The sequence below is a fragment of the Lissotriton vulgaris genome, chromosome 11 (assembly GCF_964263255.1).
Source record: "Lissotriton vulgaris chromosome 11, aLisVul1.2, whole genome shotgun sequence".
NCBI lineage: Eukaryota > Metazoa > Chordata > Amphibia > Caudata > Salamandridae > Lissotriton > Lissotriton vulgaris.
The window spans coordinates 360,107,718-360,684,433 of record NC_141699.1 but is presented as its reverse complement, the minus strand read 5'-3'; the positions used below and the strand labels follow the sequence as shown (position 1 = coordinate 360,684,433).

At 45.8% G+C, this 576,716-nt stretch overlaps 2 protein-coding genes across 2 annotated transcripts; both read left to right on the top strand.

The window, feature by feature from the left end:
- Positions 1-167,538: 167,538 nt before the first annotated feature.
- NEURL3 (neuralized E3 ubiquitin protein ligase 3) lies at positions 167,539-181,455 on the top strand. The gene is made up of 4 exons (XM_086943337.1): positions 167,539-167,669; positions 177,953-178,453; positions 178,990-179,073; positions 179,559-181,455. The coding sequence occupies exons 1-4, from the start codon at positions 167,558-167,560 to the stop codon at positions 179,792-179,794; spliced, it is 933 nt and encodes a 310-aa protein (XP_086799463.1). The 5' UTR covers positions 167,539-167,557; the 3' UTR covers positions 179,795-181,455.
- A 96,756-nt stretch (positions 181,456-278,211) lies between these two features.
- LOC147679776 (uncharacterized) lies at positions 278,212-553,610 on the top strand. The gene is made up of 18 exons (XM_086944753.1): positions 278,212-278,857; positions 377,953-378,117; positions 390,569-390,617; positions 390,712-390,861; positions 404,058-404,130; positions 404,629-404,823; positions 427,980-428,061; positions 439,643-439,756; positions 447,288-449,594; positions 459,434-459,573; positions 483,227-483,350; positions 485,261-485,440; positions 519,643-519,772; positions 542,412-542,536; positions 543,434-543,619; positions 545,578-545,703; positions 553,204-553,315; positions 553,397-553,610. Exons 1-18 carry the CDS (start codon positions 278,711-278,713, stop codon positions 553,477-553,479), a joined length of 4,488 nt encoding a protein of 1,495 aa, XP_086800879.1. The 5' UTR covers positions 278,212-278,710; the 3' UTR covers positions 553,480-553,610.
- The last annotated feature ends 23,106 nt before the right edge of the window (positions 553,611-576,716 follow it).

Here is a 576,716-nt window from a genome sequence, read left to right as displayed (position 1 = left end):
AATGAACCCCATCCCCAAGCGCCTTGAGACCCTCTGGGTGAGTAGTGCGCTATATAAATTCTTGAACTTGAACTTGAACTTGAGGGTACCATCTGTGAAACTTTTAACTCATTAACAGGAACTGCTGTGATGGTGATTCCTGTCAATGACTAGCGATGTTAGGGAGGAAATCTCTCAATTCTGACTGTACGCCATCAGGATGGTGACATGGAATGCAATCTGTACACCTAAATCTAAATCAGGCCCTTAGTTTGAAATTGTCCAGTTGTTTTACTCATTGTGTTTCAGTCTAACATTTCAGCCTTGAGAAAGTCAATTGTTTATTTATTTGGACAAAACACAAGTTGACGAATTTAGAAAAAGATTCTGAAACTGGTTTGGAAAAGGGTTGTGAATCATATAAGAAGAAAGACATAGAATGTAAAATATGATTTTACATATGGTAACATGGTTTAAAGAGCTCCAGGTAAGATGTGCTTCTTGCTTCACCATTTTGGCTGCAATGAAGGCGTTAGGTTAACGCAGCTGCCCCATGAACAAGGAACTGTGAAGGAGAAGCATTGGCCATGAAATATAGCCATTGTATAATGCAGAGCATCTGTGAGGTGGTCGAAAGTTGCATAGTGAGGCCTCCCTCCCACCGCCCGTGAATCAAAATGGAACCCACATCACCAGTGAGGCTGCAGCCCACTCCCAATATTGGGTGGTGGTGGAACTGCTGTGGGTCAGTGAGAGTATGGTGGGAAGGCTAGACATGTGCATAGCTACAGTGTGCTGGCCCTATTGGCATTCCACATGAGTCGTTGAGGTGTGACACAGTGGAGGGAATTGAGCCAGCATTTTCCTACAACCTGCCAAGAGGTCTGTCAGGATTCTTTTGCTAGAGTGTCCTTTCACGCATATAAGTGATGGTGGCTAATGTCTAGCTTTGTTGTTATGTTATGTTATTGGTTTCTTGTATAGCGCATGAATTACCCGGGGCATCTCAGCGCTTAACCTGGGGGAAAGCATCTGGCGGTCGGGAAAATAGTTTCTCAAAAGGCACTTTACATTAGAACAGGAAAGTTTTCAGTTGTTTCCTGAAGGTCAGAAGAGATGTTGATTTCTGCAGAGCCTCAGGTAGCGAGTTCCAGATTTTAGGGGCAACATATGAGAAGGCTCTACCTTCTGTGTGGCTCAAACGTATGCGTGGGACCCTCAGGAGGGCTAGTGAATTTGATCTTAAATTACATTCAGATGTATGCTTATACAGCTTATTTTGTAGGTAATGGGGGCCTTCCCCTTTAAGGGCTTTAAAGGAGAGACAGCAGATCTTAAAAAAACCTCTCCTTTTCACTGGAAGCCAGTGTAGTTCTCTAAGCAGGGGGAGAGATGGAGATCTTGGGGGCGATTCAAAATCATCCTGCCTGCAGTATTTTGGATCACCTGCAATTTGGCTAACGCTGTATCTCCTACTTCGGCCAGCAAAGCATTCCTGTAGTCAATTTTACTCATGACCAATGCCTGAACTACGGTTCTGCGGTGTTCTAATGGCAGGTAAGGGAGTATTTTGCGTAACAGACGGAGACTGTAATAACATGACCCTGCTACGGATTTGATGTTATCTTTCATGGAAAGTTTGTGGTCCAATTGGATTCCCAGACTTTTAACTGAGGAAGAGGGGGTGGGGGCCACGCCCAACTCTGCTGGCCACCAGGCTTTGGAAGCTTCATTTGAATTTCACTAGTTTTCCAGGTTGAAGACTCAGCACTAGGGATTCCCAGTGCCTGATTCCCATGAGGTGATGGGGATTTTGGAATCAACCTCAACATTGTTTAGAAGTCCAGCAGGTCTAAACAATAAATAAAAGTGAGTAAAACCTTTAGAACTGGTGCCTTGAGATGAACTAGAGTCTCCTGATATCTACTGTAGATGATGTGCTATCTTTTAATATATCTCTCAGTCATTCCAGTGTACACCCGTCGTTGCTGCTACCTGGAAGAAGCAGTGGGGTGGGTGGGGGGAAGGGACAGGGGCAGGGGGAAGGGATCGCCTCTCTTGCATCCTCTTCCTGGCTTCTTGGAAAAAACTGGAAGCAGGAAGCACCAGGGCTCCCACGCAGTCCTCCTGAAAAAGAAAAGGTCGGTCCGGTGTGCTGGGTCCCTCCAACTGGGCCTCCCCACCACCACCGCAACACCCCCCCACCCCGCCTGCCTACCACCCCCGCACCGCCAACCTCTACCTGGCCCCGCCCTCCTCCTCGTTGCTCCAAACCAACCCCCCTACCCCTGCCCCCCTTCATCCGAGGAGGCCCCCCTACCCCCCAAACCCGCTCCTCCGTGCCTCTCCCACCCCCTCCCCGCAAACCCCCGAACTACCCCCCCACCACGAAGGGCCCGCCACCTCACCGCCACGCTGCCCAAATCCCCCTACCGCCCCGCACATCGCGCACCCCCTCCTCCCAGGTGTCGTAAACCTCCAGCCCCTCCCAGTCCCTCTCACTATCATAAGATTCCAAAACAAGGGGGACATTCCCCCACTCGCTTCCTGACCGCCTACACAACCCCCGCACCCCTTCCCCCTCTCCCCTCCAGGCTCCTCCCCAGGGCCCCCCCGGCTCTCCCCCAGGCACCTCAACACCCCCATCCACCTATGACCCACTGAAACCACTCCCTGCACCCCCTGGGAGATCCCCCCCGGCCCCCTGGCGCCCTTTGGCCTCATCCTGTCCCACAACCTTCCTGAGGGGAGCAGGGCTCTCCCTATGCCCCCCCATCCCACTGTCTGAGCAGCCTCCACCACCCGCACCCTCCTCTCCCTTCTCCCCCCGCGTGGCTTATCGTCCCCACCCGCCTCCCGGGGCCCCACCTGCTTCAACACGGCTGCCCCCTGTGTTACCGGGGCGGCCAGAACCACCACGCTCCTGCTGTGAGGGGACGCCCTTCGCTCCGCCTCCCGCCGCACGCTTTGCTCCCTTGCCCGGGCCCCCGGCCGACCGCTCGGAGGCCCGAGCAGAACGCTGCGGCGCTCCGAGCCCCGCCCCGCCTCTAATCCCGACCACCCACGATGTACCGGGGTGGTCGCCTGTCACTTTCGCAGGCGGAGGGGAGCCGCCGGCAGCGCTCCCCGTCGCTGCTTCTTCCCGCCCGCTACACGGCCCCCGGCACCTCCCGCCTCCACCAGTCTCAACCGCGGCGGGGAACCGCTGCTGGCGCTCCCCTGTTTGTCCCCCGATTCCACCACCAGGGCCGCACCCCCAGCATCAGAGCGGCCCTGGGCCCTTACCTTCCCTCGCGGTACCTTCCTGGGCGGCGAACACGCCAACACGGCTTCCGCAACCCCGGCGGATGCACACCTCACCGGGCCCCGCCTCTAATCCTGACCGCCCCCGATGTACCGGGGCGGTCACCTGCCACTTTCGCGGGCGGCGGAGAGCCGCCGGCAGCGCTCCCCCGCCGCTGCTTCTTCCCGCCCACTACACTGCCCCCGGCACGGCCCGCCTCCACCAGTCTCAACGGTGGCGGGGAGCCGCCGGCGGCGCTCCCCTGTTGCTCCCCCGACTCCACCACCAGGGCCGCGCCCCCAGCATCAGCGCGGCCCTGGGCCCTTACCTGCACTTGCGTCGCCTTCCTGAGTCGCGAACACGCCAACACGGATGCCGTAACCCCGGCGGACGCACGCCTCACCAGGCACACTCCTCCCTGGGGGCCCCCCAATAAGTCCATCCGCCCTGCTTCGCCAAGCAGGCGGATGGCTTAAAGTCCTCTAAAATCCTCGCTAGCCATGATAACAACAGCAGCCCAACGCCAAACAAACTCTGCAATAAGCACCTGCCAAAGGCCTGACAGAAAAAACCCTGACTGCCGCGCTCCCAGCCACCAGGTCACAAGAACCTAAAATGGTGGTTGGGCCAGCGCTGCTCCCTTATTCATAGCATTGGGCTACATTTCCCAGATCGGGCTGCCTTTGGGCTATTCCCCAGGCAGCCCAAAGCAGCAAAATGGCTGCTCCCTGCTCGCCCCCCTCCACCTCCCAAATCTGACGGGGGGGCAGACCTCGCGATGCTCGGCTGCCCCCCCAAACCTCCCTTGTTCCACTTTCCATAAAATAACTATGGACCTTTGAGTCCAAATATATTTAGCTAAGAGAAGTTGAAAGGCACCTTCATGACTGGGGTCAGATTTAATAAGAGAGAAAAAAACTGCAGACATGAACCACCGATGGTCCAGAGCACCGTTTTCTCCCTAAAACTGTCTTTCTAAAAATATATTTACAGACTTAGACTCGACTTCCTTGACTGCATTCCAAATCTTACTTTTAGGTGCTTTTTCGGTGCTACAGTGGGACTCTGCAGGCTGAGTTGATTGTGGGACTTCCCCAGCCTGGAGAGCACACAGCAGGCTCCATTAGCAGAAAAACACACCCACAGAGGCATGCAGAGCACAGGAGCAAGGTGTACGTAAACAAATACACACCCACAGACACTCAGTCCATAGCTACCAAGTATATCCATGCCATGCAACCCATCTTCATCAGTGCTTCAATTTTATCCAACAATTCTGCGCATGCTGAGACGCTGGGGGAAAAACTAGAATGGGAAAAGCAAAAGTACTATCCTGCAAGTCCCAGCATGCAAAGTGCTGTAGTTTAGAAATACACAGGTGTACGTGCAAACATAAATTCACATAAGAGTAATTACTCACATATGAAACACTTGCGCCTGATATATCCAAGTGTGAACACACACATAAACAGTCAAACACATCAACAGTCACAGAAGGACACACACAGCTATGCTGAGCCAAACTCAGATATTCCACTCCAATCGAGGTCACATTTACAGAACCACAGAGCAAGGAGGTTTTTCTACTCCATGCATTAGTTTACCATATGGCTGTAAGCCATAAAGGGCCACATATTTTATTCCGGTTTTATTTTTTTTAACTTTCTGCCAACAATTGCATATGGCAGTGGAGCACTCCACAGCCATGACTTTCATTAGTTAGAGACACAGACCGCAACGCAACCTATACAAGCAGCTTTTTCTTCTCCCTCAAAACGCATCTCCCACTAAAATGAGGTTGAAGTTTGGGCTTGTAAAACAAAAGTGCGCATGACAAGGAACCTTTGTCAAACTCTGCGACAGACTAAGAGCTGCCAAAGAGAACTCCCAGAACCGCGGATTTTGGACGGAACTGTCATGCAATCTATGTCAGTGTTCCCATCTGGAATACCTACCCTAGTCTCTAGTCATTCTGCAAATTTTCCAACATCTTATCAAGTTTTCAAGAAAAACGCTAATATTTGCATGTATACACTATCCCTTATTAAAGACAAAAACACGTTTTCGAAGCGAGCGCAACCCTGCCTCACCATCTTTGGTGCATCAACCCTATTTGAGTTCTTGCTGGTCCTCCTACTCAATAAAAAGATTTCTGCGCCGGAGGGAGGAGCTTCGCGGGCAACCAAGATGGCCGCGTAAGCTCGGAGCTCCGCGGACCTTCCGATCCTCCTCATATATCCGGTCTGAAATCCTGTTCCACGAGGGTGGATTCTTATTGCTGATGGTCTACTGAGGCGGGAACTACCTTCCGTTTTCGAATCGGTGGTTCCTACGCTGAGCTACGTCGAGTGGAACTCCGTGCCATGACTGTGCCATTGTCTCTCCGGTCTCCGTCACTCCGCACGATTGGACTGCGGAGTGATTGCCTGTTGTCCCTGCTGGCGGAGTACTAATGCCTACAGTGCGTTCCTTCGTCGGCCTGGTCTAACTGTTTAGCCCGGGCTCTCTACTTGACTCGCTGGGCTCGGGCTTGGCTGGTGCAGCCCTTTGTCCTCATCGGAACCAACATGGCGGGCAGAGGGGACCCCGACAAGACGTCGAACAAGGGTGTCCGCGGGAAAACACAGTCGCAGCAGAGTAGAATTGAGCGATATGTCCAGCCGAAGACGCCGCCTGCCACGGGATCCTCTGCCAAGAGCCTTCCACCTACGGGCTCGCCCGACGGCTCTGAGCCTACCCTGAGCTACATTATGGGTGCCATCACCAGTTTTCGGGCGGACATGCAACAGCAACATGAGATCTTGACCCACAAGGTGGACACCATGGCTGTTGATCTGACTCTCATTAGAGCCGACCTGGGCAAGACTAATGATAGAGTGAAGACGCTGGACATTAAGACCTCCAGCCTAACGGCCGACGTCTCGGACCTGCAAACCGAGGTCCGGAACCTGCGGATGACTGCGGACCAATTCTCGAGGAGGCTGGAGGACTTTGAGGGACGTGCCAGGCGGCAGAACGTCCGCATTGTCGGTGTCCCGGAGGGATCAGAGGAAGCGGCGACGGACCTCTTTGTGGAAGAACTGATAAAGACCCATTTGGCACCGTCTGGCCTTAGTAACTTTTTCTCAGTGGAACGTGCCCACCGGGTGCCGGGCGGCCCGCCAAAGTCGGGCGTGGCGCCTAGGCCCATCGTGGCACGACTTCTCAACTTTCGGGACCGGGATGCGGTCCTGCAGGCTTCCAGACGACATGGACCGCTTAAGTACCAGAACGCTGAAATACACTTCTACCCGGACTTTACCAGGACGGTACAGCGGCAGCGCCAGAGCTATGCGGGAGTAAAGCGGAGACTGCGAGATATGGGATATAAGTATTCCATGATGTTTCCTGCCAAACTCCGGATTGAGCATGAGGCCGTGCCCTGTTCTTTGACTTTGCCGAGAATGTGAGTGAATGGTTGGACACTTTGTCGCCGCGTCGGGACGTTCAAGATGAACAAGATGGAGGTGCGGCTGGTGCCCCGGATCTATGAGACTTGGCTCTATTGTAGGGACACCGGCGTTTGATGATCCCGCTTCATGAGACTGTTGGGTATTGTTTCTTAATTGACCCTGTTGACTTTCCTGTCGTTCAATGGAGGGTGGTGGGAGGTGTTCGCGGAGATTCCTTACTCCTCTGGGTCTCTTTTTGTAGAGTAGTTTCTGGGGCGACAGGCACACTGCTGGTTGGGGGGGCTTTTTAGTCTGATGCAGGGGTGCAGGGTGGGGGGTGCAACTATGCAAGTTTATTTGTTTGTTCGTTCTTTCTCTTATCTTTCCTTCAGGCAATGGATCATGTTTACTGCTGTTTACTTGATGGCTGGGTTGGCTGGGGTTGGGTGGGACGGGCTGCGGGATGAAGGGGGGTAGGAGATTAAAAGTGATCAGTTGGAATGTTAATGGGTTGGGTGACCGTGTTAAGAGAGGGGTGGTGATTCAACTGCTTAAGAGACATATGCCCGATATTGTGCTTTTACAAGAGACGCATTTGGTAGGAAACTCTTGCAAGGCTCTTAACCGTAAAGGCTACAAGATGGTGGCCCACTCTGGGTTCTCTTCGGGCTCCCGGGGGGCGGGTATCCTGGTGCGTGCGTCCCTTCCCCTTGCGATAGACGTCACTGTGATTGATGAGAGGGGTGCTACGCTGCAGTGGCGGGGAGATGGGAAGGGCGTTCCCTAGCGCTACTTTCGGTTTATGTTCCCCCGGTCCTGCAATCTAGTACCTTCCAAGACCTTGGTGGCGCCATTTTGTCCTTGCCCGCTGGCCTATTGATAATGGGGGGTGACTTCAATTCAGTCTGCTCTGGTTCCCTGGACCGCCAACCGCCAAGAGATCTCCGCAGTTCCCAACTGTGGTTGCCTTCCTTTCTTGATTCCATGGGTCTGGTGGACACTTGACGACTACTACATCCCGTGCTTCGCCAATTCTCTTTCCTTTCGGGTGCCCATGGTAGTCTCTCCCGTATAGACTACGTTCCTACCCTAGCTGCACATGCGTCTGCCGTGTCTGAGGCCCGTTTTCTGGCACAGGGTATTTCCGACCACTCCCCGTTGTGGGTCTCGTTTGATTTTAACATCGTCCTGTCTGACCGTCCGGTGGCGGTTAACCCATGGTATTTCCGTAATCTCAAGACTCGTGCACTCCTTGCTAAGGCCATCGACCTCTATTTCTCGGAGAATGTGGGCTCGGTTGGCTCGGCTCTCACCTTGTGGGAGGCATTCAAGACTGTGTTGAGGGGTGAGGCTCTTGCTCTCATTGCGAAGGCCAGGCGAGTCAGAGATGCCGACCTCGCGTGTGTTGAAGACGAGGTTTTGCGCCTCGAGTCCCGATTGGGACCCGAGCCCGACCCCTCTCTGTTGCATGACCTTTCCCTTAAACAAGCGGAATACCATGATCTCGCCACGAATGCTGCCCTTACCCTGGCCAAGGAACAGCAAGGTCGTATCTACGACGTTGGGGACAAAGCCGGGAAGCTGCTGGCTTGGCTAGACAGGCGCGAGATGGCTAGCCGTGTGGTGCCTGAGATTCTGGGCGACGACGGTGTAGCCGTCACGGACCGAGTGCCATTGCCTTGTCGTTTGCTGATTATTTCCGGGGTGTCTACACTTCCAACTCAGACCGCTCCGAGGCTGACTCGGCTGCGTTCCTCTCGACGATTGACCTTCCCTGTCTTTCTGAAGAGGACCGTGCCGGCTTAGATCGCGACATATCCGCTGACGAGGTCGCCTTGGCGATCCGTGCATTAAGGTCGGGTAAAGCGACTGGCCCCAATGGTATCCCGGTCGAGTTATACAAAATTCGACCGGATGTGGTATCCCCGCACCTGCAGACTATGTTTTTGAAGGCACTGGACGAGGGTCTCCTCCCCCTAGATCAGAGGTTGGCCACCATCGTGGTTATTCACGAAGAGGGAAAACCGAGAGACGTGTGCCGGTCCTATCGCCCCATCTCTCTCCTCAATGTGGAACCTAAGATCCTAGCCAAGCTGCTTGCCAATCGGTTGGTTGGAGTCATTAGTGATTTGGTGCACCCGGACCAGTCGGGTTTTATTCCCCGCCGTAACACTGCCCTTAATCTGCGTCGGCTTCATGGTGTTATGGCCAGAGCTCACACCCTAGAGGAACCGGCGGTACTTGCTTCTCTCGACGCCACGATGGCTTTTGACTCCCTTGAGTGGAGTTATCTTTGGGCGGTGCTGGCAAAGCTGGGATTTGGACCGGTCTTTCTGAGTTGGGTGCAACTCCTTTACGCTTGCCCGCTGGCTAATGTCACAGTCAATGGCCGCGTGTCGGCGTCCTTTGTCCTTCACCGAGGTACCAGGCAGGGTTGCCCCCTGTCACCTCTCCTGTTTGCTCTGGCTTTGGAGCCGCTTGCGGCCATGCTACGTGTACACCCGGACTTACATGGTATAACCTGGGCCCGGGCTTTGAAGATAGAGTTTCCCTGTACGCAGATGACATTCTGCTCTACCTTACTTCCCCCTGCAAGTCGCTCATTGTGGCATGTGATGTTCTCAGGCTGTTTGGACGCCACTCTGGCCTGGTCATCAACTGGGCCAAGTCTTCCCTTTACATTCTAAAGGGGGACACACCGCGCCTCCCCAGAGGCTGCAATATCCAGATGGCCGGACAGGGCTTTAAGTACCTGGGAATATACATATCCGGTAGTTCTAAGGCGCGATACGATCACAATCTCCTCCCCCCTCTCCAGCGGCTGCGGAGAGACGTGGATAGTTGGCGCAGGCTCCCGCTCTCTCTCCTGGGCCGGGCAGCATTGTTTAAAATGATGTCCTTGCCCAGGTTTCTGTATGATTTACAGAACACTCAGGACCCGGTTCCGGCCCGCTATTTTCGGGAGATCGAGAGCTTGCAACGCGCCCTGCTCTGGGAGGGTCGACCTCGTGTCGCCATCCAGAAGCTCACATTGCCGTGGTACGACGGAGGCATCGCCCTACCGGATGTACGTCGGTACTACTGGTCCTCTCAGCTCACCGCTATCAACCACGGTTTTTATGGCCCTGTGGATAGCCCAGGCTACGCAATGGACAGGTGGCTTTTACGCGGTGGCAACTACTATTGTGCCCTGTATTCCAGATCCTTTGATCGGCGCCTATCAGGCCCGACCAAGGCTGCGGTTCACATTTGGCGGACGATTACTAAAGCGCAGGGTTGGCAGGGCAGACTGACTAGGTTTACCCCACTGTGCGACTCTGATATCTTGGACAGGCTGTGGCACATCAAGGGCTTTGACAAATGGGATCTCATAGGTATCTCCAGGGTGGACGATATGGTTATTAAGGGCGAAGTTAAGACCTTTCCTCAATTGCAGGCCGAATATCACATGGGCGGTTTGGAGTTTTTCCGCTACGCCCAGCTGAGACACGCGTTGATCTCTGCCAAGCCGGCGGAGGGTGAGATCCCCGAAAGCTCCCCCTTGGAGGACAGGATTCTGGATGGCCATATGCCTGACAGTGCTATTTCCCTGTCCTATAAGAAATTGATCAATGATCGAACTGATCTCCTCCTGTGCTTGCGAGATCAATGGACGGCGGACGGCCTGGAACTTGACGATGAGGACTGGCAGAGTGCAGTGTCCTCCCCTAAGGAGGTCGCTATCTCCTCACGTCTCCGACTGGTGCAATTCAAAATCCTTCACCGGGTGTATGTCACCGGCCCTCGGCTCTTGCATATGGGATTCTCGCCCGATGGCCTTTGTCGTCGGGGTTGTGGTGCTCTCGCAACCTTTGTACATATTCTGTGGGAATGCCCCGTCATTGCCCCCTACTGGGCGAGAGTGCACCGGATTATGGGAGAGGTGACTGGTGTTGTGTTGGCTGCAGAGGCGCGGAGGTGTCTCCTTAACGTTTGAGAACCGTCTGACCACAACACGGCGCAGACTCGTTGGGTGACATTGGGCAATATGGTTGCCAAGCGTGATATTGCTCAAAAGTGGGGTGCTGCTACAGCCCCCCTGGTGGTACAATGGAAAGCCAACATGGATTGGTGCATGTTCAGAGAAAAGACGGTTTATGTTGCCAGGGGGAGGCCTCAGACATGGAATAAAGTGTGGGGGGCATGGAATGCATACAGGGGCGATGTGTGTTTGCCGCCGGAACCTGTCCCCCTGGACGAACACCTATCACCGTAACCTGTGACACCAACTGTTTTATGATGTTTGTATTTCTCCTTCTCTTTCCTTCCCCCCTCCCCATCCTACCATTCATTCTTTTATCGAATCTCTACCTGTCCTCCTCTGCCTCTGGCCGACTCCTTTACGTCTCTGTTGCTCCATTGCCAATCTTTTGCGCCCTTTGACGTTTCTTTTCTTGGTTTAGTTATCTTGCTATTAAAAAATAAAAAAACAACCTGCAATGTTCTGATGTAAATCGCCTTGCACTATTCTCCTCCTGAGTCTATGCTGCCTTGCCTCCGGGATGTTAGGCTGAATAGCTGTGTGCTCTTTTATAATAAAGGTTTTAAAAATTAAAAAAAAAAAAAAAAAAAGATTTCCGCGCCGACGTCTGATAGAGTTTCCAACTTTAAACCTGTGCCCTGAATGGCTCATAACATCATACGACAACGAATGCAGAGGCTGTAATCAAGCCCCAAAAACAATCATGCACATAATATGTACTTGGCCAGCACTTCATAATGAGCGACTATGTCACTGGTTCAACACTCTGGGAGTACGTACCCGCAGGCTAGCAGTCATTGCATGATTTAATCGGACCAACACAAGTTTAAATGTACAGTTGATAAATGTCTTAGATTGTAAGAACTCTCTGCATGCAAACACAGTTGATGGAATAATCCATCTAGATGACCTCAACAGTACTAAACTGATTTCGCTTTGATCAAACTCTATAAGCAATCATGCATTTCATGCCCATTGCGTTGCAACTGACAGTATATTCATACGATCTAATTTTATGGTATCTTAACCTTTTTAGGTTTTGCCTGCAAGTGCGCACGTAGTGCGCATGCTCTAAAAAACCTCTTGAGTTCTATGTCGGCTTGATGACCCGCCTCTGTCTCTCATTGGCTAGCTCCATAAATGGAGGCTAGCCATTGGGAGACAGAGGCTGTCAATCACGCTTTCTCGGGGAAAACGCGATTCGGGGGCGTTTCTCGGGCTTTTTTAAGCCCCGCCCCTTTTGCCGTGTGTCCCGGGCCGCGCTGTGATTGGCTGCAGGCCCGGGACACCCCCGTGACGTCATTTCCCGGGCCGCGCTGTGATTGGCTGACGTCACGGGGTGTCCCGGGCCGGCAGCCAATCACAGCACGGCCCGGGACCTGACTTGTTTTATTTTGTCAGTTAAGCTCGCAGTATCCTCCCTCGTGTGTGTTTTGTACGCTTGCACTTTGATTGATACTAGGTAGGGTGGGGGAAGAGGTGACACGTGATCCCCTTGTAACCACCATCACTTTTTCATAGTCTTGTACAGCACAGCGCTCTTTGAAAGGGGGTATTAGGAGTGTTTAGTTTCGGAAGCCGTGGTAGTTTTCTGCCCTCCCTCGTGCGTCGCTAATGTTGGAGCGTAGAAAGGAGCACAAGGGCTGAAGGCACCGTCACGAGTCCAGGAAGGAGGAGAGAGGCTGCTGCCAGCAGCATCCGAGCCCTGGGCAGGGGGAGTGGGGAGGTGGGCTGAGCTGGACCACGGAGCAGGAGCCACCCCTCCCTTCTCCGGTCCACTTTTCATCAGTTTTTGCATCGTGCGTTGTGGTGTCCGGGAGGGGGCTGTTTCATTAACTTCCGCCCCCCCCCTCCTTTAATTAAGCAGCGGGCGGCACCGCTTCGCACGGGGTGTGGTTGCTTTTGGGGTTGGGGGCTGTGCCGAAGTCTCTGGCCCCCGCCCCTCCTGTGCACCTTGGTGGTGTGGATGCGGCAGGGCCAGCCCGGACTCGTCTCTTAGGAGACTGCGACCTTCATGGTTGCTAAGAGGCGGCCCGGGAAGAGTTTGCTGCTCCCTCAGCCCAGCAGCAGTTTTTTCTTTCCTCTGCGCGGTGCTCCGGGGAGGGGAGGGCTCGGCTGCTGCTGCAACTTTTCTCGCTCTTGGAGTTTGCTCTCAGCGGTGGTGTCGCTGCCTCCGAGGGCCCGGTTTTGCGGCGCTTCCGGTGGCATCCAGTGGATAACGAGAAGCAACAGGTGAGGAGGGGGAGGAGGAGGCGGCCGCGGGCAGCCAAGTGCTGGAGCGGGGGGAGGAGGGGCGGGCAGTGTGATGGGGAGCCGCCGGGCCTCTGCGTACTTCCCTGTAATGGATGAAGTTTCGAGGGGAAGAGGCGCTTTGGGGAGCGGTTTGGGGGGTGTAGGGCCCTGCTGAGGTGAAGGTTGTTTCCTGAAAAGGTGGGGATGCTAGTCTGCTGCCCTATCAACTTTTTTTTTCTTCCTTTCCTCAAGCCTTCACATTTTGACTCTAAAAACATAGATTAATTGTAATACCATTGTGCATCAGCTTCCAGGAAACTTTTTAATTTCCCAGACCCGTTTTCTTACCACTCGCGGTGGGCAGGAAGGATGCAGGTGGCGATTGCCCCAGACAAGGCTTTATACTCTTTCATCACATACAATTGCCATCTTTTACCTCCCCGTATCTCATCATCCTTGATTGGCTGAAAAAGAGGAGGAGAGAAGATTTTTTCCTCCTTGCTCAGCAGACCAGGCCTCCCTCCTCCTCCTGGCGGCTCCTTCCTCACTGTGGACGATAGAGATAGGCGAGCACAGATCCGGATGAGCAGTTCACATTCCACTGCGAAACCATACACGGCCTCTGAAGGCCAACACCAGCAAAACACAGCACTGCAAACACCGCTCGTAACCATCATCTACTTATAGGCACAGAAGGCAGGCCAAAGTAGGCCTCAAACATTGCACAGGATGGAGTTAGAACAATACAGACTTGTGTGTATCCTCATGTGGTCCAACACTGTACAGTTGTTTCATATGTGTGTGGTTGTTAACTTGTGTTTGGCAATAAATTGTCATCTTAAGTCACAATGAAGCTGATTCAGGACAGTGTGCGCAAATATACGAAAAAAAACATACATGGTTGGGGCAAATGTATTATTTATTTATGAGTTTTGTATGCACCTCATTGCACCGTACTCAAAGCAAAAACATGTTATAAATGGGGGGGAGGCAGAATGCATGAGTAAGAGTTCCGCCGGTTGTTGGAAGCAGTGTAATTAACTGGGGCTGTTTTTTGAAGGAATCATTTGCTATTTATTGTATATTAACCTCTTGGCTGCTAGGCGTTTTCCCGCTGTGTGCTGGAAAATGCCATTTTAGTGGCACTATGACGAGCTCAGCTCGTCATCAGCACACGACACCCGTGGGTGATGACGAGCTGAGCTCGTCATCAGCATCGAAAGGATTAATAAAGTCCAAAAATTGGGGTTGGTGCCTATGTGTATAGAGCTGTGTTGCAAACCAGTCTTAAGGATTTTTTTTTCTAAAGTAAATTTGCGTTCCCCGGGTCTCTAACAAGGTTGTGTTAATTAAGTTAGGCTTAAGTGTTTGTTGTGTGGCTAGAATGTGTTTTACCTTCAATCTGGATTATGTGAACTGTTGTGCGCAGACAAATAGTTTTATCTGTTGTGATTTCGTTTGTAGTCATGTTGATGTAGGCAGTTGTTCCCTTCACTTTCCCCAAAATATGCCTAGCTGTGTTAGGGTCACCTGTATCACCAAGGTCGACATAGCCTTATTTAAGGACTTCACCTTCCCCAAGTCTCTGCTTGGCAGTATTGTACATTTCCCCCCCCCCACCTTGCAGTCAGTGATACTAGTGATGATTAAGTGTGTGCAAAGATGCTTGGTTGCTGCAGTTGGTAGGGGGAAGTCTGGGTAGCACGAGGCTTACACAGGTCTGGTTTGTAACCGAGCAACTTCCTCATTTCCTAGAGACTCTGCCATGCGTGGGACCTGGTACCAAATGCCTCAGTGAGGCTACTTTGCCGACGTTAACCTTTGTGTATTCTACTGCACTTACCCTGTGTCTTCTGCTGCCTTCGCCCTTTGTGCCTTCTGCTGCCCATACCCTGTTTGTCTTTGATGCCCTTAACCTGTTTGTCTTTGCTGTCCTTACCGTGTGTGTCTTCTGCTGTCCTTACCGTGTGTGTCTTCTGCTGCCCTTACCGTGTGTGTCTTCTGCTGCCCTTACCGTGTGTGTCTTCTGCTGCCCTTACCGTGTGTGTCTTCTGCTGCCCTTACCGTGTGTGCCTTCTGCTGCCCTTGGTGTCTTCTAGTGCAATTAACCTATGTGTCTTCTGCTTCCCTTGCCCTATGTGTCTTCTGCTTCCCTTGCCCTACGTGTCTTCTGCTTCCCTTGCCCTATGTGTCTTCTGCTGTCCTTGCCCTATGTGCCTTCTGCTGCTCTCACCCCGTGTCTTCTGCTGCTCTCACGCTCTGTGTGTGTCTTCTGCTGCTCTCACCCTGTGTCTTCTGCTGCTCTCACCCGTGTCTTCTGCTGCTCTCACTATCTGTGGGTGTCTTCTGCTGCTCTCACCCCGTTTCTTCTGCTGCTCTCACCCCGTGTCTTCTGCTGCTCTCACCCTGTGTGTGTGTGTGTTTCTTCTGCTGCTCTCACCCTGTATGTGTGTGTCTTCTGCTGCTCTCACCCTGCGTGTGTGCCTTCTGTTGTTCTCACCCTGCGTGTGTGCGCCTTCTGTTGCTCTCACCCTGAGTGTGTGCCTTCTGTTGCTCTCACCCTGTGTTATTTAATTGTACCTATTGTAGGTATTTGTCATTTAATTGTACCTATTGTAGGTATTTGCTATCCTTGAATGTTTTAGGTCTTATAAATTAGATAGGAGTAATTTATTACTGTGCTGATTTTTGGAAAATGGCTGATTTTGGAAAACATGACGATTCGTGTTGCACTTTGGATTTCCTCATTTGACTTGCTTTCATTTGTTTAACATTCTGCAAGAAGTCTTTCACCCACTCAAATACAAAATCCTGCTGTGATCATTCAAACCCTGCCAAAATAGTCTAATAAAAATAGTAGAATTGGATAAATACAGTAGCATACGATTAAAAATATGCACTTGTTTTGATCTGCATATATATACGAATTTAGAGTAGATAAAACGGTGCGGTAGATCAACCATTTGGCCTCCTGAGATAGATATGTAGACAAAATATTTATCTGATGGGAATATATATATAACACCCACCTGTTCATCATAGTAACTTGTGCCAGGAATGAAAAAGCCAGCGTATGGAACATCTCTTCGTGTTCGGCTTGGGTGCAGTTATCTCATAAATGAGATGCATGAAGAAGGGTATTTTTCATCTGGAAACATATTTTTGAAATAGTGATGTACCGTTTTTTCTACTAAACTTACTGAGTGTACCTGGGGTGTAAAGTAAACCCTCACGTCAAGAGTATTGCCCTCTCCAGTCCACGTGTTTTTTCCCTTGAATTCTGGGACGTGTACTCCTGGTTTTGTAATGGTATGAACAAGACAAGAAGTCCCAGATTCAAAGAAAAAACTGGAATGCGCATTGTCCTGGGGAAACTTGGCTGGGCTGTAAAACGTGCCAGGCAGAAAAGTATGAATGCATATTTATTAGTAAACTAAATGTAAAAATATACAATTTTACGGCTCAATTTATTCTCAAAATACAAAATAAATATGGGTAAATACCAAAAAGATGTTTAAAAAATAAATACACCAGTTTTGTGTGTGCCTCTGTTGCCTGCTTGCGACCCGTTTTTGTGTGTGTCTCTGTTGCCTGCTTGTGACCTGGTTTTGTGTGTGTGTGTGTGTGTGGGTGCAAATGCAATAGGTGTCGATTAGGCTATTGGCTTTGTAAATGACTGCCATTTATTTATGTTTTCAAAGCCAACACATAAATAAAAATGTTGTCATTTACAATGCCAATAGCTCTAACTTTTCCAAAGGCGAAACCGTTACATTGTAAATGCTTGTTTACATATCTTTTAAACAGTGCATTTTTGTCCAATGGTTTTTATTAACTAAGCATATAATACAATTCATTTGAATTAACAAATTAATACATTCTACAGGATGTATTGCCTGGCTGGGGTCCCCAGAGTAAGTAATTAAGGGGGCCTCTGGGTTCCAAATTAAAGATAGATCAGCTTCCCTAGCAATTAACACTCAAGAGGCAGTATAACATACACTAAGTGCCCAAGAGGCGCAATGAGCACGTGCACCAGCTTTCTGTGCCCCAAGGTAATTCAGTATTACAGCTTCTTCTGTGATAAAGATTACACCGGTGCGATCTCGAGTGGGAGTTCTCTCTTTTGCATAGGGATGTGGCATGGGGAAAATGAGGAAATACATTATCTAGCACCTCCACCACTCACAAAGGGCGACCCTTGAAATGTGGCTAATGGTTCTGTTGTATAGCATTTTAGGACCCTAGCGTAATTTTCCCGATTCATGCCCTTATATAGGTATACATCACCATATCCTTATATCCATATCCATACTAATAATATAAAGAGAGAGCCCAAACCTTTGAGGCGGGTAATCTCAGGAACCACAGCACCAATCACAACACCCAATACAGCGTTGGAAAGGGCAGTTGCAGCAGAAGGACATAGGCTATACAGACGCCCACCATATACATTTAAAAGGTAAAAGAACCGTGCCAGCAAAGTAGTCCCTTGTGGGTGTGTCTGCGTTGTATTGTGGGTGTGTGCTGGGGGCGTGACAAACGCTGGGGGCGTGTGGTACGTTCCACCCTTCATGCCATGTCTCATATTGTGTGCTAATCCCACCCTGCTCCCTTTAAATACCCCTGCACCCCGTGATCATAACCCACCCTTACTCCTTAAAATACCCCAACACCCTTAAACACTAACCCATCTTAACCCTATAAATATACTCTGTACCCCAAAACCCAAACCTATCCCTAAACCCTAAAAATACCCCTATACCCCAAAACCCTAACCTAGCCCTGAACCCTATAAATACCCCTGTACCTCAAAACCCAAACCTACCCCTGAACCCTATAAATACCCCAAAACCTAGCCCTGAACCCAAAAATACCCCTGTACCCCAAAACACAAACCTAGCCCTGAACCCTTAAAATGCCCCTGTATCCCAAAAACCAAACCTACCCCTGAACCCTAAAAATACCCCTGTACCCCAAAACCCAAACCTAGCCCTGAACCCTAAAAATACCCCTGTACCCCAAAACCCAAACCTACCCCTGAACCCTAAAATACCTCTGTACCCCAAAACCCAAACATAGCCCTGAACCCTAAAAATACCCCTGTACCCAAAAACCCAAACCTAGCCCTGAACCCTTAAAATACTCCTGTACCCCAAAACCCAAACCTACCTCTGAAGCCTAAAAATACCCCTATACCCCAAAACCCAAAACTATATCTGAACCCTTAAAATACCCCTGTACCCCAAAACACAAACCTAGCCCTGAACCCTTAAAATACCCCTGTACCCCAAAACCCAAACCTACCCCTGAACCCTAAAAATACCCCTATACCGCAAAACCCAAACCTAGCCCTGAACCCTAAAAATACCCTGTACCCCAAAACCCATACCTATCCCTAAACCCTAAAACTACCCCTGTACCCCATAACCCAAAACTATATTGGAACCCTTAAAATACCCAAACACCCCAAAACATATACCTCAGTACCCTAAAACACATACCCCTATACCCATACTTACCTCATCCAAACATTTTAAAAAAACATGCTTTTACCATTCATGCATTTACAAAGAATTTCGTTGTAAATGTATGCGTAGTAAAAGCATATAAAATGTAATGCCATGCGTTATAATGGGATTGCGGAGTCATGGTACTTTCATAATGAAAGTATGCGGAGTGATGGTATGCGGAAAGAAAGTTGCAGAATAATCAGTGTTTACCCTCCCCCGGTAAGTACATTGCTGGCACGGCGGTCCACATCTCCAGCAACAATATCATATTTTTTCACCACCCATTTGAAAAATGCACAGGTCTCTCTCATTGATGGCCAGCACCAACATACACTTTTAGACACACCTCCCCCCACAAGTTCTGGAATTGCGAACTTTAGAGCTGGGGAGCTACGTTCGAATCTCGGCATCAGCTCAGCATCCTGTGATTCCAGGCAAATCGCTTTGTCTCCCCGTGCCTACCACAAATGAATGTGTTCTTCTGTTATGTAAATTGTGCTCATGCCATGTTGTCGAGTTTGCGCTATATAATATTGCAAAGAAATATAAATTCGGGAAACTCGAGTTCACACACTACTGAACGCGCACTCTTAAGTGCATCATCAGTGCACTGTGAATCGGAGCGTTTCACAGGCCTATCACAGATAAGAAATGCTATCAAAACGAAATCCTACAAAACAATATACTACTGGCCGGCAGCAATTCATACCCGGACAACGCGGCACGGGCTGCTATTAACAATGAAATCATAAACCAAGGACTTATAGAAATTGAAGACTCACTGTATCTATTAAGCGAGAAGTCCTTACAAGATTTCAGCCTGCCGCAAGCGGTCCGAACTAACCTAACTGGATACCACAATATCGCTATACCGCACACAATATTCCAGAGCTAAATAACTACCTTGCTCAACACTTGCCTAACTTAGTTCCCGATCAACAACTCGCCTACAACACCATAGTTGATAGTGTTGAAAAGAAGCAAGGCAAACTATTGTTCATAGACGCCCCCGGTGGCACAGGAAAGACTTACCTAATCAACCTCATACTTGCCAAAGTTCCATCTTCTGTCAATTTGGCTCTAGCTGTTGCTTCATCTGGAATAGCTGCCACTTTGCTAACAGCTGGGAAAACAACACATTCTACCTTTGAACTGCCTCTAACAGTTTCCCTTGAAAGGGATTCAATATGCTCCATTCGGTAAAACGGACCTTTGGGGACACTGCTTCAAAATGTGTCTCTTATCATGTGGGACGAATGTACAATGATACTAAAACCATTGCTGCCTAGCCTTTTTTTACCCGGACAACGTCGCGACGGGCCGCTAGTAGGCATATAAATCATAACCATATTTAGACATAGCTCATGCAGTCCAAATATTGCATGGCTACTTCCACTAGTTCCGAAAATCCACAATGACTTCTTGGAAAACTCGGCTTCAGCAGCTAGGGACTTCCCCCTGCTTGAATATTGATTTGTCCAAGAATTCATGGAGTTTTCTAAGAACTGAGACTCTTTGATGACGTTATTATGTCAACCTTTACGTCAAACTCAGCACCTTCAAGGTATAAATATGCCCACACTTGCCTTAGCCAACACACAGTGCTTTGTAGCAGTTCGACTATCTACTTGCCCTACGCATCCTGCTACAGCAAGTGCCGAAGGAAGCTGACCCTTCAGCAGACGCACTGAGAGACGCTGTCTTTTCTCTTGCCGAGAAATCCAGCTCCAGTGTTTCCAAGCTACCCTTGCGGGTTGTTGGGAAATCGAGTCCTGAGACTCACCTCCTTCATTCTAAACCAAGGTACAGAGCTGATTAGACCCTAAGAGAAATCTTGGATAGATTCTTGGCAAAGAATACTAAATTTATGCTACACCTCACTTACTTGCTCCCTCGTACTAGACTTAGGTTAGGTACATCGGGGTAGGCGTATTTTAGAAGCACCAGTGAGTACTTTTTTAGCCTTTGTAATTTATGTATGTATTTATCTATGGTCTAGGAACCATACAATGCTTTTACAGTATTATTTTATTCTACTCTTCTTATTGTATGCATTATATTTTACAACCAGTATCACGATTGTAGCAGTTCATTTCTTCTGCTTGAGAGAGAAGACTGTTCAATAAATACTTTTATTGAAAACGCCCATCTATCTATTTCTCTGAACCTCTGGTGAAACGAAGCATGCACGAATGACTGAGTAAAATATCTATCTATTTCTGAAGATCAGTTTTATCTTGGGGAAACAAAGTTGTCATGTTTATGCGGTTGTCAGAAATTAAGGGCCAGATGTAGGAAGCCTAATACCGGTCCGTAACGGCCAAACTTACCGAATTTTGGCCGTTACCGACTGGTATTAGGCATTTGAGATGTAGGTGGCTACATTTCAGATTCAGTAATTTACCGATTCGGTTATTTAAGGAATCGGTAAATTACCGAATTCTTAAATACCGATTCGGTAAATTACCGAATCTGAAATGTAGGAAGCACTCAAGTGAGTGCTTTTCACCTGTAAGAATTTGTTATTTACTACCAACTACAAGTTGGTGGTAAATAACGAAAACTGTTAAAAAAGCTATTTTGTGCTTTTTTAACAGTGCCATGTGGCAGACATACATGCCCTTAGGGCATTATGTGTGCCACATGTGCACCCATACACTATTCAGGGGTGCAACAGGGTGTCATTGTGCCACCCTGCCACCCTTGTAGGTCTTACCGATTCGGTATTTACCGAATCAGTATTCCCCATTCATTCCTATGGGCCTGGAGGCCCATAGGAATGAATGGGGAATAACGATTCAGTAAATACCGAATCGGTATTTACCGAATTTTACTGATTCGGTAAAAAATACCGAATGAATACCTACATACCATTTACCCATTCTAAAATACCGAATCGGTAAAATTCGGTATTTTAGAATCGGTAAATGGTATTTATCTACATCTGGCCCTAAATCCCTTCTTGTGAACTCGAGAAAGTTTCTAGTGACCTCTGAACTAGCTGGCACTCACAATTAAGTTTAATATATTCGATAGCGACCTAGTAGACATAAGTCCTACGTCACATCTATAGGATATATTATTCCAATGCGCAGAGCCTATTGGGAATATAGGAACTACACTACATGGCGCCTAACGTTTGGTAAGGCACTAATTTAAAGCTAGATACTAGAGTAACTCGGTCGTGCTTTTCACAGAGACCCCTTTTTCCCGTAAACTACTCCAATAGACGTCTGGAGTGGGACTGTCATGAATCACGCTCCTCACAAGCCTTACATTCATCTACACATGCATTTACATGCAGACGTAGTTTTCCCACTCAAGAAACCCACCCCTGTCCCGTGCAGCCAGCACGCCAGTAGTATGTTAGTGTGTACATGTATAATGCTCAAATGTATGTTGTTACTGTACTGCCTTAGAGAATTGTGCTTTTGACATTCACAAGCCTTACATTCATCTACACATGCATTTACATGCAGGCGTAGTTTTCCCACTCAAGAAACCCACCCCTGTCCCGTGCAGCCAGCACGCCGGTAGTATGTTAGTGTTTACATGTATAATGCTCAAATGTATGTTGTTACTGTACTGTCTTAGAGAATTGTGCTTTTGACGTTATACATGTTTTCACGATTTTATTTGTATTTACCAAGTGCTGTTTGTAGAGCTGTTGCCGAGTTTATTAGAATGATTGCCGAGTAGAGGTAAGCTTAGAATAGATCGGTTTGTTTGTGGGCAGGACGGGAGAGAGAACAGCTCAGAGCAAAATCGAAGGTGCTGGTTCAGCGCGCACGCTGAAAAAACGGCACGCAGGTGTTTGGCGCATGATGCGTCGTCAGAGGAAAATCGAAGGTGCTGGTTCAGCGCGCACGCTGAAAAACGGCACGCAGGTGTTTGGCGCATGATACGTCGACGTTCCCTGGGTGTGGCTGGGTGTGGCTCTGCTATAAATAGCCACACCCAACGTAGAACGGCACTTTGCCTTCTTCCATCGCCCTCCAAAGGTTCCACGGAGTTTCCTGAGATCCGAAGACGACGACCTGCACACGGAGTTTTGAAGGTCATCATTCTTCCGCGCACGACCTGAAAAGAAGGAAAGAGACATTAAAGCTAAGTTACCGGTTTCCTTCTTATTTGCATTATCTGGCGCCCATCGCAAGCAAGCTACCAGTCAATTATTGAAGTAAAGACTTACCTGGACAGATTTCAAGAATTTAAGACTGTAGAGAATCTCAAAGAAAGGAGCATATTTACAAGAACTTTTTTAAAAGGATTGAAAGACTTTGAGAAGTATCAAAGTAAAACAAATGTTATTGTTGTTTGCAAAATTTGTCTTTGTTTAAATATTGTTCATACTAGGGAGTGAAGGAGAAGAACAGCATGGTGAGAATTCAGAGTAAGTGAAAGGTAATTTTAGAAAAGGCACTGTGTAATGCAAATAATATAGAAAGACAGTAACTCATAATCCCTTTTTACATATTTGCCTTTCAGAGGACTATCACTGACTAAAACAACCTTCTGCACCGTCACAAACCTCGCCCAGATTTCATCCTTCACGACGACAACACGGACGCGACGCTACGTTATTACCAGTCGCAGGTAGGCTTCTACTAGAGAACAGTTGCAAATCTTTAGAGACATGTTAGGGGTAAATCATTAGAAATACAGGAAACAGTTTTTACAAAGATTTTCCTTATTGCTTCGCAGGTCGACAATCAAGGAAGCAGGTAGCGTCCACGATCCGGCCTACCTCCCTGATTTCTATTTAATTGCCTCAGTGTTATTAAACAATCACTAGGTGTTGCCTAGAATTTGGGGAAGTTGGTCCATAACGTCTCTGCGAAAACCCACATCAAGCAACCTACAGGTAAGGGTGCTTGTAACCTTGTCAGAAGGCAAAGCCCACGACAATATTTTCGCCCAGACGTTATGGATCCTTCCATTACAAGTTCTTTGCAAGACATCACAACTTTGTTAACGGCTATTCAAGCCAAAAACGCAGCCCTTCGTAGGGATATCACAGATATCCAGAGCAATATGCAATCTAGTTCAGGACAATGGGGGTTTTCCCCAACGCAGAAATCAGTATTGAAACCAGCTACGTTTCAGCCAGGGTTTCAAACTTTGCATTCAGGTTCCAGCTCTTCCACTACTCCAACTCAAATTCAGGTAGTGACTCCAGTGACAATACCTTTAGCACCACCCGAGCGATTTTTGGGAGATAGTAATAAGTTCTCGATCTTTTTAAATCAATGCCATTTGCATTTTATAGCGAAACCAGCAGCCTTCCCCGATGACTCCTCTAAGGTGGCTTTTATTCTCTCCTACCTAGGGGGTGACGCAGCCCTTTGGTCTGTGCCAATAGTAGAGCGAGATGACCCAATTCTTTATAACCTTAGACATTTTAAGAACACTATGAAAAAACTATTTGCCAAGCATGTCTTTGTCCAGTCCGCAGACCATGAATTATTACACCTCAAGCAAGGGTCTTCGGACTTACTACATTACATATCTCAATTTAATAGACTCGTTATTGAGGCCCGCTGGCCCGAAGAAAAAAGGGTTTCCCTTTTTTACAAGGGGCTTAGAGACGAGCTAAAGGATATGGTCACGCAAATCCTAGACCCACCAGATACCATCGAAGATTTCATAGATTTAGTAGTAAAGTTGAATCATCGGTTATTGGAACGCAGAGGGGAGAGAGGTAAAACTGAAATGAAAGTATTCTCTTTTAAGGAAAGATACAACAGTGCTAAGACCGAAAACACGTCTAAGTTGGATTCAGGAGTAGAGCCTATGCAAATAGGCACAATCAAAGGCCCTTTGAGTAAGGAAGAGAAGGACAAGAGAAGAAAATTGAACCAATGTTTATATTGCGGCAAATCAGGTCATTTCGTCAAGGAATGTCCAGTTCGCCCAAATAAACCTAAAAGTAGGAATTCTGAGGTAGCTTTAGTACAGCAGTCGGAAAACTAACTGGCTCGACTAATCAAGAGGTCAGATTGTCGAGTGAGTTAACTAGCTTGGCCTCAATTGCCCCAGAGATAGTTTCCCATCATCTTAGTATTAAGGTTACTTTACAATCTGAGACAGAAAAGGGAAAGGATTGGACGGTTGACGCATTGATCGATTCAGGGGCTACAGGCAATTTCATAGATACCATGTTTTTGAAGGGATTAGATTTTAAAACCAAGGCCAAACAACACCCGGAGGTGGTCAAAGCTGTAGATGGTAAAGAGTTGTCATCTGGACTAATTCAATTTCACACTGAAATTCTTTTGATGACCTGTTTGCATAAACACAAAGAGAACATAACCTTTGACATCATAGATGCCCCTCAATTCCGCTTAATTTTAGGCATACCTTGGTTAGTTAAGCATAACCCTAAGATTGATTGGGTGGAAAGAACTTTGCAATTCGACTCAGAGCATTGTTTATCATCTTGTTTGACGACACAAGATTCCAAAGTGTTGATTCTAGGAAATAATTTCCCCTTGACTTCAAAGAGTATACTATTGCTGGAAGGAATTCCTAAGGAATATTCTGACCTCCATGATGTGTTTGACAAAAAAAGGGCCAACACTCTACCACCTCACCGGGACTTCGACTGTCGAATAGATTTGGTGCCAGGGGCTACCTTGCCATGTAGTAGAATATATGCTCTCACCGAGAAAGAAAATGAACATCTAAGAGAGTATCTAGATGAATATCTGGCCAATGGGTTTATCCGACATTCGAAATCTCCAGTATCCCCCCCCCTCTTTTTTATTCCCAAAAAAGGAGGTGAGTTGAGAACATGCATCGACTATAGGGCCTTAAATAATGTTACCATCAAAAATAGGTATCCACTTCCTTTGATCCCGACACTTTTGGATTTGCGAGGAGCTTATCATTTGGTTAGAGTTCGCAGTGGAGACGAATGGAAAACAGCATTTCGTACTAAATTTGGTTTGTACGAATATCAGGTCATGCCATTCGGACTCTGTAACGCTCCGGCAGCTTTTCAATTTTTTATTAATGAAGTTTTGAGAGAATTTTTGGATATTTGTTGCATTGTGTACATAGATGACATTCTCATCTTTTCTAAGAACATCACAGAACATGTACAACAAGTAAGAGCTATTCTTCGAAACCTACTCGACAACTCCTTGTACATTAAGCTGGAAAAAAGTGTTTTTCACACCACTAAAGTGGACTTTTTGGGATACGTCCTGAGCCCAGATGGCATAGAGATGGATCCAAAGAAAATTCAGGCAGTTTTAGATTGGACCAGCCCCTCTTCAGTCAAGCAGGTACAACGTTTCTTGGGGTTTGCTAATTTCTATAGGCGCTTTATATGTAATTTTTCGCATTTGATAACCCCAATCACTAAATTGTTAAAAAAGAATGCAAAATTTGACTGGAATAGTGACGCTGAAGAAGCTTTTCAAAACTTGAAGAATCATTTCACTTCAGCACCTGTATTAATGCACCCTGACCCTTCCAATCTATTTATTGTAGAAGCAGATGCTTCACAGTTTGCTATTGGAGGCATTTTGTCCCAAAGACACAAAGAAACTGGTCAGATGCATCCAATTGCATACTATTCAAGGAAACTAACTCCCACTGAACAGAATTACGCCATAGCTGACAAGGAGTTGTTAGCCATAAAAGCAGTCTTCGAAGAATGGCGCCATTACTTGTTAGGGGCAAGACATCCCATAACAATCTACACGGATCACAGGAATCTGCAATTTTTGCGTTCAGTGAAAGCTCTCACTGCTAGACAGTTAAGGTGGACATTATTCTTTAATGATTACAATTTTGTAATTACCTATCGTCCCGGGAAAGAAAATCTAAAGGCAGATGCATTGTCACGTTTGGGGATTGTTGATGAAAAGGAGAGTTTCCTTGAAAAAGCTCAACCTGTACTACCTGATGGTTGCTTCAAGGTGGGAGTGGTGGTTACTGATGTAGTAGAAGACATTAAACAAAAGCTTCAGGAAAAAACCTTTCAAGAATGGAAAACTTTGTATCCTTTAATGCATGTCAAAGAAGGGTTAATGTACATGAGTGAACAAATTTTTGTACCTACACTGGAACTGCAAAATAAAGTGATACAATTTCATCATGATCCTCTAATATGTGCACATCCTGGAGTTGCTAAAACCAGTCAGTTAATTAAGAGAAGATTTTGGTGGCCTACTTTGTTAAAAGATGTAAAAACCTATATTGAGACTTGTGTGGTTTGCACTCAACATAAAACACAAAATCAGACACCTAGTGGTCTTTTGCTTCCTCTCCCAATTTCGCCCCAGCCATGGCACACAATATCGCTGGACTTTATTGTGGAACTTCCTGAGACCAAAGAGGGGTATAACACTATTTTGACTGTGGTTGACCATTTTTCTCAAATGGCTCATTTTATCCCGTGAAAAAATATCCCTTCTGCAAGAGATTTGACTCAAATCTTCTCTAAAGAAATAATAAGATTGCATGGAATTCCCTCCGTAATCATTTCAGACAGGGGACCGCAATTTGTCTCTCACTTTTGGCAAAATTTAGGAGAAACCTTGAACATGGACATTCGCATGTCCTCTGGTTACCATCCTCAAACAGATGATTTAACTGAAAGAACAAATCAAACCATAGAGCAGTTTCTAAGATGTGCTTTAGCAGAAGATGAAAGGGAGTGGTCGGATTTATTGTGGGTTCTAGAATTCGCTTTCAATAATTTAGACAATTCTTCCACCAGTCTCTCACCTTTCTTTTGTACTTATGGTTTTCATCCTAAAAACATCCCAGAAAAGGTACATGTCCCTTCTGATATACCATCTTTGGAAGAACACATTGCAAAATTAGTTCAAGTTCAAAATCTGGCGCAATATCACTTAGCTCAAGCAAAAGAAAGCCAAAAAGAAACAGCAGACTTACATAGAAAACCATCACCTGATTATTCTATCGGAGATATGGTTTGGTTATCTACAAAGAATCTGCGAATGACAATCTGTAAAAAATTACGTCCCAAATTCATTGGCCCATTTGTTGTAGAAAAAATAATGACCCCTGTCAGTATTAAACTCACTTTACCCAAGAGATATACGTTTCATTCGGTGTTTCATGTGTCATTGATCAAACCTTGTAATCCCATGACTAGGTTTAAGAAGAATCCACCACCTATACTCATTGATGGGGTCCCTGAATTTGAAGTTCAAAAGATTGTAGATGCAAAGAGAGTTCGAGGGAAATTGTTCTACCTAATACATTGGAAAGGGTATGGTCCTGAAGAACGATCATGGGAACCTCTTTCCAACGTTCAACATTCTGCTCGATTACTCAGAAATTTTCATCTTCGTAATCCAAATAAACCAAAACCTGTTCCACAGATTTTGGGAGGGCTCTTGAGAGGGGAGTACTGTCATGAATCACGCTCCTCACAAGCCTTACATTCATCTACACATGCATTTACATGCAGGCGTAGTTTTCCCACTCAAGAAACCCACCCCTGTCCCGTGCAGCCAGCACGCCAGTAGTATGTTAGTGTGTACATGTATAATGCTCAAATGTATGTTGTTACTGTACTGCCTTAGAGAATTGTGCTTTTGACGTTCACAAGCCTTACATTCATCTACCGTATTTTCCGGCGTATAAGACGATCCGGCGTATAAGACGACCCCCTACTTTTCTTGATAAAATGTAGGTTTCGTGCTATACTCGCCGTATAAGACTACCCCCACTTCCAACGCAGTCCACGCAGTCCTGCATAGCCATTTCTTCAAAAAACTCACCGCAAGTGTCAATATTCATTCACTTGTTGCACAGGTGATGCAGTGACTGCCGGTCTGTTTCTGTTACAGGCACTTAGCAGCATTGAATGCCCATGTGAGTCAGGCTTTAGCTGTGAGAGGACACAAGAGGGAGTTGATGCCAATGCTAGTGAGTGAGTGCTGTGTAAGTCAGCACCTTTGAGAAGCAGTCAGTGGCTGTAGGAGTCTGCCGGTTTGGTGAGTAGTAAACAATATGCCCACAGCTCGAGAGCCAACTGCTGTGCAGGCAATCTGAGGCTGTGAGAACAATTTGCGGCCAATGTGAGGCAAGAGGATGTCAGTGTATGTGAAAGCCACTAAGCACTTCTGGCACATGTGAACAGCACATTAGAAAGAACCAAGGGGCCCTGCCACACTGTATGGAGGCGGCGCAGTGAGAGAGGTTTTAGGCAGTTTAAACAGTTTTTGTCCTTGTGAAGTCCTGCTGTACCAAAGTCTAGAACAGAGCGGGGATAGACCAGCACTAAGTCCTCTTCTTGCACACACGTCACTTTTTCCTCCTGTAAAGCACCATTTCCTATTGTGAAGCGGTCTGACACCTTCGGGTAACGTCTGTGCTATATAAAAGCGCATGAATAAATACCCTAAAATTTGGCACCCGGCGTATAAGACGACCCCCGACTTTCCAGAACATTTTAAGGGGTCAAAAAGTCGTCTTATACGCCGGAAAATACGGTACACATGCATTTACATGCAGGCGTAGTTTTCCCACTCAAGAAACCCACCCCTGTCCCGTGCAGCCAGCACGCCGGTAGTATGTTAGTGTGTACATGTATAATGCTCAAATGTATGTTGTTACTGTACTGCCTTAGAGAATTGTGCTTTTGACGTTATACATGTTTTCACGATTTTATTTGTATTTACCAAGTGCTGTTTGTAGAGCTGTTGCCGAGTTTATTAGAATGATTGCCGAGTAGAGGTAAGCTTAGAATAGATCGGTTTGTTTGTGGGCAGGACGGGAGAGAGAACAGCTCAGAGCAAAATCAAAGGTGCTGGTTCAGCGCGCACGCTGAAAAAACGGCACGCAGGTGTTTGGCGCATGATGCGTCGTCAGAGGAAAATCGAAGGTGCTGGTTCAGCGCGCACGCTGAAAAACGGCACGCAGGTGTTTGGCGCATGATGTGTCGACGTTCCCTGGGTGTGGCTGGGTGTGGCTCTGCTATAAATAGCCACACCCAACGTAGAACGGCGCTTTGCCTTCTTCCATCGCCCTCCAAAGGTTCCACGGAGTTTCCTGAGATCCGAAGACGGCGACCAGCACACGGAGTTTTGAAGGTCATCATTCTTCCGCGCACGACCTGAAAAGAAGGAAAGAGACATTAAAGCTAAGTTACCGGTTTCCTTCTTATTTGCATTATCTGGCGCCCATCGCAAGCAAGCTACCAGTCAATTATTGAAGTAAAGACTTACCTGGACAGATTTCAAGAATTTAAGACTGTAGAGAATCTCAAAGAAAGGAGCATATTTACAAGAACTTTTTGAAAAGGATTGAAAGACTTTGAGAAGTATCAAAGTAAAACAAATGTTATTGTTGTTTGCAAAATTTGTCTTTGTTTAACTATTGTTCATACTAGGGAGTGAAGGAGAAGAACAGCATGGTGAGAATTCAGAGTAAGTGAAAGGTAATTTTAGAAAAGGCACTGTGTAATGCAAATAATATAGAAAGACAGTAACTCATAATCCCTTTTTACATATTTGCCTTTCAGAGGACTATCACTGACTAAAACAACCTTCTGCACCGTCACAAACCTCGCCCAGATTTCATCCTTCACGACGACAACACGGACGCGACGCTACGTTATTACCAGTCGCAGGTAGGCTTCTACTAGAGAACAGTTGCAAATCTTTAGAGACATGTTAGGGGTAAATCATTAGAAATACAGGAAACAGTTTTTACAAAGATTTTCCTTATTGCTTCGCAGGTCGACAATCAAGGAAGCAGGTAGCGTCCACGATCCGGCCTACCTCCCTGATTTCTATTTAATTGCCTCAGTGTTATTAAACAATCACTAGGTGTTGCCTAGAATTTGGGGAAGTTGGTCCATAACGTCTCTGCGAAAACCCACATCAAGCAACCTACAGGTAAGGGTGCTTGTAACCTTGTCAGGGTCCAACAACACATATGTTCCACTTCTATAAAATAGAGGAACATCCAGCGGAATACGCTCCTTTCGAGGACATTGAAATTCCACTAACTTACCAAGAGCATCAGCTCTGGATTAAAGGCGCCCTACAACATCAAAATCACATTGCCAGGCTGGGTCCACTAGGTAGACCAGGACCAACATGGCCGGTACTAGCCAGCTATACACCACATCCTGCCATTGAACAAATGACAGGTCCAGAACTATTAGCTCAGCTACAACAATTAATTAAAATCCATAGACAATTGGTACAATATGTAATGCAGACTCTTAATAGTCTAACCTGCTATAAGATTTCCACAGCACACCCCTCATCAGGGGAACACAAACAAAACAACACCACAGACCATACAATCGGTCATCGGTAAATTACCCACAAAAAGGGAGCAAATTCCATTCTGGTTAGCTCAAAAAATTACTCAGATCGAGGCAATATTTCCTGATAGTACACCTCATGAGAAACACAGGATTCTAACAATTTGTTTACCAATGGGGATTGCACCACACCTGGAGGACTGTGACACTTGGGTTACAGTCTTTGCTGCTATCTACACAAAAACACATGGTGTTCCGTCCATGGCGGTAATACCAGACGTCTTGAAAGAGATTCAAAATGAATACAGGGCAGAGCCTGCTTTAAATCTTGGTATGAAGTTACTGAAAGATTTCAAACAGGTCTCAGCTATAATATTAGCTAATATTAAAGGGGAAGCAGCATCCGTGGCAATCCTCCCAAAACTAAAAGAACTTGATGTAAGTGAGCAACCATATGAACTGGCCAGAATAATAGAAAAATCATATGAAGAACTAGAAAGAGAAAGTTTGGGTGGGAATCCAGTAAAGCCCAAACTAACAGAAAACCCTGAAAAAGTTTTTATCAAAGATACACTCACTACTCCTAAAAAAAAGTGGGAAAATACTAGACAGACACTTCCTAAAGAAAAGCGTAATCAATCCAGAGGAAGGTCTCCTCAAAAGGTGCCCTCTGAAAAGAGGTATAACCTTAGAAACAGGGATAATTTGAGAAAACCTGATAGATATCAAGATACTGATACACGTTCCTCTCGTACCTTTCAGACTTCCTTGCAGAAATCCGAAAGAAGAGGAGGATCAGAACACAAGGAAGAACACGTGAAGTCCAAAGACAATCAACACGCTCCGAAAAATAAGAAAACTCAATTTACCAAAAAGAAGGTAGCAAGTCTTAAAATCAGACATGCCGAGGATCTTGAGGACACAACTCAAGAACGGGGAGTGGGCCCAGACAATGCTGAACAGCGCAGCCGAGGTTACCATAGCTCGCAAAATCCTGAAGGATCATCTGGAGACAGTGGACCTGAATTAATGCATTCAGGTTGAAACTGCAGATACCAGGGTTAGTGTACCACATACATTATATGAAGTAACACTCCGAATAGAGGGGGACATAACTAGGAAAATAAAAGCACTCTTTTGGGAAAAACTATCTAAGGGTTATGACATTCTTCTGGCTGAAAAACACTGGCCACCTAAATTTGTCAGGGAGTGCCCACATGGCGAAGAGATTATTATGCCAGCCTTCTCAAATCATATTCCTATTCATAAAAAATACACCTATGCCAGAAAATGGGCTGTGGCCCAGGCACCAGCATTATATAAAAATCATGTGGGGTGGGATGAGGATTTTCCTTACCACAAGATCCAGTTAAAAAATCTACCAACTGCTCAGAAGCAGTATCCAGTTAAACAAGAATCTAAAAAACACGTCAGGGAGATCCTAGATCAACTTGAATACCAAGGGGTGATTGAAACATGCACCTCGTCCGTGAACAATCCTTTGTTTCCTGTCTCCAAACCAGACAATACATATTGTCTAGCTTTGGACTACAGGCATTTAAATTCCTGTTGCAAAACCTTTGCAGTACAAAATGCACACAGTGCAGCACTGATGAATAACATTGTGCGCTAAAAATATAAAACCACATTAGATATTTCAAACGTTTTTTTCTGTCAAAACATTGCATCTGAAAGCAGGTACTTGACCGCTTTCTCAATAATGGGGACTCAACGACACTTTTATCGTCTCCTCCAGGGATTCAAGAATAGTCCAGGGTTGTTTTCAGCCAGAGTAACAGAGTTACTACAAACGTATGATGATGAGGCATTATCGTATGTCGATGACATCTATCTTACAGATGATGATTTGGACAGGCACTTGAACAGGGTGAACACCATAATACTTGGATTCGCCTCTGAAGGGTACTAATTCAATTTAAAAAAATCAAGAATTGCCCACCTGAACGTCCTATTCTTGAGATACGAACTTTCAAGTGAAGGCAAAAGCCTGGCAGCAAACTTTTTAGAAAAATGTCTGCTGCTCCAACCTCCAAGAACGCTGAAAAACTTACAATCAGTTCTAGGATTCCTGAATTTCGGAAGAACTTACATTCTAAATTACGCAGCAAGGGTTAAACCTCTCTACGAATTAATCAAACCTGATTTCAAACCTACTATTTGGACTCAAAAATACACAGAAATTTTGGGTTCAGTGCAAACAGACATGTTAGCAAAAACCCATTTACAGACACGCGTAAACAAACGCAACCTTGTAATCCGAATCATCCCAGGGAGATGCGGATTTATGGACCTAACCTTTAATGAAGGTGAAAACGTACCAATAGCTTACAAATCACACTAGCTGAAATGAAATTCACTTCAACAGAAAAAATTCTGACAGCGGTTCGAACTGCAGTAGCAAAAGAGAAGGAGCCCTCGCGCAGGGAAAACGCATAAAAATCGTTACTCCTGTACCTGCCTTAGAGGCAGTAACAAAGGCAAGCATTCCTAATGCAAAAGCTCTCCATCCAAGATGGATACAATGGATTAATTCTCTTGCTGCAACAGACGTTGAATACGTTTTTGACCCCTACTTGAAGACTCGAGAATTTCTCCAATACGAACAAGAATGTCCTCTGCCCACTGAAATTCTGCCTTTATTTATTTATTTATTTATTTATTTATGGTCTTCTATCGCGCCTGAATCAGCCCCGAAGGGGTATCTCTGCGCGTAGCTTCTGCATGGGTTGAGCAAACTGTAATGAGGGGGATGACAGAGAAAATGGCCAAATTATTCGTGTGCGCAGGTGAGTTTTTAGTTTCTCTAGAACATAACGGATGTATAATTTATACAGACGGATCAGCACAGCCCACAATTGGGGGTAAACAAGCTTATACTGCTGCATGCGCGATTGTTAAAGGTCGCTGGCAAATTCAGACCGATAGTCACAAAAACTCAATCTCTCGGAGACTGTATAGCTCAGCGAGCTGAACTACAGGCTTTCAAGATGGCGCTTGAAAATACCGATCTCGAATTCCCCACACTCATAGTGTGCGATTCGTATTTCTGCATCCAGTCTTACAATTAATATTTGCAGAACTGGGTTCAAAATGGTTTTAAAGACGCAAAAGGTGGCACAATCAAGCATAAAATGCTTTGGGAACAAGTAGTTCAAAGGCGGCTGTACAAACGGCTTCTATAGCTGCAATCACTCGTTCAAAAATGAAAATCGACGGCGAAACAATGCTAGCTGTCAATGCCACAAGCAAAGGCAGCGGAGCTGCGTTACCTCTAAACTATCCACTCGAATATATACATACATAATTGATGCCAACTCCGTTCCTTTTGCTCGAATCCCTGGAGTGGGGATAGGGTAATTCCAAACAGGAACCAGAGAGGTGCCATGATTCAAGAAGCGCATATGGGAGAGGGTCTGATACATCAAGGGCTCTCAAAATCTCTACGAGATTTAAAAGAGATGTACTGGTGGCCATGGAGGAATGCCCACATTTACGAATTTGGAATTAATTGCGATGTCTGCTACAGAGATCACAGCTTGGAGCGCCACCAGATTCCTGACTACAGTGTAGCCAGCCCAGTACAGACACCATTGTTAGATAGCATCAGACTATCCACGCTCAGACGTCCGTATAGACTAAAGCGGTCCCACAAGTATTAGGATGAGAATCATTTGGATGTGGCCTCAGCGCTCGGCTGACGCCAGAACTGTTATAAAAGATTTGCGAGTCTTTATCGGCACATACGCAATCGGCACGCTACATTCTGACCAGGGTCCTGCTTTTAGCTCTCTGGCTTACAAGGAGGGCTTGGCCAGCTTGGGCGTTGCATTGTGGTACTCAAGTCCATTCCATCCTGAGGGAAATTCGGTTGTGGAAAGAAAAAACTGCGACATAAAGCAATCTATGACTGCAAGGGTATTAGGTTCGGGTGACGGGTGGGTCAAACATCTAATAAATGTCCAACATAGTCTTAATAACCTGCCAAGAAATTCTCTGGGTGGAATCACTCCATATGAAATCCTTTTTTGGTACTAGAATAATGGTCGAAGACCTCGATTGTCATACTTCAGTGGTAGATCAAAAACCATTTGATATCAAAGACCGTTTGGCTGTTTTACAGGACTTAAATGAAACAAGAAGAAGTCTAAGCATCACAATACAAAAGCACGAACCACTGAAGAAAAACCACCTGTCCCAGCAAGACCTGCCTGGATTCTAAAGATTGGGGATCTGGTCAGAGAGAAAATAGTAGATAAGAAGGAATTCGGGCCTTCTTACAGAAAACCAGTACCTGTATTAGCAATCCACGGATCAAGAACAGTGTTTCTGCCGCCCCTTGCTGGAAGAAAGGAGAACCGGTCCGTATGAATTGACCTGGTAAAACCACACCATAGGGCCGATAATAAGTAGTAGGCCCAGTGGACTCCAAAGATGTAGCAGACAACCAAATCTTGCTACCATCCAAGAGGTTCAAACTGAAAGACTCATCACCTTTGAAGAATCTGCAGTGAGAAAAGAAGGACTATGCAACAAAGCCATGGAACTTGTGCCTCTTGAAACCCAAATAACAGTTCGTCAAGAAACTCCTGTCTACAATGATGTAGCATCTGATTATAGAAGCATGTCAAGGGAACAAGCTGCTCCAGCGAGTTCAAATAATCCGGATGCAATACCAACCATTGACAGAACTGCCTCTGGCTATTTCATCAACTTCGATACCTTTTCTGAGGATCCCAGTGAGTCTGAAACAATGCCAATAAACAAAACTTTCAAGGAACAAGTAACATAACTTTTTCACCAACTTGCAAATACAGATCTGGTTTCACCATGGGCTGAATTTTGGATTGTGTTAGGTGTACTTTTTCTCCTACTATGGCTCATTCTTGTTTTAAGTTTGGGAAAGCTGATAGATGGAAAATATAGTAAAATGGACACAGAAAGTAAGTACATCAACTTGCTACTGAAGCCACACAAATCATCTCATCGTGAACAAAGAGACCTGTCATCAGTAAACATCACAGCTGTTCCTTTACCTGTTGGTATAGCATAGGATAGAACTGATTATGACATTTATGGCCCTTCGAGCTGCTGAAGATTCCACACCAATTTAAGGTTTCCTTGAGTGACTTTGTTTCACCGAGTACATTTTCTAATGATTGGGACTTTGAAACTGGTAATAACATGATGGCAGACTTAGAAATGTCAGCACAATTTGCAAAACATAAATACTTAGATGGTTCATCAAATTATGAAGCAATGTATTGTTTTAATCATTTTGGTCATCATAATTTGCACAAATCTGCAAACTCAGAAATGTTTTAACTTATAATCAATGGGAACATTGTCCAACACCACCAAAAGGTAGCTCAAAAACATTTTATGAAACATGTCCATACTTTACAGGTTTTTTTTTTTTTTTTTTTGGAAAACCTTTATTGAACAGTATGTGCAGACATTTACGGGCCTACAACCCTCAGGCCGGCCTCGACAATAATGGGCACACCCGCAAGTAATGACACCTCTCAGCGACAAAGCAATAAATCCACAGATATACCAGGTTACGTTAAACACAATCGTGCCGCTAGGCGTCAGGATAATGAGGTTTAATTTTTAAATAAAGTTCTAAAATGAGTCCATAGCAACAGGTCTGGAAGGAGATGAATCAGAGCAATGCAGTTAGGACTTATACTGGGCAGCGATCACAAGGAGGATCAGCAAGCATTATCCGTGAGGCAAGCGATCGCACTCAATGTAACCAGGATAGTTAAGGAGCATATCAAATGGCGATCCCCAAACGCTACCCATAAGCACCCACTCCCCCCACAGACCCAAGAAAGAAGTAATGAAAGAGCTAGCTAGAAGAATAAGAGTAGGAAGAGAGAAGAGAGAAAGGGAAGAAGAAAGAAAGAAAAAGGAGGCCCATAGAAAGAAAAAACCGATAAGAAAATTTACCCCCCACCCTACACGCATGCAGAGGCTACGGCCTACCCCCCCCTAGCAGTGTGTCTGTCGCCCCAAAAGAGTACCCGAAATGTAGATGAAGATGAAGAGAAAGCAAGAAAAGGAATAGAATGTCACGGTTGATCGGAGGAGGGCCAAGGATTAATGTAAGCAAACAGAATCGTTACCCGCGGTCACCCAACCCCAGGCCCCAACCTAACACCCATGCTACTTGTACCTCCACCAGTCACAAGTCCCAGTCCCAGTCTTATATGTTCCAGTGTGCAACAAGAAAGTCCCGTCCTCAGCCTTGACCCCTTCGAATCCGCAGTCCAATCGAAACCAGTGTCAGTGCAGCCAGCTCGGACGAAATGGGCCACCATGGAGACCACCGTAAAAGTTGAGGTGCAGGAGACAAGGCAAACTGGAGCGTTGCTTGACTGTAAAGAACCAGAGGATGTACCATTGCCAAGCCACGGCTAGAGCAACAGGGAGCAGAACGGTGTATAAGTTCCAAAATAGCAGCCGGCCGGTGCACAGAGAGCAAGTCCAAGAGGGCGCTCGGCAACGTGGCACCCAAGAACAAAGGGGATGGGCGAGGCGGCGACGGGGACCCGAGCCCCGGTCGTACCAAGGAAGCAATACTGTCATACTCCTCCAGAGAAGGACCGAGGAGTACCGCAGCGGGTTCTGGGACACGTCCCTCCGTCACCGTCCCGCACCCCAATTCGGGTAATCCACCGACAGTCGGCTGAGGATATGGCTTAACGCGCCGCACTGGAGAGTCATCCTGGCCAGCCAACAGGGCCCCATCAAGCCGGTCCCCCAATTCGGTAGCAAAGTCGCGGAAGGCCAATCGTAGGTCCCCCAGTGCAGCCAGGATGTCGCAGAGCCTCAGCGGTGGATCGAGGATGGAGGGTGCTGCTGTGTCCGCCATCTTAGGTAAACTGCCATTGAGCGCCCAAGGAAGCAAGCCCCCGGCACCAGCCATCGATATCAGGCAAATAATGAAACCTCTGTGAGGCCCCGATGGAGCAGGAGACGTGGAGGCAGCCGGTTGTCAAGAGGCTGCAAGGATAGGAGTAACTGTAGCGCAGGGAGACCCACCGGCAGGATCAGGGCGTCCGTTGCAGAAGATGGCGACCGCTGCTACAAACTGCAACAAAGAAACAATCCCGGACCCCTTCTGCTGGGCCGGGATACTTGAAGCAGGAGCCGGAAACAATGTTGCGAGCGAGTCGCGCTGGGCTGCTGTCAGGGAGAAGGCTACTGTGAGAAATCCACCAGCGCCGAGCTCCAGGTCCGGTGCCCCGGCTCCTCCCTCTCCGCAGCGGCCGCCGCTGTCTTAGTCGCCTCCGGCCGTCCCCACCAACAATGGCCCGGCTGCTCCCTCTGCTGAAGGCCGGAATGGTGACCGAGGCTTAACTCCGCCGTGGCAGCTCCGTTTCCGACCGGGGACACTGCATCGTGGTCAGGAGTGCAACGCCGGGAAGCGTGATGCTAGGAGGCGCAGGATTTTGAACAGGATCTCGGCGAAGGGCGTCAGGGCCGGCGGAGCCGAGGAGCTAGGCGGCCATCTCGGCTGCAGGCTAGGCTCCTCCCTCCTACTTTACAGGTTTTAATGTCACAAATGCAGAAACCTTTTACTTTAAAAATGTTAATAAGACATGCATCAAAATTGTGTTAACTAATACTAAGCAAATTTTATTCTGCGGCCTTTTTTGCTCAATTGTCCACATTAGGCTTTGACTTTTGGAAAGACAACATTGAGACAAACTGTCTGGGGCACAAAAGACTGGCAGGTACAAGGTTTAGAAGCATTATTCAGAGCCTGCATCATCCCAGAACAAATAATGGTCTTAATGAAACTGTTCAACAGACATCTTGTCTTGGCCTGGCTAATATAAAAGATTTAAACAAACCGTCCATACCGAAGCCCACACCTGATAGTAATAGGACTACAGATGAGGAGGTAGACATAAATTAAATTTTACAACAAAACAGAACTAATCCTGATTGGAAAAAATTGTTAATCTGGCCCACAGACACAAATAACTGTCAAGATAGATTCCTGAATAAGACACAAGGGTTTACAGTAACTAGGCCAGATCCAAGATATGTCCAGAGACAACATCCAGGGATAATAACAACTTACAGTGTAGGAAAACTGTGCCTTGAGTGGCTACAAAAATCCACACTCCCAGATATAAAACAACACTTAACTTTACTGAAGGATGGCGTTGACTTACGAGAATTCTTACAAGGACCTTGTAAACCACGTCATAAACGTTTCATATACGTCGGTATATACGCTGCTTATAATGAAGCATGGAAAGTCACACAAATGGAAACTGCAGAACGAATATGGGAAATTGATCGTATTAATTTAGAGAAAGCGCTCTTTGTAGTTGACAATGGTTTAACGACTCTGTCGTCCAGAATGTATTCTTTGGACAGCAGCGTATCCTCTGCCATAGACATAATGGAACAGGACTTACTAATGTTACAACATGGCCAGTCTCAATTACGTTCTATAATGCTGCTAGGCTGGACGTTACAAAACCTTCGTTCAGGCTATGTGCCTTGGCGTCTAATCAATACCACGTCATTGTTTACTGGATTTAACCTTACAGATAAACAAATCTCTTTGGCACAGAGGGGAGCAGACTATATGGTGCTGAGCATAGAAAAACTGGAGAGATTACCATTAACCGTTTCTGAGAAACCAGCCATTGAATGGATAATACATGGCACCATCACGATACCAGTAACGATTTTCCAGTTTCAGTATTGCTTAAAACACATACCAGCAGGCCTGCATGAAAGGTTTGATAAAGAGTACATAAAGTCGACCTGGTATTTACCATACACACAAATGTTGGAGTGGGGAAAAGGAGGTATTTCTTAGTGGTAAAAATTGCAAAACCACATTGAGGGGTACACTTCTTTGACAAGGCATTAATTTACATGGATTCTGTGATGGTTCTTCAAACAACTTATCATACCACCTGCAGGGTTCCCCGGCAGCAGTTATAGATCCAATTTTTAGGCAGCTTTCCAATGGAAGCTACATAATTCTGAATGATCACAGCTGTTGTGGAATAATGCCTGGAATAGCCTATCTCGTTAGTGGGTCAGCCAGTGTCACTTGTTATCTGCAAGTATTGTTTCCAAAAACTAAGACAGACGGGGAGTCGCCACTATGGCCTTCACTGAACATCTCTTCTATACGAATTGATAATTTAAGCAGAATGAAAACCATTCTTTTACAAAAAACTGTGCCACTGACCTTGTCCAGAGAGACGTATGATCTGCAAATTGCAAGGTCCTCTGCCCAGATACAGGCCTTATTATCAACAAACTGCCCCATACATTTCGCAGAAATGTTAGGTTGTATCTTAAACATGTCTGATACCAGTGGTATTGTACATGTATTGAAGACGATTTTTTCGGGACGGTTCGCACCCTTTGAAGCAGTCCTGGGCATTTTTCCTAACTTCGTGCACTCTGTGTTCGATGGCCTGCCTCTCGTCTTGGGACTCGTAGCAGGGATACTATTTTTATTCCTCCTGCTCCGTTATGGCAAGTCCGGTCACCAGTGATACCCAGATTACCATGGAGAACGCTCTTCTGGCAATGCAGTATCGTGAACGCATAACGCAGATTCTTAGCTTGGCTCGTTTGAGAGATCTGAATACCACGTGGTTCCTGTCATTCAGACCAATCTGGCAAGATTGCATCTTACCTGTTCTACGATGCCTGTTTTGTGGAGAGGATTGCGTGTTGGATATCTGTCTAACACTACCATCAGCAATGCCAACGGATGTTGACGCTTTACTGGGTCTGATAACAGCTCATGTACTGTGTTGCCCACAACGGCTACCAATCCTGTTGACGGCATTCATTGAGATCTCACCGGCAATTCCAGCTGAAGGTGAGATACGCTGACCAACAGGCACATAGGTACCATTTACTGCGAACATTGCTAATGCGACTGACGCTGACGGCGATGCTTCTCATCTGTGTACGATTGATCTACTTAATGAAGTGGTTCAACTTTCATCTACTGTGGTAGACGATTTCTTTTGCCAGCCTAGACGACTTAATGTTTTCTCCTGACACCGAGAATAACTTTTGAAGTTAGCACACAACGTTCTTTCAACTCTGAAATTCGACCTTCGCTTTTTCAAAACAAAAACTTCTAACTTTGGAACTCTATTTTTCTACGATTTGATTTGACTTTTTTCCAAAACTGAACTTTGGCACAAAACAATCTGCTTAAAGTAGAACTATTCTTAGAGAACAAGAATTCTTTGAATACTTCCTAGAAACAATATTGACCTTATCAAGAAAACAAAACAGTATATATATATTCTGCTATAGGATGGATTTTTTCTGTATTTAGAGCCATTTCATTAATGTAAATTTTTATGGTTCATTCAGTTAGCAATACTAACAACATGCTACATGATTGAAATGAAATCATTGCTTTTAAAATGCGTACAGTACAAATGCTCATTTTTGTGTGCAACCATTTTCAAATGCATGTTATGTATTTATGGGTGAGACTGTAAACACATGCTTTAGAATATGTTTTAGTGCTTGAACTTAGTAATGTTGAACATAATAAAGTGGAGTGGGTGTTGTATAGCATTTTAGGACCCTAGTGTAATTTCCCCGCTTCATGCCCTTATATAGGTATAAATCACCATATCCTTATATAGGCTTAGAAATCATAACCATATTTAGACATAGCTCATGCAGTCCAAATACGGCATGGCTACTTCCACTAGTTTTGAAAATCCAGAACAATTTTTTGGAACTCTCGGCTTCAGCAGCTAGGGACTTCCCCTTGCTTGAATATTGATTTGTCCAAGAACTCATGGAGTTTTCAAAGAACTGAGACTCTTTGATGACTTGATTATGTCCACCTTTACGTCAAACTCTGCACCTTCAAGGTATAAATATGCCCACACTTGCCTTAGCCAACACACAGTGGTTTGGAGCAGTTCGACTATCTACTTGCCCGACGCATCCTGCTACAGAAAGTGCCGAAGGAAGCCAACCCTCCAGCAGATGCACTGAGAGAGACACGGTCTTTTCTCTTGCCGAGAAATCCAGCTCCAGTGTTTCCAAGCTACCCTTGCAGGTTGTTGGGAAATCGAGTCCTGAGACTGACCTCCTTCATTCTAAACCAAGGTACGGAGCTAATTAGACCCTAAGAGAAATCTTGGATAGATTCTTGGCAAAGAATACTAAATTTATGCTACACCTCACTTACTTCTTCCCTCGTACTAGACTTAGGTTAGGTACATCGGGGTAGGCGTATTTTAGAAGCACCAGTTGAGTACTTTTTTAGCCTTTGTTATTTATGTATGTATTTATCTATGGTCTAGTAACCATACAATGCTTTTACAGTATTATTTTATTCTACTCTTCTTACTGTACGCATTATACTTTGCAACCAGTATCACAATTGTAGCAGTTCATTTCTTCTGTTTGAGAAAGAAGGCTGTTCAATAAATCCTTTTATTGAAAACGCCTGTCTATCTATTTCTCTGCACCTCTGGTGAAACGAAGCATGCACAAATGACTGAGTAAAATATCTATCTATTGTTTCCACAACTCTGAAGACCAGTTTTATCTTGGGGAAACAAAGTTGTCATGTTTATGCGGTTGTCAGAAACGAAATCCCTTCTTGTGAACTCGAGAATGTTTCTAGTGACCTCTGAGCTAGCTGGCACTCACAATTAAGTTTAATATATTCGATAGCGACCTAGTAGTCATAAGTCCTACGTCACATCTATAGGATATATTATTCCAATGCGCAGAGCCTATTGGGAATATAGGAACTACACTACAGTTTCATGGACCTCCCCCACCAGGACATCCCCATGCAGGTGGGTGCAGCCACTCAATGCACCCACCAACAGGTGGGGTTTCAGTCCCTCTTTAAAAGCAGGTCAATTGCTGCCGGCCACCTGCACAGTGACAGTCAGACTGGAACCGTCAACAGCCGCCCGGCATTCACTGTGGCACTTTGCGCAGAGCAGGTAGAGGCTTGCAGTTGCTCGGGGGGGCAGCACATTCATTGTGATAGTGTGCACTGACCTGCAGTTTTCCCTATCATAATATGAGCCAAGATACTAAGGGCCAGATTTGTGAAGGTTTTGCGTCACCTTGTGCCACTCAGGGTACACAAGGGCAACGCAAAACCTAAGTGAGATTTATCAAGCCACTCAAGGCCGCCTGTCGTGGCCCTGCTTGGCTTGGTAAATCTCCAGTAATGCAAGGCAGCTCAAATCACTGCATTGCGTTGCTTTGTGGTAGGGTGGCATGCCATTGGATGGAGTGTGAGTGTCCCCACGCATCCACTCATGGATTTGGCGCACTCCCAGTTTACCATTAGTGGTAGACCTTGGAATGCATCAAAATGCTACACTTCTCCAGGTGAGGCGTAACAAGTAGAAATATATTTATTTCTCCTTGTTTGTTTTTCTTTCTAAGTGTGCTGCACCCTGCAGCACATGTAGAACGGGGAAAGTGCCTCTCAGGATTGTTTATGCGCAGGAAGGTGTCCCTTAGTGCACAACATAAATTCTGCCTACAACGTAGGCACCCTTGCACCATGACACCATGGTGCCTGCATAGGCGCTAAGCAGCTAAAAATACGCCAGCACTAGGAAAGGACAGGAAAGCATCCTATAATGGTAAATACAGCATGTTCCTGTCTTTTCCCTTTCCCTTTTATGCAGTGCAGCACAACAAGGTAGCTTGCTTTTTTGCACTATGTGAAAGAATGATAAATCTGGTTCTCAGTCTGCAAATAAAAGTGGGTCTCATTGAGCGCCCTTGATTGTCTGGTAGATGTGGGTGAGCAGTCCAAGGCTTAAGTCAACAGAGGATGGGTGCGGTGATATTGGCTGCAGTATGATAGTGATCCAAGTACCAAGAATGTATACTTGTTCATGTATACAACAATAAAGAAAATACCTAATATCTATATAAAATTTTATAGTATTAACTATGTTAATAAAATGGAAAGTATAGAGAAAACTAGTCATAGGATGCAGTCATATATGTAACAAATTACACAAATATTTACATCAAATAGTTTATTTTTTGTTGGTGTACAGACTTGGTGCATGCTCTGTGCAAAACACGCGTGAAAATCTGAAGGCAATTTCTGGTGGCCAACTGATTAACCAGTCCCAAGGCGTTCTTCCACATCACTACATTTCAACTTTGAAGACTTACATTTTCAAGCAATTATTACAGAAATGAAACTGAAGAATTTGGACACACTTGTTTTGTTTGTTTAGACATTGTTTCAATTTTCTAAAGCCTGCGGACCTTCTACGGAATGTGCTTTGAGACTGGTAAGCCAGTTGGCCACCAGCAATTGACTTTAAAATGGAACGTACACAGAACACAGTGCTACATAATGGAAAACACAGTACTCAATATACGCTGATGGTAGGAGTCATTGCACTCACTAAAAAAATAGCAATGTTAAGAAGGAAAACTGAACAAACGCAAAGGCGAGGTAATCGCGAGATAGCACTATAACCTGGACAACTGGTTGAACACTGTACAATGTTTGCAAACAGTTCTAAATGTAACACAGTTCTTTTGTACACAAAGCCTGTCGACTCTAGACTGGAAAAGGCGCAGAGCCAATGCGAAAAGGACGGATGTGGTATTAGAACGCTTGCAAACAGCTACTGTTCGAGAAGCCTTACAGTTGTGGATAGTTATATTTTAAAGGTACGTTTGTAACCTTTACCCCCTTTGCTGCGTTTGTCGGCAGTCGCGAGCACTACCTCCATAGTGTTGCGCACGTCCGTTGGCCGATGCGGCCCCGCCCACTCCACTAAACCGCCGCACTCGGAGGAATTGCCGCTGTGGTTAAGCGGCTAGAGCCAGGATGCTTTGTATCTATTTGGCCATATTAAATAGTGTTCACAGACCTAAACATTCGTAAACACTTAGGGGGTCATTATGATAGCTGGTGGATCGCCACCGCCATACGGGCGGTGGCGATCCGCCCTCCAAAATCCACTGCCAGCATGACTTTTCCCCCAGCCACATTACGATGGTGGTGCATCCATATTAACATCATGGCGGTGGAATACCATGGAAAGGCATGCGGTTTTGTCTTTGGGGGCCCGTTGCGGGCCCCCAGGGTGTTCGTGCGGGTGGGGGGTGCACATGGGGGGTACCTATGGTACCTCCCTGCATTTCCATGTACAACATGGCATGCACCGTGCGGTGCCTGCCACGTTGTGCATGGAAATGCAAGACATGCCTTTCGGCGGGCGGTGCTGAAAGTCCGCCCACCATACTAATGAGCCCCTTAATTTGAACAACAGAAATACAACAGCAATAACACTGTCACGTACTTGCAAAGCAAGGGGACAGTGTCTCCAAATTCCTGACCACTCATGGAGGTACTGAGGAGTTACACTAACCTCTGAGGTGCCAACTAGCAGGTAGGGGCAATACCCCAAGAGGTCATGGGGTTCAGAGTAGATCACACAGGTTCCTTGGCCCGACCAGCTTGCTATCCAATTGGGTGCAGTACCACTGCACAAAGCAGGTAAAAGGGAGAAAATGGAGGCATTGACAAAGATATATAAATAAATGCTACAAAGATGGGTGTGTTCATCATGCTGAGCTATATCACCTACACATGGAGAGTCAATTGCTGGGCAGCCCATAATTGTCTCTGGTGCGGGTCTAAATGGCACAGCAGATGCTTGTGAACATTAGTGTCTGAAGAGGTGGAATTGTCAACAGCCTGCCTCCACATTGTGGTGAGGGATTCATAGGGCTCAAGGCACCATTGAGCTCTTTATAAGCACAGGACTCCTTAACTGAGGACTGGACAGTCCAAGGTGTGCGGTCATACACACGAACCAATGCAGCAGCAGGCAAGCAGAGCTTCAGCAGAGCATTGGGTTATGCCCAGCCATGAGGATTGCCTCTCAGGAATAGTGCTGAGTGCTGCGGAGAAGCTACAGGGTAGATTCAGAAACATGGACAGTGAACAGAAGGAAGATGCTCAATCACTTTCCAGAATATTCCACAAGGGGCTCCAGGTGAACCCTTCAGTGTTTCTCTGGAGGGAAGGTACTTGGATTCTTTCTAGAGTACCAGGACAAAGGAGGAGCAGGAAGGAGAAGTGGGTGTGGGTTTCTCCTGTGTAGGTAGCACCCGGTCTCTATCTTTCTTGCACTAAAGTAAATGTATGACAAGTTATTTTATATTTATTTTATGTATATTTGCCTGATTACTTAAAACCATTGCATAATTACAACCATGCTAAAATAGAATCCACGGATTAGTAAAATCATGTCAATAAATCTAAAATACCTCAATAATTTTAGACAACTTATGCTGTAGAATCTACCCCTGAATTCGGAAAACCACGTTGTTAAAAAACATAAAGAAAAAAAATGTAGTTTCAACCTATAAATGTCATAATAGCTATGTTAAAACTAAGGATTTCATATGGAGGTTAAAGTTAATTTAGACTTTTTGCAAAAAACTTCTCCGGCTTGTTTTAATAAAACACAATAATCGCAGGTTTGTGTCTGGAAAATCAGTTAGCTGCTAAATTTTGCTTTGTTCCTGCCGCGTTCATGAAGCGGACCAGGCTGCTGGCTAGCTGAATGTCTCCTCCTTCAAAGCAGGCTTTCACTGTCTGTCTGCATTTTCGGATCTGTCTTTCATTCAGGACCGGTTTTAGTAATGATCTTTCCTTATCTAAACCCTTACAAATGGACACTAAGTGTAGTACATCTTCTGTAGCACCAGCGCATAGTCTGCACTGTGTTATTGTATCTAACCTTTTCCACAGTGGAAGGTGCTTTATTGCTGGTAGGATACCTAGTCTCAACTGCAGGAATCTTTCCTTCGCTGCTCTCGAGAAGCCTATACCAAGGTACGTTTGTGGCGAGCACCATGAATAGCTCTGAATAACGAACCAACCATAGGCCCTCTCCCTTATTGGAGCTTTGTCTTCTACGAGGGACAGTGTCTTCACTGATTTATTTACTAATTCCTTAAAATGTTTATGAGAGACAGCGGTTTCCCAAAGGTCCAGCAAGATAAGACTGCTTATTGCTGATTGAAGGTAGGCAATGGCGGGGCAATCTTTTTTCTGTCTGAGCTCCTTCCATATGTATGAATTTAGTGATCCAGTCTCGGCTCCCTTTATTTTGTGCCAGCATTTAATATAGGCACCCTTGCGTACTATTTGCTGCTTTTGGAGGCCGAACTCAAGCCTTATCTGTGCCGGCGAAGTATACTGTGGAAGATTAAATATTATTCTCATTGTCTTGCTCACTGTTTTATCCAGAATGGCTCATCTCTCCCTCTCAGGCATTCGCTGCCATAGGTGATAGTAGGTAGCAGCCGCGCTCGAAGCACCTGTAGTAGAGGGATGATGCTCGGACCAGTTGTTTTGTGTTTAATATTTTTTTAGTTTTTTAAAGCGACAGCCTGTGAAGTCCCTCTTTCTTTAATAACCGCTTTTAGTTGAAGGCAAGTACATTTCCTATCAAAGTTATTGTTATAAGCAGGTGCCCTGCTTATGTTTGTCAAGCTTTTACCTTATGCATACATTCTACCTTAATCTCTTTTATTGAATTTCTGCAAAATTGCCTCCACCTTACTTCTAGATCACAACCTCTCCTTCGAAACCATATCTATGCATCTGAAATATACTTAATCCCCTCTAGACTAACAGTTTTTACCAACAACCATTTGCATGAACTCACAGAGCCTCCATTATTGATCACACCTAACTATTAATAGTTTAATCTAGCAACTAGAAAATGTAGGAAATACAAGGAACAATTTTCTTGAGAGCACAAGACTAACCACAATAACCAACAACAATCAATAAACACTAGAATAACCCCTTATGCTGCATGCGACTTGCTGTAAAGTGTTTCAATGCCTCTTTGGAGTAGTAAACACTACATACATACAAATACAATAGAATATCAAAGGGATTTGGGGTTCCATTGACAAGACAGAGAGAGCCTAGAGAAAGCAGTAAATAATGCCCAATATTCAGGTACCACTGAAGTAAACTGATTTCTCTTTTGATTCCGCAAGGAGCATAAAAAGAATCTTTTGCGCTTTAGACACTCAAAATGCTAACCAATTTGCATGCAAGTTTTCGGTCACATGAAAGCAAATTGATTTCCCCTCACTTAATTACGTTAGACTTGTGTGAGCAACTCATCCTATGTAGGTTTTTACATCCAACAGCAATAAGCATTCTGGAACGTGTTTCAATTTTCCAGTTATAGTAGCTAGATATGAGTTTACAATCAGATGCATGCGTAGTACTGTTCCCCGGAAGAAAGTCCTTCTCATGACAAGGGGCCAGTTGATAGTTGAGTTGAGTTTGATTGGGGAGGGTGGAGAAAGATAATGTGCACACGTGGAACATTTCCTTTTTCCCTATAATGTTTTCCATACAAAGAATTTTAAAGCACCTGACTTTCTCCACTGCGCCAACTGTGGCCCCTTTTCCTCTCAGACACGCCCCTTTCACATCTGCAATCCATACAAACTCGCGTTTCAACCCCTCCTAAGAAAGCTCTGCCAGATCTTCATCAAATGTCGGCGCGGCCGCGCATACATTTCCACACATACTCTGGGCACCGCCTCCAAATGTCCCTCTGGGTTTTTTCGCGTCAGCTCTGCATATTGATGTTATTATGGGACTTCCCCGAGCCCGTGTCAGCAGACAGGAATGTAGACCTGGGCTGGGCGCGCGCACAAAGATTCACTCAAAGAGGCACGTGAAGCAGAACGAGTAGGGTGCACGCGCACGTAGACTACTCCCAGAGGCATGTGGAGAACGGGAGCATGGTGCGCGCGCATAAACACGCTACCGCAGACGAACAGGAGGCACGGCGCGCACAAAGACACCTGCAGAGGCATGTGAAGCGGAAGAGCACACGCACACCCACCGAGGCATCGAACACAAGGGCATCGTTCACGCGCACTAATAGTTACGCACCAACAGAGGCTTGTGTAGTTAAAAAGCGGGAGGCACCTGCACAAACACGCATTCACAGTGGCAACAGGAGCACACGAGCAGGATATATACAAACAACACGTAGCAATAGAGACCTGCTGTGGGCCGCACACGTACACTCACAGAAGCACGTATAGCACAAGAGCAGAAAATATGCATACAAACACGCATCCTCAGAAAGTTACACAGTCTAAATGTGGCATCTTCAGCTGTGCCGAAACGCACTCTCTATGAGATGTTTTTATTATAAACACGGAATGTGAAAATCAAAACTACAAGTCTGAAAGTCATAAATTCCCTGTGCTGTTGGGAAAAACGAAACAGCTGGGGCTTTGTGAAGGTATCACACAGCTTGGCACCACTACAAGCATGTTCACTCACAAGTACAGCTGCACAAATGCATTTGCATACATGTAGAAATAGAAACAGATGAACATCATCTGGTATTGTAATTTATTTTATATAGTACTTCATAACTCTGACAGTGTACCAAAAATCATTTGCCGATCGTAGCACATCGAGTACGTCGACATGTGTTCCCCCACACAAACACATGCTGCACAACATGGCTGAACGCAGACATGACATTCCACTTCAGCCGAGCACACACATACTCACATATACAGCATCCGAGCACAGCTCCTGCTCACAAGTTTCTGAAGTTCAAGTGTGAGCAGCCCATCCAGTCCAGGTTTTTTCTTTGCGTTCCTGTAACTGTGATTCTTAGTTTTTAATGTAATTGTCTTTATATAGAGCTTACTACCCCTGGCGAGGCATTGAAGTTCTTTTCGGCAATTAGCACGCCACCCCAGAACCCAAAGGATTCATGATGGATTCGTATAGTGAGATATAAGTTGTTAATTTGAGCAGTGGACATGTGAGTCTGTTAGTTTGATTGAATAGGATAAAGGAGGGATAGAGTAGGGAAGAGTCTAGGTAGTGTTATTTGGGAGATCATATTAGTTAGATGAGGTTTGGGATGAGTAAAAGAAGGGTTAGAGGAGAGAAGAGTCTAGAAAGGGTTATTAGGGAGATCACATAGTAAAATGAGGTTTGGGATGAGCCGAGGAGCCGAGGGAGGTGTCTAGGAAGTGTTATTTTGGAGATCAAAGTAGTAACATGAGGTTTGTGGTGAGTCAAGGAGGAATAGAGGAGGAAATAATCTAGAAAGGGCTATATAGGAGATCATAGTATTAGAATGAGGTTTGGGGTGAGTCAAGAAGGGATAGAGGAGGTAAGAGCCAAGAAAGGATCTTAAGGAGATCATGGTAGTAGAATGAGGTTTGAGATGAGTCTGGGATAAACGAGTTTCAAACCAGAATGTAAGTTTGGACTGGAAAAGCTTCTCAGGCATGGACCTTGGAAATTTACTAGTTTCTCCCCCAGCAAGGAAACACACAAAACATATAAGGTATATGAGCTTATCTACACACACACACGCTCACCGCTAGGGTTACCACAGTCCACAATTTACACAGACTTTTCGTAAATGAACTCTAATTCCCGTTCCTTGATTGAAGTTCCCAAGGATTGCCGTAATTTTAGTCTTTGTGTGAAAAGAAAATGTTATTTTTGACAGTTGAGATGGTTCAGCTGCAGTGGAAGGGAGGGAGTCTCCTGCTGTGATCCGGAGGAAGGGGCAGACCGCTAAAAAAGAAACAAGACTTCTTGCCAGGATGTCTGGTGCCGGAATGAAATATAAATACGAGCAACTGGTTAATCTGCAAATGTAAAGACTGCTTGGGTTGCATATATGCGTCAATTAAGGGAGTCACTTTAAGCTACCCATTGACATAGATTTATTGTTTTTGGGAGGTATAGTATGGGTGCTCCAAGCCGAGTTGTGGAGTGCATACTTTTTATGGACAGTTATACTAACTGTTTGCATTTAGTACAATCTGCATAATACTAAAAATCCACACTTTGGAAACACATTTTTGTCTTTTTATTATCACATTGTGTGACAGCTTATCTCATACAGTGTGTAATGTTTAAAACAAAGAATTATAAGTGCTTTCTGTGACAGCCAGGGACCTCCTAGCACTAACAATACTTGCCACTTTAACCTGCAGGACCAAACAGTATTCAATTCTGTGTGCCTCTGGTTGCACACACATACATCTCCAGGGATCACATTAACCAAGAGAGACCAACTTTAGGGAAAAGAAGTGTGCCCAAACCTGTAATCCAATATTGCTTGTATTTACCATTTGTATTTTCAATGTCCTTGATTAGATTTTGTCATAACATGAATCTTAATATCCCAAAAATATTTCACATGGGAGTCTTGTCTTTTACGTCAAGCTGGATGTTTATTCATTCAATCACATCGCTATCGTCAACTCAGCCCAGTTAACGCGTTTCGTCCACACGGACATCATCAGGGCTCTAGATCACAGTAATGCTCAGTGGGCTTATTTCAGTTTTCAATTTTCCATTCAGTGTGGCAGGGTAAAGCAAGTTGTAACAGACTTCTAAATCTCCTGTGTTTTCGATTTCAATGTCTCCACCCTACATCCATCAAGACTTCCTCTCTGCTTCACATCTCGTGTCCAAGGGCCAGATGTAGGTAGGCAAATACCGGTCGGTAACAGCCGAAATTCTGTAATTTCGGCCGTTACCGACCGGTATTTGGAAAATGAGATGTAGGTGGGCATTTTACTGATTCGGTAATTTACCGAATCAGTATTTTAAGGAATCGGTAAATTACCGATTCCTTAAAATACCGAATCGATAAATTACCGATTTTGCTATGTAGGGAGCACTCAAATGAGTGCTTTTCCCCTTTTAGGATTCGTTATTTACCACCAACTACAAGTTGGTGGTAAATAATGAAAACCTTGGAAAAAGCATTTTTTTTGCTTTTCTAACAGTGCCATGTTGCAGACATACATGCCCTTAGGGCATGTATGTCTGCAACATGTGCACCCATACACAATTGAGGGGTGCAACAGGGTGTCAAAGTGACTCCCTGCCACCCTTCAATGTTTCCCCCTTTTACCGAATCGGTAAATACCGATTCGGTAATTGCCATTCATTCCTATGGGCCCTCAGGCCCATAGGAATGAAAGGCAATTACCGAATCAGTATTTACCGATTCGGTAATTACCGAAACTTACCGATTCAGTAATTTTTTCGGTAAAATTACCTACATCCCATTTGCCTGTTCTTAAATACCGAATCGGTATGAATCGGTATTTAAGAATCGGTAATCTGGGATTACCTACATCGGGCCCCAAGTGTTTCATTCAGTCTAACCAAGAGAGGTTTCGTAACATAAAATAGTACATTTCCCACTGATTAGTTTAACTTGAATTTATTTTTCATTTAAGATGCGTGTTATTTTATATGCAGTTCTCTGATCATGAAAGATCAACAAAATAGTTTCTGAATATTTTGCTCTTTTTAGCGATGCCTTTGATTTTGACTCCATGCTCGCTGACCACATCCCTGTTGCACTCAGGTTCACAGTAACCATACCTTTTTTATGCACCTCAATCGCTGCTTTGAATAGCCATGTAAAGTCTGAGCAAGCCAGTGATATTAGCATATGGTGTCCTGCAGTCCCTCACCTTCACAATGTACCTTTTTGTTTTAGACATTATGTCAAATTAACCTGTGATCTTTATGTACTGAACACAGTGTACTATTTATATGGCAGGATTGTACATAAACACTGTCCTCTAGTGTTAAAGGGGATTGAAAAAATACATTAAACTAGTCAGTGGTTTATTTGCACTATCAGTGACCAGGAAACCTGGGTTCAAATCCGGGGCACCTCGCATGACTAAACTGTGTGATCCAAGAAAAATCAAGTTACTTCATGGGTCTAATTTACTTATTAGTCACATTTGAGAGCACGCTAAAGTAAATCAGTTCAAGGTGGATCCTGTACAAAATCTCACCTGTATATATTTTATTAGCCTTTATTGTACCATCATCTATAAAAAAAATTATATGGGCCATGATGTAAGGGACACCAGACAATTGGTTCACTTTGTTCACTCCTGGCTTTGTCAGGATGGAGGGTTAATACATGTTTTAAAGTTCATGCTTAGAAACGTTCACTTCAAATAAAGGTCAATGAAATGTTGTGATCTAATGTACTAAATTTAAACATTTCCATATGTTAAAGAAAAACTTTCTACATTTTAATGTCTTTATCAAGATCTTATATTTTGCTTGTTGTGTAATTTGCATCCCAAATATTTTGAAGGTTCTGCATTTTGTTTTGCACTAATGGATAAGCAAGACCTCTGGTTCGGCCTTGGCTCAACTGCAGAGCCATTTTAAGACATGGACAGAGTGAGCAATTGCCCAGGGCCCTACCGTTCCCAGGCCCTTGCCCAACCTCCACAAGCACTACCAATAGTCCATTGCTCTGGTAGAGTTTACCAGGATGGGTGGGTGCTGCTTATCTAGCCATTTGACAGTGCCTCTTCTGTTTCTGGCCTGTCTGTTGAGACTACTCTCCAGGTACGCAATATTTTCCAGTACTCGTGGAGGGCCCATCTAAACTGGTTTTAGGAATTGTCTTGCCTTGTTCTTTTCTTCCTTATTTGGACGGTTCTTAGCAGTGACCCTTTGAATCAGTTGCCGCGGATCTCCCATCTTATCTCAACTTCATCCTGCTTTTTAATTATCTTTGTCTTGTCGTCCAGGCTCCCAGTACTGAGATTAATGCAGATTCCTTTACACACACATTCTGACATTAGGTGTGAAACTGTCAAACACATCTGTTGTGCATCATTAATGTGACCTATAGTAGAGGGTGAGGTAAGCCAGATGTTTTTGTTTAAATTGTCTTATCTAGTAGAAGGTGAAAAAGCCACTTACCTTAATCTTCCCAAACTGTTTGCAATGGTTTCTAAAATGTTTAGAATGATAATCAAAAACTTGCTGCTGCTTTCTCTCAAAGAAAGTATGAGTAGAGTCCGGTAAGGGTGATGCCCTCGAGGCTGTGCTCAAGGGCATCAATTTACTATTGAACAAGGACATAATGCTGTATCTGAGTGTAGCATACTTAGAGGCAATCTCAGAGCACGGTGAATAAATATTGATTTATTAAAAAATAGTAAATAAATGCTTTGATAAAGTAGTGGGATATGGCCACTCCTCAGATGTGTCTGTAAAAGTGATCTTTTGTCCTGAATTTTACAGTTGTCCTGAATTTTTATAGTCCTCCCCTGAATTTGCCTCCATGCCAGGTGGTCACTGTACTCATCGTGCCTCCTGAGTCTAATGCACACACATAATCTGATCTGGGTAAAAACAAAACCAACTGAAACTTGCACTGTTACATTAATAACAGTGTCCCCAACCGGCACTCCTTTGAGACAATGTCTCCAAAAGTAGTCGTCAAAACAATTATATAGGGGCGTGGCTAGCAGCCGAAGATGGCGGCAGCATAGAAGGCGAGCTCCGCGGTTGAAGCGGCCTCCTCGACGATCCGACTACTGATCCGTCACACAATAATCTCCTACGGGAAGGTACCGAAGCCCAGGACCGGGCGGCACAAACGGACACAAGCGGAACATAAATCCGACAATGGGAAGTGCAGTTCCGAGTGAAGCCCGCGCGGGCCACTGAGAAGGCCTAAAGCTGGGCAGCAGACTGACGCGGCGAGCAGACAGGAAGTGCTACAAACAGGGCGAGATAACACTGGAAGCGCCCGCTCGTGGACGAACTCGAGGCGACGGAGGGATCAGCGGAACAGCGCCGTCACCGAACTTGAGGGGCTCGGGATCGGAGAGCCGGACATCCCTGTCGGCAATTCAGCGATTGTCGGGAGCGCACCCGGAAAGCATACAGAGGCAAAAAACACTGCAACCTCCGGGCCGGAGCCGCCATCTTGGACGCTGAGCACGGGTGAGCCCGGGGTGCGAGACAGCGAGAGAACCGCACCTGCCTACTCGAGAACCAGCGGTTCCGGCGGAGAACAGAGGAAGTCACCGTACAGACCACTGGCTACCCTGTAAGAGAGAGTACAGATCCCGGGTCACCCATCGTACAGTGGCGCGATTGGAGGCGGTGGCACGCCGGCGCCTACCCAGACACAGTCACCACAATATAGGCGCTGCCTCTCGAGCACCGATTCATCCACTCGGGGCCCCACACCCCATCTGCAAAAACTCGCACCGGGACAACGTGGATGTTGGGGCACAGCGGAACATCAGGCGACACAACTAGGCTCTATAGACTGTGATTTGGCGGCAAACTGAGCTTAGCAAGAAGCGAGGGTCGCGCCCACTACTGACTTGGTGGCAAGGAGGGGGGCAAATTCTGTCGGCCAGTGGACTTTGTGACCGATCGACCCACGCAACTCCGGGGGTCATAAAGTGAGCTGAAGGCCTCCACAGGGATTGCTCCTTAACAGACTCAACACCATTGGAGACATTACCCACAACGAACGGCCTCTGTGGACCGTGGCAGAAGAGACCGCCAGAATGGCCGGTAAAGGGCCGAAAAGCGGAGCCGCACAAGCCCGTCTTGAAAGGTACGCCTATGATAAATCTACCTCCTCCCCACCTGATGCAAAACTGCAGGCGGGCAAAACCGCGGACACGGCGGGAGGCAAGAAAGCGACCTTGGATGATGTGATGCGGGCCCTCACACAGGTACAGGCAACAGTGGGATCGATCTCAGCGGAAATAACACTCATACGTGCAGACTTCCATAAAATGACAGAAAAAGTGAATACAATGGAAATAGTGACCAAATCGTTGGTGGAAGATGTTTCAGAACTGCAGATAAGTATGGAACGGATCGCAAAGGAAAACAAGGAACTGCGTGACAAGCTGGATGACCAGGAGGGGCGCTCGAGACGGAACAACATCCGCATAATAGGGGTTCCGGAATCGGAAGACACAAGAGCGATGGACCTATATGTTGAGGACCTGATCAAACAAAGCCTTCAGCCCAAGGGTCTTTCTGATTTTTTCACAGTGGAAAGGGCGCACCGAGTCCCCGGGGGACGCCCGAAAACAGGCGCTAACCCGAGGCTGATCATTGCTCGGCTCTTCAATTTCAGGGACAGGGATGCAATCCTGCAGGCAGCAAGGACTTCACCCCCCATTAGAATCCAGAACTCCACACTGGCATTCTTTCCGGACTATAAGGTGGAAGTCGCACAGAGGAGAAGAACCTTTTTTGAAGTGAAGAAAGAACTTAGGGCAAGGGAGATTCACTACTCCATGCTCTTTCCAGCCAAACTGAGGATAGTGGCAGACAATAAAACATGGTTTTTCGACACTCTGGGGGCAGCTCAGGATTGGCTGGAGGGTTGGAGACCAGCGGGCCAACCTCGCCATTCTAACAGGCCGAACAAACACCGCACTAACGGACCCCATACGGGTTCCCAGTCATCCGGAGGAGAAGCAGACTTACACTCGCCTCTGAACGACATACCAGAAACGGAAGATAACGAAGAACAATGACTTCCCGATGTTGCCTTCTAGGCCAAATGTAACGCTGGCCGGGAGTGCCGCCATGGACACTGGGCAGAGGTCCTCCGTGGCCAAGGAGGGGGGCCGCCGACTCCGGAGAGTCCTTCACCCCAGCGAGCAAGTACTGTGTTTTGGGTTGGGATCAGGCACTCTGCTGAGTTGGGGGGGCGGGCAGTTCTAGGTCCGTTTAGCAGGGGGGCAGGGAGGGGGGGTGTTGGGGGTTGGGAGGTTTTGTATTTTTTTAACTGTTTCGCTGGTCAAGATTGGAATTACATGGCACACGCGAATAGTATGGCGAGAACCTGGCAACTCAATCAAACTCAATCACTACGGCACACTAATATCGGCAACCACAGAGGTTATGGCACACACCACACGGGCTGACGCAGAGAGGGGGGAATCTACAATGGGGCAGGTGACACCATTGCGCCTTATGACGTGGAATGTGAGCCGCCTGGGGGATAAGGTCAAATGAGGATTAGTGTTGCAGAGTATAAAAAGAGTAAACCCAGCCCTGGTCCTACTACAAGAAACACACTTAACAGACACAGCAACAAAGGCCCTAGACAGGAAAGGCTACCGTATGATCGTCCACTCAGAGTTCACTAGGGGGTCCCGTGGTACAGGGATTCTGATGCACCACTCTTCAAGATTCATAATCCAATCCACAAAAGTAGACACACAGGGACGCTTTGCGGCGACACATGGGCAGTGGGAAGGGAAGCCGCTAAATGTGGTCTCGGTGTATATCCCGCCAGCGCTGCACGCAGTCGCACTCCCAGAGTTAGGGAAATTCCTGTTGGAACTACCGGAGGGGGATCTCATCTTAGGAGGTGACTTTAACGCAGTGGCACACAACACACATGACAGATTCCCGGTGAGAACTCAGTCTCCCGGGCCCTCCCGGCTGTATGACTTCCTGGAAGCACAGGGCTTGGTAGACCTCTGGAGGCAGTTCCACCCAGACGACCAGCAATACACGTATCACTCGGCGGTCCATGATAGTCTATCACTGATCGACTATTTCCTAACACTGGGACACAGCAGCCTCACTATAGACGACGTACAAATCAAGCCGAGGGGTGTTTCGGATCACTCTCCGTTGACACTGGTTCTTTCCAACCCTGAGCGGACCCGAAAACGCATTTACCCGATCTACTCGGGGTACCTTAAAGTGCCACTAGTAGCAAAAGCACTTAAAAAAGGAACGAGGTCGTACCTCGCTGAAAACGTAGGGTCAGTAGCGTCTCCCACTATCCTATGGGAAGCCTACAAAACGGTTCTCCGAGGGCAGGCTTTCTCCACTATCACGAGGTATAAACGCACACAAAACAGGAACTACTAGACCTAGAAGACAAACTTGCCAAGGTCAACAAAGTTCATGAGACTGGTCCGACGAGGGACACGCTGCACGCGCTCCGGCTGTGTCAGCAGCGTCATACCGACCACGTACGCCGCAGGGTAGTAGACAGCATAGCGACGACAGCACACAGAATATACGATGTAGGTGACAAAGCTGGTAGGCTCCTTGCCTGGTTAGAGAAAAACCGGGGAGGACAGAGGGCCATCCTACAGTTGAAAGATCCTGTAGGGGTGCTAGAGACCCGTCCTTCACTGATAGTTGAACTCCTGGCAGACCATTTTCAAACGGTATACTCCCCTGAATTCGACGTCACTCGGGAGATGGCAGTAGCGTCTCTCGCAGGAGTACCCACTCGCACCCTGTCTCAGGACAAAAGAGACGAGTTGGAAACAGACCTGACCGCTGAGGAGATTCAGATAGCTATCGCAGCACTACACTCAGGAAAAGCGTTAGGTCCCAATGGGATACCGATTGAATGGTACAAAACCATGTCGGAGACGCTTGTGACACCTCTACTCAATATTTTTCAGGACAGTCTGGAACAGGGACAATTACCGCCCGACCAACGTGCAGCGACTATCATAACGATACCAAAACCCGGCAAGCCACCTGAAGACTGCGGGTCATACCGCCCAATATCCCTCCTTAACGCCGAGAGTAAAATCTTGGCGAAACTACTAGCCAACAGACTGTTGCCTCATCTGGTGCACCTAATACATCCTGATCAGTCCGGATTCATGCCGCACAGGAGCACGGCGAAACTGAGCGGCCCGACTAAACACACTGTGACGCTATGGCTTAAAGCCCAAACACGACTAAAATGGGAGGGAGTGATTACACGACTCACACCCTTGTGGGACTCCAAGATTCTGGGAAATCTGAGGCACAGTAAAGGTTTTGATCAGTGGGACAACATCGGGATTTCCACGGTGGGGGATATGTGGACGAAGGATGGGGTGGTTTCGTTTGAGACCCTGAGGGAACATTACAAATTGGGCATTAATAAAACATACCGATACATACAGATTCGACACGCATTAATGTCAGCGATAGAGCCAGGCACTAATGTCCCAGAGTCGGCTCCGCTGGAGGACCGACTACTTACAGACTACATGGAAGCCAGTGCTACTTCCCTCACTTACCATAAACTCATAAACAACCTACCCGACACGTTGCAGAAACTGAAAGAGATGTGGGAGGATGAATTGGGGGAGTTAGATGAGACAAACTGGAACGCGGCGCTGGCGTCACCTAAAGAAGCCGGTATCTCGGCGAGATTTAGGCTAGTGCAATTTAAAATATTACACCGAGTATACTATACACGCACTACTCTACATAAAATCCAAAGAGAAGATCACCCATACTGCCTGAGACACTGTGGAGAGGAGGGCACATTGTTCCATACCCTATGGTCTTGCCCCAGCATGGTGGATTACTGGCGGCGAGTAACACGCACGGTAGCCCAGACTCTGCAAATCCCAATCACACCTGACCCCAGAGTTTGTCTGTTGAATGTATGGGGCCAAACAACTTAACACCACATGGGAGACAATGGGTGGTCATCGGAATGATGTTGGCAAAGCAAGATATAGCGCAAAAATGGGGGGCATCCGATACACCGACCCTGGCTCAATGGTGCCGGAACATGGACATGCTTATGATGGTGGAGAGGGCGGTGTACAAACAAAGAGCCAACCCACGTAAATGGAACAAAATATGGTCTCCCTGGAACACATATAGAGGGGATCTGTGTGAGCCGCTGCCAGAGGAGGAAGACGTAAACAGTTCAGGGGAGGAAGATGAAATGGAGTAGGGGAGGAATGGGAGGTGGGAAAGAGATACGGCAGGGCAGGCCCCAAGGATTTCCGTGCTCTCATGGCTGAGATAATAGGCATGTGAACTGTGGTATTGAAGGCTTTAACCGCTGTATCATTTTGATTTGAACATACCAATGATCCAACTGATCTGTGCCAATTATCCAATCAATGACCTTTAAAGTTGAGAGTTGTATAATAAAAATAGAAAAGTTGCGCTAATGGTTGGCTGCAGCTGAATGTTGACGCTGCAACTGACGAATGTACATTACTGTGTTTATGGCTATGTGGATGCAACAATAAAAAAAAAAAAACAAGTATACTTTAGTAAATGAATGCAGTAGACTGTAATTCTTCCAAATTCAACTGTCTTATGATTTAATTATTCATCATTGTTGTGTCACAATGGTTCCATCCAATATACATTGTATCACTGTTCTTCTGCAAATTACATTTCACAACAGTACATTAAGATCCATGCATATTTGTGAATTGTGAATCCCTATGCATTTTGGGACTAGGCCCTTCTTCAGGGATATTTTTTTCTGCAAATCGGAAAGTCTCTGGTGTTTTAGAACATAATGATGTAGCAGCCGATTGTAAGCAAATACGTAATGGGCTTTTTACTCTCCCCCAGGTGGCTGATACGATAAGACGGTTGTTCAAACTACGAAGTGAGGCGCTTCGTATGCGAGAATGAGAAACCGAAAGCAGATGCAGATACACGGACGGATTCGCTCGGCGGGAAACCATCATCTATCTTTGGAACAGATAAGACCGCAACAGTGCATGCAAAGTCTATGCGAGAGGCCGCGCCTTTATATGTTCCTCCTAAGGGAGCGGGTGCAAGTGACGATAAGTTTTCTGTAGATGCTTATTTATTTATTTAGAGAATTTGTAAAGCGCGAGCTGACACCTTGCAGGCTTCCTGGCGCTGGAAAATACTCTGTTGACGGTGGACCGGGAGAACAGTTGGGCTGACAATTTATTTGGGGAAGAGCCAAGTTTTAATGCGTCTCCTAAAAGGGAGAAGCTGTGGAGTCTGACGTATGTCAGTGGGTAGGGTGTTCCAAAGCTTGGCCGCGGCTACGCTGAACGATCGGCCCCCTGTTCTAGTTCTGTTAAATCTGGGTACCTTTACCAGGCAAGCAGAAGAAGAACGTAGGTTTCTCGCAGGTGTGTACCATTGGAACAGGGCTTGCAGAGGTTTGGGTCCAAGTCCATGCAGAGCCTTGAAGACAATGCAGAGGGACTTGAATGCCACTCTTTGTTTCAGGGGCAGCCAGTGGAGCTCTGCCAGAGCAGCTGTGGCTGAGGCCCTCCTCGTCCAGCCAAGAGCCAGCTTGGCGGCGGCAGATTGGATTCGCTGAAGTCGATCCAGCATCGTAACTGGAGACTCCAGGAGCAGGGCGTTACAGTAATCAAGGCGACTGAGTATCGTGCACCTGACTATCGACGCCCTGGCTTGTGCCGGGAGAAGAGGCAAGATTTTCCGCAGTGATCGGAGCAGGGCAGTGCAGATCCCCACAGTTTTTGTCACCTGGGTTTCCATGCTTAGGTTGTTGTTCAACATGGCTCCCAGGTTGCGCACGGAAGGCACTGGTAGAGGTTTGACACTGAACTCCGGGGGCCAGAATTCATGTGGGAACTGACGGGGTATCTTAGTGCCGGAGCAGAACAGGACCTCCGTTTTCGCGGCGTTGAACTGGAGGGAGTTACTATGTAGCCATCTGGCCGTCTCTCTTAAGCAGTCGTGGAATGTTGAGAACGGAATGGCATCTTCACCTTCCCACGAGAGAATGAGCTGTGTATCATCCGCGTAGTTAATTGTTTTGACCCCAAATGATTGGATCAATTTAATTAGCGGTATAAGGTACACATTGAAGAGGATAGGGCTGATGGAGGAGCCCTGGGGGACTCCCTGGGGAACTGCTGCAAAGGCGGACCGGAAGGGGGGGAGAGAGACAGCCTGTCTTCTGTCCCGAAGATAGGAGTGAAGCCAAAGCAATGCAGTGCCTTCCACTCCTACTTCCATAAGTCTCTGCATCAGCCTGGCGTGGTTGACCGTGTCGAATGCGGCAGACAGGTCCAGCAGTATCAAAGCCACTGGCTGGTTCCTGTCCGCTCGCATTCGAAGGTCTTCCATGGCAGTCAAAACTGCTGTTTCTGTGCCGTGAGCGGGACGAAAACCAAACTGGTAGTCGTCAAGGAGGTTGTTTTGTTCCAGGTGGGTAGACAGACATGAACTGACCCAACGCTCGGCGACCTTTGCTGGAAATGGCAGCAGGGAAATGGGTCGGTAATTGGAAAGACAGTCTGGGCTCAGGGAGGGTTTCTTTAAAAGGGGAGTGACTAGTGCCTGTTTCCAAGGGGTGGGAACAAGGCCACTCTGCAGGGACTGATTGCAGATTAGGCGCATGGTGTCAAAAAGTTCCGTACCAAAGTTTTTCCATATTTTTGGAGGTAGGGGGTCAAGTGGGGAGCCTGAGGTGATACCAAGCACAAGTCTTTCAAACTCGACAGCCGGGATCGGAGGGAATGCCTCCATTCTTGCCAGAGGGCCAGAGCCAGGGAGCGACAGGTTCCGAGGGCTGGTGTCTGGTCTCGGCAATTCATTGGTTTCAAGTGAGGGGGGTGATTCCAGGTTATGGATAATAGTGTTTATTTTATTAATAAAGAACTCTGCAAGGTCATCGCAGAGGGCTTGGGTGGGAGGTTGTGTGGTGGTGACACAGTCCGGGTTGGACAGATTTTTGAGTATTTGAAAAATACTCTTTGAGCTGTTTGTGGCATTGGAAATAATGGAGCAATAATGTTTAGTCTTGTTAAGGGCAATGGCAGTTTTATACTTCCGGAGGTGTGTTTTCCAGATGGTTTTATGAGTGTCAGAGTAATCCTGCCTCCATTTTCTCTCAGCATGCCTACAAGCTAGTTTGAGAGCTCTTAAGGAGTCATCAAACCAGGGGGCCGGAGCTCGTCTCTGGGGTTTACCCTTTTTCAGTGGGACGAGGTGATCCATAGTACTGGAAATCCTTGAACAAAGGGATAGATAGTTAGCCTCCACCGATTGTGTAGTAGAGAAAGTGTCCTCTACCTTAAACACTGGGCCATTCAGCCTGAGTTTGTCTAGGGCCTTCCAGTCTCTGTATGGAGGTATATGACCGTGGAAAGCCGATTTGCCATACCTGCTACCTACTATGTGAAATTTGATCAGGGCATGATCAGTCCAGCACATTGGTAGAATGTCACTCAGAATAGCCAGCTGTGGGGAGGAAAAAATTAAATCTAGTTGGTGCCCTGCTATGTGAGTGGGTTTGTCCACTAGCTGGGAGAGTTTCAATCCTTCGCAAGACACTAGGAGATTGTTGAGGGCGGAAACTAGGCTGCCGTTGGGCCAAAGGTTAAAGTCGCCCAGAACAATCAAGTTGTTGTGGGTGGTAGCCATATTGGTGATGGTGGTGAGAAGCGACTGCTGCTGAGTAGCGTTAAACGTTCCCGGCGGACGGTAACAGATCACCGCTGTGAAGGTAGTACCAAGATGACAGTCCATTGAAAGGCCGAGTATTTCGGTCCCGACCACTGGGTCCATGGCAATAGTTTTGACAGACCAGGATGCTCTGTAGATTGCACCAACACCACCGCCCCGCCCCTTAGGTCGAGGGAGATGCAGGATCTTGAAGTCTTGTGGACAGGCCCAGTCCAGATCTATGTTGCAGTCGGAGTGGGTCCATGTTTCCGTGAGGAATAGAACATCAAGATGATGATTGTCTATGAGCAGGGCGATTTCGTGGGAGTGTTTGGGCAAGGACCTTACATTCAGCAAGCCGGCTGTGATTAAGCCTTTGCGCGCGAAGTCGTGCAGAGGATAGGCGGTGTCTTGGAAGGTCAAATGCCCCTCATGGGCAAAGTCTCTACGGAGGAGTAGAGCCTCGCGCGTCAAGTGAGGTGTGTTGCTGGAGGACGGGGATATCAGGGCCGACAGTGGCTCACCAGGCGCTGCCGAGGCGCGGACGAGCGCAGACGAGCTTGCCTTAAGCGCGCCTTCGGCGCGCAAACGGCGCTCCCGCTGCGCTCGACCGCTGCGCTTGTGTGGCCGACACATTTATGGCGATGTTGTGGGCGTGGCCTCGCAGGGGGCGTGGCTCGCCTTCGAACCGCGATGGCGGGTGATTAGAGATTCCTGTCTCAGCGCTGATTGCCGCTGTCTCAGGAGTGCCTAGAGGGTCTGCTGGCGCGTGAGGCAGCGCTTTAGTGCAGGTGAGTTTAAAAGTTACATACACAAAATACGAGTGAATTTTTAAAAATGGCGTAAGAGTACCGTCCTCCGGCTTTCCGCCTCAGAGGAGTTTTCAAATGAGGTTTAGTCGCGCTGCAGGCAGCGTTTATAAGAGCTCCTTGGTGGGCGTGGCCTCGCAGGGGGCGTGGCTCGCCTTCGAACCGCGATGGCGGGTGATTAGAGATTCCTGTCTCAGCGCTGATTGCCGCTGTCTCAGGATTGCCTAGAGGGTCTGCTGGCGCGTGAGGCAGCGCTTTAGTGCAGGTGAGTTTAAAAGTTACATACACAAAATACGAGTGAATTTTTAAAAATGGCGTAAGAGTACCGTCCTCCGGCTTTCCGCCTCAGAGGAGTTTTCAAATGAGGTTTAGTCGCGCTGCAGGCAGCGTTTATAAGAGCTCCTTGGTGGGCGTGGCCTCGCAGGGGGCGTGGCTCGCCTTCGAACCGCGATGGCGGGTGATTAGAGATTCCTGTCTCAGCGCTGATTGCCGCTGTCTCAGGAGTGCCTAGAGGGTCTGCTGGCGCGTGAGGCAGCGCTTTAGTGCAGGTGAGTTTAAAAGTTACATACACAAAATACGAGTGAATTTTTAAAAATGGCGTAAGAGTACCGTCCTCCGGCTTTCCGCCTCAGAGGAGTTTTCAAATGAGGTTTAGTCGCGCTGCAGGCAGCGTTTATAAGAGCTCCTTGGTGGGCGTGGCCTCGCAGGGGGCGTGGCTCGCCTTCGAACCGCGATGGCGGGTGATTAGAGATTCCTGTCTCAGCGCTGATTGCCGCTGTCTCAGGATTGCTAACGGTTATTTTATTTATAATTGGGTGTATACTCCCTGGAATAGGGCAGATGTCATTGCATTTAAAGCTGCATTGTCTGATCCGCAGAAAAATCCAGCCTCTTTCTATGAGGAAGTTGAGGGAGCCTGTTCTGACCGAGTTTTCTGCCCCTTTTTTGAGTGAAGGTGACTGAAGGTGACTTTAGCCTGCTATCATTCTAATAGGAGGACTAGAACGTCAGACCGGGCCTATTTACAAGGCGTTTGATGCAATTCCCTACCCTTTTCTTTATTCTAGGGCTTATAAACCTATGTTAAGGGATAGATTCCGTAGTATTAGTATTAATCCGCCCTTTTGTAAGAGTGCTAGTATACTTCTAATGGAGTTATGCTTTTTTCGGGCCTTGTCGGCCTCGAACGGGAGAGACTCCATCTTTCTTTCTGCCTCTGCAGCTTGAGATGCTTTTAGGTCAAATGTAATGTTTTAGTTATGAGGTGTTGTTCGCTTGGAGAGAACCGGCTCAGGCTGGCCCTTATCGAAGAACTGTATTTTTCTTCGTATCGAAGACATAACATCAGGCCGGCCGGCTGAGAACGTGTCCTTGGTACGGGAAGGTACAAGAATTTGGTGGGTGGCAGGTTACTGGCCGTAACTTTCCATGCATGAACAAGGTTCCATATTAGCGAAAGCACTAGGCAGTCAATGAGTTAGTTCGTAGGCAGCAGCTAGCCGTTAGCATCATTGCAGTTAATCAATTTAAGGCAGACAGTCGCCATTTTGAAGTCCGAGAAAGACCGAAAAGCTAATACTCTCTTAGAAAGATTGAAGTTATTTTAGCTGGAGCAGCTGGCGAGCTTTGACATTAAGATCAGAGCATGCAGAGGGAAGCAGTTAGTGGAGCGAACGAATACTAGAGTGGCAGAAACTGATTTATAAGATCGAAGCTGGAAGGTGAAGACAGTCCGTGATTGAGAGGAGAGAGGAGTAGTGCAGAACAGTGAGAGTGCAGCTGATGAGACAGAGAATACGAGGAAGGTTCCAGTGACTTGGAGGGAAACGGAGGAGACAGAGCATAGCGGTGCAGACGTGTATCCGTGACTGCAGGGGTGATCCTAAAACGAGCCAAGGCGCAGACGAGAAGGGAACCCAGATGACTACGGAGTCCAGACTTCATACTAATAAGGTGACGTCGACCCTTTCTTATTAGTGTGCACACACACACATTCTAACCTTTCCTTTTGCTTTTCAGGCTATGTGTGATATTGCAGTGTTATATTGTTGATATTATTAATGAATAAAGATACCCCAGTTCTTAGCGAACTAGTGTGTGATCGTTGCTTCCTTATGATAAAGTTAAACTTTCTTCTAGTCAGATCCTGTTATGTGAACGGATGCGACTCCCGTCCAGGTAAATGGTAACTGATCAAGGGAGTAGAGGAGCACTCGAAATAGGGAATAACCTTTACACCGTGTAATTTGGCCATTCTTGTGTGGGAGAGGATTGACCTGTCTATCTGTCCCATAATCTATAATATTGTATTATCCTAGTAGATAGAGAGAGAGAGTTCCCAATATGGAGAAGGTATTCATAGGAAAGTGATCGTCGTTGTGTAGCGGCGTTATAGAGAGCATTGACCGTGGTCGATGTGTATACCCACAGGATTGTAGCTTGCGAGAGCACCGGGAGGACACGGTGTGTAAAGAGAGCACTTATTGTGGTCAGTGTGTATACCCACAGGATTGTGGCTTGTGTATGTAGGAAATAACGAGAGCACTGATTGTGGTCAGTGTGTATACCCACAGGATTGTTGCTTGTGTATGTAGGAAATAACGAGAGCACTGATGGTGGTCAGTGTGTATACAGGTTTATCAAAAATGAAAATGGACACTTGTTACTCTTTTCAACCTAAGGTTCAAGGAAGAAGAGTACCCTCAAAAAACTTAATGCTATTCGGAGTGCGGTATATATGTTTCATCCGCCCCGCATTGCAGTTTTGGCAGTTATCATTGGGTTTTCTTCAGTGCGTTGGCTGCCAACCTCATCCAGAGGCACCTCTGGGTTGTCAAGTGCAGTGTCCAGAGATTGAGGGTTTCCCCACTTACAGTGTAAAAAAAAGAAAAAAGTGATGTGCAAAATTAATAATTAAAAATGGGAAGAAAAACCCCAAAGATTTATTAAGGGGTGGGTTCCCAGTAGAATTAAAATAGTGTGATACTTAATGCAGACCGAGTTACTAGGTCTGTGAGTATATGGATTATTGTGGATTCGTCGACATGTTTCAGCTCCTTAGGCCCGAGGGGTCTGTGAAGCTTTCGTCAGGACTAACAAAACAAAAAGATATACTCACACTATTTGTGCAGTATCGATTTAGTCTTTTCAAGATAGGATCAAATATCCAGGTTCTGAAAGAGAATTGCATGTTAGTGCAAACAACTGCAGTATTATCTGAAGTTCATTTACATAGTGGGGAAAATTTTCCTTTTCTGGAGAAAAACTAGATTATACTCTGTTGAAAAACAAGGGGAGGAAGGTTGTTGGGCTCAGTTATTATAAACGCATACTAAATTTATACAGTTCTAAGTTGCAGAATTGATCTTATAATCTGTATGTATATCCTGGGCTGGATAATACTGAGGCGCCTGTAGCTGGTAGTGGGAAGTTTTTACAGTGTTTGGCGCTCATTAAAAAACTGTTATCTCTTGGATAAGCTCTTATGGAAGTTTTTACCCGTTATGACCAAGTATAGTATAAGCGGGACATAGGGGTAAAAATACCGTTCAAAAAACAAATGCGTTAGAAATGCGTGTATCTTATGCTGTGTATACCCACAGGATTGTGGCTTGCGCGAGCACTGATGGTTGTCAGTGTGTAATGGTAAATAATCGGAACTGCCTCAGGGTGGTCTAGTCTGGGCCCATGTTGCCGCAAGACTATAAGGTATGAGTGTGGTGTTGTAAAGGATCTAAGCTTGTATATTGCTAATTCCCCATCCTTAGGAAGGTAAACAGGTGCCTTTTGTAAGTATGTCCTGAGGAGGGAGATGGTTACGTTTCGGCTGGGTTAGTGGTGTTCTAGTCTGATTCTATCTGGTCCGAAAATCCGGTCGTTAAATCTGGCGTCACAAACCGTTTACGAAAGCCTGTTAGCGCAGTGTTGTTTCTATCTTGTTGGTTTGCGCTCGGCACGTACGGTGTTCATTTTGTATATTATTTGTTTATAGTTGTATATATCTTTATCTTTTGTCACAATGTTTTTGAAAAGGTCGAAATCTACTTTTAAATTGCCTGTTGAAATTCCCGGCTGGGAATCAATGCCTTATGAGGCTTTGGCCCGTTAGTGGGCCGATTCTACTCGTTTGAGTGAGAATTGGAGTTCTTGTTTGGAACTGGCGGAGCCAACGAATGTAATTGCTTGTCTACAGGAAGCGCCAGTTGTGAAGGGTGAGGAGCTTCCTATTTTGGGACGCAGAGGTTGGATTGTTTCAACTGTGTACAGGATTGTACATGAGAAATTTTTGAAATTGCAGAAACAGTTTGTGGAAATGGAAGAAATGTTTGTTGAGGTGCAGAATGCTCACACTCTTTTGCGATGTCAAAATAGATTGCTTGCCGACAAACTTGAGACTTATCAGACAATAGCCGAAAGAGCTGCTGTTCGTATTGCTAAATACAAATATAAGAATCGTCGTGGTCGAGTTTGTAAACGGAAAGTGCGTCTGGTTGTGGCGAAAGCCGGACTGGATTGGAATCCTGATGAATGGGATGGTAATATCTGGGACTCGAATGATTCTGGCTCCTCGGCTGAGGAGTCTGACAAGCGTGAGTCTTCTCGCACCGGACGTGACTGTAAATCTAATACTTTTGACAAATCTGATGGTTCCGACGATCATTGTCGGTATTCTACATCTGATGACGTTTCTCAAACTAAATGTCCTTCTAAAATTGTGGACCGGGCTTCTTCTGATGCTCGTCCTGAGGTTTCTGCGCATCCGGTTTTTCTGCGTAAATTACAACAGGCTCCTGGTAACCCGAACGGTATTCCTTTAGATAGTTTGGAAGATTTTACGCAACAGGAGATAAGTGACATTTTGCAGCGGTTTCGGCAACGGCCCGGTGAGGCCTTGCTTCCATGGATGGTGCGCCTTTACGAACTTGGTGCTGCGGTCATCATGTTAGATGCAGGAGATGCCTTGAAATTTTGTTCTTTGAGTTCTGATTCTACTGTTCAAGATCATTTCCGTAACTATAATCTTCCTGGTCAAATTAGTCTGCTTCAGTTAGCGACTGATGGTTGTAATCACAAATACCCTTACTGAATCTGATTGGCCTCCGAATGACAAGCCGTGGTACCCATTGTGCGATGCGGCACAAAGGCTGAAGGAGGAAGTGATGAAAACTGCAATTTTTCTGGGTACATCTGACAGATTGTTGGATGGTTTATTGACATCTTCTGTGCGGAATCGCATTATCCGTTCTTCCCCTGTTGCTTATAAACAGGTTTTGATGACTTTGTTGATCAATCAGACTGGCAATGCATTGTCTATGGTGCTTGAATCTGTACGTCAGCTTGGTGAGCTGGGCGAATGGCTTAAACCTAAAAGACAGTCCAGACCTGAGGGTCGTACTGCTGGGAATCATCGGTTCACTAGACGTGATATGTTTCTTGCTTTGTTGGATGATGGTGTGAAACGGGAGGACATTGATGGTGAACCTAATAATCGCTTGTGGGATATGTTTTGCAAACGTGGTTTGGATCGGAAGGAGGGTGCCCGACGTGTGCGAAAGAATGAATGTGATCGTGAATATTCTGATGACAGTGGGGATGATAGACGTCGTGATGATTCGGATCGGCGTGGTGGACGCCGGTATGAGCGAGATGTATCCCCTCGGCGTGAAAGAGAGAGGGGGCGTGAGGGGGAAAGAGAAAGGGGGAGAGATGACCGTGTTGAAAACAGATATAGAGATGAAAGGGATCAGTCCCCCGAGATGAGGAGAAGGGAGGTTCGATACAGATTTTCCGAACGAAACTCACAATACCATGCAGATGACAGGAATCCATTTCGTAATGGGGATGGATATGAACATGACATAATATCGTCCCAAAAATTTGAGAGCATTTATCCTGATTTGTCTTGGTTGTCAGAACGCAATAAAAATGACTAGGAAATAGGTCAAGCTCCAGTATGCAGGTGGGCTCACAAAGACAATAGACCCTATATAGATATTGAAATTTTTTGGAAACATCGTAATATCCAAAGGGCCCGAGCATTGGTAGATACAGGAGCGGAGGCCACTCTTATTCATGGAAAATCGAAGAAATTTAAAGGACAATTTTTCACAATTACTGGTTTAGGTGGAAAGGAAACCCCCGCAGTGCAAACAAAAATTGAAATGAAAATAGGTAGAATTCCTCGGAAACGATATTCTGTTTTAGTTGTGCCACTTTTAGAATACATAATTGGAATTGATATTTTAAAAGGTATGACATTGCACCTAGATGACGGTTGTTATCAGTTTGGGAGTAAAAGTTATATATCATCTAGACCTGTATGAGTTGGTCGTTTAAGAATGCCCCCTATAAAAATTCCTCAGGCTACAAAAGTTGTTTCCCAAAAACAGTATCGTATCCCAGGTGGTCATGAAAAGATTAGTTCTACAATTCAGGATTTGGTGGATGCAGGAGTTATAACCCCGGTTACTTCTGCTTGGAATAATCCCATTTGGCCTGTGCGTAAAAGTGTTAATTCTTGGCGTATGACTGTTGATTACCGCGAATTGAATAAACATACACCCCCTCTGACTGTTGCAGTACCAGACATGATTACTTTAATTGAAAGAATTCAGAAGCATCCAGGAATATGGTATGCGTCTATTGATATTGCTAATGCTTTCTTTTCCATCCCAATTGCCCCTGAGTGTCAGGAACAGTTCAGTTTTACGTGGAATGGACGTCAAATGACTGAGTGTCTGACATAATATCGACAGACAAAATATCTACATACAAAAATATCGACACAAAAATATCGAAATCAAAAATATCGGAGTTGTATCTTTATAAAGGTAAGTACAAAAATATCGGAAAAATAATATCGTAGTACTAAAATATAGAAATTAAAAATATAGTTTTTTAAAAATGTATTAATAATAATATAAAAATAATTTCAAAAGACCTATAATTTAACAAATATTAAATAAAAACATTAAAACATATTTAAACAATAATAAGTTATACATATACATTTAAAATAAATTAAAAAGTCTACATATAAATTAATATATATACTTACTCCACATATTGCAACAGTAGGAAAAGCGTTGGATAGCGAAGGGGTTTAAATTACTATTCCCACTCCAGAGGGTGCAACAGTAGGGAAAGCGTTGGATAGCGTAGGGGTTAAAATGACTATTCCCACTCCAGAGGGTGCAACAGTAGGGAAAGCGTTGGATAGCGTAGGGGTTTAAATTACTATACCCACTCCAGAGGGTGCAACAGTAGGGAAAGCGTTGGATAGCGTAGGGGTTAAAATTACTATTCCCACTCCATAGGGTGCAACAGTAGGGAAAGCGTTGGATAGCGTAGGTGTTTAAATTACTATTCCCACTCCAGAGGGTGCAACAGTAGGGAAAGCGTTGGATAGCGTAGGGGTTAAAATTACTATTCCCACTCCAGAAGGTGCACCAGTAGGGAAAGCGTTGGATAACGTAGGGGTTTAAATTACTATTCCCACTCCAAAGGGTGCAACAGTAGGGAAAGCGTTGGATAGCGTAGGGGTAAAAATTACTATTCCCACTCCAGAGGGTGCAACAGTAGGGAAACTGTTGGATAGCGTAGGGGTTAAAATTACTATTCCCACTCCAGAGGGTGCAACAGTAGGGAAAGCGTTGGATAGCGTAGGGGTTAAAATTAGTATTCCCACTCCAGAGGGTGCAACAGTAGGGAAAGCGTTGAATAGCGTAGGGGTAGAAATTACTATTCCCAATCCAGAGGGTGCAACAGTAGGGAAAACGTTGGATAGCGTAGGGGTTGAAATTACTATTCCCACTCCAGAGGGTGCAAGAGTAGGGAAAGCGTTGGATAGCTTAGGGGTTAAAATTACTATTCCCACTCCAGAGGGTGCAAGAGTAGGGAAAGTGTTGGATAGCCTAGGGGTTAAAATTACTATTCCCACTCCAGAGGGTGCAACTGTAGGGAAAGCGTTGGATAGCGTAGGAGTTTAAATTACTATTCCCACTCCAAAGGGTGCAACAGTAGGGAAAGCGTTGGATGGCGTAGGGGTTTAAATTACTATTCCCACTCCAGAGGGTGCAACAGTAGGGAAAGCATTGGATAGCATGGGGGTAAAAATTACTTCACACACTACTCTCCCTTTAACACACAACACAGTACACATACAAAAAAACACAATTAATATAAATATCAATTAATCAATTAATAACAATTAATATTATTAAATTGTTGTAATTTTAATTGAACTAATTAACACATATTAATTATCAATTAATGAACAATAAATACCAATAAAGAAATACAATCTATTTAATTAATTACATTTAATTATATGACAGTCTATTACCCTATAAACACACAACCCACTACACATAAAATATTAATATCATTTAATCACTTAATAATTATTAATTGCCAAATAATTATGAATTAACAATAACAAAAAATTAAATATATTAGCGCATCAACTCGAATTAATTTAATTAACTAATTAATAATAATTAATTACAATTAATTATTATTTAAAAATATTTAACCAAATATATAAATTAATTAATTATTATTAAATTACTTCCCACCCTATTCCCCTATAAACCCACAACCCGCTCTGATAATAAAACGCAAAATGTAAACTAAATTACTAATTTTCGAAAATACATTTAATAACCTATTTAACAAATATATAAACAACATAATAAAATACATAACACTAAACATAATTTCGATATTAGTAAATTTCGATATTGGTAACATACATACCAAAAAAACGATATTCTGTCTGTCGATATTTTGGACATCGATATTCTATACCATCGAAATTAAAACATCGATATTATTGTATATCGATATTTAAATTTCGATATTTTGTCTCCCTACCCAAATGACGTTTAGAAGTCTTCCCCAAGGTTATGTACACAGTCCTAAGATTTGTCACCGGCTGGTGGCGGCAGAACATTTATCTGAAATACCTATAAACCCACAAATTCAGATGTGTCATTATATTGACGACATTTTGATTCAAGGTGAGACACAAGATCAAGTTCAGAGTCAGTTGGATCAGGTCATTGATCATTTACGTGAAAAAGGTTGGGAAATCAATCCCGACAAGTTGCAAGGTCCGTCACAAGGTGTGAAATGTTTAGGCATCAATTGGCATAAAGGTAACAGAGAAGTGATTCCACAAGTGAAGCAGAAAATTCTTGATTTTGCGGTTCCTCAGCACCGAAGAGAAGCCCAAAGCTTTATTGGTTTATTTGGTTTTTGGCGTCAACACATCCCACATTTGAGTCAGATGTTGGCCCCTTTATACAAAGTTACTCGTAAAAAGAATGCGTTTGAATGGAGTAAACCGCAGCAGGATGCGTTTGATTTGGCGAAAGAAGCAATTCAGTATGCTTTAGATTTGTGGCCCGTGCGTGATGGTGATGTGGATCTGAATGTGTCTGTGCAAGGTCTTTATGCTAATTGGAGTTTGTGGCAAAAACAAGGCAGAAATAAAGTACCATTAGGTTTTTGGACTAAAAAATTACCTGATGCTGGTGAGCGTTACACACCTTTTGAGAAACAGTTACTTGCATGTTATTGGGCTCTGGTGGATACCGAGCAATTAACTTTGGGACATGATGTGGTATTGAGACCTGAAATTCCGATTATGCAATGGGGTTTGAGTTTGCCGAAAACTCATCGAATTGGACATGCTCAAGAGGCGAGTGTGATTAAGTGGAAATGGTACATACAAGACAGGGCACGCGTGGGACCGAAAGGTGTTGCGTCGTTACATGAGCAAGTTGCGCAGGCGCCATCGAATGAGACTGGGAGTGAATGCTCCGTACCTATAGTACAGGAATCCCCTGTTAAGTGGGGTAAGCCATTTGATGATCTGTCCGCGGAGGACAGAAACCATGTGTGGTTTACGGATGGTTCAGCGAGGTACATAGGAGAGAAAAGGCATTGGAAGGCAGTGTCCTATAATCCCGTCACACAAAAATTGCTAAGTACAACTGGTGAAGGTAAGAGTAGTCAATTTGCTGAATTATATGCGGTTTACCAAGTTTTAAAACAGGAGTTACCCGGTACATGTCATCTTTTTATTGATTCCTGGTCCACTGCTAATGGACTGGCGGTTTGGTTACTGACTTGGCATTCTCATAATTGGGAATTGCATTCTAAAGAACTTTGGGGTAAAGAGTTATGGCAATAAATTTGGGAGCTTCTCCCACAAAGTACTGTTACAATCTTTCATGTGGATGCTCATACATCAATAGACTCCCTTGACAAATTTTTTCACAACATTGCAGATGAGAAATCTAAAATTGCTGAGGCAGTGGTGGACATGCAGGATTCTGATTTGGCGGGATTGGCGAAATGCGCCCACCAGAAAGCAGGACATTTTGGAGAGAGAGCCACTAGCAGGTGGGCTGCTGACTGAGGAATTTATATTCCTTTAAATTTGATTAAAGATACTATACTGCATTGTCCTATCTGTCAACATTCTAGACAGCGAAAAGTCCCCCAAATTATTAAAGGACATTTACACCGAGGAAAATTAGCCGCTCAAATTTGGCAGATTGATTATATTGGTCCACTCCCTATGAGTAAAAATTGCCAATATATTTGCACCATCATTGATACATACAGTGGCCTTTTAGTGGCCTTTCCTTGTAAACGAGCTACCCAAGTAAACACCATTAAAACATTGGAATTAATTATGCTGTATTATGGTGTTCCATTTCAAATTCAATCTGATAATGCATCCCATTTTAAGGGAAGATTGGTGCAGGAATTTTGTGTGGAGAACAACATTGAATGAGTGTTTCATATACCATACTATCCACAGGCAGCAGGCCTTATTGAAAGAATGAATGGTTTGTTAAAAGATCAATTACGTAAATTAACTGACAATAAATATAAGAATTGGAGAGAATATTTGTTCCAGGCACTGTTGATTTTGAATAATCGTCCCTTTTTAAATGCTGAATCACCATTAATGCGTTTATTTCCCCCAGCTGTTGAAGCCAAACCGAATACAGTTAGTAATACTGTAATGTACTGGGAGATTTCCCCTGGAGCCCTGGCTCCATGCAGAGCAACCCCAGGTTCTGCAGGCTTGGACCTGCATGCCATGAATGACATTACTGTAAAAAGCAGAGATCGAGTTATCATTGAAACTGGCATTGGTGTCTGTATACCAACTGGAAATTTTGGATTGATTGCCCCTAGATCGGGCCTGGCCTTAAAAGGCTTTCAAGTACTTGGAGGTGTCATTGACAGTGATTATCAGGGAGAGATTAAGGTACTCCTGCTGAATAGCAGTGAAGTTGATTTACCGATTCATAAGACTGACCGAATTGCTCAGTTGCTAATCATGCCTGTTTTCAGTGGTGAGATTCAGAAAGACACTGCCCCAACTTTGTTAACTGTTCGAGGACAAAAAGGTTTTGGCTCCACTGATAATCCAGGAGCGAGAGTGTGGGTGCAATCGCCTAAAAATCCTCCTGAACAAGCTGAAATTATTGCAACCGGTCATGATAACACAGTACTCGTCATGAGACCAGGGAAAGATAGCTGGGAAGCTGTCCCAGCTGACAAATGTTATTTACGAGAATGAATAATGCCTGCATTTGATTTTCTTTCAGATCGTTCTCTGGACTGCCGTTGCAGGATGTGCCGGCGTTGGACTCCTTTTGGCCTGCTACGTCGGGAAAGGAGGGAACCCGCAGACTTTGGTTGATTCGATAACCCGAGTACCGCGTTCCTTTGCTGCATGGGATTCATCATCTAACTTTTGGACTACTCTGGCACGAAGGGTGACATATTCCCCACATTTCTGTTTAACACCAATGCGTTCGTTGACTGACATATTAGCGACCTGCTTGGTTGCCGTCCCCGCTTCGTTGGAGACCCTGGCCCATATTTTCAATATATCAAATGCCCGTCCTAATATTATTCTTGGTGATTTCGCAACACATGAGTATTGCCCTTTATGTACTGTACTTTCAGACCCAGTACCCCCAATTCATTCCCAAATAATTACATATAATATCACGCAGGGTGATTTATGTTTTTTCCTTACCTGTGATCCAAATGCTATAACTGAATGTGTGCGTTTGAAATTGAAAGGTGCTACTTCATTTACAGTTCATGAAAAAACTTTATTTTCCCGGAGATCACCAAAGTCATGTATTTCAGTTAAAAATAATATGAACTGTAAAAGTCTTGTAGTTACCCCTAGCCACTATCGTACAATTTTGGATTGATTGCCCCTAGATCGGGCCTGGCCTTAAAAGGCTTTCAAGTACTTGGAGGTGTCATTGACAGTGATTATCAGGGAGAGATTAAGGTACTCCTGCTGAATAGCAGTGAAGTTGATTTACCGATTCATAAGACTGACCGAATTGCTCAGTTGCTAATCATGCCTGTTTTCAGTGGTGAGATTCAGAAAGACACTGCCCCAACTTTGTTAACTGTTCGAGGACAAAAAGGTTTTGGCTCCACTGATAATCCAGGAGCGAGAGTGTGGGTGCAATCGCCTAAAAATCCTCCTGAACAAGCTGAAATTATTGCAACCGGTCATGATAACACAGTACTCGTCATGAGACCAGGGAAAGATAGCTGGGAAGCTGTCCCAGCTGACAAATGTTATTTACGAGAATGAATAATGCCTGCATTTGATTTTCTTTCAGATCGTTCTCTGGACTGCCGTTGCAGGATGTGCCGGCGTTGGACTCCTTTTGGCCTGCTACGTCGGGAAAGGAGGGAACCCACAGACTTTGGTTGATTCGATAACCCGAGTACCGCGTTCCTTTGCTGCATGGGATTCATCATCTAACTTTTGGACTACTCTGGCACGAAGGGTGACATATTCCCCACATTTCTGTTTAACACCAATGCGTTCGTTGACTGACATATTAGCGACCTGCTTGGTTGCCGTCCCCGCTTCGTTGGAGACCCTGGCCCATATTTTCAATATATCAAATGCCCGTCCTAATATTATTCTTGGTGATTTCGCAACACATGAGTATTGCCCTTTATGTACTGTACTTTCAGACCCAGTACCCCCAATTCATTCCCAAATAATTACATATAATATCACGCAGGGTGATTTATGTTTTTTCCTTACCTGTGATCCAAATGCTATAACTGAATGTGTGCGTTTGAAATTGAAAGGTGCTACTTCATTTACAGTTCATGAAAAAACTTTATTTTCCCGGAGATCACCAAAGTCATGTATTTCAGTTAAAAATAATATGAACTGTAAAAGTCTTGTAGTTACCCCTAGCCACTATCGTACAATTTTGGATTGATTGCCCCTAGATCGGGCCTGGCCTTAAAAGGCTTTCAAGTACTTGGAGGTGTCATTGACAGTGATTATCAGGGAGAGATTAAGGTACTCCTGCTGAATAGCAGTGAAGTTGATTTACCGATTCATAAGACTGACCGAATTGCTCAGTTGCTAATCATGCCTGTTTTCAGTGGTGAGATTCAGAAAGACACTGCCCCAACTTTGTTAACTGTTCGAGGACAAAAAGGTTTTGGCTCCACTGATAATCCAGGAGCGAGAGTGTGGGTGCAATCGCCTAAAAATCCTCCTGAACAAGCTGAAATTATTGCAACCGGTCATGATAACACAGTACTCGTCATGAGACCAGGGAAAGATAGCTGGGAAGCTGTCCCGGCTGACAAATGTTATTTACGAGAATGAATAATGCCTGTATTTGATTTTCTTTCAGATCGTTCTCTGGACTGCCGTTGCAGGATGTGCCGGCGTTGGACTCCTTTTGGCCTGCTACGTCGGGAAAGGAGGGAACCCACAGACTTTGGTTGATTCGATAACCCGAGTACCGCGTTCCTTTGCTGCATGGGATTCATCATCTAACTTTTGGACTACCCTGGCACGAAGGGTGACATATTCCCCACATTTCTGTTTAACACCAATGCGTTCGGTGACTGACATATTAGCGACCTGCTTGGTTGCCGTCCCCGCTTCGTTGGAGACCCTGGCCCATATTTTCAATATATCAAATGCCCGTCCTAATATTATTCTTGGTGATTTCGCAACACATGAGTATTGCCCTTTATGTACTGTACTTTCAGACCCAGTACCCCCAATTCATTCCCAAATAATTACATATAATATCACGCAGGGTGATTTATGTTTTTTCCTTACCTGTGATCCAAATGCTATAACTGAATGTGTGCGTTTGAAATTGAAAGGTGCTACTTCATTTACAGTTCATGAAAAAACTTTATTTTCCCGGAGATCACCGAAATCATGTATTTCAGTTAAAAATAATATGAACTGTAAAAGTCTTGTAGTTACCCCTAGCCACTATCGTACAATGCTATTACCTTCTGGATGGCTTTTCTCTTGTGGCAATACATCTTGGCCTTATATTCCTGCAAATATTTCTGGAGGACCTTGTGCCATTACCAGACTGAGTTTATTAATGTTTTCTTCACATCCTAATATGCATTCCCGTGTTGTTCGTGATGCAGTAATGTTAAAAGACAATTGTGACTCTACACTACATTTATTTTCTGAATCTGAATATCTTAGTTCGGCTTTTTCTATTCTGGGTGTCCCTGCCTTAGCGGTCTATAATGCTAAATCCATCGGGAAAATGGCCTGTTGGATGGTTAAATCCATTAATCACACTTCTAAAATTCTATCTGACATGCTACTGGACGCCCAGGGTGAACGCAGAGCTATTCTGCAAAACAGGGCTGCAATTGACTATCTTTTGCTTAAACATGGACATGACTGTTCTGGCTTTGTGGGCCTTTGTTGTTTTAATTTAGCAGATCATACTAGATCCATTCAGGCTCATATCGACAAACTTCATGACTTGACCAAAGAAGTTAGAAAACACATTGATCAGGGCTGGTTTGACTGGCTCTTTAATTGGTTACCAGATTTACATTCTTTACGTCAAATATTAGGGGGTATCCTGATTACTATTTCCATTTTAGTCGCTATTTGCTGTTTTATTCAGTGTATTCCTTCTTTACTTCAAACCTGTAGATGTGGTACTAGAAATAGGTCAGTTAGTTTTGTTTCATATTATTCCTCGACAGATGTTAGTTCCATTTAGCGAATGATTAGTAGTCTAAAGTCAAGGGTGAAGTGTTCTGACCGAGTTTTCTGCCCCTTTTTTGAGTGAAGGTGACTGAAGGTGGCTTTAGCCTGCTATCATTCTAATAGGAGGACTAGAACGTCAGACCGGGCCTATTTACAAGGCGTTTGATGCAATTCCCTACCATTTTCTTTATTCTAGGGCTTATAAACCTATGTTAAGGGATAGATTCCTTAGTATTAGTATTAATCCGTCCTTTTGTAAGAGAGCTAGTATACTTCTAATGGAGTTATGCTTATTTCGGGCCTTGTAGGCCTCGAACGGGAGAGACTCCATCTTTCTTTCTGCCTCGGCAGCTTGAGATGCTTTTAGGTCAAATGTAATGTTTTAGTTATGAGGTGTTGTTCGCTTGGAGAGAACCGGCTCAGGCTGGCCCTTATCGAAGAACTGTATTTTTCTTCGTATCGAAGGCATAACATCAGGCCGGCCGGCTGAGAACGTGACCTTGGTACGGGGAGGTACAGGAATTTGGTGGGCGGCAGGTTACTGGCCGTAACTTTCCATGCATGAACAAGGTTCCATATTAGCGAAAGCACGAAGCAGTCAATTAGTTAGTTCGTAGGCAGCAGCTAGCCGTTAGCATCATTGCAGTTAATCATCTTAAGGCAGACAGTCGTCATTTTGAAGTCCGAGAAAGACCGAAAAGCTAATACTCTCTTAGAAAGATTGAAGTTATTTTAGCTGGAGCAGCTGGCGAGCTTTGACATTAAGATCAGAGCATGCAGAGTGAAGCAGTTAGTGGAGCGAACGAATACTAGAGTGGCAGAAACTGATTTATAAGATCGAAGCTGGAAGGTCAAGACAGTCCGCGATTGAGAGGAGAGAGGAGTAGTGCAGAACAGCGAGAGTGCAGCTGATGAGACAGAGAATACGAGGAAGGTTCCAGTGACTTGGAGGGAAACGGAGGAGACATAGCATAGCGGTGCAGACGTGTATCCGTGACTGCAGGGGTGATCCTAAAACAAGCCAAGGCAGAGACGAGAAGGGAACCCAGATGACTACCGAGTCCAGACTTCATACTCATAAGGTGACGTCGACCCTTTCTTATTAGTGTGCACACACACACATTCTAACCTTTCCTTTTGCTTTTCAGGCTATGTGTGATATTGCAGTGTTATATTGTTGATGTTATTAATGAATAAAGATACCCCAGTTCTTAGCGAACTAGTGTGTGGTCTTTGCTTCCTTATGATAAAGTTAACCTTTCTTCTAGTCAGATGCTGTTATGTGAACGGATGCGACTCCCGTCCAGGTAAATGGTAACTGAGCAAGGGAGTAGAGGAGCACTCGAAATAGGGAATAACCTTTACACAGTATAATTTGGTCATTCTTGTGTGGGAGAGGATTGACCTGTCTATCTGTCCCATAATCTAAAATATTGTATTATCCTAGTAGATAGAGAGAGTTCCCAATATGGAGAAGGTATTCATAGGAAAGTGATCGTCGTTGTGTAGTGGCGTTATAGAGAGCATTGACCGTGGTCGATGTGTATACCCACAGGATTGTGGCTTGCGAGAGCACCAGGAGGACACGGTGTGTAGCGAGAGCACTGATTGTGGTCAGTGTGTATACCCACAGGATTGTGGCTTGTGTATGTAGGAAATAACGAGAGCACTGATTGTGGTCAGTGTGTATAACCACAGGATTGTGGCTTGTGTATGTAGGAAATAACGAGAGCACTGATGGTGGTCAGTGTGTATACCCACAGGATTGTGGCTTGCGCGAGCACTGATGGTTGTCAGTGTGTAATGGTAAATAATCGGAACTGCCTCAGGGTCCATGTTGCCCATGTTGCCGCGAGACTATAAGGTATGAGTGTGGTGTTGTAAAGGATCTAAGCTTGTATATTGCTAATTCTCCATCCTTAGGTAGGTACACAGGTGCCTTTTGTAAGTAGGTCCTGAGGAGGGAGATGGTTACGTTTCGGCTGGGTTAGTGGTGTTCTAGTCTGATTCTATCTGGTCCAAAAATCCGGTCGTTACAGAGCCATAAATTCTTGTACCATCTCATTAGCTGATATCGATTTATTTTTCGGGCTAATATTACCGCCTGATATGTGGAGATCCGTGCGTAGAGTTGATGATCGCGCAGCGTATCGAGCATTATGGAGGAGATAGAGAGGGAAGATGAGGATAGGGAACCAGCGAAAAGCCATGTCAGTTGATTTTAGATCTTCCTGGTGCAATATTAACTAAGTTAAAAACGATTATTCCACCTAAAAAGATTGATTGGACTATTTTAGCATTGTGTAAGCAAAAGGCAGATGAATCGGTTTCAGATTTCTTTATGCCTTTCGAGCAAGCCTTTTTCATGATTTTAGTGGTCAGTCGCTAACGGACGATACGGACCGACATTTGTTTGTAGATAAGTATGTTACGAATCTATTACCAGGAGTGGCTAGCAGTTTAAAAGCTAGTGAAAGCTTTTGGACTACCTCTTCTCCGGTATCCCTCCTGACGATGGCTCAATATTACGAGCGTCAGGAATTAGAAGCGAAGGGTAGCAAGGATAAAAAGTCTAAAGAATTAAAAACAAAGGTTATGTTATCTCAGGTTTATGGTCCACCTCCTAGAGGTAGCGATAGAGGTGGACGAGGATTTTATGGTTCCTCTTACACTCGTTCCAATTTGGCCGTTGATCAATGTGCATATTGTAGGAAATTTGGCCATTGGGCAGATGAGTGTCCGTTGTTGCGCTCACAACGCTATGTCCGTGGCCGAGGACCTATCAGAAATGGCGCGGGATATTCAGGACCCAGAGGCAACACGAACGATCGCGCTAGGTTTGATTATAATGTGCGGGTACAAAATGGGTTCTGTGGAAAGTTGACTAAAAACTCCCTTTTCTTCCTGGTGTCCCATCATGCACCCTATCCACCCTAACATCGACCAGGCAAGCCGATTTTTCTACTTTAAGCACGAATCCTGTTATACCCCCTCTTGCCTGTTTTTCTTTTCATCGTACTGACACATACAAAGAATGATAGCCAGCCATCATGTATCTTACGGGTTTCCGTCCTGTTCGATATTTTCCCTTGAAACAGAACGGAGTCAGCTAGACCGTTACTTCGTCAAATTCTCCCCTCCCTAACTCTATCACAGAACGAGCAGCTCTCGCTCGTCAATGATCTCCCAGCTTGCGGGGGCAGCCACGGGTTGGGTCGACAATCAAGAGAAAACCTGATCAAGCACTCGAGACAGCCACGAAGAAGAATAGTTAACCACGGCCCAATCTCCCTCTTCCCAGCTGTACACACATACCATTGTGAAACATCACCGCCCTTGTGTAGAAGTAAGAAACGCACAATGCTTCATCCTCTTTACCTTTCCGACAGAAATGACCCTGTAACATTCCTCGATTCTCTGTCCCCAGACACTAATAACTCTGTAACTTGTCACCACAATCACCCTGATGCCATATGTTTGTCTATGTCTAAATGTTATTCAAGTTACTCTTTAAACGAAAACAAGCCTGCTATGTCTTCTGTATGATTGCATCATGGTTGATTGAATCAAGTCCAGGGAACTCCTTCTTTTGATTGTACTCGTAATGTATATAAGTGCTGTCATGTTTCAAGTAAAGCAGACTACTCCTGAACCCGCTTGGTGAAGGAGCTCTCCCTTAACTCGAGTTCTGGAATAAAGCCCTTTAAACTCGAAGACCACGGACTCTGCTCCTCATTTTATGTATTACCTTTCTTTGATAACTATAGAAATTCCGGCAGTGTAAATAATAAGTTTTTATTTACCACATTAATTGGCGCCTGAACAGGTACGCTCCCTCTTCCCTACGCGCCGGCGATGTAAGTCGGGTCCTTGTCCCTTCCATACTTTTGACGGACTTCAAGTGCACAACAGCGGGGTGTTCCCGCTAACTCCCTCGAGACGAGGAGGAGACGGACTGCGACTGATCATCCATACGAGGCGGTGAAGAAGATAGCGGAGCGTCCCAACCCAGAGCCGACCAGTGAGAGCGCCGAGTCCGAGGTCTTTGGAGCCCCGATATTCCTGCGCAAGCGTCAAGAGTCCGATGACCAGGTCTTCAAGTTTTGCTTCTTGGTGAGTACCACTGGGAAAGTATAAAGACGGGTTCCATTTTTGGAACACGGTAAAGACTAGTCTCATTCGTGGGATCGGTATGGTTGCACTATACTCTAGTGTATAAAGTGTTTTTGTATATTTCAAGTTTTTTTTAAACCATAATTGGTTGAGTTTAAAAATGCCTCTGTTTTCCAAGTTACGTACGATAGGCACCAAAAAGAATCTGTTAGAGAAACCAGTTAAAGTCCTGCCTAGAGATACGCCTGGACATTTCATGTATAACAAACATGGACTGGGTGCCATATTGTTCTTAGACCTTTGGGTAGACTATACCGAGAATTTAGAAATAATGTATAGGTGGCCTGCCACAGGTACATGGGACATGGAATGTATTATGAGAGTGGAAGAAGAGTTATGGAAAAGAAAGGCGAGGCCCTCACAGACAGAAGCCATTGAGTTATGGCGTAAGGAAGCACATAGGAGGGCCCAGAAAAAACTAGGGAAAGTCGAGAAAAGTAAGAGAATGTCGGAGCAGGATAAAGAAAAGCAATTACAGGAAGAAGGTGAGAAGGTCTTAGCTGAACAGGCAGATAGAGAGAGAAACACTCTTGTTACTGGCATTTATCCCGTTTTGTCAGAAGAAATTTTAGAAGAACATCCCAAATCACCAGTGAAAGTAATTCCCATTGTCCCCGACAATTTTCTCCCTGCCTATCTGTCCGAACCACCCCCCGCTTATGTTAACATGCCTAGAGCACGCCCGTCTACACGTGCACCTGAACTAGTAGCCGGTGGTTCCACCTCTGATTTAGGAGTGCCCGGGAACGGAGCTGAGGATAAAGACGATGTCCCGCCTCTTGAGTGTCCTTACGACCCCGAACCCGGTAATGGCCCAATGGCCATGATATCAGAAGATTAAGACAAGCCCTGAGTCAACTCCAAAAGGTCCCAGATATAACGAAGCATTTGGATAGAGTTTCCGAATTCATACAAACAGGGGAAAGTCCGGATACTCTGGTCCAAGTCATGAAAAACAGAAAAGTTCCTATCAGGGGACTGCTTCTGCGGTTCATCATAAATTGCTTGATCCTGGAACTAGACCCGGGTAATTGGAGCGTAGACTCTGAGTTAATAGACCTTAGTGATCAGGTACACAGAGGGGCACACAATCTGGGACATCAGATCAACAAAATAACTAAAAGACTGGTTAAGAAAATTGTCACTATTCACTCTGAGAAAATTACACAGGAGGAAGATGAGGGTCCAACACTAGGTAGAATGAATTTCCTGGGTGTAGCGCGACATTGTCATGGCTCCAAGTGGCGAACCCCACGAATGTCACAGAAAGTTAAGAGATTAGATCCTTCCTCGGAGGACCTTTTCCAGTCCACAGAAAGAGCCCTAGATGAATGGATTGACAATGAGCCTCCCCTTACCCAACAAGAAAAAGAATTGGCCCGGTCTGCCACCCATTGGATATCACAGCACCGGGTATACGGCCCAGATATAGTAGCGCAAATGTTTCTGGCTCTTCCTCGAGCAGAACAACGGCTAGCAGGTATTTATATGGTCCAACACCTGGCTACCTTATACGAGAATAACTTCCACCGACCAGATAAGCTATACAAATTGTTACAACAAGTAAAAAAAAAGACACTGCAACGAATACATGTGTACACTCCCCTCACCAAGTTAGAAATATTGGAAATGAAGAAAATGGTGCCCTCTCACGAAAAAGATCCCGGAGGATTTCATAGAGAGTTGAAGGATATCCTCCAAATGGGTAGTTTTACATATCCAGATATAATAATACTCCTTAAAGTAATTCTACCTTCAGGCATATTCGACAAATTGAAGGAAAAGGACTGGGAGGTGGGTGGTAAGAAGATTACGTGGACTGCCCTAGAAAAAGTAGAGACAGACAGAAAGCCAGGTGAAGGTCTAGGTGAATGCGTAAAGGAATTACCCAGTCTCCTCATACAGGTCTTGCCTCTATTATTGACAACGAAAAAGGAAGATTGGGATGCCATTTCTGCCTGTAAACAAAAGCCAGACGAGGATACGGGTGATTATTACACCAGGTTGGAGAAATGTTTCTCTATAAATAGTGGACTCGCACATAGTAGCGAGGCATATCCTCATCTTTTTGTATCCAAATTGGTGGACAACGCCTTCACCCCCATCAGAAATAGAGTGTTAAAAATTGAGAGTACCTGGCAAGCAAATAGTCCTTCACAAATGTTACAAATGTTACAGTACCACCACAACAGAATAAGGGAAGAACAGGAACATGAAAAGAAATGAGTAAAAGACACGAAAATGAAGGTACTGGTTGCACAGACGGCACCAGTAAACACGGGCCCCAAAGGTAATGTGGGGGCCAATAAAGGTACTTGCAACTACTGCAAACAGCAGGGCCATTTTGTGAGGGAATGTCCAGTCCTGAAACACAACATAGCGACAGGAAAGACGAAAGAATGCCCTCACACTCCCAGACCAGGTAACACTCAGCAGCCTCAGACTATTACGCCTCCACAGGTTCAGACGCCTGCTACCGCTGCCACACAGATGTACCAGTACGCACAGTCAGATTACCCCGAGTTTGAACCATATGCATGAGACAGCCTTGAGAGAGAAAGTGACTTGCCCCTTATTCCAGTCCCAGTGGATCAGAAAGGTCCATATGTACAAGCCCACTTACTGGGACAAGACAGAAAATTCCTCAAAGACACGGGGGCAAGTAGGACTACCATAAGTCATAAGGAAGTCCCAGAGGTTCCTCTCTCTGGCTCACATAATATATCTCTGGGCTTTTCAGGAAAACCAATCATAAACAAAGTATCTGAATAAGTCTCTTTAGGAGTGGGTCCTCTGACACGTACTACTGATCTAGTCCTTACAGAAACGTGCCCAGAGAATTTACTAGGAATTAAGACACTTAAAGAACTAGGAGCAGTAATATGCTGTTCACCGGAAGGAATACAATTGTTTCTACGAGATTTCAAAGGACATTTCACAGTCAAAGAATTCGACCCCAGACTAAATGACATCCCACAACATCTGTGGGCAAAAAGCTCGACTGATGTCGGATACATGGACATTACCCCACATCAAGTCACACTCAAGGAGGGAGTAGTCCTACCCCGTATACGACAGTATAAGATTCCACCCAAGGCTGAACAAGCCTTACTAAAAATAATTCAAGAACTCATAGAACATGGAGTAGTGGCGGAGACGGATTCAAATGTTTGCAATTCTCCAGTTCTTCCGGTCCTCAAAAGGACTGACCCTCAGGCACCCCCGGTCTACCGACTGGTGGTTGATCTTCGAGAACTGAACAAATGTGTGATCCCACAATATCCAGTGGTCCAAGATATTTCCTCACTATTGACTGCCATAGACCCCGAAGCTGCATTTTTCACAGTCATCGACTTGAAGAATGCGTTTTTCAGCATTCCTATACATCCCGACAGTCAATATCTTTTCGGGTTCAGTTTAAAAGGACGGAGTTTCAGGTTCACTAGAGCTCACCAAGGCTATACAGAAAGTCCAAGCATTTACAGCCAAGCACTGAAAAGACAACTTGACAGTATCAATATGCCTACCAACTCAGCATTGATACAGTATGTAGATGACATTCTCATCACAGCAAGGACAGAACAAGACTGTGAAAAGGCATCTCCCACAGTTCTACATTTCCTGACAAACAAAGGTCACAAGGTGTCACCCTCAAAATTGCAGTTCTGCGCACAAAAAGTGGCTTACTTAGGACATTTGCTGTCCAAGGAGGGTAGGCAACTGACACAAGAACGAATCCAATTGATTTCAACAATTTCACAGCCAAAGACACAAAAAGAAGTACGTGCATTCATTGGTCTCACTTCATATTGCAGACAATGGATCCCTCAGTATGCCCACATAGTCAAGCCACTCATACAGTTAACTACAGTGGAAGCAGCCATTCCTACAACTCTCCCTTGGACATCAGAACACTCCCAAGCATTTGAAGCTCTAAAACTAGCTCTGTGTCAAGCACCAGTTTTAGCCACCCCAAATTACAGCAAGCATTTTACCCTGTTCGTGACAGAACGTGACGGAACAGCACTATCCGTCCTCACACAAGACCAAGCAGGAAGAAATAGACCCTGTGCTTATTTTTCTAGCACATTGGACCCCGTAGCACAAGCTTTACCTGCATGCTGAAATCCGTTGCGGCTACAGCCCTGGCCATAAGACAAAGTGATTCAATAGTGCTAGGACATCCCCTGATAGTACAAGTGCCACATGCTGTGGAAGTCCTTCTAAACAGAACACAGACACAACACCTGACTGTAGCAAGACTGACAGGATACGAACTAACGCTATTCCAGCCACACATAGAGATAAGACGATGCAACATATTGAATCCCGCTACCCTTCTGCCCTCAAGCTCAGATGACATGACACAACATGACTGTGTGGAGGTGATCGATGTAGTGACAAAACCAAGACAAGACCTAACAGATGTTGCACTCCCAAATCCTGATGTAACACTTTATGTGGATGGATCGTGCATGAGAACAAGCGCTGGAGAGTTAGTGGCAGCCTATGCAGTGACAACGGACTGTAAGGTTATAGAGACACAAAGAATAGACATCCTGTCAGCCCAAGCAGCAGAGCTCATCGCTCTGACACAGGCCTGCATATGGGCAAAACAATTGAAAGTTAACATCTACACCGATTCCCAATACACATTCGGTGTAGTTCACAATTTTGGAGTGTTATGGCGAGAAAGAGGTTTCCTTACCTCACATGGGGCCAGAATACAACATGGCCCCTTGATTCAAGCCCTACTAGATGCCATACACCTGCCTACAGCCATAGCTATTCTGAAGTGCAAAGCACATACCAAAGCTACAGACACCATATCCAAAGGAAATGACTTAGCGGACCGGACTGCTAAACAGACAGCCCAGAGTCCAGTGAACACAACAGACTCTCAGGTACCAACACAGACTGTCACTATGATAGTAAGGGACCCCTTGAAAGATGTACGAGACATACAGACACATGCCACCACAGATGAAATAAAGAAATGGACTGAACAAGGAGTGGTCCAGACTGATCAGGGTTGGATGACTAAAGACCAAACAGTGTGGTTTCTCCCTGACTCAATGGTACAAGTCATAATAGACACGGTGCATAGCCCCGCTCACCCAGACGAGAAAGGTATGCTAGACAGTTTACAGAACATCTGGTTTAACAAACATCTAAGAGCTGCAGCCAAACAAAAAGTAAAAACTTGTATGATATGTTGCCAATTTAACCCTGGTAAAGGAGTACCAGTAGAACAGGGTGGGTTCCAGCCTCCTGATTATCCTTTCGAAGTCCTCCAAATGGATTACATCCAAATGGACAGATGTAGAGGATACAAGTATGTACTAGTGGTAGTGTGTACACTGACACAGTGGACTGAAGCATACCCCGTCCCAGACTATGGTGCCCAGACAACAGCTAAGCAATTAGTGAGAGAATTTTTCCCCAGGTATGGGTTACCAAGGGTCATCTATTCAGACAATGGACAGCCTTTCTCTTCTAAACTAATGGAGGCTGTTTCTCTTCTACTGGGATATTCATTGTGTCCGACACCCTCAAGCAGCTGGCCTGGTAGAGAGGCACAACCAAACCTTGAAAACAAAACAAGCCAAAGTATGTGCAGAAAAAGGGATAGACTGGGTCACTGCCCTCCCGGTCGCTCTCTTTTACATGCGGATGGTGGCACATTCCCGGACGGGACTGTCCCCTTTCGAAATAACATTCGGGAGGCCTCCCAACATTTGGGGTGTCCCTTCTCCCAGGAAACTAACTGAAATTGACTCTAACATGTTGACAGATTACTTGGCTTCCTTGATGTCTGCACTCCACTCTTGTCGTTCACAGGTTGCAGCAGCTTTTCCAGATCACACCACACCTGAGGAACATACCATCAAGCCTGGTGATTGGATACTTTTGCGGAACTTCGATCGTACCAGCCCCCTTGAGAAAAGGTGGACATCTCCCAAATTGGTTCTCCTGACCACAAGGACGGCCTTCAAAGTGGAAGGAAGAAAAGGGTGGCTCCACGCCAGCCACTGCAAGAAGTTTTTTGGACCAATACCAACAGACAATGTGCCCGGTTCAACGGCTATAAATGCCCCGGATATAAATAACATTTCACCACTTCCATAACTCACTCCTCAGCAGGAATACAGATCGCGGCTGCGATCTCACCAAAAATAAACTAAAGACATTACACCTGATCATAACGAACCAGTGGCTAATTAAGCCCAGGAACAAGCTCTTGGTGAAGAGGCTGCTGGGAAGCGTTTGATCTCGAGTACAGATACATTTTGATATTAATTAATAGACAATATGAGGAGAAATGACATGATGCGCAAATTGAAAAGGACTAATTATGTGAAATTACTGCATAGCAGGTTTTCGATTTTTTTATTAACAATGTTACTTGTTTGCTGTTTAGCGGCCTGTCTGGGTTGGATTTTATGTACAATTTTCCCTCCGCACTCTTCCACACTTGTAAAGAATACAACTATGCATTCCCATGTTGACCTTCCCCCACACCTCGAGGACAGAAGAAAGGAATTTATAAATAATACATTCATTTCCACTCTCCATAAACACCAACTCATAGTCAACACGACAAACTGTTGGGTTTGTGGCTTGATGCCACATTCCGTACATAAGGGAATGCCTTTTTTCTCCCTCCCGTTCGGTTATTCAGGGTCCGCCTATGCATTAGCCATGATATTTTCTGCCTCAGTCAGAAACATTCCCCCGACAAAATTGAAAAACGAGAGTAATTGGAACGAAGTAAAGACAAAAATAGTAAAGGCTGTTTCTAAAATGGTGGATCTTACTGTGACCTGGTGGAGGGCCGAGGATCATGAAAATATCAGTTACTCTCAGTTCCATGACATCGCTTCCTTCAGGGAAATGTTTTCCGTCAATCAAAGACAGACAGATCAAGGAGGTTGGGTAGTACCGCAACACGGCCTGTTTTGTATAAGAGGAAAAGGAAAGGGGGGAACTAATGGGGAACAGCGAGTGTGATAGAACATATACACTACCCGCTCCCGATTTTCCGACCATAGTAACTGCCCCAAACACCTATTTCATCTGTGGACCCCATGCGCGCACTTGGTTGCCTCAAGGCTGGTCTGGAAAGTGCTACATCGCATTCCTTTTACCACCAACTTACACAGCCCCTGCCGATTACTACCTGATTGACCCTCTGACCCAAGTTGGAAGACAACTTAGGGGGGTCATAGACGCAGAAGATACTGCAGGACAAGAGGCTGGAGACTTTTTCAAAGGTTTCCTCCCTTTCTAGGGACCCATGGCCAATAGTCGCCACATCCGGCAACTAACTCGTGTAGTTCAGGCCGCCATAGACGAAACAACTGGCGCCTTAAATAACATTACAGCTGAAGTAGCTGCAGACAGACTCATGACACTGCAGCACCGTATAGTTTTAGTTGTCCTGTTAGCCGACCGTGGTGGTGTGTGTAAGGTAATAGGGTCCAGTTGTTGTGTATTTATTCCAGACAACGCCCCATCTGTTTACTCTGCTATATCCCGCCTCCATGTACTATCCGATAAATTGGATATGGACACTGACACATGGTCCCTGACCAGCTGGTTATGGGGCCTCCTGTCCACCTGGGGGTGGAAGGCACTAACAGTCCTGGGCCTCGTTTTGGCCACTATTTTCACCTGTTGCCTCTGTGTCCAGTGTGGCCCCGCCCTTTGTGGACTGTGTGCCACTACCTGTACTCCTCGTCCACGATACAGAGGAAAGAAAAATGAAATGATCATGTTGCAAGAACAAGTGTACGACCTAATGAATATAGAAATTGATTAAGAATTTCTGTAATAGGGTTTCTATGGGACAAGGAGGGAATGTGGAAAGTTGACTAAAAACTCCCTTTTCTTCCTGGTGTCCCATCATGCACCCTATCCACCCTAATATCGACCAGGCAAGCCGATGTTTCTACTTTAAGCACGAATCCTGTTATACCCCCCTCTTGCCTGTTTTTCTTTTCATCGTACTGACACATACAAAGAATGATAGCCAGCCATCATGTATCTTACGGGTTTCCGTCCTGTTCGATATTTTCCCTTGAAACAGAACGGAGTCAGCTAGACGGTTACTTCGTCAAATTCTCCCCTCACTAACTCTATCACAGAACGAGCAGCTCTCGCTCGTCAATGATCTCCCAGCTTGCGGGGGCAGCCACGGGTTGGTTCGACAATCAAGAGAAAACCTGATCAAGCACTCGAGACAGCCACGAAGAAAAGTTAACCACGGCCCATTCTCCTTCTTCCTAGCTGCACACACATACCATTGTGAAACATCACCGCCCTTGTGTAGAAGTAAGGAACGCACAATGCCTCGTCCTCTTTACCTTTCCGACAGAAATGACCCTGTAACAATGCCTCGATTCTCTGTCCCCACACACTCGTAACTCTGTAACTTGTCACCACAATCACCCTGATGCTATATGTTTGTCTAAGTCTAAATGTTATTCAAGTTACTCTTTAAACGAAAACAAGCCTGCTATGTCTTCTGTATGATTGCATCATGGTTGATTGAATCAAGTCCAGGGAACTCCTTCTTTTGATTGTACTCGTAATGTATATAAGTGCTGTCATGTTTCAAGTAAAGCAGACTACTCCTGAACCCGCTTGGTGAAGGAGCTCTCCCTTAACTCGAGTTCTGGAATAAAGCCCTTTAAACTCGAAGACCACGGACTCTGCTCCTCATTTTATGTATTACCTTTCTTTGATAACTATAGAAATTCCGGCAGTGTAAATAATAAGTTTTTATTTACCACAGTTCAATACTTTTGATAGGCGCAACCAATACCAGATGTCTGATTATGTGCAGCCTGATTTACATGATTCTGCTTATGCAAAGGATTGCGTAGGATGGGGTAAGGAATCAGTTGAACTTCCAGTAGATCAGAGGGGTCCTTATGTTACAGCACACGTTTTGGGTTCTACTGATCAGTTTCTGGTTGATACAGGAGCTACTCGTAGCGCTCTGTCTAAACAATTGGTTCCGAGGGCTCCCCTGTCTGGCTTAACGATTACATCGATAGGGTTCGATGGAACACCTTCCCTTAGCCCATTATCACAACCACTTGCATTTCATGTTGATAAATTTGCCGCTCCATGCCAGTTTTTGCTCTCCCCAAATACACCAGACAATATTGTGGGTCTTGATATGCTCAAGTATTTCAGAGCCACAATAAGATGTTCCCCTGAAGGAGTACGTGTGATTTTGAATGATAATTACTCAGTGATGGACAGAGTTTGCATTGCTGAGGAGGATACTGCATTAGCCTCCCTACCTAAAACTTTGTGGGCTACTTCAGATACTGATGTGGGACAGATGGTTATTCCACTGGTGCATATCAGTGTAAAGGAGGGAGCTGTGTTAGCACGTTTGCCTCAATATGAATTTCACAGGAGGGTGAGGAAGCACTCACAAGAATTGTACAAGATCTTATTGAAGTTGGGGTTGTTGAAGAAGTTCCATTTAATGTTTGTAACAGTCTGATTCTCCCAATTTTGAAGAAAGACACTGATACTAGGATTAATCGATTTTTAATTGACCTACGGGAGGTGAATAAGATAGTGGTGCCACAATACCCAGTGGTTTCTGACATCACAACACTTCTTACTTTAGTTCCACCTACTACCACTACGTTCTCTGTTATAGACTTGAAGAACGCCTTCTTTTCGATCCCTATTCATCCTGATAGCCGATATCTGTTCGGTTTCACTTTGAATAATCAATCGTATAGATTTTGTAGAGTTCCTCAAGGCTATACTGAGAGTCCTAGTATTTACAGCCAAGCATTAAAAAGACAACTTGATTCTTTTGTTCTACCCGAAGGTGTGGCGCTCATACAATATGTCGATGATATCTTGTTGGCAGCCGATACTCCTGAACAATGTGAACAATGCACTTTGTCCTTGCTTTCTTTCCTTGCTTTACATCATCACAAAGTATCAAAAAATAAATTGCAGTATTGTAGACCAAAGATAACCTACTTAGGTCACCTTTTGTCTAAGGAGGGGCGTGCACTCACATCAGATCGCATACAGGCAATTTTAGACACACCAGTATCTTCTACACCGAAAGAAGTTCGAGCATTTTTAGATCTTACTTCTTTTTGTAGGCAATGGATATTGGGATTTTCATACATTGTTAAACCTTTGTTAGTACTTTTGACAAAAGATACTCCAACACCCCTTCCATGGACAGATGAATGTGAGAATGCTTTTCGACAGTTACGACAAGCCCTTTGTTCAGCACCAGTGTTAGGTACTCCAGATTACATGAAGCCCTTTACATTGTATGTACACGAGAGAGATGGATGTGCATTGTCAATTTTAGTACAGACACATGGTGATAAGCAACGCCCTTATGCATATTTTTCAGCAGTTCTTGATCCTGTTGCTCGAGCGTTGCCTGGATGTTTTCGCTCGGTTGCAGCTGTGTCAATACGCCAGAGTGAAGGGATACTCTTATCACATAAGCTGTTGATGCTGGTACCCCATGCTGTTGATGCCCTTTTGAATCAAACAAAGACGCAGCATTTAACTAGTGCTCGTCTGACAGGATATGAGCTGACGCTGTTAGCTCCTCATATTACACTGAAGAGATGTGCAACACTAAACCCAGCCAAGTTGTTGCCATTTCCGGCGACTCAGCCTGAGGCGCAAGAAACACATGATTGTATTTTTCTGACTGAGGAACAGACAAAGGGTCGTATTGATTTGCTAGATACGCCCCTTCTAGATGTAGATGGAGAACTGTGGGTTGATGGGTCCTGTCTGAAGTTACCGGATGGTACAACTTCAGCCGCATATGCAATTACTACGCTTCATACGATAGTGGAGACAGCTCCACAGAAGTCAGCTCAAGCAGCGGAACTAATAGCTTTGACACGAGCATGTGAGCTTAGTACAGGTTTGCGTGTGAACATTTATACAGATAGCCGCTATGCTTTTACAGTAGCGCATGATTTTGGCCTGCTCTGGAAGGAAAGAGGTTTTCTGACATCACACGGGATGCAGATAATGCACGGAGAACTAGTGCATAATCTTTTGACTGCATTAACATATCCAAAGAAGATAGCTATAGTGAAATGTAGTGCGTACAAGAAAGTGACTGATAAAGTGGGACAAGGAAATGCTTTTGTAGATCGAGTGGCACGTGAGACTGCGATGCAGTCTGACACTACTTCCATGTGTGTAGTGAAGTCACAAGCTGAGCAGTGGCACGATGCTAGGGAGGAAGTATTAGAGATACAGAGGACCGCTTCTGACAAAGAACGGGAGCAATGGTCCAAGGATGGAGAGTTGGATGACGAAGGTTGTTGGCGAAACAAACAGATGGATAGATGGAAGTTGCCTATAGCTTTTGTACAACCTATGGTTCAGATGGCACATGGGCTAGCACATGTTGGAGATTCAGCAATAGTGAAATTGCTTACGCAAGTTTGGGAGCATCCAGAAATTGCTAGCACAGCTAAGAGAGTAGTATAGTCCAGCAGGAGGATTTGCTACACCAACTGCACCTTTTGAAGTTTTGCAGATGGATTATATTCAGCTTGAACGCTGTAATAATCTGAAGTATGTCTTGGTGGTGGTATGTGCCTTCAGTAAATGGATTGAGGCGTACCCTACAAAGGACAATACTGCAATTACTACGGCAAAGGTACTATTGAAGGAATTTTTCCCTCGCTATGGTGTTTGTAGATTGTTGTGGAGTGATAACGGACCTCATTTTATAGGGGATGTTATCAAGTATGTCCTGAAAGGATTAGGGATTAAACAGAGATTTCATGCAGTGTTCCACCCACAATCAGCAGGATTGGTGGAAAGATACAATGCTACTCTGAATCTGAAATTAGCCAAGATACAGGCTTCTACTTCTCTGACTTGGCCAGATGCGTTGCCACTGGCATTGTTGTCTATTAGATCAGTGCCTCATGCTCGAACAGGTCTCACACCTTATGAGATCTTGTTTGGTAGGCCTATGAATATTTGGGGAATTCCTAAACCAAGTTCTGTGTATGATGTACCTTGTGTCTTAAGGAATGACTATTTGGCACAGTTAACTGATAACTTGGTTTCTATTCATCAACAGGTTCGAGAAGCACTTCATGACAGATCTACAGGTGAAGGCCATGATCTCCGACCTGGTGATTTCGTTCTCCTGAAGTCATTTGAGAGATCGAGCAGTTTGGTGCCAAGGTGGCGAGGACCAGAGCAAGTGCTACTTGTCACGAGGATAGCAGTTCGAGTCACAAACCGGAAAAATTGGATCCCCAGTACCCATTGTTGACGAGTACTTCCTACCTTGGTGGAGCCTGCTGTGTTGACCGATCATCAAGAGGTTCTGACTGCTGAGAAAGGCCGTGCTGTGACACCTGACGGATCTGAGGAGTTCTTCCCGGACCAGACAATCCCTGGAGCAACGAGATATAATTTGAGACCGAGAGAAAAGTCTGCAGCGCTTGTGAACGTTGTCTGAGCATTCCCTGGGTTAGTGAAACGGAGAGCCGATGTGGCAAGGGGGGGGGGGATCAGCCCTGCATTAGAGTAGTGACACCCGTCTTGGCCCATGGTGAAGAAATCAACGGCTGCCCAGGGGTAAGAGCTCTGACAACTACTTTAGTTTCAGGAAGAATTGTTTTGTGCTTTGGTAAAATGGAAAAGAAGAAGATTTTTTGTGCTGTAAGGCTTATTGTTGTCCTGGTGATTGTGGCAACAATAACATGGTCTGTTGAGGAGACAACTCCTGCTCGTGAGCTGTTTTTTGTTACTACATCGACACCTGAGGAACATTATTTCTTTACGCTCCCATATCAAGAATTGAAGCATCAACAATCCTACCTTAATAACACTTATATTCAGATGTTACATCATACCCACATTGCCACAAATGCTACAAACTGTTGGATTTGTGGGAGGATGCCTGCACATCAAAAGAAAGGAGGTACACCGTTTATACCTCTTCCTTTCTTGCATAATGGCTCCTGTCGAGCTTGGTATACTCTGCTTTTTGCAACTAGGAAGCCCACAGTGGGTAGACTGCTTTTCCGGTTGAACAAAGAGTGTCATCAAGACAAAGATGGGTATCCCCAAGCGAATGGAACTAAATGGGAGTGGGAGGAATATCGACCGGACAATATTTCAACGCCATATATCTTCACCAACACAAGAGACTCTGTTAATGCTGAACATTTTGTTATCTTTGTTACTCAAGCGCAAGCAAAATTATGTGTACAGAGCATTGGACATATCCCTGTTGGCATCAGCGACTGTATTACTGTTTTGAATATAGATGGTTTGAATAATAGTACCTTTTTAGCTTCACATAACACCAATTTTGTGTGTGGGAATTGTGGATATTATCGATTGCCAGCTGGGTGGACAGGTGTTTGCTATGTGTCATTTTTGTTGCCCCCTGTTTTTCTGGCACCTCCATTGTATCATCAAGATCTTAAATTATTCAACAATATTACTGTAAATCGATATAAGAGGACCTTGAATACTGATGATATAGATCAAACAGATACTATCCTACAACAATATATAGATTTTAATTTAGGATTGTTCTTTTTTGTGGGTGCTGCATTAAATAGTAGAAAGGTGCGACGATTAACTAGAGTTGTAGAAGCTGTTACAGATCAAGCAGCTGTAGCCCTAGGAAATCTCACAGAAGAATTGAAAATTGCTAGAATTGTTGCTTTGCAGTACCGAATGGTTCTGGATGTTATGTTAGCAGATAGAGGTGGTGCATGTCGCATTATAGGTTGTAGTTGCTGTGTGTTCATTCCAGATCACACACCATCAGTGTATAAAGCGATCAATAAATAATCTTCACTTGTTGTATGTGTATCCAGTGTAGTCCGATGATATGTTCTATGTGTATTACTGCTTGCATACCGACCAAAAGAAATGTTGCAGAAGTCAAAATGCAGAATAATTTGAACAAGGATATAGCTGATATGATGGTCATTGATATAAGGGATGAGTGTTTAGCTTATCCTAGGAAGTCGAATGTCTTCAGCTAATGCTGAAAGGGTCGTCTGTTGTAAAACAATGGCGATTAGGTTAAGCATTAGCAGAAGACATGCTGTATTTGACCATTATCGTAGCAAATGAACTGACTCCATTTTGTATTTGTAGCGGCCATTTTGTATGCCATACATTGCCATGTGCTCATCATGTGCTTTGTCCTACCTCCTTGTTAACTGCGCCTGAAGTCTGCCAGGCAACAGGCTATATTTAGCATCCCCTACTTCCAGCATGCCCAGACATGCCCAGTAGGGTCTGCGACTGTTACTAATTAGTTCCAGATAGGAATGTGTGTACTAGTTTCTTAAGACTGTTAACTCCGCCCACTTATCGATTGTGCTTTCCAATATGTCCTTATATGGTCATAAAACTGCTCTTATATTCTGTACCGCCTTCTTTTGAGACCCTCATTGTGTATAAAAGGGGCCATGTGCTTTAGTTCGGTGTGCTACTCTATACAATACTGAAGGGTGTTGTGTGGACTGTAGTACCACCTTTAACCCTATCGCTGCGGTGGCTATTCCGCTGCAGCGCTAAAGGGGCGGGGCGGCCGCGCGGCCGCCGCATGCTGGTGACAGAACCGCTCCGTCACCAGCTACAGTTGAGCTGTGCTGGTGAAGGAGCGGGTCCGTCATGACCCGCCCCGCTCATTAAGACTGCCGCGCAGGCGCGAAATCAGCGCCGCACAGGCGCGGCGGCCGGGCCATGACGGAACCGCTCCATCATCAGCACAGCTCAACTGTAGCTGATGACGGAGCGGTTCCGTCATCAGCAGGGGAGGGGTTAAAGGTTTAATACACTTAGTTTTTGTATTTTCAATTTTGTGTGCCAACTTCTTCCTATGGTCTGAGGACTCTGTGCAGAGAAGGGCGAACCCCTTGCACTAGTAGGCCTAGCTGAGGCTTGCTTACATCATTCCCACTCCAATAAGTGCAACAGTAGGGAAAGTGTTGGATTGCAGAGGGGTAAAATATACCATTTCTACTCCAGTCAATACAACAGTAGGGAAAGTGTTGGATTGTGGAGGGGTAAAATTTACTATTCTCACTCCAATCAGAGCCGTTCATGAATCCGTCTAATTATACTTGATACCCCCCATCTGGCAATACCACGACGGAGGGTCCCCGTGGCGGACATCGGCAGCGACATTGTGGAGCAGTTTCGGCTGGCCAGGAGCACCGGAGACCAAGCGGTGATCCCTGGAGGTGAGGAGGCCTGCGCTGTGCAGTGAAGTCGGGAGCCTCGAGTTTCGTGGACCCCGGTGCATAGGGAGATGTCGGGACGGGCTGCGAGAAGCACCGACCCGGCATCGGGGAAGAAGGCGCCTGGCTGGAGTGGTTTGGACCCCGTGGATCTATAAGAGACGTTTGGGAGCGATCAGCAGCTGCAGAGCGGCGCACAGACGTGTGTGGCAGTAGAGCGGCCTAGTGCGCCCAGCAAAGCCGGGGCCTAAATTTTGGAGACTGAGGAGGGCCGAGCGGAAGGAGTATCCTGAGCATCGCCGGAGCCCCCCACACCCCCCGGCGGCCAGATCAGGTCGCAGAGGCAGTGAAGTGGGCAGGAAGCCTCCGCCTTGCAGGAGACCGTGTGGGGGGACAGGCGACAGGAGAATATCGAGCCCAGAGATAAGCGGCAACAGGGTGGCCTGGAGAAAGCTGCGGTGCCGGGGACTGCACTCTGGGCGCTGGCGCTCCGGTGGAGGTGGCGACTATCCTGGCAGCGGCGGGCCCACAGGAGCACAAGTAAGGTGGTGTGCTCCCGGGCAGAGACTGTGTGGGCTCAAGTGGAGGGGGGGTTCTGAGCATCGACAGGCCCCCCCGGCGGCCGGCTCGGGCCGCGGAGATAGTGGGCAGCAAGCTAGGAGCCCTCCTCCTTGCAGAGGCACTCTGGTTCCCCTTGGTCAGCCGGAGCAGTGTGGAGGTGGCTGGAGGCTGAGGGGGGATGGGCCTAGATGTGAGCGGCAGCGGCGTGGACTAGACACTGTGGAGCCGGGGACTACATCTTGGTGACCGGCGAATTCTCCTGGCGGCAGTGGGCCCGCGGTACATAAGTGTGGAGGGCCATTCCCTGACAGAGGCCGTGAGAGATCAAGCGGAGGGGGGGTCCTGAGTATTGACGCCCCTCCCCCCCCCCCCCCCCCCCCCCGGTGGCCGGATCGGGCCGCGGAGGCTGTTGAAAGCAAGCAGGGAGTCCTCCTTAATGCAGGGGCAGTCCGGTTCTTAATGGTCGACCGGGTGAGCAGCAGACATAAGGGTCTACAAGCTCCTCACTTGACATTGATGGAGACGGGCCCTGCTGGCCTTAGAACATTGGGTCATGATACTGTGTGACCTCAACGCCATTTGGTGACTGCTGCGGAGAAACTGTGTGGCACGGACGGTGTGGCTGGCTGGCATTCGCAAGGGACTCTAGGGGCAGTGGGCTTTGGGTACGTCTCAGACAACGGGCGGCAGCCGCCCTTGGAGCCCACAAACAGTGTGATAATTCTGGGATGAGGCCCCCGTCAAAGGACACAGCAGAGGCAGAGACACGCCTGGGGAGACCGAGGCGGGCCATGACCAGAGGAGGAAATAGCGGTGGGGCTCTGAAACATGGGCCCATGGACAAGTTTGCGGGCCCGAGCGGGGGATCAGGTGCCGCCGGAGGCCCCTAGTCATCGGGCCAGACAATGCGGCCCTTATGGCGGCGATCACGCAATCCAGAGATATGTTGGACGCAAAGATTGGGGCGGTGGGGGCTGATGTTACCCTCTTGCGCCAAGATCTATGGAATGCGGTGACCCGTATTACCGAGGCCGAATCCAGACTTTCGGAGGTGGAGGATGGCATGGCGACCTTAAAGAAAAAAGTGGCCAATTTGGAGGGGATTCAAAGGGGCCTAGTGCTCCGAGCCAAGGATGCGGAAGGGCAGGCTCGGAGCAACAACCTGCGATTTGTTGGCTTCCCAGAAGGCTGCGAGAAAGACAACATGGAGGCCTTCCTGACCCAGTGGTTGGAGGGGTGGATGCCGGCGGACTCCCTCTCCCACTGCTTCATAGTCGAGCGGGCACATAGAGCACTCCTCAAGAAGCCACCGGTTGGCGCCCGCCCAAGACCTGTGATAGCTCGGCTGCTCAACTACCATGACCGGGACACTATTCTGCGGCAAGCAAGTGCGAAAGAACCCCTCATGTATGACAATCAGAAGATCCTAATATTTCCGGACTATATTAAACAAGTACAACAGCAGCAGCAATCCTTTTCAGCTGCCAAGGCGCGACTGCGAGACCTGAAGATTCAGTACGCCTTGCTCTTCCCGGCCCGCCTGCGGGTGGTCTATCGTTCTCGTACTCATTTCTTCAACACACCGGAGGAGGTGTTTAACTGGAGCGACAAACTGTTCGAGTTCGAGCACACACTCCACCTGGACATGACCCGGCTTCATCCTCGACGGCGGTGCCGCGGCAGCCTTCCCGGAGATCGCGGAGTGCAAGCAACTGGAGGTCCCGGCCCAAGAAAAGCTCTCCTGCCCAGGCGGGGCTAGACGGAGGGCCTGATGCATCTGACACTCGGAAGCCAGATCATTGAAATACCGAGGAGGACCAGAGGGCACTTTCTACAGTTGATCATATATGGTGGGCGAGTGGTACTGCCTAGCTCCTACTGGAGACGACCGAAGGATTGGGGACTAGTCACATCCGATGCTGTACAATTCCAAACAAACTGGGACAGGATGGGGGTGGGGATGGGGGGGGGCAATGATTTGCCGGGCGGACACTTTCTTCGAGTTCAGAGACGTTTATTGCCCCTAGGGGGTAAGTTGGGGGTTAGAGTGTGTGGTTCATGGGGATCCATTGGAGTGGGTGGCTTCCGGCCTCCCGTTGGGGGTCGGGGCGCACCTACACCGCAACAGGTACTTCAACGTTGCTGAGGTATGGGGGGAGGCTGGAAGTTGAGGAGTTGTTGGGTTGGGTGTTGATGGGGGCTGGGGGGTGGGGGGAGGCAAGAGCTTGGGTGGGGGTTGGGCAGTTCTCTACAGCACGATGGTACACCAGGTTCATTTGTGGGTATACATGCAGTCTCAATCCCCGATACCCGGGCAATTGGAGGTTCAACCGATAGATGGCGGTTAGTGGTCCCGACCCAGGGCCCCCCGGGGCATCGCTGCGAATAGTGAGCTGGAATGTAAGGGGCATGCTAGATAAAATAAAGAGAGGTGCTGTGCTGCGACAGGGGAAAAAAGAGAAGGCAGATATCCTACTGTTGCAGGAGACACACCTCCTGGCCACCAAAACCCTTAGTTTGCAGCGCTATGGATATCAACAGGTATACCATGCTGGTTTCGTTAGGGGCTCCAGAGGAGTGGCGGTTCTGATCCACCGCAGGGTGTCTTACGTCCACTCGACACAATGGGTGGATGCTCAGGGCAGGTACGTCTTTGTCAAAGGAGTGATTGGAGGTGAACCAGTGGTTTTCGGAAGTGTGTATGCTCCCCCCCACTGCAGTGGTCGCCTATTGAAAAACTGTTCACCATCCGGGCCGAGATCCCAGACGTGACTGGAATGATGTTATAAATAGTCAGATGGATCGCTGCAGACCCGGTGGTGAGCAGAGGATGGGCGCCCCTACCAGGTTGAGTGACATGGTGAGAGGAATGGGCTAGCTGGATGCATGGCGCTATCAACACACACATAGCCGGGAATACACATATGTTTCTGGGGTACATAAATCCTTCTCGAGATTAGATTACCTATTTGTCCCCTGCACCCGGATTGGGAGGGTGGACTCGACGGCTATACTACCGCGCGGTCTCTCTGATCACTCCCCTATTCCTATCAACCTCCTCCTGGACAAAAGGCGGCAGCCGTTTCGATGGCGCCTCTCCACTTGGCACCTGCAAAAGGGCGACTATTAGTCTCATATGAGGGAGGCCATAGCCCACTATTGGGAGGATAATGAGGGATCAGAGACAGATGACGTGACCCTCTGGGAGGCTCTGAAGCCCACATTCCATGGAGTGGATATCGCCTGGTGTGCGGCGGCCCGTAGGACGCGTAGGGAAGGCCTAGAGGAGGCGGCAGCCCGGGTCCGCGAGTTGGAAGAGAGGTGCACGGCAACCAGGGATGACGAGGACGTGCGACGGCTGCTACAGGTGCAGCAGGATTCTGCATCTCTACATCTTGAGGAGTCAAGTCAGGTGTGGCTTGCTACGCAGAGCAGAATCTACCAATGGGGAGATAAGTCCAGCACTATGCTGTATAGGCTCTGACAGGGCACTTTCCAGGCACAGACACTGCCGGCTCTTCGCGACGAGGCCGGAGACCCTTTGTTAGCTCCCGAGGAGATTGCGAACAGCTTTGCGTGCTATTATGCGGTGCAGTATGCCCCTAGGGAATCTCTCCCAGCAGACGCTATCGATAAATTTCTCGCAGACCTCCCGCCACGGGCGATATCAGAGGAGGAACGGGATCGTCTCGAGTTTCCGCTGTCAGCAGAGGAATTAGGAAAGGCCCTTTGGGATTTGAATGCAGGGAAGGCCCCCGGATCCAACGGGTTTCCATGCGAGATTTTTAGGAAATACCACCTCCAGCTGGGGGCGCACTATAAACGGGCACTGGAAGCGGCCAGGGAGGGTGGCTGTTTACCGGCGGATTGGAGGCATGCCGAAATAGTGGTCTTTTGTAAACCAGGGAGGCCCCCCGAATGTCATGAATCATATAGACCCAGACCGCTTCTAAATGTTGAGGCAAAGATATTGGCTAAAGCCCTCGCCAATCGCCTCCTTCCATATATCACTAACTTGGTCCATCCGGACCAAGCAGGATTTATGCCGCATAGAGCGACGAGACACAACATTAGGCGTGCACAGGTGGCAATGGAGATGATGCGGGCCACAGGAACCCAGGCGGCGCTTCTACTGGCCGACATTGATAGAGCATTTGACTCGTTAAGTTTGGTTTACTTACATGCACTCCTGCCTCGCCTGAATCTCGGACCTCAGTTTCTGTCGTATGTACGACTGCTATACACCGACTTGACGGCTTCAGTGAGAGTGGCCGGGGCTGTATCCAGCGCCTTTTCTATCGGACGGGGCACTCGACAGGGGTGTCCCCTCTCGCCGTACCTGTTCGCCCTTGTCATGGAGCCCTTGGCGACGTGGGTGCGCAAAGACGCGCAGATGAGGGGCTTTGAATGGGAGGCCGGGCCGTCGGGCTGGATCGCGCTCTACGCTGATGATGTGCTTTTCTTCCTCATGGACCTCAATAGGTCAGGACCGAGGGTCCTGGAAATTATGCGGGTGTTCAGGGAGGGATCGGGGCTCAATCTAAATGTGCGGAAGTCCACACTGTGGACACTGGGGGACAGTACAAAGCTGGGTGCCTGGGCATCGGCTTTGCAGGGGGCGACTGGGGGCCTTAAGTATCTTGGGGTGTTCCTGACGGACATAACTGGAGTCTCGTGGGAGTGCAATGTCATTCCTGTCTGGGACCGAGTACGGTCGGAAATGAAAACATGGTCTCCTATGCCCCTGAATCTCTATGATGGTGGCCCTCCCACGACTACTATATCAACTACAAAACCACCCCTACCTCATATCACCGGAGTGGTTTCGCCAGGTCAATTCGGCGCTGGGCCAGTTCCTCTGGGCCGGGGGTGCAGTGAGAGTGGCACTCCGTACCTGCTTCCTCTCCACATATTGTGGTGGCTTGGCATCTTCGGATGTCCTGTCCTATTATCAGGCGTCCCACTTGTTGGTATTGAATGAGTGGTGGTACGGGGATCGGGGTGATCCAGCTTATTCCCTGGAGAGGTACCTGATGGAGCCAGACACCCTACCTACCGTATTGTACTCGGCAGGGAAGAGGAAGAGGCCCCTGGTGGTCACGCAGGTGGTCTTCCAGATCTGGAGGCAGGCGCTTCACCGCATGGGATGGTGGAACAGACTGACCGCGGAGACCCCATTGTGGCGGAACGGTTGCTTACCGGCTCTGGCGTCTTTACAGGGGTTCCGCGGCTGGTACGCAATAGGGATCTCGGCGCTGGGCGACGTAATGAAAGGCACGACCTTAAAATCATTCCAGGAGCTGAGGGACGAGTATAGTATGCCCCAGACCCAGTTCTTTAAATACTTGCAGTTCCGAAATGCCATCTCTCCTGCCCTGGAGAGACTAGACTCCTTACCCGAATTCAGCCCTCTGGAAGCTAAGGTATTCATGGGTGAATTAGAGGATAAGAAAATATCCCGCATCTACCAGTCCTTGGTTACACAGTGCTCCTCCTCTCTCGTTAAACTGCGGCCACATGGGAGGGAGATGTGGGTGTGCTGGAAGAAGAGCATTGGAGGGAGGCCCATGCTGCCCCTAGAGGTGCGGCTGTTGCCGTACGATTGCGATTTATCTAGTTTAAATATCTACACAGTATCTACTAGAGAGGCTGTGGCGAGCGGGCTTGATTGCGTCCCCTAAATATCTGAGATGTGGTCGGGAGGTGGGCACTTTCCTACATACGGTGTGGTCCTGTGGAGCACTGGAGAGATTCTGGTCAGGTGTTTGGGACTGTTTGGCAGAAGTATTGGGCTGGGAGCTCCCCCGAACGCCGCAGCTGAGCCTTCTCCAAGTAATGGAACAAGTGGGTAGCAACATTTATAAACAACATTTACTGCTCTTTGGCCTTACTATGGCCAAGAGGGATGTGGCCCGCGCCTGGAGGGACACCAGGGCCCCCCCGGTGGGAGTGTGGAAAAAAGGATTAAATTACTGTATGGGGCTGGAGCGTCCAGTGTTTGAGGCCCGAGGTTGCCCCAGAAAACACTACAAAATATGGAAGAGTCGGATGTATGACGTTACAACGCATACTTTTACCACGTATACCATTACAACGCGGTATTTACAACGCATACCGTTACAACGCGTAGCGCTTAGAGGTGCTGGATAGTGGTAAGTATAATTTTATATAACTCCAGTCCCCGTGGACACTAGGGAAGGTGTTGGATATAAAATTATACTTATTCCCTATCCTAGAGCGCCCCCCAGCGCAATGCGTTGTAATGGTATGTGTGGTAATGCCTGCGTTGTAATGGTAGTGCGTGGTAAAAACTTCGTTGTAACAGTTGTATACCGGAAGAGATAGGCGAAATACAGGGGATTGTGGCTGGAACCGCCAGCACAACGTGATGTGGATACAGAACAGATGCTTTAAGAACCTGGGTGAGGGAGAGTATGCATTGCCTATTTCATGGATATTTTATTTCTTGGACCTGTGAGGACATCGTGCAAGGGATTAGGGTGGGATCCGGGAGGGGGTAGTTAATACGGGACAGGGAGATAGGAGAGTTGTAGTAAATATGCTTAATTGTATGACTGTATTGATTGCTATTCTGTGCATGATTTTATGCTCACAGCCCCTCCGGTGCTCGGAGTACTGTGGTTTATTTGCAATCTCTCTCAGGAAAACAATAACATTTTGTTCTGAAAAAAAATATATTTAATATAAGAAAATTACAATGTTAAATACATTTCTCTTCCAGGGGATCCTCATCACTAGTCATAAGCACTAAATATTACCGCCCACGTGCGGGGAACCCGGAAATAATATAAAAATATATATGTAAATCACATATAACTAGCTCCAAATATATGTATGCACGTATATCATTTTTTTCACACCAATGCAGCCCCAAAACTGAGGCTAAACAATGTAATTACTCATACATGCACTGAATTAGCAAGGAAATAAAAAACGCATTAGGTCAAATAGCAATACACTCATAAATGCTGAAAATTGCTAATAAATAGACATTGTTAGCCCATAGGCTGCATTGTAAAGCAATAGCATAGAAAATGAAACCATTTCCAACAAATAAAACTGGCACCATGCCTTTAAGGCAGCCATGACCCCTGGCTTCCCATCATGCCTCAGGGGTGACAGTTAGGTCAGTTGTTCTTTCCGGCTCCTTCAGTTAGGACCCTGGTTTAACAGCTCCTATCTTTTTTGACTTTCTGTCAAAAAATACTAGTGATTTACCTCAATTTTTGCTATCACTCGACGTCTTTTAGGCTTAGAGTGTTAGTTTTCAAAAAAGGGTTATTTTTGTCAAAATGCCTTCTCTTTTTGACACCTGTTCTTCTTGTGGGAAGAAGAAGGCCAGGACTGATACATACCCTGTGTCTATCCTCTGTCTCCCTGAGACACACTCGACAGACACTTGTGAACACAATAAGAATCTTTCTAGGAGAACTCTCAAGGATAGAGAGAGGATAAGGATCTATGGCCTCTCTGAAAGAGGTAGGTGTCCTGAGAGACAGAAAAAACGAAGGACGCGATCGATGTCAAGAGAAGTCCCGACTTGTTCACCTTCGGCGTCGGGATCGGCGTCAAAGCTTCCAGCGGCGACGAAGGCGACGTCAAAGACCAGTCATTTTCCTTCGACGATGAAGACTTCAACGTCGCGATCCAAAGTACCTCCGCTGACGTCAACCGGGCAACGTTCAGCGTTGAGGGAGAGGTCTCCGTTGACGCATAGGAGCTCAACGTCGAGATAGCAGTCGTCGACGCAGCATCACAGGCCTTCGACGGCAAAGCTTCCTCTGTCGAAGCCTAGTCATAAGCGTTCGACATCAAGGCACACTCCGTCGGCGTCCCACCACCGGCGCTCGACGTAGGGACACACTCCGTCGTCGCCTCACCATCAGTGCTCGACGTCGAGACACACTCCGTCGTCGCCTCATCACCGGCGCTCGACGTTGAGACCGTCTCCATCAACGCTGCACCACCGGGGCTCGACGTCGAAGCATTCTCCGTCGGCAGTAAAGCATCGACCCTCGACGTCGAGTCGTATGTCGTCGACTTCTCAACACCGAAGTCCGACGTCGAGGCAAGTCTCTCCATCTGCATCCCAGAGGCGTTCGACGTCGAGCCATAGGTCTCCACAAGGAGAGGTTCAACTAGCCTCCCTCATCAGTGTCGAGGCCGGTCCTGCCCAGGTCCACTTCGGGCCAGAAACCTCCGACGTCGAGTTTACCAGCTCCGTCGCCAGGTTACAGACCGCCGTCGCAGCAGAGATCTCCACAGTTGGCGTTGGCGGCAGTGAGAGAGATAACCTCAGAGAGACACTCTAGGTTTACTGAGCATTCTCCTGGGAGCAGGAGTCTTTCTGCTAAAAGGAAGAGGGGTCCAGCGGATCAGGCATCACGGAGTCGCTCAAGCTCCCACTCTAGAAGCCTTTCCAGAGAGAATTCGCCTCCAGTGAGCCTTTCATCATCTTCTTCAGGCTCTCACTCTTCTCACCGGAATAGGTCTTCAGGTGTAGTGATATATTCCTCTGACAGTGAGAGGTCCAGACATTCTCCTGCTCGTTCGCTGCATGAACCGAGGAGATCACCCCCGCCAACGAGTTCGCCTGTGAGGAGAGATACTCAGAAGTCGCTCTCCATCAAGTTGTCACCAAGATGGTATAGGCCTCTCCATCACTGGGCGCCAGACAAGGAAACAGCGGCCAGGCTGGCAGCAGATCGGGACAGACCAGTGTCCAGGCCCATAGAACGATCGCGCACCCCGGTGTGCTCCAGCAGACGGAGGTCCAGGTCTAGGAGCAGAAGAAGGGAACGCAGATCTCCCACTTCTTCCTCTTCCCCTACTAGATCTCATAGGGATTATTCTCCGACCTTGACAGACAGTCCTCCATCCAGAATATCTCCCGTGGATGACATCTTTACCTTTCAAGACATCTTGGGCAGAGGGACTCTTAAGCTGGGAGTCCCTACGACAACACACCAGACCAAAACCTCAGTTATTTTCGAGACTTTACATCACAGGTCTGCGCCCAAACCTCTGCTACCCTTGGTTCCGGGGATTATAGAACCGGTTATGGAGGTGTTCCTCATGCCGGCGACAATAAAGGCAGCTCCAGCGAGGATTCTTAAGAAATATCGCTCACCAGAGGAGGATCCACTCTTCCTCAGAGCCAACCCACCACCAGACTCGGTCATCATCGAAGCGGCGAGAAAATCCCATGCTGTAGCTTCCTCCTCCACAGTACCTCCTGATAAGGAGAGCAAGTCGCAGGATTAATGGGGAAGAAGAGTCTGCAACACCTCAGCTCCAGTCCTGAAAGTATCTAATGCGGAAGCGCTTTTGGGCTGCTTTGATAGATCTCTGTGGGATTCTCTGCAGCGGTTCATCGAGAAACTTCCGCAAGAGGATCAAAAAGACTTTGAGGAGATTTTCTTGGAGGGCGGCCAAGTCTCCAACCAAATCATCATCGCTGCAGCGGACGGTGCGACCCTCTCAGCGCATGGCTATGCTCATGGAGTGTGTGCAAGAAGGTCTTCATGGCTAAATCTTACTGCATTGAAACCAGAAGCTCAATCCCGGATCTTGAACTTGCCTTTTTCAGGAACATCGTTGTTTGGGGCAAGTACCGATGAAGAGATGCAGCGGATGAAAGCAGAATTAGACACTCTTAAAGCCATGGGGCTTGAAAAGAAAAAAGAGTTTCGAAGGAGGTTTCCCCCCTACAATAAAGGTCCTTCCAAGCAGGGGGTTCAAACCCCTCAGTGGCAGAAGGGTCAGGACCAACAGGGGAAGTCTCAATATAGAGGCAGGCGTAATTCCAGAGGCGGTGGAAATCAGCGCCAGGGCAACAATTCCAACAAAGCCCAATCCAAACCATGAGTTCTTCCTTCCCCCAGTGCTGTTAACCACTCCAGTGGGGGGGAAGCATTGCGAATCATATGGAACAGTGGCATACCATTACAAAAGATCGCTGGGTGCTAACTACACTTCAGAATGGATACTGTCTTCGTTTCTAACATCTGCCTCCACCCGTTCCTCCAATGCCAACGTCAAGTCATCAGCTGAACCTTCTGAAAAAGGAAGTGGCTATCCTTCTCGAAAAGTCAGCCATCGAGAGGTTGCAAATTTCTCAAAGGGAGAAAGGAGTGTATTCTTGATATTTTCTAGTCAGGAAAAAGGGCCAGAAGGCAGAATACAGACCCATTCTGTACTTGAGAACACTCAACCTTTATGTCAAGGCAGAGAGGTTTCAGGGATGGAACGATCGATTGATACGAGCGACCCCTCTGTATGCTTCTGAAAGACTGGGATGCCTCTGGACAACGAAAGGTTTTGAGAACTGGGATTTGATCGGTATAAGCAGAGTGGGTGACCTCTGGGTGAAAGGCGGGGTCAAGACTTTTGCGGTGCTTCAGAGTGAGTATGAGTTGAGTGATAGAGAGTTTTTCAGGCATGCGCAGGTCCGCCATGCTTTGCTGTCGGTCTTTGCCACTGATGTCAATGTTCCCGAGTCCTCCCCACTTGAGGACCGTATACTTGATGGTCATCTGCCCGATAGTATGATCTCTTTGATCTATAAGAAGTTAATTAACAATCGGGCAGATCTCCTTGTGCGTCTCAGGGAGGCCTGGACCGGAGACGGGTTGGAGTTGGATGACGAAGACTGGCAGTCAGCACTGTCCTCCCCGAAAGAGGTCGCCATTCCTGCACGGCTCCGTCTCGTCCAATTCAAAATTCTTCATCGGATGTATGTTACTGGTCCTCGTTTGGTTGCTATGGGCTTTTCCTCGGATGGGTTATGCAAGCGCGGGTGTGGATTGAGTGCCAACTTTCTCCATATCATTTGGGAATGCCGTGAGGTGGCGGCATATTGGAATCGTGTGCATGCGGTAATGGAGTGTGTCACCGGGGTCGCTCTGCTGCCTGAGGCTCGGAGATGTTTGCTGAATGTGTGGGAGCCGAATGATTACAACGTTGCCCAGGCCCGGTGGGCGGCCCTTGGGAACATGATTGCAAAGAGGGATATTGCGCAGCTGTGGGGTTCCCAACGGCCCCCCACCGTGTCAGTATGGAAGGAGAATATGGACTGGTGTATGTTTAGAGAGAAGACTATATTTGGCTAGGGGCAAGCCTCGGGCGTGGAATAAAATCTGGGGTCAATGGAACACGTACCGAGGGAACATCTGTACACCCCCGTTTGAGGACAATTCAGACATTTCTTTGTCTTCCTGATCCTGACGTTCCTGAAAGAATTTACTCTTTTTTCCTGATTGTCTGACTTCTCCACTGACTCCCCCCCCCTGGTCAGCTCTATTGCCTTCCTGATTATCTATCCTGTACTGAAGGTCCCCCCCGTCGGAGCTCGACCTTGTCCATAATGCTTTCCGCCTTGAGTTTTGTTTGTCTGGTTTTTCTTTTTGTTCCTTTTTTTAAAAAAAATTAAAATAACTATATCCTGATTCCATCCTGTGTTGCAGAGAAATGTATCCTGTGTTTTGTTGGACCTCTAGGGGATCAGTCGCTGCTCTGTGATGTTTTATGATTGCTTTTTATGTTTTAGCGGCCGGCCCCTGTGGTTGTAGGCCCATACTTGTAATGATATTGGTATTGCACAATAAAGTTTTTCAAAAAAGAAAGAGAGTTTTCGCATGTTGGCGCTTCATCAAATATATCCGCATCTCAGGAGAGGAGATTGGATGTGTTAGCTAGACCTACAAGATGCATTTCTGGCTAAAGCAGAGTTGAAGTTTAATTCTATTAAGGTGCATTTGGCTGCTATAACAGCTTATAGGCGTTCACCTTCCCAACCTTCTTTTTTCCAGTTGCAAGCTGTGAAGTATTTTCTGCAGGGGTTGAAAAAGGTTTATCCTCTAGTACGACCTCTGTCACCCCCGTGGGAGTTGAACCTGGTGCTATCAAAATTGATGGGTCCACCTTTTAAACCCATTCATGAAGCAACTTTGCAGCATATTTTGTGGAAGGCTACTTTTTTGGTAGCAATCACGTCAGCTCGCAGGTTGAGCGAAATTCAAGCTCTCTGTTCCAAAGAGCCTTATACAGTGTTCCATCTGAATAGGGTAGTGTTGAGAACACATCCTTCTTTTCTACCTAAGGTGGTATCAGATTTTCATGTAAACCAGACCATCATTCTGCCCACCTTTTTTCCCAATCCCTCCACTCCAGCTGAGAGGGCATTGTATTCTTTGGACCTGAAAAGAGTTCTGAAATTTTATCTTGATAAGTTCAAAACTATACGTCAGTCTGATCAGTTATTTATCAACTATGGATCGATCAGACCAAGTTATGCAGCCTCGAAACGTTCTATCTCAAGGTGGATCGTTTCTTGTATTAAGCTGGCTTATCAGTTGCGGCAGAAGACCCTAGGGTTTTCTGCCAAGGCGCATTCCACCAGAGAGAAAGCGGCTATTACGGCTTTTCTTAACAATGTGCCTATGTCTGAGATTTGTAAGGCGGCGACTTGGAGGTCGGTCCTTACATTTACCAGACATTACTGTCTAGATACAGACACTAGAGCAGATACCCAAGTAGGCCAGGCCTCCTTGCGGAATCTGTTTAACAGCTGAGTTTGGCTGTTACACATTTTTTGTCTGGGTCATGTTTTCTTCTCATTTGCCTGCAGGTGGTTGGTTGGGCTTGCTATTCTATTCAGTGCTTATGACTATTGATGAGGATCCCCTGGAAGAGAAGGATAAGTTACTTACCTGTAATCCTGGTTCTCTTCCAGGGGTATCCTCATCAAAGTCATAAGCAACCCACCCGCCTCCCCAGGCAAATGAGATCCGAGCAATGTGTTTCTAATCTATTGTAGAGCCCTGTCTTCAGGGTCATGCAAAGAACAACTGACCTAACTGTTACCCCTGAGGCATGATGGGAAGCCAGGGGTCATGGCTGCCTTAAAGGCACGGTGCCAGTTTTATTTGTTGGAAATGGTTTCATTTTCTATGCTATTGCTTTACAATGCAGCATATGGGCTAACAATGTCTATTTATTAGCATTTTTCAGGATTTATGAGTGTTTTGCCCATTAAAACACAGAGTTCAAGGGCTATTTGACCTAATGTGTTTTTTATTACCTTGTTAATTCAGTGCATGTATGAGTAATTACATTGTTTAACCTCAGTTTTGGGGCTGCATTAGTGTGAAAAAAATGATATATTTGCATACATATATTTGGAGCTAGTTATATATGATTTACATATATATTTGTATATTATTTCCCGGGTCCCCACACGTGGGCGGGAATATTCAGTGCTTATGACTTTGATGAGGATACCCCTGGAAGAGAACCAGGATTACAAGTAAGTAACGTATCCATCACAAATAACTACAAATATTATTATAAGTTAAATACAAAAATCATTTTCATACAAATAAATATTTTTACTTAGAAATTATTTATTAACAAAAAATATTTATTACATACATTTCATTTAGTTATATATCACCCTATAGCCCCCACATAACTCATTCCCTGCACCTAAAAATTAACTATAAAAATCTAAGTATTTACACTATTAATATAAATATTTATCAACAAACTAATTATCACGAATAAACATGATTTATTAATTAATTTTAATTAATTTACTTCCCACAATATACCCCACAAAATACCCAACACACTCATAAAATTTACCAGAAAATTATTTACACAATTAACATAATTAAGTATCATTTTAATATTTCATATTAATTTAAAAAATATTTATAAATTACTTTAAATGAATTTACTCCCTTAACCCATACAAAACCCACAACCCACATCTAAAATCTTTTTTTTAATTATTGCACACTTAACATAATTAACAATTAAAGAAACATTATTAATTAAAAACGAAATGATAATTCATTCAAATTAACTTTACACCCTTTGCCACTATAAACCCCACAACCCACACCTACAATTAAACTTTTTTTAAATGAATTGCACAATTAAAATATTTAATTGTCAATTAAATATCTAATAGTATATAACAGTTTATTAATAATTAATTTAAATTAATTTACTCCCCATCCTTTACCCTATAAACCCCACAAACCACACCTAAAAAAATTACAAAATTAACATAACTATCAGTTAATTAATATGAATTAACATCAAATTATTAAATAAATTACTTCACAACCTTTACGCCTATAAACCCCACAACAAGCACCTAAAAAATAAATAAATTATCAATTAATTTATTAATATTAATTAACAATGGGGGAGGAGCCTAGCTCGACATCGTGATGGTCGCACAGTAGCTCGGCTCCGTCGGCCTCCCTGCCCAAACTAATCTATCCTGTCGCCCATCCTGCCCAGAAAAGACAACATTTTTCAGACGAAGGTCTGCGGACACTTACCACCCATCCTGGTGGCTCCGGAGATCAGTGAGCCCGCAGCGGCTTCCTCCCGGGAAGCGCGGCCTCTGTGGAGTGGAGACCGGGGCCTTGCCTTTAGCGAGTAGCCGGCGGAGACGAGTCGGCGGCGGCCTCTGGCGGAGGACGGGTGCCGGCCGGAGGAGGCCGTTGTGCGAAAAAGCCGAAGGCAACTGAACGCGCCTGGGTCTACCTTCCGGTGGTCCAGAGGTGAGGTGCGGCAAGTTGTGTGTGGGGGAAGCCGTGCTGGTGGCTCCCCCCCTTGTTGCCTCGCTCGGCCATCCTGACTTCCATCGCTCGGTGGTGGAGAGTGGCTCCGGCGGAGTGTTGGCGCCGGAGGGTCCCTCTTCTTTGGTGGCCCTCATCTTTGCACCGTGGTTGCTACGTGGACGATTGAGGGAGATCCCGCGGGGGCCCCGCTTGTGAGCCCCCCCAGGAGTCGGTCACGAAAAGACTGCTTAGTACTTACAAAATGGCGGCTGATGCTGTAAGCTGTGGGACGCCCTGGGATGTTGGTGCTGTACCTCTGTGCCGTGATGGGTCCTGCACCGGGGAGTGTGAACCCACGATTGGCGACGTCCTGCGGGCACTAAGGATTTGGCAGGCGACCCTGGTCCGGGATTTCTGTGTGCATATCGACGTGTAGATCGCCATTGCTTCCGAGCCGTCCCCCAGGGATGCGGATGGTTCTGAGGTGGCTACTTTTTGTCTCCCTTACTTTGGCGGGGGCGGCGATGGCTTGGACCGCATGCCGGAAGAACTGCTGGCGATCAGTGCAACTGATTTACATGACTGCCGGGAACACCTCATGCATTGCCTTCGGCGGTGGAGAACCGGTGGGTTGCTTCCATTGACTGTCCAGCGGTGGCTCCATGACCTCTTCTCACTGCTTTGTTTTATGCTTGCTACCTTTCCATACATCGCAGCGATAGCTAAGAAAGGACTGGGGTGAACCCGTGGGTTTTTCACCCGGAGGACTGCTGCTCGATGCATGGTTTAATGGACTGCCATGGATTGGGATGCCTTGTCGAACCCTTAATATGTATGACTCTTTGAAATCATTCCCGTTTCGTCTTGGGCTACACTAGAATGTTTGTATGGGCGGGGGGTTGGGGCCGTGCGCCTTGTTACATGGTATCCTCCCCCCTTGACTTTCCCTTTTTTCCTTTTTATCTGTTTTTTTCTCCTTTCCCTACATTATCTCATTCTATATTTCGGGTTCACGATTAGGGCGACAGGCACGCTGCTGGGAGGGGTAGGCCATAGCCTTCTGCAGGGGTGCAGGGTGGGGCGGGTGGACGGGGGTCTATTAGATAGTTCTTTGTTTCTATGGCTCTTATCTGTCCTTTTCTTGGGTCTCCATTGCTGTGCGTGATCCCCGCGGGATGAGTGCCCGGGGGGGGGGGTTTAGGTATTCCCATATGGTATAGTACTTTCGGGGGGGGGGGGGGGGTTTGCTTCTCCTGACTTAGCCTCCCCGCCCCTAAGAATGTTTACTGTCTGGATTGTGGATCGCCATTATCGCCGTGGGGCGGGTACAGTAACGTGGATTCCCCCTTTCCTTTCCCTTTTTTCTAATATTTTCGTTTTCTTTTACTCTCCGGGTTGGGTTGTATGGTGATAGCACCTTTTTCCGTCTCATTGATGATTTGATTATCATGAGAGTGATGTTTTGCTTGTCATTGGGCACATGAGGTTGCGGATGGACACTGACTGAAAAAGAATAGCAAGGGCATCGATGGCTTGACCGCTTTGGACTATTCTGATAACTGACTTACGTACTCCCTATTATAATGATGTTGATTCTGTTCCCCGTCATGTGTACCAAGACGCTTATTATACAACCGATCCTCTACTTTATATATATAAAATTAACCTTCAGTGATCCTTTACCGGGGGGTTACGCTCAGTTAGCATTAAAGACTCGCATCATTGGGCAGTATTGCGTGACCATTCCGTACTTTTTATTGCTATTGGTGTCTTCCAGTTTGTTTCGTGGCCGGCCTCCGGGTTGTAGGCCCGTATTTGTATGTCACCATTTACACGAATAAAGGTTTTCAAAAATTAAAAAAAATATATATATTAATTAACAACTAAGGCCTTCATTTTGATGTCGGTCAGAGGCTTTCCGACAAACATCTTCGGTTTCACTTTCAACCACCATATTACAATGACAGCGGTCAGAAGTGAAACAGCCAGACATTCCGGCTGGCTTCCGACGGGCTTAAGGAGCCCGTTGGCCAGTCGGAACCGTCACGTAATCCCTTAAAGACACGGTGCAGGTATTAACAAAAACTCCCATTTCTCTATGGGAGCTTGTGCTGCAGCTGGTTTTCCGACTGCAGCACAAGCTCCCATAGAGAAATTTGAGTGTGTGACTGCACCATGTGCGGTCGCATCCTAATACTGCGGTCGGGACTGCCAACTGGAGGTCGGTCCTGATTCCACAACAGTGTCAGGTGTACGTGAGCCCACCTGACATCGTAATGAGGCCCTATTTATTAATTAATTAAAACAGGATCACTTCCTACCTTTTACCTCTATAAACCCCACAACCCGCACATATTATTTACATTAAAAAAATTCACCATTAACATAATTAAATATCAATTGAATAAATTATTAAAAAAATAATCATTATATGTATTAAAATTAAATTACTTCCCACCCTATTCCCCTATAAACCCACAACCCATTACGGCACTAAAAATCCCAAAAATGAATTACATTAAATGTAATAGCTACTAAAAATTTAACAAATATATTTAAAAACATAAACAATAAACAAAACATTTACGTCATATACATTTAACTTGTCCCGTGCGTCGGACGGCCTCTGGCCATCCGACGTCACAGTGGGTGTGTGCGGAGGACGGCCAAGGGCCGTCCGAAACACGCCCACTCATTATTTCCCCAGCACCGCGGCAAAACTTACGCAGCGGTCCCAAAATAATTTTAAAACTATATTTTAAACAACTATATTTTTGCATACAATATTCATGACTTCGATATTTTTTAAACTAATAGTACTTACCTTAAAAATCGATATTCTTGCCAACGATATTTCCACATCACGATATTTTGGTATGGCAATATTTTCCCCCCCAATATTTTGTCTGAATACCCCTCGCAGCTTTTCGACTCTTCATGTATGCGTTGTGGCATTTTTAGGGTTTTTACCATTCTCGGTGCACAGAAGTCCTTGCTCCAGCCACTGAGGATGGCTTTGTTTCAGAACTGAAAGGGGGCCTTTACGGGGCAGAGGCTCTTAGCTCTTTAGGAGCACTGTTTCAATTACACAAAATGACGGAAACATTGGTCCCGGGCTGGATGCCCAAGAATGGGGACCTTTTGACTTTGTAAATGGAACACGTCCCTATTGACATTAGATGCAGGGACCTCAGTGTCTGTTTTTAAATACATTCTCATGGGTGCCACCACGCCCCCTCGCCAGACTGCCCAACTCCACCATGGGGAATCAGCAGCATAGTGGGACCTTGACTCCTGGAGGCACCCTAGGTAACCTGGCTATTTTACGCTTCCATGGGGTCACTATTGATGCTGAAGTTTAGTGAGGATACCAGCTCAACACATTTCTCAGTAGCTCTGACTCTCTGGATTCAAGTAAAAGCATGTATTCCCATTGTTGTCTCATTTGTCCTTTTAGTTTGGTATTGTTTTTGGGGAAGAGGGTGAGTGGGTGCTAGTTATTCTTACTTAAGCTGAGGGTTTATCTTACTGCGCATTTTGGATCTGTGATTGCATGAAGGTGCTACCTTCCCAGACAGTTATTCCTCCCTGCTGGGGTTGTAGCCCCGGTCCCTGTCTGCGAGTGCTGCTGCCACATGTTTGTACAATTACATGATCCCTGTTGCAGGGTTGAGGTGGATAGTGGACCTCCCTGCAGCTGTAGGTAGGGTGTCTTCTAATTTCCCTGTGCTTGGTTTTGTGGATGGACATTTGTGGGGTTTTGTGGTGTCTGGCTCTGGCTCATTTGGAACCCCTTTGGTATTTTGCAATGGAACTCCACTTGAGACTGTTATCATTTGTACGGTTGCGGCCAACGCGGCCACCTCAAGGGTGCTCTTTTTTAATTGATGTTGGACCAATTCAGCAGTGTATCTCTGGGCTAGCTTTTGTTTCTCTCTGTCCTTTTCTTGCTTCTTTTTCTGGTAATGTAATATGTGGGCTTGGGTTTGGTGTCTAACTCAACCACGCTATCCAGCCTACTCTGTATCTGGATAGGTAACCCTTTTTAAGAATATTGTAGACGAATGCAACTTGTTGGCCCGTATTGGTCCACCGCTGTCCTGTCACTTGTCCCCTTGTTTTCTCATTATATTCAAGAAATCGTTATACTCTCCCTCTGTCATTAACCTTCCTACATCTGGGTGGTCAGGGAACATATTTCTCAGGGCCGCCCATATTTGGTGCCTGTATGAATAAAATGCGGCACTCTCGTGCTCAGTGTCTGTTAGCGCAATTGCCAGAATGTGAGCTTGGATGAACACAGCATTAGTCTGCTAACCAATAAGGCTGCTTAGCAGGCATTTAGTATCACCTATTGCTAGGTTGATTCCTGCAGTGTTCTTCGTGAACCATTAAATCAATTTCCCTACTCCATCCACAATGACAATAACTTTGTCCTCAACCCCTCTTTATCCATCTGAGCCCATGGCTCCTATATGATCCCTGTCGTGACCCTCTGTGGTAATGGGTACATTCTTATTTCAGGTGACTCTATGGGTTTCTCCCCAATATGGTGTTCCCATCTTTATAAACATTCCTGCATTTAGGGGAATTTCCACTTGGGGTCTCCTCCTCCATGTCGGATGCAATCTTGTGCTATAGTCAAGTCTTCTGGCTCAAATGATCCTTCCTTCGGCCAAATGCTATCATATTGGTCCCTTTCCTGAGTACAGTAGGCTAAAAGGGGGCAGAGCATGCGCTCAAAGGTCTCTCCATCCTCGCTTGCTATTATTTCACTCAGGGTTAACTTGTCTTTGTTGTGCGCTCCGGTAGAGCAGCATACATCCTCATCACTGCTCTCTTGGTGTGCAAGCAGAGGCACCATCTTATTTTTCCTGCCTCTCGGTTGGGTTAGTACTAGGCTGCCTTGGTCTATTATTTTCTTGTCAGCCCCTCTACTTTGTCTACCAATTGGTGAGGTTCTGATCTCTGCTAAAAGACTCTCATCTATTTCTGCCTCCAATTTTTCCAAGCTCGGTGTCCTGTTCTTAACCCACTTCCCTCATGTGAAGAGCGCACTGCCCTGTGTTCTTGCTGCACTTACTGGGTGAGTGCTCTTTCTCTCACTAGCCTCAGCTCACGCCCTTCTTCAACACCCAGTCTGGTTTGCTTCCTTCGCTCTGAGCTATGCGCTGATCTTTTGGGCCGGGCTTCGCCTTCAAACTTGCTCTCTGTCGTCTCCTTGGCTACCTAAGCAAATCCTGTAGCCCAACCTCGTCATCAGTCTCAGGGAGTGGAATTATCTTCCTCACCCCCCCAATCTCTGAATTGCTATCTAAAAATGCAATAACCTCCCTGTCACCCATGTATGTTCGCCTGAACCAGTGGGAGTGTGGGTTTCTTTTTGCAGATACGTTCCTATGTATTGGACGTGGTAGCTGATGGGGTCGAGCTTCTGGGGAACTATCCACGGGACTTGGGCTGTGCTGGAAGCACCTGGGCACGCTGGCTTTTTTGGTTCTTCGTGCTTGGGCCTAACTGTCGTTCTTTCGGTGGGGGAGGCTGTTGGCTCCAAATATTGGCAAATTGGAATATTCTAATGCGGGGGAGCTGGCGTGAGCACCTACATTGCTGCATATCCATTCATGACGCGTTGTTTGCTATCGGCATTGTAGAGCTATTACTCTGGGCCTCTTCAAAGATGGCCTAGAGTTCTAGTAATGCATCTCTCTTTTGTCCTGTATATTTAGTTTTTATTTGTGTTTTAGTTTGTTCTATTATATTAGTTTCAAATGTTTCCTCCTTAGGCCAGGGACATATGTGTGCCTTTTTTGTGTGTGTGTGTCTTTCTTGGCAAAACTTGTTATGTTTCTTTAGCTGTATGGGGAACCAGGTTTCCATGTGTTTTAATGGGGAATCTATGACAATTTTAGAGGTTTTGTGGACAAAATGTGACTCAAATCTTTTGGGAGTTTTTGTTTGCTCTAATAGCGGGGACAACCGTATGTGGTGCACTCTTACAATTTCATGCACTATGAGCTGAGCACTATTCACAGATGCATCAAACAATTTAACTTGAACAATTCAATAACCACAGATAACAATGCATATGAAAGGTGCAACCTAGGTGAAAAATGCAGTATTAAAACAGTATGTACACAATATCAACTTCTCCGCAAAATACAGTTTGCAATAAATATCAACTCTGCTACAAAATACAGTTTGCAATAAATAACAGCACCATAACATCACGTGTACATTACAGAAAAAAGTGATTACTTTGTCAAAAATTACTTAGCCCCTTCCTAGCACATGCTATCCTGTAAGCAGGGCATGCTCTGCACGGTGCACAATACTAAGTGAGCCAGATAGTCTGCCAACATTGGCTCGGAACTAAGGTAATAGTAATAGATGTGTAAAAGGAATAACTCGGGAACCGCAGGCCTCTCTTGGTCACACACAAGTTACACCTTGGTTCCCAGGTCCAAATCTGTTTCCTTAAAATCACACCCTGTATCACACCCAGCGGTCCAAGCGTACCGTCTGTGTCACACACAGTGGAAAAAGCTTACTGTCTGTGTCAGGCCCAGCAGATCAAGCGATCAACACCTCACACTCCTTTTACATACCACCGGTGTTAAGAAACCTGTAGCAATGAGAAAAACTTTTAGACTAAAAATTAGGTTGAGGTGCCAACTCCGCCCAATAAGGATAGCTCTACCACAAAAACAGAGTCCTAGGAGTTATCAAGGGCTAAACAATAAATATCCTTTTTTTCCTAGCGTGCTGACTATCAAACCAAGCATTGGAAAGGCAATAGGTCTCGCATTTGTTAGTGTTAGAGCTATTGGCATTGTAAATGCCACTTTTTTATGTTGCAATAGATATGTCCTCTCCACCTTAATAAAATAAAGAGCTCTAGAGACCGCGACGCCATCTTGCGCGAATCCAGGAAATTAGGAGATATACGAATAGACAATGCCGCGGTAATGTTTTTCCCGGATTATACCATCCAGGTACAACGACAGAGACACTCCTTTCTAACGATGAAACGCAAGCTGCGACAAGCGGGCCTCAAGTACTCACTCCTCTTTCCCGTGCGTCTACGAGTGGTGGCGCAGGATAAAACACACTTTTTCACCAGCCCTGAGGAGGTTGAAGCCTGGCTGGATGGCGGAGTGGAGGGGACACCTCGACAAGCGCGGGGCACTGCTGCGATGACACGCTCCCGGGGATCAAGACGAAGACGCAGGCGCAAATCACCTACGCCTCACATCTCTCAGGAAACGGCGACCCACTCACCGCCAGCGGACCTAGTCTTGCAGGAACAACAAGATGCGCTTCGCAGGGTTACGGAAATTAGCAGCTCTCCGGCACTGTCCTCAGCCCCACACGCCAGTCCGCGCACTTTTCCTAGCGACGACGAAGCAATCTACGGCATACCGGACTCTCAACAATCCACGGACCCACCCGATTTCACACCACAAACAGTGGATCTACTTGGCTGAGGGGAAACCCCTTGGGATCCTGGAAATATTCACGCTGTGATGACTATTGCACGCTCGCGCCCCCTGCCCGACATGGGGCGTGGATAATTTGGGCTGCGGAGGCCAAGGGGGGATCCCCCCCCCTTACTCTACATGGGATGGAGTCGGTGAAACACAGTGAGTACCACCTTACAGACATTACAAATGCTAGACCTGTGTCATTGTGGCGCCTCCCCGCCCCCTACCGGACTTGCTGCTGGGCTGGCGGTCCCTGGCCCGACCTTGCTGGAGGTGTGCGTCCTCGCACGGACTTCCTTTCCAATCATTGCAACGGACGAACGCTCTCCAACCACCTTGCATTTGCTGATGCCCGGTACAGCCTGTTGGATATGGCCCATAATCTTACGGCCCGGGATGGAATACCATCTCCCTTTGAGAACAATACTGTTGTGTCGCTACTGTGCCAATTGCCCACCACCCCCCAGAACTGTATAGTTAGAAGCTTATTTAAGTGTTTGGACGGCAGCATGTTGCGCAGCCAACCTTTTGGTATTTCTTATTGTATTGCCTCTTTTAGGCTCCATGTTTTCCCTTTTACCCTCACCCCTTGGGAACTGTCTGTGTTGCTCCTTAATGTGACCTCAGCTGTGTCTGGTCTGGAAAAGGGGAAGGTGCCGGGAGATCAATGGGGGGCCACACTCAGGGAATTGGGACTGGATGACAAAGGTGACTCCTACACAAGTGACGATAATGGCTGAAATTAGGATATGTACATGGAATGTCAGGGGCATGCATACACCAGCGAGACGTTACCAGATTTACTCTTATTTGAAGCGCCATAAATTTCAAGTAGCACTATTACAGGAAACGCATCTAAACAAAGCGGAGGTGCGCGCTCTACACCGCAGATGGCGCGGGCAACTCTATGCCACTGAGTATTCCTCCTTCGCCCGTGGGGCGCTCCTGTGGGTCCGTCCTGGAACCCCATGGGCAGTCATGGACACACATGTGGACCCGGACGGCAGGTACGTGATAGCCCGAGGTAGACTGGATGGACAGCCAATAGTACTGGCTTCACTGTATTCCCCAAACACTGACCAGGGTAGTTTTTTTACCCGCCTCTCGGTGGTGTTGGCGGCCTGAGATGGGGTCCTGTGGATCCTAGGGGGTGACTACAACTGCGTCCTAGATGCGACTCTAGACAGATCTTCCCCACCCCCGACTAGTGCACCAACACACGTCGCCACGAAGGCATTAATCAGCTGGGCTACACAGTGGGACCTACACGACACATAGCGGACATGTAACCCAACAACACAGACGTATTCCTACTGGTCGGGCGCGCATGATCTACATGTACGTTTAGACAGGTTCATGGTGACCGCTTACCTCCTCCCATTGGTTACAGACACACAATACATGGGCCGCACACATTCGGACCACAACCCGCACACTCTGACCATCCCATGGGAGCGTCCACACCTGCCCATCCCCACCTGGCGACTCCAGCCGGACCTCTTGCTAGACGCGGCTTTTTGCGACTCCCTTCTCACACAAACTGTCCAATACTTTGAAGATAATGCTGATACGGCATCCTCCCCCCAGATCGAATGGGACGCATTCAAAGTGGTAATCTGGGGACACTGCTTGGGTACACAGGGCCACATGCGAAGACAACTGGAGGGTGACCTGACGCGATTAGAAACTGAACTGCTGGACCACGAACGGGACGCGGTGGGAGGCGCAAGCAACCCCCTGACGGAAGCAAAAACAGAACATGAACGCCTCCTAGAACGTTTGCGTAGTCTCAACTTCGCTGCACACTCTGCCCGCACGCATCGCCAGGGCGACAGACCTGGCAAACTGTTAGCCTGGCTGATTGCACGGGAAGACCGCATGACCCCAATATCGGCTATACAAGTAGAAGGGAGGGGGTTACTCTACACACAACGCCAAATACATGAAGCGTTCATAACTCACTACACAGATTTATATCGCTCCCGGCTCTGCGAACCCACAACCTGACATAGCTGAATATCTCTCACCCCTACAGCTGCCTAATTTGACGGCTACGCAACAGGAGGACCTCGGAGGACCACTTGCTCCTGAGGAACTCCGTGAAGCCATCTTCAACCTGTCAAACGGCAAATCCCCTGGCCCAGACGGCTTACCCGCCGAATTTTATAAGGCTGGCTCGGACATACTCATCCCCCAACTGTTAAAGATGTATGCTGCAGCTGTGGAGGACTCCTTCCTCCCCCCCACGCTCAATGAGGCTAACCTCATTTCCTTACTCAAGCCCGGCAGAGATGGCGAGCAATTGAGCTCTTACCGTCCCCTGGCCCTCCTCAATACTGAATATAAAATTCTTGTTTCAACTCTGACCCCCCTGGTCCCAAACCTGGTACATCATGATCAAAACGGATTCGTACCAACGCGTCACTCCTCCTATAACATCTGCCGCCTATTCCGTATACAGGAGTACGCAACACACCACTGGCAATGCGCCGGGTGCCTAGTGTTGGACCTAGAGAAAGCATTTGATTCGGTGAAATGGCCATACCGACGGGCGGTCATGGGCAAACTTGAATTGGGGGATAGCTACAAGACTATGGTTGGCTTATTGTACCGTAGACCCACAGTTCGTGTCCGCACTGGTACGTTGCTTTCCGATGCGGAGAGGCACCAGACAGGGCTGCCCCCTGTCACCTCTGCTGTTTTCCTTGGCCATGGAACCCCTAGCCACAATCCTCCGGACCCGAGGTGCGGAGTGGGGAATACCGATGGTGGATGTCCTCCACGTGATATCGTTGTACGCGGATGATCTCCTCCTCTACGTCAGAGACTTGACTAATGTCCCGGAATCCCTCGCCGACATTTTCCGCACCTTTGAGGAGATGTCGGGCTTTAGAGTCAACTGGGCTAAGTCTGGAGCCTATTCCTTTGACCCGGACATACCCGAGAGCGACATATACATCGGTGGCGAAAGGCTTCAATGGTATCCCACGACGTTCAGGTACCTAGGAATCCACATTTACCGTAACCCTACGGATATCTTGGAGGGGAACCTGATGCGAGCGCTCGCATCCATTTGGGCACAAATTGGATTTTGGAGGACTTTACCCCTGAATGTGCCCAGCCGAGTAACACTGACAAAAATGATAGTCCTACCGAGACTCTTGTATTACTTTGCCAATATCCCGTTCTATGTCCCCAACAGGGTATTCCGGGACCTTGAGGTCCTACTCTGAGGCTTAATCTGGAACATGGGCCGACCGCGTGTGGCGTCATGCCCACTGACTCGGGGGGTCTAGCGGTTCCCAACATGGAGCTGTATTATCTAGCGGCGCAGATGCAGTGGGTGTCGGGATGAGGGGTAAAGACCTAGGGGACGCCGCCACGGACGTCACCACCTGGTCTCAGTTACAAGTGTGCACCTTGTTTCATCCGCTGACCCGGGCTCCTCGTCCCCCGCAGCTGTACCAAGCAGTGGCGCACAGGTGTTTTCTGCGATGCCTACGACTCAACCGAGTGACAATACCGTATGCCCCGATACTCCCTCTGCTGGGCATCCCCATGGCAACTGGAGTACTGACGGACGCAATGCTGGAGAGCTGGTTCAATGCGGGCGTGGAAACGCTAGGAGATCTATACACTGACGGTGCTCTTCTCCCTTTTGCGAACCTCGCGGAAGATACGACCCTCCCGAATGGACAATTCCTATTGCACGCGTCCCTCATCCGCACACTGACTGCCGCCTGGGGTGACATGTCCGAGGAGCTACCGACACACTACTTCATGCAGTACCTCCATGTTATGGGCAATAGTTCCCACATAGTGCATTGGCTAGCGCAAGCCCTCCTGATTCATACACAACCCTCTACCTCGCAGTTGAGAGAGAAGTGGACGACAGACAGGGGGAGAGATTGGACGGACAAGGAGTGGGCAATGGTGCTGACTGGGCCGGTTAACATCCCGCACAACCCCTGATTCAAAGTCATACAACTCTACATATTACACCGTGCCTATCTCACACCTGACAAGATAAACAGATACTTTTCAGTCACAGATACTGCCTGCAGACGCTGCTCCCTGGTAGATGCAGACCTCTTGCACATGCTTTGGCTGTGCCCCAACATCCAGCAATATTGGGATGAGGTAACAGCGCTGCTTACACATTGCACCAATGAAAATGTGCCGAAAGGTACACAGACAAAATATCGATTTTTAAATATCGATATACAAAAATATCGAAGTTTAAATATCGATGGGACAAAATATCGAAGGTAAGTAATATCGACAGTCTTAATATCGATATTAGTATGATATCAGTAATATCGAAGTTTTAAATATCGATGTCAATAATATCGAAATAAATAACTTCGATGTTACTAATATCAATTTTTAAATACATTTAGTGTATATTATATTGTATTTATTATGTTTTATTATTTATTTTTAATGTAATTTAATTAAATATTGTCTTTTACTACTGTAGCGGGTTGTGGGTTTATAGGGAAATAGGGTGGGAAGTAATTTAATTATGTTAAATTAATTATTAATTAGTAGGAATTATTAATTAATTAATTGAGAAATAATTTTTAATTAATTTTAATTAATTGATTATTGATAAATATGTTCTGTAGCGGGTTATGGGTTTATAGGGGAATAGGGTGGGAAGTAATTTAATAATAATTAATTAATTGATATATGTTTGTACATATTTTAATTAATAATTAATTGGTAATTAATTTATATTAATTAGTTAATTAATTAATATAATTTTGTACATATTTATAATTATTAATTAGTTGGTAAATAATTATTAATTATTTAATTACATTAATTATAGTAATTTTTTTATATATAATTTTTGTTATTCTTAATTAATTAATTTAGAAAAATAATATTAATTATTAAATTAAATTAATTACAGCTAATGTGCTAATATATTTACTTTATTGTTATTGTTAATTAATAATTAATTGGTAATTAAATAATATTAATTAATTTTGGGTAAAGGAGTATTTTTAGGGTTCAGGGCCAGTTTTCAGTTTTTGGGTAAAGGGGTATTTTTAGGGTTCTGGGTCAGTTTTCAGTTTTTGGGTAAAGGGGTATTTTTAGGGTTCAGAGTCAGTTTTCAGTTCATGGGTAAAGGGGTATTTTTAGGGTTCAGGGTCAGTTTTCAGTTTTTGGGTAAAGGGGTATTTTTAGGGTTCAGGGTCAGTTTTCAGTTTTTGGGTAAAGGGGTATTTTTAGGGTTCAGGGTCAGTTTTCAGTTTTTGGGTAAAGGGGTATTTTTAGGGTTCAGGGTCAGTTTTGGGTTTTTGGGGTACAGGGATATTTTTAGGGTTCAGGGTCAGTTTTGGGTTTTTGGGGTACAGGCGTACAGGGTAAAAACAAAAAAAATATTACATTAAATCAAATAAATAACATTAAAAAAAATTACATTAAATTATTAAGTGTTTTATTTATTTTAAATGTATATGTATTAGTTTTAATTTTGTTTTAATATTTTTATTTAATATTTGTAAAATTATATGTATTTTAAAATTATTTTTACATTATTATTAATACATTTAAAAAAACAATATTTTTGATTCCGATATTTTTGTACTACGATATTATTTTTTCGATATTTTTGTACTTACCTTTATGAAGATAGGATTCCGATATTTTTGATGTCGATATTTTTGCTCCGATATTTTTGCATTTCGATATTCTGTCTGTCGATATTATGTCAGACATTTGTGCCGAAAATATGGGAAGCCTGCATCTTAGGACTATACAAACGCACAAAGCTGAACAAGGTGCCTGCCCGGTTCTGGGACCTCGGGCTGATCACGGCCAAACGACTGCTCACCAAGCGGTGGAAGGCCAACACCCCCCCCCCCCCACATATACGGCACTGGTACATGTCCCTCACCAACTGGGCACGAGCGGAAAGCACAGTCTTACGGCGGGAAGAGACGGCAGGGCTTAGGAAATTCCCCATTGCACAACACTGGGATGACATCCTTCAATCCTTTCAACAGAAATGCCTGGAACAGGGGATCACTTGAAGAGTTCCATATCCGACCTCCACACATACACAAGAGACACCGCGGAGTGCGCTTGCGCCCACTGCTCCACCCATCCCATCCCTCCCCCCCCCCCCCTCTGGCAGAGTAATACAAGCCGGGGCTCACGCCGCTATATCTCTGCCATACTGCGAACAATACACTGCGCCTCGCCTGCGCATCACCCACGCTCCGGAATGCCTAAAACACATACCCCGCTGTCAGCGATAAAGCGCTCTTTGCCCCACCTCCACCTCCATATATCAAGCCCTCACTATGCTACCTGGACGTGGCAGCCCCACTGGCTGCACTTTAAAGACGTCATCAATATGCCCTTGTGATGGAACCCCCCCTACGCAAACAAGCTAATTACATGATGCATCCCACTACCCGACCACTGGACCTACACTGACGCTGCAACACTGCCCCCCTTTTTCCCTAAACGCATAGATACACCCACCCACGTTTTGTCCCCCCTTTGTACATACCCCCCCATGTTATGGTTTAGATGCTTATTAATGCACTGGTTCTGTTCCCAGACCAGGCTTTCTCAATTTTGTTAACAAAGACATTGTGCGCGTTGCACAAATAACTTTAGGTACCATATTCTAGCCGACATGTCAGGCCCCCTCCTTCCCAGCGCCAATAAAACACAGCGACATAGTAACACGGCCAGAGGGGAATGACTACTGCGCGCACTACTTGAGGACGGGCAGTTAGATCCGGGTTGTGTCTCACAATACCGGCTATCTCGCTCGAACCACCGCTACTGAGAGACGCCACATACACAGGACCACTAAGAGCGACAGCCATGACCATGGCGGTTCCTGCCGAACGCTGCCGCCAACACGAGCCTCTCATCCTAGGCATAGTAAGCTGCATAGACTCTCGTCCATTAACACACTTGCGGTATTGCGTAGACCTACTCTTCAACTTCAATGCCCCGCATCCCCATGAGGAAAAGAAACTTATTGACACACTCACACATAATATTCACTCATGGGAGCGGGCTGTTATCCAAATGACGACGATGACGAAACACCACTGTTGCTCTACAAAAAAGATAAAACACTACAGACCTGTTTACTTATTGAGATATGTGATTTACTGAATGTAAGTGCTGCCAAAACTTTACGCCGCCGAACCTCAGGGTTGTCGGCCATACGGCTGTGTTCACCTGACAATATTTTCTATGGTTATTGATCCACGCGGCTTGCCCTGAGGGGTTGTAAGCTGTAAGCTGTGTAAGACGCATTTCGTACAATAAAGGTCTTTAAAAAATAAATAAATAAATAAAGAGCTCTATTGTGTTTCTTTTTTGTAGTATTTTCTACAGCATTAAGTACCCGTTTGTTATTTTGAAAAGATCTTCCGTTTTATATACTTCAAGTAATGCAGGGCAATTTAAATATGTAAAATTAACACAATAGTCCTCTACTGTGCAAAGTGCAATGCTGTTTGTATCAAAAACATGGTATCATGGCAACCATGCATACATTTTTTAAAAGCACTGATCAATTTCGAAGAAATGGCTTTCTGATAATCGTTGAATTTGAACATTTTCTGTGACAATAGCCCTCAAAAGCCTATATATGCAAGTATAGAATAGCATCGTATCGGAGTCCGTGAAACAAAAACATGCAAAAGTTGTGTTTGCAAAAAAAAAAACCCGTCAAATTTGTCAATATTGGTTCCCTTGGCAGCAGATGCATTTTATTGTTTATTCATACTGCCACCTTCATTTATGTTATATGAAGTAATTGCTAATATAAAACACCTGCAATTGTGCCATAGCGCTGGGAGAGAAAATGGCAGTTCAGACTCCATGTTAAAACAAGCAGTATTAGGAGGGTGCTGTACTACAGGCTGTCACTAGGTGCCCATTGGAACCTCTTTTGGCTACATAAGGTACTGCACCCTGAAAGTCTGTTTATTGGGCGCAACTAAGCTGCAGGAGGGACGCGAATATATGGATGAATACCCCTACACCTACTGAACTCAAAAACACACTTGTCCAAAAAAGATGGTGTGTGGTGCATCAACAGGATGTTACTTTAACCTTGTGATCACACTCATTCAAAAGATGCTGCTCACTGCTACATGCTCAGTGTGGGGGAATAGATGACAGATGAGTAATCACACAGAGACACTATCTCTGTGCACATGCTCAGTGTACGTTTATTACATAACTCCAAACAAGAATGCTTCCTTAAAGCATGCCTGAAATGCGTGCAGCTGCACGATTGAAATGTGTGCATCAGGGAAATTAGGTAAAGGGCAAATAGTGTATGATGTGAGGGAGTTTGACTGACCACATACAAATAATTCTTCAAAAGCAGATGAAAATGAGTTCACAAAACAAATGTACAGGCTGCAAATTAAACATGCAGCGGTGCAGGAAGGACGGCAGCAATGACGGGAGGGAGGGGGTGAGAGCAAGGAGGCAAAAGATGGCCAGAGTTGGCCAACCAAAAGGATCAATTTGTTATGTCTCCTGGAGGGGAAGCAAGCACCCAAAGACGGGACATATAGACACTATTGACAAATCACAGTAAAGGAATGTCGAAAGGCAGGCCAACCAACCAGAAGTGTTGAGAAGTCCATAGACTGAATACAACATGCCTTGCAGAGACTCGCAAGCGCTGCCCAGGCTCGACCATAAAATGTGACTTCTGCGGGTTTGTCTCTGTGCCCCCTTATGACTACTCAGCTAGGACATATAAAATAGGTAACATTTCAGATTTTGTCAGTGGCAGGGCACTCAGGTTGTCTTTTTATGCTTCTCCCTAGTTTACCATACGCCAAATGCTTCAAATTAAGTTCTGTTTCGTCTCTTACCCTCTGTGATGGGTGCTTCAGGATGGACCTCCGCCCCGCAAATTCAGCAGAACTTCCAATCAATTGTGGTGTCTACTCGCCTTCCTTGATACACAAATGTGAATCCTGCCATGCAGGGGTCTCCTTCCTTTCGCTGCAGTCAGGTTTGAGGTACCAATCAGCTCCGATGGTCGTTCACCAAAATGTTACTTGAACATGAAATACCTTGAAAAGACAAGAGGCGTTTGGCAAAACAGGAACAGTTTGTTTAATTAAACATAGCGGCTGGGAGTACAGTTGCACGCATAGGGTCTGATGACTGTTTCAATTTACAATAGTCTGCGGCCTCCTTTTATGCAGTTTATCGTAGGTAATAAAAGGTTTCAGGTGATCCATGTATGGTGAGGTATGTAGGTTGCTGACTTTGGATTAATAAATTGTCTAATAGGAAATACAGGTGTGCCTCGCCCTTGCGTGGACATTATGCAGCCAGCAGGTAACGTGTCCAGCATGGGGCACGTGTGATCACGGCATGTTCTTAACTCATGTGGCTTCTGAATTTAGGGTGTTTTACGAGCATGCATACCACCTCTGTCAATGTGTGTTTTATTGGGTTCAATCTCTATTGACCGTTGTAGTGTTCCTGCGCCTATCTGTGGGATCGATCTACGGTTTCCAGTTAATGCGTTTGTCTGCCAACTACATGCTTTTCCACCTGTGACCTATCAATAAGTAACCTCAGGCCTAGGTCTCAGTGCTTGCCTGACTACGTATTTGTGAATCGGGTTAATGTGGCGTTCACAACAGGTGAATTTGTTATTAAAGACGCAATTTCGTTCTCATAAATAAATGTATCGTTTTTCATATAAGCATCAACTATTCCATATTAACAACACACAAATGTACAAACTGAGCTACGAATACAGAAACACACAGAGCAGCACACAGCCACCAAAGCTATCGTAAACATGTGCAGGCCAATCCAGTAACAAACATACAGCCAAACTCTGCACCTTTGTCACGTTAATCATTAACAAACAGAAAATGAGCAGAGCAGGCAAGTCAGATACACAGAAACATATACACCATTGTGCTAGGCTGATGCAAACAAAATAAAAACACAAACTTACAAAGATATGCACAGCACTTTGGAGCTGGGTACATACAGATTCACACCTCCTGAGACAAATATACACACCCACAACAGAGGCCCTACATGCAGCCATGTACATGCAGTTCACCTGAGCTGTGCATACATAAACATACCAACGCACACCACCTGCAGCAGGTACATCCCAGTGCAGACATGCGTCACCCTAAGCCAGATTCTTACAAACACACAAAGTAACATACACACTCCACCAGTGCTGCACACATATTGAAACAGACAGCATGTGATCTAGGTAAACCCAAGCACACAAAAAGACATGCTTACATACATTTACCATATAACATGGATACAAATATAGAGACACATGCATGCAATATATGGAATTGTGTACACACAATAAGTCACACACACATTACCTGAATCGAATGCACACATATGCAGATCACTTGTGCTATCTACACACAAAGTAAATACCACTAGAGAAATAGGTACATGACTACACATACATACAGATTGTTACAGACCACCTTATCTGTCCACGCACATGTAGTATCGAAAAGATTTGCACTGTAAAGGAAAATATGCCTGACAATCAATCAATCAGGACACTTGTAAAGCGCACTAAATACCCGTGAGGGTCTCAAGGCGCTGGGGGAGGTGTGCTGCTACTGATCGAAGAGCCAGGTCTTGAGGAGCCTTCGGAAGACCAGTAAGTCTTGGGTCTGCCGTAGGTTGGTGGAGAGGGTGTTCCAGGTCTTGGCGGAGAGATGGGAGAAGGATCTGCAGTGGCGGTCATACTTCGGATGTTTAGGACTGTGGCTAGGGCGAGGCTGGCGGAGCGGAGCAGGCGGGTGGGGGTGTAGAAGCTGAGTTGTCTGTTGAAGTATGCTGGACCGGTATTGTGGAGAGCTTTGTGTGCGTGGATGAGGAGCTTGAAGGTGATCCTCTTGTTGATGGGCAGCCAGTTCAGGTCTCTCAGGTGGGGTGTGATGTGGCTGCGACGGGGGTTGTCAAGGATCAGACGTGCCGAGGCGTTCTGGATGCTTTGCAGTCGTCTCTGGAGCTTGGCCGACGTTCCTGCGTAGAGGGCGTTTCTGTAGCCTGCTGCTGACGAGGGTCTGGGTGACTGTTCTTCTAGTTTCGGTGGGGATCCACTTGAAGATCCTGCGGAGCATTCGGAGGGTGTTGAAGCAGGAGGAGGAGACGGCGTTGACCTGCTTAGTCATGGAGAGGGTGGAATCGAGGAAGACCCCTAGGTTGCGTGCATGGTCGGTGGGTGTCGGGGCTGGTCCTATTGTTGTCAGCCAACAGGAGTGGTCCCAAGCTGAAGGGGTTGAGCCTAGGATGAGGACATATGTCTTGTCTGAGTTCAGCTTCAGTCGGCTGTTCATCATCCATTCGGAGACGTCCTTCATTCCTTCGTGGAGGTTGGTTTTGGCAGTTTGAGAGTCTTTGGTGAGGGAGCGGATAAGCTGGGTGTCATCGGCATGCATATACTCACAAACACACACCAAATTTACTTTAAAACACCACAATACGCTACAGTATTCAATTCAATTCAATTAAAAATCTTTATTTCGGCTTAAATGACCTAGTTCTAGGACACCCCGCGCCGCACGGCCACCAGCTGCTGCGTGTGCTCTCCCTGCCTGACTGCCTCGCTACCGCCACGTGACCACGCCCCCTGCCCCCGAGCGGCGTGGTCCCTGCTCACCTAACCTGCCCCTGCTGTTTTTGCCTGGTTAAACTGTTTTTGTCAAATTGTATTGCCTGTTTTGCAGTCTTGTGTATTTTCCTTCCTGTTTGCCGCTGTTTTTGCTGCCGTTCGTCCTCCCTCCCCGCTTCCCGCCACCGCCGCCAACCCCGGCCCTTTTTGCCTTCTGTACCCTCCCCGCTCCCGCCTCCCAGCTGCTCCGCCCCCCGCGCACTTCGCCATATATGGCGACCGTGCGAACGCGCAGCGGCCACGCGCAGCGGGCGCGCCGATTGTGCGCCCAAGGCGCGCCGAAGGTAAGCCCGTCTACGCCCGTCCGCGCCTGGACCGCGCCCAGTGCCAGGACCCCTGGCCCCCGCCGAAGCAAGACGACCCGCCGGACCTACGACGCCGCAACACTCATCGCACTCAACACCGACCGAAATCCGGGATGCTACCGAGCCACCCCGAGACGCACCCACGGACCCTTCCGCTGCCACGCCTGCAAGTTCACCTGCATCCGGACCTGCCCGGCACCAGCACCGGCCAAGCCGAACACCAGCAGCAACCACCTCAAGTGCATCCTGCTCAACACCCGCTCCGTCCACAGACACGCCATCGAACTCTGGAACCTCCTAGACGCCACAGCCCCTGACGTTGCCTTCATCACGGAGACCTGGATGAACGCCTCTTCAGCGCCCGACATCGCCATCACCATTCCAGAGGGCTACAAGATCACCCGGAGGGACCGCACCGCCAACCAGATGGGAGGAGGCATCGCCATCATCCACAGGAACACCATCCGAATCACGACAAGCACCGACAACACCCTCACAACCGCCGAACACCTGCACTTCCAGATCCACACCGACCAGAAGACCACCCTCAGAGGCACCCTGATCTACCGACCCCCGGGACCACGCACTCAATTCAGCGAGGACATCGCCGACTTCGTCAGCCCGCATGCCCTCCCCTCCGCTGACTACATCCTCCTAGGGGACCTCAACTTCCACCTGGAGAACAACAACGACCGCAACACCAGCACCCTGCTCGACAACCTCGCCAACCTTGGACTCAAGCAACTGGTGAACACCCCCACCCACCTCGCCGGACACACACTCGACGCCGTCTTCTCATCCAGCAAAGACATCGCCTTCAGCCACGCCACGGAACTCCACTGGACAGACCACAGCTGCGTCCACTTCACCTTCAGAAGAACGACGATCCACCACCACCAGCAACAGGTTGCCCGAAGAAACTGGAACAAGATCACAGCCGACCAGCTCGCCGCTTCCCTGAGCCAGCACCCTCCTGCCAGCTCAGCAAACCCCAGCCAGGCCGCCGACAACCTCACGAAGTGGATCAGCAACTGCGCGGACGAACTCGCCCCTCTGAGGACCCCGCCCAGCAGACCCGGCAGCAAGAAAGCCCCATGGTTCACCGACGAACTCAAGAGCTTCAAGAAGAACTGCCGAGCCCTCGAGAAAGTCTGGAGAAAGGAACCTACACCGGACAACATGACCGCCCTCAAACTCGCCACCCGGAAGCACCACCAACTGATCCGCACCGCCAAGAAAACTGCATTCAAGGACCGGCTGGACAACAACGCACACAACTGCAAAGAACTCTTCAACATCGTGAAAGAGCTCTCCAACCCCAACGCCGGAAACAACGACATCACCCCTTCGCAGGACCTCTGCAACTCCCTCGCCTCCTACTTCCACAACAAGATCGCGGACATACACAACAGCTTCAGCACCCATCCGACGCACGCCACAACCACAGCAACGCCGCCCACCACCACCATCCGAGCCTGGACTCCGATCAGCACCGATGACACCGTCCGCATGATGAACTCCGTCCACTCCGGATCTCCGACTGACCCCTGCCCTCACCACGTCTTCAACAAGGCCGACGCTGTCATCGCACCCCACCTGCGGGACATTATCAACACCTCCTTCGACACCGCCACCTTCCCCGAGAGCTGGAAGCACGCCGAACTCAGCGCTCTACTCAAGAAACCTACAGCAGACCCCACCGAACTCAAGAACTACCGCCCCATCTCGCTACTCCCGTTTCCAGCCAAAGTCATCGAGAAGACCGTCAACAAACAGCTGGCCGCCTTCCTCGAGACGAACGGATCCCTCGACCCCTCGCAGTCCGGCTTCCGAGCCAACCACAGCACCGAGACCGCCCTCATCGCCGCCACCGACGACATCCGAGCCCTGATGGACAACGGAGAAACAGCGGCCCTCATCCTCCTAGACCTCTCCGCGGCCTTCGACACCGTCTGCCACCGCACCCTAGTGCAGCGCCTCAGCAACGTCGGAGTCCAGGAGAAGGCACTGGAATGGATCGTCTCCTTCCTCGACGGAAGAACACAGAGAGTCCGCCTGCCACCGTACAAGTCAGAGGCCACCGAAGTCATCTGCGGCGTCCCTCAAGGATCCTCGCTGAGCCCTACCCTCTTCAACGTCTACATGAGCCCCCTCGTGGCCATCGCACGCCAACACAACCTCAACATAATCTCCTACGCTGATGACACCCAGCTGATCCTCTCCCTGACCAACGACCCCGCCGCCGCCAGAGCCAACCTGCACGAAGGGATGAAGGAGGTAGCCGAGTGGATGACGACCAGCCGCCTGAAACTGAACTCAGACAAGACGGTGGTCCTCATCCTGGGCTCCACACCCACCGCCTGGGACGACTCCTGGTGGCCCCCCGCCCTGGGCACCGCACCCAAACCGACAAACCACGCACGCAACCTGGGCTTCATCCTGGACTCCTCCCTCTCCATGACCAGGCAAGTCAACGCCGTCTCCTCAGCGTGCTTCAACATCCTGCGCATGCTACGGAAGATCTTCTGGTGGATCCCCACGGAGACCAGGAAGACCGTCACCCAGGTCCTCGTCACCAGCCGACTGGACTACGGCAACGCCCTCTACGCCGGAACCACCGCCAAGCTCCAGAAGAGACTCCAGCGGATCCAGAACGCCTCAGCCAGACTCATCCTCGACATCCCACGTAACAGCCACATCTCCGGACACCTGAGAGACCTACATTGGCTCCCCATCAACAAAAGAATCACCTTCCGTCTCCTCACCCACGCACACAAAGCCCTACACGATCAAGGCCCGAGCTACCTCAACAACCGAATCAACTTCTACGCTCCCAAACGACACCTCCGCTCAGCCAGCCGCGCTCTCGCCACCGTCCCACGCATCCGTAGAGCGACAACAGGAGGAATGTCCTTCTCCTACCTGGCCGCCAAGACCTGGAACTCCCTCCCGGCCGACCTGCGCCTGATCCAAGACCACCTCTCCTTCAGGAAGAAGCTCAAGACCTGGCTGTTCGAGCAGTAACGGCACCCTCCCCCCCCCTAAGCGCCTTGAGACCCAACGGGTAAGTAGTGCGCTCTATAAATGTCACTGATTGATTGATTGATTGATTGATTGATTGATTGATTGAAATGCCATAAAAGAACAGTGCATACATTACATTACATTTCATTGAATAAAAACATTTCACTGCGTTAAAAAAAAAAAAGACACTAGTTAAAGGAGTACAATTCATGTTGGAAGATAATTGGAGCGGAAACAATACAATCATACATCATAGGATGGACCATCACATCAGTTCTTTTACAATTGAAGCCCCATTTTTTTCCTTTGGTAAAAAATAGAAAGTAAAAATCTACTGACACTAAATGTTATCTGTTGCGATGTATTTGTTGTTAGGATTCTCAGAGCCTGTGAACATGACCTCAACCCTAGCAATAAGCATATTGGTTTAATCCATCTCTTTCTGGCCTGTGCATAAAAAGGGCAGAAAAGGAGGATATGTTGCTCCTTTTCGATCTGGTTATGTTCACACATAGGGCAATTTTCGTCCATTACTGGAGACGATAGATCACGGTTCCTAGCCCAACGAGCCAAAGTTGTTTTGATTAAAAGGTTTCCGTATCTGAATTTTAAAAATAAAGTTTTGGCAAGTGGGGGCTCTATTTCATCCATAAAAATCTCGTAAAGAGGTTCGTCCTTAAAATTTAGGAACTTTGAGACTAGGGTCCCACTAGATGTATTGCTTACGGTCCGATTTACTATAAAGGTCCAAAAGGCCCTTTTTAGGATTAGTTTGGGGTTGGCGGGTAATTGCTCGGGATTCTCCCAGAAATGTTTCAATCCTAAAGTATTGAACCAAGCCTTAACGTGTTTCAGCCATGGGGTAGCAGTCTGGCTATCAGGTGCCATTATTTCTTTTAACCCGTCTCTATAATCTTGGAGTTCAGGGACATGCCATAATCTAACCCACAGCATTAGAGGTCGAATCAGGACTTGGTGATCAGTTCTTTTGAAGTTTAGGTCCAGTTCCAAGGGTACTAGTGGGGTGCCTCTCGGAACCCTTACCAAACTTCGCATAAAGTTGTTGTCTAAGACACTGAAAGTCTCCTTGGACCCAGGGCCCCATATTTCTGCACCATAAAGGACTGATGATTGGACCTTGAATTTAAATAATTCCATCACTGGGGTCACCACTTTACTGGTGCTCAGACTTTGCTCCCTGAGAATTGGTTTAACATTCTGAGCAAAGATTAGTTTACTTTTATCCATTTGGGCTTTCCAAGTAAAGTTTGAATCTAGTGTCACCCCTAGATATGAGAAATGGGGCACTGATTCCAGCTTTGCTCCTTTTAAAGTTAAGCAGCCCTTGTCCGGTTTAATCGAATTTAGGGCCATACATTTGGTCTTCTTCCCATTGATCTCCAACCCCTTTTGACTACAATATTCGCTGAAGGTGTCCAATAATGTCTGTAAACCATTTTTTGTTTGGGAAATCAAAATAGTATCGTCAGCAAATAGTAAGGATGTTACCTTTTCGCCGTTCAGTTTAGGGGAATCATTTTTACATCCCTCTAAAAATGAGGGAATGTCGTTTACAAAAAGGGAAAAGAGCGTAGGAGCCAGAACGCAGCCCTGACGGACTCCACGTTCGATGGGTATTTTTTGGGTTAATTCGCCGTTTGGGCCCCATCTAATTCTCGCAAAATTCCCTTCGTGTAACTCTTTAATCTGAACGACAAGGTTATTTGGCATACCTGCTGCACTCAAGGTTTTCCATAAAAGATTGCGAGGCACCAGATCAAATGCTGCCCTTAAATCAACAAAGGCAACATATAAGTGGCACCTTTTGATCATTACGTACTTCCAGTAGAGGCAGCAGAATCTAAAGATCTGGTCTATTGTGCTGACTTTTGATCTGAATCCGGCTTGGAATTTAGTTAGAATTGTATTTTCATCCAGCCAATCACTCACACGTAGTAAAATGTGTCGTGAGTAAATTTTCTGTAGGATGTCCATTAGACTTATTGGCCGATAATTACAGGGGTCCATCCTATCTCCTTTTTTAAAAATTAAAACAATTTCCGCTCCCTTCCAGCTTTCAGGGAATTCTAAAGTGCGTGATAATGTATTGCACAAGTAATTAATATAAGGTGCCCATACTTCCAGGTCATGCTTATATAGGTCCCCCGGGATCTTGTCCAGACCTGGGGCTTCCCCCGATTTAATTTGGGTTATTGCCAGCTCTGTTTCCCCTAGGGTAAAAAACAGGTAGTCTGCTGGGGGTTCGTGGTTTACCACAATCCGGTCCACGTGTGGGTCGTCATATTTTTTATATAAGTTCGTGAAATGGGTAACCCAAGTTTGCTCATCCAAAAAAACATCTTTTACCACCCTACCTACATGGTTCCCATTTGCGACCAGCCTCCAGAAAGCCACATTGTCACGCGATCTGGCGGCTAGCAGCAAATCGGCCCATTTGTCTTCCTCCAATGCTGTCTTTGAGGCCCTTTGGACAGACTTGTAAGCATACTTAGCTCTTTTTACATCTATTGGAGACTTGGTCTTTATTGCAATTAATAATTCCCTCTTTGACTCTCTGCAGGATCTATCGTACCATGGCTTACTGTGGGACAGATTCTGGATCTTTTGCTGGGATTTTTTGGGCATTTTGGTGACTAGTAATCTTAGGTCAGCAAAAAATTTCAGGTATAGTGGCAAGAAGGACATTTTTGTTTCATCCTCAGACATTACAGCTAAGTGAGGTCCAAATGTCCCAGCAAAGAGTGAGTAGATTTCACTGAGGATGTCACTGTGATCCAATATGAATGGCCATTTCAGAGATCTTCTATTGTTACTAATATGGATCTCAGGATTATCAGAGCCACTTTCCTCAGATGTAAGTGGCTGAACCATATCGTTAAACAGTGAAACATCTAAGGTCAAGTTTAGGGGGAAATGATCGCTTTCAAACCGTTCCATTACTTTGAGGTCCAAAAGATGTGGCCAGAGGGGTATGGAAGCGATCACAAAATCTAGATTGTTTTTATAATTGTTCCTGGTAAATGTTGGTTTCTTAGAGCTATCGGATGGTAACCGTCCGTTACAAGCCCTAAGAGAGTGTTCCGTGCATAAGTTGATCAGTTGGAGACCCAGTGTTGAACATTTAACCGATTTAACATTCTCCAGAATGGGGATTTTGTTCGCCTGATCTTCCTCATCAAAGATTTCGCTAAGACCCAAAATTGGCTCGAAGTTCCTGCGTAGAGGGCGTTTCTGTAGCCTGCTGCTGACGAGGGTCTGGGTGACTGTTCTTCTAGTTTCGGTGGGGATCCACTTGAAGATCCTGCGGAGCATTCGGAGGGTGTTGAAGCAGGAGGAGGAGACGGCGTTGACCTGCTTAGTCATGGAGAGGGTGGAATCGAGGAAGACCCCTAGGTTGCGTGCATGGTCGGTGGGTGTCGGGGCTGGTCCTATTGTTGTCAGCCACCAGGAGTGGTCCCAAGCTGAAGGGGTTGAGCCTAGGATGAGGACATCCGTCTTGTCTTGTAGTATTGGGTTCCCAAGGCCTACATGCTCCGAAGATAACCCACTTACATTCAAAGAACTGTTGGCACGGAAACTGAAAAGTACAAAGAACAAGTTTATTAAGACCCCATGAGGTGGTGGTACATTCCTACAGCACCCTTCGGTAATGCAAGAAGTATCACACCGAACATCGGTGTGACCCATTCTTTTATACAATTTGCAGGTAATAAAAAGATAGGCGGTACAGAGTTACAGAGCGTTATGTACATATATGGTCATTTTTGGAACACAGCCAGCTCATTGGAGGGGTTACAACCCCGCTGGTCAGTTTGGCGGCACATTCCTGAGGGGTGACTGGTCAGTTGGGACTGCGCATGTACAGGCTTGACCGTTACTAAAAATAGCCTGTTGCTGGGCAAACTCGAGTGGTCAGTGGCACGGACAACGGACTAAAGGGCACGCTAGCACGAGGCCGCTCATGATTTAAGATGGCCGCCGTAACACACAAGATGGCGTTTCCAAGTATAGCCAAGTTAAGTGGGAAAACGTGTAGCACAGCTAAGCGCTAACTCGGCCATTGTCAAATTACGACAGACGACCCTTTTAGCGTTTAGCTGAAGCTACCTCATAGTGAACATAATCAGGGTGTTCATCTTCAATATCAAATAGCATTATTTGAGCTACTTCTTTATGAAGCATCATTTTGTTGTGAGCAAGAGCTCGTCTTGATGGTATGCAAGCCGATAAACACATGGAACATAATGCTGGGCCACATTGCATACATAAACATACAAAAAACAATATCCCAACAATGATGCATAAAATCGTTAGCAGTTTCCAACCCCAAGTGGTAAGCATTGACCAGAACCACCCTGAAAGAGACCAAGTTCCATTGTCCGGGTGTATTTCGGCAGCTATCTTGTGCAATTTCGAAATAGCATCATAAACAGATGGTGAATTATCAGGCACGTATACACAGCAGCTGCTTCTGATGATTCTACATGCCCCCCCCACGGTCAGCTAGAACCACGTCTAGAACCATTCTGTTCTGGAGCATAACAATCCTAGAAATCTGGAGTTCTTCAGTAATATTTCCTAGTGCAATAGCAGTATCATTGGCTACAGCCTCAACAACACGGGTCAATCGTCGTATTTTCTGACTATTCAAAGCAGCCCCCACAAAGGAAAACAGTCCCAAATTAAAGTCCACATATTGTTGTAAAGCAGTATCAGTCTGATCGATTTCATCAAAAACGACAGTACGTTTAACACGATTCAACACGAAATCGTGATAAAGGACATAATCATTATGATACATTGGTGGGGCAATGAATACAGGGGGCAATACAAAGGATACATAACAAGTACCTAACCATCCCAACGGGAGCTGATGATAACCCTTCGTTCCACAAATAAAATAAGTATTGCGAGACGCTACAAACGATATGCCATTCGGGCTGTCAAATGTAAGTGTGATGTTGCATTCACTTTTTCCCACCGGAATTGTACCTTTATTACGTATGCACAAATCAGCTTTAGTGGCAATAACATTAATAACATGTGAGCTGGATACATTGCTGTTCCTCTGGTTGCTGTAAACACGTGGGGCAGATGCATTATCGGGGCGGTACTCCTCCCATTCAAATCGAGTACCCTCAGCTCGTGGATACCCATCCCGGTCATGGTAGCAAATTTTATTCAAACGGAAAAGCACCCCCCCTTTTGTTGGCCATCTCAAAGTGAAGAGAAGAGTGTACCAGGCATTGCAAGATCCATTATGTGAGAACGGGAGTGGAATGAGTGGAGTGCCCCCTTTCTTCTGGTGCCCAGGCAACATCCCACACACCCAACAATTAGACGTATTTGTCATGTTATGCGTATGATGCAGGATCTGAATAAAGCTATTGTTCAAATAAGTCTGTCGGTGCCGTTCTTCATGGTAAGGCAAGGTGAAGTGAAAATGTTCAGATGGAGCCGGGGTAGTCGGCAGCAAATGTTCGCGTGCAGGCACCACAAGTTCAACTACCCAAGCTATCACTGCTATTACCACAATTGTCAAGACGAAAAGGATGGCACCAAGTATTCTTTTGTCTCGTGATGCAGAAGACGCCATAGTTCAAAAAGTTCTTAATGTCTCAAATAGTGAAGGACTGGGTTATTTAGAACCCAGCGGTGCCAGGGCACAACACCTGAAACCTTCGTGGGTAACCTGCTCCGGCGTACGAATCACAGAGACACGGGACACTTCCTTCGACGTCAAAGATTCAAGGTTTATTTGCTGCAGGGAACACAGAAATCACGACAAGTACAACTCGTGCAACTTGGGGAGACTGCTTCAAATTGGTTCTGTGGATCGCTCCTTTTATACACAATTTCCCCATAGAGTTACATTGAACACAAAAGTTTATGACCCGGTTCCCACAATCATCCCCCAGAGGGGTCGTTTTGGTCACTTTGAAACGCACAAGGTCCGGGACATAAGTGTGGAAACATTTGGCGGTTCCCAACTGTAAAAACCCATCTTCCCACCATTAGCGCATTCCAATCAGTAGTAAAACAGATCGAAATAGGAACAGGGACAGGTGCAGAGGAAGAGGGAAACAGTGGGGAGATCGGAAAGGGTGTAAAAGGGGAGGTATCGGGAAACACGAGATACAGGCATCCAAGGGACGTGCCTAATGAGATGCACGGCTGAGACAATAAGTCTGTGCGGCAAGATGAGCCTCGAGCGGCGCCATCTGCTTTACAGTAGCATCCCCCTCATCATAAAGACACTTACAAAGGACATGTGTCTTCCGCAAATATCTTGGGAGTCCCAGGGTCGCGAAGCGGACAACGTCCGTTCGCTGGCTACTTGAGGGCAAGAGACAAAATGGATGCCGTATCTAAGATGGAACCCGTGGGTACAGATAGAAATACCCACGTAACAGACGAACGGTTTAGGTTAGCACAGCGAAACTGCGTACACCCACTAAACTCGTCATTTGCGGTTCATAGATACCAGACTCGACTATATTCGTGCGAGTCGAAAGCACCATTTACGATTGTCACGGAACCTCAGACGCTCCTTTTGCCCTCATGTAGGCAAGCACTAGTCGGAATCATACTCGATATTCATCAGACCATCTAGATGTTGCTGTAGCATAGCTCTGTCCAACCGAGTCCCATTGGTAACAGGCGGCTGTCTCATACACGTTGTAGCACAGAGGCCACATAAGGCAGGACCGCACTGCACGCAAAGGCAACACGTGAACAGGAACGCCACGACAACTCCGATAATCATCAGAATCTTCCAACCCCAAGTCAACATTAGGCCCCAAAACCACCCAAGCAGCGTCCAATCCCCTACATCCAAGTGTATGGATTCAGAGATCTTATGCAACTTAGAGATGGCTTGATAGACAGTTGGAGCATTATCTGGAATGAAAATGCAGCAGCTCGAATGGATCACCTTACATACCCCACCTCGATCTGCTAAGATGACATCTAAAACCATACGGTTTTGTAACGTCATAAGTGTATCCGCCTGAAGTTCTGTGGTGATATTACCAAGGGCACTGGCAGTAATATTAGCTGTCGATTCTACCACTCGAGTCAACTGTCTCAGGTTCCTACTATTAACCATAGGTCCCCAAAACGGGAGGAAACCCTTGAAAAAGTCTCCTGCCTCTTGACCGGCAGTGTCTTCTTCGCTAATTACGCCTCGCACAACTCTAGTCTTATGATAATCGGCATCTACAGTGAACGTCGGAGGCAACAGATTTGCAATGAAACATGAGCCCATGAAGTCAGCGGGCAACCATGCGTATGCACGAGCATGGCAGATAAAGTATGTACCCTTGGCAGCCAGAAAAACAGGGGACGAGACCATCGGCAGCATGTAATTTTCAGTGCAAGCACTCTCTCCAAGTCGAGCTTTCGATCTTCGGCCACGACCCATCAGACAAAAATTACCAATGTGGGGTACGACCCATATCGGAGGTGAGCTTTTAAGCTGCTTTTCACTCGTGAACACACTATACTCGCCTCTACTCAGGACCCTATAAGCTTGTACCTCTTCTTCGGGGATAAGCGAGGGATCATAGATATCGCTGTCTAAGTCCTCTATTGCTATCGACAAAGGTTTTTGATACGAGGTAGGACCAGAGTAGGGGGAACGTGGTTCTCGAATGGGGTGGAAACCCAGTGCGCTTCGAAACATTGTTTGAAATGCTCGAGCTGACCCTTGGGAACTATACGGTAACACCAGATATGGAATTCCCTTATCCGTAGTATGTGGCATCAACCCACACACCCAACAATTAGTAGTGTTAACCACTAACTGATGCTGGTGAAGGAGCTGAATAAAGGAATTATTGCGGAATTCTGCACGTCTAGCCTGCTCGTGTTCGGGTAAGATATGGAAAGAATGGGGAGATGCAGTGGAGGTAAGTTTAGGATCAGGTGTAGGAGTAGGTAACACAGGAGATAGAAAACCAGTCATCATATAGTACACCCCACCCGCCAAGAATGCTGAAACAGTCAAAAACAACATAAACACTTGAAATATGAAACATTTCGTACGACTAAGTTGTTGCAGCTTGAATCTTTGTAGCTGAGCTTCCTCCAAGTCCATCAGCTTCGAAAATGCCATTCCCTACGACCGTCCGCAACGTTTCTTGACGCACTTCGTTCTGTGTAGCAATAGTCAATCCCTAGGAGTTCCCAGGAACCGACGGTCTTTAACCTAGCGTCAAGACCTACTATCCAGAAGGAAGTACGCGCGCGGCCCTACGGCCTTTAATGCACAATATATATATGCAAAAACAAAGTCTCTCAGCTGTGGAAGCAAAAGTATAAGGAATGAAGCTCAATGTATATATACAGGAATAATCACAATAATATGAGTGTTCAAAACTGATCACGGAAAACGGGATAATGCAGTTGTCAATACAGAAAAGCAGGATCTTTTATTAGTCCTTAGTGCTAGATCGTAGAAAGTATCGGGTTGTCCCAGGACGTGTCTGCTCGTCGAACAAAGGATCCGTTGAAGAGACAGCGTCCTGCTGATCAGCTGAGTGTTCTGGTCTTGAGTCTTTTGATGACAATTGTTCAACAGAGTCTTTCTGCTGCGCTGAGGATTCTCCAACAGGCTGTGCGTCGCTGAAAGGTACAAACGCCGGCAATCCTTCGGTTTCAGTTGATGCAATGCCTCTCCTTACCCACGGGTCTGCCGGCAAAGGGATAGGGACTTTTTTGGTATGGGTGGCATGCACCCAATTCTTACGTCCCTCGAGACGAACAGCAGTCCTCGTGGCAAGGAGAACCTGGTAGGGTCCAGTAAACCTCGGGTCCAAGTTGTTCTTGCGCGAAAAGTTCCGCGTCACCACCCAATCTCCGGGCTGGAGCTGGTGGCCTGGACCCTCCGTCTGCGTCGGCAGTGCGTCGTAAACCTGTTGGTGAATTAACCTCAGTTTAGCAGTCAAGTCATGAAGGTAATCGATCAACATTGGATACTCAAGATCGCAGAACATTCCTGGCCTAGGAACCCCCCACACATTCGCAGGACGGCCGAACACTATTTCATAGGGACTAAGCCCTATTCGGGAGTGTACAGTCGCCCTAGTTGACAGTAATGCTAAAGGTAAAGCGTCAGGCCACGAAAGACCAGTCGTAGCCTGAATCTTTGCTAGTTTCAGTTTAAGGGTACCGTTATACCCCTCAACCAATCCAGCTGACTGGGGATGATTGGCGCTGTGGAATTTCTGATTAATTCCAAGGCCCTTACACACACTCTTCATCACACTACCCACAAACTCACTTCCGTTATCTGACCACACGACTCTAGGCATTCCATACCGAGGAAAATATTCCTTCAGTAGGATTTTCGCAGTAGACAAAGCAGTATTGTCTTTGAGAGGATAGGCCTCGATCCATCGGGAGAATGCGCAAACCACAACTAAAACGTATTTCAGGTTATTGCATCGCTCCATATGGATGAAGTCCAATTGAATCACCTCAAAGGGACATGAAGGGGGAGCAAAACTGCCAGGAGGAGTTGGGGTTCCTTTGCCAGGATTGTACATCATGCACACCATACAATTCTTCACCAGACGTTCAGCACATTTCGTGATACCATCATTCTTCCATACAGGAGACAACAACTTACAAATACCTTTCGCGCTAATATGTGCTAACCCATGCGCCATTGTCACAACGGCCAGCACATACGCATCGGGCAACAACCATCTTTTCTGATCCGACAAATCAATCCAACAACCATTCGCATCCAACTTTCCCGTGCTTTCTTTCCACTTCGCCTTTTCAGTCTCGGTGGCCTCATTCTGAATTTCTTTCACACTTTCGATAGTGTCCTCACACATGCTCGATTCTGTAGGCCACCTAACCGAACTCGTCACATACATTCGAGTGCTAAGGTTCCGGGCAGTCTCCTTAGCAATCTCATCCGCAAACGCATTACCACGACCAACATCATCCGTCACCTTACGATGCGCACTACATTTAACAATCGCTACTCGTTTAGGCAACGTAAGTGCATCCAGAAGATCATTCACAAGCTGGCCATGCTGAATCTTCGTACCATGCGACGTCAAGAAACCTCTCTCTCTCTCCACAATCGTCCAAAACTATGTGCGACGCCAAACGCATATTGGCTGTCGGTAAACACATTCACACGTTTCCCTTTTGCTAACACACATGCTCTAGTGAGAGCGATCAACTCTGCAGCTTGGGCAGAATTCTGATTCAACCTTGCAGTCTCAACAACAGTATTCAACGTTACAACAGCATAAGCAGTAGTCACATCGCCATTCGGCAACTTAAAACATGACCCATCCACATACAGTGTACCGTCCGGGTCTTCCAATGGGGTGTTTTTAAGGTCCACTCGACCTTTTGTTTCTTCTTCTGTCCTCAAGTAGCAATCATGTTCTGCTACTTCATCTGACTCTGCGCTAATTGGTAACAAAGTTGCCGGGTTCAGAACATTGCAACGTTTTATCTGAATATGACTTGCCAGCAACGTCAGCTCGTACCCAGACAACCTCGCACTCGTCAAGTGCTGAGTTTTCGTACGATTCAAAAGAGTATCGACTGCATGCGGAACCATCACCGTAAGCATATTATCCATGACCAGTCCTGCTGATTGTCGGATGGAGACCGCAGCTGCCGCAGTTGCTCTCAAACAACTCGGCAATGCTCTAGCTACTGGGTCCAAGGTCGAGGAAAAATATGCACATGGACGCTGTTTACCACCAAAAGGTTGCGTTAAGACACTCAAAGCACAACCTTCCCTCTCGTGAACATATAATGTAAACGGCTTACTGTAGTCGGGAGTACCCAACACAGGAGCCGAACACAATGAATCACGCAGTTCAGAAAAACTTTTCTGACATTCATCCGTCCACGGTAAAGGAGTTGAAACATCCTTGCACGTAAGAGCCACCAACGGTTTCGCTAGCAATGAAAAATTAGGAATCCATTGCCTGCAGTACAACGTGATACCTAGAAAGGCACGCACATCTCTTTGGGTTTTTGGCACAGCCATTCGCGCAATCGCTGCAATCCTCTCTGGGGTCAACCTCCTTCCCTCCTTTGACAATAAGTGACCTAGATAGGTTACTTCTTGACAACAATATTGGAGTTTAGAAGGGGACACCTTATGATTCAACTCACAGAGATGTTGCAGCAACGACACCGTAGCAATTTTGCAAATGTCCTGAGTATCAGCAGCCACCAATAAGTCGTCGACGTATTGGATTAAGGCCGCACCGACCGGCAACCTAAACGCATCCAGTTGACCCTTCAAGGCTTGACTGTAAATCGATGGACTTTCACAGTAGCCCTGAGGAGCGCGCTTAAACCGGAAGCTGCGTCCACCGAGAGAGAAACCGAAAAGGTCTCTGCTCTCCTCGGCAATCGGGATGCTGAAAAACGCATTTTTCAAGTCAATCACCGAAAACCACGATGCAGAGGCTGAAATCAGAGTCAGTAGCGCCGTGATGTCAGGCACAACAGGGAATTGAGGAACCACAATTTTATTCACCTCCCGTAAATCGATAACAAAGCGATAAACAGGCGGTTTTGAAGGATCAGTACGTTTAAGAATGGGCAGTACAGGGCTGTTGCACACGTTTCCCCGAGTCTCTTCAATAACGTCTTTCTCGATCAGATCATAAATGATCGCTAACAGTGCTCGTTCACCATCAAGAGAGATACGATACTGGGGAATACGTGGCAATCGCACATTAGATTTCAACTGAACAACATAAGGGGAGATGTCAAGCAGGCCCACGTCATTTGGACCCGTTGCCCACAAAGACGCAGGAAGAGAACTCAATTCCGGTGGAAGCTTATCGAGAGACAAATACATAGGAGAGACAACCCTCCCTCCTAACGTAAGCTTTACACCCGCAGGAGAACAATACAAAGTTGCATACAAACGTTTAAGCAAATCCAGGCCCAAAAGATTCTCACCACAGCCAGTAGTCAAAATCAACGGAGCTTGAAGCTCACGTGGCCCAATTGTAAGGGGCAAAGGGCGCGAAACTGGATTGCTAACGGGGGCGCCAGAGAATCCAACGGAAACATTTGTTAAGCCAGACAAAGGTGCGCCAGGGAGTTTCGAATGCATGATAGAGCTTTTCGCTGCACCAGTGTCCAACAGAAAAGGCTCAACGACGCCCGATGTAGCAACTGCGACGTAAGGCCCTCTCTGATCAACCGGAACTGATACCACTCCCTCTCCTTGTCTTTGGCTGTCCTAGTAATTACTGTCGTCAGTTCCCTGATCGACGTAATAATCGTCTACATTGTACTGCGCAGATCGTCCTTGCGATGATCCACGTTGATCGAAACAATTATTAGAATTAGAGGAGTTATCAGAACGATCATTCTGAGCACCACGACCCCTACCACGTGATACCTGATGAGAACCACCACGACCTCCTTTGGACGAATTACCACTATTGCGGTCATTCAGAACAGGGCAATTGAATTTAATGTGTCCCTCCTGTCTACAATAAGCACATTGATTGTACCCTAACGATGATCTTTGGGAGGAGGAATCATTACGCGGCTGTGATCGGTTCGATTGCGACTGCGATCTATTCTGTTGGGATGCATTCTGGTTTGAACGCGGAGGATACGCTTGTTGCAACAACACCTTAGTTTTTAATTCTTTCGTCTTCTTATCAGCACGGTCGTTCTCCTCTTTCTCCCTATTCTCATAATATTGTGCTGTAGCCAATATCTGAGCTGAGGTAGAAACGGCCCATGCACTTTCCGAATTCTTTAATTTATTGCTCAAATCGGGCAGTAAATTCGAAACAAATTTATCCACAAACAATCGCTGGCCACCCTCGGTACTTATATCCTGTCCACTATGGTCAATGAATGCTTCCTCGAACCTCGTAAAGAAGTCGGAAACACTCTCGTCCTTCTTTTGCTTACAAGCTGACAATTTGTCCCAGTTCACCCTCATAGCTGGCATAAGAGTTTTCATTAATGTTATAATTCTTTGAGGAAGATCAACAATCAGCTGATCGGGTTTGGCAGCAGCCGTTTGTCCGGCATCTGCCGCTACAATGGCAGCCCAAGCACCACCTAATTCATTCGGATGGTTTTCATGACGAATCTTAGCCCATACCGGTTGCGGTATGACATTGCCGAACAACATATCGATATCGGCAAGATTCATTACCGTAGCATCTACGAGCTGCGATAATTCTTTGTAATACCCTGTAGGATTTTTACGTGGGTCAGGCAAAGATTGCTTCACCTGTAATACTTCCGAACGTTTCCATGGGAGATGTATCCATATTCTCTGGAAATGCCCCACTGTCGTCGGAGGAGCGGCATTAGGATTAGGTGGTATCCAAACCGGTTGAACTTCTCGCATAGGAAATTGACCAGACTCGTCTGGCTGTTTTTCAATATCCTCAACAAACAATGGATGAGGTATCGGAGCGGGACGGAAAGATAGCAACCGCTCAACAGCACGTCGAACGTTGGTATCCACTATCAGTCCATTCGAGAACTGAAGCTGAAGATCAGACAGGGCGGTCAGCACCTCGTCAGGCGCATCGGCCGATATCTGCTCGCGAAGGAACTTACACATTTCATCAAACACATATCTCTGGGTTGGTATATTGAATTGACAAAATGTTTCGAGTACAACACGGGGTGGACTTCTAAGAGGGTTTACCATCCAACCCATCGCCATATTATATAGCGCAACGCGTTCTCTGTTACCAGGAAGCTGACTACGTCTCTGAGGACCATCGGAACCAGCGGACCCATGAACAGGTCCGAGCGAATGAAAGAAGCTAGCCGCAAGAGGAGTAGTACGAGAACGAGTAGAGGGAGAAGTATAGGACACAGGACTAACAAGTGAAGGAGTAGAAACAGTAGCAACAGCAGGAGTTAACAAAACAGGAGCAGTAGCGGGAACAGGAGTATGTGGAAGCGGAGGAGCAGTAGGGATAGCAACAGGCAAAGGAGCAGGAACAGTCGGAGGAGCGGTGCAGGTTGAGGAAAAGGCGGAGGAAGAATAGGCGGGAGAATAGGTACGGCAGGAACCACAGGAGCTGTGGTACCCTGTACGTACGGAGGTGGCGACTTCATAAGATAAGACATTAAAGGATCCTCAACTGGCTCTTCCTTCTTTTCCGACTCCGTAGGCAAAGCGGGATAACATTTATCTACGGTCATACGCTGTAGTCTGTCAAACACTTCCTTATCCTTAACCTCCTTGTCGCGCTGAAATTGCTCTGCTTTCTTCACTATGGTAGCAACATTATCTCGCTGATTACGTTTAGTCTGTCTGATTTCTTTCTGTCGGGCTTCTTTACGCCACAACCGAAAGGCATCAAACATGGCCGGCCTTGACTTTCTTTCGAACAATTTAATCTCTAGATTATCTAAGATCGGGGCCTCGAAGCTACCCTGGGGTGGCCAACGAAGGTCACCGTCCTTCTTCGTGTATTTAATCCAGTAATCGTTAAAGGTAATTGGGCCTAGCCCATGTTTACTGTACAGTTCATAAGTGGGAGTTCCAACCGGAGGTATCGGACACGAGTCCTCCAGTCGGGAATCCGTACCACAAGGTCTGAAACAACTAAACAAAGTACTGCGACCAGGCATCTTGCACACTAGCCGAGTTTCACAAACTTCAAGGGTTACGGGATTTACCAAGTCGTCGTCAAACAACACAACAAAGTACCAAGAACTACAAATGCAATGGAACCATGCAACCACTAAGTAACCACAACCAAGAATTCTGGGAGCGACCCACAAATACTTAACTCAAAGATCGATGGCGTCACCAGGAAGGCCCGTCAATCGTCTCGCTCTACCAAGGTCTACGCCAGGCGCCAAAACAGGTCTACAGTCAGGGCAGCAGTCCGTCGCAGCCGTCAGGAGGCGGGAATCTTCGCGGGAAAAGTCTTCGGGCCACTTATTTCGACATCAGGATCGATGAAGCGGGGTGCACCTTCCCTCGGAGATTTCACACGAAGTTCCTCACGATCGTCGGGCTTGGACCGGTACCACTGATGCAGCCCCACATTGGGCGCCAACTGAAGGTCTGGGTTATTTAGAACCCAGCGGTGCCAGGGCACAACACCTGAAACCTTCGTGGGTAACCTGCTCCGGCGTACGAATCACAGAGACACGGGACACTTCCTTCGACGTCAAAGATTCAAGGTTTATTTGCTGCAGGGAACACAGAAATCACGACAAGTACAACTCGTGCAACTTGGGGAGACTGCTTCAAATTGGTTCTGTGGATCGCTCCTTTTATACACAATTTCCCCATAGAGTTACATTGAACACAAAAGTTTATGACCCGGTTCCCACAATCATCCCCCAGAGGGGTCGTTTTGGTCACTTTGAAACGCACAAGGTCCGGGACATAAGTGCGGAAACATTTGGCGGTTCCCAACTGTAAAAACCCATCTTCCCACCATTAGCGCATTCCAATCAGTAGTAAAACAGATCGAAATAGGAACAGGGACAGGTGCAGAGGAAGAGGGAAACAGTGGGGAGATCGGAAAGGGTGTAAAAGGGGAGGTATCGGGAAACACGAGATACAGGCATCAAAGGGACGTGCCTAATGAGATGCACGGCTGAGACAATAAGTCCGTGCGGCAAGATGAGCCTCGAGCGGCGCCATCTGCTTTACAGTAGCATCCCCCTCATCATAAAGACACTTACAAAGGACATGTGTCTTCCGCAAATATCTTGGGAGTCCCAGGGTCGCGAAGCGGACAACGTCCGTTCGCTGGCTACTTGAGGGCAAGAGACAAAATGGATGCCGTATCTAAGATGGAACCCGTGGGTACAGATAGAAATACCCACGTAACAGACGAACGGTTTAGGTTAGCACAGCGAAACTGCGTACACCCACTAAACTCGTCATTTGCGGTTCATAGATACCAGACTCGACTATATTCGTGCGAGTCGAAAGCACCACTTACGATTGTCACGGAACCTCAATAGTTCAAAAAGTTCACAAAATCTCAAATGTACATATGTATATACCTAAAAAAGAAAAATACGGTGCTGAGCTCCGAGGTAGCCGTTGTTTTCTTCTCCGGGGTCAAGACGGGTGTCGCTACTCTTGGCAGAACTAATCCCCCCCCCTTGAGATTCCCGGCTTCCGTTTCACAAACCCCAGAGCGGTAACCAACCAGTCTCGAAAACCAAAAAAATCTTCTTATCGTGGCCGCAGATTATAGCGCTCTCGTCCAGAAACAGTGTGGTCCGGGAAGGCTCCCTCAACTTCGGCCGATGTCACAGCTGGGCTCTTTTCTTTCTCCAGAATCTCCTTGTAGTCGGTCAACACAGCAGGATTCACTAGATCAGGAGAAACACGACGGCAGTGGGTTGAGTGCACCCACCGCTTTCTGTTGGTCCCTCGTACAGCTGTTCGAGTCGCCAGGAGGACCTGCTCGGGGCCACGCCACCTCGGTTCCAAGCTGTTCGCCCTCTCAAACGACTTTATCATGACAAAGTCACCAGGGTGAAGATTGTGGGCCTCTCCAGTAGAGTTGTCAGGGAGCGCTTCTCGAACCTGTTGATGAATAGAAAGCAAATCATTTGTTAATCGTGCCAAATAATCGTTCATCATTATACAAGGCACATCATGTATCAATCGCGGTTTAGGCACTCCCCAAATATTCATAGGCCTTCCAAACACCACCTCATACGGTGTGAGGCCAGTTCGCGAGTGGGGCACTGATCTGAGAGAGAGCAATGCTAGCGGTAAGGCATCCGGCCACTTCAACGTCGTAGACGCCACAATCTTAGCCAGTTTTAGTTTCAATGTGGCATTATACCGCTCAACAAGACCTGCCGACTGAGGGTGGAACACAGCATGAAACTTCTGCTGAATCCCCAACCCCTTCAGCACATACTCCACAATTTTCCCGACAAAATGAGGCCCATTATCGCTCCACAAAAATTTGCAAACTCCAAATCGAGGGAAGTACTCCTTAAGAAACACCTTAGCTGTTGTCAACGCTGTATTGTCTTTCGTGGGGAAAGCCTCAACCCATTTGCTAAAAGCACATACCACCACTAAAACATACTTCAGGTTGTTGCAACGCTCAAGCTGGATATAATCCATTTGGAGTACCTCGAATGGTGCAGAGGGTGGAACGAACCCTCCTTTCGGAGTATGGGTCCCCTTTGCAGGATTGTGCTGCAAACATATCAGGCAGGTCTGCACTACTCTCTTAGCAGTATTGGCAATCTCGGGATGCTCCCAAACTCGTGTTAATAGTCGAGTGATTGCAAGAGCCCCCACGTGCGCCAACCCATGTGTCATCTGGACCATCGCTTGCAAGTAAGCTGCAGGCAATTTCCATCTCTCCATGTCCTTGCTTCTCCAACAACCTTCATCATCTAGCACCCCTTCTGCTGCCCATGCCGCAAGTTCTGATTCAGTAGCTGATTTCTGAATATCTAGTATCTCTGCTCTAGCATCATACCATCGCTCAGCCTGTGATTGTGTTACGTACATGGGGGAGTCAGTTCGGGACATAGCCGTTTGTCTCGCTATGCTATCCGCAAAAGCATTTCCCTGACCCACTTTATCGGTGATCTTTTTATGGGCACTACATTTGATTATCGCTACTTTCTTTGGACAAAGCAACGCGTTTAGGAGATCACGCACTAGTTCTCCGTGCATAATGTGTACTCCATGAGAAGTCAAAAACTCACGTTCTCTCCAGAGTAGCCCGAAGTCATGTGCTACTCCGAAGGCGTACCGGCTGTCTGTGTATATGTTCACACATAGGCCAGCACTCAATTCGCAGGCTCTTGTCAAGGCTATCAGCTCTGCTGCTTGGGCCGATTTCTGTGGTATTCTAGCTGTTTCTACCACTGTCTTAAGTGTCGTGATCGCATAGGCTGCGGGAGTCGTACCATCTGGCAGCCTCAAACACGATCCATCAACCCACAGTTCCCCATCCACATCTGGAAGTGGCATATCCTGTAAGTCGACACGACCCTTTGTCTGTTCCTCGGTCAGGAAAACACAGTCATGATGTTTTTCTTCCTGACCCTCCTCAACCGGATAGGGCAATAAAGTGGCAGGGTTCAGGGTAGCGCATCTTTTCAGTGTGATATGTGGCGCCAGAAGTGTGAGCTCATATCCTGTCAAACGTGCGCTCGTGAGATATTGGGTCTTTGTTTGATTTAACAGGGCATCTACTGCATGGGGAACTAACACCAACAGTTTGTGCGATAACACTATCCCCTCACTCTGTCGTATAGCTACCGCTGTTGCTGCAACTGCTCGAAAACACCCAGGTAACCCTCGTGCTACAGGATCAAGAACCGCCGAGAAGTATGCGCATGGCCTCTGCTTATCCCCATGTGTTTGCACTAACACTGATAACGCGCACCCATCTTTCTTGTGGACATACAACGTGAAAATCTTTGTATAATCTGGTGTGCCTAACACGGGTGCAGAACAGAGGGCTTGTCTCAATTGTTCAAAGGCATTTTGACATTCATCTGTCCATTCAAGGGGCATTGGTGTAGCTTTGGACAGTAACGCTAACAAAGGTTTTATAATGTGCGAAAACCCCATGATCCACTGTCTACAAAAGGACGTTAAACCTATGAAGGCACGTACATCTCTCTGCGTGCGGGGGACTGGTGTATCTAAAATCGCCTGAATTCGATCTGATGTTAATGCACGCCCCATCTTAGACAAAAGATGACCGAGGTAGGTCACCTTGGGTCTACAATATTGAAGCTTTTTCTTAGAAACCTTGTGATTGTTCTGTGCCAGAAAAGAAAGCAAAGCAATCGTACTCTCCTCACATTGTGCATAAGAGTCTGCAGCAAGCAAAAGGTCATCCACGTACTGGATAAGGACAACCCCAGACTGTAATTCAAAGGAATCAAGCTGTCTTTTCAGAGCCTGGCTGTAGATACTAGGGCTCTCAGTGTAACCTTGAGGAACACGACAAAATCTATACGATTTATTATTTAACGTGAAGCCAAACAAATATCTGCTATCAGGATGGACAGGGATAGAAAAGAACGCATTTTTCAAGTCAATAACACTAAAGGTCGTTGCCGTTGGTGGCACCAGTGTAAGCAAAGTCGTAATGTCGGACACCACCGGGTATTGGGGAACGACAATTTTGTTAATTTCTCTCAAATCAATAATAAAACGATAGACTTTGTTGTCAGTATCTCTCTTAAGGATCGGAAGAATAGGGCTGTTACAAACATTGTAAGGAACCTCCTCCACCACTCCTGCAGTTATCAAATCTTGGACAATATGTGTCAGGGAAATTTCACCTTCCCTGGAAATCTTATACTGTGGCACTCGTGGCAGAGAGACTCCCTCCTTTACAGTAATTCGAATAGGTGGAATACGCATCTCTCCCACATCCGTGTCTGAGGTCGCCCATAACGTGTGCGGGAGAGAGGCCAAAGCTGGAGTGTCTAGTATAGTGCAAAACCTATCTGATTCAGGATAATTGTCATTCAGGATAACCCGCACTCCCTCAGGAGCGCACCGTATCGTTGCTCGAAAATATTTAAGCAAGTCAATGCCCAGGATATTATCTGGTGTATGGGGCGATAGCAAAAATTGACCAAAACTGAAGAATTTGTCAAGACAAAGTGCAAGGGGTTTTGACAATGGGCTAGGGGAGGGTGTGCCATCAAACCCTACACATGTTATCATTTCGCCAGACAGGGGAGCCCTCGGAACCAAGTTTTTTGACAAAGCGCTACGAGTAGCTCCTGTGTCGACTAGAAATTGATCAGTAGAACCCAAAATGCCCGCTGTTACATATGGACCTTTCTGATCTACCGGCACTTCAATTGATTCCGTACCCCATCCTACGCAGTCCTACGCATGCACATAATCCTGATGCTCCACATTCTCACCCTCCGATATCTGATATTGATTCCGTCTATCAAAAGTATTTCGTTCATCCTGGCCACGGCCCCTCTCTTCAGCCCTTCCACGATCACCTCCACCACCTCGCGCCCCCGTATAACTGCCCCTCGACCTACCACCTCCTCGACCACGCTGACTACGTTGTTCACGAAGTACCGGACAATCTTCAGCCCAATGCCCAAACTCTTTACAATACGCACATTGATCTTCCGCTATATCTGTGCGACCATACGACGTATTGCCTCCACTTCGTCTACCTCTATCATTCCCTCTATTTTGTGTTCCACGAACCTGTGCCAACATCACCTTCGTTTTCAATTCTTTCTCTTTTTTTATCAACACTTTCTTTAGCCTCCAACTCCTGCCGCTCATAATACTGAGCCATAGTTAACAAAGACGCAGGGGTCGTCGTGGCCCAGGAACTTTCACTCGATTTCAATCGTTTTGCAATCTCCGGTAGGAGATTAGCCACATACTTATCTACAAACAAATGCCGACCCGTATCGTCTGTTAATGATTGACCACTGTAATCATGAAACGCCTCTTCGAAGCGTGTAAAGAAATCTGAAACCGTTTCATCTGGCTTTTGTTTGCACGAAGCTAACATGGTCCAATCGATCTTTTTAGATGGGACGAGGGTTTTTAATTTAATCAAAATAGCCGCCGGGAGGTCTAAAATCAACTGGCATGGCTTACATGCCGGTTCCCTATCTAAATCAGCTGCATTTATTTCTTTCCATGTTCCCCCAAGTATTGTTTCATCATTATTTTTTCGAATTAGTCTCCACATGTCAGGCGGAAGAATTAACCCAAAAAACAAATCTATATCAACCAAAGTCATGACACAGGACGAAATAGCCCCTTCAACCCCTTCATAAAATGCTGCCGGATTTTTACGAAGGTCAGGTAAAGAATTTTTCAACGCCATAACATCCGCTCTATTCCAAGGCGTATACACCCAATTATATATAAAATATCCCTTCGCATCCTTTGACATTTTATCATCATCTGTACCTTCCCCTTTTGGCGGAACATACAAAGGTGCGGCTTCACGCATAGGCATAACATGCATTGTAGAACTCTTATCTGAACCCCGGAGAGAACACTCCTTAGATTGCCCAGTAGACTCCGGCCCGGACTCCTTATTCTTTTTCCGCTCGTCCCGCAACTTGGACGTCTCATCCCGCAGCTGGATCAGTTGCTTGTAAAAGGCATCGACATCTGAAAGATCAAATACACCTTTTTCCAAATTCTCACGGTGAACTGACACAGCCTTAGATTCTAACGTATCCGAAAATTTACGGTATGCAGTAACAACTTCATCTGCCAAAGTAGCCAAAAAATACAGTAATTCTTGTTCTGTCCATTTACCCCTTTCAGTAACAACTTCGGCCAGAGTAATAATAATAATAATAATAATAAAAACACTTATAAAGCGCATGGTTACACTTAAGACAGTGTGTCCCCGCGCTAAGAAATGCTCCAGAGTCCCGAAGAGGCTGAGGTCAGAGGCCCAAGAGAAGTCTAGGGCTACGAACCATTATTACTTTGGGAAGAGGTAAGTTTTAAGTTGGCGTCTGAATCTTGTTTCAGAGGGCTCCATACGTAGTTCTAACGGGAGATTGTTCCAGTGCTTGCTTACAAGAAAGCGAAAGGAGCTACCACCCATCCTGGTTTTACGTATGCGCGGGAGTTGAAACAGCATCGCGCCAGCGGATCTAAGATTCCTGGTGGGGCGATGAATAGTCAACAGGTTGCGTAGGTAGCTCGGCCCTTTTCCCTGTGCAATGCGATGGGCAAAGCATAGAGCTTTAAACTTGATGCGTTCCTCAATGGGAAGCCAATGAAGTTTTTGTAATGCTGTTTTCCGGAAGCCCTACGAGGGAGATTCAGCACCATGCGGGCAGCAGCATTTTGGACACACTGTAATTGATGTAGACATTTTCGGCTTAGACCTAACAGAGGGGCATTGCCGTAGTCCAAATGCGGAGTAACCAGGGCATGTATGAGTGTCTTCCTGGCACTGATGGGGAGAAGATCTAGGACTTTACGGAGAGTTTTTAGAATGCCGAAACATTTGCCTGTGATTTTACTGATTTGTTGCTTAAAAGAAAGCTCTGCATCCATCCATATTCCTAAGTTTTTCACTGAATCGGCGGGGTGGGGAAACACGCCCAATTCTGATGGCCACCAAGCCTGCGACCAGGCCGAGGGGGATTTGCCAACAATCAGCACTTCTGTTTTCTCGCCATTAAGGCGTAGGCAATTGTTATGCATCCATTCTGCTACAGAGCGCATGCAGTTGGAGAAATTGATGGCATCCTCTGGCTGATTATGGGTGAGTTTAATTATCAGCTGGGTATCGTCAGCATATGTGACGATATCCACACCAAAAGTTTCAACAATATGGGCTAACGGCTCCATATAAAGATTAAAGAGCGTGGGGCTCAAACTTGAGCCCTGTGGAACCCCATATGTCAATTTGTGGATGGATGATTTGTGAGGAGGACAATGAACCTGGAAACTTCTATTTTCCAAGAAGGATACCATCCATTTCAGAGCTGGCCCCTCTACCCCCAGGTCTGAGAGGCGAGACAGCAGCGTGGAGTGCAGCACGGTATCAAAAGCTGCACTCAGATCTAATAATACCAATGCTGCTGTCTGCCCCTCATCTGCAAGTTGTCTCAAACATTCTGTGGAGAATAGGACCGCCGACTCCGTAGAGTGGCCTGCTCTGAACCCTGACTGCGTATAGTGGAGAAGCGAGTTCTCTTCCACATACTTCATAAGTTGGCTATTTACTATCTTCTCTACAACCTTCCCACAAAAGGGAAGGAGAGAGATAGGACGAAGATTTTGTAGCTGGGAAATGTGTACATTAGCTTTTTTTTTCAGAGGTATTACTTGTGCCATTTTCCAAGCATCAGGCACATGGCCTTCCTGAAAGGATAGGGTAATCAAGTGTTCCAATTGCTCAATCATACAGTCGATGACTACCTTACAGCGATTGGGGGCAATCACGTCAAGGGGAGAGCCAGACTGAATGCCATTGATGATACTGAGCAGGTCTGTCCTCTCAGGAACAGTGAATTGACTTAGAGAGGTTTTTATAGCACCAACCTTTCTCACAACTACATCACTGGCTGGCGTGCCGCCTGTAAAGGTGGCATGTATAGAATCCACTTTTTTAATGAAAAAATTAGCGATATCTTCACATAATTCATTAGTGTAGATATCCTGAGTCTCAAGCCTGGTTGGAATGGTGAGCTCCTTGTAGATCAGAAAGAGTTCTTTAGTGGGGTTTTTGGCCGATTTAATGCGTCCATTAAAATGAGCGCCTTTGGCTGTTCTGATTAATTTGTGATAGATTTGTAATTCCCTCTTATAGTGCAGCTTGTCTTCTGGATCATAATTTTTCCTCCAGTGACGTTCAGTGTTTTTGCACTTGGCTTTGGCTTCCTTAAGCTCCTTAGAGAACCATGGAGCGCTTTTGTTTTTCCTAACGGGAGGTTTGGATGACCAGGGTGCTACTATATCGAGCGCCCTAGATACCCAGTTCTCATAATGATCCCAGGCCGTGAGCAAGGTGTCGCTAGTGGGCGGGAGGTCTTTAAGTAAGGCAGATTTAAAATTTTCTGGCGTAAACTTCCTCCAGTTTCTGTGTTTCACAGGCTTACTTTTAATCCCACTGTCATCCTGAGGACCCACTTCCACTTCGACTTCAAATGGGATGGCGAAATGATCTGACCAGACAATTTGCAATGGCGTGGCAGTTTTGATTCCATCCCAATTGGCAAAGATGGGATCTAAAAGGTGGCCATATAGAGTAACAAAATTCGTATTCACTTTACGAGCCCAACTACGCAAGTTCGCGGATTTCTCCGCAGAAAACCTGACACTGGACGTATCCCCTTTTCCTGGCTTATCCTGTCCTTCGTCATCAGATTCTGCAGTTGGAGCCGTAGGCAAGACGTACGGAGGCGGTGATCGATCTAGCAACGAAAAATCATCAATTTCATTATTAAGGACAGGATAAAGCGGTCGACGAATAGGGAATTGACCAGTCGTTTGCAATTTACGTTCCCGTTCCTCCCTCTCTTTCTTCTCCTGAGCCTCCTTTTCCTCAAGCTGTAAAGCCTTATCACGAGCAGCCTTGCGCTGCTCTTTGTCCGCCAAGGCAACCTCACATTTCATTCGCTCACGCACCGCTTTCTCCCACATTCGCACACAATCAAACATATTTTGTCTAGACCTTTGTTGAAACAAACATTGCTCCACAAACTGAACCTTACGCAAATCGAACGACCCATGTAGTGGCCATTGCAATTCAGGATCTGATTTAGTATATTTATGCCATAGTTTACTGTACATTATAGGGGGAAGGCCGAATTTAATGTACATTTCACGGTTTGATGTTCCTTCTGGGGGAGCCGGCTGTGATTCCGCTAACCTAATTGTGGTACCATTTCCAAGACAGCACATCCCTCGGAGTGTGCTTAAAACAGGCATGTTCAAAAAGTATCACGAAAGCGTGATACCGTATAAAATGGCACTTACAGTACCTCACACAAACGTGCCGTTCAGAGGAAAAAAACAAAATTAGAGAAACATCTCTACATGCCTGCCTATGTGAAGTGCACTACACATATAGATTCAAAGTTCACAAATTCACAAATGCTAGCTAACTCAAATCAAAGTCACAAGTCATAGAACTTCGGCAAGCGTCCGAGGACTACCTTACCGATCACAAATCTTACCCAAAGTCTCAAAAGTCCAGATTCCAACTGCCAAGGTCTTTTAATCGAATCAGCCAAACGGCACTTTTATCCAGCAACGCAGACGATCAAGAACTCAGTCGGAGACTGGCGCCACCTGGAAGGTCAGATCAGAAGGAAAGGAAGAAACACCGCGGGTGCCAAGACTCGGGTCACCCGGTGGCAGCGTACGCGTCCATGGCGAGTTTCCAAACCTTCGTCACGACCTCTCCTTCGGGCATCCGAGTCGCCGATGAGTCCCTTCGTGGTCGCCAATTTGTAGTATTGGGTTCCCAAGGCCTACATGCTCCGAAGATAACCCACTTACATTCAAAGAACTGTTGGCACGGAAACTGAAAAGTACAAAGAACAAGTTTATTAAGACCCCATGGGGTGGTGGTACATTCCTACAGCACCCTTCGGTAATGCAAGAAGTATCACACCGAACATCGGTGTGACCCATTCTTTTATACAATTTGCAGGTAATAAAAAGATAGGCGGTACAGAGTTACAGAGCGTTATGTACATATATGGTCATTTTTGGAACACAGCCAGCTCATTGGAGGGGTTACAACCCCGCTGGTCAGTTTGGCGGCACATTCCTGAGGGGTGACTGGTCAGTTGGGACTGCGCATGTACAGGCTTGACCGTTACTAAAAATAGCCTGTTGCTGGGCAAACTCGAGTGGTCAGTGGCACGGACAACGGACTAAAGGGCACGCTAGCACGAGGCCGCTCATGATTTAAGATGGCCGCCGTAACACACAAGATGGCGTTTCCAAGTATAGCCAAGTTAAGCGGGAAAACGTGTAGCACAGCTAAGCGCTAACTCGGCCATTGTCAAATTACGACAGTCTGAGGTTAGCTTCAGTCGGCTGTTCATCATCCATTCGGAGACGTCCTTCATTCCTTCGTGGAGTTTGGTTTTGGCAGTTTGAGAGTCTTTGGTGAGGGAGCGGATAAGCTGGGTGTCATCGGCATACATATACTCACAAACACACACCAAATTTACTTTAAAACACCACAAAACGCTACACTACCTACTAACTGCCTCAGTAGCTCACACATACACCATTCGAAAGGGTACATAGACATACCACTAATTATGCACAGTAACCATGGACTGCCACAGGAGCAAGAAAAAAGGACTAAACACACAAAGCACCTAACCCAGGCACACATAGATACACCAGTAGAGCAGATCTACAAAATACACTGACACATACATACAAATTACTTAAGTTTGGTCTACACACATCACCTATACTGCACTGTAACCACTGACTGTCCTAGGGGCAAACAAATAGAACTCACAGCATGCTTGCCACCTGATGCAGACACTCATACACATACAAACGCCAAATCAGCCGGGAATCAGGCGGAAGCCGGGAGCGAGCCACATTTTAAAAATTGTATTGTCACCTAATAACTTGTGTGTTTTTAAAGCACTTACTATCTTTTGGAAACATGTTGTCAGAAGCAGCGGAGCTAGCGCTGACGCAGCACTTTAATTTCCAAACACTCCTTGGCGCCATCTCGCCAAGAGCGGAGGCCACGCCCCTTTTTGAGGCCACGCCCTCACGGTCCTCAAACCTTGGAGCAGTATAAATCATGTGCATATTCCGGTCGCGCAGCGGGCGCGATGTTTGCGCGACGAAGGCGTGCCAAAGGTAAGCCCGTCTGCGCCCGTCCGCGACCGACCGGAGCCAGGGGCCACCCCCCCTGATCAGCCATCATGCCAGACCATCACCTACCATTCGCATTTCCTGCGTCAACTAAACCATACAGTTGGGTCACCCTGCTTACACAAATGGGACCCCTCCATTCAACATTCCGCTTGTAACCAGTGTGGATTTCATTTTTCATCCCATGTTGCAAAGAAATCCACATCATTCTCTATGCTTCTGCTTAACTGCCGCTCACTCCCCAAACACACTACGGAAATCTCCCTATTGTTAGAGGAGATAAGCCCAGACATCCTTTTCGTCACAGAGACATGGTTATAGGAACACTCTGAACCTGACTTGGTACAAGCACTCCCACTTGGTTACCAAATACTCCGCCTTGACCGCAAAACAGGCATTGACGGTGGTCTAGCAGTAATTTACAAATCAGATTACGTTGTCACCAGTACCCCCGTAAATTTCCCAGACTGCGAATGTCTTCCTTTTTTTATAAAATTCAGCGCCACACATACCTTTTCGGGTATGCTCATATACCACCCACCAGGATCACAAGGGCAGTTTCTTTCTGATCTTGCCTCGATAGCTGCAAGCCTTGCAGTCAGCTCTGCCAATTTTACAATCTTGGGTGACCTTAACATCCACCTGGATGACCCAAACGACTCCATAGCCAGAGAACTATCCTCTAGCTTAAATGCCCTCGAATTACATCAATGTGTCCGTGGGCCCACCCACTTAAAAGGACATCTCTTAGACCCCATTTTCAGTAATTGTCAAAACCTTCACGTTGGAACCCCTTCCCCCCTTCCCTGGTCTTACCACTTCCTTATCCTGCTCATCTGGACCCTGCCCCATCACCTCCCTCCCAAACCCCCGACGATTCAACGATCACGCAATTGGTCTAAAATCCCTTTATCTGAGTGGCAGGATCTCCTACAATGTACCAAACCCACTAACACATCTATTCCCATTCAAGACAACGAGAACTATAACAGATGGATCATCAGCTCCTTAGATCTAGTATTACCACTAAAAAGATCCCATCCCAAGTGGGGCAATCCTACAGCCCCGTGGAATATGACTGATCTACGAGAGGCCAAACGTGTCTGTAAATGACTTGAGAGGAAATGGCGCCTCAATTACCTCCCAGCAGACAAAACGAGCTATAGAATAGCAATTAAAAACTACAAAGCAGACATCCATCTAGCTCAGGCTAAATACTTTGAACATAAGATCGAGAAGGCAGCGTCCAAACCTAAGGAGATCTACCGGAGAGCCAAATCCCTCTTGCAACTTTCCGAGGCCCCAAAGGATCATAACAACACTCAGACCCATTGTGAGGAAATAGCTGAGTTTTCTCACCAGAAGATAAAAATCATCAATTCTTCTTTTCCCCATCCCGTCACTTTGCCCACAGATTCTGCCAACATAGGCTGCACGACAGTTCCTCCTAATGTTCTCAATAGCTTTCCTCCATTAGACCTTATTAACCTAGAAAAACTCATGGGACAGGTTAAATCTGGATCACCTATCGACCCAGCTCCCCCCAGTGCTCTCACCTAGATAACCCATCAGATCTCGCCTACCATCCAAGACCTGCTCAACTCCTCCCTCCATACTGGTATTGTCCCACCTCTATGGAAAAGAGCAATGGTCAAAGCTCTATTAAAAAAAACCAGTCTCGATCAATCTAACCCCGCTAACTATCGACCCATCTCCCTCCTGCCATGGCTCAGTAAACTTCTCGAGAAGCATGTTAACTCCGTTCTAACTGACTTCCTGGAAGCCAATATCATACTGGACCTTTCCCAGACTGGCTTCAGGCCCCGTCATGGAACGGAGACTGCACTGATTGCAGTAACGGAGGAGGCAAGAAGGATCCTGGACGATGGCGGGTCCACGGCCATCGTCCTAATCATAATACCCTACTCCATTGCCTCGACAAAATAGGAGTGTCAGGCACAGCACTCAATTGGATGAGGTCCTTTCTCACAGACAGATCCTTCCAAGTATTTGAGAAGGATTTCAACTCTTCCAGTAAACCTCTCAATTGTGGAGTGCCTCAGGGCTCCTCCCTGAGCCCTACCCTTTTTAATGTCTACCTATGTCCTCTAGCTGATGTCGTCCGCCCCTTCGGTGTGAAGATTGTCACCTATGCGGACGGCACGCAGCTAGTGGTAGCACTGGACCCCCCCCCCTCAACTCACACCTCAGCTTACACAAATACCTGGAAGCTGTCGCCGCTTGGATGTCTGGCTCCTGTTTAAAACTTAACGGGGACAAAACAGAGGTAATGCTCCTTGGAAATAACATCACGAAATCCATTGACCCTATCTGGCCCCTCTGTTTAGGAAGTCCCCCGCAACCCAAGGAGCAAATCAAGAGCCTAGGCATCTGGCTCGACCAAACTCTCACCTTTAACCATCAAGCTACCAAGCTCGCTGCCACCTGTTTCGGGCTGATGAGACTACTTCATAAGATTCTCCCTCTCCTTCCGTTCCACTCAAGACGGATTATGGTTCAAGGACTAATCCTCTCCCGCCTGGACTGTGGAAACGCCCTATATCTTGGGGCCCCACAGTCTACACTTAACAAACTCCAGGTTATTCAAAATTGTGCGGCAAGAATTCTCCTGGATATTCCTCGCCGAACCTCAGTCAGAGCCAGATTGAGGGACCTCCACTGGCTCCTGGTGAGATCCAGAATCGATTTCAAGAGCATGTGCATTGCACACCGCTCTTACTGGGGAACAGGCCCCTCCATTAATTCCTCCCTGGTGAAAGCCTATCAGCCTTCCCGCCCCCTCAGATCCGCGACCTCCCACCTCGCCTCAGTACCACGCATTAGAAAAGCCAGGTGTGGAGGCCGCTCGCTTTCTTACAACCTAGCCAAGATTTGGAATTCTCTTTCCCTCCTAATTAGATCAGAACCCAATCTATTTACCTTCCGCAAACTTCTTAAAACTTGGCTTTTCAGCAAAACTTCGGTTTAAATCTTCATTCAGCTCCACTCACTCCAGCCCCTCCGGCTCAACTCAATCTTTTCGCAACGCTGGGACGCCCCTGGGTAGCCAACGCGCTATACAAATCCTCATTCCATTCCATTCCATTCCAGCCAAGATCAAAATAAAACTCACAATCATACAGTCACCCATATACATGCCACTTGAGTGTGCTATGCACACACATACACGCACACCACTAATTCTGCACAGTATCCACTAAGTTCCTCAGTAGCAAAATAAAAGGACTCATAACACACAAACCATCTGAGCCAGACATACATCCACTAACATATACACACATACTACATCATCTAGCTATACATGAAATGCACCTCCACACAAACGCACACACACTCATGTCAGCTGGATTTACACACACCACCAGTACTGCACAGTACTACTGACTCCCTCAGAAGAGCACATGTGCATCGCATGCACACGTGCACACACGAACACACACTCTTTTGCCATGAACACATGTGCTCATAGTCCTACAGAAAACCAGCTAATTGTAAAACAGCAAAATTAATGCAACTAAATTGAGAGCTCTATCCCTAAACCTCAATCTGCATGCTAACCCCTACCATCACTTTATTACTAACCCTAAACATAGACCCCAACTAATATTTTTCGAAGCTTTACATTTGCTATTTGATGCCATTTGTGAATTACGTCGAGTACATTTTCTATTCTTTAAAGTGGATACCTTGAAACATACACCCTCACTAGCAATCTAGTATGCATTGATGCAACGGGTGCAGTGGCACTGGAGCCCAGAGACCTAAGGGGTCTACTGACCCATGATTGTTGCTGTATTTTATCATTCAAACAGCAGCCATGAAGCCATCTCCTTCCTTGCCCTAAGGCCCATGATACATTGCCTATACTACTGACCCCCACACCACCTATCGCGGGTATACATGTGCTGGCACCCACGCCCTGGGTCAAGAAGACACTTATTGACCCAAACCGGGAGGTGAGGGGTAGATAGGCACACACGCATGCACAACCATGGCCTCTTCCCCTATCTCCAGGACTGCTCCTGCCATCTGCTCTTTGGAAGGGCTAGCTGGCAGGAAGGGGTTAAAATACAGAACTGTAATGTATGCTTTTCACACTTAAAAGCGCAGCTTTTCTGTTAATCCTAAATTTCTCATTGAAATTCCCATCTTTCCAAATTATAATATCTATCTCCTTGAGTACAATCTCTTTGTAATTGTTTGAAATTGTATTGAGTATTTTATTTTTGTTCTAATGTAGAGTGCCCTAATACCCTCTTTCGTGTATGAGTGCTACATCAAATTGTTAAACAAAGACTAACTTTTGTTTCCACTAGGATCAAACTAGAACATAGACCTTCAGAAAAAGTGTAAAGACCTGGCTGTTTGATAGATAAGTACCCTCTGATTTTTTCTCTCTATAGCTGTGCCCGTGATTTGCTAATTCGGCGCCGGGAAACCCTTTGTGGGTAGCTGTGCGCCTTACAAATGCTATAAAATAAATAAATAAATAAATAAATAATCAAATGTAACTAGCAAACCGATGCGCTATTTGGAACACAAAGAGAATTTTAAAATGGTCACTGGGCACAAACATTTAAATAACAAGCACTGGCAAGGCCAATAGGTTTGGCCTGGACTGTGTGCCTTTTAGCTTTGCTAATGCTTATTTTGTTTTGAATGCTTTTTGCACGGAGGCACATATTGTATGAGATCAAGAATTTGCAAGAGTTTGGGCTATTGGCATTGTAAACGACAATGCCTTTCATTTTTGTGTTTTGAAAACCTTTAAGCGGTGCGTAAACACGCACTTTGTACTTATAGTCCTTGCTTACGAGAAGCAAGGCTGGCAGTAAAAGAGGGGCACTCACTGCCAGCCTTGATTCTCGTAAGCAATGACTAAGTACAAAGTGAGTGTTTACACACTGCTTTCAGGTTTTCAACACATAAAAAAGGCATTGTCTTTTACAATGCCAATAGCTCAAACTCGTGCAAATGCGAAACCTATTGCATTGCAAATGCTTGTCTAATTTTCTGTTGGATTGCTTGCCTCTTTTTCAACTCATGATCGTTAAACTTGTAGTTGTGGAATGATTTTCCAGTTGTCAGTACTTCTGTCAGCTCTGCCTACAGGTTACATACGGGTACTTGCAACAGGTGCTTTAACCTTCTATACGCTGTCTCATGGTATGGCTGTGATCGCGTCGCGCACAGATCCCTGCACCACCTGGGCTGTCGTGGTAACTAACGCAACAGATAGACGCGCGGAAACCCCCTGCTAGCAGGAAAACCCGAGGAAGTGGGTGTGATCCGATGGGCTGACACCTATCCCCACTCCCACCCAGAGCACTCCTACTAAAGGCACATGAGGTGCTACCCTGAGCTGAGCCTTCACTCAGAGCCGCAGCCAAGGAGCAGAACCCGCGGACAGCACCGGAAGGGCAAGATGGGCGCCTGTGTCAGTTCAGCGCTGCTAGGTAAGGGCACTTCAGCTCTCAGCATGCCACTTGCGTGTTTACCTCCTCATGCTGGGATCTGCCCATGACCCTCTGTGTGAGCTCGAGAGGGAGCTTTGGCAGCCTCCCGTCCCCTTCTAAGCCTGACTCTTAGGCGACTGGTCAGCGTTCCTTCCTCCCTCTAACCCTGGCTCTGGCATTGACTCTCTGTGTGACTTTAGACGAGACCCTTCCGCTCCCTGTACCTGTGAACTATACTGTGCCTCTGATTCTCCGTGAGACCTCGAGTGGATCCCTCGAATGCCTCTCTCCCTCCCGACCTCTAGCCTGGAGACAGAGGCAGACGCTTGGTGTGATCTTAGGCAAGCTAGCCTCTAAATTGAGTTCTGCCTTAATACGCTTTGTCTCCTCAAGAGAGTTTTTCGTGTGCCCTGGAGTGATCCCGGCTCTGCAAATCTATTCCTTTCGCTCATTGATTCCTTGTGTGACTTCAGGCAGATTCTACCTCTGTCTGTTTCTATTCTAACCCCGACTCTGCCACTGACCCTGTTTCCTCATGGGAATTATTTACCCTCTGTGTACCTGTAACTTTGGCTCTGTCGCTGACTTCGTGACTACATGTGCATTTCTTTGCGCTTCAAATAACTCCGGCTCTGCCACTGACTTGTTCTGTTTCCTCCGGCGAGTCCTCTCGCCGCCTTGTGTCTCATCTACACCCCCAGTACCTCTAACCACACCTCTGAAACTGACAGTCGTTCTGACCTCAGATGATTTCTTGCTTGCTGTGCTACCTCGGGTGAGCATAAGTGCCAAGTGTCCTCGCGTCATGCGTCGCAGAGTTAGCCAACAGCTACGCTGCATTCTGGGACTTGTAGTTTACTCGTTAGCATTTCAAGTATGGGCTGAAAATCTATGGGGATTTTTCTGTTTGCAATGCATCTAATGGTGTCCATTTAAAAAAGAATAAGGCAACGAATAGACGTGAGCTTTAAAACACTATGAACTAATGCACCATATGAGTGAACTAAACATTTCTGGAAGTGGCTGGATGACAACCAGTTGTGGTATTTTGCCAAATCTTACAAATTACTATTATGCGTTGTTGCGTGCTTTATTTTAAACTTTGTAATTGTGTTCAGGTGTGCCTTTATAAAACACATGCTTCCAAGTACATTAGCAAAGTGACATTTGTGTGGCTCAGGCAGCATCGAGGCCTACTCTGCCTTCCATCGTTCAGAGGTCGGTGCACTGAGCACCATCAAACTAGGTAACAATAGCCCTGTCATTTACAGCAGTTGGAAGCGACAGAAGTAGAATATAACAAGCATTTGCAACTCAATAGGTCTCGCATTTACGAGAGTTTCATAAATGCGACACGTATTGCTTTAATGCTAGTCGCGTCCCTTTCTATAGATGAGCTGTGTCTAAAGAAAGGGACGTGGCCGCCATTAAAGTGAAAGCGCAGTATGGTGCACTTTTACAAAAAAAACATTTATTTGTCAAGTTGACAAACAAATGCTTTTTTTTGTAAAAAAAAAAAAAAAAAGGAGGACCTGGCTTGGCAGTTCGGGCTGGACTGTTCCCATGAGGCACAGGGTTAAGTCTGATTTGCATAAGCCAGGTCTAAACTGGGGTGGCATGGTGAACAAAAGAATGATGGATTTAACCCAGATCTCTTGACTGGGGGTGAATGTTTTGATGTGTTCTGCATTCCGTCCATCAATTGTGTCTTTTGCTTTCACTTTAATGGCGTCCATGCCCCTTTCCTTAGACTCGTCTCGTTTAAGGAACGGTGTGCGGACGACATTAAAATATAAGTGCCGGCATGGGGTATTTAAAAAAAGAAGAAATAAATAGTTTTTAAAAAACATGCAGCTGCTTTTAACGCAGCAAGTAAAGCATAGGCACGGACACAACTATCAGCATGGCGTGCCGTGCTATGTAAAAAAAAATGATAACGCTGTTGCGAAAGAGCATGTCCTGCCTGCAACAGAAGGCATGTGAAAACCATTAAACGAAATACTGCACGGAGGCTGTAATTAAAGCCTACTGAGCAATAACCTGTGTAAAAAGGGGTGTACTCGTGGGAGGTTACAAATGAAGACAAGGCGGTACTAAGGAGGGACTAACAAGCCTATTTACGAATCAGAAACCAGCATTTACGAAGGACAATGACACAAGTCAATGACAAATAAGGGTGGGGAGTGGGCGGGGCTTCAAGTGCATACTCCAATACAGCGTGCCTCGCAGAGGCGCATGCGCTGCCCAGACTTGACCTAAAAAATAAGTTGTGGACGGGACGCATGATCGACATGTCATTTCAACTGCTTACAAACACTTCCTGGGTACCGCCCACTCAGAAAACTACTGGTCAAAGACGGTGGGACAGAGAGGTGGAAGGTAACATTTCTCTCAAAAGCTGGAAACTCCTACGCCAGTGGTTCTTAACCTGTGGTCTGAGGACCCCTGGGGGTCCGCGAGGCCGACTCACGGGATCTGAAAATGTGTTACAAAATTAAATAATATTAAAATTAATGAAGTGTATACAAATAAAGACGCAAACTTGAAAATGTGAATACTTTATATCGGATTGTGAATTAAATAAAATATTTTAAAATTTGAGCATTTGTTTGGTGTATACTTGTTTTTGTATTTTTGTGTATTGTTTTGAGGTTCAAATGCTAGAAATTGCTTAGGCTGGGGTCCCCCATCTTCCAATAATGATTCAGAGAGGATCCCCTGATTCCAGTAATGATTCAATCGGGGTCCACAGAAGTCAAAAGGTTAAGATCTGCTGGCCAATGCAATAAAGCTTGCATTTCGGTCCAGAATGAAAATATTACAGAGACACACCATAAAATCCTCACAAGCTGTATCACACTCTATATAAAATAGCTGCTAGGGGCAAATCGAGATCTAGCACCTGGAAGAGGGAGTTGCAAAGCTACGGGTACCCTAATACACTTTTGTAGTCATGCCTCAAGCGACATAGATACTGGGAAGCCTTCCTAATGAAATTGACACCGCTTTTGGTGCTCATAACCCCATGCACCCAAGGGTAGTTTCCCAACCCTGCAATACCCATCTGGGGAAGTTTGTAAAAACAAAAAAGAAAGTGCAAGGGCTCTCGTCAGGGGGTCACTGCAGCTTGCACCACACATTGCCCCTGCTATGCAGCCAATGATAGTAACAGCATAACTACTAACTAGCGCACTCTTCAAAGTGTGACAATGCAGTCACCTAGTCTAGGACGAGCACAGCAGTGGCCAGGAGATGAGGAAAGGAAATTGTTACTTTGAGGTTGGGGGCGATTGCTCTGTTGTGTTGTGCTCTTGCTGTCGAGTTGTGTCACAACTTGCCATGAACTGTTGGTTGTAGACAATGGTATGTGTGCTGTAGAAAATAATTTTAAAAACGTTAAACCATAAAAACAAGTTACTATGATTATTATAAGTCGAGTGACCATAGTTTGTTATTCAGTTATTCAATTTAGAGTGTTATGGTAATCAGCCGCAGTCGGTAGTGTGAGTACCTGCCACTCGGTAACGTGGGGAGTGGGAGGGCCAGGGTGGGGGGTAGTAATCTATGGATTACGGAGGTTTACAGGTAAGTAAACATATAAATAAATAAAACAAATTTTGTTGCATGGACTGCATCCCCAAATGTGATGTAGTGCGCGCAACGAAATTCGTTTTATTTATTTGTATGTTTACTTACCGGTAATCCTCCGTAATCCATAGATTACTACCCCCCACCCTGCCCCTCCCCACATCACCACCCGGCAGGTACTCTCACTACCGACCGCGGCTGATGGTAATGTATTCGGTCAAAGAAAACACAAGGAGATGATGGACGGAGCGCTGAAACTTTTCAGACACTCAACCCCAGTCACAGATCTGGGTTGAATCCACCATTGTTCTTTAGCTCACTTCGCCCCCCCAATTCAGACACATGCAAATCAGTCTTGACCCAGTGCCTGGGAACAGTCTAGACCGAACTGCATCCTAGGACCGGTTTCGGGGTTTCACACCTCATCAGCCAGGATAGCTTGATTCCAGTGGCACAGTGAGATAGCAAAGTTGGCCTTGTCCCCCTCTGTTTGTTTAAATAGTGCATGCTTGTTGTGTTGTCTGCCTGAATTAATACTGATACTCCTGACATTTTTGAGAGGAAAGATTTCAGGGCCAGGAATTTTAATGTTTCGGTCAGTATTCCCCTCTACTGAGCCTCAAGGTTCCCGGGCATGTCTTCGCGCCTCCAGGAGGTTCTTGCTTCACAATAAGTAGCTCACTACTCTAATACCAAAGTTGCAGCAGATATTGTATTTGAATATTGACAATCCCCTCCACTTGTCTCTAATTCTCTGTGTAATCATTGAAGTCGATTCACCAAAAAGGCAGGTCAACGGAAGTGACATTGCTTATCCTTTGACAGCCACAGACATCACAAGTTTAACCAATTGCTCCAACCTGAGCCCTTCAAAAACCTACTTGCTGCTGATTTGTTATGGGAGGACAAAAAGTGGTCTCAATTGAAAGTAAACACTGCTCTTTACGGTCATGTTGTAGGTCTAGCCTTACAGCGTAGCTGTCTGCTTGACCTATTTTTAATTCTTTGAAAAATACAAAGTAGGCTTTTGTTCCACCCAGAGGAGCAAGATTCTCTCACCACAAGCTATTAGCTATCTGGTGTATCATTCCGCCTCCCAGGAAGTGCATCTACTGGAATGCATGAGGGACTATTTGACATCACAAAAGTAATTTAAATGATACAATATTAAACACTGCTACACAAAGTGGCATTTGTGGCCAGAAAGACAGAGCCACATAATGAATAAGATTTAAAGATCACGTAACACGCTTAAAGAAGTGCAATGATCACAGACATAAGTCTTGTGAATATATTTGGAAGCCATGAAGAAGAGGGAGACACCGCGATACAAGAGTTGGCCAAGGATATCATTGGACATGCATCAAATATAAAACTTGAGCTTTGAAAGCAGAAGTAAAGCACTGATTTAAGTTTCAATATAATACTTATCAAAAAGGAATCCAAAAATGTGTGCAGACACTCTGTAAACGGTAACAACAGTTAACTGGTTTAATATGGTGGATTGCATGGGATGATATGGAGCCTAAGTAAATCAGAACTCAACCAGTACAGTGTCAGAACCCCTTGGGGTATAGGAAGCTACCATGACAGCATCTCTATGCCGGGCCTGAAACTACCCATTTCCTATTTTTATGTTAGTCTATTAAATTCTATATCTCATAGATGCATTACATACATAAAACACTCGTTTTTGTCACTTTGTTTTAACTACTGCGTGCTTTACAAATGTTCTAGTAAGTTCTCTAAGTGCAAGCCGGGCCTACCTATTGGCTTGGCCAATGCTTGTTATTACTTTCTGTTCCTGCTGCTCCCTTTATGATCCCAGAAACCAGTAAAAGCAAGGGCAGTGCCAGGACACAAAGGGCAAGTCTAGGGTGGCAGCTGCTATCCCATGACCACGCCTTATTGACGTCCAGGTGTGACTACTAAAGAGAAGTATCCACTCCCAATACCTCCAAGCCTAGCGATGCTACCGTGTCCCTGGGGGGTAAGGGCCGTACTCCGGAGATCCCACAACGCCAGTGCTTTAAATGGGCCGGTACTCACCGGAACTGAGTACCGGCACTTCTTACATTTATCCCTCTGAGTACCGGCACTTCTCTAGTGCCAAGGAGAGTACCGGTACTCATGAAATGCTGGTGCTGGCGGCCTTTCATTGATGGCCAAGGCACTTCTGTAGACTGGAGCAGAGCCCAGCTGAGCAATTCAGCGTGGGCTCATTTGCATACCGTCCGGGAGTTCACTATCATGCTGTGTTGCAAACAGAGACATCGAGGCAGCCCAGGGGTGAGAGCGTAATTAAGAAAGCTGTGGGAGGTAGCCAGGTTCGACTTTAATCCCACCTGATTCTTTTGTTAACTGTCAATTTATGTTTGTCTGCTTGCCTGTGTGCTTGCCTAATACTGTTTTGTGTGAGACAACTACAAGAGAAAGGGTGAGGGAGAATAGAAACACTCTTGGAAGTTATATTAAATGAAATGTGGAATGCTTTGTATGTGCATGTCTGCTAGTTTCTTTCTGTGTCACTCGAGAATATATAGAATTGTGCCAAGCAACAGCAATTAACAGTATTGATGTTGCATATATTACAAAACAAGGAAATGTGAAAATATCGCCCGTTTGGCTTTCGTTGTGTGTAATGAGAAAACAAACCTGTTTTCTTTATTGAAAGAAATCTCACGTGTGTTTTGGTATGGGCTGCAAGTAGTATCGAAGTAAAAAAGTATCGCGAAGCCCCGCCCCAAGCCCGCCCACTTGCCATATTTAAATGAGTACCTGCACTATTTTCCTCCCATTTCAAGCACTGCACAACGCCCCTCTCCTTTCTCTGTTCTTGGGCCGTGTTCTCCGATGAGTCTGTTCACCTGTTTGCAGGCTTACAAAAAATGCGTGAGTTGCATAGTAGCATTTTAATGGCGCCTCATACACCTGTTGAGGTCCAAGTTAGAAATATCCCCTTAATTCCCACTCTCTTGTATATGTCAAAAATTAAACCGATTTTTTTTTTTTTTTGCATTGCCAATCCATTCCATGTTCATCTTCTGTGGTTTGTTTGCCACTGCCCTGGACTAATCACTCCAACATAAACCTGACCAGGTGTATACAAACTACAATACTTCTCATACCGCACAGAACCCTCATTTTAGAGCTATCCGAGTGACATCAGGGGGCAGCGCTATTTTAAGACCACGAGGGGGCGCTCTTCATACGCTCCTCTGTCTGCCGTATGAGCGTAAAACGCGAAACCTTACCAGTCACGTGACTACTGGAGCGGCTTTATCAGTGGAGACCGGGAACTACGCCGCGTTATCAGCGCGCTGAATGCTATCACAAATTACAGGAAGAGATAAAGTCTTATCCCCCTGCCCACAACCACAACTGTTACGGGAAGCGATTAGGTTTTATTGAGCTGCTCGATAACAATAATACCTTATTCACCTGCAGTACAATAACTGCAAAAGCAAACATTAACACCTTATTCGCCTGCAAGTACAATGAAAGTGAAGGGCAACAATAATATATAGAATTATAGATGGGTAACCGTGAATTACGGGATGTTTTCACCGAGGGGTTCTGAGGGTCCTCAAGTAGAATGGGAGACCAACGCTTGAGTTGTCTATTATGTCGCTCAGAAGCCTGAGGTGAAAAAAACCCCCATAATTCACTTTTTACCCATCGTTAATTTTTTTGGTGGCCCCCAAAGTGATCTGCCCTTGCTTTCATCTGCTGTGCAGTGGCAAAGGAGTCATAGGGGAGCCATACATAACATGGCCTATGTTATGTATCACAACAGTGGGTAACATTAACAATAATACCTTACTCAACTACAGGTCATAAACAGCGCAATAACTGTGAAGGGAAACAATAATGTATTTATCATTTATACAATTACAGTCCAATAAAACCACAGTAGTGAGGGGAAATGATCTCACATCTACTGCCGTACAGAGAAATCCAGGAATGGAAGCTGAGGAGGCCTCATCAAATGCCTGAAAATAACACCAGCAGCAACTTTATCAACATGTCTGATAACAACACCGGAAGGGAGGCGATTAGAGCTTATTCACCTGCCATACAATAATAACACAGAAGTCAGATGAAGCTATAAGGCCTTATTCAGTCTTTGTATGATAATGTGTGAGGGAGACGGGAATATGGAACTGCCAACGTCATCCTGCTGAGGCGCCTGAGCAGCGGTGAGGTGGCCAACACACCCTCGTAGCCTGGCTCAGCCTAGGGGTATCCAGCCAAGCGCTCCCTATGCCCCGCTAAAACCCTTCACATTGCCAGTGTGAACTGCTCATATTGAGGCTTCCTGTTCAGCTTCTCATCTGGCTTCAGCGGCTCCTCATTTCAACCACAAACCTCAGTAGAGGACTGGTGAGATCATAATGAATACCTAGTGCACCTAGTCTACATCCAGAAGCATGACTAGTGCACCCATTGTATCTCTTTGATATGTCCTAAGGCCTGCCCTTGCCTAGGGAGGGGGTGCATAATGACACATGGTGTCATCCCCTTCATTACAATACACAGCTTATGGTGTCGTCTTTTTTTAAAGTTTATATAGCGTAAACCGGTCCCAAAGGTATTGGAGCGCTTTACATGAGCATTAGTTACGTCACACAAGGACGCATTCATTTTTGGTAAGCACGGGTAGATTAAGGGATTTGCCCAGAATCATAGGATGTTGAGTTGATGCCAGACTCGAACCTGGTTGCTCAGCTCTAACGTTGTCCGCTCTGACCGTTATGCCACATCCTCTCTGTGAGGATGTCTTACCATGTGGCACCTCAGCTTTAACTCTCTAGGAGGGCCTGTCTTTGAATACAAATCTACCCAACCAGACAGCACTCAACCTGTATACTCAGTGCTTTAAGTGGAAATATAGAAGCGCAGGCTCAGTACCAGACAGTACCTGCCCACTTAAAGCACTGTTGACACTGATCTACCGAGTACATTCCAGGTGCGGCCAGTTCATGTAGATGAACTAGGTGGTTGCCTTAGATGCCAGGCCACGTGGGGTGCCAAATTCACCTACCCCGGGCATTAGAGGCTTTACTTAAGCATATTACCTATTGTTTCTTTACAGGACTTTTCTTTGGTTGAATAGCAAAACACAGCAGTTGCAATTTGAGAATGAGTCGTCCCGTGCTTTGGTTTGTTAAACTTTTAATCTGCCTCTGCTCCGACATGCATCATCTAGGTTATTCATGGCACACCCATTGTAAACAAGGACCAATCCGTTGAAATGTGCCCAGTATAAATGCCATTGTCTGAAAGGTTGGTTGAGAGTCGATCTTTAGGGCTTGTTTGCCAGCAGAGCTGTTTCGTCCTTATGTGTTCAACAAAAAAAGAGATTTAAGAAGCTTTACTCAGAGGAGGGATTTGGCTCTACCAAAAGAAGATTATCTTGAATACAGATTTTAATTGGTGAGAAGTTAGGTGCCTCTGCCTAAAAAGAGTGCTTGTAGTGCACGTTTTCCGCCTTGGGGAAAAGTTTGTGATCAATAGTGCAGGACCGAGATTTTCATGGTGACAAGCCAATGATCCAAGCTATAGGCTAACAAAGGCTTTTATAAAAAGTTTCAACAAATGTTGAAGGACTGATTTATTTATTGTGAAAATTATATGTTAAAGCCATTAAAGGTGGATTGCTATTACACTGTGTTAAAGCCTTTAGACAATTATTTTGTTACCTGAAGCTCTCAGATTGCCATCGTAGGCGAGTAAATTGATGATGGGTACACCTGCTGACAACCCTGGGTTGCTTAAGGGATGGGGAAGGGCGTCAGCACGTTTGAGCCACTGGGTACATTACACTGGTAGTGATTGCATTATGCAGGCTCACATTAACATCTGACTGAAATTGATTGGGTTGGAGGACCATGCCTTTAGTTCTCATGATTTTTTTTTTCTTTTAAAGGCCCTTTTCCACTTCTTTCCATCATTTTTTTTATTATGCTTTATTAAATCGCCATCCACTACTTTGTTTAATTTTTTACTCATTTTGTTTTTTGCAAGCAGATACTCACTTGATTTAGAAACTAGTACTTTTCCTCTTTTAGTCTGTTACATTCCTTTGTATATGGCTGTTGAGTGTTTTGTCTGTTTTTTATTGTGGGTGAATGCAAAAATGAATCAGTTGGTGGATAAATGGATGCATGAAGGCAAGGATGAGTGCCAGAGTGCATGTATAATGACTTATTGAGCACCTACACTCCTCAGTGATGGAAGAGGCACTTTCAGTTATAAATCAGACCTATTGGCATTGACAATAATTGATTTAAATTCATTATGGCTCTGCATTTCTAATGTAACAACCCTTTCTCATTAACCCACATGATTCCAGTTCCCACCAGAGAGACATACTGGATAAATTAATCAGGCTTGAAAGGCATCACTCCAATAAAATCAGCAAATTAAGAGGCTGTTGACTATTATGGCTTCACAGCAGGTTTAATATTTTTATTTTAAGAGATCGCCAAAGGTGAAACTCAATTAACACACAAACGGATATGTTACTGACATCCTACGTATCAACCAATATTGCACAGAGAAGACACCTATCTTATAGAGTTATGTTATTGCACAGTCAGGTCTTGTTCCTGGGGTGCCTCACATGTACCCCGAAAAGCGAATAAGATGTTTGCAGCGATGGTGCTTTTAACAGTCTACCATCTCTTTTCCAGATGAAGATGTGTATCTGCAAGAGGCCCCTGGTCCACTCTTCTTCAACCCCTATGTCAAGGGCAACCGGATCGACTTGGACGAGTCCCTGTGCTGTGCCCAGAGGAGCGCCACCTTCCACGATGGCCTGGTCTTCACCAACCGTCCCCTGCGGGTGCAAGAGGTCCTGTCTCTGAGGATCACCCAGGTCGAGGAGCGTTGGAAAGGGCCGTTGAGAGTTGGCCTCACCTGCGTGGACCCCTCCATCATGGACCCTCAGCAGCTGCCCAGGTTCCTGTGCCCGGATCTCAGCAGCCGCCCTGGTTTCTGGGCTGCCGTGCTGCCAGACATCTGTCGGGTGGAAGGAACTCTCGTGCAGCTGTGGCTGGACAGAAGAGGGGCATTCTGGTGCAAGATCAACCAAGAGCAGCCTCCTCAGATGGTGGCAAGTGGCCTCCCGGTCTGCTGCCCCATGTGGGGTATTGTAGATGTGTATGGCACCACCAAGGCTGTGCAGCTACTGGGTAAGGACACTGCCTCCTGCGCTATAAGGGAGGGGGTCAGTTGCATGAATGCATTGTGATTGCTCAGCCCACCTCCTTCCCTTCCATCTTCTTCCTTCCCTCGCTTTCATCCATGACTATGCAACCACTTTCTCCCCAATTTCATCCATCTGCATGGTCCTCAAACCTCTTCTTCTCTTTGTCCCTTTATCCTTTTCCTCTCTTTTGCCTTCTGGTACTCTTCCTCCACCATGCTGCCCATGGTCTCTTCCTATTGTCCTAGCCTCTTCCTCTTCCAAACCCATTCATTCTCTGCTCTCCATTCTCTCTCCAGCCTCTCCCAACCTCGTGCTTCTTCGCCCTCTTTACCATACCGCGGCAATCCTCTGCCCTCAAGCTTCTGGTCCTCCATCCTCTGCCTCTACATCATTTCTACTCTCCTTCCTCTGTCCAACGCTCTTCTCCACGGTGCTCCTTCTTTCTCCCACAGACTCCTCAATTCCCCTTTCTCCTCTCTCCACTGGTATCTGACGTTTGATATGTTTTCCCTCATTTAGATCCATCCCAGCCCGCACAGATATCCGAGAAGGCCCCCATGATCTCTGGATCTAACTCTTCGGCTCCAAGCCCAACAAAGACAGGTATGTGCCTCTCGTTTCAATGCTGTCATTCACTCTATTCTCTGCAGGAGATCGTAGCATAAGGTAGGAACAGTGTGTTCAAGGTCGGCCACCATTGTGCCTAAGTATCATTTGCTGAGCATCAACTGAGAGGCCTTGCTTGGGAACAATTGTTGCTAAGTTTACACATTCACAGCCCCTGCAACAACAGTCAGGGCCTCCGGGTTATTCCAATCCCTTAACCGGAAGCAAGATTCAACAGATATTTTCCCTGCTCCATTAGCACCTTGGCCCACCCCAAAGCATACCCCATGAGGCTGAGGTGGTGGAGGCTATAGGGGTCCAACGGGAGGGAATATTCTCGGTTGGGAATTCAAATGCAGGGTTAAGGGACAGACTCTTAGCCTGGAACATGTAATCAGATTAGACCATAAACCGAGGGAGGTGTAAGAATATCTGAATTCATATTCTTACATAGCAATAAAATGTTGTTTTTGTTTCTACAGTGCCTGCCATACCTCAGCTTTATCCCGAAGGCCAGCTGGAAAGCTGTGTCGTGTGCTTCTCCTCCAAGGTGAATGCAGTCATCTTGCCGTGTGGTCATGCCTGCCTTTGCTACAGCTGCGCCCAGAAGGTGTTCAAAGCATTTGCCAAATGCCCAATGTGCCGAGGGACAATGCACCATATTCTGAGACTCTCGCCTGATCAGGATTGGACTGAAGAAAGCCAAGACCCGAGCTGACCATAGTCTGCATGTCCAGACACAAGCTGATAATGGCCTGAAAATCATGGCCAATCCAATCCAAGTGTGACCGTGCAGAAGGGGGTCCCAGTTTATAACGAACTGGAAGCTCAAACTCCGGCTGAAAACTATTTGATGGTCGAAGGGGCAGATAAGAATGGCCTGGAAGTTAAGAGTGAACCTTAGACTAATCAGGGAGTCATGACTCCAGCTATATTGTTGACATTTTTCGAATATAGAACTAGAGTGCTGACTTTCTAACTGAATAACAGAACAAAGGGGAGGCAGAAAAGGCGGCCATCTTACTGATAGGGTAGCTGTGGAATTCATGGCAGCACCTTTGGAGTAGACTGAAGGAAATTGACATAAACTCATAAATGAACTCCAAATCCTAAGTGGACAGAAAGAAATTTACATGAACTCATAAGGTGTCTGAAGGAAATGGATTTAAAATCCTAATTTGTTATACAATGTTTTGGTAATATTGTTTTGTTGATTATTTGTATGCATATTTGTAAATGTATTTACATTGCACTTCCTGAAAATGCGGGTATCTTAATAGATGGAGCAATAGTTCTTTGTGATTAGTTACCCTTGAGTATCTGATTAGCGGATGGTGGCAAGGGAGCAAGAGCAGTTAAGGGAGTTGTCGGCATATATCCTGCACCCCATCAACGACTAAACATTATGGGCCTTATTTATGAGCCCTTGCGACAGTTTTGCACTGTTGTTGCGTCACTTTTTGTGTCACACCTGCCAGCGTGACAAATGCAGCATGTTGCGCCCTATTTACAAAGTGATACATCTAGGCAGATGCACAACTTTGTAAAGCCCTGTGCTACATTATACCTGCCTCCGGTATAATGTATGCATGGTGGGCGTTCCCCGCAAAAAGCCTCATAGAAGTGGCGCAGTGAAGTCTATGAGATTTCATTGCTCCACTTCTTGGACGCCACTGGTCAAAATCTTACGCCTTCCTCAAAGCAGGCATAGTATTTACACAGGCACATTTAACATGGGACTTGCTCATGTGTAATGACCCATTGCTGGAGTTACGTCACTTTTGTGACACGCTCCAGCAATGTGTCATTACTGTGCCTACAGATACGTCAGAAATACTAACTTCTCTGTAACTCCTTGCAACATGGAACAAAGTACATTAAATACGGCGCATCCATCGTGTTGTAAGTAGGGCCCAGTGGAAACTGTTGCATCACTGTTTTCACACAGTGATGCAACAGTTTTCATAAATGAGGCCCGCAGACTTTCCACTCTCCATGTCACTTCTGACCCATGGTTTGCAATATATGATATTAGGAATGTTTGTTTAAGAAAGAGGGTGTTTTCAGCTCAGCCTTTGGATTGGAGTGGAATTTTGAGCAATGTTGGGGATTTTTTCTGATTCATAATATGTTTTTTAAATGACCACTTTTTTGCCAAAATGAGTGAACAGGTTCCCTGAACGAAATATTGTAAGAGGCATCCCTTGCCTGAGCCCTTAATTTTTCACATCCATATGCCAGTATTAGTGCAAATATGATGTTGGTACCCTATAATCAAGCACTTTAAAACACAATTAACGTGTGCCTTATAAATGACCGCATTCAAAGTTAATTAAATATACATGAATTTAAAAATAATAAATATTATTGATCAAACAGGATGCTTTGGTCTTGGAGTAAATCTTTTTATGCGTGCTTGTGTCAAAAGCAAATTAGTGTCTACCAGAGGTAGTTAAAAGTGTCTTGCTTTGTGCTTTGCCGCATGGTGTTGAGTGCATCTACAGCTGTATGCACATGAAAAATGAATAATCCAGTCTATGCTTCCTTTGGCCACTACATGAAAACATGGTTTCCTCTTTGATAAAATTGCAAGTCCATCTGTCACACTGTATCCCTGATTTCATTTCATTTACTAGAACTTTCACAATTTGCATGGGTTTCGGAGCAGCACAGGGAAATAGTTTTAAATAAGTAAGACAAAATGATGATCTATTTCTCAAAATCACTGCTCAGACATATGTCAAACTTCAAAGTTTATTAATCATGGTTTAGTTAATTAAAACCTTTACAAGATATAATCTATACTAATATAATAAAGAGAGAGCCCAAACCTTTGAGGCGGGTAATCTCAGGAACCACAGCACCAATCACAACACCCATTACAGCGTTGGAAAGGGCAGTTGCAGCAGAAGAATATAGGCTATGCAGATGCCCACCATGTACATTTAAAAGGTAAAAGAACCGTGCCAGCAAAGTATTCCCTTGTGGGCGGGTCTGCGTTGTGCTGTGGGCGTGTGCTGGGGGCGTGTGATACGTTCCGCCCTTCATGCCATGTCTCATATAGTGTGCTAATCCCACCCTGCTCCCTTTAAATACCCCTGCACCCCATAATCATAACCCACCCTTGCTCCTTAAAATACCCCAACACCCTTAAACACTAACCCATCTTACCCCTATAAATATACCCTGTACCCCAAAACCCAAACCTATCCCTAAACCCTAAAAATACCCCTGAACCCTAAAAATACCCCTGTACCTCAAAACCCAAACCTAGCCCTGAACCCTAAAAATACCACTGTACCCCAAAACCCAAACCTACCCCTGAACCCTAAAAATAACCCTGTACCCCAAAACCCAAACCTACCTCTGAACCCTAAAATACCCCTGTACCCCAAAACCCAAACCTACCCCTGAACCCTAAAAATACCCCTGTACCCCAAAACCCAAACCTACCTCTGAACCCTAAAATACCCCTGTACCCCAAAACCCAAACCTAGCCCTGAACCCTAAAAATACCCCTGTACCCCAAAACCCAAACCTAGCCCTGAACCCTAAAAATACCCCTGTACCCCAAAACCCAAACCTAGCCCTGAACCCTAAAAATACCCCTGTACCCCAAAACCATACCTATCCCTAAACCCTAAAACTAACCCTGTACCCCATAACCCAAAACTATATCTGAACCCTTAAAATACCCAAACACCCCAAAACTTATACCCCAGTACCCCAAAACATATACCCCTATACCCATACTTACCTTATCCAAACATAAAAAAAAAATGCTTTGACCATTCATGCATTTACAACGAAGTTCGTTGTAAATGTATGCGTGGTAAAAGCATATAAAATGTAATGACATGCGTTATAATGGCATTGCGGAGTCATGGTACTTTCGTAATGAAAGTATGCGGAGTGATGGTATGCGGAAAGAAAGTTGCAGAATAATGGGTGTTTACCCTCCCCGGTAAGTACATTGGTGGCATGGCGGCCCACATATCCAGCAACATACTGATATTTTTTCACCACCCATTTGAAAAATGCACAGGTCTCTGTCACTGATGGCCAGCACCGACATACTCTTTTAGACCCACCTCCCTCCACAAGTTCTAGAATTGCGAACTTTAGAGCTGGGGAGCTACGTTCGAATCTCGGCATCAGCTCAACATCCTGTGATTCCAGGCAAATCGCTTTGTCTCCCCGTGCCTACCACAAATGAATGTGTTCTTCTGTAATGTAAATTGTGCTCATGCCATGTTGTCGAGTTCGCGCTATATAATATTGCAAGGAAAAATAAAGTAGGGAAACTCGAGTTCACACACTACTGAACGCGCACTCTTAAGTGCATCAGCAGTGCACTGTGAATCGGAGCGTTTCACAGGCCTGTCACAGATAAGAAATGCTATCAAAATGAAATCCTACAAAACAATATACTACTGGCCGGCAGCAATTCATATCTGGACAGCGTCGGGAAGGGCTGCTAGTAACACAATATTAACCAGTACACAATCAGTTAAAAGAACAAGGGCATGCTAAAACATGCTGCCACTTCAGTAAATGTCATTATTAATTCAAGTATACACAAGGTAAAGTGCTAGTACTTGCACTCCACAATAATTGTTCTTAATGCTACCCAAAAGGCTAATGCGTAGCAGATGAAACTGAAGAAAGGGTTGTATTTCACTCGGTGAAACAGTTAAAAAGTGGAATTGCCTGCTAATCTCTAAAGGACTCTTCATCAAGTCTCCTTAGTTGAAACAGACAAAAACGTGGTCAAGTGCCGGTGCATGGCAAGTGCAGGTGAAAAGGGGAAAACATTTAGGACACAGTTCCTCCATTCGATTGTGCGACCACTTTAAATTGTTGTTCCACAGTTGTAGTGACTTTTATCAGACATGCTATAACTTGGGGGCTCTGACCTTGCAGGCAGACCAGCAAGGCATGGCGGCATGTTCTCACACCACTCGCATCAAAGAGATTGCGTAAAAGCTTTCTGTGCGCCGGTTGCAAGATGGGTAATGTGCATAACATGTGCAAGAAAGATTCGTCCCTCCCCTGACACAGCCTGCATGACGTGAAGTCGGTTCTGGGGTCAATGGTGGCGTCGCATCCTTGGTTGGTAGAAGGCCAAGTCTTAATGCTAACCACCTAGATGTATCCACAACCCTTTGATGCTTTCGAAGGTGTGAAGGATTGTGTAGGTGGCATGAAAATCAGCTCGTCGCCCACCAATTGCAGTATTTGAGCTCTAAGAAAACAAGAAGAATAGCATAAGATGAGCATATTTATTCGTATTTATTTACGAAATGTCAGGGTCAAGCCACTGCAGATCACGAGGCTGGAGGTCGACTCTCAACTGACAATACATTCTTAAGACCACATTCTAGCATCAAGAAGGTTCAAAACTGAATGGAATTGCAAAGGACAGCATGTACAGGATGTGCTGCAAAATACTACACACTCATACATAGATGCTTGAAGAAATTGAATTACAGCAAGATGCGGTGTGGCAGACCTTCATTTAGAAATAGAGCAGCGATGAAGGCTGCACGAATGGGGGGGGGGGGGCGGAGGGGGGAGGGGGGGTGTTGAACATGTTAATAGACATACTAGCCGGATAAGAAACCAAAAAAACGTGTTCTTATTAGAGTGGATAAAAAAGCATGGGGTATTAAAGGCAATTCACTTTTTTGTTCTAGAATCATCTAAACAGATTTGCAAGAGACGCAAAAGAGGCCTTTTTAGACACTCTAATGCAAGGGTACTGGATTGACAGACAGCCGCGTGCTGTTGTTCTTGAATGTAAAATGGCACACCAGGATATATGAAGGTGCCACTGGCATGCCATAGCAACACCCATAGTATACAATATTAAATGTTATGTTAAAAAAGATTTGTAAAGCGCTCGTACACCGGTTGGTTTCATGGCGCTGAGTACCAGGGGGGTGCCGACCCAATACAATGGATGTACCTCTAACACATCGGGACAGCACATCATAGATAACCAATAGGTAGTAAATGCAATTGACTTAAGGATGAAGCTTTGAGTTATTGATCATGTTTTAATCAAGTAATAATTGTAGTTTTATATATTCAATGATATTACGCCTGGTGATATCATCAATGCCAAAGCCGCACAACAACACTTCTGGTAATGGCATGAATGGAATCGTTGTGTGATGTGACTTCCTGTGATGTCCTTGTGAATGTATGGTGCCATTTCCACTGTCCATGGAACTTGGGTAAACTTACCTCCATGCCCAGACATAATATCAGTTCCCCTCACACAGTCCAATCTAGTTCATGACTCAGTAAGGTCCTTATTAAGCAAACTGAAAATGGATTTGCCAGAAATACAGAGGCAATGGTGCTAGACAAATTCATTGCCATTGAAAGTTTCAAGGGGGCATTAGAAATTGGAGACCGCAGTAAAGCAAAAAGAAAAACAAGCTTTTGCAATGCAATAGGTCACGCATTAGGGCGTGTGACTTCCTGTGATGTCCTTGTGAATGTATGGTGCCATTTCCACTGTCCATGGAACTTGGGTAAACTTACCTCCATGCCCAGACATAATATCAGTTCCCCTCACACAGTCCAATCTAGTTCATGACTCAGTAAGGTCCTTATTAAGCAAACTGAAAATGGATTTGCCAGAAATACAGAGGCAATGGTGCTAGACAAATTCATTGCCATTGAAAGTTTCAAGGGGGCATTAGAAACTGGAGACCGCAGTAAAGCAAAAAGAAAAACAAGCTTTTGCAATGCAATAGGTCACGCATTAGGGCGTGTGACTTCCTGTGATGTCCTTGTGAATGTATGGTGCCATTTCCACTGTTCATGGAACTTGGGTAAACTTACCTCCATGCCCAGACATAATATCAGTTCCCCTCACACAGTCCAATCTAGTTCATGACTCAGTAAGGTCCTTATTAAGCAAACTGAAAATGGATTTGCCAGAAATACAGAGGCAATGGTGCTAGACAAATTCATTGCCATTGAAGGTTTCAAGGGGGCATTAGAAACTGGAGACCGCAGTAAAGCAAAAAGAAAAACAAGCTTTTGCAATGCAATAGGTCACGCATTAGGAAAGTGTGAGCTATTGGTATTGTAAATGACAATTTTTTAATATGTGTTGGCTTTGAAAATATAAATTAATAGCATTGTTATTTACAAAGCCAATAGCTTACACTTTCCTAATGTGAGTCATATTGGCTATGGCAATGCTTGTTGGTGGCAAGCAAGGACAGTGCTGTTGTGGTGCTGAGTGATGCTGTTGTGGTGCTGAGTGATGATGTGGTTGGGCTGAGGGATGTGGTGGTGTATTAGAGTAATGTGGTGGTGTCCCAGAGTGATGTGGTGGTGCCCCTGAGTGATGCCCCTGAGTGATGTGGTGGTGTCCCTGAGTGATGTGGTGGTGTCCCTGAGTGATGTGGTGGTGTCCCAGAGTGATGTGGTGGTATCCTTTAGTGATGTGGTGGGGTCCTTTAGTGATGTGGTGGTGTCCTTTAGTGATGTGGTGGTGTCCCTGAGTGATGTGGTGGTGTTGTGTGGCGTACGGCAGTGTGAGGCGTGCAGCAGTGTGTGGCGTGCAGCAGTGTGTGGCGTGCAGCAGTGTGAGGCGTGCACAAGTGTGAGGCGTGCAGCAGTGTGAGGTGTGCAGCAGTGTGTGGCGTGCAGCAGTGTGTGGCGTGCAGCAGTATGAGTAATGCAGCAGCGTGCAGCAGTGTGAGGCACGCAGCAGTGTGAGGCGTGCAGCAGTGTGAGGCATGCAGCAGTGTGAGGCGTGCAGCAGTGTGAGGCATGCAGCAGTATGCAGCATGCAACAGTATGAGTAATGCAGCAGTGTGCAGCATGCAGCAGTATACAGCGCGCAGCAGTGTGAGGCGTGCAGCAGTGTGAGGTGTGTAGCAGTGTGAGGCATGCAGCAGTGTGAGGCGTGCAGCAGTGTGAGGCGTGCAGCAGTGAGGCGTGCAGCAGTGAGGCATGCAGCAGTGTGAGGCATGCAGCAGAGTGAGGCATGCAGCAGTGTGAGACGTGCAGCAGTGTGAGGCGTGCAGCAGTGTGTAGCGTGCAGCAGTGTGTGGCATGCAGCAGTGTGAGGCGTGCAGCAGTGTGAGGCGTGCAGCAGTGTGAGGCGTGCAGCAGTGTGTGGCGTGCAGCAGTGTGTGGCGTGCAGCAGTGTGTGGTGTGAGGTGAGGGAGGGTGTGGGGGGTGTGAGGGTGAGGGGGTGTGAGGGTTAGGGGGTGTGAGGGTGAGCGGGTGAGCGGGTGTGAGGGCATGCAGCAGTGTGAGGCATGCAGCAGTGTGAGGTGGGAAGCAGTATGAGGCGGGCAGCAGTGTGAGGCGGGTAGCAGTGTAAGGCGGGCAGCAGTATGAGTAATGCAGCAGTGTGTGGTGTGCAGCAGTGTGTGGCGGGCAGCTGTGTGTGGCGTGCAGCAGTGTGTGGCAGACAGCAGTGTGAGGCAGGCAGCAGTGTGAGGCGGGCAGCAGTGTGAGGCGGGCATTAGTGTGAGGCGGCAGCAGTGTGAGGCGTGCAGCAGTGTGTGGCATGAGGTGAGGGGGTGTGAGGGTGAGGGGGTTTGAGGGTGAGCAGGTGTGAGGGTGAGCGGGTGTGAGGGTGTGTGAGGGTGAGAGGGTGTGTGAGGGTGAGAAGGTGAGGTGAGGGTGAGTGAGGGTGTGTGAGGGTGAGGGTGAGGGTGAGAGGGTGTGTGAGGGTGAGTGAGGGTGTGTGCGGGTGAGGGTGTGTGAGAGTGGGTGCAGGTGGGCGAGAGTGTGTGTGAGGGTGAGAGGGTGTGTGAGGGTGAAAGGGTGTGTGAGGGTGAGAGGGTGGGTGAGGGTGAGATGGTGTGTGAGGGTGATCGGGTGTGCGAGGGTGGGGGAGTGTGTGAGGGTGAGGGGGCGTGTGAGGGGGTGTGAGGGTGTGGCGGTGTGAGGGGGTGAGGGTGAAAGTTGTAAGGGTGGGGGGGTGAGGGTGGAGGGTGTGTGAGGTGAGAGGGTGTGTGAGGGTGAGAGGGTGTGTGAGGGTGAGAAGGTGAGGTGAGGGTTAGTGAGGGTGAGCGTGTGTGAGGGTGAGAGGGTGAGTGAGGGTGTGTGACGGTGAGAGGGTGAAGGTGTGTGAAGGTGCGAGAGTGAAGGTGTGTGAGGGTGAGGGGGTGTGAGCATGAGGGGTGTGCGTGAGGGGGTGTGAGAGTGAGGGGGGGTGGGGGTGAGGGGGTGTGGGTTCTGTGGGTGTGTGGGGGTGTGAGGGGGTATGAGGGTGAGGGGGTGTGAAGGTGGGTGAGTGTGTGTGTGTGAGGGTGAGAGGGGGTGTGAGGGTGAAAGGGTGGGTGAGGGTGAGAGGGTGGGTGAGGGTGAGGGGGTGGGGGAGAGTGTGAGAATGAGGGGGTGTGTGAGGGTGTGGCAGTGTGAGGGGGTGAGGGTGGAGGGTGAGGAGGTGTGTGAGGGTGAGGGGATGAGGTTGAGGGAGGGTGAGGGTGAGCGGGTGTGAGGGTGTGTGAGGGTGAGAGGGTGTGTGAGGGTGAGAAGGTGAGGTGAGGGTGAGTGAGGGTTTCTGAGGGTGAGGGTGAGAGGGTGTGTGAGGGTGAGAGGGTGTGTGAGGGTGAAGGTGTCTGAGGTTGAGAGGGTGATGGTGTGTGAGGGTGAGGGGGTGTGAGCGTGAGGGGGTGTGCGTGAGTAGGTGTGAGAGTGAGGGGTTGTGAGAGTGAGGGGGTGTGAAAGAGGGGGTTTGAGGGTGTGGGTGAGGGTGAGGGGGTGTGGGTTCTGAGGGTGTGTGGGAGTGTGAGGGGGTATGAGGGTGAGGGTGTGTGAGGGTGAGGGGTTGTGAGAGTGGGTGCAGGTGGGTGAGAGTGTGTGTGAGGGTGAGAGGGTGTGTGAGGGTGAAAGAGTGTGTGAGGGTGAGAGGGTGGGTGAGGGTGAGGGGGTGTGCGGGGGTGGGGGAGTGTGTGAGGGTGAGGTGGCATGTGAGGGGGTGTGAGGGGGTGGCGGTGTGAGGGGGTGAGGGTGAGAGTTTTGAGGGTGTGAGGGTGGAGGGTGTGAGAGGTGAGAGGGTGTGAGAGAGTGTGTGAGGGTGAGAAGGTGAGGTGAGGGTTAGTGAGGGTGAGGGGGTGTGAGGGTGTGTGAGGGTGAGAGGGTGTGTGAGGGTGAGAGGGTGAAGGTGTGTGAGGGTGAGAGGGTGAAGGTGTGTTAGGGTGAGGGGTGTGGGCTCTGAGGGTGTGTGGGGTGTGAGGGTGAGGGGGTGTGAGGGTGATTGCAGGTGGGTGAGTGTGTGTGTGTGAGGGTGAGGGTGAGAGGGTGTGTGAGGGTGAAAGGGTGGGTGAGGGTGAGAGGGTGGGTGAGGGTGAGGGAGTGGGGGAGTGTGTGAGGGTGAGGGGGTGTGTGAGGGTGTGGCGGTGTGAGGGGGTGAGGGTGAGAGTTGTGAGGGTGTGAGGGTGAGGGTGTGGGGGTGTGAGGGTGGAGGGTGAGGAGGTGTGTGAGGGTGAGGGTGAGGTTGAGGGAGGGTGAGGGTGTGTGAGGGTGAGGTTGTGTGGAGGTGTGAGGGTGAGTGAGGGTGAGAGGGTGAGAAGGTAGAGAGGGTGAGGGGGTGAGGTGGTGAGGCTGTGAGGGTGAGTGAGTGTCTAGAGGCAAAGCATAGCGGAGGTAGCATAGCAGCTAGCAAGTCGAGTGTTTTCAAGCTGAGTGTCCCTAGAGATGGCAACACAGCAACAGCATTTGAGGAGCAATGCTACTGTAAACATTGTCGGCATTGCTGTGGCGCGGGAGCGAGAGCGCATTACTTTGAAGTCTGAGGGCGGGGAGCGGCTTGGGAGCAGATTCCTTTGAAGTCTGATGCGAGGGTGATGGGTTTGGCGTGCTAAAATGTTTTTAAAAGCAAGTGGTGATTAATTGCTGTTTGTGCGCACGTACACATGGAGTTGGGGGAAATATAATAAAAATTAGAGAGTGGAACATAGGTTCCAAGATAATACGTTAGCATTTGTTTTTTAAACCACATCCGCTGTTTCTTTTAATAGTTTGTATGCTGTTTGTTTGAAGAAGGAAAACAAAACGCATCGGGGTTAGCGACGAAGCATTTCACGGAAAAGCATTTTCTGACCACATCGGGGATTAGCGTGAAGCATTTAAAATAAGAAAGCACTTACATACAAACAAAACATTTCCAAGATGAATACTTGATCCCAATAGGAGCAACAAAGCATTTTTAGACTGCATCGGGAGTTAGCGACAAAGCATTTAACAAACAAGCTCTCGGCATTGCTGTGGCGGGGGGCGGGGAGCGCATTCCTTTGAAGTCTGATGCGGGGGCGGGGAGCTGCAGCTTTGAAGTCTCTGAGGCACAGACAAATGGTGGTTTGTGACGTGGCTGGTTTGTGCACGCGCACGGAGCGCATGCACTGTCCATAATCCGAATTGAAAAGCCCCTTGGTAAGCTTTCCTGGAGCAGATCTCTATATCGCTCGCATAGCGATTGCTTACCCAATACGCTAGGTGAGACTAATCGCTATGCGAGACCTAACAATCTCAAATAGTGCTCAAAGTGCCAACTCGATATTGGAACAATAGGATGAATGTGTCAGATATTGGAAATGCTCTGTTACATTGAGGCAGAGGTCTTCAATCTGTGGGGTGCGACCCCCAGGAGGACCGTGGAGTCCTGGGAAGGGGGTCGCACATTCCCCAGCTTCACATGTGTCTGCAATACAAAATGTTTGCTTTCTTTTGGAACAATATATGATCCAAAAAGTGGTTCAAGAAGCAATTTACTAGAAAAGTGCAGTATTTACAAACAGATACACATTATAAACAAACAACCCAATAATAATTAATTAGAAAAATAGAAAAAAGAGTAAGAAAAAAGGGGGGGGGGGAAGGAGGGACCCATATACAAAATAATTATCGAAAAATAAGCACATTTATTACAGTTAATACATACTAAAAACAAATAAGACACTGGCGCTCAATACAATGTGCTGGTAGAAAGAGACAATGGGTATTACAAACCAGACAGGTGGCAGACAAAAAATATACGTCATACAGAGGGAACAACATGAAACAAGATAATGTGTCCTACATTAATTTTTTGGCTTATATGCGTCTACAGTATTTCGACCGTTTTACAATTATACGGTTATCATCAGGACTGAAAAGATCAGTTGAGCGTCCAAAATTCTATTTCTAAAAGCACTCAGACGCTTTATTAGTTTCAGGCATTCAAATAGTGTTCAAAAAATATATTCATGGAAATAAATGATGAGCAAACATGGTATGACTATACCACATGGAACAAACCCTCTGTCCTTAGCACCGAGACACCCACAGATAGTTGAGCGCTTTATGAATCTCATAAACATAAACATAAACGAAGAAAGATTTTCAAACGGGCTACATCTGTCCATAGAATTGTGTGTGTGTAGGATACTTGTAAAGCGCACAGCTGCCCATCACCGGGGCGTCCCGGCACTGTATAACGCTGTGGAACCCTTCCTTGCTCTCCCTCATGGGCACCCCCAAGGTGAAGCCAGGCATCCCAGTGCTGTAGGGGCCGTTGTGGAGATTAAGCAAGCTATTGCCCAGAGTTGCAGCGTGGGACCCCATGATTAGAGTAGGCGCCGAGGCGAGAATTATCAAGTTCTCAGACAAATGAGCCCAAGACCCTGCCGCGTTGGGAATTGAACCCTGGTCCCAGGCCAGACCTCTGCATCAGGGTCTGCCGCTCTAACCATTGAGACACACTCCTCCACGCAGATCATGCCATGAGACAGGTGTGTAAATCACCAATATATTATCACGCCACAATTTGGCCGAAGCGTCCACGTCCGGCTTACAAAATCAGGAAGCTATTTTGTAAGCGGGACGTGGAAGCTTGGTTAGCAAGGGTTGGCTGCGAACTTTGCCCTACCACTTTAAAGCAACATTTTCCACCCACTACACAATCTGCTGTTTGTCCTGCCTTCTATTACTAAGGTCCACATTGTAGGAAGGTGGATATCTGACGATGGTTACCCCCAAACCTTTTGCCTTGTGTTTAGCTGGTTTTTGACTTAGTTGGCCTGGGATCCTGCTATTTGGGGCCCCAGGCTAATTGCTCTCTCCTTAAAATGGACTCCATGTACCCTAGGTACATACACAATTGGAACTGGTTCACCTTATAGGCCCCTGTAACAGTGTACCATAGGTACCCAGGGCATAGGTGTTTTCAAGGCCTACCAGAGGCCGCAGCATGTATTGTGCCACCCCTGGCCTGGCCTCCATATTTGACACAACTGGCTGATCACTCAGCTGGGGTAAGTTGGTGTAATCACCTCTTACTTAGATATAGTATCCCTATATCTAACCCTAACTGGACACATAGTAACCTATAAGCCACTCCTATGGAAGGCCTCAGCAATCCTGGAGGCAGAGTGCTTGGTTTCATGTGAGATGACGATCTGGCACGAGCTGCGCTGCCTGCAGCTGTTGGGAACAACTCCCTTGACTGTTCCGGGATATTGCCATACCATATACTCTTAAGTGCATTATAATCCACCAGTTATATGCTAACTTTGGGTTGGCTTTATCAAAACATGTCGAGTAAGGTGTCATACGATTTGGAATACTATCCCCTCAACAGTCCTGTCGACGGGGATAGCATTCCACCCTTCTAGAGGGACACGACATGTACATAACCTGAACCCCGGTTAAAGTTAACCAGAGCCTCAGCATCACAAAATGGATGCTGCCACCACAGACACAAGTCTGACCTCCTGCTGCTGGGAGTCCTTTCAGCGAGGGAGGCTTGGACAAAGGGTTTCCTGCCTTGGGAGGTGCGAGCACCACCCCAGACAGGATTTTGTGTATTGGGTAGGACAGGTCTGAATAGATTGAGACATGCCTGGGGCACACAAGGTGTCCCCGTGCATAAGCCAGTCCAAACCGGTGCTGGGGGTTTCCAGCCCCAGTCCTGGCGCGGAGCTGGACAAAGGAAAGGGGGTGTAACCGCCCCCCTTCCTGGTCCCACCCAGAGGAGGGACCTAGCAGGTGATCCACCCCTCAGATTGGGAATAAGAGTGGGAGCAGTGTCACAGCACCTTAGATCATCCTGAAATCAACTTGAAACTAAGAAGATGACTTGACTTCAACATTCTGCTGCACAGCAGACTGAGGAGTATCTCCCTTGTGGCCTAGGAGTGGCCACCCTGTGAACACAGGCACCATCCAGCAACTCGACGTCTGCTTTGCCGCTGCCTCCTGCCGGAGCCCGAGCCCAGAGCCTGACAAGACCCAGACTCCCAGACATCTCAGAGCCCGATCCACAGTCCCTGCAAAGAAGAGACCTGTGGAGGCACCGAGAGACGTGGGACCGGACATCTCAAAAGACCCCCGAGAAGCTGACTGCGCAGCACCCGAGGCACCCTCAACATTGTGCTTTGGGGTTTGAGAAGCTCCACCACCGAGCAGCATTTGCACCGAAGGTCAGCCCCCCAGCATCTCCACGATCTGCGTGGGGCTCTTTTGCATTGTGCCACTCGACGCGCCATCCCGGCCACTTGCCACGTGGCTAGCGGCCATCTTGGCGACGAAACCTATAATCTACACTGGGGGTCTGGTTGCTCCAAACTTGCCCTTGCTCCTGTAAAAAGGAGCACCCGCTCTGACTTTGCTGGTCCGAGTGATAAGCTTTCTTCACTTCCCGCGTGGCTTGCATTAGCCAAGGCCTGTTTGCTTCAATCAAGTTGCAGACACCGCCATCAGCTAGAGCCTTTGTGGGACAGCTCGTGACCAACTCCTGGATGTCCTCGACCTCTTCGTGTCCACGTGGCTGCAGAGACAAGCTACAACTCATCGACTTTTTGCACCCGTCATCGCCTGGTTCCATCCTGGTTCCACGGTAGTCACTGGCTAGTGACTTTAAACATTGTCCTCTCTGCTTTCAGGTCTTCACCACTTCATATCCACCCTTGTATCCACCGGAACTCTTCTCGTCTCGACGCCTGCAGCATCTTCAGCTCCAAGCACCATCAACCAGCGTGACGAAACCCGACACTACTTCGCACCTGTGCACCCGCTTCCTGTGGGTGAGGTAACTCAGCAACGCCGGTGTTCCTACACTGGTACACACCTCTAGTGTATGTGTCTAAAGTTTCATCCTGCTAGGTTAAGCGGAAGGTTCCTTAAACAGTAACTTTGTAACTTTTACGCACCATTGACATTGCATTGGTGTAGGCGTGCACTTTAAGCACTGCACCCGAGTCCCGCGGGCCTTTCCCGACTTCTTCACTGTTAGTCCCGAACAGCTCCAGCGATTCCCCAGGCCCTAGGCCTACTTCCTTTCAGCTAGGTGGTTCTTATACCACTATTTTAGTATATGGTTTAGGTGGCCCCTAGGGCTCATCCATATTGTGCAACTTTTGTATATTTAAACTGTGTTCTGTTTTAACGCATTTGCTTCTGTGCTCATAAAGAGTATAGGGGATATTGTAGTAAATGAATATATATATATATTTTCAATATATATTTGTGTGGTGTCCTTTCATTTGGTATTCAAGTGGATTGTGTATGGTAAAACAGCTTGCTTCACATGCCTATACAGAGTTTAGCCTAAGACTGCTTTGTCCATGCTACCTCTAGGATAGCTGGTCTATACGGTTGACTTACAACCAATCATCATAAGGGTTGCTTGGCATGGTACAAGGTGATCACTAGAACTAGTGAGCATCATATACCAGGCCAACTTCTCACATTGGTGAGCAGCGGTTGGGACTTTAGCTTGCTGTTGTTTTACCATTACAATCTTTGAGAGTATCATTTGAAAGATCATACAGGTACCTGCTAGGTACATATAAAACAAGACTAGTATACTTAAGTTCTACTGAACTTAGTTGTTGTAGAGGATAGGGAGTAGCACACCCTGACTACAACTACTAGATAGGTTTAGTAGGTAAACACCAGTGTAGGTAGATTGCAACATATCCACCCACACTAGAGCAATGTCTGGAGCAGAGGGGTCCACTGGACCTACCCCTGTTGAGAGTGACCCTACAAGGGCACCATCCAAATTTGCTATGCTTAATTTTAAAGAACTGAGGCAGATCTGCACCTTAAGAGGTCTCAAGACGGGTCCAACCCCTACCACAGACCACCTCAGAGAGCGTTTAGACCAGTCTGAAGCTCTAAAGCCCTCTAAAGCAGACCCCACAGGGAATGCTGATGGAGGCTCTCCCACTGAAGATGATAATACTGACACCCCTGTCCCTATAGTCCAGATAGATGAGGATGACCAAGTCACTGGAGATACTCAGCCTGAGGAAGAGGAGGAGGAAGAAGAGGAGACGGAAGGGGGAGCAGTGATTCTGATGATGGTAGACTTAGTCAGGTGCCAGCCAGCAGGCTTAGCCAGGCTAAATTAAGTGTATTCGGGACTGAGCTAAGGATGACCTTACCCAGACCCCAAGTGGACTTAACCAGGAGCATAGGAGGAGGAGGAATCACTCAAGGTGAATCCAATACCTCCCAGGCTTCTAGAGGTTCTCATGGTCACTCCAGAAGGGGGATGACTAGCCCTCAGAGAAGGGAACATGAGGCCAAAATGAGAGAGGCTGAGCTTAGGATCCAGAAGCAAGAATTAGAAGTTGCCCTGGCCCAAGAGAAACTTGCTAGAGCAAGACAGCCTAGAGAGAGTGGGTTAGTGCCCACCGGTGGCAGCATTATCCCAAAGGATAAAGACAGGTCCTATGATCATAGAAACCTGAGTAAGATTGTGGCCCCCTACAAAGCTGGGGATGATATCCACAAATGGATGACTGCACTTGAGAGAGCCTGCAGAGCACAGCAGATCCCTCAGGAACAGTGGGCAGCAATCTTGTGGCTCTCCTTTGAAGGTAGAGGCCGAGACAGACTCCTCACAGTTAGTGATGGGGATTCTAGAAACTACCTGGTCCTGAAGAGTGCTCTGATTGATGGGTTAGGCTTAACCACTGAACAGTACAGATTAATGTTCAGAGAGACCCAGAAGACACAGACTCAGGACGGGTCTGAATTTGTTGAAAGTGCCACTAAGGCTCTGGAGGGATGGTTGCTGGGAAGTAAGGTTACAGACTATACAGGATTGTATAATTTAATTATGAGAGAGCAAATCTTAAGTAATTGTCAAAATCAGCTTCTACATCAGCACCTGGTGGACTCTGATCTGACCTCTCCACAAGAATTGGGTAAGAGGACAGACAAATGGGTCAGAACCAGGATCAGGCCTAAGAACCAGGGTGGTGACCAAAAGAAAGAGACTACCAAGCCTCAAGAGAAAGGTGGGGATAAAACCAAAGAGAAGACTTCCCCAGGGCCCCAAAACTCCAATGGAAAGGGTGGGCCCCAGAACACTTCCTCTACAGAGAAAAAGCCTTACTGCCATACCTGTAAACAGGTTGGACATTGGAAAACAGACAGCTGTTGTCCCAAGAATGGTAATAAGGAAAATATACTCCAAGTAAGGCTCCAACACCTCCTGTCACTGTTAGCAGTGGTCCACCAGGTGGTGGGAGCACCCCCAAGAATTTGGGTGGGTTTACCTTTGGAGCTCAGGTGGACTCTGGCCTAACCAGGTCCCCTACCTCAGATACTCTTGTCTATGAAAATGGCATGGGGTTTGCCAACTTCACTGCTTGCCCAAACATTTTGAGCAAGTACAGAAAGGAGCCCCTCATCAATGGCATGAAAGTTGAGGCCTTTAGGTTTAAAGTATTTTATTGAAGCAGGGTGGGATAGGACACAGAGGGGTGTGAAACAGGTGACCCACAAGATCCGCGCACCAGTGCGCATCATACAGCCAATACAATAATACAGTTACAATTTTGCGAGAGGCTCCGTCCGACTCGGGAGCATAGCTTCAGCACCTGTGGGCACGGACAAACAACGAGGGGAGGGGAGGGGGGGGGGAAGGGGAGGGGAGGGGAGGGATGAGGAGGGGAAAATAATCAGGAGGGAAGGAACAAAAGAAAGAACTCATGGGGAAGAAAAAAAAAGGAAAAAAAAGGGGGGGGGGGGGTGAAGGGAGGAGAAACAACCCCGCTCCAAAAAACCTACCCAACCAAACTGAACCCCCAACTACCATACCCCGACCCACCCCCTGTACTGTGCCAGCATCTACAGCCCCCGCCACTGTGAACTCTCCATGAATCACTACTATGCAACACCAACCCCACCCACTCAGGCAGGCGGGTCCGGCGGCGGCGTCAGCCTCAACAACCGCAGATATCTAGGGCAGGTAATCTCTCGAAACTCAGAACATAACAGGCTGTGAAAGGGCTCCCACAATTCCTCAAAGGTATCAGTATCCCCCAGGGCCACTAAGGACATCTTTTCCATTCCAAGAACATGCCACAATCTGTGCAGCCAACCAACTACAGAGGGAAGTGTTGTAGTGCGCCAGTGTATGAGAACATTCTGCACCGCTGACCCCAGCGCAATTGCGATCTGTCTACCCCTCTTGGACCTAAGGGGATACATCAACCTGTTCGGCAACCCCAACAGGACATAGGCCGGGAACCTAGGCAGTTCTATCCCAAAGCATTTGTCAACCTCGCTCAGGACCTCTTCCCAGTACGGAGCCAGCAGGGGGCAATCCCACAGTACGTGCGTCAGTGTACCAGTGTTGCCACAGTTGCGCCAGCACGTCCCTGGTATCGCCCTATCCATCTCGTGCAGTTTCTCCGGAGTGCGGTACCAGTAGGTCGAGATTTTAGTAAAGGTCTCCGTAAGACCCGTGTGGTAGGCCGAGTGGCGCGCGCGGTAGGAGATGTGGTCCCATTCTTTATGACTCAGCTCGCGCCCAAGCTCTCGCTCCCATCGTACCCGACCAGGGTTGTGAACGTGAAATGAGGGGGGCTGCAGCATTCTATACAGGTCTGAGATCAGTTTGGCGTCCGACGTGCGAGTAATTAACCAACGCTCGTACTCCGTGATTTCCCTGTGTGCCGCGTCGCGCACTTGGGGTTGTAGTGCCCAGTGGCGCGCCTGCATGTATCGCATGCGTTCCGTCTCAGGGAGGCCATAATCCCTCTGCAAGTCCTGGAAGGAGACAACCCCCTCGGGGGAGTACAAGTGATACAGAGTGCAGCAGCGGGCCACCCGCCAGCGTTCATAGGCTCCCTGTTCCAGCCCCGGGCCGAAGTCCGGGTTGCCAATGAGCGGCGTGAAGGGAGAGGGGAAGGTAGTCAACTCGCATCTGGCAGCCACCGAGTCCCACGTCTGGAGCGGGACCCGCGTCACCAAGGACGCGTAAAGATTGGGGGGTCGATGGGCTCGCCTCAGGAATGGTACTTCCTGCAGCGTCCTACCCGCCACCGCCTGATCTTGGAACAGCCAGTGTTTATCAGATTCCCACCGGCTCCATTCCACGAGGTATCGGAGCTGAGCGGCCTGAAAATATTTCCGTAAATCCGGTATCCCCAGCCCTCCGGATTCCGGCGAGAGCATAGCGATGCCCCTCTTGATCCTCGGCCTACGGCCCTGCCACACGAACCGCGAGATGGCGGTCTGAGTCTCCGCGAGCCACCCCGCTGGAGGGTGGAGCGGTAATGCTCTGAAGAGGTAAAGCACCTGAGGCAAAAGGGTCATCTTCACTGCGGCCACCCTACCCAGTAGCGACAGCGTGCCTTTATCCCACCGGCCCAATTCCTCCTTGATTTTAGTGCCTAAAGCTGCGTAATTGGCCTTAACCATCTCCGGGAGGGAGGGCGCCAGCAGGATCCCCAAATACGGGATCTGGTCCTTGGACCAGCTCAGAGGGTAAAGCCTCTGCAGTTCCACTCTAGTGGCAGCAGATAGCGAGATGTCCAGGGCGGCCGACTTACCCAGGTTCACCTTAAAGCCCGCCACATCAGCGAATAAGTTCAGTTCCTCCACACAGGCCGGTAGCGATCTCCGCGGGTCATCCAGCGTCAGAATGACATCGTCCGCGTACAGGCTAATCGCGTGGCGGAACCCGCCCATCTGGACACCGATAATGTCAGGGTTCTGCCTAACCCTCTGGGCAAATGGCTCCATGTACAAGGCAAAGAGCAAAGGGGAGAGCGGGCATCCCTGTCTCGTGCCCCGTTCAATGGGGAAGGGTCGCGAGCTGCCGCCGTTCACCCGGACCACCGCAGATGGGAACCGGTAGCAGTTAAAGATCAGGTGACGAAACTTCTCCCCTATCCCAAATTTGCACAGGACTTTCTCAAGGTAGGGCCAGTGCACCCTGTCAAAAGCTTTCTCCGCGTCAATGGACAGGAGCATCCTCTCTCCAGGGATCCTAGAAGCCTTCTCGAGAATGTGCGTCACCCTCTTCGTATTATCTACCGTTTGTCTACCGGGCACGAAGCCCGCCTGGTCCGAGTCAACCATACCGGGGAGATGCAACGCCAAGCGCGCCGCTAGGATACTGGTGAACACCTTCAAATCGGTGTTCAGCAGCGAAATGGGACGATAGGACCCACAGGCGGTCCTGTCCTTGCCCGGCTTAGGGATCACTGAGACCGTGGCCTGGAGAAATTCGGAGGGGATGGCTCCCGGCTCTGCGAAGGAGTTAAAAAGGCGAGTCAGTAGAGGCGCCAGCTCCTGACAGAAGGTTCTGTAAAACAGCGGGATGAAGCCATCCGGGCCCGGGGCCTTGCCCAGTTTGAGCCGGGATATCGCCGTAACCACCTCTTCGATGCGTATGTCACGCTCCAGATACTGAGCCTGATCCTGAGTCAGCGACGGAAGCGGAACCGAGTCCAGGTAGTCCCCCTCAGCCTGGGCCGAAGGTGGCTCCCCGGAGTAGAGGTCCGCATAAAAACCGCGGAAGACATCCGCTATGTGTTCATCGGTCGTGACTCTGCCTCCGGCCGGGTCCAGCAGTTCCTTCACCCGGTGCTGCTGGTGCTGCACCCTGAGTTTGTTAGCCAGGAGCCGCCCACACCGGTCGCCCCCCGTGTAATATTTGTGCTTCAGGCGGAGCACTGCGTACTCCGCCCGATCCGTGTCTAGGGCTGCCAGGAGCTTCCGCGCCGCCTTCAGCTGCCTCCACACCCTGGGGGCCCCTGTCCTGTGATGAACCTGTTCCAGCTCCCTCACCTGCTGGGTGAGCTCGTCTCTCTTAAGTTGCCGGTCCCTATTCTCGGCAGCGGAAATCGCGATAAATTCGCCTCGGAGCACGGCTTTTAGGGCCGCCCACTGTGTCGCACGGGAAGTGTCCCCATTGTCGTTCACGGTCTGAAAAGCCAAAATGGCCGCCTTAATCTGGTCCACCACCGACCGCCTATGCAAAAGCGTATCTCGGAGCCTCCAAACCCCCCTCGACCGAGCCACCGGCGGGAGAGTGAAAGTGCCCTCAACTGGGGCGTGATCGGAAAGAGAGAGGACCCCCATGTCCGCATTCGAAGCCAAAAGAAGCAGCGGGCCCGACACTAGGAGGTGGTCTAAGCGCGCATAAGATCTATGGGCGTGTGAGAAATAAGAGTATGCGCGGGTGGTGGGGTGGAGGCAGCGCCACATGTCATGCAGGTCCAGCTCCGCAAGTCGAGTCCGAATCGAGCCCGAAAGCTCACCCAACTGCTGGCGCCGCTGCACAGACCTATCCAGCGCCGCGTCAAAAACCAGGTTCAAATCACCCCCCAACACTATGTGCCTATCAGAGGTGAATGCAACGTCGTCCAAGGCCCTGTGTAAGAATTGGTCCTGATGTTCATTGGGGCAGTAAACGGAGCCTACAGTCAGTGCCAAGCCCCCCACCTTGATTCTATATACCAGGAGTCTTCCTTTCTGCTCCGCCACCTTGCTCACAACCTCGCCCCCGAACCTTCTAGAAAACAAAATGGCCACCCCTGCCGTCTTGGAAGTGCTAGAGGAAAATAGCTGTGTGGGGAACTTGGGGGTTCGCATCCGCGAGCAATCCCTAGCCAGCAAGTGGGTCTCTTGCAGCAGGCAGATATCCGCTTGTGAGTTTTCCAACAGGGATAACACTGCCCGCCGCTTAACCGGATTATTCAGCCCTTTCACATTGAGAGTAAGCACCTTAAGAGCCATCAAAGAGAGAGTTCAGGGAGCACATATCAAAAGGCAAAGCCCCGTCAGCAAACACAGAAGGCACCCTTCGAGACCTTAAAACAGAGCGACGTTGAATCAACCATTGGCACAGTACAGTCCCCGAACCCCAACACCCCACGACCAAAACCCCCCCCCCCCCGCCCCTACACCAACAAATCCACACCACCCCCCGCTACTGGCCCCCCCTCTAGGTCCCAAAATCAAAACAGCTGCCCGTCCGCCCCAACCCCTTCCCCCGCTTCTCAAACTTTTCAAAAAAGACATTGTCCCAGTCCGGCCCAAAACGGGCAAGGCCGTGGAAAGTCAACCTAGTGGACGTCCAGCCACCACCTTCAGCACTCGCCCTTCCTCCCGTGCCACCCCCCGAAACCCCGCACCTGCAATAAGAATGTGCTAAAGTAGACTCCCCCCGGAGTGAGTTCAGGCCGTCAAGGCCACTTCGCCATTCGCCGCCACTCTGGAGGCCTCCTGGATGGCAGCCGCCATTTCAGCCCGGATTGCAGGCGAGCCCGGGCGCTCCGCCGGGGGAGAGGCCCCCCCCTCAGCTCGTTGCCAGCCGTTACGATTGCTGCGCCTCCGTCGCGGGGCCGGGGTATCCGTGTCCGTCGCAGTGAGGCCCAGCACCTCGCACACATCTTGAAGGGATCGAAGTTGATGTAAGACACCGTTCCACCTGAAGATCAGGCGGAAGGGGTGCCCCCAGGAGTACTGCGTTTCATGCTCCCGAAGGAAGTCCGTAGCGATCTTGAAGGATTTCCTCTTCTGTAACGTGACTGTGGATAAGTCCTGAAACAGTGTCACAGGATGGTCCCGGAATCGAAAAGGCTGCTGCCTTCGTGCCTCACGGAGGATCCGCTCCTTCAAAGGAAAGTTCGGGAGGAAGGCCAAAATGTCCGGGGCGGGCGCCGTGGCCCTGCGGGGGCGACCCACCCGGTGCGCCCGGTCAATGCGAATCCGAAAGTCCTCCGGCTCTCCCAGGATCGCTCGGAAGAGGGCCACCAGATATGCCGTCACGTCTTCACCCTCCTCACCAGACGGCACTCCGCGGACCCGAATGTTGTTCCGCCTGGACCGATTTTCAAGGTCCTCGGCGTGGGCCTGTAGTTCAATCTGTTGCTCCCGGAGCCGCAGGACCTCCTGCTGCAGATGGGTGATCTCCTCATCCCTGGAGTGGCCCGCTTCCTCCACCGTGTTCACCCGATCCCCCAGGGAGTCCATCTCTCTCCTCACTTCGCGGACCTCCCCGGCCACTTCATTCTTGAGTGCTTGGAAGTCTTCCCTCAGGGAGCTAAACAGGGACTCGAGAAAGGACCTCGTCACCGGGGGCTCTCCACCTTCTGCCCCCCTGGCTGGTGCCGGGGAGGTCGCGGCCGGGTGAGCACCTCCGCTGCGTAGGGCGCCCCGTCCCAGCATCTCCGGCAAGGTCCGGTCGCCTCTTCGCTGTCCCCTGGCATTCGACATTGTAGAGCGAGAACGGACACTGAGGCTCGCTGAACAGCAGGGAAAGCGGCTATACGCCAGCCGGGAGTAAGTCACAAAGAGCGCCAGGAGGGATGAGCTGCCCGGCCGAACTCCACAAAATGGCCGCTCAGTAGTGTCGTGGGGACAACGCCCAAGATGGAGACCCTTTGTCCTTCTCCGACCCAAGAACCAGAAATCCGGCCAGGGGGCTAGGTCACTACGCAACAGCCACCGGGGCCCGCTGCTTCAGGGGGAGATCAGGCTCGGGAGACTCGGTCCCCAATTCCGCACAGATAACCAGCCGAGGCGACCTCCTCCAGCAGGCCTCTTCCAGCCACGGACTGGCGTAGCGAGGTGGCACCGACTCCGCTACCGCTCTGCACCTCCGCTCCGCTCCGCTCCGTACAGCCGCTGCTGGACAGCTCCCGGCTGCGCGCGGAGCCGTCGCCGAATCCCACTCCAACAGCACAGGCACCACAGCGGGCTTCACACCTCAGAGGCCGATCGCCCCGTCGCGCTCCGAGGGTCGGGAGACTCGCGGCTTCCAGCTCTCACTCGGGTCGTACAGCGGGGTCCGATCTGGGCTACACCGGCCAAAATCTCGTCCCCGACGGCGCCAACCAGGCTCAGCAGGCTCTCCACACCTCCACCGCAAGCACCAGGCTCGTTGGCCGCGTGATCCGGGGGGGAATCAGCGGTTCCGAGCGGTGCAGGAATTCAGGGGTCCGGGAGCCCTCGGCAAGTGCGACCGCTCAGCCCGCCATCTTGGCCACGCCCCAGTTGAGGCCTTTAGAGACACAGGGGCTAGCATCACCATGGTGGCTGAATGTCTAGTCTCCTCAAGGCAACTTTTACCTGATGCCACATATCAAGTGACAAACATTAATGGAATAGAAACCAAACATCCCATGGCAGTAGTCAATCTTAGCTGGGGAGGTGTCACTGGCCCAAAGAGAGTGGCAGTGTCAGCAAACCTGCCTGTAGATTGCCTACTTGGTAATGATTTGGAAATCTCAGCCTGGGCTGAGGTTGAACAGCAAACCCATTCTAGAATGGTAAATCTCCATGGAAAGGTTAGTGGGGCTGTGATGGCCACAGCCCCAATCCAAGATGTCCTTCCTGAAAAGGTTGGTAGGGCTGAACAAACCTCAGCCCCATCTTTAGCTAACTTCCCTCCTGAAAAGATTAGCAGGGCTGTGATGGTAACAGCCCATACCCAAACTGAGTCCCTTCCTGAAAAGGTTGGCGGGGCTGTGATGGCCACAGCCCAAACTCAAACTGATTCATGTGTTGTGAAGCCTGAAACAATGGATCACTCCACACAAACAGAGAGCATTGAGGAGGAAGATAAATCTCCCTCCCCCCAGACTTTAGGACAGAATCAGCCTCCTCAGGGAACTGGTCTTACCCCTGATGAAGGAACTGCCCCAGAGGTGGTTGGGCCTAGCCTGACAGAGCCTCTGATGTCAGTGGACCCTTCTCAGGTGGGACCCAGTCTGGAGCAGGTAACCTGCCCCTCTCTACCTTGCCTTAGGCAGCCCAGGGTTGCAGAGGACAAGAAGGACAGTGAGCCCCAAAGGGCCACCTGTCAAATAAAGCACCCCCATCAACAGATTAGGGGCACCGAAACTGGTAGCCCTAGTGAGGTGAAAACTTTAAAAACTCCTGAGGGAGCCCCCTTAAAAGTAGTTAGGGACCTCCCACAGATGGATTCTGTTGGGCACAGCCAAACCTGGGACCCCAACGCCTCAAACCTGACCTGTCCCTCCAGTAAGCCAAACAAAGGGACCCAGCCTCCAGCTTTATGTAGCCAGAGGTTGACCCTGAGAGCACAGTGCAACTCAGTCAAAGAAAGAAAGGCCTACATGGTGGAGAGTGATTGGAGGAAGCTGAGTCCTACAGAGGAGTCTCACTTCAGTACTCCATCTCAACATCAGCCTTTGACTTTGCAAAGACACACCACAGGTGGAGATTCCCTATGGTGGAGACCCTCAGATACCCTTAGGGTGAGGGATTGCTTAGTGGACCATGACACAGGGGGTAACCAAGCCGGAGCTGGTACTTCCTTATATGGCCACTTAGGCAATATAGGCTTACCTGGTCAAGGATAGCCTTATCTCCTTTCGTTTGGGGGGGTGGGGGTTGTGTAGGAAGGTGGATATCTGACTATGGTTACCCCCAAACTTTTTGCCTGGTGTTTAGCTGGTTTTTGACTTAGTTGGCCTGGGATCCTGCTATTCAGGGCCCCAGGCTAATTGCTCTCTCCTTAAAATGGACTCCATGTACCCTAGGTACATACACAATTGGAACTGGTTCACCTCATAGGCCCCTGTAACAGTGTACCATAGTGTTAGAACTGGCTATTTCTGGTAGGCTAAGGCTGACGCCAAAGCCAGGCAGAAACCACCATTCTAGTCAGGGCAAGGGAGTCACACGCCAAGATAACCCCTGCTCACCCCCTTGGTAGCTTGGCACGAGCAGTAAGGCCAAACTCGGAGGCAATGTGTAAAGCATTTGCGCCAGCACACAACAGCAACAACATACTAGGCACACCACAAAAGGAACTCCACACAAGGTTATTATAAAATAACTTTTGTATTGTAAAAACACATGTAAATGTAAATGTATTTGAGCTTATATAGCGCACAGCTACCCACAAAGGGTTTCCCGGCGCTTGCTTAGGGAACCCGTCCTGGTATTCCCCTGTGAGATAACCCCGGCAGGGTATCCACAAGGTGAAAGCCAGGCATCCCGCCGCGAGGGGCCGTTGTGGAGATTAAGCAAGCTATTGCCCAGAGTCGCAGAGTGTGAACCCGTGAGTTGAGAAGGCACCGGAACGAGAATTATCGAGTCCGTGGAATTTTTTGAGCCCAAGACCCGCCGAGGCGGGGAATTGAACCCTGGTCCAGGGCCGATCTCAGCTTCCGTGTCTGCCGCCTCTAACCCCTGAGCCACACTTCTCCACATCAGATACAAATCACACATGTACATTGTGCCAACTGGCATGGGCAATATTCACAAGGGATTATGTACAGGACAGGGCCACATGGGCCACTGTCAGAATCAGATATAGCACTTTTAGAACTTAGAATAAGTATAGCACAAGATAACAGGTATAAAATACATCCAGTAACTACTGGGAACAGGTACCAGGACCTCACTAGGACCACCTGTACTAAAAGAACAACTACCTAAGAATAAAATACATTTATAAACAAGAACACATTACCCATGATGCATGAAACACATTCAGAGGAGTAGTAAAGAGAAACACATGATGCCTAAAACATTCAGAGGAGTAAGGACAACCACCTAAGTATCACACAGCGTTTAGGGGTCTAGAAAAGAACACATTACCCATGATGCATACATATACATTCAGAGGAGTAGTAAAGAGAAACACATGATGCATAAACCTACACATTCAGCGGTGTTAAGAACCAGCACATGATGCAATAAAATACATTCAGAGGTGCAGCGCAAGAAGACACATGATGGCTAAAACATTCAGAGGTGCAGCGCAGGGAAAAGGAAGACACATGATGCCTAAAAACATTCAGAGGTGCCAGAACAATACAATAGCGCAAAAATCACATGATGTCTAAAAACATTCAGAGGTGCAGGAATAACACATGATGCAAGAAAACACATTCAGAGGTGCAATAACCATACAATTGCGCAAAACTTACATAAGCCACCACCTGTGTCCAAATGTCAGGGCGCGCTGCCATGCAGCGCCAGTCCAAGCACAAGCCTAAACGTAGCAGGTGCCCACTACTTGCTGGGCACCTGGGAACATCCCAAAACCTAAACGGTACAGCTGCCCACTAATTGCTGGGCAGCTGGAGAACATCAAAGAACCTGCGACAGGGTCCTCACTGACCCTTGGGCGCAAACTGCACCCACTGTGGGAGCCACACAGGCTCTAAAAACACATTCCTCGCAGGCACCGGCAATGTGTCCCGACGCCCCCTCTAACTAGAAATGGCCAAACGCTGGAGCCAAACAGGCTCTTAAAACCACTGTGCCCCCTAGAGCCTCCGTGGCTCTAAACACAAAATGGCCCTTGAACCTCGCTGGGCTCGGACTCTCTCATGGCCCGACAATGCCCACTGCCCCCCCAGAGCCTCTGTGGCTCTCAAAACAACTGGGGGGGGGACACGGGCCTCAGGGACCATTGACAGAACGTTGGGCCGGCCCACTGCCATCTGGGGCCGCCCTGAATATATCCCTGCCATGGCGGAGCTCACCAGCTCCTAAAATCATCATGCCCCTGCTGGAGCGGCCCGCTGCCAAGTGGAGCCGCTCTTTACCGTCACTGTGCCTGGAGCGGCACCTACCATAGCCCCACGGAGCCCTCCAGCCCTTCTACTCACCGGGCTGTCCTTCTCCTGGCGGGGGCTCCCCCGGGCAACCGCACATCTTCTGCGGGGCTTTCCCCTCCGCCTGGGAACCCCGCGGTATCGCTCTAGCCAGCCTCTTCATTCTGGCAGGCGGGGCGGGCAGGCAGACATCTCCGGTCTCTCTCTCTTGGCGGCAGACATCTACGGCGAGCAGCGCGGAGGGGCAGGCACGGCATGGCGCCTCCCGCCCCCCTCTGCAAGACGACCGGCTGCACGTCTCCTCCCGGGGCTCCCTCCAGCACATGGGAGACCCGCACCACTCGCGCTACGTCCTCTCCACTCGGTGGCGGCCCGGGGCTTCTCCATGACTCACCAGAGCCCCGGGCCCGAGAAACCAGTTGCCTCTTCCTCCGGCTGGCGGCCTTCCGGTCAGCTTCTCCTCTTCTCGCTGCAGGGCTCCCTCAGCTCACGGGAGCCCTGTGAACCCGCCGCCATGCTTCTTCTCTGTTTTCCCGTAGCACTTCCCCTCATGGCAGTCCCCGCCTTCGTCACGGCCGGGCCCGCCTGACTTCAGGTTTTGAGGGCCGCCAATGGCAGCGCGGCCCTCAGTAGGGAGGCGGGCGCAGCGCCTCCTTCGAGCTCTCCGGGCCGGCGGCGGTGCTTTTTACTCCGTAAATGCTGAGGGGTGGGCTCCCTCGAATTAAATTATAAAATAGCGGCAACCACGCAGCCACAGCATATCAAAGAGGCTGGGTGGGCACCGGCCCCAGCAACCAAAGCGCTCCCAGCGCTAGAAGGGCGTTCACAGCGCTTGCAAGCGCTACAGGGGAAAGATAAAGCGCTCTTAAGCGCTAGGGCAAAAATTAAGCGCTCCTAGGCGCTATAGAAGCAAAAAGTCCAGCCACAAGGTCCTCCCAGGAATGTAGGACATCACAGAACAAGGCTTCCAGGTCCATCAAGTATCCAGGGCAAAGCCAAGTACCCCCATCAGGCAAGGCAGAGGGGTCCCCCAGAAGTCCTTCAGGCATCCAGGGGCTGGGCAGCGGGATCCTGCTATTCAGGGCCCCAGGCTAATTGCTCTCTCCTTAAAATGGACTCCATGTACCCTAGGCACATACACAATTGGAACTGGTTCACCTTATAGGCCCCTGTAACAGTGTATCATAGGTACCCAGGGCATAGGTGTTTCCAAGGCCTACCAGGGGCTGCAGCATGTATTGTGCCACCCCTGGCCGGGCCTCCATATTTGACACAACTGGCTGATCACTCAGCTGGGGTAAGTTGGTGTAATCACCTCTTACTTAGATATAGTATCCCTATATCTAACCCTAACTGGACACATGTTAACCTATAAGCCACTATGAATAAAGTTTTTGATCTCTGTGCACTCACTTGTTCAAAGTATGAGTGTTCGCTATAGATAGTTTTTGTGGTAGCGCAGCAAGTTGTTACACGATGCCTAATCGTGTCTTGGATATATATAGCAAATTGTGTGAAAGTTAGCCTTAACTTTCACTCACTGTGCGCTAAGTTTAACATGAAACCAAATTGTTTCTTCTCTTGTTTTTGTATCCTTTGAAAAGAATTGATGTTCACTCTGTTTTTTTGATCATTTCAACATTTCTTTATTGACTTCTTTTTCTCAGGAATCTGAAATTACGATATTTCTTCAAAACCAATGAGAATATACCACCTCAAGAATCTGAAAGTCAAACAAAAGAATTTAAACCAAAAAGCACATTTTGCGCACCGATTACTCACAAAACAATAGAAGCCTTCGAACAATCAGTACTAACAGATCTACAAAAAATAAAATTTGCCAAACCCAAGAGAACAAATTTATCACCTCGAGAATGGAACATTCTGAAAAATTTAAGCCAAGATGAAGAAATAACCTTTCAAAGAGCTGATAAAGGTGGTGCACTAATTGTAATGGATACCAGCTACTATCTAGAAAGCGTGAATATACATGTGCAAGATACGAATACATACATGCCACTTGACTCAGATCCTACTGATGAATACAAAAGAATACTACAACAGATAATAGACAAAGCTCTTGACATGAAATGGATCAGTAAAAAGACTCACCAATTTCTTGAAACAAAGTATCCAAGACGACCCAAACTATATATGTTACCTAAAATCCACAAGGATAAGAAAAACCCACCATTTAGACCAATAGTCTCTGCCTGTGGCTCAATCTCCGAACCTATAGGACAATACATTGATTGGTTTCTTCAACCTATAGTTCAACAAGGTAACACATATGTAAAGGACACGACCGATTTCTTAAAACTACTCAATGAAGTGACACTCTCACCAAACAATGAATATTGGCTATGTACGATAGATGTGACCTCACTCTATACCTCTTTCCCTCACAACAAAGGACTGGAAGCTCTGGAATGGAGTCTACTCAGGAATGATGAACTGGAAGAAAGTCAGAAAATATTTTTGCTAGAACTAATGCATTTTGCTTTATTTCATAGCTATTTCGAATGGCAACAACGTTTTTACAACCAATGCAACAGGACATCTATGGGCTTTGGGGGAGCTCCCGCATATGCCTGCATCTATATGTCAAAATTTGAAACAGACTTCATTTTGAACAACCCAGATTGGAAAGACAACATGATCGTATTCAGAAGGTATATAGATGACATTTTTGTATTATGGCAAGGAGACAAGAATCTACTTGAGAGAAACATCAGATCTATGAATACCAGACATGAAAGAATCAAATTCACCCACAATATTGATCATGAATCTATCGTCTTTCTGGATGTAAAAATTAACATGACTGATTTTCATTTCACTACTCAAGTTCACATCAAGCCAACCGATAGGAATTCAAGCCTTCTTTTTCAAAGCTTTCACCCTATCATCTTAAAAAAACATTTACCCACATCGCAGCTGATCAGACTGAAAAGAATTACCTCAGACCCAAAACAGCTAGAAATCACTATGAAAGAACAAATTAAAAATATCAAGAAAGAGGATACCCCACAACCATTTTGGAAGAATCAATGAAAAGAATCAATAATACTCCTAGAGAAAAATTGTTCACACCTAAGACTAACATATCAGAACAGAAGACAGTGTGTGTGCTTAAATTTTCCACAGAGGCTATGAAAATCAAGAAAATAATCAACACCCATTGGAGTTTGATAAGAATGGAACCAGACCTGAAAGATCTATACAATGAAAACATCACTTTTGCATTTCGCAGATCTAAAAACTTGAAAGAAATTCTAACCACAACATCCAGAAAAAATCCAAGGATCAAATTCAAAGGCATGTCTAAATGCTTCAATTGCACTCATTGCAATAATGTATTAACGGGCAATAAATTCATGCATCCAACTCAAGGTTATGAAATTGAACTAAAACATACCAGTACCTGTGACACAAAAAATACTATCTACGCCATCAAATGCCCTTGTGGTAAGGTATACGTAGGCCAAACGGAAAGGAAAATAAAAGTACGTATAACAGAGCACAAGTCCAATATCCGTCTTCTTAATTTGAAATCAACTGTGGCGAGCCACTGGATAGAAGCAAAGCATCAAATTTCTCAACTGAGATTCACGGTGTTGGAGACAATCCCACAACGCAGCGACATGGACCCCATTAAACAAAGACTAAGAGCTGAATTTTTGGGATAAAGAAATTGAACAGTCTTCAGCCAACTGGAATGAATGATCGTATCGAATATTCCTGTTTCCTATAGACAGCATCCAATAAGGACTATTCTACTCCCTGAACACTATTAAGTAACCTGAGGATTTAAATTTCCAATGATGTATTCACAGGTTCTATGTTCATTATTATTTTGTAGGTAATCATGTAATTCAATGTTCTGAACTTATTTAACATATATCATGCCTCATTATTTTGCATACGTATGGTATTTTCACTGCATCATTTTTATACATAGGGTTTTCGTTAAACGCACACTCCATTTAGTCCGTTGTCTACCTCTTCTTTTAGTCCCTCTTTAGTTCCCTTTGAAACACTGCGGTTCACGGTTACGGTTCCTTTTTATTTCATGCTCGCTAACTTCCCACATAAAAATGTGTTAATTATTTCGCCAGTCAGGTTATTTAATTAAATCACTAGTCAGGTAATTATCTTCTAGACACATTTGTGCAACACACGAAGAACGATATACGATCAGTATACACACGGGAGAAGTCTTTTTTCGACTTCCATAGTTACTTAGATCACGTGATCGGAACATCCTTAGACTTCAAATAACTAACCGCGCGTAAACCGTATACGACCATCCGGCACAGCAGAGACAGCTAATATACAGATTTCTCGTAAGTTTCATTCCCCCCCCCCTTCACCTTCTTTTTAAACCTTTGTAACCATTATTTTGTTAACCCCGCCGTTTTGCTACCACCCCGTACCTGTCACTATCAAATTTATCACATGCACGCTCAGGCATTTCTATATTGATATGTTTGCATCAAGTATATCACGATATTACGAATAATAGAACTGCTTGATATTTAAGGTTCACGCTTTTATACGTATACACTGAATCTAAAATGATGTATGTACTGTTTTCATTTACTTATTCATGACGTTTTTTTGATGATATTGAAGTGATTGCTAAGGTCCTGTATCTATTCGTTCACAGGCCCCTGACGAAGGGTCATCCACACTGACCCGAAATGCATTGGGCAGAGTTATAATTTGTATATTTGTATATATGGATTCATCAATGAAATGATTTATATAAAAAATCCTTATGAGGCACAATAAGGAAAAGAAAAAGAAGTCAATAAAGAAATGTTGAAATGATCAAAAAAAACAGAGTGAACATCAATTCTTTTCAAAGGATACAAAAACAAGAGAAGAAACAATTTGGTTTCATGTTAAACTTAGCGCACAGTGAGTGAAAGTTAAGGCTAACTTTCACACAATTTGCTATAACCTATAAGCCACTCCCATGGAAGGCCTCAGCAATCCTGGAGGCAGAGTGCTTGGTTTCATGTGAGATGACGCTCTGGCACGAGCTGCGCTGCCTGCAGCTGTCGGGAACAACTCCCTTGTCTGTTCCGGGATATTGCCATACCATATACTCTTAAATGCATTATAATCCTCGCGATTATATGTTAACTTTGGATTGGCTTTATCAAAACATGTCGAGTAAGGTGTCATACGATTAGGAATACTATCCCCTCTACAGTCCTGTGGACGGGGATACCATTCAACCCTTCTAGAGGGACACAACATGAACATAACCTGAACCCCGGTTAAAGTTAACCAGAGCCTTAGCATCACAAAATGGATGCTGTCACCACAGACACAAGTCTGACCTCCTGCTGCTGGGAATCCTTCCAGCGAGGGAGGCTTGGACAAAGGGTTTCCTGCCTTGGGAGGTGCGAGCACCAACCCAGACAGGATTTTGTGTATTGGGTAGGACAGGGCTGAATAGATTGAGACATGCCTGGGGCACACAAGGTGTCCCCGTGCATAAGCCAGTCCAAACCGGTGCTGGGGCTTTCCAGACCCAGTCCTGGCGCGGAGCTGGACAAAGGAAAGGGGGTGTACCCGCCCCCCTTCCTGGTCCCACCCAGAGGAGGGACCTAGCAGGTGATCCACCCCTCAGATTGGGAATAAGAGTGGGAGCAGTGCCATAGCACCTCAGATCATCCTGAAATCAACTTGAAACTAAGAAGACGACTGGACTTCGACATTCTGCTGCACAGAAGACTGAAGAGTATCTCCCTTGTGGTTAAGGAGTGGCCACCCTGTGAACACAGGCACCATCCAGCAACTCAACGTCTGCTTTGCCGCCGCCTCCTGCCGGAGCCCGAGCCCAGAGCCCGACGAGACCCAGACTCCCAGACATCTCAGAGCCCGATTCACAGTCCCTGCAAAGAAGAGACCCGTGGAGGTACCGAGAGACGTGGGACCGAATATCTCGAAAGACCCCCGAGAAGCTTACAGCACAGCACCCGAGGCACCCTCGATGCTGTGCTTTGGGGTTTGAGAAGCCCCTCCACCGAGCAGCATTTACACTGAAGGTCAGCCCCCCAGCATCTCCACGATCTGCGTGGGGCCCTTTTGCATTGTGCCACTCGACGCGCCATCCCGGCCACTTGCCACGTGGCTAGCGGCCATCTTGGCAACAAAACCTATAATCTACACTGCGGGTCTGGTTGCTCCAGACTTGCCCTCGCTCCTGTAAAAAGGAGCACCCGCTCTGACCTTGCTGGTCCGAGTGATAAGCTTTCTTCACTTCCTGCGTGGCTTGCATTAGCCAAGGCCTGTTTGCTTCAATCAAGTTGTTGACAATGCCATCAGCTAGAGCCTTTGTGGAACAGCTCGTGACCGACTCCTGGACGTCATCGACCTCTTCGTGTCCACGTGGCTGCAGAGACAAGCTACACCCCATTGCCTGTTTGCACCCGACATTGCCTGGTTCCATCCTGGTTCCACGGTAGTCACTGGCTAGTGACTTTGAACATTGTCCCCTCTGCTTTCAGGTCTTCACCACTTGAGATCCACCCTTGGATCCACCGGAACTCTTCTCGTCTCGACGCCTGCATCATCTTCAGCTCCAAGCACCATCAACCAGCGTGACAAAACCCGACACTACTTCGCACCTGTGCAGCCGCTTCCTGTGGGTGAGGTAACTCAGCAACGCCATTGTTTCTACACTGGTACATACCTCTAGTGTATGTGTCTAAAGTTTCATCCTGCTAGGTTAAGCAAAAGGTTCCTTAAACAGTAACTTTGTAACTTATACGCACCATTGACATTGCATTGGTGTATGCGTGCACTTTAAGCACTGCACCTGTGTCCCGCGGGCCTTTCCCGCCTTCTTCACTGTTAGTCCCGAACAGCTCCAGCGATTCCCCAGGCCCTAGGCCTACATCCTTTCAGCTAGGTGGTTCTTATACCACTATTTTAGTATATGGTTTAGGTGGCCCCTAGGGCTCATCCATATTGTGCAACTTTCGTATATTTAAACTGTGTTTTGTTTTAACGCATTTGCTTCTGTGCTCATAAAGAGTATAGGGGATATTGTAGTAAATAAATATATATATATTTTCAATATATATCTGTGTGGTGTCCTTTCATTTGGTATTCAAGTGGATTGTGTATGGTAAAACAGCTTGCTTCACATGCCTATACAGAGTTTAGCCTAAGATTGCTTTGTCCATGCTACCTCTAGGATAGCTGGTCTATAAGGTTGACTTACAACCAATCATGATAAGGGTTGCTTGGCATGGTACAAGGTGATCACTAGAACTAGTGAGCATCATATACCAGGCCAACTTCTCACACAAATTCTCCAACTAACTCTTAGGTTGGAAAGTGAACGTTCCATCCAGATTGGGAGGGATGAGATGGTCATGCCCTTGAAACTGGCTTTCAGAAGAGATGCAAGACAGTTGGGCTCTATGGTGCGAACTATTTTTGATTCCTCTGGGACAATCCACTGGGAGTCCTTACCCAATCAGAAGAGAAGGAAGACCTGTAAGCAAGGCCAGACTGGGTGTAGTGGGCACCGGGCATTTTCCCTGTGGGCCGGAACAGTGGGGGCTGGTTTTCTGTGAGTGCACGACTGGAAACACACAAAGAATATTTGTATTTTCTCCAGCAGAGCTTCTCAACTCTGGGCCTGCCTTGCCCATAAAGAGAGGATAGACATTCAAATTCAAGTTAGATGGCCAGTCCAAAAAGTCACTGAACTCCCAAGACTAGTATTTCGCAGTGAGTGAACGGCAGAAAATCCATGAAATAATTAAAGATGCTACGTGCTAATCATTGTTCTTAAGAACTAAATAATATGTGGACATCAGTACTCCTTCAAATACAGTAAATGGATGCACGGGTATTAAGAAGAGAGGGTTTAGAAGAGGTGGTAAAGAAGCAATTGCTTTCCCAACATGTTCATGTTTAACTAGAAGCATTGACACACTTTCTTTTAGGTCAAGCCTACTAGACAGTCATGCGCTGTCTTTTGCAAAACATATTGAGGTCTCACAAAGAGCATACAGAGGCTTAGAGCCTACCCATTGCTTACCATTGTTTGTCTTTTCTGTCACTGTCATTTGCTTGCTTCCTATTTGATTGCTTGCCTTGTCCATCTTGTGTCTGTCCCGCGCCTGGAACATTGCCTATTTACTTGTGTCCTTGCACTGCTCACTTTTAGAGCCTTACTTTTTTCTTTTGCCTTAAGCACTCCACGGAAGTGCATGTGATTTCCAGGTGTCTCCCTTGTGTGCTTCTCTTTGCCCCTCTGTACTCCATGTTGATCTTTCTCACCTGTGGAATTCGACCCTACCCCCTCATGTTGCTCCCTCACCTGTTGCTTCTCCTCTCTACCCCAGCCCTCTGTTTTGGTTCAACCACCTGCGCCCTCCTTCTCTCTCACCCATTGCTTCTCCCCATCCGGTTTTTCCCCAGCCCAGATTGTTTACTCGCCTCGTGCTTAACCCCTACCCTCTCCACACTGCTGTCTCGTCTGTTGCTTCTCCTCCGCGTCCCACCCTCCACCCCTACCTGCACCCTACTTCTCTTTTGCCCTTTGCTTCACTTCCCCACACCGCCCTCCCTTACACTTCTGTTCCCCACCCCAGATGCAACGCCCACCTCCTGAAAGCATGATGCGGCTGATGAACCAGTAGGGAAAGATGAAACAGCTGGAAGCTGGTGGAACGAGTGAAAGAAGAAAGAAAAGAGGAAGCAAACATGGAAGGAAAGTATAAGAGAGGGATGAAGGAGAGAGACGTTTTGTGAGAGCAGCTGAAGAATGAAAGTATTAAATTGTCCCAACTTTCAATCATTTCAGTCTCCTAATTGGGTGAAAAAAAGTATTTTTGGAGGGTAATCCAGTTGAAATCAATGCAGATTATAGCAGGTTGGTGGGTCAGAAACGTTTTTAGGGCTGGTGATCCAGTTGAAGTCTGTGGCATGCATTTGTTTTGTTATATTGATTTGTATAGCGCACTAATCACCTGAGAGGGTATACAGGCACTTAGGCAGGTGTGTAGGTTTGCGGTCCCTAAAGTGCTTATACAAAGAGCCAGGTCTTCAACTTATTGCAAAATCGCAAGAAGTGAGGAGGCGTCGATGTACTGATGGAGGTCGTTCCATGTCTTGGGTGTGATGTTGGAGAATGAGTGACCTCCAGTTTTGCTTTTGCGAATGCAGAGAATCTGTGAGAGTGAGGAAGAGCATAGGTGTCTGGTGGGTCAGTGAAAGTGTATGCAGCTCTTCAGGTATTCTGGTCCTGTGTTTGTGTTGGGCTTTGTATGTGGGCATCTGAAGTTTGAAATGGCTGCTCTTGTGAACGGGGAGTCAGTGAAACTTCCTGAGGTACAGTGTGATGTTGGTGCGGCATGTGAGGTCGAGTCTTGCAGTAGTGTTCTGGGTGGGCACTTGCTTGGAGGGTTAAGATGAGTCTAAGGAAAGTTAACACCCTCTAAATTAGGGTGAGTTGATTGGTATTTCATGGTGCTTGTTTTCTGACCTCCTTGTCACTTATGAATTAAGCACTGAGCCCAGATAAAAGACACTGAGGTATATTTAGAGTTTGGTGGTCAGGGTAAGTAATCACCAATGTGACGAAGTCCCCTCTCAAGCAAATCAATGGGCCTCCCGCCCTATTCAAGGACAGGAGGTCCATGAGGATTCTGCCAACTGATCCTCAACTGGCTCCCTTAAAACAAGGCTTACTCCGACAAGACAACCGAGTAGGTGCCATTCAGAGAAAGGGCATTACACTGCCCACTTTAATTAGGGTGGACCCTGTGATACCCTTTGTTTTCCTGTCCTCCACAGCCAGGTTTTACCTGGACAAGAAAATACAAATATTGACCCCCGCACCCAGGAGAAAACTCTTTGGGATCTGGAGTCAATATTACATATTTTTTCAATCACAAGCTCCCACCTAGAAATTAAAAAAAATGATTTGATAAATTCTGGGAAACAGCCATAAAGTATTTGTACCTCGATTGAAACCGCTAGGGTGGCAATTACTATCAAGGTATAGAGATCACTATTGGTGTGTCAGAGATCTCTAAGTTTGGTAGACGGTCGTTCGTCAGGGTGTTCTTTGGCCCTGTACTTAACTTGTAAAAGAGTGAGTGCCAGTGCTTGAAGCTCTGCTCAGAAGCCCGCTGCTAGTGCACTTAAATATCAGCTCACCGAATACCAAAGCTGTATAGTCTCAAATCCAGTTCATGCCTCTTTAATGCACTTCCCAACATTCCCTACCCCTTTATCTCTCTCTTGTTTTCTCCTGCTTTCTCTCTATGTGTCAGTTTTTCCGTATCTTCTTCTTCCAACTTTCCACTTTCCGTTTTTCCCTCTGTTGCTTTCGGTAAATGTCTGATGAAAAAAAATAAGTGCCGGTGGCTACCACCTGCAACTACTGTCTTAAATTGAGCACTTTCTCTGCAACCCTGACTGGCTGTACTCTGTCCACCAAACTCTAGATCAAGCTCATTGTGCCCATTTTGACTTCTTAATGGCTGAATCAAAGCGCCTCATTATGAGCGCCAATATAATGCCATATGTGCAGTAATGTCCCTTTGTTGGAAATAACTTAAAATAGGCAATAATTATCACAAATCCAACATGTCGCACCAGGCCCAGGGGCACTTGTGATGAACCCCTGGAGGCTGGATGTTGTGGCAACGTCGTGTCATGGCCAAAGTCTTCACCCACCTGTTTTCAGTGTGTTCAGCCCCTTACTCAGTGCTATCGACAGTAGTACTTCTGGTGATGTCTCTTACAATGATGTAACACAGGGCACGAGTCAAGGGTGCACGCGGGTAGATGCTGTCTGCCCACTATTTACACAGGGTGGACACAGTATAACCTGCCAAGCAGTTGGCCCCCACAGAAATATGCTGAACTCGTCCCAGTATCATTTCCAGACACTGGGGGACATTCAGCAGCCCCTGTACTTTGTCTGCTTTCACTCTGAGCAGCAACGTGCAGGCAGGGAGGGGGCTTATCAGATTCCAGCTGGACCCATAACAAAGGCCGAAGTTAAGGGGCCATCAGGCTTCCTTTTGTTGGAGGATCCGGGCTGGAATCTATCAGGAGCCCACACCTAAATGCAATAGAGGGAAACAAAGGCACACAGCTATCACTTCATAGGTACTTAAGGGAGTGATGCTTTTGACTTTATTCAGTCCTTGTATATAAGAGATGTGCATCCACATTACAAATGTCAGATGTGCTGGTTTGTCACAGTTTTAATTCAAATAATAATTCAAATATTGTTTTTATGTCTGTTACAGTGCTACTCATCTGGATGCAGGATGTCAGATCGCTTTACACCTCACGTACACATTATACAGTGACATTAAATCATACAAGTGTGTAAATCAATGTACAAGATGTGGTACATAACACTGTAAGAGTTACAAGGTGTAGTAGTCACTTGTCCTTCATAGCTCACAGATTACAAATTATTAGCTGCAAGTAAAAAAAAATATTGGTGTTAAAAGCAGTAACCCACTTTCCAAGCTATATAAAATACAAATCTATCACCTGCATATTATATGATGTGCTTTGCAGGAGACATCCCTCTATGCTACTTTGATTATAAAACAGAGATCTCTCCAGCAAATGTGTTAACCTCAGGAGTTATCTATCCATCATTATTGTTCCCTGAGATTTTCTGGTCACACACAAATCTCTACAGCAGGTGCCTTAGACCAATAACATATTTTAAAATCCAGACTTAGTAAACAATTGAGCAAAAAGGATGTAATGCCATGTTTCTCCTTGGTGCCAATTTCTTTGTAGCAGAATAAAAAAAAGTATAAATTGGGGTCAAGATTTTGCGTCGGGGTTGCATTACTTTTTTGGCACAATCCTGGCGCAAAATCTAATTTGTTAAATTTTGTAATGTGATCAATTGTACTCGTGATAGACCTGCTAAACATATGTGTGAGGTCTTAAGGTCACTTCTTGTGGTGTCATTTATTGTGAGGTCACTTCCTGTGATGTCACATCCTGTGAAGCCATGTGCAATGTCACTCAGCGTGATGTCACACACCATGATGTCACTTGCATACTGCCTAACTTGGCTAGTCTGCCCACTTCTATTTTTTAGGACTTGTGCCCTAATGTCACATGTTTGAAAGTTCATAACTTACGGCTCAGCCCCATCCCCCAAAGCAGGGCCGGACTGGTAAGTCCGGGCACTGGACAATCCCTTGGTAGGCTGGAGGGAGTGGGGGTCGGGCCGGATTTGTGACAGGCTTCTGTTGCTGGGGCATATTTAGCCGTGTGGAACCCACCCCTGCGTGACTCAGAGACAGTCATTACATTAAGAACAGCCAGGCATTACCTTCTCTTTCCTCCTTTGGTTTATTTGCTCCCTTGTAAAATGGATCCAAAAAAGAAAAACATGTTCGCTGGAAATGTCTCTTTTTCTGACATTTTTCAAGTGTGCAGCCTCGGGGTGGAGAGAAAGAAAACATTCAGAATAAGAAAAATAACGAACTAACTAACAAACTAAAGCAAGACAGGGTGGTTGCAAGGTGGCCAGATTGATTTATTCACGCCTAAACCCATTAGCGCCACTTTACAGTGTATGCCAGTGAAGCCCTACTTTTGTTTTCTCATCTCCCAACATTGCTTACCCTGGGTGGGAAAGTGCACTATTTCTGGAGGTACTGAAATACCTGCTTTATGGGTGAATTGGAAAACAAAATATGTACAGCGGCTTTGTGTTCACAAACGTGGTCTTTTTAAACCATACTGCTTATGTTTTGTGAGGAGGATATAAGCAATGGGATTTGAAACGGGTCCCTTCTACGCCCTGTACTCATGACCTTAACTTTTCAGGCAAAAGCACTCACTAATTTCTGAATAATGAGTGTAAAAGAAAAAGGTAACCATGTTGTTTCCTGCTTACATTTCACATGCTTTACTTAATCTTGTATTCCCTATGAGTGTTTGCTTTTTGTATAATGTTGTACATTTTTTTAGGCAGCATATTGCTCTTGTCTAGTGCGTGATTTGAATTGAGTCACATCCAGGTGTTTATAGCGGGCCAGTGCAGTGCAAGTTTATCTCAGTGGGGCAGTATGGTGTTCAGTGAGGGAGAGGAGGGGGCACTACGGTCAGAGCTGCTGAATTTGGAACTGGAGAACCAGGTTCAGCCTTCATGACCAGTCCCCAAGACCACTCTCCTAAGGAAGCACATTCCCATGCTAGACCTTAGAAGGCCCCACAAGACCTTAGAAGCCCTGGTGTCTTAGCACCAGCAGGTGGACCCTAGCAGTGGCAAATGTGGGTTAACCTAGAAGCCTGTCCGCCACAATTCTTTCTGAAGTTCACCTTCAGTCTTGCAAGCAGGCCTATGAAGCAGCACACCATAGAGTGACAGTGACTCTGTCACTGAGATCACAGTACCCTTGAGCAGGGTGGCTCTAGGGCAGTGCAACCGCACCAGGCGCTGACCAGCCGTGGTCGTGCAGGTAACAGCAGTGGGCCAGAGGGGCCGGGTAAGGGAGGATTTTGAGGGATGATGCAGAAGGAAAATAAAATAAAGAATTCATTTTCCCTCTGCATTGTCCCTCAAAATCTCCCTTTACCCGGCCCCACCACCCACAGCTCTTCCCTGCATGGCCCGCTCTTGGCGCTGACTTCAGGTGGGGGCATCGTGTTTGCAAGTACAATATGGTTTTGAAAGCACTTGCTGCCTCCTCCTTCCTGGCCTCCAACAATTTTCGGCAACAATAAAAATGTCATGATAACTCCAGTGATTCATGTTCTTAGTAGAGACGAAAGCTGTTTAGTCTAGTGGACGTTTTGACTCATGGAAAGAGGGTTAATGTGCCTGCTACTAAGAACATGTACCACACAGATCACAAAGTGCACATAATGTAAATAGTGTAACTGCAACAAATTAAACTGGTCCTAGGATGCTTGTTTCCAGTTCAGGGAGGACCTGGCCTGGCAGTTCGGGCTGGACTGTTCCCATTGGGCACAGGGTCAAGACTGATTTGCATATGGCTGGGTTCAAACTGGAATGGCATGGTGAGCACAAATATAATGGATTTAGGCCCAGATCTCCGTACTGGGGTGAATGCATGACATTGTTCTGCATTCTGTTCATCAATTGTTGTTTATACATAATGGAAATAGGTCAGTGGGTTTCTGCTTTTGCCAGAGAGGCCCTATTGTTACTTGCAGTTAATACGTTATAATCCTAACATAGAACAGTAAGCTATTAACTGTCATATAAGAGCTGCATGCAAACTGCAAGGTATATATTAGAGTGTTATGGTTTTCCCTAGTCTTTGATTATCCTAATGTTACAAAAAAGGGTTCATTTGGGTAGAATTCAATTCTGATTATTAAAGAGAACACCCAATCATGGTATTATTTTTTAAATTCTGAGTTTGTGTTTCTCCAGACCAATTACTATTGAGCTATGCTGTTTACCAGTATGGTTGTCATATGACTCCTACACCTTGTAGTCCTTTTTCTTATGTAACATTTCCTATACAGTGATTTACACACGTATGATTGATTGTCTCTGTGTAATATGTTTGATGTAAAGAGCTCTGACACCCTACACGGGTATAAGTGGTGCTGTACATTTTCTGATACTTTATTATTTTGACAATTGTACACATGTTAACTGCCTCTGCAAATATTTTTACTTATTAGTACCAGTGGAACATACAACTGCAGCAGTGAGAAAGGTGACCAGTCAATCTTTTCATGGGGCCCTCCACTTCACAGCAGCACAAGTCACATTTCTTAGTAACTTTTGATACGTTTGAGGTATCAATCATTCAATCAATCATGACATTTGTAAAGCGCACTAAATACCCGTGAGGGTCTCAAGGCGCTAAGAGGGGGTGGGAATGCTGCCACTGATCGAAGAGCCAGGTCTTGAGAAGTCTTCTGAAAGTCAGAAGGTCTTGGGTCTGCAGTAGGTGGATTGGGAGGGTGTTCTATGTCTTGGCGGCGAGTTGGGAGAATGACCTGCCGCCGGTGGTCACTCTTCGGATGCGGGGGACTGTGGCGAGGGCGGGATCTGCGGAGCGGAGCTGGCGGGTAGGGGTGTAGAAGCTGAGTCGACTGTTGAGGTACGCTGGTCCGGTGTTGTGGAGTGCCTTGTGTGCTGGATGAAGAGCTTGAAGGTTATCCCCCTTGTTGTCAGGGAGCCAGTGCAGGTCTCTCAGATGGGGTGTGATGTGGGTGCGGCGAGGGATGGCGAGGATCAAGCATGCGGAGGTGTTCTGGATGCGTTGGAGCCGTTTCAGGAGTTTGGCCGAGGCTCCTGCGTAGAGGGCGTTTCTGTAGTCCAGTCTGCTGCTGACGAGGGCCTCGGAGACCTTCCTTCTCGTTTTGGTGGGGATCCACTTGTAGATCCTGCGGAGCATGTTGAAGCAGGAGGAAGAAACGGGGTTGATCTGCTTTGTCATGGAGAGGGTGGAGTTGAGAATGACCCCTAGTTTGTGTGCGTGGTCGTTGGGTGTTGGGGCTGTTCCCAGTGCAGTCGGCCACCAGGAGTCGTCCCAGCTGAGGGGGTGGATCCGAGGATGAGGACCTCCGCCTTGTCCGAGTTCAGCTTCAGTCGGCTGTTACTCATCCAGTCGGCGACAGCCTTTATTCCTTTGTGGAGGTTGGTTTTGGCGGTGTGGGGGTCCTTGGTGAGGGCGAGTATCAGCTGGGTGTCGTCGGCGTAGGAGATGATGTTGAGGTCGTGCAGTCGGGTTGACGTGGGTGAGCGGTGCCATGTAGATGTTGAACAGTGTTGGGCTGAGGGAAGAGCCCTGGGGCACACCACAGATGAGCTCGGTGGCTTTGGAGCCGAAGGGGGTAGTCGGACGCTCTGTGTTCTGCTGGAGAGGAAGGAGGTTGTCCAGTCCAGGCCCTTCTCTTGGATTCCGGCGTCGTAGAGGCGTGTTCGTAGTGTGCGGTGGCAGACCGCGTCGAAGGCGGCTGACAGGTCCAGGAGGATGATGGCTGCGGTTTCTCCGTTGTCTAGCAGGATCCTGATGTCATCGGTGGCGGCGATGAGGGCAGTTTTTCGGTGCTTATTAGTTAAAATCGTCCGATTATGCAGCAGATGATGTTTTATGTGGCAAATATGACAGGGCCATAATTATGTGGAAAACATTTGCAAACTAGGATATTTTGCCATTCATGTTTGAACTGCTCTTGTGGAAAAGGGAGGAGAAGTGCTGATGACAGAAACTCCATGGCTGGGAGACAAAAGGCTTGCGATTCCACTTTTAAGGATATTTGGGACATTCTATGATTGGAAATGTATCCCACTTTCTGAATGTATTTTAATGTCAATAACTAATATTAAACCTTAAATAAACATGTGTATCCATTGGTTAAATGAAATAACGTAATAAGCTGTAACCGGATAGTGTAATGGGAAACAAATACTAACAAGTGGGCCGGGCCATAGAAATTAATTAAAAGCAAAAGGGGCTTAAAGGGGCAAGGGGCAGCAGGGCTAGGCCCCGGCCAGTTCCGCAACGTAGTGGTTTTGTTTGTTGTGAGCAGAGGTGGAGCAAGGTGGTGGCTGGCCTCAGGCTCTAGGCCAGGCAGGCTCTTATTGATGACTCGGGGAGCGGCTATCCTGGAACCCGATCCTCCATGTAACTTAGCCAGCCATGAGCCATCACCACCCCTCAGAGGTCGAAACATGCTACATGCATCAACCTGGAATCCAGGAGAACCTCAAGGGCTTATGGTGAGCAGGGGGCAGGAGGAGGCGGAGAGCCTTCGCTATATTTCATCTAAAGCATCACTCGGGCCTTTTCCAGGACTCATTAGAGAATGCATACACAGCAAAACTAATTGGCAAAACGTACATTGCCTCACTCAGGGGAAGCCTAACTGGTCTTCTGTTACTTTTTTTTTTTTATTATTTTTATTATGGGCCTTTTCTCCCCAATTAACTGAGAAATTCAGACACTTCCCTTTTCAAGAACTATTCAGTGAGTTCACCCTTATGGCAGAATAACTCACCCCAAAGGGCATCCAAATCTTGCAGTTGCACCAGACCGCTACAAAGATCAGTCATTCTGTATAAAAATCAAACAAAAAAGTTATTACCACCTGGCAGTGATGTGCTACACCAAGAAAAGAAATCAGTCCTCTTTAGAAGTGTTACTTCTGGTCGCACTAAAGAGTAGCATCTCTTTGCAAAAGAGTTGGTACCACAAGGGTTGAAGTACACATTGTCTTGTACACTTTTTACTATGAGCCTTTGCACAATTGTTTGAAGTTAAGTGTGTTTTTAAATGACTTTATGCTGTTTTTCTGGGCCTCACTGGCTCAAATTTTCTTCGGGGGACAACTCCCCAAACTCCCCCTAGTAGTGGTTGCTCACTGCGCTTGCTCGCTACACACCATGTGGGGGCTGGTCTCACTTTTACTTTGTCTCTCTAATTCACTACTTGTGTCTATTTTTGGTGTTCTCTGAAAGGTCTATGGGTACATATGACTTGGTAGGGAACCTGGTGCTCTTTAACTCCTTGGACGCTCATGACGAGCTCAGCTCGTCATGGTGTACACCTCCATACACTCATGACGAGCTGAGCTCGTCATGAACAATGGGAATAATCCAAAGCCAGCACAGGAGGAAAATAACACTAGCATCGATGTGGTTAAGGCATCATCTACTAATTACTGTGCTTTGAAAGTTGGTACAATTGAATATGTAATGAAAAATGTGCTATAAAATTCACCATTTTGGTCTGTCTTTTTCCAAAAATTTCTTGGGGGGGAACCCCCAAACCTCCCTAGTACCGATCGGGCACGCTCGCTGTGCTCGCTCGCAACGGGCCGGACGGGGGCTTGTCTGTCAAGATTTGCCAGGGCTGCTTTCAGTTCCCAGTCCGCCCCTGCCACTAAGGAAATTTGGAAGTTGTCTCCTATGCGGGTTACCCTGCAAGACATTGGCAAATGTAGTTTCAAGGAAAGCTAACCAGAACAGATTGTGCTCATAGTAAAGAAAGGCACTATCGTATGTGGATCATGTGCGCCCTCTACTGCCTGCTGAAATTATCGCTGTTGGTACTCAAAATCTATCTGTCACCAATGTCAATTATAAATGATTCATGTTCCATGTTCCAGTTTTTTACTTATATTTTACATATATAAACAAGTATAATATAATGTACCAACCTGTCAAATTGGATTTAAAGTCCGGCCCATAGCTGCACCAAATTTAGAGCACAGGTTGTTAAAAAGGGACACGATTTCCTTAACCCCTTCGATGCTGGTGACAAAGCCAGCTCGTCATGGGCGTTACCTGCGCTGCGCGCATGACGAGCTGGCTTTGTTACGTAACGCGGGTTTTTTCAAATTACAGCGCGCAGCGGGAAAACCCGCTAGCGCGCATGCGGTTAAATAACTACAAATATGTACTATAGTGCTGGCATTTCTATATATGTGTACTGTTATGTGATGTATGGTGGACATAAAGCTAAAACCCAATAGTCATCCAAGGGTGGGTGGATATTTATCAATTTGATAAATGTGGAAATATGGTTGCTGCATCTTCATTCTTTCACAGAACGCAAAGTAAATGTGGATACATACTAGCAAGCCGGGGGAAAAAAATATGGTGTCAGAATCAGTTACAGCCATGGGGTTTGAGGGCTTTTACCACTGATGTGTTTTGTCTGACCAACCATGGCTCTGCAAACTGGTCCACGTACAATCCTTTTCACACTTAATTCTCAGTAGTAGTGAGGGCAAGCAGGCGCAACTTCTCAGGGAGGTTAATGTGGGGGTTACTCAGCCTCAAGAATTAATACCACTCCCCAGCAGCATAATAAGATCAATGTTTAGCCCAGGGGTTCTCAATATAGAAAAGACAAATACTTTATTATAGAGGAAACATAGAATTCCACTACTAAATCAATAATGAACGACAACCCGGTTCATGGGTGTGTGTCTTTGTGCTCTAGGGGCTTCTACCAACTAGTCCTCCACCTGCCACTCATGCCCCCCCTTGTGTCTGAGCTCTACCCCTCAGGTTCAGCATTCAAGGTAGATTAGTTGGTGCATCTCACACTCCCTGCCTCTTTGATCTAGTCTTAGCACTAAATCTCTCAGGCCTGGGTCTGTTCAGTCTCTCACCCAGTTCATAGCAGCTGTGCGGGCCTGCTTTCAGCCGTCCCGCAGCAGCAGGATCTCACCGGCAACAGGAGCTTCCAGGCGGCACACAGCAGACTTCTCAGGAGCTGTGCAACAGCTGGCCAAGCCGCACGTCGCTTGGAGGGTCAGAGCCGGAGAGGAGGCTTCTAACAGGCACCTTCTTCCGGCGGTGGACTGCAGATCGCGGTTCGCTCCGGTGGATACTTGATTCATGACCTGGCTCACTCCAACATCCGGTGAGTACTTCGCACTTCTGCTTGAACACGACAGTCGCACACCCACAGATGATGATTGTTCGGCATGGTGGATGCCAGGTACTATTTCTGGCAGACAGTATTTTGAGACAACAACCTCGATTCTTCACGAGGGGGCCCTAGGACACCTCTCGGGTCACTTCATCTTTTGATCTGGATTCGACCCAATGACAACCTAAAAGTCCCACAGTCACGCAGTCCCCTTGTTGGACACACAGGCCAACAACAGGTGTTTATCCTGGCTTCAGCTGGGCCTACAAAGGGGCATATTATCAAGCACGGAGTTAACATTATCAGCGCCTTAGCGGCAGAAAACCGCAGCTAAAGCAGCAATAATGGGCTTGATAAAACGCCGTAGAGAATTCCCATAGAAGGCTATGTTCACACCAGAACATGGGCTTCTATGGAAATTCACAAGGGCGTATTATCAAGCCCATTATCGCTGCTTTAACAACAGTTTTCTGCTGCTAAAGCAGCGATAATGTTAACGCTGTTTCTTGATAATATGCCCCCAAGTGCACACTTCTTTCCAGGTGCCTGGCGGCTACAATCGGGATAAATGATGATGGTTGTACTGCCCGATCTGGCAGTGCCACAAGTCCTTGGTCGTATTTGCTTAGCAAGCCTCTGTCAGACGAACCCTATGCGAGGGTCAATTACAGCACTCCCGTCCATCATCTGCAACTCCTGCAGGGTTGGCACTTCCTTCCCTCTCTCACAGGCAGACTCCAGGCGATGCTCGCTTTCCTCTGGGGGTTTGGCTATCAGTGCGTCACCAAACCTTGGCTGCATGGTAGTCATTGAGTACTCGGCAGAGTACCCCTTCTTTGGTAGACAATACCACAACAATGAACAACAATGGGTCTTCAGATCTTTCTTTATACTGGTTTCGCAGACATAGGATGTGCATTCCAGGTCTGCTTCCTTGGAACCAGTTTGCATCGGTTCACCTTTCGTGTGTCCCATTCAGGCCACCTTGCATGCCTGGACTTTGCAGGGACGCTCTGCTCAGATGGACAGTCTCCAGGTAGAGTGCCCACCACAGAAGTACAAAGAGTTGAAAGGAGGCTGCATTCAGCTAATTACGACCCCTCCTCACTGAGGCAAGAATATGAACCCCTTGAAAGGGCTTCTGTTCTTCACAACAGACCCTGCACGCCTCCCTCTATACCCACTGCTATCGTACCTAAATGCAGATTCAGTCAGGGTCATTTACATCCCCATGCACCAGGAAGGGCTCCTCTCCCCTCACCATATGGTCTGGTGCGGCCAGGGACGGCTTCTCCATAGGGGCCAAAAGGGCAGCAACCCCCCCCCCCCCCCCCCCCACCCTACCCCGACAATCATGTCGCAGCTGCATCTTATTTCTCAAAATATTTACAGCTTGTATGTGTAACAAAACAATCTCACTGATCATTTCCTTACATGTAAAAGCTGCAATATCACCCTGCACTGGAAGAGGGCTCCCATTGCTGTATTGCGCATGAGCCAGGCGTGGGCTGTTACAGCCCATCTGTTCACAGATGCAATACATATCTGACATGCTGCACTCATGTCAGGCAGTGTAGCATGTCAGATAATGGTGAATTGGGGCCTGTACGTCATGTGCCCTTATTCCCTATCAGAAGCCATGAAAAATGAAAAAGGGCAGCCTTCCGTCCTATCTGAGTTTCTGATTGAGCATAAGGGTGTGAGCATCGTTTGATCGTTTCTTGTGTCTTTTTTGTGCATTATGAAAGTAGGGAATTGATGTGCAGAGGAAACTGCACTGAGGACTACCCCAGGTAAGTTTTCACATTGTGTGTATAAGTGAGAATATGTTTATGTTGTGTATGTGCCTGTCCGCAAGCGTGCACCAGTGTGTGTGTTTATGTGAGCGTGTGTTTGAGTGTCTGTTTGTATGTGTCCTTACTAATGTTTTATGGCCTTTCATTTGATTGATAGTCTCACTGCTTTATAAATTGACCAGCCGCCACTAGGTGGGGCCCACTCCCATCTAGGAGATGCCAGCAATACACCTGTGCTGTCTAAAGAAAACAACCTCTATTACATCTTGTACTCTAGTCCAGCCTGTGGGCTTCCAAAAGGAAACCGCAGACCTGTATCTCTTGTGCGCGTAACACTATCAAGTCTAACACACCCGCACACATACAGCACAGCGATTCCAGGTTCATTGTGAAAGCAATTAGGAATGGGCCTGTAACCATGCATTCATGTCTCACAGAAAAAGTCTGTCATTAGAATTCAAGAACCATGGTACACTGCCACCACTGTGCTCCACGCGTGAAACCAGCGACAGAGACGGTAGTTGGTGCTCACCTCCCAGCTCAGGAACAGGTCCAGAACCCATCATTGTCAAAAGACCCAGCCTAGGTCAATGTGCCCACACAGGATTTGTATGTGGCATAAACAAAAATAAAAAAAACAAGATCACAGGTATGCAGTTCAGGCATGCAGGGCAGGGGGCAGAACTGTATATCATGCACGGAACATTGCAGTCTCAACATATGGCTGAATACTGACCATAAAATAGGTAGGTCTAATTATTATTTATTCAAGCATCTCCTTATGTATACTTTTCCTTCAATTAAAATATACCCTGCTTTCCATTTTACAATGTTTGACCTACTATAATGTCTCTTCTTTGACTCACAGGGAGAGGGGCTTCTATCCAGAGTGGTGGGTGTGGTATTGTAAACGTTCTAGTAGCTGGGTGGGCGGAGTTAGTGGGCTGGGGGAAGAGGAGGATCCAGAGGATGGGCTAGTCAGTTAGAGTAGGGACGGGGACCTGAGAGTACCTGTTGAATAAAGCTCTTAGATACATAAAGAAGTAGTCTGTTGTTATTACGAGGAAGACACGACAGTGGGTAACCCCTCCAAACAGAAACTACCCTCTCAAGAAGGTACTGCAGTGAGTTAGAGGTGGGTCACATGGGGAAGCACCACACAGACCAATGGAATCAACCTTGTATTCAAGAAATTAAGAAATACTACACGAAATGTGCTCCTATTCTCAACTCTGTGTGTATGAGGGTATCTTCTTATACTTACAATTTCAACTGGGAGGGATCGTGTCATATTTCCATTAAATTCTTTACAAGAGACCATTTTCTCACTGCGCGTTAAAAAAGCCGTTGTGCACCCAGAATGCACATTTACAATTCAACAATTCACATTGTCCCATCAGGGCAGATAATTTACTGCCCTTCCTTAAAGGCCGAAATAAAAAAAGGATTTTGGGGGGCTCCCAAAGAGGGTCGACTCCCCAAAGCCAAACTTACCTCTGAAAGAAACATTAGCTAACTCTGGTGACAGCAACAAAGCTGCTGTGCTTAGCGCCCCTACAGAATTCTGTTTAATTTTCTGGTTGTTACGTTATGTTTAAATTCTCGTGAACTTGAATAAAACTATTATCTGACTTTAGAAACTGCCACAGGTTCACACAGCAAGTCCCAAATTAGTATTTATGGTGATATGGCCACACTGCTCCCCTCCCCAAGGCTCCCAGAGGCCCGGGAAACCCACCTGAGGGGCGAAATTTGTTTTTATGGAGCGAGACTGCATGGCCCCCTTCCCCAAACCATTAAAGGGCGCGGGGAGCCCACCCTCGGACCTCATTACTTTAAGGGAGGAGGGGCACTCAGTCCCCTCCTTGAGCCGGTACACAGACAAAATATCGATTTTTAAATATCGATATGCAAAAATATCGAAGTTTAAATATCGAAATACAAAAATATCGGAGGTAAGTAATATTGACAGTCTAAATATCGATATTGGTATGATATCAGTAATATCGAAGTTGTAAATATCGATATTAATAATATCGAAATTAATAACTTTGATGTTACTAATATCAATTTTTAAATAAATTTAGTGTATATTATATTGTATTTATTATGTTTTATTATTTATTTTTAATGTTATTTTATTAAATATTGTCTTTTACTACTGTAGCGGGTTGTGGGTTTATAGGGGAATAGGGTGGGAAGTAATTTATTATGTTAAATTAATTATGAATTAGTAGGAATTATTAATTAATTAATTGAGAATTAATTTTTAATTATTTTTAATTTATTTATTAATTGATAAATATGTTCTGTAGCGGGTTATGGGTTTATAGGGGAATAGGGTGGGAAGTAATTTAATAATAATTAATTAATTGATATATGTTTGTACATATTTTAATTAATAATTAATTGGTAATTAATTTCTATTAATTAGTTAATTAATTATTATAATTTTTTACATATTTATAATTATTAATTAGTTGGTAATTAATTATTATTAATTATTTAATTACATTAATTATAGTAATTTTCTTTATATATAATTTATTGTTATTCTTAATTAATTAATTGTGCAAAATAATATTAATTATTAAATTAAATTAATTACAGCAAATGTGCTAATATATTTACTTTATTGTTATTGTTAATTAATAATTAATTGGTAATTAAATAATATTCATTAATTTGGGTACAGGGGTATTTTTAGGGTTCAGGGTCAGTTTTCAGTTCATGGGTACAGGGGTATTTTTAGGGTTCAGGGTCAGTTTTCAGTTCATGGGTAAAGGGGTATTTTTAGGGTTCAGGGTCAGTTTTCAGTTTTTGGGTAAAGGGGTATTTTTAGGGTTCAGGGTCAGTTTTCAGTTCATGGGTACAGGGGTATTTTTAGGGTTCAGGGTCAGTTTTCAGTTCATGGGTAAAGGGGTATTTTTAGGGTTCAGGGTCAGTTTTCAGTTCATGGGTACAGGGGTATTTTTAGGGTTCAGGGTCAGTTTTCAGTTCATGGGTAAAGGGGTATTTTTAGGGTTCAGGGTCAGTTTTCAGTTTTTGGGTAAAGGGGTATTTTTAGGGTTCAGGGTCAGTTTTCAGTTTTTGGGTAAAGGGGTATTTTTAGGGTTTAGGGTCAGTTTTGGGTTTTTGGGGTACAGGGATATTTTTAGGGTTCAGGGTCAGTTTTGGGTTTTTGGGTAAAGGGGTATTTTTAGGGTTCAGGGTCAGTTTTCAGTTTTTGGGTAAAGGGGTATTTTTAGGGTTCAGGGTCAGTTTTCAGTTCATGGGTACAGGGGTATTTTTAGGGTTCAGGGTCAGTTTTCAGTTCATGGGTAAAGGGGTATTTTTAGGGTTCAGGGTCAGTTTTCAGTTCATGGGTACAGGGGTATTTTTAGGGTTCAGGGTCAGTTTTCAGTTCATGGGTAAAGGGGTATTTTTAGGGTTCAGGGTCAGTTTTCAGTTTTTGGGTAAAGGGGTATTTTTAGGGTTCAGGGTCAGTTTTCAGTTTTTGGGTAAAGGGGTATTTTTAGGGTTTAGGGTCAGTTTTGGGTTTTTGGGGTACAGGGATATTTTTAGGGTTCAGGGTCAGTTTTGGGTTTTTGGGTAAAGGGGTATTTTTAGGGTTCAGGGTCAGTTTTGGGTTTTTGGGGTACAGTCGTACAAGGTAAAAATAAAATAAATTTAAATTAAATCAATTAAATGAAATAAAAAAATATTAAATTACATTAAATTATTAAGTTTTTAATTTATTTTAAATGTATATGTATTAGTTTTAATTTTTTAATTATGTTTTAATATTTTTATTTAATATTTGTAACATTATATGTATTTTATAATTATTTTTACATCATTATTAATACATTTAAAAAAACGATATTTTTAATTTCGATATTTTTGTACTACGATATTATTTTTTCGATATTTTTGTACTTACCTTGTTAGGGATAGGATTCCTATATTTTTGACTTCGATATTTTTGTTCCGATATTTTTGTATTTCGATATTTTTGATTTCAATATTTTGTCAGACATTCCCTTGAGCCATTGATGACCCGGGACCCTAACCCCAGGGGCTGGCTCACAAGCTTTGTCCCAGGGAGTCCACCGCCAGGACATAGCAGTTTCCTTGCCAGCATCAGGGTGGGCAGAAAAAACTGTGTTTGCTCTCGCATGGCAGGAGCATTATCAAAACTCCAGCCAAGCGGGAGCAAGCACAAAGTCTGCTTCCAGCATATGCGAGCTTTGAAAATGATTCCACCCACTGGGTGCAGACTTTTGATCCGTGTCCCTGCGTGCACTGAAGCTGGCAGGGAAACAGATCAAAATAGTGCTCCTGGCCGGAGGGAGCAACATTAGTAGCTGCTCTCTCCGGATGGGAGCAATGCCCGCTCCCACTGTATGCGGGGAGCTGGCTGGGGCTGTGGTAGGGTACGGTACCCACCTTTAATGATGGGGTCCCTGGGGCCGATAACAACTCGGAAGTGAGGTCACATGACCCCCTCCCCTTTAATGAAGAACAACAGTCCAGGGGGATGGAATCCCCACATGCAATAATGCTCAGGAAGGGGGGCGGCGTAGCCCCCTCTCCTTTATTTTAAGTAGTGACCCTGCGGGATAGGGTTGTCAGGGCAAAAAATGGCTCTGGAAGGGGGGCAAGCAGCCCCCCACCCTTTTAATTAAAAAAAGGCCCTGGTGGATGGGTTCCCCAGGGCCTAATAAAAATACCCTTTAAAATAAATAAGACCCTGAGAGGTTGGCCGTGAGGGAAGGTTGGACGGGTGGGCTCGGGAGGGGAGTGCCCCCCTTCACCTAAAAAATATATCTGGCCCTTAGGGATTGGGTCCCAAGGGCCATAATAGGTTTGGGTAGGAGGACCATGCAGCCCCCTCCCTTTGAGAAAAAAAAGGCCCTAAAGAGATGGGTTGCAAAGGTCCAGGCCCTGTAGCCAACCCCTGCAGTGTGAGGTTGGTTGGCTTTGGGGGACTGGCCAGAGGGCCTGGCCACCGGCCAGGCTTTGTGGCCAGCCAACCACTGCACACAACTGAAGGCTGTGCACAGTGTATGGATGGCTGCATGTAGGGGGTTGGCTAAAGGTCCTGGCCTGCAGCCAACCCCACGCTGTGCATGGCAAAAGGCTGTGCGAAGTTGGGGGTGGATTGGCACGAAATACGGAAATTAAATATGAATTTAAAAAAAATGTTTTTGAAATTCACTGAAAAAAACAAAGGTTGAAATAACGTTCTAGTTGGGTCTAATCAATAGGTGTAATCAACAGATCAGTTTTTTCTTCTTAAAACATCTGAGAAATGTTTTGAGAAAAACAAATTTTAAAATAACGTTATAGTTAGGTGAAGTTGTCAGTACAACATTTATGCTTTGAACTAAAAAGAAAACACATTAATTCACCAGTTATAGTTAGCAAAAAAGCTGCTTGACTAGAGAACAGATGCTCCTGCCCAGGAGTCCCTGAGACTACACTCTCCTCCTAGCGCAATCCAGCGCCATGAGGATGACTTGGGACGATCGTTCCTGATCTTCTTCAACATTTGGGGCAAGAAAGGTAGTGGCAGGAATGCATACAGGTAGTCCTGAACATCAGTCTACACAGAATGTGTCTATGAGCTGATCTACTTTGGACACTTCAGCGTGCAGAAGTGCTGACATTGCACGTTCTTAGCGGTGGCAAAAATATCTAACCCTCATTGCTAGAGGACAGCTTGTGCCACCTCCTGAGTTACATTTAATTTATGATACTCTAGAAGCCTGTGGTTGTGTTAATCAGCCATGGCATCTAAAGATCAAACTAAGTGGCTTTCCACTAGAGAAATCCCTCAGCGGTCCAGCTATATCCGCAGAGTGGGGGGTGGGGAGAGCAAGGCCGATCAGCACAGGGTCCGGGACCCCACTTCTCCTTGCTTGTTGCACTATCACATGGCGGTGGTGTTGATCGTGAACACCTGCAAAAGCTTCCCTTCGATGGTGGGTAGGAAAGCCTTCAGCACCAAGCAATTTGCCCCCAACTCCAACATGTTGATGTGACACCATCAGCTCTGGGTGGCATAAGGAGAGAAGTCTGCCACTGACCCTAATCTCTTGCAGTCTCCTTCAAAATCTGGATATAATTCTAACAGTTTTCCCTGATGTTGAAATTTCAGACCCACTGCAAGCCTGCATGTGCTACCTGGCTTCCAACACTAGCAGGATGCAACAATCTTATCACTCTCAGAGTCATCCGCACTGAGATCCAAGACAGAGGATGAAACATCAGAATCATAGCTCACATGTCCTGGACTTTCCATTCTGGAGGAAAGTCACAGAACTGTACTATGAGAGAAGAGAAAACGCGATAGTGGTGGATACACAGTTGCACTATTAAAGCCTTACAGAAAACTGGGCTAGTATGCACGATTTATCTTTTGATCAAAGTGTACATTTGGTGCCTCTCAGTGTAAGATACCCCACTACCCAATGTATCAGTAATATAAGAAACTAGAGTGACTTGTATAGCATGAATAACAAAAGGAAAAACCCCAGTACTCCTAAAGTTTTCCGTAAACTCAAATGTGGTACATTGTTTTACACCAACAAACACCAGGAAAACAAGTAGCTGGCACATGGATATTGCACAATACATTCATAACATTTTTTTTGTGAAATGCTTAGTGGTCCAGTCCTTGTCGTGAAGGAAACCGATCCCCTGTTTACGTTCTATGTTACAGTAAATAAATCTATTAATAAATGATCTATGGAATAATTTTTGTGGTTTCCTGAAATAGGAGGCATCTTTCGTCATCCTGGTGTTTATTGGTGTAAAACAATGTACCACATTTGAGTTTACGTGAAACTTTAGGAGTGCCGGGGTTTTCCTTTTGTTACAGAACTTTACTATATTCAGAATAGCTCCGATGAATGGGAGTGTCTTCGAAAAGGTCAGGTGTGACTTCAGCTTGTTAATAGTGAATCTTCAACGTGTTAGAAGGGTCGCCCTTGCCTAGTGGTAGTTTACCAATGACTGGGGCTTTCGTCAAGGTAGGGGAAAACCAGTACCTCTTTCTTTCATAGATGTGCTGCGACCACTGCCATCATTTTCGTGAACACCCAAGGGGCACTGGTGAGGCTAAAGTGGAGCACTGCAAATTGAAAATACATCTAGCTCACCATGAACCACACGTCGCCGCTGTGGTACTTCAGAAGGAGGATGTGAAAATAAGCATACTGCGGGTTCGATGCTACCATTCAGACTCCAGAGTCCAGGGCAGAGAGGACCTGTGCTAAAGTGAGCATCTTGAATGTGCCTTTCTGCAGAAAAACAGGGCCAAGGCCTCCATCCTTCTTCAGCACAAGGAAGTAGCGGGAGTAACACCCAGTTTCTACTTCCAAGACTGACCCTCTCTATCGCCGTTTGGCCAAAAGAGCCTGCACTTCCTGCTGTAAGATGGACAGATGATCCTCTATCAGCTGCCCTGAAGGTGGTGGAAGATGAGGTGGAGTAGGACGAAAGGAAGGGCACAGCCTGGGCTGATAATTTGAAGGACCCACTTGTCTGTTGTGATGGCCTGCCACCCCAGGAAGAAATGTCGCATCCTGCCTCCGATAGGGTGGTGGTGTGCCAGCAAGGTCACACTAAAGCAGTTTTGCGGTAGTGGCTGCTTAAGGGGCGGGTACTTACCCTCATGTAGTCTCTGCTGTCCTCGTGGTCTCTAGTAGTTGGAAACACTGCCACAAAAGGACTGAAAAGCCTAGTGTAATGGGAGAGGGGTTTAGCTTTGACTGACTGTAAACTCTCTAATGTAGCCTCAAAAAAGGAGAAATTGCAGGTAGAATTGTATTTTAGGAGCAGACAAGCCCAAGGAGCGTGCAGTGGTTCTTCGCTCTTTAAATTGCCCCAAGGGCAAGTCTGCTTAGTTCCCAAAAAAGCAAGATCAGTCAAAGGGCATGTTCATTGAAGATGCCTGGTTGTTCCCAGAAATAACACTGGACCTCATACAGGCATGGAGGAGTTGAGCCATACTGGGTCATACGGAACAGCCGGTAAAACTAAGCAACTGTATCTCAAATGGCAAGAGAATTACACCTAAAAAGATAGCTGGCATTGACCGATTTCACAGCAAGGCTAGTACAAGAGAAAATAATTTTGCCAAATGTCTCCATCCACTCATTTGGATAATCAGGAGGAGTGGTAGTGAAAGTATACAGATTGACCTTGCTGGTGGACACTTGAACCCTTAGACTTTCTCGAGTGGGGTGTTGAGTTTAGAAGGCAGGGTTGATTGGTAGCAATGGCTCAGTTGGAGCATGGCAACATTGCAAGACTACAGTCAAAAAATTAGTTTTCATATCCATGATTGGCAATTGTAAGTCTAATACTTTGGCTGCTCTTTGCTTCACAACAGCAAAATAGGAGTTTTCCTCTGTAGCAGCACTAGGGAGACTCTATGCCAACATCAGGTGAGGTGTGAAGCCCACGTCTTACTGAGGCACTTCATACCGGTTATCTTTGTCATATTTCATAATTGTTGTTCGCATATCTGGACCAAATAAGTTATGTAAAGTCTGAGCTCTACCATGTGGTAAAGGCAAAGTATTAGAGTCAGAGGGATTGCACAGAGTTTGGGTGCCTGTTGGTGCCAGGCATGACTTTGGTGGTCGTGGTTAAACTAGTTCAGGGTCAGACAGCACTATAATCTGTTCACCCTCAATGATCATCAATGCTGTCAGCATCAGTGTAGAACTGAGTGGGACAGCTCAGGAGATAGCAAAGGAGTCGAGGCTGGCACCAAAGTCGATGTTGGACCCAGTGCGAATCCAAGGGGCACAGATGGCGCTGAGGGCAGACCCACGGGCGGAAGATCTATTGGAGGCTCCTGAAGTTCCTTGGATTGAAAACAAGCCAGAAAGAGCCAATCAGGTGCTGAAGAACCTAAGCGTAACCTCCCTGAAGGCTTTTACTTGCTGCAACATTGCCGACTGAACTGGAAATTCAGGATCTGAGATCAAATTGACTCTGATGGAGCTCAGGACCGAGACTGAGTGGCCTTTTGGTACCCCCACACCTTTGTTGGAATTCCAGAGTGGTAGGAAGGAGTTGCTTCCTGCTAGGATATTTTTCTGTTTCTTCTTCGCTATACTCAAAGACTTTGACTGCAATGAGGACCTGCTGTGGAAATTACTTTGGGAGTAGGAAGAGGAGCTTCCTTAAGATCTCAACCGGTTACAGCGAGGAGGCTTCTTGTGCTAGGTGAAGTAGAGCTGGGCCCGCGCTCCCATATACCTTTTGGGTTCATCTGAGTGCAGTCGCCACAGGATTTGAAGCTGTGGTCTGACCCCCGGCACCACAAACAGACTTTGTGCGTGGCCATGTATGACATTTGTTTTCGCCAGTATTTGCATGCTTAAACCCTGTGGATTTAGTTGGTGGCATTTTCCTCACAGACTTGATCATTTGTTGATAAAAAGTCTGGTCAAAGATCAGGAAAAAGCTACTGAACCACATTTCAAGATGCAGAAAGAAAGAACTGATGTCAGCGGGCATGGGTGGGGCTTATGTGCAGCCCTGTTTGTCACTTCCTGAGCACATTGACATTGGTGCAAAGCTGCATGATGACATCTAATTGCAGGCTAGAGACTTGCTCTGAAAGTTTCCAGATCCAGCCTGACACCAGGGGATTATACAAAAGGGGCTGAATCTGTAGTTAGAAGTATCCATCAAACAAGCATTTGCAATGCAATAGGCATAATACAGTGAAAATGTGAGATATTGGTGTTGCAAATGTTAATATTTTTGTTTGTTTATCCCAGCAGCCGCATGCATAATAAGAAAGAAATTCCACATGAAGGAAAGGGTGCAGTACCACAGGCTGTTACTAGGTGTCTGGGACCCAGAGGGGACAGAAAAGCTGTTTGTGCCCAAACTGTATGAGGGGAGCAAAGGCCCTTGCCCAAGGGACTGCTCCCCCCTCCCTGGTACTAGTGGGTGGATCCCTGCTTGGGGATCACCCTCCTGGGGTGATCCCCAAGCAGGGATCCACTAGGGAAGGGTACCATTGGAAAGGGGAGATTCTCCCCTTTCCAACGATACCTCTCCCATCTGTTTCGCTGCTTGGGGGCTGAGATAGCCCCACAAGCACTGAAGCTATGAAACTGAAACTAAGTTTTGTTTTCGTTGCAATGACGATAGCGAGCCGTGCATTGCAAGGAAATCTAAAAATAGGCCTGGGGAGGTTGAGGAAGCTCTTCCCCACCTCCCCAGGCAAAAAAAAGGGAAATCCTTCTGCTGTCTACAGCAGAGGGATTTTCTGAGCATGTGCTCATGACGGAATGGTTCCGTCATGAGCACAGGAGCACTGGGGCTCATGACGGCATCATTCCGTCATGAGCACCCAAAGGGTTAAGAAAAGGATGCAGTACCACAGGCTGTTACTAGGTGTCCCTTGGACACCTAGTAACAGCCTGTGGTACTGCACCCTTTCCTTAAGACATAATACAGGAATGCCATTACTATGAGGCTTAGGAAATGAGCACGAGCATTTTAAGCTTTGGGAGCCTTTGTGATAAAGAATAATTTATTTCCACTGATGAAGGAAAAAATTCCTGCGCTGGTTCCTTGAGCCACATAGTAATGGAATTCCTATATTATGTCTTAAGGAAAGGGTGCAGTACTACAGGCTGTTACTAGAGACAACTAGTAACAGCCTGTGGTACTGCACCCTTTCCTTAAGACATGTTTACATTCTATTACCATGAGGCTTAAGGAACGAGCGCAAACATTTTTTCCTTCATAAGTGGAATTTCTGTTCTTATCACAAAGGCTACAAAAGCCTAAAAAAATTGCACAGAAATGCTTGTGCTTGTTCCTCACGCCTTGTGGTAATGGAATGGTGCAGTACCACAGGCTGGTGTCCCTAGTAACAGCCTGTGGCACAGCACCCTTTCCTTAAGACATATTATATGACATCATATCTATCTTATAATATAGAAAGAAATATACAAACAGGGATTGATGATACCCTATATCAAGTGAGGGGACATATTGATAACAACTTGGCTAATAATATTTATTTCAATTGAGAGGGTGCAGTGGGATTTCACTGACATCAGTGCATAATAGAGGCTTCGTTCAGAGGAGAGATCTATACACCATACTGATGCTACACTTACATCAGTGAGTCATCGAGCAGTGGTGCTTGTAGGAGATTCCCTAAATTGCATTATTTTATACCCCTCCCATTCGCCTAAAGTTTGCAAATTCTGATGGTCTTGAAGAAGGTGGTTATAACGTGGCTAATACCACCGAAACGTGCGTCGACCTGTCTGTGTATGCACCCAGCCCACAACACAGTCACAGAGACTTAAACATCTTTGTCCCTTGTTTGACCAATACGTGTATGAGTTCTTGGATGGGTTGATAGTGTGGATGGTACGGAAGAGTATGAGTGTGGATGCGAGAGGTAGTATGAGTATGTGATGAACTGTTAGGGGTTTCATTGACAAAATTGTACTTTGTGTGCTAAATGTTTATGACATTTGCTCATATATAAAAGGTATAATACATATGTCATAATAAGGAAAAATTGAAAAAAATATCAATAATATGTATGGTTTTAAAAGTTTTTGATACTAATAATGAAATACATTTAAAAAAAGAAAAATGTTTTGATAAAGTGATATTGTTTTAATTATCATGTCTCATAGTGTATATCAATAACCCATTGGAGCATATCTAGCCTTATAAAGTAGAGAAATAGAGGTCAAGTGGGAGGGTTTAGTAGGTTGTTTGGTTTGATTGTCCCCCTTTTCTCCCAGACCTTAAATTGAATAATTAGAGGGGGTTCCCGCTTGTAGGAGTCCTGCAGCGTAACTACACTGTAGTTGGTCGGTGCTGCCTGCCATGCAGCGGAAGTGACGTCTCGGAAACCCCAGCCTCTAGGGAGCTGGGAATGCAGAGCAACATGGGAATGACCCAATGGCAAATAGCAGGAAGCAGCAGCCAGGATTATTCTCCGTATACCCATTACACCAGGTCTTGCAGAAAGTGCATGCACGCTGCCTAGGCTCGACCTAAAAAGGGAGGGACAAATAAATAGAAAAGACGTAATGAAGAGACAAAGGAAATGGAAATAGCAAGAAAGTGATGTGCTGAAAGGAAAGAGATAGTAAGTTTGGGAAAAGTCAAAGAATGGTGGAGAATTTGTGCTGGAGAGCAAACGAGGACAGGAGGCAAACAGAAAGAGGAAAGGAATGGAGCTGTTCTGTGGAAGGCGTATAAGGTGTTGGGAACGGATGAACATAAATGAAGCAGAATGAGTGGTAAGACTGGAATGGGAAAGAAAGATGGGCGGTGGGGGATAGGTAGGTTAACCAACTCCTTTCGGGTCATTACAGGTACTATTTCCAGTCCAAGACGTTTATGTGCTAGCCCAATGCATTATGGGTGTTGTCGTCTTGTTTTGATTCAATTAAACTAGTTATTCCAAACCATTGAAATCAATGATTAGTCAGTGAAGAATTCAAAACTGGAAACACTGTCCATAGTGACCTGGAATGACCTATCAACACATGGAAATAACAAGGGAGATAAGTCAGGGAAAAAGCTGAAACTTATGTGAGCTGAAAAATAGGCAAAGCTAAGAAATATTGAAGTGCCCGCTTAATTGAAGAAATTAGATGACGCATGTGAGACTCAGAAATGTCGAGATGGGGAAATCGAAGAGATATCGGTGAGAGAATAGGAGGAGAGGTTGCAGCGGGGGAGACCTAAGTGACAGCAGTCATTTGTAATACTGTCCCTTTAATGGCCTCAGTGTTACTTCTGCTGCATTCTGCACGACGAGGCTTGCTGCTAGTCCACAGCATCTACCTGTTTGCAATGTCTACTGTTCTGCATCCCCAAATTGATCTAAGCACGAATTTGTGGGCCGTTGTTATGCTCTGCTCCTAAGTACTTGTACCCTTAGGGAAGCACAGGCCGTCACTTCACTTTATACCCTCAAAAAAGGAAACAAGGGAATCCCTGTAGTAAACCAGGGGACCAAGGGTAATAGTAATTATTAAGAGACAGTGGTCCCTTACAAGGTGAGTCAAAATAGGTAGCCACAAAATTACAATCAAGATTGGGTCTGTTTGTGTCTAGATAGACAGGTTACCCATTTAATAAGCATATAATTAAGGCAAAACAATTAAGTAGGCAGGACGTGAAGGGGTATTGGGAAATCAGCCGATTTCCTTCTCACAGGCAAGTGACTTATATGTTGAAGATGAAAATAAGCTAAAGTCACAATTGCAAAAACATCTTGTCCTCCACAATTTACACAATTTACAGTTTGGAGTTTGCATCTTAAACTCTAAACTGTAAATTGTGTAAATTGTGGAATACAAGATGTTTTTGTAATTGTGACTTTTGCTTATTTTCATCTTCACCATATAAGTCACTTGCCTGTGGTAAGGAAATCGGCTGATTTCCCAATACCTCTTCACGTCCTGCTTACTTAATTGTTTTGCCCTAATGTTATGCTTAATAAATATGTAATCTGTCTATCTAGACACAAACAGACCCAATCTTGATGGTAATTTTGTGGCTACCTATATTGAATCACCTTGTAAGGGGCCACTGTCTCTTAATAATTCACTTAATAACCAAGCCATTGAAAGCTGTCCTGTTATGAGGTTTGATGGAAGCATATTAAAGAAAACAATGGTAACTTTGGATACATTTTCTACTATTACTATAAGGGTTTAATTAAATTAAATCACACCCTGCCAAAGAATGGATTTGACATCAAATAACTTAAGCGATTCTGGAAGCATAAAATCAATAGAAACATTGGCAAAGCCAATTGGTTTCGCCTATGCAAAAGCTATTGGCTTTGCCAACGTTTTACCCATGTTGTACACCAGCCTGGCTAAAAGTTAGTGGCATAAAGGAGAGTGACGTGTAATAGAGTGTCGTAAAGTAGAGAGTCATGGAGTAGAGTGGAGTGTTATGGAGTGGCGTAGAGAGTCGTGGAATGATGTGAAATTGTGTTGAGTTGAGTAGGGTGAAGTGGAGTGGCATAAAGTGCAGAGGCATATAGTGTTGTGGAGGGAGTAGAGTATCATACAGTGGAAGGGTGTGGAGTGGAATATCGTGTTGAGGAGTAGTGCAGAGTGGAGTGGAATAGACAATGGTGGTGCCCTGTGAGACAATGTCTGTTGGTGTCCCCCCCCCATGACCACTTCTGCCACGGATTCCCTCACTAGCACCCTTTAACAGTGTCCTTCAAGTCTCCATAACCACTGTCTCTCAGATTCATTTAGTTTTCTAGCACCATTCATATCAGTGTAAGGTGTCAGGGCACTTTACACCACAGGCACATTGCACAGAGACAATCATATGTGTGTAAATCAGTGTATAGGAAATGTTACATCAGACAGGACTACAAGGTGTAGTGTAGGAGTGACATGTCATCGATACAAGTGGGCAATATAGTGGGCAATATAGTTGGAGTCCTTATTCTGGAAAAACACAAATTCAGAATTTAAAATGTAACATTATTGTTAAGGGTTCTCTTTAATAATATTTATTGTTTTCTATCCAAATGAACCCTTTTCACAAGATTAGGATGATGAAAGACTGGGCAAAAAAACATATAGCGCTAACATATACCTTGCAGTGTGCATGCAGCTTTTTGATGACAGTTAATAGCTAAATGTTCTACAATAGGATTTTGACTTATAAACAACAAGTTACAAAAGGAACTCTCTTACAGAAGCTGTAACCCACTGATCCATTTACATTATATGCACTTTGTTATCTGCATGGTACAGTTCTTAGCAGCAGGCATTTTCACCCTCTGCGCTACCTTAGTACGAGTCAAAACTTCCACTAGACAAACCTCTAGTCTCTTTCCAGAAAGATGATTACTCACTAGAGTTATCTTGACATTTTAATTGATGTTTGAAAATTTCTGGAGGGCAAGAATATGGCAGCAGGTGCTTTTAAAAGGATAATCTACATTTTCAAAAATGAAGCCCCCACCCCAAGTCAACGCTCAGTGCAGTGGCACCAATCGCACTGCCCTAGAGCTGGCCCTGGGCACAGAAGGTGTTGCGTAGAGTAGAGTAGAGTAGAGTATATTAGAGTAGAGTAATGTAGACCAGAGTAGGTTTTGTGGAGTGGCATAGAGTGGAGTAGTGGGGTAGAGTGGAATGACAGAGCAGAGTAGACTTTCGTAGAGTGGAGTGGCATAGAGTGGAGTAGTGAAGTAGATTGGAGCTGTGTGTCATAGAATAGAGTGGAGGAAAGTGGCATGAAGTGACGTAGAGGGGTTTGAATAGAGCGTCATAGAGTGAAGTAGTGTTGTAGAGTGTCAAAGAGTGGAGTAGAGTGTCACAGAGTGGAGTAGAGTTTAATGGAGTAGAGGATCAGAGTGGAGTGTTGTTGAGTGAAGTAGAGAGGCCTAGAATGAAGTGGCATAAAGAACAGTAGTGCAGAGTGGATTGGCATAGAGTGCTGTGGCATAGTGTGGATTGGTTTTGAGAAAATTGGTTTAAAGAGCTTTGGCGGAGAGAAGAGTGGTGCAGGGTAAAGTGAAGTGGTGCAGGATAGAGTGCAGAGGTGTAGAGTAGAGTAGCTTAGAGTGAAGTGGCATAGAGTGGCATAAGGTGCAGTGGCATGGAGTGCAGTGGCACAGAGTAGATTTGAGTGGTCTAGAATGCAGTGGCGTGAAGTGGAGTGATGCAGAGTGTAGTGGCATAGATTGTACTGATGTAGAGTGTAGTGACATATAATGCAGTGGCGTAGTGTTGAGTTGTGCTCTAGCATACAATTGCATAGACTACAATGATCCAGAGAGGCATAGAGTTCAGTGGTGAAGAGTTTAGTATTGCAGAGTAGATTGCCTCAGAGTGCAGTGGTGTAGCTCGCACTGGTGAAGAGTTCAGTAATGTAGAGTTCAGTTGCGTAAAGTTGAGTGTTGCAGAGAAAAGTGCATTGACGTAAAGTGAAGTGGCATAGAGTGGAGTAGTGCAGAGTGGAACAGAGTGGTGTCGTGTGCAGTGGCATAAGGTAGATTGTTTCAGAGTCGGGTGAAACTGCATAGAGTAGACTGCTGTTGTGCAGAGTAGAATAGAGTGGATTTGTGTAGAGTTCAGTGCCATAGAGTAGAGCGATGCAGAGTAGAGTGGCGCACAATACATTTGCATAGAGTGCAGTAGAGTGTTGTGTCATAGAGTGCAGTGGTGCAGAGTAGAGTGGCATAAAGTTCAGTGACGGAGAGTGTATTGTTTCAGACTAGTGTGGCGTGGCATAAGTGGAGCGGTACAGGGTAGAGTGCAGTGATGTAGAGTGATGCAGAGTAGAGTGGCTTCTATTGTAGTGGCGTAGAGTGTATTGGCATGCAGTGGCATAGAGTATAGTGGTGCAGAATAGAGTGCAGTGATGTGGATGCAGTGGCACACAGCTGTGTAGAGTTCAGCGACAGAGTGTAGTGTTGCAGAATAGATTATCATGGAGTGCAGGTGGGTATAGTAGAGTACCGTAGAGTGAATGGCATAGAGTGCAGTGGTAGCATACCCTGGCAAATAAGACAATTCAAACACACAGATTTCTATGGTACACCCCAGGTCACAACGATATCAGGAATGTGTCCACACAGGAATTTATAACACTTTTCAGCAGGACCATGAGCCGAGGCCACACGGGTAAATCCAATGTCAAAACCGAATATTCATTAGGTAAAGAAACAAGTAAAACAACATCTGTGCACAGTTCAACTGTTAGCAAACTGTTCTCATGCAGCACACTGTTCCACACTCACACTGTAATGCAGTGCAAAGGATATAGGCAAGTTCGTATGAAGCCCACTCGCACACACACGCAATCGGCACTGTAACACGGTGCAAATGATACCCAGAAGGTCAGTTGATAATATGAATGCGGAACTCGTCGCACAATCCCTCTCCCACCTCTGAGTTACCTCTGCCCACAGAATAGGAGTAAAAAGCTCCTCCCCTTACTATATTGGTTTAAGGCCAGAGTCATACTTATTCAAGGGCCCATGGGAGAAGGCTGGTGTAACTATCGAGGTAGCCAGGCAACAGTCGACAAATGGGGGTCGGCCACCACTCTGGAAGTTCACTCACTTTATGCAGAGCAGAAACAGCTAAAGGTTGTCCCAGTACAATCAAGAGGCCCCTCAATTCGCCTTCTGGCACCAGCTCAGTTCTGCAATGCACAGGGGGGTCACATAGTCTCTCTCGACCGCTTCCGATTGCTCTTGAAAGTGTTTGTTCGCCCTGCCACTTACTCTCGTCACCCAGCCCAAATCCAGGTGATACTACCTGGCAACACAAAGTCGTTGTGCCGGGTGAGGAGAGAGCAGTTGATTTGACACACTGAGGGCAAGGCGGAACACTTGGTGAATGGGGGAAGCAGCTGTGCCCGCACCACATGGGGAGTGATACACATCGTCTGGTGCACGTTGATCCGAGCCGCACCATACAATCCGGTCACAATGTACTGTGAGTCGGGTTCTGCATACGTACCTGGAAATGATGCACGTCTGAAGTGTGATTATACGAGTTGCTTTAGACAATCTGGTCACAAAAAAAACAAAAGTTGGGTTTGCCATACCTCCCTGGAAATGAGGTACAACCTCTGGTGCACAATCATACGAGTGGCACCAGATAATCCAGTCCCAATCAACCACAGTCGGGTTCGCCATACCTCCGTGGAATCAGGCACAACATCTGGTGCGCGATGATACAAGTTGCACCAGAAAATCTGGTCCCACACACACAGACGCAAGTTCAGTAGTAACACAAGAGACAGAAAGAGGCACTATTACAGAAGTGCCCTCTCTCCAAAAGATGCAACCTGCGAATCGGACACAGCACGCAATGAGCATGCAGTCAGCGTGTCGCACAAGGGTGAACGGACGACGAAACAGGTCAGGCTGAGTCCCTAAACCTGTGAATTTGCCCACTACCAATGAGATGCTTGTGCGTGCTGAGGCCCCATGATGCAGGGCCAAACTCCTTAGATGCGGACACAGTTTGGGGGCTCCGCACAAGACAATCTGGTCTCCAGGCACAATACTTGGTTCCACCCTCACACTGCGCTGCAGTCTGGACCCAGCAGATGAAGTAGGCGCTTGAGAGGGCACCGCTCTCCAGGTGAAACATGTAAATGGTGTAGTTCCTTCCGGGAGGTCTTTAATGTCCGTGAGACCTTCACAAAGAACAGAGGGCAAGTCAAAAGGCCCTTGGAGAACACATTTCAGGGTGTCAAACAGTAGCAGGTAGTCAGCCCAGGCCAGCCATTTTTTAGGCAGGGTACACTGTCCCTTCCAATCTTCTACTTGTGCACAACAGATTCCTCTGGCAGTGTGCATCACACTGTCCAGGATGTCGGGTCTCACGTCCCCACAAGTGTATCTCTGCACCAGTAGTTATACTGTAGAGTGCCTTTGAAGTAGGGGGTAGTTCAGAGGGATCCCCTTTGAACCGCAGATGTGTTCACTTAATTTCAGTCTTGTCTGCCATGAAGTCTTGGAGTGCAGATCGTAATCTTTAATTTTAATGGGGTCTTGATGTGGTTTCCGAGAGGCTAAGTGTCAAGACCTCTGCCACCAATCTATCCACCTAAGTCATCAAATGGCAGAGGTCTGTCATTCCAGTTGCATGTCCAATGTTTATGGCTGTGTCTGGGGAATGCACAGATGTGCTCCTTCAGCCGCCAGTGTGGACTGAAGTCAAACCTAAAGGCATAAAAAAGCTTTTAGAGTAGATCAATGCCCACTTTCTAGAAGTGCCTTTTCTAAGCTATTAATGACAAAACCACTTATACCATATGGGAGGTGTTACATTCTGCCTTGTACATATTTACTATAGTAATGCCTCTTTAAACACTGTGCATCTTTCAGTAGTGCTTTGATTCTACTTAGAACCTCCACTGCTGCTAGGCACCAGGTCAGTTGCACTGTTCCTGTCTGCCAGCAAGATGCTGTTTGTTGCTGTGCCACTATTCCTGGATTAAAGATCTTAAAATAATATGTTTCAGTATATTCTGTAACATAATTTGGCGACGAGGGTCAACCAAGAAGATTGAACACTCCATCAACATCAATGTGGCACAGGCGTGGAGTGAATCGATTTTTTTTTAAAGGAATAATCGAATTAACCTGGAACCTGGATTAAACCTTGGAGGAAGTATCCCTTTTGGCAAGAACTCTTACTTCGATTTCCTGGAAACCCGAATTTTCTATCTAATCTAAAGAAGAGAAATTTTAACAAATTTGAAGCATTTGAGCAGAAGTTTACTTTTGAAGTCCTGCTTGTGCTGCGTGAGGGATACTTACTGGATAACATTGGCGTGCGCCTGCATTTCTTCCTCGAGACGGCATCTGAATATTCTGTACCCGCATCTAAGAAAGAACCTTCTCAGGATTAGCGTATACCTAGTAATTGATGCTACGCGACGTGCAACATCATTGAATAAAACGTGGCGGCCATTTTGTTGATCCAGTTTCCATGACAACAAGTCACAAACGATTTTACTAAAGACATTTATACGATGCAGTTACGGTATTACAGCAGCATCGTTTCATCGGAAATGAAGTTTCTGGAGGTTATTTATTTCTTTTCTCTTTAAAAAGAAGAAGAGTTTTTGTTTCTTTTAAAATACTGTATTTGGAGACAGGTGAGACTTCTTTTTTGGATACGACGCTTGGATGACTTTGAGAGAAATAAGCCTTATTATTATTTAACTTTTCACAAATATTTCATCAGCACTTACTTATATATATTCTATTTTATTATCATTCCTTCATATATAATATATATTTTGGATTCTTGTACTTCCTGGTAATTGTGTGATATATCTAGTTCTTTTTATAAAGAGAGAACTCATGGCCATGCAATTCGATCCACCAGACAAATTTTTGCAACATAAAGGAGATCCATCTTTGCCATGGACACGCTGGAAGGAGGAATTTATCAATTACATGAAGGCTATTGATGGCAAACGCATGGGAGCAGAGAGAAAGAGGAGCATCCTTTTACATTGCTTAGGGTCTGAGGGACAAATAGTGTTTAGGGCTCTTCCGCAAATTCCGCCCTCCGAAGGAGATGGTGAGGGCACTAATGTTTATAAGGAAGCTTTATTAAGATTAGAGAAGAGATTTAAACCAGTGACAAATATTACTTTGAACAGGTACAAGTTTTATAATAGAGTGCAACTTGATACAGAATCGTTTGATGAGTTTATTACTGCTTTAAGGTCATTATCCATACATTGTAATTTTGGTAGTATGTGTGACGAAATGTTGAGAGACCAAATTATTGTACATGTTAAAAATAAGAAAACACAGGAACGGTTGTGGGAATTGGGTGATCCAAAGTTATCTGAAGCCATTGCTATTGCAAAATCTTTAGAACAGTCTGAAAAATGGATGAATACTATTAAGAAATACAGTGAACAGAAAACTGATTCTGTGGATGAAGTATGTTTGGTAAAACGCACAGAATCAGTTATCAATGGAAATGCACATCCCAATTTAAATTTCAATTCCAATAGGATAAATGTTCAGGGCAATGTCAGAAGATTTGACAAGTCTTTCATATGTTTTAGATGTGGAAGTAGAACACATCTGGCTTCATATGGGGGATGCCCCGCTGTCAACAGAGAGTGTAGGAAGTGTGGTAGGTTGGGGCATTTTTCTAACATGTGTAGAGATGTAAAAAAATGGTTCCAAATTCTCAAGCAAAGGTAGCATCTGTCATAGGGGAAATTCCCAAAGTGAATAGTTGTGAATGTAAAGGGAATCACTTTGAGGACAAGAAGGGTTTTGTGGTATATTTAATGGAGGGTGTTTCAAATGTTAATGATCTCACTGATTGCATTTGTATTAAAAAACCATTGTGTGAGGTTGAAGTTTTAAGTATCAAGTTAGAACTCATGGCTGACTCAGGTTCTCCTTGGACGATTATTACAAAGGAGTATTTTGATTTACGACTAAGTTCTACCCTTAGTTTGAAGAATATTTTTCCATCCGACATTTGTGCTGTAAGCTTTAATGAGGATGAAATTGATATGTTAGGTTTTTTTGTGGTGGATCTTACTTTCAAAACTAAATGTTTGAGTGTAAAATTATATATAGCCATCAAAGATGTCAATGTACTGGGATGGAGAGACCAGTGGAAGTTTGGCATTATTCTCAATCCTCGTGCTAAAGAGCCAGTGATGTTGGATAGTATTGTGGAGGCAGATAATATTGCAGTGGTTAAGAAAGAAAATTCAGATAAGTTAGAAATGTTAGTTAAAGAAGAATTCAAAGATGTATTTTCGGATACCTTGGGTAAGATCAAGAACTATTCACATAGAATTAAACTTAAAAATGGTGTGATTCCCCTCAGACAAAGACTAAGAGCTGTACCTATAAACGTTAGAGAGGAACTTAAGAAAATGCTAAATGATTTAGTTGCAGAGAGTATTATTGAGCCTATTGAGTCGGCAGAATGGGTTTCTCCCATTGTTTTGGTGAGGAAACCCTATAAAAGTTTAAGAATGTGTGTGGACCTTCGGGCTCTTAATGCAGGTATCATTGTGGATTGTCATCCCCTTCCAAACATAAATGAAGTTGTATCGATGTTGGAGGGGGCGAAGGTGTTTTCAACTTTAGACCTGAGATCAGCCTACTATCAGGTACCTCTTACTGAAGAGTCAAAATGCCTAACAGCTTTTATCACCACCGAAGGATTATTTCAGTACACTAGAATGCCGTTTGGCTTAGCATCGGCGGCATCTGTATTTCAAAGAGTCATGTTCAATATCTTTAGAGATTTGGATACGTTTTTTAGATGCTTCCAGGATGACATTTTGATTTTTTCAACTAATAATGAAGATCATTTACAACATTTAAGGTGTGTCTGTGAAAAACTGAGAGAAAATGGTCTTACATTAAAACCTAGCAAATGTAAGATGTTTCAACACTCTGTAGAGTACTTGGGACACACATTGTCAGGTGACGGTGTGGTACCAAAAAAATCAAATGTTGATGGCATCACTAATGCTCCTGCTCCTGAAAATAAGGAACAATTGCTCTCTTTTGCAGGTATGTGCGAATACTATAGCAAATTCGTATACAATTTTGCATCCAAGATGGAGCCTTTAAGGAAACTTCTCAGACATAATGCTATTTTTGTTTGGGAACATGAACAACAAAAAGTTTTTAATCTTATCAAGTCTGATATTCTACAAGCTCCCACCCTTAGACCGTTTTGCTTGAACAAATTGCGTATAATCACGGTGGATGCTAGTATGTATGGGTTGGGATCTGTACTGTCTCAAATTTCGGGTAAGGAGGAGTGGAATGTTTGTTTTGCTTCACGTACACTGAATGAAACTGAAAGGAGGTATGCGGTTATAGAAAAGAAACTGTTAGCATGTGTCTGGGCAATAGAAAATTTTCGCAATTACATATGGGGTAGTAAGTTTCTGTTGCGAACCGACCATAAACCGTTGGTAAACATTCTGTCTACGGGTGGTAGATGGAGTTCTACTGCTCTTTCGGGTTCGTTTGAGGATATTTCTGAACAGGCTTGGAACTTTGCAGATGATAATGACGTCACTTTACAAACTATCAAGAAGTACATTCTGGAGGGTTGGCCTGATAAAAAGAATATATTGGAAAGTGCCATCCCTATGTTTTCTGTTTTGGTTGAGTTGGAATTAGAAAATGGTTTGGTATTCAAGTCTGGGAAATGTGTGCCTCCTTTTGAAATGCAAAATGTAATTTTAAATATTGCTCATAGAATGCATCCTGGAATGTCTGCCATGAAGCGTCTTATAAGAAATTATTTTTGGTGGCCCGGTATAGATAGAATGGCGGATCGTAAGGTAAGAGAATGTGAGGTTTGTATGGGAAGTGAGAAAATGTTGAGGGTAAATGTTCCTCCATTAAAAACTTCGGTTTGGCCAAATGAACCTTGGAAGAAAATTGCTTTCAATATTTCAGGTCCTTTTATGTGTCTTCCACTTGATACCTGTTATGCCCTAGTTTTGGTTAATTACCACTCTAAGTGGCTGGAGGTTAAGTTTGTTTCTTCTGTTTCCACTAACATGGTGATAGAGTTTTTCAAGGAGGTGTTTTCCACAGAAGGTTGTCCTTCCATTCTTGTAACAGATAATGGGGTGCAACTTACCTCTATGGAAATGGAAAATTGTCTCAAACTACAAAACATTAAACATTGTACTGTTTCTGTGTATGAACCTCATGAGAATGGTTTAGTTGAACTTTTTAACAGAGTATTGAAGGGTTTTGTTTCTGATGTCATCAAGATAGGCTCTGGGTGGAGGAATTTATTAAGAGAAAAACTTTGGTTATACAGGATAACCCCACATTCTACAACAGAAGTTAGTCCTTTCCGTTTATTTAAAGGGTGTGACCCAGCCTCTACTATTTGCCCATGGTGGTTTAAGGACAAGTGTTCTAATAAATCATTTTCTGATGATCTTATTAAAGATGTTGTGGAAAGAGTGGAGTGCAAACAGGCCAAGGTTAGAGAATGGTATGATAACAAGTGGAAGGTGAAGAAGTCACATTTTTGCATTGGTGATTGGGTCAGGATTAGGAAACCTGGTTTTCTCACCAAATGTTCAAACAAATTCGGTAAACCTATGAAAGTTTTAAAAGTTTTTAGTAACAGTATAATTACTCAAGATGGTAAGTTATGGAACATCAAACGTGTTGCTAAATGTCCTTCTTTGCAAAAGTTTACCAATTATCCCTCTTTGCAAAATTCTACTGTGCCTGATGTACAGTTGAGTTCTAATGGTGATGTTGCTTCAAGAGTTAAGATGTCTGTTCGCTCCAGATGTCCACCAAGTAGGTTTGCTGATTATGTAACCTGAATCTTTTGTCATTTTGCCAGATTACTTCTGTTCTATTTATTTTGTTTTTGTTATTTTGTTTGTTTAAGAAAGGAGATGTGTTACATTCTGCCTTGTACATATTTACTATAGTAATGTCTCTTTAAACACTGTGCATCTTTCAGTAGTGCTTTGATTCTACTTAGAACCTCCACTGCTGCTAGGCAACAGGTCAGTTGCACTGTTCCTGTCTGCCAGCAAGATGCTGTCTGTTGCTGTGCCACTATTCCTGGATTAAAGATCTTAAAATAATATGTTTCAGTATATTCTGTAACAGGAGGTTTTGTCACTGTGAACACAATGATAGTAAACAACATGTGGTAGCTCCACTGTAAGCCACCTCAGCAGCTTAAGGTAATCTCAGCCATTCCCATGAGAGCAAATCTCATAGGTACTGAAAACACATTTGGAGGTTCTTCAGTATCTGGGCAGGGAACACACGTGTACCTGCCCTGCCTTTCACCTATCACTTGCTCCACCCACACAGGGCTCAGCCTAGGGGTACTCTACTGGTAGGAAAAGGCACCTTCAACATTGGCCAATGATTTAGAAAGGCCAACCTGAGCATAAGTGCAAATGCGCACACCCAGGCCTGCAATGGCATGCATGAGACATGTTTGAAAACACCATGAGGGTACTCCCTGCTGTAAGCTAAAGCTGTAGTTTAAAGGTCATTCTTTTTTTATTTGAGAATTCATTACTGGTAAAAAACAAAGAAAAAAACATTTCATACATTATTCAACCTGGTAAAGTTTAAAAGGAGATACAATAAATACAATAAATAGAATAAATAGGCATTCATTAACAAAGATAAAATTCCGTCTCAAATAAATACCATTAAAGTTCTAAAGGTACATCATACACATAATTATCAATAGATATGCTAGCCTATGTTTACAATTGTGCATCTCTCCAGATTTTTAAGGGCGCCCATATTTTTACCCCAAATTCACGTGCTTTCCTGCCCTTGAGTGCATATAATGTGGACTCAACGTTATGGATACCCAAAAGTCTGGCCAGCCACATTTGAAATATGGGACGGTGACGTCCTTCCAAGCTGCTAAAATCAAGATACGCAAAACTGCAGATGATATAAAGTGAAATGCTTCAGTCTCCTCATTTAAACCCAATTTACTGTCAATTCCGAGAATCATTAGGGTCGGGATAGGCAGATCTTAAAGCCTAGCAGCCCCTCCAAAAATGTCTCAATCTCCCCTTTTATAATGTGGAGTTTTTCACAGTGGTGGAACATGTGTAGCAGATCCACAGGACCTTTTAAACATCTAGGGCATCTATTATCTTCTCTTTTACCCCAGTCAAACAGCTTAGAGGGTGTATAATAAAGATTAAATAATGTTTTAAAATGTTAAGCTTTCAGGTTAGATGAACGTAAGACCTCCTTATCTAATTGTAGCGCTCTGTCTAGATCCTTGTCTGGATCTCCCAGTTTTATAGCCCAGGAAGCCTCATTTTTTTCCATATCGTCCTGAGTCACTGATATTAAGGCTTTATACATAATTTTCATTCTACGCCCCCCTTTTAACACATATTCCAAAGCACTACAGCGACTATCAGGAGGGACGCGAGGTCTTATAGAGTTTAACATCTGCGTAACCTGGAGATATTTAAAACTTTGATTGCTTAATATCCCATATTTGTGCTGGATCACCCCAAAACTCATCACCCCGCCCCCCTCCATTAAATCCCCTACTATCCAGATGCCCATCTGTTCCCAATGTTTCCATGCACCATCCCTGCTTAAGTTTGGGAAAAATCCTGACTTCCAAAGAGGTGTATAGAGATAAATTTTTGGAATTGATAACACCTTCTGCATTTTTTGTGACACCTCCCAGGCGCTGTCCGCTTACTTATATCTCATTTTCTTAAAATACTTACGACCTGTTTTCTTTAGCAGTAAGCCCAAGTCCTCCCTCCCCAATAAAAGCTCATATATGGAGGGGATATTATCACAGCTGTATAAATGACTTTGGGCGAAAGATTTACTTGTTGATGGATCAAATAAAACTGACATTTGTGTCAATATGCATGCCCAATGATAGTACCTTATATTTGGGATACCCAACCCGCCTGATTCCTGTGGGAGGGACATGAATTTTACAGAACGCCTAATCTTCCCGTATTGCCATAAAAACCTCATAAAGATATCTTCATTGATTTTAACTTCGTTTCATCTATTAAAAAGGGGATAGAGCGGAACAGATACAGGATTTTAGGTAACATTGTCATTTTCAAAACATTGGACCTGCCTATGAGTGACAAATGAAGAGTATCCATCCTTTTTAGGTCACGTTTGATTGTCTTTAACAGCGGAAATAAATTATCCTTTATAATTAATTCTGTCGCTGCATTAATTATCACTCCCAAATACATTGCAGCGTCCACATATCTATGATCTGATTTAACTATGTTTTTTGTACATATTACCTGTGTTTTTCCCTCATTCAAGCGATAGCCTGAATATTTGCCAAACTCCTTGGTGATTTCGACTAATGCATGCATAGCCGAGACAGGTTCTAAAGAGACTACTGCCAGGTCATCAGTGTAAGCTAAAATCTTGGTCTCTCCCCATTGCCTAGTATCTGTCCTATTAATGGATCTATGAACAAAGCAAATAAGATGAGGGAACAGGGGCATCCTTGACGTGTCCCTCTTGTTATATTAATCTTGCCCGAGCTTTCCCCCATCAGCTGTACCTTAGCAACCGGATCAGAATACATTGCCTTAATCGCAGTTAAAACTCTTGGGCCAAACCCTCTGCAGACCAGTATCCCCCACAAGTAATCCCACCTAATGCGGTCAAAGGCTTTTTCAGCGTCGAGGAGGATCAAGGCCATCCCCCCCCCCGTTAGGCAGCATGGGCCTCAAACAGAGATATTGCTTGTTTTATATGATCATTTGTTCCCCGACCAGTGATAAACCCATGCTGCCAAGGGGAGACCAGACCACCAATGACCCTCCCCAGGCGCTGTGCTGAATGACCTTTTGAGTTTAAAGGTCATTCAGCAATTCCCCCATGTTGACCCATGGGAAGAGCAGACCTGGTAGAGAAAATTCACATGCGTATTATTCACTACTGTTGCTTGATGTGATGCTGTTTCTGACTAGTCTGACTGTGATTCTGCTAATCAGGACCCCAGTCTCTATGTTTTCTCACCTAAATTGGTTTGTTAAGTACTTAGGCACATCCCAGATTGGACACTGGTGTACCCTTATCAGTCCCTAGTATATGGTACTAAGGTACCCGGGGCATAGGTACACCATGGGTCCCCCATGGGCTTTAGCATGTATTATGCCACCCATGGGAGACCACTCAATTTGCAACTACAGGCATGCCATTGCAGCCTGGGTAAGCTGGTGCTAGCACCACTTGCAAAAGATATAGGTTTACCTATATCTAGGGTCACTACACTTAAAACCTATAAGTCACCCCTAAAGCAGGCCTTGAAATCCTAAAGGCAGGGTGCTTGGTTCCAAGTGGGAGGGTGCCCCTGCACGAGCAGTACAGCTCTACAGCCCATGGAGTCCATTCTCCCGGGTTGTAAGTGAGGCAGCAATTTGAAACATAGAGGGGCACCGCATCATTACGCGATGACCATTTTAAAACTTGCAGTAACAAACCCTATCATGTTTGGTATCAAACATGTTGGAATCATACCCCCACTGTACGATTCCATGCACCATAAAGCTCCTTTTGGAGGCCCTCAGTCTTCCCGGTACCAGTCTTCCAGACCCGAACGGCCAGCCAGGGCTGCTGCCACCCAGAGACACATTTCTGTCTTCCTGCTGCTGAGCCAAGCTCAGGCAGGGGAAGGTAGAACAATAGGCATCCTGTCACGGGGAGGTCTTGACCACCTCCCAGACAGGATTAAGTGTTTTGGGGCAGGGTGGGAGCGCTTGCCAGAGCTACATAGTCTGTGTGCAGGGCACACTTGGTGCCCTACATGCATAGTCCAGTTCAAACCAGTTCAGGGAGCCATTGGCTCCCACTCTGGTGTGAACAAGGACAAATGACAGGGAAGTATCCCCCGCTGTCTAGCCCCTCCTAAGTGAGGGACCCCTGTTTCGTCCCATCCCTTTCCTTAGGGTACTTGAGGGCTTACCTGAGGGTGGGTCCCTAGATTCCTCTGGGGTCAAGATACAGTTCCAACACCACTTATTCTTCAACCGTCTGGGCACTCTGGACTTTGCAAGACTACGCTCTGGGCATCAAGGCTGCAACCAGGAGGACTCCCGCTGCTCCTGATCTCATTGCCCTGCTTGTCTCCGGCAGGGTCCATGCCTGTGCACCATACAGGAACCTTCCAAGACCTGTGGGCTTCCAAGACACCCTGAAGGGAAGGAGTCACTTCCCTGCATCTGCAGGCACCGCAACTAAGTTGACGGTCTGTTGATCCTGAGCTCCCATGGACTCCGAAAGGCTCAGCAACGCAGGTTATGGTTTTTCACATCCCTCAAGGCCTGCCCTGTCCTCTCACCAAGTTTGAGGCCAGTATCCCTTGTTGGAGCCATAGGAAACGTACCCCTGTGCACTGCATTGACTTGCAGTTGCAAAAGCTTGTTGGCTTCCTTCCACCAAGATATTCGGGCTCCAAGTAGCCCCAACCTCAAGCATCTCCAGCAACCAAGATCTTTATTCTCACCACATCTTCTTGCATCATGGGGTTTCATCTTTGGCAAGCTGCTTGAGGTTCTCCTGCGACTCCAGTGCCTCCGGCCTGTGGGTCCTCTTGAGGGTCATCTTCACATTCTTTGGGCTCCCCTGATTGCTCAGGGCTTGCCCTGACTCGCTTGCTTGTGGTGAGTCTCCTGGACCTTGCTGGTCCCGACATTGCACCTTCTTAAACTTCCACGCTGGTTGCAGTTGCTAAGGCTTGTTGGTGTGCCGCCAGACAACGTTCCTCAGCCCTCAACATCCGACATGGGACAGCTAGAATACTCCTCCTGGTCATCCTCAGCGTTGCTGGTCCGCATAGCTGCAGTAAAGGTCATCGTCAGCTTCCCTGCAACACCCGACATCTGTGGTAATTCGTCTTCCGTGCCTCCTGGTCACTCCTGAGTGGCATAGACTCTGTCCTCTCTCCTTGCAGGTTCTTCTCATCCTGGATCCACGTTTGCGTTCCACCGGACACTTTCACCTTCTCCAGCAGCGGCATCTTCCTGAAGTCTTCTTTAGGGTTCGACAGCGGTTTCTGACGCCACTTCACACCTATGCACCCAACTTACCTGGGGCATGTATCCTAATGTATCCACGAGTGGGGTGGCTTGCCAACCTTCTGTCTTACACTAGGTTTCTTCAGGGTCCACTGGTAAGTGTCCTTCTTCTTTAAAATTGAAACCGCAATTTACCCATTGACTTGTATTGATCACGCGGTCATGTTCCCACTTAGCACACATCCCCTGTGAGGCTCACAGTTACTTACCTCAGGTGGTTCATTGGGTCCCTGACACTTCTACGTCTTCTGGGTACAGTCTTGAGTTGTGGTTCGCATTCCACTTATTTAGTATATGGTTTGGTCACCCCCAGTGACTGCTGTGTATCATGTGCTACTTGCCTGTTTCTATTGTAAAGTATTGTGTGCACTGTGTAAATCTCCGGGTCGGAGATATCTGTATATGTTAGTGAGTTTTTATAAATACACCGTGTGGATCTTTTTCACTTAATCTATACATATCAGATTATGTTCCTGTAAAACAAGCTGCTTTACACTCCTTCTGGACTAAGCTTGAAGGCTCCCCTCCACAGCTACCACTTAGGGAGCTTTCTAAGGTTATCTAAGACCACTAAAATCATCATAAGGGTTGTCTGGATTGGTGCAAGGTGCCCACTTACATAAGTGTACACCATATACCAAGCCAGTTTGTCAACACTACCTGGGCATCTATGATTTAGGCCAGGGATGGCATTAGATAAAATCATGCACAATGTATTTTTTCAGTACTGCCAAAAAGAAGGCCGGCACAAAGTGACATCACACCACACCACCTCAGTTCCCCTCTGCCTGCTTCCACATATGCTGCTAAATGCCAACGGATAAAGCTTGAAAAGCCTCAAAGAAAGGTGTTCCAGTGAGGAGGAGAAGAAGAAGAGGCAGATTGTCACCACTGGTGTGCCGCCCTTCACCTTTTTCAGGAAAAGTGGTGTGGCAGCTGCACCGTCCTCCAGGAAGCAAGCTGGGAGGTGCACTCCCGCATCAATGGCATCACCTCAACCTAAGCCCAAGGCCATGTCTCTCAGCGAGACAGCCACTGCAATCATGGTGACGAGCAGTGAATCTGAATAGGATTTGTCTCAGCCACAAAGTACCCAATTGTCACAGGAAACTGAGCAAAGTGGACAACAGGATCCGCAGCCAGCATCAGTTCATTTGTGAAGTAGAAGAACAGGAGCTTGAGCTTCCTGCAGAGCAGGCTGTAGCTCTTGATGAACCATTGGCTTCCCAATCTCAAGCAAGAAAAAGAAAGAGCACTCCACCATCTCTCCAATCACCACTTTTGATGATCTGGACTGGACCCTGGCCGACTCCGAGACCCACCACAAGAGGGGAAAAGGAAAGTTCCTGAAAGTCTTACAACTATGGAAAGGGACAGTGATGAGGATGGTCCAGTGCTAATCAGTATGGAAGCGGGCTCATAGGACACCAATATTACACCCCCTATTTAACATGCTCAGAGGGATGTGATACTGGTTCGACCACTACCACTGCCAGCCTCCATATTTCTAGGGCCCGCTGAGATCTGCATCCACCATTACCTCAGTCGAAGTGCACACTGCAGTGAGGCAATCAACACACACACCTACTTACAGTTCTTCTTCAGACATTGGCAGTGGCACACTAAAATATTTCTCCTCCCAGTTTGGGGCATGTTTACAATTAGCAAGCAGGAGGATCACATTGCAATATGCTCCATTTGACACGCTAATATTCATCAGTGTAAGTCTGGTTCACACTAAGGTACTGGAGGCCAAACAACCCATATGAAAAAACATCACGCAATCTGGTGGGAGGAGCACCTTAAAAAATTGGTGGTGGTGGTGATGAAATAGGAGAATCATGGTGATAGGAGGTGATCAGGAAGAAGTGGATGGCAGTTTTACACCAAGCAGCCCTGTCCCAGCAGTGTACCAGCCTCACCCACATCAGCAACCTCCAAATGGCACAAGACTCAGATGTACACACCACTGAATACAGTGATAATTCCCCCAAGACGCACATTGAGTCTACCACCACCTGGTTCTCTCCGGAGGTGGCCTGCTTCAGTGGCACCACAAAATACAACAATCCAAGCTACTTTGACGTACATGAGGGGCCCTGTGAACTCAACCACCCTATGGCACATTTGAATAACGGGACTCTGGCTAAAATGTTAATGCTGGAACTTCTTCCTTTTTAGGTTTTGCCTGAAATCTCTTGTTTTTAATATATCTTAAAAGGGAGCTCTTATCAGTTCCTATAGCCGATTGACAATGTTCATTTGCTTTTGTGGGTAACTTTTTTTTAACTTCTCTTGGCTGCATACATTACGATACTTCTAAAGCTAAGATAAGGTCTCTTCCCACAGAAAAGGCAGACAGCTTCTAACAGTAGGCTGGAATACTTGCTTTTTATCAATTAGTTGTTTAAAGCAGATGCTTTAGCCTTAGAACGTTTGTGGTATTTCCTATTCACGAATCAGTACCTTTCTTTGAACTTTGTAGGTAATATCGGATTGATTTTTTCAACTTAATTTCTTTAGTCATTGTGATCAAATTCTTGATGTTGTAATAAACATTGCGTGTTAAAAATATAAGTTAATATAAAAGAGCTAAGCTATATTTTACTACTAAACAGGCAGCCACAACTGCAGTTACCTTGCAGACAACAGGACCATGATATGAATGGTGCAGTAGGTGGAGTCGCACAAAGCCTAAAAGTTGTCAGAACTCCTCTAAACATAATATTGCCATATTTGACTACTAAAGGCAGTCACAATTGCAGTTACCTTATAGTTAAAATGGCACAAAAGTAGTCAGAACTCCTCTAAACACCTAATATTGCTATATTTTACTACTATACAGGCAGACACAGGTGCAGTTATCTTGCAGTTAAAGGGGGCTTGATTTGAATGGTGCAGCAGGTGCAATGGCACAGAGGCCAAAAGATCTAGGGACCCCACTAAACACAGAATATTGCTAAATGTTATTAGTAAACAGGCAGTCACAATTGCAGTTATCTGTCTAGCAGCCACTAGGTCCATGATTTCAATTGTGCTACAGGTGCAGTGGCACCGGGGCCTAAAGTTGTCAGACCTCCTGCAAACACCAAATATTGTCACATTTAAGTACTAAATAACCAGTCATAAGTGCAGTAACATGGCAGGCACTAAGTCCTGATTTCAGTAATGCAGCAGAAGCAGTGACACCGGGGCCCAAAGCTCTAGGAACCCCTCTAAACACCAAATATTGCTATATTTACCACTAAACAGGCAGTCACAAGTGCAGTTACCTTGCAGGTAATAGGGTCATCATTTGAATGGTGCACCAGGTACAGTAGCACCAAGACCAAAAGCTCTAGGTATGATTTGAATGGTTCAGTAGGTGCTGTGGCACTGGGCCCAAACATTGTCAGAACTCCTCTAAACTCTTAATATTGCTATTACATTAATTAATTCTATTGTTTCCTTCCATCATTTCATTTTTCAAAATGTTACTATTACTTACTCACACTATACCACTAGTATTAGCACAATATATAGCCTTTTTGTAAATAACCAAGTTATAACACTTTAACAGACTTTCTGTAACTTATAATGTACTACTACTCAGCAAGCTACAATTTACAACAAAAACCAGCTTATTATTAATCACATAGGCGAAAACTAATGCATTTATTAATGCTTGTTCTTTAGTGGAAGGAGTGCGATTTGTAGAATTTGTGGTGACTATCTGCCCGAAATGGAAGGTTACCATGTGGACCTATTTTGCCAGAGTTGCTATTCCAGCACTCCATCATGATAGCATAGTGTTGTTAACACTATCCACATGATAACTGGCATGTGGGCCAGTTGTCAAGCAATTGATTACATGTATATTACTACAGACTGGATCTCTTTTGTAGAAGTTAGGCAACAACTATCTGCTGGTCTCAGTGCTGAAGAAACTTTTAAGGGTGTCCGGCGGTATGCAACAGTAGCAATGTTCACCATGGACAAATCCCATACAGCTGCAAACATCTTAGATGACTTTAACAGCTCGATTTTTGAATGGTTTCGATCCAGAGGTCTCAGAATTGGGTTTTTTGCTAGGGACAATGGCAGCAATATAGTCAAGGCCATGGCAGATAGTAGATATTTCAGGGTCCTGTGTTTGGCACATTGCATCACCCTGATTCTGAAGACTTTTTTTTTAAAAAGAAGCCACACTCAGCAACGTACTAGTCACCTGCAGAAGAATCTGCACTAATTTCAGTCATTCTTTGAAAGCCCGGAAGCAGTTGAGGATCATTCAGCGTGTTAATAGAGTACAAGTTAAAGCACTCATGCAGGAGGTACCAACATGTTGGAACACAACCTATTACATGTTGCAATGTATGTTTGAGCAGTACAGACCAATCACTGACTATGTCCTTCAAAGAGGATGGCATGCAACTGGGAAAAACCTGACCATGGAGATGGGACAAATGGGGTCTAGGTGAATGCTTTACTCAAATACTACTTCCTTTTGAGGTTTTCACATGGGAAGTCAGCAAGGAGGACAGTACAACGAGCCAAGCTACACTATTGTTGCATCTATTACATGACCAGTTAAAAAAGATTCTGAATCGGTTCGCCGGAGTGAACGAAGAAGGGAATGAGTTGGTTGAGAGCTTAATCTTTTGCTTGACTGGTAATCCAAGGCTGCAAAGAGAGATCCAAAGAGTACTTCTGTGCCACAATATTTGATCCACGGTACAAAAACATACTGGCCACTTTCATTCCTTTTTCAGCAGGGGATGTTTCATTATACAAGACATAGATTGTTGAGCAAGTGAAACTGGTATGGCTCTTTGAATGGGTTTGAGTGGATGCGTGGGAGTGTCAGTGGGTGTATTGAAGATTCTATAGGGGTGTGAGAGGGTGCATCAGAGATGCTGTGGATGATATAATCACTTATGTCAGCAGTGATGTCACTGACCATGTCATGAGTGATGTAATATGTGAGGTCATAAGCAGTGCATTGCGGGGACGCGAGTTATAGTTAACTAAGCTAATGGCTGAATTTTTCTGGTTTTGTATGAGTAAAATCTGACCCTAACTATAACGTCCCTGTAACCCTTGTTTTCTTAGTTTATTTCTGAGGTTTTTTAAATTCTATTTGTTAATTATAATGCCCTTTTAACCTTTGTTTTGTTCAGTGAATTTATAAGGTTTTTTTAAATGCTAATTCCTAACTATAACATACCTGTAACCTTTGTTTTTTTTTGTGAATTTCTAAGGTTTTTTAACTAACAGTCATGTTTGCAGAGTGGTGCAGAAAACCCAGCTCTCAGGAATTCCGCTACGTAGGACATACAGTAGGTACCAGGATGGCTTCTTGGCCCCCAAGGTCCCTCTGGAGCCAAGGGGACTTTATCCCTTAACTAGTAGTGCTCCGGGGATGTATGTCATTACATCGCATACTAATACCACGCATGCCATTACAGCTCGGGTATTACTACACGATGTCAATGACACGACATGCCATTACATCGCATACTTTTACCACGAGTATGCCTTTACCACTCATGCCATTACAACGCAAAGGCATGCGTTGTAAAGGTATACTCGTAGTTAAAGTTTGCAAGGTAAGTGACAACCCTACCCCTACACCTACATAATACACTACTCCCATCCCTACACTAACAGTAAAACACTACTACACTACAACACTACCCACACTACTCCCACCCCTACACTACCCTAAACCCTAAAAGACTACTACACTACAACACTACCCACACTACTCCCACCCCTACACTACCCTAAAACACTACTACACTACAACACTACCCACACTACTCCCACCACTACACTACCCTAAACCTTAAAACACTACTACACTACAGCACTACCCCCACCCTACCCTAAACACTACTACACTACCCAAACTACTCCCACCCCTACACTACCCTAAAACACTACAACACTACCCACACTACTCCCACCCCTACACTACCCTAAACCCTAAAACTACTACACTACAACACTACCCACACTACTCCCACTCCTACACTACCCTAAACCCTAAAACACAACTACACTACAACACTACCCACACTACTACCACCCCTACACTACCCTAAACCCTAAAACACTTCGACACTACCCTCCCCTAAACCACTACCCCCGCCCCAAGCACAATCAGCCTTACCTCTTTCCTCGTGGTTCCAGCGTCGCCATCTCTGCTCCCGGTTCCTGCTTCCTGCGACGCCAGAGGTGCACGTCGTTGTGAGGAAACAGCCTCAGTTTCCTCACAACGACGTGGATAGCCATTACATCGCATGCGTTGTTAAAGCGCATGCGATGTTATGGTATGCGTGGTTTTTACCACGTGTTGTAACATCGCATGCCTTGTAACGCATGTGATGTAATAGCAACGCGTGGCAAAAGCCGCGTTGTAATGGCTGTTCCCCGCACCGGGAGGCACATTTTCAGAATGGTGACCTATGACGTCTCAGCAATCCTGCTGTGTGGGACTTACTGGAGGTAACAGGAGGGGTTTTTGGCCTCTAAGGGTGTCCTGGGGGGGGGCAACTACCCCTCGTATTTACTCCAGTAAGTCCCATACAGCAGGCCATCTGATAGCAGGCCATGTCCCCTTTCTCCACCACTCTGCAAACACACCTCATTACACACTATTAGGAGGGGGATGAAGTCTCCTTGGCTATTTAGGGTCCTTGGGGGCCAACTCCCTCTCCTGTTACCTCCAGAAAGTCCCACACAGTGGGGTTGCTGATAGGTTTTCGGTGGCCACGCCATCTTTCTCCTCCACTCTACAAACACGCCTCCTGGCACACTACTTTTTGGGGGATGAAGTCCCATTGGCTTTTGAGGGTCGTTGTGGGCCAACTAGCCCTCCGTTACCTCCAGTAAGCCCCACACCTCTTGATTGCTGAGAGGTGGTCAGAGGCCACACACCCTTTCTCCACCACTTTGCAAGCGCACCTCCTGGTGCACTGCTGCTTGGGGGATGAAGCCCACTTTAGTCCTGAGGCCAATCAGAAGGCAAAGGGACCTCATCCCCCACCAACAGTGACACCCAATCAGATGTCAGGCACAAGATCGGGAGGGTTCGCAGTTCCACCACGGCCATAGTTGTATATCTGAGTAATGTTTACTCGGAAAGCAGGAATTTCACTTCGCAGAAGACGTTTGCATCTTTCACTTTTAAATCAAATGGAATAATAACAAACACCAATCAAAAAGATTTATCTTCCTTGAGAAAACGCTGGCCTGTTAGCCCTTGGGTGAAACATGTGTCGGCTGTTTCTCTGTCTCTGCACATGTCTTTGAATAAATGTAAATGTAAATGTATAGGCATTTATATAGCGCACTACTTACCCGTAGGGTCCCAAGGCGCTTCGACCGCTGCGAAACCCTTCCTGGCTTCCCTGAGAGATGGTCCCTTAATGGGTATCTCCAGGGTGAGACCAGGCATCCCCGGCGGTCTGGTGGGGCCGTTAGTGAAGATGAGGCAAGCTAATGCCCAGAGTTGCCGAGTGTGATCGCTGATCAGAGTGGGCACCGAGGCGAGAGAATTATCGAGTCCGCTGACCCTGGTCCAGAAACCTGCCGCGCCGGGAATCGAACCCTGGTCCCTGGCCGTCCTCTGCTCTCGGGTCTGCCGCCTCTAACCAGTGAGCCACACTACTTCAAATAAAGAAGAAAAGAACACCACAAACGAGTACTCAATCTCTCAATATATATGACGTCCAGAACTGGACTTGGGGATTCATTTACCCCTGAAATCTACACAAAAAAGAGCACAAAGCCAATCACACATATCAACAAGATCGGGATAGTTTGCTGTTCCACCACGGCCACAGTTGTATATCTGAGAAATGTTTACATTTCTCAGGAAATGCTTAATGTATTTACACTATTTAACAAAAAGAGTGCTTTCTGAACCAAGAGCTACCTTTTTGCCAAATTTGGTGTAATTCCGTTCAGCAGTTCGGGTTGTATCCTACCTAAGGTTTTCTATGGAAATTAACGTGGATAAAAAGCGTTTTGGGATTCCCTTTTTCTCGGCCCCCGCTTGAAGGATCACCCTGAAACTTTCCATACAGCAGCTGAAGTGAGTGGCGTATTTGTTTTAAAAATCCACAAAGATTCGTCAAACGACGCCAAAGATATTGGCAAATGAGAAAACGCTCTTCCTATGGATATAACTACCTAGTAGTGTGCTGGCTCAAATGTCAAACTCCTCTAATGAAGTGGTTGTGGTGAGGGTTGTAACTGGAAACAGTCATTTCATTGGATGTGCCTACTTGGCTAAATGGTATGACTGTTGTGAGATTGATCAGGTATTTGTATACCGTTTCTTGTCTGGGATTGGTTGTATAATTGTTCCCACTTTGCAATTAATTGAACATTGGTCATCATGCGATTGCACTCCCTCAGCCCATATATACTCTTGCTCTGCCTCTTGGCCCACTCCGCATGAAGCTTACCTTCTCCTTGACTCTACAATATTGACATTTACTATTTTACAATCCACAGGCCTTCTCTTTTCCTGCACAAAAGCTCGAACTCTCCTACTTACCTTACCGGACCAGTTCTGCCATTGATCCAGGATGGACCCTCCAAGAAGAATGCAGATTCACCGCCAAAGTTGGCATTTATATACAGTATCATTTTTCTTTTAACAATCATAATTGTTTGAACTGTGAGGGTTCACTTCTCCCTAATTTGTATTTTTAACACTAGATGAAAGAACAATTAGATAATAACGTGGGTCTCGGGATGAAGGACTGTTTTCAATTGCAATGCATTAACTGAACTGTGTCATTTCTTCTATGCCGTTCACAACAGATTTGATGATAAAGAGTGCTGATCATTAACCTGATGAATATTGTTGTACAGTGTTTGCTTTATCACACCTTTCGCCTACTCCCCATTCCCAGCCATTCATCAACCTCCTAACCCTCTTCCCCCAGGCTGTGTAATATATATAGATGTAGTAAAATCAAAAAATCCCCTTAGGAAAAATATATACCACACTGCATATAAAGCCGACCACATTCAAGTTGGTTACCATCCACACTCTGTTTATAACATATTGCTTATCAGAATGAGTACCACATGAAATTTTACTGTTTAAACTGTACCCTGTCCCATTGGTCTGTGGGGTCCCACTTGTTTGTTTGAAGATATATTGAGATGTAACGTACAAATGTATACCATACAACCCCACCCTTGATTTCCCCAGGTGTTTACTTTGCAAAAATGTGCAAGTTTGCTAAGTTTCTCTAGGTGCCTGTTGAGGTAAGCCCCAAAATCCACAGCTACACACTTTGCAAAAAAAGTGTCAATTTTGAGTGAAAACATGTGATGCATCCTTATTGCGTTCTGAGCCGTTTCCTGTCATGGGCACCAGACCTACCCACACAAGTGAGGGGACATTTTTATCGGGAGACTTGTGGAAATGCTGGATGGAAGAAAGTTTGTGGCTTCCTGTAGACTCCACAAATTCCCACCACAGAAATGTGAGGAAATGTGTTTTTGTAGTCAAAGTTTGAGAACTCCATGGTATGTTTAAAAATTTCTTTTTTTAGAGTTTTATATCAGTTTTGTTACAGATGGACACCATTTTTGTTAGGCATGGGGAGATTAAGTGATTTGCCCAGAATTACAGGAGGTTGAGCGTTGTTGCCGAGACTCGAACCCTGTTTCCCAGCTTCCAGATCAACAGCTCTAACCGTAAGGCTACATCCTCTCCCCACTTCTGGATTCTGGGTAAAAAAAACTGGTGAGAGCTGTGCATCTCACCCCACCCTACATTTTCCCAGGTGCCTAGTTTTCAAAACATGTTGGCTAGGTTTTCCTAGGTGCCGGCAGAGCTAGGGCCCAAAATCTACAAATACCCACTTTGCATAAAAGGGTTACTTTGAGTGGAAAATTGTGATGCATTCGTGTTGCCTTTTGAGCCGTTTCCTGTCACGTGCAGCAGACCTACCCACACAAGTGAGTCACCCTTTTAATTGGGAGACTTGGGGTAATGCTGGGTGGAAGGAAGTGTGTGGCTCCCTGCTGATTCCAGAAACTTTCCATCACAGAAATGTGAGGAAAATTTGTTTTTTTAGTCAAAGTTTGAGTTTTGCACTGGATTCTGGGTAAAAAAACTGTTGGGAGCTGCACAACGCACCCCACTCTTTGTTCTCCCAGGTGTCTAGTTTTCAAAAATGTGCAAGTTTGCTAGGTTTCCATAGGTGCTCGCTGAGCTAGGGCTAAAAATCCACAGCTATCCACTTTGCAAAAAAAGGGTCCGTTTTGATGTGATGTAGCAATGTAACGTTTTTTTACCTTTCCCATCGCAGGCACTAGGCTTACCATACACAGGTGAGGTATCATTTTTAAGAGGAGACTTGGGAAAATGCTGGGTGGTAGGCAGTTTGTGGCTCCTCACAAATTCCAGAACTTTTTGTCGCAGAGATGTGAGGAAAATGTGTTTATTTAGTCAATGATTGTGGTTTGCAAGGGGACCTGAGTAACAATAACCTAATGAGAGCCACGCAAGTCACCCCACCGTGGATACCGCTAGGTGTCTTGTTTTCAAAACTGTACAGGTATGCTAGGTTTCCCTAGGAGCCCGCTGAGCTAGGGTCCAAAATGTACAACTACCCACATTGGAAAAAAGGGTGTTTTCAGTGGGGAAATGTTATGCATCTATGTTGTGTTTTGGCTTGTTTCGTGTTGTGGGCACTAGGCCTGGCCACACAAGTGAGGTACCAGTTCTATCAGAAGCAGTAGCGGCCAGCATAGCTCGCTGGTGAGGGGGCGGGCACGGGGTCAGTAATTAAAATAAATAAATAAATAAAGCCTAGCTTTCTGCCGGTCTGGGCCTTCGTCTTCACTGCTATCCTGCTCTTCTGCCTCTGGCAGGAACAGGAAGCAGGTAGCTCCTACTGATGAATTCAGGTAGCGAACTGCTGAAGTATCAGCCCGTACGTGTAGCCAAGCCTCGGTTAGGCGAGGACGCCGCCGGTGAATGAGTTGCGCTTCCGCGTTTGAATATACTCAGCCCACCTCTTGCGATGGTAGAAGAGAGAGGACTCTACCAATGAATTAAAAGTATTTTCTTCACCGTGGTGGAGATTTATCACTCTGTACTAAGAAAACTGAGTATAGTAGAGCAGACTTGTTGGTGTTGTTCTATACTAAAAACGTTGGAGATTATAATTGATTAAGTGAATCACTACAATCAATAGGTTCAGGACCACTGTTGTTCTGTTCTCCATGTAGGCTGCAATGCAGCCTGCATGGAGAAGTACAGAGTACGCATGACTAGTTTTGGCAGCCCTGAGAGGGCCGACCTAACAAGTCATGCGCATTAAGGAGTGGACAAACCACTTCTGCCCTGCCCGGGCAGTTCTGCCCACCCGCCTGCCCGCAATGCAGAAAGAAACATAAAATGGTAATAAGAAAAAGGTATTACCATTTTATGTTTTGGCTTTCCCGCACTGCAAGAAAGCAGTGGGGTGACGCTCCTCCGCCCTGGTGGAGCAGCCGCCCCTGATCAGAAGACTTGTGGGAACACAGAATAGTAAAACATTTGTTATTACCAATTGGATTTCACTGTGTTTGTGCCTGTAATTATCAATTGGATGTCAATGCATTTATGCTTTTCAAATGAAAGCCAGTGTATAGGGAAGAACACCTTTTGGAAAATATCCACTAAATCATATGCTAGTACGGGTGCCCACAAATTCAGAGATGTATAAATAACCACTGATCCTAAACTCCATATCTTGTGCCCATTTCATAAATACATAGATTTTCTTGATACCAATATTTCACTCCACATCTTCCACCATATGAATTGCTCTATACTCGGTACACAATGAAAAACTATTGTACTGTGTAGCTCAGTTGTTGGCTTTGGGTACCTTGGATTCTTGGAGTACCTACAAACCCTATATATTCCCGCAACCTGAAGGGTCTAGTTGATGTAATGATAGTTTCATTTGTTAAATAGGCCATCGTAACAAAAAAGTTACAAAATCAAACATTGTCGCAAGTGGCCGTTTTTTCCTACTCAACGTCAATATTTCTTTAATTCAACAGCTAGTTTCTTTGGAAAAACTTTGAGGGATCTAGACATATGACCCCTTGCCGAATTTGGAATGGTGTATACTTTTCAGAAATCTGTAGCTTTCCTGGATCGCCGATGGTATTTACATTAGTTTCCACCACAAACAAGAAGTAGGTTGAGAGCACAAAAAATGGGAAAAATGGGCTACCTCTTTGAAAAATGCCATAACTGTGGTAAAAATATAGGATTGCATTCAGCTGTGCATGTTTTTGAAAGCTGTAAAGATGGTGAATTTACAAACAGCTCATTGGTGTTAATTTTAGGAAAGAAAACAGACACTATTATCCAGAGCACTTTTTCCTTATTGTTTCCTAAAAACCTAAAATGTAGCTATATTTTGTCTATTTTCTCGGTCCCTTCAAGTGAATCCACACGCCTTGGGTACCTTTAGAATCCCCAGGATGTTGGAAAAAAGGACTGAAATTTTGTGTGGATAACGTATATGGAAAAAAGTTATGAAACTCTAAGTACAAACTACCCCAAACAGCCAAGAGTTAAGAGGTTAAAAAGCACTTCTACAAGGCCAATGTCCAAATAAGGATTCAGAAGAGAAATTAAGGCATGGATGATGAAGAGCGGGGGGACACATGGCAGGCAACCTGCAGAATGTAGCATACCACTAAATTTGAAGTGTTGATGACATGAGTGGCTATTACAACATGTGCATGAACTGAAAAAAAAGAGAGGTTCCTGCAGGCGGAGTGACAAGATGCTGCATGAGGTGCTGAATGATTCTGACGATAGGTACAGCCGATGAGGATGGGCACAGCTAGGGTTGAACTTGGGCATAGCCAGTATTTACTGCTGTTTGTTTTTGGTGAGGAATAGAGACCTCTTCAACAAGAAGAAACACCCTGCTTCCTGGCAGGGTTTATCTTCTTAGACCTTCCAGCAGGTAGAATCTTCTGCAGACGATCTCCAGCACTCACTTGCAAGAATATTCAACTTCATCAATGTAGGGTTGTCTAGTGCCTGCACGTCATTCAAGCCATCAATCATCCCTCTCTCATACCATTATAAAAGCCTATTTGTTCCAATTTCTGTAACTTTTCTCTATTTTGGGCTTTTAAACAGTCACTTAGAGGGGGGCTCAGGCTGCTGTGTATACACCTCGTGTGACTTCCGGTCCGCAAAGGATCACAGGGAAATATTCCCTGTGATCCTTTGCGGACCCGGAAGTCAGCGCGATTGAGACGCGTTGTTTTCGATTAACAAAGAGATCTTTGGAAGCACCGTGCCCCGACCCCATAAGGCGGAGGCACACGAGGTATATACACAGCAGCCTGGGCCCCCCTCTAAGTGGTGTGAGAGCCTGGAAGTTAAAAGAGAAAGCGGGACACAGGCAAATGTAATTAAATTTGCGTACACGTCGGGCATAATTCACCTTCCTCTGTACTCTGTACTCTGATGAGAGAGAGACTATGGTCCTGATGAGAACTCCCAAATTACGCAAGTTCGAAACGGGTAGACTGTTTAAAAGCCCAAAATAGAGAAAAGTTACAGAAATTGGAACAAATAGGCTTTTTTTGAGAATAACAATTGTTTATGGCTTTGTTGTGAATAATTTTATTTCAGCACTCATTTAAATTTCATATTTTTTGTCGTTTGTAATAGTATGAGAGAGGGATGATTGATGGCTTGAATGATGATTTTTGAAATGTATTATTGTTATTTAAGCATGGGCAGAAAATCCGTTCCGCTCGCGGATTTTGCGAATTTTCGTTAAATTCGTGATTTGCGAACGCTCGCGAATTTACTGAAAATCCGCAAATTCGCACGCAGCGGATTTTTTTTTCTTGGTGATACAATTTTGCAGCGTGCGGCGTAAGTTCGCAATTGCGAACATGTAGGTGTGGCGGGCAGCAACAATCTCGCACTCGCAAAATTACAAAATTTGCAATTCTGCACAAGAAATCCACTAGCATAGACCTTCTGAAAATGATGATTTTTATCAGAATAACTCCTCAGGTTGACATTTGCCTGCCCTTTTTTGGATTTGAGGCCTTTTGACTTTCTTTGGATCACTTTTGGATTAGAAATCAACTTTCACAAGTAAGTTTGTTTGGGGCATTACATTTGCTGTTCTGCAGAAAAACGAGTTTTGCTAAACTGAAAGCACGCAGCAGGTGCAAAAGTTCAAATTCATCATTAGTAACCATTCCCTGTAGTGCTTCCTGACTGGGGCCCCTCCAGAGTCCAGTTGCTAGTTGCAACAATTGTATGACCCTGCTCTGACCCTCACAGCCGGATCATAGAATAGCTACAAGTAGGCCACAAAGGTCCTGGAAAAATAAATTGCAATGCAACAGAAAGCAAATTACAGATAAGGAAGCAGGTGCCAGATTGGAATTTTAAAACAGTGACACATTAATAAATCAACCCCAAATTAATTCATGTCAGTTGAAGCAGGGCTGGTGTGCTTGCTTTTTCCCCCCATAATCTACAGGGAAGATGATGAACCAGAGGATGGCATTGATGTACCAGAGGGTGGCATGGGTGAAACAGAGGGTGGCAGTGTTGAAATAGAGGGTGCTGTGAACCTGTGATGATGAACCAGATGTAGAAACAACATAGTCGCGACCGTTGCGTGCCGACAAGTAAGTTCGCAATTGCGAACTGGTACAAAATCCTCGCGAACTGGCAGAAACCCTTGCGAACACTATAAAAACAAAAAAATCCGCCAATTCGCGAGAATTCGCAGATTTTGCGGATTGCGAGTTTGCAAATACGCAAATTCGTGAACGCCAGATTCGCAAAATTCGCCCATGCTTATTGTTATTGTAAATAGGAATGTTGTGGTTCTTTCTTGTTGTGCACATAAGGTCTTAACAAATGCAAATTTTGGGGAGGAGCTACGCTACGAACCAAGATGGCCGCATAAGCTCCCGGCTCCGCCAACCTCCGCCGGTGGCTCGTATATCCTGTTGACTATCCTTTCCTCCCGCCGGACTCCCGTGCACATGAAGTGCTCCTGACTCCTGCGGTGCAATCCCGGACTTCCCAACTTATCGGGTGACGAAGTTATGTCGAGTACTATTCTTGGCCTACTCCAGGGCTGACGCCGGGACCTCGATATCTAGCCCATCCGGGTTAGAATTGCACAACATCGGCTGTGGGACCTGGGTTGCGTCCGGTCTCCCGAACTTGGATCATTCTTTGCATTTTCTAACGGCAACTTAGTGACCGGCTTACGTTACGGACATGGTACAGTGACGCAAGTGAAGATCGGCAACCGCGGTCGGGGGCCGACGCCCGGAGACCCTCCGGGGGGGACGGGGTCGACAGGCTTGGCCCCGCGGGCAGCGAAGGTGTCGATTCGGCCAGTTTTGTGAGTGCCCGCTGCTGTCATCGGCTTTGTGTGTGCCTGGTGCCTTGGAGTTGTGTCCGGGGTTCGAATCCTGCTTCGTCTCTTCGCGAGAGGGGATGGAGGGGACGGACGGCACAATATTGTTGAGGTCCGTAATGGCCACCATTGGGGCGCTCCACTCTCAAATCACCGTCATGTACGCTCGGATGTCTGTACCGCTGGACAACGTTTGTTTGAGACCGGGGCGCGATGCTCGTACATGCTATCAGCAAGCTGTCGTTCCTGTGGAGTACTCTGCCTACCATTTTGAGGTCCCTGGGCGGAAGCCTGATTTAGCCCACTTTGATGCATCTGGCTCCATGATGGCGCACCTATGATCATCGCTGGCTTTCCCTACTCGATCCCTGCTTGGCGAAGCATCGTTGCTAAAGGTTTTGACCGCCACGAACAGCTCTTAAGTGACTATCGGAGAGGTTTGCCTTTCTTCTTCATCTTTCCTTGCCGGAACTGTGGATGTCACAATCTTGTATCCTGTCTTCGACCCGACTCCATTGACTTGCACTGTGTTGAACGCTTCAATTTCCTTATGATGACTCTGGCTTGGGCGGCGAGGACTATCGTAAAGACACGTACTGGTCAGGGTTGACTTTGGCTACTGGGGTTTGCTGCGTTCTGTGCTTTAAGCCGGGATTGTACCTCATACTGTAACAGGGGTCGGGTGGTTTTGTTGATGTCCTCCCCAGGTTGGGGTTCAATACTTGCTTCAAACAGTGGCTAAGATGTCTTGGGGAGTTCGCCAATGGCGGGGGTAAGGGAGATCGGGAGTGTGTATGTTGCTCTCCTCCTCCGCTTTCTCCTCCTTTCTTTAGGGTAGTTCCGGGGCGACAGGCACGCTGTTAGTGGGGTAGGCCGTAGCCATTACAGGGGTGCAGGGTGGCGGGTGTTGGGGGGGTTACCAGCTTCTACTTTATTGTCTCCTGAGAGTGGGTTTTCTGGATGGTGCTCGTACTTGATCGCTTGCTAATAGATTTACTTTTACTCCTTGTCTGTCGCGTGACTAAGGTTGTATTAATTGTTACCTGTTCTCGACTGCAGTGCGTGGTACATCCCCTCATCTCTTATTGCTTCTTATAGTATGGTGTAACGCCTCTTACAGTAATGCCACTACTGCTTCTTTCAAAAAAGAAAAAACAGAACTTTTGATATATCCTTTGTACTGGTGGCGCATTCAATCATATGCTGTCATTTCTTCGCAGCTGTCGCCAGGGTCGATGATAGATGCATAAACTCTAAATTGATTTGATAATTTGCGGCCGGCCCCTGTGTTTGTAGGCCTGCGCTTGTAATACTTTGAATGCATCAATAAAGGTTTTAAAAATAAAAAATAAATAAAACCAATGCAAATTTGGAAAAATTGAAATACCAAATAGAAGAGCATTAAATAAAACATTGAAGTAAATAAAATAATTGAAAATAAAAACACAAAACATAGCGTTTCATTCGGATGTTTTGAAAAAAACATTCCAGGTTAATTGAGTAGCGGCACGTGCACCTCTTTTTGTTCATTATTAGCTTGTGGCAAGCTGTAGTGTTGGGAGCCCAGACCCAGTGGTGGTTTTTCTGTTGAAGTAAGAGCAACACGTAAATTCATCATGATTCCCATAGGTTGGGCCTGAGATTTTTTCTGATACCAGCACCCACTCTCCCCTTTTTTACTACTACATGCTGTTTAACCAACAAGCAGTTCAAAGAGAACCGAGGGGCTTTCATGGCTATGTACTCAGAAGTGGAGCACAATCATTGTAGATTTTGTCTGCCAGAAGCATTGCTTCTACCAGTATTTAAGAAGCTGTCTTTTTCACCAACCATTCAATGGTTGAAACCCCATTTGTTAGCAATAGAAAACAAGCATTTACAATGCAATAGGTCTCGCAGCATTAAAGTTTGAGTTATTGGCATTGTGTATGACAAGGCGTTGCATTAATTTTTTTTCAAACTTTGAATTGGTGTATAAATGCACACCTGGGCTTGGTGGTGCATAGCATGGCGAGAAGGGACAATATGATGTTACGTGGGTTCCTAATATAGCGTGCATAAGTCCTAAATCCGCCTTGGGGCGCTAAGTGACAACAATATGTGGAGGAAAGGAATGATAAGTTTAAGCTATTGGCATTGTAATTATCCATGCTTTTTATTTAAAATTTAAAAACCAATACATAAATGAAAGGCATTGTCATTTACAATGGCAACAGCTGAAACTTGCATAAATGCGAGATCTATTGCATTGGAAATGCTTGTTTCGAGTTGGGTGAGCTGCGTGTCTCATTAAGCGAGTGAAGTAGTGTGGCTCACTGGTTAGAGGCGGCAGACCCGAGAGCAGAGGACGGCCTGGGACCAGGGTTCGATTCCCGGCGCGGCAGGTTTCTGGACCAGGGTCAGCGGACTCGATAATTCTCTCGCCTCGGTGCCCACTCTGATCAGCGACCACACTCGGCAACTCTGGGCATTAGCTTGCCTCATCTTCACTAACGGCCCCACCAGACCGCCGGGGATGCCTGGTCTCACCCTGGAGATACCCATTAAGGGACCATCTCTCAGGGAAGCCAGGAAGGGTTTCGCAGCGGTCGAAGCGCCTTGGGACCCTACGGGTAAGTAGTGCGCTATATAAATGCCTATACATACATTTACATACATTAAGCGTGGCAGCCATTATTAAGCATGTAAATAAAAATAATTTAAAACAACGACCCCCTTCTGCTTTCTTAACATATTTCCGACATTGGAAAATGGGAACCACTTTTGTGGCTACGGCCTACCTCCTTGACATCTGTCCATCCGGCAAAAATGTCACTCGTGTGCTGAAAGATGCTGTTCAGATCTTCTGCGAGAATGCGCAGGCATTTTCGTATACTTTTGTGCAGCAAAAAAAAAAAGTCAGTATAAACTGACTTTTTTGTGGGTATTTACACGAAATGAATTTTAAAAATGGGGGAAATCCTAAGGTGTCAATATCGTCACGTTTTCAACATCTGAATATCACAACTGCACGCCACGAGTTATAATCCCGACTGGGTTGAGTCAGCCTTTCATCCTTCTGTGCTCGGTGAGCCTTTCATGGTGGCAAACAAACACCATAGGATAAACTGGAGGAGGCACAATATTGGGACTGCCGGGAATGGATAGGGGGGCGTCAAGAAATACAGGAGATCACATTATTGCCAAAATAGAGGGTATCGGGCGAGACAAGCAGTGCATGGAGTCGGACATGTGGGTCCATTGCTCCGGCGCTGGGCCGTATTTTCCCTGCTCCGGGGCGGCTATTGATGACAGGTCATCATTGCGGAAAGCTGCTAGCGACTGTAGGCCCTGTGGAGTAGTGGGAGCCCGTATTTAAAGACCAAAGAGGCGACCGTGTTGCAAGATGAAGGGGCCCATCAGATTGTAGAGGTCCAGCTGTGGTGATTGCCCCCAGAACTGCCAAATTTGGGCGGCGGTGCATTTTCCTTCGCTCAGTTAAGCGGCATGAAGTATGAGAACACCGGTGGTACACGGCACCTGTACGAGGCGGACACAGCGCACCCGCTCACCGCGCCGGTCCTGCGGTCGCCCCCGGCGCAGCCAGCCTCCCCTCCATAGGATGCATAGGAGCAGCCCATACCTCCTTCCAGGCAGCAGCGATTGCAAAAGGAATCTACTTAAGATGAGTGGTCTATTTGCGCCCAGGACACGCTCAGCTTCTGGACATCAGAAGAGTAGAAGTGCACGAAATTCTTGTAATTTACCTAACCTCAAATCATTTTGCTTTTACATAGTTGTGCAAATACAAAATTGCCATTTCGCCAGTATTTTAGCATGAAATGTTCACGCAAAATGCGTAGAGGTAAAAAAAAAGGTCGTGCAAGAATAAAAAACGCAACAGCTGTCGTTTGCGCTGTGGTTACTGTGCATTTTCGGTACATTTTTGTACCGCAAATGGCACACAATACATGTGGTGTAATGGCACAATTTCATGTAACGGCACACTTTCATGTAACGGCACACTTTCATGTAACGAAAGTCAATGGAAAAAATGTATGTTAATTAAGCTACTGTGCGCCGCTTTCATGCGCTTAGTTCCAGTGCCAGTGAGTGGTGGGGGTAAAACATAATGAATAACTGTAGTGTGGTGTGGTGTCCAGAGCTAATAGGGCGCCTTCGCTGTGGACTGCAACGCGCTGTATGTGGGAGGAGGCTGCGTGGCAGAGGTCTGTGCGCTAGAGGGGTCTGTATCTCAGAGAGCGTCTGTGCACGCCACGCATGGCTGTGGGTCAGAAGGGTAGGTGTCTCGGTGGCTGAGGTGCTTTTGTGGCAGAGACGGCTGTGGGCCAGAGATGACTGGACTCAGTAGCGAAAACGAAACTTACCAGCCGTGTGGCTGGAGTAGCGAAAACGAAACTTATCAGCCGCGCGGCTGTCTACAGACAAGCTCACGCGCGCGACCCAATCCGAAGGCGCGTGTCGGAATCCGACTGTGCCATAGACAATGCTGCGCGCGTGGCCAGCTTTTGTCTCCACTCGTTGTCGGCTCAGCCGACAGCTATAGTCCTCGTGGCAAGAGCGCGCTATTGCGCGCTTTCGCCAGTGCGAGACCTAACAAAGGCCTACAAGCACTGGAGTACCAATAGCGGTGTTACCATTTCTAATTTCAGTCTACAATAGCAATTCCGAGGAACTGAACTTAGCTGCCTTGAAAAATAGGATCATGCCTTACTTAGATTTGAGCTTGTGATCTACAGATCCCAGGAGATGTCAGCAGCGTGTGGCTCTGTCACTGTGCCCCCCCCCCCCCCTCTTCACTGGTTTCCGCGCTCCAGACCCCCTCTTCCGGGCCCCCTACCTACGCTCTCTGCCCAGGGCCACCATGAGCCTAGAGCCGCCCCTGCTTCTGCGTAAGTACTTCTGTGTATACGAACATGTGCGTGTATAAGGCTTGTGTGTGCAGTGCTAAGAAGTGGGCAAGCCAAACAGGGCGTGCGCCTTGGGGCTGGCTGTGAGCCAGCTCGTGTTTCATAGGGACTGGCAAGTCAGGACAGAGCCAAGCCATCATTCTGGACACTACACTTTTGCAGGGCAGTTAAGTGCATGACATGTAGAAAGGTGTGTGTTTTCCTGTGTGTATGTGTCAGCAGCTGTGCAGTTTGCATGTTTGTCACTAAAGACATGTAGCCAGCAGCAAAACTGCGTTATTGAGGTGCCGACGAGGTGCTGAACCTCACCCGCTTTACTGTGTGTTAAATCAGGGGCCGGCAGTGATATAGGGTCATATGTATTAACACATTTCCCCATAACACTGAATGGGCAAAACCCTTTCATACATCTGGCCCATAGTAACATGTTTACATGTATGTGCCTGGTGGTGTATGCAGGGGTGGATGCCAGACTCTCTGTTTCGCCTCTGACTACCTGTTTCCTGACGTGACAGTTGTTCGAGAGAGAGAGAAAGCGACAGACCACCACAGGAAGCGGGGGATGTCTACAGACCGCCGAGGCCTGCGCGTCGAGGCCCTGCCACCCGCCCCTCTCTCATGGCGCCCGTGCGCACCTCGGTGGTTTTAGCAAATGCCTCGGTCCTAGACTGCAAACGCCGCCGCCGTAGACATGTTGCCTCCACCGAGCTCCACCTAGACGTACACAGACCGCAGGCCCGTAACCGAGAACGTCGAATGGTTTCTCCGGTGTGGACACGCCCAGGAGCCCAGTCTCCATCCCTTCTCCACAGCTATGTATGCTTCAAGGAACTTGAAACGATTTTGACCTGGCTGGGTACACCGAAGGTGGGGCTGGGCAGTTAATAGTCGAGCCTGTCCCCTAAAGGTTATGCATAGACTTCTGCAACGGAAACGCAACCCACTGAGCTGTCTGAACGTGGGATGAAATAGCAGGAGCTATTCCCGCCTCTTTCCTGGTGTCTTCTCGGAGGTCAGGTCGGGCGCCGGCTCCTCATGGGTCCAGACTCTCTGCTTGGCAGCCTCTGGCCCGTGTGAACGCTGGGTGTGGCGGCGAGGCACGAGAAGAGGCGCACACTGGCACCCACCCCTACCTCGAACCCTACCATGGCTTTTCTACTGAGAATTTTGGGTCTGGGGGGCGAGAGGCGGAAGGTGAAGCATTACGAGCAAGTCAAGCGCGGGGTGAACCCCGAGGAGCAGTGGGCGCTGGTCGCAGAGCTGGGAGACGGGGCCTTCGGCAAGGTGTATAAGGTACGTGAGAGGGGGCGGGGCGGGGGCTGTTAAAGCATCTAACTGGGACCTGCACCGGAAAAAGAGGGAGCGTCTGCATGCACACTCACTGAGAGGCCGCCAACGCACAACCAGTCATAGTACCTCACAAGGCACCCACAGACGAGATGCACAGTCATAGCGCCAGGAACACTGACCTAGCATCATAGGCACATGCATGCCAACATTTTAAAGAGGAAAGTAGGAGATTTAAAAAAAACATAATCTGGAGAATATATTTCCCTCATTGACTTTTATTGAAGCAGTGGCAACAATTTTTGGCTTAAAAGATTAGTAGTCGACGATCTGGCAATTTCGGTCACTAGGGAGGGGTTAACCAGTGTTTGCATCCCCTGCCCTACGGCCACTGGAATGCAGGTTATCCACTTCCACTGTCTGGGAAGCTGTCCTCATCTTCCACCTGGTGCCAATGCAAACAAGAGGCATTTAAATGTATCCCACTCCACTGTATAATTAATACTCTGAGTAAAGCCTGAGGTTGAACGCCAGAGTCCCTTTGCCGTGTGTACATTATTTCCCATGTGTTTTCTCAACATATGCGTCCAGCCATTCATTTTTACTTTCAACCCTTGAACTGATTAACTGACCTGGCTGGATTGGTGGTCTAGCAGTAGTCTAGCAACGGAGAGATGGTTTACTTGATTTCTAGTACCTATTAGAACATTTTTCAGTATAGCACAATCTTCACAAGTAAACAAAGTTTCTCTTCCAGGGGATCCTCATCAATAGTCATAAGCACATGAATATTCCCTCCCATGCTCAGGACCCCGGAAACACATATCATATATATGAAAACCATATATGTAGCTCTACATATATGTATATATACATATATAAAAACATACAATGCAGCATTCCCTAGACATGCTGAACAATGCTGCAAGAGAAGTCTTTGCACATAAATACATTCAAATAAAGCAGGGAGAAAGAAAGCCTTTGAAAACATACTGGAACTGCCAGTCAGGTCCAGGGGATCTTGCTCACATGTTGTTTTACTGTCCTGCTCTAGGAGCTTATTGGGATAGAATATTCGACTGCATCTCTTTCGTTTTCAAGATCAAACCTGCACGGTCCTTCGTATATGTAATCTTAGGAGCCCTTGACCCGCAGCTGTCAAGTGATCAAGACCGCCTGCTCCTGGACTTAATGCTTACATTGGCCTGTAAGGTGGTTCTGTGCAAGTGGAAAAGTGCGCATGAGGTGCACTTCAAAATCTGGCAGGAGTGGTTATCATTCCTGAGGGGTGCTAGCAATCCGGCACTTCAGGCATCTACATGGAGGCCGTCAAATAAGAAGCTGTGGAAATCATTGGACGCCTCCTCTTTTCACTATAAGCCTCCCTGAGGCAGTCGCTGTTGTACTGTCACGTTCCCCCTGTAGTATTTGAGAAATGCTCTATTTGTTCTCCTAAGGGCCCTTGCCTCTGTATCCATACACTGAGCGTTATATATGTACTTGTACCTCAACTTAGCAAGCAATGTCTTACTTTATTTTCATATTCTTTGCTTTTGTGTAATTGTACATCGCTAATGTATCAGTCATCTCTGTAACGGAAGAATTATTGTACTGTGTTTCTTTTGCTTTCTTCTACTTCAATAAAAATGATTTGAAATAAAAAAAAAAAAAAAAAAAAGAAAACTGTTTTATTATCACCTTCGCTGCAGGGCACATTCCCACACTGTGCTGGCGGGAGGGGCGGCGCGCACAGCGCCCCCTTGCTGCTTGTCATGCAGCACAGTGCTCGTGTGCTCATGACGGGCTGAACTCGTCATGACCACACCCGTTTTCATAGAACGCTCGCACAGCAGGGGAATTAGCCCAGCATGCGAGCGTTCTAACGGTCATGACGAGCTGAGCTCGTCATGAGCACACGAGCACCGTGGCTCATGACGTGCTGAGCTCGTCATGAGCATCGAAGGAGTTATACAGCAGAAAAGGTAATCCTACAAGGAAAGTGAAAACATTGTCAGCACATAGGCTGCATTGTAGAGGAAACATAAGTGTAGAAAGCTGTAAACTAACCCACATAAACAGTAACAATAAACTGGCACCGTGCCTTTAAGGCAGCCATGACCCCTAGCACCCATCATGCCTCAGGGGTGACAGTTAGGTCAGTTGTTCTTTCCAGCTCCTTCTGACAGGACCCTGGTCTCTACAGCTCTACTTTTTTCTTATTTTTGTCAGAAATTACTCTCACTTTTAAGGTGAAACCTTTTTACTTCAACATTTTTTCAGTGTTGAAGTACTTTTCAACTGTTTTTGAAGGATTTGGGCATTGTTTTCCACACAGAAATGCCTTCCCTTTTTGATCCTTGCCCCTCCTGTGGCAAAAAGAAGGCAAAAACAGACTCTCTTTCGGTCTGTATTTTATGTTTGCCTTCTGATCATGATCCTCACACCTGCCAACATTGCCAGCTCCTGTCCAAAAGAACTTTGAAGGACAGAGAGAGGAATCGCCTCTATGGGCTGGCAGAGAGAAGAAGATCTTCCTCCAGAGACAGGTCACCGCTGAAGAAGAAGGAGAGAGCATCCTCAAGTAAGATCCCAGTGTGCTCTCCATCGGCATCGGGCTCTGTGTCTCGAATCCCTTCTTCAGCCTCGAAAACGGCGATGAAAAGACCATAGACGGCGGGCTCACCGTTGAGAGAAGACCGGTCGTCGTCGAGGATCACAGGTACGTCGATACCTCTGCCCTCGTCAACCAGGCGGCGATTGGCGTAGAGGCAGCGATCTCCATTGGTGCGGGCTTGCACAACGACGAGAGACAAGTCTCCGTCATCGCCGTCGAGGCGGCATTCGACATCTTGGCATGCTCTGTCATCGCAGAGTCACCCGCGATTGACATCGAAGCGTAGATCTCCGTCGGCTTCAACCAGGCGATTGTCGACGTCGAGTCAAGCTCCGCCGTCGCAGGTTCATCAGCGACCAGCGTCGAAGCATACCTCTCCGTCGACGTCATCGAGGCGGCGTTCGACATCGAGACAGGTACCATCCCCTCCGTCGGCGTCGAGGCGACGTTCGACGTCGAGGTCTAGATCCCCTCCGGTGTCATATTCGACGTCGAGGCCAAGAAAGTCAATGTCGAGGGATCGTTGGACGTCGAGGAGGATTTCTCTGTCGAACCGGTCATCGGGGAGATCGCTCACCCTCAAGAGCAAGACCTAGAGGCTCCAGGGATTCGGCGTTACTCCACTCAATGTCGAGGCATTCAGAAAGATTGACGTCGAGGAGACGTTCAGGATCCAGAGTCTCTCCCATTATGGTGACACAGACCAGATCAATGTCAAGGCTCTCGCCAGCGACGTCTCATCGCTCTTCGCGAAGGAGGTCGTGTTCAAGAACCCATGAGGCCGCTTCGCATTCTATCAGAAGTTCCCCACAGACAATTGCGTCATCTCACAGTGCATCCATGCATTCCAAAGAACCTGCAGGTTCTCCTCCAGGAGGTTCTCAGAGGAGGCAGAGATCCCCTTCGGTGCATCTTTCTCTCAGATGGCTGCAACCCCTACATCTCTGGAAGCCAGCATCGGCAGGTGCTACGCAAAGGGCAGCTGAATACTCGAGCCCGTTGCATAGATCTCCTTTGCAGCGTTTGGTGCAAGAAGTGGACAAGTCACCTAACACTCGCACCAGTGAGCACCGGGTTAGATTGCCATCTCAAAAGGCGGCGTACACCATCTTGGTCGTCATCATCAACACACTCATCTAAGAGGGATTACTCTCCCACCCTCTAGCCCCAGCTTCAGCAAAAGCGGCTCCTGCACGTATCGTAAAGAAATACAAGCCTTCTGCATTGGATCCTCTATTCCTGAGATCGGATCCTCCCCCTGATTCGGTTATAATTGCAGCAGCTAAGAAAACGCACAAAGTGCATTCTTCTTCCTCCAAACCTCGTGATAAGGAGAGTAAAGCCCAAGACTCTTGGGGGAGGAAAGCCTGCGGTTCAGCGGCTTCCACGCTACAGGTTTCCAACGCTGCGGATCTGTTGAGGCGATACGACAGATCCCTGTGGGATTCTTTGGATCGTTTTAAAGAGAAGCTTCCAAAGGAAGATCAGCATGACTTCTCGGAAATTATTCAAGAAGGTGCTCTGGTGTTCAACCAAGTAATAAGCACGGCAGCTGATGGCGTAGCTCTGGCAGCTCATTCGTATGGGCATGACGTTTGTGCACGTTGTTCCTCTTGGTTACGCCTCACTGCATTAAAGCCTGATGCACAGCAGCGCATAATGAATCTTCCATTCTCGGGCATTTCTGTGTTTGGGGCCCATACAGAGGAGGAGATGGGAAGAATGAAGGCTGAATTAGACACTTTGAAGGAGGTGAGCCTTGAGAAAAAGAAAGAGTTCAGGAAGTGTTACAGGCCCAATATCGTAAAGGTAACCTACAGCAGGTTCAAACCCCTCAATGGTCACAGAGCAAGCAGAGAAAATCCCAATATCAGGGCCGACGCTCCTCAAGGGGAAGAGGAGGACACCAGCAGCAATCCTCCTCCACATCCAAGACAGCGGGGAAGCAATGAGTCAATGCTTCCTCTAGCACCGTTGTGCACTCCAGTGGGAGGAAGTATAACACACTATGCTCAAGAGTCGCGCAGAATAACAAAAGATCAATGGGTGCTAGATATACTAGACAATGGATACACTCTACGTTTTTGCACGGCTCCAAAAGACTCTCCTCCGGTAAAATCCAGACAGCATCATTTGGACCTTCCTGCGTCAGGAAGTGTCGACCCTTCTCGAAAAACAAGCGATAGAAGAGGTCCCCCAATGCAGAGAGGGAAAGGAATCTATACAAGATACTTCCTTGTCCGGAAAAAAGACCAGCGGAACAAGTTCAGACCCATCTTAGATCTGCGGTTTCTCAACAAATACATAAAAAAAGAAAAATGTTGGATGCTGTCTCTTCAGCAAATTTTTCCACACTTAAAGAAAGGTGATTGGATGTGCTCAGTGGACCTTCAGGATGCATACTTCTACATCCCGATCACAGCCCAGCATCGTAAATTCCTACGTTTCACAGTAGGGAAGGATCATTACCAATTCAAAGTCTTACCCTTCGGTCTAAAGTTAGCTAGAAGGGTATTCACGAAATGCATGGCAGTAGTAGTGGCCTTCTCACATCGCCAAGGCCTACACGTCTATCCATACCTAGACGATTGGCTGCTAAAGGAATCATCTCCTCTCATGGTGCAGGAACACCTTCTCATATGTCTGAACCTACTTCAGCGTTTGGAACTGCATGTCAATCTGGACAAATCGGTCCTTCAACCCCTTCAGACACAGGGAAGATGGACCCCAACGAGCAGACTTATCATAACATGCTCGAACTGCGGGCAGTTCACTTGGCTCTCAATGCTTTTCAACCTGCCATACAGTCAGAATCAATATTGGTTCAAACGGACAACACAACCACCATGTACTATTTAAACAAACAAGGTGGAACACGTTCCCGTCCTCTGTCTCTCGAAGCCCAAGCGATTTAGCACTGGCTGCTAGCCAGGAACCTATCGATCAGGGCAGTCTATCTGCCAGGAGAGCAGAATGTTCGAGCAAACTCCCTCAGTCATCACTTCCAAGAGCAAGAAGACTGGGTACTCAACAACAATGTGGTGGCAGACATCTATCAGCAGTGGGATCATCCCTGCATTGACCTCTTCGCAGATGAAGAAAACAAAAAATGCCATGCTTTCGCATCCAGGTTTTACCGACCAGGAACAGGGGGGAATGCACTTTTGATCAACTGGTCAGGGACGTTTGCATACCCCTTTCCACCACTCCCTCTCATTGCGAAGGTAGTGGCAAAGCTCCTGAGATCCAGGATGAAGATGATCCTAATAGCACCGGACTGGCCTCACCAATGGTGGTATCCAGATCTGTTGCAGCTGTCAATTCGCCCGTATCGGAGGCTTCCATGCAGGCCAGACCTTCTTACCAAGATGGGGTGAAGATCTTTCATCCCAGCCTTCCTTCGCTCAGCTTGACAGCATGGCTCCTGAAGTCCTGCAGTATGGACATCTAATCTTTCCCTCGGACTGCATGGGCATTCTACGGGAGTCAAAGAGGCCTTCCACAAGAACCTCGTACTCTATGAAGTGGAAGAGGTTTTACTTGTGGTGTGTACAGAATGGTTGGAGTCCAGTTAATGGGCAAGAGAAGGTCATCTTACCATACTTGCTCTATTTGACCAAGTCTGGATTGAAATACTCCTCCATAAAGGTACATTTGGCAGCCATTACGGCTTATCGTAAATCTCCTAACCACCTTCCTTTTTTCAACTACAGGTGGTTAAGGACTGCCTACAGGGGCTAAAGAAAGTTTACCCTCCTGTTAGACCTCCTTCTCCTCCTTGGGAGTTGAACCTGGAATTGTCTAAGTTGATGGGCCCTCCTTTTGAGCCCATTCATAAGGCAACATTGCAACACCTTTCGTGGAAGGAGTAAGTGAAATTCAGGCATTATCTTCTAAAGAGCCTTATACAGTCTTCCACCATAATAAGGTGGTTATGCGAACCCACCCTTCCTTTCTACCAAAGGTTGTGTCAGAGTTCCATGTAAGTACAAAAGGGGGTGGTGATGGACGGAGCCTCTGAAATAATCAAACACTCACACCCAGTCAACAGATCTGGGTTTAATCCATCACCGTTCTTTAGCCCATTCTGCCACCCCAGTTCAGAAATGGCCATATGCAAATCAGTCTGACCCTGTGCCTCATGGGAACAGTCCAGCCCGAACTGCCAAGCCATGCCTTCCCTGGACCAGATTCAAGCTTCCTAGGACCGGTTTCTGGCATTACAGCTGTCTTCAGCCAGGCTTGCTTGAATCCAGTGGCAAAGTGAGCAAGGGACTCACGTCTGAGCATACCCTGCCAACTTATGGCGAACAAAGCAGTACAAAGGGGGTGGTGAAGGACGGAGCATCTGAACCAATCAAACACTCACACCCAGTCAACAGATATGGGTTTAATCCATCACCGTTCTTTAGCCCACTCTGCCACCCCAGTTCAGACATGGCCATATGCAAATCAGTCTGACCCTGTACCTCATGGGAACAGTCCAGCCCAAACTGCCAAGCCATGCCTTCCCTGGACCAGATTCAAGCTTCCTAGGACCGGTTTCTGGCATTACAGCCGTCTTCAGCCAGGCTTGCTTGAATCTAGTGGCAAAGTGAGCAAAGGACTCATGTATAAAGTTATCTTACCAGTTGGCAAAAAAACCTTTGTTCGCTTCCCCTAAGGCTCACTCAACTAGGGGCAAAGCGGCAAAAGTAGTTTTTCTACATAATGTACCGATGGCCGAGATTTGCAAAGCGGCAACTTGGAAATTGGTTCACACATTTACCAGGCATTATTGCCTATATTCAGACTCCAGAGCAGATACCCAAGTGAGCCAGGCTTCCTTGAGGAATCTGTTCCAGTGTTGATGTTTTCAGAGTCTGTGTTCGCCTAATGGCGGTTTCTTAGGTCTGAATAGTTCTCTGTTTACTTGTCCGCAGGATGAGGGGGTGGGCTTGCTATTCTATTAATGTTCTTATGACTATTGATGAGGATCCCCTGGAAGAGAAGGATTTAAAACATTTTTTTTTATAATGAATGCGATTTTATATAGCGCGAACATTACCCGGTGTCAGAGCGCTTTACATAAGAACCAGTTGCGATACATAAGGACTTAGGATTACATGAGTTACATAAAAGATACAAACGGAAAAAATTGCAAATGTACAAGTTGTAAAGTCACACAAGGAAGAGATAGAAACAGAAAAAAATGCAAATGTACAAGTTGTAGAGTCACACAAGGATGAGATACAAACAGAATTTTTTTTGCAAATGTACAAGTTGTAAAGTCACTCAAGGAAGAGATACAAATGGATAAACTCTAATAGTCACATAGGAATGGTAGAGAGTACAAAGGTCTACTACATATACTAGTGGTTAGAGTTATCTGCCTATACATATATATACAAATAGTAGATTTTCTCAGGTCAAGACCCCAAAAACCAGGAGAGCAGAGTTCCACAGTCACAGCACCAAGGGGGGGCAGTAGAATGCCTGTTCTTTCGCAAGATGGCGGACCAAGGACAAGAGCGACAACAGGAGACGGTCTCAAAATGGCAAGTGAGCATGAGACATACATCTATTTCTAAAATGGTCTGAGGTTATCCGCAAAGAACAACTGACCTAACTGTCACCCCTGAGGCATGATGGGAGCTAGGGGTCATGGCTGCCTTAAAGGCACGGTGCCAGTTTATTGTTACTGTTTATGTGGGTTAGCTTTTCTGCTTTCTACACTGATGTTTCCTCTACAATGCAGTCTACGTGCTGACAATGTTTTCACTTTCCTTGCAGGATTACCTGTTCTTCTGTATAACTCCTTCGATGCTCTTGACGAGCTGAGTTCGTCATGAGCCACGGTGCTCGTGTGCTCATGACGCTCGTCATGACCGTTAGAACGCTCACATGCTGGGCTAATTCCCCTGCTGTGCGAGCGTTCTATGAAAACGGGTGAGGTCATGACGAGCTCAGCTCGTCATGAGCACACAAGCACTGTGCTGCATGGCGAGCTCAGCTCGTCATGAGCTCGGGGGCCTCCCTCCCACCAGCACAGTGGGGGAATGTGCCCAGCAGCAAAGGTGATAATAAAGCAGTTTTCAAAGGCTTTCTTTCTCCCTGCTTTATTTGAATGTATTTATGTGCAAAGACTTCTCTTGCAGCATTGTTCAGCATGTCTAGGGAAGGCTGAATTGTATGTTTTTATATATGTATATATACATATATGTAGAGCTACATATATGGTTTTCACATATATGATATGTGTTTCCGGGGTCCCGCGCATGGGCGGGAATATTCATGTGCTTATGACTTTGATGAGGATACCCCTGGAAGAGAACTAGGATTCCAGGTAAGTAACTAATCCTTCTTTTTTCTACATTTTCGCAACAGAAAGATGGTTTACCTGATTCTGGTAGCCATTAAAAATGTCCAATTTAGAACAATCTGCACAAGTAAATTATGTTGTTTCTTTCTACATTCTTGCATCCTCAAACTGCATGCTGTCTCAAAAATATTCACTACATTCCTTAAATCCACATTAAAAACTGTCCTTTAATTAAAATTTCTGCTTCTCGCCTGTCCTTTTTCCTTCTCTTTTCAAATGTCCCTTCCCTTCCCTTCCATTCTCTGCATGCCTCCTCTGTCTGAGCACAACCTACTGACACATGCACCTTTGACTTTTCTCTGTTTCAGCAAATTTCCCACAACTCATTAAATGATCACAATTTCTCCTCCTTCTGCTGATAGTCGTACCTATGCAACTTAGCAACACCTAATCTCCTCTAGCATCTATATTAATTCCACCAACCATGTGCTTGATCTCATCCTCCCCACCCCCACTAATGACACAACCTACCACTATTACTTTAGTCCACCATAAAAAACTGAAATGACTGAATAGAATGGTTTGCTTTGAGCGCACAAGACTAAACCCAATAACAAACAGTAACCAATAACACTGTACTAGCTATTAACTTGGGATTCGGGAGCAGCGTGCTTCCTGGCATAAATCGCTTCGATGCCTCGACAGGGGTAGTAAGCACTGTATAAATACAATTACAACTTGAGGGAGCTGGGCTGAAGACCATGGGGGACGCCTATGTAAATGACACATTTGTGACATTGGATGAATTTGTAGACATGCACCAGCGCACCCAATAGATATTTACATATTACCACTTAAGGGTGGCCCTGCAAGAATTTTACCCCCAGTACCCGGAGAAGCCACCCATGCTTTTTGCACCGCAGAACCAGCACATGAGTGAGGCACGCCGAGGCCTGATCACCAAATTATATAACGGAGCGCAGGCAGATAGGGCAAGGAAATTGAACAAGGCCAGGGAAACTGGAAAGCAGTTCTTGATAAACTACTGGAGTTGGCAGATTGGGAATCTTGTTGCAAACAATTATATATGCTCACCTCCAACTGCAACGTGCGTATAATACATTTTAAGTATCTACACCAAATGTATTACACACCTTCTCAACTCCATAGATTTGGCTTGTGTGAGATGTGGGGTGGCAGATGCCGATTTTTTGCAATTGGCCTGGCACAGCGTCTCTATTGGCCAATTCTGGACCCAGGTCACAGGGACTCTCACAGATATGGCACTTGAGCAGGTGGAGTGTGACCCTGGGGTATGTCTGCTGGGATTGTCCAAATTGCTTCAGACGGTTAATCGTACATTTGTGGTTGTGTCCCTCATATTAGCGAAACAGAGGGTGGCTGTACACTGGGGTAAACAAGCTGTGCCCACTAAAAAAACTGGATGTCGGACCTGGTACAGTGCAGAACCCAAATGGAACTGTACGCACAAGAACCGCAATGGCCATCAAGGCCTGAAGACGCGTGGGGCCCCCTCACAACGTATCTGCTGTCCACCCTGGTAGCGTAATAAGGAAAGATGCACTTTGGGCGATGATTGCACTATGATGTATGGTAAGGTTGATAACATATATAATATTGAAATATTAGTGGTGATTTATCAAAATCCTGCAAAAGGGGAACCGGTGAACAAACTGTTGATGTATTTTCACTTGTATTTGAAAAAGATCAATAAAAAAACGAAATCGGTAGTTTCCAGCCTAAATCTGGTCTATTGGTATGTATGCAGGCAGTCCCAGAGCAGCAAAGTGCGCAATCTATATCCCTAAAATATGGCATGAAAAACTGACCTTTACTTAAAACTTATGATTGCCACCTCTCCTATTTTTTCTTTCAAATAGCCCCCTCCTTCCCTTCCATCCTCTATGCCTCCTCTTCTTGAGCACAACCTACTCAGGCATGTTTGCCTCAATATCTATTATTGTATTTCTTCAAACTGCTCACAACTCATTCACAAGATCTCCCCCCCTGAAACTCCCGCACTTGTAACCTAACAATACCCCCTTTAGCTCATCCATTAATCCCTCCAACCACGTGAATGTGTCACATACACGCCTCCTAATGATCACACATAACTCCTATTAATGTAATCACAGGGGACTGACATGAATGCATGGAATGGTTAGCCAGGGCACAGAAGACGAATCCAAATAGTCACCAGTCATACTGGACTAACAACAAACCTTGGGTCTGGAGCAGCGTGCTGCCTGGCGTAAAACGCTTCAACACCTCGTCAGGGGTAGCAGCGCTTTATAAATGCAATTATTACCAGAATTGTAGAGCACTGGCCTGTCACGAAGGCAGTCACAATCCAGCAAAAACACTGGCAATCAGAGAGCAGCTACTTAAAGGGAATAACAGAGCAGCCACAAACGTGTGCAGTTACGTAGTAGCACAGCAGGGCTATCAACACAGAGCAGGGGCAACACATAGCTATCAGACTGAATGGCAACGTTTGATGTGTCCAGTACAGGGAGGAGCTCCAGAACCCAGCTGGTATCACCCTTACCTTTCCGATAAAATAACTCTTTGTCACCATGAAGACTCAAGTGACCCCATCAATTAAAGCCTTTTCTGGCTCCCAAGCAGCCTTTACATTTCCCCATTTAACCAACTGCACACATTTACATTTCTTCCAGGTGGCAGACAACCTGGCCAGGCGCTTGTTGTTTCTTCATTAGCTGATTGTCCCTCCCTCAGCTTCACAGCACAATCGTCCCTCCCGAAGCTTTCAGCCTGAGCTACCTGATGGTTGGCATTAACCGTCCAGCAATGGTTCTCGTTGAAAAAATAATATGGGAAACATTTCTGTAAAACTGAACAAGCATGAGCCTGTTGTTCCCCATAGAGCCCTCCCACTTCGACCTCTGGTATCCACAAACAAGGAGATGCCCAGTATGTCTGCCACAGACTCAGTTTAGATGCACACACATTCACAGACCAGAAACACTACCCATGAACAGAGCAGCAAATGAAAACACAGCAGCCGAAGGATTGCATGACTCAAGAAACACCTTGAGCCAGTCTTGGCCTTTGAGTCAACAGCACTTTGCATGCCTGTATTTGTATTTTAAAACTTTTTTATTGTAATTTTTGGCACAAACAATTACCAAAGTAAATTATACATATGAACAGCAATGTGAGGCACATCAGTTCCTTTAGCAAGACATCACAATTTGGCCTTAGCATAAACACACTGTTCGGCGGTCTTCACCCTCGCAAATCAAACATATACGTTCCATTTCTCCATTTGTCACCCGTAGGAAACTGGGCTTTTGTTACAGCTATCCTCCTTACATTTTGCCCCCTTTTAGCTACTAGATGCTGATTTTCAACTCTGGCAATGCAATGAGGCCTGCTAGCCAGACCTCAGAGCCAGTGCTCCTTCCCCGAAACAAGGTGTTGTCTACTTGTGCTACCATTGGCTAAGGGCTTTAGCACCCGTGTAAGTCACTAGAAAATGGTACCCCAAGACATGAGAGTCCCAAAGGACTGCAGCATATCTTATGCCACCCTAAGGGACCCACACCCAAATTCCACACAGACTGCCATTGCAGGCTGTGTGACATGGTGCAAACCATGAGTGAAAGCATGACATGACACACTCCTGTGTTTCATGCCAAAATCAAAGTCACTGCATCTAATATATGTAAGTCACCCTTATAGCAGGCCTTTGAGCCCTAAGTCAGGGTGTATTATATTTTAGATGAGGACATATCTGCACGAGCAGATATGCTCCTGTGATGTCTAGTTCTATTACTAGACATTACAAGTGAACAGGGAAGCCCTCTTTAGGTGTGTACTGGGCACTGGTCAAAACAAGTTCCCCAGCTACATAATGGCTACACTGAAACCTATGGTGTTTGGTATTAAATACCTTTTATTAACAAACCCACACTTATTCCAGTGATGAATTTATTAATACATGCACCCAGAGGGTACCTTAGAGGTACCCCTGAAACCTACCAGCCCTCAAGTGTGCTGGCTGACTGGTCCAGTCCAGCCTGCCACCACAGATGAATTTCTGACCCCCATGGGTGAGAGTCCACACTCTCAGGAGGTCAGGAACAATGCCTGTTCTGGAGGGATGTGTTTTACAGATCCTCCAGGAAGGCTGGTAAATTAGAATCCCAGGGCAGGAGGCTTTAAAGAGTCCACCGTCTTTGGTATGTGAATCTGGCTTCCCTCAGCGCTGAGGGGATGCCAGCCGGCCTGACTAAGGTGGGCTACCTGAAGTAGATAAGAAATGTAAAAGCCTGAAATCTTGGTGATGGCAGAATGAGGAACTCTGGGACATGGTTATGCCCACTTCCCACAGAAAGTGGTCATATAAGGGGTGTAGTGACCCCAGGGGTAAGCAACAAATCGGCTACTACTACAACAAACTCAGAGCGTCCCTGAGGTACTAGATGGAGGGAGAGGAGAGCAGGTAATAACCATAAAGAAACACAGAAACCTCTCCCTAACCTTAAATCTATCTATAGGTCATAGATCTTAATATGAAGAAAACAATATCATTGTCCCACAGATCAGTTATTTATAAAGTTATTTTTATTATTCTTATTGTATCAAAAAATATCATTTTGTCAAAATATACATGGATACATTATGTAAAAGCAACAATCATTCTAATGTGAGAACAGAAACATGTAATAATACACAAGTTTTAAAAAATGGCATAAATAGAATACAATGTAACACCACTCATCACCCAACGTCCGGTCATATCATACATAACCCAACAGAGAAAACCACCAAAAATTATCACACTAACTTACAAGGGATAGAAAACTATTACATAAACATTAAACGTAGACAATAATCAAATTCAGAATACATAAAATATTTGTGAGACTGAGAACAGCGCTGACGCGTGTTTCGAAGTGGAACCTGGTCCACCAGTTCCTTCATCAGGGCGGAACAGATACAGTAATATTTTGCAGTCAAAATTCCGTCATAGGATCAAAAACAATTATTCAGGAGGGTGATGAGGGGTCTATGTAGCATATCATTCAAGTAGGTACGATTCAGTAAATGCAAAACTGAAGGCAAATAAGATATGACTATCCACGGGATCTCGAGTTCAGAAGGTCATGGGTCAGAAGATAAATGCTGGTGATGAAGGGCTTCACAATTGGCAAGGAAATACGTGAAGGTGGGATGTAGGGTACAGTGGCGTAACGAAAGTCTAAGGGGCCCCCCTGCAATGTACACAGAGGGGCCCCCTTCCGGATTGAATCCGGAGCTCTCATGCCTGAGTCCTGTGCTGAGAGAGGCCCCCTGCAGTTCAGACCCCCCACTCCCTCCCCCGCACCGCGGCAGATGCGGGGGCCTGTGTTAGGCCCCTGTACATATGAGTTGTCCACAATGATGAGAGACAATAGCAATAACAGCATCTCTGTCAAGTGATAGATCCCTGCATCACAGTCTAAAGACCGCAAGGAGAGCACATTATCTCTTTTGCTGTACCACCAACATCGGAACTCACTTTCCAGTATAACAATGCACCCAATAAAAACCGTTTTTGGCACGATTTTCTCCACACACCCTGCCAAAACAATGATATTACCTCCCAACAAAGATAAAAGCCACTAAGAACCATGTAGAATTCAGAAGAAAGACTAGAGCTAGTCATTCAAATGTGGCCACCAGGGAATACATGTAAGACTTTTCCACAAAGATAAGAGACAGTACAAATACCAGCAGATTTGGCTACCCACAGATGCCACTACACTACTTTCGAAGTCTCATGGTGGAACTCATCAACTCTATAACTGAATAAACATCGCAGCTCACCCCAGCTCGTGACAACCTGTAAAGATTAGCCGCTCCTACATGAAACGGAGTTTGACTTCCCTGTTTAATTTGGCCTCCCCTTCAGTTCTCCTCACATGTCTTCTGCCATCCTGGCCCGATCTAGCTTTATCGCCTGCTTTACTCAATCATCCTCTGCTAAATAGCTTGTTTTCTGCAATGCTGACGCCATATACTCCTTTTCCACACTAAACCTTAGCAATCACCTAATTGCCGTATAATCCATTTGCACATTTCTCCCATTAGACTAACACACACATGTTTGCACTAGCAATAACTGTTAACTCCTTAAAATATAACATTTGTTCAAGTAATTCTTATTTTTTTCCTTTTCTAATGTTTCTTTTTAAATTTTAACCTAGACATTAAATTCTATCCTAATCCAAACTAAATTCCATTATTCTCAATCACAAATAACCTAGATTTATTGGATTAAAGGGTGTATGTCACAAGCACAAGATTAAACCCTACTAACTCAGATAGACCACAAGCACTCTAGAATAATACACACATTTGTTTCATTAGAGCACAAGTTGAAAACAGAATTTACGAGTAAACATTGTGTTTACCACTATCCCTGTGTTCCCAGAGTAGCTTGCTACTCACTGAAAGAGCTTCAGCGCCTTATCCCAGTTTATTTTATATAGTATCTTCTCCTTATCTTTCTAGCTCATTTGTAGCAAATAGGATAATGTTGAGGGGCTATGAGTGAGATAGGTGGTCAATCATGTGATGTCCCAGGAGGTCAAAGGGTGCGTGCTCTCACTTCCTCAACTCTTGGCATTTTGGTTAATAAAAGTATTTTGCTATTCTGTATTGAAAGCTCCTGAATCTTATCGTCATCTAGCGCGTTTCAGCCTCAATGCGCAGTCAGTGATCAATCAGCCGATTCAAAAACATTAGCCTGCGACCTCACGATTTAAAATAACATAACCCTACACTATAAGTGTGACGTCAAGTCAAGTCAAAGATAGCTTTATTCGATTTCCAACAAAAAATCATAAAAGCACATATAAAATACAGTAAATACATCAGTTAATTATTAAATTAAATTAAAAAAAAGTTCAATGTAGTTCATGGTTAATCTGAATCTAATAGCATTTTTTAAAAACATAGCTACTAAGTGAATTACCATCTCATCTTCTAGCATTTGGAGTCTCAGTAACGCTGGTCTACATTGCCTGAGACCCTATCTTTTCAGCAGAACACCCAAATATTTTTTTCTGACTATTGAATAAAATTTACAAGATAAAATGCAATGCAGAGTAGACTGCTTGGATACATCGTCACATGGACAAAGATTTAGATCCCTTGACCAGCTATTCACTTTGGGGAAAGTAATTCATCTAAAAAAGCTTCCAACTCTGAAACGTGTGAGGATCATCCTAGTATAACTACTCTGCGTATTAGATAGGTATGGCTGGATGCCCTCCCCTTGTAGAATCAGTTGGTTCTCCTGCGCCGAGATTTTCTTACTTTCTACTCGCCAGCGCCTATTTTCCAAGAGAGGAAGCATTTCTCTTTCAACTTTTTTCTAGAGATTGTCGTTAAAGTCGTCGGAAAATCAAAGAATTCAGTGTGACCTATCTCTTTCAAAAAGTCCTTAATATAAACAAACCAATCAATCTTCGATGCCCCCTGTAACTTCCAGCAATCCAGCACTACCTCTCTATTAAAACCCGTTTCTACTGTCGTCCAAATCTTATGCCACAATAAGACTGGACTAACTTTTATAAGGTCAGTAATGTAAGCCATTCCTATATCTTTATGGCACACAAATGTCGAGGTCGATCTGGGTACTGCTAGCAGATATCGCAAAAAAGTGTTTTCACATAATTGGATCTCCCGGGTGTCAGCTAAGCCCCATAAACCGGCTCCGTAAATTGCAGTAGAGACACATTTCGAGTTATAAATGTCCCTCAGAATGTTAACTGGTCGACCCCCCAACTTATTTGAGAAATGGCGTACCGCGCCAATGGCCCGGGAAAAGGCCAGTTTCCTCATGTTTACCGCAGATGTCCATTTCCCATTATTATTAAAATTGATACCCAAATAAGTAAAAGTATTGGTTAGTTCTATCTTTGACTGGTCTAAATAAATGTTGCACTGAACATTTCTCTTAGGTGAACAGCACATGCTAAAAGTTTTGCCCACGTTTATCTTTAAACCTCTGACACCCATATAGCCTGCAAAAATTGCAAGCGCTCTCTGGAGGCCTTCTTGTGTTCTTGCCATAATGACAGCGTCATCCGCATAAAGTAAAATCGGAACCAAGCAGCCATTCATTTGTGGGAAATCTAATCCATGGCTAATGAGGTGACTTCACTGTAGTGGGGTTTTGTCACACCCCAAACAATCGCACAGCTCAAAGTGCCAATTGCATGATTGTTTACTTATTTATTCACTATGTATCCAATTTAATCCATAATATTCCAAACTTCTCAAACTTATTCTCCAATTTTAATACGGGTCCACACGCTGAGTGTATGTGCCATTTCCGAGTTTTTACTGTTCAAACCGTGTCAATCCAGACTTTATGAATGAACAGGACTGAAGCATCAATTCATATCAGGCAGCGTTTATTCAAAATACCCAATGCATTTCGGGCTCAGCGCCCTTCTTCGGGGGTTACTGTAAATAAATAATAAATAGCCACTGTCACACATTGTATTCACCACTTCAATATAAACATTTCTTAATGCTAACATATTACACGTTAAAAACATTTATGTCATGGTAAAACCTTTATGTCAAAAGGCGCTTTACACAACTCATCAATGATTTACGGGAGACCCTGTATGCCAAAACATCCTAACTGATATTCTCCTCCCTGATTCTGTGTTTCAAACCTTATCACATTCCCATGTTTCTTTTTCGAAGTGTTGAAACCAGCCCTACAACCCGTCCTTTACATGCGCATTCCACACTACACTTTCCTTTCAGCCTGCACTCTGTCAGTAAGTGACCTTTATTCGCCTTCATAACCTATTCTTTTTCAGCCGGCATTAATGAGGTGACTTGCCACACTATTTATGTAGAGGTTAAATAAAAACGGCGCGAGTATGCAGCCTTGCCGACCCCCTTTTTTATGCGGAAATTCGCTGTACACTCGCCCATATTACCGAACCGTACCTTTGCACCTGCCCCCCGGTATAGCTCCTTTATAAAATTTAAGATATTACTTTCGATACCCAGTTTTGTCAGGGTATCCCATAAAATGTTGTTGCTTAACACCATCAAAGCTGGCAGAATTCTGCTCCTGCACTGAGATATTCAAAAGCGCATGTTACGTGACGAGCTGGGCTCGTCATCAGCGTGCGAGGAGGCTACGCCATGACGAGCCCAGCTCGTCATGAGCGTGGAAGGGGTTAAACAGTCAAAGGCCAAGCTTAAATCAACAAAGGTTAGGAACAAATTTCGCCTTTTTTCTGTTACATATTTGCCTATGATGATAGCGAGATTAAGCCCTTGTTCAACTGTGCCTAGCCCCGTTTTAAATCCATACTGGAATTTTGAAAGAGCTCCTGTATCGTCTGCCATCCCTGCAGTCTATTCAGAATAATTCTACCAGACACCTTCATCATGTCCAATAGTGATATTGGGCGGTAGCACTTGGGGTCATTTCGGTCCCCCTTTTTAAAGATGGGGACCAATATTGCCTCGTGCCATGTTTGTATAAACCCCACGTTGTTACCGCTATTTAACACGTTGGTCAGAAGGGGGGCCCATAGTTCTAAATTCGATTTGTAGATATCAACGGGTACTCCTAACTTGTGGGCTCCTAAATGCCTTCTGTGAATACCGAAAGTCTTAAAATTAGGATTTTTCTCAACTTTACTACTACTAAACTGAGAAAAATCCTAATTTTAAGACTTACAGGAGGCATTTAGAAGTCCTAAAGTTAGGAGTCCTAACTTTACTACTACTAAATTGAGAAAAATCCTAATTTTAAGACTTTCAGTATTCACAGAAGGCATTTAGAAGTCTTAAAGTTAGGAGTCCTAACTTTACTAATACTAAACTGAGAAAAATACTAACTTTAAGACTTACGGTATTCACAGAAGGCATTTAGGAGTCCTAAAGTTAGGACTCCTAACTTCTGTGAATACCGAAATGAGTAAGTGCCTTCTGTGAATACCAAAATGAGTAAGTGTCTTCTGTGAATACCAAAATGAGTAAGTGCCTTCTGTGAATATGAAAATGGTAGTAAGTTTAGGATTTTGTCTTAAGTTAGTTCTGTGAATTGGGCCCATAGTTTTTGGAAACGGGACCTCTTTTAACAAGGAAACAATTAAACATGTGTGAAAATAACAAAGTAAAATAAAATGTTATGTTAGAGAGGGGGCCCGGGCCGGGCTATTTCGGGCTAGAACGGGCTAAAACGGGCCCGCCCTTGGCCCGGGCTTCGCCCGGCGCCCGCCAGCGCGCGTCCCGCGTCGCGGGAAAGGGATGTCAGTGTTAACAGTTCAAGCAGTTGGCGTGAGCGCTGAGGGAAGAGGCTGCAGCTGCGGGCGGTTGATATGGCCTGCTGGTCCTCGCAGTCCCTCTGGTAAGAACCTCCGTATCAGGTATCCAGGCAAAACAAACCTCTACGAGCTGCACCCATGGAGCGGGGGCCGCAAGAAGGTTATGGGCAGTCCAAGCAGGGGGTGTGAGCGCTGAGGGAAGAGGCTGCAGCTGCACGCGGTTGATATGGCCTGCTGGTCCTCGCAGTCCCTCTGATAAGAACCTCCGTATCAGGTATCCAGGCAAAACAAACCTCTACGAGCGGCTCCCGCGGAGCGGGGGCCGCCAGAAGTTTATGGGCAGTCAAAGCATGGGGCGTGAGCGCCGAGGGAAGAGGCTGCAGCTGCACGCGGTTGATATGGCCTGCTGGTCCTCGCATTCCCTCTGGTAAGAACCTCCGTATCAGGTATCCAGGCAAAACAAACCTCTACGAGCGGCTCCGGCGGTGCCGGGGCTGCGAGAATTTTATGGGCAGTCAAGGCAGGGGGCGTGAGCGCCGAGGGAAGAGGCTGCAGCTGCGGGCGGTTGATATGGCCTGCTGGTCCTCGCAGTCCCTCTGGTAAGAACCTCCGTATCAGGTATCCAGACAAAACAAACCTCTATGAGCGGCTCCCGTGGAGCGGGGGCCGCGAGAAGTTTATGGGGAGTCCAAGCAGGGGGCGTGAGCGCCGAGGGAAGAGGCTGCAGCTGCGGGCGGTTGATATGGCCTGCTGGTCCTCGCAGTCCCTCTGGTAAGAACCTCCGTATCAGTTATCCGGGCAAAACAAACCTCTGACGTCAACAGCCCTTCCCTCTCTAATTCCACAACACCACCACCAACGACCACTCCTGCGGGTGCCTCGGACTGTCGGACAGTTTCCGGGCCCTTCTTAGTCTCTGGCATGGCTGGGACGGTCCTTGCCTGGGATGCCTCCCCTCAAGTCACACGCACTTTGAATTGTGCTCCGCAATGCACATGATAATAGACCAGGCCAGCCCCACCCACCCTGAAGACTGCACAGACGCCAAGCGCCACGCGCCTGCCATTTAATTAATGAGAGCCTCAGAGGCCGGTGTTCTAACTAGATGATCTCCCCCGTAGGTTTGGTCTCCAGTCCGCCTACATGAGAGGGGAGCTTACAAATACAGCTACGAGCTAAGTAGCTGAGCTCCCCCATCAGTTTGGTCTCCTCCTACGGGGCTTAGAAATACAGCTATACGATGGTACACCAGCCAGGGCCGTGCCATGCGCAGTTCACTTGCGCGCCACCATTTAATTAATGGAGAGCCTCAGAGGCCCCGCTGCGCCTGCGCAAATTTAAGTTATTAAAGGGGGATGGCGGACGCACCATCATGATGAAGAGGCTTGCGCTTGCCCTTGCGAGCTACACTGCTAAGTCTCAGTGAGCATAGGGCCCCCCGCAATGCGGGAGCTGCGGGGGCCTGTGTTACGCCCCTGGTAGGGTATGATGCAGGCGTTGTTTCTATATACGTCCTATATACGTCCTAGGCTGGTCATCAATAAGGATAGCTTGCCATAAGGAACCCGGATACCAGCATTATGAACTACTGGGATAAGACATGGTGATGCTTACTAGGCCTCACGGATCGCTTGAGCGGGGAAACGTATCCTCCGATGTACTCCACAGACAGCAAATTGGCTACTACCCTATTCTCCCCAAACACACCTGAATCTAGTATTTAGGGAAGCCCCTGGAATCAGGAAATCAGATTCCTGCCAACCTATGAAGAAGAAGGACACAGAAGAGCCAAGAGAAGCAGGGACTATGGAGAAGCAGCTAACTTGACACCAAATATGCCAGCTATGTGCTGTTCCCACCAGATTGTTCTAAAGTTATCTCGTCCTGCAGCTGCTGTGCCTCCAAATGTCTGGGAGGACTGCCTGCCTTTAACAAAGATCCAGGTACTCCCTTGAGTAGAAAAGCTGCTTCCCTGCATACTGCAGGCTCTCCAAAAGAACTGTGAGGACTCTGGACTGCCGCAAAACCTAACACCAAAAAGCACCACTACACCAGTGCCCCATAACCTGAGCTGAAGTGGGCTAACTATGCCAGCGTGTTCCCTTGACCCTTCAGAGACAAATCCCACCTTGGGTTTGCCCACAGTCGACTCACAAGCGCAACCTGCATCCTCTTTGTGCAAGCTCCCTCTACGGTTTGGAGTTTCCTTGCCTTGTTAGTCATCTTGTGTAGTCGCCCCTGTTGGTCCCAAAATTTGGCCCACACCTCTGTTGGACATGGGTTTTCAGGTCCTTCTTGAGCCCTTCTATTCTATGTACCAGGTCCCAAGAGGGGTTGCCACATAGTCCCTCTCCCACAGCATCAGTGTGGATTCCATCTGCCTAGCTTCCCTATCTCTCTTCTTCTTTCCTGATATGTGTGCGATAAGTTGTCCCCGGAGAACTGTCTGGTAAGTTTCCCGGAGAACCACCTCCAAGTCCACAGTGCCTTGGTTTTCCTTTAAGTAATTAGTTGTGGTCTCTGTGATCAACTTTCTAGTATTTCAGTCTATCACTTACCGGGGATTGAGCCTCCATTCCCTCCTTGGTCCCAGGATGCCTGTGTAACTATGGGCGAGCGGTCTGAAATGTCTCATAAGAATGTAGTGTGTTTGAACTGACCCAGTTGGTGAGATAGGGCCAGTAGATAATCCAACCTGGACATGGAGTGCAGCTTAATGACCGCATAGGAGTACTGATGTATCCCAGGGTGATCCTTGCGCCACAGGTCAGCCAGTGCCAATGCCTCCAAAACTGGGATATTCACAGGCTCACCTGAGGCCTCTCCCTTAAGGCAGTTACTCTGTCCATCTCCTCATGTGTGGTTACGGTAAGGTCACCTCCAACGAGGAACAGGGCCTCTGGTAGCCATATTTTCCAGCACCCTACCAGATGATCCAACCCTAGTGACTGTAACCCAGGGGGGGAGATAGCATGCCGCTAACACCAGATCCTCCCTAGTCCATCGCCCAAGCACTGACACCCAACATCCCAAGTCGTCCACCCATGACTGGATGGCCTGAAAAGAGAAGGGCCTGCGGGCCAGGATTCCCAACCCCCTGGCCCCTCTGGTAAATCCTACATGAGCCAGCACTTTGTACCTGCCTCAGTTCAGAAACCTGCAACAGTTGCCTACCAGGTGTGTTTCTGGTATAAGGATGTTATGCGGGTCGTGCGTAAATAAGAATTTCCACACAATTCTTCTCTTGAGTTTACTGCCCAGGCTGTTCACATTCCAGGAAAGTATTCTCAGGGATAACCCTGCAAGGACCTGATATGGAGTATGTCCAGCCATTACTGGAGCATTACAGATTTAGGCCCTATGATTCACCACCAGTCGGTTTGTATTCACAACCGGTGTGCCTCTCCCAAATCTCTCCCTTCACCGCCCCACCCTACCCCACTCCCTTGAGCTACAAGTGTAAAACTACCCTATGAGTCTCTCATCCCAATTGCAAAAACGTATTTATTCTATTAGCAACTTCCCGAACCTTACACCAAGAAATATCAAAATGCTACAATACTACTAGTAGGGGTGTGTGGCCTCATAGAGCAGTCACAAACACTAGTAACAGCAGTCCACCATAGTGGCCTGGTCGTGTCCCAGAAGCTCTGTGCAATGAGGGCTCTCCTCTTCACTTTGGGCCCTTCATTAAACCATGTCTGACTTCATTGAAGTGATCACTGGGAGCACCTCCTACTCCAGGTCTCCAGAAGAGTTCCCCCGATGTGCTCCCCATGTCTTCAGTGTTGCTTGCCAGTGCAGCCCATCTATTGTCAGCAGTCAAGGACAGGTGCTGTTGTATCTTCACTTAACCTCTGGACTCTCCATCTCAGCCTAATTCCTCGAAGGGGCAGAGTTTGCGTGTCGACGAGGCCTCCGCCTGGACCTCTGCTATTGTCACTTCTCTCTATATTGCCTCTCCGGTGCCTAGTGCCCCCGATCCTCTCCCAGCCCCAGGCCTCTGTGGAAGTTCCAAAAACGTGGGATCCTCCTTGGTTGTGAAATCTCAGTTTGGCTGGGAAACAAAAGTGCGTATTTGAGATGCAGTGTCCTAAACTGTCATTTCACCAAAATAAAGATCTCTCTCTTGCGCTGCACCACGTTGGTGTAATCCAAAGAAATATTGACAGATCCGCCGCCAAGTTTCTATGGGCCATGTGTGCTGCCTACCTGTAGGGGGTTGTCACAAAAGATCAGAAGCCGGGTGACCACTGGTCGGGGCTGTGTCCCCGATGTGGTGGCCTTCCTGGTACTCTATGGGCCCTTTCAACAGCAAGCAGGTTGGATGCTTTGCCCCCCCCAGAACCGTGAATCTAAGCCAGTTTTCTAAATACAGTTCCATGCTGGCCCCTCAGCGCGCTCATGGAGTCCCACAAGCCTCACATTGTTGCACCAAGACCAGCCTTCTGCATCCTCCACGCGTTCCTTGAGATCGTCGATAGTCTTTTGCATGCAGCACATCTTGAAATCTGTCTCTGAAAGTGTGAGTTTCATTTCGGCCAGCGAGGATTTAGTCTTGAGTACACGTTCCATAAGCTTTTTATGATCAGCCCTTAGGATCCCTAAGTCAAGGGCAGTGGCATCAATGTTGTGTTCCAGTGCAGCTTTAGAATTGCTGCGGCGTGGTACTCCAGCCCTTGGAATTCCTCTGGTGAGGGACTTCCATGCAATCTATCCCCAGGTTGAGAGAGGTCAACTACAGGCCCCATCTTCTGTGATTTAGGCAGCATCATGGCAACGTGGGGCAGTCAGCTTTCGCAACCTCCCTGATTAAATGGCAATCCACGGTTCGCCCTCAGGATCCTGGGTCGATGCCATGCCATTCAAGCTGCTGGCCTTACTCTAGGTGAGCCCGCCTCTCCCTGGAGACCATTGCCCCTGGGGAAACAAGCACATGGTTCCCCACAGGCCGGACCCAGGGGGCCGAGCGGGCCAGGTATTGGGTGGACGGTAGCAGGCCCCCCTCAGCAGGCATCAGCACCCCGGCTCCCCTCCTTCAGAGGATCACTAGATCTCTGTCCTGTGTATTTACTTGCTTAGCCATCATGTAGTTTCTCCTTTTCCCCATCTGCTGCCGATATCACTCTGGGATGCCGCCTCCGATGCCCCCACCACTGAATGGCTGTCTCAATATCTCAACAGTTCCCAGCTTTGATTTTAACCTACATCTCTCTATGGTGGGGGACTCATGCTGCTCCCTCTGGGCCTCCTCAGTTGACCTTCTGCTCGTCTCTGCCTTCTCGAACAGCCCTGCCCGTGCTGCCGCTGCTGCCCTCTGATCTTCCCGGGGGCACCGGGTCTCCCTGGCTTCTGTAATCCGCAGCCTCAGAGGTGTCAGACCGCGACCTCGGGACCCTCACTGTCTGGTATTTTTTCCACTGCATCAGTGGCCCGCTTACATCGCAGGAGCCACTGCCATTATGGGCACTGTCACGGCCTCAGGGCCCAGAAGGTGGACCATTGCGGCTACTCCACAGGGTATTTCCCCGCTAACCAGGAACCTCTTTGGGGTCACTGGGTGCCTCTGCTACTCTGTATAGCCGCAGTTGGGGGCCTCAGGGGCTACGGAGGAAAGCCTCCACCGGGCTCTGCACCGGACCTCAGGCTCCTGCGACCATCTCTATTCGCGGTTGGCCACATCCCCATATGCCTGTATTTGTGAGGCTTTATGTTTAATGGTAGATGCAAAACTGCAAGCCCTAGACTGCAGTGCGTTGTTTGACTTAAATTCCCTTTTCAGCTATGCACAAAACAGCTGCACAAAACGAGTCATGAAGCAACTGCAGTCTCTTTCCATGACACACAAAGTCATACACAGACACATTTACAGAAAAGGCATGCTAAGGGCAGCTGCAAACCAACCGAAAACAGACAGTTACAACAAGCCACAAACTGACCAACATATATAAAAATAAATGAACAAACAAACAATTCTATACACAGAAAGTCACCGAGCTCAAGGATTAAAGCTGCATTTCGAGCAGGTTGTGATCTTTTAAAGTAAATGGGGATTCCATAGTTTTTCATATTCCAGTATGCAGCACCTAGGATGAAAATAGTTACATAATTATTGGATGGAGGGAGGTAATGTGGTGTTGTGATGTTTGTTATTTAGTGTGAGTTTGTTGAGAGTTCTTAGGGCAAGGGTTTTATCATTGTACTACTTGTTCTGAGTGAGCTTGTAGAAATGTGGTTGTTGTGGATTGGTAGTTTGTAATAATAATAATACGGTATATAAAGCGCACGGCTACCTCAAGTGAGGTGTCCCGGTGCTGGAAGTAGATCTACACACCCTACCTATCGCTTTCAAATTCTTGAGCATCCTGATCGAAAAAACCAATGGGCTTATTTACGAACGCCTTGCGCTGCCGGTGCATCACTTTGTTTGATGCACTGGCGGCGGAGTGTGCTGAACCTATGCACAAGGCTATACAAAGCCTCCCTGCAAGGCTTTTCATGGTCTTGTAAATATGGCCCCTTTTCACGCATCACTGCGTGAAAGGGGTGTGCCATGGATGCTGCAGTCAGTTTTCCCACGCATCATCCATGGTTCTGTAACATTCCCAGATTTACAACATTTTGGAAACCTGGGAATGCGTCGGAATCCTATGCCTTCGGAGGCACAATGAGGAGAAATACTTTTGCTTCTCCTCTGTTTTCCTCTTTCTATGCATGCTGCCTTCTGCAGCACACATAGAAAGAGGAAAACACCATCAATTATATTTTTTGTGCAGGAAGGTATCCCTGTAATACAACCAAGGGGCAAGGGTTTCTGTGTTGGTGCATGGCAGCCAATTGTTCACCAACGCAGGGGAATGTACAGGGATGCATCATATTGTTGCAAATTTGGCGCATCCCTGTGCTTTTAAAATGACGCAGCTTGCTGCAGCAAAATGGCTTGCAGTACCGTGCTGCGCCATTTTGTTGTAAATGAGGCCCCAAGTTTTACGTAGTTTTCTAAAAAGATCTTCTGATTGCACCTGATGAACCGATAAGGGCAAGGTGTTGAACCGATAAGGGCAAGGTGTTCCACAACGTTGGCGCCAAGTAGATGAAAGACCTCCCACCAGAGCGCACTTTCTTTACTTTTGGAATAATCGCCAGCAATACCCCTTCAGATCTTAGATTCCTTGAGGGGACATAAGGTTTTACTAGTGACTGAAAGTATCCCGGCCCTTTGTTAGCAAAAGCTTTGTGACAGAAGCCCAACGCTTTAAATGATGATCGCGCCTTAACAGGCAGCCAATGTAATTCCTGAGTGCGGCTTCAATACACACATGCTTTGGAAAAGTCAGAAGAAGGCGTTATACCACGCTGAGATCTCGCCCTTCCAACCTACTTGTCTATTTGCCAAGTCAAAAAAGTCACAGACTTCAGTTTCTGACATCCAGTTTTGGCTCCCCCACCATGATGATAACTGATAGTATTTAAACCTAGCTAGAGATCCTCCTGTTATATTAGATAAGGATACCCAATCCATTAGTTTTTGATTCACCAGGAGATCTCCCCATCGATTTAAACCCGCCTCCCTCAGGGGGAGTGAGAGTCTATCTAATAAACATTCTGGTGTTCCGGGGGAGTCCCAAATTGGTGCCAAAAAATTATAGTATGGAATCTTCCAAATTTTATATGCTGTTTGCCAAACTTTTAGGGCAGTTAGTAAGATTTTGAGACGAACTTTTTTGTAGAATTTTTGGGCACCGAATTTAAACAAGAAAAATTCAAGGCCCTGAGGTAGGTCAGATAGAAGCGCTTGAAACAAACGACCATGTGATGATGCATCTAATTGATTGGCCAGGAGTCTAAAATCTTTTAAGTGAAATGCATATCAGTAGTTAAACAAATCAGGGAGAGCCAGTCCTCCTATTTTTAGCCCTCTCCTTAGCTTCTTCCAGGCAATTCTTGGAGACTTAGATGCCCAAATAAATGAGCTTATTTTCCCCTGAAGATTTAAAATATCTTTATTGTGGAATGTTAGTGGAATACTGTTGAATAAAAAAGTCACTTTTGGTAATATTACCATTTTAATTAAATTAACTCTTCCGTAAATACTAAGAGGAAGATTAGACCATCTTTGAAGGAGTTTACTAATATCTTTCACCACAACCTACCAAGACACTTTAGGTAAGTCTAATAGATCTTTAGTAATATGTATACCCAAGTATCTAATCTTAGTCTTTACATCAGGAATGGGGATAGGGCTATTCCAGCTCATTATATCTGTTTTATTTTTGTTGATGCCATATCCTGAAACTGCGCCGTATTCTTCTGCAAGAGTGAATAACTTTGGGATCGCTTCTAATGTGTTTGTGGTATATAATAAGAGATCGTCAGCATATAACGCAGTTTTAAGTTCCAGCCCACCCATATTAAAAGAGGAAATTGTGGGGTCAGCTCTAATCACCGTGACAAAGGGCTCAATATATAGATCGAAAAGGAGAGGAGACAGGGGACAGCCCTGCCTCGTCCCTCTCGATATCTCGAACCAGTCTGACAAGGCTCCATTAACTAAAACCTTAGCTCAAGGATGTCCGTATAGGTTTTTAACAGCCTGGATAAAAGATGGTGGAAAACCAAACCTTGTTAAGGTGTCCCACAGAAATACCCAGTTGACTTGGTCAAAAGCTTTCGCGGCATCAATTGCCACGATAGTAAGTGGCAATCCCTTATATAGAGCATAATCTATTGCGCCTATAACCTGAAAGGTCAACTCATTAAGTTGTCGTCCTGGAATAAAGCCCCTTTGATCAGGGTGAATAACAGTTTTAATAACTTTAGATAGTCTTTCGGCCAAAATTCCAGAAAATATTTTAAGGTCCGAGTTTAAAAGAGATATGGGTCTATATAATTCTATATTCTTTGGATCTTTGTTTGGCTTTGCGATTAGGGTAATGGTGGCCTCGAACCAAGATGGTGGGATACCACCTTTTTGCTGATAGATGTTATTAAAAAGAGTCAATAAATGTGGGGTGATCTCGTTCTCATAATCTTTATAGATCTCTGTCGGCAGACCATCAGGGCCTGGTGCTTTATTCCTACTCATTTTCTTTAGTTGAGCTCTTATTTCCTCCTCTGTAATGTCTCTTGACAGTGTCTTCTTATCCTCTTCATTTAATTCTGGTAGTGCCCTTTGGTTCCACCACTTCTCTAGGTCTTCTGTTCCAGTCTTGATGTTTTCTTGATATAGCTCCTCCATAAATCCTCTGGCTTCCTCCCTAATTTCATCTTCCTTAAATAACTGATTTCCAGAGGCCCTTTGAATCAGGGAGTCAATGTTGTTTCTAGTCCTGTCTGCTCTTGCTTTCCACGCCAAAAGTGCCCCACATTTTTCTCCGTATTCAAAGTTTTTTAGCTTGCTAACTTCCCATCTGTCGTGAATCTGTTTATCAGCACTAACTTTAAGACTCAGCTGCAGCTCAAAGAGTTCTTTTTCTAGTTCTGGGATCCTCTCCCTTCCCTCCAGAGCTGCGTGTTGAAGCTCCAGCTCTTTCTTCTTAATAGAATCAAGATCTTTAAATTCTGTGTCTTTAATCTCTTTTCTTCTTAGTCTCATTTGGGATCCCAATACACCTCTGAGGAAGGCCTTAAATGACTACCACACTATCTGTTCTAGTGCAGAGCCCACATTAACTGAGAAATACTCCCTTATGCTATTACAGATTTTAGCTTTCATATTAACATCTAAGAGAATTGTCCTGTCCAGAGTCCATCTGCGTTCAGTGGAAGCATTTGAAATGTTGATATTAAGCTGTACCACTGAGTGGTCCGAAAGGCCTACAGGGATGTGAGTGACCAGGGTCAGGGCTGGTTCCAAAAGGTGATCTACCAAGAATAAGTCAATTCTCGAGAATTGCTTGTATTTTTTACTATAGAAAGAATATTCTCTGAGATCACCATTTTTTGTTCTCCATGCATCCAACAAATTGTGTTCTTTCATTATATTTTTCAGAGCAGCAAGGGATTTCTTCGGCGAAGTATATTTTGCTCTTGAAGTACGATCTAATTGAGTGTCTAAGACAAGATTGAAGTCTCCCCCTATAATCAGAAGAGCCCTACTGGAAATAGGGCAAATGATAGTCAAGAGGCAGAGATCTCGAAACTCTGGGGAGATATAATAGGAGAAGATCCTGAGAAACAGCTAGAGGTATGGTTAGACTCTTTTGCAATCTCTCAGAAAACAATAAAACCCGCTAATCTCAGGCGAAATCATCTTTTTACGGCATACAGGGTATACTGGACCCCCTCCAAGCTTTCAAAAATTTCTGGAACACTACATGTATGCCCTAGATGTAAACATGCAGAGGCAGATGATGCATATTTTTGTAGAATGTAGTGAGATTAAAAATTATTGGTTAGCAGTCTGCACCTTCTTGGGGGAGGCATTGGTTAGAACAATCATAGGTAGCCCTAGGTTGATTCTGATGGGTTTGTTGGAAGAGTATGATCTGACAGATAATATTACCCAGTTTATATTCTATGTGATTGTCATTGCTAGAAGAGAGGTATGCAAAGAATGGAAATCCCCAACCCCTCCTAGGTTTGCAGATTGCTTAAAGAACATCATGGCTATCAGTAAAACAGACCTTAAATGTGGTGGAGAGGAGGCGGAAAAGATCTGGGCACCGTTGCTTAAATGGTCGCACAGTTAGACACTAAAACGTCCAATGATTAAGCCAGGGGTTTGCGGTCTGGTCCTCCCCAGGACAAGGCACAGGAACATCGAACAGGGGAGTTGGACTAGTAGAAAACCTACCTCTGGGAGACTTTTCGAAGGCCATACATATAACCAAATATTCCAGGGCGCACAGTAATGGTTTTTGTGTTGGCAGAGTTGAGAGTTTCCATCTGGAGTCATTCTATCTGGTGGTATATGAGGACAAAAGTAAATCTAAAAAAAAAAGAAAAAAAAAAAAGAAGAAGGCGTGCTGCAGAATTTTGCAATCTCTGGAGTCTGTTGATCCATTACTGAGTGACTCCCAGATACAGAACATTGCAATAATGCAGCCTGGATATAACCAAGGCCTGGATAACCATTTTTTTTGCAGACTCTGCTAATAGGCACGTAGGCATGCAGGTCGCTCCCCCTCCACACAGCACCGCCTGTGTCTCCCTGCCCCAGCTGCCGCTGCTGAGGACGTTCGATGCCCTCCACCACCCGCAGGCTACCACCTGCGCCTCATCCCTGGTGGCCAGTGGTAGGCCGTAGGTAGGTTTATTCATCCTCCGCTTTATTGCTTTTATTGTATTGCCTGTATTTTCATTGTTGTGTCTGTGACTGCTGTTGTCTATCTTCCTCCACTGCCTGTATGTGGTCTGTGCCCCTTTTTCTTCCCTCTGTTCCCCTCACTGTCCCCGTGCTCTCTCTGCCCAGTCTTTCCTTCTGTACCCCTCGCTGCCCCGTGTCCCTGCCCAGTTTTTCCTTCTGTTCCCCTTGCTGCCCCCGTGCCTCTCTGCCGTTCTGCCTTCTGTTCTCAGCTGTGCCTTATTTCTGTACTCTGCATTTTGCTTCTGTGCCACTCGTTTTTCCGGTATTTCTTTGCCCTTTTTGCCTTCTGTTCCACTCGTTTTTTGTGTCCGTCTGCCTTCTGGGCCACTTGTTTTTCCCTTGTTTTTGCGCCTCTTTTACCTTCTGTTCCACTCATTTTTTGTGCCCTTCTGCCCTCTGTTCCACCCGTTGTTTTGTGCCCTTCTGCCCTCTGTGCCACTCGTTTTTCCCTTGTTTTTGTGGCCTTCTGTTCCACTCGTTTTTTGTGTCCGTCTGCCTTCTGGGCCACTTGTTTTTCCCTTGTGTTTGCGCCTCTTTTACCTTCTGTTCCACTCATTTTTTGTGCCCTTCTGCCCTCTGTTCCACCCGTTGTTTTGTGCCCTTCTGCCCTCTGTGCCACTCATTTTTCCCTTGTTTTTATGCCCCTTTTGCATTCTGTTCCACTCGTTTTTTGTGCCCTTCTGCCCTCTGTTCCACTCGTTTTACCCTCGTTTTTTGTGCCCTTCTGCCTTCTGTTCCACTTGTTTTTTGTGCCCATCTGCCCTCTGTTCCACTCGTTTTTTGTGCCCTTCTGCCCTCTGTGCCACTCGTTTTCCCCTCGTTTTTTGTGCCCTTCTGCCTTCTGTTCCACTCGTTTTTTGTGCCCTTCTGCCTTCTGTTCCACTCGTTTTTTTGTGCCCTACTGACCTCTATGCCACTCGTTTTCACCTCGTTTCTGTGTCCCTTTTTCCTTCCGGTACCTTCGTTGTCCCTCACCACCCTCGCTGCTGCCCCGCCCCACTGACTGCCCACTGCCCATTCGCTGCCCCCACCTCCCACTGCTCCTCCCTCCCACCTCCCCATATATGCCGGCCGCTGGGCCGAAGGCGTGCCTAATGCAAGCCTGTCTGCGCCCGTCCGCGCCTGGACCACGCCCAGCGTCAGAACCCCTGCCCCCGCAATGCGCCACGACGACCTCCGCCACTACGACGCCAGCACTCAGCACGCTCTCAACTCCGGACGGAGCCACACCTGCTTCAGGGCCTCCCCGAAACGCACACACGGCCCCTTCACCTGCCGGAACTGCAGGTACACCAGCCTCAGAGCCGACTAACCACCCGCCAAGAAAGACACCAACCACCTCCGATGCATACAATTAAACACCCGCTCTGCACGCAAGCATGCCGTCAAGCTCTGGGACCTGCTCGACACAACATCCCCGGACGTCGCCTTGCTGACAGAGACCTGGTTTAACGACTCCTCCGCACCCGACATCGCCATAGCCATCCCAGATGGCTACAAGATCACCCGTAGAGACCGCACCAACGGAGTCGGAAGAGCAATCGCCATCGTCCACAAGAACAGCATTAGGGTCTCGACTAGCACCGACAAGGTGCTCAGCACCACCAAACACATGCATTTCCAGATCCACACAGACCCTACCTCCACCCTCAGAGGCACCCTCGTCTACCGCCCCCCCCCGGACCCCGCGCTCAGTTCAGCGACTCCATCGCCGACTTGATCAGCACGCACACCCTGACCTCCACTGACTACATCCTCCTCGGAGACCTGAACTTTCACCTTGAGAACAACAACGACATCAACTCCACAACCCTGATCGATAACCTCGCCAACCTCGGACTGAAGCAACTCGTCACAACGCCCACCCACTCCACCGGCCACACGCTCGATCCCTTCTTGTCCTCAAGCCTGCACTTCTCCGTCAGCCACACCACCGAACTCCTCTGGACCGACCACCGCTGCATCCACTTCGCCTTCCAGAAACCCATCACACACCACTGCACCCAAGACATCCCCCGCCGCTGCTGGAGCAAAATCACCGAAGACAACTACACGCACACCTCGCTCTCAGCCCACCCACCGAACCCTCTAACACCGACGACGCTGCCCACAGCCTCAGATGCTGGATCGAGGACTGCGCCAACACCCTTGCCCCGCTGAAGAAACCCCCCCACAGAGACACCAGCAAGAGGGCCAGCTGGTTCACCCCAGAACTCCTAGCCTCCAAGCAAGCCTGCCGGAAACTAGAGAAGAAATGGCACAGTGAACAAACTCCGGACAGCCACGCAGCACACAAGGACGTCATCCGCAACCACCACCACCTCATCAGGGCGGCCAAGAGGACCTCCTTCAAAGACCGCCTCGACAACAACACACACAATAGCAATGAGCTCTTCAACATTGTGAAGGAACTCTCCAACCACAGCTCCAACACCAACGACATCCCGCCGTCGCAAGTCCTGTGCGACTCCCTCGCCACCTTCTTCCACCGCTAGATAGCAGACATCCACGACAGCTTCAACACCCAGTCAGCCCCAACAGACAGCACACCATCAACCACGACCCCCTGCTAGCCTGGGCCAGCGTGAGCATCGATGACACCATCAAGACCATGCACACAATCCAATTCCGGGTCTCCGTCAGACCGATTCCCGCACCACGTCTTCAACAGAGCAAGCAGCTCCATCGCACCCCACCTGCACAACGTCATCAATCTCTCCTTCAAGACCCCGACCTTCCCAGAGATCTGGAAACACGCCAAGATCAACGCCCTATTCAAAAAACTTAAGGCAGACCCATGAGACCTCAAGAACTTCTGCCCCATCTCTCTGCTCCCCTTCCCGGCCAAGGTCATCGAGAAAACCGTCAACAGACAGCTAACCTGATACCTCGAAGAAAACAGAATCCTGGACCCTTCCCAGTCAGGGTTTCGCAGCAACCACAGCACCGAGACTGCCCTCATCGCCCCCACCGACGACATCAGGACCCTGCTGGACAACGGCAAGACCGCAGCACTCATCCTCCTAGACCTCTCTGCCGCCTTCGACACTGTCTGCCACTGCACACTACGCGCACACCTCCTCGCCGCAGGGATCCGAGACAAGGCTCTGGATTGGACCACCTCCTTCCTCTCCGGCGGAACCCAGAGCGTCTGCCTCCCGCCATTCCGTTCCAAAGCCTCCGAGATCATCTGCGGCGTACCCCAGGGATCCTCCCTCAGCCCGACGCTGTTCAACATTTATATGGCCCGCTTGCACACATAGCCCGACAGTATGACCTCAACATAATCCCCTACGCCGACGACACTCAGCTGATCTCTCCCTCACCAAGGACCCCATAACCGCCAAAGTCTACCTCCACGAAGGAATGAAGGCCGTTGCCGACTGGATGGTAACCAGCCATCTGAAGCTGAACTCGGACAAGACGGAGGTCCTCATCCTCGGCTCCAACCCTTCAGCCTGGGATGACTCCTGGTGGCCGACGGCACTGGGGGCAGCCCCAACACCCACCGACCATGCACGCAACCTGGGAATCATCCTCAACTCAACGCTCTCAACGACCAAGCAAGTCAACGCTGTCTCCTCCTCCTGCTTCAACATCCTCCGCATGCTCCCCAAGATCTACAGATGGATCCCGACAGATACGAGAAAGACAGTCACACAGGCCCTCGTCAGCAGCAGACTCGACTACGGAAACGCCCTCTACGCGGGAGCCCAGACCAAGCTCATCAAACGACTACAACGCATTTAAAACGCCTCGGCACGACTGATCCTCGACGTACCACGCCATGGCCACATCACCCCCCACCTGAGAAACCTGCACTGGCTCCTCGTCAACAAGAGCATATCCTTCAAGCTCCTCATCCATGCATACAAGGCACTCCACAAGACCGGCCCAGCCTACCTCAACAGACAGCTCTCCTTCTACATCCCCAACCGCCAGCTACGCTCTGCCAACCTCTCATTCGCCACCGTCCCGCGCATCCGAAAAACAACTACTGGTGGGAGATCCTTCTCCCACCTCACCGCCAAGACATGGAACACCCTCCCACTGAGCCTACAACAGACCCAAGACCTGCTGACCTTCAGGAGGATACTCAAGACCTGGCTGTTCGATCAGTAGCGCCCCCCCCTCCAGCGCCACGAGACCCTCGCGCATATGTAGTGTGCTTAACAAATGATTGATTGATTGATTGATTGAGGCACAAGATTTTACTCAGCATCCTGAGCAGTTAAAACATTTTAATGCCATTGTTGTGACTTGACTGTGAAAAGACATTTTATCATCAAGCTACACGCCAAGGATCTTGACCTTAGGTTTAGGAACAGGAGCCGAACACAACTTCTGAGGCCACCATGCAGTGGACCAAATGTTTGCTTAGCTGCCTAAGGTCAGAACCTCTGTCTTCTCAGCGTTGATCTTCAGACAATTCAGGTTCATCCACCTAGCAAACTCTGCAAGGCCATGGAGCCGAATTCTGTGACACAGTCATGATAAGCGGCGTATCATCTGCATATGAAATGAAGGTAAATCCATAGCGTTCGATGATATCCTCCAGTGGTCGTACATATTAAACAAAGTTTGGCTCAGAGAAGAGCCCTGCAGCACACCTTGTTTTAAAGGAAACACTTCTGGTGTATGGGGTTTTTGTGACACTTGAAAGGTCTGCCCTTTCAGAAACTAAGTGATCCAGCTCAATGCTTCACGGCCCACACCACAACTCCAGAGGCTCTCAATTAGGATGTTATGGTACAGAGTATCGAATACAGCACTAGGGGCCATATGTATCAAGCCAAATTGACTTTGTTTGCGAATGCAATTTGGACAAATGGTATGTATGAAGGAAATGTGCTTTAAAAATAAGGAATCGCAAAATTTGCGATTCCTTATTTTGCGATTACATTTAAGGAATCGCAAATTTTGCGATTCCTTAAATGCAATGTAAGAAGCCAAAAAAATTCGCAAATTGGCCTTAAGGATTCGCAAATTACCACCAACTTCCAGTTGGTGGTAAGTTGGGAATTCCTTTAAAAATGCATATTATTGCATTTTTCAAAGTGCCATGTGACGCACATACATGCCCTTAGGGCATGTATGTGCGCCACATGTGCATCCATGCATATTTCAGGGATGCAACAGGGTGTCCTTTGGACACCCCTGCACCCTTGAAATTATTCTCAATTTGCGATTAGCAAATTGCGAATCGCAAATTGAGAATTATTTCCCATTCATTCCTATGGGCCTCCTGGCCCATAGAAATGAATGGGAAAGTATTCCTTAATTGCGATTCGCAATTTGCTAATCGCAATTAAGGAATTCTAAGGAATCGCAAAAAAAATGCTATTTTGTACATACATACCCATTTGCGATTCTCAAATAGCGATTCCTTAAAAATCGCTATTTGAGAATCGCAAATGGGTATCTTGATCCAATAACAGCAGCGCTGCAGAATCTTCCATGTCCAGAATCTGACGGCCAGCCTCTGTCGCCAATATCAAGACTGATTCGGTATTCTATTAGGGCTGAAAGCCAGATTGAGTCCTATGCAGCAGATTCTGGCTCTCTAAGAAACTCTATAGCTGTTTTTAACGCCTTTCTCAGTTATCTTGGAGAAGGCCGGCAATAGCGAAACCAGGCAGTAATTTTCTGGTTTGGTGGGGTCTAATAACGTTTGTTTCAACAGTGTAACTACAACCACGCGCTTCCAGTGCACGGGAACCTGACCTGACAACAGGGAACAGGTCAACAGTTCAGCCAGAGCTGGGTTAACCACTTCCCTGCCTCTTTCCACAAGGGACGCTGAAACTGGGTCCAGCGGTGAACCTGACATTACTTAAGAGACTAACTCAGAGATCGCCGACATAATGGGTCTACAAATCATTACCCCACACAGTTTTCTTTATAATCAAACAAGGCTCTCATACATTCAATATCTCGTTTTTTTGCCGGAAAAGTATAATGTAGCTTATTCACTTTGTCAAAGAAGAACTAGGTTAAGACATTACCTCCCACCAACACAAATAGCTCACGAGTGGAGTTTTGAGCCACCTGAATTTTATCGGTGTAAATATCACGCCTAGCTTTCTTATTGTTACTACGGAAAACATTTTGGGCTACCAAGCAGTTTTTTAAACAAATGGGATCATATGCCCTCCGCCGGCAGCACTCAATGTGCTTGCACTGTTTTTTCAACACCAACAGCTCTTCGTTCAACCATTATACCTAAGATTTTGGTCTGTGGTAGGTTTGAGTCCTCAATGGGGCTATATGATCTAGTTACTTGTGTATCTGCCAGCTCAATAAAGCTGTCCAAAATAGGCCGGCTGGTCGTTAAAGCATCACACAATTTAGCTGGTGTAATTTTGGCCCATCGCTGCCCCTGCGCCACCTGGACAGGTGCATTACCTCCTCGTCCAGTCTCCCCATCCCATTCCTTCACAGTGATCAGCTAGTCTGCTCCACAGAAACCCCTAACCTAGCTGAGCTTTTGCACTTTCCCCAATATGGCGTCACTATCACGTGACAATAAAGGGGGAAGTGCCAGAAAGAAACAGCCTGTTCTTTTTTTTCTGCCTGCGGTCGCCTTGATGCCTAGCTGAGCTCGGGGTAAGTTCCCTGTTTTTTATTTCTGTATTGCTGTATTTCGAGCGGCCGCCTTTACTCTTTGACTTTCTTGCCCCGCGCTGCCTCGCTCTGCTTGAGTCTCTCGGCGGTTCGCGCCAGCGGCCGTCTATGCCTCACGCCCCAACCTGTGAAGCACGGCCTGCTTCAGCGGCCATTTTTCATGTATTTTCCCAGCTTTAGCAGGCGGGGATTGCTGGGTTGGTGCTGCAGCGCGCTTCATGAGGGCGATTTCTGGTGGCAGGCTGTGCTTTTATGCCGGCCCCCTTTCCCTGTTCCCATGGGAGCTCGGATCCTCGGGACTTCGTGCTGCTTTAAATGGGGTCCTTGTGTTCTGGTTTTTGTCCTTCGTTTTTGCCTGTGTTTGCTGCATGGGACATTGCTGGTTTTCTGGTCATGGCTTCTGAGTCCTCTTCCTCTACTGCTCCTCTTGATGCCCTGCGCCTGCTGGTTCATGAAGCTATGGTTGCTGCTTTCCTGGCTAGGGACGCAGCTGGCCCTCCTCCCAAGGTGCCTCGTGGTTCGGTGGATCCACAGGCTGTTCCTGATGAGGAGCTGGGTCCTGATGAGGATGAGGGTGTCCGTGGGCGCTTTGTTCAGGGTGCTGAGCTCGCTGAACTGTTCTCCCATGTCCGGGACAATTTGGGATATTCTCCTCCCGTTGCTGATATTTTGGAGGAGGATTTCTTTACGCAGTATGTCCAGCCTGCTGCTGACTCTTTTCCTTTGCACTGGGCTGTGCGCAATGTGCTGGCTTACGAGTGGAAGGAGGTGGATAAGTCCGCCTTCCCTCATTTTTTGTCCAGGCGTTACCCTCTGGATGGTTTTTCTGATGAATTTCCTCAGGCTGTGAAAATCGACAATTTAATGGCTGGTCTTTCTTCTCAGGGTTTGGTCCTCTTGGATGACGCCCTTCCTGCTGACGCTGTGGATAAGTGTGTTGAGGGGACAGTGAAGCGTTCTTATGCTGCTTCTAATTTTTCTGTCCGGGCGACTGCCTATTCTAACTACATGGTCCAGTCCCTCCTCAAGGATTTTCAGTCCCTGTCCCTTCTGTTGCAGGACGGCGAGGATGCCACGCAACTTTTGTCTCTGATGGAGTTGCAAGTGCGGTACTTATCGGATATTTCCTTTGACAATGAAGGGGCGGCGGCGGCTGCTTCTGGTGCTTCCATCGCTGCACAACGTCATATCTGGATGCGTTCCTGGAAGGCTGATTCTTCCCAGAAGTCGGTCCACCTTAAGCTGCCCTTTGGGGGTTCCAAGGTGTTCGGTCCTCAGCTGGAGGGGATGGTCAAGCAGTCGGCGGAGAACCGCCAGATTGTGGCTCCAGTCCGCCCTCCTTCTAGGGGGCGAGGTTTTGGCTACCGTCGCGCTTTTGGGCCTCCTGCTCGTGGCGCTTCGCAGCCCTTTTGTGGCAGGGGTCGTGGCCGGGGGGCCCCTGGAAGTGCCAAGTCCCAGGCCCCTGCCAGTGTTGCTGCTGCTGCTTCCTCCTCTTCCCAATGACTGTCTGCCTTTGCCAGTTGGTGGTCGCCTCCAGTCCTTCCTTTCCCAGTGGTTGTCAGTTCCGGATGCCTGGGCAGTGCAGACGGTGTCGGAGGGTTGTCAGATAGAGTTTTCCTCTCCTCCTCCTCCGGACTCTCCTGCCCCCTCTTCCTCTGCGAAGGGAGGCGTTGCTGGCCGGTGTGTGGCTCCTGTTGGAGAAGAAGGCAGTTGTGGAGGTTCCTCCTCTGGAAAGGGGCAGGGGTTGCTATTCAATCCTCTTTCTGGTCTCCAAGAAGGATACTTCGGATCTTCGTCCTGTTTTGGATCTGACGCGGGTCAATCGCGTTGTTGTCCATCGTCTGTTCGAGATGGTGACTCTGCAGTCCATCCTGCCTCTGGTGCTTCCTGGGGGCTTCCTGGCGTCCCTGGATCTGATGGATGCATATCTACACGTTCCTGTCCATCCGGCGGACCGGCAGTTCCTCTGGTTTGCTGTGGGTTCCCTTCACTACCAGTTCCGGGTGCTCCCGTTCAGCCTTTCCTCGGTGCCAAGGATTTTCACGAAGCTCTTGGCCCCGCTGGTGGGTATTCTTCATTCCAGGGGGCTGCTGGTTTTTCCCTATCTGGATGACTGGTTGATTGTCTCTCCTTCTTATTCTCAGGCTCTGTCGGATGTGGACCAGGTGTGTCTTCTCCTGGGTTCCTTTTGGTTCCTCATCAACCTCCGGAGGTCCTTCCTGGTGCCCTCACAGTCCCTGAAGTTCCTGATGGCTCTCTTCCGCATGGACCCGGACATGGTGTTCCTCTCCCAGGAGCGCCAGTTGACTTTGTTTCGTCACCTTTCTTGGCTTCTGTCCCAGTCCCGGGTGTCTGCCCGTCTCTGGTTGCGGAGTCAGGGGGAGAGGGCGTCCACTTTACATATCTTTCTTTGGGCCAGGCTCCATCTGTATCCCCTGTCGCATCATGTCCTGTCACACTGGAATCCTGCCTCCCTGGACTACGAGACTCTAATACCTGTCACTCCGGGGATTCGGGCAGATCTCCAGTGGTGGTTGTCCCCTCGGTCTCTTTCCCAGGGGTTCGATCTCATACATACCAGTGCCTTGGGTTGGGGTGCTGTGCTGGGTTCCTCCAAAGCTCAGGGTCGGTGGTCCCGTTTCGAGTCCCCCCAGTCCTCGAACTGGAAAGAATTGAGGGCGGTTTGGTTGGCTCTGCAGTGGTTTGCTCCTCTCCTTCGGGGTCGGGCGGTCTCGGTGCAGACCGACAACCAGGTGGTTCGTTCTTATGTGAATCACCAAGGGGGCATGTGTCGGTCTCTGTTTCTCCTCTCCTGGAAGGTCGGGCGTTGGGCCGAGTTGAATCCCCTGTCTCTGATGGTGGTCTATCTTCCAGGGACGGAGAATGGGCCTGCGGATTCTTTGAGCAGTGTTTTCCCCTCGCCGTTGTCCCTGTGTCTGTCCCCGGTTCTGTTCGATCGGATTGCCTCTGTTTCCGCCGTCCTTGGCTGGATCGTTTTGCGTCGGAGGCTTCTGCCCTCCTGCCTCTGTTTTGCAGCATAGTTCCCTCGAGGTTGGCGTGGGCCACCGATGCCTTCTCGATTCCATGGTCGTTGGGCCTGATGTTTGCCTTCTCACCGTTTGCCTTAATTCCGTGGGTCCTCCAGAAGATTCGTTGGATCGGGCGGAGGTTCTCCTGGTGGTGCCGGAGTGGTCTCGTCGGTCTTGGTTTCCCCTTCTCCTGGCCTTTTCTGTTTGCCCTCATTGGAGGTTTCCCCTGTGTCCCTCCCCTCTGCGAGCTCCTCTTCTCGGGATTACCTCCCTGCGCCGCCTCCGGCTGGGGGTTTGGCACTTGAAAGGTTGAGTTTACTGGATCAGGGTTGCTCTGTGGAGGTTGCGTATTGCCTTCAGCTGTCTCGGCGCTCTTCCACCTTGCGGTCCTATGCCCGTCATTGGGAGCACTTCTCCTCCTGGTGTCTCGGGAAGCGTCTCTCTTCTGACTCCTGTGTGGCTGTCCGGGTGTTGGACTTCTTGCGGGATGGTTTCGTCTTGGGTCTTGCGGTTTCTTCCTGCGGGTGCAGTGGGCTGCCATTCGTGCCTTTATGGGTTCCTCTGTATCCTCTGTTTCCCCGTTGGTGGCTCGCCTTCTGAGGAGTTTTTTGCTCCAGCGTCCTGTTTCTTGCTCTCCTGTGCCTCCCTGGGATCTTCCCTTGGTTCTCCGGGCTTTGACGGGTCCTCCTTTTGAGCCTTTGGACTCCGTGGCCCTGAAATTCCTCTCTGCTAAGGTCCTGTTCCTGGTGGCCATTACGTCTGGGCGTTGAGTTTGGTGAGCTTGGGGCTTTGATGGCTTCTCCCCCCTTTTTGCGCTTTTGTGATGACAAAGTCATTCTCTGTCCCAGTCCATTTTTTCTACCTAAGGTGTTGTCTTCCTTTCACTGTCAGGAGGATATTGTTCTTCCGGTCTTTTTTCCGGATCCCGCCTCTCCTGAGGAGGTGGTCCTCCATTCGTTGGATGTGCTGAGGGCTCTCCGCATCTACTTGGATCGGACCTCTGGTTTCCGTAAGGTGGATTTCTTGTTTGTCACCTTTAGCCTCTCTGGGATGGGTCTTCGGCCTTCTTTGTCCTCCTTGTCCCATTGGGTCAAGGTGGCCGTGGCTTCTGCTAACGAGTCTGCCCACTGTCCTCTCCCTTCTTCTGTTCAGGGCAGGTCAACCAGGGGCGTTTCCTCCTCCTGGGCCATGTTCAAAGGGGCCTCCTTGCGAGACATTTGTAATGCTGCCACCTGGGCCTCTCCCTATACTTTTGTTTCGCATTACCGTCTTCAGTTGGGGATTGCGGCCTCTGCTGCTTTTGGTGCTCATGTCCGGTCTGCAGTTCAGGATTTGTAACCTGTGCTATTTTCTGGTGATTAAAATGGACCTGTTTTCTTGCACTTTTTGGTCTGTTTTTTCCTACAATCACCATGTGCTTGGGTATGGGCTCACTGTGAAGGAATGGGACGGGGAGACTGGACGAGGAGGTAAAGCCTGGTTACTCACCGGTAATACTCATTACTCAGAGTTCTGGTCTCCCCGTCCCATTCCTGAGCCCTTCCCTCCCTCCCTGGGTTTCTTTGTTGCTCTGGGGTGATTGTTTTGTTGTCTGGGTTTGTTTTCTTTGGTATTCTCAGGTTGTTTCTTTCTGGCACTTCCCCCTTTATTGTCACGTGATAGTGACGCTATATTGGTGGAAGTGCAAAAGCTCAGCTAGGTTAGGGGTTTCTATGGAGCAGACTAGCTGCTCACTGTGAAGGAATGGGACTAACCAGCTAAAGTTGAGAAGATAGAGTCCAACAAATGCCCCAATCTATGTATGGAAAAGGTAACATGTTGCAAAAGCTGCATACCCTCTAACTCAGCAGCAACAGCTGTGGCTGCCACACAGAGTAAAGTGATAGTTTTGCGATGTTGTATGTAAGTATGCGGAGGGCTGGAACTGCAGTTGTGTTGTTTTTTATGTGCATTATTTTAGAGGTGTGCTCCATAAGATTTGCTGTTGTGTGTGAGCTGATGGAGAGAGGATTCCCCCATTATAGTGTTTGTCGGGTGTGTTTTTTGGAGGGAGGGTTCCGCCACTGCACTGTTTCTAGTTTGCACGTTTCTACAATGAAGAATATTTATGGAGCATGAGATGGGCTTGAACTGTGAACACCTACTCTAAATATTGGCTTCCTCCGCGAGCAGGCCTAGATGAAATCTGAGTCTTTACAGATTGTGTAGCTCTACACAAAAATTGCCCAGCACACTTTTGTACAACAGTATTATGATGATATAATAATCATTAGGAAGAGATTAGGCCAAGGATGAGTCGATGCTGTAGGAATTTCAATTCTTTATTCAGTTCTTTTTAAAAAAAAACTTTTGATACCGCCAACGCGTTTCGTCCCCTCCAGGGACTTCTTCAGGACTTATGTTATATCAATGGACAGGTTTGAGAGCTTTGTTTATTCGTCAGTAGTGTAAAACTGTGGCAATATAACTTTTTCCAGAAGGATGTAACCAAGCAGCGTGGTGGCTCATCCTTGGCCTAATCTCTTCCTAATGATTATTATATCATCATAATATTGTTGTACAAAATTGTGCTGGGCAATTTTTGTGTATATTTGGTTTGTAGAAGCCGGTTTTGACTTGCTTCACAACTTTGTGGTGGTATAGGGAATTGTGCCCCCAGCCCATTGTTGCACCTTTTGATGCTATCACAGAAGCAACTCTGACATTAGTGCAGGCACCTATGCTCCAATTCCTTTCCTTTTTTGTATGATTGTGTAGTTCTGCTAAGGTTACCAACCTTTATTGCTCTTTTGTTTCTTTTCTGACTGTTGGGGTGTATTTGTATAGTGGTTGGCAATCTCTTTGCCTTTAAAATGATGTTCATCACCAACTGCAGTTCTTGTCCATTTGTCATCAAGTTACTCATTTGATAACATCTCTGCCTTGCACAAGTTGCCATATGGATTATTGAGTCTTTTTTTTCATTAGACCCCTTCTTTTGGTGTAAGGCATACAACACCTCACTCCCCCCTAACTAGGTTGATGCGGTTTAGTAGAGACCGGCCAACCAGAGAATTTATGGGAAAGGCCAAGTCACAGTCGAGCCAGGGGTCTGGCTTGGCTCTAAAAGCCAAAATATAGTCCTTCATGAAAGCCATGTGTAAACTCTCATTTTCTTCATGTTCCTTCCATCTTGCTATCTGCCTCGCCCTTCTTTTTCTCCCACTGTACACCTCTCTCTATCTTTGCTTCTCCCTCTGCTTCTCTTTTTCACTCACTCATTCTCTCCTCTGTCTCTTTCTGGCTCCACCAGAGGCTATCAGTGCGCATGTCAGTTTGGCCGGCCATCTTAGGATGGCCAAACCAACATGCGGACTGAACTGTCTCCAACCAAAGCTGCATTGCCGGGTTGGAGACATCAGGCACAGGCTCCCAGTCTCTCTGAGAGCATACATCCAGACCGCTCAGGCCAATCCTGATGCTGCTGTCATGCTACTAACATGGGAGCAGCGTCAGGATTGACTATAGGGGAGTCTGGGAGCCTGTGCTGCAGTCAGGAGTGGAAGAGCAGCGAAGCGCCAGGTAGCAGGTAAGTTCTTTTTTTCTCTTCTTTATATGTATATAGGTTGTCGTGCCCCCCGCCCCCACTCTGTCCTGACACTAGCCGCTACTGGGCTCCACCTCTCTCTTTCTTCTCCCCCTCATTAAATCCTTTCACTATCTCTCCCTTTATCTTTGTTTCTGTTCTGCCGTTTCTCACTTCCTTTTGCACTCCCAATGCCTTACAATGCCTTGCTTATCCCCTTATTTTTTCCTACTCTTTTTTCTTCTCCTTTCTTGCTCTCACTTTCTCTCTCCCTCCTACAAACTGGGTAATCACACCCTGCTCCCAGTATTTGGATGCATGAGTCTAATGTGTTGACTATAAAATACCTGCTGTCTCTGCCCACACCAGATATGCTCACAAACAGCTCTTCCCCACCATTATCACCGTTGTTTTTTTAAATTAATTTTTTTAGAACAATATAGACTATTTATTTGAGTACAAGACCAAACTGACAAAATTCCAACCAGTAGAAGACAAGATATGAATTTTTAACCCGTTAAGTGCTGCCGTCAGCCACCGGCCGTTGCAAGCACTACCTTGGTAGTGCTGCGCACGTCCGTTGTCCGACGCGGCTCCGCCCCGAAAGAGAACGCCCGCACAGGTTAAAGATTAAAGACAAAAACAGTGCTTAGAACTAGCGGTCAAAAGTTTTTTTTTTTTTTTATTAACTTTTATTGGCAATCAAAAAGTACAAGTATTTCTCTTGGCATAGAAAATAATAACATCTTGCATTCCATCTTCTTTAGTTTGTCCCACATATTGAACATTTACATCATTAATTCTGCAAAGGCTAAGCAACCCATCAGTAACACTGCGTACATAGACTTTCTTTTTTATGTTTGAAAGCTTTATTGAACATCAAAAATAATAAACAACAATAGACATCAGCAAGGACAGAAAATGCAAAAACAAAGTCTAAAGTAATGTCATTGCTAACGTCATAGCTAAGAAACAAAAGCATTTTTTAGGATTTTAAGGCAAAAGGAGAGAGGGAGGGAAGGGACTAGAGGGTAATGCTATAACTGGATAATGTTATAATGAACAACGGCAAATAAAGCTATAAATAGAAACCATCGACCATACAAAGTACACATTATATAAAAAAGTTACAATATAGGAAAGTTGCATCAAATTAGCATAACATTAGCAAAAAGGAGAGAGTATAATTCCTTCAAGGGGGTTTAAAGTTCTCTGAAGTGGTATGAGAGGGTTTCATACCAGCTAATTGGTCTAGCTATGTGGTGAGCGGTAACCAATAAAGATCCACATTGCGTTTTGGCTTGTAGGAAGAAGCAAAGGTAACATCAAGCCTGTGAAATTGACATAAGGAGTTCCACTAATTCTGTATTGAAATGCTTGTAAGTGATTTCCAATTCGAAGAAACGTGTTGGAATGCGAGTGCAATCATAAGATCATAAAGACCATGTAAGTGTATAGGAAGATCTAAAGATTCCGAAAAACTGCCCAGAAAAAGATGAATGATTGAAAAAGGAATAGAAAGTGTGAAAATGCGAGAAAGATAAGACCAAACTCTTTTCCAAAAAACAGATACAGCAGGACAGAGAAAGAATAGATGAAGGAGATCAGCATTTAAAGAGCCACAGGTCCAGCATTTAGAATTGGAGGAGTTGGTAAAACGTGATAGAGAAAGAGGAGAAAGATAAAGTCTGTGATATAGAAGAAATAAAGATTGAGTGAGAGAAGCAGAACAAGAGATTTTCAAAGCTCTGGACCAGTAACAGACCAGGTACACTCTAAATCCTTTTCCCAAGAAAGTTCTACTTTAGTTTTGGTACGATCTGGGTTAGGAGATGAAAAGAATTGATAAATTAGAGATGATTTAGGAAGGGGAGAAAGAACAACAAGAAGAGAGGATTGAGGAGTTGGCGAAGTCAAGGAAGGAAGAGAATAATAACGATCACGAATTAGCTTCATAAGAATAGTAAATTTATGTAGAAAAGAGTGGGGACATTGGAATAGAAGTTGAAATTGGGGAAAAGATCGAGGTGAGGTACCGTCAAAGAGATGATTGACCCACATGATACCTCCTAATCTCCAAGATGTCCAACAAATGGGCCTAATATTAAAAAGTTTAAGAGAGTAATACCAAATGGGAGTATTAAGAAATGATTCCCGTGAGATATCATGCGAAAAGATCAGAGGTTTGAGAAGAGAAGAAGTATATTTAAACAGAGGAAGTGAAGTATAAGGAGTTTTGGTAGAGAATCCCAGTATTTCCTCAAAGGAAAAGGGTAGTAATAAGTTCCGTTCAATAGTAAGCCAAAGAAGAGAAAAGGGGGAAGGATCTGAAGAAAGCCAACGGGAAGCTTGTCACATAGAGAAGGCTTTATGGTAAAGATGAAAATCTGGAAAATTAACGCCACCATTCAATTTGGATTTGCGGAGAGCAACAGGAGAAATTCTAGCTTTTTTATTTTCCAAAGGAATTTTGAAAGAGAGGAATCAATACGTTTGTTATAGAGAGCAGGGATATGAACAGGTAACATGAGAAATATATAAATAAGAATAGGGGCAACCATCATTTTGATAGAGTCAATTCGACCCCACCAGGAAAGGAATAGAGGATTCCAAGAGGAAAACAATTGATCAATTTGGGATGAAACTGTGGACATAGTTGGTTTGATGGAGGAGGAAATGGAATTGGAAAACCAAATACCAAGATATTTGATCTTTGTGCTGTTCCAAGCGAAGCCAGTCAATGAGAACATATGGGAAAGACACGTTTTGGTCAAAGGGAGGATTTCCGTTTTATCAGAATTAATCTTATAATCCGAGACGTGGGAAAAAGCTTCAAATTCGGAAAGTAAAGGGGGGACAGACGATTCTGGGTCGGAAATAAACAAAACAATATCATCCGCATATGCAGAAAGCTTTAATTGATCCTCACCATAGGGAAAACCAAAGATGGATTTATTATTCCGAATGGAAGACAGAAACGGTTCAAGAGCTAGAATGAAGAGAAGCGGGGAAAGGAGGCAACCTTGACGTACACCTCTTTGAAGGTGAAAAGATGAAGAAAGTTGACCATTCAAAAAAACTGAAGCTCTGGGTGCAGAGTATAACAGGGATATGAGAGAAATAAATTTGGGGCCAAAACCATGCCATCGTAGTGAGGCAAATAAAAAGGACCAATCCACTCGGTCAAAGGCCTTTTCCGCATTAACAGAAATAGCAGCTAAAGGAAAGGAGAAAGAAGAGGCCTTATTCAAAACATTAAGAAAGAGCCGGGAAATATCGGATGTGAGTCTACCCTTAACAAAACCGCACTGCTCCTTACCAATAAGATGAGGCATAAAGGGATCTAAACGTAGGGCAATTAATTTAGCAAATAGTTTATAATCTACATTAACTAATGAGATTGGACGGGAATTTTTACAGAATTTGGGATCACGGCCCTCTTTAGGAATCAGGCAAATGGTAGCATCCTGAATGGAGCCTTCAGCTTTGCCAGAGGAATAAAATGATTGAAAAAGTGAAAGGAGCTTGGGTAATAAGAGGTCAGAGAAGTGTAAATAAAATTCAACAGGAAAACCATCAGGACCAGGTGTTTTACCTTTAGTAAGGGAAGAAAGGGGCGTACATAGACTTTCAATGTTATCGAATATAGAGAAATTCCTATCACGATAAAACATAGTCTGCAAATCCAATTCAGTGGCTTCCACAGACTGCACTGGGTGCGATAACCTTATCAGGGGTCTTCTACAATAGATCTGTTGCCGTGTATCTTGTCTGGTGTAGTATTTGCATCCTTACTAGGGCTATCTGCGCTCGGTGTGACTGTTTCTTTTGTGGACATGTACGTCTGATAGAGCCCCCAAAAATGTTTGGGGTCAGCTCCGAGGTGGGAGTAATTCACTATAAAGTTCTGTCTGCGTATTGCCATATACCATGTCTTGGGACCAACACGGTACTGTGGGGTCGGCCAGAGGGCCCAGTTAATCGCTACTCTGCGCCTATCTAGTAAAAGTCCCATATCCACTAAATATCTCACTGCTTTCAGAAAGCTTTTAGAGTAGCCTAACAATGCTAATAGAGGGTCTGGGGTCAGTGTCATGGAGGTAATGTCTTCCAAAGCTTTGAATATCTGTTTCCAGTAACAGGCGATTCCTGGACACAGCCAGGCTAAGTGAAGAAACCCTGCTGAGCTCTCCCTACAGTGTTCACATTCAGCAGTTTCCCGCAGTCTGTATCTACGTAGTCTTTCCAGGGTGTAGTAAACCTGTTTAGGAATTTAAAGTGAATTAATCGGTGACGCCCTTTTAAGGAAATTTGCTTCGTGTTTTTACAGCAGTATTTCCACATATCATCAAGGGTCTCCCCCAAGACGGCCTGCCATTCTAATCTGGCTTTGGTGTACTGATTCTTCCGGTAGTCCTGCATGATTTTATATATCCTGGAAACTATTTTTACGGTTGTGTCCAACTTTATTATGTACGTCAGGGCAGTCGCATCTGGCCGTTGTGCTAAGTCGTTCCCTAATATATCTTTCAGTGCTAGTCTCAGCTTGTGATAATGAAATCTTGTGAGCATTGTGCCCTGCTGTTCTCCCATTCCGACGTCCATCCACTCTCTTACTGTACCCTCCAGAAACATATCCCCTGTAGTCTTAATGTTCCCAGATTCTAGAGTGCGGGTAACTTTGGGGAGAAGTGTGGGTCACTAGTTAGAATGGCAGACCCTGATGTAGAGATCTGACCCGGGACCAGGGTTCAATTCCTGTCGCGGCAGGGTCTTGGGCTCAATGTCCGCGGACCCGATAATTCTCGCCACAGTGCCTACTCTAATCATGGGTCCCACTCTGCAACTCTGGGCGATAGCTTGCTTAATCTCCACACCAGCCCTAATCGCTAGGGGTGCCTGGCTTCACCTTGGGGTGCTCAGGAGTGGGGGCCTCATAGGAACATGGCCAGGATGGGTTGCTCAGCTGTACAGCGCGGGAACACACTGGCTAGTGTAACCAGGCGCTTTATAAGCTCAGTTACTTACTACTTACTTACTTATTTTTCACTGCATAACGGTAACCAATGACACCATTCTATTGGCGTCAGTGGAGAGTATTGTATTGCTCCTGCCTGTAGTTTGAGTAGATGCTGGCAGGCATGCACAACTGTATTTACTTAGTCCAATACCCCAGTTCTGCGGTGAGGGGGTTTGAACAGGAGGGCTGGCAATGGGAGGGTAGATGCCACCATCCTCTAAATCTGTATATGGGGAAGCTCTGGGGTCTCATGTATCCAGTAGTGGGCGTGCAAACTTTGTGCCGCCCTGTAATACAAGTCCAGGTCTGGGGCGCCTAGGCCGCCCATGCTGTACGGAAGAGTGAGTACATTCCAGTGAACCTTTGCGTGATTTCCAGCCCATGCTAAATTAACTAGTAGTGATGTGACTGTTTTAAAAAAGGATTTAGGAAGGACCATTGGGATATTTGTGAACAAGAACAGGAATCTAGGGAGTATGACCATCTTCATGACTGACACTTGCCCTGCAAGCGATAAGGGTAGACGATTCCATCTTGCTATGTCTTCTTCTAGCTTACTTACTGCCCTCCCATACTTTTCTCTAAAGACCACTTCCGAGTCCATATGTAGCTATACTCTCACCGTTGTTGTGCCCGCTTACTTTGAGTACATCCACTATTTGGACTCAGTTGCTGCATCACCACAGGCCCAAACCAACACCAGCCCACCACTGCCTCCTGCCTGTACTCTTTTCAGTCCAAAGAGCATGCTAGGATCGGAGTTTGCCACTCATGCAATCATCCACCTTGCACTATGCTTCCAAATTCAATAGGAATTCCTCCAGCCAGCATCCTCTGCCTGCACAGGTATCAAAGTTCTTCCTTTCAGTCTTTTCTGCATTCCTGTCATACATCTTTCTTCAAGCCTCCTAGGTTCAGTAGTGGAGGGTCTGACCAATACTTGGGGCTTTTAATATTTTGATTATGGAAATGCAGATAGCTGGGATGCAATAGAGACAGAAGCTATGGTTTGTCAGCTTAGGGGACTTTTGTCTCAGAAGTCCCGGAAAACCTTGGGTCAAGCAGGGCCAGACATCTGACTAAAGCCAGACTCAAACCTCCAATGGCTTGCCCACTTCTGCTGTGAAGCTGCCTATATGTTTAATTTCTAATTATAACTATACTTTTAGTTCCTATCACTCACACCTTCCCAAGATAATATGGGAGAACCTTTGTGATCATTCATGCTCAACATCAACTCTGCCAACCATACCCAACCTCACAGTTTAACATGCTACTCATCCAAAAATGTACCTCACAATGAGGTATGAATCTCGTTATAAAAGCTACAAAACAACACATCTTGCTGTGCTGTTTATTTTTGCAATAGGTTGCAGAGCGAAAAGCTTCATTTACTACTGTTTGTTACCATTTCTGAGTTTTTAGAGTTAGAGTTCGGCCACTGCACAGATTTTTTGTGTGTCGGTGTATAGACCGACAGTCCTGCCTCAGTTCTGTTGATTGCTGTGTCTGAGTTTGCAGAGAGAGAGTCTCATCACTGTGCTGTATGTTGTTGTTGTTTGTTGTAAAAGTTTGTGTTGTTCTTTTGTGTGAATTTCTAGAGCTGTGGTAGTTCAGAGCTCAAAGTGGGAAGATTGAGTGTTTCCTCTAAACTACTATGCAGACAGTGAAGAAAAATATGAAGGCAATGATATTTCATTTCAAACTACAGTGGTGTCAGAGTGCAATTATGCTTCTGGTCTTGTGGGCGAGGTTTAGACCAAGAAAACAGCTCAAATTGCACCAGTCGCATCCCAATGAGAATATTTTCTAACTGTAAAGGACCAAACGTGGGATTTGTGCTGTTTCCAGTTCCAAAAATGTTTCAAAGGCTAACTTTGAGAACTAACCAAGGCTAAACAATATGAGAATTGTAAGGGTTCCCTGAAGTCCTGTCATTGTAGATTGTTCAAGGCTGGTCCTCAATCTCCCTCGGAGAGCTCCATCTGCCCCTAATCTTCAGACCCTCCACTGGCTTCCGATTCGTCAAAGATGCCAATTTAAAATCTTAAGTCTTGTTCACAAGGCAATGTACGGTGCTGGCGGTCCCTGCCTGAAAAACAAACTTAAATGGTACTTACCTGGTAGAACTTTAAGGTCATGCTCCAAATCGTATCTTGTTCAGCCCCGCATTCGAAACGCACGTAATGGAGGTCGTGCTTTCTCATATCTTGCCCCCTTATTATGGAATAAATGACCCAAACACATTTCTTCCACAACTGATTACAAATGTTTCCGTAACAAACTCAAAACATGGCTTTTCCCTTAGTAGCCTACTAGTCTCGGATTGCTGTCTGACCTACCGTTTTCGTTTGCTGCTAGCGCCATGAGACCTCACGGTGAGTTCTGTGCTATATAAGAACGTTTGACATTTGACATTCAAGAAAGCCTCTTTTTCAAGCATGAGGAATTTATGACAACTGAAAATGCTTTAAGTTTTGTTTCTAACAGATGCGGTTTTGGCCAGCCATCTGCAGTAAAAGTTTTACAAAGGCGGATGAGCATAACCACATCCTTAACCTAGCGCAAGACTTGAGAGCACTCATGCTGACATTGAACAAGCCTTTTCCTGATTTAAGAAAATCAAATACGAGAGAATAACATTACAGCTTCCTTTCAGTGTGTGTCTCCTTGCCAAAATTGTTTGATCAGCCGAACCATTCTCTTTTTGGGGGTGCAGAGATGTTGGATACAGGAAGGGGAAAAAACGGAAAATTCTTAAATCAAGAGACTTGTAGAAAATAATTTTCTAAGCTCAGGAAATGACATAGATTCAGAAACATTTCTTTTTATTGTGACTCCCTTAAATGTTTATGTGTTTTGTTTGATTACCCCACAAGCAGTTTGAAAATATATTGAAATGCTAATGATTGTACATTGGTTAGAATTCTGGTCAGTGCTAATTAAAGAATGACTTGAGCGATCCAAATGGCTATATGTTTGCTGACAGGTAAGAAAGGAGTGTGAGTGACAGCTGTCATGTATTATGCGAGTATGAGTGACAGCTGTCAGGTTTTAGTAAGGCTTCCATCCACAGAACCTGTGTATGAGTGACAGGTCGCAAGCAGAGAAAGTCTTTCCTGAGAATTTGTTGCTGATGCTGTTAGTATAAAAAGGCATCCACATTTTGGGGCTCATTAGGATGGCGGATGGACCTGCGTCCGTCCGCCACCCCAAAGTAGGAGGGACCGTCCGCAGGGGCAGCAGCTGTCCCTCCGTGCAGATTAGGATGTGACCGCCACCCTGGCGGTCACATCCTGTATATTTAACATTGCTGCGGGTGCTGCTTAAAGCAGCACACGCCGCAATGTTAAATAAACCATGTTTTCCTTTGCGTGCGCGAAGCTGCAGGCACCGCGTGGTGCCTGCCGCTTCGTGCACGCAAAGGCAGGGGGGTACCATAGGTACCTCTCATGTGCACCCGCCACCACCCCTTCACCCCTGGGGGCCCACAACGGGCCCCCAAAGAAAAGTCTGTATGCCTTTCCATGGCGGAAATGCCGCCGTGGAAAGGCATAGGACCGTCGCCATCCTAATATGACTGGCGGTGTCGGATAGACACCGCCAGCCATGTTAGAGCTTTTCCGCCGCGGTCGGAAGGCGACCGCGGTGGAAAAGCGGCGGCCGGAAAAAAGATCCCCCAGCCATCCTAATCTGGCGGGGGTTCTTTTTTCTGTCCGCTGTGGTTAATCCGCATCCTCCGGGCCGGCGGTGGCTTCCGCCGGCCCGGAGGATGCGGATTAACCGCAATCCTAATGAGCCCCTATATCTTGATATGAGTGCCAGCTGCAGGTACTGGGTGACTTCTTTTCATGATGTATGTGTCAAGACTTATTCCATAAACTGTACATGAGATACTGCTTTCATGTTGAGGAAGCTTCGCACCCAATACTTCAGGATCAGAGACAGCTCTCAGGCAAAGGATGGTTTTGGCAGGCTTTATTTCTTAATCTCACTTCTGATTTTGAACCCAGACTGTGAGGACTGAGTGGTGCGCATTGAATCCATTATGAAGAGTGCTCTGTATGCAGCCTACCTACATAGAGAGACTTTAGTGTGAGAATCAAAATACTTAGGCTTTGTTGCTTAGGAGCAAGGGTGAATCCGTCAGGGATGCAGGGGAATAAGGCTGTCCTTTGCAGCCCCTTGGTGGGGACATTGAACTCAAGGCCTATATGTATCTGTGAGCTATGGGAGACTAAGGTGCTCCCGCCATGTTCTGCAGGGAGCTCCATTATTTTGTTGGCACTACATGTGTGGCAGAGAGTATTAAGTATTTCGTTAGAAAACTACTAGAAAAAAACAAGCATGTAGTATTGATAGTGCTATGTTACAAATTAGATCTTTTTTTGGTTTCCCAAGAATACTCATTTAGGATAGGTCCATTTTTTCACCCAGTCCAGGAGTTCAAGCTGCCATGATTTTTCTTAATTATTTTTGTACCGATTTGTTTAGATTCATTTTATAATTGTGATCATGTGTTATGCCTGTTCAGAAATAGCTATTTTTTAATATTACATTCTTAATAGATGTTTCATAGTTTTTCGTTTTTCTGAGCATAGTTTTATCAGTATGCAGCCAGGTGACATATATTTCTGTTGTACTTATTGTAACCAGAGATTCTTTGACAGCTCGCAATAGACTGCCACTTGCAGTGCCAGATGTGCTCACCTTTGTATTGCTATTGAGTCGTTTGTAGCACAGGATGTAAACACCATTAATAGCTCATGTTTCTTGAAGCAAAATAATGTGATTTGTTTTAAGTACTTTGAAATTCATTGTCATTTTTTTCTGGAGGCCTGCTTTCTCCTAGGAGATTATCTTCCAGATGTAGTATTCATTGTAGTTGCATATACTAGGATCTCCTATGCAGATTGCTCATCATATTATTCCAAAGTGAGTCATACTTCTCTTTGGTTTATTTAATGTTCCTTGTAAGATCAGAGAGACATGATTTCTCTGTCCACTATCAGCAGCTCATCAGTATATTCGCCATTTGGTTCTGCACTCAAACAGCCAACTCGGATTTATAGAGCGGGACTACTCTCCGATGGGGTATTCTTCAATCCTGTTGTCCCCATTTGTTTCTAAAAAAAGGATAACAGCCACAGCTTATCTTTTTCATTTATTTGGGAACATCCCATCAATCCTGGGAGCATTAATTTCTGATCTAATTTGTAATTTCCAGCTTCTCTATATTTTTGGCCTTTCCATCTTTTGTGACACGTATCGGCATCAGTTCCTCTCGAAGAAGATCTTATCCCATTATCCTGATTTTATTGATATGCTTAAGCACATGGTTACAGATTATCTTGTTATAACATTTAACCTTTGTTATTTTTCTGCTGGTGTTGTCATGTCCATTCAAAAGAGCTATTAGTTCAATGTCTCTGTAAGATATTATTGTCAATTCCATAATGGATTAGGAAATCCCTAAAATGTGTGCCCAATGTAGGACTAAATTGCCATCTTCTCAAGGGAATATTCCATATATGTAAATGTGGCTTTGGCTAAATTATAATCTTCAATCACCATTGCCAAAAGTGTATTATTTTTCCTTGTATGGCATCTGATTCTTTACCTATAAATGGGGGCCATTGACAATAGCCTCTGTTTGTTATTATATCTTCATTATTATGTCTACTGCCTTTGATATCCCCTTACATCCTTATAGCATGATCAACTAATGCTCTGTTCATCCATTCGCCATTGACTGTAGTTCTTTGTTTCACTCAAGATTGTACTTTGAACCATTTTGTTTTGAACCCGGTTTTTATTGCTACTGGTCCCTTACCACCTTCTTTTATTTAATGAGTACTCCAGGATTTTGATACTCTCATCTTACTTACTTTTCCCTTCATCAATTGCTTCCTTATTTTATAATGCTGCTACTGCTATTTTCAATTTCTTCTTTTCTATTTTTCACTCTGTCCCTTGCAACTTTATTGATATTATAACAATATCGTCATCAAAACAACACATCTTTAACTGACATTCGAGGGAGCCATAACTGTTGGTTTGATTTATTGTAATAGCACGATTTCCAAAGAATGATTCATTAGGTCTCACCCACAGACAGCTTTTAGCCTGTTATGGACAACACCTAATGCTACAATGGGCTTTTGGTCAGCTCAGTGCTTTTCTTTTTGGACTCCATGAGAGTGCATGTGTTTTCTTGCTATCTCCCCCAGTTGCTGTTTTCACCACAAATATCTAGCCTTATTTTTCCTATGTGCTCCACGTTGCTCACTACAGCTAATCATTGGTCCCCCACTGCCAATTTTTTTTACCTTTGTACAATTAATTTTTTCACCATCCTGCCTCAGCATCACCCATGCTCTTCCGCCCACTCCCTGTTGTTTCCCTTGTGTTCACTTCTCTCTTATGTGTTCTCCCACCTGCTCCTACATTTCTCCACCACCTCACATGTCACATTCTAATAAAAATATTTGTTTTCAATTTCCTGGAGGACCCCGCAGCGGCTATTTGCTGCCAGGAAGCTCTATTGTTAAAAAGCTCTTTTGTACAAGTTTAATTTTTTTTTAATTTACCGCTCCAAATCACGCCAGACATTTTTAATCGATAAATATAAAAAAAACAAAGAAAATGCTAGCTGCTTTATGTCTTCTGTGGGTGCATGCATGGTGACACATGCATATGCATATATGATCACCCTGGGCAGCCTTAGCGTCATAACACTTACTCGATCATACACGTCACTGCACTCTTTTTCTGTATTTGTTTTTACTGCAGATGCTGCAGAACATTGTCAGAAAGCATTTTGTTTTGCCAATGCTGCACTGCCAAAACCAATAGTTCCGAAAGAAGAGACCAACTAGTTTTGCAAATGCTTGTTTTTAATATTACTCGTTTACATGTTCTCATTTGATCTTGGCATTACACATTCTCTTTATACTGCAGTGACTATTGATCTAATAAATAGTGTAGTGCTTTATTATAGCTTTATAGCCCGCTGCCAAGGTCTATACTGTTTGGTAAAGGTCCTGAACCCGTTACAGGTCCGAGCTGCAGGCGAGGGCCTATAACGAGGGTGAGAGCCTTTAACAACCTACATAGCCCTCTAAGGGTAGAATGCTCTAAATTAACAAGCATTGGCATGGCCAATAAGTCCCACTTTTGGAACCTTATAAGTATTTAGTTATGCAGCACAATATCCTTGGTGGAAGAACATCAACTGTTGCATGGCTAAACCCTAATAAGGTCCAAAAGGCGAGACCTATTGGCTATGCCAATGCTTGTTCTTGGTAGGCGCTGTGGTGATCCCGCAATAAACCAGCACATCCTGTGACGTGTCAGTGAAAAGGTCACATCAGTGAATCTAGAGCAGAGCGCCAAATTAGTTAAAGGACTTGACAGTTGTTCCAAGCGTTAGGCAGAGTGTAGCTAGTAATATCCAGTATTTCTATTCATGTTTTAAATTTGGAATGTCTCTCGGGCTCTCATTATTGCCAGATATGGAAACTGACCCATAAGGTAACAACAGTGCTGTAACCAAGATCACAACGTTTTCAGAGAGAGCTAGGATTAAAACTCAGGTTAAAAATCAGCTAGGTAAAAATCACTAGTTGTGCAGTCGGTAATGTATCCACGTGGTCACATTTCTTCCTTTTCCAAGTATTAAGGGGAAATATAGAAAGTAATAAAACTAGCCAAAAACATTTAAAACAACAAAAATGCCCTACCCAATGCCCTATCCGGCCAATAAAAATGGGAAGTTCACTGAAAAAAAAGAATGCAAAAGAAGACGTAACATCTGTTATGTGGGTACAGCCTGTTTGTGTGCACATACACATAACGAACAAGGGTACCAGAGGGTCAAGGAATTAACACAGGATATTAGGATAATGGCTGAGAACTATTACCACTAGCTATATCACAACTCTTCTTTATGAAATAGACGTGAGCCAATCAAGTGTATGGTCTCTGACACCCATCAGTCACCACTCGGAACCTCCCTTCATCATTTGGGGTTCTGTGGACCCACACACCTCATTGTCTCCAATAGGACAGGGCCTAATGGATGATAACCGGTCCCTCCTGTGGGCAGGGTGGGGTCACCTGTTGTTAAAAGTAGTATGAGAGTGACGTGACTGGCAGAGTGACTAGAAAAAAGTGCAGTGCAGAGAAAATGTGATACCAGAAAGTGAGGATGAAGTAAATAAAATTGGCTTAAGGAAGTTGGAAAACTAATTTAATTGGGTACAGCTTCCAGTGCCAATGTTAAAAATAGCCAAGACCGAGATAAACTTATAACCTGTCTAGTAGTGGGACGTGGTCAACATGTTTCAGCAATTGCGGCCAAGTGGCCTTGCTTTCTTCAGGACCTTGACATAAACGACTACTGCTACTGCAAACAAAAACAAAGTGTAAAGGAATAGTGTTCTAAAAGAGTGGAACAACATTAGATACTGATACACAAGTCACCTGGACCTCCTAGGTGTACTGTCCCGTATCTCCTTACAGATTCGGTTGTTCACTAAAAAGAGTATAGAACAAGCATTTACAATGCAATGGTTTCGCCTTTGGAAAAGTTAGAGCTATTGGCATTGCTCATGACATTTCTCTTTTTTTTTTTAAACTTATAAATAAATGGCATTGTTATTTACATTGCCAACAGCTCTCTCGGCCCACACAGCTATCTCAGCCCACACAGCCCTCAATTTTCCAAACTATTGTGTTAATATTAGAGGTCTAATAGGACCCCTATTGTGTCATGCCAAGATATGATTCATGCTGCTGTAGATCAATATACAATAAGAACCTGTGGAAAATATAATGCTGTTACTTGTAAGCATGCTGTATGTTGAGCGTGCAATGATGGTGAACGTTTGTCTAACACTATTTTAACACACCCAGTGTCTAAAACAGTGAACGGTTGCTTTTTAATTAACCCATCCTATCTTAGAGGGTCCCACTGAACGTAGGAACCCAGTGATGCCAATGATGTAACCTATCAAAGTTCCAAAAAGTGAATCAATTTCTTTCAGGAACACTGCCTTGCCAGTATAATCAATCCAAATACACATGCTCTTACCTCTGTGAGATTCCAATGTTTAAACGTGAGAGCATCCTCACACGTGAACACAAACATAAACACGCACAAACACATATGTATGAAAACAAGCGTGTTGACAGATGCTGCCGTGCGCAAATGCATCACACACATGTATGCAGATGGCGCGCGCACACACATAAACATGAGATCTTCCTCACACGACACGTGCAAACAAACATAAACATGCAGATGCCAACACATACACACACAGACACACATACATGAACACAAACATATATTGTCAGATGTGGGCATGCAGACATTCAGCACGCACACGTACACAAATGCACACCGATGGAAGCAGGCGACCACACACACACACACACACATAACCATGAGTATCGTCACACGTGCCTACACACAAACACGCAGATACAAACACATACGTGCATGAACACAAACATGTTGTCGGATATAGGCATGCGCACATGCACATACACACATGCACACATGCATACGTCATAAAGATGTACTCCCAGGTGCGAGTTAAGCACAGAGGCGCGCGCAGTTACAGCAGCCAGGCCTGAGCGCGCCCCCTCTGCTGTGCAGAGCGTGGGCGGCTGCCGTTCCCAATGCCATTAGCACAGCTTGTACCCAAATCTGCTTGAAGCATTAACAGCGCGAGACTATAACTTCCAGGTATGCAAAGCAGTTAACCTCAAGTGCTTTTATTGGCAATGACGTTGTGCAGAAGCAAAACCATAACGCTTCTAAAAAATAACAATAACATAGCTAAGATATGTTTTCTATGATTAAGGGCGGGGGGGGGCGGGAATGGGCACAGGACAGCGGGGAGGGGGGGGGGTGGGAACGGGCACAGGACAAAATACGGAAACTTACAAAGTGAAAACACATTTATAAACAAAATGCTCCTTACCTGATTGCCTCGTGGGAACTCGAATCTTGCAGCCAACTCCAACAACAAACACTTGTAAAATGAAGAAAACAGTCCGACTCAAAAAAATAAAATAACACACACCCACTGTCTCGATGACGATCAGAAGTGGGTGGAGAGGGAAAAAATCACGGGAACGCCCCCGAATCTGGTCCGGCCTTGACGGACAGATCCGGCTCCCAATGGCTAGCCTCCATTTATGGAGCTAGCCAATGGGAGCCGGGGGACGTTTCTGAAGCACATATGGTAAACAAAAGATTTCACCTGCGCCGAAAAGCTGCGCACAAGTGCGCAGCCTTCGGCCAGGCGAAATCTAAAAATGAAACCTTCAGACAGCCATCAGTTCTTTATTACTTCTATGGCGGTAACCGGAAGGATATGATTCTAGTGCTGCCTTATCTTAATTGCACAATAATCAATAGTTTCAACTCGCTTCAGTTCGCATGTACTTCAATATTCATTGCAAAAGCCTTTCACAACTGTGCCACTGTTTGTGGTATAGTGAATAAAATCAACAGTAAAATACTTTAAACAGTTACAGTTTGACATGCAGCGCCAGTGTTACTGGTAAACTCCACCCCTGGGGCCTGCAGTGCAGAGGGTACCTCAGAAGACACAGTTTGACATGCAGCGCCAGTGTTACTGGTAATCTTCACCCCCGTGGCCTGCAGTGCGGAGTGTACCTCCCCACCAGGCCCCCGCTATTTTCTACCCTTCCAAGGGCGCGCCTGCGCCAGGCCCTCCCAGCAGCCGTCCTCATCTACTCATCTACTCACTGTGTCATCCGCAGAACACCAGTCACAGGCCAGGGAACCGCAGAGCCCGGACATTTTTCATTCCGGTCCCTGGGGTCCTGGCAGTCCCAGAATGGGATCTGAGCATCGCTAACAATGTCACACCGAGACAGACGCTTCGGGGCCCGAACTTTAAATAGTGTAGCCCCAGGGGAGGTCAAAATCAAGTACTCGCTGGACACCGGTTGGTATTGACACATGGAATTGCTCCTATGATGAGTTAAATCCTTCGGAATGGTGAATAACTGTGCGGACATGGAATTACCGGTGTTTAATGCGCATATTTGCCGCCTGATCTGAGCAGGCAGTGAATATGCGGGGTGCAGCAGGGAGGAAAAGAAAAATGTAGTTTTTGTTGGGGGGAGTGAGGGACATGACCTTTATGTCAGTAACATCAAACTCTACCTTATTAAAGGGTATTGATCGCTTTTGGGTAGAGATACCAAGGCTGGCTATAGTTGACCTTTACAAGATCTAAGGACCCCACATCACACTGCGGTCTGGTCGGGTCCTGTCCAGTAGTTCGCCGGTGTTTGTTTACACCTGTCCAGGCTCTCGCCGTCGTTTGTTTATCATCATAACCATGGTCACGAGCAACCAGGGTCTGATTGGGCAATGCATCGAGTGCTCGACCAATCACAGCACTCGATGCTTCACTAGCTGATACACGACCTTTGAGAAAGCTACGCCAGGTACCACGTGATGCGGCCAGCCAATCAGGGACATCCTAACTTAAACTCACATCTAGTGGGACGGCGTCACCTCCCCAGACGGCACAGATGCCGCGTTGAAGTACCGACGGACAGGTAGGGTTTCGCTGATTTTCTAGCGATCGTGTATAAGCGCGTAGTGATTTTGGGTACATCAAGGGAGATACGATGGGCTTACATAGCTATGACAGCATTACTCTCCCGTTTGATGTTGATGTCATATTGCATCAGTATAAGTGCTCGGGTGCTTCCAGATGCAGCAAACGATTACGTTCCAAGGAGCTACATTTTGGAGAGCTGATACGGGTATTCTAGTACCGCTCTTCTCATTAGGCAAGTTCATACGGAAGAGAAAGATTAAGAGATTTTTAGTATGATACTTGCAGTTACCATCATCGTACTATCATAATGATTAGAAGGTAGTGATCTCCACTGTTTTTAAACGGAGATCTTGAGCGAAGTCTATGTTGTGTGTTAATACGCTTGTGGTGGGTGATTCAATCTTGTATTTATTCACCTCAACAGAGCGGTGCTTCACTTTTGTCCTGAGCCCCAGCCAGGTGGGGTGAGGTCCTCACATCTTACATATCGGGTAAGATGTAACATATGAATATTTGAAAACTTTCAAATTCTATGAAAACTGGGAGGCACGAGTATAAACAGTGCAATTGGCCTTAATTCATTCACAGGCCTTATTAATGATGGAATTTACCCATGATAAAAAGAACAAGGATGTTTGGAGACAGGCTGTGTGCGATGTACTCATGCTATTTTTTCTATACTCTTTTTAGTGAACAACCGAATCTGTAAGGAGATACGGGACAGTACACCTAGGAGGTTCAGGTAACTTGTGTATCAGTATCTAATGTTGTTCCACTCTTTTAGAACACTATTCCTTTACACTTTGTTTTTGTTTGCAGTAGCAGTAGTCGTTATGTCAAGGTCCTGAAGAAAGCAAGGCCACTTGGCCGCAATTGCTGAAACATGTTGACCACGTCCCACTACTAGACAGGTTATAAGTTTATCTCTGTCTTGGCTATTTTTAACATTGGCACTGGAAGCTGTACCCAATTAAATTAGTTTTCCAACTTCCTTAAGCCAATTTTATTTACTTCATCCTCACTTTCTGGTATCACATTTTCTCTGCACTGCACTTTTTTCTAGTCACTCTGCCAGTCACGTCACTCTCATACTACTTTTAACAACAGGTGACCCCACCCTGCCCACATGAGGGACCGGTTATCATCCATTAGGCCCTGTCCTGTTGAAGACAATGAGGTGTGTGGGTCCACAGAACCCCAAATGATGAAGGGAGGTTCCGAGTGGTGACTGATGGGTGTCAGAGACCATACACTTGATTGGCTCACGTCTATTTCATAAAGAAGAGTTGTGATATAGCTAGTGGTAATAGTTCTCAGCCATTATCCTAATATCCTGTGTTAATTCCTTGACCCTCTGGTACCCTTGTTCGTTGTGAATGTTTGGTGGGGCGTGTATCCAGAGCACGGTCATTAAACTAGCCCTAGGGCCCCCCGTAATTGTATGTGTTATAGTTGCACATACACATATACACACAAACAGACTCCTGAAAACAATGGGTTCTGAAATGAAATCCTACGTTTTTAATTTCTAATTAAATCAGCTGATCGTGATAATTCACTTCAGCTGACGTGCCTTGGTTACCGGTTGGTATTGACACATGGAATTGCTCCTATGATGAGTTAAATCCTTCGGAATGGTGAATAACTGTGCGGACATGGAATTACCGGTGTTTAATGCGCATATTTGCCGCCTGATCTGAGCAGGCAGTGAATATGCGGGGTGCAGCAGGGAGGAAAAGAAAAATGTAGTTTTTGTTGGGGGGAGTGGGGGACATGCATGCAAAAGAAAAGATACTTTTTTCTCTCAAGCCTGATCGCTCAATGTAGGACAGGTGGCGCAGGAGATCAATAGCCTGCGTTCCCCTACTAAACACAGCGGTTTTGCATTAAGGGGACTCCTGGGAAAGAGTCCATTCTTAAACAGTGAAGTTGTTGGCTCTGCCTAATTTGATTAACATGACCACACGCATACCCAAAGTCTGATGGGTAAGCCTGCTCAATCCAAGGGCTGAAAATGTGAAACGCTGCCATGGTGAGCAGGGCGGAAGTGGGCGGGTGCGGCCAGGGACGCCTACGTATAGAATGCATGTCGGACAACAATTGCAACAAGCATTGGAAATGCAATAGGTCTCGCATTAGAAAAGTTGGATCTATTGGTTTTGTAAATGACAATTTTATTTTTATGTGTTGGTCTTGAAAATAGCAAAATGAATAGCTTTGTCATTAACAATGCCAATACTTTTAACTTTTGCAAATGTGACACCTATAGCATTTGTAATGCAACATGTTTTGTATGTACGTGACTTAGACTTATGTTCAGTGTATTTTATTGTGTCGAAAATCCAAGAACAGAGGTGAAATATTAACATTTTTATGACAATTGTAATAAAGCTTGAAACATTGAGAGAACATATTTGAACCAGTTGTTGTTGAATAGTTGCACAGAGTGATGCTGTGAGTGGCGATAGATAGATAGATAGATAGAGTGAGGGCGATAGATAGATAGATAGATAGATAGATAGAGTGAGGGCGATAGATAGATAGATAGATAGATAGATAGATAGAGTGAGGGCGATAGATAGATAGAGTGAGGGCGATAGATAGATAGATAGATAGAGTGAGGGCGATAGATAGATAGATAGATAGATAGATAGATAGAGTGAGTGGCGATAGATAGATAGATAGATAGAGTGAGGGCGATAGATAGATAGATAGATAGAGTGAGGGCGATAGATAGATAGATAGATAGATAGAGTGAGGGCGATAGATAGATAGATAGATAGATAGATAGATAGATAGAGTGAGGGCGATAGATAGATAGAGTGAGGGCGATAGATAGATAGAGTGAGGGCGATAGATAGATAGATAGAGTGAGGGCGATAGATAGATAGATAGATAGATAGATAGAGTGAGGGCGATAGATAGATAGATAGAGTGAGGGCGATAGATAGATAGATAGAGTGAGGGCGATAGATAGATAGATAGAGTGAGGGCGATAGATAGATAGATAGAGTGAGGGCGATAGATAGATAGATAGATAGAGTGAGGGCGATAGATAGATAGATAGATAGAGTGAGGGCGATAGATAGATAGATAGAGTGAGGGCGATAGATAGATAGATAGATAGAGTGAGGGCGATAGATAGATAGATAGATAGATAGAGTGAGGGCGATAGATAGATAGATAGATAGAGTGAGGGCGATAGATAGATAGATAGATAGATAGAGTGAGGGCGATAGATAGATAGATAGATAGAGTGAGGGCGATAGATAGATAGATAGATAGATAGATAGAGTGAGGGCGATAGATAGATAGATAGATAGATAGATAGATAGAGTGAGGGCGATAGATAGATAGAGTGAGGGCGATAGATAGATAGATAGATAGAGTGAGGGCGATAGATAGATAGATAGATAGATAGATAGAGTGAGGGCGATAGATAGATAGATAGATAGATAGATAGAGTGAGGGCGATAGATAGATAGAGTGAGGGCGATAGATAGATAGATAGATAGAGTGAGGGCGATAGATAGATAGATAGATAGATAGATAGATAGAGTGAGGGCGATAGATAGATAGATAGATAGATAGATAGATAGAGTGAGGGCGATAGATAGATAGATAGAGTGAGGGCGATAGATAGATAGATAGATAGATAGATAGATAGATAGATAGGAGTGAGGGCGATAGATAGATAGATAGATAGATAGATAGATAGATAGATAGAGTGAGGGCGATAGATAGATAGATAGATAGAGTGAGGGCGATAGATAGATAGATAGATAGAGTGAGGGCGATAGATAGATAGATAGATAGAGTGAGGGCGATAGATAGATAGATAGATAGATAGATAGATAGATAGATAGAGTGAGGGCGATAGATAGATAGAGTGAGGGCGATAGATAGATAGATAGATAGATAGAGTGAGGGCGATAGATAGATAGATAGATAGATAGATAGATAGATAGAGTGAGGGCGATAGATAGATAGATAGATAGATAGATAGATAGATAGAGTGAGGGCGATAGATAGATAGATAGATAGATAGATAGATAGATAGATAGAGTGAGGGCGATAGATAGATAGATAGATAGAGTGAGGGCGATAGATAGATAGAGTGAGGGCGATAGATAGATAGATAGATAGAGTGAGGGCGATAGATAGATAGATAGATAGATAGATAGAGTGAGGGCGATAGATAGATAGATAGATAGATAGATAGAGTGAGGGCGATAGATAGATAGATAGATAGATAGAGTGAGGGCGATAGATAGATAGATAGATAGATAGATAGATAGAGTGAGGGCGATAGATAGATAGATAGATAGATAGATAGAGTGAGGGCGATAGATAGATAGAGTGAGGGCGATAGATAGATAGAGTGAGGGCGATAGATAGATAGATAGATAGATAGAGTGAGGGCGATAGATAGATAGATAGATAGATAGAGTGAGGGCGATAGATAGATAGATAGATAGATAGAGTGAGGGCGATAGATAAATAGATAGAGTGAGGGCGATAGATAGATGTCTGTTGTTCCTGTCTGTGAGATGCGCCCCCTGTTGGTCCTGTGTGTCAGAGTTGTGCCCCCTGTTCCTGCCTGTGTGAGATGCGTCCCCTGTTGTTCCTGTCTGTGAGATGCTCCCTCTGTTGTTCCTGTCTGTGAGATGCTCCCTCTGTTGTTCCTGTCTGTGAGATGCTCCCTCTGTTGTTCCTGTCTGTGAGATGCTCCCTCTGTTGCTCCTGTCTGTGTGAGATGTGGCCCCTGTTCCTGTCTGTGTGAGATGTGGCCCCTGTTCCTGTCTGTGTGAGATGTGGCCCCTGTTCCTGTCTGTGTGAGATGCGCGCTCTGTTGTACCTGTATGTAAGAAGCGCCCACTGTTGGTCCTGTCAAGTGTGGGAATGAGTGAGAGAAAAGAGAGCAAGAGGAAAAAGAATAAAGGTGATAGAGAGTGAATGAAGGGGAGTCAAAGAGAGAGAGGGAATAAGGGGAGATAGAGTAAATGAAGGAAAGGAAAGGAAAGGAAAGGAAAGGAAAGGAAAGGAAAGGAAAGGAAAGGAAAGGAAAGGAAAGGAAAGGAAAGGAAAGGAAAGGAGAGAGAGAGAGAGAGAGAGAGAGAGAGAGAGACAAAAAAACACAAGTGATAAAAAAAAGTAAGCCATGCACGAGTGATTAACGAATGCTGATATTTTTAAGCCCACAGCACATGTTACTTTGCCTAATGGGAGAATATAAAAAATTGACAGAGTGCGCAAACCACAGAGTTAATGGCCAATAAAAATAAATCCAAGAGCGAGCCGTGCACGAGTGTATAAGTACTGCTGATATTTTTAAGCACACATCTAATGGTACTTTGCCCAGTGGTAGAATAAAAAACAAATTGACAGAGTGTGCAAACCACAGTGTCAATGGGCAATAAGAAAGCAGGAACAAAACTCCGAACTGTACTCTATTACCTGTCAGCCTCCCAAACACGATGTTTTGTGCGCAAAGGATTCTGGAGGGATGTATGGTAATTAGCATTTCCTGTTCACGGCTGGGGCAAAAATTCCTTTAGATGATCGTTTCTTGCTCTACACATTTCCTTCTCATTTAATACCTTATAAAAAAAAGAGAGAGAAGTCCACTGTGTCGTAGCCCATCACCCCCCAAAAAATGAACAGCAAACAATAACTACCAGATGGGAGAATTAATATTTTCGTCCAGGCCACAAGCAGCAAGGAATCCAGGCGCCTGAGCTGAGTGTGCACCACGTATGTTCCTCGCTTGCATCACCCACCAGAAGGATTTCACAAGTGCTGCAAAACCAGTAGGCATAGAAACAAATGGAGAGGGAGGGGGTGGGCTGCCTACTGATGCGTGTGGCAAGAGATGGAGAGTGAGAGCAATTAGGGGGGAGGAGAAGTGAGGCCAGAGCGAGGCTGATGCCTTTGATGATGGAATGCGAGCTCCCAGAAGCTGTGCCAATGGAATTAACGTCTAGACTAATGGTACATTAGTACAACTGTAACAAGCGCTATTTAAAATGGAATTCTTTTTAATAAGGCAGAGTTATGTACGTACATACATAATGTTTAGCAACTATTCTGTCTGCATCAAGAACGGATGGTGGGGCAGACGTAACGTAGAGTTACTTGTGCATGTGCTTAAACTGGTGGTTTCTTTTATCCTCTCCTGATTTGTCAAAAGTAACCTGAAGCAGCTGACAACTCCCTGCGGCGCTGTCAGAGGAAATGCAGTCGCATCACATACCGGCGAACAGTCTGTGTACTTAGCAGGCAGTGTTGTGGGAGGAGTTGCAGAGGTGGGTGATGGTGCGGCGCTAGGCTAACTGTAGTGGCTAGAAGAAAAACACAATGAAAACTACAATAATATAATTCAAAAAGTGACTGGGGCATTTAGGACGGCCAACACCGACCTATGAACTCCAACATGGCGACAGCAGAGAGAGCGGCGTGGGCACTGCAGGAGGAATGAGAGGGGGGCAGGAGGAAAAGTGGCTGGTGAGACCGGCCCTTAGTGCGTCACTCAGTAAAGCCCAATGTGCTTGAATGTAGGAATGTAAATATACAGGAATAGGATTGGCCAGTATCATGACGGTCTTGCGACTTTAATTATATTTTTGCAAATGCCCTGCAGCCACCATTACCAATCATAATGGTAGCGATTTTCTCAAAAGATTGACCTGGCGCGTTGATATTTATGTAACCCATTGTGGTCATGATTCTCTTTTCGTGCTGGCAGGGGGCGGAAACAAGCACACTCCTACACCGCAAATGTAATGAGCGAAGCATATCGTTGACAGCCTTGCTGCAGACAGAGCGTTAAGAGCCGGCAGCTTAACAAGAGAGAAAGAAAGAGGGAGATGTATGGAGTTGGAGAGAAAGATCAGAGACAGAGCAGAGAGAGAGGAGAGAAATGGAAAGAGAGAGAGAGTTAGATTAATATATTCGTCCAGGCCACAAGCAGCAAGGAATCCAGGCGCCTGAGCTGAGTGTGCACCGGCGGCCGTGAAACTGAAAGTACGGCCGGCCGGCCGTGAATAATTAGGGGCTGAGAAGCTGCCTTTGATGTGGTAATGCGAGGCAGGCAGGCAGGCGGCTGGTGGCATTGTGCACGCGCTTTTTAGGGCTTGCGCTTGCGCAATGACCTAAAAAGCACATGCACTCAAAGAAATCGCCAGTGGAATCGCCAGTGGTGGATAAAGACTGGATAAGCCCCCATAGAGCTTCCAGCTGTGCACATGTGCACAGCAGGCGAGCCCTAAAAAGGACATTTTAAAAAAAGCACGCAAGTGGTGCGCGCACAGCAACGGCAGAAGTGAAAGTGATTGCGCTCCAGATGGCGCCTCGGGTCCTGAAAGCTTGTGGCTGCGCGCGTGTACTCGCGCGTAACCGCAAGCAGTAGGCCTGCAAAAGCATGTGGTAGCACTTTGAAACCTTGTGCCTTTGTTTTTCTTACCTCGAACACTGTGAGGTTTACTTAAAAGAGATTTTTCATAATATTCACAGTTACAGTCACTCTTTAGTTGTTGTAGTAGCACTTTGAAAACCCCACTTAATAAATGTTTCGCAGATCAGCGCATGCACTGGTTCAGGCAAGATCTAAAAAAGGATAAACAGAAAGACAAACACTGGAATGTTGGTGCAGAAGGCTTATACTAGCCATTATAAGCCCGGAGCGACTCCATTGTCTTCAATGGAGCTCTCAATATTTGAGTGTAGTAAAAGTCAACAATGCTTTGTTTACAGAACCAATCTCTGATGTCCGAAAAATAATCATTCAATTCCAGTCTCAGGGTATTAGTACAGCTTCCTGTCCTTATTTTGCTATTTGATCTGTATTTTCTGACAGCCTTGTTAGATCTCCCAAAAAACCTTGTAGATCATGGAATGTACTTCTGTGATTGAGACTTCATCTGAGCTGATAGCATTTAATTGCATGCTACTATTTCACTGTGTCTTTTTTAGTGAATTTGAAGATCTATTATTTATTGGTTGCGGCTTTTTGGTACCCATTGGTTTTTTTTTTACTACTATTTTTTTTATTAGCCAATCAGAAAACAGTGGTGGTCGTCACAATCAGAAAATACAGTAATTACAGTTGCACCTTAGGAAAAGCCAAAGCATACATATTGTTTACATTTTGGAATATCCATTGCAGTTCATCGCTAATCAGCTAACAGTGCGAGTGGCTCATCAACCAGAGTAATCTGGGCGGCTCACATATGTTACCCCTGTATTCGTTCCACTTAGTCCACACCTCAACCCATTTCCAGGGGCACCCCCGAGCCACATACACTGTTTTCTCCTGGAGCATGCACCAGTCCATATCCGTTTTCCATGAGCTAAGTTTCGGAGGCACCTCTGCCCCCCATAGCCTAGCAATGTTCCTTTTTGCAATTGCAAATCCCAGTGTAGCCCAAAGCCTCCCCCGAGATGACAGGTCCGTGGGCTCCCAAATATTCAATAGGCACCTCTTTGCCTCCACTCGGAGCTCCACCTCCCACACCTCTTGCATACATCTATGTAACCGGTGCCAATAAGGCTGAAGCACTGGGCTCTCCCATAGTATGTGGAAGTAGGTCCCAACCTCTCCGCACCCCCTCCTGCAGAACCCATCCTCACTACGGCCCATCCGCTGCAATCTAGTCCCGGAGACGTATACTTGGTGGAGAATTTTGAGCTGAATCAGCCTAAGTCTGGCCGATATGGCTATTTCCTTAGGGGATGCAAGCGCACTTCTCCACTCCGCCTCGTCTATTTCTAACCCGTCAGCCTCCCATTTCCCTTTAAGATTCAGTAACACATCTGGAGAGTTATTAATAATTTTTTTGTATGTGAGTGAAATGGCATGCTCAGGGATGTGGCCATCTAGTAGTCTGTCCTCCAGGGGGGAGGAGTCTGGGGGCTAGGTCCATGCGGGGATGTTTGACTGTAGGGAGTGTCTGCCCTGCAGGTATCGGAAGTGTTCTGTTTGCAAGAGATCATAGGTGCGTTGGAGTGAGGCAAAGGACACAACCCCTTCTGGACCCCATAAATCTTTTAAGTGGGAGATCCCAATTAGGTCCCAGTAGCGAATTCCTTTGGTGCGGCCAAGAGTGCCCAACTTCTCTGAGACCCATAGCGGGGGTAGCCAATGTGAGGGTGTTGGCCTAACCCAGTTTACGCTGTACAATATGCCATGGTTGAACTGAGTGCTGGGTGGGCCCAGTGAGTTGGTACCTGCCAGGCCTAGAGTAGAGTGCCGCCTCAAAAATTCCCGCCCGGAAGAAGCCACTGGTCCATTCCATATCCCGGGTCGTTACCGTCGCAGTAGGTGCCCTGATTAATGGCCGAGAGATGTGCTGCCCAATAGTACTTTCGGATGTCCGGGAGCGCTATGCCTCCGTCGAACCATCCCAATGTAAGTTTCTGAAGGGAAATGCGGGGCGTCCCAGACCATAGTAGTTCTTTCTGTGTGGCTTCGATGGACGCAAAGTAGGACTGTTGAACTAGGTCCGGATAGTTTTGTAGGGCATACAAGAATCTTTGCAGCTCCATCATTTTAAAGAGTGCAGCCCTTCTTATTAGGGACTGCAAGAGCTTCCGCCAGGAGGCAGAGTCCTTTTTGAACCGCTGTAAAGGCGGTAGGAGATTCCTCTCATATCTAGTGACCCTCTGGAGATGAAAATCCCGAGGTATCTGAACCCCTCCATTGCCACCTTAATCGGGCAGTTCTCCATTCAGGACATACATTAAGGACTTGCCCCAATTGATACGATACCCTGAGCTCCTCCCGAAGCTAGTGAAGATGTCCATGGCTACTATGAGGGACTTACGAGGTCTCGTGAGATAGAGGAGGATGTCGTCCGCGTAAAGCGAAATCCTGCCCTCCCAATCATCAGCCCACCGGATCCCCTTCAGGGAGATGTCTTGTCCGATCCAGGCAGCGAGTGGTTCCAGAGACAGGGCAAAAAGCAAGGGTGAGAGGGGACACCCCTGTCGTGACCCTCTCTCCAGAGCAAAAACCTCGGAGGTTTTGTTATTAACCGTAACTTGGGCTAAAGGCTCAGAGTAGAGGAGACGCACCCACCCAATGAAGCCAGGGCCGAAGCCCAGTTTCTGAAGGACTGCCATCATGTAGGGCCATTCCAGCGTATCGAATGCCATTGCGGCGTCAAGCGACACCACTACCGCATCTTCCTGGATAGTGTGACAGCACCCCATCACTCTGGGAAGGCGACGGAGATTGAGCGCCCTGTTGCGGTGGGGCATGAAACCCGATTGATCTGGATGGACCAGTGTCGGTAGGACTGGTTTGAGCCTGTTGGCAAGAACCTTGGCCAGGATCTTGGGCTCTGCGTTTAGTAAAGATATGGGCCTATAGGAGGCACATGAGTCTCTAGGTTTTCCTTCCTTAGGGATGGCCACAATTGTGGCTATGCGCTGGTCTTGTGCTAGAGTACCCCTCTCCCTGCTCTCCTCAAACATCCGTTTTAAGTATGGGCTAAGGCCGTCTGGTTTTAGCTTGTACAGCTCAATCGGCAGTCCGTTAGGCCCTAGGGCTTTCCCCTGACGTAGATCCCTAATAGCCCGGCCCAACTCTTCAGCGGTGAGCGGTGCCTCCAAGGTCTCCCATTCTGACTCCGAGAGGGTAGGTAGACGGATGTCAGTCAGCAAATCAACAGAGTCCTCCTCAGGCCGGTCATACCCCCTGCTATAGACCTTCTGGTAGTGCATCGCAAATTCCCTAACTATCTCGAGGGGTTCCGTGACAATGGCCCCTGACTCAGTCCTAGGCTCTGTCACCACTTTCTGTGCCTGTTGTTTTTTATCCAGCCATGCTATGAGCTTGCCCGTCTTGTCTCCTTGGTCATATATTCTGCCCTCCCTATCTCTCGCTACATTCTTAGCGGCGTCCTTGCGACGGCCTGCAATCGCCGAAAGGGCCTCCGCTCTAAGTACGGTCTTGAAGGCCTCCCACAGTACCACTGAGGAGTTTACCGTACCATCATTACTCTCAAAGTATCGGTCAATCGATAGCGTCAGTGTCTTCCTCGTGTCTTCGTTACGGAGGTACCAATCGTTGATCGGTGCTATACATCCTCCCTGCCTGTCTCCGATTGTAAGGTGGGCCAGCAGCGGGGAGTGGTCCGAGATGCCCCTTGCTAAGTGTGTGGCTTCCTGAATGGTGGTGCCCTGCTGTATAGGTGCTAGTATTTAATCTAGGCGTGAGAAGGAGTGGTGTGGGCCTGAGAAGAAAGTGTATTGTTTGTCCGTTGGATGTCGAAGACGCCAGAGATCAGTAAGGCCGAACGCCTCGATGAAATCAGCTAGCCACATGTGACCCGTTGGTATGTTCCTAGATGGGTGTCTGTCGAGGTTCCCCGAGACCACGGCATTAAAATCTCCCCCCACTAGGAGCTGCCCCTCCGAAGGGAAAGGAGCAACTTGCCCAGATCTTGATACGATTGAGTTTGAAGACCAGGCGGGATGTAACTCGCAACTAGATTTATTCTGCGACCCTCCCATTTCCCCGAAATAGCAGCATAGCGCCCAAGAGGGTCAGAGTCTGTGTGATCTATAACTAGGGAAAAGTTACGACGTAGCAGGATACCCACACTGCGGGACCCCGAGGTGAAGCCAGCATGTATCGCCAGAGAGTACCCCATCTATTCAGCGCGTGGCACGTGTTTCCCAGTAAGTGGGTCTCCTGCAAGAGTACCACGTCCGGGAGGTGTCGTTTAACCAATTGCAGCATGATGGTCCTCTTGAGCTTGTACCCCAGCCTGTTGACGTTCCAGCTCAGAATCTTGAGGCGTTTATCCCACCTCATAGTAATACGCGCTCTTAACTGCAAGAACAGCCCTGTGGTTCCTGGTACAACGCACAATTATATTCGTACAAATCTGATGTGACCACTCCAAACATTCCCCATGCCCCCTACCGTCCCCCACACCCCAACTCCAGCCCCCCCAACTCTCCCCGACCCCAACATGGTGATCGCCCACCCCCCCAGATCCCCCTCCCTGCTTCCCTGCTCCGTAGGTTTCAAACTACCCACATCCCCAATTAGCAGAGCGCCTTTCGCCCCAACCCAACCCGGAAGTGAGGAGACCTCCCCCTCCCAAAGAACTCCTTAAGGGGGGGAAGAGTGCACCAGCCCCAGCTCCAGCCGCCGCCCAAGCCCACCCCCCCCCGATGCACAAATCACTTCCACCCAAGTGCACACTCATGCATAATTTGGTCACAGTCACAGCAATTAGTGTCCCGCCAACAAAAGTTCAGGGCGCCCCTCCCGCCGGAGTACCCAAGCAACCCATATAAAACAGGCCCCAAATCTATAGACCCATTACGTTACATCTTACTGTTTGTTGAGGTCTAGGACAATGTCTGCAGTCTCTAGCTACCATCAGCTCCTCGAAGAGACCCCCACTTTGGACTGGCCGACCTCGATCGCCAGGAGCGCTGACTCTGGGTGTCCGCTCCCAATCCTCCAGCCGTAGATCCCGGCGACGCCACCTGGTTATCTCTCCAGCTTCCAGACTCTGCCCGATCTCACGGCTGTGACAACTCCCTCTCCAGTCAGTCCTGCACGTCAGCAGGCGTAGTGAAAAACAGGGACTTTCCCCCTGCGATGACCTTCAGTTTAGCCGGGAAGAACACCATGTATTTGTGTCCTCGCTCTCGGAGTGCTGCCTTCACCCCCGCAAATGAACACCTCTCCCGCTGGACCTGAAGCGTGAAGTCAGGGAAGAAATGAATAGTGGCATTCTCGTATTGCAGGTCCCCAATCTGTCTCGCTGTCTGGAGGATAGCGTCTCTATCCCTGTAGTTGAGGAGCTTCGCAATGATTGTCCTTGGCGGCGCACCTGGTTTGGGTTTCGGGACCGGCGCGCGATGTGCTTGTTCAATCGTAAATATGGTGGACAGACGCTTGGGCTTTAGGTGGGCAAGGATGAGGTCCTCCAGGAAAAGCTCAACGTTGGGCCCCTCAAGTCCTTCCGGCACTCCCACCACGCGAATATTGCTCCTGCGGGCTCTCCCTTCCTGATCCTCCAACTTGAGGGCCATCTGTTTGTGTTGGTAGACCAGTTCGTTGACCCGTTTTTCCAACGTTTTGGAAGAGGACTGTAACTTTTTGATGTTTGACTCGTTCACCTTTGCTCTTTCTGTGGTCTTTCCCAGGTCCGTTTGGAGTAGGTTGACCTCAATAGATATTTTGTCCATTTTCGTCTCCAGATTGGGGCCCAACGTTTGTATTGCCGACATAATGGAGGCCAGGGACGGTTCCTTTGGGCCCGCTAGTTCTTCTGATGCTTTGCTGGCTTGGGCCTGCCCCACCGGGACCGCATACATGTCCAGCTTGTTGGTTTGGGCCGCCATATTTGTTTTGGGCCTCATGGCGGTAGCTCGTCCGAATTGAAAGTCGCGCCGGGGCCTTACCCCTCTCAGGTCTGTGCCAGTGCGATAGAGCAGTCGGATCTCACTTCCCTGGAGGCCCCCTCTCCGAATCCAGGGGCGTTGTTTACAGCTATCTCCTAGTTGGGTATGGCGGCGAGGCGATCCCCGGTAACGTCACGCCCTGAGTATCCACCACGGTCTTTTCTCAGAGTCCGCCGCAACTAATATCTTCCCCGGCTATTCCTCTGCAATATCCACCAGGGCGTCCTATACCTCCTCTATATCTCCCTGGCCCTCATGCGGCCCTCTGAGCTCGGGCAATCTTCCCATGGCTTGCTCTCTTCTCCACTATCACACTGCAAGACAGCGCATCCTTACTTCAGGGGAAGGGCCCAGCTGCTGCGAGTCGCCCCATGCAGTCCTGTCTGCTCTGGCGCTTTACTACACCAGTTCAGATGCGCCGTTCATTACACGCACTTAATTCGCCGTATTTAGGCCTTTCTCCATGCCTACCGGTTATGTCTGTAGATGACTGGGTCCGCCGTGCCTGCGGTGTGTCAGTCTCCCCAGAGCCTGGCCCCGCAGGTGTGTAGCCCCCGCCTTCTTTTCGGGCATCTCGGGTCCTCAGTCTGTCTCCTCAGGGGTGTTGGCACCCCCACCGCCAAAGCAGTGCCGCCACCACTGGGCTGCGGTCCGACCCACGGGAGGGCCAGGAAAGCTCCTAGGGGTCCACTTTCCCTCGCGGACCCCCTACGCCAACGATGTCCGCTGGGCTCCGCCTCCAAGCAGGCCCCTGGTGTCCGCCGCCCACCCGTGGGTAGGCCTCAAGCCGGGAGCTCGCGCAGGCAACGCGTCCGACCGCGCGGTTCCTGCGCCTCCGTCCGCCGGCCGGGCCCCGGCGGGAGCCTCTCCTCTGCGGATGAAGCGCGGTTGGCCCTCAAAGTTGCTGCCGCCTGTAGCGGGTCATCTGGGTTCCTACGAGAACACTTTGTGGTGTGCCTCGAGGCAGATTAGTGACGGTTGGCAAAGGGGAAAGACTTGGTCCCGGCGGAGCTCCCCTTCTAGGCGGCCATCGTGGCTGGCGCCTCGCCACGCCCCCGTACCCATTGTTTTGACTCCCTTGTTTGCGACCTATTTTATTCCTGCACAAATTCATCCAGATGCATTTTTGTCCTTATTCTCCTGAGCATCATTTGGAGCATCATTTGTTCAGCGTCTGAGTATCTTTGGTTCCATGATTGAATTACGTTTTGAGTCTCTTCTGGGACATGAAATGTTTAATTTAATACCCATCTTGTTTGTGGACTTTGTCAGGATAAGGACGAGTGAAGGTCCACAAATCCCAGATAGACAATCTGAAAGGCAGTTGGGGAATCACGAGCCAGGAAGGCAGTTAAAACTAAAAGTTCAAAGAACACCGGCACAGGGGAATAAGAGTGAATTTATGCTTGGAAGTGGTGGAAAACAGGCTTGTGTAAACTAGTGTGAGAACTAAACTGCTAACCTCCGTACATGCTTGTTTTTAGGTTAGGCCCACATCTTTTGGGTCTTGTTAGGTATTGGATACTAAAACCCGAAGTTAAAGTGCAGAAGCTGCCTGGCAACATCTCACGTAGTTGCATAGCTTCTCACTTCAGTAGTTCATCGCCTTACTCAATCCCTGCACTTTTGTTGTTTTCTCTGTTCAGTTCCCTCATGCAGTGGGATTAAGAAGGATTGCTAGCTTGTTATTTTGGCACCTACCTCCTTAGTATTCCAGATTGCAGGGCGTGAAGAGGTTCTGCATCTGTATTCTGGGCGGTGTTGGCCTCATCACTGCACATTCTTTAACGGAGGTTGGTGTAGGATAGTAAAGCTTTATGCATTCGGGCCCTTGTGGTTCTGGGCGGACTTTAAACAGGAATTTGAATTTGAATTTAAAATTATTTATTTAGCTCGCTTTTACCAAGCAGTTTCATGGCGCTTTTAGGTTACGACCAGCAACAGCGGCAAGGGGAGATTAGGCAGCAAAAGCACGGGAAAAAAGAAAGGTTTTAAAGTTCTTTCGGAACTCTATATAGGAAGGTGAAGTGCGGAGTCGCACAGGGAGAGAGTTCCAAAAGGCTGGAGCGAGGACCGCAAATTTTGCTCCACCAGCTTTTTTCTTTTTGAAACGGGGGGTGACCAGAAGTGCCATATGGGTGGAGCGAAGATCTCTGCCCGGCAAGTAAGGCTTGATGGCTGAGCATATGAACGCAGGAGCGGTGCCCATTCTGGCCTGAAAAGTGAGGCAGCCAAGTTTGAATAAGGCTCGCTCTCTCACAGGCAGCCAGTGTAATGCCTGCAACAAAGGAGTAGCACGATGAAATTTGGGCAGGCCATAGATCAGGTGAGCAGCCTGGTTCTGCACTAGTTGCAGGCGGTGAATGGCATAGGCCGGCGCGCCATTGTAGATTATGTTACCATAATCGAGGCGCGAGAGCACCATTGCCATCACGATGACTTTTAAAGCCGGGAGAGAGAAGAAGCGGGAGATCTTCCTGATTGTCCTAAGGGAAAAGAAACAAGAGGACACCACAGAACTAACTTGGGAGTGAACAGAAAGTTGTGAATTAAGAAGAATCCCGAGGGTTTTAACTTTGGGGACCGGGAGTGGTGGAGCACCAAGTGATGGGGGCCAATAAGAGGGAGACCAGGGACTGCAACCACCTCCGGTCAAGACCAACTCTGTCTTGTCCGGATTGAGTTTGAGGTGGTTGCAGTTCATCCAGTCCTGAATGAACAGCATAACTGTTTGAACATTCAGGGCGGATGAAGGGGAGTGGGAGAGGTTGAAAATTAGCTGGAGGTCATCGGCGTAATTAAGCACAGTGACCTCGAGCTGCTGCAACATAAAAATGAGGGGGTAGATATATAAATTAAACAAAAGAGGGGAAAGTGAAGAACCCTGGGGAACCCCACACTCTACCTTGCGGGAGGCAGCAGTGAAGCCGGCGAGATGGACCGCCTGGGCCCTCTCGCTCAGGAAGGACTCGAGCCAAGAGAAGGCTAGGCCCTCTACGCCAGCCGCCCTGACACGGGTGAGGAGGATGGAGTGGTCCACTGTGTCAAAAGCGGCGGACAGATCTAAGAGGATGAGGGCTTGCGAGAGGTTGGTGTCGATGCCTTCACGTAGCCCATCCATCACTGAGATCACCACCTTCTCCGTAGAGTGGAGGGGCCGAAAGCCCGCCTGACAAGGGGAGAGGCAGTGATTTGTCTCCACGTGAGTGCTCAGGGTGCTGGTGACAAGTGTGGCCTTGGTTAAGAGGGGAAAATTGGTTAATTTGGAAATGGTGGAAGGGGGAGAGGGATTGATAAATGTGGGTGATGGGAGAGGGATGTTGGTTTTGATCTTTGCGACCTTCTCAATGAAGAACGCGTTGAGCGAGTCGCATAAAGATTGGGAGGGGGGAATCGTAGCCGTAGCTCTGTCGGATGAGGCAAGTTCATGCACAATGGCAAACATTTCTTTAGATTGGGATTGGGACTCCGCTGTCAGAATCCTATTAGAATAGAACTCAGTTTTAGCGCCAAGAATGCCTTTTTTGTAGATCCGAAGAACAGATAGGTAGGTGGTTTTAAGCGCTGGACAATATGCTTTTCTCCATGCTCGCTCGGCTCTCCGTGCAGCCAACTTCTTCTCCTTAAGATCTGAGGTGAACCATTGGTTGGCTGCATGGGCTCGCTTGATGGTAATTCGTCTCAGAGGAGTGAATTCATCGCCCACTTGAGTCAGCCAGTTATTGATGGAGGCCAGCTGAGCCGGGGCTGCAAAACCTGAAAGATCAGGGCTGGTTTTGGCCTTTAACTGAGGTTGGTGTAGGATAGTAATGCTTTATGCATTCGGGCCCTTGTGGTTCTGGGCGGACTTTAAACAGGAACTACGTGCTATGCAGGGAGGTGGTAAGGTGTGGCTCTAGGAAGTATGATGTAATGTGTAGTGTGTGAGTAAATGTTAGAGAATAAAGATATATTTGGCAGCAGCTTCTCTGTGTGGCATAATCTAGCTGCATGCTCCAGGGGTGGGGAAGATGCTACAGTTAGAAAGCTAAATTCCCTTCTGATTCTCACATTATTTGTATCTCTTGTTTGAGTGCTCAGTTCCAAGCCACATCACCCTTGTTTTGCCTGCTGCCTCCTTACTGAAGTTCTGAAGTACACGAGTATCACCTGTGCCTGTCTCTTGTGCTCCTCCCCCTTTTTCCTCTTTGGTTCTCTACTTGATTTGTAAATCCTTGTACTGATCGACAGCCTATGACCTCACAAAGCGTGACACACTTTACCCCCGCAGGTTTACACATTAGGCGTCAGAGTACCACGAGCAGTGACAAACGGACACGAGGTGCATGTCAATTTTATTGTGCACATTTCCCTTCTTTCCTCCCCTGAGACCCTCAGTTTCCATGTCAGAGTCTACCTACAAAGTGGTATTCCTGGATGACACTGCAGACATTTAGTCCTGCAGTTCATGTTCCATGTCATTTCCGTGTTTTCTAGTTTTTATGTTATCTAGTTTTTAGCTTAAGTATATTAATTTGATAAGTTGGATATAACAAACTAATGTTTGATGAAGTGTTCATTCAACTTTTTTTTCTTTGAATCTGGCCTGAACTTTTAATATTGTTATGGTTTAATTAACTAAACAATACAAATTTACCTTACCTTACCTCATGTCCCTTTCATAAGATTTATGAAATAAACCTAATCATAATGTTCTTGGAAATACCTCCATGTGACTTGTACTGTTGTGGAAACCATCACTGACTACCCGCCTGCTCAAATTTACTTGCACGTGGGGCGTGGCCTGCAGCCAAAGAAGATGGCCGCACACTAGACAAGCTGCTGCATGCAGAGGCAAAAACTACACCTACCATCCGGCATAATCCCTCCAGTTGAAGGGAATATACTGTTTGCTGATGTTGCAGAGAGGCAGTGGGCAGCTTTTCCGACCCGTAGCTGATCCGCCTTGTAGTTTTTTCGGCCGGCAGCTCTGAGGCCCGGGCCGGGAGTCCCACTGTTGGAAAATGGCGTCCGTCACTGTCTAGCCCCGTTGCTAACACCTGGTGCCGGCGGTGAGCCTGGCGGAGCAGCTGCAGGGCGGCAGCAGCATGGCACTTCAGGACCCCGGAGGAATGGAGCCGGGGCAGAGTGTACCCTGCTGAGCGGAGGTTCCCAGTCCTGGGTGCAGAGTGCCTGCGGCCGATGTGGAGGCGGTGGGATCCGCCGAGCCCCCAGAGACTGATGACGTTGTGGGGCTGACATCAGGACTTCCGCGACCGGGCTTGCTTGGTGTGTAGAGTAGTGGCTCTCAGTGGTACCAGGGGGTGCGGGAGGTGAGTCGCGGCACTGCAGGCACAGTGTGGCTGGCAGGAGAGGCCCGGGTGGGTGGAGTCGAGTGGGCCTGGGTGCTTGTGGGCTGGGAGCGCACCAGGACCGGCAGCGGCACCCAGGCTGCGGGGAAGTATGTGGAGGCCCGCCGCAAGGAGACGCATTAGCAGCACGGCGGATTCAAGTGCCTTGATGAGGTGAGGAGGCAGTACCAGGACAAGACCGGTGTTGGGTTCTTGGCGGGGGTGAGGCGGCAGTGGCTGTGACAAGATGGCGGCTAGAGCACTCGCGGGCACTGGAGCCCGGTACCTGCAGTGATTGGGATACACGGCTTAGCCCTCACTGGCGGTGCTATACAGATACCGGCCCCCGCATAGCCTGAAGCGCGGTGGCGCCTGCGGTCCAGTTGTCTTGCAGGTTGGACCTTTTGAATTGGGGCAGTATTCCCCCCGGTGCCCCAGTGCCTGGCCCGTCTCTGGCCCCAAGTGGGATGCGCAGGCTTTGGAAGCGCAGCCCAGCGCCGGCTACAGGTCTTGCTTTGTAGTGGAACGGACAGTGAGTGAGCCCTGGTCAGTGTGAGCGGCAAGGAGGCACCACACCCAGGGGGGGAGAGGCATGAAAGGGGGCACTTTGAGAAAGCCCTGGGGTGAGCAACTGAGGACTTCATCTACAGCGGTGGTGAACACGGGGCTATGGGCCGCAACAGGGCGCAGACACAAGGCCAGACTAACTATATAGACAAGTATACCGTCAACATGGGACGGGAGAATGATCAACCAGCGGGGGAGCCAGAGAAGCGAGACGACAGCCAGTGGGCCAGACCCATCACTTAAGGACATCATGTTAGCCATCATGGAGATACGCGGCGCCATAAAAGAAATGTGAGGTACCATGGAGCCCAAGCTCGACTCCATGACTGAAGAAGTCAACCTAATACGCGCTGACTTGGGAAGGATGTCAGATAAGGTATCAGAGGCTGAAAGCGGCATTGGCAGTTTGCAATCCAGGACGAAGAGGCTGGAGGAACAAGTTGTCGCACTTACCAAAAGCCAAACAGACATGGCCGCCCGCCTGGAGGATCAGGAGGACAGGGCGTGTCGAAATAATGTCCGAATCGTGGGTGTTCCGGAGGGCATGGAGGGCCCATCCACAGACTGGTTCGATAAGGATTTAATACTTAACCATCGTAAGTCAAAGCGCCTTTCCGTGGAGAGAGCTCATCGAGCGTGGGGGGAGGCCCAAGCCAGGATCCCGCCCGAACCATTATAGCCCGCATCCTAAATTACAGGGATCGGGATGCAATCCTTCAGGCATCAAGGGGGTCCGGGGATCTGCACCTGGACAACGCCACAATTCGTTTCTTTCCTGACTTCACGCTAAATGTGCAGCGCCAGCGGAGATCGTTTGAGGGTGTCAAAAGAGCCCTCAGAAAAATACATGATGCTCTATCCGTCACGCTTCAAGGTCCTAGACGGCGACAAGGCATTCTTCTTCGAACCCCAACAGCTCGAGCAGACATCCCACAAGTGACTTCAGTGGTAACGAGGACTTGGGGCACTGTGGGCGGGGGAGGCGGGGGCGGCATACCTCCTGGGTCCTTGCATGTAGGCGGTGGTCGGATGGGAGGCTCCGGGGCGGCGGACTCCTCTGACGTTGCAGGACTGGGTCTCCTAGGGGTTTTGTGATTGAGTACTGAGTGTCTCTGGTACACCTCTGCTGCGTTGGGGGGGTGAGGGAGTGGGAGGGGCGCCCACAGCGACATCCATCTAATGGGTGTGCACTCTGCTACTTAAGCATATCTTCTTCTGAGACTGCAGGTTTATGTTCCCTCTTACTGTTGTTATGGGGTTGAAAGGGCAACAGGCACTCTGCTCGTTTAAGAGGTGGGTGGTTGGGGACCCACTTAGTAGGGAGGCAGGGAGTGGGGTACGAGTTGGGGGTGTTGGATTATGTACAGGAATTTATATAGCGCAAATCACCAAGCGGTTTCTAAGCGCCTGCTTAGGGAACCCGTCCTGGTATTCCCCTGTGAGATAACCCCGGCAGGGTATTCGCAAGATGAAAGCCAGGCATCCCGCCGTGAGGGGCCGTTGTGGAGATTAAGCAAGCTATTGCCCAGAGTCGCACAGTGTGAACCCATGAATCGATTAGGCACCAGAGCGAGAATTGTCGAGTCCATGGACATTTTTAGGACTCAAGACCCCGCCGAGGCGGGAATTGAACCCTGGTCCCGGGCTGACCTCTGCTTCCAGGTCTGCCTCCTCTAACCAGTGAGCCACACTTCTCCACTTCTCCATTATGGGGGAATGTTTATGTTTAGCTCATGGTGACTCTACTTTCTATGTTTACTTGACAATTTCTATGGGTGGGCATGTGCGGGGGGATCTGGGACAGTCTAACTTGTACCTCAATGGGTTATCAAGCGCATATCAGGATTTGGTCATGGAATGTCAACGAGTTGGGTAATAAAATTAAGCGGACACTGATCCTGCAGTATCTGAAGTGCCACGCCCCTGATGTAGTGCTCTTACAAGAGATTCACCTAAGGGGTAACACGTGCAGGGCTCTGGGCCGGTTTGGCTATAAGATGATGTCTCACTCGGGGTTCATGTCTGGTTCTAGGGGGGTGGGAATCCTTGTACGTAAGGCTCGCCCGATGGTGGTCACAGGTAAGTGGGCGGAGAACTCTGGATGTGTGGTGGCTGTGGAGGTTAGGTGGGAGGGTCGCAAATTGGTGTTTAGCTCCTGTTACATCCCGCCTGGGTTACATACGCAAACTTATGTTAAAATAGGGGCCCACTTGGCGGACCTTCCCTGGGGCACTCTGATACTGGGGGGAGACACCAATGCGGACATGGATGTGGACCTTGACCGTCTGGGGAGAGGCAGGGGCACAGAGGAGAAGCGGGCTTCTGCGACTTTGTTGCAGCACTGGGCCTCAGCGATATTTGGCGCATACACCACCCCTCACAAAGGCATTACACTTTCTATTCCGCATGGCACGGATCCTTCTCCAGAATAGATCATCTTTTGACTTGGGGGGACCAATTGGGTGACTTCGTAGACTCCTGTATCATGGCCCGGGGAATCTCGGATCACTCTCCAGTGGGGGTCACTCTTAGAGGGGTGGCAACCACTAAGGCGGCCTTCCCTAGAATTGACTCATGGTGCCTCAAAGATGACTCCATAGTTGATAAGATACGCGAAGGTTCCCAACTGTATTTCGCTGAGAACCAGGGATCGGTTGATTCCCAGTTAACCCTGTGGGAGGCTTTTAAAGCAGTCTTAAGGGGACAGGCTCAGGCGCTGATTGGGGCCCAGAAAAAGGAGGAGGCACTTCAAGTGGCGCAGTTGGAGCGGGAAATTGAAACGATCGAATGGGAGACAGGCGGGCCCCTTCAGTGGAGCATAGCCAAGAGCTTGCCCTCAAACAACGGGAACTTTGCGCGCTGGCGGAGAGTGAGGTGCGTGCCTACTCCTTAGCCACGCAGCATCGGGTATATGCTGCCGGGGATAAAAGCATGAAGTTACTGGCATGGCTCGAGTGCAGGGACTGAGAGCGATCCTGGGTTACGGAGGTGAGGGGTGAGTCGGGCTCCTTGGTATCCCCTGGGACTGACATAGCAGAGGCTTTTGCGTCCTACTAGGGACTTTGCTTTGCCTATGCTGTCTCAGGAGCAGACCGATAGCCTAGACGCTGACCTAACGACACTGGAAGTCGGGGAAGCCCTCAATGCACTCCAGGCTGGGAAAGCGCAGGGGCTCAATGGGCTCCCAGTCGAAATTTACAAGAGGCCGGCCAGTGTTGTGCTTGAACCCCTCAGACGAATGTTCCTTGAAGCGAGGGATGTGGGGAGACTCCCATCAGACCAGCGAGAGGCCACGATTGTGGTTATACACATGGGCATCAGCAGAAATTTTTCCAGGGGGGGCTAACCTGGCAAACGAAGGGGCATGGCTAATGTTAATCAACAGGGGCGGGGCTAAAATGGCAGACAATCAGGATCGAGTAATGCTCAGGCCATTCTGAGAAAAAAAAAGTGGTGAATTCTGAATTTGAAATTTGACAACAATTAAAGCACACTTATGAACCCTAATATTACCCCCCTGGCCCCTTAAAACTCATACATTCCCTGATCCCTAAAATTAGCCCCCTGGCACCCTAAAACCGATACCCGCCCTGAACCCTAAAATGTCCCCCCTTGCAACTCAAAACCCATACCCACCCTGAACCCTAAAATTACCCCTGGCACCACAAAACCCATATCCACCCTGAACTCTAACATTTCCTCTGGCACCCCAAAACCCACACCCGCCCTGAACCCTAAAATTACCCCTGGCACCCCAAAACTCATACCCACCTTGAACCCTAAAATTATCACTGTCACCCCATAACCCATACCCACCCTGAACCCTAAAATTACCCCACTGGCATCCCAAAAGCTGAACGCTACAGGGCAGGTTTACAAGCCAACTGGCATGGGTGCAAATTCAGGACAGTGAGTATAAAAATTCAGGACAAAGGGCCAAAATTCGGGACAAAAATCCAGGACAGCGGGTTATAATTCAGGACAAAAGGTAAGGTTTACAGACATATACTATTGCGCAACCTTCTCTGATGTAAGTAAGTAAATAGACAACCACTAAAGTACAAGTGAAAATAAGTTTATATTAGGTTGAAACAATTGTGCACTTCATGGTTTTTCAGTATACGTGCAGCTTTAAGCAAATGTGCAGGTCTTTTTTGGTAACAAAACCGCCCCCACCTTTCCAGCTCCCAGAGAAAACACCTGATGCCCAGTCCGGCCAGTCTGGCCTTGATACCACCCTCCAATGGCGCCCCTCATCTTCACATAGACCCTCTCTCATGTGTATTTAATTTCTTCTACAGTGCTACTCATCCCAAGTATGTGGGGCAGAGTTTTGGAGTGCGTTACAGCACACACATATTATAAAGAGACAATCACTCATATAAATGGGAAAATTAATGTATAGGAAATGTTGCTTAAGATAAAGGGGCTTACAATGAGTATTCATACTTTCTTCAATCATTCAGTCTTTCACCATTCATTCTGTCCTTCCATCTGTGTGCCCAACAATGTCCATATTCATCCATTTACAAACCTATTCATCACGTTTCCTTCCATCCATCATTTCACTTATCTATCCCTCAATCCACCCTTTTACTCATTCATCATTCATCCATCTACCCTTTCACCCTATCCATCCATACACTCATCCATCCACTCTTCCACCCATCCATCCATTAGCTCATCCATCCAGCCATTCACCCGTTCAGTCATCCATTTACCCATCCCCCGTCCGCTTTCAATTCCACTTTCACTTAGCCATCCATCCTTCCATGCACCCACCCATCCATCTACTCATCCACTCATGAATCCATCCATTGAACCTATCATTCATCCATCCTTTCACTCATCCATACACCCTTTCACTCCTTGACTCATTGATCCATCATTTTGTCCATCTACCCGCCTTTTCACTCACTCATCCAGCCTTACATCCACCCTTTCACTCATCCGTCCATCCATTCACCCTTTCACTTATCAATACATCAATCCACCCTTTCACTTATCAATTCATCAATCCATCAATCATTTCACTCATCCATCCACCCATTCACTCGCGCGTCATCCACCCTTTCACTCACTCATCCATCCATCATTTCACTCATCTATCCAGCCATCCATCCACCCATCCCTTCACTTACTTACTCAGTCACCTTCCTTTTCACATTAATTATGAGACCTATCAAGAACTCCACCCTTGCTGTAGTTCCTAAAGCAAGGGGTGGGGTGGAGCAGGGTTCACTATGCCCCTGCACATAGGTAATCTGAAAAAGTGGAAGGCATGAGTCATGCATGATGCACAAAGCCTTGACGTGGGGCGACTGACATGGTGTTTTTTCCAGAGCGTTAAGTGGGATGAAAAAACTAGGGGGGTCTCTCCAAAAGGGTGTTTGATGTAATAAAATGAGCGGCTTAACCCCTTCCATGCTTGTGACAGAACCATTCCGTCATGAGTCACGGTTGGGCTGTGCGGATGACGGAATGGTTCTGTCACGACCACGCCCGCGATTGGAATGTCCAGCACAGGGCTGGAATTCCTGCTGCACGGAAGCGGTTAAAACACATAAGCTAAAAATCTGTGCATAATATAATGTGCCGCCCGACTGGTATTTTTGTTGCTTTTGTCATTGCATCCAGATATATAATACAACAAGTAACGTTACACTTGGAACAAGTAACGTTACACCTACAACAAGCCAGAACTATTGTCTATGGTTGTTAGTTGCATAAAATAAAAAAGCAGCAACCATGGCTGCTATACTATAACTATAATCCTTTCCTTTCAACTTCTTTCACCGCCTTCCTTTGGCTAACTGGATTCTCACCTAGCAGCAGCATGGGCGTTTTTGCACTTCCTTGTGACAGAATGCCCTGCCCTGGACTGAGGCTGGAGGCGGCCACCACATGCTGTGCCAGCCCAGACTGACTCATTGTCATTCTGTATGTGGCAATCAGCCCCACACAGAATGATTATGGGCGAGGTGGGGCTTGTCTTGTGCAGAGGGGAGTGTGAGGTGAAGCATTTGTGCACATGGGCTTGCGCAGGGGGGGGGCAAGGAGAGGCGCTCCAGGGGAGGACAAGTGCCCCTCCTTGCCCCCCCCCCCTGCGGACCCCCATGGTTATACACAAGGCTGGGAAACCGGAGGATCAATACTTGTCTTACCGACCTATCTCGCTACTTAATGTGGAAGCCAAAGTGTTGGCTAAAGCCTTGGCGACGAGACTGCTCTCGGTTCTACCAGACCTGATTCATGTACATCAGTCAGGATTCATGCCCCACTGGAGTACTAGGCACAACCTACGCTGACTTTATGGAGTCTTATACATGACGGAGGACGTCGGCGACACCCAAACGGCGCTAATGGCGCTGGACACCTCCATGGCCTTCGATAGTATCGAATGGCCATACTTATTCATGGTCCTGCGGCGATTGGGCTTTGTGCCTGCCTTCTGCAGTTGGGTGCGTTTGCTGTACGCACAACCGGTGGCAAGGGGGCGAGTCAATGGGGCGATGTTTCGGATGTTCCCCCTGCGGCGCGGCACCAGGCAGGGTTGCCCTTAATCCCCGCTTCTTTTTGCCTTGGCCCTGGAGCCATTGGCCCACTGGATCCGGAGGGAAAGGTCTTTTTGGGGCTTGGCCTTGACCGATGAGTGGGAGGAGCGTATATCCCTATACGCCGATGACATCGTCCTCTACATGGCCAGACCCTACCATTCAATGGCGCAGGCGCTACATCTTTGTGAACTCTTTGGCAGCTACTTCGGCTACACAATCAATTGGGCCTAATCCCTGATTTACCCATTGTCGGCCCCCCCCCCACGAGTTCCGTCGAGTGTCCAGTGTCGATAGTTACTGAGGGTTTAAAGTATCTGGGGGTGTACGTCACTAGGGACGGTGTTCTTCACAAAGAATCTTGAGCCGCATCTGGCAAGGTTGGCATCGGATGTTGCCCACTGGAGGTCCTTGCCTCTTTCCTTAATGGGGCGCGCTGCTCTCTTCAAAATGTTGGCGCTGCCGCGCCTCCTCTATGTCCTCCTAAATACGCCATACCCGGGGTGTTTAAACAGGTATCTCAGGCCTTGAGAACGCTGCTATGAGATGGAGGAAACCCGAGAATTTCCCTACGTAAGCCCACAAGGGGGGTGTATGACGGGGGCTGGCCCTCCCGGATGTGCAGTTGTAAAAAATGTTTTAAAGAAATTGCACGTTCAAGCACTAGCTGCCAAAATTACAAGCATAGCTTTAGCATGTGAATATACAAAGCGCCAAATATACACTAATCTACGCTTAGAATATTCTGTATAAAAATGATTAAAAGGATTTTTTTTAATTGTATTGCTAAACACTGAAGACGGAAGGACTTTTAAATGCTCTGGTCTCATCCAGTCTCCTCATTCACTTTGCCATTCTCCTATCTTACCATATTGGTGTTATTTGTTGAGATATTAACATTGATTGTTTTTCAGTGTTACCAGAATTGATTGTGACAATTCACCTGCAATTCTTTAGTTGCTGAGTTTGTATCTCAGCCAGGTAGGTACCTTACTGATGAAAGGCACGGACCACATCAGATCGGATCATAAAGCCGGGCGCTAGGAGACCCCTTCATCTCAGTGTGAGTCATGCTATGGGTAATACTAAAACGGTTAACACCCTTGGATATTTTTTGGGTCGAGCGGATGACACTATTGTGTTCAATAAAGGACTTGCAAACTTCCTATTATTTAGAATTTGTTGGATCCAGTTTCAGTCTTCTTTGCTGCCTCCAAACTGGCCAGCAGCGCCCTAATGTCAGTTCAGTTTACCTATGTGGAGCAAGGACCAAGCACAGATTAATCAAACTTAATCAGTGCCTGTTTGCTGCTTCCGATGTGAATGTTCTCCTCCCCCTCGCCACACTCTTCCCTCTCCCCCCGTCTGGTTTCTCAGTTATTGATCTAAGCGGATCATAGTGATGTCCTTTCGAGAGGGTGTGTTTGGATTGGAAAATCAGGCTGTGCAAAGCACATAAACATCACTCGACATGTGCGTGAATCAGGATGAAAATAAGTGGTACGAGGCACTGTCATTTAGGAGCTGTCCTCCATCCACAGTCCCCATCTGCCATCCCCGTGGCCACCTCTCAGCTCCCAGTTTTCTGCAGCTTGTCTTTTCTCTGGCCAAGATTCCCATCTGGACAGGAATGTAATATTTCAACAATTACATTTTATTGGAGTCGTCGACAGTGGACTGCAGGCTGCCTGGATTCAAACAGGGCTATTTTAGAGCTATTTTGGCAAAATTCTTTAACCTCTCAACACTATTCAAAGGGATCTTAGGTGGATTTAGCCGGACTCATTACTGAAGAAATGCTGTTTTTCAGTTGAACATCCACAGCACATCAAAGCACGGCAATGATCACGTAATCGGAACAGTTGCGCGCCACCATGCTAAAATCGGACACTCTTTTGCAATGATTCTCCTTAGTTTAATAATTGTATTTCATTAGGGAGAGATGTGGGGTTATGGCCAAAGCTGTCACCTACGGTGATGGGAAACCAGGTTTGTGTCTCGGCAGTGACTCAACATCCACTAATTTTGGGCAAATCACTAAGGGGCATATTATCAAGGGATTTATCTCCGCTTTTTTGGCTTTAAAAGTCAAGAAAGCGGAGATAAATTTATCTCCCTACCAGCAACAGGGTGCTAACACGCAAATTCGCATGTTAGCACCCTTTTTCTCTACGCTTCCCCTTGCATCTCTAATGAGATGCAAAGGGGGCGTTCCAGAGATAAATAATAGGAGAAATGTTGTTAAGCGACATTTCTCCTATTATCAAGGATTTCGCTAACCCTGTTAGTGATAAAAAAAAAGCAGCGCTAACCACGGTTAGCACTGCTTTTTTTACACCTGATATTTTCCTGACTTAGCCATGATATCCTATGGAAGGTGGATATCATGGCTAAGTTTGTGAGCCCCTATCATCAAGCTAACGTCAAACTTCGAGAGATTATCGTTGGTTTTCCAGCGATAATCTCTCAATTGGCAGTTAGCGTGAGGATTTTTATCACTTCTGAGATAAACCTTGCTAATAGCAAGTTATCTCTGCGATAATTTCCGGCGATGCTTAGCGTTAAAAAATTCGTTGCTAAGCATCGTTAGCGAGAAATATCGCTTAACGTTGGTAATATGCCCCTAAATCTCCTAATAACTTCATGACAGCACTTTTGGCTATTTAAAATGGCACAAAAATAGATTTTGTTGTGATGGAGAAACCCCCCTGATGAAACAATGTACATCCATAAACTTACTCTAATGGCCATCCTCAGAGCCTCCTCTGCGAGAAGCAAAGACAGAAAAGCACCCAAAGAGAAGTTCCACAAAGACCAATTGCAGCACTTTTTTTTAAAAAGCCATGAAAAATCAGAGCTGTTAAATAATAATTCACCATTAATATTTGTTGTGGTATTAATATTAGTGAGCCGGGCTCGATTTGTTTTCTCCCTACCCCACACCATTAGCTCATCCCCTCCTCCATGCCCACAGCCATGGAAAGCCCTGGCCCAGCTCCTGCTCACCTGTGCTTACATGGACACTTGAGCTCTGACCAATACACAGCTAATTATGGAGGCCAATAATTCAATACAGTATGACTGTACTGTGGCTGTGACTAAATCACCTGAAGCCAATTAAACCTTCTGTCTTTTCAATTTGAGAAGCCTGAGCATTCAGTGAATCGTGTCATTTAGAATCGGGCCTGTCTCAGACATAAATTTGTAATTTTTTTAGGACTCACCTGAGACATACTACACAATGACAGGCCATACCATACTATACAATGACAGCCTATACCATATCATACAAAGGCATCTCGAAACATATCATACAAAGACAGGCCATACCATACCATACAACGAAAGGCCATACCATAACATACCATACAATAGTATACAATGAAAGTCCAAACCACACTGAACTATACTATACTATACAATGATAGACCATACCATAATATACAATGACAGGCCATACAATATCTTACCATACTATACAATTACAGCCCATACTATATTATACCATGACAGGCCATACCATACATACCATACCATACAAAGACACACCATACTATACAATATCATGACAGGCCATACCATATTATACTATACTAGCAGCCCGTCCCGACGTTGTCAGGTATGAATTGCTGCCGGCCAGTAGTATATTGTTTTGAAGGATTTCGTTTTGATAGCATTTCTTATCTGTGACAGGCCTGTGAAACGCTCCGATTCACAGTGCACTGCTGATGCACTAAAGAGTGCGCGTTCAGTAGTGTGTGAACTCGAGTTTCCCTACTTTATTTTTCCTTGCAATATTATATAACGCGAACTCGACAACATGGCATGAGCACAATTTACATTACAGAAGAACACATTCCTTTGTGGTTGGCACGGGGAGACAAAGCGATTTGCCTGGAATCACAGGATGTTGAGCTGATGCCGAGATTCGAACGTAGCTCCCCAGCTCTAAAGTTCGCAATACTAGAACTTGTGGCGGGAGGTGTGTCTAAAAGTGTATGTCAGTGCTGGCCATCAATGAGAGAGACCTGTGCATTTTTCAAATGGGTGGTGAAAAGATATGAGTATGTTGCTGGAGATGTGGGCCGCCGTGCCACCAATGTACTTACCGGGGGAGGGTAAACACCGATTATTCCGCAACTTTCTTTCCGCATACCATCACTCCGCATACTTTCATTACGAAAGTACCATGACTCCGCAATGCCATTATAACGCATGGCATTACATTTTATATGCTTTTACCACGCATACATTTACAACGAAATTCGCATCTCTTCTGCAGGGTTCCCCCCGTCACAGAGTACTCTCCCCAACTGTAATCATAGCGAATAAGGTGAGCCGGGGCTTAGAACCGCTGTTGGAATCAGTTGAGCATGATGGCAATGTGCATCAGGTGTCCCGGTTAGCCTCCTGCAATGCGGGCCCAATAGGAAATATTAATGAGGTTCCGAGGCCAAGTGGGAGCATTAAAAGGAAGTCTAAACCAATAGTCAGGCAGGTCAAAAAAATGAAACCGAATGTACCCCTTAAATCTGTAATCAAAAATAAGGTAGTTGCTGGTCAACTGGAAAAAACAACTAACCAGGACACGTTGGAAGCTTTTAAAACCATTATGAGTTGCATGCTGGATGAAAGGCTGAGTCCCATTGTGGGTAAATTGGACCTTATTGAGAAAACTCTGGCAGATTTATATAAGTTCTCACCTTTTACACCTACACCTATTCCTAATTCTGTACTTACGATTCCAAATGTAGTTACCACGACGTCATGTCTTACCCCTCCACCTGCAGCAGTGACAGCCTTCCAACCTACACCCAGATATGTAGCGCAACTGTGGCCAGAAAAGATCTAGGCGGGGATGCTGATGGTGTGAGTAAGGGACCTGATAGCATTAGGGCCCAATTAAACATCGGGCAGGGCCAGGCTCCGCAGAGGATAGGAAGAACAATAGCTGACCATCAGGGAACCCCAGACTTTTGCCCCCACTCCTGGAACTCAGAATCCAGCAGTGGTTGACCTCCCACCACAATCTACGCCCCTGGTAGTGATTCTGACAAATGTCCCGCCACTCCACCCTGGATCTCAGGAAGAGGTTCTCCAACTTAGAAATAAGGTAACCCATTGGTTATCTTGAAATACATCATTGGGGCCCATGGTAGAACGTAACATCTTAATGGTGCGCCGAGTTGGGTGGATAGGGAGTTTGCGGAAAAACGCAGGGGGCGATTGTAATATTGTGAATTTTAATTGTCGCTACCTTGTGAATAGAATCCTCCGGGAGGTCTATCTCAACTCTTCTATCAGCGACTTTGGTATAACAGCCCTCCCATTAGGCTTCTTCTATAAGGTTGTTCCTAGAGGCCGGAGGAACTCAATCATGCCACTTGACGGCAGGGTTTCAAGATCTACTGGGGCGGTGGGGATGGCCTCTTTATTTCAATTGGAGCTTCAGGGCGTCATGATGAGCAACAGTCGGGTCCCCGGCTGGAACTCTCTCACAGGTTTTCAGCCCTTTCCAGGCTGGAAGAGTGTGATTGACTATTGCATAGGTCCCCTTCAGCAGGAGCATAACACAAAGGCTCAAGGAATCATGTATAACCAAAGTAGACATTGTGTCAAGGGGCGAGGAAGGGCTGGAGAGGTTCAGCCCCCGGAGCAAGGCCTCTGCATTGGTAGGAACCCAGGGAACTCAACCTAATCAGGACCTTTACAACGCCGTATTATGGAATATCGCAGGCTTAGCTGGGAAATTTGGGGACCCGATTTGGCTGCAGTTTATCAGGCAATTTTCCGTGATTTGTTTGCAGGAGACCTGGATGGTTAATTGTAGTCTATTTCTGGAGGGTTATAAAGCTTTCTACGTCCCAGCAACAGCATCAGCACACGGTAGAGCATTGGCAGTGCCTTGCAAGATCCAGCTAGTCCCCTTCTCTAATAAAAATGTACAAGCAATCATTTTGAAAAGGGGAAGGAACAATTTGTGAATTATTAATTTTTATAATTCCATGGCTCCAGAGGGGGGGTGTAAAATTGCCCAGCTACGCATACTCTTAAGGAGGATGTGTGGCTCTGTTGCAAATAACCTGACGGTAATGGGAGATTTTAATATCCACCCCTGTGGTGATCCAGCAATTGTTTGTATGGAGGAGCTGGGGTGTGCAAAGATGCAGGCTTTTAATTTTGAGCATACGGCAAAGGGGGATGCCCTGAGCAGTTTGCTCAACTCTTTTGACCTGATTTCAGTAATGACAGTTTCATACCCGCACAGCAAACAATGTGTACCTTCGTTTATAGGCCGGTATAAGGGCTCCTTCATTGACCACATATTGATCTCCGGTGGCCTACATAGTCATTTATTAAGGTTTGCAATTATTGAAAGAGCCTTCAGTGATCATAACCCTGTTTGTGTATTCCTGGGAGGGGGGTTGTTGTTGAGCCAAGACAGGATCTCAGTAGCGGGCAGAATGAGACCTACTGGCGGTAGGCGTAGAATAAAGTGGACACAGATCGCCCCAGATTAATTTTATAGCGAGGTGAAAACTATATGTGCTGCTGAGATTGCATCCTGCATATCCCCGATACTTGTCCCGGGGTTGTCCTTAGGGCCTTTGATGATATTACTTTTAAAGTAGGGACCTTGTTAAGTGCTCCTCACCATAAACCCCTGCCCTCCGACCCTAGGTGGTTTGATGCTTCTTGTTCTAAGGCTGCTAGACTCTTAAAAGAAGCCTTAAAAATCACACCAAGAGACCAATCCATGATTAGTGCCCGACGGTGCTTATATAAGCAGGCCCTGGACTCGAGAAAGAGAGAATTGAAGGAGGGAATCTGGCGTGAATTACTAGAGCCCAGTAACTTAGCTAGCAGTTCCAGATTTTGAGGTATTTTTAATCGCCCTCTTTTTGAAAAGTCACGGGAGAGAGAAATGGGTACTAACATAACTGAGAGCAATGGGGTGGCCCTTTTTACTTCTATTTTTAAGGGTGGGTGGGATCCTGAAAGACCCAGAGATAGGGGAATTTTATCTGCTCCAATACTATTCGAGCAGAAGGAGGTGGAGTTGGACGTCCGAGGACTATCTAGCAATAAAGAGCCAGGACCCGATGGTATACCGCCGGACCTCTTTAAGTCTAACCCCCAGTTTTGGGCCCCGGTACTGGCGGGCGTGGTTAACGCTGCAGCCATGGTCGGGTGTCCAGAGTCCTGGGGTACGTCCACGATTGTGCCGGTTTTCAAGAAGGGGGACCGAAATAGCACTTTGTGCTACAGACCAATCTCCCTTCTTGATTCTGTGGTCAAGGTTGTTGATGGGGTAATACTGAGACGAGTAGCCTCCTGGGCGAAGCAAAATGCGATAATTTCAGATATCCGGTATGGGTTCCGCTTGGGGCATTCCACCATATCCCCATGCCTTAACTTATATTTGATCCAGGGTAAATATACAATCGCCCATCAGGGCACCCTTTACATGGCCTTCATGGATTTATCCTCTGCTTTTGACTGTCAATCGGGGGAAACTGCGGCAATCCATGAGGGCCTTGGGGGTAGGGGATAACTTGGTTGGATTTCTCGAGGATCTGCACAGGGAAACCAGGGCAAATGTTAGATACTCCAACGACCTTCGGGTCTCCATGGATTTTAATATAGAGAGGGGCGTTCGGCAGGGCTGCATCCTGGCCCCGTTTTTATTTAACCTTTACATTAATGACCTACATAAGATGTTGGTATCAACAGGGGCCGACTTTCCTTACATGGGTAGTGGGGTCTGCTCGTCCTGCTTTACGCGGACGGTGCAGTACTTATTGCTAGAACCGCAAAGGGTTTGCAGACCCTGCTTGATTCCTTCCGGAGTTTCATGGAGAATCGTGACATTTCAATCAATAATTCCAAATCATATATTATGCTGGTCGGGTCCCGCCCCAAGAAAGTATACCCTTTTAAAGTAGGCATTGACAGGGTGCCCCTGACAACGACATTTTCTTATTTGGGCGTCCTGATGGATGACAAACTTAACTGGGGCCGCTCATCCAGAGGACTAAAGGGGAGGTTACACGGGCCAACACAGCAATCTTCAACTTTGCCACCAAAATGGGTAAGCGTCCTGTGGCGGCAATGTTGAAGTTATTCCAAGCAAAAATTGTGACAATTGCGAGTATGGGAGTGGTCTATGGGGTTACACCGCCACTGATGCCATACAGGTGGCTGAGAATAACTTTGTGGGGCTGCCATACATCAGTGACAACTTGGCTTTGCACCCCTTGATGCTCTGGCTCAACTGTTGGCTGAATGAGGAGTTAGCCCTTAATCACCAGATTTTAAGGGACATTTTGAGTCTGGATTTCATGCTACGAATTCCGTGGTTGAAATATATAAAGAGTTGTTTTGAGGAGTTAGGGCGGCCAGATTTATTTTTAAAACCTGATCTCATCACAATGGAGGATGTGGGCTACATTAAGAAGTTTTACGATGACCAAAAAGCTCGCGAGAGATCACATTGAACTGGGTAAACAAAGTGTTTGCAAATATGTGATGCTAAAAACAATCCCTACCATGGAACCATAACTTCTGTGGCCATTGTCTACCCATGAGGGTTTTTTATTGATCAGGTTTCGTTTAGATTATTATCATTTGCTTTTAACGGTCCCAAAGCGGAGCTGCAGGGGACAAGTGCTAGCACCCTCTGGCTGTGAAGGAGTGCCTCCACAGGACCTGCTGCACTTTGTGTTTTTCTGCACTTTTTACATTGTCCCCCGTAGATATTTTTTAACATCATCATTAAAGAAACAGAATTTTAATCAGGTTCTCCCTGCTCTTTTTTATTTACAATTGTTAAAACCAGACTGTATACCCCTTTGTAGCAGGTTTTTAAAATCAGCCCTGCGATCTAGATTATGTATGGAGTATTGATAGTCACTTTCTGTATTATGTCGTTTCGCGTCATGAGTTTGTATTTTGCACATTGCCCATTTGGCCTGTACTTGTTTTATAACTTGGTATTGGTGCCTATATTTTAACTTTATTGTACTGTAATCGGATTTTTAAATGGTTGTATTTTGCTGTGAAACTTTTATGGTTTTATCTTTAAAACCGAATAAAGTATTTTGAATTAATTGAAAATAGTAGGAGTTAGCAAAGTGAAGTAACGTTTTTATTTTTACCTGTCACTTCTATAACAAATGGCTAATTTGGCATTTGCACTAGATTTGAATGATTTACACTTGTATTTTGTTGCAGTTCAACAAGATGTTGAAATATTGTTTTGGTTTATTTAACACCTTCGCAGCGGGGGTAATTCCCATGATGTGCTGGGGGGGGCGGGAGGTGCGCACAGTGCCCCCGTGCTCATGACGAGCTCAGCTCGTCATGAGGCACAGTGCTCGTGTGCTCATGACGAGCTGAGCTCGTCATGACCACACCCGTTCCCGTGGAACGCTCAGCACATTAGGGGAATTATCCCCGTGTGTGAGCGTTCCACGGCTCATGACGAGCTGAGCTTGTCATGAGCACCGGAGCACCGTGCCTCATGACGAGCTGAGCTCGTCATGAGGATGGATGGAGTTAAACAGTACTAAAACGTAAATGTTTTAGTCTTTACAAACATGGACCACACAAACAAAGGTGATTAAAGAACTGCTCTACCATCTAAATAGCTTGAAAAATATATAATTTGTATACACATCTCTCACAAAATTGTGGTATTGTGACAATATTTCAGTGTAGCGATAAGCCTAGTTTTTGCCAATGTGTGAATAGTATAATTTCCTAAAACACAAACAAAGCAGAAAAAAGCCTGGACACACTAAAGAAACCTCAGAATCATGTGGAGGGATGTTACTTGTACTTAGTCATAGAGATCACATTCCACCTGTTTGTCAAGCACTTTATTGGTAATGAGATTGTATATTGTATAGTGCAGTTGGGGACAGGTGCATCAGGAGTATGGAATTCACATAGCCACACGCCCAGGACATATTGTTTGTGATCAAGGACAAGGTTTCATGTTTATTTTGTCCTTGGGACAAGTAGGCCAACCCCCTGCAGCACACACCCCTTGGTTGCCAGTTTACAGTACATTATGTCTCAGAGAAGGGCATTGTCTGCAGTTAAGGTAAATATCTGTGCCCATATGTTAATGTTGTTCGGACTTCTGTTTACGGTTCATTAACGCAAAGCCTTTATTATTAGGGTGAGAGCTCCAAAAAGATATATTGTAAGCTCGACTGTGCTACTGATAGTGGGTCTAGTATAAAAAGTACACACACTTTTACAGAGTTCAACAATATGAAGCTACAATTACCCTCCAAAACATGCACTTTAGTAGGTTTGCACAGACTTAAAAGGGCATTCCAACACTGAAACTATTACTTACAGCTACCGACAACCCCTGTATGTAGATGTGTGGCAAGGTGGCAAAATCAGTGAATTGCTAGCATTCAAACCCTACTACAGTATGAGCCCTGGCATAATCAGAGGCTATTATCAGAGCTCTCATATAATGAGATTCCTGCCCTAATTTGTCGTCACACTATCCAGCACCAAAGGTACAAGTGGATTTTGATTACAGGACAAGTAGATTTAAGACAATGAAAAAGACTTCAGAAAGGGATTGAAAACCTGGGTTTTCAAGCTACAGGACACTTGCGTTAGAGCCCTAGTGTAACAGTTGGATGAGCTCCCATCTACTCCCAACCTGTTTCCTACATCTCTGGATCAGTATCTGGCGCCTTGATGCTCCTTGGAGCGGTTGCTGCGCGGTACAAATGCTCTATTACATTACATTACATTACATTTATAAAGCAACCAGTCCCATTGACAGGTAGATATTATATTAAATTCCACACCACTTAGGTGTTGAGCGTGTGAGGGGAATGGTGAAGCTTGGGGTTAGAAAAGGCGAAGGAATCAGTAACAGAGAAGGGGAAATGGCGCACCTGATGGAGAAAAACAATACACATAACAGGGAAAAAGTGCAGGCAAATTGAGCTATAGCCTCTAAACCAGCAGCTTTGATAACACAACATAAAAGAGGCACAAAGAACATGCTCTCTCAGTGCGTTGTCAAGAGCTCAAGACAGTCCATATTGGAGGTGAGAGGGGAAACCAGGGCAGGGAGGAGGAGTAAGGAATAAGGGTTACAATACAGTGGAGTCTTAAGAGAGGAAAAGTGGTGGGTAGAACCCAGTATCAGATGAGAGGAAAGAGCCCACCAGATACATCTGTTCCAAAGCCATTGTCCTATATGATGTGCACAATGGGTCACCTCATCAAAAAATCTCAAAAACGAAATCAACATTTTGCCCAAAATGTTTATCTTCAGTCATCTTCTCAAGGTTTGTTAAAACAATATATATATATAGCTATAAATACATCTCTAATTTCACAACATAGCCCTAATTGTTCCTGCACAATCTGAATACTGTCTTTATTCATGTTTAGCTTGAACATTAGCCCATGTAAACAAGTCGTTTCCACACTGGTCCCAAGTTAAAAACAAACTCTAAAGTAGTATGCTTCATATACCTTTCAACATAACTAAGCCTAACACAGCTACACTGAGAAATGCCTTCTTATTATCACCCTTTTCCCATTTACTTTTTCTCCGCAACATTTGATCAGGCTTCAAAAATCGGTCCCATAACCATCGGGTTTTTTTTCATGATAAATGTGTTATAGTCATCCTTGTTCTTTTGACAAGGTTTCAGATATCACCCTCACTCCATTGATGAAGAATAGTCATTTATAACATGTATGTTTTATTTCAATTTAAACATACATATAAACTAAAATTATCTAGATTCTAAAATATAAATTGTAACAGCAAAAAAGGAGGTATCAATTGATTTCAACATGCGTACAAGATTCAAATCATGATAATGCATGTTAGAATTTTAGAAGACCCGTGCCCCCGCCAAGAAAAATGCTTAAAATAATCTTGGCTCCTCTGATGTGGACTCTTGTTACCATCACCCTTACCCCATTTACAAGACCTTTTACAGCATAGATTTGATTAAAAGGTGATCTTGCACTCACTCTAATAAGCCCTCTTCCAATCACTGTCACTCCATTCACAAAGACTGTAGTGATCACCCTTACTCCGTTAATGAGAATTCTTACACCACACTAAATCCATTGTTCAGGACTTACACAACGACCTTAGCCTAATGCAGATGGACTCTTATGATAGTACCAACCCCACTGGTGATGACTCTACATGTAGACGAGGGCTCTTGCAATTTCCCTTCCTCCATGGAGAAGGACACTTGATGTCACTGTACCCCAGTGAGAAGGACGCTTAAATTCATTCTAGCGCTACTGCTGAAGACACGTACTATGACTACTGACGTTTACAATGACCCTGAATCGATTAATAAGGATTCCTACAAATACTCTGACTCTTTTGACGAGGGCTATTACAATATCCTAGATTCCATTTACTAGTATTTGTTTAATCACACAGACTCTGTTGGTGTGGGCTCTTGCAATCTCCCAGTATTCCTAAAATCACCCTGACTCCATTAATGTAAACTCTAGTAGCCAGCCTGGCTTTATAGATGAGGACTTGTGAGTCATGCCATTACTCTGATCTGTTAATAAAAACACATACAATAACTTCCAATACATTGGCTGTTGATAATGAGTCTTATAATTACCCTGGCATGATTGACAGAAGCACTTAAAATCACCGGGTTCCATCTGCAACTACCCTTATAGTCAGCCGTGCACAATCTTTGGGGACTTAGTCACTGTGGCTCTGAAGAAGGGTTTGGCTGCTGCATTTTCTCACGTTGACTGTTTGTCTCTTACAGGCAGAGAACAAGGCGACTGGGTGCATGGCAGCAGCTAAGGTGATCGAAGCACCGACAGAGGAGCAGCTCGAAGACCATGTGGTGGAGATAGACATCTTGGCTGAGTGCCAGCACGTCAACATTGTGAAACTGCTTGAGGCACTGTACTGGGAGAAGCAGCTGTGGGTGAGTGCCGGCATTGTCATTTGTGTAACTTTATAAGTACAGGTCTGCTGGCCTATGGTTGCTGCAGGCCCAGACATTGGGAAGTTTGTCTGCTCTGCTCTGCTACAGTCCTGGTGTCCTGCATCTGCTATGATGCCGGCCCTAATGCCTCTTATATATCCTGAGGTAAATCAGGTATCATGTGTAGGCAAGTAATAGTTGGGCCTAAACAAAGCTACTCCTTTGGAGACAATACGGTTAGAGATAAAACTGATTTCAACAAGAATCAGAATAATACAATTCATTCTGATCTTGTACATTACTCTGGCGTGATCTCCAGCAAAGAGGTCATCCAACTGGATTTTCAAGGAGCCAGTTAGTTCTAAATTGCCAACATGTAGTCGGTACAAATTGAATTGATTGTGACTGATGTTTAGTTATCCTATGAATTAGAACAGCCATCGAGGACGAAAGTATAACTGTTCTCTCAATAAAAGCAAATATAAAAAAAACAAGGGGGAGTTTGTTTGCGACAGTCTCAGAAAACATAGCTGCAAAAGCATCATATGCATTGTACCATTCACTATTCGACCATGAGCATTCGCTCAGGATGTATGATCACCTCCAATAGTGTTCACAACCTAAAGCATTGATGCTAGAAAGACTTCACTTAGGTAGGTGGCTAACAATACCGAACTATAGTAGAAAAAAACGCCATTGGGCAGTGAGCAAGGAAACACTCAATCAAGTCCTGTTCAATTGCAAAAGCTTGGATGCATCACTTATTAAATGCTTGAAAACATGAGAGAATTTTACTAACTTTTGATGTGACCCAGTGCATAGCATAGGCTTGGTACTAGAAGAGCAATCATCCACTACAAAAACTATGATTTAATACTTTTCAAATGTTGCATGTGTGCTGTACAGTGCATCAAACTTGCAAAGTTGGAAAGATGTGGATACTTTTTAATCTTGCCCCACTGCTATTGCTGCCTGCTCACAAAGTTTTTTTTTATATAGTACTTAAGAAATAAACCAGTAGTACGTCAATACTTGTATGTCCCTATGTACATAGTGCAGCGGTTCTAACCGTGTTCTCTTGCAATTATTAATTTCAAATTGCTGCATGTTTTATTAATTAATACGCTCCTCAAACACAATAGCTCAGGCTGTTTTGGACCCTTTGTGGCCTTATATGTACAATTGTTTCTATACACTACAACATGCCATCTTGGCCCCATGCCAGTCAGCAAAACTGACTGAAATGAGGGTCTGAGATGCAGCGGACCTCAGGGGATTCTGGAACCACCGGTGGAGGCGGAGGAACATCCCGGGCAGTGAGCGCTCCGCTGCTGACCCTCGAAAGATAGCAGTGGGGTCTGTGAATCAGCCTAACTTGCCTTCTTCCACGAAGTATAGATAGCCAGCATTCTGCTTGCAATGACCCTAGGGTGGCGCACAGCGGTGCAGACCTGTTAGTTGAGCGGTGACCACCCTGAAACCACTAACGGAGAAAGAGCAACACCTTGGGCATTAAGTGCGTTGTTGCTGGAGCTGCAGTGCACCTTTCAAGGTGGAGGTCGGGCCCTTGACTCAGCCCTGAACTTCCATCCCTCACAGAACCACAATAGCCAAAACTTTGGCAGCCACAGCCCCTGAGTGGTGGGCGATGGTACCGAACTATGGGGCGAGAGGCAGCTGCATTGCATTAACAGCACAGACTCTTGGAGCCTGGGCCCCTACATTGACATTGGCCCTGCAATGCTGTCCACTGTGGAGCCGTGATCACCAAATCTTAGAGCCGACGCCATCTTCAGAACGAAGCAGAGCAGATCTGAAAGATGAGCTGCAACTGTTGTGTTCTATCTAGGACCCCGATCAATATTGTGACCTCCTGGCCCTAAACGGCTATAATCAATAGATATCCCTATAATGGCATAAACGATCAGAGCCATATTTCAGTAACTCGTCTCTGCAGCTCATTACAGTACGTGACAAAGCAGAAGCCACTTCCTTAGATTCCTAGATAACACACCGAGTTCTTTCGACAGCTCAAACCCCCAGCAACCTGGGAAAGCCCCGCTTGCTTTGTTTTGATTAGTAATAGAACTCTTGCGAGCACTGTGAGAACGACCAGTTCTTAGTGACATCTTTATTGACGTCTTATGTCCAAAAACTTACGTCAAACTCGGCCCCTTTCAGGTATAAATAATACCAATGTTGCCTTAAGCAAACACGATGGTGGTGGTGAATACTGGAGCAGAACAGCTGTCCCTTGCAGAGCCCAGCAGATGCGAGAAGCCCACGGACGCTGCCCCTCCTCCTCCTTGACGCGCTGAGAAAGACACTGTCTTTTCTCCTGCCGAGAAAATCCAGCTCCGGCGTTTCCAACCTACCCTTGCGGGTGACTGGAATATGGAGTCCTGAGAGGAGATACCAGACCTCCAACATTCTATTCCAGAGGTACGGTGCTGACTAAACCCTTAGAGAGAATTCTTGAAGCAAACCCTTGGCAAAACCAACTTAACTTAAACTGCTACTTACTTACTCCCTCCCACGTGTTAGGCTTAGGTCAGGTACACTGGAGTAGGCATACTTAGAAGCACCAGTTGAGGACGTTAGCCAAATGTATATATGAATGTATATATTTTATTCATTTTAACCATCTTATGGCTAAGAAACCATATCAATGCTTTTACAGTATTATTTCGCAATACTCCTTTTACTGTACGTACTTTTTATAACAAGTCTTGCAATTGTGGCAATTCATTTCTCTTGCATGAGAAGAAAGACTGTTCAATAAATAATACCTTTTATTGAAAACGCCCGTCTCTCTATTCTCTGCATAACTGGTGAAAGTAATTCTGCACAACTGACTGAGTGAAATAGCTGTCTATTGTTTCACACGACTCTAGAGATTGACTCTTATTCTGAGGAGCAAAGTTGTCATGTTAATGCGGTTGTTGGAAAACTGAATCCCTTCTTGTCTGAGCCAGGGAAGCTGATCACTTCCTATTCAGTCAAGAAAGTTTCCAGTGACCTCTGAGCTAGCTGGTACAAACCCAATTAAGTCTAACATAGTCAGTAGAGACCTAGAAGACCGCACTCCTACGTCTACACTGCTGTTTATGTTATTCCAATGCGCAGGGCCTATAGGGAAAATAGGAACTACACTACACAACTGCCCCGTACCAACAGCTTGGACTACTGGGACCCGATCCTGGGTGGCAGCGCCAACCCCGTGGCTTACCCCACCTGTCCTGCGCAGCCACAGAGCCTCCACCAGTGCAGAGATGCCCATCCTGGAGCAGCGCCCTTTCTCCCTGCGCTTCCAGCTGTAGTGAGGGAGACCCTTCTCTGCTACCTCCATTGAGCTTACGTGGACACACTTGCAGCTCCTGAACAACCTCAGGCTGTGGAGGAGCAGTGGAAGCAGACCCCACAGCTTCTTCTCCTGACGGATAACTGCACCCGAGGTCACCTCTCCTGTGACTGCATTCTTGCTCCCTGCACTGATGGGTATTTACCAGACTGTCAACACAAGTGATAGCTCTCCTGGAGCCTCCCTAACCTGCCACACAAGCCCTTTTGACCTTTGAACCCTTCCGCCTTGTCCGGTGTAGGGAGCCATAATAGAACTGTGCTACACAGCCTCCACCGCCCTGCACGGCCCAGGTCCCCTGGGTTGGTTTGAATGCCGTCCCTAGACTTAGCGGCCTCACCTGTGGTGTAGAAACATAGCCTACCAGACCTGAGTGGCCCACACTTGCGGTTGCTCGACACAAGACTTGTGCGGTACGCTGGGCGCGAACTGCTACGTAGTGCTACTCTGCGATCGGTGCCTCGTGGCGCTCCAGCTGCAGATGAGGGTTATTTGGGCCCTTCTCTCTAGGTCCTGCCTGAGTAAGAGCCTTGCCTTGGGTGCAGTCCCATCGCAACATCTCAGCTCTGGGTTATCCTGTGGAGAGGTCCATACTAGGTGATCACCTACCACTTTGAGATGTTGGTGACGGACTCACAGATTGCTCCCTTTGGTGGGGATCTGTTGGCCAGGTGGAGCTGCTGGGTCTGCAGGTAGTGTGACACGGATTCCCCTAAATTCGCCCCCAACTTCGACCCCCACGCTGGCCTTGTGAACGTCCCATCCAGCCCAACAACATAAGATGCACAAGGACATAAAGAAAGACTCTAACATCAAAGACATTCTCACCAAAGTTGCTGCCAAGAAAACGGACTCTATCATAGAGACGCCTACGGACGACCCCAGTGAGGCCAAATCTGTGCCCACTGGCCATGCGATGAGTGGCGCGGAGTCCCCCATCACCTGGTTCTTCATGGAAGACCTATTCAGGTCACTGAGGGAAGATTTTGTAAGCCTTTGCCAAGAAATAAAAGCTGACCTCAAGCATGTCCAGCAGGACCTGACCGAACTGGGGCACTGGTCTCCTCCCTGGAGGACTTTGAAGACGCACGAGAAGAGGTACTTGACAAATTCCACCAGAAGGTTATAGAGTTGTAGGAACAGAACATAGACCTCCAAACACATCTCGAAGATTTAGAAAATGGATCTGCCCACTCCCTCATACGTGGTGCCCCAGGGGGTGGAGAAAAGAGATATTGAAGGCTGTTTCTCTCAACTCTTCCGCCACATCCTTCCTGCTCTATCAAACTCCAACCTCCACCTCAATTGTACCCACCATACCGGGAGGCCCCAACAGTGCTGGGGCTGACATCTTAATCTACATCCATCAATTTAGACAAAAGGAAGACATTATGAATGCAGCCCGAGAAGCCAGTCCTGTTGAATTTGAGGGTGCCAAACTGTGACTTTACCAGGATCTGTCTCTGATAACTCTCTACAAAAGATGCCTACTTCACCTAGCCACAGCTTTTCTTCCTTCTAAAGGTATCAGTTTTGAATGGAACCATCCATTTTGCCTCAATTGCCAATGGAATGATGCCACCGACTCTGTTTGCACCATGGAAGAAGAAAACTCCATTGTGCACTTGGAGGATTCGTCAGGTGACCCATCAATGACATCAAAAGATGGCAGCCTCCCCCTCCCAAGATATAGTGACCATGGGAACTGCAGTTGGCCCTCCTTCACCAATTACAATCTCAGGGTACCCTACAGATCACCCAGGGAATCCAGATGACACTCCCTGAGAAAATTAATTATCACTACAATTCTTCAATCCCTGGTAAATGTACCATGGACCCACAACCGAGTCCTTAGAGGGACCTGAACAGACCTTCATACCCTATACCTACTGTAGCATGTCAAGGTGGAGGCCCAATCTTATCGAGGTGCTAGATTACCCCTTACGGTATACATATTCTTGTTCATATAGTTCAGTCCGCTGTTCGGAATATAGGGATAACACAGGCTTGGTCCTGGCTCTGCCCCTGGCAGCCACAGATGGTGGCCCTCCTACACCCAGTACACACACCGCATGAATTCCACTCATGACTACCATGCTGAATGTCCTTAGCCTAAATAACTGTGGCGTCAAGGCTACTGCTAGGAGGCTGGTAATACTGGAAATGCTCTGGGATGCTGGTTCATATTTATGCCTCCTACAGGAGATTCAACTTCTCCACATCTTCGTGTACAAAGGATTCACTCACCAATATCTTGTGGCCCTAAGAAATCTGCTAGCTTAGCTATTTTTCTAGCCAACAAATTTCCAGGTCAGGTCTTACACACAGTTGCTGAGATCCCAGGGTGACTTTGACCGTACAAAATCAATTGAGAGGCCATACACTTGTCATTGCAACAATATACTCTCCCAAGAAAAATCAAGACACATTTCTGCGTTGTGCTCTCACTCTGGTATAGTCGTCATCTGCCATACACCTCTTGATGGGGGGGGGACTATAATTTGGTCCTACATCTTATTTTGGAAAGACCAGTCCAAAGGACAGGACAGATGGGTGCTTTCTCTCCTGGGGGACAGTGGTGGCTCTCCGAGATGGGTCTAACAGATGTCCGGAGGACACTGAACCCCTCCGCCAGTGGCTTCACCCACTACTCTGTTGCAGGTCAATCATAGACTACTATTTGGTCTCCTCCTTATTGCAAGCCTATGTCCAGGATGCGGCCATTGGCGTATCTGCTTTCTGACTATTCGCCTATTACTATCTCACTTAAGCACCTGCATTCCTGCTCACACCATCAAATTTGGCGACTTAACGATGGTATACTGCAACATCAGTTAGTTCAGGCCAAGAGAAGGGGACACATTTGTTGCTTCCTCTAGACCAATGATACAGAAGACAATTCCCCCTCCCTGCCATGGGAATCCTTCAAATCAGTCCTCCAGGGGTTCCCTCCTCGCCATCTCAGTTAAGTTCAACACCCTATGGCGAGATAAGCGTATAAAGCTTGAAATGCTGTTGAGGGATCTGGAGGCACTTCATTCACAAACTGAACGTGGACGGTTTGGAAACAACTGACCTCTGCTTGCAAGGAGCTAAAAGCTCTCAACTTTGGCAAAGCAGAGTATTCACTGTTTTGAGTGAGGCAAAAGTACTAAACAGGCAGTAATAAAGTAGGTTGTCTTCTTGCTTTATTTTTAGAAACAATAAACATTAGTCCAGCACTCTAAAATATAATTGAAACTCATATAACAAAAGTCTTTTCATATATTGACACAACTTGTTCCATACAGATGATGAATATTCTCTGGAGTTGTTTGTAGTATATTCTTTATTTATTCCACAATTTTTTTTCTTCCATTAAAAAACAGACCGTAGTCGTAGCCAACGCGTTTCGTCCTTCAAGGACTTCTTCAGGACTATAAATGACACATATATATACAAATTATTTACAAACCAAACACGAATTTTACACTTTATACATTTTTCTATTTTACAATCTTGCTACATTACAAAAAAAACTGTACAATATTTACATGACAATTTGCGTGATACAATCCTATCCCAATTTACACTACATTACATTTGTGATTCCACTGAAATTTTATTGCTAATAGTTTTCGCACTCTATCTGGCTAGTAATATCAACATTGGATTTTTTCTCTTTCCCTTTATCGCTAGTTCATTATCATTTTAAAATCTGGTAGGTCTTAAACAAACATGTTTTTAATATAATTTGATGGAAATTCTTGAACTAATAGCACACAAAATGAAAAGTTACCATTCCTTACCGAATGATATAATTTCCTATGTCCTATATGGATTGAATCTGTATCTTCACAATTGAGTTCAATATAATACCAGATTATCTGTTATATAAAAGAAAATTCAATATTTTAAAATATAATGTCCCCTGTCTTCAATGTGCACACACATAGTATCTAGGTGCATCTGTTCTAGACCATTTTCTGTATAAAGGGATCCATACCTTATAATTGAGTGACTTTGTTTTTCTTGTGTCAAAACCAAAGTAGACCATTCACTGATGACACCAGTCCTAATAAACTGTCCTTATTCTTCAATATACTACATAGAAAAAATAAATAAATATGTATATTTCCTTTTAAGAGTAAACATTTCAGGACATGTAGCACCTTACCCACTGTTATATTAGCCAAAAGGCAATTTTCATTGTCTTTTTGTATGACCAACTATATGGCGATGTCTTCTTGCCTGCAAACTCTGGGCCAAATGTCACAGAGAACGAGTGTCTCTGATCCTTAGCCTGAACAGAATGGAGGCCCAGACAGACGAGGCCATCACCCAGGAATTTGAGCATTTCTACATGAATCTCTCAGATGAGCAGTGTGAGCAGAAAGCTATAACTCAATATCTCATTGAAGCATCCATAACACCACTCCCTTCCCAGGATGCCGTCCACCTTGACATCAAGATCGTTTCCTGCAACTCTCACATTAAGGTCAGGAAAGCGCCAGTACCGGATGGCTTCACCCCAACTTTCTACAAGGCCTCCTGCCCACCATTGGCCTCCCTTCTTCTCTGCTTGTATAATTCCATCAGTGACTTAGGCTGTTTGCCACCTACCTTGTGTGCTGCAGTGATCTTGGTGATCCCTAAAGCAGGGAAAGATCCAGCCCAATGTTCTTCACACCGTCTCATCTTGCTTCTGAGTGTTGATGCCAAACTGTTCACCGGGGTTTCTTATATACAAGGGAACCCCATACAGTAGAACCTGGGGTTGAATGATAAGAATGGCAAGGGGTCCGAGTGACTCTTTTCAGCAGCTGCTGAAAAGAGTCACTCGGACCCCTTGCCTGCCGCACCGTCCTGCAATAATTAATTTCAGGCGCCCATAGCGACGAATGCGCTGTGTGAACCCACACGATTTACTTTCAGGCACGTTTCCCTACCATAGCGACGTTTGCGCTTTTGGCAGTGATTATGTTTTGACTTAATCCTTTAGTCCAAGTAGAATTTCGCCTACATAGAAGTGTACAATCGCCACTTGGAATCCCTACTAATAGCCTGGAATCTAACTGATTTTATATTCCTTGAAAAGCTGCGTCACCTACCCAGCTGAACTGCACGAATAACCATCCTTGCCCTCTCCACTGGCAAGATTCCTTGAAAAGCTGCGACATCTGCCCAGCAGTATTACACGAATAACTATCCTTGCCCTCTCAACTGGCAAGTTTCAGGAGGCTCAACTGTCCTGATGAAGATCTAAAACAATATAGATCGAAACGCCGTCGACCTACCCAAGGAATTTCACGTGTACCATTGTATATAATTGTTGTGTGTTTTTATCCTTGTTGTGTGTGACAGTTGGTTCACTTAGATCACCTATGTCACGTCCTGCACCGTACTATTCACCTGAGCACCTGCAATACAGTGTATATATATTTTTATATATTGTTAAGAGAAAAGAGTATAAATAAAAAACTCCAATTTTTTCCTACTTCCAATGCTCCCTAGCGACTTATTAAATACTCGCTAACACCCACTGTTTTCTTTAAAGGACCGCATAAGGCCTACTCCGAACCATTGTTCCATAAAATTAAACTGTTCACCGGGGTCCTGGCTGGTTGGCTAAGCCTGGATATGCAGGGACTGGTCAATCCATGTCAGGCTGGCTTCATTCTGGAGAGGAGCTGCAATGACAACACTAAATGCAGTTTGCACCTAATTGATAAGGCCTCCTGCAGGCATGCACTACTGGTCTCTCAACGGCAAGAATGCATTTGATAGATACACTGGCCATTTTTATGAGCAACACTAGAAAAATCCTCCGGTTTTGTAGGTGGATATGGAGCAGTTTCATCTGCCCCCAAGCCTGTGTACGGGTCAATGGCCTTCTCTCGTGACCTTTTTGGGTACTTCAGGGCACTAGACAGGGATGCCTGTTGTCGCCCTTTCTCTTTGCTCCATATATATGGCCTGTTTGCTGGCATTACTATGGGACGGCGGGATCACAAACTGGCCCTCTGTGCTGATAATGTTCTGATCTCCTTATTGGATCCCTTAAACTCAGTTACTGCCCTTCCTCACAAACTACTCTCCTACGGTAATGCTTCTGGTTTTAAAATCAGTGCTCAGAAATCCCAAATACTTAACTTATCCACCCTGGCCAATGATCACCTCCCTCTGCAGGGTATGTCCCCACTCATTTTGGTGCCCCATGCTGTCCCATACTTGGGACTCATGCTGTGTTCCTCAGTATCTCTAAGTGTGAAGTGCAACTATAAAGAACTTATAGCAACAGCTAGCTCCGACTTGCAGGCTTGGCCCACCGGGGGCCTCTCCTGGTAGGAATACTTAATGTGGGAGGGCAAGACACCTTGTATAGGCCGGATCCTACCATACCTCTTGCAGGCTGATGGCGATCTGAGACTTACCACATCTTACCACTTACTATCTTGCCGCTGAGTTGCGCTTCATGCTAGAGTGGTACAGGCCTACCTCAGGGAAACATATCAGGCGGTCACCGGTAAGGCCCTATGGAAGGTCCCCTGGTTGGCTAAACATCATTGACTGTGGGGCATCTATTCTTCATCGGGCTACTTTGAATGCCTGGGATAAGGTTTCTACCTTCCGAGGCCTAACCATCCGGTTATCGCTTCTTACACCAGTGATTATTATTATTATTATTATTATATTTCTTATATAGCGCCAGAATCGACCCCCGAAGGGGTATCTCCGCGCTTGCCTTGGGAACCCGTCCTGGTTTTTCCCTGTGAGATAGCCCCTACAGGGCATCCCCAAGGTGAAAGCCAGGCATCCCGCCGCAGGGGGGCCGTTGTGGAGATTAAGCAAGCTTAATGCCCAGAGTTGCAGAGTGTGAACCCATGATTAGGTCAGGCACCGAAGCGAGAATGTCCGTGGACATTTGAGCTCAGCACCCTGCCGCGTCGGGAATTGAACCCTGGTCCCGGGTCTGACCTCTGCTTCAGGGTCTGCCTGCTCTAACCAGTGAGCCACACTTCTCCACCATGCCTCCCTCCCCCCCCCCCCCCCCCCCCCCCCGCTTTGATGGGCGAGGGATTTAACACGTAGCAGGCAGCCAACTGTAAACAAATTGGCGATTTCTTGAACCCAGAGACCTGATGTCTTTCGACCAACACAGACTTCGTATGGGATACCAGAATCCGAATGCTGGCCATATATGCACATTAGCTATTGAGTCACCCAATCCTCCATTAGGCCCCACGCTGCTTGGGCCCTTACCTTTTCCGAAAAATGGCTCGTCACTAAATCCGATGACAAATGCTATTATCTGAACTCTACAAAAGTGCTGCTTTGGACGCCCTCTCCTGTCAAGGTGGCTGCTCAACTCTGATGGGGAAACGATGTTAGAACATACAATACCACATAACGAATGGGCGGACATTTATTGCAGAGTGCGTATTTACATGACTAGTGTGACGGCTAAGAAGGCAATGCTCAGAATGACCCATTACTGGTATTACACATCAGAACACCTACTGAAGTGGAACCCGAGTGCTTCCCACGTGTGCTGAGGTAACTGTGGGTCATCAGGCACGTTGACACACTTGCTTTGGCACTGTCCCCACACTCATACATTACTGGGAGTCGGTGCTGGCCGACATTGACAGCATTTTGAACAAGGGCCTACTCCGGTTCCCTAGCTATATGCTCCACGGCCTCCCTAATGCTCCAGTGTTGTGTGTAGCCAGTCAGGTACTCACGGCTCATTAGGGTATCTACTAAGTGCCAGAACATATCGACTGGCTTCTCAAACTGTGGGATACTCTGGGCATGGAGAAGATTTTCTCTACAATAAGCCACCAGCAGAGACAATTGGAGAAGCAGTGGGTCCCCTGCATGAATTTTCTTGCAAGTGAATTTGGGAAGTCTCCTGCCCGAATATTTGCGAATCCTTGCCTAAAAGACCTGAATTTGTGCACAGCGGTGTATACAAACCCGCTCCTAAGAGGCCCAATGCGACCCCCGATTGCTTATGATCCTTTTCTCAAGCTTTTGAGCATACATGACGTTATTCTAGTTATTTACCCTAATCCCCCTACTGTTCCTTTGTCTCCCCTCCCTCCTCCTTCCTTTCCCCCTCCCCAACTCAGCCAACCTCGATAGCCCCAATGGCCAGTGGATGAAGGTGGGATTATGTGTTACCCTCATTTAAAAAAACAATAAAACAGATCTGAACTATAAAACATATGTATGGTTGCATTTGCGTAACGTTAAGCAAAATTCCAATACAAATCATAATTTGTGTTGGAAAGTAAATCCCAACAATCACTTTTGTGATGCAAACTTGGTACAAAGTGTTACTAAATGTTCTCACAAGTCTACGATATCAAGAGCATCAGGTAAAATGCTTTGTCTATATTTCTGTCTAAATAGTTTACGATTCGCAAAAGTCAATTTGTTCACATATCAATTTAAATTGTTGTAAACAATTTACATTAGTAATTATAATCATCAAAGATTATATGATTTATTTTATGCATGAATACATGGTTTATTTGCTACATGAATAGACTTATTATTAAAAATAAAAAACAAACATAAGCCTTGTGTTTTGTTTCTGCTCCAGTGAAACGCTTGAAGGCCTTTGTCTGCTATGGTATCAGGTCTTCCATCAAGTATCAGATTTGATTCCAGTTCAACATATTAGCTCTCTTATAAGTCCATTGTCTTGCTTTTGCTTGTTTGCTTTGGATACAGGTGTGTGTGTTTCTGTGTGTATGTGTTTTTCCTCTAGCACCTGTCCCCATGCCAGGTCATTCCCATGTGCATGGTGTGGTACAAGGCCTGTTCCCTGTGTGTGCTCTCATGCCAAACCAGTTTCTTTTTTCTGCACTGATACTAGTTTCTGTCTGATGTGATGTCTGGCTTGTTGCCATATCTCTGTGCTCTAATAGAGACACCGTGTCCTATGTGTGTTCATGCTCTAGGCCTGGTGTGCTTGTAACCTCTAGCAGCAGGCCTCATAGCCTGTGACTGTCCTTCAGCTTGATAACATGTCTGTCTCTGGACCAATACCAGTCTTGGTAAGCAGTCTTTTCTAATGCCAGATTTTGGTGTTCATTTCAGATCCTGATTGAGTTCTGCCAGGGTGGTGCCCTGGATGCGGTGATGTTGGGTATGTCTTCAATCAGATCACCTGTCCTCTGTGATCACCATGGTTCTCCTTGTTGAGGGTTTTCAGGTGTTCTTGTTTCTCATTTCTTGGCCAGAGCTGGACCGAGGCCTTACCGAGCCACAGATCCAAGTGGTTTGTCAACAGGTTTTACAGGCCCTGGAATACCTGCACGGGCACAGCATCATCCACCGGGACCTGAAGGCAGGCAACATCCTACTGTCCATGGAGGGTGATGTGCGGCTGGGTAAGCATCTCACATTGACCACTGTCTCCTAAGCACTTCAGTTCTATTATTCACACCTTAGCACTGCACTCTTTCCACTCCTTCCTCAACACCCTGTTTCTGCCATGCGTACCTCACTACCTACTGCCCACTTGTTCCTCAACACCTCAGTTCTACCACTCTTACTTAAGCAGCTCAATCCTCCCACACTTACCTCAACACAGAGCTGTCCCCGCTATCCTCCGCCCTGCACTCCTTTCACTCAGTATATCACCCCACTCCCTCTTAAGCTCTTCATAGAATCCTCTCTTCTCAGCACTTCACTCCTACCTTCCAGGACCTCACTCCTACCTACCACACATTCCCTAGTACTCACCCATTCCACTTAGTAGCTCACTCTTATTGTAGTCTTTGAAGCACCCGAGCATACCTTTTCTCTCTATGTCACTGCTTCATCATTCTACTGACAATGTTTTCTATTCCACGTTACTTCTGTAACTCCCTTATAAACACCTTGCTCATATCACTCAAATCAAATCAAATCAAATAAACTTTATTCAGTTTCACCTACAGTAAACCATAAAAGTTCACTCAATAAATAACCCTACCGCATTCTCTCCAGTACTAATACTTCCACTCTGTGCTTTACTCCTAACACTCACCCAAGTTAGTAGCTGGAAAAAAAAAACACCTCCTTCCCACTTTGAGTAACATCCCAAATGGCACTGAGGAGTCAGTGAAGCAAGTATGCAAAGCAATTGTCCCCTGCATTCCCTATGAAAATTATTTCTTAATTTACTTCTGTCTGTCTCCGTTTGTTACATTCTGATGCTTATTTACCCACTTATTTTTTCCTTCATCTTTCTTTCTATTTTACACTTTTTTCAGTCTTCCTTACTGCCTTTCTTTTTTGTCCCTTAGTTCCCATTTAAGTACATCTTTCCTCCCATCTTTCCATCTTGCTTGTGTTCTTTCTTTATATCTTGGTTGGATGTTTATTCTATCTATCATTTCCTCTTTCTCTCCTTCAATTTTTCTTTCTTTAATCTTTCCATTTCTTCTTCAATCTTTCTTTACTTCATGTTTTTGTTTCTATTTCTCTTTGCAACTATCTTCTTTCCTTCTTTCTGTACTTTGTATATCTTATTTGTTGTGACTCCTTTCTATTTATTTTCTTTCCATCATTTTCTTCTGCATTACAAATTTTTGTAATATTTCCTTTGTTATCTTTTTTGTTTTTTCCATAGTCTGTGTTTTTCCTCCTCTTACTCTTTCTTTCCCTCACACTCTCTCTTTTTTAGCACCTACCGCTTCTTCTTTCACTTAAAAGCTCATTATTTCATCTGCACTCTCTTGTTTATTGGGTTTAGCATCTTTGGAGCCACTTTGCCCCCAACCATTCTGCCCTGTTATGCTATTCTCCTGCACGGTATTTATGTGCATCTGAACAGAGAACTTGGACTCTCCACCAAAGTCAAGGGTGCTCAAAACGAGCAATTAAACCATTTAATGTGGCAGAAGAACCCACCAAACTGTAGATGCTAAAGTGGGGTGTTCACTACGTCCTTGACCCTAACTCAACCTTTCTCTCCTCAATGTTGGGGGTCCCCCAGGCACATTCATCCACTTCTGTTATTCTGAAGAGTACAGCTGATTGTATTTAAATGGCTTATAAAGTCAGGCGCTGATCCATGAAGTAGATAAAATATTGCACTGAAATGTCATTTCCTAATGTGGTCGTGTGTCCATCTCCCACAGCGCACCTTCAGCAAATCATAACATAACCTCTTAGTTTGTGGTTTGACCTCTGTCAACCACTTTCTACTTCCAACCTGTGCTTATCTACATTTTGTATGTGTTTCCAAGCACATCGTGGGACAGATTTACTATGGGCGTGCAGCAGAAAAGTTCTCCATGGGTCCAGTATGGTCCTTCCCATGCATCCACCCTTGGTTTTTGATGCAATCCCATATTTACGAAAGTCTGTAAACCTGCGATTCTGCCAAAATGGTGCGCCTCCCGATCTAGGCAAACTGAGGAAAAATATTTTTATTTCTCCTTGTTATTTCCTCTTATTTGGCAGCAGGCATACAAAGCTGAAAATGCATTTCATGGTTGTTTTTGTGCAGAAAGGTGTCCATTCCTTCATAAAAACAATCCTGCCCTTAACGCACCAGGATGCAAGGGTGCATGACGCAAGGGTGTATGATGCAAGGGTGCCTGCATTGGAGCTAGCAAAACACACAAGATGATGGATGGAATGTAGCACAATAGCAAAACATTCACCCCCACTCACAGATCTGGGTTTAATCCATTGTCATTTTGCTCACCAAGGCACCCCAGTTCAGACATGGCCATATGCAAATCAGTCTTGACCCTGTGCCTCATGGGAACAGTCCAGCCCGAACTGCCAAGCTATGTCTTCCCTGGACCGGAATCAAGCATCCTAGGACCTGTTTGTGGCTATCAGCCGTCTTCAGCCAGGATAGCTTGACTCCAGTGGCTTAGTGAGCAGGGGACCCACGTCTGGGCATACCCTTCCCACATAGAGTGAACAGCAAAACACACAAGATGATGGACGGTTGTTGCACAATGGCAAAACATTCACCCCCAGTCACAGATCTGGGTTTAATCCATCGTTATTTTGCTCACCAAGCCACCCCAGTTCAGACATGGCCATAGTCAAATCAGTCTAGACCCTGTGCCTCATGGGAACAGTCCAGCCCGAACTGCCAAGCCATGTCTTCCCTGGACCGGAATCAAGCATCCTAGGACTGGTTTCTGGCTATCAGCCGTCTTCAGTCAGGATAGCTTGACTCCAGTAGCTTAGTGAGCAGGGGACCCACGTCTGGGCATACCCTTCCCACATAGGGTGAACAGCAAAACACACAAGATGATAGACGAAATGTTGCACAATGCCAAAACATTCACCCCCAGTCACAGATCTGGGTTTAATCCATCGTTATTTTGCTCACCAAGCCACCCCAGTTCAGACATGGCCATATGCAAATCAGTCTTGACCCTGTGCCTCATGGGAACAGTCCAGCCCGAACTGCCAAGCCATGTCTTCCCTGGACCGGAATCAGGCATCCTAGGACAGGTTTTTGGCTATCAGCCGTCTTCAGCCAGGATAGCTTGACTCCAGTGGCTTAGTGAGCACGGGACCCACATCTGGGCATACCCTTCCCACATTGGGTGAACAGAAAAACACACAAGATGTTGGACGGAATGTTGCACAATGGCAAAACATTCACCCCCAGTCACAGATCTGGGTTTAATCCATCGTTATTTTGCTCACCAAGCCACCCCAATTCAGACATAGCCATATGCAAATCAGTCTGGACCCTGTGCCTCATGGGAACAATCCAGCCCGAACTGCCAAGCCATGTCTTCCCTGGACCGGAATCAAGCATCCTAGGACCGGTTTCTGGCTATCAGCCGTCTTCAGCCAGGATAGCTTGACCTCAGTGGCTTAGTGAGCACGGGACCCACCTCTGGGCATACCCTTCCCACATAGGGTGAATAGCAAAACACACAAGATGATGGACGGAATGTTGCACAATGGCAAATCAACGGTTGTTTTTGCATTGGGGCTAGGCAGCACACATGCGCCAGTGCTAGGAGAGAGCAGAAGTGTGCCACTTATTAGTAGATGTGGTGCACTTCTGCTCTCTGCGTTTCACCCAACGCAGCATAGCAAGTTTTCTCGCTGAGTTGCGTTGTGTGAAACCTTAGTAAATCAGCCCCTGAGGTACTCTGCAAGCTTAGGCCTTTATCCAAGTGATCTGGTCCTCTGTGATTCGTGTGTCCCAATATATTGTGCAGTGATTCCTTAGGGCCTGTTCTACGTTTTAGAACAAAGACTGCTCCTAGGAATCCGCGGGGTGCTGCCTCAGTGGGACCATGAGACTGCATTCTAGGGATTCTTTGGAGGCTGTGACTATCTGGTCTTTCACCAGCTAGTGCAGGAAGACTATACACCAAAGCTATGCAATAGTATCCATTTTCAAGTCTGCCTAGCACCACCTGTGCTGCACTTTACGGAAACCTAATACTCTCCTGTCCAAACAACACCTCGTTGCTGTGTAACCTCAGCCCACGTGACATTCTGGAAGCGAGGTCCTCATCCGTTACTCTTATTGTATAATAATAATAAGCTTTATTTCGATATAAAAACATATCATAAAAGCGACACATTACATCAGTTAAAAAAAGCATATTTTAACACGCTCAGTACAATGACCGACAAAATCAGCATGTAGAATAAAAAAAAACAATCATTGATTTGAGAAAGGGCAAGACAGGAAAGGAACATATTACTGAATCAACAACTTTTTTGCAGTTCTTATACGCCAAGCCCAACCTAAAAATTTTGCCATACAGCAGGCAAAAAAGGGTCTTGCATCTGTGCGCAATATGCGCAGGGCTTCCAAGTGTGATCTCGTTCCCAGGCTCCTGCATAGGGGCTTCATCCACATCCTTCTAGGCGATGCATAAGCGTTGCACTCAAACAGCAAGTGCGCAACAGACTCGACCCTCAAGTCACAGAAAGGACAGTATGGTACAGTTTGCAGGGGTGGTTTCCAGGTGGAGGTAAACTGGCCTAAGGGGAGTACCCCCACCCTAAATTTGATGTACAGTGATCGGTCGCTTGGGTTATGGATTAAATCCAAATAGGGTTCCCTGTAAGGGAGCTCTTTAACTAACAGAAACTGGGCGACAGATTTACAATGATTTGGGTTGCACATTCTCTCGTTGTCCACCCATGACCAATAGGCCTTCTTTAAAAGTTGTTTTGAAGGTGCTGATTTGTTGTCCCAGGCATCGCCTAGACCCAGTTTATAAAGAAGGCACTTGACCTCCCTAAACCAGGTAACCTTATGGCAACCCGGAAGGGACAGAAGATCATTTAGGGCATCTGCATAGCTGCGGAGTTCAGGGACATTCCATATTCTGGACCATAATAGAAGGGGGCGTAATTTGGCTTGCTCGCATATTGGGCGGGAGCCCGCATCTAGCAAAAGGGGGATTGTGGGGGTGCTGTGGGGTAGCCTCAAAAGATCTTTGTGGAAATTGTTATCGAGGGAGGCCAAGGTGTCAACTCTCTGTATACCCCACAGTAATGCGCCGTATAATGCTGCGCTCACGACCCTTGCCCTGTAGATATCTAGGAGTGCCCCAATAGGTTTTAAAGATGAGGCACGCTGTTCTTTGAGCAGGGCTCCTGCTGCCCTCTTATGAGCCAGAAACACCTTTTGATGGTGTGCCTTCCAGCTCATAGATACTCTTATTGTAGAGCGCTCTGTTGGTTTGTAGCTTTGGTCATGCTGTGTAGTGTAAAGTTGAACAACGTTTGGACTGAAACAGTTGCACTCTTGTCCGAGTCTCGTTTGTATATATTAACTACAGATTACATTTTGTTTTCACCTTACTAATGACCGAGATGTACGTAGTTTGTATTATGTTGTATACTTTCGACCCTGTTCCAGTTGGCAGCAATTTTTGTTATGTTAGGTTATTTGTGCCAGATTGATTTCAGAGCTTTGTGTAAGTCCATAATGTAAGCAAATATGTACCAGTTTTTGTTTCTCATGTGTATATGCAAAAGCTATCTAGATCTTGTGTAAGCTTGTTAACGGCAATTACAAAGTTGAATATTCTCTGAGCACAGAGCTATCAAAATGTTTGCTGATGTTTGGAATGTAGCGCATGAGTGCCTGCACACAGAAGAAGACAGAGGCCATTGCGTAATGGGACTGTGGTTGTATATTGCCTAAAACTATTTACAGAAGCTAGCAACCAAGGGAGCTAATCTCCAGTGTTTCCTCGCTTTTTTTTCTGTGAATGGCCCGCTCCTTACTTTCTATCCTCTGCGCATTCCTCCTCTCTCTACAGCCTACCCATGTGCACGGTTACGTTAATCTCTATTATTTTATTTCTGCAAATTGCCCACATCTCATTTCAAAGTTCTCAACCAGTTCTCCTTTGATAGTTATACCCTACAACCTATCAATAACTAATCTTGAGTTGTGTGAAGTCACATACCTACCCACTAATGATCACCCTTGCCGAGACGGGCACAAACTCGGGCACGCCGCCACTATTGAGGTTGCGCCGGTCCCCTGCATCTTTGAGAGGTCGCGCCTCCTTGCTCCTCCCCTTTGGGTTTCTAGGTTTCTATCTCATAGGCAGGGTCGCGGGTGAACCGAAGCACTTCAAGTGCTTCCGGTTCCTCTGAGGTCCCATAGTCGGACAATCTGGTCTAAACCGGATTGCCCAAATAGGAACTATAAAGGCTGGGGAGTACTGCTCCTCGGGAACGTCCCTCGGTCGGAGGCCCCCAATTTTTCTTTTTCCCATCCACCATCCCCTAAAGCAGATACTGGGGTAATTTCGTATGTTTACAGGTCAGAAGGAGAAGTGTAATACGTGTTATAGGGTTATAGTTATGTTGCAATAAAGTGTTTTCTTGAAGCATTTTTTCTAAACTAATTGGTTTGCGGTTTAGGAATTATATGTGTCTTAATGAAGTGTCTCTGATTTTGTCGGGCGACATCGAGGGCCTTTGAATGGGGGCGTTGCAGATTTCAAGCGGTACTCGCCCGACCAGCGGTGTATATGGGTATGGGTGATCGGCAGTGGTATGCCCAAGTCAATGATAGTGAGGGCACAGTGCATCCCGGTTGGATCCGCGGACTGCTCTTTACAGGATGGGGTTCACCTCTCTGGTCTGGGTATTATAGTCTTTATGGACACAGCATGACCTTTACTCTAGGCGGAGGGGAGGCCATACACTTGGTCAACTATGCTGGCCTGTGGCGGGAAGGTCATGATTGGGGAACATAGTTTGCGGTACTTTAGAGGGCATCATGTTTATGAAAGGGAACGCCCGAGGAGGAGACAGAGGGTCTCTCATAGAACTCCAAGGGGCAGTTTCAGCCGGTAGGTTGAAAGGGTGCGGGGGGCAGTGGGAGCCACGCTTCCAGAAGGCCATGGGCCACCCACACACGTGCATGCTCTCAAGGGCGCAAGGACGTATTATGGATTGGGTGCGGGGGCTATGGGAACCACGCTTCCAGTAGGCCATGGGTCACCCCGCAAGCGCATGCGCCCAAGGGCGCAAGGACGGAGAATGGCAGGACCCCGTTTATGGAGTTAAGAGTCTGGGCAAAGGGGGGGCCCGGGGGAGGTATCTTTCCGGTAAGCTGGACCCCCTTCGCAACATCGCTCCGGTAGGAGTCTTGAGATTACAGCCCGTAGGCTGGCAGGGTGCGGAGGAAGGGAAGCCACGCTTTCCAGAGGCTTGTGGCCACCCCGCACGCGCTCAAGGGCACTTATTAACTGCAGCCGCCCCGTTATGAAGTTATGGCTGAGGGCGTAGGGGGATCCCGGGGGAGGTATCCATACGGTAAACTGGACCCCCGATGCAACAAACAACACTCAGAAGGGGGTTACTTGGGGCGTAGCTTTATTGGGATCTGGGGCCGCCAGTCATTGACCTTGCCGTAGGCTCTAAAAGGGAATACGCAGAAAGGGAATCACCTTCATTGCATAGCTCATGATAGGAATGAACATGTATTATATAACACGTTAAAGTTAGCCAACTGACAGACCTATACCTATCAATGTATTGGACTTTCTGCGTATTTTGTGTACAGAATGAAAATTATATTCATTTACATGTCTTATTGTTTTATGTAATAAAATATGGCCGGGGGTCTACGACCCCTAACCCAAACAACTTGGTGTTTGTACTGTGTGATGGTGGCCTTGGAAGGGGGATGAGCAACGCGACGGAAGGGCTCCCCATCCAACCAAAGATTCTGTTTGTTGAATGGGAGGAGGGGGAATCTTAAACGGTACCAGACCATATTAACTCCGGTACACAGACAAAATATCGATTTTTAAATATCGATATGCAAAAATATCGAAGTTTAAATATCGAAATACAAAAATATCGGAGGTAAGTAATATTGACAGTCTAAATATCGATATTGGTATGATATCAGTAATATCGAAGTTGTAAATATCGATATTAATAATATCGAAATTAATAACTTTGATGTTACTAATATCAATTTTTAAATAAATTTAGTGTATATTATATTGTATTTATTATGTTTTATTATTTATTTTTAATGTTATTTTATTAAATATTGTCTTTTACTACTGTAGCGGGTTGTGGGTTTATAGGGGAATAGGGTGGGAAGTAATTTATTATGTTAAATTAATTATGAATTAGTAGGAATTATTAATTAATTAATTGAGAATTAATTTTTAATTATTTTTAATTAATTTATTAATTGATAAATATGTTCTGTAGCGGGTTATGGGTTTATAGGGGAATAGGGTGGGAAGTAATTTAATAATAATTAATTAATTGATATATGTTTGTACATATTTTAATTAATAATTAATTGGTAATTAATTTCTATTAATTAGTTAATTAATTATTATAATTTTTTACATATTTATAATTATTAATTAGTTGGTAATTAATTATTATTAATTATTTAATTACATTAATTATAGTAATTTTCTTTATATATAATTTATTGTTATTCTTAATTAATTAATTGTGCAAAATAATATTAATTATTAAATTAAATTAATTACAGCAAATGTGCTAATATATTTACTTTATTGTTATTGTTAATTAATAATTAATTGGTAATTAAATAATATTCATTAATTTGGGTACAGGGGTATTTTTAGGGTTCAGGGTCAGTTTTCAGTTCATGGGTACAGGGGTATTTTTAGGGTTCAGGGTCAGTTTTCAGTTCATGGGTAAAGGGGTATTTTTAGGGTTCAGGGTCAGTTTTCAGTTTTTGGGTAAAGGGGTATTTTTAGGGTTCAGGGTCAGTTTTCAGTTCATGGGTACAGGGGTATTTTTAGGGTTCAGGGTCAGTTTTCAGTTCATGGGTAAAGGGGTATTTTTAGGGTTCAGGGTCAGTTTTCAGTTCATGGGTACAGGGGTATTTTTAGGGTTCAGGGTCAGTTTTCAGTTCATGGGTAAAGGGGTATTTTTAGGGTTCAGGGTCAGTTTTCAGTTTTTGGGTAAAGGGGTATTTTTAGGGTTCAGGGTCAGTTTTCAGTTTTTGGGTAAAGGGGTATTTTTAGGGTTTAGGGTCAGTTTTGGGTTTTTGGGGTACAGGGATATTTTTAGGGTTCAGGGTCAGTTTTGGGTTTTTGGGTAAAGGGGTATTTTTAGGGTTCAGGGTCAGTTTTCAGTTTTTGGGTAAAGGGGTATTTTTAGGGTTCAGGGTCAGTTTTCAGTTCATGGGTACAGGGGTATTTTTAGGGTTCAGGGTCAGTTTTCAGTTCATGGGTAAAGGGGTATTTTTAGGGTTCAGGGTCAGTTTTCAGTTCATGGGTACAGGGGTATTTTTAGGGTTCAGGGTCAGTTTTCAGTTCATGGGTAAAGGGGTATTTTTAGGGTTCAGGGTCAGTTTTCAGTTTTTGGGTAAAGGGGTATTTTTAGGGTTCAGGGTCAGTTTTCAGTTTTTGGGTAAAGGGGTATTTTTAGGGTTTAGGGTCAGTTTTGGGTTTTTGGGGTACAGGGATATTTTTAGGGTTCAGGGTCAGTTTTGGGTTTTTGGGTAAAGGGGTATTTTTAGGGTTCAGGGTCAGTTTTGGGTTTTTGGGGTACAGTCGTACAAGGTAAAAATAAAATAAATTTAAATTAAATCAATTAAATGAAATAAAAAAATATTAAATTACATTAAATTATTAAGTTTTTAATTTATTTTAAATGTATATGTATTAGTTTTAATTTTTTAATTATGTTTTAATATTTTTATTTAATATTTGTAACATTATATGTATTTTATAATTATTTTTACATCATTATTAATACATTTAAAAAAACGATATTTTTAATTTCGATATTTTTGTACTACGATATTATTTTTTCGATATTTTTGTACTTACCTTGTTAGGGATAGGATTCCTATATTTTTGACTTCGATATTTTTGTTCCGATATTTTTGTATTTCGATATTTTTGATTTCGATATTTTGTCAGACATTCATTAACTCCTAATAACTTAATCCACCACAAAGATTCTGGGGTAAATGCATGGGATGGTCTCCTTCAAGAGCACATGACTGATCCCAGTACCCAACCACAACCAGTGGTAACTGGATTAATCATGAACCTTGGGTCCCGGAGCAGCGTGAGGAGATTTAACACCTTGTCAGGGGTAGTAAGCGCTATATAATTACTATCACTTGTCTGTGTACTGTCCAACGACAACTGAACTTGCGGACAATTGACTTCTTTTCCTTGTTCAGTCTCCATTTGCTGATTGGCTCCAGAAGATGAAGAACATAAAGTGCTGACATACCTCTTCAGATGTGCCGATGACAATCAAATTACCGCTCTCTCAGAATACCATGTAGTTGTTTTTGTGGAGTGCAGCACCACTTTTGTTGGAGTTTAGCTCTCTAGGGAAGTGCACAAATTGAAGTTCAATGCTAAATAACTATGATTTATGCATTTGGTGTGCACTTTACACAAATACATTGCAAAACTTCTTTGCTTTTAGTTTTGCCCTCTTTTAATTTGTATATTGATAATGGTTTGTCTCCAGGTGTAGATTAATTTGTCTAGAAGAACTGGTGCTGCCAGACTATATATTCACATTCCTCTGCTCCTCATTTTCTCTTCAAGGCTGTTAAGACTCCCAACTAACACTTCTCCAGTCCCATGACTCTCCTTAGGGCTGGGAGACCCCTCTTTTCATCCACCCACTACTTCTACTATCCAAGAGCTGGCAGCTTCCCTAATCACAAACCTCTGCACCCACTACTTCTACTATCCAAGAGCTGGCAGCTTCCCTAATCACACACCTCTGCCTTTACCACCATGTCAGAGGACAGACACACTTCCCACTTACATCAAACATACAAAAGTTAATGGGAGAATGCTTGCAAATATTTGAAACATTGGTACTCTATTTGGGTGGCGTTCCAACCCATCTTTTTCACCTACTATGCCACTCTAGACAGTGGCCCGCTTTCTGTGAATCAGAATTCACCCTGCTCCTCATGGGAGCAGCCCTTCCTGAAATGCCAGGCAAGGCTCATTCCAGAGGGAACACAAGAAACCCTAGTTTGGCTTCAGCCTTGTTAGGTCTTTTCTTTTTTGTGTAGTTTTTAAATTTGATTTTTTTTTTACAAATACATGAATCGGTTGGTACGAGTCAATCTAATACAATAAAAATTGTCACAAAATGAATCAAAACATATTATAATTTTACGAGAGTCAGAACAAAGCATTTTAGACCAAACAAATTTTACCAAGTATATTATGAGCAATCCAAAACAAAAACAAAAAAAAAGAGGAAAGAGATAAGACAATCACATTGAATTAGTGATCAATAGGCATTAAAACATTTGGCTTGATTCTACCAGCTGGCACTAAATAGGAGATGTAACCCTATTTTACAACTCAAGATACTGTGTGACTAAGCCCCAAATTTGTTGCCCAAGTTTCTTTTTCCGTGTACCCTTAAGAGCATAGAGACTATATTCCATATTATGAATTACAAAGAACCTAGACTGCCATTCCACAAATGAGGGGGGTTCTTGTTGTAGCCAATGCGAAGCAATACACAGCCTATAAACAGCTGTTGCTACAAATATTAATTTAGCATGTTGCTTCGCGGTTCCAATATCCAATGAACCCATTTCTACCCCCAAAAGAATCTGTGTTGCAGACAATTGAATTAGGTTACCTACAATTTCCGATAAACATCTCTCTATCTGCGACAAGAGGGGAGCCAAAGATGGGCAGGCAAAAAAGATATGTACATCATTTGCAGAAATATAACCGCAGCGAAAACATTTCTCTATCGCATCCCCAGGCCATTTAGACACCTTGTCAGGTGTGTAATATAAATTAAAAAGTGATTTGAAATGTTGCGCAGAAAGCTTTGCAGACAGGAATAAATCTTTCGCCATTCCCAAAAAAATTTCAATTTGAATATCCTGTCTGAATCCCCCGTTTAGAATTCTGCTGCTCAATATCATTCACTTTTGTATTTAACATCATATTATATAAAATGCCAAACTTTGCTCCTCTTGTATTATCCTCGATCAGGGGGTTTGGCTGAAAAGAAATGCCACTGTTCTCTAAAAACTATCTGATCTGCAGATATTTAGAGAAATTCTCTCTGGGGAGCTGATATTGTGTCTGTAAGCCTTGTTAGGTCTTTTCGGTGAGGCCTCAGTTACTCCACTCTAGTCCTTTCACTGTCCTGAGGGATGGCGAGCTCATCAGATACACCCTTACCACCTGCTTCTCCCACTCTTCTTGGAAGGCAGATTGCAATCCTATTACCTTCCCATGGCTGTCAGACTCCCCAGTGACACCCTGCTCTTCCTTCTCACTTCTGGGCTAGTAAAATCCCCAGTTAAATCCCACAAAATGTAAACTCACTTCGGGGTTAGCCAACTCCCCAGTCACACCCATCTACTCCTGGCATTCGCTTCTGGGCTGGCAGACTCCACAATCTGTTAGGGCTATCAGCAGTGGTTAATTTGTAAAAACAAATTATTGCGGGGGTTCTCGTCAGGCAGCAGCTTTCACCAGCCCATTTTGCCTATTAGCATCACCTAAAACAGAACCAACTGCTAACTATGAAAGTGGGGAGAGTATGTGCCATAATGGCCAGAGCTGCAGACTTCGGAGCTGGGGAACCAGGTATGATGGTACGATACCCAATGTGGGCTAAACATCCTGTGATTCTGGGCAAATCAATTAATCTCCCTGTAAATTAATGTGTCCTCAGTCGGTACTCATGAAAAGCGCAGGTGTTGATGATTAAGTGCCGGTGCTGAGCACTGGAAACCACCAACTCAAATTAAGCACTGGCTGCCAAACTCCCCACTCAAATTTCTCACAATCTCCCATAGCTGGTAAGTTGCTTAGTTACACCTTTCTGCCTCTACCACTCTCGCCAGGGCTGACAGTCTTCCCAGTTACACCTCCTACTTCTGAAAATGTTCAAGGTAAGCAGACCCTCAGTACACTCCCCCACAATCGTATAACTCAACTCAGGGCTGGTAGGCTAAACATCCCAGTTCTGATGCCATCCTTAAGTGGATGCTACTTTGGTTATTACTTTTGTGTAATACGCTTGGATGTTATTACTGACTGTGTTTTGCTAGGGTCTACTCTATGTCAACAGTTCTTCTTGTATATTTTTGATACAGCTGACTTTGGAGTGTCGGCGAAGAACTCAAGGATTCGGCAGCGTCGGTCATCATTTATAGGGACGCCCTATTGGTATGTTTAAGCACCAACAGGAGGGTTTGGCTGTTTCACAGCAGGCATGCAAGCAAGAGGTACTGGAAGCCCTATTTTGCCTGACTTGTTGGTGATGGAGGTGTGGGACAATATAGGGTCCTGGTGTGTTTGTCTAACACTGTGTGCTTATGTGTGTTGGGTGAAAGGGGTAGTGTCTGTTCCAGTTAGATGTCTAACCATGCCATTGAATGCTAGAGGGTGGAGGCATTGCATGCTCCCATGGTGTTTGTCTGACCCTTTTTGGTGTGATATTGTATACATGTTTGAGTGGCTGTTCGAAGCTGTTTGTGTCTTTTGTTGTACGATGAGGTTGTCACAGTTTCTTTTGTGTATTTCTGTGGCTTTGCATAGACGTAGGTGGGAGGGGACACGGGTGCAACTCCTGTGTGTTTCTTTATTAAAGGTATTGTCTAGACTCCTGTATATCTCTGTCAAAGCCGTGTTTCCTGACCTCTTGTAATGTCTCACTCATTTTAGGATGGCCCCAGAAGTGATCCTTTGTGAGACCTCCAAAGATATCCCTTATGACTACAAGGCAGATGTGTGGTCTTTGGGGATCACGCTTATCGAAATGGCTGAGCGGGAGCCGCCCCATCACCAGTTGAACCCAACAAGGGCGCTGCTGAAAATCATTAAATCAGACCCGCCAGGGCTGTGCGCACCACTGTTGTGGTGAGCATCACTATTTACCCTTATTATACCTCTGCACTGCAAAAGATAGCAGGTCCTATTGCTCCAGTGTAGAATGAGGAACTATTGAAGATGATTTTCCAAGATGTCTTCCAAATTAAGGCAAACCAATCCAAAAGAGTGAGCAGCTGAGTAGCAACTGACACTGCCTTCCATAATTACAGGTATTATACAATACAAGCTCAACCCTCCTCACAAACAATCACAGATACACACAACTCAACCCACACACTCATATTAACTCCACACAAACACTCATATCAACTCCACACACACACTCATATCAACTCCACACACACAGACACAGACACACACACACACACACATGCAAACACACACCAAAGAGACGCCAACATCCAAGTTTGCACACAAACTAACCACCCTCACATTATCCCACTACATACTCTTGTGACCTTACAGAGTGTTACTACTCCCTAACAGACCCACCCAGTTTGGTACTGATTCATGACTACTTTTGGTATATTTGGTTGCATGTGTGCCCTATGTTCCTTACCTAGCGAATGAATGCTTTTGTGTATGGTTCTTTCATTTTAATATGTTCCACACACCACCTTCGTTCAATTCAAAGACCTCTCTACCTTCCTTCACCATTCCAAATAAATGTGTGTATTTGACCATCCCTTTTATCACTAGCCACATTTTCCTCTCAGGTACCCAATACTATTCTGAATCGTTCCATTTTTATTTGTCGAATAAACCTATTTCTTTCACAATTTACATCTTCAGCATCACACTCTCCGCCATGCCTCTTCACCCAGTCGTTATTCAATTTGGTAGCCTACTCCTATTATGAGTAATATTACATGTACTTCTAATAGCACGACTCTGAGGTGTAGTACAAAATACCCTAAAACACGTTGCTACGTTGAAAACCTCCAGTCTCCCCATTTGATGATGCCAACTGCAAATCTTTCTTCCATGCCAATTCCACTGTTTCTCCAATCCATTACTACATGAAAAGTACAGCAATTTCCTTGTGGCTATAGCAGAAGAAACGGATTAGATTCAAGATGAAAGCGACACAGCAGCCTAGCTCAAGTTAAATCTTAGGATTGCATTCTATTGAATACACCATGAAATATTGATTAACTATATGACTGAGAAATTAAGTTAAAAGTTCATGGGATTGCTACTAACACTGTGTACATTTATTTCTGGTTCGATATACGCTCCAGAGACAACCCAAATGGGCGGACTGATGCTGTACAGGGATTGTAAGGCTGACTGTTCGGAGCTGTCTGTGATAATATTGCTGTATCAACATGTGAAGTGAACCTTAAAAACCGCAATAAAGAAAATATTTAAAAAAAACTTGAAGAAAACTATATGACTGAGATTGTAAAAAAAAATTTACATTTTATTTGTAAAGCACGAACTACTCACACTTACGCGTCTCAATGAGCTAGGGGCCGTGATAGAAATTAAGGAAGTTATTGCCCAGAGTCACATGGTGCTGAAATGAGCTGCCGCCAGAACCGGGGATCGAACTGTGAACCCTGTGCTCCGAAGTCAGCTGCCCTGGTCGCAGCACCACACCTCTCTAACAGAGTGGCATCCTGGGTGCAGTACTTGCCTGGTTTAAATCTTTTTTGTCTAACCTGGCTCTGTTTTTGTCATTACCCCGTTTACCTTTGATAAGACTGCCATTTATTTTAGAGTCCCTTATGGCTGCTTAGTATCTCCAGTTCTCTTCAACTATCTAAAATCTATGATACTCCTTTCTCCCAAGTTGTCAGGTCCTTTGCACTTAAAGCCCTGCCCTAGACTGATCACACGCACTTCATGATCAGATTAAATCACTTGGCCCCATTATCCTGCATCCAGGTTGAAGGAGTGCCTGGCTGCCATGCAATAGTGGATGAACCACAACTTACCAAGACTTGACCCTAGCAATAGGGAACTCTTGATTTGGGGCAACGACCATTGGCCGTGGCCTCCTGACCTGAGTTGCCTGCCTGTTGCTGCAAGTAAATGAAAGGTGCTAGGAGTCACTATCAATCAGGATTCCTCTGTAACAGTGATGTCATATCATCAGTCTGTGCACTCCTAGGAAGGGCCTCCCCTTTTTTCTGGCAAGCAAACACTCCATTGTACTGTCTGCCATGATTTTACCTTGGCTGGACTATTGCACCAACTTGTATCTGGGTATTCATGGTTATCTGTTTAACAAACTGCAAATCCAGAACCTAACCATGTGGACCAGCTGCGTAAACATGATCATATCTTGGAGGCCCAAATGGCCCTTTTACTACCAAGTCAAGCAAAGAGTGCACTTCAGGACCTTTTACGGTTAGAGAGATCTGATTTAAAGAATTCTCTGGTGTCTTACATTCCTATCAGTTCTCTAAAGTCATCCAACATTTTCTTGTTTACTGTGCCCTGCGTGAAGAAAACACAACTTGTGGCACAGTTTTTCGCAACCTGCTGTCCAAACATTTGAATGCCATCCAGTTAAGGATCAGACTAGTTTGATGACCACCTAGCCTACAGATGAGTACTACAGATGACTACTGAAAGTCTTTTTGTTTTGTTAATTCTGTTCTCCCCTGTCATTTCTACGTAGTTCCCTTTCTTCTTCAACACCAGGGAACCCTTGCAGTGTTCTTGTCCATGGTAAACAAAATAATATTTATAATAATAATTTTAAATTGAAGCAAGTGCCTCTAAAGCTATATATTTTCTTCTCCACTGATGCCATCTTACCAACATTGCACAGAGCAGCACCCTAGGGTAATCTATTTGAACTGACACTTTCTCAGAACCATAAATCTCAGTTTCGGCCAGTGCGAGCACTAATCCATCAAGGACAAAGCATACACTAGCCTCAATTGCAGTATAACAAATGGGCCATGAATGTCCAAAGCCACCTTCATCGTAGTACCACAGGCGTTTCCACTAGCCATAGCGAGCCTACAATGGTCGGTCGTTTGTGATTTATCACTCAGGGCACCTGCTAAACAACCCCGGACCAAACTTTTTTCCACATTTAGCCAAACCTGGCCAACAAAAATCCATTCCCACCCTCCTTTTCATTGCACTCCACCAATTATGTACCACTTGTGTCAGTTGCAAACTCCTCTCTTAGCACCCTTGGTGCTGCCAACAAGCAATTCCTGTGCACCATATCACTTTCCTAACTCCACTATTCAGCCACATTTAAATAAGGTAAAACTTCTCAAGATTCTTTCCTTTTCCTGGCTAGTCCCTACATATGTATTCCATTCAACTTCTCATCCTTATCCATCTTTTACATCCACTCATCTTTGGACAAACAACCATCATTCATCTTTGTTACATGCTCAACCACATAATCATCCTTGTCCTCCTCACATTTCTTAAACGTTTCTCTTAAAAGCAGCCTCAATAAACAATCAACCATAATATTTTGAGTACACGGCATGTCCTCCAGGCATAATATGAACTCCTGCAGCCAATATAACCACACGATATTCTCAGGGTGGTCTTTCTTCTCCTGTAGTGAATAAATGAATCCACAAATGGCTTGTGAACTGCCCATAACACAATCTACGAGAACTACACATATTGTCTAAAGTGCATCTCTCCCCGCGAATGAGACAATGCCCCCTCTCGATTATTGAATTACTCTCGGATCCACAATGCATTTAAATGTAAAATCAACTGTTTATTTTCTTTCATCTTATAGTTACATCAGCACAGATCCTAACATCACAGTCGTGCTGCAATGAAATGTCTAAACACTTCAGCACAGGTTCTCCAAATGCTCTATTCTTATGACCACACAAGCTTCTTGGCACTTGGTGACTGTGGGAACTTTTTCAGGAGTCCCATGACAAAAAGGTAGGGACTGGGCCAAGATTGCAACCATAATGCCCTTTTACCGCTGGTTAGCCTGGGCTTTACCCTATTGTTGAGCCCCAAACTGTGCACCAAGCAAACCCCTTCATCACTTGACCCTCAGGGCAGTTAAGTCCAGCAGTCTATTTCTTACTAAGGTAAGTGGTTTCAAGTGGAATCTCAGAACTTCTGTGAAACACGTAACTGCTGTCAATAAATCAATGTTCAGGGTGTTCGCATTTAAGAAAAAGTAGTTTACTTCTATCACGACATGTAATGCAGAACACATCAAATTCAGGGGGAGGTAGCAATTGTTAGGTGCGGGGGCCAGCCAGTATTTCTTGAGGTTACTACCCAATCATCAGCTCTTGTAATGAATTATAATCAATGCAAATATGATTAATTGCTCCCCCGGGGAAGGCGATGTGGATGGTGTCTTCTAGCCCTCTTAGGATTCCTGTATTTGCTTCCCAAAATTAGTCCTGGATAGATCCTTGGTAGCACATACATTTAGGCCCATAATCCGCTGCCATTGTACCCATAGGAGGAGCCATGTCAGATCCCTTTTGTGAGCCATGGGGCAAGCAGGTGCTACAGGGCCACAGCCGTGCAGGCTTGGGTCATTTGCCTCTGATGTTCTGGGTCCGTTCTACTTTGGCTCTGCAAAACTGAGCCAAGTGCAACACTTTCAGCACTTGACACTGAGTGATAAGGATGCCAGTCCCACCCTTCACCCCCATCTTCTACCAAATGGCAGCGCTCAGAAAGACTAATCAGCAGCTCCTTGCACATAAAAGGGCCTTATCAAATTTCTAAAGGGAAATCTGCTTAGTCTTTCTCAATGTCAAGGTTTTTGTCTCCTCTGACCAGCTCCAGGGATGCCACTGTTAGGGAAAACAGTCTCACTTCCATCTTGTGCACATGAACAAGCAAGGCGCTTCCAAAATTGAACCACAGCCTCCATTACTTTGGTTCCCTCATGCATAGAATGTAAGTAAGTAAGAAAGTAGGGGTTTTATATAGCACTCGATTGCTGAGGCATCTTGGTGTGTATACAGTATACAGGCATACACGTTAAACATCCACTGATATGTTAAAGATAGAACCAGGATTAGCATACAAGAGTGGACTTTACATTAGAGTAGCCAGTAGGCTGCCACTCCTGTGACATGCATAAAAAGGTTTGGTCATAAATACATATTCACAAAAGAGGGCATGCTGCCACAAATATAGCTCGTTACAACTCGTGCTTTTACTACGCTGCATTTCACAACGTGGTCTTTACAACGACCGCATTGTTACAACTTAATGCCATTACTACGCAGGTTATTACATCGACTTGCAGTAGATGCCGCTGTAATATTAGGAATATATAATGTACTATTTCAACTCCAGCCTACTCAACAGTAGGGAAGGTGTTTGAAAGTAAACTATAGGTTGTTTCCATGCTGCCACTATCACGTTTCATACTAAACCCATAAGAGGGGCAGGAGTCCACTGTCTAATCATTGAGTGCATGCGTGTGCGCCGCTCCAGGTCCAGGACATTTCTAACATAAAAGGATAGGTCTAGTCCTTTGCACACACATTAAATTAGTGTAAGACTGGTACAGAACGGGAATATCGTTGCAAAAATATCGCCTTACCTAAATATCGCTGCAAAAATATCTACAGGAAGAAATATCGATGACAAAAATATAGTCTGACCAGAATATCGACAGACAGGTAAGTAATATCGATTACATTAATATAGTTGTAAAAAATATCGTTTACAAAAACATAGTTTACAAAAATATCGTTTTTTAAATAATTATAAGTAATGTAGTGTATTTAATGAGTATTTGTAGTCAAAATAGTATATTTTGTAGTATTTTATTAGTTAATGTATTTTATGTTGAATTTAGTATTAATAGTTCCGTAGCGGGTTGTGGGTTTATAGGGGAGTAGGGTGGGAAGTAATTTAAATATAATAAAATAATAGATTAATTAATGTTTTAAATGCTTATAAATAGTGTAATAAATAATAGTTAATTAATTTCAATTAGTTAATTGATTAATAATTATGTAATTAATTATGTTAATTTTTAAATTAAATTTAGGTGTGTGTACTGGAATTTTATAGTGAAAATGTAGTAAATTAATTACATTTTAATTGATTAATTATTTAATCAATGATTAAATAAATAAATAAAAATATTTGTTATTTTATAAATGACTAAATACATTTAGTAATTTTTACCCCTACGCTATCCAACGCTTTCCCTACTGTTGCACCCCCTGGATTGGGAATAGTAATTTTTACCCCTACGCTATCCAACGCTTTCCCTACTGCTGCACCCTCTGGAGTGGGAATAGTAATTTTTACCCCTACGCTATCCAACGCTTTCCCTACTGCTGCACCCTCTGGAGTGGGAATAGTAATTTTTACCCCTACGCTATCCAACGTTTTCCCTACTGTTGCACCCTCTGGAGTGGGAATAGTAATTTTTACTCCTACGCTATCCAACGCTTTCCCTACTGTTGCACCCCCTGGAGTGGGAATAGTAATTTTTACCCCTACCCTATCCAACGCTTTCCCTATTGTTGCACCCTCTGGAGTGGGAATAGTAATTTTTACCCCTACGCTATCCAACGTTTTCCCTACTGTTGCACCCTCTGGAGTGGGAATAGTAATTTTTACTCCTACGCTATCCAACACTTTCCCTACTGTTGCACCCCCTGGAGTGGGAATAGTAATTTTTACCCCTACGCTATCCAACGCTTTCCCTACTGTTGCACCCTCTGGAGTGGGAATAGTAATTTTTACCCCTACGCTATCCAACGCTTTCCCTACTGTTGCACCCTCTGGAGTGGGAATAGTAATTTTTACCCCTACGCTATCCAACGCTTTCCCTACTGTTGCACCCTCTGGAGTGGGAATAGTAATTTTTACTCCTACGCTATCCAACGCTTTCCCTACTGTTGCACCCCCTGGAGTGGGAATAGTAATTTTTACCTCTACGCTATCCAACGCTTTCCCTACTGTTGCACCCTCTGGAGTGGGAATAGTAATTTTTACCCCTACGCTATCCAACGCTTTCCCTACTGTTGCACCCTCTGGAGTGGGAATAGTAATTTTTACACCTACGCTATCAAATGTTTTAACTAATAATATATTGTATATTTTAATTGTAAGTATGTATTATTGTTGTTATATAAAGTAATGTGTAAAATATATGTATATGTACACATTTATTCAATTTATAATGAAAAAGTGCAGTTAATTTGTTTTAAATAGTTAAACAATAAAAGTAATGTAATGTATTTTGTTAATAGTACTTATATTTATTTATTATTTAATGTAATTTTAATTAATTTAAAAAGTCGATATTTTTTACATCTATATTAATTACAACGATATTTTTGAGTAGATATTTATGTACTTACCTGTTTAAGTATAGGGTGTCGATATTTTTGTAAACGATATTTTTACAACTATATTTATGTCAGCTATATTTTTGTACTCGATATTTTAACACCCTACCGTAAGACTAAGGCTAAAATAAAAAAACAGAAAGCCAGATACTTGCATTTGGACACTATAGGCTGGGGAACACAACTGTCCACCTTGCAGAGTACATAACCTTCCCAACATCCCCCCCCCCAAAAAAAAATGCCCCGTACTTTGAACTATATCCTAAATGACAATAAGTGAGCGAAAGAGTCAAGCAACACTCATTTAGGGGTTGCTTCCCTGAGAGAATGATAGCCATTTTGGAGGTGCTCTTGTACGCTAATGCTTACTTATCTTCTTTCCATATTTCTCACATCTTTTTTTAATCGTTTTTCCTATGTCTCTTGAATCTTTCATTTTTCTTTCATTCATATCTGCCTTCATATATTTGGTATTTTCTTTATTTCCATCTTTTTATCACATCTTTCGTTTAATTTGTCTTTTTTTCATATTTCTCTCCTTGATTCCATCTTTCAGTGTTTGTTTACACCATAATGTCTGTTCATCTTTTATCTTCTTTACTACTTACTCCTTTTCCATCTTAATTTTTCTTTCCACCCTTTTCTTGCATTCTTTATATGTCTATCTCTTCTTCTCCTTTCTTTCTTTTGTTTCCATGTTACCATCCTCCTTTAATTCATTTTTCCTTGTTTCCATCCTTCCTTGTTTATCTTTGTCCCTTTGCACTTTTCCATCTTTTGCTCCTTCTTTCTTTCCTTTTTTGTTCTTGCCATTCTTTTCCTTTTTTTCTTCTTCTTGCTCTTCCTCCTTATTTCTATTTTGTCATGTTTTCTTTTTTAATTCTGTCTTTTCCCACCATACACCCTTCTTTCTATTCTTCTTGCTGTCTTTTGTCCATTCTTTTTTCATCCCATTGTTAACCATCAATCCATCTGCATTTTTCCCTCTATCCATATTTCTCTCTAGTCATCCCCCATTCCTTCTCTCCATCCATTTATCGATCTACCTTGTTTTTCCTTCCTGCCTTCTTTTGATAATCCATCCATTCTTCTCTAAATCATTCCTTTATCCACCCATCATTCTTTACATCCCCTTCTCTCCCCTTCTGTCCAGCCGCACACAAGCAGTGACGCTGGGACCTTTTAAATCACCAGAACTTGCCTTGCCATGTGCTGTTCCTCAAGGCTCATCTCTAAGTCCGACACTATTTAACATTTATGTGTCGGACTTAGCTAGGGTTATTAAATCATACCAGATGAGCCTTACCTCCTATGCCGATGACACCCAGCTGGTGCTTGCCATAAATAACAATGGAGAACAGGTGGCAGCACGCTTTCAGGAAGGCATGTCAGCAATCAAAGACTGGATGAACACCAACTGCCTTAGGTTGAACTCCGAGAAGACGGAGGTAGTTATCTTCGGGAAGATCTCCCCTCTATGGTCAGCAGAATGGTGGCCCTCATCCGTGGGAGCCGTACCAGTACCAGTAGCAAGGGTCAGAAATTTGGGAATAGTCTTTGACGAGAAGCTCAACTTTGTGGCACATGCTAACCAAACCGCGGCAAACGCCCATCACAAACTCAGGCTTATACGAAAAATCATCCCATATCTCTCGGAAAGTGCTGGCAAAACAGTGGTGAGCACCCTCGTGCTCTCCTCTTTAGACCATTGCAATGGCCTATTTGCCAATGCACAAAACCGGGTAATCTCCAAGCTGCAAATGATTCAAAATGCGGGAGCAAGAGTACTATCCAGGACCCCTAAATTTAAATCTATCAGCCATACCATCAGAAACTACCACTGGCTAACAATCAGAAACCAAATTAAATTTAAATCCCTCTGTCTGACATTTAAGGCCATCCATAACCAAGGCCCAATGTTCCTGCGAGAACAGCTTACTACCTACTGTCCATCTAGACAATTGAGATCTATGTCACAGCATCTACTTGCAGTACCCCGTACCAGGACAGCTACTTGGGGAGACAAGCGCTTCACAGTGACAGCAGCCAGACTCTGGAACTCGCTTCCGTTAACTATTAGATTGAGTCAATCCCTTCTCCAGTTCCGGAAACTGCTGAAGACGTGGTTGTTTAACCAGTAATAAGTCCTTTTGCCACTTTGCGGCCACCTCAGAGATCCTAACAGTAATCTTAGCACCAAGATGCCCACGGGCATACGTACGCGCTTTACAAATCTTAATAATAAATAAATAAATAAATAATCCATCATGTGTCCATCGCGTCTCCATTCATCTATCCATCCATCCATCCTTCTTTCGTGCTCCCTCGTTCCATTTATTTCCTCACCCTACACCTGCTTTACACTATCCACTGCAGTGGTATTTATAAGCTTCACTACGGTAGCGGGTTTATTCAATCAAAAGTAAAGTAGCCATAAACAACAATGTACATGTTTTTTTGTAATATAGAACTTCTGACTGGCACCCACCCTCCCAGTAAAATAGGTGGAAGGGTTTGGGCTCAAGCCAGTAGGAGGGTTCCGGGTCACCTCTGACTCTACCTTGCTTGTTCAGTTTGCAGAGGGTCAGCCTGCTAATGCCAATAGCAGAGCCTGATGGCCATTCCACCTTAGCTGAGAGCAGGAGCTGCACAGGTGCATCCTGCAAGGCCCACCTGGAACAGACACGCTACCCCACCTGCCTAACATTGCTTGTGTCTCTGGTCTTGCATCTAGTGCACAGGCGTTCCATCGGGCTAAGGAGGAATTTATTTCGGTAGATATTTCACATAGTTAGTCAGTTTACTTTGGACAGGCTGTCTCAATTTGCTTGTCTCTAAACAACTATGACAAATAATATTATTCACAATTATTTCAACATGTATTATTCTTCCATAACCAAAAGAAAAATACTAGCACACAGGTGTATATTTTCAAAAGTGTTTTATAATATTGCAAAAATAGTTTTTTTTATAAAAAAAGGGGATAACAAAAACATTTCAAAGCACAATAACACCGGACGTTACTGCTTAGTACAAATAAGTGTTCTTCCTAATCACTATTGTGACCACCTTTTCTAAATCAGTTATACACAGATGAAGTAGAAAACTGTGGGAATTTCGACGTTTCGGTCTATTTCCGGCTTGCGTCCATTAGACCATCTTCAGGACTTTAAATAAAAGAATGTTTGGCCCCTGAAATGAACATGAAAAGTGCAACTGTTACCATGTACACTTTGAAACAATTTGAATAAAATGAAATATCACCCGTGTGAGAAAGAATGGAGCAGAATAGTGCCCTATTTACAGACGAGAGAAGACTTTATAAATAAGTGAGTCAGGAGATCTTCACTTTCACCAATTTAAGTTAATATGGTTCATAACAGAATGAGTAAGTCTACAACATTGTTTGTCACTTACTTTTTTTTTTTTTTTTTTTGTGACCTTTATTAGAGGCAAGTAAGAGATACACAGCTTTTACGCCTACAACCTGTGAGTGCAGGCCGGCAGCAACAACAAGCGGTGTCATAACCAACAGGTACTGTCTGGGGAGGAAGGTACACAGCATGTCGCCTACAACCCATTTGGGCCGGCCGCGATACAAAGTGGTTGAAGCTGTCAAAGGAGATGTTATTTCGCAATCAAACTACTGGGCAGTTTTCAAACATTGAACATTTGAGGTCACTTTTCAAACTTTTGTTCTCTAAAACAAACAATGCATAGTGAACAGTGAAAGCAATGTGGTCAGTCCCACCCACAGTGTATCCACCATACGTAGTATGTGGTACGGAGGACATTTTAGCGCAGAGCGAGAATGTAATGCTGCCCCGGACCGGGAGCAGGCTGGAATTGGAGTGAGCACACTCTGCCGCCGGATGACAAGCATTTGTGTTGTGGGGGGGGAATAGGTGTAGTCTGTGTCTACGTCTGTGGCTGGAGAGATCGCAACGCATCTGAATGTCATGTATCATGTAGAGTATGGCAAGTGGGGAGTGTCTTCCACTCGGGCCGGGAGCTTAGCCAGAGCGCAACTTGATAGTTCGGTATGGATGTAATGTGACGCAGTAAGACGGAACGTCACTACCGGGCTCGCGACCCATACCACCCCAGGGCCCGGTACAGTGCATCATGTAATGTACTTGGATGGGGGTGGGGGGGAGTGTGGTTCCAGAGTAAGGGAAGGAATCAAGTAGCATCTTACGGGCGTAGAGAAGACGCACCATTTGGTACAAGGGGTAGAGCAACCTGGCCTGCAGCTTATTGATGGTCCGTCTCGGATTCATCATCGCCCTGGGCTTTAAGTAGATAGGCTGTGAGAGGGCCCCAGAGATCTCTGGGACGTGATTTGTGAGGTAATAGTTCAGCGTAGTTGTGTAGTTGGTCCTGCCAAGTGGACATGGTGGTCAGCCATATCTTGAATTTAGGAGCACGTCCCCGGCCCCATCTGCAGGCTACGTGCCGTTTTGCAAGCATGAAGCCCAGCGCGAAGAATTTCCGGGTTTTTTTTAGCGACGGGGGGGAGAGGCCTAGGAGAGCAATTTTGGGACAAGGTGCAACTGTAATCCCTATCATTTCAGACATGGCGTCAAAGATCTCCACCCAGTACGCGGCGACTGCTTGGCATGACCAAGCCAAGTGAATGAAGTCAGCACCCGTCTGGTGACATCTAAGGCATCTGTCATTATCCCGCAGCCCAAACCGGCACAGCCTGGCGGGGGTGTAATAGAGACGATGGAGGAATTTAAAATGTACCAGCCTGAGGCGAGCATTACCTGTCACTATGTTCGTGTGTGAGCAGCTTTCCTCCCATTGGTCATCAGAAAGTGGGGCATCCAGATCTTCGTCCCAGTCATGTCTCGCTCTAATGGATGGGGGTGTGGAGGCGGCATATGCGTGCTTATATAGCATGGAAACTACGTGCTTCGGTGTGTCAGTGTGGAGAAGAGCGTGTAGGGGAGCCATGACTTCAGGCTCTACTGGGAAGTTGGGGGTGACTGCCTTCATATTTTGTCGCAGCCTCGTGTACAGGAATGTATCCATGACCGAGGGCAAGTGGTCCCCAAAGAACTGAGCCGCGTTGCGAAATTGTCCCTGTATGTAAAGGTCCCCCCATGTATGAAGCGCTAGTTTGGTAAGCATTTTGCGGCCAATTTCTTCACGGGATACACTTAACCTAGGGTCATGGGCAAGACTCATGCGTGGGGAGTATAGGAAGGCAACCTCCATGCGGTCTGCTATCCTACGCCAGGCGTGCACCGTGCAGTCCACTGTGGTGGGGTCTCGATCAGTTATTCGGGCTGCCGAATATAGGTATCCCGAAGGCTTTTCAGGTCTCATGTATCCATCTTCTACGGCAAGGTGAGCCATGAAGGGAGGCGGGTGGAGCCAGTACGCGGCAAAGTGGCCCTGAGCACAGTCATAGTATATTTGAAAGTTCGGGACGTCGAATCCACCTTGGTGGTAGGGCAACATGAGTGTCCGTAGCCCCATCCTGGCCTGTTTCCCTCCCCAAATAAGTCTCGACAGCTGGGAATCTAGGGCGCGGAAAAAGTATGAGCCCGGGCTATATGGGATATTAGTAAAGAGGTATAGCATCTTAGGGAGGATCACCATCTTAATCAGCGATATACGCCCAGCCATAGATAACGGGAGGTGGATCCATTTAGTTACACTGTCAGCCAGCTTGTCGAGGACCGTACCATAGTTCGCCCTAATTAGGGCCTCACGGTCCCTGGTGATGTTGATGCCCAAGTATTTTATCTCGTCATTTTCCCACAGCAGGGGGTAGTCGAGAGGGAACTGCAGGGTTTTGTCTGTTAGGGGGAACAGAGCGGACTTTGACCAATTTATCTGTATTCCCGCTATGGCTCCGAATTTAGTGATCTCGCGCAGAAGAGGGTTCAGATTTTCCCGCGGTTTGTGGATATATAGAGTAATATCGTCTGCATACAATGAAATGAGCAGTTGACGCTCCGGGTAGATCAGGGAGCGGTGGTTATGATGTTGTCGGAGCTTGGCCGCTAGAGGCTCAATAGCTATTGCAAAGAGGACCGGGGAGAGTGGGCACCCCTGCCGAGTTCCTCTATGAATTTCAAAGGGGGCCGAGCGGGATCCGTTCAAGAGCACTGCAGCATGCGGTTTGTGATATAAGAGCCTGATCCAGTCTATAAAGTTAAAGGGAGTTCCCATACGTTCCAGTAGCGACAGCAGGTAGTCCCACTCCAGGGAATCGAAAGCTTTAGTGGCGTCTAGGAAGACCGCCGCTGCCTCACAATTAGGGTCAATATCTTGCAGTACAGCCTGCAATGTACGAAGGTTATGGGAAGTAGCGCGGTTCGGGACAAAGCCCGCTTGGTCCGGAAGGACCAGACGCTCCATCAGGAGGTTCAGTCGAGTTGCCAGGACCTTCGCCAGTATTTTGACGTCAGTGTTCAATAATGATAGGGGTCTGTATGAGTCACAGTGCTCCGGTGGTTTGCCCGGCTTCAACAGGGACGTTATTAGGGCTTCGCGCATACTAAGTGGCATGATGCCATCCTCCAGGGCTGAATAGTATACCCGCTTCAGTATGGGGGCCAGCACATGGATGAAGGTTTTATAAAAGTCTATTGGCAGGCCATCTGACCCCGGAGCCTTACCAGATTTCATGGACATAATAGCGTCTTTTATTTCGTCCAGTTCCAGTTCGTGGTGTAAAAACTTCTGTTGGGTCGGGCCTAGCCATGCAATGGCAGTGTCATCAAGGTACGCGCGCAAGTCAAGAGCTGTCTGTCTGTGGGAGGTGTACAGTGTTTTGTAATGATTAGTAAGGACGTGTAGTTGCCCGGGGAGGTCCCTTTGTGGTGTACCCTGTTCATCCAGCAAGGTGGTAACATAATTGTGGTGTCTGGGGGGTCTAATAGCAGAAGCGAGCGCCCTACCAGGTCTATCCCCCTCTCCATAACTGCGTGCTGTGTAAGGTTTCCCCAGGAATTTACATTCTTTCTCGGCAGCTACAGTGTACTCATTAACTTTTTCCCTGGGCCGAGCCAGATCCTCCCTCCCCTGTGATCTGTGGGAGACAGCCTGTTCGAGAGTACGAATTTCTGCTTCTATCTTGCGTAGTTCCCCCCGAAGGGATTTAAGGACTCCGCCCCCCTTGGAAATACACCACCCCCTCACCGTAACTTTAAAGGCTTCCCAAACTGTAGTAAAGCTAGAGACCGAGTCAATATTGCGATCAAAGAAATCTGTTAAGTCTTGCTCTAGGTCTGCCCTAAAGGCCGAGTCTGTGAGGTGCGCAGGGTTGAGGCGCCAGCTCAAGTAAGGAGAGACGTCAAGGGGAATGCGCAGTGAAAGGAGGACTGGGGAGTGGTCGGAGAATGTTCGAGCCAAGTGCAGAGTCTTGCTCACCCACGGGGTGAGTCCCGCCGAAACGAAAATATAGTCAATGCGTGCCCAGGTGGAATGGACTGCGGAGAAGTGTGTGCCCTGCAGCAGAGAAGGGTGCGAGTGCCTCCACGTGTCTATCAAATGGTGGTCGTCGACCAAGCCCGATAGAGTACGTTGTGCATGGGTATAGTGAACCGGCTGGGGGTTGGATCTGTCCATTGCGGGCCGCAAGGCAGTGTTGAAGTCTCCCCCCAGTACCACATGGGCTATGCCCAAAGTTTGGATTTTGCCCCACATAGTGAGGAGTGCAGTAGGGTCATCTGTGTTAGGGCCATAATAGCAGGCAAAAAGTACAGTATGGGTGTGTAACTTACCCCAGACCATGCAGTATCTGCCACCCGAATCTGCTTCAGTACCTGTCGGGGTAAACCCCACATTTTTCTTCACCAAAATTGTGACCCCTCTAGAGTAATTTGAATAAGATGAAAACACCCTGCTGGAGGCCCATCTAGATGCGAATAAGGGGGACCCATTTGGCAGCAAGTGCGTTTCTTGCAGCATGGCAATAGACACTCCCTGCCTATCCAAGTACCCCAGTATTTGTCGTTTCTTTCTTGGGTTATTCAATCCACGTACATTCCATGACATTAGCTGAATTTGATGGGCTGGCTGTGTAATTGTTACGTCTCCCATTCCCACAGTAAAAGATAAATGTGACATGCGTACGTAGCAATCAGCTTCAGACAGACATCAGTAAAACTTCTAACATGATTATTACTCAATGACAACCTATTAATCCCCCCTGCCCCTGGTAGTTCTGCCGCAACTGTGCTGACAGAATGAGGACAGACTCTATACACCCTTATGCCGGCTGCCCCAACTAGCCGGATAATTAGTAGCTTTCCAACAAGAGATGGTCTATGCGGAACAGTTGCAGCTGGCGTATTAATGGGGACAGTCTTAAAGCAATGTGTTCGCCCTCCCACACCGGCAACCCCAACAGGCCGGGTACTCAGTGCCCTCCCCCCCTCCCTATACTCTAACATTCCCAAAACTAAACCAAATAGTACCATTGCTCTTACCCTAAAGAGGGAAGAGTTGCTTAGGGGATCGCCCATTGGGGACGTAACCTAGGGGCGCCAGACCCACCCTCCACCTCCCTACTTACACCCACTGGCAACCAGGTCTATACCCAGTCGACTGCGCGGGACGGAGGTGGGTGATCAAGCACTCCAATATATCAATGACCCATAAGTCTTAAAGCAGTGCAGGTACCTCACCGGGATTTACAGTGGGCGGTCCCAAGAAGATCAGATTGCATCTGTTCACCGACCCGGAGGGGATCATGGTACATCAGCCCAGGATTGAATCATAACTCACAGACTATTTCTCACCAGAACTATTGGTGTTCAGTCGCGTTCTGAGCAGGTTCAGCGATAGCGCTTACATTAAGATGGCAGACTGTCCTAATCCTGCTGGGACAATGGCGATTGCGATCTGGAGCGCCTTTCCTCAGCTGCCTCCCTGGCCCGATCCTTCCTGTGCTGCTTGAGAAAGTCTTCTACCTGTTGTGGATTGAGAAAAATTAGTTGCTTCCCCTGATGAGACACCTTTAATTTCGCTGGGTAGAGCATAGCGTAAGGGATCTCCTGGGCTTGAAGTTTCTTTTTAACCCCAGCAAATTTACGTCTTGCTTCCTGCACCGTCGGGGTGAAGTCGGGGAAGAAGGATAGTGTTACGTTGCCATAGTTCACTGATCCCAGCTCTCGAGCCCGCCGCAGCACAGCGTCGCGGTCCCTGTAGTTTAGGAAGCGAGCGATGATGGGTCTCGGCTGTGCTCCTGGGGGGGGGGCGCGCGGCAAGAGACCTGTGGGCTCTCTCCACGATGAGGTGCGATGAGAAGGCTTCTCTCCCAAACAGCTCAACCACTAGGTTTTCCACAAAGATTTCCATCCTCCCTGTGTTGGTGGACTCTGCAAGGCCTAAAATGCGGACGTTATTACGGCGAGACCTCGCTTCCAAGTCCTCGTTCTTTTCCGCAATTATTTTGAGGAGCCTGTCCATTTGCGTGACTTGTCTGGCATTAGACGTGGCACCATCTTCCAGTGTTGAGATCCGGTCTTCAGTCTCTTTTATACGGGTATCATGATGTTCCAGTTTGGCAACAACACTGTCCATGCGCATGTTAATGGTGTCTATTTTGGAGTCAATCGTTGACAGGCTCTGCTTCATGCCCAACAAGAGAGTCTTCCAGTCATCCTCCGGGGGGGTCGAAGAAGAGGGGCCGCCCTTCCCATCCGGCGGCGGCGTGGGGGTTTTCTTAGATTCGAAAGGAATTTTTGACTGCTTGGCATCGTTGCGGCCCATGTTACGCCTCGGCGTTCGCGCCGCCGTGGAAGAGGCAGCCGCCAGGGCAAGGCAAGGCTCCAGAAAGGAGGGGAGGAGAGTGCTGAAGGGTGAGCTGAGAGCTCGAGCAGCCAGAAGAAGACTCCCCGTGTTGCGAAAGGTGGGAGTGTACGGTGCCTGGACCAGTGTACCTTCGTTGTCCCCTAGGGCTCTGGAAGATCTTTATATACGTCAGTAGGCAAGGGCTGATCGGCCCAACCGCAGAGTGTTCCGAAATCCGACAAGCCGGGCTCACCCAGAGGAGAGAACTGGAGATGCAAGACAAACCACAACTGACTCCGAAGGGGCCGGAGCTGGCAAAGGAGGATCTTCTTCCCAGGCGGGCCCGCTGCCACTGGTTACAGCGCAGCGATACGGACCGGAGAACATGCGGGAGAGCGGGCAGGCAAAGTGAAGCCGTGAGGGCATAGAGGGATCCGCAATGTGGAGGCAATAATATGGCCAGAAGGCGACTCTGGGTAGATGTGTCCAAGGTAGGGTGTAGAGAGTCCGGTCCCTTGTCTCATCCCAGCCGAGCCACCAGGCCACAGAGTAACAGCCACAAGCAGACTGTAGAGCTGGATCCCCTCGGAGCCTCCCACTAATGTGCACGTCGCAATCCTCCGAGGCAGCCCTCAGACACTCCGGCCCATATGCCACGTCCTGTAGCTGCGAGTTGTTGGGCAGTTACAGCCTAGTGGTGAGGGGGGGGGGGGGATCGCAGTGATCGCACCATCAGACCAGGGGGGGAGCCGCAATCCGAGTCCGTCCGTGGCCCAGAAAGCCCGGTGTGTTTTGGCGCCAAGAGGCCTCGCGGTAGGCCGCGGGTGGCCTTCAGTGAAGGAGTACAGGGGTCAGGGTTTCCTCCCCTGAGATGGTCCCGACAAGCGGCCAGGCGGGGCGGGTAAGTAGTTGCAGGTGTTGGTATCGTTCTGAACTGCAGCCGGGCAGGCCGCAAACACCGGGAATCGCGTGGCTAGGCCTCCCGCCGAGCAGCGTGCAGCGGGGACGCGCAGATACTGTGCGGGCAGATCCGGGAGGTAGGTAGATCCCCCCCCCCCCCCAGCGTCAGGGCAATCACCGCAGGCACCGGTGTTTTCCGAGCAGGAGCGGGCCACCGCAGGATCACAGCGCCAAGCCCAGGATCGCCGGTAGGGTCGGGGAAGGGGAGCCAGACACAGTCGCTCTCCGCTGTAACAGCCACACACACGGGGCTCACCTCAGGCTGCACGATATCTGTGGCAGTGGCTGGCCGCCTGGCCGCTCCGGAATCCAGTGACCCGCGAGGGATAGGGTCGTCCCCCGCAGCGCCGCGCAGGCCGCGGATCACCGGCCTCTCCCAGCGGGACGGTCCGCCCTCCAGCAAGCGGAGAACCAGCCACGCCTCCCGCTCTCCCCTCACCGGCCAACAACTCAGCCGTCCGTCGGGTTTTTCCGCCAAATGAGGTATTGCTGTGTTCGTGAGGTTATCAAGGACACGATGATGCGGTGTCCGAGAGGATAGCTTGGATCAGGATACCTTCAGGATGGTGTTATGTGCTTGATCGAGCGAGAGCCTCACACCAGTGTGGCCATCTTGGTTTGGCGCCACTGTTTGTCACTTACTTCAGTGATTGTGCAAGTAGGTTTTAACAGTCCCATTAAGAGACTGATATGACGACCGTGTGTCTCGCATGATTATCTGAGCATCACAGTAGATGTACCTGTTTCTGTGTAGTTATGCTGAAAGGAGATGAATATGGTATTTAATAGCCATCTCTTATATGGTCACATAAATGTTTGAGATTAATATAGTCTAAACATATAAACAAACTGATGTCAAACCGATGCCTTATAAGCTTGAAGTAACAAATCCTAAAAATTGACAGCTGTATTGCCAGACCTAATATTCATTTTATAAAGTTCCATGCAATTGTCGTATTTTGGGCAGATTGACGCAATTTTAACAAAAGTATGGATACTAAATATTCCATAAATATCTCCCAAGGCATTTACATTGGATACTCATTACAGTATCCTGAATGTATATTATAGAAAAGTCAAAAAGAACTGACTTACATTGTTTATCAGGTCATCAAAAAAACTCAAAGGTCGATGTCTGTCCAGAGCTGTGTAAGGAGAAGTTAAAAAATTCCTGCTATCAATAAAGCATCACGTCTGATTGTGTGCCAGCTGGACAGCTGGGCATCATAAGAAATACTTCCGAACCACAGCGTTCACGAGATTAATTTTGCCTTTTACACTACGTCATGTAAACCTTCGTTTATAATCATTGAGATATCATATGACTAATAATTAAGTCATTAGCGTCACAATAGCGATTTTTAGATAGCTTAGTATACAAGAACATGCTATTCGTAAATGATTTTAGAGCTTAGGCTCACGCATATTTATACATATTAACTGATTTATGTGACCTATAAGGGTGGAAAGACCTCAAATTAACTTGTTATGCAAGGGGGCCTTTTCGGTACGACTTACTTCTGTTAAACGCTGATAAATTTGCAAACTGGAACTAGGTATTCAAAAACTCATTTGCTGTACATTAATCAACAATTTTGAACCTCTGCAAAAAAGAGAGGAAACGCCTGGGTATAAATATCTATGTTAATCTGATCTAGAATCATCTAAGGCGGTAAATATTTCGTACCTGCCTGCGATACCCTTGTTAATTAACCCCACTCCCCTCCCACAACCACCCCCAGGTCTAGACCTAAGTCCCTCCCCCCTCCCCCCACCCTGTACCTACCCGGAAGCCTAACCCTATCTTCTGCTGCCGCTGGTTGGGCAGCAAGACAGTGTGGACCCTCCAACGATCCTCCCCCTCCGCATTCAATCATACATACTTAAGTATCGGAGTAGAGAAAAAAGTCATATAATAGTATCAATAGTATCAACTTGCAAAAAGAGAAAAAAAAAAAAGAGAAGCAAAATAACCAATCAAGTCTCTTTAAATAATAAAGTGCAGTACTTCTGGTATTTTTAGCGATCGGCTGTTGATGATGCGAGAAATTGTTCGGCCTCCTTGAAATCATTAAATATGCGGGTGTGGCCTGAAAAATCTTAAGAGATAAAGTTACTGCTAAACTACACAAATATAAAATTACACAGTATGAGAGCGGTGACAGAATAGGAAAGATACTTGCCTATAAAATAGCCGACGAACGAGCCACCTCTCTAATTAAGAGCATAAAAGGAACAGAAGGTACTATTTATACTCGACCTAATAAGATACTGCAGCAATTCGCTGATTACTACACTAAGCTGTATACCCCTGAGAGTGTGCCCTCAATTGATCTGGTGGAGAATTATATCAGAAACAACTGACAATCGGAGAATGATTCGAAAAAGACTATACTGAGGAAGAATTAAAATTAGCCATTTTCTCCCTCCCATCTGGAAAGGCTGCCGGAGATGACACCCTCCCTAGTGAAATTTATAAATTATGTTGGGAAGAACTCGTGCCTGTACTTTGTTTGGTTATTAATCAGATTGTTACAGATGATGGGGCCCGTCATCTTGGAACACCGCCAAAAGTATATTTTTCTTAAAAAAGAATAAAACTCCTACGGAATGCGGATTTTACCGCCCAATCTCTTTGATTAATGCTGATGCCAAGGTGTTTGCCAAATTACTAGCCTTGAGACTGTCCCCTATTATGCCGAGATTGGTTAGCAAACATCAGCATGGTTTTGTAACAGGTAGAGATACGACACAGCATGTAAATACGGCCATCACTGTGCTTGACATGGCCACAGCTAACTCCACCCCACTCGGTATTATACTACTTGACGCTGAAAAAGCTTTTGACCGAGTGGGGTGGGATTACCTGTGGTCAGTTTTGAAAGCAATGGGGCTTAAAAGCAAGTTTATTACAAAGATAAAAGCACTTTACTATTTACCTAATGCATTAATTGGATACGACTGCCTACTCTCTACCAAATTTCCCATAAGAAGAGGAACTCGGCAGGGTTGCCCTTTATCAGCCCTTCTATTTGCCCTCTCTATGGAACCTTTTATTAATGCCATACAGCTTCAAGTTATGATAAAACCATTTACATTTGGGGCAAACTCTCTTAAAATAACAGCATACGCCTATGATCTGGCAGTATATACAAGCGATGTGACTGAATCCATGTTAGGTATAGTTAAAGAGGCAGAAATCTTTGGAAAAGTTTCGGGGTATAAGATAAACCTAGACAAAACCCAAATTATAGCCAACTACAAACCGCAAATACCTGTAATGGGAGTATGCTATGCTGCTACCTACCTAGGCATTAAGCTAACATCTAATATAAGGGAAATTATTTTACTGAACTATGATGCTTTATTAATAGAAACTGAGGCCCTCCTTAAAAAATGGCATAAGGTACCTTTAAATCTCATCGGGAGAATCAACCTTATTAAAAAGAACATTTTGCCAAAAATGTTATACTTATTTAGATGTATACCGTTGAAAATAAACACAGTCTTTTTCAGAAAACTAGACGGCATACTGGGCAGCTTCATTTGGGGTTATAAAAAGAACAGAAGAGCACTTTCCTCTCTGAAACTCCCATTTATAAAAGGAGGGCTTAACTTCCCAGATTTCCGATTATATTATTTTGCATCATTTTTGGGGCGGCTACAGAGCTTGTTTAATTCCAGCAACCCATACTTTTTCCATCAATTTATGTTGGGGCCAGAATGCTTGCAGTTTTTGGCTAGAAGTAATGACCCAAATTACTTCAAAAGAGTGAGGTTCAAGACCGCAAAGGACATGATTAACATTTGGAGGACACTTATGAATCAGAATAAGCTATCATGTTATCATCCTCTTATAAGCCTATGGAACAACCCAGGTTTACCTAGCATTTTTTCCGACTCTGGGTGTAAAATATGGGCGAGTCAAGGTATATTGAAACTTGGGGATCTTTACGGCTCTTCAGGTTTTTTGGAGTTCGAAACATTAAGGTTATTATATAAACTACCAGAACACACTTATTTTAAATATGTACAAATTTGTGATTTTCTTGTAAGAAAATTAATACTGAAAGAGATTCTGGATTCGGATTTCTGGCAATGCCTGTACAAGGGAGAGGAAAACCAAAAAGTAACTATTAGTGAGGGATATAAGTGCCTTAATGAAAATAAACAAGATGAGTGTCCAAAAATAGCTGAGAAATGGGCCTTATGCTTTCCCATAGGTATCACCTCGAATGAAATATCAAGCTCTTTAAAGAAAATTGATACACTAGTCCACTCTTCAAGTTTAAAACTGCAAGCATATAAAACAATATGTCAACTTTATCACACTCCTCTACAAATAAGCAAATGGTCCCCGAATAATGCCTTTAATGATCGAACCAAATGCCCAAAATGCCACCTACAGGCTGCTGATCTAGAACACATGTTGGTCCTTTGTCCCGCGCTAGTTTCGTTCTGGGACAGTATAGGAAAGATACTGAGATTGAAATTGTTAACTGATGCACCTTTAACATCTGAAATGATTCTGTTAGGCATACAGCCCAATCCTACACCTTTTCAAGATCTAATTTTTATTGTGCTGGCATGTGCAAGGCTAGTCCTGGCTAGAGCTTGGATAGCTGATCAAGCACCTAATGCGAATGAATGGTGGTGTTTGGTTAAAGAGATACATCATATGGAGCTATCTCTAGCCAGAAAAAGAGGAGTGAAAGCAATGATTAAAGTAAAGAGAATATGAGGAGGCTTGTTTTATACATCCAAAACTAATTAACTTGATTTGAAGCTGTGTCTAACTCTAATTTAGATAAGATCGTATTTATTTGTGTAAATACTCCCTGTATTGTATTTATATGCCCGTCTGAGTATTGCTTATTATTTAAAAGTTTTGGTAAACTGCTTTATGTAATATTTTTGTAGACACTGGAAGTTATGTACAACAACATTCTGTTTATTCTGTTTAAATCTGCCTGTGATACCCACAAATAAAAAAATGTTTAAAAAAAAAAAAGCTATGAGAGACAGGGAAACAACAGTAAGAGCCTGCACAGAGAAAGGAATGATGTTCAAAGCTGTTCTTTGGACACTGGCTGTTTGCGGCCCATCTGCTCGGTGTATGGTGTAAAATCTCCCACTCTGAAACCTTTATCTGTGCTTCTGGATGTCTCTTAGGTCAGAAGATTTCAGGGACTTCCTACGGAAGTGCCTGACCAAGATGCCTACTTGCCGTTGGTCTGCCAGTGAGCTGCTGAAGGTGAGTCAATTATGAAGTGAGGGTTCACGTGCTATGAGGCTGATCCAGCGGGTCTAAATAAATTCAGTCTCATATATAATCTCTACACCAGGATACTCACTATTATTCATAAATTTATCACTAGGCCCATTCTTTGCAAGATTTTGTATTTACGACCTACTGAATCATATGACCTAATTATTTTAATCTAACACATAAATTAATTAAGTCACATATAAAGGCAATGGATTAACTAATGGTAACGTAAAGAAATGATCAAGACCAGCTTGTCATTTCAAAAATCCACTTTATTAATTTTATTTCATAAAGAAAGCTTAAACTTTATTTAGTAATTTTATTTTCAATCAGAAATCATTAGTGGCACAAAAGGTCATTGTAATACAATGAACCAACATCAGCATGAGAAAAACTCAAACAGTTATTTATTTATTTCTCCATAGCCTATTTCCCTAACTTAGCTAAAGAAGAGACCTGTAAGGAAGCTAAATAATAAAGTCTTACGTGAATGAAAGGGAAAACTGGCAGCGTCTCTGGAGCACAGGATTGATCGAACAGTGCTCTTAGCAAGGGGGCAATTCTTAAAGTATTTTCCTATCTAAAACTAACTAAAATAATACAAATATTCAAGCAGAACTGAATCTCATTGGCTGTTAGATGTCGTATGATGCGGTCATCCTCCGTCTCTCACATAGCCAGAGTCACTTTCAAAAGTACTATTGTTCACGAGTATGACACCGGTAGCTTCCGAAGAAAGTAACATTTAATTTGAGCAAAAGCTTCCTTCGTCCGCTCATGCTTTTCCGTCTTTCCGCTGCCGAACGACAAGTACGGCCTTGACCAAGGAACAAATTGAACCAAATGTCCTGAACTTCCACACAGCCTTTGTTTGCAAGCCTCTCTCCAAGAATTAATGTAGAAAGATATTTATTTTCATTCCTGCGTAGCTGTGCAAGGCTCACTCTGGTCAGGCTTTTCTGTCATCCATTTTAGAAGTAGGCCTCAAGCCTTTTGCATTCAATGCAATGAAAGTGTCTAGTATGCAAAGAAACACAAGACAATAATGAATTCAAGAAATAATAATTATTCTGTTACCCACCCTTTTCCCACTAAGTTTAACCCATTAGCTAAGTTACCTAGTTTTGTAAACAAACAAATAAACAAAAATATACACATGAAACGACAATACATAAACAAAAGCACATTTAAAGAAGCACATGCTATTATTTCCAAAACAGCTGCAGTTAGTAAACAACAAACAAAAGACAAAGTAAATGTATTATTCAAAAGCAAAACGACAAACATAACAAGAGCACAAATGATTAAACCCACATGTTCATGATGGTGCATATTAATCTAGGTTGAGTCAGTAAACATATAAATCGTGCAACACACATTAGTAAAAATAAAAATCACGAGAGTTTCATTTGTCACGAACTTTTTAGAAATAAATCTGAAAGTCCGCTCCATCAAGGCCATGACGTGGGCCTTAGTCTGTTCTCTCTCTCAGTGAGCAGACACTTTTTGTGTAGTATTTTATGTAGCCTTAGGTATTACACTGACATTTGTCATGCCTCGTCCTATTCTTTGTAATCTCCTAATTGTGTCTTTGTATTTGTTTAATATACTTACTGTGTTATTTTAGTGGGTTTGTATTTCTATAACTTCCTGCTGTTATCTTGGTGCAATCTACAAACTGTGTTTACTGTTTTCAATGTTTTGAGAAGGCAGTCCTGATGTCTTTGCAGATTTTAGACTCACAGTGTTATATACTTTGTTTTATCTTGCAATATCTTATTTTTTTATGTACTTACAGTAGTGAAGGGTGTGCTTTTGCATAGTGAATCCACTCTCCCAGGGTAACATAATCAACACAATGACTTTACTTTATTATTATTGTCTTAGAATGTTTCTGCTATTAGGCTAGCTCAGTCTATGTGCCTGCGCTGCATATACTGCACCTGATAAATACCAGTATCCTAGTGTCCAGTATTTCCTCTGTGCAGTATCACAGCCTCATTCCTAGTTCTGCATTTTGGGATTGGTGATAAAACAGTAATCCCATGTGTGGTCGCCGTTCAAAGGGAAAAAACTTTAAACTTTACATTTTTCCCTGTCAAAATGCATGGTGGGAAATCCCAGTGTGTGGCAATTTCCATTCATTTTGTAATCCTGATTATAGTAAGGACCTAAGTGTTGTATGAGTATTGTTTGAGTTGTATCGTTTAATCATTTAAGTACAGTCTAAGTATTCCTCCTTTGTACCTGACTAAAAATGTATCGATCAAGTTCTAAAATTCTCCAGCCCAAGGCTACTTCAATACTCGGAATTAAGCTGTAAGTATCTCTATGGTTCTTTAGGAGCACACTGGGAAAGCATTAGGCACAGCAATAAATTGGCAAGGCTGGTTTGGAATTAGGGTATGTGACCGGTGGAAAAATGTGCCTTGATCCCTAGAAGTACTCATGGGGATCAGCTCTCTCCACTGATGATTGCCGCCCCAAATTTAGTGATGTCTCTACAACATCAGATTGGCTGAGAAGAAGGCTTTTTTGATAAACTTTGGTCCAAATGAAAAAATAAAGGTTTAGAAGACTCAGAGGAATTGTACAGGGTTTGTATTTCTGGTATCTGTTCAATATCTTCAGGGTAATTGCCTTATCAAGCTAAGCACCACACAATTTGTGAGTAGCAAGAGTTTCTTAGTTTCTTATGCTTTTGTGGTACACGACCAGGCAAGTGGATTTAAGACGGGCATGTTTTCAGTCAGAAGGTGAATCCACAGGAAGTCACTGAATTCCCTGTTCTTCCTGAGCTTCACAGCCTTTAGACCACACACGCATCATGGCACTTGGACGGCAACAGCAGGCAGCAATCAGAGAACTCTGCTGCCCCTGAGAGTTAATCATGAAATTGACTGTGTCATTTCTGGTGGAAATTTTCTGTCCAGCAGGGGATCGGGGAGAAGTTGAAAATAGCTCTTCTCAGCTTTATGGTACAGGGATATATTTTCTTAATTCCATATGGCACTGCAAATATTGTTTACCCAGTCTGGCATCTGTAAAATCAGCCTATAATCTCATTAGAAGAAATTTCAAGACACTAAGGATATCAGTCTAATATATTTCCCAAAGTTGACCAACACAAATTGTGGCATCATTAAATTTAGAGAGATCTCATTTGAAGCACGTTTTGTTTCCTCGCAAATTGAAACTGTCAGATCTCTTTTTCTAGCAGGCGTTCTCCCTGTTCCTTATGCCGTAAATCCCACTTCGAAGGAACGTCAGCAAATGGATCAGAGCACAAGGAGATTCCATCATGCTGTGCTAAAACCAGTCATCTACTCTGTCTGCTGTTGGCTGATAGACCTTCCCAGGTTGCACTCCACATTCTTGAAGTTTGGTCAGTTAAAGCCTCAAGAAGTCTTATAGCCAGTGGCGGCCCCTCCGCTAAGGGGCAGGAGCTTCGCCCTACTGCTCAAAAGGAAAAATAAATGATAACATATTTTCATATTGCAGTAAGTGGAGGGGTGGGGCTGACCAGAGGGAGTGGTTTGTACTCCCTAAGTGTGCATGACTGTTTGGCCGGCCCTCGTGGGCCGGCCAAACAGTCATGTGCACTTTGCATGTTCCCCACCAGGCTGCATTACACAGCCTGATGAGGAGCATGCACAGGCTCCCTGTCCCCATCTGAGCGCCAAACCACCATGCTTAGACCAATCACAATGCTGCATGGCAGTGTTGTGATTGTCTCAGGGGAGCCTGTGTGCCTGGGTGCTTCCTGCTACCGGCCAGGACTAGAGACAGGAAGAAGGAAGAGGACGGAAGAGAGGTGGCGAGCGGTGTTCCAGGAAAATCCTTTTTTTTCTTTCCCACCTTCACCCGCTCACCACCCCCATCCAGTAGCAGCCGCTACTGCTTATAGCTTCTATTAATGTTAATACTATCGAGGATTCTGTGTGGCTGACTGACTAAATTGTGGTGCCCTAACCAAAGGCTCTGTTGCAAGCTGATACCTGTGTCCCGTCCTTGAGGCTGCTGCCGTCTCTTCATTTTTTGACATTACCGCCGCCGTCAGGAGCCGTATTGGGAGTGCTAGTAGGGGTGTTCCTGGCATAACACCACCTTAAGGAGCCTGGTGCTGTGTCCCTGTTCCTCCCCGCCGCCGCAGTTGGAACATCAAGCGGCCGCCGAGCGGGAGGAACGGGACCTGGACTACATCGCCCAGAATTCCCTGGTGGGTTCCGCCCACACACACAGCCACTTCCGCGCCCGGAGGCGCTAAAACCATCAGGGCTTCCTCCGCGTCGCGGGACGCGCGCTGGACCAGCCGGGCTAAGCCCGGGCAAAGGGCGGGCCCTCTTAGGCCCTCAGAGGCCCGAGGAGACTGGGTTGGGCCAGACCCCCTGGCTGTTGTCTACCCAATGAGTGAGTAGTGCATCCTCTTATATTATTGGTGCTTTATTGACATTATATGATTATGGCTGCAATTGCTAACAGTCCTGCTACTTCTGGTTCAGACAAAATTGGGGGTGCGTTAAACCGAACCTTGGACAATTATTTTACTAAAGCCATGACCGAGGGATCCAAAGACCAATTCTTAGATGAGCGGCGGGCAGACCGCTGTCGTTCTATTGAACGCATCAAGAATAGGACGCTTTCTGAGCCTATCCCTGTTGTCACCCCGGATAACGAGCACAATAGTACCATCTTGGAGGTTACTTCGCCAGCTTCCAGTGTGCCCGCATTACTGAGGGAATGTTTAGCACCCGCAACTGGTTCTACATCAACACAATCAGAAACCCCTACTGGCACCCAAGCCTTCCCTAGCATATTTAACTCGTCAAAGGTCATGATTCCACCCACAGCTAGGCCGGGGAAGGTAGTAAGAGGCAAAAGTTCGAGGCCCTTGCATCATAAAATCCATGGTCCTCCACCATCAAAGAAGAGACGGAAGAGGATGGACCCTACCAAGCCAAAATTGAGTCATACTGAGTTCGGGAAGAAGTCCAATCCTACTACAAACGAGGCAACGGGACAATTAGCTGTTAAAGAACTAACAAGAACAGCACTAGTTCCTTTAACACCTGTATTATCATCTCCCCATCTTGTAACGGAGCCTGATACCAACCTCGTTATAATGGACAAAGGGTCTCAACTAGACCCCCCCAAAACGCTTTTGGATAGCATTGAACTCATTGTGAGGAGTTATACGTTGGCTATAGCCGAAAGGTTAAAGGGAGTAGAAGTAAGGTTGGGGAAAATAGAGGTGGATCTGGCAACATACGGGAACTCAATCAGGTCAATAGGGCCAACAATAGCACCAAAACCTCCTAAAGCCCCTACCATGACCCATACCTCCTCAACAGACGCAGTGGTAGTAACTCCCTCTACCTCTGCTATATATAACAACCAGAAACCAGCTACTCTGGTTGTTATTAACCACTCGCCTACAAGAGTATTACCTGTAAGTAAACCCCCCCCTAACCCTAATCCAAAACAACCAAAAATAACAATGGCTAGACCAACCATAATACCAAATAGCACCTCAGACATCACAGCTAATACTCAAGTAAGGGAAATAAGTATCCCTCCAAGTAGACCTACAAGATTGGAGGAGAATGAAACCAGCCATGCGAGAGTGGGCTAGGGAAGGAGACCACCCATTGAACTCCCGCCAGAAGCTGTACCATATGTGGTGGTACTTACCGGTGTTCCAGAACTGTCAAGTAGTAAACGGGAAGGTTTTTTCCAGCTGAAAAATAAAGTAATGCATTGGTTGTCGTTACATAGACCTAAAGTAAGCAATATAAATGGCGAAATAGTCCATGTCCGACGCCTGCCATGGTTGGGTGGAAGATCCAAGGATATAGGGGGAGATATTGTAGTTGTAAATTTTAGGGATAAAAAAGCTGTACAATACATTCTGAACTGGCCTTATGGCAACGAAAATAATTGTATTGTATCGCGCCCTTTGACTTACTTTTACCCACGATCCACAGTATTCCCTCCCCAACACGCAACCAACAAAGTCCCTTTTGTTAACTATTTTTCTAATTTGAAAATTGCTAGGAATCCTGCCTATATGCACCATTTAGCTCCAACTCCTGTGACACCGGGGTGGAATACTATACCCGCTAGTCACAACACAGGGGAATACAGAAAAATGGCTCATTTGATGCCATTTACACCTTTAGAGTTATCAAATATGTTTGACGTATTTAGTGGTTTGGAGGAGTCCGATTGAAGATTAAAGATCAGGGAGGATGTCAAGGGGGATACAAACACTACTTGTACTGAAGGGTCTAAGGAGGAAGAAGGGTCCAGACCTGCAAAGGTAGACCACCATACTACTGTAACTGGAAACGGGGCTAATAGCAGCCCGCCTTTAACGATACCCTTAGTGCCCTTCGGGACAATTGTGGGACCTCCCCCACTTTCACTCGTTTCATGGAACATAGCAGGGGTGCGTGCTAAACTATGTGACCCAGACTGGAATAATTATATGAATACTTTTGATATCTGTGTCTTGCAAGAAACTTGGGCCATGGTTCAGATGCACAGGGCTGGTTATAAATCTTATCAAGTAGAGGCTGTGCCTTCACCAAGAGGCCGTGCTTCTGGAGGCCTTTTAATATGGATCAGCGTATCCATTAATATTGGTGTAAAGATTCTTAATATTGATTCACCAGATATCCTTGGTCTGGAAATAACCACAGTGGATAATAGGGCGATCTATCTTTTCAATGTGTATAGTCCCTATCCATCCCACAAGGAGTCACCATGTATCGGGAAGTTGGAGACTTTCATGGACACATTAAAACCAGACGCAAGTGTAATCTTATGTGGGGATATGAACTGCAATTTTGAACCAATCGTAGGTATAGCACAATTGTTTGAAGATGAGGATGCTGCTAATGGGATACCTGCCCTGATTGAAGACGGAACGGTTGCTGGTACTACATTAGCTCTTCAGTTTACAAGGCTGTTTACAGCCCATGGTTTGAGGGCATGCAACGGGCGTATGCCATCTGACAGCCCGAGAGCACCCACTTTTAAGAGACGAGAGTACGAAAGCAAATTAGACTATGTCATTGTCTCTTTCGATCTTTGGCCATTCACAACCGACTTAAAGGTTAAGGAGAGATATGACAGTGACCATTATCCACTAGAAACGGGTTTTCTCCAAAGTCTGATAAAGGGGCTGGGAGATATTGAGGGAAGTCATAGTTTAATACCTCAACCTACTACAGATAATATCATCCTCAGCAATAATCGTAGGGCTGTTAAATGGGCATACATATTGGAAAGAGAGGATCTACTGGCAAACATTTACTGTACCTTTGTAAATATATTTGAATCATATTGCCCTCACAGATGCGATTCTAAAGAATTTATTAAACTACATAAATCCCTTTTCAGTAAATTACTAGAACTTTTTACAAAAAAAACCAAAAAAGGGACGGGCACGGTAAATGCAAAACCGGTAGGAAAGCCCTGGTATAACAAGGAGTGTCGTCTTGCCAAAGCTGCACTGATTGATGCCGTTAAAAGGAAAGGTCCAATAGAAATTAGAGATAAAAGGAAGACATATAATAAAATAATAACAAAAGCAAAATCTTCTTGGGACGAGGAAATATGGCTTAGCATGTTAGCAGCAGCTAAAAATAAGGACCAGAGACATTTCTGGGAACTAGTGGCCAAGGGGAACAATCGTGAAAAAGGTTCCAGAGAGGTTTTCCTGGATGAGGACACGTGGGTCAAACATTTCACAACGTTGTATGCAGCCAAAACTTCTACTGAAGTCTTGTTAGAAGAATCCATGGTTGAACTGTCAGAGAAGACCTTCCCATTGGTAGTTTTTGATTTACAGGAAACAGAGACAGCAATTGCCATGGTAAAGCAAGGGAAGCCGCCCGGGCTTGACAAAATCCCTGGTGATCTTTATCTGTATAATGTTGATGTTTGGGCACCCTATCTTAATCATTTATTTAACATTATTGCGGCCAGTGACCAAATTCCGGACACATGGAATGGCGCAGAAATTATTACTATTTTTAAAAATGGGGGATCGTGGCGATCCAGCCAACTATCGTCCCATCAGCCTTTTAGACATAACACAAAAGATATATGCCAGGCATATTTTAAATCGAATAAATACGTGGTTGGAGGATGAATCAGTTTTATCCAAATATCAGGCGGGGTTTAGGGAAAAAACTGGAACCATTGACCAGGTATTAAGGCTATGCTGCTTGTACTGGAAATATGTTATCATTCGCGAAGGTCACTTGTATGTGACCTTTGTAGACCTGCGAGCAGCATTTGACCTAATCCCTCGAGATCTACTCTGGAAATCTCTGGAAAGGCAGGGGCTCCCAGGCGAATTGTTAAAACTTGTGATGGGGCTGCACCAGGAGAATTATGCCAAGGTTAGGTGGGGTCCAAATGGGGAACTTACAGACCCAATCCCCATAAAAAGGGGGGTACGCCAGGGATGCGTACTGGCTCCCACACTTTTCTCCCTTTATGTTAACGATATTGCAGCCTATATGCAGAATTGTGACAACGATTCGCCCCGATTGGGGGGGGAACGAGTAGCGTCCCTCCTCTTCGCGGACAACACGATTCTCATTTCACAAACACCACGGGGCCTCCAGACCTTACTAGACAGGTTCCAGCAATACTGTACTATAAAAGGATTAGAAATGAATATAAAAAAAACTAAATACATGGCACTAAACCCGCACAAAAGTTTTAAAAAAAACATAATGTTAAACGGCCATAAATTAGATTACGAACATAGTTTTACTTACTTGGGGGTCCTGCTAGACTCGTCAATGGGATGGAGCCCACAGTTGGAAAAATCAAAACTGGTGTTTAAACAGAATTGCTTTCCAATACTACAAAGATATAACAAAAGTGGGAATAAGACAGTCACCCCAGCACTAGAGATTTTTAGATATAAGGTTCAATCAGCTGCCCTGTATGGGGCAGAGATATGGGGTCCAGTATGTAGAAAGATCTTTGAAGTACAGGAGAATAAGTTTATCAGGGGACTACTAAAAATTCCCAACAATACTCCACTGATACCTTTATTTCTTGACTTAAATATTAAACATACTGATCATCATGCAATGCTGAGACCATTATTGCTATGGGTCAGACTATGGACAACACCTGAACTGACTGATTATAAGCATGGCTTGAAAGAAGTCCTGGACCTTGATAGTGGCAGTAAAATCTTCTGGTTTAAGCACGTTAAAGCTTGGTTAACTAAGCTTGGATTAACCCATTTTTGGAATGAGCCGGAAACCTTAACTTCTGCCTCCAAGAAAATAGTTAAATTGTCTTTCTGGTCCTATGTGAGCCATGATTCGGTGTATATAAGAACACATGGTCCTCTTACTGAAAAATTTTTATTGGCAAAAGTGAGGCTTTTATTTTAATCTTTTCTCGAGAGATCCAGCCACCTTTGGCCAAAACATTGTATTTAAAATTTAGATATGGGACTCTGAGGACAAAGACCACCGAGAAAAGCTGGGGGAAGATAAACAATGACCACTGCACCTTGTGTACCAATAACCAAAGGGAGGATGTTTTTCATATATTGTTCTTTTGTCCCAGTTATGGTAACGCAAGGAAAAAATGGATATCTCCCTTGTGTTATAACATTGGCTCCACTTCCCACAAGGAAGCTGGCAGAATCCTAAGTACGGACACTAGCCAAGTAATTGTGTTCGGGATTAGCACATTTCTATTGGCTGTAAACTTTATTAGACAGAAAGTATCTCTTTCTTTTCAAGATAACGTTTATCCCACGGACCCGTTTAAACCACGAATCATCCCTAGTTAAGTCGTGTGATTTTAAGTTCTTTTTTGCCCTGGCTGTTATAAATTCAATTTAATGCTTTTTAACCTGAATTTTAAACTTTTTAAATATTTATCTAAAATTTCTTTGATAATCCATATCCATAACAATGTGTCCCAAACATAATGAAATGTAGAATTGTTATCAAGGCGACCTATTATGATGAAATGTAGTACTGATTTTTGATTTTTAATGTGTTATTTGTATTTTATTGATTGATTATCTTTTATGTTGTAAAACAACGAAATAAAGATTAAAGAAAGAAAGACTAAATTTAAGCCAGACATTATAACGTATAGAAAAGTATTATTTAGAAATAAAATTGCACCAAAACTAATTTCAAGTTCATCAATTTCAGTGAAATATACACATACCTTTACAGTTTGGTAAAGAAAGTCGCTAATCTCACATGGATAGTAAGAACATATGCTTATTTATTATACAGAAGTTACATTACACCAGCCTATAGGCATTAGGGTGTCACATATGCTGACAACACCCAGTACAAAAAGCAGGCAAAACACTTGGGCCCTCATTTATGAGATTTTTGGCGTAGGGCAGTGCAGCTAGGCATCTGCTCCACTGCCTTACACCAAACTAAAAGGACAGGACTGCACTGTATTTAGGGGGTATTCCTGTCCTTTCTACCAGTGCTGACACCATTTCGGCCGCCTAGCATAAACAGAATACATGGACCATTGGTGCAAGGGTGCCTCTGTTGCATGCAGGGACACCTTCATGCACAAAAACAATACTAACAGGCGTTTTCCTCTTTCTATGTGTGCTGCAGAATTCACTACATATAGAAAGAGGAATAAAAGAGAAGAAATAAACATATTTCTCCTCGTTACGTCTCACCGCGGGAGGCGTACGGATTTGGTGCTTCCCTAGGTGCACATAATTTTGTAAATCTGGGACAGCACCAAAATCCATGGTTGTTGCATAGGAAAACCCACTGCAATGCATCCCGGGTGCAGAGTAATACTACGCAGCGATTTGCACTGCATTGCCATACTCAAGATTTGTGAGGCCATTCAAAGCCACGTGGCTTTGTGTGGCTTCATAAATCAGATTGAGCTCCCACTTTACATGGTGGAAAGGTGACACAGGACTCGCATAAATAAGCCCCTTGGAATGATAGGGGTACATCTCTACACATGCACTTTAAAAGTAGTTCAGTGATAAGAGTAGATACAATGCATTCAGGTATCATATAATTGCGCCCTTTAGAATAATATTATAGACTACAAGTAAATAGCAAGAGGGCACTTTGTGTGTAAAAGATTACTCATACCTAATAAATAGTATGTAAGTGATGTCTTTTAGACATAGAACTGTAAATATGGACATCCTCAGTCATATTAAAATGGTGAACAAATCTTACGCTGCAAAAACGCATGAAAGACAGGTCAGGGGAAATTGAAACTCATGTTGTGCTGCTTGGGTTGCGTTTGTGAACCTTGAGTTTGATCAATAGGAAGATTCATATTTTTGAAGTTGAGGATTCCTAATGGGCGGTTGCTAAGAATTCCATAGGGACCCCAAAGAGCTAGTTAGTCGTAAATTCTGCCAATGTGTGGACACTCACAATCATAAGAATTGGGTTCGTTAAGGAGCGCTTATATTTCAGTGAAATTTTCAGTGGAATCAAAATGGGTGAAATAATAACTTTAAATGTGTTGTGACCATTGCCCCAAATCTGATTTTCTTAAACAGCATCCATTTGTTGCAAATGCATCTGATAACCACCCTCTGAGAGAGCTGATTGCAGAGGCTAAAGCAGAAGTGATGGAGGAAGAAGAGAAGGAAGAAGAGACACTCCCAGAGACAGTAAGAACACATTACAGTGCCTCATCACACATGCGTACAGCTCCTGGAGTGCTTCTGCAGACCCTTGCCTACAGGCACAAGGTTTTTTCCAGAGTGATCCTTTGGATTGATCCTCAGTTCAGGAAGGACTTCCTAGGGCCAACAAGATGCATTTGGATTTCTTCCAAAGGATATTATGAGACCTTTAGATAATTTTTTCATTTGGGTTCTGTCCCCTGAGCATTTCCCTCAGGTTTGTATGTGCATTGAGGTGATTTTGCATCCCAGTATGGGGGTCTTTTTACACACCAAGATTGGATACAAGAAGCTCCTTTCTTAGGCTGTCATGCTCCCACTTTGTTTCTCTGATGAGCACAAAGTGGGGCTGATGAGCTGGTATGTTAATAAAATGTATTATCTGCACAAATCACCCCGGTAGGGGTATATTAGCATGGAAGCCAGGAGACAGCAGAACTAAAGCAGATAAAACAGATAGGTCTTGAGTAGTTTTCTAAATTGCCAATGGTCCTTGTAGATTCGCAGTCGAAGAGGCATCTTATTCCAATAGGATGGAGCTAGGAAAGAGAATCACCTGCCCCCTGACTGGGACTTCCTGACCCTAGGGACCTTGAGCACTGCTTTGTCACAGGATCTTAAAAAGTCTTGGAGGGGAGTAGAGAGTGAGCTTTGATGAAAGATAGGAGGGCCCATTTCCATATAGAGCATTATTAGTAGCCCTGGGCGAAGAACTACGCTCCGTTCGCGGAGTTTGCGGAGTTTTGGCAACTCCGCGCTCCGCGGAGAACGCGAAGTTGTCAAATACTCCGCAAACTGCTGCGTAGCGTAGTTCTCGCGTGCTCAATAGCATTTTCGCGTGCGCGAGGATGCTTGTCGGTAAGATTGAGTTGCCGAACACGCAGAAACTGCAATCTGGCACAGAATTACTCGCGAACACGTTAGTAGTGACCGGAAATAAGGGGACGCAAGCGGGCGGGACAAACCTCATGGGTAACTTCGCGCGCTACACATCCCGAGCATGCAGGCAATCAATCAATCAATCAATCAAGATATTTGTATAGCGCGCTACTCACCCAGAGGGTCTCAAGGCGCTTGGGGGAGGGGGGTCCGCTACTGCTCGAACAGCCATGTCTTGAGTTGCTTCCTGAAGCAGAGGTGGTCTTGGGTCAGGCGGAGGTGGATGGGAAGGGAGTTCCAAGTCTTGGCTGCCAGGTAGGAGAAGGATCTTCCTCCCATGGTGGATCTTCGGATGCGTGGCACGGCGGCGAGGGCATGGCTGGTCGATCGTAGCTGGCGGGTGGGAGTGTAGAAGGTCAGGCGGTTGTTGAGGTACCTGGGGCCCAGGTCGTGGAGGGCCTTGTGTGCGTGGGTGAGGAGTTGGAACGTGATTCTCTTGCTGACGGGGAGCCAGTGAAGGTCTCTCAGGTGTCCGGAGATGTGGCTGTGTCGGGGGATGTCCAAGATGAGTCGTGCGGAGGCGTTCTGGGTGTTTCTGTAGTCCAGTCGGCTGGTGACGAGTACCTGTGTGACCGTCTTCCTGGTTTCGGTGGCGAGCCATCGAAAGATCTTTCAGAGCATGCGTAGGATGTTGAAGCATGATGATGAGACGGCGTTGACTTGTCTGGTCATCGAGAGGGAGGAGTCCAGGATGAAGCCCAGGTTGCGTGCGTGGTCCGTTGGTTTGGGTGCGCTGCCCATGGCAGGGGGCCACCAGGAGTCGTCCCAGGCGGAGGGTGATGATCCAAGGATGAGGACTTCCATCTTGTCTGAGTTCAGTTTCAGGCGGCTGTTCCTCATCCATTCGACTACGTCTTTCATCCCTTCGTGTAGGTTGGTTCTGGCGGTTCCTGGGTCGTTGGTGAGGGCGAGGATCAGCTGGGTGTCGTCGGCGTAGGAGATGATGTTGAGGTTGTGTTGGCGTACGATGGCTGCGAGGGGGCTCATGTAGACGTTGAAGAGGGTGGGGCTGAGTGATGATCCTTGTGGTACGCCGCATATGACTTCGGTGGCCTTGGATCTGTACGGGGGGAGGCGGACTCTATGGGTTCTTCCGGTGAGGAACGTGATGATCCACTCCAGTGCCTTCTCTTGGATTCCGATGTTGCTGAGGCGCTGCACTAGGGTGCGCTGGCAGACCGTATCGAATGCTGCGGAGAGGTCCAGGAGGATGAGGGCCGCTGTTTCCCAGTTGTCGAGCAGGGCTCGGATGTCGTCAGTGGCTGCAATGAGGGCGGTTTCGGTGCTGTGGTTGGCGCGGAAGCCGGACTGCGAGTGGTCGAGGCTGGTTGGGCGAGCGCAATTGGTGATCCACTGTGTGAGGTTGTTGGCTGCTTGGTTGGGGTCCGTTGAGCTGGCGGGAGGGTTCTGGCTCAGTGAAGTGGTGAGCTGGTCGGTGGTGATCTTGTTCCAGTTCCTGCGGGGAACCTGTTGCGGGTGGTGGTGAGTCGTGGTCTTTCTGAAGCTGAAGTGGACGCAGCTGTGGTCTGTCCAGTGGAGTCCGGTGGAGTGGCTGAAGGAGATGTACTTGCTGGAGGAGAAGACTGGGTCAAGCGTGTGTCCGGCGTAGTGGGTGGGGGTGTTCACCAGTTGCATGAGTCCGAGGTTGGCGAGGTTGTCCAGCAGGGTGGTGGTGGTGTTGTCGTTGTTGTTCTCCAGGTGGAAGTTGAGGTCCCCTAGGAGGATGTAGTCAGCGGAGGCGAGGGCGTGCAGGCTGATGAAGTCTGCGATGTCTTCGCTGAATTGTGTGCGAGGTCCTGGGGGTCTGTAGATGAGGGTGCCTCTGAGTGTGGTCTTGGGGTCCGTGTGTATCTGGAAGTGAAGATGTTCGGCGGCTGTGAGGGTGTCGTCTGAGTTGGTCGTGATGCGGATGGTGTTCTTGTGGACGATGGCGATGCCTTCTCCTGTCTGGTTGACGCGGTCTCTCCGGGTGATCTTGTATCCGTCCGGGATGGCGACGGCGATGTCGGGTGCTGAGGAGGCGTTCATCCATGTTTCCGTGAGGAAGGCGACATCTGGAGATGTGGTGTTGAGCAGGTTCCAGAGTTCCACGGCGCTCCGGAAGACAAAAATGGCTCGCGAACGGGTCAAGCAAGCTACTACGCATGTTCGCGGAGTTATGCGTAGTTCGCGGAGTGCAAGTGCATCTTCGCGTAGCTCGCGGAGTGCGGCTACGCGAACTACGCCCAGGCTTAATTATTAGTTAAGCAGCACATTTTGAAAACAATTCTGTTTTTAACCGGTAGCTGGTGCAAGGCATGAAGAAGAGGGGAAGAGGCTTCTCTAGAAGGAAGTTTACAGATCAGGAGTATGGTGGGTGTGCACCACCTGAAGTTTGAATAATAGCGACTCATTTGCCAAGGCCAAGTGAGCATTCCCATGATCCAAATGGCTGATCACCAGTACCTAGACTAAAGTTTTCCTTGCCGTAAGTGGTAGTAAAGGGAAGGCTCTTCTCAGCAGCCACATCATTTGGAAGTATGAGCCTACGATGGATACAACCTGATCTCTCATAGTCAGAGATTGATCTAAGCGGACTCCAGAGTTTTTAACTAATAGTTTAGTAGGAGGGGCTGTGCCAAGTTCTGGGGTCACTAATCTTGATTCCAAAGTGGTTGGGCTTTCCCAAACAGCATAATCTCTGTTTTGCTGCAGTTAACAGGAGGCAGTTCTCTGTCATCCAGATGGCGATAGCCTTCATCTCAGAAGAAAAGGATTCTTTGGTTCTGGCCAAGTTGTATTTGGAGTAATTAAAAGCTGAGTTTCATCAGCATAGGATGTGATCTCCGAACCAAAGGCTCTGACAGTTTTGGCTAGTAGGGCCATCTAGATGTTAAAAAGCGTTGGGATAAGAGATGAGCCCTGGGGCACCCCCTAGCCATTGTCATGATACAAGACTTATAGGAACCCAGAATCACCATTTAGGTAATATTGGAAAGAAAATCTGAAAGTCATTTTACCGCTGTTCCGTAGATGCCTATCTCATGAAGCCTTCCAAGTAGCCTAGGGTGAGAGGCGGTGTCTAAAGCTGCGGACAAGTTCAACAGCACCAGTATGGATGGTAAATTGGCATCGAGAGAGCATCTGATGCGGTCAGTGATTGCTATCAGAGCTGTCTCTGTGCTATGTGATGTTCTGAAACCAGACTGTGATGGGTCTAAGGTGTTATTACTCTCCAGATACATTATAAGTTGCTTATTTGTGTGTTTTTCTAGTATCTTCCCCAGTAGGGAGAGAAAGGAAATGGGTTGAGAATTGACTAAATTGGTCAATTCCAGATTGTTCTTTTTCAGTATAGGTCTGATCTGAGCTGTCTTCGAATCCGATGTGATTTTTCCTGTGTTAATAGATGGATTAAACAGGGAAAAGATCAAAGGGCCAAGCAAATTGGAGAGGTCGGCCACTATTCTCGGTGTGCAGAAATTTAAGGGGGTGCCTGACTTAGCAGTCACATTTGGACTAGACTCCCTTGTTCTTCTCTGAAATAAGTTTCCCGAAAACAGCAAAGCACAGGCAATATAGTTTTCTTGCAATCTGCAAAAAAAGGAAAGTTATGTTTGGACCAGGGCAAAGCATGAGAGAACACAGAGAAACAGAAATGAAATCTGAGGGAGTATGGCATCTATATCTCAAGTGTGACTCCTGGCCCCCAGGGTCTCAGTACAAGAGCCTGACTCTAGAACCTGACTTCTGGTGCCACAAGTATAACATCTACCAGAGTCCTGGCACCAGGAATCTTACTCCTGGTAATTGTCTCCTAATACATGGGCAATACCGCTCCTCCGCTAAGGCAGAGGAGCGTCGCTCCACTGCTTTAAAGAAATGGAAAGGAAAAATAAAATGATAATAACAGAACGTTATTATTAGTTTATTGGGAGTATTGCAGTTGCACTGCAGCCAGGTTGGTAGGGCGGGCGGGCTGGGCTGCCCTGACATAGAGGTGGGAGGAGTGGTGGCTGCACCTTAACTGTGCATGAACTGTTTGGCCGGCTGTCTCAGGCCAGCCAAACTGTCATGCACACTTTTCATGTTACCCACAGGCTGTATTGTACAGCCTGGATGAAGAACATGCACAGCCTCCCAGTCCCTCTCTGAGCTTCAAATGATGGTGCTCAAGCCAATCACAACTCTGCTGTAAGGCAGCGTTGTCATTGGTCAGGGGATTCTGAGAGGCTGGTTCCTACTAGAGGAGAGGTGGCGGCTGGCGAAGGCGACCACCAGGCAAGTTTTCTTTAAAAAAAAATTCCAACCCTCCCCACCTCCCACCACCACCCTACCCGCCACCTACCAGCCACCACTGTACATGGTATGTCATTCTGAGTGTCTGATATATGTTTTTTTATCTCCCAAGATAAACTCATGATATTACCTGTTAGCATGGCATTATGCTGAACTAAACCTCCTGAGAGTATCACTCACAGCTCTTGTTTCTTTCTCATGTGGTAACTCAGACATCTTTACGCAAATGCAGAATATACTCATTACAGCTCACTCTCTAGACCACCTATGTATCACAGAAGAATGGTTCTCACCAGCATCTTCGACTTTATTCCATTTCTTAGTGCCTGAAAACTAAACTGTCATTCACAAAAATACAACTGACAGAAAGGAGTATCCATCAATCTCAGGAAAAACTGTTCATGCAGATCAGCCGATTATCTATCATTCTCTTCACTAGACCTCATCTTGTTTATTTTCAGACCAAACAAAAATATCACACTTTGGTAAACAGTATAGAAAAAGTGGTGCTATCTGTTCAGGAGGCATGTGAGCCATTTGAGTGCCACCAAAGCAGGGATAGATACAAATTAACTCGGGCTTAAAACAGGAAAGACCATGTGTCTGATTGCTGGAACGCTAGCAATCGCAAATATGCAAACTAAATGAAATGAATGGAAAAAATGGTATTTGGGACTTTAAAAAACCCCACTAATATGCTCAAGAAAACACAGGATTTGGCTTCTAGAATTATTGAAAATATGCTCAGTTATGATCACAGTTCTTTAAGAGTGACAGTTTTTGGTGGGTACCATTTAGTAGGTTTGTCTTCGATAGACGAATCTTGGCTCATAAATTTGTCTGGTCATTAGATTTGTTTCAGCCATAATCATTCTTAGATCTCTAAAAGAACAAATCATTCATCCGTTACACCTTTAAATGAAATACTCATAGAATTTAGATCAGAATCGAACTTACTAGCCTGGGGAACCCGAAGATCTAACTTGCCTAATAATGTGGGTATGGTGGGATGTACAGAAACTACTGACGCAAAAAAAGTGCTCCAATACCACCTGTGGATTTGGCTTTATAGAAACAGAAAACAGATGGTATTAATAGCATGCCATAAACTATCATTAATTATTCACAAGTGTTCTTGTCACGTTTAAGAAATTAGTACTGCCATATGTGTTCTTCTGTGTTTCTGCGTGTGTGAGTCTGTGTGTATGTGTACACAAAGAGAAGTGCTATTATCTGCATACAGGTCAGAGAGTATGAATCACTTAGATTTCAGGAATGATAGGATGTCTAAGGAGTCTAACATGATCCCTAGAGATGTCTTTGTATTAGCAGTAATGCAAGACTTCAACCACTCTCAAAGTATTGGGTGAAGCAAGAATAATGAGAGGCCTTCAGATTCATGTCCTACAGCTTGAGCTACCAAAATATTGGAGTGCTGTGTTCTCTCACAGTCACTACACATATACCATCTTATCAGTTGTTAACACATGGAAAGTCTCTAAATGGTGGTTGGAGGAAAGTATAGAGATGGCTGTCTTTCGAAAGTATGTAGGCTACCTACCTACCTGAAATTACAGTTCTCCTGTGGTCACCGGAACAAGTGTGAAATATGAACGGGACATGGTCTTTGAAGGTGCGGAGCGGGGACAAATAATTTCAAGCAATTCTACAGGGGTGGCAAAACGATGCAATGGTCACAGCCATCACCCTATTTTAGGGTCTTATTATTTGATGGATCTATACATCTCCCTGCACCGGGTTCTAACCGTTAATATATTTCCTTTAGGATCCATGTTCTATGTGGTGTTCTAGTCGCTCCAGAAGTTGTAGCTGGTGTGCTTTTCCTATCAGTCAAGCAGTCATGGCCTGTATGTTGTGCCATTTAGCCTGTATGTAATGTGTGTGCCATGCCATGCTGTCCACGGCATATGGCTGTGTATTATGCCCAGAGTGTTTGGGGGATGACAGATGAGCACTACTAAACAGTCCAGACTTTTTAGTAGCCGTGGCCTGAGATGAGTGTCAGTTAATTGATAGCTTTACTGAGAGCTGCTGTGGTGATTAAGCGTATGCACTAACAAATATGGGGGGCATATTAGAAAGCTGGTAACACCTTTGTTAATATAATAGGAAAAATAGAAAGAGGAAAATAACTTTTTTTCACCATCTACTTTTTGGACACTATCACACAGCCAATGTTGGAGTTTGTGTCTATGTGAAACCATACATCTTCAAAGATTGTAATATATGCCATTAGCACCATTCGTAGTATTAACTATGTTTTATGTGCTTTGATTAGCCTGCTGTGGACCTAATACGTCCCATTCTCTCCATGGCTGACTGTGGCAGTGACCAAGAGAAGACTGTAATGTCAGGAAGGCTGTCCATTGACGGGGATGAGCAGACGCCCGGTAAGGAGAAAACTTCTACTGAGAATGCAGCCAAAATGGACGAGGCCTCCCACAATCCACAAGTCATGCAACTACCAGAACAGCACATGGGACCTCGTCAAGGAACTGAGTTCAATGAGCCTAAAGGTGGAGGAGCACCTCATTCCCAGAGTGAAACCTCAGATCCAGAGATCATGAAAATGAGTGTTGGCACTCCCACTAGTCAAAGAGTCACACGACAGAGAGCCAACAGGGCTTTAGACTTCTTAAAACAGATAAGAAGGAAGTCAGCTCCCATCCTTCCCTTGCCTCTGGAATTACGGGGATCCTTGAGAATATCCTCAAGGAGGTCAGTGACAATACTGCAGCCCGCGAGCCAGGAATCACCATCTGAGGGCTTAAAGGGAAGTGGAACAGTGGAAGAGTTCTACAGAATGAGTGAAGATCACAAGACAGTGAGGACCAACTTGGACAGCGTAATGGAAGGGCAACCACGGCTACAAAAAATTGAAATCCCAGATTTAAGTGGGGCTGGTAGTATATCAGCTGTGGAGCTACAGGGAGAGCAGGAGTCGAAGAACAGCCAGAGAGACACCGTTTCATTTCGAAGAATGACCAAAAGGGAATACGGGGGCACTATTAAAGCTAGAACTTCGGTTTACTGGATGGGAAGTTCTTCTGAAGAAAATCAGGTAGATGTGAGTGAGCAGAACTTCTGTCTACCAGTCAATGACAACCCTTTTTTGGAGTCCTTTTCAGCCTTATCAAGTGTGGAAACGTTTCCTACGTCAATGGTAAGATATCAGGATGTGGTTCTACCAAACAAGGGTGAAGCATTTCAAGAGAAAACTGAAGCTATTAACTGTGAACAGAATGAGAAGACACAAAGTGATGGCAATGAGAAAGTATACAAGATGGATGCTAAATGTGACTGCCACGGAGAGGTGGAGAATAGGAAGAATGACAGTGCACCTCTATTAAATGAGCCGAAGGGTTTGAATTCTGCTCTCAGTGCCAGCCCTCCTTCTAAGAATATGGATCCAATGGAGAAGGAACATTTTGAGATAGGGAACCCAGTCAAGGCCAGGTCAGGGACACAGAATGTGACAGACTTTCAAATAGGCAGTCCTGGTTGTGGAGACGGATGCCAAGCAGAGCAGGAACACCACTTAATGCTGCATAATATAAGAAATGTCACTTCATCAGAAAGACAGCCCTGCATAACTCAAGCAGGGATTGCAGAATTTACAAATGTGCAATGCTTGGCAGATGAGGAAGCAACTTTTTTAACTTCTCTGAGATCAGACAGCATAACTGGAGAAGGATTGGCAAAACAGTTAGAAGGACTACAGCCAAATAAGGAAGAGAGGTTGCAAAAGGAGGAAGGATATGGCCAACAAACACAAGAAGGGGGGCAGTCAACAAAAGGAGATGGGGAGCTATGGAAATATCAAATGCTAATGAAAGAAGACAGGTTAACAAGAAATGAAGGGCACATAATGGAGAATGGAGGCCCGAACCTGATGGTGAAAATGGTTCTAAATGGGTCAGAATTGCAAACAAAAGAGAAAGAAATAGAGAAAGCTTTAAGGAAGCATACCCGGCACGAAACGGCAGCAGAACAGAGAGGACCAATGGAAGTAAATGGGAATACTCTGATCACAAAGAGTAGGGCAACAGATTTATCAACCCAAGAGAAGCTAATCCTAATGGAGGACCCCTTCAAGAATGATGACACAGAGAAACTTGTCAATAGGGAGACAATTGGGATTAAAGCTGACACACTAAGTAAAAAAAACAATATTGAGAGAATAGAGATGAAAGTTGGAGGGCAACATGAAGATGCCTTCTGCGAAACAGATGAGAAGAGGACAGAAGGTGTTGTTGGACCCGAAAGTCAAGTGCAGCGATGTAATATCCCTGAATCTGAGCAAGACCGAGAAGTGTGGATAGAATTAGTGGAAAACCAAAGCAGCAGGAAGAATGTGGATATTTCAAGAGATAGACTTCTAGTGTCGTTGGAGCCTCTAAACCACAAGGCCAATGGCCGGATGGAGGGAGGCCTGTTGGGTAACACCGAAGAGTTAGGCCTTAGCAACGGTGGTACAAAGCTGGCGGAAAATAAAAGAGCCGATAAAATTCCATCCAAGGCAGCAAATGATTCTCAAGACCAAAGGAGATCCTTTCATCCCAAAGATGTCAGTAACCTTGTGCGGGTAAGCTTTATCACACAACCATGTAGAGGTGTACTGACTTCAAACAATATACAGGTAGACTGGTTTCATGCCAACAGCTATGTCAGGCAAACTACCATATACAGATAAAACGTCTTTAAAAAAAACATATGCGCATGTGTATAGTCCACAATGAAAACAACATGTACAGGTATGCTGGCCGTGGAAACATAAATACAGGATTCAGAAAAACAAACATGTACTAGCAAAGAAAAAAATCAATACATAGTTATGTTGACAATGGATACATACGTTTCAGACGCACAACACAGAAGATTTTATCTGGCTTCAGACAAACAACCAAGGGTTGACAGTCTTGCTTCAGACAAACAAAAAAGTCCAAGTGCACTGACAAAACAAAAGTGTCAGCAAAACAATATCGTAGGGGTAGGTTGACTACACGTAAACACCCATGTACTGCATGTTGCGTTCAAGCAAATTATCTAGGGTAAGCATAGCTATTTTAGGCAAAGAAAGATATGCAGGTGAACTGGTTTCATGCAACCATCAATGTACTTGGTTGCTTCATTCAGAGACACAACTATTTAAACTATGCTCATTAACTGGTATCAGGGGAGCAGCCATTGTTAAGTATTCTAGCATTGAGTAAAGAGCCCCCACTACGCTCTGCACTGACAGGCTCCTAAGAGAGTGCAGGCAGAGCAGCCTAGAATTACTTTGTGACGTGGCAACCGTGGGTAACAGCTTTTGTTAACAACTGTTGGTACATCATAGCAGTGAATTGTTGGATTTGAATCCAGCTATTTGCGTTATTGGAACTTTCCCAGAGCCCAACGTAAGATATAGAATTTTAGAAGAGGAATAGTGAATTACTGGGATATTTTAAAATGAGGGGTTCTGGGTGACATAAAGTAAACAACAAAAGTGAAGCTCAAGCTGTCTGTGATGTCACTCAGAACCTCGAGGGGAAAAACATCCCTGTAACTCCCTTTTTACCCATCTATTTTCATCTGATATGCAGTGCCAGAGAAGTAATAGGGGAGCTATTCATAACATGGCCTCTGTTCTGTACCCCTGTCCCAAAGGTAAAAATAAAAATGTAAAAATACCTTACCTGTTATCCTTGACTAACCCCCTACCTTCCTTCCTTCCCGCCCTGCATCTGTGCTTTCTTCATTCAAAGCAGACAAGCAGCGCTGCGCTGACAGGATCTCAGACAGCCGGGTCAGCCTGGCCCGGAAGCCCTTTATGACGTAGCAAAAGTGGGTAAAAAGTTTTGTTATCAACTGTTGCTACGTCGTTATTGGCTTTGAATCCAGTTATTCACGCTAGTGCTTCTCTACCAAAGCCGTACATAACAAATATGTAGTGGTATGCTAAAGTTAGACAAACACGCATGTACAGGAAGGCTAACTTTCGGAAAACAACAGTTTACATATATTCTAGATGCAAGCAAAGAAACTAGTACAGATATTATTATTTGCCATTTGTTAAGCGTGCTGCAACCCATTGGTTTTCTGGTGCTAAGCCCTACAGTGACATTACTGAAAACACTACCATTAAAAGAGCCATGTTTTAAAGAATTTGCGGAACTGCATTAATGAGGTACAATTCCTCATATACTGAGTCAAGGCATTCCACAGTTTTGGACCTAGATATGTAAAAGAGCGACTGCCTGATCGTACTCAATGTATTCTCGCTACGCAGTATTGTCCCTGCATAGCGGATCTCAAATTTCGGGAAGGAACATAAAAGGAGGCCAGCTTTTGTATATATTTCGGGTCAAGGCCTGCCTTAGCTTTGAACATAAAGCAAAGGGCTTTGAATTGTATTTTTTTTCCAACGGTAACCAGTGTAACTCCCACGGAACGGGCGAGGCCAGGGTCCTTCTTAAGCGCGAGTGAGAAGCCTAGCCACGGCGTTCTATACTACTTGAAGGAGCCGGATAGATGCCTTGTTCGCACCCAGGTACAGAACATTGCCATAATCCAATCTTGAAAGAATGAGAGCCTAAATTAACACCCTCATTGCTGAATGAGGGATGATCCAACTAATTTTTTTCACCACTTCATGACTGCAAAGCAGTATGATGCAACTATGGCCGCTTTGGGATGCATGGACAAATCGTCATCTAGCCAGAAGCCCAGGCTTTTTACTTTTGGAGAAGAAGTGGGAACAGAACCTAAAGAGGCCGGCCAGTGCTCCAGACCCAATAGTTGTGGATTTTTTCCCATTATCAGAACTTCAGTTTTGTCCCCGTTCAGTTTACGCAGATTGCCATCCATCCATGCGGTAATCCGCTTGAGACCATAGTTATTTGACTCAGCATGGTGTTTCTGATGGGAAGTCAATGAGAAGGTAATTTTGGTGTCCTCGGCGTATGAATAAAGTGTAAGGCCACAACTCTCCACCACATCTGCTTATGGATGCACATAAAGGTTAAATAACAAATAACCCTGATGAACTCCTGAAAGGAGGGTATAGGTCTGTGACCGAGAATCAGACGAAAATACTTGGAAAGATCTTGTTTTTAAAAAAGAGACCAGCCATTTGAAGGCGGTGCCCTTCAGGCCAATTTAGCTCAGTCTCAGTCAAAAGCTGCACTCAAGTCTAGCAATATCAGGGGCACAAAATTACCATCATCAAGCAGACCTTTTAAATGCTCCGGGCCCCTAAGAAGGCAGACTGTGTGCTGTGACTCCTTCTGGACCCCGACTGACAGAGACGGGTGGAGGAGTTGATAGGTTTCAATATAAGTGGTTAAGCTTATATTTACATGTTTTCTAAAATCTTAGCGAAGAGTTGTAGCACAGAGATAGATGGGTCTGTAATTTGCCCAGGTAATAGGGTCAAGATTGGGCTTTTTTTAATAACGGAAGAACCATGACATGTTACCATGTTTGTGGCATATAGCCCTCTTTGATAGAACCGTTAAGCAGATCTATCACCACATATAACAGATCCCTGTCTAGAAGCTCCAACCTGGCCGTAGGAAGTGGATCCAGGGGGATCCCGATTTAATAGCCCATGAAATGGACAGGAAACCCTCATGGCAGCAGAGGCAGGCCACCATTTTTTTAGATGGCTGAAACGTATCTGGGGGTGAGGGTAGGATTAGAGTAGGGGCATGTCGAAGAGTAATATCTAATTCGTCCTCAAGAGCCCTGGACTTCAGGTTCTCCTCTAACTGGATTTGAATGTTAGTCACTTTGTTAACAAAAAATTAGGCCAATTCTGTGCACTGGGGCTGAGATAGACAAACAACTGGGGACCGTTTCTGGGATCTGCCAGCTCCTTAACAACTTCAAATAAGGTTTTCGAGCAGTTCTGGCCCTTGAAATTTTATCTGAATAATATGCGGGTTTTGCCTTTCTACAGAGGGTGTGATATTCTTTGAGCGCCAATTTATAATTAATTTTGGCTTCCATTTCATAGCTTTCCTTCAGCGTCTTTCCATGCTTTTTCATTTTTTCCTCTCTAAATAGAGTGTGTCATTAAACCAGGGGACCGGTAGATGTATTCTATTAGTAATTTTAACCATAAGAGGAAGAGAGACATCTAAGGCCTCCTTAAACCAGTTATCTATCAAACAATGGTCAATTTCCGTACATTGTGCTTGGTTAGGTTTAGCTTTGCGCAGTGTGTTATTAAACGCTTGAACATCTAGTTTATGCCAGTTTCTAAATATAGTGGCTTTAGGCAACAACTTGGTGAAAGTATGCTTATTTTAGAAAACAATCATTTACAGATATGCAGGGTTGAAATAACCTAGTTGAGGCATGCTGTCTTCAACAAACAGTCCAAAACATGTGAAGAATGCCAAGTCTGAGTTTTAAGTAAAAGATTTCAACTTCACTGAGCCTTGTACACATATAAACATAGCTAAAAATCAGCCTGGTGCATACATAGAAGTATACACTGCTAAAGTTCTGAGCTAAATTCAATCCCTCAAATTAACATGAAGGCCAGCTTCTGCCATAAGGTTTTCCCCTAGGTGATGTTCCTTCACAAAGTGATGGTGATTTTTCCTAGGTAATGTTCCTTCACAAAGTGATGGTGATTTTCCCTCGCTGATGTTCCTTCACAAAGTGATTGGGATGTTCCCTAGCTGATGTTCTTTCACAAAGTGATTGGGATGTTCCCTAGCTGATGTTCCTTCACAAAGTGATTGGGATGTTCCCTAGCTGATGTTCTTTCACAAAGTGATGGTGATTTTCCCTAGCTGATGTTCCTTCACAAAGTGATGGTGATTTTCCTTGCTGATGTTCCTTCACAAAGTGATTGGGATGTTCCCTAGCTGATGTTCCTTCACAAAGTGATGGTGATTTTCCCTAGCTGATGTTCCTTCACAAAGTGATGGTGATTTTCCCTAGCTGATGTTCTCTCACAAAGTGATGGTGATTTTCCCTAGCTGATGTTCCTTCACAAAGTGATGGTGATTTTCCCTAGCTGATGTTCCTTCACAAAGTTATTGGGATGTTCCCTAGCTGATTTTCCTTCACAAAGTGATGGTGATTTTCCCTAGGTGATGTTCCTTCACAAAGTGATTGGGATGTTCCCTAGCTGATGTTCCTTCACAAAGTGATGGTGATTTTCCCTAGCTGATGTCCCTTCACAAAGTGATTGGGATGTTCCCTAGCTGATGTTCTTTCACAAAGTGATTGGGATGTTCCCTGGCTGATGTTCCTTCACAAAGTGATGGTGATTTTCCCTAGCTGATGTTCCTTCACAAAGTGATTGGGATGTTCCCTAGCTGATGTTCTTTCACAAAGTGATTGGCATGTTCCCTAGCTGATGTTCCTTCACAAAGTGATTGGGATGTTCCCTAGCTGATGTTCTTTCACAAAGTGATGGTGATTTTCCCTAGATGATGTTCCTTCACAAAGTGATTGGGATGTTCCCTAGCTGACGTTCCTTCACAAAGTGATGGTGATTTTCCCTGGCTGATGTTCCTTCACAAAGTGATGGTGATTTTCCCTAGCTGATGTTCTTTCACAAAGTGATGGTGATTTTCCCTAGCTGATGTTCCTTCACAAAGTGATGGTGATTTTCCCTAGCTGATGTTCCTTCACAAAGTGATTGGGATGTTCCCTAGCTGATGTTCTTTCACAAAGTGATTGGCATGTTCCCTAGCTGATGCTCCTTCACAAAGTGATGGTGATTTTCCCTAGTTGATGTTTCTTCACAAAGTGATTGGGATGTTCCCTAGCTGATGTTCTTTCACAAAGTGATGGTGGTTTTCCCTAGCTGATGTTCCTTCACAAAGTGATGGTGATTTTCCCTAGCTGATGTTCCTTCACAAAGTTATTGGGATGTTCCCTAGCTGATTTTCCTTCACAAAGTGATGGTGATTTTCCCTAGGTGATGTTCCTCCACAAAGTGATTGGGATGTTCCCTAGCTGATGTTCCTTCACAAAGTGATGGTGATTTTCCCTAGCTGATGTCCCTTCACAAAGTGATTGGGATGTTCCCTAGCTGATATTCTTTCACAAAGTGATTGGGATGTTCCCTAGCTTATGTTCCTTCACAAAGTGATTGTGATTTTCCCTAGGTGATGTTCCTTCACAAAGTGATGGTGATTTTTCCTAGCTGATGTTCCTTCACAAAGTGATTGGGATGTTCCCTAGCTGATGTACCTTCACAAAGTGATGGTGATTTTCCCTAGCTGATGTCCCTTCACAAAGTGATTGAGATGTTCCCTAGCTGATGTTCTTTCACAAAGTGATTGGGATGTTCCCTAGCTTATGTTCCTTCACAAAGTGATTGGGTTGTTCCCTAGCTGGTGGTCCTTCACAAAGCGATGGTAGTCAGTGATCACTTTTTAACTATAATTGATTGTGGGAATAGCATCTAATCAGCCCCCCCGTTCTTTCTGCTGAATCAACAGAATTCCGGAACGCAACAGCTTGCTTACCACATGCTGGGGCTACCTAGAGCTGATCACATCGCGCCAGTCTTGTCTGCTATGCATTGTACTTTTCTCTGTATTACCTACCAGCCTTTTCACCTCTAGAGTGCTCTATTTAAATCCGCTAAATTCTTCTCCTAGGAATCTTCAGTCTAGTTTAGAGCTCCCCTTCTACCTCATGTTTCCAGTGATCATGAGCAGGTGGTCATAATGTCACAGTCCAAGCATTAAAACAGCGTCACAACAGAACACAGATTGATAATATACAGGTTCCCATTCAACAGGACCTATGTACATGCACTATTGTATAGAGACCATCAGGCATTCAGCCACCATAGCCTACATACATACATAACCCACACACTGACAGACATCATTCACATAGGTAGGTGCACAAAGACGGGGCTCAGACTGTCAGACATGTTCACTTAATATTTAGACTAGCTGCGGAGTGGATTATATTCTTTATTACAACAGTTACTTCTTCTGAATGGCGGCAGTCTTCAATTCCAGTGCTACTTCAATCCTTCCATTATTTTAACTGAACACCTATATGCAGCAATACATTGAGCTCGACCTGTCCATTTTTGGTCTCTTTGGTATGATCATACATACGCAACACTGCCATTCGGTGCACACTTCTCTATAGTTTCACTTAAGGCTGATACGTTGCTCCATGTACAGTGCAGGACAGTCTTGGGATTTCGATTTGTTAATCATTGTTATGAAGTCTGTTAATCCAATTAGGTCAAATGAAGCAAAGAAATAATACAAATCTAAGACTGCTCTGATTCGTTAAACCTAGGACTTGTAGCACTATTTCTAGTTTATTTTTAGAGATCTGACATCCCTAGATGCTGACTGCAGTTTGCATGCACTAATTGTGCCAAACTGAATTTTGTTCACTAAGCAGACATTTGCTATTTACAATTTAATTACTTTTGTTTTGCTTTATGCCTTCCATTAGTGGTGTTTATATACCACACAAAGTATTTATTTTTCTTTTAGTCTGATTGAATGAATGAATGAATGAAGTCATTTATATAACGCAGCTTTCACTCCGAGGAGCATCTTGGCGCTGAAAGCGGGTGAAATGAGCATGGAGGAGAGTAGTCTCAAATCGGAAAACTTCATATAAGAGCTAATACCAGATTATCTGGGGTTGCGAAAATCCAGGTTTTAAACAGTTTCTTAAACATGGGTTCTGACTGCATGAGTCTCAGATGGGTGGGCAGGCAATTCCAAGCTTTTGTTCCAAGGATAGCCATTGACTTTCCCCCTCTGGACGTCAGGTGAAAGCGGGGAGGTGCAAGAAAATTTTCAGATGAGGATCTCAGAGGACGTTGGGTAACATATGGTTTAATTCTCGTCCTGAGGTATTTGGGTCCAGTTAACCTGACCGTTCTGAAGGTGATTACTAGGATCTTAAAGAGGATCCTTTTGTGTATTGGCAGCCAATGGGGGGTTGGACTGCCTCCCAGACTGAGGAGCCCCTTGGCAGTTTCAGTACCAGTTGGGCCGCTGCGTTTTGGACTATGTAGCTTTTTCAGAGTTACTTTGTTTGCTCCTGCATACAAACTTTTACAGTAGTCCAGGTGAGACAAGATTAAAGCCCTGCGACTGTCTTACGAGCAGTAGCTGGAAGAAGATCAAAAACTATTTTGAGGGATTTTATCATATGGACGCAGTTGCCGGCCACCAAGAGCCGTTGCTGGTGGAAGGACAGCGAAGTGTCGAATCTGATCCCCAGGTCCTTTACAGTATATTTAAATAATATCCAATATTATTACTGTACAATATGGTAAGTGTAAAAATTACTATTCCCACTCCAGAGAGTGCAACAGTAGGGAAAGCGTTGGATAGCGTAGCGATAAAAATTACTATCCCCACTCCAAAGAGTACAACAGTAGGGAAAGCGTTGGATATCGTAGGGGCTAAAATTACTATTCCCACTCCAGTGGGTGCAACAGTAGGGAAAGCGTTGAATAGCGTAGGGGTAAAAATTACTATTCCCACTCCAGTGGGTGCAAAAGTAGGGAAAGCGTTGGATAGCGTAGGGGTAAAAATTACTATTCCAACTCCAAAGAGTGCAACAGTAGGGAAAGCGTTGGATAGCATAGGGGGTAAAAATTACTATTCCCACTCTAAATAGTGCAACAGTAGGGAAAGCGTTGGATAGCGTAGGGGTTAAAATTACTAGTCCCACTCCAAAGAGTGCAACAGTAGGGAAAGCGTTGGATAGCATAGGGGCTAAAATTACTATTCCCACTCCAGTGTGTGCAACAGTAGGGAAAGCGTTGGATAGCGTAGGTGTAAAAATTACTATTCCAACTCCAGTGAGTGCAACAGTAGGGAAAGCGTTGGATAGCGTAGAGGTAAAAATTACTATTCCCACTCCAGTGGGTGCAACAGTAGGGAAAGCGTTGGATAGCGTAGGGGTAACAATTACTATTCCCACTCCAAAGAGTGCAACAGTAGGGAAAGCGTTGGATAGCGTAGGGGTAAACATTACTATTCCCACTCCAAAGAGTGCAACAGTAGGGAAAGCAATGGATAGCGTAGGGGTTAAAATTACTATTCCCACTCCCAAGAGTGCAACAGTAGGGAAAGTAAATACTTCATCTATTATTTAAAAAATGTATAAATTGATATCTATAAAAAATTAATTAAAAGTAATTACCAATTTAATATAATATAATAATTAACCTATTAAAACGACTAATTAACATTAATTATTACAATTAGTTACCTATTAATACAAATTAATTACAAATTAACAAATAATTATTTAACAATTAAAAATTAATTAACAATTATTTCAAAATAAATACAATTAAATACATTTAATTATTTAATTAATTATAAATAAATTACTTCCCACCCTATTCCCCTATAAACCCACAACCCTCTACAGAAAATAAATCAGTAAAATTAACATACTTAGCAATTATTCAATTAGATTAAATTAATTGGGAATTAGAATTTTATTAATTACACATAAACACATAATTAACAATTAATTCTAAATAAATACCAATAATTAATTTTACATATTTAATTAATTATAATTAAATTACTTCCCACCCAATCCCCCTATAAACCCACAACCCGCTACAGAAAATAAATTAGTAAAATTAACATAATTAGCAATTAATCAATTAATTAACATTAATTGCCAATTAAAATGTAATTAATTACCAAATATAAATTAAATAACAATTAATTAAAAATTAATACCAACAAATACATTTACATATTTAATTAATTATAATTAAATTACTTCCCACCCTATTTCCCTATAAACCCACAACCCGCTACCGAATTAAATTACGCAAAAATTAAAAAACACAAAATTCATTATTTTAAAATTAATTATAACTTAAATACACACTTTTCACACATATAATAACATAAAAAACACTATAAAAATTCGATATTATTAAATATTCGATAATTTTAATAACCTATATTATATACTTCGATATTTTAACTTTCTATATTTTTAACATTCGAAATTACATTACTTACCTTAAAAACGATATTTTTGATGTCTATATTCTGTCCATTCGATATTTTGTTCAATCTATATTTAAAACTCGATATTATGTCCAATCGATATTTTGGACTCGATATTTTGACTGTTTACCGAAAAAAACTCCACTCCAAAGGGAGCTAGAACAGTAAAGATGCAGCAACAATGTGTGTTTATCAGTTAACACTGGAAGTACAATTTTCTATTCGGTGGGGTTTTACCAGTTTTTCCTGTTAACCTTTAAATCCTGTAACCTTAGGTTAACTGGGCACTTGTGCCAAGTTAATACGCTGTTTTGTTGTGGCACACCCCTATAGTGTCACATTAAAAGTGAGTGGTGGACTCCTTTACACATGTGAGCACATAACAGATGCCGGCAGGAAACCTGTATTGTGAAAGTCTAATATCTGTATGTCGAAGGGGCCACAGGACCCCACTCCCAACAGGAAAACAGTGAAGATAACCCGTACCTTCATGCTGGATGGGAAGGAGGTGAGCGTCACCACCTCAAGAGTCGTGAGCGTTGATGGTCAGAGGAACGAGAGATGGCGATCAGCCAGGTGAGATGGGTGGAGAACCCGATATCCTTTTGCATTTTATGTAAGTGATAGGCAGGAACATCGGAGGGGAATAGGGTAGGATGTCCTTCTCATTGGGGTTTCTCACTGCCTTCTCTTAGTACATCTCTTCTGTTCATTGGGACAGGTCCTTTTCACCTCCCCTTAGATAGAGGGGTAAGAAAAAGGGACCAAGAACAGAAAGGGGTGATGGGGGCAGATGATACTGATCAAATCAAAAGGCTAAAGTAGCAAGTCATGGAACACTCTTTGAGCTCTTTTAAATGTCTCTCATTGTCCACTTTGGTTTTTAAAGTCTCGCTCTTTGTGAGTCTTTTTTTCACTTTATTTATTTCATGTGCCACTCTGTACTGAGGTGTTTCACTTCTCACTCCGTTTGTGTCTCACTCTTTTTAAGTTAGATATTTCACATTTTACTGTGTTTCAAATCCCTCTCTTTGAACATGGATGTTACACTTCTGTTTCTTAGCTGATTGTATACATCACTATTTGCACTTGGTTTCACATTCTCACTGTTTCCTTTTGGTTTCACTGCCAAATATTTGTGAATTGTTTCAGCTCCCACTCTTTGCACTCTGTAGTTCTGTTTTTTACTTTGCTGTTTCACTTCTTCCCTCTTGTTCTGGAGGGTTCACTTGCCACTATTTGCACTGTGTTTTAATTTTCTTGCAGTTTCATATTTCACTTTTCAGTCAGTGTAGTATATGTAATTTCTTGCTTCTCACTCCATCATTTTTTAAATTTCTTTCTTAGATGGTGCACATCTCATTCTTAGTGCCGTGAGATTTCACGTCTCACTCTTTACATTTAGATATTTCACTTCCCACTAATTACCATCAGCTTTACTCTTTTCACTCTACATAGCCACTTTCCACCTATTGAACTCCGACGTTGCAATCCTCACTTGTAGCTTTCAGTCCCTTCTCACTGTTTACACATTGATGTTTCACATATCTTTATGACTTGGGTACCTACCCAATAACAATCCAGACAGAGGTGAGGGCCTTCCTGGTCTCACCGGGTACCACAGATTTGTCAAGGGGTATGGCACAATTGTTGCTCACTTGTCAGAGCTAACTTCAGAGAAGCAGGCCAGGCATATTTCTTTGCCCTAAATGTAAGGAATTGCTTGGCAGCTGTTATACATTGTTTAAAAGGTGAATCAAGTAAGTTATCATGGCGGTTTTTTAAAGTTCATGAAAAAAGAAATCCGCAATCCATAAGGGTTATGATTGATCTTAAAAGGAAGACAAGCATACCTGCATATTTAATCGTGCTGAGGCACTTTCTCATATCAACAGGGAGCATCTTTTTACCCCTGTGGGGCAGTTATAATGGGACCAACAAGGAGGTATAATGAAGAGAGACCAAAAGGGATGTGGTGATGATAGACTTGGTCCGTTAAGTCCAATGGAGCACAATACACTTTTTTGCATGCAGCACTTTTAGCCATGGGAATGAATGATGGATACCATCTTAACTCACTAGAATAATGGTACATACTGCACTTTATCTGCATGGAGCACTTTGATCCTTGGGGACGTATGTAGGCTGAACAATGATAATGATTAGGATGGTGACAGGACATTGTGGATGAAGATGGTTTAGTGTGTAAGGGTCGACAGTGGACCGGCCTTATGGATGCCATTTTGACCTGCTGGAACAGTGAAGTATGATGCAATTTTATTTGCAATAGACTCTTCAGAACATGGGCCTGCATTGCTTTATTATGGATAATGATTAGATGACGTGAAGGTTAATGTAGACAGCGGACTGGGCTGTTGGTGCAGAAAACAATGGGATAATTAACAAGTTACTCTTTCCCTTCTAAACATAATATTTTTGTAAGATATTTGGGAGGCAGATTTGATGAAAAGGATATTAGGGGGCAGGGTACAGGACACATTGAGATGATAAGACTAGGCAATGTAACAACATTTTAGTTTCTAGCAGAGACAAATACACATATACGCCTACCCACATTCTGTTTTGGTGCACCATTTTTAATTCTGTCTTTTAATTTGCTTGCGTGCTGAGAAGTAACGATATATTTTTTTTAAGTTCAAAATATTTTATTGAAATTTATATATAGATAATACATAAAGACCATACAGAAAATATTACAATAGGAAGAAAATACCTAAAGCATCTTACAATGTAACTATCAAAATATTTAAAGAAATTATATTAGGTACATATAATAACGCTTTTATATGAAAATAAAAAGGGAAGGGAAAGGGTAAATACACAATTAGAGCTCAAGTATTGAACGGAGCTACTATACCATTGAAAAACAACATTAATTGAAAATGAATTCATCCTAAATGACAAAAATATTCATACATTACTTAATATCTAAATATATATCAACAAGCATCCAGAACGATTGAAAATAAATTGAATTATGAAGGAGCCCCTTCATAGATAATTGAGCACCTCTTCTAGTAAAAAGAACCCACAACCACCATGTATGAACAGATAAAGAAGAACTATCTTTCCAACAATAAGAAATAGATTTCAATGCTGCTGAAATGAGAAAATGGAAAAGTTTACTTTCTAAAACATTTAAGTTTTGTGATAAAATAATAGACTTGCAAATCAATATTTGCTAAGAAATATCTCCTTGAATGTTTAAAATCTTAGTTATAATAGCCCAAACATCTGACCAAAACTTAAAAATTAAAGGGCAATCAAATAACATATGCTGTAATGTACCAGATTCTACTTTACAATGCTAACAGTCTGCAGAAGGAAGGAGTTTAGCAAGGAATAACAGTAAAGGGGTCCATAACCTATTAAGTAAAATATAAGAGTTAGTTTGATAGAGGGAAACAGGAAGCCAACCAGATATGCCATTACACCATATATCTTGCCATGTGTCAGTTGATAGAGAAAGTGACAGTTCATTATTCCAAAAAGTTGACAGCGTATCTATATTGTTACCAAGAGTGTCCGATAACTTTTTATATAAAATAGAAACCCCATGAGAAGAAGAAGAAACCATTTGAATGTAAATTGATAAATCAGCAGCAACATTAGAGGGAATAGCATCTGGAAAATAATCTAAAATTGAATTACATAAGTATTGGTATTTGGTAACATGGGATCGAGATAAACCAAATCGGGATTGTAAAGTTTCAAACAAAATGAAAGTATTCTTGGTGTACACATCTTTAAGATAAAAAATACCTGCTTTAATACATGAAGACCAAAAATTAACATTTCTATTCAGTTTGATAACATTGCTATACCAAAGGGAAATATCTTCAGTAGTATTCATGGGGGAGAGAAAAATTAAGTCTAAATCATTAAACATCATTTTAGTAGATTTAATATTAGCTGGTTTTTGGAGAAATGATGCAGTATTATACATTGTTATTAGAGAAGGAAGTGGGGGAGGATTTAGTAAAGATTTCTCAATAGATAACCAAGCAGGCGGGTTATTTAATAAAGAATGATTAAACCAAAGTGAACTTTGTTTTAAAATAAAGGCTTTATGATAAAGAAAAAAAATCAGGAATACCGAAACCAGCGTTACGCTTGGGAATTTTTAATAGTTTGTAACCAATACGAGGTGATTTGTTGTTCCATAAAAACTTAGACAAAATTTTATCAATATCTTTATAAAACTCCAATGGAAGTTGAGTAAGGAGCATTGCAAGGGTATAAAAGATTTTCGGCGCTAAAGTCATTTTTATAGAATCCAATCTACCCCACCATGAGAGATGTAGGGAAGACCATTTAGACGTTTTGTCTTTAATATAATTTAAGAGAAAATCACAATTTAAAGTAATTGTTGAATTTATGGATGTAGAAAATAAAATCCCAAGATATTTCAGTTGACTTTCTTGCCAAATTATACCATTCATGGGAAGCATGTCAGGAGTACAATATATATTTAAAGGGAAAAAATCTGTTTTATTTGTATTTAAAGTATAACCAGAACTGTAGTGATTCCCTTAATCTCATCACATTTTCTAATTGAAGAGAGGAAAGGTTTGATGCCAATTAAAAATAAAAGAGGAGAAAGTGGACATCCTTGCCTCGTACCTCTAAAAAGAGAAAATTGGGGCGTGGCCAAGATGGCGAGCTGAGTGGTCGCACTCGATGTGAGCTCCGCCGGCCCTGGGCTCTAACCCTGCTGTAATTGCGCTGATCCTCCCCCCGGGACGCCGCAATCAACGGAGCGGAAGTGTCTCACCTCGGAGGGACAGCTACGGGACCTCGGCCGCCGCCTTTCCGGGCATTTGTCCGGTCCCGGTAACGGCGCCATTGCTCCGAGCGAGAGAGGCCTAGTGCACGACCCGGAGAGGGGACGAACCCTGCTCGGACCTGGGGGTCAGCCCGAGTGGACATAGCGGTACCCCTGGACCTGCCTACCGGCCCTGGACTTCTGCGCTCGTCCTAGCGGCACGTCCTGGACACTTGGGCCGCCTATTCCGGAGGTAGGGGGATACCGGCGCGGGGCCCGGCATCAGGCTTTACGCGAGGCCGCGGCGCTGGCCTGGGCTCCGGGCCTTGACTGCTTGGGGTGCCGCCTGCCGGGTCGGAGGGTGCTGCGGGCCCTGACCTCCTGCCCTGGACATTCCTGCCTGGCCCTGCGGGGCTCTCCCGAGGCCTGAACCAACTGAGGCAGTGGCGGGGGGAGTGTGATACCGGACGCGGGCCTCTGACTACGCGAAGCCGCGGCTCGGGCCTACATCCCGGACCCGGACGTCGCTGGACGGCGGTGGCTCACCGGCTCACCAGCCCACCGGGGTGGATTGCGGAGTGCAGAGTTGCTCGTCTGAGACGACGAGGGCCCTCACGGTGAGTCAGGGCACTACGGAACGCTTGGGAGCGGGGCAGCGGCCTGTGCCCCTTGGAGCCACGAGTTAGCGGAGGCCAGGCTACTGCCAGGGGGGGGCTTAACGACCGTTGTCACGACCCCCACTTGGTCCCTGGGGGCCTGGCGTGGACTGGCTGGTGGGGGTTCCCCCGGTGGCGCTGGTGGCGCTGGGCTCGAGGTCGCAGCGCTGGGGAGTGGAGAACGAAAGCACAACCGGGCTGGTCGGCCCTGGAGGCCTTGGAGGGTAGCTGGACGCTGACGCAACGGGCCGCTGATCGCGCGGCAGTCCCATCTCTATCGGTGGGGCGGTTCGGCCCACGGAACATTTGTGGAGCGACGTGGGAGGCCACCAGCTCGGTTTCTGGGCTGCTCTGAGGGCTGGATTGTTGGTTCCCCTGGAAGGAGGCCTCGGTAGACATAATGACGCAGAACTGAGGGTCAAAGAAGGGAGACCGCACATTGCCGGAGATGCTGAACCGGAACACTCTGAGACAAGATAGGGGACAGCCGTCCCCCACTCACCCGGGTGGCTCCCAGGGAGCAAGTGGAGGGGAGCCGCCGGTTACGAGGTCCTTCCTGGAATCCCTCTTCAGCACGTTGAGAGACGACTTTCAAACGCTCAAGCAGGAGGTGGCAGGTGAAGTCCGGGAGATAAGGAGAGAGGTCGACGGCCTGGGTGACAGAGTATCCACGGTAGAGGAAGCAGGCCATGCAAGGGACGAGGAAATGACGCAACTGCAGCAGGAGGTCATCCGACTTCGGGAACAGCAACTCGACCTGCAATCGCACACAGAGGACCTTGAAAATCGCTCCAGGAGAAATAACATCCGCGTCCGGGGCATTCCGTCCCGGGAAGAGGGGGAAGACGTGGCGGCCTACCTCGGGGAGCTGTTCAGAGAGGTGCTGGGGGAACCGGCTGATTTTGCTATTCGGATTGACAGGGCGCACAGGGTGGGCCTGCAACGCCGAAATTCAGCGCCTCCTCCCGACATCTTGGCCTTCCTGCCGGACTATCCCCCGAAGGAGCGGATACTAAGGGAGGCTCGGAGGAGACCCTCCTTGGAATTCCGGGGCCACCGGATAGCTCTTTATCAGGACCTGGCCGCATCCACTCTGCAGAAACGCAAAGCTTTTAAAATTGCGACTGACTTTCTTAGGGAGCATGGCACTCAGTATTCCTGGGGACACCCCTTCCGGCTCATTTTCAGGTGGAATGGAACCTTGCACCAGTTGCGTTCTCTTTAGGACACTTGTGGAGTGCTGGGGATCACTGCTACTGAGGACGGAGCTCACACACCGCATCGGGCCGTATTACCAGAGACGGATGGCAGACAATCCCTGGCCGATGATCGTCTGCTTCCTCGACACGGCCAGACTCTCCTGCGGCCCAGGCGGAGTCGGACGCAGCGGAGCAGGATGGGACTGGTGCTACTGATGGAGCGGTAATTTCTTCTGGTAATTTCTCAATGCAAAACCCTCATGCTACCTCTAATTTACCGCTCAAAAGGTGTTGGGCCCTTCACACCATGTATTACCTTCAGGAGATTTTAATAATCATGAACAGTCAAAAATGCAATTATTATTTTAAGCCAATAAAGAGAGTTGTTGAGTATTTAAAGGGTTTTATTTTCTAGTCAAAAGTTAATTTTCTCTGACCCTTTATTCATTAGTAAAATATCAATCAGGTTACAGAATTTGGAAAACAGAAAAAATAGCATTATACAGAACATTTTACAGTCTGCATATAGGCATAACATGTAGGAATGTGGCGCAAAATGTCATTCAAGATTCTTAAAGAGTTTCTAAGAAAAATAGTCTTGCAAGGCTAATCAAAAATCAAATAGTTTGCAAAAATCTCCCATAAAGAGAAATAAATGCATGACAAATAAATCATTTCAGACCTAATTAATTAGTAAAGCATAACTGAAAGTTTAGCATCTAATTCTATTTAATCAGCTGTTCTTCTGCATCTGTCTGTGTCTAAAGAGCAAGCAGGGAGTGAGATAGCCCCTCCTTCACAAGACCTCAAAGGAATGCGCCTGCAGTGCCAAGATATGACGTGGAAGCAAGAACCCTCCCCCTGACTCTCCTCGGACGCCCATGCACCCGTGACGATCTCGTACCTAACCCATAGGCTGTCTGGCCTAATCTGTTCCTTCTCTTCAAGAGCTCACACACCCCCTAATGAGCCTAGAAGCCAGCTGAGCTGAGAAAGCCCGCCCCTGTCAGTTTTTATACACAAAATTTTGGCAGACTACACAAAATGTTGCATTTCAGGAAAACCTGTATGTTGATTGGTTAGTCATGGTGGCATGAGTTCTCATCACCCTGACGCATTCTAAAAACCTGACCATGCCAGTTTTTAACAAATGAAGCATACATAATAAATACATTTTATAAGTTTGCAACAATTGCTAGGGAAAATTTTCAATAGTCTTCCTTCCTGCCAAAGCGCAGTCAGATGGACACTTTTAACTAACACTGGTACATTTGGCAGAATCACAAGGATGTACAGTTCAAGGTGTTCTTGACTTCTTGGCATGAGGAAAGCTGCCACAGTCTGCGCATGCTCCCTTCTCATTCAAAGCAAGCCATAGCTTTTGATGGTTTCACAGGCAGCCATTTAATGGTAGGCCCCAAAATAAAATAAACACAAAGATAATATTAGTTTCATGTAAATCAGCACATTATGTTTCCAAACTCCATACTAATACTCATTATAAGTGTTTTCCTAGCCAAGCTACTAGTGTAAAGCAGCTTTTCTATTATTTATGACAACATGTAAAATAAATGTGCAATGTGCAACAAAGTAAAAGAGGTGTTATTAACTGAAAATATTTTTCAAAATATGCAACAAGTCAAAGTCTTTTAAGACAGAAATAGTGAATGTATATTGCATGGGATGAGATGGGAAGAGAGAAACATATTCTATTAATCTTCAAAGCTAAAAAGGCCACTTTTCTCCACATTGCAAAAACACATGTTAATTCAGCAAAAGCATTTCAGACTAAATAGGCCTCACTTTCATGTTTTTTTTTTTTTATGTGCCATGTTTTTAACTTGCACCAAAATGTGCGTGGCAATTTAAATGCAGTCTGTCTGAAGCACAAAAAATAAAACAATGTCTGACTGCAGATGAAATCTGCTCCATCACTACTACTGCAACTGTGGTGGCGCTGACAGCTTAAGTGAACTCCGGGGGGAGATCGACATCGCTATGGTGGAGCTGCAGGTTTGAGGGTCTGGGGGGGTGGAGGGAACAGAGGGGTGCGAGGTGGCTGGACGTCCACTTTTTCTGACTTTCCGCAGGCTTGTCCGATAAGGACCGGACTGGGACAATGGGTTTACAGGTTTTTGGGGGGGTAGAGGGAGGGGTGTTTGAAGTTGTTGATCCAGTCCCAGTTGTGGGAGGGGGCTGGGTGCGGGAGGGCTGGTGGGGAGGACGGGGGACAGTTGGGGGGGTTCAGGGGGGTTGGGGAGTGGAGTGGAAGAAGGGGTCTGGGGGTTTGGGGTGGGGAGGGAGGGTCGTCCAGTGCACACGGGGGTTCCTAGTCATCCTGACATTATCTGTGCTTTTTGATTTGCTTCTACTTGGCTATGGCTTTTGCGGTGTGGCTTGTCTTTTTGCTTGGCACGAACAATGGGGAAGGGTGGGGAGGGTCGTTGGATGCTTCTTATGGGCTGTGAGCTCTTGGATGGGTGGTCTGCTTTATGGTTTGCTCTGAACTGTTTGCTTTTTATGTCAGTGCTCTCTGCTCAGTGCTCTGCTGCACCACAGGCTGAGTGACGTTTTTGTCCTCCCGGTTTTGCGGTGGGGCCTTGCTGCTATCTACTACACCACCGCTCATGCCCCCAACCACATGTAAGGTAGTGACCCTGAATGTCCGGGGTTTGAATAATCCTGTAAAGAGGCGGGCTGTCCTTTCGCTTTTAGAGAACACACAGGCAGATATCTGTCTCCTCCAGGAGACGCACTTACTATCACAGGACACACATAGACTCCGTTCACATAAGTTCCCCTCACAATTCTTTTCCTCATGCACCACTAAAACGTCAGGGGTGGCGATTCTGGTGGCGCGGCGCTTCCGGGGGGAGGTTCTCCACAAATTCGCTGAACAAAAGGGTAGGCTACTGGCTTATCGGTTTCGGATAGGGGGTCTTCTCTTTACGATAGGGTCCCTCTATAGTCCCAATGAACGACAGGACCGCTTTCTACAAGCGGCGATCGAGGAGGTCACCTCTTCCCAAGATAGGCATGTCATACTCGGGGGTGACTTCAATATTGTCTTTGACTCTGCACTGGATAGGTCGGCGCAACGCTCCCCTCCCCGTAAGGCTCAGCTGGAGGAGGTGGACCTCCTTGATCTATGGCGACACCTGCACCCGACAGATAGGGACTACTCGTACTATTCTCATGCGCACAAAACGTACGCACGGTTAGATCACCTTTTGGTTACCTCTCCAGTGAAGGCGTTAGCCTCTGGATCAGACATGGGTGTGATCTCCCTTTCGGACCATGCCCCGGTCGAGGTCCTGTTGACTGTGCCTCCGACAGCGCCCCGCCCGCGGATGTGGCGCCTTCGTGACACGCTGCTGCATAGGGCGGAGGTGGTGGCCCGCATTGAAAAGGCGATTCGGGAATTTCAATCCCATAATGATAATGCGGACACTAGCCGGGCCACGCAGTGGGCGGCATTGAAGGCTGTTATCAGAGGGGAATTTATAGCGATTTCCTCGGCGGATAATAGAGAACGGCAGGCCAAGAGAGATGAACTTACGGATCGGGTTCGGGAACTGGAACAGATCCATCGCAGGACCGGGGCCCCCCGAATTTGGCGGCAGCTCAAGGAAGCCAGGAAGCTCCTGGCGGCCCTGGACCTTGACCGGGCGGAGTACGCAGCTTTGCGGTTGCGACACGCCTTCTATACTGGAGGGGACCGCTGTGGCAGGTTGTTGGCAAATAGGCTCCGAGTGGCGAGGCAGAGCCAGCTACTTAAGGAGATCTCTGGCCCGACGGGGATGCAGGAAACTGAGGGCGAGCGAATAGCAGCCGTCTTCCGAGGCTTTTACAAGGACCTCTATGCCGGGGATCCCCCGGATGAGGAAGCGATGGACGCTTATCTGAACTCGATCACACTTCCCTCTCTGGAGCCTTTACAGGCGGATCATCTGGACAGGGACATTAGGATTGAGGAAGTGGTTTCCGCTATTGCCCGACTTAAACATGGCAAGGCACCGGGTCCGGATGGCTACATTGCGCTATATTATAAAACATTTTGCACGACGTTGGCCCCCATTCTGACGCGCCTTTTCAACTCCTTTGCGGAGCCCGGGGCCATTCCGCCTGATCTGCTCAGGGCCTCTATCTCGGTTATCCCTAAGCCCGGTAAGGATCCGAAGCAATGTGGGTCATACAGGCCGATCTCCCTTCTGAATATTGATTTGAAATTGTATACGGGGATCCTCGCTGCTAGACTAGCTCTCCATTTGCCCGGTCTCATCGATCCTGACCAGGCGGGTTTTGTCCCGGGAAGGCAGACCGTGGACAATACGAAACGAATTGTTCATTTACTGGAGAAGGCCTCCCGGATTCCGGGGGAACGAATGATGCTGGCGGTGGACGCAGAGAAGGCGTTTGACCGAGTCCACTGGCCTTATCTGGAGCGGGTGCTTATGAAAGCAGGTATAGGAGAGAAATTCCGCTCCATGATCCTTAATTGTTACAGTCGTCCGTCGGCGGTGGTCCGCGTCAACGGGCACGCTTCTGACTCTTTCGGCATTGAACGGGCCACCAGACAGGGTTGCCCGCTCTCACCCCTGCTTTTTGCGCTCTACATGGAGCCCTTTGCCCAGCGGATGCGCGATAACCCGCTGGTGACCGGCATCCAGATGGGGGGCTTCGCACACGCTATCAGCCTTTACGCTGATGATGTTATTTTGTCCATTGACAGGCTCACCGTGGCTCTGCCAGCGTGCATGGAGGAACTGGCCTCTTTTGGCGCGGTGTCCGGATTTCGGATGAACATGGGGAAGTCAGTAGCGCTGGATATCTCCCTTGACCCGGTCACTAGGGCCTGTTTACAGCAGCGGTTTCCCATGCTCTGGTCATCGGGAGCAGTGCCCTATCTGGGGATCCAGATTGCACCTACCTTGGCGGCGATGGTGTCGGCAAACTACCGGGCCCTGGGTGCCAAGATTAAGGAGGAACTGGGCCGATGGAATTGGGGCACCTTTTCCTGGCTAGGCAGGATAGCTGCTGTCAAAATGACGATTTTGCCTCAGGTATTGTACCTCTTTCGGGTCTTGCCGCTCCAACCGCCGGTGGGATGGATTTCACAATTACAGGCAGACGTTTCTCGGTTTGTATGGCAGGGTAAGAAGCCTAGATTACGTAGAGCCCTCTCGCTGCTGGCCCCGGAGGCAGGGGGACTGGGTATCCCAGACTTTCGCAAGTACTTTCAGGCAGCGCAGCTGCGTTATCTGGTGGAATGGAGTAGATGGGAGTCTGATAAGCATTGGCTCTTCCAGGATCAGGCGGTGGCAGGGAGACCTCTGCAGGAAATCCCCTTCCTACGTCGCCCTCATCGGCCCAAAAATCTCTATGCCTCCTTTGTTACGAGGGTGCCCCTACGGGTGTGGGATGCTACCAGCGTTTTGCGTGGCCTCACCACGTTCCCGTCACCGCTTACTCCGCTGGTAGATAATCCGGACTTTACTCCTGGGATGGAGAAGGGAGCGTTTGCGAGATGGCAACAGGCGGGGTGTAGAGCCTTATGTCACTTTTATGGCCCGGACGGGGTGGTCCCTTTTCCCCAACTCCGCCAGGAGTTCTCGCTCCCGGAGACAGAGCGACTTCATTATATGCAGGCCCGCCATTGGGCCCTCCACCCACAAGTGAGAGGGTCGGCCGATCGGCCTTTTCTCCCTTATGAGCACTGGCTCATGACACGGACCTCGGACTCCAAACTGATTACTGATTTGTACAAGCTGCTGCAACCACCGGCAACACACCTTTATCACCCTGGGAGGGAGCGTTGGGAGAGGGAGCTGGGGAGGACACTGAGCCCTAAGGATTGGGAACACATATCCTATAGAGCGCGGCACTCGGCCTACCACATGGGACTCACTGATACACTGACTAAAATCTCTACCTATTGGTACTACACACCTGAACGAGTACATGAGTTTGATCGTAGTAAAGTGGATGCATGTTGGCGGGGATGTGGGCACAGGGGTACACTTACCCATATACTGTGGGACTGCCCGCTCCTAGAATCTTACTGGAAGGAAGTGTTGGATGAAATTGATTCTCATTTTGAAATTGAACTGCTGCGCTTCCCTGCCTATACCCTGCTGGGACTTCCGAATGATCTAATGTATCCTCTTCGTTCTCGTAGAGGGAGACAGATAGCAATAGCTCTGGGCTCCGCGGTTCAGAACATCTTGATTCATTGGCACACTGCTACGGTTCCATCTATCACTGGCTGGCTCCACAGGTTGTGGCATGTGTTGGGTATGGAGAAGATGTCCCTCACAGTGGCGGGGGATGTGGACCAGTTCAGGGAGCTTTGGCGACCATTTCACTCCCTATTGCTTACTGAATTTAAGGAACTTACCTGCCCCAAATATCTCCGCCTCTTGCGGCTTCCGGCCCCGGTGGAGTCTCCCCAGTGATCTCCCTTTGATTTCCTCTCCTTAGTATTGTGGCTCTGATGTGGGTCGAGCTTAGGGACTGTGCACTGGATGTGGGGTGGGATTGGGGGGGGGGGTGGTGGGAGTTTGGGTGTTGGGGGGGAATGTTGGGTGGGGGGGTTTCATGGGAAATGTCATAACATGTTGAGGCGACAGGAGACTTCTGTTACAGTGTAGGCGGGACCATCGGATTAACATTTATTAACAGCACTCTTGGACACTTGCTTTTCCGCCCTGCTACATTCTCTTGAGATGTTTGTTTGTCCTTACGTGTTGTGCCGAATAAAATACTTTAAACCTAAAAAGAGAAAATTGATGTGAAATGTGTCCATTGATAAATAAACGAGCAGTAGGAGCAGAATACAGAGCTGAAACCATATGTATAAAAGATTCCCCAAAACTAAAAGAAGATAACGTATGAAATAAAAATTGCCAATGAAACTTATCAAAAGCTTTTTCAGCATCTAATGCTGGAATACCTGATGGGAGTGGTAAAGTAGAACTTTGTTCAATAACATGAAGTAAAGTTCTGGTGTTATTTGCAGAGAATCTATTTTTCATAAAACCAGATTGATCGGGATAAATAACGGAATCTAAAATAGGTCCTAATCTAGTATAATTTACAGTCTTGATTAATTAAAGATATAGGACGATAGTTAGAGACGAGAGTGGGATCTTTATCTGGCTTTGGAAGTACAATTATTAAAGCTTCCGTGAACTAACCAGAAGTCGTACCTGTGGACCCAAAGAACCCAAAAAGTTGAAATAAAAAAAGGTAACAAGTGTGATTGAAATTCTTTATAAAATTCTGCAGGTATCACATCAGGACCAGGAGATTTGTTTTTTTAAGGGATTTAATGGCTAATAAAATGTCATCTTTAGTGATGGGAGAGTCAAGTCCATTTTTATCAGATTGTGAAATCTTGAGTAAATCACAGGAAGTTAAGACGGAATCAATTAACGATTCATCGTGAAAATCAGGTTTATTATATAATGTAGAAGCGAACTTCAAAAATTCATTAACAATATCATTTTGAGAAAAAGCAATTCTTCCATGAGAGCTTTGAATTGAATTGATTTGAGTTTTGTCCTTTTTTATGCGTAAATATTTAGCTAAAAGTCGGCTAGATCAATTGGCGTTAAAACTAAATCTGGCATTTGAATGCCTGCTCTCTTACTAAGGATAGAGTTAAATTCATATCGCAATTTTTGGAGTGTAAACCTATATTGGGGATCATTAGAGGTAATAAAGAGTCTTTCATGTTTCGCAATTTGTTTTTGTAATTCTTTAATGGTCGCATTGAAAGTTTTGTTTTCATGTGACATAATGGAAATCGTTATCCCCCTAATATAAGCTTTAAATGCATCCCATCTGTTAGTCAAAGAGGTAGAACCTTCTAGATTAAATGAAAAATAATCTTTAATGACTGTCAAAAGTTTTGGTTTATTCTTTTCATTTAATACAATACCAGTATTCATTCGCCACTTAAATTGTTTAGTATATGTGGATTCTAAATACAAAAGTAATGAAATCGGCGCATGGTCAGAGATATCAATGTTACCAATTCGAGGATCTGTCTAGAAATTATTAAGAAATCAATTTGAGAATGGGAGCTATGTGGGTTGGAGAAAAAAGTAAAACTTTTTCTGTGGGGAAATGTAATCTCCATATATCTACTAATTTAGTGGTTTGAATGAAAGCTTTGAAAGTGAAATACACTTTAGAAGGATGAAATTTAGTAAGAGAATGTCTGTCCAATAAAGGATCTGAAATTATATTAAAATCCCCTCCAACAATTAAAGGAACATTTCCAACCTTTAAGACCTCTGTAGCAAGAGTGGAGCAGAATTTAGGATAACCTACAGTAGGACCATAAACATTTAATAAAAATAAGAGTGCATCATGAACTTTAATTTTTGCTAATATATATCTACCATCAGCATCTGAATGTTTGCTTAAGATTTGACAGTGTAATTTCTTTGCAAAAAGAATAGCCACACCAGGAGAAGAGACAATCATATCAACCCATTTCTTTTTCATATAATCTAAAATGTTGTTGTCAATATGAGTCTCCTGAATAAAACAAATATCAGCTTTATACCTTCCTAAGTAATCTAGAATTTTTTTACGCTTAACTGGATGACACAATCCTTTGTCATTTAATGACACTACTTTCCGATTATGAACATTAGCCATAGTAGAAAAAGATAAGAAACGAAATCCAGAAGAAAGGCATAAGAGAAAGAAAAGCAGAGGAGATATAGGATGAGAAATAAGAAGAGAAAAAAGTAGCAAAGGATAGAAAAAAAGAAAAAACATGGAAAAAACTACAAAAGGAATACATAAATATGAAATGTGAAACACACACACGGTCTACAAGTATGGCCGCAACCGCTGGAGCCCTACAGAAGAAAATCTTAGTATCCTGTCAGCAAAGGCAGAACTGTTATAACTCAAGTATTGGAGTCATGGGTATACATTGAATGCTGAGACGGGTGTTCAATAAAATGTTTCAAATCTTCAGGACGTTGTAAAGATTTGGAGAAAATATTCTTCCAAATACGCATCGTCGAAGGGTCAAAAAGTCCATATTTAAAGCCAAGACATCGAAGATGAGGACGGAAAGCAGAAAATTCCTTGCGAATTGCGACAGTTTCTTTGGCAAAATCTTGATGAATAAAGATCTTATTTCCATTAACCGTCAGTGAAGGAATTTCTTGTGCCGCTTTTCTGATTAAAACCAAGTGATGGTGACGGAGAACCTTCAAGATCATTTGTCGTGGCTTGGAGTGATGAGGGTTTTGATGGGAAGGAATCCTGTGGGCCTTATATATTGCAAGAGACCAGGGAGCAGATTTTCCAAATATAGTCTGCAGTTACCTCCTTCAACATCTTCAGGTAAATTAAAAATGCGAAGATTGTACTGCCTATTGCGATTTTCCAAATCCAACTATTGAGAACACAAAGGTGAAATTTTTGCCACTAGAGGAGTGAAAGTATCAATTTTAGCCTTGTTATCTTGAATTTTAATTGAATTATCTGAAATTTTCATGGATAAACTAGCTATTTCCTTGCGTACATTTTTAACTTCTGACGCAATGGACTCTGTATTTACTCGCAAAGCTTGAATCTCCTCTAATATTAAGGATAAGGAAGGCTCAGATGACTCCACAACCTTAGATTTAATATTAGGTGGGGAAATTTGCTGCCTTCTTTTTATTATTAACAGTAACTTTATTTTCCATTTTCTCAAAGAAGAAAAATTAAAATGGAAACAGCAGAAATAAAAGAATCCAATCCACAATGCAGCAAATACTGTGGAAATGAGTGTAAAACAACTGGTGCAGCAACTAAAATGGGCTGTGGGCGTAGCTAGGCCCAAGCCAGGCACTTTCTTAGAAGTGCACTCCGCCCCCCCTGACTGAGAAACCCGCCTGTTCCTCGGAGCTGGGCTGGGGCTAAGAACCAGTCTGTGGAAAAAGCGACTTCCAGGGCTCCAAAAATGTCAACATTCGCAGCACAATAGAGGTAGGCATTCAGTATAATTTCCGACTGCTTTGCCTGCAGTTCTTGACAAGAATCGTCGTTTTTTTAAACAAAACGGGTGCAAAAACGTGCTAGAGTAGGAGCCGGGCGGCCATCTTGGTTCGCGCGCTCACGCGCCTACCCGAGAAGTAACGATTTTAACTAATCAAAGATCAATCAAATTTCAAATACACTCTGTTAGACCTGGCACCATTGGCGTGGGTCTCCCTTCCATTTTTATTGTTGCCTCATGTATTTTTGCTGGTGTTAGATGCTTTGGGCACTGTGCCACTGCTATCCAGTGCCACAATGCAAGTGCTCCCTATTGTAAATTGATATATGAATCAATGGTTCCATGTTTTGGTTTACTTGTCAGACCCTAGTACAGTGCACTGAGTGTGCCCAGGGCGTGTAATCCAAATGCTGCTGGTGGGCCTGCAGCACTGGTTGTGCCACCCACAGAAGCAGCCTTGTAAAATATGTCTGAGGTCTGCCATTGCAGAGCCTGCGTGCAGTCTGGTACTGTTATGTTGACTGGGCAAGTGCACCCACTTCCCAGTCCCTAAACCTTCCCTTTTCTTCATATCAGTCACCCCTATGGTAGGCCCAAGGGCAGGGTGCATTGTAAGCATAAGGTAGGACAAGCCCTGGTGTGTGTGTGGCATGTCCTAATAGTGAATTACAGCCATTATCGTTTTTCACTATTGCAAGGCTACCTGTTCTCCATAGGCCAGAACGGACTGTTAAAGTTATTAAATTTTATAATCCTAACTGTCTCAGAGAACATGGTAGAAATTTGAGTTTAGTATGCCTGAACTCAGAATAATGAAATACATCTTTTAGTGAAGTTGGTTTTAATATTCTGTGTTTGCAAAGGCCACTTTTAGAAAGTTAGGGGCCCATTAGGATGTCGGGCGGATTGCCTCCGCCAGGGTAGCGGTGGCCACCGCCACCCTGGTGGAGGCAATCCGCCCGACATCCTTCCCTGCATTCCCCCCCGCCATATTAGGATGGCGGAGGGGACTGCAGCGGTGTGAAACACCGCCCGCCTGTTTTCCGCCCCGGTCGCCTAGCGGCCGGGGCGGAAAACCTGTAACATGGTGGCTGTGTCTTGCAGACACCGCCCGCCATATTACAATGTGCATTACACAGTGCATTTCCGTGGTGGCAATGCCGCCACGGAAAGGCATGCCGAGACTCCCTGCGGGGGCCCCTTGCGGGCCCCCTGGGAGTCCGTGGCTTGGGGGTGCACATGGGGGGTACCTATGGTACCCCCCCGCATTTCAGAGTGCAACATGGCAGGCACCGCGCAGTGCCTGTCATGTTGCGCGTTGCCAAGCAAAACGTGCACTTTTACCATTGCGGCGGGCGGAGATTCCTGCTCCGCCCGCCGCAATGGTAGACATACAGGATGCGCCCGCCTGTGTGGCGGGCGCATCCTAATACAAATGTCGGGACCCCCGCACTGTTAGCGGGCTGTCCTCTTCTCCGTTAGGGTGGCGGGCGGGCAAAGCCCGCCCGCCATCCTAATGGACCCCTAGGTATTTGCTTGTCTAACCATTCAAACCTGCCTCTGCTAGGTTGTGTATTCTTATGTCTGGTTTTGTGAGTGACAGGGCTGGGGAATTCCAGGGGACAGGCTGAGTCACCCTGTGGTGAATAGAGAGATCTTTTTCTAGATGGGAGGGAGGAGTTGCACCTGAACCTTTAATAGGGCTGTGCCTGCCTTCCACAATGCTGGCTCCACCCCCTGGGGAGCAGCTGATGTCTCTGCCCTGCACACTGGAAGAAGAGAAAGAGTCCTGTAAACAAAGTGCTCCAGGACTGTACTTGCCTTCCACAATGCTGGCTCCACCTCCTGTGGGGCGTCTGATGTGCCTGCCCTGCACTGTGAAAGGAAAGGAGAAGTCTGGAAAACAGAGTGCTTCAGAACTGGTTTGGACGGGGCAAAGGCCCCTCTCCCCTCAGAGAACAAAGGATTTTGGGGTATAAATATTGGGACCCTGATCCCACGAAATTAGATCACTTTTGGATTACATGAAGAAACCTTTACTGAGGAGAGGGACTTGAAGAAACTGGGGAGAGACTATTCTCAAGCTGAAGTGCTGTTTGGGGGATTGGCCTGCAGTGGTTGCCTTACTGCCAAAGGAAGGAGAAAGGAACTTTGTGTACTTTGCTTCCAACTTGTGAAGGATCTCCAAGGGCTTGAAAAAGAGCTTGCCTCCTGCTGAAGTCTCAGGGACAACAGACTTCACTCCCCAGAGTTCTTGTGGAAGTGCCTGCTGCTGTTTTGGGTCCTTCTGAAGAACTGCATGTCGCAAGGAGCTGGAAGCATGCCGCAACGAAGAGGAAGTGGGTCACCATCGCTGTTGCTGCTGTTTCAACTCCAAAGGAGGGTGTCGCTGCTGTAGTTGTCGCACTGCACCGCATCAGGAGAAGAATCTCGCAACGAGGTCGGAGCATATCGCCGTCGCTGTGCCTGCCGTCGCAACTCCGAAGGAGTGTGTCGCCGCTGGAACTGTCGCACTGCACCCCATCGATCAAAAGCACCTCACATCCCCAAGAAGGGTGCCGCCATCGGAGCTGCTACCGTCGTATCTTGGATGTCGCCGCTGTAGTTGTTGCATTGAGCAGAATCTTCATGCATCGTGGGAGAAGAGCGTCGCCGCTGGAGCTGTTGCCGTCGCATCGTAAGGGTGTCGCTGATGCAGTCCACGCATCGAACCGAGGACTTCTTGCATCCCAGAGAAACGTGCCGCATCTGGAATATCTTCACGTCTTTATTTCTTTGTATCTGAACTTTGCCGCATTTCCCATCGCTGCGACATTGCTTGTCGTGGAAGCGCAACGCAACTTAAGGTACATTGATGCAGAGTGTTGCATCTAAGAACTGAACTAAACTAAGCTTAAATCTACCATCTTAAAGTAATCCTAGTGTATATTTTTGTCATTTATGGTCTTGTGGTAACTCTATATAAAGTCTACTTATTTTTTATATAAAACCTGTGTGGTGTCCATTTGTAGTGTTGTCACTGGGTTATTGTATGTGGTCACAACTGCTTAACTTACAACGCCTCTGAAATAAGCCTTGACTGCTCGCGTCACGCTACCTAGAGGGTGAGCAGGGGTTATTTTAGGAGTGTAATCCCCCTTACCCTAACTAGAGGAGAGGGTTCCTATTTGTCACAAGTACCTACCTGTGGCAACTAGAGACCCCCAAATCTAACACACTCCAAAAAAAACCAGCCCAGGCAGGTGATCTGGACGGAGGCATGCAAGAACACTTTTGACATGCTGAAGAAGGCCATGTGCAAAGCACCAGTGCTCAGTGCACTTGATTTCTCCCAGGTGTTCATTTTACAGACAGATGCCTTAGAGCATGGCTTAGGGGCGAAGCTCTCTCAGCTAAAAGAAGAGGGCCTAAATCAAGTGGTAGACTTCATCAGCAGGAGGTTACTTCCCAAGGAACAGTGATCGAGTGAATAGAAAGGGAAGCATTTGCAGTGTTTTGGGCACGAAAGCAGCAGAGACCATACCTGTTAGGGGCTCACTTCTTGGTTCAGACAGACCACAGATGGCTAATGCAGGTGAGGGGTGAGCATTCCTAAATGTTGAGGTGGTCCATCTCCTTATAGGAAATGGACTTTACTGTGGAGAATCACCCTGAAACTCACCACGCCAGTCCTGATGGTCTCTCTAGGTTCTTCCGCTTTAGCGATGAGAACTCATATGAGAGTGGGTAGTTCTCTCTCTTTCAGCTGGTTGGGCACGCATGTTGCACTTGACTTGCCTGGTATGGTTTTTCCCCTACCTTTTGCCTTCAATCCTCCTGTCTTTGCTGCACGTTTTATCTGGACTTGGAACTCTGCGCTCTTTACCACCGCTAACCAGTGCTAAACATGTTTGCAATTTCTCCCTTAAACATGGTAGAATTGACTTACACCCAGTTGGCACATTTAATTTACTTGTAGGTCCCTGGTAAAGTGGTGCTACATGTACCTAGGGCCTGTAAATTAACTGCTACTAGTGGGCCTGCAGAACTTTTTGAGCCACCCACTTAATTAGCATCTTAAAACATGTCTCAGGCCTGCCATTTACAACCCCTGTGTGCAGTTTTAAATAGTCATTTCAACCACCTGCCAAAATAAACCTTTTGTTAGGCATAGACCTTCCTCTTTAATACATATAATTTACCACTAGCGTAGGCCCTAAACAGCCTAGAGGGCAGGGTGTAGTGTATGTAAAAAGTTGGACATGTACTTTTATCTTTTGTATGTCCTGGTAGCGAAAAACTCTTAAATTTGTTTTTCACTACTGCAAGGTCTACCTGTCCCATAGGATAATGTTGGTCTATTACATTTAATAAGTGATAATGTACAATTTGGAGGAGGTAAAAATGTTGAGTTTGGTCTCGAAAGAATGGTAATTTAAAACCCTTGTTAATAGTAAAGTTGGATTTTAAGTCACAGTTCTGAAAGTGACAATTTTAGACATTTGGAATTTTCTTGTCCTAACCATTTGGTACCTTCAGTCTGGGTCAAACGAATAAATGTAGCTGGCAGTTGCCCTTGGTGTATTGCTCCCAGACAGTGAGACAAGGGAGAATAGTTGTTGGCACGATGTGCCATCTCCGACTTGATAGAGGTGGGGAATCTGTCACCTCCCACACCTGCACATCACAAAAACACTGCGTCAGAAAACTCACAAATAGTTTCACACTAGTCTTTTGTTCCCCCAGACAAGCTTGGGTGAGGACAGGGAAGCAGGAAATTCCAAACACCTTTGAGGTGGAACCCTCTAAAAAACTTCTCCCACTTCAAAGCTGGCACCAAGGATAAACAGTTGACCCTCTCAGACCCAACTCTTCAGATCTTTTCTGGACCTATTGACTCTGCCGGGAAGGACTGCCCAACTGTAAAGTCTGCTCTGCTGACCTGCTTGCTGACCCAGAACTGCTTTGCTGCCCAAGGCCTGTTGTTGCTGCACCAGGACTCTTCTGCTTCTGTGAGTTGCCCAGCTGAATCCAGCCTGCATGTGTGGACCCGGAACTCCAGGAAATCTCAAAGTGTCAGTTGGCCGGCCCCCAGTTCAAGCCCACGGACATATCTGACTTCTTCGGCATCAGTTCATCTCCACGCATCTCCTCGCAGTGCGACGCATCCCGCCATTGACTCCGGCCCAACACGCCGCAGTTCATCCACTACGCAATTCCTCGAAACTACCGATGGCCTCTTCAACGTCGATGCAGCCAGACGCTGACACCGCCCAGCTGAACTCATCTGGTCCCCTGAGCGACACATCGCAGCCCAAGTCTCTGCAAGCCCCATTGGCTTCCTTGAAGAAGACGACAACAGGCCCCACATCGCAGCTACTCGTCGACGGTCATCAACTTTGCCACTGCACAACACTTCTTGGTGCTGGATCCTGCAGTGCAACTCCTTGTTGATGGCTCCTCAACACCGGACCGCACATCTTGATGCAAGGACTCCGCATCTGGACGCCCAGGCCCACATGGTACTTTTTCAGTGGACTGAACTCAGTTCTGTATCTGGCCCGCGCTCCATCATGGTCAGCCTGAACTTGTGACTTGGACATGGTCTACTGCGACAAGATCACTGCGTTTGGTGCATTTTGCTTCTTAGTGCCTGATTCTCACAAAATCTTTAAAATTGCATATCTCCTATTGCACTAATTGGATTTTGGTAGTTTAGTTGTCAAATAGTTTATTACATTTTACTCAATTTTTTTAAATTGGGATAGAATTCTTCTTGTGTTGTGTTTTCACTTTATTACTGTTTGTGCGCTGCATAAATACTTTACACGTCACCTTTAAGTTAAGCCTGACTGTTTCTGTGCAAAGATACTTGAGGGTTGAGCCCCAGTTAATTTGGGGTTTGCCTGTGTTTCACCCTGACGCAAATTGTGGTCGCTGCTTAAGTTGGGTTTCACACTCCTCAACCAGTCATCCAATTTCCTACACTATCTCACTCATTGCACTACCAAACTTTACATGCCTCACTTCCATTCTGGTTTTGGACACCTGATTCATTGTCCTCTGACACTTATCATAACAAATGATTCTCGTCCCCTGTGCGACATATCGCAGCACAAGTCTCTGCAAGCCTCATTGGATTCCTAGGCGATGACGACAAAGGGCCACAGATCACAGCTCCTTGACGACGGTCATCCACTTTGCCACTGCAGGACAATTCTTGGTGCTGGATCCTGCACTGCAGCTCCTCGTGGACGGCTCCTCAACACCGGCCCACACATCTTGACGCATGGACTCCGCATCTGGACACCCAGGCCCACATTGTACTTTTTCAGCGGACTGAACTCAGTTCTGTATCTGGCCCGCGCTCCATCACGGTCAGCCTGAACTCTTGACTTGGACCCGGTCTACTGCAACCAGATGACTGCGTTTGACGCATTTTGCTTCATAGTGCCTGATTCTCACAAAACCTTTAAAATTGCATATCTCCTATTCCACTAATTGGATGTTGGTAGTTTAGGTGTCAAATAATTTATTACATTTTACTCAATTTTTCTAAATTGGGATAGAATTCTTCTTCTGTTGTGTTTTCACTTTATTACTGTTTGTGTGCTGCATAAATACTTTACACATCATGTCTAAGTTAAGCCAGACAGTTTCTGTGCCAAGATACACAAGGGTTAAGCCCCAGTTAATTTGGGGTTCGCTAGTGTTTCACCCAGACAAGATTTGTGGTTGCTGCTTAAGTTGAGCTTCACACTCCTCAACCAGTCACCCAGTTTCCTACACTATCTCACTCATTGCACTACCAAACTTTGGATGTATGTCGTTACAACGCATACTTTTACTCCGCGTACCATTACAACGCGGTATTTACAACGCATACCGCTACAACGCATAGCGCTTTGGGGTGCTGGATAGTGGTAAGTATAATTTACTATTCTAACTCCAGTCCCCGTGGACCCTAGGGAAGGTGTTGGATAGTAAATTAAACTTACCTCTTATCCTAGAGCGCCCCCCCCAGCGCAATGCGTTGTAACGGTATGCGTTGTAATGCCCGCGTTGTAGTGGTAGTGCGGAGTAAAAAATGCGTTGTAACAGGTGAATACCCCAAACTTTACATGCCTCGCTTTACAGTTTTCATTCAATCCTTCTGATTTTGGACACCTGATTCATTGTCCTCTGACACTTATGATAGCACTTTACGCACAGTGTTTCACTTCGTATTCTTTGCACTGTTTCACTTCTTACTCCCATTACTCTGATATTTCATGCCTTAATCATTACACTTTTTCACTTTTCTTTCTCATGTTTTACAGTTCACCTCGTTGACTTTGTTCCTGTCTCTGACAGTTTAAGAAAAGTTGTAAAAAAATGTGCACAAAAGACAATACAGCTTTGTAAGAGGCCCTTACATACTAATGTAGTGAGTAGGTATAATGTGCCTGTAGCATTATTAGTTCTGTAGATTCTCTCAGTACAACAACGATTACTTGCATGTCAATCAAAGAGAGAGAGCTACGGGTCTTCATAAACAATTACATAGTGGCCATGTTTTAATTCCATTCTGAGCCGTTTAACCTTTGTTGTTTCACAGGCGCCTGGAGCTGCGCGAGCTCCGCTTCCTGCAAAAGGAGGAGCAGAGAGCGCAGGCGCAGCTGAGGCAGAAGCTGCACCACCAGAGGGAGATGATGTTCCGTCACACGGAGCAGCAGATAACTGTAAGTGAGCTGGCTATCACTGGTGCAGCAGGTGCAGTGGCACCAGGGCCTAATGGACTGAGGAGCTAACTGCGTCCAAAATAAAGATGTTGTTTACTATCAAACAACGGGACAGTTTTACTTGATGGCAGCAGGTCCATAGTACCATGGCTACACCCCTGGGCTGTGGAAAAAGGTATGAGTAGGGCTGGGAGAATCAAAGACTTAAAGAGTGAATGAGAATAACTCAGTCTGAAGCAGAGTAAAGCTGTGAATAAGACACTGAGGAGCAGAATCTGGGTTGGTCGAAATCCAGGTGCTTTTCATCGTACTGTGTTAAATAGCACCCATTACACATTTCGGGGGAACAACTTTCTGAGTTTGTGGAACTGCTGAGTGTTATAAACCCGAAACCGGTCCCAGGATGCTTGTTTCTGGTCCAGGGAAGACATGGCTTGGCAGTTCGGGCTGGACTGTTCCCATGAGGCACAGGGTCAGACTAATTTGCATATGGCCATACCTGAACTGGGGTTGCGGAGTGAGCTAAAGAATGATGCTGGATTAATCCCAGATCAGTTGACTGGGGGTGAGTGCTTGCAATGTTCAACACTCCGTCCATCATCCCCTTTGGTTTTGCCATAAATATGATGGACATGTGCTTGCAACAAACAATTAACCAAACATAGCAATGGTTGGCTGTCTTGCAAAGGTATTGTATATACATTGTGTATCACTGCATTAAAGTTCAAGTATAGCCACCTCATTTAGGATCAATATGTTGGCCATCTTGGAACAGTAAAAAAAGATTAACTAAAGACAGCACCATTTCTGGATGGACGCATTCTATAGAAGCAGTAGTATGCTTGATATAGAGCAGTGCAGATGAAATGAGCAGCACCGAAATGGCCTGTTAGAACTGACTGGCGTGCAGTAGTATGGTAGAAAATATAAAGAGTAGAAGGAAAACATATGAAAGGGATTCTTAAAAAAGGAGCTTTTAAGGTCTGGCTTGACAGGGCAGTTGTCAACAGACCTTATGTGATCCACAACAAAAACTTTTCAGAAGTACTACAGAGCTATGTTTTAGTCTCTGCCCACATGTTGGTGACCTTGAGTACATCATTTGATGCGGAAGACGTTGTGTGCTTCTACTGAAGAGGAGTGCTTGTATTGCACTTTGCCTTGTGGAAAAGCTTATGCTGAATATAGCAAACAATGATCAGGGCTATATGCCTGATCTGCCTATTACAAAAGTTATGGTAAAGGCATTAGGCCTGGCATATTTATTGTGAAAAGCATATGTTACACAAACATACATTTAAGGGTGAATTGTTATTACCCTGTATTAAACCCTGTATAGAGGTATTTTGTTACATGGAATCTCACAGAAATCCAATAGGTCTTTAAAGGTGGATTGTTATTGCACCATATTAAAGCCTAAAGACATGTATTTTGTCAAAAGCATTTTGACAGATTACCTTAGTGAGCAGGGAATTTGGTGCTAATTGCCCTCTTTGACTAATCCTATGGGTCGAAGATCTGCACTGTAATAATTCTGGCTAGAATCATCAGAAAACTTGACAGACTTAGTTGTCTGCCAAGATGTTGTAATGAAAATACAATTAAAAATGCATATGTCTGTACAAATATACACACATATAGGGTCTTTGATTCAGCCTTCTTCTGCCAGTGGGCTGTATGAGTGTTATGTACACTCTACATCCATCCATGACAACATAGAGTATGGGGTAATGGGTTAGCCCACTTCAGCCTTTTGATCTCTTGCTCTGTGAGTGACCACCAAGCAAGTTTCCTGTGGGCCAGTCCACTAACAGGCTTTGCATGCTTCCTAACGTTGAAGAAGATGTTAAGTCCCATCTCCTCTGCCATGGTCGTAGATTGCTTGATTATTCTTCCTCCCCACTCTATAGGGAAATAAATTATTCTATGACCGTGAGATTGAGGTCTTGGAGCGGCATCGAAGACAGGCAAAGGAATGCCAGGAGCTACAGCACACGGTACGCCTGCAGGACAGTGCCAAACGTCTCAAATCCGAGCAGAAAAAAGAATACGACAAGAGAAGATCATCTCTGCATGGCAAGAATGAGGAGGCGAGTTTTCATAAAGTATGTTATGCGATTGTGCTGCAAATTGGGAACCAACTATATAATGTTCTGCTTCTTTTGAATGAAATTGAAATGTCCCTAAAGGATTTCTTTTGGAATTTTTTTAGATAAATAATTAGTTGGAACAAATATGCATGCATACAGACAGTTTTTGTCATCGCAATGAAGACCAGTGAAAAAATGATCCTACAGGATTAATTAAATATTGCTTGCAAAAGGGCCACCAGTAACTAAAGAATATTTCTTAAGAATAGGATCTATGCATTCTTTAAACAATGTTTACGTGAGTCCAAGCTTGTGTTGGCATATTTGAGCACCATCAAATAGTTCTAAACTGCAATAAAAACAGAGAAGACTTAAGAGCTGATTAGATGAAAAATAATATCTAAAATTCAAGTGTACAGTAGTGACGTTTAAAATTGCATCCAAAAAAATCTAAATTGAAACTTACAACTGATTAACAGATGAACTTATTGTGCCCTTAATGAAATATTATAAAACATTTTGGCGATTCCAGAAAACACTGCTGATGTGGAATGAGAGCACTATAAAAATACTAGAGTACAATACCATAGTTTCTTTACATGAAAGATTCTTGGAATACATAGGCTGTCTGTGTGTGTAAAACGTGAATGAAGAAGAAATACAGTGGAGGCAGGCAGCTACTCATGTTATAAAAAAAATAAGGCAAACTAAATAACGTGGCACATCCCCTTTCACATTTACCAGCAAACAAAGATGTTACTCCAGAAATTGGAGAAGTTGGGAGTGATTGAGACTGTCCAAGGGCCCATATCCTAATTCTTGCCATAGTAGCCCCACAAAACCAGATAACCATGCAAGAACAGAATTTGTGAGGACCTGATTTTCCCAAGCTGAGCCATGAGAGAAAAAAAGAGAACGAGAGAGAGATTTCACCTAACATAACGAAATTCTAGCTCACCCCAACTTGGCCTACTGGTTCTTGAACTGACACTTCAACATGAGATACCGGCAACTTGAGCTACAACTTGACCCATCACAAATTTCTTCACACACATAGGTCTCCTGAGGTTTTGTTGACTCAACTTCAGAATGTCATCTACTCCAAGGGTGTTCCAAAACACCACTATGAGATCCAGGCACGCCTTCCCAGAGTCCTCAATGTGGGCAATGACATCCCGGTCCCTACCAGTACACAAGGAGAGCATCATCAATAAGTCAAGGTGGCCTTTCAACAGCTGCAGGACTAGTCTCCCCCCTCTATCATGAGAAATGCGAGTTCTACAGGTCTCACATGGAGTTCTTTGAATATGTGTTGCCAGCGGGAGGGTGAACACTGACCCAAAAAAGCTGAGTGACATCAAGATCGCTACCACCCCATCCTCCAAAATGTGTTAGAGACCGGCAGTTGTCTAGGAAAGGCCAAGTACAACAAACAATACATTTTACACATGGCCACCCTGACTGAGCACCTAGGGAGCTCATTAGGAAGAACTTTGTGCAGAAGCTGGGACTAGTCCGGGAAGAGGCATTTCAGAAGACAAAGGGCACCCTACTGTGATCTCTTAGTCAGTGCTAGTAGTTGCATCAGGGGAGTGGTGCTGGCCTGGAAGGACAGGTGAGGTGCCCTTGTTCCAGTGGTTTATTCACCTACGGCATTGCATTAAGAAGTGGATATTCCAGCTCCAGGAGTACCAGCGGTGAAACCTCAGCTGCCTAGTTATCTTAACACCACACACCAGATGGGAGAAGAAGAGGCCTCGGATGGAATAACGAGACGATGAAGGTGGATGTTCCCTTACCTATGATAGTCAATGTGGAAGAGGTTTTTGTCAAGATGGCAATGAATCCAACTCTCCATCTAGTGGCAAAGGCCCACCAGGACCATTCAATATGTACAGGAACCTCCTGAAGAGAACAGATTTGCATGACAGCCATGTGGTGGGAGATGGTTGCAGTTCTCAATATCTAGCTAGAAATTTCCTGCACTTCCGAGTGACTGATGTGATGAACAATATTGCCTGCTGCCGTGGCCAAGATAGCCATTTAAGTTGCCCAGAGCAGTCACCTAGTGTGGTTAATTAAACTCAAAGCTTGACTGTGGGAATGGGTCTGATTTTTAGAGATCAACCAAATGATTGAAGATGAAATATGAACCCGGTTTATGTGTCAAGTCACAAGCCCTCAACACACTTGACCCCCATCATCACAGAACCCCTAAGTGATATACTGTGGGATTGCATGGACAATGAACTCTCTCTCTCTCTAGATGACAGGCTTATAGTGAAGGATAAACACTCAAAGTACTCTGAACTGGAGTTCCGGGACACCATTTGTGCTGACGCAGCCATACCAAAGATGGAGATCACATTAGGCACATGCAGGTTTCTTGACAAACTAAAAACTGACAATGGCCCACTCTTCAGCAGTTCTTTAGCCAACAAGGCAACCAACATAAGGGCTCAATGAACAAATAGTGTGAGCTAAAATATAGATCCACCACCACCATCCAGAACAACAACCGTATGCCACTAAAAGTCCGCTACCCTTGTGGCACATTTCAGACGTGGTCAAAAGTAAGCCTTTTCAGATAATCTTATGCAAGATTTCTGAACTTAACCCAGTCAGGTACATGTCAGCTGGTACTTGTGCTTGTTTAAAAAATATGACCAGCACCGTCCAAGGTAGGACATGGACTTTGTGAGAGCTAGGACAAAGGCAGTGATGGTGAACATGGCTGCTCGGGTAGCAAAGTCTGCACTCAACCCCTGGACAGTGGATGGGGGTAGAGAAATCCTGGCATGGAATACACCCAACGCACGCGAAGCATCCTGCCTTCATTCCCCAACGTGCCACATGAGTACAGCCAGAGGCCCGAGTGGACCACCACCTGGACTCCCTGGACTCACCCTGCCCCTTACACTTGCCTCTGGACTATGTAGCCGTTGCCCCATGTTAGTTTGGTTTTCCCCTTTCAACACAAACTTGGCCCATCACCCTTTGCTTTGGGAACTTTGGGAAGGGTTGTTGTGTTACAGACAGTTGGACCATCATGCTGGGATCTTACCACTTAAGGTCTCACATGCATGCACGCTCCTGGGAGTACACAGAATAAGACGGGCTCTTCCATGCCCAGGGAGAAGACTGATTCAGTAGCTTGTTGGATTTCAAGAGACTATTGCAAAACGCGTGTGGTCTAGCACAGCAAGCAATCACTACACCACACAAGTTGCATTTAAATTTACTAACTCACACGCAGCCCATAGAAAACTCCAACACCCTCTGCTAGTGATCTGTTGCCATGTAAATCCTATGAAACGAAATGAATGCTATCGCTATTTATGTAAAAATGCACAATTTATTAAAATCAATACCTAATTAAATTAGTGTGCACTGCAATCCAGTTTGCACTGATGATAGTTCAGATCATAAAACGTTTTAGTTATTTCCGAAAACGATGACATCCACAGTCATGTGGAGACCCTCAGAAACCATGAAGCTTTCACCGTAAACAATGACTTGTCAGCATTTGCAGCCGGAACCTCACCATGTTAAGGTTAGAATTCAGTAAATCTCCCCAAATAGATTTTTTTTTGTTGAAGTTTTATATAGCAGGAATCGACTCAAAGGTATTGGAGCACTTCAAATGAAATGAGCACCAGTTACATTACAAAAGGTTATATAAATGTTTTGGGGGCATAGGGAGATTAAGTGATTTGCCCAAAATCATAGGATGTTGATCCCGCTCAGAACCTCGAACCTGGCTCCCCGATTCCAAAGTACGAATCTCTGGCCATAACACCACATCCCCTCACAGGTGCTTAATTTAAGTTGGTGTTTTCAGTGCTTGGCGCCATCACTATATTGTCAACACTGGCACTTAAGACAGTCTGCTACATTGTGGCACTGTTTATCCAAGTTAAAGGTGAGCGCAACAAAAGTTATTTATTAATTCGATATACATTAAAAATGACTACTACCTGTTGCCCAGCCATTCTTATAGATCTGGGGGCGTGAAATAGTCTAATTGTCACACTTGTAGGAGTTTGATAGTAGTTGTGTTGATACTGTCACTGGCAGCGCTGGCAGGTGCAATGGGTGGTACAATTGCAGTGGCTTCCTCATGAGGGCTTGGCATTTATTTTCTTTTTACAAATTAAGCACTTCTCTCTCCTCTCCTCTAGAGAATTCGCTGGCCGTGCACAAACGATTGTGTGTATTTCAAGTAGAGAACTATATTATTATGTAGAGAGTGAAATGCATCTGTTGAAAGCACATATAACCACTTAGCAAAACATATGTTTGCTGAGCTCTCAAGTTTTGAAAATCCTAAGGAAGGACAATTGATTAGCATATTTGATGACATCAGAGTACGTGCAATTACACAACCGTTGACATCAATGATAATACATTAGTGAAATGAACGAAAAATGAAACAAATATAAACTACATGAAATAACACCTCCCTACACCTGTCTCATGAACGGCTCATACATGTAGCAGAGTAGCACTGAGCAGTGTCCAATCATCTTTGCCAGTCAACTGAGTCATGGGCTCCCCCTGTGGTCGATCACAAAAGCTGCTCTGTGCAGAGGAAAGCTATGAATGGTGTAGCATTTTGGAATCAAGTTCTAGCTCCTTTCACCAACTCGGAAATGTAGCCTTCTGTGAGTAAAAGCTCAAACCAGCCTGCAAATGTGTCAGTGTCACTCACAACGAGTGAGACTTGAGTGTTATGTTTCTGGGCTTGTGCATTTGTTCGAACTTTCTGGTGCTCTTGCTAACAGACATATACACACACACACACACAATTAAATATATAGTTCGCCCAGTCAAAGAGTTGTATGATGCTATTGCTGCATTGAATTCTCTGTGTATTGTTTTATAACTTAATAACTGTGTACTATATTTTAATACTATGCACTTTGAAGAGAAGGTACGCTGTAGAGTATCATATGTCTGTCAGTTTTGGCATGCAGGAATATGGATGCTCATTTATCAACTCATAGTTCTGGCACAAAAAATCATTTCACGATCTCACAACGTTGTTGAACATCATTCTCGGAGGAAAGTAGAAAGGTAGCTGTCTAGGAGTAGTTAATTACTCATTTAAGTGGGTTTATAATTACTTGACAGAAATGTTTCAAGACAAACGGCAATCACCTTTGCAACCCTAGACACATGAATGTAGGGACACAGCAGGCGACCAAAGGCGCCTGTCTCTCTCTGCAAAAGTTGTTCTAACTGTTTTTTTGGTTTAAATCATTTTTATTGAATTTTGTGGCATCAAACATATGACAAGTCGGCAAATGAATAGTGCAAAGAACACCCGAAGTCTCTACCCGGCTTCCCTCCTTTCCCTCCCGAGGGCAAACCCCTCGTCCAGGTATGATGATGTGTCCATGAAAGTGGGTAAGGGCCTGACGCCGGCCGACAATGCAGTCAAAAACCCCAACAACAACAAACTCTCCCTCCCCCCCAAACCCCCCCTGCCCCTCTGCCTCCCGGATCCGGATGTGGTCAATATGCAGCTACCAAGCAGTATGTGGTATATACGCAGTGTGAGCTTTAGTTCGAAGCCTCTGTGTCCCGCTTGAATTCGTCTGCCAAGCGAAGCACCTTAAGGTATTTCGGGCATGTGAGCTCATTAAATTCTTCCGACAAGAGAGAGACCATGGGCTGCCACGTATCCAGGAAGGTGTCCCTTGTCTGAGTGAGGGAAGCCTGCATCCGCTCCATGCCCATTGTGTACCAAAGCCTGTGAAGCCACCCCGTGTGTGCGGGTGTTCTCTTGGTGCCCCATAGTGATAGGATATGTTGTGTCGCTGCCCCCATTGCCAACCCCATCTGCTTCCCTCTGAGTGACTTGAGGGGGAATGGGATTTTGATGGGGAGGCCTAATAGTGCGTATGCCGGAAATCGGGGGATCTCCGTCTCAAAGGGCTTATCTATGTCACGAAGCACCTGTTCCCAGTACTCCTTTATGTCTGCACACTCCCACAGTATGTGAGTCATTGTTCCTATTTGGCCGCACCCTCTCCAGCATGTCGGGTCGCGGCGCGGATTACTTTGGTGCAGCCGTGCAGGTGTCAGGTACCAGTAATATGCTATCTTTACTGCTGATTCTTTGCAAGCGACATTTCGGGCAGTGTGGTGGGCCCAGTAGTAAATGCCCTGCCACTCTTTGTCCGTAAAGGAGCGATCCAATTCTCGCTCCCAGTGCTTCTGGCCCACGGAGCGTGCGGTTGAAGAGGGCGGGCGTAGCAATTTGTAGAGGTCCGTGATCACCTGTCTATCCGTCCGTTTCGTGTGGAGCCACTTTCATAAGCTGTGAAATGTCTACTCACGTGGGGAAGCACCTCTCTTGCGGTAACCCAGTGCCTGAGCTGGAAATATTGGAAACGCTGAATCTGGGGGAGGGTGTAGAAGTCTTGTAAGGTGTGTATTTGCCTGAAGCCGTCGAGGTCGAAGAGATGCCCAGCCGACTTGCACTCCGATGATCTCCATTGTGGGAACGACCCAGGGACCGTTCCTGGCTCAAAGGCCGGATTATCAAACAGGGGTGTCATCGGGGATGGAAAGGTGGTGAGGCCATTTGTAACCGCTACCTTGTCCCACACTTGCATCACAGTTCGGGGGATGGGCGATTTCTTGAGGTATGAGGGCCTGTCGGTACGTTTCAGGAATGGAACCTTCCACAAGGACATTTGGGCCATTGCTCGGTCCTGGAATCGCCATCGTTTTTCTGATTCAGGTCGGCTCCATTCCAGAAGGTACCGGAGTTGCGATGCTTGGAAGTACCGAAGTAAGTCGGGAACCCCTAGGCCGCCCTCCGAAGTGGCGCGCGTGGTCAGGTGCCTGCGAAGTCGCGGCCTTTTACTAGCCCAGACGAATTGCCTTATGCTGTCTTGTAGTTTTTTGGGTAGTGTAAACGACGGTGTCACCGGGATTGTTTGAAACAAGTACAGGACCTTTGGCAACAGTGACATTTTGATCGCCGCTACGCGCCCCAGCCAAGAGAGTGGCTGCTGACGCCACCGTGTCAGATCACCCTGCAATTGAGTGAGCAGAGTCGTATAGTTCTGTTCGACCGTTTGGACCGTGTTGGGTGTCAAGGATATGCCCAGGTATGGCAACGACATACGGGATGAGAGGCCTCCGTAGCACCGGGGACTGCGCCCAGCTGTGCGGGCGTTCCGCACCAAAGGTAAGATCACCGGTTTCTCGACATTCATCTTGAAACCCGACACTTTTCCAAGCGCCTCCATTTCTGCCAGGAATACCGGTACCGACCTCGTGGAGTCTTCTACCGCTGCGAGGATATAATCTGCGTAAAGACTTATGGTCTGTGGTTCCCTGCCAAATGGGATTCCGACAATTGCCGGGTTGTCCCTGACCTTCTGTGCGAAGGGTTCTATGTAGAGAGCGAACAACAGGGGCGAGAGTGGGCACCCCTACCTGGTGCCCCTTTGGATGTCAAATGGTCGGGAGCGCACCCCGTTAACTCTGATCACCGCCTGGGGTGCCACGTAGCAACTGGCGACCCACGTGCGGAAGCGGTACCCTACCTCGAACCGCGTCAAGGCTTTATCAAGATACCCCCAATCCACCCTGTCGAACGCTTTTTCCGCGTCTACCGATAGGAGGGCCGCATCAGAGTCGTTGAAGTGGGCCTTTTCAATGACGTGTAGCAGGCGTTTGGTATTGTCTGCGCCTTGCCTGTTCGAAATAAATCCCGCTTGGTCTGGCTCGATGATGCCTGGTAAACAGGGACCCAGTCGCGCCGCCAGTATGCCAGTGAATAGTTTGAGGTCCAGATTAAGTAGTGAAATGGGCCTGTAGGCCGCGCATTGGGACGAGTCTTTGCCCGGCTTGGGCAGGACCGTGATGTCCGCCTCCAGCATGTCCTGGGGAATAGAGCCTTTACCTTGGAAGGAGTTGAACAGTCTGGCCAGTAACGGCGCCAGTAGGGGGCAAAAGGCTTTATAAAAGCCCACCGAGAAGCCATCAGGACCCGGGGCTTTGAGCGGCTTAAGGCGAGCAATCGTTGTGGTCACTTCTTCTGTTCTGATAGGCGCATCCAGAGAGCACCAGTTAGCCTCGTTGAGAGGTATAATCGCCGCCTCCTCGAGGTAGGCTTCCACAGCCCCCTGTTCAGGGGCGGGCTCTGCCGGGTACAGGGAGGCATTAAATGCCCGGAACACCTCCGCGATCTCTTCGTCTCCTTGGGCTGTTTGCCTCTCTTGGTTTTGAATGGAAGAGATTTTGGAGCGTAGGATCATGGCCTTTAGTCGGCTTGCTAGCAAGCGCCCCATTTTTTCCTCACCCACGTAGTAAGTGTGGCGTAAGCGTAATGCAGCGTTTTCTGCCCTGTCCAGGTCTAGGCTTGCCAATTGGGCCCTGGCTGCTTTAAGCTTACGCCAGATCCTGGGGGCCACGGTTCTGTTATGGGCCCGTTCCAACTCGAGCACCTGATCGGAAAGTGACTGCCGCTTCTCTCTACGTTCCCTGGCTTCTGCAGCGGCCACTGCAATCAAGTCTCCCCACACCACCGCTTTAAGCGCCCCCCACACCGCTGTCAGCGGGACCTCAGTGGTATCGTTCGTGCGCAGGTATTCTGTGATACGGTTGTGGAGCTGTTGTGTGACCCCCTTGCGCTGCAAGAGGGTTTCCTTGAGGCGCCATCTTCCTTTCTGCACCGTGATTCATGGGACTTGCATGTGTATCATGAGAGCGTCATGATCTGAGAGTGCTGCCGGAAGAACCTCGATGTCCTCGACCATAGGAGCCAATTCTGTGTTCCCAAAGAAATGATCTATTCGAGCATACGTGTGGTGTACGTGTGAATAAAAGGTGTACCCCGTGGTGGTGGGATGGTTCCTTCTCCATAGATCTACAAACCACCTACTTGCTAGCCACTGTCCCCCCTTCACGGAGATTGCCCCTGTAAACCCGAATCGCCGTCCTGACCTGTCCCTGTCTGAGTCCATCACTAAGTTAGTGTCTCCACCCACCAGTATAGATTTCGTATTGGCTGCCAAGGCATCTGCTAGAGCTCCTTTAAGAAATGGTTCTTGTTTGGAGTTTGGGGCATAAAGTGACCCCATGACCACCGCTAACCCACCTATCTGGATGTTGTAAGCTAGGAATCTCCCTTTAATTTCTGCAACTTTGTCTCCAACCTGCCCTTTGAAGTGCCATGCCACTAGAAGAGCCACCCCAGCCTTTTTCTCAGGTGTAGAAGAGTAGTACTGGAACGGGAAGGCCCTGGAGCGCATCCTGTGCCAGTCTTTGGGGAGCAAGTGAGTTTCCTAAAGTAGGCACACCTCCGCCTCAGAATTCTCTAGGTAGGACAAGACGGCCCAGCGCTTCATGGGGTTGGTAAGCCCCGTAACATTTAAGGTAAGGACCCTTAACGTGGATTCCACCATATGGGGTAGGTTTGAAGGTTGTGCTGTATGTCAAGAGGCCTCCGGATTCCAATGACACAGTTGCTCCCCGAATCCCCCCCTACCCCCCAGCCCACCCCCCCCGGCAGCCCCCCACCCTGACCATAACTGAAACTCCCAAACCATAGACCCCTGCTCCTGCCACCCCCGGTCCCCCTTCCCGAACCCTAACTGGAAACCCAACCTTGTCATAGTCCCAGGCCTATCCGTACACAGTTCAGGCCTATGGAGTCTTTACGTGGAGGAGTGTGTGGCGGTGGCAACCTCTTCGGCCCCCCGTCCCCCCAGACCTGCTGATCCTGAAGCAAAAAGAAACCCCCTTACCGATTACTGCAGAAGCCATTATGCTAGGGCAACGTACATGTCCCAGGCGCCTACTCCGACGTCGCCGTGTCCTTGGACACCACCTCGATGGCCGCCTGTGCCTGCGCCACCGTCGCTTGATCCGGTTTAAGGGATATCTTCGGCGAGTGTCTGCGTCCCACCCGCTGCCATCCGTTACCTGAGGTCCGTGGTGAGTTCCTTTCCGAGGGTCGTTCCGAGGGGTCCTCCTTCTGCGTGTCGTCGTCATGGTCTATGCCCAGCAGTGCACAGGTGTCCCGCAGAGACCTAAGTTGTCGTAGGACTCCGTTCCACTTGAAGATTAATCAAAAGGGATGGCCCCATGAATAAGGAATTCCCTTATCTCGCAGCAATGCGGTGGCTGGTTTGAAGGCCTTGCGCTTTTGCAGGGTGATGGCCGAGAGGTCCTGGTACAGCGCCACCGGATGGCCTTGGTAGCGGAGGGGTTGTTTTCTGCGGGCCACCTGCAGAATGCGTTCCTTTAATGGAAAGTCAGGAAGGAACGCCAGGATGTCCGGGGGGGTGGGAGGGGGGGGGGGGGGGGGGGGGGCGGGTGCTCGGCGCGCCAAGCCGACCCTGTGCGCCCTGTCGATGCGGATATCGAAATCTTCCCCTTCACCCAAGATATCCCTGAATAGGCCCTGCAAGAAGAGGGTAGCATCAGTCCCTTCCGCTTTGAGTGGCACACCTCGGACTCGTATATTATTTCTGCGGGAGCGGTTTTCAAGGTGCTCCACGTGCGCTTGTAGGTGTACCTGCTGTTCTCGGAGACGTACCACTTCTTGTTCCAGCTGCTCTACCTCTTCACTTCTAGTGTGGTCGGCGTCTTCCACTGCGGCCACTCGTTCCCCTAGGCCATCCACATCACGACGCAACTCACGAAACTCGCCAGCCATGTTCTGCTTTAATGTCTGGAAGTCTTCGCGCAATGTGTTAAAAAGGGTTCCCAAAAATGATTTGGTGATGGGTGCCCCGTCCTCTTCTTTCCACGTTGCGCCCTTCACTGCCGCCAGGGTCGTTGGGCTCTTCTCTTCCTTATGGGCGCCTTTAGCCAGCATGTCCGTGATCGTGCGGCCACCTCTGCGCGTCCCCGATGTCATGGTAACTGCGTCTATCGACCCCGGGGGCTGTAAATTGCTCACCACCACGGAAGAAGCTGTCCCTGGGCGGGCGCTCTCTCCTGCCTGCTGAGGCCAGGCTCACCAGGTTGCGCACCCCACTCGATGGAACCATGGGGCTCCCGTTGAGGCCGAGCAAGGGCGACACGCCTTCGCTGGTGCCACCCAGACCCGGTCGAATTGGGCCCCCTCGCCGTTCCCCTTCCCAGGACTCTTGTCAGTTGGGCGTCCGGGTACCTTGATATTGGTAGTGGATCCTCGTCGGGTGCTCCTCCAGCCCCTCCTCGCTAGGGCCGATCAATGATCATGGGCAGAGTGGGCTCTCCTTGCTAGGCCCAAAAGCCCGGGGCTCAATCAGACGCCGCTGCGCCGGTGTCCGGCGACCTGTTCGCTGTGGTCTGCAGGCGTCTCCGGCCGCCTCACCTCACGCACAGTCCACTAGCAGCTATCTCTGGGACGGGGCGGCCCGATGTGGCTCCTGTCGCCCATTCATGCCGCGCCTTGCGTAGTTGCCCCAGACCGGGCTCACCCGCGACCTCCACTTGCAGTCCCTGAAGCCTGGGACTCAATTTTCCGCTGCCCCTGTTGTCGGGTCCCCAAACCTGAGGCGCGGACCCGCGCTGCTGCGCTGGTGTCTGGTGACCCGTTGGTGTCAGCCCCTGGGAGTCTTCGGCCCTTAGGCGGGCTTCGTTAACTAGGCTCCAAGACCCGGGGCTCAATTTTCGTGTCACAGCGCTGCTGCCGGCTGACCTGGTTTCGGCGGTTTCCCGTACGAAGTCACAGGTCTTTTTCTCGATACCCTACGCACGCAAATGTCTAATTTTGAGCAGTGCATTTAAGCAATGACACTAGTATTTTCGTCTTATCGACATGCCTAAATATATGTCCAATCTTAATGCGATTATTTTTGTACATGTGATACTTTGTGGAGAAAGAGAGAGTTGACACCGCCATTTACTAAGGGGTCTGTAAAGTATTGCCAACTTTCAGCGATTACAAATCATGATTTTAAAATGTCTGTAGAAAAACAATACATATATGTGTCTCCCTCCACCCTTACCCTTCTTTATGTCTGTATGTTTTACAGGTACATTGTGACCACATTCAAAAGAAACAGGTTGAAAATTTCCCTTTTTCTTACACTGTTTACAATAAGACAAATGATTGTTGTAACTTCTTGACTTTTTTCACTAATCACAGTAGGTCCTGAAGAAAGCCCATAAGTCCAAATCTGGCAGAACGGGCTGAAGCATGTCGACCATTTTTAATGACCATTAGTGCGTTAGAATTCCTAATAGATTCACGGAACGCACGCATATTAACATTCCCTCATGGGCTACCCGAATCCAGACCCAATAAAGTGAAATATCTGGCTGTCCGGGTATTTTAAACTGAGCACTACCCACATCACTAGATCACTACTGTTTTTAACCATGGGTAAGAACCTCCTGGTGGAGGCTGCATAACCAAACTAACCCTATGATTATGCACACACGTGTATAAAGAGCGGAGAACCAACATATACCGCTACCATGATTCAGAAAACACGTGCATGAGGGTTTTTTACCGGAGACACTTCGGATTTTTTCTGCATACCCAGGTTTTTGCAGGACAAGTGATCCGTTCCCCCTTGATTAGTTAAGCTCAAAATAAGGAAACTGAAGGGATCCGAATTTCCTCCTCCCCCACTTGATTAATACATAATATAATAGTACCATAGGTTCAAAGTCCCCCACACACTACTTACCATTGATGGGCTGTATTGTCACTCTCATTTGCTTGCTTCTTGTTTGATGGTTTGTCTTCATCTTCTTGGATTTGTCCTGCAGTTGGAGCGTACCATCTTTGCCATACTTTTGATTGGCTGACTGGCATCCATACCCTGCTCGCATTTACGTAACTACTCATTTATTTTCAACACCACATGAGCATGCATGTGTTTTTGAATCTCCCCTTGTGTACCGCTTCCTCCCCACCAAAACCTTGCACACCCCTGAGCATTCTGTGACACTCCCCTCTCCTCCCACTTGCTATCTTCTTCATGTGATGCTTTCTATTCCACCCACCCTGATGCCACACACTCTGAGTTGCTCCCTAGTCCCCCACCCTTTTTATTACATACTTTTTTACATTTTTGTTCTCCATCCATTGGTCCCCCGTCTGCTCTCAATTGCTTCTCTCTCACTGCTCCTCCATTTCTCCACCCAAATGCATTAAAAATAATAAATAACTAAATACAATTATTTTAGAGGGCACAGTGAATATCATTTTCTAATTATAATCATCTGGGGTCCATTGTCCCTGAATACATTTGGACCTAGCTGCAAAACGCCCTTGGTCTCCAATTAACCCATGGTCAGTTTAGCCTCCGAACGTCTCCCAATCCTAACTTAACATGTACCTTTCTGACTTGTTGTAAGATATTCAGAGGAGTAACGTTTCATGTTCCAGGACCATCTCTATAGAGCGCTCTACCACGGCCTTTACGCATAAACTCTAACTGTCTCAAATTGAGATAGCCTAAAACCCATTTCTTCAAGGAGACTTCTACCTAGCCCTCCTCATACCTGCCTCTGTTCTCATTTTTACCTCAGGTCTTTTTGTCACATGCCTAAAACAGTTTTTCATCCCCTCACAAATGCTGTAATAACTTTCCATTAGCATTAATAACTCTCTCAGTCGATAATACCATTTTCATTCTACTTTGTATTTGATTCCTGGCACTCTGAGGCTATCACAAGTTATTTGCCTTGCTTCACCAAAAATTACAATTAATAATTAACATAAAATAGCATTATATCACTCACGCTAGACAAATGATACATGTTGTCAATGAGCACTTTGTCATTACTTGTCTCAAAATGTGTCAGAGAAGTGTAATACAGTCAAAACGTATAGTAGGCCTCACTTACTGATGCCTACTGCCTATCCTGGGGTGTAGGCCATCGACCAGGACTCTCCTGCCAACTCTGTCCTGGGCTTTTCTTTCAATCTGACTCCAGGTGTAACCCGTCTCCTTGCAGTCAGCCTTGAGGCCTCGACGCCAGGTGTAGCCTTGGTCCCGAGTGTTGAGTAGGTCTTTCCTGACCATTTAGCAGTGTTGATCCTGTCACTGAAGGGTCTGATCCCCAACTGAAAGTCACTAAGAAGGCTGTGAAACTACAGGTGTGATACAAGTTAGCTAATAACTACTGTTTCAAGTGCATTTGAAACACAGGATAAGTCTGAGAAAGGTTGATTATTTGAAAGATTGTCTTGGTCCACCAAAGGTTTCTTTACAGTAGGGGTGATAGTGGCATGATAGAGGTCTTGATCCCGTAAACTGGGATACAGTGAAAAGTAAAAAGGCAGCAAGCCTTAGGCTAACCTCTTTTGTGATACACAAATCCTATGCCAGGAAGGATTTTTTGAAAGACTTCAATATTTTCTGATAGCATCATCAATTACGGGTCATAAGACAAAGAGGGATAGCAATGGCATGTACCGTTGGGTGAGGGTCCTCGGGACAAAGAGTGGTGGAAGACATACTTTCTTTTACAGCAGCAATTTCATTAGTGCAGAAGGCAAGGAGCTTGTCACACAGCACCTTTGAGGGTACAGGAGGCTTGCTATTAGACTATGGTTTGCATCTCTTTATAAGTAAGAAAAACGTATTTTGCTGAATTAGCTGCCTCAGTAATTCGTCCTTGGACGTACAATTTTTTTTAGCACTGGTGAAATCTAATTTGTAGCCCCTAAAATGCGGTCAGTAATTGGCATGATGAAATAGATTTGTTTTGTTGCAAGATCTGCCCAGTGCTCTGCTTTGACGTTTCAATTGTAGAAGGGTGCCTGTAAACCATAGATTGGTTTTCATGAGATCAGCCGTATGGCTAGAGAAGAGTATCCAATGATCAAGATCATTTGTTTGAGATGTGTTAGTATTTTCTCAAGTACCTCCTAAAGTCGTTAAATCAGGTCAGTTTTAAGTTGTGTCAATCATTTTTATTGGCATTTTCATATTTTACTGTATTAAACATTGGTATTGATAGTTTGAATTTGTTACACACTTTCTTGCATGCTCCTTATACATTATTTATAATTACAGTTGCATACCTAGGGTGGCACCTACATTGAGCTTAATATTACTTCGTGTGTGCATATAATTACGTGGAATACTCAGTTACATATGCAAATGTATCTCCTTCCTATTGATTACCGTTTTGGTAACTTACTCGGTTAGTTTTAAGTTTTTGTGGTATTTAGAGTTCTGGGATGGAAGAAAGACTTTTTTTAATAGAAATTAAATAAAAGACGACCTGATTATCCGCATAAGGTCAAAACGTATTAAACATCCTTACAACAGTGAATGTCAATTTTGGATTATATATATCAGTGGCAGCTGGTGACATATGGAAGTGGCGTAAAATTATTTTCATACTGCACCTTAGCAAGCGACCGTAGCGAGTGTGCCCAAAAAACCTAAGAGGCGTTCGGGGGGGGGGTCTCCCTCGGCGAAAATTTTGAAAAAAGAATGGACAAATGGTGCGTTTCCATGCAAATTTGAGAAAGCAGGAAGGTTAATAAAGCAATTGTGAAAGTGCTGCTGCAAACGGTGCTCACTAAGCCTCTGGGCCTTAAAAGACCACTAATGACCTGTGTCCTCTAAGCTACACATTGTCCTGCAGCGCTATGTTCTCTAGGCATCCTGGCTTCAAGGAGCTGCAGCATCTTGAGCTCTTTGCACGGCCTTTGCTTCCTAGGCAAGGGCTTCAAGGAGCTGCAGCGGCTTGTGTTTTATAGGCAGCAAGGGCTTCTAGGAGCTGCAGCGGTGTGTGCTCTCTGCTTAAACCTTAAAGTGAGCTCTAGGCATCACTGTCTTCAAAGCGCTAGCTACTGCGTTATGCGCTCTGGACCCCCGAGTCTCATGGAGCTGCTGCGGCTAATGCTTCTCGAGCCGCAGCCTCTTCTGGTTGTGCTCTGACAGGCTTCAAGGCGCTGCACACTCTCATGGTGCCTCCAAAGCTTGGAGTTCAACCATTTCAGCTGAATCAAAGGCTGGGGGAATAGGAGAGTCCCAGCAGCTGGGGAGGTATCACTTAGAACTAAGGGTTGTGTGATTGTAGGGAGGATGGTCGTATCATTCATATTCAGCAATCCAAGGAAAAGTAGTCTCCCGCAGTCCCTGCATGAGGCTGTTCAGGCACTGTATTCTTGTATTGATTAAGGAGCTCTGGCCGTGAGGCTGTTAGATGTTGAAGTGTGAAAAATCTCTTTTCTTGAATAACAACTAAAAGGTTCACACCTCACCAAATACAATTACGATGTATACATGAGTCCGGCCCTGCCTGAGGCAACTACTGGCATGCAATTCTTTAAGTAAATTCAAAATAACATACAATAAAACAGAACAAAACTAAAATAAAACTAAACAAAGCAAGGATATGCGCAGTCTTGGTATAAATAAAGTAAAAAGTCCCAATTAAACCTAGTTCTGCGCATTAAAAAACAAGTACAAAATGTACACTGCTTAAATACACTGATTTTATTTTAATCAATAGTCGCAATTCTGTTTTTCAGTTCTATATGTCATGGATTGTATAATCACATTCATTGTTTGTATTGCACTGAATTCGAGAACTCTGACTGCAGAAGAGACCTCCAATGTAATCCCGAGTTTCTTTGTGCAATATTGAAAATTATTCACCGGGTCTTACATAATGGGACACATTCAAATTCAAAATACCCTGCCAAAGAAGGAGCCTTTAAATACACACAATCGCCATCTTTCCTGCCTTGAAATTGTTGCCTAAGCACTTCCGTTTTACAAATGCAATTTTTTCTGCTGGCGTGGACAACAGCAGATTATAATGCTCTTGCCGCGGCGGTAATACATTCTGAGAAAAAGTTCTATTGCTATCATTAAGGATCGCCGTTATTGTCTGCTGAAATCCACAATTACTTTACTGTATAGGCCGGGCAGAGCACATCAGAGATAGCATCGAGCCAGGCCCAGACCCAATCAGTCTTCCACACAAGGCTGCATCTAATCCAATATTTACACAAGGCTGTTGGAATGTCAATGTTGGGTTCGGGTGAAATCAGATGTTGACGTTGGCGCAGACCAGAGCCCCTGTTTTCACTTGAACTTATTACGTCAGACTAAAGGCCTACTCTGGGCCTGGGCACAGATAACGGCTGGCTCTGGGCCAGACAACATCACATCACATGTACACTTTGCCACTGTTTCTGAGAGATATAAATAACCCTCCAATCCTACAGTATTATTAATGCATTTTATTCTCCTCTCCTGGCTTTGACTGAAAGCGGGATACCTCACACCTCAGACAGTTCCAATTAAATTAGTTTTGTTTACTTACTAGCGACGCCGATCTGAATCCGATTATAATTAATCAACAACAGTGACCCAAGCACGAGTGAGCTAGCAGCAGGCAGGACTAGTAGTGTGTTCTCACTTTGTTCAGTGAGCATCTCATTTTTCCATTCAGTTTATGTAAACGTCGAGCCCTTTACCATAATCTCAACATAAATCAGATTCTTCATAATTATAACATAAGGTCATGTTGTGTTCTTTTTTGCATTTGCTATGCTATTTACATTTATTGTCTTACAGATCCATTTCTGGTATCTGACAAATTTTTTAAAGCCCGTATTGTAAGTTAAACCTGTTTAGACACAGTGGTCTTTAACTATAATTACCCCTGTCCAAATAGGTCTATGAGTTGCTCCTGTGGATTTTATGTGATAATGCCATTGAAGGCAACATCAATGGACCAACAGCACTTTGTGGGTAGAGGAACATGGATGTGTCATTGTTTTTATATTTTCGGTAAGAAAGGAGCATAGTGAATGACACTGCTGCATTTCCATAACATTACCAAACAGTTTGTCTATAGCAAGCACCATTGTCTGTGGTTCCCCACCAGAGAGACCAACCAGACAAAACTTAAAGAGGGATTTACAGACAAGCCACGTTCACTTTTCTACTACTCAATTGTCAAATGAGGCCTTTTTAGGTCAAGCCTAGAGTCAGTGCCAATGGGCTGCCCTGCAAGGCATGCTGTATTCCCTCTGTGGCTTTTGGCCACGCCTGTCAGCTTTCATTCCTCTAATAGGTGCCACACATTCTGCTTTTGCACATTTTCATGGTGTTCTGTTCAGGGCTGTATTTAAATGTTAAGGTTAGGGTTTTAAGCCTCCAATATATTTTGAAAACTCCTCTGTGACAGAGCCATGCACCGTGGAGAAGGCCAGGCTGCATCTGTCTGTGGTGCAGAGTGTGGCAGACATTAAAGGTGTTTTGTGATTGTTTTAACTTACTATCTTGAATGAATATAAGTGGCCTAAAGCGCTTCTTTCGGAGCCCTGCGTCCGGACACCTCTCCAATGGGGGAGTGGGGGTACGCCAGTGGGAGCTCAGCCCTCCCCTATCATGCTTCGTGTTTCCATACAGTCTCTGCTGAATTTTTTCGAAATAGAAGCTCATTCTCTATATTCAAATGGTGAAAACTGCAGGGAAAATGAAGACTACTTAGTGTGGGAGGGTCAGATGGGGGCGCGTCTGCTTTACAATCTCCAGCAGTGTCTTGATACCTGTTTATTTTCTCGGCTGCATCAGATTGCAGAACTGCGGCTGCCATTGTCTGTGGCCCAGAAGCTGAGTGCAGCCTGCTCCGGGGAGACGGTTCAACCGAGAAACAATAATAATACATGTGTTGGGCACATACTTAAGACTACACACTCAGACCAATTTAGGACAGACAAGGTTTTCTGGAAGCCAGCATCCACCCTCCCCCCAAAGTGGTCAGATAGTTAGGATATCCTGCAGTATTAATCATCACAGCATCAGCACAGCATCATCTGAGCACCACCTCAGCATCAGCATAGCACCATCTCCACCACAGCACCAATTCATCAGTGTACCACCATCAGTAAAGCACCAGCACAGCATCAGTGCAACACCACCAGTCCGGAATGACCCTAGCACCATAGCAGCACCACCTCAACATTAGCACAGCACCACCTCTGCATCAGTGCACCACCACCAGCGCAGCCCCACCTCAACATCTGTGCAGCACCAGCGCAACCCCACCTCAGCAGCAATTGAGCACCAATGCACCACCACTTAAGCATCAACACAACGCCAACTCACCTTCACTCAGCACAACTTGGGGACCAGTGCAGCACCACCACATCAGCATGACTCAACACGACAGAATCACTCAGCACCACCCTAGCATCACTTCGACCACCTCAGCATCACTCAGCACCACCTCAGTATCAGTCAGCGCCACCTGAGCATCACCTCTGCACCAGTACACAACCACCTTAGCACCACCTCAGCATCACTCAGCACCACCTGAATATAATTCAGAGTCACCTGAGCATCACCTCCACACCAGCACACCACCACCTCAGCATCATCTCAGTCTACCCTCAAAATCTGGCATCTATTGATTCTCCCCTAGTGTTGTCCGCTGCTCGTGTTGTAATTTAAGTATTATTTGCCAACCGCCACCCTCCGGTTGTAATTCTTTTTTAATTGGGTTGTTCAGTTATACATAATGTCTTCTTGGTTATATATAAATAAATAACACTTTTTATTATAAATTTTGATCATGCTGCACAGCAGCCACACTGCTCGACAACATAGCTTAAAGACATTGGCAAAGCAGATAGCTCTGACTAAACACTTATAAGGTTCCAAAGGCGAGACCTATTGGCAATACCAATACTTCTTTATTTTTGGCCTTGGGCCAATTTTCTGTCTCAGTTCGAACTTTTTAATTTCAGTCATAATTTTAGAAACACTGTTTGTTGCCTTAAATTCTGCCTAAGTACCTCTTATAAATCCCTTTACCGCAATGTTGTAATGACGATGAACAGGATCCCTATTCTATGCAATATGTGCAGGGTGTTCAACCGCAAGAAGTAATTATTATTATTGGGCTTTCAGGATCCAGAATTAGAAGTTACTGATGTTTTCTGGGCCCAGTATGATAAAGGGATGGTGCATAAAAGAGTGAAAGTATGTAGATAAAGTTGGTTTACTAAGGATCTTGAGTAAACCATATAAATTGCCTGACTGTGACGAAGAATATCCCCAAGTCAGGGGCGTAACAAATGCCCCCGCAGCCCACGCGGTGCGGGGGGCCCGCCCTTTCAGGGGGCCCCCCAGCACTGCCAATCACAATTTTAATTATGCCCGTGTTGTGAGACATTTCCGCATTTATAATGCCGGCCGCGTCCGACTGGGCCCGGCTCTGACCTGACGCTCTTGATGCCTGGTGCGGGGGCCCCGGCCGGGGCCCCTGAAATAGTTACAAATGGTGTGGGGGTCCCGACCCGGGGCCCGTGAGGCACGTATAATGGTGTCTGGGGGGCCCGAGGCTCTTGAGGAATGTTGCAGGGGGGGCCCGGCCGGGGCTGATACACATGATAGGCGGCGTGCCTGAGGGGCCCCCGGCCGAGGCATGGTGCGTGCCTGGCAGGCTGCCTGCGTGGGCCGCGGCTGGGTGACTACTGAGTGATCTCTGAGGGCGGCGAGACTGTGGCGGGTTTGGGGTGCCCCCGACCGGGCCGGAGCCCCTGATGCAATAATAATTATGGTGTGTGGTTGCCTGGTGCCTGCGTGGGCCCGGGCCGGGTGACTACTGGAGCGGACAGCAGAGCCCTGCTGATATCTGACTCGGAGGCGAGAGAGACAGACTGCGGGCGTGCGACCTGGCCGGGCCCCAGAGGCTTAGGACGGGGGTGGCGGCAGGAGCAGTGGGGCCCCGGCCAGGGCGGGCCACTGCCTGAGGCAATTATGGACTGGCTGGACTAGTGTGGACTGGGACTGGTGCGTGGCTGCGTGCCTGGCCTGAGGCTCCGAGAAAATGCTGCCACCCCTGAGCAGGCTCTCGATGACTCTTTAATATAAAAGGCGGCAGGATAGGGTGGGTGCGCGCGAGCGCGGCGCTGCAAAGCACACTTGTTTACTCCGAGGCGAGGTCCTCGCGTATGCGCGTTACTAGGTGGAGGGGGGGCAGAGCTAGTGACGACCAATGCCCAGTTTACATTTGGGACAACACATGTGCAATCACCAGTATGACACACACATGAGTCATGACCATGCAATAAAAAATGCACGTTTACGTTAGCGTGGTTGTTCCCATCATCACAGGGGCGCGCGTGGGCTTGGCGAAGACAGAGAGAAGAAGACAAAGCCACTGCACGCTCGCACCTACATGTGACCGTCACTGTCCGAAGTCCCTCAGTGGCGGGGCCTTTATTTCCCATAATAATTATTTAAATTATTGCCCGGCCCCGGCGGCCCCCTACCTGGCTAGCTGCGCTGCCCTCAGCCCAGGCTGCGGGCGGCCTGCACATCCGATTCCCGACCCGCTCGCCTCGGTCGCCCTAACTCTGAGCTGCAGACCAGGCCAGACCAGGCGCACACAGGCCCTCCCCAGCCTTGCTCAGATCAGGTGAGTGAGTGAGTGAGAAAGACAGTGAGTCTCTCTCTGCGTCGGTCTGAACGATGGTCCCAGCGCGCAGCGGCTAGTAGGCAGGAGTCACGGAGTCGAGTCCACATCACTACTGTACTGTGACGCGGGAAAATGTACCATAAGTACTTCTTGAGGTACCGTGCATTTCGCTGGCCCTAATGTGGGCCGTGGGGGAATCCATCTTCCACACAAGCAAGCAGGGTTGTGTGGTGTCCCATGGCCCAGAGACTGCATTGTTGCCTGGGGCCCCAGTGGAGAAAGGGGCACAAATGACACAAGAGGGTGAGGAAAAATGATCGGAGAGGGATTCCTTATTGTAATATTTCCTCACCAGGGTTTAATGGGCAGCGGGACATTTTACTTCCAAGGAAAACTAGAGACGTGCGTATAGAGTCCCAATAATCCATCTTTGATCAAGACACGCTAGGAAAATATTAAAATGGATGAGCACGTAGTGTTGAGCTCGGTTCTAAAAACATCCACAGTAAACATAGCACAACCGGAAAATGTAATAATGATTATAGAACAAATCATATGGCATGTATATCAAATTATATGGTGTGGTATCGGTCAATGAATGTAGACAGGAACAGATGGGAAGTAACGCGGTATTTATTTGGGTTCAAATGTGTAAAAGGAAGAACAACAACCCCAGCCACAGCACAGGTCACAACAGGTGGGAGCTTCACACTGCCAGCCGTCGCTCGCCTTGGAACGCTGGTCGTCCATCTGATAGTTTTCCGTTTCATCATCTTCTTTCCCATTAGCTTCATTAGCCTCATTTTCGTTCACGAGCTTTGACAAACAATCTGCAGCAAAATTACGAGTTCCAGGGACGTGCTCGACACAGAAAGTGTATTCCTGGAGACTGACCACCCAGCGTCTGATCCTGCTAGAGATCGCGTCCAGGCCCTTCTTGCTGAAAACCTCCACCAATAGTTTGTGGTCGGTGCGAAGGGTGAATTTAGTGCCCCACAGGAATCCCTGAATTTGCCCAACGCCCAGAATACCGCCAAAGCTTCTTTTTCAATCACTGAGTAGTTGTTTTCTGACTTCTGGAGGGATCTTGAGCGAAAGCTATTGTTTCCTTTCCGTCCTTGCTGACTTGAGTGAGGACTGCTCCCAACCCTTTTGCACTAGCGTCAGTAGTGACTATCGTTGCACGGTTGGGTATGAAAGACTTTAGGCTGGGTGCTTACGCAAGTGCATTTCTCACGTCCTCAAACTCTCTCTGACACTCCTGACTCCAGTCGAACGCTGTCTCCTTTTTCAACAACAGTCTGATAGCATACGTTCTTCCAGCCAGATTCCGTATGAATTTTCCGTAGAACTCTAGCATTCCCATGAAGGACTTGATTTCGTCTTTGCTCCTAGGGGGGACCAAATTTACGATGGTATTCTGGAGCTCTGCTTTGGGCCGGATACCTTCTGCCGTCACCTTGTGTCCTAGGAAATCCAGTTCCGCGCAGCCAAATACGCACTTTTCTCTCCTCACTGTTAGACCATGTGACCTGAACCTGGCCAGCACTCGTCTCAGCCTCTCATCATGCTCCTTGTGGTCTCTTGCAAACACTAGCGCATCGTCCTGATAGCATACAACACCAGGAATCTCTTTCAGGATATTACCCATGAGCCTCTGGAACACGGCTGCCGCAGAGACCAACCCGAAAGGCATCCTTTTGAACTTGTACGCGCCCATGGGTGTCACAAACGCTGTGAGTTCTTGCGACTCTTTGTGCAGTTTGATCTGAAAGTAAGCTGAGGTAAGGTCCAGTGTGGAGAATACTCTTGCCCCCTCTAGCATGCTCATCATCTGGGTGATGTTGGGCAGTGGGAATCGGTCGACCATGACCTCTTTATTCAGAGCCCTGAGATCAATGCATAGCGGAACCGACCCATCCTTTTTCTGGGCGGCCACGATTGGCGCCAACCATTCCGTCGCTTCCACCGGTTCAATGACTCCTGCTTTGCACAGTTTCTCAAGTTCCGTCTTCACCGCTTCTTGTATGGCACTGGGTAGCTTCCTGACCTTGGCCACCACTGGTTTCGCGTTTTCTTTCAATTTGATCTTGTGGCAGTAGTTCTTCAAACATCCAAGCTCTTCGCTGAATACCTCCTTGAACTCTGTCACTAAATCTTCCTTTGGTTCACGTATCTCCTATATTAAGATTTTGGGATTGCTGTTGGGATTAAGATAGACCCCCAATTCTTTCTGTGCCTGCCAACTCAAAATGTTATCACCGACTGTGGACACATACACCTTAGACACTGTTGATCTGTCCCTGTATTCAATTTTGTCCCAGAAGTAACCTTTCATAGAGATGGGGCGACCAGCATACCCCCCAGGCCTCACATCCATTTTCTTCAAGATTATCTTCCCCTTGGACACACGGGAACATTCGTTCGCACTTATGATAGTTATCCTAGAACAGGAATCAAACAGTGCTTCCAAATCTGTGCCCCTTACTTTTATAATGTCTTTCGGGCTGCAGACTTGCCCTTCTCCAACTTGCACGACTATCTCTTCACATGTGGTGTCTATGTGGCTGCAGCTCTGCTCTTCGCTCACTCGCACAACTATTTCATCACATACAGTGTTGGTCCGGTCTTTGCCCTGTCTGCTAAATCCCTGACCACTTTTGCAAAGCTGCCTGAAATGACCTCGCCTTCCGCACTTGTTGCACGTAAACTTGAGGGCAGGACACTCTTTGTCATTGGCCATGTGCCCTTGCTTCCCACATCTATAACAGGCGCCCTTGAATGACCCTCCCGGTTTGTTCTCTTTCTGCTCTTTACTCACTATTTTATGGCCCTTGATCACAGACACAGCCTCACATTCAGTCACAACTTCGCTCACTTTGGGTTTGTCTTCGCTTCTTTTCTCACTGGTGTCCTGTTTTATTTCACTGACGCACAGTAACATATGTTCTACTTGTTTGGCTATTATAAAACCTCCCTCAGGGTTGGGTCATCCTTAAGCCACAACTCCTCCCTCACGCGCTCCATCCTACAACCCAACACGAACTGGTCCCTGATCCTTTCATCACTGGCACCGCCAAACTTGCATGTAGAAGCCAGTTTCCTTAGTTCAGACACAAAATCTTCAATAGATTCCCCCTCCTTCTGTACTCTTTTCCCAAAATGGTATCTTTCCATTATGGTGCTCGTCTTAGGGAGATAGTGTAGGTCTAATTTCTTCAAGCTTACTTCTAGCTCATTTAGACCTCTTGCTTCCTGTGCCCCTAGATCTGGGAGGTGATCTAAAACCTCTTCCCCTTCCGCTCCTAGGTATTACGCCAATAATGCTACCTTCCTTTCTAGCCCAAGATTTGGGCCACACACAGTAGCATAATTCAAAAACACTTTTTCCATTTTTTCCACAGAATAGTAGGTTCCCCGGGGCTGGTCAAAAAGAAGGGTGGGTTTGTTACACTCTGCATGCTAGCAATGTCAATTGAAGTCCTCCTAAGTGTAAATGAGGAAGAATTAAGTACTGGGACTACAGGTCATAAGCAATAATAATAAGACTCTAGACAGTAATGCAGCAAAGTAAATGCACCTATCCTAGGAGGTTCTTGCACAGTTTCACTTAGAATAGTGACCTTACAGATAGTACAATACAAGATTTCTTGAACCACTGGGTGGCACTGTGGCGTACGATCATTTCCCACTGAGGCGAGTTACCAGCATGACATTCGCCTGTTGTTGTTCGTGCAGGGGGCGCTACAAGTCTGGGGAGATTATCCCACTTCCACACTTCCTCCCGAGGGTGTTTGATGAACGACGCGTGGGAAAGGCACAAGTAAGTCCAAAGGGTGGTGGTGAAGTCTATTGCCGTTGATTCCAGGCGAAAAAAGGCTAAGACTTCTTTTCCAAAGGAGTCCCTGATGCAAGTACGAGTGGCACGCTGCTCGCACCGCCCGTCACCACTAGTTCACCAAAGCTAGTCGGGTCACCCCCCTCGCGCCGCCAGCGCTCCCTACGGCTTCTATTCTTCGTGGCACATCCACATAACAGGTGTATTTGTAAAGCGCACGATTACCCGAAGGTGTCCTGGCGCTGAATAACAGATGTTTTATTGTTACCCAACTCAATGGTACTCATGGTACTTATTTTATCGACCTCAAATGGATGAAAGGCTGAGTGGACCCACCGGGATTTGAACCTGTGACCATGAGGTCGAACACAGGCCCCTGCAGTGGCTGCTTTAGTCCACTGAGCCACCAGACCCGGCTCTGCAGACACCTCCGGCAATCCCGTTAGCCCCCTCCGGTCCGTTGGTCTCAGCTAGTGGTCCTAAATTGGGAGGACGTTCAACGTCCAGTTCTCTACAGCCGCTCACCACACTATCCAGGCCTCCGTCCAATTTCACCGCCGAGCGATCTTCACTCGCAGATGCCGGCACAGTGCCTCCTCATACCGCTGACACTCCACTCCATTCTCTTCTGGATCTTGACACTCGCCGCACACCGCTCTGTTGCCCTCTCGCTGCCTCCCATATGCTGAACACAGCACTTCAGTCAGCACCAGGAGCGTTACACGTTACGCTTATCCGTGGATACAGGCAAAGCGCCTCTTTATGGCTGGCCCACCATTACGAAATACTCTTTTCATTCCCCCGAGCCGGATAGGGTTATTTACGCACTCCACACCCGCTCTGTTGCAATACGCTGCCGCTCCTCACCATTTAGTCTTTTCCAGCGCTACTGTCCGTTACAGGTGCACTTCGCGCTATGCTTCTTCAGCTTCACGGCGTTTCTTCACCTCATTGGCATGTTGAGGTCGCTGTCTTCCGAAAGTCCCTCGTCGCCAGTGTGGTATCGGTCAATGAATGTAGACAGGAACAGATGGGAAGTAACGCAGTATTTATTTGGGTTCAAATGAGTAAAAGGAAGAACAACGACCCCAGCCACAGCACAGGTCACAACAGGTGGCAGCTTCACACTGCCCGCCGGCGCTCGCCTTGGAACCCTGGTCGCGGTGACATTCTAAGTGATGTCACCGCGAGCAGCTCCATTACATGCAGAGACGCCGGGGGAATCAAGGTGGGAAATACCACATATGGCACCTAGATACATTTAAAACGTCCGCAGCTGAGGGGGGAACATGACTATCTGAAAATGTAAGTAAGCAAAACACATATATACACTACCTGTCTTAAAATTGCTTTGAAAGTCATGTATCGCAGCCTCTCACTACACTATTAGGTTTATTTAATTCCTGATTTTTATTTTTATTTTGTAGCTCAACAATTGTGTCTAAAATCCACACAGCGTTTCGCAAGACAATTGGTGAATTTACTATTCCTGTTGCTAACCTACAGTTAGTTTCTTTCTCATTTTCATTTAATTAAACCATTGCTTTTCTTTTTTTCAAGTGTCATAAAGAAAACAATTCTGTCCTGATGACCTTGACAATTAATACCAAAGTCGAATCGTTGTAGACCTAAAAATAAACAACTTATCTAGGTTTAGTGATTGAGGATTGTAGCAGTAGAAATGATACTGGCTTAAGCTGCTCAATCTTAAGGATTGTTGTCTGCTCTTGTACATTTACACTCATAATTTTTATCTATTGGCTGTCTGAAGTGTGTTCACCTGAGGCTCTGAGCACCTTTTTGTCTTTTTCACTTGACTATTGTGTGGATTAAATAGTCCATCTATAGGGTGATGTGTGTGCATTATTGGTCGCAATTATTGTACACCCCCTAAACCCCATTGATTGTCTTGAGGCCATCTCTTTTGCTCATGAGTTTGATACTGGTTTGTTAAATCAGAACTTACTGAACCACTGTTACATATGAACATGATTACCCAAATTCATATTTGCATACTGGGTTGCCCATGTTGTTTAGTATTATCAGCTAAATACCAGGTTGCCTGTGTCAAATGACAAGTAACCTAGGAACAGAGAGTCAAATGAAATTCTTCACTGTGCTCGGTTGTGAAGCAACAAGTGCCCTAAATATCCATTAAGACCTGACTGCCATCAACCTCTCAGTGGACTCAGGACAGGAGAGGAGGACTGGAGTGGTGGTACGGGACGGGTGGTGGCGAGGAGGACTGTCAGAGCTCGGAGGTAGTCTGTGTCTGTCTGTCTCAGTGCAGGTGGGTGGCGGTCGGGACGAGTCACGGTGGCACGGCACATGGCACGGACGGGTTGGTATTGTAATTTGGACTGGTCTGGTATCCGAGAGGGGGGGCATCATGGTGGGGCTCGGCTCGCCCGACTGGCAATAATTGGGTGGTTAGTAGTGGTTAGTAGTGACTCTCTGAGCACGTGCCACACTGCCACACATGGAGAAGGGAGAATTGCGGTTAGTAGTCATCATAGGATGAGGGCAGGCCCAGGGCTGCCCACTCAATTACTGATAGGGAGTGTGCAGGATTCTAGCACCCCTAGCCTCCTCTGCTCCAATTCGTGGAATTCAGAGACAAAATGTCACCACCGCATAGTTGGACATCTCCGTGGTGGACTCAGCGCATAGCAGACTCTGGTGTCCATACAGACCAAGCACCAGCCACCACCAGCACCGGGACTCACCCACTGGTCCCACTCTAAGTTCAGTAACAGTCCAGGGCACGGGAGCAGAAGGCACTTATCTGTCATATCATATATGTCTGGGCAGCTGATGGGCCGTGTCAAGTCCTTGGTGCTGATCGGAGCCTGCTGTGGCCTCCAGGAACCACATTCGTCTGGGCTGGGCTGCCTCCGCTTAGTTTTTTCTGGTTTCAGACAGTACCCCCTGGGCCTATTCTTTACATTTGAAATTCACATTTACTGCTATAGTGTGAGAAGGCATTTCATGAAAAGGAATATAAAGTACGGTTGCCAAAAGAAAAATGCCAGCCATGTGTTGTTTGAAGACACTAAATAGGATTATAAATAAAAATGTATGTATTAATTTGTTAAATGACTTTTCTGTCTTTGCTCCCTTTAATTATCAGTCATGGATCATTCAGGCAGCGCTTAAACACAATTAAGTGTTTTCTATTTATATTTGCTGTTTGAAGTATGCACATATAAGTGCTGAAAATACGGCTTTAGGTGACTGCTTATTTTTGTCCTTTATGGGGCATCAAAATGAGCTGGCAACCCTAATCCTAAAACTGGAAGTTTTGTTGATATAAGCACATTATTCCCTACACCTTAGATCCCTATTAATGCCAAAATAACAATAATTTAACTTATACCTGAAACCTTACGCTGTCATAAATAACATGCTGGGTTACTTCAAGTGTCCAAGAATGCACCCTGCATTCAGACAATTCACTCCTCTTTCTCGCCCTTCACTTTTACGCTCACCCTGTACTCGCAGCAATCACAACACACTGACACTGACCACCATGCACTCACACCATTCACCCGCTCACCCTGCACTCGCAGTCCTCACTCTGCACTCGCAATGCAGATGCTCTGTTTACCCTGTACTCATTTCTATTACCCTACTCTCACACTGTTGCATCACTCCTGTGTACTATTTAATCTATGCCTACTCAGTCATTAACTTTAAACACTAGGCATAGTATTTTCAGAATGGACGACTCCGTGCAGTAATCACCAGGTGGGATTATGAACAAAATATATACCATCAAGGAACCAGCAGAGATGAAAAACAAAATAGTGTGCACATCTCTCACCTCTTAAGCCATTGCTAATCCCTTTATCCTATTGCACAATAAGCTGCATGCACCCCAGTCAGTGGTCCTTATGCACAACATGGAATGGGAACACTTCTAACATAGCATCAAATTCAAAACAAATATAACGCCCTTCCAACCACACACCATATGCATATTGTATCTTGCTACGCATGTAGGCAAGCGCTTCAAAGCTCCACATAGGGGTGGGTCGCGCCGGCGGCGGGGGGGGGGGGAGGTGGCAGGGGGGGGCCCTCCATCTGCTTTGCAGGGGGCCCCCCTCAAGTTTCGTTAAGCCAAAAGTTAATTCTCAACTGGCTAACATGTCTCCTTTATCATCATTGGCTTCTGAAGAGGCAACCTTTTCTGATTTCATGGATAAAAAAAAATGTAAGAAGCGCTCCAGCGTTCCTTTGCAGCCTTCAACCTTTCAGTCAGAGCTGGGACTTATGCAGCTTATGTTGCACCGACAACACTAAAGACTTTTGGGCACTATTTGATTATATTTAGACGGGTGAGGCTGACACTCCTCTCCGGGTAATAATGAACTTTCAGCTCATTTCATATCAGATAACACTTTTCATCCCTTGAGGTCTTCAGCTTCTGCAGCAGGATCTTCTCTTGCAACACAACGACATCTTGAAGGTTGGAAAGAGGTCAGCATTCCTTAATCAATAACTTGCCATTTCTTGGACCTAGCCGTTTTGTCATGAACTCAGTTACCTAATTCAGGCACCTACAGAGAACCCAAATATACTTAATTCCCTCCCTGGGCCAAGGCAACTGTACTTCCCTTTTGTACCCAAGCCTGTGGCTGCGGGTGGGTGCATTGGCTTTAAAATCCAGGACACAATCTCAGCAGCAGCGACTGTCATCAAAATCCTGACAAGCCAGTTCAGAGCCTCTTGAAGATTCAATCCAACCATTCTATAAGGGTTACCTTGCTCTGGTTCAAGATAGCTTAGTTTTGGATGTGTTCAGGAATAGTTATTCCATAGATTACCTAGTTCCACCAGTTTGACCATAGTTCAGGATGACTCCATTATCCTGTATTCCGGAAATACACTAAATTGTCTCAGAAGGAGTAGACTCAATTTTTTTTTAAAAGCAAGCAATTGTGACAGTCCATGAGGAAGAAAGAACTAGGGCGCATATTAGAAAAACCTTGTTAAAATTATCGCAGTTTTAGCGGCAGGAAACTGCCGCTAAAACGGCAATAATGGGCTTGCTAATATGCATTAAAGAATTCCAATAGAAGTCCAGGTTAGATGTCCTGCAAAAACGGCGATAATTTTAATGAGGTTCTTGCTAACATGCCCCTAGGTGTATTTCTGAACCTAATGATGTTCCATCTTCTTTCTGACGAAGAATGTTAATTCATCTAAGCACTGTTTCAAACTAACCTGAGCTCTCTTTTTCTTCCTGACAACAGACAGTTATGGCTTCAACCTCATTTGAGACATTTAGTATCCTTTTTAGTTGCTTCAGCAAGAGTTTTAGTGTGAGTACATGGGGGCATATTATCAAGAACTGCGATAAAATTATTGCTGCTAAAACGGCGATAATAGGCTTTATAATATGCCCTTGTGAATTTCCATAGCAGCCCAGGTTAACACCAGAACCTGTCAAAAACACACGAGGGTCCCTGAAAATAAGTGCTAGGGGGAGGAGGCAGGGAAAACACTGTAGTCAAAAACAAGAAGACCCCCCCTAGGACTAAACCTATTAAGAGGCAAACACTCTAATCCATGAAAAACATCATTATAGTCCCACACAGAGAGTATTTATTTGAAAAACATATATCTATTTATTATTATTTTCTGAAATTTTCATTTGTAGATCCAACAGCAATAAAGACATCAATATATATATACAAAATCTATTTACATTTCAAAACATGTGCGACACATGCCCTCTCACGACTTCATAGCAACCACCAATGACACCCATCCAAGCCATCATCAGTCATACCATCAACAATATATACAAAGAACACAAACAATTTACAAAAATATACACCATTGAAAACAAACATACAAAGGTAAAACAAAACAAAACAGAGGCGCCGACGCGCGTTTCGGAACAGGACCGATATTCACCAATCCTTCGTCAGGGCGCAGACAGTAATATATAGTCTCTTCTGTAACTTCTCAGAACATCAGAAATATATCCGTAAGTTCAAGATATAGATCAATAGATACAGTAAATTGTATGGATTATACGTAGAAAGCTAAACTCAGGGCTGCCGCTTCACATCACTGTATTTGGTCATTAGACAATATCCCTATCAACAGACAGGGAATTGCGAAGATGGTACAAAGGCAAAGTCGGATGCTTTCACAAAGAAATGGGAAGGACTCGATTTTGGAGAAAAGTGGGTCAGGATTAATTCAAATAGATGTATCGCCTCACGGTGAGTCGGATCAAATTTAACCCTCTCTGGCGATATCCCAAAGAGAGACACCTCACGATCGGGAGGAGCACATACCACGAACAGGCTCCTTGGTACAAACACGCTTCTTTTCCGACAGTAAAAATAGGGCCATGAATCTTTAAACAATCCTGTGGGCGCCAAAGGATAGCGCGTCTCCTGTAAGCAGTGTCGTGGCGGGAGTCCGACGATATGGTCGGAGCGGTCCAGGCTGGGCTGCTATGGGAATTCACAAGGACATATTATTAAGCCCATTATCGCCATTTTAGCGGCAGTTTCCTGCCGCTAAAGCGGCGATAATTTTATTGCAGTTCTTGATAATCTGCCCCAGGGTTTTGTGGCAGCCACCAGTGCTGCGATATATTGGGCCTTGCTTCACTTAAAGATGTTGTCGATTCATATTCTGAGGTTTTGGTCTCCAATGACAATAAGATCATGAAGCCTCCATAACCATACCTCTAGAAGTGTTTCATGCTCTCTCTAGGTTATTAGTTTCATATTATCTGCAGAAGAGGTTGCACAGGCTTCCCAGAATCCAGTGCTTCTTACAACATTTGTCAGTCAATTGTAGGGGGGCACATCCTTCACGGAAAAGTGTTATAGGGTCATTGTCCCCTCTTGAAGCAAATTGCCTGTCATATTGAGGGGAACATTTTCAGTCATTCTTCCAATCTCTGGACAGGAATTCAAGAAAAGTAAGCTCTAGTCGGAACAGTCAACTATGTTGTCAAAGCCCATGTCAAGTGTCTAGGATGAACAAAATTTTCTTCTGCCACTCACGTGGCCCAGGAGATCTGTTCTTGGGCAGACAAACATCTTATTTCCCTTCATGCTTCATATCTCCAGAGGAACATGAATCCCTCTGCCGATTGTATCAGCAGAGTGTTTTTTTCTTCATGTCTTTTTACTTGTCACTAGAAGGTTTTCAGTTGATTTTGGAACAGTTAGGAGTTCCATGGCTAGACATGTTTTCCTCCTAAGAAAAGGCTTTTCTTCACCAACTTTGCTAGAAAACATTGTGTTGGGAGGCATGGGGGTAGATGTTCTTTCCTTCATTTACCTAAAGAGGTTCTTTTATGCATTTGGGTGCTGTGGAAGATTCAAGGGAGGACGCAACAGTGGTTTCCTTCTCTTCTTAGCTTGGCTGTGGTCTCTCCAATTTACCTTACACTTAATTCCTGTACCTCTTTACATTTATCTCCTTACAAATCGAGGTCTCACCTGCCTTTAGCTTGTGGCTTGGAAGTTGAACGGTTAGGACTCCAATTATGAAGATCTAAAGAAGTAGCTTTAGCTGACGAGAAATCTTGGAAACATTCTACTGTCTCCTGTTACTTGAAACACAGGAGGCATTTTGCATCATGAGGATAAGACAGATGTAGCTAGAGTATTTATGATCCTTTTGTAATTGTGGACTTCCTTATAGATGTTTTCTTAAAAAGGACTAGCTAACTGTATTCTAAATGCACAAAGGGCAGTATCTAGAGGTTTTCAAGAACCTTCCACAACGTTAACAGAAATTATTCCTTTGGCTTCTATACTCCTTAAGAATTTTGGTAATAACAGACCGGAGGTACATTCCCTCACTGAGATCTTCCTACTGCTCTGCAATCATTAGCTAGTCTGCCTCCCTTTTGGAAATTTGATCAAGGCAAAATGGTTTTATGCCCTACTACAGGGTCACTTCTTAAAAAGTCTTTACATTTTTTGTTCCTGAAATTGGGGATACTAAGCTCCATTTTTTGTATTTTCACATGGATCTGTCTATTTATTTGGAAAGGACAAAGTAATTTTGTTCATCTATGTCAATTTAGCTTGTGGGCAATCCAAGGAAGGTAAAAATCACTTGACTGCTATTTAAAGTTGTTGAGTAAGGCTTGCTTTCTGTCAAGCCTGTGTTGCTTTAAGAACAGAAGTTCCTAAAGGTCTTTAAATTAAATCCAACAGAGATCTAGCTGCATCTTTGGGAGAAGCTAATGGTTTTTTTGCAAGAAATTTTAAGGGCCGCCAATTGTCCGCATTTCAATACTATTTCTACTCATTATTACTTAGATAAGTTAAATTCTAGAGCTGATTCTTCTTTCATTTAAGTTGTGAAAGCTGGAGCTTTAGATGATGTTTTCAATAAAGTTTAGTTTATTTGCACTCTATCCTGAGTATAGTGTTTTGTGTTCTTCTATATAGTGCTTGCTTATATCCTCACGTAGGGAAGGACTGGGAGATGGACGGAGAGCTAATGTCCTAATTGCCTACTGGTAATATTCATTTGTCCTCATCCTGGTCATCCTTTTCCCAGTCCTCCTGCCAACCCTTGCTTCCTCTCTTGGATGCTATATAGGCAGGGATGCTGTGTCTTCTTGGTTTTCGTATGTGTGTTCCTAGTTGGAAGAGGCAAGAGATTAAAGGGCATGGAGGAGGGTAAACTTCCTCTAATCATGTAGCTAAGGACAGGGAAAAGGAAAACAAGCATGAGGAAAAAAGAAAATTACCTCTAGCTAATCAAGACATATTTGTTCCAAAACATTCTCCTTAAAATCGTTTTTACAGGCCAACAGTGTCTGTTTCTTTGCGTGTGTGCAGTGCTAGACTTTACCATCTTACGTCCTGGCCCCTACTTCACCTGGGAATCCAGCAGACCACTGGATCTGCACATGAGCGCATGTCAGTTAGTGGTGTATAATCCATACCATGTTTTAGAGACCTCTCATCGCAATATATATTTCTTTATGTTTCAGGAGCAATGCTTTGTCCAAACACAGCAGGAAGAGTTGAACCGGGCCCTGCAGAAGTTGATCGTAGAACACAAGAAGGCAATATTGGCCATTGATAATGAATACCTCACAAAGATCAACACTCAAAAGCAAGGTATTAGAAATACTATTTTGATCCAACTGTATGGTATATAAATGGGGATCGGAAATAGCATGGGGATCCAATTTCACATGATTCAGAAGTGTATTGGAAGTAGTGCTGGTAGTCAATTGTATGTGTTACTGAGGGGTATTGGAAATATTACATTGTACTTGTATTTATAAAGGGGTTTATTTAAGTGGTTCTTTTGTTGGTATCATTTAAATAGCATTATGCGGCTCAAACAGGAGACACAAGTGAATCTTGGTTGTCTAGGAACCCTTTTGGTGCATGGATCAAAGCATGTTGGTCGTAGGTTGTCCTGTGTGCAAGACATGTCGGGCACCAAGTATGAGGTTAAAGGCAGGTTAGGAGTGTGACGTAGGGCCTGAAACAGTGCACGAGTGTGGGTGTTGTGAAAAATATGAGATAGAGACCTAGTCATGCATGCAGGAAATTACCATTGTTATTCATTGATTGTTATAGAGGTCCTGGTGTTTCCACATGTCAACTTATTGGTTTGAAGACTGCTGGTGGGCAGTAATAGCCCTTCCATAGTTTCTGGTTTATCTTGAAGTATCAAAGACGTGGATTCTCTAGGAATTTGAAAGACCCCTTGTATACAATATGTTCTTCTAAAACTTGAGTTATCTTTTGGGAAAAGGTCACTTTTATTGCTTTTCTGGATTCTAGGACATTGTTGATCAACCGTATTTTCTCAGGTATTGTGAAATGAAATGAAATTAAATTAAATTTGATTTGTAGAGCGCATGGCTGCCCTGGAGCGTCCCAGCGCTACCTAACTGATAACAGAAAACTCAAAAGGGACCGGAACTTAGGGGGTTTTAGGGAAAAGAAACGTTTTAAGCGACTTACGGAACTTGAGATAACATGGTTCAGTCCGAATGTGTCTAGAGTTCCAGAATGTGCTGGTTTGTACTAAAAAAAAACTTCTGCATTTCCTGTTTTTCTTGAATGTAGGTGACCACATCTGGGGGTGCAGGTCACCTTTTCCACTCAGAACCCTCTATTCTGCTGCCCCTAAAGAAGACAGAAACCTAGGTGTACAGACCAGGCTGCTCACCCTGGGGTGTGGCTCCCCTCTGGGGGTGTAAACCTCCCAACTAACTAATTTCCTGCTTTCCTGGGTGCAAATGTGCCTGGGGCGGGTGGACTGTTTCCTCCATTGGGAGTCAGCCCTGATGCTTATCAGAGGTGGTGCAGCCTTTGAAGCTCACTGCCTTGATATGCCACTTCACTAGCCTGCTTAGGAGGAGGGAGGTGTGATCTCCTTCCCGACTAAGCCTTTGTGCCTGACTCCTGGGAGTGATCACACTGCCTGGAAAGAGGTTAGAATCCACTTTTGGCAGCAGTACACGTGGGAAACACGGGCTTGCCAGGCTGAGCACAGAGAAGTTGGGACAACCTGGTGGGAACCCTCTGAGGTAGCCACCTGGGTGCATGCCACATCACCCAGGGCATGAAATTAGTGTCAGGGGTGGGAAGGCACACAGTTTGATACCAAAAATGGCATATTTCAGGGTACCATAATGGAGTTGCTGACCTCGAGAATGCCTGAGTGGCAGCCCATGTTATCAGCTGACACTTATAATAATTTCCAATGGGGGATGCATTAGAGGGACATATAACCTTGCACTTATACGACCTCACCTTTAATATAATGCACCCTGCCTCCTGGGCTCAGGAGGCCTTCCTTAGGGGTGCCTGAGATATATTAAAGATAGTGTATTGACTGTGCCACACATGGTGAGTTTGCATTGCTCCTGCAGTCTGCAATGGCAGGCCTGCTGTCAGTAGTTTACTTGGATCACTCAGGGTGGCACATACCTGTGCTGCAACCCTGGGGACCCCTTTATTTTATGCCCTGCGTACCCCTGATAATCTGTTCTAGGGACTTATAAGGGGGGTAACGTCTTTGCTAATTGGGATTTCCAATTCACACAATAGTTTTAGCGAAAGAGGACTGGCATTGGAGCCTGGTTAGCTGGTTTCAGTTCACTGTCAGCGTCAAAAATCAGCACTTGTTCCTTTTTTCTTTCTTAATTTAAAAAACAAACCCAATTAACCCTTTCCTTGCTGCAGTCGCAAGCACTACCTTGGTAATGCTGCACACCTCTGTTGGCCGACGCCGCCCCGTCCACTTAATAGAACCCCCATACTCAGCGAAATTATCGCCGCGGTAAACGGTTTAATACTGAGAAATGCTGGAGTCTTCTCTGTTAGTCAACACCGCATGATATTGAGAAGCAGTGATTGTGCCCTGGGAGGGGCAACAGTCATGCTAGACAAGTATAAGAGGTGCTACAAAAAGGCAAAGGTGATATGAAGTAGAAGCTAAACTATTTCATATAACACTCTGTGGTCCAAATACACCTATTTTTGTGAACCAATAAATTATATAGTTCTTTAGTGACCATCAATCAGCAGGGTACATACATGGATTCACTGAGGACAAATGCATCACGTTTCAGAAAGCTACTTGTATTATCACCCTATGGTCAGAGCTTGATGACAGACATGTGTTATGCTCTTGCACCTCTCACTTCTACGGATACCACTTTAGGCCGGACCATAGCTCCCCACCCCTACTCCCTCTCTATCACCCCCCCTTCTGACTCATATGCTTCCGTGACCCCAGTTACCCGGACGTCCAACCCCACCTATACAAATAGCTGCACCACACCGAAACAGCCCATGCTCCCCCTACCCATCAAGGACGAGACCACTCTTGCACACCCCTACTCCCCCTCTATCCCCACCTCATCATCTCTCCCCCCAACCCAGTCACACCTCAAAACACCACAACAAAAACATCGACTCCATACCACTCAACCTATCCCCCTCCAACTCGACCCATTCTACTCACTTACATCCATTAGCAACGGAACCTACTACAGGAACCATCATAGTTCACCCTCCTTCCCCAACTCGCAGTATCACAACTTTCATGTACTTGACACACGCCAACCAGGCCCCCACAGCTCAGTCCCCTGCATGCCGCGGTCCATCCCTCGACTTCCCAGACACCAGTTCACCCTCCACACCTCCCACTCCTGCCCACCGACATGGCTAACCCTCTATCCAACCATCTACAACACTTTCCCTACCACACACGCACATAGCTGCACAGTCGAACACACGCACCCCGTTACTAGTGATAGAGCGCGCAGTCCTCCCGGGTCACCGAGGTTACCAATTCTTTACACGCACTGGGCCCTGGCGTGCAAATTTTCAATACCACACTACTAATTTGGGTGAACCGGGTGAGGATTACTTGGTTTCTCCTCCTGCACGCTGCTATGAGTAATTAAGGTTTGGTTTCACCTCTGCTTACCATGCACCTGACTTACCACAGGCACAATTCTTATGACAGATCTGGAGCTAACAGGGAAATAGCAGACAGGCCTGAGATCAAATACTCTTTATAATCAGTACAATACTTATCCACAATTTCTGTAAAATGACCACAGACACCTGAGGATGTTTAAAGCTTTATAAAAAGTTCAAAGAGAATATGACAAGGCAATAAGTGATAGGCAGAATAATGCGTCTAACATCAAAATCAACACCATAAAATAGCTATAGATTAATGCTAAGACCATTTGAGTATATGGGAAGACTAAAAGGTAGGAATTTTTAGAACAAAACTAGTCACTGCAACTTTATACTAGAACATAGGACGCGGATGGGACCTAGAACATGTACTTAACCTAAGTGCTTTAAACTATTCTTACTAAGTTCACCGCAATCATACTAAAGGAAAGGGAAAAATTGGAACATACTAATACAATATAACAGTTTGGCAATTCTCTAAGGGAGGGGAGAGAAGTGGAACAATTCTAAAAACAATTGCATATAACTTGTTTTCAAGGTGATAGAGCAATATCACAGGCAAGAGTGCTTTATTAAGAAAATAGAGAGGGAAGACGAGAAAGAGAGAGAGAGACGCAAACCCACGGACTGATAATTACCTAGTTCAAAATGAAGACTAACCCTGGCCACGGGTCAGTTGAAAGGACGGGGACAAGGACCCTCAGGAAGGAATGCCAGAATGCGAGCAGGTACAGCTCACGGACAGTAAGGACAGGATACCCCTCAGGATTTGGGATCAGGGCTGGGCTCACCAAGGTACGACCAACACCCACAGCTTCAGAAGCAACGCCAGTGTTACCCCTCTCTGCAAGTAATCCACCAGTAACCCCGATTGGGTTTTCGAATTCCCCAGCAAAGTGCTTCGCCAGCACTTAGGATTATTTCCACCCCGTAGGAGTTTGTGGAAAGTATGGACAGAGTGCTCCGCAGCACTTCAGATTGAGCACCTATAGAGTTCGTAGGGTCAGTGACAGGTCTGCTACTCGGACAAGTCGGACAATTTTCCTAAGCTAAACTAGGGCAATTATACTATTCTGGGGACCCTTAGACCACCCTCTAATGTTGCAAGTGACAGTTTCCCACATTATGATTGGTCAGGAGAGGTGGTGCGGTCATTACCACCTCCTAAAATTCAACGTTCCCATCATGAAATTTAAATTTTCTTGTCCGCCCATTAGGTTCAGGTTCCCATCCATAGAATACAATAGAAAATACGAGCGCACAAGACATCGCAACAAAGTCTCTGGGTTTTCAAGGTGAGTTTCATCATCTTGTGCTGGTTTCTCAGGCGCATTGGGCTTCAGGAGCCAGCTGGCTGGTTTCAGCTTCTGCGCAGTGGGGTTTTATCTCCTGTCATGTGACAGTGCCCAACAGAGCCTCAAGTATGGCTCCGCTCCCGATTTCCCAGCCCCAGAGACGAGGTACATGAAAAGTAAGCGAGAACAAATTAAAATCACATAAAAAATGATCACACTGTATACCATGATAAAATTCTAACCAACCCTTATTTTATAACGACTATAGCATTATTGTTTTAGTGCGAAAGGACAGATAGGCTAAAGCAGCAGTAGCAAGCAGAAAGCGTGGTGAGAGACAAGCAGCCATGTTTGCAACAGTGCGCATGAGCACAAATTTCCTCCAGAATGCGAGTGCGTCACATCACATGGGTATGACCGACGCATGCGCAGACTGAATTTCAGCGAAGCAGCCGGGTTTAGTGCAAGCTTCGTTAGTATGAGAAAAGACATACAAGCAAGCATCCTGGGGACACCCGCGTGTGGGGAAAAACACTTAATAAATGACGAACAATGGTGTTAATATGATTATACAGTTTTAGGCAAGGGTTTCGTATACGAGCAGGGCGCTTACATGCGAATCCCTGCTCCATCAATCCCCTCTTTGATGATATTTACTATCATCACCACATAGAAGGAAACAGATGCCAACTTTTCTCATTCATCCACATCACTCATTTGAATTTCAACAAATTTATTGTTGAGTTTTCTTTCAGCTTCCCTATGAGAGTGGTGATTTTTCGCCTTTTTGTAAATTGCACTCTTTAATTCTTCTAATTCTAGTTCATCAATATTTCTTTTCACCCCCCTCTGATTCACTGTATATTTCTTTTTGCATTTCTGGCATTTGCAGCAAATAAAAATGATCAATACAACTACACCTATCACAACTATTGGCATCAGTATTTTCCACAAAAGATTTCTACCTAGGTTAGTAAACCAACTACCTATTGAGGAGAGACTTCCAGTCAGTCTCGTCCAGGCACTGTCAACCTCCAATGGTTTGAGTTCTTTTTCCAAATTTGTTATGTTCTTCACATATTGTTTTAGTTCGATACTTTTATCGGGAATGTAAGTGCAACAATGTTGCGCTTTCAGCATTCTACAGACTCCGCCCTCTTTTGCTAATAGGGTATCAAGGGCAAGACGGTTTTGCAAAACCATTGATTTGATCGCAACCATTTCGGTATTGACCATCAGGAATCCAGCAGCAGTGTCCGTTGGTAACCGGTCCACTACTGTAGACAATTTGCAGATTCTATGGGTGTTCAGAACTACCCCCATTCCAGGTATCAGTGCACTAAAAATATCACCTATAATTTCACCTACACTTTCACGTCTGCTACGCACTAAGCCATTAGTTTCTTCATCGTTTCCAGCTGCATTATTCACATGGTATATTTTCGGGAAAACAATGCCAAAGTAGCAGCTTCCATACCAGTGATCCGGCAATTTGAAATAAGCCTTGTTCCCACATATATAATATATTCCGGGAAACACAGGTTCTGACCCATTTTTGAAACCCCAACCTCCAATTACCTTGTAATTATGTTCACACTCGCTGGAACCGATGAATACATTGTTATAGTACTCTGTCTTTTCCCTATGGATACAAAGTTTCCCCTTTCGTTCAAAATCCAGCAACAAGGCAGGACTAGCTTCGCCTGGCGAGGTGTTATCCATGTGCTCAGCCCACCTAGGGACTCTATCCTTTTCGTCATTCGCCTTCTTCTGAAACTTTTCTCTCCTTCTGTCTGCCATCTTTATGAACATCTTTTCCTGCTCTTGCAGAGAACAGGTCAGATTAGCTTGTCTTGCTTCATCTAAATCTATATTGCCTATAGTCAGAAAATATTCTCCCATATAACGGGTCACGTCACTTTTAGTATGTACAAGGTTCAAGTGTCCTCTAATAGGAAGTTCAGAAAACACTACATCAGCATTTGAATAATAATACTGTAAAGTGCTTCTATAAAACAAGCTAGCTAATATACTACAGGAGATTCCATAGGTTAAAGGTAAATGGTGGTATGTCACGCCTTCGGCCACTGAGGTTGGCAGCTTCATGCAGACATAACAGTCCTCTATTTCCATAGCTTCTACATAATGCACTAACAAGTTAGCAAAAACATTTAGATGCGTCTTGTTTCTCATTTTGTGAAAGTGTAGTCCATCCTCATCTGATGCTTCTAAATTAGGTCGTGTGTGTGTCAGTCCTACTCGTTTGTCGCGTCTTTCTAGGCTTCGTGGTGTTTCTGCAGTCTGTACAACCCCTACATCTACTGCTTCGGGTTCAGTAGGGGACAAGTTGGGATCTTTACTTATCATAAAAGGCAGAAAAACTGTTAGTCCTATCCACATTACTATTAGCATTGCTATACTACACAAGCATATTTTACAACAGGTTTTAAGGCACCCACACCGGGATCTCCCAGAGACATTCGGATCAGACATTTTTAGCTTACAGGTGGCTTTTGCTACCCCTCTTCGTTTCTTTGCACCAAAAGCTCACTTCGGGGCTCTCTCAAGGAGGGTCTTCGTCAGAACTCCGATCCGCGATGGACTCTTCGTCACTGTTGCCACTGTTGTGTGGTTCGTCTATTTCCTCCAACACAAAGTAAGTCCACTCAGGGCTCCGATACAGTCGGTTCTGTTTCTTTAGTCTGTCGCTCTTTCTTAGCGATTTGCCTTGGGCTGCCTTTCTTTCACTTTCAGCCCTTTTTCTGTCTTTCAGTTTTTCTTCGACTGTCTTTAGTCTGAGCCTCAGCCTCTTGACGTATCGGGGTGCACTTCTGCCTCTGTGCCTCCCAGTCGTTGAGGAAACTTGGCCTTCTTCGTGCACTCTTTTTACTTTTTGATGTGGCACCTCTGTTTCCCTGCCTGTCTGACTTGTTCCAGGTCTTTCGTCTATTTCTTCTGCCTGGTCCCTAATCTGTCCCTGCTCAGATTCAAATCGTACTTGCTTTTTATTTCTGGTTACTGTTGTTTCTGTTGTCTGAGCACTTTGATCTAATTCTATCTGTTCCTGTTCATGCTCTTCGATCTCTTCGCTTTCTTCTGCATGAACGTCAGCTCTAGTTTCTAACTGTCCCTCTCCAATTTCTGGAGTTTCAGGAGGAGTTTCGATGTCTTGATCTGACCCTACTTGGCCTACGTCCTGATCAGGTGTGTTGTGATTTTCGTTGACCTGACCTTCTTCCTCTATTTCTAACTCACCTGGACTATCCCACTCACTGTCTAAGTAGGAATATTTCCTGGTTCGTATTGGGTCATGAACCTGGTCGTCGGCGGGGTACCATTCAACGTCTCGACTTGTGCTCGGCAGTTCGATGTCCGCTAGCTCCGGACTCTCTTCCTCGGAAGCTTCTTCAGCTGCGCTGCCTTCAGCTCCAGTCGCGTTTTCTCCAGTTACCCGCTTCGTGTGGCTGGCATGGATCCACTTCGGTACACCAGCACACTTTACAGCAGTTGTAGTGACGAGGATCACTTGTCGTGGCTTTCCCCACCTTGGTTTCAGGCAACTGCTCCGGGTGTGTTTCTTTAACGCCACCCAATCTCCTGGTTGCAGTTTATGTGCCGGAGTCTTTGGCCACTCGTCTTCTGTCTCTCCAATCTGCTGAGAGAGAGAACGCACTTGGTCACCCAGCTGCTTGCAGTATTCTAATACCATATCATCAGAAATGCTTAGCAGTTTGTGTCCGGGTACCCATGCCTGTCGCATCACTCTTCCCATCAACACTTCATGGGGACTTAGGCCAGTTTTTCTGTTCGGGATACTTCTCAAACTCATCAGCACAAGGGGTAAAGCCTCTATCCAGTTCATCTTTGTGGAATCACACATTTTGGCCAATCTGGATTTCAAGGTGCCATTTATTTGTTCCACTACCCCAGAAGCCTCTGGACGGTAGGCACAATGCAGTCTTTGCTTCATTTTGAATGCTTTACAGAGTTCCTCTAGGACATCGTTGGCAAAATGCCCACCTTGGTCCGTTTCGATTGTCTCGGGAATGCCGTACCTAGGTATCAACTCCCTGAGCAATAACTTGGCTGTGGTGAGAGCATCATTTTTCTTCGCTGGATATGCTTCCACCCATCTGGAGAATAGGCAAACTATGACTAGGATATATCTATACCCTTTACACTTAGGCATTGTTATGAAGTCTGCCTGCATCCTGACAAAGGGCCCTACTGCCTTTCCGACATTACTCTGTTCCACTACAGTCCTCTTTCCTGCATTAAATTGCTGACACACTAGGCACCTCTGGCAAAGCTTTTCCGCCTGGTTCCTGAATTTTGAATTACAGAACACCTTGTCAAACACCCGACACATTGCGTCTCTTCCCATATGTGTCGGTTCATGTATCATTCTGATCATGGGGTCAATCAAGCTATCAGGCAGTACAGGCACCCCAGTCGAGTCTACCACCACACCATCATCTCTCAATTTGCATCCCTCTGCTGCCCACCTGCCTTTCTCCTGCCGGTCTGTTGCCTGTTGCAAATCCTTTAATTCCTCCCATGTTGACACATTCTCAAACAACATAAGTTGGCAGCTGGTTCCATCCCACAACGCAATTTGCAGTGACATATGGTATCGGGCACAAAACTGTGCAATTTGGTCAGCGTACCTATTACCGGCAGTCACATCATCATTTCCAGATTTGTGAGCCGCACACTTGACCACAGCCAATTCTTTGGGCAATTGGATAGCTTCCAGTAAGTTATGCACCACCTTTCCATTTCTGATAGGGGTGCCTGAGGACGTCATGAATTCTCTTTGCAGCCACAATTGGCCGAAGTCATGAACAACCCCGAAACAGTACTGGCTGTCTGTGTAAACAGTTATTCTCTTGTTCTTACCCCTCTTACATGCTCTGGTTAACGCGATGAGCTCTGCCACTTGTGCAGATTTCACCTCGCTCAGGTAAGATGCTTCTATGGTTTCTGTCAACGTAACCACAGCATAGGCAGCACTCAGACTCCCACTCTCATGTCTTAAACACAAGCCATCCACGAACATTGTTTTATCCCCATCAAGTAACGCTATTTCACGGATGTCCAGACGGGGCTTTGTACTGAACTCAGTTAGATCGATGCAATTATGTTCCCCTTCCTCTTCACCTTCTACATCCAGAGGGATAGGCAACAGTGTCGCAGGGTTTAGGACATTGCACCGGGAAATAGTTACATTTTCAGCACCAATCAAAATTCTCTCATACTTAGTCAGCCGACTAGGTGTGAGGTACTGGGTCTTAGTTCTAGTCAGTAGGATGACAACAGAATGAGGAACATATACAGTGACGTGATGTCCCATGACAATGTTCTCACTCTGTTCCAGACTGACGCAAGTAGCAGCAACTGCTTTCAAGCATCCAGGTAATCCCGCAGCCACCGGATCTAGGGTGGCCGAAAAATAGGCCACTGGTCTTCTAATTAGTCCGTGCTCCTGGGTCAGGACTGAAAGAGCACAATTCTCTCTTGTGTCACAGAATAGCTCAAAGGACTTGGAGTAATCAGGCATACCCAATGCAGGAGCGGAACATAGACAGTTTCTCAAAGTTACCCAAGCGTTCATGCTCTCACTGTCCCAACTGACGGGGTCTTCTACTCCTTTCTTTGTCATTTTTATTAAGGGTCTGGCTAGAGCTGCAAATCCTACAATCCATTGTCTGCAGTAACCCACAACTCCCAAGAACATTCTCACCTCTTTCTGAGTTCTGGGCAGTTCCATTGCTTTAATTATTTTAATTCTTTCGGTAGTAACTTTCCTGATTCCTTTTTCTATCTGGTGCCCTAGATACTTCACTGAGTTTTTACAAAATTGTAACTTGTCAGGTGACACCTTATGTCCTCCCTTTCCTAGATGATTCAGCAAGGCAATGGTGTCAGTGACGCAGTCATTTTGGGTTTTAGATGCCACTAACAGGTCATCTATGTACTGCACCAAAACAGACTCTCTTGGCAGCACTAGGGATTCAAGGCACTTTTTCAGTATCTGGTTGAAAATCGATGGACTTTCGGTGTACCCCTGGGGGACACGATTCCAGACATAGATATGACTGTCAAATTCAAAAGTGAAAAGGAACTTGCTTTCTGGATGCAATGGGATGGAAAAGAATGCATGGCACAGGTCGATGACAGTGAACCATTCTGCATTCCAGGGAATCTGATATAGTATCACGGCAGGGTTGGGCACAACAGGGCAGCAAGGCACAACAATTTGGTTTACCTTGCGCAAATCTTGCACCACCCGGTACTTTCCACTAGGCTTTTTGATCCCAATGATTGGCGAATTACAGGGACTGCTCATCACTTCCTCTATTATTTCTGCTTCGAGCAGCCTGGTAATTTCAGTCGCTACTCTTGCTTTTACTTCTGCACTCATTTTGTACTGTCTGGTTTTGGGGTATACAGCATTTGTTTTTATTGCTATTTTAACTGGGTCCACGTTTGCCATTAAACCTACATCCTTTCCTGTGAAATCCCACACTTCTGGAACTACTCTTAACTGGAGTTCTTCAGGTAGATCCTCAACTGTTAAAGGTTTGATATCAGAATCTTGTCTGACTAACATCAGCTTGTACAAACCATCTTCATCGGGTGTCTGAATTTCGACGCCTTTCGGTGTGCAATAGATGGTACAATTCATCTTGCACAACAAATCACGTCCTAGCAGGTTCACAGGACTAGAATCACAGACCACAAATCTGTGCATTTCTTTGAAATTTCCTATAGAAACTTCCATTGGTTCAGTTACTGGAGTACTTATTATTTGATTTGAGACGCCCACTACTTGGATCGCTTCTCCCGAGAGGGGTAGGTTAGGAACATCCACTGTTCTTACAGTAGATCTGGTAGCACCAGTGTCCAACAGAAAGGTGACGTCTTTTCCCTCAACCTTTCCTTCAATGTATGGTCCAGTCTGGTCTACCGGTAAGGAGGCGCCAAGCACGCACTCCTCATCCTCCCCTCTCAGGCCCCGTCAATCTTGATCTTCACAGAGGAAGGTATCATTTAACAAATACTGTGGAATGACTGCGTTTCTTTCACTCTCGACTTCCCATGCTTCCGCCCTCTCATTCTGCTGACCCTGACTCTTAAAATTCTGTCTAGGTGCGCGAGGTACGGGAGGTAATTTTACCTGTTGCTGGTTCTTTCTTGTCCCCTCTTTCGGCACCTGTGGATTTAAACCATTTACAGGGGCATTACCGGCCTGCAGGTGTGGACACTCGTCTCGCCAATGCCCTATCTGGCCGCACCCATGGCACGGAAACTTTTTCATGGCTTCTTCCCGACTCATTTTAGCTCGGGGCTTGCCCCCCCCCCCCAGCAGTGGCATTCTGACCATTATTACCAGAAGTCAATTTACTTAACTGTTTCTCCTGCTGTTCAGCTAATTTCACCTGTGCCCACATTACTTTCTCCTTAAGGGCTTTCTTTTTATTTTCGATTTCATCTTCGCAGTATTTTGCGTATTTCAGGACATCATCTATGGGCTTTCCCTGCCAACTGATTTTATTATCTCGAATCCATTGGGATATTTCAGGCCTTAATCCTAGCACAAATCTATAACTGAAATGGGTCATGTCTTTCATGTCTACATTATCGATACCACTGTAAGTTTTGAATACCTGCAGTAACCTTTCATAAAATGAATGCACAGTTTCATCACGTTCTTGGGTGGTTCTATCTATTCGGGTCCAATCCGTCTCCTTTGCTGGCACCTTTTTCTTAAGGTACTGTATGACTTGCTCATACTTCCTCATTACTTCAGGTGCGGGAGCTCCTGTTTTCTCATCTCTGGGGAATTCCTCACTGGGCCAATCAATTTCAATTTTACAGTCGGTCAACAAATCTACAGGGACCACAATGTCGAAAAACCCATCCAGGTCTTTCAAGAGGCATTTCTGAACTTTTATGAAGCGTTCTACCTGCCTGTACCAGTCAACTGGCTTCTCACGTAATTTCGGGAAGTCATTTGTAAATGACACAATATCCTGTCTGGACCAAGGGACATGGACATATTTTCCTCCCGGGACCTCTCTCATGGGGCACAATTTTTCTGTTGGTGTTACTTCCTTTAACACGAATTCTGAAGCCTGTGACTTAGCCCTGCTGTCTTCCTTTTTCTTTGCCCACCTGGTTCTCCATTTTCCCACCTCGCCCCATTTCTGCAAAAGCTTCAATAATTCCTTTACTTGGATCTGTTTTCCCATCACATTCAAGCTTTCTAAATCTTTGTCTGAAAAATCTACTCTGTAGGGTTTCTGAAGAATTTTGGAGCGACTAACATCAATTCCCATTTCTGTGGCTGTATCCATTATCCTTTCATGGAGCAACCTAGCACTCCGGGTAAGATTTTTGCTGATAAACAGTAATTCTTCTTCATTATACGAGCTTAGGCGCTCAACTCCTACATTCCCAGCCATCATTTCTTCTATTTCTATCCTTAATTTATATATCTCTAATGCTTTAGGTTGGGGAGTGGTCTCCTTTTCCAGCTCTTTTGTCCATCTGTCTAATTCTTCTGGGGATACTACGGTGGCACTCCTAACCCCAGATGCACCTTCAATCAACACCTCTTTTGGTCTAGTCTGACTTCTTGCCCCCGATGTACTAGTCCTAGGCTCTCTAATGGGCAAATCCATCAGAACCACAGATTCACACTCACTCTCCTGATCCTCATCTATGATTACTTCTTTCCTAGGGGACGGAATGCTAGGAGTAGGCAGTATTGGGGTGATAACAGGAGGATGGGGACTAGCCAGGTCATTTCTATACAGTGGAATAGCTGGACCAATAGTTACTGGAATAGTCAGGGAATCAGGATGGGGATGTATCTGGGCAATGGTTCGAACTAAATCCTCTCGCTGTCTAGCCAGGGCTTCTTTCTCTTTTTCCCGCAACACTCTTTCTGCAGAATTGTCATGCAATACCTGAGGTACCAAGGGAGGATAAATACTTGGGGCAGTCGGAGTGACCAATCGGGGTGGACCTTCTCCGAACGGCTGATAATTTGGGACCGTGGATCTAGGTCTGCAAAACCCATCCCCCTCACTGGTTTTACTGTCTGTACCCGTTCCATCTGTATCACTATCCCTCCCACATCTGGGATATTTTGCAAAGGGATTTGGAGAATGCACAGGCTCTGACTCTGCAACATAGGGAGGTGGATTTTTCATTAACAAATCTTCCAGGTGCTCATCTTCTGAGTCCCCTACAGGCATTAGGTGATGGGTCTTTTCTTTACATTTTCCTTTTCTCTCTTCTAATACCCCCATCATACGAAATAGTCCTTCAGTCAACATAGATTGCCTCCACTGTTTCATTTTCTGCTCTTTGGTCTGCGCTTGAACCCTCGGATACCATTTACTCACTCCCTTATCCATCCGGGGTTTATCTCGCTCTGCAGCCTCAATCTCCCATTCCTCCAGGGCTTCGTACTGTGTCAACCTAGGTCTAGGGTGTAATTCATTCATGCGGGTCCTTAAGTTAAACAGAATCCGACCATTAAATGTACCTTCAACAGGAAATGCTAGGACTCCGTCATCTGCAGTATACTTTGCCCAATTTTCTAACCAGACACAAGTGTGGTACCCTTTATCAAACAGCATGAAGGAGGCAGGGGTATTTGGCGGGGGAATGAGCACGCCTTCCCTCGTTCTAATGGGCTTGTCAGTTTTGAAAAAATTCTTTATTTTATCAGAGAATGACAGTTTCCTCTTTACTCCATACATCATGTGCGGTCTACCTCGTATAAGCTGATCCTTATGAAATCCTAGGTACTTTGGATTCGGTATGAAATCTGGATACCACATGCAACTCTCCAGACTCGCTTCTAACTCGGCTTGATTAATTTTGTTTACCTTTGTGCTTCCAATGCTAGCGCGACTTATATTTCGCACTACCCAATCAGGTCAGAGAATACAAACACCCTTAACCAATGGGTGCGCGGCCTTTTCGCAAGACAGAGTCTCACGCTTCGGCACTCACCCCTCCTTTACAAATTCAGCTCCACTACACACCCGCTGTCTTGACCAATACCAGCGCGGCACGGAGTGACGTCAGAGCAGCTCTCCGACTGACTCCCTCCTTCACAAGGTAACGGAAACTTTTTACTCTCTCTAAAGTGCAAATGCAAGTCTTAGTCAACAACACACAACGTTTGCCACTATGTCTGAGTGTTCTAAAGAGATAAAAGAATTTTCTTTCACTACTAGTAAACCACTTCTGTCTACTTTTCATTCACTCTGGATAGACTTCTTTGCCTGTCCCTTCACACTAGTAACATAGAACCCGTTATTCTTCTGACTCATCCACCTCAGTCGGGGATATGTACTGAGCCAGGATTTCACCAGCGAACTATCTTACTTACCAGACAAGCCTCGGAGACCCTACTACTCCTTCCGTATGCGACCCTTACTAGGTGATATCGCAATGAAAGTTTTATAAAGGACTCGTAGCTATCATTCACTCCAGAAAACAAAGGTCCTAATTAGTGCTTCCAGTTATCCTCAACCCTGCACTAATACCTCAAACCTAGTGACTTCAACAGCTAACCGGATTCTGCTCACCGTAAGCTAAATACTTCCCCGGGGATTCGGACTACACTGAACATTCACAAACAATGGTTAATATAACATTTATAGCAGCAATGCAAAAATCATATACATTTACATATAAATCCTTTAAAACATTTCAAAATATTTGAACCAATACAGTAGAAAATCAGCAGCACATTTTATTTTCACGGTTTGTTTATGACCTATCCTGTCTACCTAATCTAACTAGTCCAAACCATCCTCTGCTTACCAGAAAATTACTGATAGAGCGCGCAGTCCTCCCGGGTCACCGAGGTTACCAATTCTTTACACGCACTGGGCCCTGGCGTGCAAATTTTCAATACCACACTACTAATTTGGGTGAACCGGGTGAGGATTACTTGGTTTCTCCTCCTGCACGCTGCTATGAGTAATTAAGGTTTGGTTTCACCTCTGCTTACCATGCACCTGACTTACCACAGGCACAATTCTTATGACAGATCTGGAGCTAACAGGGAAATAGCAGACAGGCCTGAGATCAAATACTCTTTATAATCAGTACAATACTTATCCACAATTTCTGTAAAATGACCACAGACACCTGAGGATGTTTTAAGCTTTATAAAAAGTTCAAAGAGAATATGACAAGGCAATAAGTGATAGGCAGAATAATGCGTCTAACATCAAAATCAACACCATAAAATAGCTATAGATTAATGCTAAGACCATTTGAGTATATGGGAAGACTAAAAGGTAGGAATTTTTAGAACAAAACTAGTCACTGCAACTTTATACTAGAACATAGGACGTGGATGGGACCTAGAACATGTACTTAACCTAAGTGCTTTAAACTATTCTTACTAAGTTCACCGCAATCATACTAAAGGAAAGGGAAAAATTGGAACATACTAATACAATATAACAGTTTGGCAATTCTCTAAGGGAGGGGAGAGAAGTGGAACAATTCTAAAAACAATTGCATATAACTTGTTTTCAAGGTGATAGAGCAATATCACAGGCAAGAGTGCTTTATTAAGAAAATAGAGAGGGAAGACGAGAAAGAGAGAGAGAGACGCAAACCCACGGACTGATAATTACCTAGTTCAAAATGAAGACTAACCCTGGCCACGGGTCAGTTGAAAGGACGGGGACAAGGACCCTCAGGAAGGAATGCCAGAATGCGAGCAGGTACAGCTCACGGACAGTAAGGACAGGATACCCCTCAGGATTTGGGATCAGGGCTGGGCTCACCAAGGTACGACCAACACCCACAGCTTCAGAAGCAACGCCAGCGTTACCCCTCTCTGCAAGTAATCCGCCAGTAACCCCGATTGGGTTTTCGAATTCCCCAGCAAAGTGCTTCGCCAGCACTTAGGATTATTTCCACCCCTTAGGAGTTTGTGGAAAGTATGGACAGAGTGCTCCGCAGCACTTCAGATTGAGCACCTATAGAGTTCGTAGGGTCAGTGACAGGTCTGCTACTCGGACAAGTCGGACAATTTTCCTAAGCTAAACTAGGGCAATTATACTATTCTGGGGACCCTTAGACCACCCTCTAATGTTGCAAGTGACAGTTTCCCACATTATGATTGGTCAGGAGAGGTGGTGCGGCCATTACCACCTCCTAAAATTCAACGTTCCCATCATGAAATTTAAATTTTCTTGTCCGCCCATTAGGTTCACGTTCCCATCCATAGAATACAATAGAAAATACGAGCGCACAAGACATCGCAACAAAGTCTCTGGGTTTTCAAGGTGAGTTTCATCATCTTGTGCTGGTTTCTCAGGCGCATTGGGCTTCAGGAGCCAGCTGGCTGGTTTCAGCTTCTGCGCAGTGGGGTTTTCTCTCCTGTCATGTGACAGTGCCCAACAGAGCCTCAAGTATGGCTCCGCTCCCGATTTCCCAGCCCCAGAGACGAGGTACATGAAAAGTAAGAGAGAACAAATTAAAATCACATAAAAAATGATCACACTGTATACCATGATAAAATTCTAACCAACCCTTATTTTATAACGACTATAGCATTATTGTTTTAGTGCGAAAGGACAGATAGGCTAAAGCAGCAGTAGCAAGCAGAAAGCGTGGTGAGAGACAAGCAGCCATGTTTGCAACAGTGCGCATGAGCACAAATTCCCTCCAGAATGCGAGTGCGTCACATCACATGGGTATGACCGACGCATGCGCAGACTGAATTTCAGCGAAGCAGCCGGGTTTAGTGCAAGCTTCGTTAGTATGAGAAAAGACATACAAGCAAGCATCCTGGGGACACCCGCGTGTGGGGAAAAACACTTAATAAATGACGAACAATGGTGTTAATATGATTATACAGTTTTAGGCAAGGGTTTCGTATACGAGCAGGGCGCTTACATGCGAATCCCTGCTCCATCACTAGCACATTCACCCAACCAGCTGACACCCCAGACACACACACTCAGCGCACCTCCCCCCCACCACAACCTCAGCAGACACTAGACTGGATAAGATCATGTCCACACTTCATCTAATTAAAGAAGACCTCCACGCGTTTAAAATCATTCTATCGTATCATCCATGGCTCCCAAGATCCAACATTCCTAACAAGTCCCACACACACCTCCACTACAACAAACACATTGCTCCCAAGTGGATATCAGTACCCTCCCGTAACCTACCCTCCCGCCCTTTGCGTACCAACAACCATCTCTCCGAGACCGATCTTCTCTCCCTCCTGCTCTCCTACGAACCGCCCTCCACTACCACGGATCACCTCACACACATGCTCATCCCCTCTATCCTTGCAAACGCTCACAGGCCCTCAACTCACAATAACAGAGGAATCATCATCAATAACCTCTGTAAAGTCCCACTCATCCAAGAACAAACCTCATCCCCCATAACCCTCCGTCTTAAATGCTCACTCTTGAATAGCAGATCGGCATCGAAACACGCCACTGACATAGCCGACCTCATTACCTCGACTAACCTTGACATCATCATTCTCACAGAAACATGGCTTACAAATTCTTCCTCGCCCCTCATCAACATTTTGGTTCCCCCTAACTATGACATCATCAGACTAGACAGGTTGGGAGGCAAGATTGGAATACATCAGCCTCGACATCAACAGTAATGGTAAACCTGTCTGCTCGCTCCACATCATCTATCACCCACCTGGCGACAACCTCCTATTCACAGAACAATTCATGGACCTGATAACATCACTCACTGGTCGACGAAACACACACATTTTCCTTGGTGACTTTAACATCCGCTGGAATGACCCTAACGGCACAGTGGTCAACAGCTTCAAAAACTTCCTCAACGCCTTAGACCTCAACCAATTGTGCAACAGCCCGGCAAACGATAAAGGCGCAATCCTGGACTTAATAATTGCTAAGACTGATTCCACCCATCTGGAATCGATCCTCCCCTGTGACTGGTCTGACCATCACATCATCACATTCTTCATCAATGAAACAATCAAGCTGACCTCTGCCCAAGCTACAAATCCTAGGGTATGGAAAAGGGACAGGAAAAAGCTCAACACAAACACCTTACCCGCCTCTAGCAAGAATCTCCTTCTACCCCCTGCTGTAACTTCCAACATAACTGACCTCACCAATCACTACCTAAACTCCATGACCTCGATAATTAACAAATGTGCTCCCCTGCAACTAAAGAGAGTCTCAACGAAAGACTCTAAACCCTGGTTTAACGGTCTCGGATACGAAGACAGACGTTCTCTCAGAACTGCCGAACGCAACTGGAGATCAGTACCATCCGCCGAACTCCTCCTGACTCTAAAAAGAAAGAGAAATGCTTACTTTCGTAAGGACAAACGCACTAAAGCAGACTTCTTTACCCAACAACTTGACCAGGCAAGAAATCGACCAAAAAAACATTTTGAATTAATCAAAATGCAATCTAAGGACCAACCTCAACGGCCACTTGAACTAACTCACCCACAACCATCTTGTGATAACTTTTCTAATCACTTTAACCTAAAGACTAAGAATATCAAGAAAGATCTCCTTAAGGACCTAATCTCTCATTCTGACCCCTTCACCAAATCCCCCTCCACCCCCAAACGCTTCTCAACAAATCACATCAAAGTTTACCTTGAAAAACAACGCAACATGGTCATACTTCTACCCCTATTCTGAAGAAGCAATAGGCAAATTTCTCAGTGCCCTGAAGCCTTCCAATCACCTAACTGACCCACTCCCCGCAAATGCGGTTAAAGATCTTACTCCTATGCTACTACCCATATGGACCAAGATCATCAACAGTTCACTTCAACAAGGCTGCATCCCGGACTCCCTAAAGGTAGCGCAAGTGTCTCCCATCCTTAAGGAACCCACCTCTGACCCCACGGACCTCAACAACTACCACCCAATCTCCAATATTCCCACTCCGGCCAAACTTCTGGAAAAATGTGTTCATCACCAACTGACAAAACATATCGACCACTTCAAGCTCCTAAATAAACACCAATCCGGCTCCCGTGCAAATCACAGCATGGAATCAGCCATGACACACATCATTGATGATGCTCTTCAACTACTTGATCATAACAAAGCATGTCTCCTCATCTTATTAGACCTCTCCTCAGCATTTGACACGGTCAAACACGAACACTTGATAGATCTGTTGAAACACAGAATGGGTCTTTCAGGACCAGTTCTCGACTGGTTTACCTCTTTTCTGCATAACCAGACTCAAAAATTCAAGGTCAACAACACACTGTCCAAACCAGTTCCTGTTACGGTAGGAGTCCCACAAGGGTCCTCGTTATCCCCTACACTGTTCAACCTCTTCATGGAAACACTCTCCGATCTGTTACAAACATCCAACGTGCAATTCCACATGTATGCAGACGATACCCAACTCTACCTCAAGATCAACACCTTGGATGACATTAGTTTGCTCAACAATACTCTTAAGACCACCCAAACATGGCTGGCAGTGAATCACCTCAAACTGAATGCTTTAAAAACGGAATTCCTCCTTATTGCTCCACCCACCAAAGTCCCCACTATGCACAATTTGATAAAACACCTCACAGCACTCGATGTTCAACCAACCATTGTGGATTTGGCGAAATCACTTGGTATTACTCTAGACTGTAACCTCAATATGCAGAAGCATGTTAGTAATGCAACAAAGGGAGCAAACTTTCAGATCAATACACTAAGGAAGCTGAAGCCCTTCCTACCTCCCAATGACTTCAAGTTTGCGGTTCAGGCTCTAGTTGTACCTCGGCTGGACTATGGAAGTGTTGCGTTATGGTTCTCCCCAAAGCCACCACAGCTCCTCTAAGAGCCTCCACCAACGCAGCAGCAAGACTCATCACTGGCTCGAAAAAAAGGGCCCACATTTCCCCGGATCTAAAATCTTTAAACTGGCTGCCATCTGAAAATAGCTTGCATGACGCACAAGGCCCTACATCATAGTGCACCCAGCTATCTCACACAAAATCTCACAATATCTGGAGGATCAAGATCAACAAGAAGTGCGGAAAACCTCCTTCTGAAACCACAAAAATTCAATAAGGAAAAAACGTATAATCGTTCCTTTTCAGGAATGGCACCCAGGATATGGAATGCCCTACCACCAGAAGTAAGACTGAACCCCCTCCACCTCCTCCTTCAATTTAGAAGTAAAAGGCATCCTTATGGCGAAATTTACGTAAACATAGCCTCACATGACTGTGGAGAAACCCCATTCCACTCTTTTTACCTACCAATCTAATGCTTGGCTTGTTATATGTACAGTTTTGTTCCACTTATTGTGACGTTTTCATCTTCAATGTATTACCATCATCCTTCAAAACTGACCGGTCCAGTTTTTGCACCTTATCTGATGTGCCCTTTTATCTGTGATTGTTTGCTGCTACCATTCTCTATGGCCATGTTTACCCTTGAACGTTTGATCTGTCCTTTTGCTCGTTTATTAACACCTTGGCTGCTGTGGTTATTTTTCCCCTGTGCTGAAAAATTCAGGATGTCATATATTCATGACGAGCTCAGCTCGTCATCAGCACACGACCACCGTGGCTGATGACGAGCTGAGCTCGTCATCAGCATCGAAGGGGTTAAGCTTTTTGATGTTATTCTTACGGTCCTGCTTATTTTTATTGTTTGATATGCCTATACACATTTACTGTAAAGCGCTCTGATACCCACAGGGGTCTTGTTTGCTCTCTATAAAACTTTCAAAATAAACAAATAAATAAATAAATAAATAAATTAGGCAGCAGATCCCATGAGAAAGATATTATAGGTATCACTAGATGGATGTGCTTATTAAAACAGAAATGTACTTAACACCATCACTGCTATTGATATTTTCCTCCGGTGCTGAATTCTTTGAAAGTCCATTGTTCATGACGAGCTGGGCTCGGCATCAGCGTGCGAGGAGGCTACGCCACGACGAGCCCAGCTCGTCATGAGTGTGGAAGGGGTTAAAGTACAACCAGAGACAATAATCTCTAGATACTGCAAAAAAAAGTGATGGCAAAGAAGGCCATGGGGGCCTTTACTGCAACAAAGGACTGTGCTCCTGACAGGACTGAACTGAACTTACAGATCTGTCTCTGTATATCAATGCTGGTATAGCAATGAGTGCTGTAGGTCAAGATTGAGGAGTTTGTTTAGAGTTTGGCAAACAGGGTACTCCACCAAAACTGTAGTGGAGTACCTGTGTGCCAAACTGACAGTCTGTCCACTCTAGTTAAAGTTGGGTAGATAGTCATGGTTACAACAGCATTGCCTCGCTTGCTCTGTCAGCAGAAACCCCACACAAACCGCCTGATATGGTTGGGGCCATCAGTGTAGGTTCATGATACTGTCTCTCCTAATTGGAGTGGATGGTCCTATGTAGTTTATTTAAGTTTTGGACCGCCAGGGAAATCTTCACAGTCTTGCACAGCAAACAACTAAAAATGACGACTTCACCTTGGGAGAAAAATCCCAGGCTGTCAGTGTTGTTGTTAATTGTTTTTTTAAATATGTGTTTGCACTTTAAAAGTTTGTTTTTGAAAAACAATAATGTTTGCCTCAAAAATGGCAACTGCTCTGCAAACTTTCAGAGTCTTCAGGGGGCTCTCAGATGTGCTGACTCATCTGAATGCACAGAGATGTCTGCAGGGCCTGCAGTGATCTCTATATGTGGTGGGCAGTAGTCAGGCCTGGGTTGGGGAGACAATTACCTTCACTACTCTGACAGACAGCAGGTCACCTACACCTCAATATGGCCCTGAATTGCATTTGCAAAGGGTTCTGAGACTTCCAGTTTCAGCAGGCCAAGACTGGGGTGCACTCTTCATGTGTTTGTGGAAGTAACAAGAGTGCTGCAGGTCAGACTCTGCTGCATTTCCTAACCATGCCTTTCACTTCTTTTCCTTTTCTCTTCATGTATTCCTGCATTAACGCCTTTGCCCTCAGCCCGGGAGTCAGTGGTCTGGGACCTTGAGGAGCGTCATCTGCATGAGAAATATAATTTGTTCAAGGAGCAAGTGAAGGAGCAGCATTGCCAGCAACTGCAGCAGCTATGTAGGCGGCATGAGAAGGTGAGGATACAACATTTATAACATTTACAAGGGAGTGTGGCAGTAAGAAGATTACAGGTTGCTAACCCTACTACTCCAAGGGGCTGCCCAGAATTGATGTAGAGACATATAAAGCCAATCAAGGAGGCTATAGAAACAGAGAGACCAGCGAGGGGTGGTAGACCCACCCACAGGCCAACAAAGGACTATCAAATATACGCGCCCATCGAATAGCTGTGGAGACATTTAGAGGCCCCCAAAGAGGCTATTGAGACACACAGGGACCAGCAAGAAGGCTGGTTTCAGAGATGTATATGGGGCTTTGAGGGGCTGTAGATACAGCTAGATGCCATCAATTGGCACTAGGAATACCTAAAGGCCCTTTCAGTGATGTAGAGACATCCAAGCCCTGTAGAGATATACACTGGTCACCAAAGGGTTATAAAGAAATTAATTCAGGGATCATCAGATGGCTTCAGAGTCATCCTGAGGTCATCATGGGACCTTAGAGGTGCTCATGCACCATAGAGGGCTGTAGAGACATCTTTAGTACACCAAGCCGCCCTAGAAACCTTCGTAGTCCATAGAGGATCCTGGAGACACTCACAGGCCCTTGAGAGCTCTTGTCACTGCCATTCTACACAAAGCTATATTCTAATTCATATCTTAATTTAGCACTTTTATTTCTGACAGAGTACACTTCTTTATAGAGAATAAAGTGGTCTACAGCGAAGCACATTTAAGCATGCATTACATTGTGACACTTCATTATTATCTCCTAGTTTCACATTGTACATCTCTCCACTCCCTGCACCTCGTTTTAAAACCATATCTGCATTCTTTGAACCTCTTTTTTGATGCTGCACCTAGTTTATCACACATGCATTTCTTTCTGTTCTATTCTCTTCTCTCTCCCAGGAGATAAGAGGGATGGCCCATTTCCAGCAGCAGCTTCTTGAGGAGTTGAAGACCCGCCATGCACAGCAGAGAGGCAACCTGCTCAAGCTGCAGCGCAACGAGTCCAAGATCAGGCTCGGCATCTTCAAGCAGAACCTGAAGTGCCAGGACATTCACCCTGCTGAGCAGAGAGAGAGAACCAAGCAGGTACTGGAAAAAGAGGATCCTGAGATGGACACAGACCTGAATAAGTATGTGGAGATGGAGGCTTCTCTTAGCACTGAGAGATCTGGAGACATAGGACCATCTGTTGAGTAGGTGTGAGCTAGTGGGTGCTACATTGAAAGGAGTGAGTGCTTCATCGAAAAAGGGAGGGCTACTAGTGGAAGAGAGATGACTTAAAGATTATGACACAGAGCCACCAGGGAAGGATGAAGGTGCAAACTGAGAAGGAATGAGGACCTTTCTGGAAGAGAACAAGCCCTTGGGAGAGACTGGAAGGCCACCTGCATAGGAGGGAGTGGGTGGAGAAGAGCTACCGCTGGAGGCGGGAGGTCTATCTGAGTGGCTGCAAGGGCATCCGACTACCAGTTGGTGTTTCTCTTTTATGTATGAGGAGTTATCCTAGCTTGCTCCTTTAAAGAACACTACATAAGAATGTATTGACAGTTTACAAAATAAGCTACCTCGCCTATCACTTGTTGACTTTATGCTTGTTTTTGAACATGTACAGCTCTTCGCTTCCTTTTGACTAAGTTTGTGCTATAGAAATACTGCACACATACATCCTGTCTACCTGTACAGGTTGACTCAGTTCATATTTGAAGGGATTCTCTTATTAAGGCTTTAAGGAGAGGTGGGCATCCCCACATTGGGTAGACGTATTGCCTCTAGGAGATGGTAAGGGTGTCATAAGGATCTGAGAAAAGTAGCTACAGGGAGGAGAGCCATTGGAGGACGTTTATGGCAAAACAAAGAACCCTTTTGCAGTCTGAGCAGCAAGAAAATCTAGACCAAAGCATTCTGAACCTTGAAGGTGGATGTGCATCCCACCTGTGAAGTTAGTAAATCATTTGGACTTCAGTTTGGATTCAGTGTTAAGCTTGCAGCTCCAAATGCAATATGACTGTAATTCTTCTTTTCTGCAGCTTAGTGTTTTTGGTGACTAAATATGTGATTGTGGGCAAAGTGTTCTATCTGTCTGACTCCCACATATATTATACAGCCTTGTAATGGTACTGTAACCTCACACATAATGTTGGTATACATCATGACACAGCCTTTTCTAGGCATCCCTATTTCTGATGTCCCATAGTACTGTGGACCTTGCAGGGCTATATTCACAGCCAATCTGTTAGTTCACATATTTCCAGTCTTAGAAACCAAGATAAAAGTCATCAGGAGAGGGTGTTGTCCAGCAAATGCGACTGCCATCCTGAGACAATTCTACTTAATATTCCTTAAAAATGTAAATTGATACTTGTATAGCTCACTACTCACCCACAAGGGTGAGTAGTGCTACTCATCCTCAAGGCGCTTGTACGAATACCGTTGTGGAACCCATCCTGGCTTTCCCTGTGAGGCGTCCACTCCTGGGCACCCCCAAGGTGGAGGCCAGGCATCCTTAGCATTGTGAGGATTAAGCAAGCTAGTGCCCAGAGTTGCAGAGTGGGACTCCATGATTGGAATAGGCACCAAGGCAAGAATTATCAGGTCCGTGGAATTTTGAGCCCAAGACCTGCCGAGGTGGGGAATTGAACCCTGGTCCTGGGCTAGACCTCTGCATCAGGGTCTGCCGCTCTAACCATTGAGCCACACTTCTCCACCTTCTCCTTACTGGAAAGAATAGAGATTTACAACAGAAATAGGGAGAAATAATACCACGTGTCCCCTTTCCTCCCACTACATACCAAAAAAATGAATCACAAAGAAACAATTTTAATCAATCGCAAAGTCTCGCTTTAGCCTCTGAATCACCTTCAATTCGCCCGCCACCTGCCTACCCTCTCCCAGATTTCATTAGGAGTTCTTCCACAGGTGCTGATGTACTATTTTTTTGTTAATCAGTCTTTTAGTTAAAAAGCTAGAGTGAATGACGTAGATAAATCTATACTTCTCTCTGTTGTGACTAATTGTATTTGCCTAATCTTTGTAATATTTCTCAGTTCTTGCTGCAGGAAGACACCCGCCAGAAGGAAGACATGCGGCAGCTGCTGCAGAAGCAAGAGCTGGATCTCCGTGAGCTGCAGCAGCACCAGGATTCAAACCTCAGCGAACTTCAGCAGATGCAGGTGAGGCTGGGGGGTGGACCACAGTATACGTGAGCCATCTGCTAAGAGCGACCTGTAAACCAGGGGCACCAGATTACAGGAGAGGTAAGAAGTAAAGGAGACCGGGAGAAAATGGTACCCACGGTTCATTGGCAGAAAGTCATGAACATTAGGGAAGAAAAATAAGCACAGAGGGAGCAGTTCCTCAAGTAAGGGACAGTACAGGCCCTGATAAATGGAACAGCAGGTCCAAACAGTTGGATCAAGGGGGATCTGAATGATCAGATGAAAGTGCCATCACACACCTGGTAGGGTGTGGTGCTTCATCATTGGATGCTCCTCGTCAGGCCGGCGCTACAATGCCTGATGTCATAAAGCCGTATGATGAGTGCAAGTGAGGGGATGGTACATGGTGGTGGGTGAAGAGGTGAAATAAAAGGGTCTAAGGGAACCAAGGAGATGTGAATGAAGTAGTGGTCCCCCCACTCATTAAAAATAGAGACGCTATCTGAAGTGATAATGTATATAGCTATAGTGTGTGTAGAGTAAGGTCAACATGTTTCATGCCTAGTGTGCCAGGAGGTTCAATAGCATTTCATCAGGACCAGGCTGGTACCTACCCTATAAACAAAGAATGTGGGGCCCAAAAAGAGGTCTACAATAGAAACTGCAGTCCCACCCTGCTTCCCTTGTCTATCAAATGGCAGTGTTTAGGTGCCCCATGCTAACAAAGGACCTGATTTAGATCCTGGTGGAATGGTTACTCCATCACAATTGTGACGATTATCCCATCCGCCGAAATATAAATCCCATTATATCCTATAAGATTTATATTTCGGAGGATGTGTTATCCATCACCATTGTGGTGGTGTAACCCGTCCTTAAAAGATCTAAATCAGGCCAAAAGTCTAAATGGAATTTCTAAAGGTATTCCTGTCTCCATCCTCTTTGCGTCATTGTCTGGATCACTACCTTCCTGCCACAAGAATGAAGAAATTACACTTCTACTGTCCAGGGAAGCAGTCCTCATATTATGTCATGTGAGATCAGGTACATCTAAATTAGATTCCACTGGCTCCAGTGTAAGACTCACACACAGCCTTACTGCAACACAGTCCTACATGCATATGCACTTGACATACATACAGGATGTCAGCGTAAGGCTCTGGGGTACACATAAAAGTAGAACTTAACACAAGAGGGGTCAGAGTACAGCATTCTCATTCACATAGACAAAAAGGTCTGGTCGTACTAAGGACTCACAAAACATGGTAAGCTAATATCACTGCTTTATGTGCTATACCCACAGCAGGAGCCGTAGCCCTCTGTCCACTATGAGGGCATGCTTGGTGTGCCCCCTCCAGGTCACAGGAGAAATCCTGGACCTTGCATTGTCACATACAAGTCTATGCTGCTGTTGACACAATAGATTAGTGTGATGCCAGGGACAAAATTAAAGTCAGACTACCAGACTCACATGTAGTCAAGCACTCAAGCAGGGGAACATTTCCATATACCATGCAAGGGACATTCCTGTTCCAATAGTCTCGCTTGTGTTTTTTGCATTTTTTGACTTGTCCTTTAATGTAACTGACTAGGGTGATTTAAAGACGATCTTGCGTTTGACCATGTAAGTTTGATCACCCATTCCCTGATCACCTACAGGCGCATCAGGGAGAATTTATCAGAGGACTTGGAGTTGTGTTTGTCCCCTACACATCACAAACAGACTTTGTGCAGGTCCATCACCTACATCTGTTTCCAACAAGTGAAACATTATTTGAAGGCTGTAGTGTTGACATCTCTACCACACTTTTAAACAAAAGGAGGACACTGTTCCTGAGGCAGGGTGCAACAAGTTACCCATGCGCCTTAAAAAAGAAGAAAAAAGAGAAGGAAAGAAACAGACTCCTAGGTAAAAGAGTGCCAACCAGTTATAGGGAAAGAACAAGCCTTATCAACCATTGCCCTCACAAACCCCGAAGGGTTTCATCATTGGCCGTTTGCTCCTCGCAGGGCCAGTGCTGCAATTCCCTACGGGTCCCCCGAAGGTCTCTTTATCGGAGATCTTTTTGATAAAATCTCTACCACAGTGCCAGGAATAAACATTTTGGAGTTAAAATACGACAGTATAAATTTAAATCAATAGTAGCAGTGCTCTGGATCTGTGTTGTAGGATATGAAAAGAGGAACAGATGTCAGCATGCAGATGCATTAACAATATGTGCCTCATTGTCATCATGTCTGAGCCAGGACAGAGCCACACTGGAGGCCGATGGTCTCACTGACCAGCTCACTAGAGCTATTGCATGAGTTTTCTAGATCAAGGGGCATAATTATTATAGGGTTGCTCGCTTTTGTGCCACGCAATGGGGTGCAAAAGCTACCCAACCCTTAAGTTTGATTTATCAAGCAGGACATTTTAATCGCTAGCTTTGGGCCGCATGACCCCTGCAGACATTGAGGGCATCGGGGGACTCCATTCCCACATGTAGGCAGGTCTCTTGAGGGGGGCGGGGTCTCCTCATCCGATGCGCTAAATAGTGTTCCAGCTATCCCGCAGCCTGGGACATATTAATTGCCAGCTATGGGCCGCCTGATGCCTGCAGACATTGAGGGCATCAGGGGACTCCATCCCCCACATTACAAAGTGCCAGTAGGAATAGCTGCAGGCAGTATCTCTTGAGGGGGTGGGGTCTCCTCGTTCAATGCGCTAAATAGCGTTCTTGTCGTCCTGTAGCGTGGGATGTGCGCCGCCTGCACCTGGGCCAAGCACGGGCCTGTCCTTCACCCATCAGCAACAGGAAGAGGCAGGTCGGGGCCACCCCCATTGGCTTGACTTTTCGAAGAGCGGGTGCCTGTAGGTGCTGGAATTGATCTGGTGGCTGTGAATAGTTGCCTTGGACCATGACCTATCAGGAGGTTTCATTTTACACTTTACTTTTCCAACCTGTTTATTGCAGATGACTAAACAAACAATTAACTTTGCCCTGGTCCTCACGGTGGTACCTGTGACTGTTATTCTCAAGTTCTTGTTGGGGTTGTGGTTTGGACCATTGTTATTGTGGGGGTTTGTCCTCGTCAATGGAGCTAGCTCATGAGAGCCATGGGTGTTAAGCGCATTCCTTACTATAGTAGGTGAATTCTTTATAAGATGGTGTCTATGTTTTTTTTGCCTGTCCTCTTTCTACTTACATGTATCCCTTTTAATCCGAGCATCGCTTATCATGGCATTCACCTTTCCATATGTAGCCAATGCGGACCAGCTATTGAGGTATGTTTCTTGGCATCACATTTTACTAACAGGGACACAGCTGTTGGATTGTTTAACATTCTTACTGCTACCAATTATTTTGATTGGGAATTCCTTCGACTTACGCATTGTTACGAGGTTCATTTTCCAAGATGGCGCTCACGGTTTTTGAGACTGTCCACTCTCTAATCACATGTATTGTTTTTAGGTCTCGTGGCGTTGAACCGCGCGAAAGCGCGGTCTCGCCAGAGACCTATTGTGAGCGACTGTGCTTTCCGGGAGAGGGGACAGGAGCTGGCCACGCGCTCGGAATTGAGCGGGTCACACGCACATGAACGCGTGAAGCTCCTGTCTCCTCTCCTGGAAAGCTGAACCACACAGCCCCACCTCCCCCTGCTTACGCATGCACACGGGGAGCTCAGGCAGGAAGCGCAGCTGAAGATGGCGGAGTCTCCGCGGCCGCTGGAGGGCTGGAGCGGAGCGACCATGGTGGGCGGCCAGTGGCGACACAGGGACCCCCTTGTGTCAGGGGACCACGACGAGGGAGACGGCGCCCGGTGCGACTCCCCGGTGTCCCCGCTGCCCCCGCCCGTCTTTCTCTACCCCGGGGCCCGCCGGAGGCAGCGTCGGGGAGCAGCCCAGAGCTCAGTGGCAGACGGACGGCAGCGGCGGGGGACGAGGACTCCCCCCTGTCTCCCTCCTCAAATCTACCGCTGCTGATGATGATGATGAAGTACCCGGGGGCGCCCGGCGACCGAGCGGCGCTGTGCAAGAAGTGTGAGTACCCCCGGGGACGGGTTCATGGGGTACATTGTGGGTCCAACAGGGCATCGGCGGGGGCATGGATTAATCCATGACCTGAGCAAGCGAGGAGTGAAATTGCTTCAGTTAGTATCGGACTAAAAAGAGGGCAGAGCAGTCTAGACCCTCATGTGCACAGAGCTGTCACATGCATGCTGTGCTGCCTCAGCTGAGTGTCCTCTTGCATTGTCTCCTTCCCACTGCTGGCACCTGCCAGTGCATGGCAAGAGACCGTGTTTCTATAGCATCTGATTTAAACGTAGGCAATACATTAAGTTAAATAGATTGGAAACCTTATTCTAGTTAAGTACGTTTTAAGCACTTTGGTTCGAAAGGGTCCTCTTAAAGCCTCAGTCAAAATATCAAGAGATTTCGCCATAAACCACGATAGAAGTTGCTGTCGAAAATCTTTCAACGTGATACTATTATAGAGTCGCTACTTTGCGTGTGGTGTTTTCAGAAGAAGGCAGACAACCAGAATGCCTTTTTTTTTGCACAGATACTGGGCGTAGTTAGCGAGAGCACCATGCAGTAAGGTTGCTTTGGACATACTGTGGTAAATTAACTTTACATTAAAAGCAACAGTGTACACTGTTCAGAAAAGTAGCAATCCGTTGCTTATTTCGCACACAAAAGCCTCTTTCGTCTGTAAAAAAAAGTATGAGGTCTAAAAGACTTTGAAACATGGAGGGTGGAAAAGGAGACACACGTTATAGTCTTCCACTGATTGCTCAGACTTTAGGTTATTCTAGCGAATTGAGCAAAAATCAATTCCTTCATGAAAAGAATTGTCTTACATTTAGATAGGAGAGTGCTGGCAATATTTGTTGACTATCCTTTCAGCTTCATGGTCATTCAGTAGCTGCTCTTAGGGGATGTACGGCATTACGATGCGTACTTTTACAACGCGTACCGTTACAACGCGGTTATTTCAAAGCAAGTCGTTACCACGACTTGCGTTGGAGGGGGTGCGGACTCAGGAATTTTTTAATTTACTATTCCAACACCAGCCTACGTACAGTAGGGAAGGTGTTGGATAGTAAATTAAAAAATTCCTTGTCCTGCAGCGCCCTCCAGCGCAAGTCGTGGTAACGACTTGCGTTGAAAAGACCGGGTTATAACGGCACGGCGGTGTAACAGCCGCGTCGTAAAGGCTGTTCACCCTTGCCGCTGTGTCCCATAACATTATAACTTCACCCCGGTGATCAACATGCACAACATTAGAAGCACTTCCCACATAGGATCAAAACAAAGACCACATCCTTCCAACCCTCACCCTAGACGATGTAGTGTGCTCCTTATGTAACCAAGTACTTTAGAGGTGTAGTAAGAGCTTTATAAATGCTGCAATACAATATTCTATCTTGCTCAGCATAGAAACAACGCAACTATCAGACCAGACTCTGAGCATAGGTTATCCAGTTCTTTTTATCAGTTGCAGGTATGTTCATTTGAAGGCCCTCATCCAGTCAAACATTGCATTCAGTGTTAGACTTTGGGAGTTGCTGGTAATGAAGGCTGGTGGGCAGCCTCACCCACCCTCACACACCCTCACTCACCCTTACAACCTCACACCCTTCAGCCTCACAACCCTCTCACCCTCACAACCCTCTCACCCTCACACCCTCACCCTCACACACCACATCACTCAGGAACACCACCGCATCACTCAGGGACACCACTCAGGGGTACCACCACGTCACTCAGAGACACCACCACATCACTAAGGAACACCATCACATCACTCGGGGACACCACCACATCACTCGGGGACATCACCACATCACTCGGGGACACCACCACATCAGCTAACCATTCACAAACAAGGTTTATATACCAATTGCAAATTTAAAAAAAATTAATGCAAAGCATTGTCATTTACAATGCCAGTAACTCAAACGTTAATGCTGCGAGACCTATTGCATTGTAAATGCTTGTTATAAAACTTAGCATCGCTAATCACAGTGTTCACCAGTGTTCACAGCGCCAGGACACCTCCGGGTAACAGAGCGCTCTAGAAATGTAAAAAATAAATAAATAAATGTGAAGCTAACGCGGAGCGGTTTCACCAATTAATGGAGATTTTTGGTTCTTGGTTTTATATTTTACTACAGGGGCATGGCAGTTTGTTTGTTTGACAACTTGCACCGTTACTGAAATCTCTGATTGGGTAATTTCTTTTATACACGTACCGTTCCAATGCTTCCTTCTCTTTCCTACCGTAGACTCCCATTTACATATGGAGGTTTATCATGTCACTTTCCCTAGTTTTCAACATTGACTATTGGGAGACTATCAGTAACATCTGGAGGTTGCCGGCCATATATATTCTTACTGAATCACCGCCAGTTGTGTTTTTTTCATCGCTGAGATATTGATCCAGAAAAGTTATCTCAGTTTTGTAAACACCAGAATCATCCTGTAGTACACATACTGTTCGCATGTATCACTGGGGGATTCACCTCACAGGTTTATTATTATTCATAACACATTGACAGAATAGTACCAGATGCTTGGTTAGTTAGTTCCATAGTAGAAGATTATCCAATATTCATTACATTTTAGGAGACACTCCCCTGATGAAGGGCCTGTTCCGAAATATATTAGGATACCTGAGCATTTAAGAAAATATACGTTATAGTGTGATGGATTAACACTTTAAAATTGATCATCTCATACTAATAAATGAAAATAAGTATTGATTATATTTACGACGTCTATTGATTACCAATTTAAAAAACATTGATTTACAGTCATCCTGAAAAGAATGAAAACTAATTGTTACCGCCGAGTGCAATGTGGGGACGATACTCTCTTGTTGGATAATGCATCAGAGCCTATCTGGCAAAGGCATTTCCTAAGCCCAGCTTGAAGCAAACATAATGGGTGGACAAGCCCAAGTTGGCATGGGGCTCCTTCCAATGACGGTGTCACTGTTTTATGGTCCGGACAAATGGTATGTTTCCATGTATTTTCAGGACTAGGCAGAAGTTGTAGGAAGCATGGTTTCTCCCACATTGGATCTATCATAATTTATAGACTTGCGATGCAGTTTAATGCCCAGCCTTCTACACCTGAAAGGATACTTATGTACAGTAGGCCATTTAATTGTTGATTGAGAATGCTGGAAACCAGTTATCACACAAGTTAATTGCGGTTGCTCTTTTAGGCGATTGGCCCCTGCATTATGGAACTCTCTTCCCCTACACATCTGCAGTAATTCTGACCACCAGGCCTTCAGATGGCTTGTGAAGACCTGGCTTTTCTCTCAGCTTTAACTCCTTGTTTACTCCCCGCCGAGTCCTGCTCCAGCGCTGGGACGCCTCCTTGCAGAAGCAGCCATGCGCTTTACAAGTATTATAATCTAATCGAATGTTTTTTCTTGTTTCCAGCGTCTTCCTGTATTGCTTGTACCCTTCTATTGTTTGCCTTAGTCTCTGTGAACACAAGTTTCTCCACTTCCTCAGGCAGAGAAGCAGCAGGTGGTGGTGGAGCAAGAGAAGCAGCAGCAGAAAAGGTTGGAGGAGGAACATGCCATTGAACTGCGGGAGTGGAGATCAGCACGTTGCATGCAAGGAGGTGAGCACACCCTTTCCCTTGAGATCCTGTCACAGCCTTTGTCACTCTGTTTTAAAACCTGCTTTTCTGCTCACTCTACAGGCAGAGCCGACCCACGACAGCCGAGTGCAGATCAACAGCCCACAAGTGACCAGCAGCCCATTCCAAATACTTCTCCTTCCTAACAGCTACTTCAATTTTTGGGCAATAAACACAAATAACCTGGAAATGCCATAATCTCAAACACTCACGGGATCCAGCACCAGCATGAAGTACCAGAGATTAGGTCAGCTGTCCAGGAGCTGGTCAAGTCTTTGGTTGGAATGAGGTTCTTACTTGCCTCCTTGCTGCAGCATGGGTTACTCTGCAGAGACAGTTGTTTCGAACCATGCAACATCCCAAAGTAAGGAACTCTACTGCTAACCACAGTAGGCTAGGATGCATTTGAACAAAACTTCATCACAAAAATAGTCACTGTGTTGTCGGCCCCGTCTGTGTTTGGCTGAAAAGCTCAGGTTGTAAGTGTGATGAGGGCCTTGCGATTTTCAAATTGAACTGTTAAGAGTTCCCGCCAGTCCCAAATTCACACTTCATGTCCGTTTTTTGAAATTAGGATCATGACAAGTTTTCTAGTTTAGGAAAGTTAAGTGTGTTAGTTCATTCTTCCAGTCATTTTTAACTAGCCACAGTTAGCAAAGCTTGGCTAGTGCCTACTTTTTAGGTCGAAGCCTGCGTTGCAGGGAATGCCCTGTGCCCTGCTGCAGGCAAAGAGATATTGTGAGCAGGGGATTTCAGTATGGCGTGAAGCCACGCCCCTTTTTTCCATTGGCAGGCCTCTCGAAACGGAGGCCTGCCATTGGAAAAAGCTCCTGTTTAGCAGATTTGTCTGCTCTGGATCCGCCTCTCGAGGACACCATGACCTGCCTCACAGTAGCACAACAGTATTTTTAGAAATATCGCCTTGGCAACCATGAGGCAGGTCAGGGAGTCCTGGAGGGGCGGGATTCAGTATCCTGTTTCGCCCAGTTTTTCTTGCGTTTGTGCCGACGTCATTCCTGTGCGTTCCTCGGCGGTGGAGGAGGTAGGGGAGAGGCGGTGCTGGGCAGTGAACGGTGCTTGTTCTGATTTAGTCAACTGAAGCTTGGATGCAGCACAATTAATAAAGTGCCTGGTACACAATAAAACATGCAGTTTCCCACATCCAGATAATACACTCTCCCCTTTCAAGAAACACTACTTGACTGTCTCCTGCTGCAACTACCGCAGGCAGTTCAAAAAGACTGTCTTGGGAGGACAGTTGCCATTATTGATGCGTTTCATCTGCCAAGAGAGTTTCCAGATAGCTCGGAATTCAACAAAGAAAATGAATCAAGCGGACAGGAAGGAAAGTGACTCGCCATAATCCGGGTGGCCAGCGCTAGGCTCAGCCCGGAGCACGAGGACCTACTGGAACAAACCAAACACACAACTACCAGGGAAGTGTTGCAAGGCAGGTAAGACGGCTCGCTGCCCAGATGATACAAGGCAGGCAAAGGAGCTCACTGCCTAGGTGATACAAGGCAGGTAAGGCGGCACACTGCCCAGATGATACCAGGCAGGCAAAGGAGCTCACTGCCTAGTTTTTTTAAGGCACTGAGGCCGGTAATGGGCATCTTGATAGGATATTATTTATTGCACCCCTCGCAAACCAAGGCTGGCACTTAATTTACGACTCGCAGGGAACTGGCCTTTTCCAGAGCTGGGGGGGGGGCTTAGAAACATACCGGCTGCACATGAAACGGTCACATAGTTTGATTGATGCAATCGAACCCAACAAATAGTCTGCAAAAAAGAGCGCAATGATGTGTATACCTGCCTGTGCGTCATGGTGTAAGCATGTGAATGCGTCACTGCGCATGCATAGGGTATGCCAGTGCCTTCATTGTTTATTTTTTTATTCATCTGTTTCACGATGGCTGACGCCATTAGGAGTACTAAATAAAGAAAAATTAATTGAAATATTTACAAAAGTGCCTTTGTGAAATGGAGTGGCCCAGCATCAAATAGCAGTTGTTTGGTGCTCTCAAATAACATTAAAACGTAGAATTTTTGTTTTAAAGCACCTTAGAAGGATAAAGGAGCAACGGAGAAGCGTGTGGGGGAGAAGTAAAGGTGGGGAGAAGTGAAGGTGGGGCGGAGAGAGCAACAAGCAACAGGGATTGAGGAAAGGGAGGACCTTGAGTAAGGTGCAAGGAATAAAAACAACCATTGGCAAAGCCAAAAGGTCTCGTATTTGGAAAATATTGGATTGCCAATATGTTTTAGCCATGCTGTACAGCATCTCAGACGCTGTCCAAAGTGGCTAGAGTATTAAAAAAAATAAAACAGTTGGTATGAAGAGTCCTATCATTTTGTACAGGTGAAAACAAAATTAAATGGTGAAGAGGGACGCAGAACTAAAACAAGGGATGTGGAAGCAATATGGGTGATGGAAAACAACACGGGTGAGGGGGCAGAGAAAGCACACAGTGAGAGCACAGAATCACACAGTAACAAAGCGTGACATGAGGACGGGGCAAAGAAGCACATGGCAAGACACAGCACCATGGAGATGGGTGGGGAAGCAACACAGGGAAGAAACAAAAGGGAAACAGAAGCACAGAAACCAGGGATGGGGTAGGGGGCACAGGACAACAAGACAATGCATTACAGACACTTACGTGGAGGGGCAGAGAAGCATATGGCAACACAGATGGAGGGGCTCAGAAGCATACGGTGAGACAGCAACATGGAGAGTGTGGGCATAGAAGCACAAGGCAAGAGAGCAACACAGAGACCGGGAAGAGAAGTAAACAAGGGAGACAGCTGTAAAAACACATGCACTCTCAGAGTGCTTAACTAAAAAGGACAAGCATTTACAATGCAATAGTTCTTGCATTTGCGAAGGTTTGAGCTATTGGCATTTGTAACTGGCAATGCCTTTTATTTATATGTTGTTTTTTTAAACGGATAAATAAAAGGCATTGTCATTTACAATTCCAATAGCTTAAACTCTTGCAAATGCGAGACCTATTGCATTGTAAATGCTTGTTTCTTCATGTCACAAATTCCCACCTGTATTTTGCTTTTAAATGACATTTTTCCATCTTAATGTGCAACACTTAAGTGCTGTTTTGCCTGCATCATAATCTGAGGACAGAAGCACCTTTTAACACCAGCGAAGATACCATCACGTTTATGAAGTTCCAACCAAGATAAGATGCAAACAGAACCCATGCCTGTCCTGATTCTACCTCAGAAGACTATCAAAGATGCTTTAGGTGTTCTGCAAAGATAATCTGTGACCTCACTGCATAAGTATAACTTTCCAACAGAACTCACTGCAGATTTATAATTTCCCGACATAACTCACTGTAAATTTGTATTTTCCCTATAGAACTCACTGTAGATTTTTAAGATTGTATACCCAGGTTCTGAGGGACTCAGGGCTACCCCATTGTGGTTAATGATGGGTACTGCTGGGTCCATTGGGCCAAAAAAGACACGGTGGAATGAGTGCACTGGGCTTGGGATGGGCTCCGCAAATACACTCGAGAGAGGTATTTATTTGCACCTTCAATGCAACTCGCTGATAACCCCTCCTTCCCTCTATTGCAAACTACCGGCAACGCACGCCGCGACATGATTTTGGGCATTCACACCAACGCTGACCTGTATCCCAACAACAGCTTTCTCCCTCTCCCTGAGATCGCAACACCACTCAATAAACTGCGGTACTACCAGATAAGAGCTACCTGCAAAAACACCAACCCTGCATTTCCACTCGCTCTCCAGCCTAACGCCACTCTGGAGTACATTCATCCTGCCACATCCCCACGTAAACTTGTCACGATTATATGCACATTCATTAGCGACTTCCCCCTTTGACACTGAGCGCGCCTGCAACGCATGGGGGTCCAGCCTAGCTGACGGTTTCTCACCAGCGCAGTGGCAGTACTGCTGCAATCTAACTAAACAACTCTCCCCTAGTTACTGGCTGCGACTCATCCACTTTAAATTCTTACACCAGCTCTACCGGACTCCAACTGCACTACACAAGATGTATTTGACCAATAGCAATAGATCTGCACGCTGCACTGCCTTGGATGCGACTTTCACACATTTGGCTTGGACGTGCCCCAAGTTAACGGCATTTTGGCAGGAAGTGTGCGCAATCATCAGCGACATCACCATGGAGCTCATCACTCCTTACCTTGCCTACTGGGCCACGTCAGAGACTGACGCCAGCCGTAAAACTGATCGCTATGCTACTAGTCTTGGACAAGCGACGAGTGGCAATACACTGAGGCCAAAGACCGGCGCCGCAACCCAAGCACTGGCAAGCAGGCGCAGCTCATTGTCAGATACATCGGGGTGAATCTTGGGACTTGATTAAGCATGGGCGGAAAATCCGTTACGCTCGCGGATTTTGCGGATTTTCGGTAAATTCGTAATCCGCGAGATTCGCGAATTTCCCACAAAATCCGCAAATTCGCGCGCAGCGGATTTTTTTTCTTTGCGGTGTAAGTTCGCAATTGCGAACATGTAGGTGCGGCGGGCAGCAACAATCTCGCACTCGCGAAATTACAAAAATTGCAATTCTGCACAAGAAATCTACTAGCAAGCAGCATAGACCTTCTGAAAATGATTATTTTTATCAGAATAACTCCTCAGGTTGACATTTGCCTGCACTTTTTTAGATTTGAGGCCTTTTGATTTTCTTTGGATAACTTTTGGATTAGAAATCAACTTTCTCATATAAGCTTGGTGGGGCATTAAAGTTGCTGTAATGCTGCTCTGCAGAAAAACGAGTTTTGCAAAAGTGAAAGCAGGTTCAAAAGTTCAAACTCATCATTAGTAACCGTTCCCTGTAGTGCTTCCTGACAAGGGCCCCTCCAGAGTTCAGTTGCTAGTTGCAACAATTGTATGACCCTGCTCTGACCCTCACAGCAGGCTCATAGAATAGCTACAAGTAGGCCACAAAGGTCCTGGAAAAAAAAATTGCACTGCAACAGAAAGCAAATTACAGATAAGGAAGCAGGTGCCAGACTGGAATTTTAAAACAGTGACACATTAATAAATCAACCCCAAATTAATTCATGTCAGTTGAAGCAGGCAGGTGTGCTTGCTTTTTCCCCCCATAATCTACAGTGATGATGAACCAGAGGGTGGCATAAGGCATTGATGTACCAGAGGGTGGCATGGGTGAAACAGAGGAGGCAGGGGTGAAACAGAGGGTGCTGGGAACCTGTGATGATGAACCAGACGTAGAAACAACATAATCGTGACCGTTGCGAGCCGACATGTAAGTTTCGAATTGCGAACTGTTACAAAACCCTCGCGAACTGTCAGAAATCCTTGCGAACTGGCAGAAATCCTTGCGAACACCAAAAAAAAAATCTGCAAATTCCCAGTTCAGTTGCTAGTGGCAACAATTGTATGACCCTGCTCTGACCCTCACAGCAGGCTCATAGAATAGCTACAAGTAGGCCACAAAGGTCCTGGAAAAAAAAATTGCACTGCAACAGAAAGCAAATTACAGATAAGGAAGCAGGTGCCAGACTGGAATTTTAAAACAGTGACACATTAATAAACCAACCCCAAATTAATTCATGTCAGTTGAAGCAGGCAGGTGTGCTTGCTTTTTCCCCCCATAATCTACAGTGATGATGAACCAGAGGGTGGCATAAGGCATTGATGTACCAGAGGGTGGCATGGGTAAAACAGAGGGTGGCAGGGGTGAAACAGAGGGTGCTGGGAACCTATGATGATGAACTAGACGTAGAAACACATAATCGTGACCGTTGCGAGCCGACATGTAAGTTCGCAATTGCGAACTGTTACAAAACCCTCGCGAACTGTCAGAAATCCTTGCGAACTGGCAGAAATCCTTGCGAACACAAAAAAAAATCCGCGAGAATTCGCGGATTTTGCGGATTGCGAGTTCGCAAATTCGCAAAATTCACGAACGCCAGATTCGCAAAATTCGCCCATGCTTAGACTTGATGCCCGCGGCTAACAGACCACTCGACATATGGGGACCTTTCATCTCCTATATACAACGAACAGCCAACTCTGGGGACCCCCCTGATGGGCGTTCCACCCCTGATTCCCATACTAGAAATGTTGGCCCCGACAGAACTGACTCTTAACACCCGACATGCCTCTTGCACACAGTGCACTCAAATCGGCCATACCGTCTCCCATCAGCGGTATGTTATTTTATGAACTGTTTATCTTTCTTCTGATGTAGTCAACTATGCATGTTTTGTAATGGCTGCCATACTATTCAATCGGAGTGCATAAATGTATCATGCCTTAATGCTCAATAAAGGTTTTTGGAAGAAAAAAAAGAAATGATGGGTACTGCTGACAGCACAGCTATCTAGAAAGGGCCATGCAAGGCACCAAGCAGGAATACTACAACAAAGTGTGTACGGACACAGGGGGCACTTACCACCGGTAAGGTTGCTACTTGTCAGCAGGTTCATAACTCTCAGCCATGTGTGTGGGACACATAAGCGTTTGAGCTAGCTACAGCGGCCTTCTGAACGGGATGTGATTCATTGAGAAGTAAGAGTAAAGATACATGTGGAGCAAACTTAAGAATTGGGAACGCTTTCCAGTGCATGAAAGGATTTTCCCTCAGAGATATAGGGCCTTCCAATAAAGAAAAGATGCATGCCATGGTTAGGACAAAGTGTCCGCTAACTAGGGTACGTTAAGTGGCCATCACGCTCCATGTCATCACGGACAGTAGTTCCAGTCCTGAATGTTTCACATAACTATTATTGTCATCAGATGTGCAAGTCTGATGTGTTTGGTAGAGGCAAAACAAAAATTCAGAACTGGAAACTGTCCCTCATTAATGGACAGTGGCCACCCTCAGACTGTGGCTGGTAGGAAGAGGTACTGGTACCCCAGGGCCTACGGGTGTGAATTGGTGTGAAGGCAGCGTTTGAAACATGAAACTCCAAAATGTCTGAGCTTAGAGCTCGGTAAGGAATACATTGGCATGGAGAGGTGCCTACGAAGGAGGGTATAGTGTCAACAGGAAGAACACAATATAGAATCTTTACTGACAACAGACACTGAAAATGAGCTAGCACACTCGTTGACATAAGATGCAAGTAGCTTGTTAGCAAAAAACGGAGACCAATCGATTGGCAGCAGGTAGTACAAAGAGTTTATCTTATGATTGAGGTAGCAGCACCAAACGGCCCAGTAGAGATCATAATATTACCTATAAGTAAAACATTTACAGTGGATTATCCAGTGCATAAATAAATGCAATAGGTTTCGCCCATGTGATTAATAATAAGTTGTTTCATATTGTAAGTTGTAGCTTGGTGAGCAGTTGTGCCATATAAGTTACTGAAACTCCGTTAAAGTGTTATGACTTGTTTATTGAGAAAGGCATTATATTTGGCTGTTACTGGTGGTACTATAAAGCGGGGAGATTAGGTAAAGGACAAAGAAAAAACAATGTTCTTTTACATGTTGTGTATGCTGTGTAACATGGTATAGAGTAATTTAAAAAACACTTGGATAATGCTAACTTCAAATCTTTTATTCTCCCCCCTAATTTTGCCTTTTATTCTGGTGCCATGGTCTCTCTTTCACTGTTTTTTTAAATGATATATTTTTATTGCACTTCATATATAAAGGCAACACATGAAGAGATTGTCTAGGACATAACTCTAAATAACTTAAAAAAGGCAACAGTACAAAAAATGCAGGAGGAATTAATAAATATACATGACAAACAGAGTCGTCTCATTTCATCATTTACATAATTGAAGAAAATCATGAAACTGTGATATATTAATAAATTACCTGTAAACCCCTTTGGGTATAATAGCTGTGATCTAAAAAATCTTAAAGTGCCAAGTTTACAGAAAGATACTAACTGATTTTAAAAGCAAACAAAGTCCCCTAGGCGAACACATTATCAAACCCCAGAGAAGCCACAACTGACGTCTTTTAATACCACTTCCCCAAGTGATAGTCAGTCCATCCATTAAAAAAATCTCTAATGAGGGATTGCATCCTAGGATTGACTACTACGCCAGTCTGAAAAGGGTGCCCAGATCTGTCTCCCTTTCAAATTGGCTTTTTTTGTGCCTCTTTTTGAGTAAAAGGCCAGTTCCAAATTAAATATTGCAAGCAATCGGGCAAACCACTGTTGAAAAGTCGCGGCAACTTTGTCTAGTCAGGATGAGGCAATGCACAAGTGAACCACTACCATGGCAATAAACATAATTTGCTGGACTCGGCCCTGAACCACTTTGCCATGTACCCCCAATAAAATGAGTTGAGGAGTCAACACAATCTTAATACCTAAGAGGAGTCAAGAAATGTAGGCACATATTAACATAGCGGTAGGAATATTATCGCCGGCTATCGCTGAAAATTATCGCCATGATAACTATATTAACAATACATAGCGCCATGGCGATAATATTTCAGCGATAGCGGTGTTTACCAAGGAACATCGCTGGTTTTCCAGCGATGTTCCATGGAAAACAGCGATAACATTGCTGATACGACCCTGTGGTCGTATTAGCATAATCCACCTACCATTATTAGTATGCCTTAGTCTGGAATTTAACAGATGTTAAATTCCAGCGTTAAGGCAGAGGTAGCTCAATTTTTTTTAATTGCTGCACCTCCTTGTTAATATCGCGAAGCTGCCTTCGCGAAATTTTCATGTGTTGTTTTCACAGCCATGCCTTCTTTGCATCTCATTAGCGATGTGAGGCGAGGCTGTGAAAAAACGAGCTCTACATCAAAGAAACACGCGCTAGCATGTCCTTGATGATATTACGATATAATTATCACCGCTTATTGCCCGAAAACGGACGCTAAAGCTGCGATAATTATATCGCCAGCCCTTGCTAATTTGCCCCTTAGTAATTTCACTCCAAAGTGGTTCCAAACCAAGGCAGCTGCAAAACATGTGAATTAAGTCCGCCTTAGGTAGTTGAGAATGTGGGCATGTATTGTCTGCCGAACCTCCCTATCTAGAAACTTTCCTGAGTGAATAGGGCAAGTCATAGATAGTCTTATAGTTTTGTGTTTGTAGGTTGGCTGAGAGTAGTGTAGTACAAGTTAACTCCAGCAATTCCAAAAAGAAACAGTCTACTGCCCCCCACATTGTCTCTCAAGATTATCTAGCATGTGGACATTCAGATTTTTATAAAGTTGGCTTATAATACAAGGAAACCCGTCCACTGACCAACTGTTCCACCAGCTCTACTTTCTGGAAACCCTGCTCCTTTTCGAGTTAAATAAGCTCGAATTTGTAGGTATTTAAAAAATAAAATCTGGGACACCTCAAACCTATCACGCACTTCTACAAATGAATTAATCCCCCAACCGCTTAATTCCACAGGCCTCCTATCCCAATATTAGAAAACCCTGAAAAATATCTGGGAGTGATGGATTACTTTGGAGAGAAGTATAGTGATGAAAAACAAAGAGAAATCTAAATCCTATCAGCACCCTGCAAAGTTTTAAACCGAACCTTCTTAAAGTAACTGGGTTCAACTTGTTGCAGGAAGCAATCTCTAATTTATTTTCCGAGCAATAGTTCATATATAGGAAGAATTCCCCCCACCTATCCATCTGTTCCTTGATCCCTAAAGAGTGAGCATATATATTAAAGGGCTGCTGCCCAATAATAGAGTTTGATGTACGGTACTGCCCGGCCACCTATTTCCCTGGGGAGAGCTAGCTACTTAAGCACCCATTTAATTTTGTAATACGCCTTACGTTGTCTTACGGGCGGATTGTTACTGGAGACTTTGTTGCAATATATGGCACTCCAAAAAGCGTCTCTTAAACTCTCCGTATGGCCATCAAAATGATTACATGTTTGGGACAAATAGAAGAATATAGAGACAATCGAGTTGATCGAGTAATATAAGAAATCCCTGTAAAAGACAACATTTGTGACTTATCAAGGAAACAGGAACCCTTCTAAAACAAGTTTCGAATAACCGCTACTTCACTAGGATTAAACAACTGAACAAGTTCCTCCTTGGATATGGATGGGCTTTAAGGCCTACAATCATAGTTCCCAAAGGATACCCTGTATCCACACGAAAAAGAAGAAAGTGTTTCTGTTGAGGTCCTGAGGAAGGTGGTACAATCCCACTGAAACGCGCGTCGATTTGGCGTGGAATCCCACAAAACACTCTGTGGTTCTCACTTTTCTCTGCTGATAAGACACCTTATATACAGAGATAAGATTGCTTGGATGAGAATTGATTTGTGTGGAAGTGTATGTATGAGTAGTTTGTGAGTGCGAATAAGTGGTGTGGTATCAGGTTTGCTCTCTTACTTATGTATAAAACCTTAAATGTATCTAAATGATGAATCATGTTGTTATTGACTAAAAGAGCATAATGAATTTAAAAAGATTTTTTTAAGTTGAAAAAAAGTTTTTGATATATATACAAAAAAAAAAAAAGTTTTGAAAATATAAAGAAAGGAAGTGTTATTGATATATCTTGAAGGACACAGAAAATTATATGAACCATACCATAACATACAAAGTATATGGGCCATGAGGGAATTTTTGCTTTTTGTGTTTCCCGAGCAATAGTTCATATATAGGAGGAATTCCCCCCACCTATCCATCTGTTCCTTGATCCCTAAAGAGTGAGCATATATATTAAAGGGCTGCTGCCTAATAATAGAGTTTGATGTCCGGTACTGCCCAGCCACCTATTTCCCTGGGGAGAGCTAGATACTTAAGCACCCTTTTAATTATTGAATACGCCCAAATAAAGCATATAATCATGTTGTTCATGGCCTTAAACCAATGATTATTGAATTCTAGAGGAATGGTTCTGAACAAATACATCACTTTTGGCAAGAAGGTCAGCTTAATAACGTTGCTATGGCCTGCTATAGACAGATGTAGTTTATTCAGGGTAGATCCCGATTTGTCTTCCAGATAACGGGGACTAAAATAACTTCAACCAGATTAGCCAGCTCGGCCGTTAAGGTGACTCCCAAGTAAACAGCCTTCTCGACCACCCTCTTCACTAAAGAGAAAATACCTGTTTAGAACTACTTGGGTTTAACTTTGATTTAACAGATAATAAACGCCCAAATTCTTGAGCCCCTCATTTTTGCTTTAAGGCCTACACTGAGCTGTGGGTAGTGTGGCTCACTGGTTAGAGGCGGCAGACCCGAGAGCAGAGGACGGCCCGGGACCAGGGTTCGATTCCCGGCGCGGCAGGTTTCTGGACCAGGGTCAGCGGACTCGATAATTCTCTCGCCTCGGTGCCCACTCTGATCAGCGATCACACTCGGCAACTCTGGGCATTAGCTTGCCTAATCTTCACTAACGGCCCCACCAGACCGCCGGGGATGCCTGGTCTCACCCTGGAGATACCCATTAAGGGACCATCTCTCAGGGAAGCCAGGAAGGGTTTCGCAGCGGTCGAAGCGCCTTGGGACCCTCCGGGTAAGTAGTGCGCTATATAAATGCCTATACATTTACATACATTTACATTTCATTTACTATCACCACATCATCTGCATGTCAAGCACCTTAGTATCCCATCCCATCCCTGATATTGCGTAGGTACTATCAAAGGGTTCAGTGCTATTTTCCAAATTAATGGGTTGATATACAGTGCAAAGAGTAAAGGGGAACAATGACACCCCTTCCTGGTGCCTCTTTGAATTTGAAATTCCCCTGAATGCCCACCCATCAATTGGAATCTGGCAGTCAGTCTTTGATATACTGCTCTCACCACCTTGATATACCCGGGTCCTATTCCAAATCGCCACCTCACTATCCACAGATATTTCCAGGAAACCCTATCAAATGCCTTTTCTGCATCTAAAAGTATCAAGGCCATAGGGTTCCAAGACACAGTTGCAGCATCAAACAATGTGACAATGCGGCGAATATAGCCGTGGCTCTCTTCCTGGGTATAAACCTGCGCTGTCTTGGTGAAACTAAATTACAGTTGACTAGGCTCAATCTTGACTCTAGGATTTTAGAATAGATTTTGGTATCACTATTAAAAAGGGTTATCGGCCTGTAAGACCCTGGCTCGTGTGGTGGTTTACCCTTTTTTGGAAAAACCAATAATGTTGCTGTTGACCATGAATCTGGAGCTGTTTGGCCCTTTTGAGTCTGCACAAATGTAAATAGCAGGTCTTATTTTAATTCTGTGAAAAAAACTTGTAAAACTCTAAGGGGATCTTATCCACTCCTCCTGCTTTCCCCAATGGCAGATTCGTAGTAGCGGATTGCACCTCTTCTGGCAAGAAAGGGCGTCTAGTAAATCCTGGTCCTCCACACTGAGATTCCCACAGGAGACTGAATCGAGAAAGCATGTTATATTCTCTTTTAAGTTATTGTCGTCCATTTCTTTATTATATAACCATTCATAGAATCCCTGAAATACCTCCTGATTTCCGTCAGGGTTGGAGACCATGCTTCCATGATGGTCCTTTATCTCCCTTATTTCAGACTGTGTCTTTTTGCCTCGTATAGACCATCAACCTGTGCCTCACCCACTTACTATATTCATAGCACTCTCTTTTCCAAACCATGTATTTTTCAGCTGCTTTCCTTCCTGAGACATTGGTTATTACTGCCCTAGCCAGCACTACCTTGTGTTGAGCCTCCTCGATATTATGCCCTTCAGATGAAGCTAAGATCAACTGCTTTTTAAATTTTTTCTGCGATTTAAACCAAAGCTGAGAGTTTGCCGTCACACTCCACTATTGAAGGCATCCCACACTGCCCCCAATAAAGCACTCCCTCGATTAATCTAGAAAAAAGCCAGTGATCCAACCATTCATATGTTGTATATAGTTTTCATCTATGAGTAGTGTACGCACAAAAGTTCAGTTCAGTACCATAGGCCGCAGGCCCATCCCGGATAATTCCAGAACCAGCGGTTATGGTCAATCATGACCCTGGGAAATTTTTCAATCTTAGACCTGTACAAAAAAATATGTGAGACATACATTTTCCAAACTGGCATGAGACCTGTGCAGTGCAGAAAAGTAAGTGTACTCCAGGTCTGGGGCTTAAAGCTTATTTCAAGCATCTATCAGCCCATAGTTATTCCCTAGATGTATCAAGGACCCTAAAACTCTTGGCGTTCGACCTGTGTATAAGTGTGTCCCTTTCTCTAGCCACCCTCCATCTCCGTTAAAATTTAAAACCCTTCATATTACTATCGGGGTTGGCATTAATGCCAGTTCCATGGTCAGCCAGTCAAAAACTGACAGGTCGTCAACTACTGACACGAACACCGATCCTAGGGTAAAAAGAGAGTTTGCATGCTGACATTCAGGGATCACCCATCTTCCAAACCTGTTGAATTGTACGATGAATCTGCAAACATTGCCCTGTGCCATAATAGCAACCCCTTGGGTCCATACCCCTGAGTTGTGCACCCAAACAGTTGAAGCAAATGTTTTCTTGATTCTTCTATGTGTGTCTCTTGCAAACAGAATATGTCAGTGTGCAGTACATTTACATCTCAAGCTACCTTTCTCCTCTCACAGTTATCATTTAGCCCACAGATACTGACAGATGCTATCCGTATTTTACTTATACTCCTTATTCCATAATCGATACATCATTGCCGATCTCCTGATTTTCATTTGAAAACCTGTTCCCCCTCCTCCGCCTGTGGCCCGCAGGCCCCCCACCACACGGACACCCCCCCCCAACTTCCCTCCCCACTGCCACCAAAAAGAGGCAGTCAGGCCATAGTCCTGAGTGATGACCATCATATCACCCATCTCGTGCCCAACCCCAGCTCAGTGGTTCCAAATTTTTGAGGGAATATCAACGTGCCAAAACCAAAAATACCACAATAAGCCAGCATCCCCTGCCTAAAGGACAAATACTCCACATCCTCTTTTCCCATCTCCATCTCAGTCCCCCCTCAGAGTGCCAAATCATATACCCCAAAATGTTAAGTCAGCCCAAGTTGACAGACAGTGTAGAAACAAGCAGGACACCCCTCCTCCTGGGTCCTGAAATGATTTAATAGGTTGCCTGAGCTGCCATGTTTTCTCTACTGTAGTATGGCAAAAGTCTGGGAGAGCGAAAATAGAGTGTCCATCAAAGCTTTGTTTGGCATAAGGCCTGGCTTTTTCAAAAATTGCCCGTCTCAGCAGAACACTTCCACAGTAGACCAATACCACTCTAGGCCGCTCATGTTCTCTTCAACACTAGAAGGAACTGATGCACACGCTGGACTTCCAGATCCCAATTCCAAATAGCAAATTCAGGAAAAGCCCTTCTCAGAAGGCTCACCCTGAAGGCCCTGATATCACTGATTTCTATTCCCTCTGATAGGCCCAAAAATCTTAGGTTAGTTCTTCATTGTCTATTTTCAAAGTCTTCCATCTTCCACGTCAGGGCAGACATCTGCACTTGCTGCAATTCAGATTGCCAAGTAAGTGCCCCAACATCTTGCTCCAGCATCGTGACTCACTCTTCCACAAAGAAAATCCTATCCCCTATTTCGGCACTGGTCTTGTTGACTTTCCTGATAGTTCCTTGAAATTTCCTAGTGTCAAGACATGCCCTGCGGCTCTCATTACGGGTCTCATCCTGTAGCTGTCTGATGGAGTTATATATGAGACCCAGTGAGAATTCCCCTACAACAATATGGGCTTTTTGATCATTTTCCTGCGGGGTGAGTTCTTATGTCCTCCAATTAAACTTGCCTTGTAGCGGAATATTCCCACTTTAAAGCGAGCTACTGGAGATCTATTCTGTCCTTCACTCCTCTTTTTAGAACATTTCCACTCTCAACTTTTTCCTCTGACATTTCTTCTGCTTGCTCATACTATATGGATCGTCAAGTGTACTACTTGAGCTGGCTTCTGAGCCCACCGAAGTGAGGAAAAGCATTCTTCTGATCGGCATCATTTGTACTGAGACTCCATTGCTTTTTCAATGCCATCTCGTGTCAAACACTTCCACATGACCCACCTGGTCGTTTCTGCTGATGCCTGAGGAAAATCTAACTAACACGACAACAGCCATCTTGCAGCCTGCATTTCTGCCCAGGAGCTGTCGCACACCCAACCCCCCCTGTTCTTGCAGTTCAACAAAAAGCCATGAGACACTCACACACTGTGTAAATGATTTGTTTTCCATCTCCTGCTCCCAGCCTGGTAAACATCCTTGACACCATGATCAGGTTATCTGGACAACGGTCTGACTGCTGGGCCTTGATCAGGGTGATTAAACAATGACCTGAAAGACCAGGCTTTGATCAAGGTGATTAAACAATGACCTGAAAGACTAAGCCTTGATCAAGTCGAGTGAAAAATGATTTGTGTACCAAGCCTTGACCAGGTCACCATCTACAAACGTCGTCTGGATCTGGTTATCAACTACAAACACTGCCCTGATTGAACAATGAACTAACAGCCAAAAGACTGAGATTAAAAAGTATAAAAGGCTTGTAAGCTGCAGAGTAAAGCAGCAGCCTCCTCTGTCTTGTTTCTGACGAGCTTGGGACTCTGTTCCATAACCCAGGCTATTTGAATAAATCTGGGTTCCTCCTGCAGACGAAGGCTCCTGTGTCTCCTTTTACTACGTATGAAGGGTATGGAAGGCTTGGGCGGCTCCCCCGCCGCCGAGACCCAATAAGTTGGTTAATCCGATTCTTCAAATGGCGCCCGAACAGGAAATCCATGTAATGACGGATTTTTCTGCTTCAGTTGATTATACAAGCAGCCATTACTTATCCAGGTCTCTTCTCTGACTTATCTTAAGACACCTCACTTCAGAATACTCGCCTGAGGAACTAACTACTAAATATGAAAGAAATCATAGCTCTGAGGGTATGTATAGCGAATCTACATGAGCAACGCACCCTGGTGCGAAATCAGCAACGTCTCCTGACGAACAACTCGAAACTACGCGAGCAACGCACTCTGGTGCGAAAATCAGCAACGTCTCCCGATGAACAACGTGAATCTAGGTGAGCAACATGTCAGGCTCTGCTTTCTGGCCTCTTCGGGGCTGTGCTGAATTACCTATAACCTACCCTATAAACCGCCTCAGAGTCCGAAGTAATAACACAGACTACTAAGTGAGTCCAACCAGGGAGGGAAAGGAAGGGGACAGCGGGGAGAGAGATCTGCAATGACAAATGACAGGTATTTAGAAACACCGCCCGTACCTTCCACTACTATCCCACCCGCCTGTGCCCCTTAAAGCCAACACCTCAAACGAGCCCCCCACATACCTGAAAAGGAAAATACAATTGACTACTTCATAGGAGACAAGAAGGCACCGGAGATTCTACCCAGCTGTAGGAGAGGAACAGAAAGGCAAATAATGAAGTCATGCAATCTAATGAGAGCTGTGTTATAATCAATGAGGTCCACCACACATACCAAAGTTATGAACGAATACCCTTCAATGGGTTAGATTTAATCTCTCTGAATAGGTGCCCTTCATGTGTCTCCTGTTTTAGGATATAAAAGATAAACAACGATGTGTAAGGAAATCCAAAGAACAAAAGAGCAGACTGGGTAACAGGATCATCAACACTGTCTGCTGGTGCGGCTGTGCGTTATTGTACGAGTGTTCTGGACACACCCTTAGCACTTAGCACATTTAACCGCTGACCAAGAAATACGCCTGCGTTTGTAATCAATAGAATGCAAGTGCGGCAGCGCCCCGGCAACACCAAAGTTAAAGGCACTTTGGAAATCGGGGTAAAGTTTTTCAATAACAAACCACCAAGTACGCTGTTTATAGCAATAAAGCTAGTTCACTCTCAGCCGAGAGGAGAATTGCTAGATCAGAGCGCAACACAGGAAACGTGGCCCGCAGCTCCGATATCAAGAAAGTTACGAACTAATACCAAGAAGGTGTCAAGGCTCCGTGGGGGTAAGACCCTCTATCTTACCGCATCTTCAGGTATACCAACCGACTGCAAGGTACTGGAAAGAATAATCGGCACCGCCGATTCCGTGTAAGGCCCTTTAACTTCCGGGGATGTGCGGGCAACGCGCGTCACCTGCGTGACGTGCCGCCTAGCATGATGGATATTGTAGTTATTTGCCTTTCCGATGCCTTTTAAAGTGCTCTAGATGGATCAGCGCACTATACTCATGCGAGTCTTGACACAACGCACCCTGGTGCGGAAATCAGCAACGTCTCCCTACGAACAACGCGCATCTGCATGAGCAACACACCCTGGTGTGGATCAGCAACGCCTTACGACGAACAACGCGAATCTACGCGAGAAACGCACCCTGGTCCGAAAATCAGCAACGTCTCTCGACGAACACCGCGCATCTACACAAGCAACACCTTTCGGTGAAAAATCAGTACATACCTCATACGCTATGTTGGGTTGATCTACTTATACTTTTAGCATTCTTGCTCAGGAGCCGATTTCCCTCCCATATCAACAACTACTCATTAGAGGGGAAATAGCTCATCCCTCTGTAAATAATCAATGGTAGCTCTATTTTTCAGAATAGCGCGACGCTCACCCTGCGCATCTAAAAGAAATTCAGATAAAACAGTTGAAGTATGGTTGGGAGACTTGACCATCAGACAGGCAAGCTTACTAATAACAATGTTGTGGCATTTCAGTAAAACAGGTTTCAAGGCATGTAAATCAAGTCCAGCAGATCCAGGTGTAGCTCTATGAGGAGCCAAAGCACCAGAAGTAATTTCCCAATACATAACAGTACTTTCAGTTGTGTGAGATTGAACATTTACAGGGGGTGACAACATTCTCATCAAGGGAGTCTCAGAATTCAAAAGGGGCCATTATTCAAAATGAACAAAGCATCATTCAGATAGTCTTTCCAATTGTGCAAGGAGCCATCCGACAGTTTGCATAATTGGCCTTTCAGCAATCCATTCATCCGCTCAATCAGACCTGATGCCTGTGGGTAACAGGGTACATGAAAAATCCATTCAATGTTATGCCGAGCACAATATTCTTGCATCAATCTACCTTTAAAATGTGAACCGTTGTCCGATTGGACTTGTAACGGTCTTCCATAGTATAAGGTAAGCAAATCTAGGGTTTTAATTGTGTTCAATTGGGTAGCACGTTTGTAAGGAGCAGCAAGTACATAGCCTGAAAAGGTGTCCACTATTGTATAAATATATTGACAATTCTTACTCATGGGCAAAGGACCTACATAATCTATTTGTCAAATCTGTGCTGGTAACTTACCTCAGTGTAACTGACCTCTTGGTATTTGGGGAACTTCTTGCTGCCGAGAATGCTGGCAAATGGGGCATTGCAAAATAACAGTTTTAATAACATCTAACGGAATACATATTCCTCTATCTGCAGCCCACCTGCTAGTAATTTTCTCTACAAAGTGTCCTGCTTTTTGATGTGCCTACCTCGCCAGACCCATGATATTGGAATCTTGCGCATCACCTCTGCCTCAGAGGTTTTAGATTTTTCATCTGCAATAACATTAAAAAGTCTATCAATGGAATATATGGAAGTGTGAGCATCAACATGAAAGACTGTAACAGTACTTTGAGATAGCAAACTCCAAATTTCTTTCGATATCTCCTTTCCCAAAAACTCTTTCGAGTTAATTTTCCAATCATGATCATACCATGTAGTGAGTTTTATCAGAAAGGAGAATGGACACTCGTAGCTTCATAACCATTGATTGTGATGGTGCACCCTCATAAACGCTTTGATATTAATTGCGGTGTATATCTGTTATCCGCCCATTATCAGCGTTATGACATAGTCATCGGACGCCCAATTTCGTGCTATATGCCAGCCTCAACCTGAGGCATCCTCTGGTCTAGGTAGCAGTGTCTAGAGAGTAAGGGACACCCCCAGAGGGAAGGTGCAAGAAAAAAGTAGAAGTGAAAAGATTTTTTGTGAGATAAAAAACAGAATCTCTCCAAAAGGAACTTTAATATAAAAGGAGAGTAGTGTTTGTTAAAAAATGGAAGGATACTTTGGTAAATCGAGTTACTAGATCACCTTATGTATATAAAAAGAACGGTTGACATGTTTCTGCTCTTTCTGGCCCAGCCAGGTCTGTAGAGCATTCCTCAGGACAAGCAAGATAACAGGTAAGTACTTACACTAATTGTGTAGTTTTCATAAAAGTGTATAAATTCTGAACACTTGATTGAACTCAAATTATAGGTTCCTGAAAAATAAAATAAAACAAAAGTACAAACATCCATGTTATGATAGTAAGCACAGTATAGCACTAAAAATGTTCTCTATTTTAAGAGAGAAAGACGTGCATCACATTGTTAGCACTCAGGACAGAAGTAGAAGACCATGAAGGTACAATAGGTCCGTGCTAAATGGAGTGAGGTTTTTATTTCGGAAATGTTGTTAGGTAAGCAGTTATTAGCATTAATTAAACAGATATGTACACCATATCTATGAATCACCAAGTGTATTAATTCACAATAGAATGCATATGAGTATGTAGAATTTAGTGTTGATTCTCGCTGAGTTGGGGGTGGAGGGTTAGTATTAATGCACTCAGAGAAACAAAGCCAGCCTCATGGCAGAGACAGAAGTAGTGATAAAACGGCTATGTCCTCATTGCAAGTAGAGATGTAGGGTATTTCTGGTAAAGAGGTTTACCCATTCATTCCCATAGTCAGTAGGGTGCGCATTAAACAGGTTCTATAGCACTCGATTTTGCATGTAAGAGAAGGTTACCTGATAAACAGAGTTAGGTTTCTTCCTCAGGGTGCGTGGGTAATGTGCCCGAGCTAAGGAGAATGGACAGCGTAAAGTCAAACTCGAAATACGCGAGGTCGAGTACAGGGTTGTAATGTTACAAAACTGACTACTGGAACGGGGAATTGAATGGACCTCGCTTTCCTCCTCCCTACTGATTGATCACTTCATACCATGTAGGGAGCCATACTGTCAAACCGTTTGCAATTGACCGAGAATCAGTATAAAGATGACAAATACCTGGTAATTCCTGTTTCAAAGCTTGATAAACAGCATATAATTCTGCAAATTGGCTACTCTTTCCTTCACCAGTGGTACTCAACAACTTCTTTGTGACAGGGCTGTACGAGACTGCCTTCCAATGCCTCTTTGCTCCTATGTACCTCGTTGAACCATCCATAAACCATACGTGCATTCTATCCTCCACGGAGAGATCACTAAATGGCTTACCCCACTGCACAGGAGATTCCCGTACTACAGGTACGAAGCAATTACTTTCTGCCTCTTAGATTGGTGCCTGCGCCACCTGTTCATGTAACATCGCAGTTCCCTTAGGACCCACACGAGCCCTGTCCTGAATGTACCACTTCCACTTGATGATACTAGCTTCTTGTGCGTGTCCAATTCTATGAGTCTCAGGGGAGCTTATCAGCCACTGCATGATAGGAATCTCAGGTCTTAAAGCCACATCGTGCCCTAGTGTTAGCTGTTCTGTATCCACCAAAGCCCAATAACATGCAAGTAGCTGTTTCTCAAAAGGTGTATAACGCTCACCAGCATCAGGTAATTTTTTAGTCCAAAAACCCAAAGGTACTTTCATTCTGCCCTGTTTTTGTCACAAGCTCCAATTTGCATAAGAACCTTGAACAGTCACGTTCAAATCAACAGCGCCATCACGCACTGGCCACAAATCTAAAGCATGTTGAATCGCCTCTTTCACCAGCTCAAATGCAGTCTGCTGCGCCTCACCCCACTCATACGCATGCTTTTTACGTGTAACTTTGTACAAGGGGGCCAAAATCTGACTCAAATGGGGAACATGTCTCCAAAATCCAAACAAACCAATAAACTTTTGAGTTTCTGTTACATTCTCATTTATTATATGTGTGTGTTTTTCTTTAAGTATCAAACCTGACGCATGCACCTGCAGGAGCTCCTGCGTGAGCCATGGCATGAGACATGTTATTACTTAAAACAGGTTCCACATTCCAGTGGAGTTAGTTAGGTTATGCACAGTACTATTTTTTTCAGTTGAACCCTTGCCACAGCTCTGCCTGGACTTGCATATCGTGCTGCATTAAAATCCAACATAATCTACTTCAGTCTCCTTTGAATTTATCCTACAAATTGGCGACGATTTATACCACTCTGCAGCACGAAGAAAGAGTGGTACTTGGAAAAGGATCTCTGCTTTTTGAACAATTTCCGAAGTTTTCCCTGGTAGTTTATTTTATGTTTATTTTTATTTATTTCAATGTACATTTGATAGTACCAGCGGCTGTCTTTAATTACTCCGTGCTCTGATTGCACCCGCGGCAGTGTTTTCCCTTGACAAAATACTTCATTCATAACAGAAACATCGGTACCCTTTGTTTTTCGCACTATAACTCTGCCTTTAAAAAACAGAATTTTATCTGCTTAACATTTCCTCAACCTTTTATTATTATTTGAAAAGGAACATCGTATCGAACTTTCTAGCGTTCTCCCCGAGATCATTGAAGCGTCTTCACGAAGTATACACGCAAGTACGCCGCGTACTATGTCATTGCGCTGACGCTACGTCCTACGTCATCGCGCTGACGCTGTCGGCCATTTTCTGTGTGTTTCTCAGTGTTTCCTTGACAATGCTTGTATTTCTCTCTGCGCTATTTTCGGACAAATACCAGTAAATGGAAAACAGTATATTACTTCACAATTTTTCACCTTTTTTTTGGCACAAATGTTTTAATACTCATTTTCTTGTTCATGTACTCTTTAAAGTTAAATTCTTTACCTATTTTTTTGTTGATCAATTTATGTCGTTGAAATTTACAATACTACTGGAAAAGGAAAATACACTTATTTTTACTACTTTACATTAAGTTCCACAAAACACAATGCAATTTGATCCACCAGCTAAATTCCTTCAACTCAAAGGCGATCCTCCTATGCCTTGGTCCAAATGGAAGGAAGAATTTATGACTTACATGAAAGCAATTGATGGAGAAAGAATGGGTTCTGAAAGAAAGAAAAGCATTTTGCTTCATTGCTTAGGATCCGAAGGCCAAGTCATTTTCAGATCATTACCTCAAATTGTTTCACCTTCTGATGGTAGTGGTGACTCTTTGAATGTTTATTCTGAAGCGTTAGCAAGACTTGAAAAAAGGTTCAAACCTAACGTTAGCATTTGTTTAAATCGCTTCAAATTTTACACCAGAAAACAAAAAGAGGATGAATCTTTCGATGATTTTTTAACTGCTCTCAGATCACTTAGTGTTCACTGCAACTTTGGAACTATTTCTGATGAAATGATACGTGATCAAATCATTGTCCATGTAAAGTGCAAAAAAAATTCAGGATAAATTATGGGTCATGGGAAATCCAAATCTCAGCAAGACTATTGCTACTGCTAAGGCTCAGGAACAGTCAGATTTGTGAATGGACACTGTCAGAAAAGATTCTGTTAAAAAAGCTCAAGGAGAGGAAGTTTGTGTACTTAAGAACAAATTTGATGCTAAGAAACTTTCAACAAATTACTCATCAAAATCTAATTTTAGTGGCCCAAGATATTTCCAACAACAACGTTCTAACTTTCAACCTATGTGCTTTAGGTGTGGTAATAAATCACACTATGCATCTTTTCCTGGTTGTCCGGCGTTAAAAAAAGAATGCAAAAACTGTAGTAGAATTGGACACTTTAGTAACATGTGTAGAGATAAACGTCCTTTTTCACAAAATAGAGGTGCAGTTGCATCCATGTCTGAAGAAAATGTAAATACTTTCTCTGATATTGACGTTGGGGAGGGAGAAGGTTTTGTGGTATCAATTATAAATGACCATGCAAATTTAGTGCTCAAATCCCCAAAATGTATTTTTCAAGTTCTTGAAATTGATTTGTGTTTAATGGTTGACTCAGGTTCACCATGGACCATCATTTCTCTTGACTATTTTAATGTAACTTTATCTAATAGTCTTTCTATGGTAGATCTCAAACAGCCTGATATTGATGCTAAAAGTTTTAATGGTAATAGAATTGATTTCATTGGTTTTTTCCACATTATTTTGCATTTCAGACACAGGAAAACTAATATAAAATTATATATTTCGCAAAAAGGTGTGAATGTTTTAGGCTAGACCAATGGAAATTGGGTATTACCTTAAATCCTCGCTCAAAGGAACAAGTTTCCTTATGTGATGAAAATTTAATGGAATCAACTTTATTAGTTGGAAACATTGCTGAATGTAACTCAGGTAATTCGGAAAAGGCATGCAAGTTAATTAATCATTTTAAAGGAGTATTTTGTGATAAATTAGGCACACTAAAGAATTTCTCACACAAGATTGTTTTAAAAAGTAACCACACACCTGTAGTGCAAAAGCTTAGAGGTGTCCCTATTAACATCAGAGAAGAACTTAAAGGTATGTTGGATGAACTTTTAAAAGATGATATCATAGAGCCAATTGAGTCCTCCGAATGGGTT

Bases quoted from the DNA above. Each gene is read 5' to 3' on its own strand.
- NEURL3 (XM_086943337.1), top strand. From the start codon at position 167,558: ATGAGGTGCTACCCTGAGCTGAGCCTTCACTCAGAGCCGCAGCCAAGG. The intron at 167,670-177,952 runs GTAAGGGCACTT...TCTCTTTTCCAG, and splicing joins TGTCAGTTCAGCGCTGCTAG to ATGAAGATGTGTATCTGCAA. The intron at 178,454-178,989 runs GTAAGGACACTG...TCCCTCATTTAG, and splicing joins CAAGGCTGTGCAGCTACTGG to ATCCATCCCAGCCCGCACAG.
- LOC147679776 (XM_086944753.1), top strand. From the start codon at position 278,711: ATGGCTTTTCTACTGAGAATTTTGGGTCTGGGGGGCGAGAGGCGGAAG. The intron at 278,858-377,952 runs GTACGTGAGAGG...TGTCTCTTACAG, and splicing joins CCTTCGGCAAGGTGTATAAG to GCAGAGAACAAGGCGACTGG. The intron at 545,704-553,203 runs GTGAGGCTGGGG...CCACTTCCTCAG, and splicing joins GCGAACTTCAGCAGATGCAG to GCAGAGAAGCAGCAGGTGGT.